Source organism: Sus scrofa, chromosome 13, assembly GCF_000003025.6.
Source record: "Sus scrofa isolate TJ Tabasco breed Duroc chromosome 13, Sscrofa11.1, whole genome shotgun sequence".
NCBI lineage: Eukaryota > Metazoa > Chordata > Mammalia > Artiodactyla > Suidae > Sus > Sus scrofa.
In genome coordinates, this window is record NC_010455.5 from 79,847,764 (window position 1) to 80,418,543 (window position 570,780).

Consider the following 570,780-nt stretch of genomic DNA (forward strand, 5'->3'; position numbering starts at 1 on the left):
CCTGTTTGCCGGTCAGTGGTATGCCTCGTAGGTGGTGAACCTCCTCTTCCCTTCCCTTCCCCGTATTGGCCCCTGCTCCCTCGGGAGCCACTCTCCCCGTTGGGAGCCACTGGGTGGTTTCCCCTCGCTTGGAGTCTGCCGCAGTGGTGCACGTGCATTCTCTTGTAGCATGATCTCCCCCAGCCCTGCAGTGTGCCCGTTAGGGATATATAGGGAGCGTCGAGGATTTGTCTCTCTCTGTCGGACTTAGGTCACCGAGCGTCATGTCCTCTAGATCCCTCCCCGTTGCCGCAAGTGTCAGAAAGTCAGTCTTCTCTGTGGTGGAGCATTAGTGTGTCGTGTGTTGGTGTGCATGTGCCAGTGCGTGTTGGGGTAGAGCCGGGGTGCAGCCAGTGCCTTTGCCCCAGCCGGCGCCCAGATCTGAGTCGCCACCGGCTCTGTGTGTGCGTGTGCGCGTGCGCGAACGTGTGCGTGCGTGCGTGCGTGCGTGTGTGTGTGTGTGTGTGTGTGTATCCCACGTCCTCTTTATCTGTTCGTCTGTAGATGGGCACTAGGGTTGCTTCTGTGTTTTGGCTCCGTCACCTCGTGGTGCCACGCACATCGGCTGAAGGTCTCTTTTCTGATGGGTAGCTTTGAGCCCCTCGTCCGCCGCGCCCCAGGGGAGTGCTACCCAGGAGTGGGATGGCTGGATCCTAAGGTGTCGCTGTGTCTGGTGCCTTGAGGAAGCCGCATGCTGTTGGGCCTCGTGGCTGCTCCGGTGGACCTTTCCAGCAAGCGTGTGAGAGGGTGGTCTGGAATCCCAGCCCCCTTTTAGGAGGGTGCTTCCTGGTGGACCTTTGGAGGCCGGCTAGCCCTCGTGCCAGGTGTGAGGGGATAGGTGACCGTCGCTTGGACTTGCGTTTCCCTAAGGACGAGCGCTGTTGAGCAGCCTTTCCGGTGCCCGGTGCCCGTTGCCCGGTAGGCGTCTGCACGTCTTCGTTGTGGGCCAAAGAAGTGTCTTCAGAACGTCTGCCTGGGTCTTGATTGGGTCGTTTGTTTGTCGTCCTCTGGGGCGGGGGGAGCCGTTGGTGCGTTTGGACCTCACCCGCTGGTCGCTGGTGGGGTCATAGGTAGGCGGGCGTCTCGTTGGGGCGACGGTCTCCTGTGTGTGTGTACGGTCTCCTGTGCTGCGTGGCAGCCTTTAGGTTGACCTCGGGGCCCTGTGTCTGTGTTGGCTTCATTTGCCTTTGCCTCGGGAGCCAGAGCCCTTCCCCCAAAGAGGGCTGCGCAGTGCCTCCAAGAGTGTCCTGCCAGTGTGTGGCCTGGGAGTCTTGGGGATTCGCTCTCACCTTTCGGGCTTCCCCGCACGTGGAGTTGACTTGGGCCGTGTGCGAGTAGGACCGGGTGCGAAAGCAGGGGGTTCGTGGGGTGTTCCCCCCACCCCCCCACCCCCACCCCGTTTCACCCTGGGGAAGCCGCAGAGCCAGCCCTTGGCCGGCTGGCCGGCCGGCCGGCCGGCCAGGGGATCCATCGGCCGGGATCCATCGCCCGCCGAGCAGCGCCTCCGAGCTGGTGCTGGGATCCGAGGTGCTGCCGCTCCATCCTCCCAAGGGGGAGCCTGGCGCTTCAGACCCAGCTCGGCTACTTTGGGGCTCCTGGGCGAAAGGGGTGCTCCTTCTGCCAGCCGTTGTCCTCACCTGTCAAAAGGGGGGCTGGGAGAGGGAGACCTGCCTGTCGGGTGCAGTTGGAGAAGGTGACGTCTTGGTTCAGTTGCTGCGAGTCTGACAACAGGGACCTTGGAGCTGGCCTGAGAGGTCTCTAAGTGGAGCGTGCAGCGGCTGCCCTGGAGACCCTGAATTCTCCCCGGGGCGTTCCCCTTGCACACGCCGCCGCCGCCGCTGGGAGGGTCTGAGCGTCATGGTCAGCCCGGGCAGAGAGGGGCTTCAGGATGCCATCCCAGACTCGTGCCCTCTTTGGGACCCAAAGGGCAGAGCCCGGGACCCTTTGGGGGCAGGGCCTCGCAGCCTAGGGCCAGAGAGGCGGCCGGCCCCCGGGATGGCGGCGCCGGGGGGGGGGGGGTGCGCGCTGGTGGGGCGGGGTGCGGGGCGCAGAGGGGCCGGCCATCTCCCTGGGACCCGCCCTTGATTGGGTTCTTGGCAGAAGGCTCTCCGCCCTTGAGGTCAACTCCCAGAAAGCCCGAAAGAGAGCGGCGACCTCGACCCTGGGAGCCTAGCCCTAGAGGGGCAGGAGCGTTGCGGGGCGGGGTGGGGGTGGCGGTGGGGAGTGGGGCTGGCGGTGGGGGCGTCGGGAGGGAGGGTGGTGTCCGGTGGGTGCTCAGGAGGCCCCACAAAGTCGTCGTCCCCTGCAGTTCCAGGAAGCTGGCACCCGGTCCAGGTTCCTCCAACCGCCCCATCAGCCCCCCACCCCGCCCCACCCCACCCACCGCCCCGGGACGAGCCAGCGCCAGGGCTCTGGGGCACCTCAGGTACCGCGAGGTCTACTGGGCGGAGCCTCGGAGGAGGCGGGACCTGGCGCGAGGAGGTATTTATTGCAGCCCTGGGGCGGCGCCGGCCTCACTTGCAAGGTGTCTGGCCCTCGCCTGCGGGTGCGGCCGAGCGGCGGGCTTCAGGGCCCCTAGAAGCCTGGACGGCAGGAGTGCCGAGGGGGCGGCCCCGGAGCTCCGAGGACTCGCGGTTCGCCGCTTGCTTCGCCTGTCGCCGCCGAGACCCGTCCGGGCGTGCAGGACCGAGCCTGTCGCCGCCCTGTGCCAGGCCCCGGAGGCGCCTTCGGTTGGTCGAAGGGATGGGCAGGCGGCCCCGCAGCCCCAGCGCCGCCGACCCTGCGGGCCGGTGGGGACCAGAGCCCGGAGGACCCGGCCCTGCCAAGCGGCGCCGACCCGGCGAGCCCTCGGGACCCGAGTCCGAGTCCGAGTCCGAGTCCGAGTCCGAGTCCGAGTCCGAGTCCGAGTCCGAGGCGTCGCCCCGCCTGCACCAAGAAGCGGAGCCCGCGGCCTGCGCCGCCGCGGCCGCGCTCCCCTCCGTGGTGGGCCTGGCGGCCGGCTGTGCCCTGTACCTGGCCCTGGGCGACGTCGACCTGCTGCTGGAGCCCGAGCCCACGGCCGCGCGGCAAGTGTCTGTCGGCGATCGCCTCCTGGTGCTGGTCCCCGAGGCCCTCCTGGGCTCGGGCGCTGAAGGCGCCTGGGGCCCAGGCCTGCCACCGGGCGCTTTCCTGAGCGCCCCGGGGGAGGCCCTGGCCCTGGGGGAGGGGTTCTTCTGCGTGGCTGTCCCAGAGGTCGTCATCCAAGCAGAGGCCCAGGAGGTGGAGGACGCGGCCGCCCAGTTCCAGGCGCCTGCCCTGCATGAAGCGTCTGGCTGGGTCCCTGGGCCTCGGAGCCCCGCGGCTGCCGCCCCCCATCCCCCGCTGCGGGCCTCGGCCTCGCCGCCTGGGTGTCCGGCCCCAGCGATGTCTGCGATGTCTCCGACGACGACGACGACGACGACGACGACCTCGTGGACGACGACGAGGATGAGGACCCACAGGGCTTCAACCCAGAGCCCTGGCCCCACGCTGTCCACCCTAGTCCCCAGAGGCGCTCCCCTCACCACCACTCCAAGCTGGACTTGCACCTTCTGGCCCCCTTGCGTGACGTCTCTGAGGACGACCACGAGGCACCGCTCCAGTGTCTCCCCGCATCTCCTTGTCCAGGTCCCCAGGGGCGCCCCCCACGCCCTCAGGGTCCTCTGCGCAAGGCCAGGAGACGCCTGATCCTGGACTGAACTGCCTCCTGCCTCGCCGCCTCCGCCTCCCACCCCCCCTCCCCCCGCCACTCCTGGCCTGCCACCAGCCTGGGGACCTGCTCCGAGTCTCCCCGATACCCTCTGTGTGTGTACATGGCTCACGGGACAGGCATCACACAGGACCCATGGGTTCGGGATGCACGGCTGCCACACGCAAGTGTGCCTCGGTGGCTGACTCAAACGGGGAAGGACGATCACCTGGGCAAAGAAGAGCCTCTCCAATTCCAGTGGCCTTTCAGATATCCAGACTGCTGCTTCGGTTTTCTCTTGGGAGGGGCCCAAAGGCGCCTCTACGCCCACCCAACGCCGCAATGGATTTTCCTTCCAACCTTCGTGCCAGCACTTCCATTTCCCTGAAAAGCCATCCTTTCCAGGCCGCCTTCCTCCCCACCCCCACCCCCGTCCCGCAACCCCCCCCCCGTGTACCCCCCGCCGCCCCCCGCCCCCGCACAGCACAGGCCCACATAGAGAGGGCATCTGTTTCCAACTCCCACCCCCCGCCCCCAATTCCAACCAACCTCCCCCTGCCTTCATAGAGTAGTTGCTGAATTTCTTTTGTGTGCAAGGTTTTGGCCCCAGTGTCCCTGCTAGTCTGTGACAACTCTCTCTCCCCGTCTCGACCTTTGCCACATGGCCACTCTAGCCCCTCTGTGGGGATCTAAGCCCCAGCTGAATGGGGGCGAATGGGTGCTGGATGCACATCGGAGAGTGAGGGACCAGGATCATGAGCCTGGCACGTGGTTGGACGCTGTTGCTGGGTTTGTGGCCTGTGTTTTTGGCTTTTAATTTAAGGAGCCTCCCTTGTCCCCATCCCCAGAACCAACGGTATCCCCTCCATTTCCTCTTATGTGCCCGTGAATAAAGTTCTCCTGTGGCGCAAAAGGCTGTGGTTGTCCAGGTGCTGTGTTGGTCTCATCCTCAGCGTCGCACATGTGTGTCGTCCATCGGGACTGGCATGTAGACACAGGGAGTTCTTAGGTGGATGGGGTATCCCATTGCACAGTGTGGCTTCATGCCTTCAATGGCCTTGGGGCAGATTCCCTCCCTCCCTCCCTCGCCCGCCCTCCCCGGTAAAGGCAAACCTATCTGTCCCACGGGACAGTCCCGAGTCTTTTGTTTCCTTGGTCTGCCGCCTCTCTCTCTCTCCTCTCTCTCTCCTCTCTCTCTCTCTCTCTCTCTTTCTCTCTCTCTCTCTCTCTCTCCCTCTCTCCCTCTCTCTCTCTCCCTCTCTCTCTCTCTCTCTCTCCCTCCTCCCTCTCTCCCTCTTTCCCTCTCTCCCCCGCCCCCCCCCCCGCTCTCTCTCATCCCTCTTTTGATGGGACAGCCCTTGCTTTGCAGTCTCAGGGGAACGAATGGTCCGTTTGGAGTGGGACGTTCCCGACCTAAGCCCCGGTGGCGGTGGCGGTGGAAAGGCTCCTCAGGATTGCCATTTCGCAAGGGCCTCTCTGTCGCAGGGAGCGCTTCGAAGCTCGAAGCCGTGTGTCTGGGCGTGTGTGCCGTCTTCCTGATCATGGAAGCTTTGGAGTGTGGGTGGGTTGGTGAGGGGTTGGGTACAAAGGCTTTCCCAAATTCTCCTCGACGTTGGCATGGAGAGTGGTTCGTGGGTATGCATAAGCCAGGGAGTGGGAAGAGGGTCGGGGGGTGGGGTGGGTGTGTGTCACTGGGGTCCATACGGAAACGTGGCCACAGAGCCAAAGGCAGGAAACTTGGGGCCTTCGGGGAGTAGCCCACTGGACTGCCCCTCAGAGGAGCTGGGGAGAAGGTGGAAGAGGAAAAGGAATGAGGGCAGAGTCACTTTAAGGGCTTTCTCGGGTCAGGGATTGCCTGAGGTCTCTGTTGATGTCAGGGCTGTCTTACCATTGGGTACACGTTTCAGGTGGACAGCCCAGCGCTTCGGGCTTTGGACCGAGTAGAGTCCACTGACAACGTATGGCAAGGTCGCGGCTCTCCTTCCTCGTGCCGTACAACAGGTCCTGTTTGCCGGTCAGTGGTATGCCTCGTAGGTGGTGAACCTCCTCTTCCCTTCCCTTCCCCGTATTGGCCCCTGCTCCCTCGGGAGCCACTCTCCCCGTTGGGAGCCACTGGGTGGTTTCCCCTCGCTTGGAGTCTGCCGCAGTGGTGCACGTGCATTCTCTTGTAGCATGATCTCCCCCAGCCCTGCAGTGTGCCCGTTAGGGATATATAGGGAGCGTCGAGGATTTGTCTCTCTCTGTCGGACTTAGGTCACCGAGCGTCATGTCCTCTAGATCCCTCCCCGTTGCCGCAAGTGTCAGAAAGTCAGTCTTCTCTGTGGTGGAGCATTAGTGTGTCGTGTGTTGGTGTGCATGTGCCAGTGCGTGTTGGGGTAGAGCCGGGGTGCAGCCAGTGCCTTTGCCCCAGCCGGCGCCCAGATCTGAGTCGCCACCGGCTCTGTGTGTGCGTGTGCGCGTGCGCGAACGTGTGCGTGCGTGCGTGCGTGCGTGTGTGTGTGTGTGTGTGTGTGTATCCCACGTCCTCTTTATCTGTTCGTCTGTAGATGGGCACTAGGGTTGCTTCTGTGTTTTGGCTCCGTCACCTCGTGGTGCCACGCACATCGGCTGAAGGTCTCTTTTCTGATGGGTAGCTTTGAGCCCCTCGTCCGCCGCGCCCCAGGGGAGTGCTACCCAGGAGTGGGATGGCTGGATCCTAAGGTGTCGCTGTGTCTGGTGCCTTGAGGAAGCCGCATGCTGTTGGGCCTCGTGGCTGCTCCGGTGGACCTTTCCAGCAAGCGTGTGAGAGGGTGGTCTGGAATCCCAGCCCCCTTTTAGGAGGGTGCTTCCTGGTGGACCTTTGGAGGCCGGCTAGCCCTCGTGCCAGGTGTGAGGGGATAGGTGACCGTCGCTTGGACTTGCGTTTCCCTAAGGACGAGCGCTGTTGAGCAGCCTTTCCGGTGCCCGGTGCCCGTTGCCCGGTAGGCGTCTGCACGTCTTCGTTGTGGGCCAAAGAAGTGTCTTCAGAACGTCTGCCTGGGTCTTGATTGGGTCGTTTGTTTGTCGTCCTCTGGGGCGGGGGGAGCCGTTGGTGCGTTTGGACCTCACCCGCTGGTCGCTGGTGGGGTCATAGGTAGGCGGGCGTCTCGTTGGGGCGACGGTCTCCTGTGTGTGTGTACGGTCTCCTGTGCTGCGTGGCAGCCTTTAGGTTGACCTCGGGGCCCTGTGTCTGTGTTGGCTTCATTTGCCTTTGCCTCGGGAGCCAGAGCCCTTCCCCCAAAGAGGGCTGCGCAGTGCCTCCAAGAGTGTCCTGCCAGTGTGTGGCCTGGGAGTCTTGGGGATTCGCTCTCACCTTTCGGGCTTCCCCGCACGTGGAGTTGACTTGGGCCGTGTGCGAGTAGGACCGGGTGCGAAAGCAGGGGGTTCGTGGGGTGTTCCCCCCACCCCCCCACCCCCACCCCGTTTCACCCTGGGGAAGCCGCAGAGCCAGCCCTTGGCCGGCTGGCCGGCCGGCCGGCCGGCCAGGGGATCCATCGGCCGGGATCCATCGCCCGCCGAGCAGCGCCTCCGAGCTGGTGCTGGGATCCGAGGTGCTGCCGCTCCATCCTCCCAAGGGGGAGCCTGGCGCTTCAGACCCAGCTCGGCTACTTTGGGGCTCCTGGGCGAAAGGGGTGCTCCTTCTGCCAGCCGTTGTCCTCACCTGTCAAAAGGGGGGCTGGGAGAGGGAGACCTGCCTGTCGGGTGCAGTTGGAGAAGGTGACGTCTTGGTTCAGTTGCTGCGAGTCTGACAACAGGGACCTTGGAGCTGGCCTGAGAGGTCTCTAAGTGGAGCGTGCAGCGGCTGCCCTGGAGACCCTGAATTCTCCCCGGGGCGTTCCCCTTGCACACGCCGCCGCCGCCGCTGGGAGGGTCTGAGCGTCATGGTCAGCCCGGGCAGAGAGGGGCTTCAGGATGCCATCCCAGACTCGTGCCCTCTTTGGGACCCAAAGGGCAGAGCCCGGGACCCTTTGGGGGCAGGGCCTCGCAGCCTAGGGCCAGAGAGGCGGCCGGCCCCCGGGATGGCGGCGCCGGGGGGGGGGGGGTGCGCGCTGGTGGGGCGGGGTGCGGGGCGCAGAGGGGCCGGCCATCTCCCTGGGACCCGCCCTTGATTGGGTTCTTGGCAGAAGGCTCTCCGCCCTTGAGGTCAACTCCCAGAAAGCCCGAAAGAGAGCGGCGACCTCGACCCTGGGAGCCTAGCCCTAGAGGGGCAGGAGCGTTGCGGGGCGGGGTGGGGGTGGCGGTGGGGAGTGGGGCTGGCGGTGGGGGCGTCGGGAGGGAGGGTGGTGTCCGGTGGGTGCTCAGGAGGCCCCACAAAGTCGTCGTCCCCTGCAGTTCCAGGAAGCTGGCACCCGGTCCAGGTTCCTCCAACCGCCCCATCAGCCCCCCACCCCGCCCCACCCCACCCACCGCCCCGGGACGAGCCAGCGCCAGGGCTCTGGGGCACCTCAGGTACCGCGAGGTCTACTGGGCGGAGCCTCGGAGGAGGCGGGACCTGGCGCGAGGAGGTATTTATTGCAGCCCTGGGGCGGCGCCGGCCTCACTTGCAAGGTGTCTGGCCCTCGCCTGCGGGTGCGGCCGAGCGGCGGGCTTCAGGGCCCCTAGAAGCCTGGACGGCAGGAGTGCCGAGGGGGCGGCCCCGGAGCTCCGAGGACTCGCGGTTCGCCGCTTGCTTCGCCTGTCGCCGCCGAGACCCGTCCGGGCGTGCAGGACCGAGCCTGTCGCCGCCCTGTGCCAGGCCCCGGAGGCGCCTTCGGTTGGTCGAAGGGATGGGCAGGCGGCCCCGCAGCCCCAGCGCCGCCGACCCTGCGGGCCGGTGGGGACCAGAGCCCGGAGGACCCGGCCCTGCCAAGCGGCGCCGACCCGGCGAGCCCTCGGGACCCGAGTCCGAGTCCGAGTCCGAGTCCGAGTCCGAGTCCGAGTCCGAGTCCGAGGCGTCGCCCCGCCTGCACCAAGAAGCGGAGCCCGCGGCCTGCGCCGCCGCGGCCGCGCTCCCCTCCGTGGTGGGCCTGGCGGCCGGCTGTGCCCTGTACCTGGCCCTGGGCGACGTCGACCTGCTGCTGGAGCCCGAGCCCACGGCCGCGCGGCAAGTGTCTGTCGGCGATCGCCTCCTGGTGCTGGTCCCCGAGGCCCTCCTGGGCTCGGGCGCTGAAGGCGCCTGGGGCCCAGGCCTGCCACCGGGCGCTTTCCTGAGCGCCCCGGGGGAGGCCCTGGCCCTGGGGGAGGGGTTCTTCTGCGTGGCTGTCCCAGAGGTCGTCATCCAAGCAGAGGCCCAGGAGGTGGAGGACGCGGCCGCCCAGTTCCAGGCGCCTGCCCTGCATGAAGCGTCTGGCTGGGTCCCTGGGCCTCGGAGCCCCGCGGCTGCCGCCCCCCCATCCCCCGCTGCGGGCCTCGGCCTCGCCGCCTGGGTGTCCGGCCCCAGCGATGTCTGCGATGTCTCCGACGACGACGACGACGACGACGACGACCTCGTGGACGACGACGAGGATGAGGACCCACAGGGCTTCAACCCAGAGCCCTGGCCCCACGCTGTCCACCCTAGTCCCCAGAGGCGCTCCCCTCACCACCACTCCAAGCTGGACTTGCACCTTCTGGCCCCCTTGCGTGACGTCTCTGAGGACGACCACGAGGCACCGCTCCAGTGTCTCCCCGCATCTCCTTGTCCAGGTCCCCAGGGGCGCCCCCCACGCCCTCAGGGTCCTCTGCGCAAGGCCAGGAGACGCCTGATCCTGGACTGAACTGCCTCCTGCCTCGCCGCCTCCGCCTCCCACCCCCCCTCCCCCCGCCACTCCTGGCCTGCCACCAGCCTGGGGACCTGCTCCGAGTCTCCCCGATACCCTCTGTGTGTGTACATGGCTCACGGGACAGGCATCACACAGGACCCATGGGTTCGGGATGCACGGCTGCCACACGCAAGTGTGCCTCGGTGGCTGACTCAAACGGGGAAGGACGATCACCTGGGCAAAGAAGAGCCTCTCCAATTCCAGTGGCCTTTCAGATATCCAGACTGCTGCTTCGGTTTTCTCTTGGGAGGGGCCCAAAGGCGCCTCTACGCCCACCCAACGCCGCAATGGATTTTCCTTCCAACCTTCGTGCCAGCACTTCCATTTCCCTGAAAAGCCATCCTTTCCAGGCCGCCTTCCTCCCCACCCCCACCCCCGTCCCGCAACCCCCCCCCCGTGTACCCCCCGCCGCCCCCCGCCCCCGCACAGCACAGGCCCACATAGAGAGGGCATCTGTTTCCAACTCCCACCCCCCGCCCCCAATTCCAACCAACCTCCCCCTGCCTTCATAGAGTAGTTGCTGAATTTCTTTTGTGTGCAAGGTTTTGGCCCCAGTGTCCCTGCTAGTCTGTGACAACTCTCTCTCCCCGTCTCGACCTTTGCCACATGGCCACTCTAGCCCCTCTGTGGGGATCTAAGCCCCAGCTGAATGGGGGCGAATGGGTGCTGGATGCACATCGGAGAGTGAGGGACCAGGATCATGAGCCTGGCACGTGGTTGGACGCTGTTGCTGGGTTTGTGGCCTGTGTTTTTGGCTTTTAATTTAAGGAGCCTCCCTTGTCCCCATCCCCAGAACCAACGGTATCCCCTCCATTTCCTCTTATGTGCCCGTGAATAAAGTTCTCCTGTGGCGCAAAAGGCTGTGGTTGTCCAGGTGCTGTGTTGGTCTCATCCTCAGCGTCGCACATGTGTGTCGTCCATCGGGACTGGCATGTAGACACAGGGAGTTCTTAGGTGGATGGGGTATCCCATTGCACAGTGTGGCTTCATGCCTTCAATGGCCTTGGGGCAGATTCCCTCCCTCCCTCCCTCGCCCGCCCTCCCCGGTAAAGGCAAACCTATCTGTCCCACGGGACAGTCCCGAGTCTTTTGTTTCCTTGGTCTGCCGCCTCTCTCTCTCTCCCTCTCTCTCTCTCTCTCTCTCTCTCTCTCTCTCTCTCTTCTCTCTCTCTCTCTCTCTCTCCCTCTCTCCCTCTCTCTCTCTCCCTCTCTCTCTCTCTCTCTCTCTCTCCCTCTCTCCCTCTCTCCCTCTTTCCCTCTCTCCCCCCGCCCCCCCCCCCGCTCTCTCTCATCCCTCTTTTGATGGGACAGCCCTTGCTTTGCAGTCTCAGGGGAACGAATGGTCCGTTTGGAGTGGGACGTTCCCGACCTAAGCCCCGGTGGCGGTGGCGGTGGAAAGGCTCCTCAGGATTGCCATTTCGCAAGGGCCTCTCTGTCGCAGGGAGCGCTTCGAAGCTCGAAGCCGTGTGTCTGGGCGTGTGTGCCGTCTTCCTGATCATGGAAGCTTTGGAGTGTGGGTGGGTTGGTGAGGGGTTGGGTACAAAGGCTTTCCCAAATTCTCCTCGACGTTGGCATGGAGAGTGGTTCGTGGGTATGCATAAGCCAGGGAGTGGGAAGAGGGTCGGGGGGTGGGGTGGGTGTGTGTCACTGGGGTCCATACGGAAACGTGGCCACAGAGCCAAAGGCAGGAAACTTGGGGCCTTCGGGGAGTAGCCCACTGGACTGCCCCTCAGAGGAGCTGGGGAGAAGGTGGAAGAGGAAAAGGAATGAGGGCAGAGTCACTTTAAGGGCTTTCTCGGGTCAGGGATTGCCTGAGGTCTCTGTTGATGTCAGGGCTGTCTTACCATTGGGTACACGTTTCAGGTGGACAGCCCAGCGCTTCGGGCTTTGGACCGAGTAGAGTCCACTGACAACGTATGGCAAGGTCGCGGCTCTCCTTCCTCGTGCCGTACAACAGGTCCTGTTTGCCGGTCAGTGGTATGCCTCGTAGGTGGTGAACCTCCTCTTCCCTTCCCTTCCCCGTATTGGCCCCTGCTCCCTCGGGAGCCACTCTCCCCGTTGGGAGCCACTGGGTGGTTTCCCCTCGCTTGGAGTCTGCCGCAGTGGTGCACGTGCATTCTCTTGTAGCATGATCTCCCCCAGCCCTGCAGTGTGCCCGTTAGGGATATATAGGGAGCGTCGAGGATTTGTCTCTCTCTGTCGGACTTAGGTCACCGAGCGTCATGTCCTCTAGATCCCTCCCCGTTGCCGCAAGTGTCAGAAAGTCAGTCTTCTCTGTGGTGGAGCATTAGTGTGTCGTGTGTTGGTGTGCATGTGCCAGTGCGTGTTGGGGTAGAGCCGGGGTGCAGCCAGTGCCTTTGCCCCAGCCGGCGCCCAGATCTGAGTCGCCACCGGCTCTGTGTGTGCGTGTGCGTGCGTGCGTACGTGTGCGTGCGTGCGTGCGTGGTGTGTGTGTGTGTGTGTGTGTGTGTATCCCACGTCCTCTTTATCTGTTCGTCTGTAGATGGGCACTAGGGTTGCTTCTGTGTTTTGGCTCCGTCACCTCGTGGTGCCACGCACATCGGCTGAAGGTCTCTTTTCTGATGGGTAGCTTTGAGCCCCTCGTCCGCCGCGCCCCAGGGGAGTGCTACCCAGGAGTGGGATGGCTGGATCCTAAGGTGTCGCTGTGTCTGGTGCCTTGAGGAAGCCGCATGCTGTTGGGCCTCGTGGCTGCTCCGGTGGACCTTTCCAGCAAGCGTGTGAGAGGGTGGTCTGGAATCCCAGCCCCCTTTTAGGAGGGTGCTTCCTGGTGGACCTTTGGAGGCCGGCTAGCCCTCGTGCCAGGTGTGAGGGGATAGGTGACCGTCGCTTGGACTTGCGTTTCCCTAAGGACGAGCGCTGTTGAGCAGCCTTTCCGGTGCCCGGTGCCCGTTGCCCGGTAGGCGTCTGCACGTCTTCGTTGTGGGCCAAAGAAGTGTCTTCAGAACGTCTGCCTGGGTCTTGATTGGGTCGTTTGTTTGTCGTCCTCTGGGGCGGGGGGAGCCGTTGGTGCGTTTGGACCTCACCCGCTGGTCGCTGGTGGGGTCATAGGTAGGCGGGCGTCTCGTTGGGGCGACGGTCTCCTGTGTGTGTGTACGGTCTCCTGTGCTGCGTGGCAGCCTTTAGGTTGACCTCGGGGCCCTGTGTCTGTGTTGGCTTCATTTGCCTTTGCCTCGGGAGCCAGAGCCCTTCCCCCAAAGAGGGCTGCGCAGTGCCTCCAAGAGTGTCCTGCCAGTGTGTGGCCTGGGAGTCTTGGGGATTCGCTCTCACCTTTCGGGCTTCCCCGCACGTGGAGTTGACTTGGGCCGTGTGCGAGTAGGACCGGGTGCGAAAGCAGGGGGTTCGTGGGGTGTTCCCCCCACCCCCCCCACCCCCACCCCGTTTCACCCTGGGGAAGCCGCAGAGCCAGCCCTTGGCCGGCTGGCCGGCCGGCCGGCCAGGGGGTCCATCGGCCGGGATCCATCGCCCGCCGAGCAGCGCCTCCGAGCTGGTGCTGGGATCCGAGGTGCTGCCGCTCCATCCTCCCAAGGGGGAGCCTGGCGCTTCAGACCCAGCTCGGCTACTTTGGGGCTCCTGGGCGAAAGGGGTGCTCCTTCTGCCAGCCGTTGTCCTCACCTGTCAAAAGGGGGGCTGGGAGAGGGAGACCTGCCTGTCGGGTGCAGTTGGAGAAGGTGACGTCTTGGTTCAGTTGCTGCGAGTCTGACAACAGGGACCTTGGAGCTGGCCTGAGAGGTCTCTAAGTGGAGCGTGCAGCGGCTGCCCTGGAGACCCTGAATTCTCCCCGGGGCGTTCCCCTTGCACACGCCGCCGCCGCCGCTGGGAGGGTCTGAGCGTCATGGTCAGCCCGGGCAGAGAGGGGCTTCAGGATGCCATCCCAGACTCGTGCCCTCTTTGGGACCCAAAGGGCAGAGCCCGGGACCCTTTGGGGGCAGGGCCTCGCAGCCTAGGGCCAGAGAGGCGGCCGGCCCCCGGGATGGCGGCGCCGGGGGGGGGGGGTGCGCGCTGGTGGGGCGGGGTGCGGGGCGCAGAGGGGCCGGCCATCTCCCTGGGACCCGCCCTTGATTGGGTTCTTGGCAGAAGGCTCTCCGCCCTTGAGGTCAACTCCCAGAAAGCCCGAAAGAGAGCGGCGACCTCGACCCTGGGAGCCTAGCCCTAGAGGGGCAGGAGCGTTGCGGGGCGGGGTGGGGGTGGCGGTGGGGAGTGGGGCTGGCGGTGGGGGCGTCGGGAGGGAGGGTGGTGTCCGGTGGGTGCTCAGGAGGCCCCACAAAGTCGTCGTCCCCTGCAGTTCCAGGAAGCTGGCACCCGGTCCAGGTTCCTCCAACCGCCCCATCAGCCCCCCACCCCGCCCCACCCCACCCACCGCCCCGGGACGAGCCAGCGCCAGGGCTCTGGGGCACCTCAGGTACCGCGAGGTCTACTGGGCGGAGCCTCGGAGGAGGCGGGACCTGGCGCGAGGAGGTATTTATTGCAGCCCTGGGGCGGCGCCGGCCTCACTTGCAAGGTGTCTGGCCCTCGCCTGCGGGTGCGGCCGAGCGGCGGGCTTCAGGGCCCCTAGAAGCCTGGACGGCAGGAGTGCCGAGGGGGCGGCCCCGGAGCTCCGAGGACTCGCGGTTCGCCGCTTGCTTCGCCTGTCGCCGCCGAGACCCGTCCGGGCGTGCAGGACCGAGCCTGTCGCCGCCCTGTGCCAGGCCCCGGAGGCGCCTTCGGTTGGTCGAAGGGATGGGCAGGCGGCCCCGCAGCCCCAGCGCCGCCGACCCTGCGGGCCGGTGGGGACCAGAGCCCGGAGGACCCGGCCCTGCCAAGCGGCGCCGACCCGGCGAGCCCTCGGGACCCGAGTCCGAGTCCGAGTCCGAGTCCGAGTCCGAGTCCGAGTCCGAGTCCGAGGCGTCGCCCCGCCTGCACCAAGAAGCGGAGCCCGCGGCCTGCGCCGCCGCGGCCGCGCTCCCCTCCGTGGTGGGCCTGGCGGCCGGCTGTGCCCTGTACCTGGCCCTGGGCGACGTCGACCTGCTGCTGGAGCCCGAGCCCACGGCCGCGCGGCAAGTGTCTGTCGGCGATCGCCTCCTGGTGCTGGTCCCCGAGGCCCTCCTGGGCTCGGGCGCTGAAGGCGCCTGGGGCCCAGGCCTGCCACCGGGCGCTTTCCTGAGCGCCCCGGGGGAGGCCCTGGCCCTGGGGGAGGGGTTCTTCTGCGTGGCTGTCCCAGAGGTCGTCATCCAAGCAGAGGCCCAGGAGGTGGAGGACGCGGCCGCCCAGTTCCAGGCGCCTGCCCTGCATGAAGCGTCTGGCTGGGTCCCTGGGCCTCGGAGCCCCGCGGCTGCCGCCCCCCCATCCCCCGCTGCGGGCCTCGGCCTCGCCGCCTGGGTGTCCGGCCCCAGCGATGTCTGCGATGTCTCCGACGACGACGACGACGACGACGACGACCTCGTGGACGACGACGAGGATGAGGACCCACAGGGCTTCAACCCAGAGCCCTGGCCCCACGCTGTCCACCCTAGTCCCCAGAGGCGCTCCCCTCACCACCACTCCAAGCTGGACTTGCACCTTCTGGCCCCCTTGCGTGACGTCTCTGAGGACGACCACGAGGCACCGCTCCAGTGTCTCCCCGCATCTCCTTGTCCAGGTCCCCAGGGGCGCCCCCCACGCCCTCAGGGTCCTCTGCGCAAGGCCAGGAGACGCCTGATCCTGGACTGAACTGCCTCCTGCCTCGCCGCCTCCGCCTCCCACCCCCCCCTCCCCCCGCCACTCCTGGCCTGCCACCAGCCTGGGGACCTGCTCCGAGTCTCCCCGATACCCTCTGTGTGTGTACATGGCTCACGGGACAGGCATCACACAGGACCCATGGGTTCGGGATGCACGGCTGCCACACGCAAGTGTGCCTCGGTGGCTGACTCAAACGGGGAAGGACGATCACCTGGGCAAAGAAGAGCCTCTCCAATTCCAGTGGCCTTTCAGATATCCAGACTGCTGCTTCGGTTTTCTCTTGGGAGGGGCCCAAAGGCGCCTCTACGCCCACCCAACGCCGCAATGGATTTTCCTTCCAACCTTCGTGCCAGCACTTCCATTTCCCTGAAAAGCCATCCTTTCCAGGCCGCCTTCCTCCCCACCCCCACCCCCGTCCCGCAACCCCCCCCCCGTGTACCCCCCGCCGCCCCCCCCCCCCGCACAGCACAGGCCCACATAGAGAGGGCATCTGTTTCCAACTCCCACCCCCCGCCCCCAATTCCAACCAACCTCCCCCTGCCTTCATAGAGTAGTTGCTGAATTTCTTTTGTGTGCAAGGTTTTGGCCCCAGTGTCCCTGCTAGTCTGTGACAACTCTCTCTCCCCGTCTCGACCTTTGCCACATGGCCACTCTAGCCCCTCTGTGGGGATCTAAGCCCCAGCTGAATGGGGGCGAATGGGTGCTGGATGCACATCGGAGAGTGAGGGACCAGGATCATGAGCCTGGCACGTGGTTGGACGCTGTTGCTGGGTTTGTGGCTGTGTTTTTGGCTTTTAATTTAAGGAGCCTCCCTTGTCCCCATCCCCAGAACCAACGGTATCCCCTCCATTTCCTCTTATGTGCCCGTGAATAAAGTTCTCCTGTGGCGCAAAAGGCTGTGGTTGTCCAGGTGCTGTGTTGGTCTCATCCTCAGCGTCGCACATGTGTGTCGTCCATCGGGACTGGCATGTAGACACAGGGAGTTCTTAGGTGGATGGGGTATCCCATTGCACAGTGTGGCTTCATGCCTTCAATGGCCTTGGGGCAGATTCCCTCCCTCCCTCCCTCGCCCGCCCTCCCCGGTAAAGGCAAACCTATCTGTCCCACGGGACAGTCCCGAGTCTTTTGTTTCCTTGGTCTGCCGCCTCTCTCTCTCTCTCTCTCTCTCTCTCTCTCTCTCTCTCTCTCTCTCTCTCTCTCTCCCTCTCCCTCTCTCTCTCTCTCTCTCCCTCTCTCTCTCCCTCTCTCTCCCTCTCTCCCTCTTTCCCTCTCCCCCCCCCCCCCCCTCTCTCTCATCCCTCTTTTGATGGGACAGCCCTTGCTTTGCAGTCTCAGGGGAACGAATGGTCCGTTTGGAGTGGGACGTTCCCGACCTAAGCCCCGGTGGCGGTGGCGGTGGAAAGGCTCCTCAGGATTGCCATTTCGCAAGGGCCTCTCTGTCGCAGGGAGCGCTTCGAAGCTCGAAGCCGTGTGTCTGGGCGTGTGTGCCGTCTTCCTGATCATGGAAGCTTTGGAGTGTGGGTGGGTTGGTGAGGGGTTGGGTACAAAGGCTTTCCCAAATTCTCCTCGACGTTGGCATGGAGAGTGGTTCGTGGGTATGCATAAGCCAGGGAGTGGGAAGAGGGTCGGGGGGTGGGGTGGGTGTGTGTCACTGGGGTCCATACGGAAACGTGGCCACAGAGCCAAAGGCAGGAAACTTGGGGCCTTCGGGGAGTAGCCCACTGGACTGCCCCTCAGAGGAGCTGGGGAGAAGGTGGAAGAGGAAAAGGAATGAGGGCAGAGTCACTTTAAGGGCTTTCTCGGGTCAGGGATTGCCTGAGGTCTCTGTTGATGTCAGGGCTGTCTTACCATTGGGTACACGTTTCAGGTGGACAGCCCAGCGCTTCGGGCTTTGGACCGAGTAGAGTCCACTGACAACGTATGGCAAGGTCGCGGCTCTCCTTCCTCGTGCCGTACAACAGGTCCTGTTTGCCGGTCAGTGGTATGCCTCGTAGGTGGTGAACCTCCTCTTCCCTTCCCTTCCCCGTATTGGCCCCTGCCCCTCGGGAGCCACTCTCCCCGTTGGGAGCCACTGGGTGGTTTCCCCTCGCTTGGAGTCTGCCGCAGTGGTGCACGTGCATTCTCTTGTAGCATGATCTCCCCCAGCCCTGCAGTGTGCCCGTTAGGGATATATAGGGAGCGTCGAGGATTTGTCTCTCTCTGTCGGACTTAGGTCACCGAGCGTCATGTCCTCTAGATCCCTCCCCGTTGCCGCAAGTGTCAGAAAGTCAGTCTTCTCTGTGGTGGAGCATTAGTGTGTCGTGTGTTGGTGTGCATGTGCCAGTGCGTGTTGGGGTAGAGCCGGGGTGCAGCCAGTGCCTTTGCCCCAGCCGGCGCCCAGATCTGAGTCGCCACCGGCTCTGTGTGTGCGTGTGCGCGTGTGCGTACGTGTGCGTGCGTGCGTGCGTGTGTGTGTGTGTGTGTGTGTGTGTGTGTATCCCACGTCCTCTTTATCTGTTCGTCTGTAGATGGGCACTAGGGTTGCTTCTGTGTTTTGGCTCCGTCACCTCGTGGTGCCACCCACATCGGCTGAAGGTCTCTTTTCTGATGGGTAGCTTTGAGCCCCTCGTCCACCGCGCCCCAGGGGAGTGCTACCCAGGAGTGGGATGGCTGGATCCTAAGGTGTCGCTGTGTCTGGTGCCTTGAGGAAGCCGCATGCTGTTGGGCCTCGTGGCTGCTCCGGTGGACCTTCCCAGCAAGCGTGTGAGAGGGTGGTCTGGAATCCCAGCCCCCTTTTAGGAGGGTGCTTCCTGGTGGACCTTTGGAGGCCGGCTAGCCCTCGTGCCAGGTGTGAGGGGATAGGTGACCGTCGCTTGGACTTGCATTTCCCTAAGGACGAGCGCTGTTGAGCAGCCTTTCCGGTGCCCGGTGCCCGTTGCCCGGTAGGCGTCTGCACGTCTTCGTTGTGGGCCAAAGAAGTGTCTTCAGAACGTCTGCCTGGGTCTTGATTGGGTCGTTTGTTTGTCGTCCTCTGGGGCGGGGGGAGCCGTTGGTGCGTTTGGACCTCACCCGCTGGTCGCTGGTGGGGTCATAGGTAGGCGGGCGTCTCGTTGGGGCGACGGTCTCCCGTGTGTGTGTGTGTACGGTCTCCTGTGCTGCGCGGCAGCCTTTAGGTTGACCTCGGGGCCCTGTGTCTGTGTTGGCTTCATTTGCCTTTGCCTCGGGAGCCAGAGCCCTTCCCCCAAAGAGGGCTGCGCAGTGCCTCCAAGAGTGTCCTGCCAGTGTGTGGCCTGGGAGTCTTGGGGATTCGCTCTCACCTTTCGGGCTTCCCCGCACGTGGAGTTGACTTGGGCCGTGTGCGAGTAGGACCGGGTGCGAAAGCAGGGGGTTCGTGGGGTGTTCCCCCCACCCCCCCCACCCACACCCCGTTTCACCCTGGGGAAGCCGCAGAGCCAGCCCTTGGCCGGCCGGCCGGCCAGGGGATCCATCGGCCGGGATCCATCGCCCGCCGAGCAGCGCCTCCGAGCTGGTGCTGGGATCCGAGGTGCTGCCGCTCCAGCCTCCCAAGGGGGAGCCTGGCGCTTCAGACCCAGCTCGGCTACTTTGGGGCTCCTGGGCGAAAGGGGTGCTCCTTCTGCCAGCCGTTGTCCTCACCTGTCAAAAGGGGGGCTGGGAGAGGGAGACCTGCCTGTCGGGTGCAGTTCGAGAAGGTGACGTCTTGGTTCAGTTGCTGCGAGTCTGACAACAGGGACCTTGGAGCTGGCCTGAGAGGTCTCTAAGTGGAGCGTGCAGCGGCTGCCCTGGAGACCCTGAATTCTCCCCGGGGCGTTCCCCTTGCACACGCCGCCGCCGCTGGGAGGGTCTGAGCGTCATGGTCAGCCCGGGCAGAGAGGGGCTTCAGGATGCCATCCCAGACTCGTGCCCTCTTTGGGACCCAAAGGGCAGAGCCCGGGACCCTTTGGGGGCAGGGCCTCGCAGCCTAGGGCCAGAGAGGCGGCCGGCCCCCGGGATGGCGGCGGCGGGGGCGGGGGGAGGTGCGCGCTGGGGGGGCGGGGTGCGGGGCGCAGAGGGGCCGGCCATCTCCCTGGGACCCGCCCTTGATTGGGTTCTTGGCAGAAGGCTCTCCGCCCTTGAGGTCAACTCCCAGAAAGCCCGAAAGAGAGCGGCGACCTCGACCCTGGGAGCCTAGCCCTAGAGGGGCAGGAGCGTTGCGGGGCGGGGTGGGGGTGGCGGTGGGGAGTGGGGCTGGCGGTGGGGGCGTCGGGAGGGAGGGTGGTGTCCGGTGGGTGCTCAGGAGGCCCCACAAAGTCGTCGTCCCCTGCAGTTCCAGGAAGCTGGCACCCGGTCCAGGTTCCTCCAACCGCCCCATCAGCCCCCCACCCCGCCCCACCCCACCCCACCCACCGCCCCGGGACGAGCCAGCGCCAGGGCTCTGGGGCACCTCAGGTACCGCGAGGTCTACTGGGCGGAGCCTCGGAGGAGGCGGGACCTGGCGCGAGGAGGTATTTATTGCAGCCCTGGGGCGGCGCCGGCCTCACTTGCAAGGTGTCTGGCCCTCGCCTGCGGGTGCGGCCGAGCGGCGGGCTTCAGGGCCCCTAGAAGCCTGGACGGCAGGAGTGCCGAGGGGGCGGCCCCGGAGCTCCGAGGACTCGCGGTTCGCCGCTTGCTTCGCCTGTCGCCGCCGAGACCCGTCCGGGCGTGCAGGACCGAGCCTGTCGCCGCCCTGTGCCAGGCCCCGGAGGCGCCTTCGGTTGGTCGAAGGGATGGGCAGGCGGCCCCGCAGCCCCAGCGCCGCCGACCCTGCGGGCCGGTGGGGACCAGAGCCCGGAGGACCCGGCCCTGCCAAGCGGCGCCGACCCGGCGAGCCCTCGGGACCCGAGTCCGAGTCCGAGTCCGAGTCCGAGTCCGAGTCCGAGGCGTCGCCCCGCCTGCACCAAGAAGCGGAGCCCGCGGCCTGCGCCGCCGCGGCCGCGCTCCCCTCCGTGGTGAGCCTGGCGGCCGGCTGTGCCCTGTACCTGGCCCTGGGCGACGTCGACCTGCTGCTGGAGCCCGAGCCCACGGCCGCGCGGCAAGTGTCTGTCGGCGATCGCCTCCTGGTGCTGGTCCCCGAGGCCCTCCTGGGCTCGGGCGCTGAAGGCGCCTGGGGCCCAGGCCTGCCACCGGGCGCTTTCCTGAGCGCCCCGGGGGAGGCCCTGGCCCTGGGGGAGGGGTTCTTCTGCGTGGCTGTCCCAGAGGTCGTCATCCAAGCAGAGGCCCAGGAGGTGGAGGACGCGGCCGCCCAGTTCCAGGCGCCTGCCCTGCATGAAGCGTCTGGCTGGGTCCCTGGGCCTCGGAGCCCCGCGGCTGCCGCCCCCCCATCCCCCGCTGCGGGCCTCGGCCTCGCCGCCTGGGTGTCCGGCCCCAGCGATGTCTGCGATGTCTCCGACGACGACGACGACGACGACGACGACCTCGTGGACGACGACGAGGATGAGGACCCACAGGGCTTCAACCCAGAGCCCTGGCCCCACGCTGTCCACCCTAGTCCCCAGAGGCGCTCCCCTCACCACCACTCCAAGCTGGACTTGCACCTTCTGGCCCCCTTGCGTGACGTCTCTGAGGACGACCACGAGGCACCGCTCCAGTGTCTCCCCGCATCTCCTTGTCCAGGTCCCCAGGGGCGCCCCCCACGCCCTCAGGGTCCTCTGCGCAAGGCCAGGAGACGCCTGATCCTGGACTGAACTGCCTCCTGCCTCGCCGCCTCCGCCTCCCACCCCCCCTCCCCCCGCCACTCCTGGCCTGCCACCAGCCTGGGGACCTGCTCCGAGTCTCCCCGATACCCTCTGTGTGTGTACATGGCTCACGGGACAGGCATCACACAGGACCCATGGGTTCGGGATGCACGGCTGCCACACGCAAGTGTGCCTCGGTGGCTGACTCAAACGGGGAAGGACGATCACCTGGGCAAAGAAGAGCCTCTCCAATTCCAGTGGCCTTTCAGATATCCAGACTGCTGCTTCGGTTTTCTCTTGGGAGGGGCCCAAAGGCGCCTCTACGCCCACCCAACGCCGCAATGGATTTTCCTTCCAACCTTCGTGCCAGCACTTCCATTTCCCTGAAAAGCCATCCTTTCCAGGCCGCCTTCCTCCCCACCCCCACCCCCGTCCCGCAACCCCCCCCCCGTGTACCCCCCGCCGCCCCCCCCCCCCGCACAGCACAGGCCCACATAGAGAGGGCATCTGTTTCCAACTCCCACCCCCCGCCCCCAATTCCAACCAACCTCCCCCTGCCTTCATAGAGTAGTTGCTGAATTTCTTTTGTGTGCAAGGTTTTGGCCCCAGTGTCCCTGCTAGTCTGTGACAACTCTCTCTCCCCGTCTCGACCTTTGCCACATGGCCACTCTAGCCCCTCTGTGGGGATCTAAGCCCCAGCTGAATGGGGGCGAATGGGTGCTGGATGCACATCAGAGAGCGAGGGACCAGGATCATGAGCCTGGCACGTGGTTGGACGCTGTTGCTGGGTTTGTGGCTTGTGTTTTTGGCTTTTAATTTAAGGAGCCTCCCTTGTCCCCATCCCCAGAACCAACGGTATCCCCTCCATTTCCTCTTATGTGCCCGTGAATAAAGTTCTCCTGTGGCGCAAAAGGCTGTGGTTGTCCAGGTGCTGTGTTGGTCTCATCCTCAGCGTCGCACATGTGTGTCGTCCATCGGGACTGGCATGTAGACACAGGGAGTTCTTAGGTGGATGGGGTATCCCATTGCACAGTGTGGCTTCATGCCTTCAATGGCCTTGGGGCAGATTCCCTCCCTCCCTCCCTCGCCCGCCCTCCCCGGTAAAGGCAAACCTATCTGTCCCACGGGACAGTCCCGAGTCTTTTGTTTCCTTGGTCTGCCGCCTCTCTCTCTCTCTCTCTCTCTCTCTCTCTCTCTCTCTCTCTCTCTCTCCCTCTCCCTCTCTCTCTCTCTCTCTCCCTCTCTCTCTCCCTCTCTCTCCCTCTCTCCCTCTTTCCCTCTCCCCCCCCCTCTCTCTCATCCCTCTTTTGATGGGACAGCCCTTGCTTTGCAGTCTCAGGGGAACGAATGGTCCGTTTGGAGTGGGACGTTCCCGACCTAAGCCCCGGTGGCGGTGGCGGTGGAAAGGCTCCTCAGGATTGCCATTTCGCAAGGGCCTCTCTGTCGCAGGGAGCGCTTCGAAGCTCGAAGCCGTGTGTCTGGGCGTGTGTGCCGTCTTCCTGATCATGGAAGCTTTGGAGTGTGGGTGGGTTGGTGAGGGGTTGGGTACAAAGGCTTTCCCAAATTCTCCTTGACGTTGGCATGGAGAGTAGTTCGTGGGTATGCATAAGCCAGGGAGTGGGAAGAGGGTCGGGGGGTGGGGTGGGTGTGTGTCACTGGGGTCCATACGGAAACGTGGCCACAGAGCCAAAGGCAGGAAACTTGGGGCCTTCGGGGAGTAGCCCACTGGACTGCCCCTCAGAGGAGCTGGGGAGAAGGTGGAAGAGGAAAAGGAATGAGGGCAGAGTCACTTTAAGGGCTTTCTCGGGTCAGGGATTGCCTGAGGTCTCTGTTGATGTCAGGGCTGTCTTACCATTGGGTACACGTTTCAGGTGGACAGCCCAGCGCTTCGGGCTTTGGACCGAGTAGAGTCCACTGACAACGTATGGCAAGGTCGCGGCTCTCCTTCCTCGTGCCGTACAACAGGTCCTGTTTGCCGGTCAGTGGTATGCCTCGTAGGTGGTGAACCTCCTCTTCCCTTCCCTTCCCCGTATTGGCCCCTGCCCCCTCGGGAGCCACTCTCCCCGTTGGGAGCCACTGGGTGGTTTCCCCTCGCTTGGAGTCTGCCGCAGTGGTGCACGTGCATTCTCTTGTAGCATGATCTCCCCCAGCCCCGCAGTGTGCCCGTTAGGGATATATAGGGAGCGTCGAGGATTTGTCTCTCTCTGTCGGACTTAGGTCACCGAGCGTCATGTCCTCTAGATCCCTCCCCGTTGCCGCAAGTGTCAGAAAGTCAGTCTTCTCTGTGGTGGAGCATTAGTGTGTCGTGTGTTGGTGTGCATGTGCCAGTGCGTGTTGGGGTAGAGCCGGGGTGCAGCCAGTGCCTTTGCCCCAGCCGGCGCCCAGATCTGAGTCGCCACCGGCTCTGTGTGTGCGTGTGCGCGTGTGCGTACGTGTGCGTGCGTGCGTGCGTGTGTGTGTGTGTGTGTGTGTGTGTGTGTATCCCACGTCCTCTTTATCTGTTCGTCTGTAGATGGGCACTAGGGTTGCTTCTGTGTTTTGGCTCCGTCACCTCGTGGTGCCACCCACATCGGCTGAAGGTCTCTTTTCTGATGGGTAGCTTTGAGCCCCTCGTCCACCGCGCCCCAGGGGAGTGCTACCCAGGAGTGGGATGGCTGGATCCTAAGGTGTCGCTGTGTCTGGTGCCTTGAGGAAGCCGCATGCTGTTGGGCCTCGTGGCTGCTCCGGTGGACCTTCCCAGCAAGCGTGTGAGAGGGTGGTCTGGAATCCCAGCCCCCTTTTAGGAGGGTGCTTCCTGGTGGACCTTTGGAGGCCGGCTAGCCCTCGTGCCAGGTGTGAGGGGATAGGTGACCGTCGCTTGGACTTGCATTTCCCTAAGGACGAGCGCTGTTGAGCAGCCTTTCCGGTGCCCGGTGCCCGTTGCCCGGTAGGCGTCTGCACGTCTTCGTTGTGGGCCAAAGAAGTGTCTTCAGAACGTCTGCCTGGGTCTTGATTGGGTCGTTTGTTTGTCGTCCTCTGGGGCGGGGGGAGCCGTTGGTGCGTTTGGACCTCACCCGCTGGTCGCTGGTGGGGTCATAGGTAGGCGGGCGTCTCGTTGGGGCGACGGTCTCCCGTGTGTGTGTGTGTACGGTCTCCTGTGCTGCGCGGCAGCCTTTAGGTTGACCTCGGGGCCCTGTGTCTGTGTTGGCTTCATTTGCCTTTGCCTCGGGAGCCAGAGCCCTTCCCCCAAAGAGGGCTGCGCAGTGCCTCCAAGAGTGTCCTGCCAGTGTGTGGCCTGGGAGTCTTGGGGATTCGCTCTCACCTTTCGGGCTTCCCCGCACGTGGAGTTGACTTGGGCCGTGTGCGAGTAGGACCGGGTGCGAAAGCAGGGGGTTCGTGGGGTGTTCCCCCCACCCCCCCCACCCACACCCCGTTTCACCCTGGGGAAGCCGCAGAGCCAGCCCTTGGCCGGCCGGCCGGCCAGGGGATCCATCGGCCGGGATCCATCGCCCGCCGAGCAGCGCCTCCGAGCTGGTGCTGGGATCCGAGGTGCTGCCGCTCCAGCCTCCCAAGGGGGAGCCTGGCGCTTCAGACCCAGCTCGGCTACTTTGGGGCTCCTGGGCGAAAGGGGTGCTCCTTCTGCCAGCCGTTGTCCTCACCTGTCAAAAGGGGGGCTGGGAGAGGGAGACCTGCCTGTCGGGTGCAGTTCGAGAAGGTGACGTCTTGGTTCAGTTGCTGCGAGTCTGACAACAGGGACCTTGGAGCTGGCCTGAGAGGTCTCTAAGTGGAGCGTGCAGCGGCTGCCCTGGAGACCCTGAATTCTCCCCGGGGCGTTCCCCTTGCACACGCCGCCGCCGCTGGGAGGGTCTGAGCGTCATGGTCAGCCCGGGCAGAGAGGGGCTTCAGGATGCCATCCCAGACTCGTGCCCTCTTTGGGACCCAAAGGGCAGAGCCCGGGACCCTTTGGGGGCAGGGCCTCGCAGCCTAGGGCCAGAGAGGCGGCCGGCCCCCGGGATGGCGGCGGCGGGGGGCGGGGGGAGGTGCGCGCTGGGGGGCGGGGTGCGGGGCGCAGAGGGGCCGGCCATCTCCCTGGGACCCGCCCTTGATTGGGTTCTTGGCAGAAGGCTCTCCGCCCTTGAGGTCAACTCCCAGAAAGCCCGAAAGAGAGCGGCGACCTCGACCCTGGGAGCCTAGCCCTAGAGGGGCAGGAGCGTTGCGGGGCGGGGTGGGGGTGGCGGTGGGGAGTGGGGCTGGCGGTGGGGGCGTCGGGAGGGAGGGTGGTGTCCGGTGGGTGCTCAGGAGGCCCCACAAAGTCGTCGTCCCCTGCAGTTCCAGGAAGCTGGCACCCGGTCCAGGTTCCTCCAACCGCCCCATCAGCCCCCCACCCCGCCCCACCCCACCCCACCCACCGCCCCGGGACGAGCCAGCGCCAGGGCTCTGGGGCACCTCAGGTACCGCGAGGTCTACTGGGCGGAGCCTCGGAGGAGGCGGGACCTGGCGCGAGGAGGTATTTATTGCAGCCCTGGGGCGGCGCCGGCCTCACTTGCAAGGTGTCTGGCCCTCGCCTGCGGGTGCGGCCGAGCGGCGGGCTTCAGGGCCCCTAGAAGCCTGGACGGCAGGAGTGCCGAGGGGGCGGCCCCGGAGCTCCGAGGACTCGCGGTTCGCCGCTTGCTTCGCCTGTCGCCGCCGAGACCCGTCCGGGCGTGCAGGACCGAGCCTGTCGCCGCCCTGTGCCAGGCCCCGGAGGCGCCTTCGGTTGGTCGAAGGGATGGGCAGGCGGCCCCGCAGCCCCAGCGCCGCCGACCCTGCGGGCCGGTGGGGACCAGAGCCCGGAGGACCCGGCCCTGCCAAGCGGCGCCGACCCGGCGAGCCCTCGGGACCCGGGTCGGAGTCCGAGTCCGAGTCCGAGTCCGAGTCCGAGTCCGAGGCGTCGCCCCGCCTGCACCAAGAAGCGGAGCCCGCGGCCTGCGCCGCCGCGGCCGCGCTCCCCTCCGTGGTGGGCCTGGCGGCCGGCTGTGCCCTGTACCTGGCCCTGGGCGACGTCGACCTGCTGCTGGAGCCCGAGCCCACGGCCGCGCGGCAAGTGTCTGTCGGCGATCGCCTCCTGGTGCTGGTCCCCGAGGCCCTCCTGGGCTCGGGCGCTGAAGGCGCCTGGGGCCCAGGCCTGCCACCGGGCGCTTTCCTGAGCGCCCCGGGGGAGGCCCTGGCCCTGGGGGAGGGGTTCTTCTGCGTGGCTGTCCCAGAGGTCGTCATCCAAGCAGAGGCCCAGGAGGTGGAGGACGCGGCCGCCCAGTTCCAGGCGCCTGCCCTGCATGAAGCGTCTGGCTGGGTCCCTGGGCCTCGGAGCCCCGCGGCTGCCGCCCCCCCATCCCCCGCTGCGGGCCTCGGCCTCGCCGCCTGGGTGTCCGGCCCCAGCGATGTCTGCGATGTCTCCGACGACGACGACGACGACGACGACGACCTCGTGGACGACGACGAGGATGAGGACCCACAGGGCTTCAACCCAGAGCCCTGGCCCCACGCTGTCCACCCTAGTCCCCAGAGGCGCTCCCCTCACCACCACTCCAAGCTGGACTTGCACCTTCTGGCCCCCTTGCGTGACGTCTCTGAGGACGACCACGAGGCACCGCTCCAGTGTCTCCCCGCATCTCCTTGTCCAGGTCCCCAGGGGCGCCCCCCACGCCCTCAGGGTCCTCTGCGCAAGGCCAGGAGACGCCTGATCCTGGACTGAACTGCCTCCTGCCTCGCCGCCTCCGCCTCCCACCCCCCCCTCCCCCCGCCACTCCTGGCCTGCCACCAGCCTGGGGACCTGCTCCGAGTCTCCCCGATACCCTCTGTGTGTGTACATGGCTCACGGGACAGGCATCACACAGGACCCATGGGTTCGGGATGCACGGCTGCCACACGCAAGTGTGCCTCGGTGGCTGACTCAAACGGGGAAGGACGATCACCTGGGCAAAGAAGAGCCTCTCCAATTCCAGTGGCCTTTCAGATATCCAGACTGCTGCTTCGGTTTTCTCTTGGGAGGGGCCCAAAGGCGCCTCTACGCCCACCCAACGCCGCAATGGATTTTCCTTCCAACCTTCGTGCCAGCACTTCCATTTCCCTGAAAAGCCATCCTTTCCAGGCCGCCTTCCTCCCCACCCCCACCCCCGTCCCGCAACCCCCCCCCCGTGTACCCCCCCGCCGCCCCCCCCCCCCCGCACAGCACAGGCCCACATAGAGAGGGCATCTGTTTCCAACTCCCACCCCCCGCCCCCAATTCCAACCAACCTCCCCCTGCCTTCATAGAGTAGTTGCTGAATTTCTTTTGTGTGCAAGGTTTTGGCCCCAGTGTCCCTGCTAGTCTGTGACAACTCTCTCTCCCCGTCTCGACCTTTGCCACATGGCCACTCTAGCCCCTCTGTGGGGATCTAAGCCCCAGCTGAATGGGGGCGAATGGGTGCTGGATGCACATCAGAGAGCGAGGGACCAGGATCATGAGCCTGGCACGTGGTTGGACGCTGTTGCTGGGTTTGTGGCTTGTGTTTTTGGCTTTTAATTTAAGGAGCCTCCCTTGTCCCCATCCCCAGAACCAACGGTATCCCCTCCATTTCCTCTTATGTGCCCGTGAATAAAGTTCTCCTGTGGCGCAAAAGGCTGTGGTTGTCCAGGTGCTGTGTTGGTCTCATCCTCAGCGTCGCACATGTGTGTCGTCCATCGGGACTGGCATGTAGACACAGGGAGTTCTTAGGTGGATGGGGTATCCCATTGCACAGTGTGGCTTCATGCCTTCAATGGCCTTGGGGCAGATTCCCTCCCTCCCTCCCTCGCCCGCCCTCCCCGGTAAAGGCAAACCTATCTGTCCCACGGGACAGTCCCGAGTCTTTTGTTTCCTTGGTCTGCCGCCTCTCTCTCTCTCTCTCTCTCTCTCTCTCTCTCTCTCTCTCTCTCTCTCCCTCTCCCTCTCTCTCTCTCTCTCTCCCTCTCTCTCTCCCTCTCTCTCCCTCTCTCCCTCTTTCCCTCTCCCCCCCCCTCTCTCTCATCCCTCTTTTGATGGGACAGCCCTTGCTTTGCAGTCTCAGGGGAACGAATGGTCCGTTTGGAGTGGGACGTTCCCGACCTAAGCCCCGGTGGCGGTGGCGGTGGAAAGGCTCCTCAGGATTGCCATTTCGCAAGGGCCTCTCTGTCGCAGGGAGCGCTTCGAAGCTCGAAGCCGTGTGTCTGGGCGTGTGTGCCGTCTTCCTGATCATGGAAGCTTTGGAGTGTGGGTGGGTTGGTGAGGGGTTGGGTACAAAGGCTTTCCCAAATTCTCCTTGACGTTGGCATGGAGAGTAGTTCGTGGGTATGCATAAGCCAGGGAGTGGGAAGAGGGTCGGGGGGTGGGGTGGGTGTGTGTCACTGGGGTCCATACGGAAACGTGGCCACAGAGCCAAAGGCAGGAAACTTGGGGCCTTCGGGGAGTAGCCCACTGGACTGCCCCTCAGAGGAGCTGGGGAGAAGGTGGAAGAGGAAAAGGAATGAGGGCAGAGTCACTTTAAGGGCTTTCTCGGGTCAGGGATTGCCTGAGGTCTCTGTTGATGTCAGGGCTGTCTTACCATTGGGTACACGTTTCAGGTGGACAGCCCAGCGCTTCGGGCTTTGGACCGAGTAGAGTCCACTGACAACGTATGGCAAGGTCGCGGCTCTCCTTCCTCGTGCCGTACAACAGGTCCTGTTTGCCGGTCAGTGGTATGCCTCGTAGGTGGTGAACCTCCTCTTCCCTTCCCTTCCCCGTATTGGCCCCTGCCCCCTCGGGAGCCACTCTCCCCGTTGGGAGCCACTGGGTGGTTTCCCCTCGCTTGGAGTCTGCCGCAGTGGTGCACGTGCATTCTCTTGTAGCATGATCTCCCCCAGCCCCGCAGTGTGCCCGTTAGGGATATATAGGGAGCGTCGAGGATTTGTCTCTCTCTGTCGGACTTAGGTCACCGAGCGTCATGTCCTCTAGATCCCTCCCCGTTGCCGCAAGTGTCAGAAAGTCAGTCTTCTCTGTGGTGGAGCATTAGTGTGTCGTGTGTTGGTGTGCATGTGCCAGTGCGTGTTGGGGTAGAGCCGGGGTGCAGCCAGTGCCTTTGCCCCAGCCGGCGCCCAGATCTGAGTCGCCACCGGCTCTGTGTGTGCGTGTGCGCGTGTGCGTACGTGTGCGTGCGTGCGTGCGTGTGTGTGTGTGTGTGTGTGTGTGTGTGTGTATCCCACGTCCTCTTTATCTGTTCGTCTGTAGATGGGCACTAGGGTTGCTTCTGTGTTTTGGCTCCGTCACCTCGTGGTGCCACCCACATCGGCTGAAGGTCTCTTTTCTGATGGGTAGCTTTGAGCCCCTCGTCCACCGCGCCCCAGGGGAGTGCTACCCAGGAGTGGGATGGCTGGATCCTAAGGTGTCGCTGTGTCTGGTGCCTTGAGGAAGCCGCATGCTGTTGGGCCTCGTGGCTGCTCCGGTGGACCTTCCCAGCAAGCGTGTGAGAGGGTGGTCTGGAATCCCAGCCCCCTTTTAGGAGGGTGCTTCCTGGTGGACCTTTGGAGGCCGGCTAGCCCTCGTGCCAGGTGTGAGGGGATAGGTGACCGTCGCTTGGACTTGCATTTCCCTAAGGACGAGCGCTGTTGAGCAGCCTTTCCGGTGCCCGGTGCCCGTTGCCCGGTAGGCGTCTGCACGTCTTCGTTGTGGGCCAAAGAAGTGTCTTCAGAACGTCTGCCTGGGTCTTGATTGGGTCGTTTGTTTGTCGTCCTCTGGGGCGGGGGGAGCCGTTGGTGCGTTTGGACCTCACCCGCTGGTCGCTGGTGGGGTCATAGGTAGGCGGGCGTCTCGTTGGGGCGACGGTCTCCCGTGTGTGTGTGTGTACGGTCTCCTGTGCTGCGCGGCAGCCTTTAGGTTGACCTCGGGGCCCTGTGTCTGTGTTGGCTTCATTTGCCTTTGCCTCGGGAGCCAGAGCCCTTCCCCCAAAGAGGGCTGCGCAGTGCCTCCAAGAGTGTCCTGCCAGTGTGTGGCCTGGGAGTCTTGGGGATTCGCTCTCACCTTTCGGGCTTCCCCGCACGTGGAGTTGACTTGGGCCGTGTGCGAGTAGGACCGGGTGCGAAAGCAGGGGGTTCGTGGGGTGTTCCCCCCACCCCCCCCACCCACACCCCGTTTCACCCTGGGGAAGCCGCAGAGCCAGCCCTTGGCCGGCCGGCCGGCCAGGGGATCCATCGGCCGGGATCCATCGCCCGCCGAGCAGCGCCTCCGAGCTGGTGCTGGGATCCGAGGTGCTGCCGCTCCAGCCTCCCAAGGGGGAGCCTGGCGCTTCAGACCCAGCTCGGCTACTTTGGGGCTCCTGGGCGAAAGGGGTGCTCCTTCTGCCAGCCGTTGTCCTCACCTGTCAAAAGGGGGGCTGGGAGAGGGAGACCTGCCTGTCGGGTGCAGTTCGAGAAGGTGACGTCTTGGTTCAGTTGCTGCGAGTCTGACAACAGGGACCTTGGAGCTGGCCTGAGAGGTCTCTAAGTGGAGCGTGCAGCGGCTGCCCTGGAGACCCTGAATTCTCCCCGGGGCGTTCCCCTTGCACACGCCGCCGCCGCTGGGAGGGTCTGAGCGTCATGGTCAGCCCGGGCAGAGAGGGGCTTCAGGATGCCATCCCAGACTCGTGCCCTCTTTGGGACCCAAAGGGCAGAGCCCGGGACCCTTTGGGGGCAGGGCCTCGCAGCCTAGGGCCAGAGAGGCGGCCGGCCCCCGGGATGGCGGCGGCCGGGGGGGGGGGGGGAGGTGCGCGCTGGGGGGCGGGGTGCGGGGCGCAGAGGGGCCGGCCATCTCCCTGGGACCCGCCCTTGATTGGGTTCTTGGCAGAAGGCTCTCCGCCCTTGAGGTCAACTCCCAGAAAGCCCGAAAGAGAGCGGCGACCTCGACCCTGGGAGCCTAGCCCTAGAGGGGCAGGAGCGTTGCGGGGCGGGGTGGGGGTGGCGGTGGGGAGTGGGGCTGGCGGTGGGGGCGTCGGGAGGGAGGGTGGTGTCCGGTGGGTGCTCAGGAGGCCCCACAAAGTCGTCGTCCCCTGCAGTTCCAGGAAGCTGGCACCCGGTCCAGGTTCCTCCAACCGCCCCATCAGCCCCCCACCCCGCCCACCCACCCCACCCACCGCCCCGGGACGAGCCAGCGCCAGGGCTCTGGGGCACCTCAGGTACCGCGAGGTCTACTGGGCGGAGCCTCGGAGGAGGCGGGACCTGGCGCGAGGAGGTATTTATTGCAGCCCTGGGGCGGCGCCGGCCTCACTTGCAAGGTGTCTGGCCCTCGCCTGCGGGTGCGGCCGAGCGGCGGGCTTCAGGGCCCCTAGAAGCCTGGACGGCAGGAGTGCCGAGGGGGCGGCCCCGGAGCTCCGAGGACTCGCGGTTCGCCGCTTGCTTCGCCTGTCGCCGCCGAGACCCGTCCGGGCGTGCAGGACCGAGCCTGTCGCCGCCCTGTGCCAGGCCCCGGAGGCGCCTTCGGTTGGTCGAAGGGATGGGCAGGCGGCCCCGCAGCCCCAGCGCCGCCGACCCTGCGGGCCGGTGGGGACCAGAGCCCGGAGGACCCGGCCCTGCCAAGCGGCGCCGACCCGGCGAGCCCTCGGGACCCGAGTCCGAGTCCGAGTCCGAGTCCGAGTCCGAGTCCGAGGCGTCGCCCCGCCTGCACCAAGAAGCGGAGCCCGCGGCCTGCGCCGCCGCGGCCGCGCTCCCCTCCGTGGTGGGCCTGGCGGCCGGCTGTGCCCTGTACCTGGCCCTGGGCGACGTCGACCTGCTGCTGGAGCCCGAGCCCACGGCCGCGCGGCAAGTGTCTGTCGGCGATCGCCTCCTGGTGCTGGTCCCCGAGGCCCTCCTGGGCTCGGGCGCTGAAGGCGCCTGGGGCCCAGGCCTGCCACCGGGCGCTTTCCTGAGCGCCCCGGGGGAGGCCCTGGCCCTGGGGGAGGGGTTCTTCTGCGTGGCTGTCCCAGAGGTCGTCATCCAAGCAGAGGCCCAGGAGGTGGAGGACGCGGCCGCCCAGTTCCAGGCGCCTGCCCTGCATGAAGCGTCTGGCTGGGTCCCTGGGCCTCGGAGCCCCGCGGCTGCCGCCCCCCCATCCCCCGCTGCGGGCCTCGGCCTCGCCGCCTGGGTGTCCGGCCCCAGCGATGTCTGCGATGTCTCCGACGACGACGACGACGACGACGACGACCTCGTGGACGACGACGAGGATGAGGACCCACAGGGCTTCAACCCAGAGCCCTGGCCCCACGCTGTCCACCCTAGTCCCCAGAGGCGCTCCCCTCACCACCACTCCAAGCTGGACTTGCACCTTCTGGCCCCCTTGCGTGACGTCTCTGAGGACGACCACGAGGCACCGCTCCAGTGTCTCCCCGCATCTCCTTGTCCAGGTCCCCAGGGGCGCCCCCCACGCCCTCAGGGTCCTCTGCGCAAGGCCAGGAGACGCCTGATCCTGGACTGAACTGCCTCCTGCCTCGCCGCCTCCGCCTCCCACCCCCCCCTCCCCCCGCCACTCCTGGCCTGCCACCAGCCTGGGGACCTGCTCCGAGTCTCCCCGATACCCTCTGTGTGTGTACATGGCTCACGGGACAGGCATCACACAGGACCCATGGGTTCGGGATGCACGGCTGCCACACGCAAGTGTGCCTCGGTGGCTGACTCAAACGGGGAAGGACGATCACCTGGGCAAAGAAGAGCCTCTCCAATTCCAGTGGCCTTTCAGATATCCAGACTGCTGCTTCGGTTTTCTCTTGGGAGGGGCCCAAAGGCGCCTCTACGCCCACCCAACGCCGCAATGGATTTTCCTTCCAACCTTCGTGCCAGCACTTCCATTTCCCTGAAAAGCCATCCTTTCCAGGCCGCCTTCCTCCCCACCCCCACCCCCGTCCCGCAACCCCCCCCCGTGTACCCCCCCGCCGCCCCCCCCCCCCCGCACAGCACAGGCCCACATAGAGAGGGCATCTGTTTCCAACTCCCACCCCCCGCCCCCAATTCCAACCAACCTCCCCCTGCCTTCATAGAGTAGTTGCTGAATTTCTTTTGTGTGCAAGGTTTTGGCCCCAGTGTCCCTGCTAGTCTGTGACAACTCTCTCTCCCCGTCTCGACCTTTGCCACATGGCCACTCTAGCCCCTCTGTGGGGATCTAAGCCCCAGCTGAATGGGGGCGAATGGGTGCTGGATGCACATCGGAGAGTGAGGGACCAGGATCATGAGCCTGGCACGTGGTTGGACGCTGTTGCTGGGTTTGTGGCTTGTGTTTTTGGCTTTTAATTTAAGGAGCCTCCCTTGTCCCCATCCCCAGAACCAACGGTATCCCCTCCATTTCCTCTTATGTGCCCGTGAATAAAGTTCTCCTGTGGCGCAAAAGGCTGTGGTTGTCCAGGTGCTGTGTTGGTCTCATCCTCAGCGTCGCACATGTGTGTCGTCCATCGGGACTGGCATGTAGACACAGGGAGTTCTTAGGTGGATGGGGTATCCCATTGCACAGTGTGGCTTCATGCCTTCAATGGCCTTGGGGCAGATTCCCTCCCTCCCTCCCTCGCCCGCCCTCCCCGGTAAAGGCAAACCTATCTGTCCCACGGGACAGTCCCGAGTCTTTTGTTTCCTTGGTCTGCCGCCTCTCTCTCTCTCTCTCTCTCTCTCTCTCTCTCTCTCTCTCCTCTCTCTCTCTCCTCTCCTCTCTCCTCTCTCTCCTCTCTCTCTCTCCCTCTCTCTCCCTCTCTCCCTCTCTCCCTCTTCCCTCTCCCCCCCCCCCCCCCCCCTCTCTCTCATCCCTCTTTTGATGGGACAGCCCTTGCTTTGCAGTCTCAGGGGAACGAATGGTCCGTTTGGAGTGGGACGTTCCCGACCTAAGCCCCGGTGGCGGTGGCGGTGGAAAGGCTCCTCAGGATTGCCATTTCGCAAGGGCCTCTCTGTCGCAGGGAGCGCTTCGAAGCTCGAAGCCGTGTGTCTGGGCGTGTGTGCCGTCTTCCTGATCATGGAAGCTTTGGAGTGTGGGTGGGTTGGTGAGGGGTTGGGTACAAAGGCTTTCCCAAATTCTCCTTGACGTTGGCATGGAGAGTGTTCGTGGGTATGCATAAGCCAGGGAGTGGGAAGAGGGTCGGGGGGTGGGGTGGGTGTGTGTCACTGGGGTCCATACGGAAACGTGGCCACAGAGCCAAAGGCAGGAAACTTGGGGCCTTCGGGGAGTAGCCCACTGGACTGCCCCTCAGAGGAGCTGGGGAGAAGGTGGAAGAGGAAAAGGAATGAGGGCAGAGTCACTTTAAGGGCTTTCTCGGGTCAGGGATTGCCTGAGGTCTCTGTTGATGTCAGGGCTGTCTTACCATTGGGTACACGTTTCAGGTGGACAGCCCAGCGCTTCGGGCTTTGGACCGAGTAGAGTCCACTGACAACGTATGGCAAGGTCGCGGCTCTCCTTCCTCGTGCCGTACAACAGGTCCTGTTTGCCGGTCAGTGGTATGCCTCGTAGGTGGTGAACCTCCTCTTCCCTTCCCTTCCCCGTATTGGCCCCTGCCCCTCGGGAGCCACTCTCCCCGTTGGGAGCCACTGGGTGGTTTCCCCTCGCTTGGAGTCTGCCGCAGTGGTGCACGTGCATTCTCTTGTAGCATGATCTCCCCCAGCCCGCAGTGTGCCCGTTAGGGATATATAGGGAGCGTCGAGGATTTGTCTCTCTCTGTCGGACTTAGGTCACCGAGCGTCATGTCCTCTAGATCCCTCCCCGTTGCCGCAAGTGTCAGAAAGTCAGTCTTCTCTGTGGTGGAGCATTAGTGTGTCGTGTGTTGGTGTGCATGTGCCAGTGCGTGTTGGGGTAGAGCCGGGGTGCAGCCAGTGCCTTTGCCCCAGCCGGCGCCCAGATCTGAGTCGCCACCGGCTCTGTGTGTGCGTGTGCGCGTGTGCGTACGTGTGCGTGCGTGCGTGCGTGTGTGTGTGTGTGTGTGTGTGTGTGTGTATCCCACGTCCTCTTTATCTGTTCGTCTGTAGATGGGCACTAGGGTTGCTTCTGTGTTTTGGCTCCGTCACCTCGTGGTGCCACCCACATCGGCTGAAGGTCTCTTTTCTGATGGGTAGCTTTGAGCCCCTCGTCCCCGCGCCCCAGGGGAGTGCTACCCAGGAGTGGGATGGCTGGATCCTAAGGTGTCGCTGTGTCTGGTGCCTTGAGGAAGCCGCATGCTGTTGGGCCTCGTGGCTGCTCCGGTGGACCTTCCAGCAAGCGTGTGAGAGGGTGGTCTGGAATCCCAGCCCCCTTTTAGGAGGGTGCTTCCTGGTGGACCTTTGGAGGCCGGCTAGCCCTCGTGCCAGGTGTGAGGGGATAGGTGACCGTCGCTTGGACTTGCGTTTCCCTAAGGACGAGCGCTGTTGAGCAGCCTTTCCGGTGCCCGGTGCCCGTTGCCCGGTAGGCGTCTGCACGTCTTCGTTGTGGGCCAAAGAAGTGTCTTCAGAACGTCTGCCTGGGTCTTGATTGGGTCGTTTGTTTGTCGTCCTCTGGGGCGGGGGAGCCGTTGGTGCGTTTGGACCTCACCCGCTGGTCGCTGGTGGGGTCATAGGTAGGCGGGCGTCTCGTTGGGGCGACGGTCTCCTGTGTGTGTGTACGGTCTCCTGTGCTGCGCGGCAGCCTTTAGGTTGACCTCGGGGCCCTGTGTCTGTGTTGGCTTCATTTGCCTTTGCCTCGGGAGCCAGAGCCCTTCCCCCAAAGAGGGCTGCGCAGTGCCTCCAAGAGTGTCCTGCCAGTGTGTGGCCTGGGAGTCTTGGGGATTCGCTCTCACCTTTCGGGCTTCCCCGCACGTGGAGTTGACTTGGGCCGTGTGCGAGTAGGACCGGGTGCGAAAGCAGGGGGTTCGTGGGGTGTTCCCCCCACCCCCCCCACCCCACCCCGTTTCACCCTGGGGAAGCCGCAGAGCCAGCCCTTGGCCGGCCGGCCCGGCCAGGGGATCCATCGGCCGGGATCCATCGCCCGCCGAGCAGCGCCTCCGAGCTGGTGCTGGGATCCGAGGTGCTGCCGCTCCAGCCTCCCAAGGGGAGCCTGGCGCTTCAGACCCAGCTCGGCTACTTTGGGGCTCCTGGGCGAAAGGGGTGCTCCTTCTGCCAGCCGTTGTCCTCACCTGTCAAAAGGGGGGCTGGGAGAGGGAGACCTGCCTGTCGGGTGCAGTTCGAGAAGGTGACGTCTTGGTTCAGTTGCTGCGAGTCTGACAACAGGGACCTTGGAGCTGGCCTGAGAGGTCTCTAAGTGGAGCGTGCAGCGGCTGCCCTGGAGACCCTGAATTCTCCCCGGGGCGTTCCCCTTGCACATGCCGCCGCCGCCGCTGGGAGGGTCTGAGCGTCATGGTCAGCCCGGGCAGAGAGGGGCTTCAGGATGCCATCCCAGACTCGTGCCCTCTTTGGGACCCAAAGGGCAGAGCCCGGGACCCTTTGGGGGCAGGGCCTCGCAGCCTAGGGCCAGAGAGGCGGCCGGCCCCCGGGATGGCGGCGCCGGGGGGGGCGGGGGGGGGGGTGCGCGCTGGGGGGCGGGGTGCGGGGCGCAGAGGGGCCGGCCATCTCCCTGGGACCCGCCCTTGATTGGGTTCTTGGCAGAAGGCTCTCCGCCCTTGAGGTCAACTCCCAGAAAGCCCGAAAGAGAGCGGCGACCTCGACCCTGGGAGCCTAGCCCTAGAGGGGCAGGAGCGTTGCGGGGCGGGGTGGGGGTGGCGGTGGGAGTGGGCTGGCGGTGGGGGCGTCGGGAGGGAGGGTGGTGTCCGGTGGGTGCTCAGGAGGCCCCACAAAGTCGTCGTCCCCTGCAGTTCCAGGAAGCTGGCACCCGGTCCAGGTTCCTCCAACCGCCCCATCAGCCCCCACCCCGCCCCCACCCCACCCACCGCCCCGGGACGAGCCAGCGCCAGGGCTCTGGGGCACCTCAGGTACCGCGAGGTCTACTGGGCGGAGCCTCGGAGGAGGCGGGACCTGGCGCGAGGAGGTATTTATTGCAGCCCTGGGGCGGCGCCGGCCTCACTTGCAAGGTGTCTGGCCCTCGCCTGCGGGTGCGGCCGAGCGGCGGGCTTCAGGGCCCCTAGAAGCCTGGACGGCAGGAGTGCCGAGGGGGCGGCCCCGGAGCTCCGAGGACTCGCGGTTCGCCGCTTGCTTCGCCTGTCGCCGCCGAGACCCGTCCGGGCGTGCAGGACCGAGCCTGTCGCCGCCCTGTGCCAGGCCCCGGAGGCGCCTTCGGTTGGTCGAAGGGATGGGCAGGCGGCCCCGCAGCCCCAGCGCCGCCGACCCTGCGGGCCGGTGGGGACCAGAGCCCGGAGGACCGGCCCTGCCAAGCGGCGCCGACCCGGCGAGCCCTCGGGACCCGAGTCCGAGTCCGAGTCCGAGTCCGAGTCCGAGTCCGAGTCCGAGTCCGAGTCCGAGGCGTCGCCCCGCCTGCACCAAGAAGCGGAGCCCGCGGCCTGCGCCGCCGCGGCCGCGCTCCCCTCCGTGGTGGGCCTGGCGGCCGGCTGTGCCCTGTACCTGGCCCTGGGCGACGTCGACCTGCTGCTGGAGCCCGAGCCCACGGCCGCGCGGCAAGTGTCTGTCGGCGATCGCCTCCTGGTGCTGGTCCCCGAGGCCCTCCTGGGCTCGGGCGCTGAAGGCGCCTGGGGCCCAGGCCTGCCACCGGGCGCTTTCCTGAGCGCCCCGGGGAGGCCCTGGCCCTGGGGGAGGGGTTCTTCTGCGTGGCTGTCCCAGAGGTCGTCATCCAAGCAGAGGCCCAGGAGGTGGAGGACGCGGCCGCCCAGTTCCAGGCGCCTGCCCTGCATGAAGTGTCTGGCTGGGTCCCTGGGCCTCGGAGCCCCGCGGCTGCCGCCCCCCCATCCCCCGCTGGGGGCCTCGGCCTCGCCGCCTGGGTGTCCGGCCCCAGCGATGTCTGCGATGTCTCCGACGACGACGACCGACGACGACCTCGTGGACGACGACGAGGATGAGGACCCACAGGGCTTCAACCCAGAGCCCTGGCCCCACGCTGTCCACCCTAGTCCCCAGAGGCGCTCCCCTCACCACCACTCCAAGCTGGACTTGCACCTTCTGGCCCCCTTGCGTGACGTCTCTGAGGACGACCACGAGGCACCACTCCAGTGTCTCCCCGCATCTCCTTGTCCAGGTCCCCAGGGGCGCCCCCCACGCCCTCAGGGTCCTCTGCGCAAGGCCAGGAGACGCCTGATCCTGGACTGAACTGCCTCCTGCCTCGCCGCCTCCGCCTCCCACCCCCCCTCCCCCCGCCACTCCTGGCCTGCCACCAGCCTGGGGACCTGCTCCGAGTCTCCCCGATACCCTCTGTGTGTGTACATGGCTCACGGGACAGGCATCACACAGGACCCATGGGTTCGGGATGCACGGCTGCCACACGCAAGTGTGCCTCGGTGGCTGACTCAAACGGGGAAGGACGATCACCTGGGCAAAGAAGAGCCTCTCCAATTCCAGTGGCCTTTCAGATATCCAGACTGCTGCTTCGGTTTTCTCTTGGGAGGGGCCCAAAGGCGCCTCTACGCCCACCCAACGCCGCAATGGATTTTCCTTCCAACCTTCGTGCCAGCACTTCCATTTCCCTGAAAAGCCATCCTTTCCAGGCCGCCTTCCTCCCCACCCCCACCCCCGTCCCGCAACCCCCCCCCCCGTGTACCCCCCGCCGCCCCCCCCCCCGCACAGCACAGGCCCACATAGAGAGGGCATCTGTTTCCAACTCCCACCCCCCGCCCCCAATTCCAACCAACCTCCCCCTGCCTTCATAGAGTAGTTGCTGAATTTCTTTTGTGTGCAAGGTTTTGGCCCCAGTGTCCCTGCTAGTCTGTGACAACTCTCTCTCCCCGTCTCGACCTTTGCCACATGGCCACTCTAGCCCCTCTGTGGGGATCTAAGCCCCAGCTGAATGGGGGCGAATGGGTGCTGGATGCACATCGGAGAGTGAGGGACCAGGATCATGAGCCTGGCACGTGGTTGGACGCTGTTGCTGGGTTTGTGGCTTGTGTTTTTGGCTTTTAATTTAAGGAGCCTCCCTTGTCCCCATCCCCAGAACCAACGGTATCCCCTCCATTTCCTCTTATGTGCCCGTGAATAAAGTTCTCCTGTGGCGCAAAAGGCTGTGGTTGTCCAGGTGCTGTGTTGGTCTCATCCTCAGCGTCGCACATGTGTGTCGTCCATCGGGACTGGCATGTAGACACAGGGAGTTCTTAGGTGGATGGGGTATCCCATTGCACAGTGTGGCTTCATGCCTTCAGTGGCCTTCGTCAGATTCCCTTCTTTGACTGGTAAGGGGAAGTTTTCGTGCCTTATTTGAGGGTACTTTTTTTTTTTCTATCTCTTTCTTTGGTTTGTTTCTTCTTTCTTTCCTTTTTTGTGTGGATATCCTCTGCCTTGCATTGCAATTCGCAGAATTGCTGTTTTTGATGTTAGTCATTGTAGAGAGAAGTCTTGTTGTTCGAATAGCTTTAATTTCATTTGCCTAAAGAGTTTGAGCCCTTCCCCTTATAAGTTGTTATTTCCCTGCAAACATTTTTTGCTGTTGTCTGTCCTGTGTGGTTTCTTTTTCCACCTCACCTTTTATTCTTTCGTGCACGTGGAGTTGACTTTGCCTGTGCTCACTTTTGAACTGGTGCAATAGCGGTGTTGTGTGTTTTACCCTATTCACCCTAAAGAAGACCTTGAGTCAGTACTTCCCCTAGTGCTCTGGGGATCCCCCCAGGATCCATCATTCTCCAAGCATCTGATGCTCAGATGCAATGCGCTACTGCTTCTTCCTTACAAGATCCTGATGTGTCAGACCCTGCTCTGCTTCTCTGGGACTTTAAGTCAAATTGGTTCCTCCCTCTTCATGAGCATTGGATCATCTGTTAAGCTTTCTCAAAATATACTCCTAATGTGTGGAGTTTTGCTGTCATTGGAGATATTATGTTCTTTGAAGCCTCTGAATATATTTCTGTAGTTACCTTCCCACCCCAGCGTCCTACAACGCCCACTGCCCCCGTGTAGTATTCCTTTCTGTTGTTCTTTGTCCCCTAAGTTTCTTTAAGTTCTATGGGGCCGAGCCTGGGATGATTTGGAGCCTTCCATTTGTGGTCTTCTTTCCTTCCTCCCTCCCCCCATCTGTGTCTTTCTTTTTTCGTCTGCCTGCCTGCTTGTTTTCTTTCTCTCCTTCCTTTTCTTTCTCTCATTCTTTTTCTTTCTTTCTCTCCTTTCTTCCTTCCTTCCTTCCTTCCTTTCTTTCTTTCTTTCTTTCTTTCTTTCTTTCTTTCTTTCTTTCTTTCTTTTCTTTCTTTCTTTCCTTCCTTCTTTCTCTTTCTCTCTTTCTCTCTTTCCTTCCTTCTCCCATGGTTCCCAGTTACATTTTTCTGACTTTGCACTTTAGGTGTGCCAAGAGATGGGCTTCTGTTATGATGGGGTAAATTGCAGTACTCTGCAACTTTAGAATGTCGGAATGCAAGACTCCAGAGAGGCAGCCCTAGAGCTCTGAGGACTTGCTTCATTTTTCCCACTCCTTTTCTGATTCCCTGCTGCTTGCCTCATCTGTTGCAAACACCCCAGTCTGTGGGTGCAGGATCCAACCCTAGTCCCCATCTGCCATGCTGTTCAGGTGCCTTTTTTGGTTGAGGGAATAGGCAGCTGGCCCCACAGCTGTACTGGAGCCTATCCTTCAGACTTGTGGTAACCAGATTTATAGTGTGTGAATCCAACTTTATAGCATTCTGCAAAAGATAAATTGCAAAGACTGTACTAAGATCCGTGTTTTCCAGTGGTTAGGTCTGAGTCGACAAGTTTGAGCACAAGTTACTTCTAGGCAGTGTAGACTACCGTATGATATATAGGTGTGCATGATATCATGCATTTGTCAAAATCCATTGAATTATCCACTACAAAGTGTTAACCTTAGTATAATTATGAATGTTATTTATCATGTAACATTATTAGTTTATCAGTTGTAAGCAGTGTACAATAGTTACACATGATGTTAACAGGAATTCCTGTGTTAGAGGCAAGATATATGGTACTGTGTTTCAGCAGTTTTTCTGAAACATGAAATTGTCCTAAAGATAAATATGTATGTGTTTGAAAATGTAACTTCCAAGGTAAGTTTTTTGATGAGTATATATTTTGAAAGTTTGATATCCTCATAATTTAAAGGTAACTACTTGATATATAAAATTATGGATTTTGTTAGAAGAAATCTTTCATAGGCAAGTTGCATACATCACTGAAATGTCCAGTTCAATGTTCATCTACTACCTCAACCTCTAAAAACAACCAGGCAATAAAAAAACATCTCTTACCATATCCTCAACCTTGGCCCTTTTAGAAAGTGTTGTTTTCTTTCTTTTTTTTTTTTTTATTATTTTCCCACTGTACAGCAAGGGGGTCAGGTCATCCTTAGATGTATACATTACAATTACATTTTTCCCCCACCCTTTCTTCTGTTGCGACATGAGTATCTAGACATAGTTCTCAATGCTATTCAGCAGGATCTCCTTATAAATCTATTCTAGGTTGTGTCTGATAAGCCCAAGCTCCCGATCCCTCCCACTCCCTCCCCCTCCCATCAGGCAACCACAAGTCTCTTCTCCAAGTCCATGATTTTCTTTTCTGAGGAGATGTTCATTTGTGCTGGATATTAGATTCCAGTTATAAGTGATATCATATGGTATTTGTCTTTGTCTTTCTGGCTCATTTCACTCAGTATGAGATTCTCTAGTTCCATCCATGTTGCTGCAAATGGCATTATGTCATCCTTTTTTATGGCTGAGTAGTATTCCATTGTGTATATATGCCACATCTTCCGAATCCAATCATCTGTCGATGGACATTTGGATTGTTTCCATGTCCTGGCTATTGTGAATAGTGCTGCAATGAACATGCGGGTGCATGTGTCTCTTTTAAGTAGAGTTTTGTCCGGATAGATGCCCAAGAGTGGGATTGCGGGGTCATATGGAAGTTCTATGTATAGATTTCTAAGGTATCTCCAAACTGTTCTCCATAGTGGCTGTACCAGTTTACATTCCCACCAGCAGTGCAGGAGGGTTCCCTTTTCTCCACAGCCCCTCCAGCACTTGTTATTTGTGGATTTATTAATGATGGCCATTCTGACTGGTGTGAGGTGGTATCTCATGGTGAAAGTGTTGTTTTCTTTGACTTAATGGCAATAGCCATCACTGCAAAATTTGTCCGTGCTTCTACTGAGCCAGTTCTAGCCTCCTCACTTGATTTAATGGTTCCTCATCCAGTTCAGACATTACTAATGACAGAACACACACTTTTCAACCAGCCCATTTTATCTTATGAGATTCTATCACCCTCTCCCTGTCACTTACTATTTTTCGCTACAACACCTTGGATGCTGCCTTTTTAGTCTCTAACAAAAGAAGGGGAGCCTCATGATTTCTTACTGTAGTTAGAAAACTCTTTGTACCTCACTCAGATTTACTAGAGACTCCCGCTGAGGCCCTGACGTGTTATTATTTGTTGATGTGTCATACCTCAAAACTGAAACTGGAAATGATCAAGCTGAATATTTTACTAGTAATCTAACCTCTCCTTTAGTATGTGGTCTTCTACCTCAGGTGAAATCAGCCCAAATAACAGAATTGATTGCACTTGCTACAGCTTGTCAACCAGCCAGACTAAGGATTAAGCATATAGCAGGTGTGATTTTGGTCCATTGCATGACTTTGGGTGACTTTGGAAAGAAAGAAATTTTCTTGTCTTGGCTAGAATCCCCTCAAAAGTAGACAAGGTATGGAAATTTTATATGCACTTCTACTTCTTTGAGGTGGCTACAGTAAAGGTTGAATCCCATTTGTAAAAATACAATACGGAAGCTAAAGGAGATACTTTAGCAGATAATTATGCCAAACAAATAACCTTACCAAACGTTTATTTTCCATAAATCTCTGAAGGGATTCAAACTGCCATGATATCACATTTAGGATTAGCCACGAAAAGGAAATTTTTAAAAAATATGATTGTTCTTTTCACTCCGATTATCTGTGTTGCTCTAAAGAGAAATGTTAGCTGTGACCAAGTGATTTCAAATTTATATAGCTAAATTTCTCAAGAAGCTATTTGTAGTGATATAGACAAGTGGGTTACTTTCTTATATCAATATTAGTGAGGAAATCTTTTTTAAAAACATGATTCATTATGACAAACCCACAACTAACATCATTCTCAATGGTGAAGAGCTGAAAGAATTCCCACTGAGATCAGGAACAAGACAAGGATGTCCACTCTCGCCACTACTCTTCAAACAACATAGTTTTGGAAGTCTAGCCAGAGAAATCAGAGAAGTAAAAAAGATGAAAGGAATCCAAATTGGAAAGGAAGAAGTAAAACTATCACTATTTGCAGATGACATGATACTATACCTAGAAAATCCTAAAGACGCTACCAGAAAACTGTTAGAGCTCACCCATGAATGAGGCAAAGCCACAGGATACAAAATTAATACACAGAATTTGACGGCATTTCTATACACTAACAATGAAAGATCAGAAAGAGAAATTAGGGAAGCAATTCCATTTACCATCACATCTAAAAGAATAAAATACCTAGGAGTAAACCTACCTAAAGAGACAAAAGACCTGTACTCTGAAAACTCTAAGACACTGATGAAGGAAATCAAAGATGACACAAATAGATGGAAAGACATCCCATGCTCTTGGATTGGAAGAGTCAATTTTGTCAAAATGACTATACTACCCAAGGCAATCTACAGATTCAATGCAATCCCTATCAAATTACCAAGGACATTCTTCACAGAACTCAAACAAAATATTTTAAAGTTTGTTTGGAAGCACAAAAGACCCAGACTAGCCAAAGACATCCTGAAAAAGAAAAATGGAGCTGGAGGATCAGGCTCCCTGGCTTCAGACTATACTATAAAGCAACAGTCATCAAAACCTTATGGCACTGGCACAAAGATAGACATATCGATCAGTGGAACAGGATAGAAAGCCCAGAATTCAACCCACGCACCTACAATCAACTAATCTATGACAAAGGAGGCAAGAATATATAATGGAGAAAAGACAGCCTGTTCAATAAGTGGTGCTGGGAAAACTGGACAGCCACATGGAAAAGAATGAAAGTAGAACACTCCCTAACACCATACACAAAAATAAACTCCAAATGGATTAAAGACCTAGATATAAGACCAGATACTATAAAATTCTTAGAGGAAAACATAGGCCAAACACTATCTGATGTAAACGACAGCAACATCTTCTCAGATCCACCTCCTGGAGTAATGACAGTAAAAACAAAAAGAAACAAATGGGATCTTATCAAACTGAAAAGTTTCTGCACAGCAAAGGAAACCCTAAACAAAACGAAAAGACAACCCAGAGAATGGGAGAAAATCTTTGCAAATGAATCAACTGACAAGGGATTCATCTCCAAAATTTGTAAACACCTCTTACAGCTCAATACCAGAAAAAAAAAACAACCCCATCAAAAAATGGGCAGAAGATCTAAACAGACAATTCTCCAAAGAAAACATACAGATGGCCAAAAAACACATGAAAAGATGTTCAACATCACTCATCAAATGAGAGAAAAGCAAATCAAAACCACTGTGAGGTACCACCTTACAAGAGCCAGAATGGCCATCATCCAAAAGTCTACAAACAATAAGTGCTGGAGAGGATGTGGAGAAAAAGGAACCCTATTACATTGTTGGTGCGAATGTACATTGGTGCAACCACTGTGGAAAACAGTATAGAGATTCCTCAGAAAACTGAAAATAGAACTACCATTTGATCCAGCAATCCCACTCCTGGGCATCTATCCAGAGAAAACCATGGCTCGAAAAAATACATATACTCCAATGTTCCTTGCAGCACTATTTTCAATAGCCAAGACAATGGAAACAACCTAAATGTCCATTGACAGAGGAGTGGATCGAGAAGATGTGGTACATATACACAAGGGAATATTACTCAGCCATTAAAAGGAATGAAACTCTGGCATTTTTAGCAACATGGATGGACTTAGAAATTATCATGCTGAGTGAAGTCAGTCAGACTGTGAGACACCAACATCAAATGCTTTCACTGACATGTGGAATCTAAAAAATGGACACAATGAATGTTGCAGAGCAGACACTGACTCACAGACTTTGAAAAACTTATGGTTTCCAAAGGCAAAAGTTTGGGGGGGTGGGAGGATGTGCTGGGTATGTGGGATGGAAATCCTGTAAAATTGGATTGTGATGATCATTGTACAACTATAAATGTAATAAACTCATTGAGTAATAAAAACACGATTCATTACAATAGCATCAAAAAAAAATAAAAGTACTTATAAGCTTTATCAAGGAGACAAAAGACATATATTCTTGGGATCTTTTGTGAAGATCAGTTGACTCTAAATATGTGAATGTGTTGCTATCTGTTCTCTTTCATCTATGTGCCTGTTTTTATGCAAGTACCATACTGCTTTGATAACTGTAGATTTTTAAATATATTTTGGAATCAGAAAATTACAACACCTCCAACTTTTTGTTTGCCCAAGATTGCTTTGGCTATTTGAGGTCTTTTGTGACCTCATAGGAATTTTAGGATTGGTTTTCTCTTTTCATAAAGAATGTTATTGAGATTTTGTTAGGGATGCCATTGAATCTGTAGATTATTTTGGGTGATATGAATGGTTTAGCAGTGTTAATTCTTCCCATACATGAGGATGGAATGTCTTTCCATTTATCTCTGTTCTTTAATTTCATCATCAATGTTTTATAATTTTCAGTGTACAAGTCTTTCATCTCTTTGGTTACATTTATTCATAGGTATTTTATTTTTTGTTTCCATTATAAATGGGATTGTTTTCTTAATTTCCTATCAGATACTTTTTAATTGGTGTATAGAAATGTCACTTTTTTTCGTACCTTGATTTTGTATCTTACAACTTTAATGAGTTTTTAAATTATTGCTAACAGTTTTTTCGTTGTTATTGTTGAGTCTCTAGTGTTTTCTACCCATATGATCATATACAGATAGTGATAATTTTACTTCTCCTTTCTGATTTGAATGTCTTTGACTTCTTTTTTCTTGTTTAATTGCTCTGGCCAGTGCTTCCAGCACTATGTTGAAGAGAATTGGTTGAATGTAGGCATCCTTGTCTTGTGTGGGATCTTCCAAGAAAAGCCTTCGGTTTTCCTCCATTGCCTGTGATGTTAGCTGTGGGTTTTTTATATGTAGTCTTTACTGTGGTAGTGTAGGTTGCTTCTATATCTATACTGTTGAGATTTTTTTTTTGGCTGCACTCACAGCACACAGAAGTTTTGGGGCCAGGGATCAAACCTGCACCAAAGCTGTCACCTGAGCCACAGCATTGACAATGTTGGATCTGTAACCCACTGAACCATCATGGAAATCTTGAGATTTTTTTACCATGAATGGATGTTGAAATTTTTCAAATGCTTTTCTGCATTTATTGAGATGATTATCTGGTTTTTATCTTTCATCTGTTAATGAGGTGGATCACATTCATTGATTTAAATATATTGAGCTATCTTTGCATCCCAGGTGTAAATCCCATTAGTCATGGTATATAATCCTTTAAACGTGTTGTTGAATTTGCTTTGCTAGTGTTTTATTGAGTATCTTTGCATCTGTGTCCATCAGGGATATTGAAATGCAGTTTTCTTTTCTTGTGGTATCTTTGGCTTTGGTATCAGGGTGATACTAAATTCATACAATTAGTTTGAAAGTGTTCTTTTATCTTTTATCTTCATTTAAGAAGAATTGGTGATGATTATTTTTTGAATGTTTCATAAAATCCACCAATGAAGCCATCTAGTTCTGGGCATTTCTTTGTTGGGGGTGTTTGATTACTTATCCAATATCCTTATTTGTAATTGGTCTGTTCATGGCTTCTGTTTCTTCTTGATTCAGTTCTGTTAAGTTGTGCATTTGTAGGAATTTTTCCATATCTTCTAGGTTATGCAATTTGTTCGTGTATAATTTTTCACAATAGTCTAAGATTCTTTTTAATTTCTAAAGTATCTATTGTAATGTCTTTCATTTATGATTTTATTTATATGAATCTTCTCTCTTTTTTCTTAGTTGAGCTTGGGGTTTGTTGATTTTGTTTATTTTTAAAATAAATTTATTTATTGTCTTTTTGCCTTTTCTAGGGCCACTCCTGCGGCATATGGAGGTTCCCAGGCTAGGGGTCTAATCAGAGCTGTAGCCACCAGCCTACGCCAGAGCCATAGCATTTGTTTATTTTTGAAAAAACTCAGTATTGCTAATTTTTATATTTTTCTGTTCTCTATTTGATTTATTTTTGCTCTAATCTTTATTATTTACTTCACTTAATATGGGGCTTTGTTTTTCTATATCTTTAAGTGTAAAATTAGGATAATTTCTTAGAAATGTTTATTTTTTTGATACAGGTGTTTATTACTATAAACTTGACTCAGTGCTTTTGCTGCATTCCATAATTTTTGGTATATTGATATGTTTTTGTTTTTAAAACAATATGTTTTTGTTTTCATTTGTCTTCATATATTTTAAAAATTAAATTTTGATTTCCTTTTTGACAAAATATTTGTTTAAGAGTGTTTAGTTTTGTTTCCACATATTTGTAAATTTTCCCACTTCCTATTCTTACTGATTTCAATTCATCATGGTTGGAAAGAAACTTGGAATGATTTTAGTTTTCTTAAATTTCTTAAGATTTGTTTTGTGACCTAAGATGTGGTCTATTGGAGAGACTGTTGCATGTGTCTTTAGGAAGGATATATATTTCTCAGCTGTTGGATGGAAAGTTCTGTTTATATCTGTTCGGTTTATTTGGTCTATAGTGTTGTTTATTTATGCTGCATTCTTATTATTTTCAGACTGAATGATTTATCTGTTATAGACAATAAGATATTGAAGTCTCCTACTATTATTGTTTTATTAATTATTTCTCCCTTCAGTTTTATCAATGTTTACATTATATATTTAGGTGTTTTGATGCTGGGTGCATATACATTTATAAGAGTTATATCTTTCTGTTCAGTTGAATTTTTTATCATTATATGGTGTCCTTCTTTGTCTCTTATGACAGTTTTTGCTTCAAAAATTATTTTTCTGACTTAGGTATAGCTACCCTGCTGTTTTTGGCTTACCACTAGCAAGTGATATGTTTCCTACCCCTTGATTTTCAGCCTGTGTGTTTCCTTAAATCTAAAGTGAGGAGTTCCCATTGTGCCATAGTGGTTAATGAATCTAACTAGAAACCATGAGGTTGTGGGTTCGGTCCCTGCCCTTGCTCAGTGGGTTAACGATCCGGCATTGCTGTGAGCTGTGGTGTAGGTTGCAGACACAGCTTGGATCCCACGTTGTAGTGGCTCTGGTGTAGGCCAGTGGCTACAGCTCTGATTGGACTCCTAGCCCGGTAACCTCCATATGCCCCAGGAACGGCCCAAGAAATAGCACACACAAAAAAGTGAGTCTTTTGTAGACAGCTTACAGTTGGACTTGTTCTTCTTCTTTCTTTCTTTCTTTCTTTTTTTTTTTTTGTCTGTTTTATTTTTAGAACTGCACCGGTTGCATATGTAGGTTCCCAGGCTAGGTGTTAAATCAGAGCTGTAGTTGCCAACCTATGCCATGGCCATAGCAATGCCAGATCTGAGCTGTGTCTGTGAGCTACACCACACATGGTGGCAATGCCATATACTTAACCCACTAAACGAAGCGAGGAATTGAACCTGCATCATCATGGATCCTAGTCAGTTTCCCTTCCTGCTGAGCCATGATGGGAATGCCTGGACTTGTTCTTTTATTCATTCAGCCAATCTCTCTTTTCTAATTTGAGAGTTTACTCCCTTTACATTTATTTATTTATAATTATTATTTTTTTCCCTCTGTACAGCATGGGGATCGAGTTATTCTTATATGTATACATTTTTCCCCCACCCTTTGTTCTGTTGCAATATGAGTATCTAGACATAGTTCTCAATGCTATTCAGCAGGATCTCCTTGTAAATCTATTCTAAGTTGTATCTGATGACCCCAAGCTCCCGATCCCTCCCACTCCCTCCCTCTCCCATCAGGCAGCCACAAGTCTCTTCTCCAAGTCCATGATTTTCTTTTCTGAGGAGATGTTCATTTGTGCTGGATATTAGATTCCAGTTATAGGTGATATCATATGGTATTTGTCTTTGTCTTTCTGGCTCATTTCACTCAGTATGAGAGTCTCTAGTTCCATCCATGTTGCTGCAAATGGCATTATGTCATTCTTTTTTATGGCTGAGTAGTATTCCATTGCAGTTATTTTTTTCCCCTTCCATAGGTAGTCTTTTCATTTTTTAAAAGATTACCTTGCTGTGCAAAAGGGTGTAAGTTTTTTTTGGGGGGACACACCCATGGCATATGGAAGTTCCCAGGCTAGGGGTCTAATCAGAGCCGCAACTGCCAGCCTACACCACAGCCACAGAAACATGGGATCCAAACCACCTCTGTGACCTACACCACAGCTCACAGCAACTCTGGATCATTAACCAACTGATCGAGGCCAGGGATCGAACACACAACCTCATGGTTCTTAGTTGGATTGGTTTCCACTGTGTCACAATGGGATGAGGTCCTGTTTGTTTATTTTTGTTTTTATTTCTATTGCCTTCAGAGATTGACCTAAGAAAACATTTCTATGGTTTATGTCAGAGAATGTTTTGCCTTTATTTTCTTCTAGGAGTTTTAGGGTTTCATGTCTTATGTTTAAGTCTTTGAGCCATTTTGAGTTTATTTTTGTGCACTATGTGAAAATGTGTTCTAATTTCACTGATTTACAAGCCAGCTGTCCAATTTTCCCAACATCACTTGCTGAAGAGACTGCCTTTTTCCCATTTTGTATTCTTGCCTCCTTTGTCAAATTGACCATAGGTGTCTGAGTTTATTTCTGGGCTTTCTGTTCTGTTTCATTGGTCCATATTTTTGTACCAGTACCACAGTGTCTTGATTACTGTAGGTTTGTAATATTGTCTGAAGTCTGGGAGAGTTATGCTTCCTGCTTTGTTTTCCTCCCTTCAGGATTGCTTTGGCAATTTTGGCTCTTTTACGGTTCCATATAAATTTTTGGAGTATTTGTTCTAGTTCTGTGAAAAATGTCATGGGTAATTTGATAGGGATTGTATTAAATCGGTAGATTGCTTTGGATAGCATGGCCATTTTAATAATATTAGTTCTTCCACTCCAGGAGCATAGGATATCATCTTTCCATATCTTTGAATTCTCTTTGTTTTCTTTGATTAATGTTTTATAGTTCTCATCATTTAAGTCATCCACCTCCTTGTCAGGTTTATTCCTAAGTATTTTATTTTATTGTGCCATTTAAAAGGTATTATTTTATATTTCTTTTCTAACATTTCATTTCTAACATATAGAAATGCAACTGATTTATGAATGTTAATCTTGTATCCTGCTACTTTGCTGAATTCATTTAGTAGATCAAGCAGTTTTGTGTGGAATCCTTAGGGTTTTCTATATATAATATCATGGCATTGGCATATAGTGACAGTTTTACCTCTTCTCTTCTAGTTTGGATACATTTATTTCTTTTGTTAGTCTATTGTTTATACAACAATACTATGTTGTATAAAAGTGGTGAGAGTGGGCATCCTTGTCTTGTTCCATATTTTAGTTGGAAGGCCTTCAGCTTTTCTTCAGTTAATATTATTTTGGCTGTGAGTGTGTCATAAATGGCTTCTATTATGTTGAGATATGTTCCCTTTATACCCACTTTAGTAAGATTTTTTTTTTTCATGAATGGATGTTGGACTTTGTCAAATGCTTTTCTGCCTCTATATAGATGACTATGTAGTTTTTGACTTTTGTTAATGTGATGTATTACATTGATTTGTGTATATTGAACAATCCCTGTGAACTAGGAATGATTCCTACTTGGTCCTGGTGTATGATTTTTTATGTGTTGTTGGATTCAGTTTTCTAAAATTTTTCTAAATTTTAAGAATTTTTTTCAACTATATTGATCAAAGATATTGGCCTATGATTGTCTTCTTTGTTGGTATTTTTGTCTGGTTTTGGTACTAGGGTTATGGTGGATTCATAGAATGTCTTTGGGAGTGTTCCTTCTTCTTCAATACTTTGGAGGAGTTTAAGAAGAATCAGCATAAATTCTTTTTATGTTTGATAGAATTTGCCTGAGAAGCCATCTGGCCCTGGACTTTTGTTTGTAGGGAGTGGTTTTTGTTTTTCAATTTTCATTCCTAGTGATTGTTCTCTTTAAATTATCTATTTCTTCTTGATTCACTTTTGGTGGCAGTATATTTCTAGAAATTTGTCCATTTCTTCTAGGTTGTCAAATTTTTTGGCATGTAGCTGTTCACAGTCATCTCTCTCTTTTTGTATTCCCGTAGTATCTGTTGAGATTTCTCCTTTTTCATTTCTTATTTTGTTTATTTGGGTTCTCTCTCTTTCCTTCTTGGTGAGCCTGGCTGGAGGTTTGTTAATTTTGTTTACCCTTTCAAAGAACCAGCTCTTGGTTTTATTGATTTTTTTTCTTTCTTTTGTCACACCCAAGGCATATAGAAGTACCCAGGCCAGGGATCAAATCCACACCTCTACAGTGACTTGAGCAGCTTCAGTCAGACACTTAACCCATTGTGCCACAGTCAGAACTCCCTCAATTATTTATTTTTATTTTTTTAGTTTGTATAATGATTTTTACTTTTTTCCATTATAACTGGTTTACAGTGTTCTTTCAATTTTCCATTGTACAGCATGGTGACCCAGTTACACATACATTCATACATTCTTTTTTCTCACATCATCCTCCATCATAAGTGACTATACATAGTTCCCAGTGCTACACAGCAGGATCTCATTGCTAATCCATTCTAAAGCCAATCATCTGCATCTATTAACCCCAAGCTCCCAATCCATCCCACACCATCCTCCTCCCCCTTGGCAACCACAGTCTATTCTGCAAGTCTATGATTTTCTTTTCTGTGGAAAGATTCATTTGTGCCCTATATTAGATTCCAGATATAAGTGATATCATGTGGTATTTGTCTTTGTCTTTCTGACTTACTTCACTCAGTATGAGAGTCTCTAGTTCCATCCATGTTGCTGCAAATGGCATTATGTCATTCTTTTTTTATGGATGAATAGTATTCCATCATGTATATATACCACATCTTCTTAATCCAATCATCTGTTGATGGACATTTGGGTTGTTTCCATGTCTTGGCTATTGTGCATAGTGCTGCAATGAACATGCTGATGCATGTGTCTCTTTTAAGTAGAGTTTTGTCCAGATATATGCCCAAGAGTGGGATTGCTGGGTCATATGGTAGTTCTATGTAGAGTTTTCTAAGGTACCTCTGTACTGTTACTCAATTATTTTTTAGTCTCTATTTTATTTATATCCTCTCTTATCTTGATAATTTCCTTCCTTCTACTGAATTTAGATTTTGTTTTTTCTTCTAATTCTTTCAGGTGGCTTTTTCACTCTTTTAAATTCTCTGTCTCTCTTTTTTTGGCTGCAACCACATTACGGGGAAGTTCCTGGGCCAGGGATTGTAACCACACTGCTGTTGCAACCTGTGCCACTGCTGCAGCAATGCTGGATCCTTAACTTGCTGTGCCACAAAGGATCTTCCTCAAATGACCTCTTTTTGAGCTTTTTGATTATTTTTTTCTACATGAGTAAATCTTCTGTTAAGCTCTACCTTGAAGTTTTCAATTTAGTCTTGTATTCTTTAACTCTAGGATTTATGTTTTGTTCTTTTAAATGCTATTTCTTGATTAATATTTCTCATTTTGTTTACATATTATTTTTCTTATTTTATTTAGTTGTCTACTTATGTTCTCTAGTGGCTTATTGAATTTCTTTAAGATGATTATTTTGAATACTTAATCAAATAGTTCATTGATTTCCCCTTCATTAGGGTTGCTTATGGAGCTTTACCATTTTCATTTCAGTGGCATCATGTTTGTCTAATTCTTTACAATTCTCATAGCTTTGATTGATGTCTGTGCATCTGAAGAAGCAGATACCTCTTACAATCTTTACAGACTGGTTTTGCCAAGTAAGTACCTTCTCCTAATAGAGCTTCAAAGTATTGAGGCTTTGGTCAAGCAGGGATGAATCTGGATTAAAGGGCTTCTTCTAGGTCTTCAGTTGAGTCCATGGCCAGTGGCCTATAACTGAGGGCACTGATGGAGTGTCTCCTCCTGTGTCCCTTGGTGAATGGAGCTTGTGTGAGGATCTCAGACAAGTGGAGATGGAGCAAAGACCATAGAGTGATATGGCAGCTTTTGAATCTACTGTTGGTACCATACCACAGTCAGTGGCCCTTCCACTGGGCCTATTTTGTCAAAGAACCCTCCTTGGTCTTGGGTTCTACTGGGGTTTCACAACCTCCTAACTGACCCCAAAATTTCTACAAAGCAACTTTTGCCCGTGGATGTCAGTCAAATCATTGTTTCTGTCGGGAAGAAGAGGGCTGGGGATTTCCCATTCTGCTTTCTTTGTTGATGTAATTCTTTAGCTTTATGACTCTAAAGATTGGCTTGTTCTAGACAACTCCAATAAGCTTCAATTTGATATCCCCTGGCGGAACTGAATTTAAATTTGATGGAATTCTGAATTGTTTCTTTAGTCGTGAATGTGAACATAAGTATTAACATCCTGGAGTTTAATGGCTGTGTTTATTGTTAACAGTAATGGATAAGTTTTCTTCCAGTGAGGTTCAAGGGCAGAATTTGGGGGGATATACTTTCTAATAAATGAAATTCCTGGCTAAAGATTATAAAGAGGTTCTTTTGGGAAGACTTGGTTGAGAGGTGGACTTAACTTTCTGGAGATAGGTCTGGGTATGTATATGATTCTTCTGCAGTACTTTGCCATGTCTTTGTACAATAGGGTATGGTCTAAACTTGGGGGGTGAAATCCCTAAATTCAAAGGTTTTTTTCCAGTTATCAGTTTATGGGGCTAAGAAATGTGTCCCTAAGGAAGTGAAAAGTATGGCCTCATAAGATCCAGTGAGTACATTTGTTTTGTTTTGGTTTGGTTTGGTTTTGTCTTTTTAGGGCCACACCCATGGCATATGGAGGTTCCCAGGCTAGGGGTCAAATTGGAGCTGTAGTCTTCAGCCTATACCACAGCCACAGCAATGCCAGATCCGAGCCATATTGATGACCTACACCACAGCTCACAGCAATGCTGGATCTTTAACCCACTGAGAAAAGCCAGGGATCAAACCCAAGTCCTCATGGATACTAGTCAGGTTCATTAACCACTGAGCCACAACAGGAACTCCTGGGAGGAGTACATTTGGCTAAAGGAGTACAAGGGTTTCTTAAATTTTGCTAATTTTAATTTAAGGATGCCATTCGTACTGTTAAATTTTTAAGTAAGGGGCAGTGCCTTAGAGAGCTCTTTCTCAATGATTTCCATAAAGTATGTGCCTTAATCATTGGTATGCTCCAGGTATGATACACAATATCAAGCAGCTTTTTAGAACCTGTATGAACTGTAAATGTTCAACCTGGAAGTGATTTAACCTATCCTTAAAATGAACATACAAAACTAAAACATGTTCAAATCTCACAGTGTAGAAGCTAGAAAAATCCTATTTGAAGGTACTCAAAGAGCCATTGAAACTTTTTCTTGGCCATGTGTTATTTTTACAGTTTTTCTAGGGTTATATTTCTGACAGATGATATATAGCCTGGAAATTAATGCAGATGTCTTTTAAAAATAAACTCAAAGAGGAGTTCTCATTGTGGTGCAGTGGTTAGCAAATCCGACTAGGAACCATGAGGTTGCAGGTTCGATCCCTGGCCTCACTCAGTGGGTTAAGGATCTGGCATTGCCATGAGCCGTGGTGTAGGTCACAGATGCAGCTCGGATCCAGCCTTGCTGTGGCTCTGGGGTAGGCTGGTGGCTACAGCTCTGATTAGACTCCTAGCCTGGGAACCTCCATATGCCGCAGGAAGAGGCCCTAGAAAAGGCAAAAAGATCAAAAATAAATAAATAAATAAAATAAAAAAGAAATAAAAATAAACTCAAAGACACATAACATAAAATTTACCACCCTAACCATTTTAAGTGTACTGTTTAGTAATATTAAGTATATTTGCACAGTTGTGTAACCAGTCTCTATAACTTTTTCATCTTGCAAAGCTAACAGTCTACATATACTTTTTTTTTTTGTCTCTTTAGGTATACACCCGTGGCATATGGAGGTTCCCAGGACAGGGGTCCAGTTGGAGCTATAGCCACCAGCCTACACCAGAGCTTAGCAATGCAGGATCTGAGCCACATCTACAACATACACCACAGCTCACTGGCAATGCTGAATCCTTAATCCACTGAGTGAGGCCAGGGATCAAACCCGCATCCATATCAGGTTCATTAACCTCTAAGCCATGACAGGAACTCCTATATACACTTTTAAAACAGCAACTCCCCATTGCCTCCTCTTTCCAGCCCTTGGAAACCACCATTCTACTTTCTGTTTCTATGAGTTTGCCTACTCTAGATACCCCATATAAGTATCTTATAGTATTTAGCTTTTGTAACTGACTTATTTCACTTAATGTAATTTGTCCTCATTCATCCATGTTGTGGGCTGTGTCGGAATTTCCTTCCCTTTTAAGGCTGAATAATATTCCATTGTATACATCTACTAATTTTTTTTTGGTCCATTTATCCTTCGATGGACATTTGGGCTGCTTCCATGTTTGGTTATTGTGAATAATGCTGCCCTCAACAGGAGTGTAAAAATAACTCTTTGAGATCCCATTTTCAATTACTTTGGATATATAATCAGAAGTGGAATTCCTGGATTATATCATAGTTTTATTTTTAATTCTTTGAAAAACCGCCCTTTTATTTTCCATAATGGCTGCACCATTTTCATTCTGACCAACAGTGCACAGTGATTTCAAATTTTCCACATCCTTCCCAACACTTGCTTTTTTTTTCTTTTCTTTTTAACAGCAAATGCCCTAATAGTTGTAAGGTGTTACCTCATGGTAGTTTGTATTTCCCTAATGGTAAGAGGCTTACTGTGTTGTACATGTATTTGTGTATTTTCTTTCTATCAAGTTCTTTGCCCATTTAAATGTAAAGTTTAAATTTTTTTTTCATGTTGAGTTGTAGTTCTTAAGCATTCTGGGTATTAACTTCATAGCAGATATGCAAATATTTTCTCTATTCCACAGGTTGCCTTTTTGCTCTATTGGTGAGTCCTTTGATGCACAGAAGTTTTAAATTTTGTACTTCTGTTGTCTGTCTTTTGGTGTCATATTCAAGAAATCATTGCCAAGTTCAATGTTATGAAGCTTTTCCGTTATGTTTTCATGTAAGAGTTTTATAGTTTTAGGTCTTATGTTTAGGTCTTTCACTCATTTTAAGTTAATTTTTTTTTTTTTGTATTTTTGCCTTTTCTAGGGCTGCTTCCTGTGGCATATGGAGGTTCCCTGGCTAGGGGTCTAATCAGAGCTGTAGCCGCCGGCCTACGCCACGGCCACAGCAATGCAGGATTCAAGCCACGTCTGTGACCTACGCCATAGCTCATGGCAACACCAGAGCCTTAACCCACTGAGCAAGGCCAGGGATTGAACCCACAACCTCATGGTTTCTAGTCAGATTCGTTAACCACTGTGCCATGATGGGAACTCCGTAAATTAATGTTTATATATGTGTAAAATAAGGGTTCAACTTCATTTATAGTTTTGAATGTGGAGGTCCAATTTTCCCAACAAAAAATGTTACTGAAATATATTTGAAGGACAATATTATGTTAGTTTCAGGTGAACTAAATAATGGTTTGACACTGGCATGCATTATGAAGTAATCACCATAAAGTCTACTAAGCATCTGTTCCCACATAACATTATTACAATGTTACTGACCATATTCTTCATGCTGTATATTATATCCATGTGGCTTTTTTGTAACTGGCAATTTGTATTTCTTAATTCCCTTTACCTGTTTCAAAGCTACCTCCCAACAACAAAATTATTTGAAGAGGTTGTCCTTCCCCCATTGCATGGATTTGGCACATTTGCTGAACATTATCATACTATATATGCAAGAATTTGTCTCTTTTTGGTCTATGTATTTTAATACATTTGTCTGTCTTTATGCTAGTATCACACTCTTTTGAGAGCTATGCAATATGTTTTGAAATCAGGAAATGTGAGGGCTCCACCTTTATTCATTTTTGAGATTGTTTTGGCTATTCAGGGCTCTTTGAGGTTCCATATGAATGGATTTTTCTATTACACAAACAAAGTTGGCATTTTTTACCCATCATTTTAATTAATTAATTTTTCCTATTGTGTACTGAACTCTGGTGAGCTTACATATTGGTTTTAACTGTACAATATAGACATGGATTCAATATTTTTATAGATTATACTTTATGTAAAGTTATTATGTAATATTGGCTATATTACCTTGCTATACATTACATCCATGTCACTTATTTATCTTACACCTAGTTATTTGTACTTTCTAATCTCCTTCGCTTATCTTGTCTCTCCCACTCAGCACTCCCTCCTCTGGTAACCAACCAATAGTTTATTCTCTGCATTTGTGAGTGTATTTCTGATTTGTAATATTTATTTGTTTTAACATTTACATTCCACATATAAGTGGGCAGAGGACTTGAATAGACATGCAGTATTTGTCTTTCTTTGTCTAACTTACTTTATTTGGTATGATAATTTCTAAGTCTATCCATGTTGCTGCTAATGGTACTATTTCATTCTTTTTTATGACTCAGTAATATCCCCCTGCCTGTGTGTGTGTGTGTGTGTGTGTGTGTGTGTGTGTTTAAAGCTTTCAGTTTATTTTTTAGGGCTGCAGGTGTGGCATATGGAAGTTCCGGGGCTAGGGTTCAAACTGGAGCTGCAGCTGCTGGCCTATGCCATAGCCACAGCAATGTGTGATCTGAGCTGCATCTGTGTCTTCCTTCACAGCTCACAGCAACACTGGACCCTTGACCCACTGAGTGGGGCCAGGGATCAAATCCACGTCCTCATGTATACTAGTTGGGCTCATTACCACTGAGCCACAATGGGAACTCCCAATGTGTGGCCTTTATTATATATCTCTATACATCATCTTGTTTATTCGTCTGTTGTTAGATGGTTATCGTACCTACATATCTTGGCTACTTTAAGTAATGCTGCTATGAACTTTGGGGTACATATATATTTTCAAATTAGTGTTTTTGTTTTCTTTGGATATATACCCAGGAATGTAATTTCCAGATTCAATGGTAGTTCTGTTTTTAATTTTTTTTTTAGAGTCGCACCTGTGTCATATGGAGGTTCCCAGGCTAGGGGTCCAATTGGAGCTGTAGCTGCTGGCCTACACCACAGCCACAGCAATGCCTGATCTGAGCCAAGTCTGTGACCTATACCACAGATCATGGCAATGCTGGATCCTTAACCCACTGATCAAGGCCAGAGATTGAAACCGCGACCTCATGGTTCCTAGTTAGATTTGTTTCTATTGCACCACAACAGAAACTCTGGTTTTTAATTTTTTTGAGGAAACTTTACACTGTTTTCCACAGTGGCTGTACCAATTTACATTCCCACCAACAGTGTACTAGTGTACTTTTTCTCCACATCTTTGTTAATGCTTTATGTTTTTTTTTTCTTTTTGCTGATAGCCATTTTGACAAGTGTGAGGTGATATTTCATAGTGGTTTTTATTTGCATATTCCTCATGGTTAGTGGTGTTGAGTATCTTTTCATATGCCTGTTGGCCATCTGTATGTCTTCTCTGGAAAAATGTCTATTCAAGTCCTCTGCCCATTTTGTAATTGGATAGTTTTTTTTTCAATTGAGTTATATGAATTCTTTATATATTTTTGATATTAATGCTGTGTTGGATATATTGTTTGTGAATATCTTCTTTATTCAGTAGATGGTCTTTTCTTTTGTAGATGGTTTCTTTCACTATTCAGAAGCTTTTTAATTAGATGTATTCCCATTTTTCCCCCTTTTTTCCCCATTAGTTTCCCTTGCCTGAGGAGACAGATTTTTTAAAATATGGGTAAAAACTATGCTAAAAAGCACACTGCCTATGTTTTTATATACAATTTTTATATTCTTACCTCATTTTTGTAGATTAATTGACCATATGTGCATGGATTTATTTCTGGGCTTTCTATTCTGTTCCATTGATCTATTTATCTATTTTTGTGCTGGTACCATACTGTTTTTATTACTTTAGCTTGGCAATATACTCTGAAGTCAGATGGAATGAACCTCTAGCTTTGTTATTTTTCTCAAGATTACTTTGGCTGTTTAGGGCCTTTTGTGGTTTTATGTAACCTTGTAGGTTGTTTTGAGTAGATGGGACGTTTTAACAATATTAATTGTCTCAATCCATGAACATGGGCTATCTTTCCACTTATTCATACAGATTTCAATTGTCTTTTTTAATTTGTTACAGTTTTTAGAGTATAGGTCTTTAACCTCCTTGGTTAAATTTACTCCCAGGTATTTTTTTTTTTGATGCAGTTGTAAATGGGATTGTTTTCTTGATTTATATTTCCAATAATTTATTATTAGTGTACAGAAAGGCAACAGATTTTATATGTTAACTTTGTATCCTGTGACTTTACTGAATTCATTTATTAGTTCTAACAGTTTGTCGAATCTCTGGGTTTTTTATATCTAGTATCATGTCATCTGTAAATAGCGATGGCTTTACTTCTTTCCTTCCAATCTGTATGCCTTTTCTTTTCTTGTCTGATTGTTTTCTCTAGAACTTTCAATAATATATTAAATAGGAATGGCAACAGTGGGCATCCATTTTTTGTTTCTGATCTTAGAGGAAAAGCTTTATTATGCTGAGGTGTGATCCCTCTATACTCATTTTGTTGAGAGTTTTTTTTCATGAATGGATGTTGAATTTTGTGTATATATAAGATGATCATGCAATTTTTGGCCTTTGTTTTGTTAATGTGTTGTATTACATCAATTGATTTGTGAATATAAATTCATCCATGAGTCCCTGAAATAAATCTCACTAGACTGTGGTTAAAACATCTTTTTTGTATTGTTGAATTTAGTTAGGTAATATTGTGTGGAGGGTTTTACATTTAAGTTAATTGGTGACATGGGCCTATAATTTTCTTTTTTAAATAAAGAAAAGAGGGAGAGAGAGAGACTTTACTTTATTTACTTGCTTCAAGTTTTATAGGAGCAATGACTTTTTGCTAGTTCTCATGAAGTTGAGTTAAAATCTCAAGGGCTTATAAAATTACTTATGCACAAATAGATACATGAGCTTTTAGTAATTAGACATGACCATAGACAGAGGCTTTTGGACAGACTTCTTCAGATTACAGAAGCCCTCACCACATTTGAGTTCCCTAGGAGAAAATCTCTTACTGAGGACTTCCTCAATTCATAAAGAGGTGTTTAAATCTCAGTAAAATTTGGCACCCAGGGACTGTAATATTCTGTTAAAACCAGAAATACTCACAATTGTAGTATGTGAGGGGTCTAGGGTGTGTTTGGATAGTCTTTAATCTATCAGGAGAGAATGCTTTTCCCTACTGATATAGGTCTTACTCTAAATAATGGACTGTTACTTTGGCAAAATTATTACTTAAATTTGAAACTTTATGTCTTTTGCTAATGTTGGTGAAAGTCAGTGGAATTGTTTTACAGTCTTCCTTATTCTTTGAATAAAAGTAGAGATTATCTTACACATTGTGTTAAGAACTGAATCACAAGGGAAATTTAGATCTTTTATGTCTTGATTGAGGACTAGGGAAAAATAGAAGGGGGCTCCGGTGTACTTCAGGGCATGACTGTCCAGGTATATTGTCGTCCTCTCCAGGTGAAGGCAAAAAAGCATTAGCCATCTTGGTCTAGAGGCACACAGCATAAAGATTGATTAGAGTGAAGCAAGTGGATTCAGATGGAATTGATGATAGGATGATATTTGGGTTAGTTTTTATCAGGAAATGAAGCATATCTACTTTGTTGATGGCCTTAAGGTCTTGAATGAATCATATTCTTGTCTGTTTGGTTTCTTTTCTTGCAGGATGAGAGTATTACAAGGGCAGTGTATGGGAAGATCTTTGTAAATATTGCATTCAACTGTAGGAGTGAGCTCTTCTTTTGGCTTCAGGGGATATTGGGGGAAGTTAAGGTAATGTTTTGGTAGAATGTGTCTGAACTTTAATGGGTTCTGTTCCTAGTATTTTTTCTATGTCAGTGGAATTTCTAACCCATAGAGGGTCAGATATGGTGTCAGGATCTTTATCTGGGTATGTGTTAAATAAAATTGGGAATGCAAAGTTTTGCTCAGAACAGACATAATTGGTTATGAATAAAGAAGTCCTCTGAAAATTTAATAAATACTCTCCTGTGGTATGCTTTTAATATAACAATTCAATGTGTAATGTAAGTTCTAACACATTAGATTGGAATGTGTGTTGTCACAGAGCAGGAAGGTATGTTTCCAGTCATAGGGCTCAAGAGTTACATTTAAAGGAAGGGAGATAGAGAAAATATGTGAGTTATTGGAAATAGTGATCACCTGTGCGGAACAATTAAACCATGGGAGAGGCTGAGCAAAGGTGGCATAATTTATCATAGAAAAAGCAACAGTTGTATTATTTTTATTGAAAACATTTCAGGTATGGTTTTTAGGCGACTTTGTCCAATTTTTCAGGCTTGTTATTGGACCTTGGTTTCAATTGTGTTGATCAGAGAGATCATGTAGGTCTTTTCCTGGGTCAGTCCAACCTGCTTTGCCATCCAGAAATTAGCATCTGCAGTTCTGACCAATATGTGTCTGAGTGATATGTATCAGATAATTTTACAGCTTATACACCTAAATTCTTCTATGAATATTGTTGGCTTTATCTGAATTTGGAGAAAATTTTACAAAAACCTCCTAATTCAGCTCAGGTCCAAAGTTTAAACTCTACAGTTTGTCGTCTGAATACCTGGTGCATGGGGTGGATCTTCAGAGGCAGCTTGCATTCTGTGTTCTTGGGAGCTTAGCTGCAAAAAGGGAGGGACTCAGACAAGTAGAATTAGAAAGAAGAGTCAATGGAATTTCAGAAGGAGAGAGGATGACAGGAGAAGAGATAGAGGGAGATCTGGAATAGAGAGGCAACTGGAGGATTGGATAGAGAAATAAGTCTAATTGTTGTTTTTTTCAACTTGGTCATTAGCTTTGGCCAGAGCTAAAGCAAGCTTGTTTAATGAAGCAAGTTTTGATACAGAATTCAGTTTGGAGTCTTACTTATACCAATCAAAATGTGCTGCCCATTGAAACTGAGAAATCTTATTCCCTTCTTTTGGATGGGGCCACTTAAAGGAACAATTGTGTTCAAGTCAAATCATCCATAGTGAAGTTATGTCATTTAGAGTGTTAGGCACAAGAATGAGGAGCTTAATGAGATGATATGTCAGAAGCAGAAATATTTCCTAGAAGAGTGGAAGGCTTAGACTTAAATTATCCCATAAGAGGTAATAATGGTGGGTGAAAAGTGGAGCTTGTGCACTTGCATCTTAGGCCCCCAACATGACTTCTCTGAAGGCAGACTCCCCAGTCTATACCACCTAACACCAGAGAGAACACCCTTTCTGGATCAAAGCCAAACTATCAGGCAATGGAAATCATGAGAAGAGAGCCTCATCTGGCTTATTGAAAACCCACTGCCAAGTGTGTCCACATGGATGCCAGTGTGATGGGCACTGCAAACTCACAAGACTCTGAACTTGGCTCCAACAATAGGCTTATAGGACATAATGTTGTGTTCTACCCAATGGTCCTCATTCTTGGGATGAACAAGGCTTTTGATCAGCACAGCAGAAAATGGAATCACAAAAGAGGACAAAAGGGCATAAAAAGGAATGTCTGGATGCCCCTAGCAATGACAAATAAATGGAACCAGTAAAAACAAACAAACAAACAAACAAAACCTGGTCCCAAACTTAGAATAAATAGCTAAGGAAACTCAGTGCCATGAGAGAGTTCAGACACAGTGTTGATTTTACACATTGGTGTGGACACCATAAGCTGAGAATAGTTTATGGTACAAGGTGCTCCTGGGGGTACCACACCTGGTCCAAGGCTGAGGTCCCTGGTGATGTATAGTGGAGACTATACCTCATTGGGACCTCTAGGAAAACTGAAAATAAACAAAGATAACTCAGAGGAGAACAGGAAGAGGCTATTTTTTCAGATCTTACTATATATATATCAAGAGAGTCAGCCCCACCACTTGTATTTGAGAGACTGGTAGGCATCTAAGGGAGCAGAAAAGGTTTATAGTGGGAAAAAGGACTACTTCAGGTGTGTTTGAAGGAAGGTTGTTGGCAGGGGGCAACTAGAGGTAGTCTACCTAGAAGCAGGGAATCCTATGTAATTGATTGATTTGGGGACTTTGTGTCTTAGACATAGCATATTTGCCTTTAGTTGTTCCTGAGTTGGAAGTAGGGATGAAAATTAAGGGGGCTGGCAGGTGTTGACAAGACCTGCTCATCTGGGGACAGTTACCAAGGTTATGGTTTTGTTTCTGAACTGGTTTCTGCAATTTCTGGATCAGAATTCTGTTCTGGTCATAAGTGGTTACATTTTTCATTTGTATTATAAGTCTCTCAGATCCTATTATCCCCACAGTTACCAAGGAGTCTAGCTCCTTAAAGGCATTTTCTGCCATCACTGGCCAAGCCTAGCCCATTGAACTCAATGATGCTGGTGCCTGTCCAGTGCATTCCTTACTCCTTAGTTATACAGTGTCCCTCTAGGCCCTTCCACACTCTTACTAGCTGATATATTTTTCAGCCTTAGGTACTACATCCAGAGTATCATACCCACTGCTTTGAACCTTTTAATTCTTTCCTGTATTATAGAATGCTTAACTTTAGTTACTGGCCTGGTGACAAAGAGGAGATGAGGGTAAATCTTGAGGTTGGTGCATGTTTTCTTGCCAGGCAGTTGCTCCTGCACCATCTTAGAGCAAGGTCAATATGAAAGCTTTATAGAGAGTGGTGGTCCACTTCTGGGGGCCAAGAGGATTAAAAGAGCCTGTATTCGAGTTATTCATGTATATCTACCCAGTTGTCTCCATCCAGTGTCACCGGGTTCATTCACTCTGTAATCTTACCATTAAAGATGAATGGATAAAAATTATGTGAGGAATATTGCTCATCCATAAAAAGGAATGAAGTTCTGCTATTTGCAACTAACTGGGTGGAACTAGAGAGTATTCTGCTGAGATAAGTCAGACAGAGAAAGACAAATATTCAATGTTATTACTTATATGGAACCTAAAAAGATAAAACAAATAAAGGCATATAATAAACAGAACAGACTCACAGATAATGAGAAAAAAGTAGTGGTTGCCAGTGGGGAGAGGGAACGAGGGAGGGACAAGATAGGGCAAGGGATTAAGATGCATAAACTACTATGTATAAAGTAGATAAGCCACAAGGATATATTGTATAGCAGAAGAAAATATAACCATTATTTTGTGATAATGTTAAATGTAATATAATCCATAAAAATATTGTGTTATTTTGTTGTACACCTAAAACTAATAAGTCAATTATACCTCCAAAAATAGAGGGATGACCCTATTACCTATGCCATTCAACCTGGATTTGAAGTAATAATTAATAAAAAAGATTAAGGAACAATAAGACTAAGAAGCCTGTCAAAAAGAGAAAATACTCTCATTGTTTGAAGATGTTATTACCTTTATTGGTCTAGCAAGAAAATCTACAGAGAAGTGATTACAGAAATTGAATACTTTTGCTGGATACCATACCAGTATAAGAACAAGTTATTTCTATATGGAAGTAACAATGTACAAGATATATTTGGGATCTTAGAAGAATAAAAACACAGAACGATTAGAATTAGCAAGTTTCGGAGTTCCCGTCGTGACGCAGTGGTTAACGAATCCGACTAGGAACCATGAGGTTGCGGGTTCGGTCCCTGCCCTTGCTCAGTGGGTTAACCATCTGGCGTTGCCATGAGCTGTGGTGTAGGTTGCAGACGCGGCTCGGATCCCGCGTTGCTGTGGCTCTGGCGTAGGCCGGTGGCTACAGCTCCGATTCAACCCCTAGCCTGGGAACCTCCATATGCCGCGGGAGCGGCCCAAGAAATAGCAACAACAACAACAACAACAAAAGACAAAAGACAAAAAAAAAAAAAAAGAATTAGGAAGTTTCCCTGGAGTTCCCACGTGGTGCAGCAGGTTAAGGATCTGGTGTTGTCACTGTTGTGTTAGATCCCTGGCCTGGGAACTTCCATTAAATTTTTTTTTCTTTTTACTGCGGCCTGTCATGTCATTATAATAAAATGATTAACAGTATTGAAAAAAGAAACTTTTCTAGGACAAGAGAATTATATCAAAAACATATAAGAATGGAAAACAGTTGGTTCTTAGAAAATACCCCTAAAAACCCAGCAATAGGGTTAAACCATTTGTTGACCTAGTCACTCAAAAAGAGGAGGGCATGTGATCATTGCCCCCAAATCTGTGTTTGTATCTAACAAATGCTTGTCCATATAAAACCACTGGCTAGATAGTAGAGGGTTGTCATAGACTATTACAGACCTTTGGGCCAAAAATTCATTGAACAAAAGAAATTTAGTAATTGTTATTATTATTATTATTATTATTCCTTTTAGAGTCACACCTGTGGCATATGGAAGTTCCCTGGCTAGGGGTGGAATCTGAGCTGCAGGTGCTGGCCTATGTCAAAACCACAGCAAGGCCAGATCTGAGCTGTGTCTGGGACCTACACCACAGCTCAGGCAACTGCCTTGCCTTAAACCATTGAGTGGGCCAGGGATAAAAAAGCATCCCCATGGATACTAGTCACTGCTGAGCCACAACGGGAACTCCAAAAGAAATTTAATAATTATTTAGCAGAAATAAATGTTTATTAGAGAAAAGTGCTGGTGCTTACTTAGTTTTAAAGCCAAATAATTACCGGGGGTGGGAGCAGAGCTCCTTAAGGGTGACCTCCCAAGAGAAAACCGAAGCAGCAGTCTGGATATCTGAAAGGCCACTGGAATTGGAGAGGCTCTTCTTTGCCCAGGTGATCGTCCTTCCCCGTTTGAGTCAGCCACCGAGGCACACTTGCGTGTGGCAGCCGTGCATCCCGAACCCATGGGTCCTGTGTGATGCCTGTCCCGTGAGCCATGTACACACACAGAGGGTATCGGGGAGACTCGGAGCAGGTCCCCAGGCTGGTGGCAGGCCAGGAGTGGCGGGGGGAGGGGGGGTGGGAGGCGGAGGCGGCGAGGCAGGAGGCAGTTCAGTCCAGGATCAGGCGTCTCCTGGCCTTGCGCAGAGGACCCTGAGGGCGTGGGGGGCGCCCCTGGGGACCTGGACAAGGAGATGCGGGGAGACACTGGAGCGGTGCCTCGTGGTCGTCCTCAGAGACGTCACGCAAGGGGGCCAGAAGGTGCAAGTCCAGCTTGGAGTGGTGGTGAGGGGAGCGCCTCTGGGGACTAGGGTGGACAGCGTGGGGCCAGGGCTCTGGGTTGAAGCCCTGTGGGTCCTCATCCTCGTCGTCGTCCACGAGGTCGTCGTCGGAGACATCGCAGACATCGCTGGGGCCGGACACCCAGGCGGCGAGGCCGAGGCCCGCAGCGGGGGATGGGGGGGCGGCAGCCGCGGGGCTCCGAGGCCCAGGGACCCAGCCAGACGCTTCATGCAGGGCAGGCGCCTGGAACTGGGCGGCCGCGTCCTCCACCTCCTGGGCCTCTGCTTGGATGACGACCTCTGGGACAGCCACGCAGAAGAACCCCTCCCCCAGGGCCAGGGCCTCCCCCGGGGCGCTCAGGAAAGCGCCCGGTGGCAGGCCTGGGCCCCAGGCGCCTTCAGCGCCCGAGCCCAGGAGGGCCTCGGGGACCAGCACCAGGAGGCGATCGCCGACAGACACTTGCCGCGCGGCCGTGGGCTCGGGCTCCAGCAGCAGGTCGACGTCGCCCAGGGCCAGGTACAGGGCACAGCCGGCCGCCAGGCCCACCACGGAGGGGAGCGCGGCCGCGGCGGCGCAGGCCGCGGGCTCCGCTTCTTGGTGCAGGCGGGGCGACGCCTCGGACTCGGACTCGGACTCGGACTCGGACTCGGGTCCCGAGGGCTCGCCGGGTCGGCGCCGCTTGGCAGGGCCGGGTCCTCGGGGCTCTGGTCACCACCACCAGTCCGAAGGGTAGTGGCTGGGACTGTGTGGCCGTATGCCCATCACCTGGTGGCGCCCCTCCGGGCCTGGCCGAGGGTGGTGGGGGGGTCGGATGTGCAGGCAGTGACATGTAGGCTTGATAGGTGAGGCGGGCCGAGTTGGTTTTTTCTTTTTAGGACCGTGCTTGGGCATATGGAGGTTCCCAGGCTAGAGGTGCAATGGGATCTACAGCTGCTGGCCTACAGCTGTTGGCCTACACCTCAGCCACAGCAACACCAGATCCGAGCCTATTCTGCGACCTACACCACAGCTCATGGCAATGCCAGATCCTTAACCCAGTGAGCAAGGCCAGGGATCGAACCCACAACCTCACAGTTCCTAGTCAGATTTGTTTCCACTGCACCACAACGGGATCTCCTGTTTCTTCTGTTTTGTAAATTTTTTTTTATACTGTTTTGGCTGCAGCTGGAGGCATATGGAGTTCCCCGGCCAGGGATTGAATCTGAGCAGGAGCTGCAACCACAGCTGTGGCAACACTGGATCCTTAACCCACTCTGCTGCGCCAGGGATTGAACCCACATCAGTGCCGTTACAGAGACACCACCCATACTGTTGGGCCACAGTAGGAACTCCTGTTTGTACATTCCGTTGTATCATTTCTATTTGATTCCACATATTAGTGCTCTCATATGATATATAGCTTTCTCTGTTTGACTTACTTCTCTTAGTATGATAATTTCTAGGTCCATTCATGTTGTTGCAAATGCATCATCTCATGCTTCTTTGTGGCTGAGTAATATTCCATTGTATATATGTACCACATATTTTTTATCCAATCCTCTGCTGGTGGATATTTAGGTTGCTTCCAGGTCTTGGCTATTGTAAATAGTGCTACAGTGAACACTGGGGTGGATGTATCTTTTCAAAGTATCATTTTCTCCCTACATATGCCCAAGAGTGGGCTTGCTGGGTCATACTGTAGTTCTATATTTAGTTCGTTAAAGAACCTCCATACTGTTCTCCGTAGTGGTCAGCATCCATTCTTATGACTGGATTTCTGGTGTTCCTGGATAAGGGACAAGTAGTTACCCTGAGTTGGTGACTTAGGTATGGGTGCTTGCTGGATAAATATGCTCAGGCTCTACACTGCCTTGGGGGACCCTTCCCGCAACTTGAATGTGGACATGCACTTGCACCTACCTCTATGTTCCCAGGTAGTGGAATCAGCCCTGGGAACTCCAGCTCTCCTACTTCTGGGCTTCTGAATAAATTGGTTCCTTCTTCGGCATGACATTTTTATCATCTGCAAATTGGGCTACAACAGATACACATCTCATGTCCTGTTGTTTGGACAGAGGGTGGGGTGGGAGATGGGAGAAGGGATGAATGGGAGCTTGTAGGAAACAACTGCTCCTCAAGAACTCTTTTGGAGACCCTTGAATATTCCATGCTTGTGAAATAATGGAGGCTCCATTCAGGAGGGTGAGTGTGGACTTGCTAGGTTGGTAAGTACAGATAAATAAGCCAAAAACTGGCCAGCACACAGGGGCTTGGGGTTCTTGGCATAACCAGTATTGGGGGTCTGAATTTGGAGGCTCCTGTCCTTGGCTGTTGCCACCTCATGTCTGTTGCTCTCCTGAACTCAGCAGTTTCACCTCTGGGCTCATCATTGTTCTGGGCTGTGGGAATCCTCACCATGTGCTCCCCTTCAAGGGAATATGGTCCTGCCCTGAGACAAAGTCAGTTACTGGGGCCTAGTCAGCCCTTTTCTAGTTGGGTGATTATAGACAAGTCATTCCACCTTCTCTAACCTCAGTTTCTTTACATATAAAGTGGGAGTATGCCATTTATGTGCAGGGAGGATTGTGAGATAATGCATGTAAAATTTTCTTGGACTATAGTAAGTGCTTAGTAGATAGTAGCTATTCTTTGTTTATGAGGGCTTTTGGGGGGTTTTGTTTGGTTTGTTTTGTTTTTAGAGCCACACCTGCAGCATATGGAAGTTCCCAGGCTAAGGGTTGAATCGGAGCTGCAGCCACCAACCTATGCTACAGCCTCAGGAATGCCAGATTTCAGCCACATCTGCAGCCTATACCACAGCTCATGGCAACACCAGATCCTTAACCCACTGAGCTGGTCCAGGGATGGAACTCACATCCTCATGGATACTAGTAGGGTTCGTTACCACTGAGCCATGACGGGAACTCCCATTGTTTATTATGTTTATATCTGTTTTTCCCACTTGACAGTGTCAGCCCACTTCTCAGCGTCTTGAGTAGTTCCTGGTGTGTGGCTGGCATTCAGTAAATGGTGAACAATTTCAACATCACCATTGTCATCATCATTCCTAAAAAGAGGTCTAACCTGTTAGAGAGCACTCTTTCTGGTGTTTTCATGGCATAGCACCTATATAATTCAGGATTGGCTTTCTGAGCAATAGATCAGCTATCTTTCATTCTGCCTTATTTTTCTTTACTCCAAGACACCCAAAGACTCAGGGTGTATCATCAGGCCCAATCACTGGGCTTTCTTGGTGTCATCAATACTGCCTAACCAATCTGCATGAACTGCTTGACCGGCTGTGGGGCCCAGATTAGCAAATAAATCTCTGATTCTGGGCTGGGTACAAGATGGCTGCTGAAGCCTACTGTTCAGAGAAGAAAGCTGAGGGGACTTGGGTAAGGAAGCTAGGCCCACGATGGACATCGCTAAGTGGGACTCAGGAGTTTTCTCAGCATTGGGCATCTGGGCACAGTGAGTCCTTTAAAATTGCTTCATTTGAGACTCTGAGGCCCAGGTCAGAGGCTCTGGGCCCCAACAGTGCTCCTAGCACTGGCTCCAATGAGGGCCATTCTGGTACCTCCTAGAATGTATAACCCCCTGTAATGGGCTTTAGAAATTCCCATTTGTTGTTATTCCCATTAGTAATGGTAGCTGAATACATTTTTAAGAAAACCTGAACAGCATAGTTAAAGCTGTAGTCTCATTTCAACTTTTCACCGCTTCCCAATCCAGGGTTGATGTGTGAAAGGTCCTTTTCTATACATTTACACATATAACACATGGAATTTGTTTTCTTCCTGAAATGGCAAAGTACTGTGGGTCTTTGTCTGCAGTATGTTAGAGCTTATTGTTATTTGGTGTTGTCATGCACAAAGTACATTATCTCTTCTATCTTTTATTGGAGAGACTTTTTCCAACATGCAATACTGGCTTCTATATAAAGATGGTGTATAAGAAAAGGCAACTTAAAAAAAATCTCTTATACAGCAATGCCTCTATCTTTGTCTGAAGTAGAATGACAGTAGGGGCCCACTCTCTTTCTTCTTATCTCAAAGTACTTCTGGTAATTCTAGTATATCATGCTGTGCTTTCTCCACTTCCTGAATACATTACCTGGGGGTGAATGGCATTGTATTACTGATGATATTCTGATTATTAGGTATGATGATGGCCTATGTGACCATAACATCATTAATCCCTCACTATTTTAAGAATGACAAAACTGTCATTAAGTAGTTATTTGACCTTTTAAAGCCTGAAGCTGAAGCTAAATAGCAGTTTTTTTTTTAAACCAAATACTTTGGCTTCTCCTTTTTTAATTGTTTGTTTTGTTTTTATTTGGCTGTACCTGCAGCACATTTAAGTTCCCCAGGCCAGGGATGGAACCCAAGCCACAGCTGTGATCTATGCCACAGCTGCAGCAATGACAGATCCTTAATCCACCGTACTGGGCAGGGGATCCAACCCACGCCTCAGCAGCCAGCTGAATCACTGCAGAATCAGTGCTGGATCCTTAACCTACAGTGCCACTGTGGGAACTCCTCAACTCCTCTGTTATGAGTGAAAGCCAATGATTTTTGTATATTAATTTTGTATTCAGATTCTTATGGAATTTTAAATTTTTTCAGTTATTTTTAAGGTTAACAATCATATGATCAGAAAATGGTCTTTTTTTCCCTCCTTTGAAAATTTTAAACATCTAATTTCTTTCTCTTGTTTAATTTTGTTGGCTGGTATATCCAATACAATGCCAAATCCTAGTGGGAAAGTGATGTCCTTTTCTATTCTAGACTTTGTTGGGATTTCTGCTAGTGTTTGCCTATTTACATGATACTGGCCGTTGCTCAGAAATAAATGTCGGAGAGAGGACAAGATGGCGGAGGAGTAGGGGGACACACTCGCCCTCTCCCACAAACACAACAAAAAAAGCACATCTACAGAATAAATGACTCCCACAGAACAGCAACCAATCGCTGGCAGAGGAACCTAAACTCCAATAACGGCAAGAAGTTCGTGACATTACTTGGCAGAATGGGAGAAAAGAGGAGAGTGAGAGAAGGTGAATCCGAGCGGGACGGGCGCTCCCGAAAGGGAACTGCAGAGGAGAAAGGGATCCCGCACCCTGGAAAGTCACCTACCGGGCGAAAGATCAAACGAACCGGAGGAATCTCCAGATGCAGAGAAGAGTGTAGCAGTAAGTTGGAGTAGGGAAAAGCCGATCAAGAACCGAACGGACCATGTGAACTACGGGCACAGTCACCAAAAATTGAGACGCCTGGGTGGGGGCTGGGCACCGAGACCTCGCCTCCGAAGGTTAGTCCCCGAGAAAGGGACAGGGGACGCCTGGATGGGGGCTGGGCACCGAGACCTCGGCTCCAGAGGTTAGACCCCGAGAACGGGCTGGGGGGGCGGGGCAGAGCGGAAACTGCTTGGGAGGTCTAGAAACCATTTGACGGGGCAGAGACTGCCTGGGAGACTAGAAAACAAAGCTGTTGCAGAGGAAGGGAGCAATACTCTAGGGGCGGGGAAGTGGAAAGCCGCATCAGAGGGAACCTGGGAGAAGAGCCTGGTCTGCGCCCGTGCTGGGGAGGGGAGAGAAGAAGGGGTGGGTCCCCATAGAATACCCCCCACGCCACAGCAAGCTTACAGGCCCGCTAGCTAGCTGAAAACTGTGCTTCCAAGTGCATCCCCTCCCCCCACCCCCGCCACGCCCTACGCTCTCGCTCTCGCCGAACCTGGGGCTGCCTGCCATCCAGGAGGGCTGGCCTCAACAATTGCCTGAAGCCTACCACCGCAGGGGCTGTCCCTGCACAGGCCTGCTTGCCCTTTGGAGGGGCTACACTTCCGCAGAGCAGCACCAAACACCACCAGCCCCCGAGAAAAGGCCTGTAGCCCAGAAAAGCTAGAACAAACCTAGCCAGGCCGTGAATAGATCTGCCTAATTCTCGGACGGTTTTTCTGAGTCGGGCTGCCCCAGGGAGGAGCCTCTTGGATTTCCAGTGGCCCTGCTACCCACCCAAGCCCCCAGGGGGTGCCAAGTTCTAGAGGACCAGCTGCATAGGACTGCCAGCTCCAGGCAGGAGCCCCTACAGCCCAGAAAAGCTGCAACAAGCCTGGCCGAGTTGGGAAAAGATCTAAGACGCTTTTTCTGAGTCAGGCTGCCCCAGGGAGGAGCCTCAAGGGTCTCCAAAGGCCCTGCTACCCACCCAAGCCCCCAGGGGGTGCTGAGACCTAGTGGACCAGCTGTATAGGACTGCCAGCTCCAGGCAGGACCCCCTGCAGCCCAGAAAAGCTGCAACAAACTTGGCCGAGCCGGGAAAAGATCTCAGACGGTCTTTCTGAGTTGGACTGCCCTGGGGAGGAGCCTGGGTTTCTAGAGGCCCTGCTACCCGCCCAAGCCCCCAGGGGGTGCCCCACTCCCACGGAATAGCTGCTCAGCACCACCAGCCCCCTGGAAGAGCCCCTGCAGCCCAGAAAAGCTGCAACAAGCTTGGCCAGACTGAAAAGATCCACCTACATTCCCAGGCCGTCCTTCTGAGTTGGGCTGCCCTAGAGAAGAGCCTCTTAGGTTCTCAGTGACCCAGATAGCTGCTCCAGCCCCCAGGGGGTGATGCACTCCTGAGGAACAGCTGCCCAACACCGCCAACCCCCTGCAAGGACCTCACAGCCTAAAAACACCAGAGCAAGCTCTGCATGACCAAGTGAAATCTGCTACCATCGTGGTGTGGACCTCCCAGTCCTGTCTGCCCTCAGGAAGTCCTCCTTTGCTTCAAAGAAACACTGTTAGCCCCATCAACACTCCAGAAAAGCCACACTGCCTCAAAAAAGATTGACCAACAACGCCAGCCCTCAGGAAATATTCCATGGCAGTGACAAGGCAAACACTGCCCGATAACGGAGAGTACAACTCCCTCAGGAGAAAGAAAACAGCAAGCAAGATGAAGAAGCTGAGAAACCACCCCCAGTCAAACCAACAGGAGAACTCACCTAAAACAGTCAACAATGAAACAGATCTCTGCAGTCTGACAGACCTGGAGTTCAAAAGAGAAATAGTGAAAATACTGAAGGAATTAAGAGAAGATATGAACAGTAATGCAGATACCCTCAGAAAGGAACTAGAAAATATAAGGAGGAGCCAAGAAAAACTAGAACATTCATTTGCAGAGATGCAAACTGAACTAGGGGCAGTAAAAACCAGAATGAATAATGCAGAAGAACGAATCAGTGATATGGAAGATAGAATAATGGAAATCACTCAATCCGGTCAACAGACAGAAAACCGAATCAAAAAACTGGAAAGCAATATAAGAGACCTATGGGATAATATAAAGCGGGCCAATCTACGCATAATAGGAATTCCAGAAGGAGTAGAAAAAGATAAGGGGATGGAAAATATATTTGAAGAAATTATCGCTGGAAACTTCCCAAATCTAAAGGATACTGGGTTCAAGTTACAAGAAGCACAGAGGGACCCAAACAAACTGAACCCAAACAGACCCACACCAAGACACATCATAATAAAAATGGCAAAAGTTAGTGATAAAGAGAGGATCCTAAAGGCAGCAAGAGAAAACCAGAATGTTACCTGCAAGGGAACCCCCATAAGAATATCAGCTGATTTCTCTACAGAAACACTACAGGCCAGGAGGGAATGGCAAGAGATATTTAAAGTGCTAAAAGGAAAAAATATGCAACCTAGAATACTCTATCCAGCAAGAATATCATTTACAATAGAAGGAAATAAAAATTTTTCCCAACAAACAAAAACTTAAAGAATACAGCAACACAAAACCCAGGTTAAAGGAAATATTGAAAGGGCTTCTCTAAACCAAAAAGAAAGGAAGGAAAGGGAAGAAAAAAGAAAAGAAAAAAAAAAGAAGAAGAGGAAGAATTAGGATTGAGGAAACTACAATCAGAGATCAGTCACTCAAATAAGACAGCACACAGATTTAATCATGAACATGTTTCAAACAAAATAAAATTAAAAAGAAAAAAATAAAAGAGTCATCAAAACCATAAAATGTGGGCAAGGGATGTTAGGAGGTAAATAACCCTTTTTGTTTGTTTGTTTGTACATTTCTCTTAATTTTAATATAGTAATGAAGTGTTTGAACTTACAGGACCATCAGGCTAAAACACACAATTATGGGAAGGGGTTAGCATACTTAAAAACAGGGCAACCACAAGCCAAAACCAAATATTGCATTTGCAAAAAATGAAAAAAAAAATACACTCAAGCAGATAACAACAGGAGACCATCCAACCAAAAAAAAAAAAAAAAAAAAAGAAAGGAAGAATGGAGAACCATAGAATCAACTGGAACACGAGGTTCAAATGGCAATAAATAATCATCTATCAATTATCACCTTAAATGTCAATGGACTGAATGCCCCAATCAAAAGACACAGAGTGGCTGAGTGGATAAAAAGGCAAAAATCTTCAATATGCTGCCTACAAGAAACTCACATTAGGACAAAAGATACATATAGATTAAAAGTGAAAGGGTGGGGAAAAATATTTCACGCCAATAGACATGACAGAAAAGCAGGAGTCGCATGCTCGTATCAGATAAAATAGACTTTAAAACAAAAGACATAAAGAAAGACAAAGAAGGACACTACTTAATGATTAAGGGATCCATCCAAGGAGAGGATGTTACTATCATCAACATATATGCCCCAAATATAGGAGCACCCAGATACATACAACAAATATTAACAGACATAAAGGGAGATATTGATGAGAATACAATCATAGTAGGAGACCTTAATACCCCCCTCACATCAATGGACAGATCCTCTAGACAGAAAACCAATAAAGCAACAGAGATCCTAAAGGAAACAATAGAAAAGTTAGACTTAATTGATATCTTCAGGACACTACATCCAAAAAAATCAGAATACACATTCTTCTCAAATGCTCATGGAACATTCTCAAGAATCGACCACATATTGGGACACAAAGCGAATCTCAGTAAATTTAGGAGCATAGAAATTATCTCAAGTATCTTCTCTGACCACAATGCCATGAAATTAGAAACCAACCATGGGAAAAGGAAAGAGAAAAAACCTACTACATGGACTAAACAACATGCTACTAAAAAACCAATGGGTCAATGAGGAAATCAAGAAGGAAATTAAAAAATACCTTGAAACAAATGATAATGAAGACACAACCTCTCCAAATCTATGGGATGCTGCGAAAGCAGTACTCAGAGGGAAATTTATAGCAATCCAGGCCTTTCTCAAAAAAGAAGAAAGATCCCAAATGGGTTAAGTTTAACCCTCCACCTAAACGAATTAGAAAAAGAAGAACAAAGAAGTCCTAAAGTCAGCAGAAGGAAGGAAATTATAAAGATCAAAGAAGAAATCAATAAAATAGAGACTCAAAAAACAATAGAGAAAATTAGTAAAACCAAGAGCTGGTTCTTTGAAAAGGTGAACAAAATTGACAAACCCCTGGCCAGACTCACTAAAAAGAGGAGAGGAAGAACCCAAATAACCAAAATTATAAATAAAAAAGGAGAAATCACAACGGATACAGCAGAAATACAAAAAACCATAAGAGAATACTATGAACAACTGTATGGCAACAAGTTTGACAATCTGGAAGAAATGGACAATTTTCTAGAATCTTACAGCCTGCCAAAACTGAATCAAGCAGAAACAGACCAACTGAACAGACCGATCAATAGAAATTAAATTGAAGAGGTCATAAAATCACTCCCTACAAATAAAAGTCCAGGACCACATGGCCTCACAGGTGAATTCTATCAACCATATAAAGACGAATTGGTGCCCATCCTCCTTAAACTCTTTCAAAAGGTTGAAGAAGAAGGAATGCTCCCAAAGACATTCTATGATGCCACCATCACCCTCATTCCAAAACCAGACAGAGATACCACCAAAAAAGAAAACTATCGCCCAATATCATTGATGAATATAGATGCAAAAATTCTCAACAAAATCTTAGCCAACCGAATCCAACAACATACCAAAAAAATTATACACCATGACCAGGTTGGGTTCATCCCAGGTTCACAAGGATGGTTCAACATACGCAAATCAATCAGCATCATACACCACATTAACAAAAAAAAAGTCAAAAATCATATGATCATCTCAATAGACGCAGAAAAAGCATTTGACAAAGTCCAACATCCATTCATGATCAAGACCCTCGCCAAAGTGGGTATAGAAGGAACATTCCTGAACATAATCAAAGCCATTTATGAGAAACCCACAGCAAATATAATACTCAATGGGGAAAAACGGAAAGCCTTCCCACTCAGATCTGGAACAAGACAGGGATGCCCACTCTCACCACTGCTCTTCAACATAGTTTTGGAAGTCCTAGCCACAGCAATTAGACAAACAAAAGAAATAAAAGGCATCCATATAGGAAGAGAAGAGATCAAACTGTCACTGTATGCAGATGACATGATACTATACCTAGAAAACCCTAAGGACTCCGCCCCAAAACTCCTTGAACTGATTAATAAATTCAGCAACGTAGCAGGATATAAGATTAACATTCAGAAGTCAGTTGCATTTCTGTATACCAGCAATGAACTATTAGAAACGGAATACAAAAATACGATACCTTTTAAAATTGCACCTCACAAAATCAAATACCTCGGAATACACCTGACCAAGGAGGTAAAGGACCTATATGCCGAGAACTATAAAACTTTAATCAAAGAAATCAAAGAAGATGTAAAGAAATGGAAAGATATTCCATGCTCCTGGATTGGGAAAATCAATATTGCGAAAATGGCCATACTACCCAAAGCAATCTACAGATTCAATGCAATCCCTATCAGATTACCCATGACATTTTTCACAGAACTAGAACAAACAATCCAAACATTTATGTGGAACCACAAAAGACCCAGAATCGCCAAAGCAATCCTGAGAAACAAAAACCAAGCAGGAGGCATAACTCTCCCAGGCTTCAAGAAATACTACAAAGCCACAGTCATCAAAACAGTGTGGTACTGGTACCAAAACAGACAGACAGACCAATGGAACAGAATAGAGAATCCGGAAATAAACCCTGACACCTATGGTCAATTAATCTTTGACAAGGGAGGCAAGAACATCAAATGGGAACAAGAAAGTCTATTCAGCAAGCATTGCTGGGAAACCTGGACAGCTGCATGCAAAGCAATGAAACTAGAACACACCCTCACACCAGGCACCAGAATAAACTCCAAATGGCTGAAAGACTTAAATATACGACAGGACACCATCAAACTCCTAGAAGAAAACATAGGCAAAACACTCTCTGACATCAACATCATGAATATTTTCTCAGGTCAGTCTCCCAAAGCAATAGAAATTAGAGCAAAAATAAACCCATGGGACCTCATCAAACTGAAAAGCTTTTGCACAGCAAAGGAAACCCAAAAGAAAACAAAAAGACAACTTACAGAATGGGAGAAAATAGTTTCAAATGATGCAACGGACAAGGGCTTAATCTCTAGAATATATAAACAACTTATACAACCCAACAGCAAAAAAGCCAATCAACCAATGGAAAAATGGGCAAAAGACCTGAACAGACATTTCTCCAAAGAAGATATACAGATGGCCAGCAAACACATGAAAAAATGCTCAACATCGCTGATTATAAGAGAAATGCAAATCAAAACTACCATGAGATACCACCTCACACCAGTCAGAAGGGCCATCATTAATAAGTCCACAAATAACAAGTGCTGGAGGGGCTGTGGAGAAAAGGGAACCCTCCTGCACTGCTGGTGGGAATGTCAACTGGTACAGCCACTATGGAGAACAGTTTGGAGATACCTTAGAAATCTATACAGAGAACTTCCATATGACCCCGCAATCCCACTCTTGGGCATCTATCCGGACAAAACTCTACTTAAAAGAGACACATGCACCCGCATGTTCACTGCAGCACTATTCACAATAGCCAGGACATGGAAACAACCCAAATGTCCATCGACAGATGATTGGACTCGGAAGAAGTGGTATATATACACAATGGAATACTACTCAGCCATCAAAAAGAATGACATAATGCCATTTGCAGCAACATGGATGGAACTAGAGAATCTCTTACTGAGTGAAATGAGCCAGAAAGACAAAGACAAATACCATATGATATCACTTATAACTGGAATCTAATATCCAGCACAAATGAACATCTCCTCAGAAAAGAAAATCATGGACTTGGAGAAGAGACTTGTGGCTGCCTGATGGGAGGGGGAGGGAGTGGGAGGGATTGGGATCTTGGGATTATCAGACACAGCTTAGAATAGATTTACAAGGAGATCCTGCTGAATAGCATTGAGAACTTTGTCTAGATACTCATGTTGCAACAGAAGAAAGGGTGGGGGAAAAAATGTAATTGTAATGTATACATGTAAGGATAACCTGACCCCCTTGCTGTACAGTGGGAAAATAAAAAAAAGTATAAAAAAAGAAATAAATGTCATGTCACAGAAGTATCATGTCTGTACTGAATAAGGAACCATGAAATCAAGTGACGGAAGCTAGGACTCGTTCAGCAGAAGCATGGACAAGTTTTGCAGTGACAGCTATTGCCCTAAATCAAGGAAAACAAACCTTTCCAAGAGGGTCATGGGTGAGAGTATAATACGTGATGGTTTTTGTTGGCTGTTTGCTTTTAGATGTTGGGATAGTAGATAAACACTGAACTGGCCATTTCAGTGATGTATGCAACTTGCCTCTGACAAATTTCCTCTAATAAAATGTACTTTTTTTTTTTTTTTTTTTTTTTTTTGCTGTGTCCACAGTTTTGGAAGTTCCTGGGCCATGGATTGAACCTGAGCCAGAACAGTGACAATGCCAAATCCTTAATGGCTAGGCCTCCTGGGAACTCCCTCAATCTGTTTTTCAATATTTGCTTATTTCAATAATGCTAATCCCTGAAGTTGACTTCTCAAATGGATTATTTTTATTATTTATCTTTAAAAAGTAATATATTTATTTCTAGGACAGTCTATAGAAAATTGAGTAGATACCACACTCCTTTCCCACACAGTGCCTCTTATTGTTAACATCTTGCATTAAAATGATGTTTGTTACAGTTGATTAATAGATATTGATACATTTAATTAACTGAAGTCCATAGTTTACATGAAGTTTCACTGTGTTGTATAGTTCTGTGGGTTTTAACAAGTGCATAATGTCACCCAATCATATAAAAGCATAGAGAATAATTTCCCCACCCTAAAATCCCCTATGCTCCACCTACTCCTCACCCTCTCTCTGAACCTTTGGCACAGCTGATCTTTCTACTGTCTCTATAGTTTTGCCTCTTTCACAATGTTAAGTAGTTGGGTTCACACAGTATGTGGTCTTTCCATACTAGCTTCATTCACTAGGCAGTATGTACTTAAGGTTCCTTCATGTCTTTTCATGTCTTGGTAGCTCTCCCCTCCCTCCCTCCCTCTCTTTGTTTCTTTCTTATGCATGCAACTGAATAACACTCAGTTGCATGCATATATCCCCAATCTTACTATCCGTCTGCCTTTTGAAGGGCATCTTAAGTGCGTCTAGGAACAATGCATTTTTGATGGTTCTCATCAAGTTGAGTTAAAATCTTGAGGGCATGTCCACATGGCTTATGCAGAATTAGACACAAGAGTTTTTAGTACTTGGTATGCTTAGAGAAAGAGATGGTTCTACAGCCTTCTTCAGGTTACAGAAGCCCTCTTCACATTGGGATCCTCAGGAGAGGGTCTCTAATTTAGTGCTTAGTAAGCTCCTAAAGAGAGACTTCATTCACAGACATATTTGTAACCAACTGCAACTGCCTGCATTAGCCATTTTAAACCAGAAGTACTTTCAATTGTCTTTCGTTAGAGGTTAAGTATAGGCTTGGGTTGTCTTTAGTCTATCAAGAGATAATGTTTCTTCCTCCTAAAATGGATCATGCTCTAAATGAGTGGGTTGCATTTTGGCAAATATAGAAATTATTTTCTGAATTTTATGTCTCTTATTTGCTAAGGCTGGGGCAAGTTAATGCAATCCTTTTACAGGCTTCTTTATCCTTTGAAAAAAGTAGAGATTATCTTACACATTGTGTTAAGAACTGAGTCAGAGGGAAATTTAGATCTTTTATGTCTTGATCACGGATGAGGAAAAAAATAGAAGGGGGGCCCAGTGTACTCCAGGGCATGACTGTCCAGGTATATTGTTGTCCTCTTCAGGTGAAGGCAAAAAGGCATTGACTGTCTTGGTCTAGAGGTACACTGTAGAAAGGCAGAGGAAAGATTGGTTAGAGTGAAGCAAGTGGCTTCAGATGGAATTGATGATAGGATGGTGTTTGGGTTAATTTCTATCAGGAAATGAGGTATATCTATTTTGTTGGTGGCTTTAGGGCTTTGAGCAAATATATATCCTTGTCTCTTTGGTTTCTTTTCTTGCAGGGTGAGAGTGTTACAATGGCAGTAGTAAAGATGGGAAGATCTTTGTATATAATGCTTTCAACTGTAGGTTTGAGCTCTTTCTTTGGCTTCGGGGGATACTGGGAGAAGTTAAGTTAATGTTTCAGTATAATGTATCTGAACTGAAGGTTCTTCTCCCATTATTTTTCTATATCAGTGGAATTTCTAATGCTTAGTGGGTTATGGTATTAATATGGTGTTAATATCTTCACCTGGAGTATGTATCAAATATAGTGGGGATTACAAAGGTATATTCAGAACAGACATAATTGGTTATGAATAGAGAAGCCCTCTGAAACCTCAAGAAACAGTACTTCTGGTGTGCTTCTAATATAACAATTTGATGTGTAAAGTTCTAACCTGTTACATTTGAAGGTGTGTTGTCACAGAGGAGGCAGGTATGTTTCCAGTCATAGGACTGAAGGGTTACATAGGAGATAAGGAAAATCTGTGAGTTATTGGAAATAGTGATCACCCGTGTGGTATGACTAAGCCGAAGAAAAAGCCAAGCAAAGGTGGTAGGCTTTAATATAGAAAGAGTAGTAGTTGCATTGATTTTTATTGGAAATCATTCAAGTATGGTTTTTAGGAGACTGTCCAACTTTTCAGACTTGTTATTGGACCCTTGGTTTATTATGCTTAAAGAGATCCTGTAGATCCTTTTCTGGGTCAGTCCAACCTGCTTTGCCATCCAGAAATTAGCATTTGCAGTTTCTGACCAACACATGCCTGAGTGGTATGTATCAGATAATTCTGACACTTATGTATCCAAAAGAATGCTAAAATCTTCTATGAATATTTGATGGTCTTATCTGAATTTAGAGAAATTTTTTTTTTACAAAGAGCTCCTAATTCAGCTCAGGTCCAAGATTTAAACTCTACAGTTTGTTGTCTGAATACCTGGTGCATGGGGGTGGATCTTCAGAGGCAGCTGGCATTCTGCAAAAAGGGAGGGACCTAGATAAGTAGAATTAGAAAGAAGAGTCAATGGAATTTCAGAAGGAGAGAGGATGGCAGGAGAAGAGATAGAGGGAGATCTGGAATAGAGAGGCAACTGGAGGATTGGATAGAGAAATAAGCCTAATTGTTGTTTTTTTCAACTTGGTCATTAGTTTTGGCCAGATAATTTTTTTTCATCTTTTCCAGGGTCACACTTGTGGCATATGGAGGTTCCCAGGCTAGGGGTCTAATCGGAGCTGTTGCTGCTGGCCTACACCAGAGCGACAGCAACGCCAGATCCGAGCCCCTCTGCGACCTACACCACAGCTCACGGCAATGCCAGATCCTTAATCCACTGAGCAAGGCCAGGGATCGAACCCGCAACCTCATGGTTCCTAGTTGGATTCGTTAACAATTGAGCCATGAAGGGACCTCCCAGAGAATGTTTTAATGAAGCAGGTTTTGATTCAGAATTCAGTTTGGAGGCTTACTTATACCAAATCAAAATGTGCTGCCCATTGAAACTGAGAAATCTTATTCAATTCTTTTGGAAAGTGTCTCTCAAATAAAAAATTTTATTCAAATCAAATCATTCATTGTTAAGTTATGTCCTTTAGAGAGATAGGCACAATAATGAGGAGCTCATTGAGAAAATGCATGTAAGAAGATGGCATGTTAGAAGCAGGTGTCTTTACTGAAAGGGTGGAAAGCTTAGACTTAAATTACTGCATAAGAGCTGGCAGTGGTTGGTGAAAAGTGGAGCTGGGGCACTTGCATCTTAGGCCCCCAACATGACTTCTCTGAAGGCAGACTCCCCAGTCTACACTACCTAACACCAGAGAGAACACCCTTTCTGGATCAAAGCCAAACTATCAGGCAATGGAAATCATGAGAAGAGAGCCTCATCTGGCTTATTGAAAACCCACTGCCAAGTGTGTCCACATGGATGCCAGTTTGATGAGCACTGCAAACTCACAAGACTCTGAACTTGGCTCCAACAATAGGCTTATAGGACATAATGTTGTGTTCTACCCAATGGTCCTCATTCTTGGGGTGAACAAGGCTTTTGATCAGCACAGCAGAAAATGGAATCACAAAAGAGGACAAAAGGGCATAAAAAGGAACGTCTGGATGCCCCTAGTGATGACAAAAAAAATGGAACCGGTTAAAAAAAAAAAAACAGGAGTTCCTGTCGTGGCTCAGTGGTTAGCGAATCCGACTAGGAACCATGAAGTTGCGGGTTTGATCCCTGGCCTTGCTCAGTGGGTTAAGGATCCAGCGTTGCCGTGAGCTGTGGTGTAGGTTGCAGACCGGCTGGGATCCCGTGTTGCTGTGGCTCTGGCGTAGGCCAGCGGCTACGGCTCCAATTCGACCCCTATCCTGGGAACCTCCATATGCCATGGGAGCGGCCCAAGAAAATGGTAAAAAAACAAAACAAAACAAAACAAAACAAAAAAACAAAACAAAAAAAAACCTGGTCCCAAACTTAGAATAAATAGCTAAGGGAACTCAGTGCCATGAGAGAGTTCATACATGGTGTTGACTTTACACATTGGTGTGGACACCATAAGCTGAGAGTAGTTTGTGGCACAAGGTGTTCCTGGGGTACCATACCTGGTCCAAGGCTGAGGTCCCTGGTCATGTGCAGTGGAGACTATACCTCACTGGGACCTCCAGGAATATTGGAAATACACTAAGTTGACTAAATGGAGAACAAGTAAAGGCTATTTTTTTCAGAGCTTGCTCTATAGCAAGAGAAGCAGCATTTGAGAGACTGATAGGCAGGTAAGGGGGTGGGGGAGGTTTATAGTGGGAAAAGGGAGGTTTTCAGGTGTGTTTGAAGCAAAGTTGTTGGCAGAGGGCATCTAGAGACAGTCTAACTAGAAGCAGGGTATCCTAGGTAATTGATTTGGTTTGTGAACTTTTTATCCTAAATGTGGCATATTTGGCTTTCTTTAATTCATTCTTATTTGGAAGTAGGGATGACCAAGTCCTGATAACCTGGGGTCAGAGGTTATGATTTTATTTCTGGGCTGGCTGTTGCAAAGGGTCTGTATCAGAATTCTGTTCTGGTCATAAGTGGTCTGACCATTGTTCATTTGTATTATAAGTCTCTCAGATCCTATTATCCCCAAGGCTACCAAGGAGTCTAGCTCCTTGATGGCATCTCCAGCCAAGCCAGGCCCATTGAACTCAATGATGCTGGTGCCTGTCCAGTGCATCCCATATTCCTTAGTTATACAGTGTCCCTTTAGGCCCTTCCACACTCCTACTAGCTGATATATTTTTCAGCCTTAAGTACTATATCTAGTGTATCATACCCACCGCTCTGAACTTTTTAATTCTTTACTGTGTATAGTATATAATACATAACTTTAGTTACTGGCCTGATGGCAAAGAGAGGAGATGAGGGTAAATCTTGAGGTTGGTTGCCAGGCAGATGCTTCTGCACCATCTTAGAGCAAAGAAGATGTGCGATCTTTTATAGAGAGTGGTGGTCCACTTCTTGAGGGTAAGAGAATTAAGAGATATGTGGGGATTCAAGTTATTCATGTTGTCTACATCCAGTGTCACTGGGTTCATTCACTCTGTAATCTCACCATTACAGATGAATGGATGAAGGAGATTTGAGAATATTACTCAGGCATAAAGCGGATGAAGTTTTTTTTTTTGTTTTTTGTTTTTTTTGTCTTTTGTCTTGTTGTTGTTGTTGTTGTTGTTGTTGCTATTTCTTGGGCCGCTCCCGTGGCATATGGAGGTTCCCAGGCTAGGGGTCGAATCAGAGCTGTAGCCACCGGCCTACGCCAGAGCCACAGCAACGCGGGATCCGAGCCGCGTCTGCAACCTACACCACAGCTCATGGCAACGCCGGATCGTTAACCCACTGAGCAAGGGCAGGGACCAGGGACCGAACCCGCAACATCATGGTTCCTAGTCGGAGCCGTTAACCACTGCGCAACGACGGGAACTCCCGGATGAAGTTCTTCCATTTGCAACAACCTGGAAGGATCTTGAGAGTACTCTGCTTAATGAAATAAGTTGTACAGAGAAAGACATACTCTCTATGTTGTCATTTAAATGTGGAACCCAGAAAAATAAAACAAAATGCATTTAATACAACAGAACAGACTCATAGATAATGAGAAGAAAGTAGTGGTTGCCAGTGGGGAGAGAGAAGGAGGGAGGGACAAGACAGCATAAAGGGTTAAGAGGTATAAACTGCTATGTATAAGATAGGCAGCAAGGATATATTGTACAGCAGAAGAAAGTATACCATTATTTTTAATAACTTAAATGGAATGTAATCATAAAACTATTGAATTATGTTGTTGTAGACCTGAAACAAATATACTATTGTAAATCAACTATGCTTAAAAAAAAAAAAAAGACAGGCTTGACCCTATTAACCGTACCATTCACTCTGGGTTTGAAGTCATACCCAATAGAAAAGATTTAGGAAAAATAAGATGTAAGAGGTTTGTTAAAAAAAAAGAGAGAGACAATACTCTTATTATTTCAAGATTTTATTATCTTTAAAGTCAAGCAAGAGAATTTACAGAGAAGTGATTACAGAAATTAAATAATTTTTCTGAATGCCAGGCCAACATAAGAACAAATTATCTCTATATGCCAGTAACAATGTACAAAATATATTTGGGATCTTAGAAGATTAAAACACAGAATCTTTGGCATTACCAACTTTTTCAAGACAAGATAATTATATTAAAAACATATAAGGAGAAAAGAATGGGAAACTATTGTTTCTTTAGGGAAAATAACCCCATAAACCTAGTAATATCATTAATCCATTTGCTAACCTAGTCACTCAAAAAGACGAGGGCACATGAATACTGTTCCCCATTCTGTGTTTTGTATCCAACAAACAGTTGTCCCCATACAGCTCTTTGCTAGATCCCCCCATAGGGGCTAAAGTTGCCATCCAGAAAAGTTTCACATAGGTAGAGGGTTGTCATAAAGTAGCAGGGACACTAAGACCAAAACCTTACAAGGTTTTTGTTTTTGGGAAACAAAAGAAATTTAGCAACTACTCTATTGGGGGGGGGGAGGGAGTAGTGTTATGGTGCCCAAGAAAGCATGGCTTTTTAAAATTCATTCATTCATTCATTCATCAATTAATTTTGGCTACCAGGAGGCATATGGAGTTCCCAAGGCAGGGATCAGACTCCAGCCACAGTTGCAACCATGCTGTGGCAGCGCCAGATCCTTTAATCCACTGGGTGGGGCAAGGGATCCAACCTATGTTCTGGCACTGCAGAAAAACAGCCAATCCTGATCCCATTGTCCCATAGCAGGTACTCCAAGCATGGCTTTTTAGTGAAAAGTTTGGAGCTTAGTTCTGAAGCCAAGGTGGGTTGAGGGGTGGTATGGAGGGTGACCTCCCAAGAGAAAACCTAAGCAGCAGTGTGTGTGGTTATATGAAAGGACACCGTAATTCAAGTGGCTCTTTCTTTGCCCGGGTGACCTTTCTTCCTGGTTTTAGTCAGACATTGATGCAAAATTCTGCAGTGCAGCCTTGCATCCACAACATATCTGTCCATTGTGATTCTTATCAGGTGGGCAGTGTACCCAAAGCCCTTATCAGAAAAGAGAACTCCGTCCGGGTCCCCAGCTGGTAGCTAGGAATTGTGGGAAGAAGTTCATTCCTGGAACAGGCATTTCTGGGCCTTTCGCCGAGGGCCATAAGGGCGTTGGGGGCGCTCATGAAGACCTCGACAAGGAGAAGGGGGGAGAGGTTGGAGTGCTGAGTCGGGGAAAGGCTCTGCAAAGTAGAGGCCCAGCTCTGCGTCGTGGTGAGGAGAGCGTCTCTCAGGACTAGGGTTGGGACCCCAGGGCGAGGGTTGTGGGACTAGGCCCACCACGTCGCCATCAGAAGCCCTTCCAGGGGAGACGTAGAGCCCCGCAACTGAGCTGGCTGCAGCATCCATCTCAGCTGGCAGGAACTGGGCGTCTGAGTCCTCCTCAGAGACCTCTTCCTGGGCAGCGATCTCTAGGACAGATCCATAAAAGAATCCCTCCTCAAGGTCGATGTCCTCCTCCCCTGGAGAGCTCAGGACAGCACTTTGTTCTAATGCAAGAGCCGAATGGGCTGGCCCTCCCAGGAGTTCAAGGAGGGCTCCGGGGACAAGCACGAGGTGGCGATCCCCAAGAGATACTTGCATCACAGACGTGGGCTCGGGCTCTAGCAGCACGTCGACGTCGTCCAGGGTCAGGTTCAGGGCACAGCCAGCGTCAAGGAACACCACGGAGATGCGTGTGCCAGAAGCCAGGGGCCCTGTCTGGTTGTCCAGGCCGGGCACCGCCTCGAACCCGGGGTCCGCAGGCTCCTGGGTTCGTCGGCGCTTGGCAGGGCCAGGTCCTTCGGGCTGTGGGCCGCACCAGTCCTCAGGATAGGCGGCGCTGGGGTTGCGGGGCCGGCTGCCAACCATCTCAGTGGTGCTGCAGGCCCGGGGCCTGGCAGAGGGCTCGGAAGGGCTCGGTCCTGCAGGCAGTGACAGGTCGGCTTGACAGCTGAGGTGGGCCCAGGACCGTGGGGCGCTGGATCGCAGGACGAGGGACGAGTCTTCAGAGCTCTGGGGAGCCTTTCGGAAGTCCCTCAGTCCTGGCTTCTAGGGGAGCTGCGGAGATCGGCTTTATGTGTGTGGACTGGATCAGCTCCTCACGTGGACTGGTTTGCGCCAGAGTGGGCCAAGGATGTAAATAACGCCAGGCGGAACCTGAGTCGCACGCAAAGCATCCTCACGCCAAGCTCCGCCCCCTTCGAGGCTCCGCCCCTGGAAATGGCGTTTAACTGAGTTGCCCCGTAGCTCTGGCTGTGGTGGGTCGCACTGTAGAGAAATACTATTACAGGCCTCAAGGGGGCAGAGCAAACGTGCCTCTCTAGGCCTAGGCTTCCAGGGTCAAGCTTTCCTGGTGTCGACCTCAGATGCAGAAAACCTTAACCGGAAAACCGCTTAAACATCAAGTCCCACGGACGGAATGCCGCCACCAGGACATTGTGATGTAGTTCCCTCGTCCCCTGAGACCTCGCCCTGGAAATGACCTTTTATCTTCTTTTAGTCTAATAGTGGGGTGAGTGTTTGGATGCCATCCATAAGCCTCTGTTTGCCTGAGTTGTTAATGATTATCAGATCCTTCAGCGGTGTTGAATGGGAGAGCAATGTTAGAACTGAGTGTTTTAGTAGCAGCCTCTGCACGATCAACTTATTTATATATATATCTGTTTAGCACGAGGACGGTCATTGTTATACTTCTATCAACTGAACTAAGAGTTTTCTTTTTCTTTCTTTCTTTCTTTCTTTTTTTTTTTTTTTTTTTTTGGCCTTTAGGGCCAAACCCGCAGCATATGGAGGTTCCCAGGCTAGGAGTCGAATCGGAGCTGTTGCCGCTGGCCTATGCCACAGGCACAGCAACACAGGATCCAAGCCGCGTCTGCACCACAACTCACGGCAACGCCAGGTCCTTAACCCACTGACTGAGGCCAGGGATCAATCCTGCAACCTCATGGTTCCTAGTTGGATTCGTTTCCGCTGCGCCAGGACGGGAACTCCAAGAGTTTACTTTTTCTAATTTGACCTACACTACACCAGAGAGGTGTATCTGTTGTAGCACAATTTACTGATGATGAAACGTCATGCCCAAGGATAAACCAATTTGCCTAGGAGCCCGGAAGTAGCCGAGCTTGGTCGGATCCCTCAGGCTCAGGTAAGATGATGCAGCACTTCTGATCTGTGTCATTTTAAAGCTGAGTCTACATGGTGGACCCTGGTGGCCAAGGGAAGGTGTGGCTCAGACCCTTCTCCAGTATTAAGGGAGAGAACATCCAATAATGATTTTGTGATAAGTCATACTTTCATTTTATTTCAGAAGTGAAACATTTCCTTCTATCCTTGTCCTCATTTTGTCCCTTTTTACAAAATAGCATCCTATGTGCTCTCATTTCGAGGCCCATATAACATTTGTTTATACATAATTATGTTTTTGTTTTTTAATAGACACACCTGGAGCATATGGAAGTTCCCAGGCTAGGAGTCTAATCAGACTTGCAGGCTGCAGGCCTATACCACAGCCACAACCTTGCCAAATCTGAGCCACGTCTGCAACCTATGCTGTGGCTCATGGCAACACTGGATCCTTAACCCACTGAGTGGGCCCAGGAATAGAACCCACATCTTCATGGATATTCTCAGGTTCATTTCTGCTGAGCCACAGTGGAAACTCCCAGAATTATGTTTAAGCTACTGGTGTGTGACTTGGCAGTCAGTGGCACTCTCTGGCCAATTACTGTAAAATTCAGATTCTTTGCCACATCCCAGAACCACTGATAAGAATTCCTGGAACCATGGGTGTAGAAATTCTCCTTGAGCACTTCCACAAAGATTCTGTTTAATGGCAAAGTTTAAGATCGCTGAGCTTGTTTTCATTCAGCAGTTGAGGTGTATCAGGTGGTTTGAGCTTGAGGTCATGTCCCTGCTTATTGACAACAAAGTCATGAAGGCCAGCGTTCAGGGGTTTTCTCTGCACTCCTGGTCCACATGTGCTCTTATGGCTGGATATCTGGTATTCCTGGATTCAGGCCAGGAAATTCCACTGTGATAGTGACTTAGGTCTGGGCACTGACTTGTGCAACCTATGGCATTGTGGGGGCCTCCTGAGCTTCTATGGAGTGAATGTGGATGCCGAATATGGATGTCACAGGCACCTACCTCTATGGTTCCAAGTGATGAGAGCATCTGCTGTGCTCCTGGTGTTTGGACAGAGGGTGGGGTGGGACAGTTGGTGAGGAGATGGGGGGAACTTGCGGGAAACAATTGCTTTGGCCCTAGAGAATTCTTTTGGTAACTCTTGAATACCTACCTCTATGGTTCTAAGTGATGAGAGCATCTGCTGTGCTCCTGGTGTTTGGACAGAGGGTGGGGTGGGACAGTTGGTGAGGGGATGGGGGGAACTTGCAGGAAACAACTGCTTTGGCCCTAGAGAATTCTTTTGGTAACTCTTGAATACCCCATGGTCAGGGAATGGTGGGGGCTCCTTTCAGAATAGTGAGTGTGGACATTCCATGTTTTAAGGGACAGATGGATGAGCTGAAAGCTGGCCAGGACACAGGGTGGGGCTCAGGACTCATGGCATAACCAGTATTGGGGCTCTGAATGCAGGGGCACCAGTCCTTAGCTGGTATCACCCTGTGTCTGCTGCTTTTCTGACCTCAGCAGTTTCCCATCTGGACTCATAATTATCCTCGGCCTTGGGAATCCTCACCATGTGCTCCCCTTCCAAGAGAATGTAGTCTTGTCCTCAGACAAAGGTAGTCACTGGGGCCTGGTGTAGACATACTTGATATCCTCTTCTGGCCAGGCCATTTCTAACTGGATAATCATGAGCAATCATTTCATCTTCTCTAACCTCAGTTACCTTATACATAAAATGAGGAGAATGCCAACTACTCTGCAAGGGGCTTGTGAGATCATGTAGGTAAAATATACTTGGAACTTAGTAAATGCTTTGTAAATACTACCTATTCACTGCTTATTTTGTTTATAATCTGTCTTTTGCACTGGACAGTGTCAGCCCTGTTCTCAGGCATGTAGCCAGCTTTCAATGAATGTTAAACATCATCATCATCCTATAAAGGGGTCTCATCTGTTAGAAAGTGGTGTTCCGGGTGTTTTCATGGCATAATATCTGTATGGCTTGCTGAACACCTGATCCTCTGGCTTTCATTCTGCCTTATTTTCTCTTAAGATGTCCAAAGACTCAGGGTGTGTCATCAGGCCCAGTCACTGGGCTTTCTTGGTGTCATCAGTACTGCCTAACCAATCAGCATGAACTGCTTAACCGGCTGTGGGGCCCAGATTAGCAAATAAATCTCTGATTCTGGGCTGGGTACAAGATGGCTGCCTCTGCCAGAGAGGAAAACTGGGGGGACTTGGGTAAGGAAGCTAGGCCCATGATGGACATCGCTGAGTGGGACTCAGGAGTTTTCTCAGCATTGGGCATCTGGGCACGGTGAGTCCTTTGTTGCTTCATTTGAGACTCTGAGGCCCAGGTCAGGGACTCTGGGCCCCAACAGTGCTCCTAGCACTGGCTCCAATGAGGGTCATTCTGGTACCCCCTAGAATTCATAGCTGGATTTTAGAAATTCCATTTGTGGAGAGTTCCCCTTGTGGCTCAGTGGTTTGGAACCTGACTAGTATCCATGAGAATGTGGGTTCCATCCCCGCTCACTGGATCCCGTAGGGCTGTGGCTGTGGCTTAGGCCCAGCAGCTGTAGCTCTGGTTTGACGCCTAGCCCGGGAACTTCCATATGCTGCAGGTGTGGCCCTAAAAAGAATAAAAAAGGAAAAAAAGAGAAATTCCTATTTGTGGAGTTCCCACTGTGGCACAATGGGATAGGCTGTGTCTCTGCAGTGCCAGTACTCAGGTTCGATCTCCAGCCCAGCATAGAGAGATCTGGCATTGCCACAGGTTGCAATTGTGGCTTGGATCTAATCCCTGGTCAGGGAACTCCATATGCTGAGGGGCGGCCAAAAAAAGAAAAAAAGAAAAGACATTCCTATTCGTTTTTATTTCTATTAGTAATATTAGTTGAATACATTTTATTTATTTATTTTTTTGTCTTTTTTAGGGCCATGCCACGGCATATGGAGGCTCCCGGGTTAGGGGTCTAATTGGAGCTGTAGCCCCCAGCCTACACCACAGCTCACAGCAACACTGGATCCTTAACCCACTGAACAAGGCCAGGGATCAAACCCGAAACCTCATGGTTCCTGGTCAGATTTGTTAACCACTGAGCCACGACAGGAACTCCAGCCGAATACATTTTAAAGAAAATCTAAACAGCATAGTCAAAGTTATAGTCTTATTTCAACTCCTCACCAAGTCCCATTCCAGGGTTTGTGTGACAAGATCCTTTTCTATGTTTTTATACACATAATAGAGGGAATGTGTCTTCTTCCTGGAATGGCAAAGTACTATGGGTCTTTTGCTGCAATATATTAGAGCTTATTGTTATTTGGTGTTGTCATACAAAAAGTACATTCTCTCTTCTATCTTTTATTGGAGAGAACTTTTCCAACATGCAATACTGGCTTCTATATGAAAATGTTGTATAAGAAAAGACAACTTCAAATATCTCTTGTACAGCAACACCTTTGTCTTCATCTGAAGCAGAATGTTGATAGTGACCTACTTTGCTAATCTCACAGTAATTCTGGTATATTATGCTGTGGTTTCTACATTTCCTGAACACATTACTTAATGGTGAATGGGATTGTATTACTAATGCTATTCCAATGATTAGGTATGATGATTGCCTATCTACTCATAAGATCATCAATCCCTTACTATTTTATTTTATTTTATTTTAATTTAATTTAATTTTATTTTTTTTGTCTTTTGTCTTTTTAGGGCTGCACCAAAGGCACATGGAGGTTCCCAGGCTAGGGGTCCAGTCGGAACTAAAGCTGCTAGCCTATTCCCACAGCCACAGCAATGCCAGATCTGAGCCACATCTGTGACCTACACCATAGCTCATGGCAACACCGGATCCTTAACCCACTGGGAGAGGCCAGGGATTGAACCTGAGGAGGGTCTTAATCGGGTTCGTTGACCACTGAGCCACAATGGGAACTCCTCCCTTACTATTTTAGGAATGACAAAACTGTCACTGAAGTACATATCTGGCCTTTTTTTTTTTTTTTTTTTTTTTTGTCTTTTTGCCATTTCTTGGGCCGCACCCGTGGCCTATGGGGGTTCCCAGGCTAGGGGTGGAATCGGAGCTGTAGCCGCTGGCCTATGCCACAGCCACAGCCACACGGGATCCCAGCCATGTCTGCAACCTACACCGCAGCTCACGGAAACGCTGTATCTTTAACCCACTGAGCAAGGGCAGGGATCGAACCCGCAACCTCATGGTTCCTAGTCAGATTTGTTAACCACTGCACCACGACGGGAACTCCTTATCTGGCCTTTTAAAATCTGTAGCTGAAGCTGAAGCTAAATAGCGGTTTATTTTTAACCAAATGCTTGGGATACATTTTCTTTGGAACAGTTCCTTAGTCTTTTTTTTTTCAACCTATTAATATTTTTGAAAATTATAATTTTTTCTAGTGTTCTTCAATTTGGGATTCACTAATGTTTCCTCAAGATAAGATTCAAGGTGTATACTTTTGCCTTGAACACTAATAAGGGATTCTGTGTCTTTCTCTGGAGACATTATAGCCATTTGTTCCATACAGGTGATGCTATTTTTTTTTTTTCAGTTTAATGATCATTAGTACACTTATTGAGTTTGGCAGCCATCACTACTACTAGTTTTAGAACATCTTTATCACCTCAAAAATTTCCTTCATGCCTGTTTTTATTAAATCTTTTCTCAAAACCCCAAACCAAGATAATCACTGGTTGCCTCTATCTCTATAAATTTGCATTTTACTAGATACTTCATAAAAATTAATCATACCATATGTAGTATTTTGCATCTGTCTTATTTCAGTTAGTGTACTGTTTTTTTTTTTGTTTTGTTTTGTTTTTGTTTTTGTTTTTTTGTATTTTCTAGAGCTGCACCCACAGCATATGGAGGAATCGGAGCTGTAGCCATGGCCTATGCCAGAGCCACAGCAACACCAGATCCGAGCCACATCTGTGACCTACACCACAGCTCACAGCAATGCCGGATCCTTAACCCGCTAAGTGAGGCCAGGGATCGAACCCTCAACCTCATGGTTCCTAGTCGGATTCGTTAACCACTGAGCCATGATGGGAACTCCTTAGTGTACTGTTTTGAGAGTTTATTCCTGTTGTAGCAATTATCATCTGTGGGGTTTTTTTTTTTTTTTTTTTTGTTTTTTCTGTCTTTTTTTTTTTTAGGGCCGAACCTGAGGCATGTGGAGGTTCTCAGGCTAGAGGTTAAATAGGAGCTGTAGTTGTTGGCCTACACCACAGCCACAGCAGCGTTGGATCCTTAACCCACTGAGCAAGGCCAGGGATTGAACCTGTGTCCTTATGGATGCTAGTCAGATTTGTTTCCACTGAGTTCCATTGGGAATGCCTGTAGTTCTATTTTTAGTTATTTTAGAACCTCCATGTTTTTCATAATGTCTTCACTAATTTACATTCCCACCACCAGTGCACTAGGATTCCATTGCTTTTCATCCTTGCCAATATTTGTTACTTGTAGACTTTTTTTAAATAATTTTTTTTATTTTCCCACTGTACAGCAAGGGGGTCAGGTTATCCTTACATGTATACATTACAATTACATTTTTCCCCCACTCTTTCTTCTGTTGCAACTTGAGTATCTAGACAAAGTTCTCAATGCTATTCAGCAGGATTTCCTTGTAAATCTATTCTAAAGTTGTGTCTGATAAGCCCAAGGTCCCGATCCCTCCCACTCCCTCCCCCTCCCATCAGGCAACCACAAGTCTCTTCTCCAAGTCCATGATTTTCTTTTCTAAGGAGATGTTCATTTGTGCTGGATATTAGATTCCAGTTATAAGTGATATCATATGGTATTTGTCTTTGTCTTTCTGGCTCATTTCACTCAGTAAGAGATTCTCTAGTTCCATCCATGTTGCTGCAAATGGCATTATGTCATTCTTTTTGATGGCTGAGTAGTATTCCATTGTGTATATATACCACTTCTTCCGAGTCCAATCATCTGTCGATGGACATTTGGGTTGTTTCCATGTCCTGGCTATTGTGAATAGTGCTGCAGTGAACATGCGGGTGCATGTGTCTCTTTTAAGTAGAGTTTTGTCCGGATAGATGCCCAAGAGTGGGATTGCGGGGTCATATGGAAGTTCTCTGTATAGATTTCTAAGGTATCTCCAAACTGTTCTCCATAGTGGCTGTACCAGTTGACATTCCCACCAGCAGTGCAGGAGGGTTCCCTTTTCTCCACAGCCCCTCCAGCACTTGTTATTTGTGGACTTATTAATGATGGCCCTTCTGACTGGTGTGAGGTGGTATCTCATGGTAGTTTTGATTTGCATTTCTCTTATAATCAGCGATGTTGAGCATTTTTTCATGTGTTTGCTGGCCATCTGTATATCTTCTTTGGAGAAATGTCTGTTCAGGTCTTTTGCCCATTTTTCCATTGGTTGATTGGCTTTTTTGCTGTTGGGTTGTATAAGTTGTTTATATATTCTAGAGATTAAGCCCTTGTCCATTGCATCATTTGAAACTATTTTCTCCCATTCTGTAAGTTGTCTTTTTGTTTTCTTTTGGGTTTCCTTTGCTGTGCAAAAGCTTTTCAGTTTGATGAGGTCCCATGGGTTTATTTTTGCTCTAATTTCTATTGCTTTGGGAGACTGACCTGAGAAAATATTCATGATGTTGATGTCAGAGAGTGTTTTGCCTATGTTTTCTTCTAGGAGTTTGATGGTGTCCTGTCGTATATTTAAGTCTTTCAGCCATTTGGAGTTTATTCTGGTGCCTGGTGTGAGGGTGTGTTCTAGTTTCATTGCTTTGCATGCAGCTGTCCAGGTTTCCCAGCAATGCTTGCTGAATAGACTTTCTTGTTCCCATTTGATGTTCTTGCCTCCCTTGTCAAAGATTAATTGACCATAGGTGTCAGGGTTTATTTCCGGATTCTCTATTCTGTTCCATTGGTCTGTCTGTCTGTTTTGGTACCAGTACCACACTGTTTTGATGACTGTGGCTTTGTAGTATTTCTTGAAGCCTGGGAGAGTTATGCCTCCTGCTTGGTTTTTGTTTCTCAGGATTGCTTTGGCGATTCTGGGTCTTTTGTGGTTCCACATAAATGTTTGGATTGTTTGTTCTAGTTCTGTGAAAAATGTCATGGGTAATCTGATAGGGATTGCATTGAATCTGTAGATTGCTTTGGGTAGTATGGCCATTTTCGCAATATTGATTTTCCCAATCCAGGAGCATGGAATATCTTTCCATTTCTTTACATCTTCTTTGATTTCTTTGATTAAAGTTTTATAGTTCTCGGCATATAGGTCCTTTACCTCCTTGGTCAGGTGTATTCCGAGGTATTTGATTTTGTGAGGTGCAATTTTAAAAGGTATCGTATTTTTGTATTCCGTTTCTAATAGTTCATTGCTGGTATACAGAAATGCAACTGACTTCTGAATGTTAATCTTATATCCTGCTACGTTGCTGAATTTATTAATCAGTTCAAGGAGTTTTGGGGCGGAGTCCTTAGGGTTTTCTAGGTATAGTATCATGTCATCTGCATACAGTGACAGTTTGATCTCTTCTCTTCCTATATGGATGCCTTTTATTTCTTTTGTTTGTCTAATTGCTGTGGCTAGGACTTCCAAAACTATGTTGAAGAGCAGTGGTGAGAGTGGGCATCCCTGTCTTGTTCCAGATCTGAGTGGGAAGGCTTTCCGTTTTTCCCCATTGAGTATTATATTTGCTGTGGGTTTCTCATAAATGGCTTTGATTATATTCAGGAATGTTCCTTCTATACCCACGTTGGCGAGGGTCTTGATCATGAATGGATGTTGGACTTTGTCAAATGTTTTTTCTGTGTCTATTGAGATGATCATATGATGTTTGACTTTTGTTAATGTGGTGTATGATGCTGATTGATTTGCGTATGTTGAACCATCCTTGTGAACCTGGGATGAACCCAACCTGGTCATGGTGTATAATTTTTTTGGTATGTTGTTGGATTCGGTTGGCTAAGATTTTGTTGAGAAGTTTTGCATCTATATTCATCAGTGATATTGGGCGATAGTTTTCTTTTTTGGTGGTATCTCTGTCTGGTTTTGGAATGAGGGTGATGGTGGCCTCATAGAATGTCTTTGGGAGTATTCCTTCTTCTTCAACCTTTTGAAAGAGTTTAAGGAGGATGGGCACCAATTCGTCTTTATATGTTTGATAGAATTCACCTGTGAGGCCACCTGGTCCTGGATTTTTATTTGTAGGGAGTGATTTTATGACCTCTAATTTCATTTGTAGACTTTTTGATAGCCATTCTGACAGATGTGAGGTGATATTTTGTTTTGATTTGCATTTCTGTAACGTTTAGCAATGTTGATCATGTTTTCATATGCCTGTTAGCCATCTGGATGTCTTCTTTGGGAAAGAAGTCTATTCAGATCTTCCACTTAGAGTTTTTTTTTAATTTATTAAAACATTTTTTTCTTATAGTTATTTTACAATGTTCTGTTAATTCTGTCAATTTATGCTGTACAGCAAAGTAACCCAGTTATACACATAGATTCATTTTTTTTCATATTATCCTCCATCATGTTCCATCACAAATGATCAGATACAGTTCCTTGGGCTTCTGCTTATTTTTTGATTGAGTTGTTTCTTTTTTTCATATTGAGCTGTATGAAAATATGTTTATATATTTGGATATTAACCCCTTTTGGTCATATTATTTGCAATCTTTTCTCTGATTCAGTAGGTTGGCTTTTTGTGTTGTTGATTTTTCATTGTCCATGAAGTTGTTTCTTAATTCTTAACTTTGTATCTTTTCCTTCCATGCTGTATATTACATCCATAGCCTTGTTTCATATCTTAATGCAGAAGGCATCAGTTCCCCTTTCAGCATTAAGTATGTGTTAGGCATAGTTTTTTTTTCTTTTCTTTTTCTTTTTGCTTTTTAGGGCCTCACCCAAGGCTATGGAGGTTGCCAGGCCAGGGATCTAATTGGAGCCACAGCTGCTGGCCTACGCCAGAGCCACAGCAACACGGGATCCAAGCTGCATCTGTGAGCTACACCACAGCTCATGGCAATGCTGGATCCTTAACCTACTGAGCGAGGCCAGGAACCGAACACAAAACCTCATGGTTCTTAGTTGGATTCATTTCATTGGGCTTTGAGATTAGGATAATACTGACTTCATCTAATGAGTTCAGTTGTGTTTTATCCTCTATTTTATCAAAGTTTGAGAAGAATTGGTATTATTTCTTCTTTAAGTATTTGATAGAATTCACTAATGAGTCTCTTTGAAACTGGGGTTTTCTTTGTGGAAAGATTTTAAATTATTAACTCAATTTTTAAAACTTGTAGGTCCATTCAGACATTCTGTTTGTTCTTATGTCAGTTTTGGTAACTTTTATCTTTCTAGGACCATGTCCATTTCATCTAAGTCATCGTTTATTACCATAAAGACATTTATAATATTTTCTATAATCCTTTAAATTTTGTTTTTGCTCAGTCAAAATATTTCCCAATTTCATTTGGTTTCTTTTTTGATCCATGGGTATTTAGCCTTGAGTTGCTTAATTTTAAATATTTGCAAAATTTCCAGAGTTCTTTTCTGTTGTTTTTTATAGTATAATTCTTTTTCACTCAGAAAACATACTTTGTATGATTTCAGTCTCAATATATTGAGACTTATTTTATGGCCCATCAAATGGTCTATCCTGGAGACTGTTCCATGTGTGTGTTAAAAGACTGTATAGTCTGCTGTCATTGGAGAGTATTCCATATATATTAAGTTTGAGCTGGTTTGTAGTGTTGTTTATGTGTTTTCTATTTTTGATGATTTTATGTCTATTTGTTCTATCGATTACTGAGAATGGAGTATGAAGACCTCTAGTTATAACTATTGAATTATCTATTTCTCTTTTCAATTCTGTCAGTTTTTTTTTTTCATGTATTTTAGGGCTCTGTTGTCATGCGACTGTATATAGTTCATGTTTCTTTTTATCATTATGAAATATTTCTCTTTTCTTATAATAATAATTCTTATCTTAAAGTCTACCTTTCTCCCATATTAATATAGCCACTCTGGCTCTCTTATGGTTACTACTTGCATGATAGATCTCTTAACATTTCAGCTCATTTAATCTTAAGTGTGTCTTTTATAGACAAAACATCATTGGATCTTGCTTTTTTAATCCAGTCTAACAATTTATACCTTTATTTTGGGATGTTTAGACCATTCATATTTATGGTAATTACTAATGTGGTTGAATTTACACTTAGCATTTTTCTATTTGTTTTCTAATTGCCCTCTCTCCCTTTTTTCCTGTTGCTTCTTGACTTCTTTTGTGTTAAATAAATTTTGTATCATTTAAAGTTTCTCTGTTGATTTTTATACCTTATTGTTTTGAGTTATTTTCTTTGTGTTTGGCATCTAAGGATCACAATATGCATCTTAACTTATCACAACCTATTTAAAGATTAATACTAATTTCATTTTAATAATATATAGTAACTTTGCTTCACTGTAATTCCATTCCCTCTTCTTTGTTCTATACAGTCATCTATATTATATTTATATAGTCAATCCTTGAGCAACATGGGCTTGAATTTCAAGTGTCCATTTATGGATGGAATTTTTTTCAATAAATATGTACTATACTACTACATGGTCTGGTGTCGATTGGATCCTTGGATGTGGAACCATGGATATGGAGGGCCAACTGTAAAGTCATATGCAGATTTTCAATTCTGTGGAGTTTGGAACCCCTAAATCCCATGTGATTCAAAGGTCAACTACATATATTATGAATCCAACAATACAATTTTATAATTTTTTTGTTTTGTTTTTGCTTTTTAGGGCCACACTCACAGCATATGGAGGTTCCCAGACTAGGGGTCTAATCAGAGCTACAGCTGCTGGCCACAGCCACAGCCATAGCAATGCCAAATCCAGAGCCATGTCTGTGACCTACATCACAGCTTATGGCAATGCCAGATCCTTAACCCACTGAGCGAGGCCAGGGATGGAACCCAAAACCTCATGGTTCCTAGTTGGATTTGTTTCCACTGAACCATGACGGGAACTCCAATACAATGTTATAATTATTGCATTATATAGTCTTTTGTATTTTAGGAAAGTTAAGAAATGAGAGGTGTTTAGTGCTTTAAATAATAGATTTTATTTTTTAGAACACTTTTAGGTTCATTGCAAAACTGAGGGGAAATTTGGGAGAGTTCTCATATATTGCTCCCCCCCGCCCCCGCCATTTATAGCCTTGCCAAATACCAGCATCCTTCACTGGAGTATTAGATTTGTTTCAACTGATGAACTTACACTGAAACATCATAATCACTTGAAGTCCACAGTGTACATTAGGTATCACTTTTTTTTTTTGTCTTTTTAGGGCCACACCCACAGTATATGGAGGTTCCCAGGCTAGGGGTCTAATCAGAGCTGTAGCTGCCAGCCTACACCGCAGCCATAGCAATGCAGGATTGGAGCCGTGTCTTCAACCTATACCACAGCTCATGGCAACGCCAGATCCTTAACCCACTGAGCAAGGCCAGGGATTGAACCTGCAACCTCATGGTTACTAGTCAGATTCGTTAACCACTGAGCTATGACGGGAACTCCTATCTTCTTTTTTTTTTTTCATTCTTTTATTTTTACAGTTCCATGTGGATGTGTGTTTTTTACAGATGCATGTATCCATCATTGTAGTATCACACAGAATGGTTTCATTGTCCTAACAATTTTCTGTTCTGTCTATTCATCCTTCCTCCCCTCTTCCCCTCCTCCACAACCACTGGAAATCATTGATCTTTTTACTGTTTCCATAATTTTGCTTTTCCAGAATACCATGTAGTTGAAATCATACAATTTGCAGCCTTTTCAGATTGGCTTCTTTCATTTAGTAATGCTCATTTAAGGTGTTTTCATGGCTTGAGGTTTCATTTATTTTTATTATTGAATAATAGTCCAGTATCTGGATATACTACAGTTTATTTATCCAGGTGGGAGGACATCTTGCTTTTTTTCCCCGTTTTATCAATTGTGAATAAAGCTGATACAAAGATCTAAGTGCCGGTTTTGTGTGGACATACATTTTCAACTCCTTTGGGTAAAAAGCAAGTAGTGTAATTGCTGGATCATATGGTAAAAGTATGTTTAGTCTTGTAAGAAACTGCCAAACTGTCTTCCAAAGTTGCTGTACCATTTTGCATTCTCATCATCAATGAATGAGTGTTCAACATCTTTGTTGGCATTTGGTGGTGTTGCTCTTTTAGAGTTTCACCATTCTAATAGATATGTCATGGTATCTCATTTTTTCCCCGTCTTTTGTCTTTTTAGGGCCTCACCCAAGGCATATGGAAGTTCCCAGGCTAGAGGTCAAATTGAAGCTGTAGCTGCTGGCTACACCAAAGTCAAAGCAACTTGGGATCCAAGCTGCGTCTGCAGCCTACACCACAGCTCACAGCAACACCGGATCCTTAACCCACTGAGCAAGGCCAGGAATCGAACCGGCATCCTCATGGATACTAGTTGGGTTTGTTAACCATTGAGCCATGTTGGGAACTGCCGGTATCTCATTTTTGTCTTAATTTTAATTTTTCTGATGACACATGATATGGATGCACCTTTTCATATTCTTATTTTGCCCATTTTAAAGTCAGGTTGAGAATTCCTGTTGTGGCCCAGTAGGTTAAGAACCCAACATTGCCTCTGTGAGGACAAGGGTTTAGTTGTCTCCACAAGGACATGGGTTGATCCCTGAATTTGCTCAGTGGATTAAGGATCTGGCATTGCCACAAAGCTGTGGTGTAGGTTGCAGATGTGGCTCGGATCCAGTGTTGCTGTGGCTTGGCACAGGCCGGCAGCTGCAGCTCTGATTTGACCCTAGTCCAGGAAATTCCATATGCTGCAGGTATGGTTGTAAAAATAAAAAATAAAATAAAATCAGGTTGCAGCAGAAATTGGCACAACATTGTAAATCAACTATACTTAAAAAAAAGAAAATTAATTAAAAAGACAGCCACTATGGAGAACAGTTTGGAGATACCTTAGAAATCTATATGTAGAACTTCCATATGACCCTGCAATCCCACTCTTGGGCGTATATCTGGACAAAACTCTACTTAAAAGAGACACATGCACTCGCATGTTCATTGCAGCACTATTCACAATAGCCAAGACATGGAAACAACCTAAATGTCCCATCGACAGATGATTGGATTAGGAAGATGTGGTATATATACACAATGGAATATTACTCAGCCGTAAAAAAGAATGACATAATGCCATTTATAGCAGCATGGATGGAACTAGAGAATCTCATACTGAGTGAAATGTCAGGAAGACAAAGACAAACACCATATGATATCACATAACTGGAATCTAATATCCAGCACAAATGAACATCTCCACAGAAAAGAAAATCATGGACTTGGAGAATAGACTTGTGGCTGCCCGGAGGGAGAGGGACGGAGTGGGAGGGATCATGAGTTTGGGGTTATCGGATACAACTTGGAATGGATTTACAATGAGATCCTGCTGAGTAACATTGAGAACTATGTCTGGGTACTTATATTTCAACAGAATAAAGGGTGAGAAAAAAATGTATACATGTAAGTATATCTTGGCCCCCATGCTGTACAGTGGAAAAATAAATAAATAAATTAAAAAAAAGACAAAAAATCAGGTTGTTCGTTTTCTTACTGTTGAATTTTAAGTGTTCTGGCAAACTGTCTTAGAGTGGATGTGTCTTTTGCAAATATCTTCTCCTAGTCTGTGACTTGTCTTATTCTCTTGGCATTGTTTTTTTTAACAGAGCAAACATGTTTAATCTTAAAAGTCCAGCTTAATTATTTCTTTCATAGATTATGCCTTTATGTTGTATCTAAAAAGTCATTGCCAAATTCAAGGTCATCTAGATTTTATTCTATGTTATCTTCTTAGGAGTTTTATAGATTTTGCATTTTATGTTCAGGTCAGTGAACCATTTTGGCTTAGTTGTCCCAGCACCATTTGTTGAAAGACTATGTTTTTTCCATTGCATGCCTTTGCTCCTTTGGCAAAGATAAGTTGGCTTGGGGTTACTGTTGTGCCTCAGCAGATTAAGAATCTGACTAGTGTCCATGAGGACTCAGGTTCAATCCCTGTTCTCACTCGGGGTGTTAAAGATCTGGCACTGCCGTAAGCTGTGGCACAGGTCACAGATGCGGCTTGGATCCCACGTTGCTATGGCTCTTGTGTAGATGGACCGCTGCAGCTCTGATTCAGCCCCTAGCCTGGGAACTTCCATATGCCAGGGGTGTGGCCCTAAAAAGCAGTAAGTAAATAAATAAATATCACTCGGCTTTATTTATGTGGGTCTGTTTTGTTGTTTGAATTTTTTTTTTTCTTTTTGGCCATACCCATGGTATGTGGAAGTTCCCAGGCCAGGGATCAATCCCATGCCACAGTAGTAACTGGAGCCACTGAAGTGAAAACACTGCATCCTTAACTTGCTGTGCCACCAGGGGAGTTCCTATGTGGGTCTCTTTTGGGGCTCTTTATTTTATTCCATCGGTGTGTTTATTTATTCTTTTTGCCAATATCATACTGTCTTGATTGCTGTATCTTTATAGTAGGTCTTGAAGTCAGGTAGTGCCAGTCCTCTGACCTTGATTTCCTTCAATTTCATATAGGCTATTCTGGGTCTTTTGCCTCTCCATGCAAACCTTAGAGTCCATTTGTCTGTGTCAGTGGAATAACTTTCAGGGATTTTGACTGGAATTGTGTTGAATCTATAGATCAAATTGGGAAGAGTTGACATCTTGACAATATTAAATTTTCCTTCCTATGAACATGGAATATAGCTCCATTTATTTGGTTCTTTGCTTTCATTAATTGGAGTTTTGTATATTTCATTATATAGCAGAGTTTTTTTTAGATTTATACTTGAGTCTTTCTTTTTGTGGGGCAGGTGCTGATGTGAATGGCATTCTGTTTTAAATTACCAGTTCCAATTGCTGCTGGTATGTAGGAAAATCATTGACTCTTCTATATTAACCTTGCTGTAATCACTTATTAGTTCCAGTAGTGTTTTTTGTTGATTTTGGGGGATTAGGGATTTAGGTGATCTTGTCATCTGAGAACAGAAACAGTTTTGTTTTGTTTCTTCGTCTGTCTACCTTTTATTTCCTTTTTTTTTTCTTGGTCTTATTGCATTAGATGGGACTTCCAGTATGATGTTGAATTGGAGTTGTAAGAGGGACAATCTTGCCTTTTTCTCAACCTCACTTAGCAGGAAAGCTTTCGAGTTTCTCACCCACAAGTATGATGTTAGCTATAGGTTTTATAGATGTACTTTTACTTATTTATTTATTTCTTACTTTTTAAAAAAATAAAGTATTTGATTTACAATGTTGTGCCAATTTTTGCTGTACATAAAAGTGACCCAGTCATGCATATATGTACATTTCCTCTCTAGATGTTCTTTATTAAGTTGAGAAAGTTCTCCTGTATCCCTAATTTGATGTTACTTTAAAAAATTATGAATGGTTTGGGTTTTTATCAAATTTTTTCCTCCATCTATTATATGGTCATGTGATTTTTCTTTTTCACCCTGTTTATGTGATGAATTACATTAATTAATTTTCAAATGTTGAACCATTCTTGTATACCTGGGATAAATCCTACTTTTTTATACATTGTTGGATTCTATTTGCTAATTTTGGGGAGATTTTGCATTTACATTCATAAGAGAGAGTAATCTGTAGTTTTTTTCCTTGTAATGCCCTTGTCTGGTTTTGGTATTATGGTACTGCTGGCCTCAAATAATGAGTTAGGATATGCTCCTTTGGCTCCTATCTTCTGGAAGAAATTATAGAGAGTTGGTATAATTTCCTCCATAAATGTTTGGTATAATTTACTGGTGGGCTGATCTGGGCTTGGTGCTTTCTTTTGAGGAAGATTATTAATAATACATAAGTATCCTTAATAGATAATAGGTCTATTTGGATATTTGTTCTTGTGTGAGTTTTGGCAGATTGTGGCTTTTAAGGAATTGATCAGCTTCATCTAGGCTATCAAGTTTGTGGGCATAGAGTTATTTATAATGTTCCTTTATTATCCTTTTAATGTCTAAGTGTGCTGTAGTGATGTCCCCTCTTTCATTTCTGATATTAATCATTTTTATCTTCTCTTCTTTTTTCTTAGCCTGTTTAGAGGCTTATAAATTTTATTGATCCTTTAAAAAACAGTTTTGGGTTTGTTGATTTTCTCTACTAACTTCCTGTTTTCAATTTCATTGATCTCTGCTCCAATTTTTATTATTTCTCTTCTTCTGCTTACTTTGGACTTAATTTGATATTCTTTTTCTAGTTTCCTGATGTATAAAATATTAGATTATTGATTTTAGATCTTTCTTCTTTTTGAACATATGCATTCAATGCTATAAATTTCCCTTTAAGCACTGATTTCATTGTATCCCACAAATTTTGATAAGCTGTATTTTCTTTTTCATTTATTTCAAAATACTTTTTAAAAATTTAGTGATTTTGTCTTTGACCTATATGTTATTTAGAAGTCTGTTGTTTAATCTCCAAACATTTTAGAATTTTCCAGCTATCTTTCTGCAGACATGGCATGTTTTCTATTCTTTAAAATTTGTTTGTGTGTTTAATGGTCCAAAAAGTAGTCTATCTTGGTGAATGTTCCATGTAAACTTGAGAGGGATTTATATTCTTCTGGTTTTGCCTGAAGTAGTCAATAGCTGTCAACTGTAGCCACTTGATTGGTGGTGCTGTTGATTTCAACTGTTTCCTTACTGATTCTCTGCCTGCTGGATTGGTCCATTTCAGATAGATGGATGTTCATGTCTCCAACTACACCAGAGGACTCAACTATTTCTCCTTGCAGTTCTATCAGTTTTTTCCTCATATATCTGATACCTTCTTGTTAGGCACATACACATTGGGAATTGTTAGGATTTCTTAGAGAAATGATTCCATTATTATGTAATACCCTTCTTTTAGGAGGCAGGGGGTAAAATAAGGTCATGTCTGACCTTCCTTAGTTTTTAAATGAACTTTTATTTTTTAAATGTTTTTATTTTTTCCATTTAGCGTGTTTATAGTCTTTTGTCAACTTTCTAATATACAGCAAAGTGACCCAGTCTCTCTCTCTCACACACACACACACATACACATTCTTTTTCTCACATTATCCGCCATCATGCTCCATCATAAGTGACTAGATATAGTTCCCAGTGCTATACAGCAAGATCTCATTGCTTATCCATTCCAAAGACAATAGTTCTGCATATGTTAACTTCAAATTCCCAGTCCATCCCACTCCCTCCCCTACCCCTTGGCAACCACTAGTCTGTTCTCCAAGTCCATGAGTTTTTTTTTTTTTTCCTGCGGAAAGTTTCGTTTGTTCTGTATTTTAGATTCCGATATAAGTGATATCATATGGTATTTGTCTTTCTTTTTCTGACTTCACTCAGTATGAGAGTCTCTAGCTCCATCCATGTTGCTGCAAATGGCATGATGTTATTCTTTTTTATGGCTGAGTAGTATTCCATTGTGTATATAATCCATTCATCTGTCAGTGGACATTTAGGTTGTTTCCATGTCTTGGCTATTGTGAATAGTGCTGCAATGAACATACAGGGCCTGTGTCTTTTTCAAGGAAAGTTTTGTCTGGATATATGCCCAAGAGTGGGATTGTTGGGTCATATGGTAGTTCTATATTTAGTTTTCTGAGGTACCTCCATACTGTTTTCCATAGTGGATTTACCAATTTACATTCCCACCAACAGTGCATGAGGGTTCCCTTTCTCCACACCCCCTCCGGCATTTGTTATTTGTGGACTTATTAATGATGGCCATTATGACTGGTATGAGGTGGTATCTCATAGTAGTTTTGATTTGCATTTCTCTAATAATCAGTGATGTTGAGCATTTTTTCACGTACTTGTTTGCCATCTGTATATCTTCTTTGGAGAAATGTGTATTCAGGATCTTTTGCCCATTTTTTTGATTGGGTTGTTGGCTTTTTTGCTGTTAAGTTGTATAAGTTGCTTGTATATTTTAGAGATTAAGCCCTTGTAAGTTGCATTGTTTGAAACTATTTTCTCAAATTCTGTAGGTTGTCTTTGTTTGTTTGTTTCCTTTGCTGTGCAAAAGCTAGTCAGTTTGATTAGGTCCCATTGGCTTAGTGACTGACCTGAGAAAACATTTGTAAGGTTGATGTCAGAGAATGTTTTGCCCATGTTCTCTTCTAAGAGTTTGATGGTATCTTGATGGGTATCTTAAGTTTAAGTCTTTAAGCCATTTGGAGTTTATTTTTGTGCATGGTGTGAAGGTGTGTTCCAGTTTCACTTATTTACATGCAGCTGTCCAGTTTTCCCAGCACCACTTACTGAAAAGACTTTTTCCAATTTTATATTTTTGCCTACTCTGTTGAAGATATATTGACCATAGGTGTCTGGGTTTATTTCTGGGCTCTCTATTCTGTTCTATTAATCCATATGTCTGTTTTGTTACCAGTACCACACTGTCTTAATTACTGTGGCTTTGTAATATTTCCTGAAGTCTGGGAGAGTTATGCCTCCTGCTTAGTTTTTGTTCCTCAGGATTGCTGTGGCAATTCTGGGTGTTTTATAGTTCCATATAAATTTTTGGATTGCTTGTTCTAGTTCTGTGAAAAATGCCATGGGTATATTTGATAGGGATCACATTGAATCTGTAAATTGCTTCGGGTAATATGACCATTTTTATGATATTAATTTTTCCAACCCAGGAGCATGGAATATCTTTCCATTTCTTTGAATCCTCTTTAATTTCCTTGATTAATGTTTTATAGTTCTCAGCATATAGGTCTTTCACCTCCTTGGTCAGGTTTATTCCTAGGTATTTAATTTTTGGGGGTGTGTGATTTTAAAAGGTATTATATTTCTGTATTCCTTTTCTAATATTTTGTTGTTAGTATACAGGAATGTGATCAATTTGTGAATGTTAATCTTGTATCCTGCTACTCTGCTGAATTTGTTGATCAGTTTTTGTGTGGAGTCCTTAGGGTTTTCTATATATAGTATCATGTCATCTGCATACAGTGACAATTTTGCCTATTCTCTTCCAATTTAGATACCTTTTATTTCTTTTGTTTGACTGATTGCTATGGCTAGGACTTCTGATGTTATGTTGAATAAAAGTGGTGAGAGTGGGCATCCTTGTCTTATTCCAGATTTTAGTTGGAAGGCTTTCAGCTTTTCTCCACTGAGTATTGTATTTGCTGTGGGTTTGTCATAAATGGCTTTTATTATATTGATATGTTCCCTCTAAACCCATTTTGGTAAGAGTTTTTATCATGAATGGATGTTGGACTTTGTCAAATGCTCTTTCTGCATCTATTGAGATAATCATGTGTTTTTTTTTGACTTTTCTTTTGTTAATGTGGTGTATAATGTTGATTGATTTGTGTATGTTGTACCATCCTTGTGAACCTGGGATGCATCCCACTTGGTTGTGGTGTATGATCTTTCTTATGTGTTGTTGGATTCAGTTGGCTAAAATTTTGTTGAGAATTTTTATGTCTATATTCATAAAAAATATTGGCCTATAATTTTCTTTTCTTTTTTCTTTTTTTTTTAGGACCACACCCATGGCATACGGAAGTTCCTAGGCTAGAGGTTGAGGCTGAGCTACAGCTGCTAGCCTACACCACAGCTACAGCAATGCCAGATCTGAGCTGCATCTACAACCTATATCACAGCTCATGGCAATGCTGGATCCTTACCCCACTGAGTGAGGCCAGGGATCGAACCCACATCCTCATAGATACTAGTTGGGTTTATTTATGCTGTGCCACAATGGGAACTCCTATAATTTTCTTTTTTGGTAGTATCTTTGTCTGGTTTTGGTATTAGGGTGGTGGTGGCTTCATAGAATGTCTTTGGGAGTGTTCCTTCTTCTTCAACCTTTTAGAAAATTTTAAGGAGGATGGATATAAGTTCCTCTTTGTATGTTTTGTAGATTTTGCCTGTGCAGCCATCTGGTCCTGGACTTTTATTTGTAGATAGTGTTTTTATTACATACTCAATTTCATTTCTAATGATCAGACTGTTCAATTGATCTATTTCTTCCTGATTTAGTTTTGGCGGGCTGTAAGTCTCTAGAAAGTTGTCTGTTTCTTCTAGGTTGTCAAATTTGTTGGGATATAATTGTTAATAGTATTCTCTTATGTTTTTTTTTTTTTTGTATTTCTGCAGTATCTGTTGTGATTTTTCCTTTTTCATTGCTTATTTTATTTTTGTTTTTTCTCTCCTCTTCTTGGTGAGTCTGGCCAGAGGTTTGTCTTTTTTTTTTTTTTACCTTTTCAAAGAACCAGCTCTTGGTTTTATCAATTTTTTGAATCTCTATTTTATTGATTTTCTCTCTGATCTTTATGATTTCCTTCCTTCTTCTGACTTTAGGCTTGGTTTGTTCTTCTTTTTCTAATTTAGGTTAATGAGCTTTTAAATGTTGAAATAATTTTAGATTTATAGAAAAGTTATAAAGCTAGTAGAAAGAGTTCCCACATTGTGAAAACATTGAAAACCTTATGCAAGAGAAAGAAGTCAGTGTATGGGAGATGAAAGTTTTCCTCGACCCCTTAGGGTCCCTGGCTGAGTCTGAAAATGAAACTGGTCTAACTTTTTTTTAATTGAGATATAATTGATATACAGCATTGTATTTATTTTAGATGTACAAGATAATGATTTGATTTGTGCATATATTGCAAAATGATTGCAAGTGTCTTTATATTTAATCAGTAACTCAATAAGGTATTTTAAAAAGGCGCTTGACTTGAAGTTTTAACATACATTGCAAAACAGTCACCACAATCAAGCATTTAACGTATCCATAATCTCACATAGTTATCACGTGTGTGTGCGCATGTGTGTGTGTTAAGAACACTTAAATGTGTCCTCTCTCCTGAACTCATTTAGCCTTCATGATTGAAATGTTGTACTCCTGACCAATGTCTCTCCCCTTTGCTCCCTCCCCACAGCCCTTGTGTAATACCCTTCTTTACCACTTATAATTTTCCTTTCTATGAAGTCTACTCTGCCTGAAATTCATGTAGCTACTATAATTTTCTTTTGATTAATTTTATCATGGTTTTATGATGCTAACTTCATCCCTTTACTTAAATCTATTTTTTTTATATTTAAGGTGGGTTTCTTATAGACAACATATAGTTGGATCTTGTGTTTTGATTAACCTGACAATCACTATCTTTTAATTGTTGTATTTTAAAAAATATTTTAAAAATTGAATTATAGTTGATTTACAATGTGTTTATTTCTGCTGTAAAGCAAAGTGATTCAGTTATACATATATATATATATATACACATTCTTTTTGAAGAATATTCTTTTCCATTATTGTTTATCATAGGATATTGGATATAGTTCTCTGTGCTATACAGTAGGACCTTGTTGTTTATCACCTCCATGTGTAATAGCTTAAATCTGCTAACCCCACCCTCCCGGTCCATCCTTCTTCTAACCCTACTCCCTTGACAATCACAGGTTTGTTCTCTTTTTCTATGAGTCTGTTTCTGTTTCATAGATAGGTTCACTTGTGTCATATTTTAGATTCCACATATAAGTGATATCATATGGTATTTGTCTTTCTCTAATTTCACTTAGTATGAGAATCTCTAGTTCCACCATGTTGCTGCAAATGGCATTATTTCATTCTTTTTTATGGCTAAGTAGTATTCCATTGTATGTATATACCATATCTTCTTAATCCATTCACCTGTCAATGGACGTTTAGGTTATTTCCATGTCCTGGCTATTGTAAATAATGCTGCTATGAACATAGGGTTGCATGTATTTTTTATGGAGTTATATTTTTATCTGGACATATGTCCAGCAGTATAATTGCTGGATCATATGGTAACTCTATCCTTAGTTTTCTGAGGTACATCCATACTATTTTCCATAGTGGTCTACCAGCTTCATTCCCACCAACAGTGGGAAGGTTAATTGTTGTATTTAGGCAGTTATCTTTTAAAGTGATTGTTGGTATGGTTGGGTTATTATCTATCACATTTGTTGCTGTTTTCTACTTATTGCCCTTGCTCTTTGTTCATATTTTATCATCCATTCTTTTTTTTGCCTTTTTGTTTTAATTTAGCATTTTATACCATTCCATTTTCTCTCCTATCTTAGCATATCAATTATACCTTTTTTTTTTGCTTTTAGAATGGTTGCTCTGGGGTTTGCAATGTACTTTTAAAAGCTATTCCAAGCCCTCTTTCAAATAACACTTTAACACTTCACAGGTTTCACAAATACCTTGTAATAGCCAGATATTTGTTATTTTTCCCTCCTGATCCCTATATCATTTCTGTCATTCATTCTACTTATATATAAGCTATAATCATCGAATGCATTATTGTGGTTATTCTAAAAAAAAAAAAAAAACCTCTCATCAGACGAATTAAGAATAAGGAAAATAGGAGTTCCCGTCATGGCTCAGCAGTTGATGAACCCGACTAGCACCCATGAGGATGCGGGTTCAATCCCTGGCCTCACTCAGTGGGTTGAAGATCTGGCATTGCCAAGAGCTGTGGTGTAGGCTGCAGATGCAGCTCAGATCTGGCTTTGCTGTGTCTGTGGTGTAGGCCGGCAGCTACAGCTCCAGTTCGACCCCTAGCCTGAGAACTCCACGTGCTGCAGGTGTGGCCCTAAAATAGACTTGTGGTTGCCTGGGGGGAGGGGGAGGGAGTGGGAGGGATTGGGAGCTTGGGGTTAATGGATGCAAACTCTTGCTTTTGGAATGGATTAACAATGAGATCCTGCTCTGTAGCACTGAGAACTATGTCTAGATACTTACAACGCAGCACGACAATGGGAGAAAATTTTATGTGTACATATATGTGTGACTGGGTTCCCATGCTGTACAGTGGGGAAAAAAGGTGTGTTGGGGGAGTTAACAATAAAAAACAAATTAAAAAAATATATATATTGATGGGAGGGGTGGACTGGGAGTATGGGATCAGCAAAGGCACACTGAGGTATATGGAATGATTGGCCAACAGAGAGCTGCTGTATAGCACAAGGAACTCTACCTGATATTCTGTGATAATCTATGTGGGAAAAGAATCTGAGAATGGATGTGTGTGCATGTATAACTTAATCACTTTGTTGTACAGCAGAAATTCTCACAACATTGTAAATCAACCATACTTCAATAAAACTTTAAAAAACTGAAAATAAGGAAAATAAAGTTTAATTTTACCTTCACTTATTACTTTTCTAATGTGTATCTGTGTATATGTTGCTGATCCAAGTTTCTGACCTGTATCATTCTCTTTCTCTCTGAAAAATTTACAGCATTTCTTATAAGGCAGGTATACTGGTAACAAATACTCAATTTTTGTTTGTCTGAGAAAGTCATTGCTTCTCCTTCATTTTTGGTTTTATTATTTGTTTGTCCTTTTTGTCTTTTCTAGGGCCGCACCTGTGGCATATGGAGGTTCTCAGGCTAGGGATCTAATCAGAGCTGTTGCCTCCGGCCTATGCCACAGCCACAGTAACGCCAGATCTGAGCCGTGTCTGCGATCTACACCACAGTCACGGCAATGCCAGATCCTTAACCCACTGAGCAAGGCCAGGGATCGAACACACAACCTCATGGTTCCTAGTTGGATTCGTTAGTCACTGAGCCACGACAGGAACTCCCATCCTTCATTTTTGAAGGACAGTTTCAGAAGCTACAGAATTCTAGGATGATGATTTTTTTCTCTCTACACTTTAAATATTTCACCCTATGCCCTTCTTTCTTGCATGGCTTCTAGGGGCAAGTCAAATATAATTCTTATCTTTACTTCTGTATAGGTAAGCTGTGTTTTTTTCTTGTTTTAATCTCTGGGTGCTTTTAAGATTTTTTTCTTTCTCTTTGATGTTCTGCAGTTAGAATATCATGTGCCTGTGTGTATTGTTATTATTGTTGTTATTGTTATTATTGCATTTATCCTGCTTGGCACTTTCTGAGCTTCCTAGTTTCATGTCTTAAATCAATTTAGGGGAAGTTATCAGTTGTTTTTTACTTCAGATATTTTTATTCTGTTCCTTTCTTGCTTTCTTCTCCATATGGTATTCCTGTTATGTGTACTTTATAACTTTTGTAGTTATCCCACAGTTTTGGCAATTCTGTTTTGGTTTTTTTCCTAATCTTTTTTTTTTTCTGTTTGATTTTCAGTTTTGAAAGTTTCTGTTGATATATCCTCAAGCTCAGAGATTCCTTCCAGCCATATAATGTACTAATATGCCCATCAAAGGCATTCTCAATTTATTTTACAATTTTTATGATCTATATTTTTTTTCTTCAATTGAAATATAGTGAGCATACAATACTATGTTAAATTTCAGGTATACTACGTAGTGATCTGACCTTTGCATACATTATGAAATGTTCACCATGATAAGTTTAGCAACCCCATACAAAGTTACTACATTATTATTGATCATATTCCTTATGCTATATATTGTATCCCTGTGGCTTATTTTATAACTAGAGGTTTGTACCTTTTTATCCTCTTCACCTATTTCATGCCCCCAATTCCCTCCCCTCAGGCAACCACATGCTCATTCTCATTATCTTTGAATCAGCTTTATTTTGTTCTGGCTATTTGTTTTATTTTTTATATTCTACAATTAGTGAGATTGTAATGATATTTGTCTTTCTTTCTGACTTATTTCACTTGGCACAGTAAATTCTAGATACATCCATGTTGTTGCAAATGGCAAGATTTCATTTTATATTTTTAATTTTTTATGGTTGAGCATTTAATAATTTATTATTATTGATAGTGGAATAATGGAATAATAATGATATATATATATATATATTCCCATACCTTCTTTTCTTCTTTATCCACATATTGATGTACACATGTTGCTTCCATATCTTAGCTATTGTAAATAATGTTGCAGTCAATATTGCTGTGCATATATATTTTGAATTAGTGTTTTTGTTTTCTTTGGATAAATACCAAGAAATGAAATTGTTGGATCATACATCAGAACTGTTTTTAATTTTTTTGAGGATCCTACATACCATTTTCCACAGTGGCTGCATGAATTTACAATCCTACTAATAGTTTATGGGGATTCCCCTTTCTCCAAATTCTTTTTTTGTGTGTGTGTTTGTCTTTTTAGGGCCGCACCTGCAGCATATAGAAGTTCCCAGGCTAGGGGTCTAATCAGAGCTGTAGCTGCTGGCCTACACCACAGCCACAGCAATGCAGGATCCGAGCCACATCTGCGAGCTACACCACAGCTCAGGGCAATGCTGGATCCATAATCTGCTGAGCGAGGCCAGTGATTGAACCTGCAACCTCATGGTTCCTAGTCAGATTTGTTTCTGCTTCACCACGATGGGAACTCCTTTCTCCAAATTCTTGCCAATATTTGTTATTTGTTTGTTTGTTTTTGATAATGTCCCTTCTGACAGGTGTGAGGTGGTATCTCATTATGGTTTTAATATGTATTTTCCTGATGATTAGTGATGTTGAGCATCTTTTCGTGTGTCTATTAGCCACCTGTATATCTTAAGAAAAATGTCTACTCTGGTCCTCTGGCCATTTTTTAATAATGTTGCGTTATATGAGTTCTTGATATATGTTGGGTATTAACTTCTTATCAGATGTATCATTTACAAATATCTTTTCTCATTCAGGATGCTGCCTTTTCATTTTGTTGATATTTTCCTTTCTGATCAAAAGTGTTTTAGTTTGATGTAGTATGATTTGTTTATTTTAGCTTTTGTTTCCTTTGCCTGCGGAGACATCCAAAAATATTGCAAAGAATGATGTCAGAGAGTATACTGCATTCCAGAAGATTTATGGTTTTAGGTATTACATTTAAGTTTTTAATCCACTTTGAGTTTATTTTTGTATATAGTGTGAGAAAGTAGCCCAGTTAGATCCTTTTGCATGGAGCAGTCCAGTTTTCCCAACACAGTTTATTGAAGAGGCTGGCTTTTCCTCGTTGTGTATTCTTGCCTCCTTTGTCATAGATTAATTGCCCATGTAAGTGTGGGTTTATTTCTGGGCTCGCTACTCTGTTCCACTTGTCTGTGTGTCTGTTTTATGCCAGTACCATACAGTTTTTATAATGGCTGTACTTCTTTCAGCTTTGGAACAATAATTTTTTATTAAACTGTAGTTGATTTACAGCATTGAATTATTACATTTAGAATGGATAAGCAATGAAGTCCTACTGTACAGCACAGAAACTATATCCAATCTCTTGGGATAGAGTATGATGGAGAATAGTATGAAAAAAAAAGAATGTATGTATTTGTATGACTGGGTCACTATGCTGTATAGCAGAATTTGACACAACACAGTGCCATACTGTTTTGATCACTGTTGCTTTGTAATATAGTTTGAAATCAGGGAGTGTGACAAATCAGCTTTGTTTGTCTTTCTCAAGATTGCTTTTGCTATTTGGGGGTCTTCTGTGATTCTGTGGAAACTTTAAAATTATTTATTCCATTTCTGTGATAAATGACACTGGTTTTCTTTTTTCCTTTTTTTTTTTTTTTTCTTTTTAAGGCTGCACCTGTAGCATATGGAAGTTCCCAGGCTAGGGGTCAAACTGGAAGTGCAACTACTGGCCTATGCCACAGCCACAGCAGTGCCAGATCCAAGCCACATCTGTGCCCTACACTGCAGCTTGCTGCAATGCCAGATCCTTTAACCCACTGAGCGAGGCCAGGGATTGAACCCACATCCTTATGGATTCTAGTTGGATTCTTAACCCACTGAGCCACAATGGGAACTCCTGCCACTGGTTTTCTGATAAAGATTGTATTGAATCTGTAGATTGCCTTGGGTGTATGGTCATTTTAACAATATTAATTCTCCAATTCATGAGTATCTTTCCATCTGTTTTATCATCTTCAGTTTCTTTTATCAGCATAGAGTTTTCAGAGTATGAGTCATTTCCTCTTTGGTTTGTTTATTATTAGGTATTTTATTCTTTTTGATGCAATTGTAAATCAGATTGTTTCTTCTTTTCTTTTCTTTTTGGTATTTTTGTCTTTTCTAGGGCTGCACCCGTGGCATAGGGAAGTTCCCAGGCTAAGGGTCTAATTGGAGCTGTTACTGCCAGCCTGCACCATAGCCATAGCAATGCCAGATCCGAGCCACATCTGTGACCTACACCACAGCTCATGACAACACTGGATCCTTAACCCACTGAGCAAGGCCAGGGATTGAACCCAAGACCTCATGGTTCCTAGTTGAATTCATTTCCACTGTGCCATGACAGGAACTCCTGAGATTGTTTTCTTAATTTCTCTTTCCCAAAGTTTGTTATTACTGTATAGAAATGCAATAGATTTCTGTAGGTTGATTTTACTGACTTCTGAAATTTTACTGAATTTATGTACTAGTTCTAATAATTTTTTGTGGAGTCATTAGGGATTTGTATACACAGTATCATGCCATCTACAGCAGTGATAGTTTTATTTCCTCCTTTCCAACTTGGATTATTTTTATTTCTTTTTCTTGTCTGATTGCTATGGTTACTTCCAACACTACATTGAATAAAAGTAGTGAGATTAGCTATCCTTAGCTTTTTCTTGGTCTTAGAAGGAGTGCTTTTATTGATATTGAATATAGTGTTGGCTGTGGATTTGTCATATATGGCCTTTGTATTGTTGAAGTATACCAACTTTGTTGTGAGTTTTTATCATGAATGGATGTTGAATTTTGTTAAAAGCTGTTTCTGCATCTACTGAGATAATCATGTGCTTTTTCTTCCTCAGTTTGTTAATGTGCTGTATTAGGTTTATTTATGTGCAAATTTTGAACCATCCTTGTGTCCCTGTGATAAATCCCACTTGATCATGTTTATGATACTCTTAATATATTATTGAATTTGATTTGCTAATATTTTGCTGAGGATTTTTGCATGTATGTTCAGCAGGGATATTAGAATTTTCTTTTTTGTGTTATGTCTTCATCTGGCTTTGGTATTAGGGTCATGCTGGCCTCATAGAATGAATTCAAAAACATTTATTTATTTTTAGTTTTTGCTTTTTAGGGCCATATGTATGACATATGGAAGTTCTTGGACTAGGGGTCAAATTGGAGCTGTAGCTGCCAACCTATGCCACAGCCACAGCAAAGCTAGATCAGAGCTGCCTCTGTGACCTACCTACAGCTCACAGCAGTGCTGGATCCTTAACCCACCATGTGAGGCCAGGGATCCAACCTGCCTCCTCATGGATGCTGGTTGTGTTTGTTACCACTGGCCATGACGGAAACTCCTCAGAAACATTTCTTTTCTTTCCATTTTTTTTGGGATTTGAGAAGGGTACATGTTAGCTCTTCTGAAATGTCTTATAGAATTCACCTTTGAAGATGTCTGGTCCTGGATGTTTTTGTTTGGAGTTGTTGTTGTTATTATTATTATTACTGATTCAACTTCATTACAGATATTCAGTATATTCATTTTCTATTTCTTCTTGATTCAGTCTTGGGAGATTGTACATTTATAGGAATTTATTCTAGTTTGTTCATTTTATTGGCATGTAAGTATTCATAGTAATCTGTTATGATTCTTTGTATTTAGTGTTGGATGCTACTTCTTTATAATTTATTTTATTTATTTCAACCTCTTTTTCTTGCTGAATCTCGCTAAAGTTTTATCAATTTTGTTTATCTTTTCGAAGAACCAAATCTTAATTTCATTGATCTTTTTTTTTTTTTTTTGGTCTTTTTGCCTTTTCTAGGGCCGCTCCCGTGGCATATGGAGGTTCCCAGGCCAGGGATCCAATCAGAGCTGTAGCCACCGGCCTATGCCTGAGCCACAGCAATGCAGGATCCAAGCTGTGTCTGCAACCTTCACCACAGCTCATGGCAACGCCAGATCCTTAACCAACTGAGCAAGGGCAGGGATCGAACCCGCAACCTCAGGGATCGAACCTGCAACCTCATGGTACCTAGTTGGATTTGTTAACCACTGCGCCACGACAGGAACTCCCATGATCTTTTCAACTGTGTGTGTATATTTTTGTTTGTTTTGGTCTCCATTTCATTTATTTCCACTCAGATTTTTATGATTTCTTTCTTTCTCCTAACTTTGGCCTTTGTTTGTTCTTTTTTCTAGTTCCTTTAGGTGTTAGGTTAGTTTGTATATTTGAGATTTTTCTTGTTTCCTAAAGTAAGTTTGTTTTGCTATAAATTTCTTTCTTAGAACTGCTTTTTCTGTGTCCCATCAATTTTGTTCTTTTTTAAGATTTAATTTTATTGGCGTAAAATTGATTTACAATGTTGTGTTAGTTTAAGTGTTACAGCAAAGTGAATCAGTCAAACATATAAATATATTTATTCTTTTTTTCCATGTAGGTTATTATAAGCTGTTGAGTAGGTTTTCCTGTGGTAAATGTAGGTTTTTGTTAATCATCTATTTTATGCAGTTGTGTGTATGTGTTGTTACCACCCTCCCATTCCCTTCCCCCAATGGTTTCACCTGTGGTAACCATAAAGTTAGTTTTGAAATCTCCATCAATTTTGGATAATTTTGTTTCTGTTTTCACTTGTCTCCAGGTATTTTTAATTTTCTTTTTGATGCTTCAGTGACCATTGGTTATTTAGTAGCATGTTTCTTAGACTCCATGTCTTTGTGTTTTTAATGCAGTATTTTCTTGTAGTTGATTTCTAGTCTCATACCATGTAGTCAGAAAAGATACTTGATATGATTTCATTCTTTTTAAATTTATTGAGACTTATTTTGTGGCCTAGCATGAGATCTATGCTAGAGAATGTTTCCTGTACATTTGAAAAATATGTGTATTCTGCAGGGTTTGGATGAAATATTCTGTATAGACAATTCTATCTGGTGTAATGCATCATTTAAGGCCAGTGTTTCCTTATTGATTTTAGCTCTATATGATCTGCCTATTGATGTAAATGGGGTGTTAAAATATCCTTCTATTATTGTATTACTATCAGCTTTTCCTGTTATGTTTGACATTTGCTTTATGTACATAGGTGTTTCTAGTTTGAGTGCATATATGTCTACAGTTGCATATATGCCTACAGTCTCTCTTTCTTTTTCTTTTTTTTGGCCACACTGGTGGCATGCACAAGTTCTCAGGCCAGGGATCAAACCAAACCCACAGCAGTAACAACACTGAGTCCTTAACCACTAGGGCACCAGGAAACTCCAATTGTTATCTTCTATTAATGGATTGATTCTTTTTTCATTATGTAATGTCCTTTGTCTCTTGTACAGTCTTTGTTTTAAAGTCTATTTTGTCTGATATTAGTATTGCTACCTAGATTTTTTTTTAATTTGCATCCATATGGAAAATTTTTTTCCACCCCTTCACTTTCATATACATGTGTCTTTATTTTATTATTATTATTATTTTGCTTTTTTTAAAGGGCTGCACCAGTGGTATATGAAGGGTCCCAGGTTAGGGGTCAAATCAGAACTGCAGCTGCTGATCTACACCACAGCCACAGCAATGTGGGATCTGAGCCGTGTCTGTGCCCTACATCACAGCTCATGGCAATGCCAGATCCTTAATTCACTGAATGAGGCCAGGGATTGAACCCACATCTTCATGGATACTAGTTGTGTTCATTACCTCTGGGCCACAGCGAAAATTCCAGTATGCATGTGTCTTTCAACCTGAAGTGAGTTTCTTGTAGGCATACATATAGATCTTGTTTTTTTGGGTCCAGCCAGCCAGTCTATGTCTTTTGATTGAAGCATTTAGTCCATCTACATTAAAGTAATTATTGGTAGGTATTTACTTATTTCCGCTTTAATTTTTTTTATATTTATTTATTTATTTATTTTTGTCTTTTTGCTAATTCTTGGGCCGCTCCTGCGGCACATGGAAATTCCCAGGCTAGGGGTCCAATCGGAGCTGTAGCCACCGGCCTACGCCAGAGCCACAGCAACGCAGGATCCGAGCTGCGTCTGCAACCTACACCACAGCTCACGGCAACGCCGGATCCTTAACCCACTGAGCAAGGGCAGGGACCGAACCCGCAACCTCATGGTTCCTAGTCGGATTCGTTAACCACTGCGCCACGATGGGAACTCCTATTTCCGTTTTTAAAATTACTTTCTGGAGTTCCCATCATGGCTCCACGGAAACGAATCTGACTAGTATTCATGAGGATGCAGGTTTAATCCCTTGCCTCGCTCAGTGGGTTAAGGATCCAGTGTTGCCATGAGCTGTGGTATAGATAGCTAGGATCTGGTGTTGCTGTGGCTGTGGTATAGGCTAGCCACTACAGCTCTGATTCACCCCCTAACCTGGGAATCTCCATATGTTGCAAGTGCAGCCCTAAAATGACAATAAAATAAAATAAAATAACTTTCTGGTTAGCCAGTGCTGTTATCACAGTAGAATGGGCTTCTGAAAATGGTACTTCTAGTCTCTGTTCCCGAGGGAGTCTCAGTTGCCTCCTGCCACCCCAGGAGGATTTTTAAGATCAGGAAATGGGTCTGACTCAGGCTGTTTTCAAACTACTGCTTCTGCCCTGGGACTTGGGATATTTGAGATTTTGTGTATGCCCTTCAAGTGTGCAGTCTTTCTTTCCTGTAACCCTCTAGCTTTTTTGAGCATAAGCCTCACTACTTTTCAAAGTCAGTTGTTTTGGGGGCTTGTTTTCCTGGTGCAAGACCCTCAGGCTGATGAACTCTATTGATTAATATGAGAAATTAGCTGTTAATTGTATTTGTACTCAGTTATACAAGTCATTTTTCTCTTCTGCTTTCAAAATGTTCTCTTTGGGTTTGGCTTTCAGGAATGTGACTATGGCATGTTTTAAGTGTGGACTTTTTGTATTTATCCTACTTGGATTTCATTAAATTTATTGCATTTGTAGGTTGTTTTTCATCAAATTTGAGGAGTTTTTTTATCCCCACTTTTTTCTTTCTTCTCTCTTCTGGAACCTCCTTTACATGTATTTTGGTTTGCTATTTTCTTAAAGGTCTCTGAAACTCTGTTCATGTTTTTTGAAATTATCAATCTATGTGTTTTTCTTTTCTTTTTTTTTTTTTTTTTTGTCTTTTTGTTGTTGTTGCTGTTGTTGCTATTTCTTGGGCCGCTCCCGCGGCATATGGAGGTTCCCAGGCTAGGGGTCTTCGGGCTGTAGCCACCAGCCTACGCCAGAGCCACAGCAACGCGGGATCCGAGTCGAGTCTGCAACCTACACCACAGCTCACGGCAATGCCGGATCGTTAACCCACTGAGCAAGGGCAGGGACCGAACCCACAACCTCATGGTTCCTAGTCGGATTCGTTAACCACTGCGCCATGACAGGAACTCCCAATCTATGTGTTTTTCAGATAGTAATTTCTATGGATTTAGTTTCACAGTCAGTGATTCTTCTGCTTCAAATTGTTAGTCTATATGGTTTTCAGATAGTAATTTCTATGGATTTAGTTTTGCAATCAGTGATTCTTCTGCTGTCTTGACTCTACTGTTGATGCTTTCTAATGAATTTTTTTTTTTTGTCTTTTGTCTTTTTTTGTCTTTGTTGTTGTTGTTGCTATTTCTTGGGCCGCTCCCGCGGCATATGGAGGTTCCCAGGCTAGGGGTTGAATCGGAGCTGTAGCCACCGGCCTACACCAGAGCCACAGCAACGCGGGATCCGAGCCGCGTCTGCAACCTACACCACAGCTCACGGCAACGCCGGATCGTTAACCCACTGAGCAAGAGCAGGGACCGAACCCGCAACCTCATGGTTCCTAGTCGGATTCGTTAACCACTGCGCCATGACAGGAACTCCCAATCTATGTGTTTTTCAGATAGTAATTTCTATGGATTTAGTTTCACAGTCAGTGATTCTTCTGCTTCAAATTGTTAGTCTATATGGTTTTCAGATAGTAATTTCTATGGATTTAGTTTTGCAATCAGTGATTCTTCTGCTGTCTTGACTCTACTGTTGATGCTTTCTAATGAATTTTTTTTTTTTGTCTTTTGTCTTTTTTTGTCTTTGTTGTTGTTGTTGCTATTTCTTGGGCCGCTCCCGCGGCATATGGAGGTTCCCAGGCTAGGGGTTGAATCGGAGCTGTAGCCACCGGCCTACACCAGAGCCACAGCAACGCGGGATCCGAGCCGCGTCTGCAACCTACACCACAGCTCACGGCAACGCCGGATCCTTAACCCACTGAGCAAGGGCAGGGACCGAACCCGCAACCTCATGGTTCCTAGTCGGATTCGTTAACCACTGCGCCACGACGGGAACTCCATGTTGTTTATTTTGGATAGAGTAGTGTGCACCTGTTAATCCCATACTCCTAATATATCCTTCCCTTGCTTCCCCTTTGGTAACCATAAGTGTGTTTTCTATGTCTATGAGTATATTTCTATTTTGTAAATAAGATCATTTGTCACTCTTTTTTAGATTCCACATATAAGTGATATCATCTAGTATTTGTTTTTCCCTGAGTTATCACTTAGTGTTATAATCTCTAGGTCCATCCATGTTTCTGCAAATGGCATTACTTCATTCTTTTTTATGGCTGAATAACATCCCATTGTGTGTGTGTGTGTGTGTGTGTGTATATCTCACATCTTCTTTATCCATTCATCTATTAATGGACACTTAGGTTGCTTCCATGTCTTGGCTTTTGTAAACAGTGCTTCAATGAACATTGTGTACATGTATCTTTTCAAATTAGTTTTTATCTTTTCCAGATATATGCCCAGGAGTGGGATTGCTAGATCATCTGGTAACTATATTTTTAGGTTTTTTTTTAAGGAACCTCGATACTGTTTTCCATAATGGCTACACCAGTTTACATCCCCACTAACAGTTTAGGAGGGTTCCCTTTTCTCCACACCCTCTCCAGCATTTGTTATTTGTCAGCTTGACATGGTCATTCTGACTGGTGTGAGGTGATACCCTATTACAGTTTTGATTTGCATTTCTCTAATAATTAGTGATACTGAGCATCTTTTCATTTGCCTGTTGGCCATCTGTATGTCTTCTTCGGAGATATGTATATTTAGGTCTTTTGCCTATTTTTGTATATTTAGGAAGTTAATCCCTTCTCAGTCACATTCTTTGCAAATATTTTCTTCCAGTCTGTAGGCTGTCTTTTCATTTTGTTTATGGTTTCTTTTGCTATGCAAAATATTATTATTTGATTAGGTTCCATTTGTTTATTTGTGATTTTATTCCTTTTGACTAGGGAGACTGAGCTAAGAAAATATTGCTATGATTTATGTTGGAATGTCTTGCCTATGTTTTCTTCTAGGAGTTTTATGGTTTCTTATATTTATGTCTTTAAGTCATTTTGAGTTTATTTTGGGGTATAGTGTAAGGGAGTATTCTAATGTCATTGATTTACATGTGACCATCCAGCTTTCCCAATACTGCTTGCTGCAGAGACTGTTTTTTCTCTGTTGTATTTACTTGCCTTCTTTGTTGAAGATTAATTGATCTTAGGTATGTGGGTTTATTTCCTAGCTCTCTATTCTGTTCCATTGATCCATATGTCTGTTTTTGTGCCAATACCATGCCATTTTGATTATTATAGCTTTGTACTATCATCCAAGGTCTAGAAGGGTTTTACCTCCAGCTTTGTTCTTTTTCTAAAGATTGCTTTGGAAATTCTGGGTATTTTGTGGTTCCATATAAATTTTTAGATTATTTTCTCTAGTTATGTGAAAAATGTCATAATTTGATAGGGACTGCAAGAAATCTATAGATTGCTATGGCTGGTATCACCATTTTTAGTATATTAATTCTTCTAATCAAAGAGTATGGGATATTCCTCATTTCCTTGAATCATATTTGATTTCCCCTACCAATGTTTTATAGTTCTCAGCATACAATTTTTTTACTTCTTAGTTAGGTTTATTCCCGATTTTGCTTTGTTTTGATGTGATATTAAACGAGATTTTTTTATTTACTTTGTTTTTCTGATATTTCATTGTTAGTGTAAGGAAATGTTAAAGATTTCTGTATATTAATCTCTATCCTGCTACCTTGCTGAATTCATTTATCAGTTATAATAGTTTTTATGATGTCACTTCATTTGATAGGATTTTTCCCATACCAATTTTATAAACACCTATTTAATTATATTCTTCTAATGACTTTGTAAATCCCCCTTACCTTTAGGCCTTTGATTTGGTAGAATTTTTTTTTTAAATTAATATTGTTCATGAAGATTTTTGCCTTTATTTTGCCAAAATGGTTAGCCAATTGTTTCTGCACCACTGTAGAATAGTGAAATACTTCTCTATTCTTTTGAATTGCCATCTTTATTTGATACAAAAATTTCCCTACATTTGTTGGTTTATTTTTAGACTTTGTATTATGTTTATTGATCTGTGATATTTTCCCTAATTACCAAGCTATTTTTGTTACTAACTTTTTGATTTCTAGTAGACAGGTTTGCTCACTAGTCTTCTCTTTCAAAATTGTCCTGGCTACTTTCTGCGCATGTTTTCTTCCAGATGAATTTGTACTCAGCGTATTAATTTCCTTTTAAAGCCTGTTATGATTTTGGATGGATTATAATGAGTTATAGATCTTAACTTGAGGGCACTGACATCTTTATAATCTTATGTCTTCCTAAGAACATTATATCTAACAATTTATTCAGAATTTTTAACCAAAAAATTATTAAAGCTTTCCGCATATAGGTCTTGTGAACTTTCTAGATTCATTCTTATGGTATTTATTTTATTGTTTTGTTGCTCTTGTGAATAGGATGTTTTCTTTTTGTTACATTATTTAAATCACTTGTTGCAGGTGTAAAGGACAGCTACCCTTCGTATTTCCTTCCCTTCTTTTTCTCTTTTCATTTTCTGAGCATGAGTTAGCCTGTGGATGCTGAGTTTTGTGGCCACACTCTATGGTTGTGCAGGGACAGGGTGCTGTTTAGGAGATGTGATCACTCATTAGCCTTTGTCTGTCAGAGCTCTCTGTTCTTTCTAGGGGGTCTCTGTACTGTCTGTGCTGCTTTACCTCTGTGGTCTCCCTCACTGACTCCACCCGAACCAGGTATCACTGCCTGTACTAGCAGGTAAGGATGAAGGAGGGGATGATACATCTGGCTACTCTTCCTGTGGTCTCCCTGACTATTAACCGTTTGATTGATTCAAGGCCTCTTTGTCAAGGACTGGGATGTTCTGAGGTTTTACTCAACTTTCAGGCTTACAAGTGAGCCTGTAACGGTCTCATGGAAGGTGGCAGAAGACATGGGTCTCCTGGATCAGAGACAAATGACTTTATTACCCAAGACTTGGTAAGCAGTGCAAGCTTCATTGTCACATCAGTTCCCTCTTGCCTCTCCCCTCCAAGTGCTGTGGGCATGACACAGCTGGCTCAGGTGGATGATAGCCTTGTAATGAATTGGTGTCAAAGCAGAAGGACTTTTGCTTAGGAAAACTCCAATCTTTTATAATGGGCTGCAAACAAATATTTTTTAGCCTTTGCCTCTGAGGGAGACATTATTTTTGTTGTACTGTGCAGCAACTGGGCTTGCTTTTTGCTCCTGGAAGGAGATACTGCCTCTTTCTTCTAAGGCTAGTCTCCATCTGAACATTCTTAAAAAGCTGTCAGTATCTCTTTTTACAGAACATGCAGAAACATGCAAGACCCATGGAAAAGTCTCTTTAAACATTTTGGTACTCTTGGAATCTACTACTTCTGAGGTTTGAGTAGTCTCAGGGTCCTGCCTGCTTTTATACACCAAGTGTTTTTGAGCCTGACTTTTGATTTTCTCTTTTCAAACTAAATCACTTTTTGAGTGATTGTCTCTTTCAAACTAAATCTTTGGGATTTAGTCTTTCATCTTTCAGATATTTCAGAAATATCTATTTTATAAAGAGCATTTTGTCCAACTTACCAGTGCTTTTACAGTGGGAAACAGGGACCCTGAAAGTCAGAGGAGGTGACAATAAGAATTATTTTGGGTCCCCTAGAGAAGATGTTTTGATATCCCTCCTGTTCCATTTGGCCGGCTAAACATATTGGTGGTTGCTTCAGAGCCTCTCTTAAATTCATCCATTCCTTTCTCCAGTACCATTAATTTATTAAGATTCCCTTGGTATCTCACCAGGATTATTCCATTGGAATGTCAACTCTATGAAAGCAGGAATTGGTGTCACTTTTGTTCACTGTATCCTTGCTGCCAAGAATGGTGCTTGGAGACTTATTTATTGAAAGAATGTATTTTAGTTTTAGTTTTTAGTATATTCACAAGGTTGTTAATCAGTTACTGCTACCAAATTCCAGAACATTTTTATCCCCTGACAAAAAAAACACCCATCCTCATTAGTAGTCACTCCATATTCCCTCCTCTCCCAACCCCCCAGCAACCACTAATCTACTTTCTGTCCTTATGGGTTTGCCTATTCTGGACATTCATAGAAATGGGATCATACATTATGTGTTCTTTTGTGATTGGCTTCTTTCACTTAGCATTATGTTTTCAATATTCATATATGTGGTAGCATGTCAGTAATTCATTATTTTTATAGCTGAATAATATTCCATTATATGAATATGCCACACATTGTTTACCATTCACAAGTTGATGCACATTTGAATTGTTTCCACTTTGAGCTACTATAATGTTGCTATGAACATTTGTAAACAGGTTTTTGTGTGAAAATATGCTTTCAGTTTTCTTGAGTGGAGTGGAGTGGATTTACTAGATTACATGGTAAGTTTGTGTTTAACTTTTTGAGGACCTGCCAAACTGTTTTTCAAAGTAGCTACACCATTTAACATTCCTACCTGCAATGTATGAGGGTACCAGGTACTCCATTTCCTCAGCAACACTTGTTATCATCTATCTTTTTTTTTTTAATATAGTCATCTCAGTGGTGTGAAGTGAAATCTTATTGTGGTTTTGATTTGCATTTCCCTAATGACTAATGATGTTCAACATCTTGTCATGTGCTTATTGGTCATTTGTGTATCTTCTTTAGAGAATTGCCTATCCAGATCCTTTGCCTAGTTTTTAGTTGTTTGCCTTTTCATTGTTGAGTTGTAAGAGTTCTTTTTATATTCTTGAGGAAATTATCAGATATATGATTTGCAAATATTTTATTCCATTCTATGGGTTTTTTTCTTTTCTTCATGTTGTCCTTTGAAGCACAAAAGTTTTAAATTTTTGTGAAGTTTATTTCCTTATTTTTTCATTTACCACTTGCAATTTTTTGGTGTCACATATAAACTGAATGAACATTTGAATAGTTTCTTTTTTATGTTTAGACATTTATTATAAAATATTACAAAATATTTTGAAACCATGATCTGAAACCCTTCACTTATGTGCAAGCTCCTTTTTTCTTTCTTTTTTTTTTTTTGTCTTTTTAGGGCCACACCCACCACTTATGGAAGTTCCCAGGCTAGAGGTCTTATCAGAGCGGTAGCTGCTGGCCTACAGCACAGCCACAGCAACCTGGGATCCGAACTGCCTCTGCAACCTACACCACAGCTCATGGCAACGCTGGATCCTTAACCCACTGGGTGAGGCCAGGGATCGAACCTACGTCCTCATGGTTACTAGTCAGATTCATTTCCACTATGCCACGAAGGGAACTCCCATACTTATATGCGCTCTTTAAGTTTAAATTAATTTTTTTTTTCTTTCCAAATTTTTGGGTTAAATCTGATGTGTAACATTGTATAAATTTAAGGTGTAGAGCGTGTTACTCTGATACATTTATATATTATAATATGGTTGCCATTGTAATAATTTGTCATATTTCATACTTATAGTACAATATTATTATCTGTTGAATAGTTTCTTAACTACTCTTCCCTACCCCCCTCCACATCTGTCTTTTTCAATATAACCAAAGTGAGCATTCTAAAAGGAAAATTTATCAGTCGCTTTCTATTTTAAATCCTGAGCTGGCTTTCAGTGGCTTCCTGTCACTTTCAGGAAAAGTCCAAAAACTGTTTTCAGGCTAGAAGGCTCTCAATCATGTGGACTTGCCTGTGCTATGCAGTGCTGTCTTGCTTCTAGCCCTAGCTGGCTCATGACTCTTGTTCATTTTCTCTTGTTTCCTCTCTCATCTGAGCCTGTGGCTCTATATGTGAAAGAGAGTAACATTGTGGAGAGATGAAATTACATAGGACCCCGACAGCATGAAAAAATGCCTTCAAAATGGGCTTTGTGTAATAGAAATAATATTCAGTCCTGGAAATCCCAAGTGTGTGCTAATAAGGAATGAGCTTATTTCAAAGGCTAAAGCTGCCTTAGATGGTGATCCGAATGACTTCTTATCAACTTGAATGCCTTTTCCTGTGCAGTGTGCAGTTACTCTTAGGGTGAACACTTCTGAACTCCCTGGGAGAGCTAAAGGCTTCTCTGGTTTCTGCGTAATTCAATTTAAGCAACGCTGTCATAGCATCTGCGGCCTGAAGCTGTTTCCCACCCAGATATCACAGTTCAGGGTGGACATGGAGGCAGGGAGAGGGAACACATAGCATATGTCTCCAGTCTTTTTCCTTGGGGGGGGGTGGGAGGAGGGAATTAAGAGCATCTACTGTACGCCTGGTGAGGTGCTAGCTGCTTTCTGTATATTACAGCATTTAATTCTCAGAAAAGTCTACTGAGGTAGGTATTATGCCCATTTTTATAGAAGCCCGTCTCTTGGCTATGCAGATTCTGCTCTCTTTGGCTCCTGAGAGTAGGAGAACATTAACACTCTCCATCTTGGCCCCACACTCCTCTGGCCCAAGGTGCTGTCATGATTGTGGACTTCTAGATGGTGGGGGGGACGTTTGGTCAGGTCAGAGTCCTCTCTTGGAGCTGACTTCTGAGGCCATTTCTCTACCCTCCTGGAAAGTCTCTTTGTCCAGCCCTTGATTCTCATGCCGGTGGTGTGATGCTGGCCTGCCCTGTGGCCCATAGTGCCAGTATCCCTTTCTGGCCTACCTGGAGTTCCAGGGGCCTATGGTGGGCCCAGCCCCAGGGAGATTTCTGATGTGGCAGTAGGAGAGTCTCTGACACCATTCTCTCAACACCAAATCCTTGGCCTTGGTGTGTCTGCTGTGTGGGAGGAGCTGGGTCATACATGGTGAAGGATACAGTTCCTGCTGTCCTGGAGCTTACCTTGTCATGTGGGAGAACATTAACCAATAACTAAACAAATAAATAACTTCATTACACATTTTGATAGGAGCTAAGATGAAACAGCTAATTTATGCTTTAGATTAAGTGGCATAATCTTCAGATCTTTCAGCTGAGGTGAGAAAGATGAGCAGAATCTTTGGGCAGAAGTGGTAGAAAGTTCCCAAAGACAGAAAGAACTTAGTATGTTTCAGGAACTGAGAGAAGACTTGCATGGGGCTTAGAAAAGAGAATATTAGACCTGATCACGTACAGCTTGACAGCAAAGAAAGCGAGTTTGGGTTTTCTTCAGGTTATGTGGAGAGCCCGCAGAAAGTTTTCAAAGAGGGGAGTGTGTGATCTAAGTTGTCCTTAATGATCTATCTGGCCCTGTTTGGAGCCTGCATTGGAAGCAGTGGCCCTGTTGTTCACAGGAGAGAAATCAGTTACTGGGACTAGTAATGGGGAGAAGTGGTGGATCCAAGAGATATTCAGGAAGTAGGATGTTGAGAACATGCTGTCAGGTGGATGAAGGTTTGAAGGACAGGCAGGAATGAAGGAGGAAGAGCAGGTTGAATCAGGTGGGAGGGACTCCCCCACCCTCTTTCTTTATCCTCTCTCTGCCCCAACTCTCATTTGCCCCAGCTGTATGAATTCCTTTTTTCCTTCCCCCTTCGCATGGGCAGCCACCCCCACAGTCCCAGCTTTGGGAGTTTTAGGACCTCCAACTAGTGATCCTGGCGCTGCCAAAGCATGGCAACCTCCTTTTACCTGAGGCAAGGTTTGGGCTTTTCTGTTAAGAGAAGTTTGTTCTATGAAACTAAGGAGAATGGAAGATAAATTAGCACACCGACGTCAACACAAAAATTACAAAACTTTTGCAAAAGGGTTGTTTTCAGAATGCAAATTCTTTGATGTAATTATAATTTAGTAAACATCTACTGAACCCCTACAGCTGAGCTGGTTGCTGGGAATTAGGGGTGAACTCCAGAAGGTTTTCGCCTTTGGGAGCTCCCAGGGTAGTAGGAGAGACTGAGGAGAAGGGTCAGCTTTTGGTGAGGCTCTTCTGGGGGCAGAATGGGGGAGCCCAGATGAGGTGGATGATGAAGGAGACCACCTTCTTGTTCCATTTGATGTGGAGCCAGGCCCCAGCACATCCGCCTGCAGTGGATTTACTGATCAGACTGGTGTAAAAACACTGAAGCCTCAAGGAATGAAAGCTTAACTTGAGCTTTGCCCAACAAGCCTGTGCCAGCTCTAAACTTGCCTTCCTGGCACTTCTGAGCTTACAGGATGCCCTCATGTGGCAGCAAAGAGGGAACCAAAGACTTGTCCGCTGTGTGGCCTCCCTAGGCAGTCTGAGTCCTCAGACTGGACTCCGCCTGTTGGAATCAGGGCAGGGGTGCACTCAGAGCAGAGGCAGGGGCAGTAGTGCCCTGGCCTGGCACTCAGCTGGAGGGACATGACCTGGGTCCACAGAGCCCTGGGGTGAGTGTAGGCCTAGGGGATTACCCTGAACCCCCAAGTGAGTGGCAGGTAGGAGGCTTGTTCACCTGAGGCCCTGGGGCAAGGGGAGACAGGAACCTCTGCTGGAACATTGGAACAACCATCCTCTATCATGGCAGTCACAGTGGCCATTTGTCCTAATTCCCAGGAAAGTCCCCACTTAACATAATTCACTGCACTTGTAGAGAAAAAAGTATTACATTTCAATCCTAGATCTACCACATGGCTGTGCATTCTCCTTTAAGTCCCTTCCTCTTTCTGGGCCCCAGTTTTTACACCCATGAAATGAGAGCATGGATCAGAATCTATCATTGAGCAGCATTTTATTCTATAGAATAAAGACCTTGGAGCCCACCTTCCCTCTCTGGTCTTTCCTTTCTTTTCCTTTCCCTCTGCCCTCACACCCCTTCCAAGGGTCCCCGAGGCTCAGACTCTTGCCTTGTTCTACTCGAGGAGGCAGCAGCTGGGGGACAAGCACACTTTTCCTGTGGGTCCCAATCACTTCTCTTGGCATAACGTCGAGTCTGTATAGAGAGAACTCCCTTCCTTAGAGTAGAGGTGCTCGTGCACCCTTTGGGTGAGGGGCAGGGTGGCCTAGAGGGCCTGATCTCCACTGTGCTTCTCTCTACCCTCTTTGCTGGTTTCCTCTTGCTTGACAGTGTCTAGACTTTAGGATCTGGACAGGCTCAAATTCTGATCCCTGTTCTGTCTCTTTCTTGCTTTATGATCTTTCCAGCACCATAGTTGAAAAGATTTTCTTTCTCTATCCAATTACCTTTAACGTCTTTGTTAAAAATCACCTGGCCATGTATATGTACATCTATCCTTGGACTTTCTATGCTGTTCCTTTGATTTATATGTCTAGATTACTGATGCTGTTCTGCCTTGATTACTGTAGTTTTCTAGAAAGTCTTGATATCAGGGAGTGTAAGTCCTACAACTTTGTGCTTCATTTTCAGAGTTGTTTGACTTTTCGAGGTCATTCTGCATTTCCATCTACATTAGAATCAGCTTGGAAAATTATTTTTTAAAGTCCTGCTGGGTTTTGATTGGGATTCTGTTGAATCTGTAAACCATTTTGGGGACACTTGCTATCTTAACAATATTGAGACTTCCAATTCATGAACATGGAATATCTGTTCATTTATTTAGGTCTTATCTATTTTCGTTGTAAATGTTATACATAGGGTTTTGGTATAGGAAGAAGGGGAGATGAAAAAATGATGTTTACACCACTGTTGCCATCCTCCCCAAGTTTCTTTTACTAACTTCTTGGGAACAAGGCTTATAGTTCATTAATTTTCATTCATTTTTCATTACAAATATAGGCATTTGTAGCTTTAAGTTTTCCTCTAAGCACTGCTTTAGCTATATTTGACAGATTTTGATGCATAGTATTTTTGTTATCATTCAGTTCAAAATATTGTCTATTTTCTCTTGAGATGTCTTTAATCCACCAGTTATTTCAAAATACATTCCTTAATTTCCAAACATTTTAAGTAGCTTTTAGGGTTGGTTGTTGTTCTTACCATTATAGCTTAATTGCATATAGTTAGAGAACATACTATTATGATTTCAATACTTTTCAATTTGTTGAGACTTTATTTCATGGTCCAGTATGTGAATTTTGTCATTGTTTTGGGTATACTTGAAAATAAGTTTCATTATGCAGATGTTGGGTGCAATGTTCTATAATTGTCCCTTAGTTAATTGTTAACATATTCTTTATTCTTAGTAATTTTTTAATCTGCTTCTTTTAACATCTGCCAATTATTAAATCTCTCATTTTGATAATTTGTCTTTTTTCGTTTTAGATTTGTCCATATTTTCTTTGTATGTTTTGAGGGCATTTTATTAACTATGTATACATTTAGAACTGTTTTATCTTCCTGATGAACTGAACCTTTTGCAACCATGAATTGGCTCTCTTATTTTCTAGTATTGCTTTTTGCCTTAAAGTTTTCCCTGATGAATAATCGTATAGACACACCGTTTCTTTAGATTACTGATTGGATGGCATATCTTTTTCTACCCTTTTACTTATAACCTGTCTGTCTTAGTTAATTTGGGCTGCTATAACAAAATATCATAGAGTGTCTGGTTTATAAACAACAGAGATTTATTTCTCACCGTTCTGGAGGCTGGGAGATCCAAAATCATGGCACTGATAGATTAGGTGTTTAGTGAGGGCCTGCTTCCACATAAAAGGCTATCTTCTCACTGTAACTTCACATGGTAGAAGAGGTGAGGGCTCTCTGTGGGGCTTCATTTTAAAAGGCATCAATTTTTATAAAGGCAGAGCCCTCACGACCTAATCATCTCCCAAAGGCCCCACATCCTAATACCATCAACTTTCAACATATGAAATTTGGGGGTATACCAGCTTCAGATTATAAGTTCTTTCTAGATTCTTGTGTTTTATATGTTTCTTTTTTTATTTACTTACTTATTTTTTGGCCATGCCCATAGCATGCTGAAGTTTCAGGGCCTGGGCCATAGCAGCAACCCAAGCTGCTGCAGTGACAATGAAGGATCCTTAACCCACTGCTCCACAAAAGAAATCCTATTTCTCTTTTTAAACAGATATATTTAAATTAAAAAATGCTTCTGATATGGAGTTCCCATAGTGGCTCAGCAGTAATTAACCCGACCAATATCCATGAGGACATGGCTTCGATCCCTGGCCTTGCTCAGTGGGTTATGGATCTGGTGTTGCTGTGGTATAGGTTGAAAACATGGCTTGGATCTTGCATTGCTATGGCTGTGGTATAGGCTGGCAGCTGTAGCTCCGATTGGCCCCTTAGCCTGGAAACTTCCATATGCCAGCAGGTGTGGCCCTAAAAAAGGAAAGAGAAAAAAAAATGCTTCTGATAATCTCTCTGCTTGGAGTCTTTTAATTGGAACATTTAGCTCATTAATAGTCCATGTATTTAAACCTGCCATTTTACTTTCCAAATATGCTTTCCATTTGTCCCACATGAGGTTTCTCTTTTCTTTTTTTCCTTGTCTTCTTCTTTGGATTTGCTTTATTTTGCCATTTTTTTCTTGTCTATATGGTTATCCTTAGATTACAATGTGTAGTGTGCATTTCTCTGGTCCCCTAGTACTTGCCGCAGCTGAGTTCTTAACTCTCTGTGTTTTGCTTACAGTGTGCGTTTGTGCCTTTTCTTCCTCATGTCAGTCTGATGGACATGCTCTAATCATTTCACCCTGTACAGCACTACCCACCCAAGGCTGACTATGTGGCAGATTTTCTTGAAGGATTTAGACAGTAGAGGAAAATTACATTTTGAGAAAGCAGAACAAACAGCTTAAAGGGGAATTTTAAACACCTTTAGTCTTGAAAATTCCTTAATCATTTTAACCTGGAGAATTTTCTCTGGTTGCCTCAACTATTGCTTGTCTCATCTCAAACACAGAAACTGTGTCCAGAGAGTCTCACATTCATTATTAAACATGCCCCTTTGGGAGTATTCCTGAACAAGTGGTAAAAATAAAATTGATTACTAAGTGCTTATTATGTACAGATCAGTCAACCAGTCAACAAATATTTACTGGGTTTGTACTTTATGTTTGGTACTTTCTAGGCACTAGAAGGGTAGCTTCCCCCAAGCATTGTGCTTCCTGGGTCCCATGCATCATCTGCTTTACTCCTTACAGCAGCCTTAGGAGGTAGGTATGATTACGACCCCTTTGTGCTGAGGAAACTGAAGAAATGAGACTTAGGGAGGTTAGGTCACTTGGACAACATGGTTCTCTTCATAAAGATATTCTGCCATGTGTTTTGAAGTAACATGTCTTCTTTCCACTGTATCCTGGAATCAAATAAAACAGTATCTGTAAATCATCTAGGTGGGCAATCAGACTTGCTCAATTAATGTTAATTCCATGTCAGTTGAAACAACAACAATAAAGGAGACCAAACATGAAGACTGGTAACCACCTGCTCCTGAGGTATTGGTTTTAACCCATTTTTTGTTTGTTTTGTTTTGTTTTTTTTAGAACAGGAAGGAAATAAACAAATGGATACCTAGTGGGGAGTAACAGTGCTTCACTGATGCATGAGCTCCACAAACCTTCTTTGGGATGGGGATGCAAAGGAGAAGAGGACTCTGCTACTGTGTGGAGGACTGCATTGCCTGCCCAGCCTTCTGATGCACCAGGGCACTTACTGGAGGTTTGGCCCTGGACCAAGTCCTACCTGCATGCTCTCATTTAATTCTTAGAACAGCCTCACACGACAGGTTGTTTTTGCTTTCAGATTAAGAATCCAGGACCCAAGAATGTTAATCACTTGTTCACTTTCCTCTCCCATAGACCCTATCCTATAGGAGATGGTTTGATTGGTTTTTCCAAATGCTCACTGACCCCTGTGCCTGCTGTCAGGTGGGGGTTGGAACTGGAGTGGCTGGAGGAGCTTCCCTGGCTACTGCCACACAAAGGGGTATAGAGTGTCTTTTTGTTCTGAACCCACCACCCCGGGAATGAGCATGATGTGGACAATCAGCCTTTTGTGGTTGTTTGGAGCTGGAATAAAACAGTTTGAGTGTTTGGGGCTTTCCTGTGCAGGCAGAGCCACTTATTACCTGGTGGACCTGGTCCATATCTAGAAGTACTCCATTGTCCTGGAAGTTTTGGATTTGGAGATGAATTTTCTTGTGGAAAGCAGGCTGAGTCACATGTCTGCCATTAGCTCCCACAGCCTCCTGTGCTTCTGTCTCATAGTAGGGATTCTCCATGCTGCTGTCTTCAGGCTAATTGTCATGTCTTCCTTCATGCTGTGGACTCCATGGGGACACAAACCAAGTCATAGCCATTTGGGCTCGGGACCTGCAAGCGCTCAGGTAAATGGAGGGACTGAATGAGATTTGAGCGCTGACCCTGTGCCCTGTGCCCTGAAAATCCTTTAAATTCCCAGTCTGGTCTCACACTTGTTGAGGTTTAAACAGCCTTCTGGGCAGCATTCCTTGACCTTTTTAGACTCTCTGATCCTAGAGTCAGCACTGCCTGGCTCTCAGTCTCTAAGCCCAGGCTTTGCCTAGTTTCTGCTGCCTTGGCTTGTGTGTGTGGCTATCAAGGCCTCTCTGGCCCCAACCCTGCCCTGTGGCCCTTCTCATTGAACTCCCTTGCTTTTGAAACTCCAGTTCTCCAAAGCCAGACTCTTCATGGCTCTCTTTATCTTTTTGTAAGCCAGCTTGTTGAATGGCCACTCTTGGGCCACTGTCCACCCTGGTCTCATCACCTGGGACTGGTCTGGTAGAGTCACATGGCCCATGCCATGGTGGCCCAGGCAGCAGAGTCCTGCAGAAGGGAGCTGGGAGAGGGCAGGCCCCAGTGATCTGCATCTCTACCCACTACCCCCACCCCCAACAGCTCAGCATGCGGACCCGGACCCAGGGCTGTTCACCGATCGGCCTTCCTCACCAGCCTGAGCTCTGCAGAACATCTCATTTACATCTGCTTCTTCAGGTGCTTGGTACCTGGCCTGGCCCACAGTGACAACCAGTGGTCTCAGAACCACAGCAGCGATGTTGGTCCTTGTTGGGGTAGGCGGAAGGTCCTCCAGCTGGCTTCCCAGAGATCCAGAGTGCTACCCGGCAGAAGAGTCTGCTTTAGACTGTGTCCACCTGACAGTAAGCAGTCAGAGGCCCAGCCCTATCCACAGAGCCTGGGCCTGGGCAGTTTTTCGAAGTGTCAACTGTGGCTCAGGAAAAGCTCACTGCTTTTTCATTGCACCGTTTCTCCACCCAGTGGGTCCTCCCTTGTCCAGGCTGCTGGGGAGCACAGTGAAGATAAACAGTGGAGCCCCCCCCCAAGCTGGGGCTCCCAATAACACAGTAGGTCTGGTGGAAGTGGCCGTCTTTTTCAAAGATACTCCACCTTTCAGCCTGAGAATGTTGCCTGCCACCTGCAGGGAGAAGAGGGGAGTGGTCTGTCCTGCAACTGGCTGGGCTGCTTCCACTCCTACCCTCATCATCACCCCACCACAGGCCATCACGTGGGAAGATTCTGGGATAGACTTTCCCAAGAACTTGCACCTGCTCCTGGGAAGTTCTGTCATGAGAAGATCCCTCTGAGGTGGACCTGGCCATTTCCTCAGACCCACAGGAAGAGGCTCTGAAGCTGATGGTCCCCTTGGGGATGAGGATTTACTGTAATTCCCTCCCAGGAGATTTGGATGGAGAGGGAAGGCATAAGGTAGTGGAAAGGGGCAGAATAACAGAGCTTGAGCCTGGGCTCTGAGGGACTGGAGCACATCTCTTTTGGAGCCTCAGTTTCTTCACTTGGAATTCTCCCTCCGATTCTGAGGACACAGGTGTTTTAAGTCCTGTAACGCTCTGCCCCAAGGTGGAATTGGAGTGGACCGTCCCATGCCTTCTGACCTCCCAGGCCAGTGCATTGGCTGGGGAAAAGAGTGGTGGAGCCTCTTCTAGTGTGAATGGATGGCCCTTTTCTTTCTTTTTTTTCTTTTGGCTTTTTAGGGCTGCATCCGCAGCATATGGAGGTTCCCGGGCTAGGGGTCCAATTGGAGCTACAGCTGCTGCCCTACACCACAGCCACAGCAATGCTGGATCCGAGCCGAGTCTGTGACCTACACTACAGCTCCTGGCAACGCCAGATCCTTAACCCACTGAGTGAGGCCAGGGATCGAACCCATAACCTCATCGTTCCTAGGCGGGTTCGTTAACCACTGAGCCACTATGGGAACTCCCTGGATGGCCCTTTTCTGAGCCCCTTCAGCCACATCGTGCCCTCTCCTCACGTGGGGCCTGGTCCACTGTGAGAGTCCTGCTTGGAAGGTGCAGGATGGCCAGGGCAGATCAGCAGATCATCTAGGAGCACCCGCTTTGGGCCCCTGCTGGGATCACAGACTCCAGGAGCTCTGGGTGAAATCTGGAAGCAAAAAGGAATCCTAGTGGTGTAAATCAGACCACCGTGCAGAAGTACATAGCATCAGCATGCATCCATTGAGCACCTCCTGTGTACAGCCAGAGAGAATGCAGCTGTAAACTGAAATCCTTTGAATTCTTTCTACCCCAGCCATCTACCTGATACAGTTCACATATGAAAAGCTGTGAACCGTGTCAGGTAGACGGCTGGGGTAGAGGATTCAAAGTCGGGGCAGGGGCATGTGGGCGGAAGGGCAGGTGCTAAGCATATTGGCAGTCCTCGGAAGCTGATTTCCATGGGGGCATTTGGGAGGGGTGAAAAGCTAGACTGTGCAAGGTCAGGAGGGTGCTCACTGTGACCAAGTAGGACTAGGCTGGCATTGGTGGAGAAGGGACAGTGACAGAGGTCAACAGGGAATGTGAGAATAAGGCACCAGTCATGGTTGCTTGAGCAGAGAGGAGCCAGGGTGAGGACAGCCTGAAAGAAAATGCCCACATGTTGTGTCTGGGTGTGGGGGAGGGCAGAGCTGCCAGGACCCCGGGGTCTGGCCCTTGGTTGGGAGGGTGGGGTGAGAGGGACTGAGAATGCTTGCTTTGGCCAGAGGGTGTCTGGGTCACATCAGTGCTGTCACAGGACTGGAGTGAATGAACGCAGAGCTCCCCCTCACCCTCCCAGGTTGGGGAGGCAGTGTGGCAGAGTGGGACCGTGCCGGCTTTGGTCCAGCCTCACCACACCCCTCTTAGTTGTGAGTTTAGGAGCAATCACTAACCTTTCTGAGCCTGACTATAACATATCGGCTCCTTCCCCCTGACCTTGAGATGGAATTAGAGCTGCTGCAGTCTAGATTCCAAAAGACAGCAGAAAGAGAGGAGCCGTGGATGAATGGATAAGGAAATGATGGCATATATACAGTGGAATATTATTCAGCCTTAGAAAAAAAGGAGATCCTGCCATTTGCAACAACATGGATGAACCTGGAGGACGTTATACTAAGTGAAGCAAACCAGTCACAGAAAGACAAATAGGGCATAATCTCACACGTAGAATTTTTAAAAGTCAAAGTCATAGGAGCAGAGAGTGAAATAGTGTTTACGGGGTGGGGATAGAAAGGAAGTGGGAAGATGTTGGTCAAAGGGCAGAAAACTGTAAGTAATACTGTATTGAATCCTGGAATTTTGCTACGAGAGTGGATTATTTCACACACAGACACACCCACATACAGACACACACACGCATGCAGAGTAACTGTGTGAAGAGATGTATGTTAATTAGCTGAATCTAGTAATCATTTTACTGTATACATGTATATCAAATCATCATGTTGTATATCATATCATCATGTATATTTCACACACACACACACACACACACACACACACACACACACACACAGGTTCTATTTTAAAAAGAAAAGAAAGGAGCTATGTGGGGCAGTCCCATTTCACAGGCTGGAGAACTGAGGCCCTGGAAAAGCCGCCTTTACCCAGCTGTACAACTGGGGCCTGCTCTGTGTCTCCTTGTGGATCCTTACGTGGTGTTGTTGGCAGGGCCTGGCAGCCTTGTGGTGGCTGTTCCCACCGCCTATCAGCTGTTGACATACAAGTGCCCTGGTAAGGAAAATATTTTCAATTTTTTATTACAGCATTCTCAGGCTTAATCATATTTTTCTTTGTCTTTAAAAACAAGCTCCTGTGTGGTTTTCTATCTTCTTGCTGCTCCTCTAAGGACATTCTAGAACTGAGCCTCACTGGTATTTAATGCCATTTATTATGTTACTGCCCCATGACTACACTGGGGGGACTTAGAATGGGCAGGTGCCAAGCACCCCCCCCATTGCCCCACACTGCACTCAGAACTTTACAGCCAGAGATCTCTGACTGACCTTGATTCTACTCTGAGAGAAAGGTGTCAGTGCATTTAGCAAAAGAAACTGATGTTCAGAGAGGTTAAGTATCCTGCCCAAGGTCACACAGCCTTAAGTGGTAAAGCCAGAGCTTAAAATGAGATTCAAGTCAATTTGATTTGCAGGTCAAGGATTATTCTGTGAGTACATTTTCTCTGTTGGTACCCTGGCCTGATCTCTGGCACCAGCCAGCTGTAGAGACCTAAAACAAGTCCGTGAAAGTCTTTGTTCTCATCACATCCTCTGGGTGTCACGGCCCATGGTGAAAATGAGGGAATGAGGATGACAGTGATTGTATGAGCTTTTTGTCAGTTCTTTGGGCAGCTCTTTATTGAGGGCCTACCATGTGCTTCTTGAGGCCGTAGTCTCCATAGCCAGATTATGGGTGCTACACCCCCACCCACGGTGTCCCTGCTGACTTGGCACACAGAGGGGCTCAACAAAGATGTGTCTGCAAGATGTTGGGTCTCAATTCCATATGCTGGAGTCAAGGTTTGAAGGAAGGAAGAATCCATAAGGGTATCTGCTGGAAGCCCAGAATTGCCTGGAGGCAGGAAGGAAGAGGAGGCCCTCATCCTGAATGATGCCTTGCTCTGTGCTGGTTGCATATGAGTCTGTTTGATCCTCCCCCCACTCCTTTGAGGCCCTGTTACCGCTCCCATTTTAGAAGGGAAAACGGAGCTGAAGTGACTGAAGTCCAGAGAGCGGGCAAGTATGGAGCATGCGTTTAAATAATTGCAGGTCTGCACACTGCCAGAGCCTGGGCCTTCTCCACCTGTCTTGTGGCCCTCTGTTTGTTCTCTGTCCACAACAGAGAATTGGGGAATGGCCCCTCCCGAGGGACTCAGGGAACTTGGCTTCTGCTCCATGACCACATCCATGAGGGGTGGAAGGTCAAATCACAGGCTCACAAGGATGAGGGAGAACCACACCTTGGGGGATGATGCTCAAGACCTCCGGATCCCTGAATACCTGCCTCAGCCCATTACTGCTCATTTCATTCTATCCAGTCCCCAGGGGGCTTCAGATATCATCGGCCAGAGAGACACACACAATTTTCAGAGCTATATGGAGGAATCCCAGCCCAGAAGCCCAGCTCCAGGGCAGCAGCCCTCCCTCACTCTGTGACCTGGACCAAAGCCCTTCCCTCTCTGGCCTCAATTTCCCGGCAGGAAAAGGTGAGGTCACATGATTTGGGTTGATTTCCCTGAGCTCCAGCTTCTTCTCTGAGCCTCCTAACTGCTGCCCCTGCTTATTGACAGCCCCCACCCAGGAGCCCAGACCTGGCCTTTCTCCCATCTCCCTGTCAAACGCTCCTGTCTAGAGATGGGGTGGACCAGTAGAGAGTTACCCTGTGCTGCTGTTGTCCTGCCTGCTAGAGCCCCCTTTGTGTGGCTGGTGGGGTCGGGGGGCAACTGTTCTGCAGGGGAGGGAATGGAGGGGAAGGGGCTGTTATTTGCTGCACAGTCTTCCTCTAGGCTACCTTCCCTTTCTGACCAGCCAAGGCCCAGGCTCTACCCTCTGTGTTGGGGTCTCCCTGCCCAGGTCCTATGGTTTCAACATGGCTGATGACCAGCGCTGGCTGCTGTCCCAAGCTGGGAAGAACAGTTGGTGGAAAGTGTGTGAACTATGCTATCTTCAGCCCTGCCTCTTTATTTTCAAGGTCCTTTCCTTGTGAAGCAAGGCCTAGGGCCTTGGCAGACAAGATTAGTGTGAGAGGCGGTGGCTCCCTCCCATTCTCTGTGGTGAAAGCCAAGTGTCCTTTCCTTCAGCCGGTGTCAGAGCCATAGTGTGGCCTGTAATTACCGACATGAAAATCCCCACATGGACAGTCTGGATGGGCCCTGCCATGGAAGCAGCCCTGGGCCAACGAAGGGTTGGGAATCAGCAGGCCTGCATTTGAATCCAGGTTCTCCCTCTCAGTTAGCTGTGTGTCTTTTGGCAGGTTACATGGCCCCTCTGGCCCCAGCTGCCTCATCTTTAAAATAGGATAACATTGCTTCCCTTTTGGTGTTGCTCTGAGGGTTAATCGGGCTGATGTGTATAAAATACATAATACAGGGCCTGTTATGTAAAGATGAAGTGAATCTTCTGTGTGTGATCTCCTTTTGTATGCTCCCACCTGGCCTCTGGGCACACTCCCATTCATTCCCAGGCCTCCAGGTTCTGATCTTGTCCTAGAGCCTCACTGGGGCTTTGCTTCTGTTTCCTTAGATCCACATCCCCCTTTTTTCCTGCTTCCAGGATCCTCCTCCATGCTCTTCTCTGAACTAGCTCTCACCCAGGAAACCAATGGGCCTGTCAAATTCCCACCGTACGTGAATAACAGATAATATCCTAGAATGCAGCTCTCCTGTGGGTATTTGTATTTTTTTGAATTCAATGAATTTTATTAAATTTATAGTTGTACAACCATCATCACAACCTAATTTTTATAGCATTTCCATTCTAGACCTCCAGCCCATCCCTCCACCCCCCAGTCTATCTCCTTTGGTGACCATAAGTTTTTCCAAAGTCTGTAAGTCAGTTTCTGTTCTGCAAAGAAGTTCATTGTATCCTTTACTTAGATTCCACATATAAGTGATAGCATATGATGTTTGTCTCTCAGTCTGACTAACTTCACTTAGCATAATTTCTAGGTCCATCCCTGTTGCAGCAAATGCCATTATTTCATTCCTTTTTTATGGCTGAGGAATATTCCATTGTGTGATATGTACCACATGTTCTTTATCCACTCCTCTGTTGATGGACATTTAGGTTGCTTCCATGTCTTGGTGGTTGTATGTAGTGCTACAGGGTATTTGTATTTTTAGATTTTTTAAAACTCCACTTGTTTTTGGAGTTCCTGTCATGGTGCAGCAGAAATGTATCTGACTAGGAACCGTGAGGTTGTGGGTTCAATCCCTGTCCTCACTCAGTGGGTGAAGGATCTGGCATTGCTGTGAGCAGTGGTGTAGGTTGCAGATGCAGCTCAGATCTGGTGTTGCCGTGGCTGTGGCTATGGTATAGGCCAGCAGCTGTAGCTCCGATTAGACCCCTAGCCTGGGAACCTCCATATGCTGTGGATGTGACCCTGAAAAGACAAAAGACAAAGAACAAAACAAAACAAAAAAACTGCTTTTCCCAACTTTGGGTCTGGCACATAGTAGATGCTCAGGAAAGTTGATCGAATAAGTGAGAGGACCTGAATGATGGACTCATGGTAGAATTTCAGTCATGTGCTTATGCATCCAGCCTCTCTACAAGCATTTATTTGGTGTGCTAGACACTGGGGATGTACTGGTGGATAAAACAGTCACAGTCCTACTCTCATGGAGCTTTCGGTATAATGGGGATAATCAGATAATAAGCAAACAAATATATTTCTATTTATGAATTGTGATAAATTCCTCGACAGAAGTAATATTGCAGATTCTATGATATGGTGTAACATGAGATCCTAATTAAACTGAGGGGATCCTACTCCCACTTAGGGGTGGGGATTTGGGAAGACCTTTTAGAGGAGCTAAACTCTAAGATGAGACGGAATCAGGGCCAGACAGGGAAGATGTCCCGGCTTGTGGGCCCTCCTGAGCTCTGTGACTGTCCCTGATAGGCCAAGGCCTGCAGCCTGGGCCCGGGGCCTGCCTGCATGGTGCCCCTCTCTGCAGGGAGCCTCCCTGGTTTCACCTTGGTCCAAGTCAGCAGGACCCCAAGGGTTAATGCCCAAACTCCTGGTGCTGCTGATTACTGTCACTCAGGGACAGTGCAGCAGATCTCCCCACGTCTCCAGGCTGCACATTCTGCCCTGGCCTGCCCGTGACCTGGCCCAGCAGATGTCCTTGATGCTTCAGAGGAAGAACAAGTTGTCCTCCACCCACCCAGGGTTTTTTTTTTTTTTTTTTTTTTTTAAGCACTCGTCTCTCTGACATTGGATGCCTGGCTTTGATTGCTGTCCCAGATAGCCAGATTCCATTTGGAGATCAAACCTCTTCCGTTAGGCCAACGGGAGATATTTTAGACAACAGACCATCACTTGGAAATCCGGGCTTTCTTCACAGCTATCTTAGTGTTTAACAGGGATCGTGGGCAGAGCCATCTCTCCCCGCACTCAGGGCCAAGCTGGCTGCCACCTTTGCACACACTCTTCTCTTTTTCTGTGCATGGGTCAGAGCCTGTGGCTACCATACCTCTTCTAGATCTCCTGGGCTCTTCTATATTCTGATCTGTGCTGCCTGCGGGCTGCTCTTGTAAAAGCACCCCCCACACTGTTCCCCAGCTGCCCTCCTCCAGCCTTCCTTGGTCCTAATGCCTGAGCAGATAAGAGCTTGGTAGCCAGAGCCAGGACTGAGTTCCAGTCCGGTCTTGACCACTCACTAGCCTTGGGGATGGTAAAACAGGGTGGCCACATAATTCATCATCTTAACTGCAAGACTTTTGAGAGTGAGTTGAGCAGGGACAACAGGTGTAAACTAGACTGTCAGGGCAAGTGGGAAATCTGTCACCCTTGATTACACAGAGAGGGACAGCAGCTCTCTGAGATAGGTCATGTTGGGGGCGGGAGCTGGTCTGGTCTGTCCAGCTCACGGGCCTGTCTCAGTTCCCTGTTCAAGCTGAGTGAGCCTGGGCCTCAGCCCTCTTCTCCTTCACCCGTGCAGTGGGATCTGGGGTTGAGAGGAAGCAGGTGGAGTTGCCGGCCTGAGCAGGCTCTACTTGGGAAGCCAGCATGTGAGGTGGCATCCAGAGGCACTCCCAGAGTGCCTCTTTCTGCTGAGATGAGAAGAGTTAGGGGAGAGTGAGTTCACAGAGGAGCCAGCTGAGACTGGTTAAGGGAGTCTAACACTGCAGAGAAGTGGGTGGCTGCTGGCCCCTCAGTGGGCCACTTCCCATAAGAAGAGGCTGTGATAGTTTCAGTTCCAGAGGTCAGCTGAATGCCAGGCTGGGGGTCCAAAGCTGCCCTACTCCCCCGCCCCTCACCCCCTACCGAAGCAGGGCAGCTCTCTGAGTTTCCTGCCCCCAGAGTGATACTCTCAAGGCCAAAGGCAGGCAGGGCACTGGGCCCAAGTCTGGATTTCAACCTGCCCAGCATGTGGGGGCTGTGCCCAAGGCTCAGAGCTCACTCTGGCCCCCACATCCCAAGGCAGGACAGACTGAGCCTGATCTTAGGGAGTTATCAATGGTAGAAGCTGCCACTAGAGATTGTGGGGGAGGGGGCAACAGAACCAAGGGACTTTTTCCCAGTGTTTGGCCACTGTGAAAACCTTCAGCTCTGGAAGCTGGGCACTTCTCCAGGCAGTGCTGCCTGCTTTCTCCTTGTCAGGTAGCATTTCGTACCTGGAGAGCCACCTTAGAAGACGCTTAGAGATGAGAAGACACCAGGGAATAAACTTGGGAGAATGAAACTTTACTTAATCCCGCTCTTCTGCTAGACAAGCCCTTTGTCCTGCCTTGGCCATTTGTGAACACAGCATGTTTGCTCCCACCTCCGTATCTTAGTGTACCCCCTGCCTTAAATGTAAGTCCCTTTTCTACCTTCAAGGCCCAATTCCAGGCCTGTCTCTCTAGAAATCCTTTGTGCCTCTTCCAGTCCAGCAACACCTTCTTGCTCAGAGTTCCTCCTGTAATGTGTGCCCAAGGGATCCATCCTTCAGGCCATGGCCTGTGCAGTCCCTCACCATCCACATGAAGGTCCAACTTCTTCCACCAGCTTCCAACAGCAGCACCAAAGTCACTTCTGCCCCAGCCCACAGTAGTGAGTAGGGAGACCCAGTACTAGATGCAGGCATGCAGGGAGCCCCAGCATCAGAGGGACCACAGACAGAGCTATGAGTTGGAGTGGTCCTCAAATGGGGATGAGGTGCCCTATACAACCTTAGGCCTCAAAGCATGGAGGAACCATCCTCCTTGGCTTCTGTCACTCAACCAGTGGACTCATGAGGGTAGAGAGCAAGCATAGTTCCAGCCCTACCCAGTGCACTGAGGAATGGACGCACCCTCCCCCAGTTCTCCAAAGGGGTGCTTTGTCCTCCTGGCCCTGTGCTTGCATTGCCTCCCTTGTGATGACAGTGGCATCAAACTGACCAGCTGCTCTGGCCTCAAGATGGCAGTCGGATCACAGGGATGTAGAGCAGCCTTGGAAAGTGATGCTCTGATTTTTAGATTTTAGGGTTTCTTGGCACAATTCAAGGAAATGAGATTACCCCATAGAGGACAAATATATGCATATTTTCATGATTGTCCTATTTTTTTTTTCCTGGCATTTATCATCTCTTATTCATTGCCTTGATTTCTTTCCAAAAGACAACATGATGTATTCCAAAATTCTAAGTAAGGCCCCGAATGTCAAAGGATTGGGCTCGGTAATGTGCCAAGCAATACACCTGAGTCTTTGGTCATTCAACACGCCATCCTTATGATGTCCCTCCAGGGTGCAGCCAGAGTGCACAGGAGCTCCTGGTGTGAACTGAATGTGAAATATGGTCACCAGAGGGGTTCCCAGTGGAGGAGCTGTTCTTAGTGGAGGCTGCCAGAAGCATTTTCTAGCGAAAGTACTTTGAGGCCACCTGGAGCTCAGACCATCAGTGCCTTGGTCCCAAACATCCCCTCCTCTTCTGAGAATGGTCTCCTTTACTTATTTATTTATTTTTTGACTGTCCCCTGGCATATGGGGGCTCCTTGATCAGATCTGAGCCGCAGTTGCAACCTGTGCCGCAGTTGTGGTAACGCTGGATCCTTTAACCCACTGTGCTGGACCTGGGATTGAACCTGTGTCCCAGTGTTCCAGAGACACTGCCAATTCCATTGCCCCACAGAGGGAATTCTGGATGGTCCCCTTTACAACTTGCCTCAAATGCCTAAATATGCTAGGCGAGCTAGGAATCCTGACTGGCTTGTCCCCAGGACTTACTGTATAGCAGGAGATGGTGGTGATGGACATACCCATTTGAAAGGCCAGCCGGAGTGGTGGTTTTGTTCTGTCCATCTCTGTTGCTGGTCCTTCTGGGGATGGCCCCAGAAGTATCCTTGCTTTCAACACTCACATACCCTAGACTAATTACAGGACCATTGTGACTGCTTTTGGAAAAGGAGGAGAAAAAAAAGCACATTCCAGAGGACACATGCCACTCTTGCTATCAGAATTTCTTTGGTGGAAGGTTACCTTGGTTAGATTTCAGTTGCAGTGCTGAAGACATTTCACTCTGCAATACTGTTAAAAACCTTCAAAAAAAATCCTCCTGTGGTATGTTTCTAATTTAAGATTGAAAAAATATTTCTATTGTGCCATACATAGAGTAACCTAAAACCCAATAAAAGCTCTGAATTAGGGACGGACAGAATGGTTTGAATTAAGCTCAGGTAGAGGCAAAGACGTCGGCTGGGGCTGCTGACTCTTGGGCCAAAAGGCAGGTTCAAACCAGGAGACTGGACCTGCCAAGTCTGGAGAGGAACCATCTCTCCTGCCAGATTCTGATACTCTTGGCCACTGGCCCTTAGGGATCTGATTCTTTTGTCACCTGCCTCCAGCCCAGGAAAGGCCTCACCGTTGTTCTTCATGTCATCGTGATTGCTTTGCAGGTTTCTCACTGGAGCTTAATTTATTTGATTTTTTGCTTATGTACTGTTTTTCCTTTCCTGGAGGTACCCTGAAGGCTTTACCTAGCACCTCCCTTTGAGGAGCTGCTTGTGGCTTGGTCCTCTACCCATACAGCGATTGTGCATTTTTCTGAGCTGAGGCTAGACTTTCTTGCCCCGTGTTCCATTCAGAGTCTGAAAAGTAGCACATACTTAGTGAATGCACAGTACATTAAGAAATTTGAGTAAACCAGTGAGTGAGAAGCATGATTTTTCGTTATTATAAACAATGCTGCATGAAGCATCTTTACATCTATATGCTACATATGTTTGATATGTATAAATATTTAAATATATGTAAATATAGTCCTCCTGCCCCTACTCCCTTCTCACATCACACACTCCAGTTGCTCTGTTGTGCCATATGACCTAACCCTAAACACCCTCCCCATTCCAACTCCCTGGGGCCGGCTCATAGCTGATTGGATAAGGAACTTCTGCCTTCAGAGGTCCCAAGTCACAGACTAGATTAAATTAATCAGATCCTCTCTTGCGATTTGAACTAAAAAATAGAGAAAGGTGTGTGTGTTGGGGGGGTGCTTAAACTGGTACAACACTAGACTCAAGAGCCAAGGCTAAATGCTGGGTGGCCATGATGGGGCCACGTGCAAGCTGGTGAGTGAGCAGGAAAAGCCACTAGACAGAGACACAGAGTCTCATGGCTCCATCAGTGTGGCAGATGTGATTTTATTTCTCATGAGGGCTGCTTACACTCTTTACCTTCAGATGCCACGAGATACCCCTGTATGCTTCTGCAGAACAAAACAACCATCCTTCCTCTTTGCGCTGTTTCCTATGATATGGCCTTCCTCCTCCCCCTGGGCAGCCTTACAACGTACTGAGTGATGCTGGGAGTTCTGACCTCCTCATGTGGCCAGAGGTGGTCTGGTGTGAGCCACGGGGAGAGGGTGGTTGAGGGTGATTCTGCTTTCTTCCCTGTCCTTCTCCAGCTCTCCCAGCCTAAGAGACAAAGGGAAGTGTCATTGTCCATTTCTGCTTATCTCTGGAGCTGGATAATCAATCTCTAGTCCATGTGCCCAGCCCCATGCCAGAAACTGTCGCTGATGGTTCTTATTTGCCTCCAGGCACCTCACTGCTGTGACCACGGTCTCTAGCCCAGACCACTCCCCATGACCACACCTGCAGAATTAGCATAAAGTTTGAAGTGGCATAGGGCCTCACAGACCAGGGTCCCTGGCCAGGTTACTGTCTTGGTGGCCTCAGGCGAGGTGAGTCCTCTAATCTTGAGGGCCCTCCCTTTGAGGTAGGCATCTCAGAACCTGACTCACAGCCCATCGTGCCATTTGTTTATTTACTGGTTGATTGATTGATTGTCTTTTTAGGGCCCCACCTGCAGCCTATATATGGAGGTTCCTAGGCTAGGGGTGGAATCAGAGCTGTAGCTGCCAGCCTAGACCACAGCCACAGCAACGCCAGATCTGAGCTACATCTGTGACCTACACCACAGCTCATGGCAACGCCAAATCCTTAACCCACTGAGTGAGGCCAGGGATTGAACCTGAGTTCTCATGGATGCTAGTCACATTCATTTCCACTGAACAGGAACTTCCACTGTGCCTTTTTTTTTTTTTTTTTTTTTTTTTTTTTGCTTTTTAGGGCTGCACTAACAGCATGTAGAGGTTCCCAGGCTAGGGGTCGAATTGGAGCTACAGCTGCCGGCCTACACCACAGCCACATCAATGCAGGATCTGAGCCACATCTGCAACCTACACCACAGCAATGCCAGATCCTTAACCCACTGAATGAGGCCAGAGATTGAACCTGCAACCTCGTGGTTCCTAGTCAGATTCATTTCCACTGTGCCATGACGGGAACTCCCATTGTGCCATTTAAGAGACAGTATATAGGTAAAGTGGCCAGTACCTCACGGGACCCGCTGTCCACTCTGCCTCCTCCTCTCTACTCTGGTGGATGCTTGTGTGACATTGACCAGTCTCTTCCCTCTGTGGGTCCATGTGTCCACTCCCTCTTCCCCATCCTGGGCCATGCTTTTCTCGTGACCTCTCACCTGGACCCTTAGTTTGGTTTTGGCTTTCCCATGGCTGGAGTCTGGGCCCAGGGAAGGTGTGAGACAAGTGGGCAGGAAGTAGAGACAGGAGGCTGGGTGGATCAGGGAGAGGCCTCACGGGAACCGAGCATATCTCTCAGGGCTGCGCATCACTGAGATGATGAGGGACACTCAGGAGTGGACATTGCGTTTTAGCAAAGTTCAAGGAACAGGAGAATGGAGGATTTGAATGAAGCCTGGTAGTTTGGGGAGAGGCTCAGCTAACAGAGCAGCTGCAGGTCTGGAGGCCAGGGGAGAGAGAGGCGGGGGTCAGGAGCCATTTGAGAGCCAGATGGTGGGTCCACAACGCTATCAGCTGCGGCCTCCAAGCCCTTCTCAGCACATATGCATTAGGGGCACAGAGACCCAGAGAAAGGAGAGGCTGAGCCCTCGGTCATGCAGCTCTTCCAGACACCATCTGGGGCTTCCTTCCTCCCACGGGCATGAAGGATGGCCGGGCTTTCATTCCTTCTGCAACAGACTGAGTGGCTGGGAGCTCCCTGTGGGACCCAGGTACCATCCTTCCCTGGCTGAGGCCTCAGGGGGACCCTTCCCTCTCCTCCTGTTCAGCCTCAGTGGCATCCTAGGTTCCAGGGTCTCCTTACACAAGCCCTCCATTTATGGGAACTACCAGCCTGTGGAAAAACTCCCCGCCCCCTTGCTGAGAGGGGATTAGTAATGCTCCTGCTCATCTCAGAGTCCCCTGATGTGATCAGTGACAGTATTTTTATTGGGTTACACTGGTTGGGACATCTGAACCAGAGATTGTTATGCTGCATCTGCTTTTCCTACACATTCTAAAATGACAAGCAGTGGTCCTCTTGGCCAGGATCCTGTGTCAGGTTCAATGACTTAAAACGTGGTGTCTTGACCCCCATGGAAGAGAGATGGCACAGAGTCCCCAGCAGTGGGGAGAGGGACCATCCAGGTGTCCCCAGCCCCTATAGGAATGAGTGCTACCCTGGCCTCTAGCAGATGGCCTTCCTGGCCATCCTGGGCCATGACCTTCCTGGGTGCTGCCAGGCACCATGGCCACAGTGGCCCAGTCAGGATTCTTCCGTTCTCCTCTTCCACAGAGGAGGCAGCTGAGATTCAAAGGCAGGAAACTGCAAAACTGGAGAATAACTGAGCCAAAATCTGGCTAGAGCCTTGCCCACATTTGTCGGAGGTGTGTTTCTGGGGCAGAGACTGTGTGCTGGGGCAGAAGGGCCTGTGGCAGGGCCTTGGGGGCAGGTCTTGACTGGGCTGTGGGCATTTGGGTGTGTACGTCATAGGCAGTGGGGGCAGGGGGCACTTAGCACCGTGTGGAGGTGGTGAGTGGGGTGGTGAGAAATCTCAAGGTGGACAGTCTCATGTTATCGCTTCTTCCATATCCTCCCCACAAGACACAGCCTTGACCTTCAGGGCTCTGATCACTCCCACTGAGTGGGGAAACCTCTGAGGGCAGGACCGCCCTGGCCCCCACTAGATGGCACTGTTGCAGGTCGTTTCCACCCAGGAGCCCTTCTCAGGGCGCCTGTGTGAGAGTGAATACCTGACTGAGCTGGTTGGGGAGTGTGTGTGTGTGTGTGTGTGTGTGTGTGTGTGTGTGTGTGTGTGTGTGTGTGTGTGTCTGCATGTGTCTGCGTGTGTGTCTGCGTTGGGCATCCCTAGTATGGGTCTTCCAATAACCCAAGCATCTGCTCTGTGCCTCTGCTTCTCTAGAATTACTCCTTAGGATAGAAGTTACTGCTGAGACATTTTTTGGGATTCCTGTGGGCCCTGGGGAATAACTGAGCCCAGGGAGTTACAAGGTAACGAGGACAGGTCCAGCTCTCCTCGTGGCCCACCCACCTGTGGGAGGCCAGCAAGTTCTCCTGAAATCCAAGCCCAGAGATAGTACAGAGCCCCAGCAAGCCCCACACTCTGGGTGGGCAGTGTTGAGGGTTTAGATTAGGGCAAGCTCTCAGCGGCTTGAATGTTTCTAATGCAAATATATATATATGTATATATATATACATACATATATATATATTGTCTTTTTAGGGCCGCAACCGCAGCATATAGAAGTTCCCAGGCTAGAGGTCGAATTGGAGCTGTAGCCGCTGGCCTATGCCACAGCCACAGCAATGCCAGTTCTGAGCCGCATCTGCAAACTACCCTGGATCCTTAACCCACTGAGTGAGGCCAGGATTGAACCTGCATCCTCATGGATGCTAGTTGGACCTGTTACTGCTGAGCCACAATGGGAACTTCTAATGCAAAAAAAATTTATTTTGTGTGTTAACTCAGAATGGTTGGTAGTAGCTGTTGGAGTGCTGTGTTAAGAAGCCTTCTGGGAGTTCCCGTCGTAGCACAGTGGTTAACGAATCCGACTAGGAACCATGAGGTTGCGGGTTCGGTCCCTGCCCTTGCTCAGTGGGTTAACGATCCGGTGTTGCCGTAGCTGTGGTGTAGGTTGCAGATGTGGCTCGGATCCCGCGTTGCTGTGGCTCTGGCGTAGGCCGGTGGCTGCAGCTCCAATTAGACCCCTAGCCTGGGAACCTCCATATGCCGCGGGAGCGGCCCAAGAAATAGCTAAAAAGACAAAAAAAAAAAAAAAAAAAAAAGAAGAAGGCTTCTGAGGCCAGGTCTGGCTCAAGTGGAAAGAATTTTGTCGTCAGTCAATGATGTCTGCCAGAGGCTTGGGGCAAGAGTAGCACTCAATGATGTATTTTTTTTTCTGGATGTAAGCAGTCGCTTATCTATGAGTATGCACCTGTATGTCAGTGAGTCCTAGATATTTAGGACTTTAGATATTATCCAGCTCACTCATTTATTTCAAACGTGGAAAAACTGAGGCATTTGTATTCAAAATGATTCGCCCACAGGCACATGGCTAGTGGCAGAGAGAAGACCGGAAGGTGGTCTCTGACCAGCAGGGCCAGTGTCTTGCTGGACATACTCTGCCTTTCCAGTTGATCCAGTCCCATGTTCAAATAAGGTCCCCAACACCACCGTAACCTCTTTTGTCTGGTGTTTCAGGGTCTTTAGACATGGCTGCCAAGAGAAGGCTCCAAGTTAAAGCTCCTCTTCATGTCTTTGTTGTATTCCAGGTAGATTCTGGCCCATTGTAAGCCTGAATCTTGGAAAATAGGGAGAATTAAAGAAAGAAACTGGGGTTCTGTATATTTAAACCAGAACACCCAGGGCATCAAATCACACATGACTTTGTCTTTTTTTTTTTTTTTTTTTTTTTTTTTTTTTTGCTATTTCTTGGGCCGCTCCCGCAGCATATGGAGGTTCCCAGGCTAGGGGTCGAATTGGAGCCGTAGCCGCTGGCCTACGCCAGAGCCACAGCAACGTGGGATCCGAGCCGTGTCTGCAACCTACACCACAGCTCACGGCAATGCCGGATCATTAACCCACTGAGCAAGGGCAGGGACCGAACCCGCAACTCATGGTTCCTAGTCGGATTCGTTAACCACTGTGCCACGACGGGAACTCCCAAATCACACATGACTTTGGACATGGGAGGAGACTCCTGTTAAAGCCAAAGAAGCAGGATGGACGAGAGGGTCTCAAGTGAGATATGAGGGAGGATTTCCTGATGGAGGAAGGGGCTGCCAGTCACTGCCTCAGGGCTGGGTCTGCGGGCTCCCTCACATGCCCCTTTGTTCAAAGGGAAGGGAAGCAGCAGAGCCCTGCTGAGTAGGGCAGGCACTCAGGAGTTGGAGCCATAAGCTGCAGGTTCTAGGCCAGCTCCACCACCAAATTAAGGGTACTGTGTGCTGTCCCCTTGCTTCTCTTTTTTCACCTGGCGTGTGGGGTTGGCTGCCCAGTGGTCCGTGCTGCAGTGAGAACCAAAGGAAATAAATGCACACAGTCTGGGTGGGTGTAAGGAGTGGACTTAAATGCAAAGGAATCTTTCTCTGGGGCCTCATGAAGAGAACCACCGTCACTACTTCACAGTCTGTGTGTATAAATGGGCATGTAGGAACATGTGTGCATACTCTGCGAGTGACATTACATTACAGTTGACTCTTGAATAATGTGGACTTGAACTGCATGGGTCCACTTATATGCAGATTTTTTCTGATACTAAATACTACAGTTGGTTGCATCTGTGGATGCAGAACTGCAGATACAGAGGAATCACAGACAGGGAGAGGCTGACTATAAATTATACCCACATTTTTGACTGTTTGGAGGGTCGGTGCCCCTGACCTCTGTGTTGTTCAAGGGACAGCTGTATTGGGAATGCCCTACTGGGAGTAATGAGGCACTGTGCTAGGCACTCTGTCTTGTTGACCTCTCCCAAAAATCCTGTGACACAAGTATCTTAATTATTCCCATTTTCCAGAAAAAGAAGCTGAGGCCAAAGGGGTCAAATCTCATGTCTAGAAATATACACTTAGTGAGTGGCAGCGAGCTTAATCAAACACCTCCCTGCCCTCAAGGAGGTTGCCATCTGTAAATAAGTCTGAGGGAGGGCTGCCTTGGGGCACCTATTTCCAGCTGTATATTGTCTGGATTTATTACAGGTGTCTTAGAGTGTATTAGGGCTTAAAGTTTACCCTGGTGGGGTGAGGGTGCATGTGCACATGCATTTTAGAAAATGATGCCTAAGGTAGAATACAGAAAGTGGCAGCTCTTCCATGAAAGTAGGACCATCCCTGCTGGAGACCAGGCCTCCATCACCCTTAATGGATTGTATTAGTCAGGGTTCTCCAGAGAAGCTGACAGGGGATGGGTGTGTGTGTGTGTGTGTACATGATGTATGAATATATATATATATATATATATATATATATAACATTTGTACATGGATATATACACATGTGTGTGTGTGTGTGTGTGTGTGTGTTTAAGGAATTGGCACATATAATTGTGGAGGCTGGCAAGAGCTAAATTTGCAGGATAGGGTACCAGACTAGAAACCCATGGAAAAGGTGATGTTTCAATTTGCATCTGAAGTCAGTCTGCTTGCAGAATTGCCTTTTTCTCTGGGGAGGTTAGTCTTTTTCTTAAGGCCTTCAACTGATTGGATGAAGCCCACCCACATTCTGGAAGGTAATTTGCTTCACTCAGAGTCACCTGATACAAACATTAACCTCACCTAAAAATATCTTCACAGCCACATTCAAACATGTTTGACCAACTGTCTGAGTACTGTAGCCCAGCTAAGTTGACACATAAAACTAACCGTCACAGGGACTAAGCCACCTCTTTCTGTCCTAGTCATTGCAAGGCTTAGGAAACTTCCTCTTTGTGAGAGGATTCTTCCCAGAAGACAGAAACCCAGCAGGTGAACAATATGGATGACACCCTATTGCCAAGGGGAGAGCTAGGCTGTAACTAAGGGCTAGGAGGAAGAGCCTTTCCCAGGACATCCATGCTATAGAATTGCCTGGAACTAGGGTTGTTGGTGAGTTGGGTAGGGGTTGGTGGAATGGTCCCTCTGAATCAGCTGAGGAGCAGATGTGTTACTAGAGAGCCCCACTGTATTAATGGTAAGCCTGTTGGCAATACCTGCAGCTCTTTCTTCTTCCCACAAAAGATTAACAGCACTTAGGGTTTCTAAACCTGGAATGTCTTCTTTCCAGAATATTCTCCAGACTTTCCTACTAGTGACTGCAAGTCTGCTAGACTTCCTAGTGGGCACCATCCTGCAAGCGCTGGTATACTCTTGGTATACTTTTGGGGGGACTGCCTGGAACCTCTGCGGGAACTGGCCAGAGAGCCCTCTTGGCAGGAGGCGACGGCCTAAGTGGTGGGGAAAAGCTTTGGCTATGTTGCCTGACTCCAGAGAATGGGTGGGGAGGGGTCCTTACAAACTTGCCTGCACACCCCAGCCCAGTGTCTTTTATTCCCCGAGCCCGGTGAAGACAGGGCTTGCCACACAGATGCTATGCTTTTGTCTTAAGGCTCAACTGTGTCCTCATCTGGTGAAGACCAGCACAGTGCACTAGTCATCTGTTCCAGGAAGGGGTCTACCCTTATGAGCTCAACTCTTGAGGGCAGGGCTTGGTGGTGTGGGGGAGGGAGAGCATAGGAGGGAGGCACCTAGAGCAACCTGGGGTTCGGGGAAGGACATTTGAGCCTTAAGACAAAAGCATAGCATCTGTGTGGCAAGCCCTGTCTTCACCGGGCTCGGGGAATAAAAGCATAGGAGCATAGGAGGGAGGCACCTAGAGCAACCTGGGGTTCAGGGAAGGACATTTGAGAGGAAGACACAGAGACAGTTGTAATCAGATGAAGTTGTGCATGTCCGAGTGTCTGCATCTGTTGCAAATGTCCTGATACAAGATAGAGCATGGCCCAGTCAAAGCCCTGAGAGTGGCTAAATGTGGTGGATGCCTGGAGTTGTAGAGGAAAGAGGCAGAGGGAGGCAGGACAGAGAGCAGGCTCTTAGGCACGCAGGATGCAAGCCAAAGGAGTTTAGACCCCACTTACGGGCAGCTGTACTCATGGCTTTAAGTTTTTGAGAGATTGTAGTGTGGAGCAAATGGGGTGATGCCCGGGGCCAGCAGCCAGGAGGTAGCTGTGGTGGTCATCCAGGTGATTAAGAAGAGGACTGTGGCCACAGAGGTCTGGTTGAGGCGGCAGAGTCGGAGGTCATAGATGGGAAATACTGGTTGACTGAGCATGTGCAGCATGATAAGGCATGAGGAATCAAGGGTGATGGGGCCCTGGCCTCTAGCTTGGGTACCAATAGGTGGATGGTGCTGTTTTCTTGGCAGAGCCACTCTCTTCTTCAAGGGTGTTGGGCCCCCTTCTTGAGGGCACCCATCTTGCTCCCAGGAGCCCCCTTATTTAAACGGCTCATCTCATGAACTTGACTGGGATGGCTGGATGGTGTTGCCACCTCCTTGACACGTAGCCCCAGCATCTCTCTGGGTTTGGGGGCCTGACTCAGGGGTGAGTGGTTTGGAATGTGGTGCTAGGAAAGTTTAGCTGTGGCTCCACAGCTCTGCCAGAGCACTGGGGCCACACATGGGCTGTCCTTCCAAGGTACTCAGAGCCCTTTCTTGACCCTTGGCTCTGGTGCCCCAAGGGCTATTGCTGGGGTCCCACTGTCTAGGCTGTTCTCAGAGCTTTTCTAAAATGTTGCTTGGTGGCTGGAGAGCCTTGGGGTTGGTGGTTGCATGTCAGGTAATTTACCTGGAGCCCCTCCTATGTGCCTATCCCTATGCTGGGTTCTGAGGGGGAGGGGCAGCTGCAACGAGTTCAGAGTGAACAGGGAGACCAGCTTTCATGCAAGACACATTAGGAGACCAATAGCTGGCACTCAATTATTAGAAACTGGTTGGTTGGCAGCTTATGGAAGGGACAGGACAGTGTGGACTTCAGGATTAAGGATGCCTCAGGTGGGAGAGACAGCCTGAGGTAAGTCTTGTCCTTCACATAAAGGAAAGGAAGGGGGGGGGTTGTCCACAATGTGGTGTGGGGGGGTGCAAGGGCTAAGAGGTAGGCCAGGCGTGAGGGGTAAGGAGAGAAGGGCTTGGGGAATGAGTGAGTGTGTATATGTGTGAGTGTGTAAATTGTCCAAATTGGGTGTTGTTTCTTTATAAATTCCTGAAAGTCCACAATGTACAAATTACACATCTCTGGTCTAAAGGGGTAGGGGGGCAGTTAGTCACATCTTTATTTTGACTCACAAGCTGAGGCAGATATCTTTGGTTCCACAGGGGCCTCGATGTAGCTCTTCTGGGCATACCACACCTAGAGCAGGGGTGACAGGTGTGGAGGACTCCTGGGCCCAGTGACAGAGCTGCCTCCACCAGCTGCATCTCCATCCGGGCTCTGTAACCCAATACTCTCCCCAAGGCCTCTCAGCCCAGGCCAGGCCTGCCAAATGCCCCTGTCACCATGGCAACCTTCTGGAATCTAGGTATGGTTAGGGGCACCCACGGGGACCTCACAGAGGGGCTGAAATCATCACATGGCCACCTCTGAAGACCAACACTGGGGCACTGGTTTCCAGTCCCAAGTCCACAGGCGGCGGGTGTACAGCCCGGATGGCTGTGGCAGCAGTTCAGTCATCAGACAGGAGCAGGGCTGACACCTGAGAGAGAGGCTGGTGGCTCACTTAGCCCATGGTGGTGGCAGGTGGGCGGAAAGCCTGGAGGGTCCTGGGTCACTTCGGAGATGGGAGAAGCTCTGGTCTGGTCTTGACAGGGTGGACGGCCCAGCCGCTGAGAGGCTGTGTTGCATCAGATGCTGCCTCTGCTGTTTCCTGAGGCCCGTCTCCAGGGCCCGCCCATTGTGAGGGCCTGCAGCCAGGGCCTGCGTGGCTCAGTCAGCCGAGGGCTGGGGTCCCAGGCCCTCTGAGGGAAGCTGCCTCAGCACAGAGTCCAGGAGAAGGGCTGTGGCATATCCAACTTGCCTCTCAGGTAACTTGATTCCTGGACATGAGACTTTTTCCATTTATCAGATTGGTTTTCAGCCTCTGGTTCCAGACTAAAGATAAGCCTGGGCCAGCTGTCAGCAGGCCACTAGGCTGCCCTCCTCCCTTGAATGGCTGCCTCTGCCTCCCACTCAGTTGCCAGAGTCATGAGTCTCACCTGTGTGGTCCCTCTTCCTCAGGGGTGGGGTCGTCTTTCTAAACTAAAAACACACTTGAACCTCAAACTCTCAAACTGCTGGAGACTTGGTCCTGCACACAGCTCCCATCTCGTCACCTCTGAGCCTTTGCTCATCCCATCTGCCTAGAAAGTTCCCTGTCACCCCTGTATCCTCCTCCAGGAAACTGCCCTGGTCTCTCCTCTATGCTCCCCAAAGCATCAGGACACATGTCTCTAATTGCCCTGATCAGGAGATGCTGCCGTTCCCTGTCTATTGTCTCCCTTTGGCATGAGCATCTTAAGAGTTGGGGGATTTGGAGGGGTTTTCTGAACCAAACCTGTCACGAATGGGACCAAGGAGGGGTGGGCTCTGCAGCTGATGATTGCCCAGTGGTCTGAGGAGAGGAATGTTCTGCATCTCAACCTTCACCTCTCCTGGGACCCCTGGGCAGGCCACGCCACTGAAGGGTCAATACACCCAAAAGTCACCAGAGTGGAAAGCAGCTGGTGATACCACTAGGCTTCCCCATGGACCACCTACTGTGTGCTGGTGCCATTTTCCAGTGTTTATGCGTCTTACCTCATCAGAGCCCTGTGAGATAAGTAGTATAAAAACTTTCTGCTCTGAAGAAGCTGAGGTTCAGAGAAGTTAATGGATTTGCCAGAGTCCTGGTAACTGTTGGAGCAGGGATTTGAATTCACCTTGGTATGGCTCTCGTCTCAGAGTCCCTTTCTTTCCACCCAGGGCTTTGTAAGTCTGGCCTGTGGGAACAAGCCCACTCCAGAAAGGTCCATTCCAGCCCGAAGAGCATATGCTGTTTGTTTCTTACCCAGCTTTCTGTCAGGGTCCCTGGCATGATCATCTGACAAGTCATGTAAACTCTTACGGGCGTGAGCTCTGACGTCAGGGCCAGCTCCTCCTCTGTTAGCGTTTCCTAATTGGTATTATCTCAGCAGTTGTTTTAGAAATTGACTTTGATGAAAAAAATTTAATTGCATAATGAATTACCCACTGAGGAGCAGGCCGCTGTGTCATGGTTCAGCCACGTGTGGGGCAGGGAGGAGGTTGAAGGGGAGTGTTTGGGATGAGCTGACATGCGTCCCCCCACAGTGTGCCTCTGCATTTTTCCATGGTGACTACAAGATGGACTTGGGGACTCGAATGGCCCACGGGGATAACACACAAGTGCATGGGCCACAGGGAAACATCTGCACCATTTTCCTCCTAACGGTCCAGAGAAAGTTGAGTGCGTAAGAAGCCTTGTTTTGAAATGTGTTTTCAAAACAAAGGGTTTCATAACAACCACGACTGCAGAAACAACTGCTGATGGGAATAACTTCCTGGAAAGCAGAGGCCTCCGTGAGAGTCAGGATTTAAAAGGCCAGGCCAAGTTGCAAAACAGGTTTACCTAATTGAAGATTATAATTGCTCTTTGTGTGTGATACACAAACTCACAAATACTCACATGTGTGGGTGCCCCCCTCAGGCCTCAGACTTTGTTGTTAATCTCTGATGCTCAGCCCAGGGCCACTAAACCTTAGCTGGACTCGGGGTGGACTCACATTCTCCTCCACCCTAAGACCCTGGTCTAAACAGAAAGGCTGGAGGTACCTATTTCTCCATTGGTTAACTAGAGCTGAACTATGTGTCCCTGCTGTCTGGCCACATGATTGGACCAGGGATTAAGGCTCAGCCAAAGGCAGCCTCTTATAGGCTAACAGGTGGCCTATGGGATGGTCTGCTGCAAAATGCTGACCAATAGAGATTAGGGATTTGGTGTCCTGCCCACTGTGCCCAATCAGATCCTCTCCTCTGTGGATACTGAGGGGAGGGATACCCATCAGCGGCAGAGAAAGAGGGGGCGGGGTCTAGGGATTCCTTAGGACAGCAGCGTAGCAGGGGCTGTGGAGAGGGCAGTTGGTGGCAACAGGAGGAGAGAAGATGACTGAGTCACGAGAATGCCAGAACCCTGGAGCCACAGTGGTCTTCTAAAGGTAACTCCTGCGCCTCATGACTGAGCATTTGTGTGTCTCCACGCAGCCTTACAACAAACATGCATTCCCAGAGGTACTTTTTTTTTTTCGTTTGTCTCTTTAGGGCTGCACCTGTGGCATATGGAAGTTCCTAGGCTAGAGTTCGAATTGGAGCTGCAGCTGCGGGCCTACACCACAGCCACAGCAACACAGGATCCCAGCTCCATCTGTGACCTACACCATAGCTTGGCCAGATCCTTAACCCACTGAGCAAGGCCAGGGGTCAAACCCGCATCCTCACAGGGACAAATGTGGGTCCTTAACACACTGAACCACAACGGGAACTCCTTCATTCCTGGAGGTTCTTTGAACCTGTTTAGAGTTTTGCTCCCTAATCGAGCACACCTGGCCAACGTCCCACCCATGTTCTTGCTGGCAGAAATGGTTCTGTTGGTTCTGGTTTTTGGCAGAAAGAAGATTCTGCAAAGGAGAATTGCCAGCCTTGACGTGGTCTCCATCCCATGCTTCATTGGGCTTCTGGGTTGGGGAGGATGGCTGTGAGACCCTCTGCTTCCTGGACAGAAGGAAGTGTGTGTGGGGTGCTTGTTGAGGCTGGGGAGTCTTGGCAGCCCTGGGAGACCTGGTTTCCAGACCAGAAGAGTTTCCCACAGAGGTGGAAAGACATGGTTCTGCTTTGGATTTGGAAAGGGTCTTGCTGAATTTTTCCAACACTGGTTCAACAAACCTCAAAACCGTGTTTCCTGATACTTTCCTCCCTTCATTTTTAAGTCACTCTGTGTGCATAGAGAAAGGCAAGACATGTGCTTTTGATTATTTTACTGTGAAATCATCACCCTCTCTCCCCTGAGAGATCCCATGTCTCAGAAACCTTCAGAGACGTTTAAACCTTTCTCCCCTCCTTAAAATGAGAATGCTATGTGCTAAAGCAAATGGATGGAGGGTTTCAGCCAAGACAGAAGATGTTCCTCCTTGCCCCGTCCCAGTGAGGTCAAGGCCAACACAGCAGCAGACATATGCCCAGGAAACCAGGCCTAGGAGAAACCAGTGCCTGGTGGAAAGACGCCAAGGGCTGAAAAGTAGACCAGTGGGATATCAAGTTGTAAATGATTGTCAAGGGCTGACCTGTGTCTGGTGTCCTTAGCTGCAAAATGCTGTCTTTTATCTCCCTAGCCCCAGAGACTAGAGGGTCACACCTGAAAGCTGGACCTACACCTGCCCTCAGCAGAGGCTCCAGGGGGACCTCAGGGCCCACCCTTGCCTTGTGGACAGTGGCTCCTCTTAGGTAACCTGGTGACAGTGGTGCTTTAAAATAATATGGACAGGAGTTCCCGTCGTGGCGCAGTGGTTAACGAATCCAACTAGGAACCATGAGGTTGCGGGTTCGGTCCCTGCCCTTGCTCAGTGGGTTAACGATCCGGCGTTGCCGTGAGCTGTGGTGTAGGTTGCAGACACGGCTCGGATCCCGCGTTGCTGTGGCTCTGGCGTAGGCCGGTGGCTACAGCTCCAATTCAACCCCTAGCCTGGGAACCTCCATATGCCGCGGGAGCGGCCCAAGAAATAGCAACAACAACAACAAAAGACAAAAAAGACAAAAAAATAAAATAAAATAAAATAATATGGACATTAGGAAGTGGATTGGAGTACAGATGAAACAGGGCTAGTCATGAGCTGACAGTTGTTAAAACTGGGTGATGGGTACAGAGGGGTTTGTTACAGTATTCTATTTTTGTTTTGAAAATTTTCATAGTAAGGAAAAATTTTATAACGACAGTTATATGCACATGTTTATATATATATGAGAATAGTGTTTATAGCAGAGCTTCACTAGATGTGGTATATGGAATGCAATGTACAAGCTAATTTTAAGTGATACATCAATGGACTTTCATATTTAAATAAGTATGCATTTAAAATTTAATAATAGCAAGTGATATGGGCTATTATTAATGCAAAGTGTTTCCTCTTAAAATAGAGTTCTGTGACTCAAGAGTGTTAAGGGTCTGCCATTGTCACTGCAGTGGCTCAGGTTACTGCTGTAGTGTTGGTTCAGTTCTGGATCCAGGAACTTACACATGCCACAGGCACAGCCAAAAATATAAAATAAAATAAAGGAGGAGTTCCCGTCGTGGTGTAATGGAAACGAATCCAGCTAGGAACCTTGAGGTTGCGGGTTCGATCCCTGGTCTCGCTCAGTGGGTTAGGATCTGGCGTTACCATGAGCTCTGGCGTAGGTCGAAGATGTGGCTCAGATCCCGCATTGCTGTGGCTGTGGTGTAGGCCGGCAGCTGTAGCTCCCATGCGACCCCTAGCGTGGGAACTTCCATATGCCACAGGTGTGGCCCTAAAAAGCCAAAAAAAAAAAAAAAAAAAAGGTTGAGAAAAAAATGAATTGATTTGATGAAAGGGATTAAGAAGATAATGTGGGTGGAAGAGATATGTGGATATGGCAAACATGATGGAGGTGGAAATTGCTGAAGTTTTGGAAATATCATTAAAGTTCTGATGGGAAAGGGCTCATCTTCCTTACTCTGTGTCAGCTTTACGGGACCAATTATCTAGAAGGTTCAGCATGAGGAGTACGATAGAAAGAGACAGGAGTGGGTTTTTTGAGACACACAGGCTGTGTTTCAACTCCTGACTCTGCCACATAATGTCAGTGTGACACTTGGCAAATCACTTACCTGCCCTGGGCCTTGGCTCCTCATCTGCAAAACTGCGATGTTATTGTACATCTTAAAGTGTCCTGGTGAGAATTAAATGAGATGAGGCCTCTGGTACACCGGGCAGAGTACCTGGCATACAGGTGCTTCATAAATGGCAGGCACTTAAGGAAGAAGTAGAAAAGGCAGGTGGAGCTCAGAGTCCATGTCCAAAGTCTGGGCACCATTGTCACAGGTTCAGACCTTCATTTAGAACAACTTGACTCCTACTTTAGACACCACTCAATGAGTGTGTCCCTTGTTCCTTTTGCTGTCTTACTCATCTGTGGCTTCTGAGAAATGTGTGGGAGATAGGTGGGAACATGCTGAGCAGACAGAAGGGGAACCGGTAGACTGACACAATCAGCACATCATTAGCCACAGGATGCATTGTGGCTCCTTGGCTTGTTCTGATAACTCTGTTGTTGGTTTAGCAACTTTGTTGCTTGAAACTTCCTGCCCCTAGTCAAGCTAACATTTACTACCTATAGTTCACTATTTTTTTTTTTTTTAAGGCCATACCTGCAGCATATGGAAGTTCCTGGCCCAGGGGTTAAATCCGAGCTGCAGCTGCCAGTATACACCACAGCCACAGTAACGCCAGATCTGAGCCACATTGGCAAACAATGCCACAGCTCACAGACAACGCCAAATCCTTAACCCAGTGAGCAAGACCAGGGATCGAACCCACATCCTCAAAGAGGCAATGGTGGGTAATTAACCCACTGAGCCATAATGGGAACTCCACTAATAACAGTTTTTATAGTGTTTTCTCTCTGTCAGGCAGGGACCATCTTCCACATTCATGTTTGCATTAACTGTCCTGACAACCCTCCGGGGGGGTGTTGCTGGTCCCCCCATCACAGATGAGGAGGCTGAGGCTGAAAGGATGTGGTGCCTTCCTGAGGTCAGTATGGCAAGCAGGTGACTGGGCCAGAGTAGAACCAGGTGTGATGCCAAAGCCTGTGTGCTTGGTCACATCAGTCCTCTCTCTGAGGGATCCTGTGTACTTTTAAAGAGTCCCATGGCTCCTCAGACCTGCGCACCGCCCCCCCCCACCCAAGTATATGGGGCCCTCATCAGGTCAGCTTGTGGGGATGGCTGCCTGGCGGTGAGGGTACCAGCCTAAGTGCGCCTGCTGCCTGGCAGGGATGTGGCTCTCCCCAGTCTGGAGACCTGTTAGACATTTGCACTGAGAAGTACAAACTCTGCACATCTTCAGAGGAGAATTAATGACAAGCAGGCTTTGAACATTTGCAAACTGTATTTTAGGTCACAAGGACCTTCCCTTTTTGTGTGTGATTGGGGTAGGGCTGGAAAACATATGCCTTGGTTTCTGCCACTTGTGCTAGGACTCGCAAAGATAATGGTTGTTTGAGCTTTGTGGTAGTCTAACCAATTTTCAAACAATCTTCCCCGAATCCAATAGTTCTCTGGAGATACTCATAGGCACCTAGAAACAGTGGCCCATGGTTTAGAGATGGTAATATCCACTCATTGAATTCATGTAACTTCTAAATCTTCTGTACAGGAAAAAAAAAATGTCATGTTCAGCAGTCACACTAGGAGATACTCAGCAAATACGAAGTATGACCACCGGTAAAGGGGTAAATATGCCAGCATTTACATATCCATGTTGCTTTTTTTAATGGCCCCACCTGCAGCATATGGAAGTTCCCGGGCCAGGGATTGAATCTGGGCTCCAGCAGGATCCTTCAACCTGGGGATTGAACCAATGCCTCCAAAGAGACCCAAGTCACTTCAGTCTGCTTCTTAACCCACTGTTCCACAGTGGGAACTCTGCATGTTGCGTTTTTTAGTAGCAGTTCTCCAAAGGGCTCTTCACTTATTCAGAAGATACTATCATTGCTCTGTTCTTTTGGATGATATTTCCCGAATGACTACCTTTAGAACCAATTACATGTTCATGCCAGTGCCTCTAAGGCAATTCTTTGTTCTAAGGGGCAAATTTGGCCTTTAGAAAATCCCCAAGTCAATCCAAGCTCAGATCAATAAAGTGTGTAAGGAATTGTATCAGTTATCAATTGCCACAGTATTTCTGCAAAAGAACCAAACACAAAAACCTCAGGGACCTGCAATGACAAAGATAATTTAGCTTAGGACTGCAGATCTCAGCTGATGGAGGCTGGGTTTGGCTGATCTTGGCTTGCTCCTGTGTCTGGCCAGCTAATCTTGCTCAAATTATCTAGAGAGCAGCTGGGTGATGACTGGTTAGAATAGCTTCATCTGGAATACCAGGGGGACTCAGCTCTAACTTGTCTTTCATCCACTAGCAGGCTGGCTAGGGCATAGTCTCATGGTGATGGCAGAGCCATAAAGAGAAACCTGCATGTGCAAGTCCATTTCAAGCCTGTACCTTATTTCTGCCAACAACCCATTGGCCAAAGCAAATTACACATCAAATGGTAGGGATATAAGGAGGAAATGAAGAACAATGACTTTTTTGCCATCTATTACAGTGATTAAATTGGAATATCTTTTTCTGCCAGAGAAAGTTATGGCCTTAAAATGCTGACAATGGTCTTGTGGGTAGACAGCAAACTGCCCCAGACAAGCATTCCACATGGTTGCCTGAGGGAAAAACTCCAAATGATCTGTGACTACAATGGCATTTTTAGATGGAAGGGTCTGGCCTCTGAGGTGACTTTTGGGGAGGACAGTGCCGTTTTAGATGAGGGCTTCACCTTGGGCTTGTTGGATTGAAGTGAATCTGCACTGAAAATTTTACCTTGAGGTCCCCAAATGATAAACTGGCCTCTGGTATATGTACTGCTTTTTACTTCTATGCAACAGCCATACCTTCAACACCGAAGACTTGATCTTTCAATGACACTTATTTACTTGGCAATTTGAGGTCTCTAGACTACAGCAGCTAAACCATATCTTTTTCTACTTTGGCTAACCAATGGTACCTGCAAAGAGTGAAATTAAATAGGATTCATGATGAATCTGTCACCCATCTCCCACACCCAGCTACATTTGCTGAGCATCCTTTGTGTTCTGTGTTTGTACTAGGCCCTGGGGATGTAGAGAGACACCGGAGGAGGAGGGGAGAGAGGGAGGGGATGGAGAGAAGAGGGAAAGAGGCCCTTGTGGACCAGTGATGATGAAGTTCCATGAAGCTGAGAAGCACATGAGCCCTCTCCACCTGAGGATAAATACACAGACACACACTCATGCTAAAGACAGATAAGAAACAGTTCCCACTTCCAAGAAGGTCAGCAAGTCGTCAGGGAGACACATGCACATACTAACTTATTGCCCTAGTGAGTGACAAAGGACATGAGAGAGGGCTGTGGGGTTCCATGAGAGGTCAGAGGAAGGGCACCTATTCCTTGCCTGGGAGGATCTGAGAGGCTTCTAGGCAGGGGTGACTTTTAAACCGAGTCCCTAAGAATGACTAGGAACTCACAGGCAGAGAATGGGAGCAGCACCACTGGCATGTGCAGAGTTGTGAGAAGGCAAGGCTCACTCAGGAAGAGGTAGGATTGTGATGTAAAAGCTGGTTGGGATGGAAAAGCTGGGGGTGGGGATAAAGAGGAGATAATACTGGAAGGGTGGGGGAGGGTAGTTTGGGATGGGAATCCAGTGAAAGACATGGATGACTCTCCTGGGCAGGGCAGGGGCATTGGGAATGGAGAGAAGGGGATTTATAGGTGAGGAACTGGAGAGGTGGTGGGAAAGGATTCAGGGGCTGACTGAGGTGCGAGAGAGGTCAAGGTCAAGGTTGCCACCTGGCTTTGGATAACTGAGGGGAAGTAAAGACATGTGAACAGGAAAGGACTCATGGACAAGATGGTGATGGTCATTTATGTGTGACTTTTAAGTGGAAGTAGGGCAGTGGACTGGAAAGTGGGCATTGGAGCCATGGGATCTGGTTTGAATCCTGGTTTCACCAGTGTGTGCCTTTGAGCAAGTTACTTAACCTTTGTGAGGCTCAGTTTCCTTATTTGTAAAATGAAGCTAAAAACAGAGGACTCTTTTGAGCACCAGATGATCTGGTACTCACATTGTTTATTATTTAAAGCACCTGGCCCATTTCAGGTGCTCACATCAACTGAAATAGGCAGGCAGACAGACAAGGGGGAAGCAATTTGGAGAGATAGGGCTTCCTGTTGGCAACCGTGATCAGAGCCATGGGATCACTCATGAGCACCCTGAGCTGCATCCAGCTTGGACGCATGTGAGGTGCACCAAAGGCTGACTAAGTGAAGACGGGTTGGAGGAGTTTGGGGATGTGGTGAATGATTTGTGCTGGAGTAGACAGCAGCACAGATGCTTTGCGGGCACAGACAACACAGCCTCCAAGGGTGGTGACACTTGAGTTGAACCTTAAAGGCAGAGCAAGATTTGGGGTAGGCTGCAGAGAGAGAGGGCATTGGAGGGAGGGCAGTGATGGGTGGAGGGCTCAGTGATCTCACTTGCCGAGGCCAATCCCATCCATGGTCACAGATGGACCCACCACCCTCTTTCTCCTGAGAAGAGAGGCAGGAATGGGAAGAGTGGAGTGAGAGTTCCAGCAAAAGCCCTCAGTCCTGGACAGACTGAAGGTGGTCACCACCACAGGGGCCCCTGGGCTGCTCCTAAAACATGCTCCAAGGCTTTGCTGAGACCTGCAAGTGGTCAGGCCAGATACAATAGAGATGGCAGGGACAGGACTTCAGCCCCTGGGACCTCATGGTATGATTGGGTGGTTTTCAGAGTGGGGAGAGGGGAAGTTCTCTTGCTCACTACCTCAGAAGTGAAGGGAAGTCACCTCACTTCTCAGAACCTCAGTTTCTTTTTATCTAAAATGGAAACAGGAGTTCCCTTTGTGGATCAGTGGTTAATGAACCCAATTAGCATCAGGAGGACACAGGTTTGATCCCTGACCTTGCTCAGTGGGTTAAGGATCCGGCGTTGCCGTGAGCTGTGGTGTATGTTGCAGATGAGGCTTGGATCTGGCGTGGCTGTGGCCCTGGCGTAAGCTGGCAGCTACAGCTCCGAATGGACCCCTAAGCTGGGAACCTCCGTATGCCATGGGTGCATCCCTAAAAAAAGACCAAAAAAGGAAAAAAAAAATGGAAACAGTAATAACTGCCTTCAAGTTTCTCTGAAAAGATTGCTGAGTATTGAATGCGGTCACGTATGTAGGGCACAGAGCCCAGGGTCTGTAGTGATGCAGATGCTCACTGCCTGGTGGGTAGCAGAACTCAGGTGCTGTACGAGAGGCAGGATCTGTCCTGCAGTAGGAGACCGTGAGGGGACAGCCCAGACGGTGTTAGATTTGTGGGCAGGAGAGGAGTCCTCAGCCTGGATCTTCTCAGCCCCTAATTCAGGCTCTGCAGGGAAGGATTAATGGAGGCAGCTCTGCCTGCCCTCAGATGTGGGACAGAGGGGAGGGAGAGACTCGAAGTCCTGGCCCTCTTCCTGCTCTGCATGCTGATTCTATTCAGCACTGGGCTTTGGCATCTCTGTCTGAGTAGTGGCTGCCTAGGGACCAGTTCCTGAAGCCCCATCCAGCCCCAAAGCCAAGTTTGCAGTTAACCCTGTGGTAGGAGGGCCAAGCCCTCGGGTACCAGGTATCCACAGAGGGTGGAGCTTTTAGGGAATGGAGTGAGGGAAACCTGGGGTGTCATGGTGCTCCGCTCATATCTCCTCTTCAGGGCAGACATGCCCATTTCCCTGCTGCTGGGAATGTTAGCTGATGGCTCACAGCCCTGGTCCTCACTGGGCCCTGCCCTCTACAGCAGAAAATGGCCCCACCTCAGGTTATATCCCCATTTAGGGACAGCCACCGGCCAATGACTGGCTGGTGTGGGGATACCAAGGACCAGCCCACAGGATTAGCTGAGGTCTTAGTTGCAAATTGCACTGTGTGTCAGCTTCTCTCTCTGCTCAATTCTGCCTTCCTTACTTCCTACTGGTGTCTCTCTCGGGAGCACCCCCCGTAGAATTTCTGTACATGGGTCTCTGTCTCAGAATCTGTTTTTAGGGAGTCTAGTCTAAGGAAGGTAGTATCCAGAGTGGTGGTAAAAATCAGGCCTCAAAATATAATCCCTTGGAGTTCCTGCTATGGAATTCATTCTTAAGAATATGACTGCAGGAGTTCCCTTTGTGGCTCAGCAGGTTAAGAATCTTACTAGTATCCATGAGGATGCAAGTTCAATCCCTGGCCTCCCTCAGTGGGTTAAGGATCTGGCATTGCTGTGAGCTGTGGTGTTGGTCACAGATGCGGCTCAGATCTGGTGTTGTGACTCAGATCTGGTGTTGCTGTGGCTATGGTGTAAGCTGGCAGGTGCAGCTCCAATTGGACCCCTAGCTTGGAAACTCTCATATGCCACAGTTGTGGCCCTAAAAAGTAAAAAATAAATAAATAAATAAGACTGCAACAGCTTGGGTTGCTGCAGAGGTGTAGGTTCAATCCCCAGCTATGTACAGTGGGTTAAAGGATCCAGCATTGCTGCAGCTGCAGCATAGGTCTCGGTCATGCCTAAGATTCAGTCTGTAGCCTGGGAACTTCTATATGCCATGGGTGTGGCCATAAATTTAAAAAAATATATGATCCATTGCCAGCTGGCTGGCCATTGCTGGCAGAAGGTGAGCACAGGTGGCCCTGGTGTGCTGGGGAGGTGCTACTGCTAAAACTTTTACCTCAGTGAGCTGGGTGGGGATACTGATGGGAGGCAATGCAGGCTGATGTATTCTCTCTGGCATTTATGGGAAGAGGGAAAGGGTAACTATAGGAGTGGGTGGCTGTCACTGAGCATCACTGATTTCAAGAGAAATCATGGCAGGCTGTGGGTAATTAGTTACCAATTTAAGGCAGAATGGGAAGGCAGGAGAGCTTCATTGGCATCACTTAAGGAAACACTGATCTTATGCAGCCAGAGGGAAGACAGAACAGAAAACTGGACTTAACTGGAAGAGTGAACCTCAGAGGCTGAATTCTCAGCTCCAGCCTTGCACAAGTCTAGGGCACTTGAAAGAGAGTAGATACAATTGAGAACCTCAAACTCCCAGATTCCGCTGAACCTGCTGGGCAGAGGTGGTCCCCTCCCCATTATTAGAAGACAGTTGTTCTCTCCTCACCCCCACCACCTGTTTGAAAATCCTGTGATGGGCTCAAAAAAAATAAGGGAGGTGCTTTATAAAACAATGCTTTGCACTGTTGGGATTTATCCCCATTGCTCTTCCTGGCAACCAGATCAATAACAAGGGTCAAATCCCAGAGGATGTGACTAGGGACATGCTGGCCTGCTGAGGGGGCAGGACCTGGATAATTTGTTGCATGAGTGGACGGGGTTGGGAGGGTGCACATGGGACTGGATCAAGGTTATCAAGGGAGATGGAGGGCAAGCTAGGTAGACAGGAATTCATTGATGTGGTAGCACAGATGGGATTTCACAGCCCGCCAAGAACCTCAGGAGATTGTGCTAATACGCTGCTGGGATGCCTTTTGGAAACTTATCAAAAGTGATGTCCCACACCAAGGGAAGCAGACATGACAGAGTGGAAGGGACCAAAAGGCTTAGAGAATAGAGTAAACATGCTACATGAGGTTGGAAAAAAGTCAGTGATGTTCCACAGCTGGCTAAGAGAACATTCTGTTTATTGAAGTGATAGGGAAGGTGCTGAGAGGGGCGCTGGCACCATTGAGAAGTTCAGTGGACCAGGGATGATGTGAATAAGAGATTTTTTCCAGTACTGGGCTTCCTGGAGCCTTGGAGAAGGATAGAGTCCCAAATGCTGGAGGCCAGATGGTGGTGCTTGAATCGCAGGAGCAAGGTGGGCATAACTGTGGCGATAAGTGGCAAAGTCTGAGTAGGGTAGCAGGGCCCCACCTATGTAATGCTCCCAAGGTAGTTAAAGGACCACAATCTTCCTTACCAGACAGATGGGCCCCACAAAGGGGGGCTGGGTCCCTATGAGGAAGAACCCTGGAACTCTGAAGCAACTGTTATCAGTAATAATTATCTCAGACCTTTTTCAAAGTTGCTTAGGGTCATTTCCTTAGGTAGATTTACTCACTGGAGAGAATACTCATGTTTCCAAAATCGGAGAACATTTTTACACTTTTCACAGAGTCTGAGCTTACCTTGATGCCCAGAGCCAAAGTGCCATCATAGCTCCCCTAGAAGGGGGCATGTGAGGTCCATGTAATAGATGGTTTCTGGCCCAGATGTTGCTCACAGGGGATCCCACAGACCCATGGATCCACTGGATGATCTCTTCCACAGGCCCTACATGTGCAGTTAGGGTGAACCATGCTTGGTAGTTTGTAGAGGCCTCACATCAGCTCCTTGGCCTGTGGAGTAAGAACGATTGTCATGCGAAAAGTCAAGTGGAGGCTTTGAAACTGCCCTCCTCCTGGCCAAGATAATACCTAAAACAGTAATACCTTATCCTGGGAGGGCTAGCAGAGACTCATACTACCCTCCAAGATCTAAAGGATGTTGGCTTCCTGTTTCCTTCAGCAGCTGGATATCTGTAACACCTTGTTGGATTCTGATGGATAACAGTGAACTATCCTGGACTTAATCAGTGAGGAGCTCTGACCTGGCCAGTTATCCTGTCCACCTAGCCTGTTGGTGCTGCTCAGACCTGAAGTTGTGACATAACCCTAACTCAGACACATCGCAGAGCAGCTGGACCCCATAATCCTAAGGCAGGGATTGCAGACATCCAGTTACACCTGGATGATGTAATTCCAAAACAGGCACCACCTGTATACAGTGGACCACTTCCAGTGCTAAAACAACAGAAAAATCCAGTTACTATCAGTGACTCAGTTTCATCCAGACTTTCCTTCCCTTCTTCTTTTTTTTTTTTTTTTTTTTTTTTGGTTTGCTTTTTTAGGACCATACCTGTGGCATATGGAAGTTCCTAGGGTAGGGGTCAAATCAGAGCTACAGCTGCCAGCCACAGCCACAGCCACAGCCACGCCAGATATGAGCCACATCTATGACCTATATCACAGCTCACGGCAATGCCAGATCCTTAACCCACTGAGCGAGGCCAGGGACTGAACCTGTGTCCTCGTCCTAGTCAGATTCATTTCTGCTGAACCATGACGGGAACTCCCAGACTTTGTTTTCTTAATATTGAACAGAAATGACTCTTGGTCTGTTGGCTTTGACAGCGCTTCCCCATTTCTTTTTCTTTGCACCTCATTCCCAGAAGCTTACCTAGAATCTGTGCAGGATCAGGTTCCCTGTTTGGCAGTAAAACATTTTCACTTAACCATCAAATTTTGGTATTGAATAGTCTTTAGCACCAAGATATAGCCCCATTGTAGCTGCTAAGCCTGATGTGCTCTCCTTGTTGGAGATGTTGGAGATGTCAGCACCATCTCCAGCACGTGATATATGAGCATCAGTCTCAGCCTGGCAGTTGTGTTCTTGTCCATACCCATTGGGAAGCAGGAGCAGAATCAGTTTGGATTCACATGGGATAGGCAACAGTTCTGCTCCAGGATAATGCTATTTCTCTTACTTTATGTTATAATATAGTGCAAAAGGGACCTGAACATTCTAAAGAATGTCGTATTGGTTTGCCAGATTGATGTCAATCTGTTAATTGAACTAGATGATCAAGAAATGGCAAGTACATTGGAGAGGTGGGAGTGACATGTATTCTACATGTGATTGGAAATAAATCTAATGATGACGAAGGTACTTCTACATCTCTGAAGTTTTTAGGGATTCAGTGCTCAGAGGCATGCTGGGGTATCCTTTCAAAAGGACAGTCACTGTATCTTGCACCTCCCAGCAAAAGCAGCACAGTGCTTGGTAGGCTTCTGTGTGTTCTGGAGGTAACATACACTGCATTTGGGAAAACTGGTGTAATTCATTTATAAGGGATAAGGAGAGTTGAAAAGTTTTTGTTGTTGTTGTTGTTTTGCGGGGGTGGGGGTGGGGTACAGAGCATGAAAGGGCTTTGCAGCAGGTTCAGGCTGTGGTGCATGTAGCCTGCCAGTTGGAACATTTGACCTGGTAGATCTTCTGGAGCTAGCAATTGGGCAGCCAGTGACAGAGGCTGGCTGATGCAAAATGACCAAGTAATTCTGCCACTTGATTGTTTAGTGCCCCTTCGTTGATACCTGAGCCTGACACAGCCATGAGCCAGTCAGCAGAGCTCAGGCCTGATCCCAGATTCCACTGACACTCTTGTTCAGATACCCTTGAGAAGTACCGCCAAGGATGCTACTGTATCCTTTGAATAAAGGTGTTCACAGTATCTCTGTAAGGGAGGTACAGCACAGATCTACCTTTCCACTTGACAGAGAAGAGAACTAAGACTGATTTGTAACACAGAGATGTTAAGGGTTTTGTTAAGGATTATCTAGTGACTTATTCTTTTATCCACTCACCAGTTATTTATTGAGCAACTACTGGAACCAATGCGTCCAACACCAAGTTATCCTGGCAAATCAGACCCAGCCCCCATTGTCAGAGAACTCAGTGTGGAGTGGGGGTAGGAGGAAGAGAAAGTGGGAGTCAACTGGTAATTCTAACACTTGGAGTAAATGGGAGCAGAGGTAAAGGTACAAGGTGCTGGCGGAACTTGAGAGGGTGGTGAGGGAGAGAGAGGAGAATAGGGAACTTGATGCAGTTCTGAGTGGCTGGAGCCAGGTGGGGGATACAGAAGGGCTTATGAGGAAGGTCCTTTAGGTCCCAGACTCCTTTCCTGTCAGGTGCTCCTGCTCCCTGGGCAGCTGTCCCCAGAGCTACAACCGTGGGCGAAGCCTCAGGCCATTTCATTAGGGAGGTTTGTTTCCAGATTCATCCCCTAAGCCCTAGTAAGTCTCTTACTTAGTGGGGAAGCAGCAAATCAAGATGACATTTCAAAAGCAGTGGCCCAGCCTGTTCCTGGAAGAACAGCTAAATCCTCACCCATATTAAATACCTTCTCCTCAACAGAAGCGGCTGGGCCATTTAGCAAAATTAAAAGGAGAGAGATGAACGAAAGGTGGGGAGATTAAAAACAAGTGTAATAGTGTTTCCAGTCCTGTGGCAATTCAGAGACCTCACATATGGCCTTTTCACTTTATCCTACTCTTGGCTTATTCAGAGGGTTGGTCATTAGGAAAGTGGTTTTGCAAAGAGGTGCTCGGGTTTCCAGCTCTCTGTCACTAGGCCAGCCAGGTACCTGGCTGATGCCCGTCCCAAGATCGCATGTCCCACAGCACATGTGCTGGAGACTTTGTGTTGAAGAAATTCACCCTGTAGAGATTTTTAGAAGGCAGTAAAGCCAATGTACAGCAAAGGAACCGGCTGACAAATGTGGGACAGAAGGTTTGCAGTCGCTGTTCATCAAATGGTGCTAAGTTGAAAGAACAGTGACACGCCAATTTAAACACATTGTAGTAACAGGAGTTAAGAGAAAACTTAAATGCTACTGAAGACAGATAAAATGGTCTGCTTGTGCATTGCTGGTGGAAGTATATAAATGGGGCCAACTTTTTGGAGAGCACTTAGGTCAAAGGCATCAAGATCTTTAATAGGTGTAAAGAATTTTAAAATGTGGCAATTGTTGGTATAATTTTATTTCTAAAGATAGGTCCTAAGGAGATAGCAGAAATGTGGACAAGGAATGTGAAGTGATTTCTAGCATTTAAAAAGAGAAACGGAGTTCCCATCGTGGCGCAGTGGTTAACGAATCTGACTAGGAACCATGAGGTTGCAGGTTCGGTCCCTGCCCTTGCTCAGTGGGTTAACAATCCGGCGTTGCCGTGAGCTGTGGTGTGGGTTGCAGACGGGGCTTGGATCCCGAGTTGCTGTGGCTCTGGTGTAGGCCAGTGGCTATAGCTCCGATTGGACCCCTAGCCTGGGAACCTCCATATGCCGCGGGAGCGGCCCAAGAAACAGCTAAAAAGACAAAAAAATTTAAAAAAAATTAAAAAATAAAAAGAGAAACTTGGGAGTTCCCTTTGTGGCTCGGTGGCTAATGAGCCTGACTAGGATCCATGAGGATGCAGGTTCTATCCCTGGCCTTTCTCAGTGGGTTAAGCATCTACATTGCCATGAGCTGTGGTGTAGGTCACAGATGTGGCTCGGATCCCGCATTGCTGTGGCTTTAGTGTAGGCCAGCAGCTGTAGCTTCGATTTGCCCCCTAGCCTGGGAACTTCCACATGCCACAGGTGCGGCCCTAAAAAGCAAATAAAAATTTTTAAAAATAGAAAAACTTAAATGCCTAACAATGAGGGGTCACTTATGTAAAAAACGGCATATCCATAAGAAATGGTTGTTAGTTGTTTCAAATGATCTTTATGAAAGATAGACTTATGTGAAAATATCAAGTTCAAAACGTACAAAACACCTTGTATGCTATGAGTTCTTTCAACTCTGTCTCAAGTATACCCACATCTCCCCCCATCATACACCCATATAATAGATCTGTCTTTGTAGACCTTAACTTAACTGAAAACTCAGTTGGACTGGCTAGTTGGATTAATTGATACTCTCTATTTTTTTCTACAAACAAAGCAGCTAATGCCCAGGAGACGAGGAAAGATGGTGGTAAATCAGCTTCTCATTTCTGCCTCCCCCAGCTCTGCTGCATGCTTACCAAGAGTCCATTGTTTGTTATTCTCTTAATATTCTGCTAAATGCGATTTGAGAATACATTATTAAGGATTTCTTCTTCTATATTCAAAAGTGTGCTTGATCCATTTTTTTTAAAAAAATGTGTGAGGCAGATAAGGGTTAAATCTAGCTTTGTAAAAAGTTGCTGAGAAACTTTCTCTACTGTTTTCTGACTAGATTACTGAAATGTCTTGCTTAAATGTTTTGCAGAAGTTGTCTGTGGTGTTTTCTTCATGAAAATTTTTTTTGGATTCAATTCCTTAATAATCATAGAATCATTAGAATTTCTGACAGATGTTTGGAAAGTTGAGTTTTTATCAGAATGTATCTATTCTAGTTAAACTTTCAAATATTTTGTCATGAAGTTGTTCCTAATATCCTCTCTCTTCTTTCCCGCAGTTGTCTGTGGCTCTGAAGTTCATGTCTTCATTTTCACTCCTAACATTGTTCGTTTACATCTCCTTAAAAACCAGGGCACTATTAATTTTATTAGTCCTTTCAATAAACCAAATTTGGCTTTGTTGATCTTTTTTATTTTTTGTTTGGTTTCTCTTTCATTCATTTCTACTCTTTACGAATTTTTCTTTCTGAGTCCTTAGGTTTATTTTACTGTTGCTGTTGATGATGTTTTCATGATTTCTTGAGACAAATGTTAAGTGCATTAATTTCAGTCTTTATATGCTTCTAAGGAAGTAATTTCCCCTATAATTAGTTATGTGTTTGCTTTCCACAAGTTTCAAATGAAATATTTTCTGTTCAAGATATTTTGTTTTATTTACATTGTGGATTTTACTTTGTTTAGAAGAATATAACTTAATTTCCAAATATATTTAATCCTTTAAAAAATAATTCTTAGCTTAATCGCTTTGCAGTCAAAAAACATTCAGTCCTAAAAATTTTTTCAGACTTGCTTTAATCCTCAGTGTATGCAGTTTTTTACAAATGGGGACTTACATATACTTGAAAATATGTGTATTCCGCAAATGGTGGTCCCAGGATTTTACTAAAAACACTGATTTCATAATTTCATTTTACTCCTGAGAAACCTCCAGAAGTTGTCACCACCTTTTGCTTGCAACCATGTTAAAAGGCTACTCTGAATATGGCAAAATGAACCTATCTACAAAACAGAAACAGACTCGAAGACATAGAGAAAAGACTTGTGGTTGCCATGGGGGTGGGGGGAGTGGGGTGGACTGGGAGTTTGGTGTTAGTAGATGCAAACTATTACATTTAGAATGGATAAAAACACTAAGGTCCTACTGTACGGCACAGGGAACTATATCCAGTCTCCTGGGACAGACCATGATGGAGAAGAATATAAAAAAGAATGTATATATGTGTAACTGAATCACTTTGCTATACAGCAGAAATTGGCACAATATTGTAAATCAACTATAATTAAAAAAATTTTTTTAAAGGCTACTCTGATAGATCCTTAAGTAGCTTGCCTGGGTCACATAACTGCTAAATGTGAGTCAGACACAAGTCTTTTAGTTCTAAATCATATCCTGGTTCTTTTCCCCTATTCTACCCTTAATAGCTATTCTCTATAGCTTTTTAGAGATGAAGTCAGAGTTCTGCAACCAAAGTGTCTGTAGTCAAGTAAGTTTTGGAAATGCTGCCCGAGCAGTATGGTAAGAAAATAAATAGAATGAATGAAGAGAATAAACAAAAATCACAGGAATTCCCATTGAGGCTCAGCAGGTTGTGAACCCTAATATTATCCATGAGTATTTGGGTCTGATCCCTGGCCTCACTCAGTGGGTTAAGGATCCAGTGTTGCTGTGGCTGTGGTGTAGGCTGGCAGCTGTAGTTCAACCCTAGCCTGGGAACTTTAATGTGCCACAGGTGGGACCCTAAAAAGCAAAAAAGCACAAAACAAAATAAAAAACAAACAAAAAACAACTCAGGATTTAAAGAGGACAGGATTGTATATGTAGAATATCCAAAAGAATCTTAAGATAAAAATATCAGGCTTAATAAGAGAGCTTTGTTGGCCATAAATACAATGTGCAAAAGTCAATCCTGTTTCTATATACCAGCAAAAAACAGAAAATAAAAACTGTAAAAAGATACCACTTTAAATATATAACAAATATCAAATAACTAGTTGTGGCTCAGTGGTTAGCAAATCCGACTAGGAACCATAAGGATTTGGGTTCGATTCTGGCTTTGCTCAGTGGGTTAAGGATCTGGCATTGCTATGAGCTGTGGTGTAGGTCACAGACGTGGCTCAGATCCTGGTTGCTGTGGCTCTGGTGTAAGCTGACACCTGCAGCTCCAATTAGACCCCTAGCCTGGGAACCTCCATATACCAGGGGCATGACCCCAGAAAAGACAAAAAAAAATTTATATATATAACAAATATCAAATAACTAGAAGTAAACCTAACAAAACATGTGTAAAGCCTCTATGGAGAAAACCATAAAATATTATTGTAAGAAACTAAAGAAGTAAAGAATAAAGAACAGAGACATACAAAGTTCGTAGATTTAAAGATTCAATATTGTAATGATATCCTTTCTCAAAGTGACCTGTAGATGCAGTGCAATCCCAATGAACATCCCAGATCTTTTGCTTTTGTGGAATTTACAAGGTGATTCTAAAATTTGGAAATACAAAGGAACAAGAGCAGCACAATCTTATAGAAAGAAACAAGTATGTACTGCTTCCTTGACACTTATTATAGAGCCACAGATATCAAGACAACATTACTGTCACAAGGATAAACAAATATATGATAAAAGAGATTTGGGAATCCAGAAACAGATCATGCATGTATAGATGGTGATTTATGACAAAAGTGGTACTGCCGAGTGGAGAAAGAATGGTGTTGGGGAAATTGGGTATCTACCTGAAAAAAAAAAGAAACTTGACCTTTACCTCATCACAAAAATCAAATCCAGATGTTCTGTGTATCTAAATGATAAAAGGAAAATAAGGAAGCTTTGGGAAGATAAGCTGGGACAATATCTTCATGATTTGGGGGTAGGAAGAGTTTTTTATTTAGCCAATAAAAATCACTAAACATAAGGAAAAAGACTATATTAAAATCAAGGACTTCAGTTCATCAAGATACTATAAAAACAGAGGGAAAATTGAAGTGACAAAATAGAAGATACTTGACATATTGCAGACACAGTCCATTTCCAAAATTGATAAAAGACTCCTACAAAAGACAAGCAACCCAATAGAAAAGTGAGCAAAGGACTTTAACAGGCACCTCACAAATGATGACGTCTAAATGTCTAATATACATATTAAAAGCTGGTCAATCTCATTAGTAATAAGGGAAATGGAAATTTAAGCCACATAAGATACCTATCAGAATGGCTAAAGTTAAAACCTCTTTTGGGGAGTTCTCGTTGTGGCTCAGTAGTAACGAATCTGACTAGCCATAAAATCTTACTATCCATGAGGATGTGGGTACGATCCCTGGCCTCGTTCAGTGGGTTAAGGATCCGGTGTTGCTGTGAGCTGCGGTGTAGGTCACAGACTCTGCTCAGATCTGGCATTGCTGTGGCTGTGGTGTAGATCAGCAGCTGTAGCTCCCATTTGACTCCTAGCCTGGGAACTTCCATATGCCGCAGGTACGGCCCTGAAAAGACAAAAAGACAAACAAAACAAAACCAAAACAAACCAAAACAAAACACCTCTGGTGGCATCAGTCTAGATAAGGATGTGGGACAATGGGAACTCTTCCATATCACTCAAGGGAGTGCTGAATTGGTACAACCACCATGGAAAAGAGTGAGGAATTATCCAGCAGAATTGAAGATACTCAGGCTATGACTCAGCAATTTCCTCCCCACATATACACCCCAAATAAAGGTGTGCCTGTGTGTGCCTAGCCAGAGCTCCTAAAAGCTTTGTAATTTCCTAAGCAATAAAAGTGCTAGGGCCATCTTTTGTTCTAATATTTGGTCTTTGACCCTAGTTCCTGACACAAAGCTCCTGTATCCTTGGAATATCCTGGGTAATAGCAGCATCTTTTGTTCTAATGAGGTGACTCTTGTTGGGCCCCTGGTGGGGGCTGGTCACCAGAGAGACCAAACTGTGATAAGAAGCTTGGAACTTTCACTGCCCCCCACCAATCCTTGGGGGAGGGGGGTGGGGCTAGGGAGTAAGTTAATAATCAACCATACTTACGTGATGAAATCTCTATAAGACAAATACCATATGATATCACTTATAACTGGAATCTAATATCCAGCACAAATGAACATCTCCTCAGAAAAGAAAATCATGGACTTGGAGAAGAGACTTGTGGTTGCCTAATGGGAGGGGGAGGGAGTGGAAGGGATCGGGAGCTTGGACTTATCAGACACAACTTAGAATAGATTTACAAGGAGATCCTGCTGAATAGCATTGAGAACTTTGTCTAGATACTCATGTTGCAACAGAAGAAATGGTGGGGGAAAAACTGTAATTGTAATGTATACATGTAAGGATAACCTGACCCCCTTGCTGTACAGTGGGAAAAAAAAATGTTACTACTTACAGAGTTATGTTTCCTAAAGAACAATTTCTATTGCATTGCCCCCTCTCCAAGAGTCCACATTATCTTTGGAATTGGCTTGCAAAGTTTGGATCTCATGGACCAGTGAAATAAAAATGTATGAGGGAGCTTAAAAAAAAAAAAAAAAAAAAAAGCCCTGAACAAATCCCTGAATGGGTTTGGAGAGCTTCAGGGTTGCTGAATACATCCATATGCCAGAAGAGTGGAGCACCGAAACACCATGGGGACAGAAGCTCCCATGTGGGCCCCTTCTGGACCTTGCCTTATGCACCTCTTCATCTGCCTATTCATCTGTACCCTTTATCATGTCCTTTATCACACGCTGGTAAATATAAATATTTCCCTGAGTTCTGGGAGCCATTATAGCAAATTATTGAACCTGAGGAGGGGTTCTTGGGAACCTTTGACTTGTAGCCAAGTTGGGCATGATTGGGGGTAACCTGGAAATCCACTATTTGCTCCTGATATCTGAAATGGGGTCAGTATTGTGGGACTGAGCCCTTAACCTGTGGGATCTGACACTAACTCGAGGTACAGAGTGTCAGAATTGAATTGCAGGACATCCAGCTGGTGTTAAACAATTGGTTTGTGGGGAAAATGCTGCACATTGGGTGTCTAGAAATGTTCTGTGTGTGTGTGTAGAGGAAAAAGTTTTTCCTTTCATTGTGCTCTATGATAGATATAAGAATGCTTATTAATGGCTATATAAAGAATTATGGTTAATCCATGTACTGGAATATTATACAACAGTGAAAAAGAATTAATTTACACATAACAGCTAATCAATTTAGAACATATAAGGTGATATTTAGAAGCTATACATGCTGTATGATTCCATATATTTATACTGTTAGGATGAAAGGGAAAGCTATGATTGGAAAGTGATCTGTGTTAGCTTCTGGAATCCAGGCAGGGTTTAGTTTTTTTTATTTGGGTAAGGAACACATAGATATTTGTTTTATAATCATTTGTGAAGTCATACATTGATACTTTGAGCATATTCTGAATGTGAGTTATATCTAACAATAAAAATGTTTTAAAAGTCTCAGTATTTTGGAAACACCGATTTGGTTGCATGAGCCAAGTGGACTGAAGTGAGAGGTTGGAGGTCGGGCCAGGGATTTTGCACAAAATTGATTCTCACAGACGGCATCCCTACAAGCTAGTCATTGGCATGCCTGTATTCTAGGTGAATTAACTGAGACTCAGAGAGTTTAAGTCATTTGTCTGAGTTCACAGAGTGAGTTGCAGCCAACCACAATTAGAATCCAGACCCAGGTCTGTGCTTGTTCACAATAATACACCACCACAAATAATACAACGCCTTCAAACTCCCTTGAAGCCTCCATTCACAAATACTGGCCTATTTGTCAGTATCACACTGACCATGGCCAGAATGTTATGGCTGCAGTTGACTCAGCCTCTGCTAACGGCAAGTGCTCTTACAGTGCTACTGTTGTCTGCAGCTTCTGGGCTGTGGGGGCTCTGGCAGCTCGCTCCTGCCCTGCCTGTGCCTAACCCCAGCTTCAGGTCTGTGGCGGGGAGGAAAAGGGCTTCTCACCTCCTTCCTTCTGGTCCTCAGGCTCAGTGAGAGGAAGGTGCCAATTTCTGATATTGAGGCCTCTTCCATACCCCCCATGGAACCCCCTGACTTCCAGAGTGTCTTTTTTCTGGAGATCTGACTTGGCCATGTAAACAAGCTCAGGGCAGGTGGAGTCCTGCTGGTCTGTAGGGCCTGCCTGTTGCGGATTATACCTGTACTTGCAACAATGGCTTCCCATCCAGCAAAGCCCTCCGCACAAACCCCTGCCCCTTGGCCCCTCTGTTTGTTTTGCTTTGCACTGACCTGAAATGGATACCTTCATGGGTCCCTGCAGCAGGACAGACAGCAGTTGGGACCTGTGGGGACAATGGCTGGTGCCCACCTGTAGGTCATGGGTCAGGCTCAGCAGGGCAGCCCTGTCAATGCTTCAAAAGCTGAAGCCTCAGTCCTGTTGGGCTCCACCCATGGATCAGTGGCTGCCTGGCCCACAGGTGCGGCTGGCTATTCAAGTCCCTGGAACCAGGATGGGGGGTGGTGCTGGGCTGTGTGCGGGCGGCTTACCTGGGATTATATCCCAGCCGCAGATGTCCACTCAATGCCAAGGAAGGGAGGCTGGGCTGGGGCCCCACATGCATACAGCAGGATGGGGGAGCAGGTGGCACCTGGGTCTCCCCAGAAAGAAGCATCTGCTCACAGGCTGTCCCTGCTTGACATTTCATGGGACAACTTGACAATTCTCGATCTGTGTTTTTGAGAATTAGAAACTACAAATTTGAATGTATCTTTTTTGGTCTGATGAGTTAATATTTACCAAGGGGTTCTTTTAGAAAAAGTGGAAGGAGAGGGAAGGAAGAACTGTGTGTGTGTGTGTGTGTGTGTGTGTTTATATGTTTGTGTGTTTGGAGAGGCTGATGCTGAAAAAAATGAAACACAGAACGGCAGTGGAGAGGTATCTTATTCAGGGGTTCACACAAGATCACCCACTGTGGCCCGACTATATACCAGATCACTGGGGCACAGAGATCCTGCCATTCATTCATTCATTCATTTTGCCAACTAACCAACCAACCAACCAACAATTTCCTGAGTGATTACTATATTGTGTCTCAGATTCTGGGCTGGGCACTGGGGATACTAAAAGAAACAGTTCTAGCCCTCAAGGCTTCTCAGTCCTGGGACAGAGACAGAGATATAAATAGACAATTGAAAGAGGCTATAAAACAGGTTTCTCAATTGTTAGCACGGTGTCTGGGAGGCGTGCCATAGCGTCGGCCATAACTGAAGCGGGTCTTACAGGATGAAGAGCTTTATAGGGGCCACTGGGGAGGAGGAAGCTGGAGGCAGAGGTGTATAGACGACCATGGAGGGGAGCTGCAGGTTCAGGTTGAGGTGGGGGGGGCCTGGGGGTGATAGTATGGTTGGAAGGAGGCTGGGAATGTGGGTCTAGGCCTGACCCTGTTGAGTTTGCTTAGTCGCTGTATTGAAGAGTTTGATCATCTTTTTTTTTTTTTGCTTTTTTAGGGCCACACCCAAGGCATATGAAGGTTCCCAGGATAGGGGTCTAATAGGAGCTACAGCTGCCGGCCTACACCACAGCCACGGCAAAGCCACATCCGAGCTGCTTCTGCGAGCTACACCACAGCTCATGGCAATGCCGGATCGTTAACCCACTGAGCGAGGCCAGGGATCAAACCTGCAACCTCATGGTTCCTAATCAGATTCGTTTCCGATGTGGCATGACGAGAATTCCTGAACTTTATCTTGAGGACAGGTAAAGGCAGAGTTGGGTTTTAAGTATAGAAGTGGCCTGTCTATAGATTTGAATGTGGAAGGCTCACTGGGGCAGAGGTGGGGAGGTGGCTGCAAAGGGATTAAGAATTGTTGGAAAGCAGGAGTTCCCTTTGTGGCTCAGTGGGTTAGGAACCTGACTCGTATTCATGAGGATGTGGGTTTGATCCCCAGCCTTGCTCAGTGTATTAAGGATCTGGTGCCACAAGCCGCAGTGTAGGTCACAGATGTGGCTCGGATCTGGTGTTGCTGTGGCTGTGGTGTAAGCTGGCAGCTGCAGCTCTGATTCGACCCCTCCTTGGCCCAGGAACTTCCATACGCCTCAGGTATGACACCAAAAGGCAAAAAAAAAAAAAAAAATAAAAGGGTGAAGAAGAAAGAGTTGTTGGAAAGCAGAAGTTCCCCAGGAATGACGTGTTTTTAGACCTCTGGGTGAGGAGGTAGAGTGGCAGCAGGATGATGTGAGGCCTCTGAGGAGTAGACTTCTGAGGCCCAGATGAAGGCTGTGTCCTGGGGTGGGCAGGCCCTGATGGGGATGTATCTGCAGCCGAAAAAGTCTTTGGGGATGAGCGGGTTGCCTTGAACCTAACAGTAGCCTCACCTGGACCAACTGCCTTGAGAAGGCCCATTGCACACGAGAACCAGCCCATCTAGTCTACCAGTTGTCATTTAATACAGTAGACATTAATTCAACACCTACTATGTGCCAGGCCCTTTCCTAGACATTGGGGCCATGAAGAGCAAGAAGAGCAGTTTCCTGCCCTCATGGGCTATCTGGAAATTTAGTAGGAGATATAGAGAATTAAATGAAAGATAATGCTAATACTCAAAGTTATTAAGTGCTTACTATGGGCCAGGCATAGTTTATAAGAACTAGCTCGTTTAATCCAGATCATAACCCTTTGAGGTAAGTTCTAATTATTATGTCCATTTTTCAGATGAGATGACTAAGGAACAGAATAACACTCCCATGTTTGCACAGCTTGTAGGTGGCAAGAGCTAAGGCCTGAACCCCATCTGTTCTACCAGCGACTGTGGTCTTAACCGTTGTGTACTACTGCCATTTCTTTGAGAACCACTCCTGCTTAAACCTCCCCAGGTCTCCCCAACAGCTTCAGACTGATGTATGAATTCCTTAGCTTCCCCACCCCCAAGACCCTCCATGATCCAACTGTGTCTGGAAATTTGGCCATTCTCTACTCCTCGCCCTCAGCTCTCCACCTCCCTGCTCATGGGTCCCTGTGCCTGCACGCTTCTCCAGGTTGCCATGCCTTCCCTGGAGCTCTTCCCTCAGGAAGGAATGAAGGGCAAGTGGGTTCATCTTTCCAGACCCAGCTCAAGTGTCCTGTCCCCCAAGGAGGAAGACCTCTACAGACAGCTAAGTGACCCTTTCTCTGAGTACCAGTGAGGTTGGTTCACCCATTGATTGTAGCCCATTCTTACAGGCATAATATCGACTTGATGTGCCTTGATCTTCCCCACTTAACTGTCAGCTTCTTGAAGATAAGAGTTTAACTCATCTCTGTACTCTCCATGGGTTTCAGGCAGCACACAAGACTGAATAATCACAGGACTAAACTAAATAACCGATATGCTTTTCCTGAGGACTTACTGTGTACTTAAAAGGAATGGCCACCCTATCCCTGTAGACTGATGTGCATATTAAATAATTGATAAATTCTGGCAACCTGTTCCATGAAGGGCTGTGGTGGCCTGTGATCTCCTTGGAGGAAATTTACAGATAAGACAGCCAGAGCTCAAAAAGCTTAAGTGAGTTTCACATGTTCACACACAGCTCATCCTCTTTACTTTGGAAGCATCTCCTGCTCCAAGGTGGCTAGCAGTTATCTGGCATATGGTGGGTGCTCCAAAGAAATGGAAGTTGAGAGGATAAAATGAATCTCTCCTCTTGGGGAAGATAATGTTGAAAAGCTCTTTTGGACAGAGGTCTGGAGGATGGGATGGACAGGGCCTAAGTGCAGAGGGGCTGGGAATTGCCATTTTGCTTGAATAGCAGATAACAGAAAGTCAAAGGTTTCCCTGGGCACATATAGGACCATGGCTCTGAGGACAAAAGGGCTCAGGGAGGGCCTCCTCAGGTGAGCCCTGATATTAGAGAGGATAAAGAGAGGCAAAGAAGATGCTCAGAGCCCTTCTGGCTCTGAGTGGGCCACCCACCTGTAGACTCCTTCCCCTATTACTGGGGTGGCAGACATGATTGTCACACCTGAATCCTCTGACCTTTCCAGTGTCAGTGGGCAAACAGAGGCCAGACACAATAGGGCCTATTAGTGCACAGGTATGGCTTTACACTGAGATGGAAACATTGGAGGGATTTAGGGCAGAGAGGAGTGATTTGGTGGGATTTACATGTTGCTGTGTGCATTCCCACTGCAGGGGTCAAGGGTGGAAGGAGGGAGCCCTCTGGGGGAAAGCGTGATGATTCAGGGGAGCACGCTTTGTAAGTTGGGCCAGTGTGCTGGTGATGGAAGTTGTAGAAAAGTGGCTAGAGTCTAGATATGTTTAGAAGGTGGAGCCCATGGACTTATATTCTAATGTTTGGGGCCTGAGCAAGTGAGAGAATGAGAGGTCATTAAGATGAAAAGGGTTTGATGGTGTCTTGTCTTATATTTAAGTCTTTCAGCCATTTTGAGTTTATTTTTGTGCATGGTGTGAGGGTGTGTTCTATTTTCATTGCTTTGCATGCAGCTGTCCAGTTTTCCCAGCAATTCTTGCTGAATAGACTTTCTTTTTCCCATTTTATGCTCTTGTCTCCCCATGCTATACAGCGGGGAAAAAAAATAATGGAGTTCCCACTGTGGTGCAGTGGTTAACGAATCTGACTAGGAACCATGTGGTTGCGGGTTCGATCCCTGGCCTTGCTCAGTGGGTTAAGGATCTGGTGTTGCCATGGGCTGTGGTGTAGGTCGCAGACGCGGCTCGGATCTGGCGTTACTGTGGCTCTGGCGCAGGCCGGTGGCTACAGCTCCGATTGGACCCCTAGCCTGGGAACCTCCATATGCCATGGGAATGGCCCAAGAAAAGGCAAAAAGCCAAAAAAAAAAAAAAAAAAAAAAAGAAGAAGAAAGAAATGAAAAGACTATGGAAATAGCAGGTTTGATGACTGCTTGAGACATGTTAGGTTTGAGATGCCAGTCATCTAATCAGATCCTCATAACTTCATGCCAGCCACGATTATCCCCATTTTACCAACAAGGAACTCAGAATTCCAGAAGGAGGGGCTGCTTCCTTGAAATCACAGAGTCAGGGAGTGGTGGGGATGAGATGTTTTAGGGTGCTTCAGGTCAAAACTTTTGTTTGTTCAGAACTCCTGTTTCTTTGAGAGGCTGGCTTTCCTGTAGTTTGTCCTAAATTTCCCTCTCTCAAGCGTCTTCTTCCACTCCAGAGCCCCCATATCATGGACAGCCCCCCTTTCACTCTACTGCTGTTGACCCGGCCCCCTTATCAATGGCTTCACACTCGTGTCGACCAGTAAAGGAGTTTGAGACTCCACAGTTGGGGTGTGGCTTCCACTACTTTGGTGCCTATGGTTGTTTTGTTCTGCTTTTTCCAATTCATTATCTTGTCTTTAGTTCCTGGTTGGAGCTCATGAACCCGACCTAATACTAACATTGTTCCTGACAGGAATGCCATTTCCATTGCAACAGTCTGCTTTGCACCCAATTTCCTGGGATGCACTATGGATAAATGGAGGGCATAGGAGAATGGAATCTTCTAAAGAATCTCCTGAAAAGGAGCCATGTCCTCTTGGAGTCACGACTGATTTCAGGTCTGGGACAGGAAATGCACCAGATGATCCAGGATCATCTTACCAACGTTAGAAAGAAGGAAGGCATCAAAGATGCATGGGATTGTGTCAAAAGTACAAAGAAATATTTTAAGTAATTGCCATAAGCAGTTGTCTCATGGGTAGGATGCTCTTGCAATAAATCTAACAATTTTGAAAACATCAGCCGAATCTCAGAGAAACTGATACATGCAAATAAACCAAGAGGTTCAATTACACTTAGTTCCCCTGATCAACTCTCTTCATCCAACTCTGCAACTGCATTTTTACTGCAGTGATCATGGCAGTAAAATCATTTCTCAGCTTGGCCTTGCAGTTGTTGATTAAGAGAATCGAGCTTTGAAGAAATATTCTAAATAAAACATTTCTCAGAGCCACTCGTCATTTCAGTGAACAAAGACTTTTATTCACCTTAATGGTTTTTTTGCCCTTAGTCATGGCACGGTTGGTATTTTCCTCTGTGGAAAAAATCAACTTCAACTTTGGAAACCTAGACTAGCATCTTCTTCCTATTAAGCTGGCAAACGTATATATGGCAAGCAAATTTCAAAAAAAAAAATAACTTTTCATTTTGTTTTAAAGTGGACTTAAGAGACAAGTATGCAAACTGCTAAGCTTTTTAAACTAAGTTTGGATGAAAATTTTACCGCTTAGATTTCAAGAGCAGTCCGGAGTAAAAATACAGTCTGGGAGTTCCCACTGTGGCTCAGCAACGCCAGATCCGAGCTGAGTCGTCGACCTACACAACAGCTCATGGCAATGCCAGATCCCTAACCCACTGAGCAGAGTGAGGGATTGAACCTTATCCTCATGGAAAATAGGTTCGTTACTGCTGAGCCACCATGGGAAGTCCTCGGGCATTTCTGAAGCAGACTAAAGAAATCTTTAAGAGACCCTTTAATTTGCTTTTTTGAATTTGTTTTTCATGATAATGCTCTTAGTTTCTTTTAGGTTTTAAAAAATTATTATTTTTTCTTTGAAATTGCATACTTGACTTTTTCAGTGTCATTGCATGGAGATGGCTTTCATATCGCTATTTCATGCGCTCTTCGTAACTCCACTAAAATAAAACCTGCCTCAACTTAACACTGTTCAGTATTCTAGGGAGTTGCTCACCACCAGTTCACTAGATGTGGCTGGGGTGGAACTCTGGCCCTGGTAGTTGTCATGGTCATGTGGTAGACCTCAAGGTCAGAAGCACATCTGTCATGATCGTGTGACTCATTTTGTTCTGAATTTGCCTCAAGAGCTTCATAGTTTCTTTGGTTACAAGTTTATGCTTCAGATGTCCTATTTTTAACCACTGATCCATGTTCTAAGTTGAAAACATAATTTTAAAATTACTATACTTTAAAAAGAGAAATGAAGACTAACCCAAATCCCAGAACTGCTGGTCTCTTTTCTGTTTGGAGAAAATTTGCTGTGGTGAGAAGTGGAAAGAAGCCCAGTGATGTTTGTAAACAGAACATGTGATTGAGAGGAACAATAGCAGGCAGCTGAACAGATTTAAGGAGGTTCATGGGTTTATGTTGTCAAAGTGAAAATAAAACTGGTGTCTGAGTTGGCAAACTCCTTTTTCAGAAAATTTCAGAGGACTGCTGAGAAAAGACATGCCTTGCCCAGCCCTAGCCTGTGGCTGAGACATTGGCCAAATCAGTTTTTGCTGTAGCAGTAAACCTGGTTCACTTTAACCATCAGGCATTGGCTTTCCAAGAGGAAGCGGGGCTAACAGAGAGAACTCAATTGTTCCATCTCTCACTGCTTATACACTTTTCTGTTACCTAGCCTTTGGAAAAAATGACTCTGATCAGGAGAGATCAATAAGATTTTGCTGATGTTACTTGCTCATATACGACACAAAGTTCTTTGAATTTGCTCAAAACACACTGAATTTTTTTTTAAAAATAATGTATTCTCACTGTTAAAACTCAAACACTACAGAACTCTGTAAGGCAAACAATGGAAATTCTTCTCTCTCCTTAGGCTTACTACTTTCATCCCCTCCACCCACTCCTTAGGATTAACCACTATTAGTGATTTTCTATTTATTTGTCCAGATCTTTCTATCACTCTTTTTTTCCCCCATGGTACACACAAACACGTGTAGGTATGTCATTTTAACTTAAAAACCAAATATAGGATCATATTATTTTGCAGCTTTCTTTTTTTCCCCTCAGCTATATGTCTTCATAAAAGCTCTTTTTATGATCTGACTTATATCAATGTACCAGAATCTAACCATTTCTTTACTCGTTTACACACGTTTCCAAGTTTTCACTATTACAAAAAATCCCTCAGTGAACATCCTTTGTGTGAATGTCCTATGCACTTTTGTGCACTTTTTTTTCCCTGTGGGGGTAGGACTCCAGAAGTGGAATTGCTGGGTCAATGAATTTGCAGATATAAGAAACTGATAGATGCTGCCAGATTGTCTTCCTGAAATTGTTGTATCTGTTTATATTCTAACAAAGAAGGAGAGCCCCATTCTTCCCAAATCCTTGCCATCTGTAGTTACTACCAATCTTTAAAATCTTCCCCATCTGATAAGAGGAAAATGACATTTTATTGCTATTTTCATTTGCAACATTCAGAAGGCTGAGGCTATTTTGTGTTTATTAACAGTGGTGTTCAACTGGGGGTGAGTTTGCCCCACAGGACACTTGGCAATATCTGGAAACAGTTTAATTGCTGTGACCAGCAGGGGTGGGGCCGGGGGGACTTTTGATACCTAGTATGTAGAAAGAAATACTGGCCTCAATCCTTAGTAGTGCAGAGGTTTAGAAATCCTGGTTTGATTAGCCATTTGTGTTTCTTCTGTGATTTGCTTATTGATTTAGCTTTTTGTTGGAGACTCTTTATACTTGGAAATCTTAATCCTTCGTTTATTGGGTATATGACAAACATTTATCCCATCTAATATTTATTTATTTATTAAAAACTATTCATATATTTATTTATTTATTTTTGCTTTTTAGGGCTGCCCCTGAAGCATATGGAAGTTCCGAGACTAGAGGTTGAATTGGAGCTACAGCTGCTGGCCTACAGCAATGCAGCATCCAAGCCATGTCTGTTACCTACACCACAGCTCACCTACACCACAGCTCAGAGCAATGCTGGATCCTTAACCCACTGAGCAAGGCTAGGGATCAAACCCGCATCCTCGTGGATACTAGTCTGGTTTATTACCTGCTGAGCCACGATGGGAACTCCTAATATTTATATTTAATTCTGTTTTTGATGCCTTTTGCCCTAGAAAATTTAAAATTTTTATGTAGGTAAATCTACTCGTTTTATTTTTTAGGGCATTTTAATTTTGTACTATGCTTGCAAAGTTTTCTTATCCCAAGTGTGTATAAATATACTCCTGTATTTTATTCTAGTATTTTCATATTTTTATTCATTTCAATGTTTAGTTCTTTAATCCATATGGAATTTATTTTGTCTCAGTTTGACCAAACTTTTAAGAACTTCCTAATTAAAAACCTTTCATTTTCAAATCTGTAAGATTGCTGCTATAGGGAGTTCTTGTGGCTCAGTGGATTAAGAACCTGATGCTGTCTCTGAGGATATGGGTTTGACCCCAGGCCATGCTCAATGGGTTAAGCATTTCACGTGGCCCCAAGCTGCAGCAAAGGTCAAAGATGCAGCTCAGATCCAATGTTGCTGTGGCTGTGGTGTAGGCCAGCAGCTGCAGCTCCAATTAGACACCTAGCCTAGAAACTTCCATATGCCACAGGTGTGGCTGTTTAAAAAAATAAATAAATAAAGGATTGTTGCTATAGGAAGATAAACTGGGTTTATCCAATGATACTTCTGAGTGTGACTTCAGAGGGGACAAGTAAAGACCCCAGGGACAAATTTAACCTCCTAAGCAGTGTCTTGGAAGCCCTCAAAGATCTATCTTCAAACCTTCTTTCCAATTCCTTCCTAACCTGCCACCTCCTTCAGGAAGACTTCCAGGAATCTCCAACTTGCAAGGACGTTTTTTGCATTCAGTGTCTCGGAGCATGTTATTAAGTGCTTCTCTTCTACCTCATTGTTTTGCTTTGTTATTACTGTTTTCTAAGGTAGTTTTTTCCATCCAACCAACCAGCCAGTTTCTGGGGGGCAGTTTCCGAGTGCCCCAGCTCAGTGCTCCTGTAGATGATCTGTGTTCAAAAACATTTCTCCAAGTGAATGAAAATGTGCTGCCATCCTCAGAGTCTGGGGGTCAGTACATGAGAAGTTGGCAGAGCATCTTGCCTGGGGAGGGAGTGGGGAGCTAGGATCCCTTTGCTGCTTATTTGAGGGAGGGACTGGCTGGGGAAGGGGCAGTGAAGGGACTCTACTTGGTTTTTCCATTGACCCTCAATATGGCCTTGGGCAGCCCCTTCCCTATTTCATTTTCCTCCACAAAAAGGATAGGACTTTAGAGATGGCAAATATAAATTTCTTGAGAGCAGGAACTGTATCTCTTTTTCTCCACACAGTACTCCAACACCTTGTGCAGAACTTGATACTCACTAAGCATTTGCAGAACGTATGTATGGATGGATGATAAATGGATGGATGCAGGGATAGGCACGCTCTTTGTGCTTTCATGCCCTGTCCCATGCCCCTGCCAGGCATTGCTAATCAATTAGAACTTTTTTCCGGTCATTTAGGATGTGGCTTTTTTCCTTCTTTTTTTGGTATGACTACAACAGACACTGCTAATCAGTTGGTGCTGGCGCCACAGAGGACACCCTCAGGACCCTGCCTGAGAGGGAGTGGTTGTTTTTTGTGTTCTGGTCATTGCCCTCCCAAAGTGCAGAGGTGTGGGTTGGGCAGACACTCTTCCCAGGCCTTGTGCTGGTGGACACTGCTCATCCCACCAGGGACCTTCTTTTCTTTATGGGCTTGGATTTCTCATAAAATCAACTCACTGTAAGGGGCCCCCAGGCCTGGGCTTTTTGTAAGGAAATGGGAACAATTAATGGGCTTATCTGATGAAAAGTAATGCTGCTAATGATTTATTAATTATCGTGAGGCTTATCTTTCCGCTTCTTATTAATCAAAGATGTCCTGGAGATCTGGGGCTCCACATGAGGGGAGCAGACCCAGATGCAGCCTGGAGGAGGGGGTGTGAGCTGGAGCCAGGTGCCCCAGCTTCCCTGGATCCTGCTCTGGACCACTCCTTCCTGGGGGGCAAGCCGCCTTGGATTGTGGGCAAAGAGAGCGGAGAGAGACAATAGAGAGAAGCGCCTTGTCGAGTTGGGGACCTACTGTGTGCCAGCTGTTCTGAAGGGTACTTTATATCCAGGCTTCATTCCAGACTTAGAACGGAAGAATTGCTATTCTCACTTCTTTAAATGAGGAAACCGAGGCCAAGATATGTTAAAAAGGTTGCCCACGTTATACTGTTAGAGATGGTGGAGCTGGGATTTGAACCAGGTACATCTGCCCCCAGAGAGGATCCCGTTCAGCCGGAAAGACCTAAATGAGAATAGAATGAATCTGGGTGAGGGCCCAACTCTACCCTATGTGTTCTGGGGCTACAAGAGAACAGGGTTGGGGAGGAAGGGCACAGTTCTTTCCTTGTGCCTCAAGCCTTTTTCTATCTCATGAGTGAGATAAGATTGCCAGCCAGGAAACAGGTGGGAACTCCTGGGCCCAGGGCATACCTGCTTGGGTGACCACTCTTCCCAGGGTGCAAGCTTAGTCCCAGGAGGTTAGTGCTAGCAGCAGTGCTTCATGGGGACAAGGATGTGTTCGGGTCTTGCAGTTTGAGTAGGGTTGGATAGACCAGACACACTGGCAAGGGTTTTCAGGCCAGGGAAATGGCTTGACAAAGGTGAGAAGGGCCAGAAATGACCTTCTTATTGAGGGGATAGCAAAGAAGAGCCCAGAATAACTGCCACTGGAGGAGGGAGGGAGTCCTGGGAGAAGCAGCCATGGGACGACGGGAGGAGGGACTGTTAGCACGTTGCGGCCTAGGAACTGGTGGCTCCTGCCCTCCATGAGCCCTTTCTGACCCCAGTGAAGACAGCAGCAGGTATCTCAAGGGGTCAAATGCCCACGTGAAGGAGTTCCCCCTGTGGCACAGTGGGTTAAGGATCCTGTGTTTTCTCTGCTGTGGCTTGGATTTGCCCCCGGCCCAAGAATATCCATATACTGTGAGTTCAGCTGAAGAAGAAGAAAAAAGCTATAATATGAGATGTAAGTGTGGGTGCACACACGAGTGAATATGCATGTCTATGTGTGTGAGTGTGTGTCCCTATGTAAGATTCCATGTAAGCATCTGAATAAATGGGTGGGTGGTAATGTTTTGTGTGTCTCCATGAGACGGTACAAACATTTGTGTGTTTGCTTGAGTGTGCGTTGGTGTGAATGTGTTGAAGTGTTGCAGTGAGTTGGAGCTCTGTGAATGTGTGTCAGCATATATGCGGCTAAGTTAGTGTGTCTGTCAGTCTCTGTTTTTGTGCGAAGGTGTATTTGTGGGTGCTGTGGGGCTTTGGGCAATATGAGTTCTTGTCTGGTGTGGCAGAAGGGGCATGCAGAGCTGGGGGTGAGAGGGCTCTGCAGGACCCTGGGGAGAGGAGCTGAGCTCCCCACCCTTTCTGGTACTTAGCTGGGTGCTGCTGTGGACCAGGAACCAGGGCAGTGCGCCTCTGTTGGGGGTAGTGCTTCAGGTGAGCCCCACATTCTGCCTGTGAACTGGGAACCTCTGTCACCTTGGCTTTTTAGATGACTGGTGGACACCCTGGGGGACCCAGGAAAGGGAAAGAAGCCAGCCTAGGGGCTCAGAGCCACCGTCTTTGGGCTGTGACTTAAAGTAGCCCCATTGCCCTCCCGTCAGCCCTTGATGGCTCCGAGGCTGCCCCCTCACTGCCTCTGCTGTGGTGTGAGTAACCACATGGCCTCTGAGGCAGAAGGAGCTGCGTGGTGGTGGGACACAAGATCCCTGGGGTTCTGGTGCCAGGGCCCCAGAACTGCATGTGGGATGATGTCTCCACAGCCTGCCTCAGACCCCCGGGAAGGACAAAAGTCCTTGGCCCATGGTCACCTCTGTCAGCAGATCTGTATCCCTCAAGGGACTTGGACGGGTCAGACACCCATACAGCTGAGCCCTACTTTCTCAAGATCACCTCTTCCCCTAATAGCCAGCCATCCGAGCATTTCCTACAACAATAACCCTCTTTTATTCAGCAGAGTACTTAAACTCTTCATGAGAGCTCAACTTGTGGAGAAGTTGAGGGTGAGGCATAACTCGGGGGCCCCTCCTCGTGATTCTGGGCAGGCCTGCCTTCAGCTGCATTGACTGTCCTCTGGGTATCTTGTCCTTTCTTATCCCATCTGTCCTCCGGCTGTCTGTGGGCCTGTCCCTCCATAAACCACCCCCACCCCCCATCCTGCATCCTGCTCTCAGCTGGCCTTGCTCAGGATCTGCGACTGCTCCAGTTGGTGTGGGCTGTCCCCTGTGGAGTGGTCCTGTGTCCACTGCAGCCCCCAGCTCAGGTCAGGTCCCCTGCTCTCAGAGATGCTGCCCTATATGCTTCTGGCCTAGAGGCGGGAGTGGGAAGGGCTGCCCCCTGCCTGCTTCCGGGTGGGCCTGGCTCTCTTCAAGCAGTTGGGCTCCAGCTGCAAACTCCCAAACACATACTTTGGGAGGTCAGCTTGGCCCGCGGCTGGGGCATTCCATTATTTCGGTGACATATCTTTGAACATGCTGCAATTCCTGCAGCCCCAGCTCAGGCCCCAGTCCCAGCGCAGAGCTGTCTAGTGACTAGGGGAGTGTTGGAGGCGTGCTCGGCTCTACACTGGTTCCTGGGCAGAAAGAGGAGGCACAGACGCAGGGGGGCTGTGTCCTGAACCCCCAGCACCCTCTTTTGGCCTAAGCATTGCCCTCAGCTCTTCTTTTCAAACACAAATTCCTTGAGGGAGTAACAGATGAGAGTAACATGTGAGGTTCTTGCTACCTGAACATGGGAGACATTTTCTATTGGTTCTTCCAACAGTGGAAAAGTGAGGGAGCCCTAGAAAGGGAGAAACTAGTATTAGCCTGCTATGTTTTTTATTTTTCCTTAATCCATCCTTATCTTTACTTCTGATTCCCATAGACCTATCTATAAAAAGTCCTTTCCAGATAGTCTATTTTTGAAATATTGAAAATGGCACCGTAGGCAGGGTGGCCAGGGAATGGATAGAGTTTGTTTTTAAGCCCTGCTTGGGTATTATTTGCTGGGTGATAATCAACAAACTCCTTAACCTCTCTGAGCCCCAGTTCCCCAAGTTACTACATCACCATTGCCAGCTCCCCTTCTGTCTGTACCTTGGTGCTCCTGTATGCCACCTGTACTCATGGGCCCAGGGCACCCTTGCTTATGATGGGGGACCCTTAAGCCTGCTGGCCTGGAGGAGATGTGTGCTGCCTGATGAGTGTGCAAACGTGCTAATGTGAGAATGGTGGTGATCACCAGCCCTGGCCATGAGCTCCTGGCCAGACTGGCTGCTTCCACATCCACAGAATGTACAGAGTTGGTGGCTGGTTGGGAAGCAGCTCCTTCCCCTCAAACTCATCATCTGCTGTATAAAAAAAGCTCTAGAATTCCAGAGATGACTTACTGTAGTGGAGATGGTTGCTTCCTTCTTTTGAGCAAAGGGAACACATTTATTAAACACCTGCTATCCACTGGGTGCTTCACGTGTGTGTTGTATCCTCATCACCAAACAGACATTTGTGCTCTCAATTCACAGGTGAGAAAACTGAGGCCCAGAGAGGTTAAATACTTTGCCTGGCATTATCTAAGAAGGCATTGGCTGGAATAGAATCTGAACCTGGGTCTGCCTCACTTTGTCCCTTATGGCTTTGCTTTGGGACTGTCTGATACCCTATCAAGCTGTCACTTGTGAGGAAAGAGAGAAATCTGTCTTCTCCCATGGTGTTTGTACCTTCTTCACCATGTTTTGTTTTGTTTTGCTTTGTTTTGTTTTTTGCTTTTTTGGGGCTGCTCCTGCAGCATATGGAAATTCCCAGGCTGGGGGTTGAATCAGAGCTGCAGGTGCCGGCCTATACCACAGCCACAGCAATGTGGGATCCGAGCTGCATCTGCGACCTACCCCACAGCACCACAATGCCAGATCCTTAACCCACTGAACAAGGCCAGGGATTGAACCCGAGTCATCATGGATACTAGTTGGGCTCGTTACTGCTGAGCCGCAATGGGAACTCCTCCACCAGGGTTTTATGAGCACCCACTATGGCGCCTCTCCTTCCCTAGCACAGTAAGTCTCAGGCAGGCTTCTCTGGGAGTCCTCTAGTCTGTGAGAAAGGTACTGGGCAATTTCTTCCCATGATGGAATCAGAGGTAAAGGATGTGACTCCTGCCCAGCCAGGGTAGCAGTTTAAAAGAAAAGTCTAAAGAAGGCAATGATTAATCTAGGAGCTTTCTAGGATACTTTATGAGTGGAATTTCAGCCAGCAGAAAAGGTAGAAGCGATGGATTCAGACAATGTGACTTTCCCAGGCTCTTGGACCACACCGAAACACTCCGCCTGCATGGAAAGCTAGGCTGTTCCCAAATGTGGGCTGGCCTCCTTTGGCTGAGTTTTGGGAAACTTCTTTCCACTGTTTCTCCCCTGCATAGAATATCATTCACAGCAAAAATCACAGTTAGTCTTAGAAAATAAAAAAAGGACACAGAAAAGTTAAATATGCACAGGTCATTATGTGGAGAGCTGGGTCCTAGTCCTAGCTCCTGATTGGAATCAAGCTGGCCTTGAGTAGTGCTCCTTACCCTCTCAGGCTTTAGTACCTTCATGTGTAAAGTGCATGGGTATGATTGGTCATGACTGCCTTGTTGACGAGTGACAAAGTCCAACCAAGTCAGTCTGGAGAAAGGAATTTCATTGGCTGATGTAAGTGACAAATGCCAGATAGCTCAGCTTCAAGCATGGTTGGATTCCCAGGGACTCCAGTGTGTGTTGTGATAGGGTTTCAACCTCTCTCTGCCTGCCTTCCTTTAACTGCCTATCCTCTTAGAAGACCTAACAGGAAAGAGACCACCTCTCCCTGTCCTATCCCTCCAGCAGAAGCCTTGGGAGTGTCTCTAATTGGCCCTACCTCAGTCTATCTCCCAACCAATCACTATGGCCGCAGGTAGGACGTGCTGATTGGTCAGGCCTGATTGGCTGGGGAGCGGAGGTTCCAGAGGTCTGCTCCGTTGGAACCAGATGGAGGGAACCCGCTAGGGCTGGGAGCTGGCAAGGGGAGAATGGACGTTGGGGACGTGCCACTCACCACTGCTAGGTTAGAGGCTTTCCATTTCTGCACTGGAGGACCCAACGTCTGAGGAGAAACTTTGAGGATATCTGTAAGTAGTGAAAGATTTTCCTAAAGTCAGTAAGGATATAAATGATTAGAGGAACCTGTTTATCACCTTGGCTGCTTAAATTTTGAGATTTCACTGAAATTTTCATTTTGGTAAAATTTTTTTTTAAATTTTGCTACTTAAAAAAAAGCCTGGAGGAGTTCCTGCCTTGGTGCCGTGTGTTAAGAATCCAACTGCCTTTACTAGGCTAGGGTTGCTGTGTAGGTGCCAGTGGCTCGGGGATGTGTTCTAGAAGGGGTCCCATGAGGGTTGTTATGTCATGTTGGACCTCACTCCCAGATCAGAGGTGCAGCCAGAGAAGGCCAGAACAGTGCCATCTAAAGTAGGGGAGAGGGATCCAGAGCAGGAGCCCCCTTGCCTGGATCTAAGAACAGTCTGCTCACATGGGTGGGTGAATTTTGGATGACAAAGCCTAGGCCCTCAGAAAGCAGAGCATATGAGATGGAGATCCGGGACCTGTGATGACTGTCAGTTTTGGTGGTTGACTCCCAAATTGGCCATTACCATTACCATTCAGTTTTGGCAGTGTTGTCCAGGGCTTGGATCGTGTATCTACAATTGTCTGTGGTGACTGGGTCTCGGTGACTGCTAACAGTAGCAGAGAACCAGGATGGAGATAAAATACTAAAATGAGAGGTGAGGCAGCCTGGAGTATATATATGTTATTCAAAAGGAATCTGGAGAACCAGTTTCATAACTCTAAAAACACTTCATCCTGAGTGAAGGAGGGAGTTGGAGAAGAAAGGGAGATTTTGGTGAGGAGGATTCTGGAGGAGGCTGATGGAATGGGTGAGCCCTGAGAAGCACAGTAGGACATGTCTGTCCTCACCTGGAGCTGGCGGGTGGGCTTTGAGACTCACTCAGAGAACCCAGAAAGGCCGTGTGGCCTGTGGCAGTGAGTGAGGGCTGTGTCTGGGAAGTGTCAGGTCAGGATTCAGGAGTGATTCCCATGGATCAGTTTGGGCCAAATGCACAGGAACCTGCCTGGAGCCATTTGGACTGCTTCCCAAGGGGCCTGCCTGAAAGGGGTCTCTGAAACCAATTCCACCTGTGGAATCCAGACCTCATCTCCTGGGCACAATCCCCTCCACAAGCCTGGGGGAAGAGGCTGCTAGTTGCCCACAGTACCCACTCTACCCTTATTCAGCGGCAATAAGATTTGTAGCTGGGCATATGGATCTACAACTGGAGACTGTATTTCTTAGCTTCCCTTGAAGGTAAGGGGTGAACTTGTCACTAAGTTCTCACCAGTTCATCGTGAACAGAAAAGATGCGTGAGGGCTATGCTGGTACTTGTTTAACAAGCAACTCTTCAGGAAAAATAAAGCCCTGATTGTAGTGTTTGCCCATTTCTATGGTGTAAATACCCTCACCATGGCTGATTTCAAGCTACATATATGAGCTGGGAAGAGATACACACAACCATCTCTTGGTACCAGTGGGATCCAACTTGGCACATCTTTGGAGCAATGTCTGTTTCATGCCCTTAAGGGCACAGGTATGCCCTTCTTCCTACTTCTTCTGAGCTGGCTGGAATGTAGACATAGTAGACATTTATCTCATGCCAAGCAGTTGAGGTGGTTCTGGTTCAGCAAAATAATCATCTACCTTGTTTAAGTCTTTAGATTTTAGGGTCTCACACATAACTAAAATCGTGAAATGTAATTCACCATGTAACCCATAAGACAGAAAGGGAAGTTGTCTTTAAGTGGCACCTGCCTCCTATCTAGCAACACACACCTCTTCCCCATGTGGGGAAGGAAAAATCCAGTGAGAGGAAAACATGGACTTTCAGTCTCAAAAACCATGTTGCCCTAATTACTTGTAGTTGATCTCTCCACTAGACTTCAGGTTCCTAGAGAGACCTTGTTCTCAGAAAGTGCACCTAGTCACACCCTAGGCATCAGGGATCAGTGACAGATCTGGGTTTGGCCTTCTTTTATGTCATGGAGAGAACAGACTTGACCTCTTCTTTGTGCTAACAGGGTTTAGTCGCTGTGTCTCCTCCCATTTTCTGCCTTGTCCTTGTCTCATTCTCTCTTTTCCTCAGGGTGTGACATGCCTGGCTTGGGTCTCAAGGCACCTCCACAAACTGCTCACAATCATCCAGCCATCCTGTGAGATGGATGACCATGGACTGTTCTTGCCACTTGACAGATGAGCAAACCAAAGCCCAGATCATCCATCTCGCTCTTGCAATCTCTTGTTTAATAGCCTGAATTCCTCAATCAACTGTGGACTCTGGGAAAGCAGGGATCAGATAAGGTGTATTCAGTGCTACAGCCCCAGTGCCCAGCTCAGAGCCTGCTTTTGGGCTGGCCCTTAATGAATGTTTGTTGATTCTTGGACTGAAATAACCGCTCATTACAAAGATGGGGAGTGGTGAGCTCAAGCTGGAATTGGGGTTTTCAAACTGATACACTTTCTAATGCAAGAATTTTTGCTAGTGTCTTGGAGGTGTGGAGGGTTAAAAGATCCCAAACAGTGCTAAACAAACCAGTGGTAACCACACCTGTCACTACAGTGGTGTCCTTGAATATTTGTGAGGGCCCCAGAGCAGACTGCTCTGGACTCCTGTGCCATGTTGCTTTATGAGTATACTTTTGGGGGGCCTCTTAGTCACAGGCCCACTTATTGTGGTGTCAATGGATCCTTCATCTTTCTTTGAGGCCAGACTGCCAGACAACCTTCTCAGTCCTTACAGCCCCCCCTTTATCCACAGAGGATAATTTCCAAGACCTGCAGTGGTTGCCAGGAACTGAGGATAGAACTAAACCCTACATATGCTTTTTTTATATATTACATATATACCTATGATAGTTTAATTGATGAATTGGGCACAGTAAGAGGTTAACAACAATAACTGGTTATAAAATATAACATAACAATATACCATAGTAAAAATGAATGTAATATCCTCTGTCTCTGTCAATATCCTACTGTAGAAATTTAATGCCTTGTCCATGTGATCTGAGTACTTATCATGCACTATGGCCATAACTTTTGCAGTTTGAGGTATGACAGCAAAATCAGCACAAATTTATTTTTCCTTCTTCACAATTTCATAGAGAGAAGGCTTGTTCTTACCATAGATTTTATCAATCTCAGCATAGGATTTTTAACCTTTCCTTATTAAGTCTAGAACTTTTACTTTTTCTCTTAAAGGAAGCATTTCATAGAGTCTCTTTGGCATATCTGAATTGCCAGCATTACTACTCTTGCACTGTGAGTCCATTATTAAGTAAAATAAGGGTCACTTGAACACAAGCATTGTGATACTATTGATCTGACTATCAAGATGGCTAATAAGTGACTAATGAGAGGAAACTCCTGGACAAAGAGGTGATTCACACCCCAGGTAGGATGGAGCTGGAGGGTGCGAGGTTTCATTGTGCTACTCAGAATGGCGTGAAATTTAAAACTTAGGAATTGTTTATTTATGGAATTTTTCATTTCATATTTTTGGACCACAGTTGAACACAGGTAATGAAGCCATGGGAATCTAATTGCAGATAAGGTGTGCGTGGCGGGGTGGGCAGGTACTGTACCTGCCCTTTGGACCAGTAATTCCTTTTCTAGGAATAAAGTTGGAGTGAATTGGAGAATACCTAAAGATGTATTGAGGGATATTCATTACAATGTTAGTCATAGTAGCAGTAAATCAGCTGGGAATTTTAATATCCATTGTGATACATTCCTGTGATAGAATGCTATGCACTTGGGTTGCATTCAGCTGCAAGGAATTGAAAACAGAGGGATTTCTTCACCGCCCGCCCCATAACAAGTAGGAAAGTCTAGAAGTAGGCAGTTCCAGGCTAATGCAGCAGCCAATGGATTTGGTTAAGAAATCAGAGTTTCCTGCTTTCATCCTAATAGTAACAGGATAATTGCTGCCCCTCCTGGTGTGACTTTAGCATTCCACAAAGGAAGAAAGAAGAAAGGGCAAAAAGCTATGAATGAGTCTATCCCTTTTTATAAGCTTTTTTAGAAGACCCACCCAGTGAGTTCTGCTTTCTTCTACTGGCCAGAACTGTGTCACATGGCCATTCCTAGCTGCAGAGGAGTCTGGGAAGGGAAGAAAGTGTGGCTTTTAACATTCTTTAATGAGGAAGTTAAGAGAGTAAGGGGGTCATCAAACCAAATGGTTATTGAATAGCTAATCTGCCATGTCTGCCACAACAAAGCAGACTTTAGAAGTTATTAAGTAATATGAAAAATTTTAGGCATCGTGAAGTTTATTGGAAAAAAAAACAACCCAGGTACCAAATTGTAGCTACAATAGTATTCTAATTTTTAAAACAAATTATATCTTTATTCCCCTCCCCAGTTTTATTAAGATGTAATGAACATATAACATTGTATTACTTTCAAGTGTACAACATAGAATGGTTTGATACATGTATAATTGCAGTATGATCACCATATCAAGTTAATGCCCATCACCATATACAGTTACAAAGTATTTTTTCTTGTGATGATAACTTTTAAGATCTACTCTCTTAGCAACTTTAAATAAACAACATGGTAGTGTTAATAGTCATCATGCTGTACATTACACCCCTAGGACACATTTATATTATAACTGAAATTTTGTACCTTTCACCACCTTCATTCATTTGATCCACCTCCCAACTCTCACCTCTGCTAACCACTAATTTTTTCTCTTTTTCTATGTGTTCAGTTTTTTTTTAGGTTCCACATATAGGTGAGATCATACAATATTTGTCTTCTCTGACTGATTTTCCTTAGCATCATATCTTCAGGTTTCATCCAGGTTGTTGCAAATGGCAGGATGTCCTTTTTATGGCTGAATACTATTCCCCTGTATATGTATCACATATTTTCTTTATCATTCATCAGTCTGTGACTATTTAGGTTGTTGCATATCTTGGCTGTTGTAATAATTCTGCAATGAACATGGGAGTGCTGATATCTTTTTGAGATAGTGATTTTGAGTCCTTCTGATAAATACAGAAGTGGATTTGCTGAATCATATGGCAGTTATATTTTTAACATGTTGAGGTTTACTTTTTATCATAGAGCAAATCTGGAAGAGTATACATGAAAATATTAAAGGATGATCATGGAGATTTTTTTGAAATTTTTATATGATTTTTATTTTTTCTATTATAGTTGATTTATAGTGGTCTGTCAACTTCTACTATATATCAAAGTGACCCAGTCACACAAACATATACAGATTCTTTTTCTCACATTATCCTCCATCATGTTCCATCACAAGTGACTGGATATACTCTAGAATATATAAACAACTTATACAACCCAACAGCAAAAAAGCCAATCAACCAATGGAAAAATGGGCAAAAGACCTGAATAGACATTTCTCCAAAGAAGATATACAGATGGCCAGCAAACACATGAAAAAATGCTCAACATTGCTGATTATAAGAGAAATGCAAATCAAAACTACCATGAGATACCACCTCACACCAGTCAGAAGGGCCATCATTAATAAATCCACAAATAACAAGTGCTGGAGGGGCTGTGGAGAAAAGGGAACCCTCCTGCACTGCTGGTGGGAATGTAAGCTGGTACAGCCACTATGGAGAACAGTTTGGAGATACCTTAGAAATCTATACGTAGAACTTCCATATGACCCCGCAATCCCACTCTTGGGCATCTATCTGGACAAAACTCTACTTAAAAGAGACACATGCACCCGCATGTTCATGGCAGCACTATTCACAATAGCCAGGACATGGAAACAACCCAAATGTCCATCGACAGATGATTGGATTCGGAAGATGTGGTATATATACACGGTGGAATACTACTCAGCCATAAAAAAGAATGACATAATGCCATTTGCAGCAACATGGATGGAACTAGAGAATCTCATACTGAGTGAAATGAGCCAGAAAGACAAAGACAAATACCATATGATATCACTTATAACTGGAATCTAATATCCAGCACAAATGAACATCTCCTCAGAAAAGAAAATCATGGACTTGGAGAAGAGACTTGTGGTTGCCTGATGGGAGGGAGAGGGAGTGGAAGGGATGGGGAGCTTGGGCTTATCAGACACAACTTAGAATAGATTTACAAGGAGATCCTGCTGAATAGCATTGAGAACTTTGTCTAGATACTCATGTTGCAACAGAAGAAAGGGTGGGGAAAAAATGTAATTGTAACGTACACATGTAAGGATAACTTGATCCCCTTGCTGTACAGTGGGAAAATAAAAAACAAAAAAACAAAAAAACAAAACACAAAAAAAAACAAGTGACTGGATATAGTTCCCAGTGCTATATGGCAGGATCTCATTGCTTATCTGCTCCAAATGCAATAGTTTGCATCTGTTAACCCCCAAACTCCCAGTCTATCCTATTCCCTCCCCCTCCCCCTTCCCCTTGGCAACCACAAGTCTGTTCTCCAAGTCTGTGAGTTGCTTTTCTGTGGAAAGTTTCGTTTGTGCCATATATTAGATTCCAGATGTAAGTGATATCATATGGTATTTGTCTTTCTCTTTCTGACTAACTTCACTTAGTATGAAAGTCTCTAGTTCCATCCCATGGGGATTTTTAAAATCTCTATATATCTTTTATTTTTTTCCAAATCTCAAACAGATATCTTCATCTACCCAAATCCTGTGACTAGATGCCCTCCCAGATGCAAAGTCTGTTGAGCTTGAAGTGGAGCCTTGGGTATCAGTGTTTCCAGGAGCTAGGGCTGGTGTAAGGGGATTCCAGAAGACCTCCCTACCGCCTCTGCCCCTGGGCAGCTCCTGGGACTTCACCCCATATGGTCCACAGGATTGATGTGCTACTAAAGAAAGATCTTGCTAAGCTGTGGTCAATTACTCTTTCAGAGGGAGTGGAAATCATGTGTCTCTGTGAGAAGTGGGGAGACTCTGGGGAGAGGGAGTGAGCCCAGGAGGAGTCTCCAAGGCAGAAGGGGAGAAAACAAGGAAAGCAGGCAGGTAATGGGTTGCCTTGCTGGCTTTGGCTGGAGCTACCTCCAGCTGAATGAACGGAGGGAGCAGCAGGCAAGAGAAGTGGGGAAGGGCACTGCTGTCCGGGTTGGAGACCTGGGTCTGCTACCTCACCTCCCTGAGCCTCAGTAGAAAGGGGAAAATGATAATAACAGTGAGACAGAGGTCACCCCCTGAGCACATCTGTATGTTGCATGACATTCTCTGCACACACCTCATACTCACAACAACTCCCTGAGGAGGGCTCTCTTCTCACTTCCATGTCATATGTAAACAGCAACTCTGGAGTTGTGCCACCTGAATTCAAGTTCCCCACCTGTTAGCAGTGAGACTTGGAAAGTCACTGAAACACTCTGTGCCCCAGTGTCCTCTCTATAAAAGAAGATAATAGGATTTCATCAGAGGATTGTTGTGAGGATGATGTGAATCAATACATGTAAAGAGCCCGGCACAGGGTCTGGCTAGTAGTAAACTCTCAATAAAATATCAAGCTCTATTAATAGAAAGTTTTTATACAGATCAAAAGAAATAACGTACAGGAGTTCCTGTTATGGCTCAGAGGAAACAAACCTGACTAGTATCCATAAGGATGTGGGTTTGATCCCTGGCCTTCCTCAGTGGGTCGGGGATCCGGCATTGCTGTGAGTTGCAGTGTAGGTGGCAGATGCAGCTTGGCTACTGTTGCTGTGACTGTGGTGTAGGTCTGCAGCTACAGCTCTGATTGGACCCCTAGCCTGGGAACTTCCATATGCTGCAGGAGCGGCCCTACAATAAAAAAGAAAAGAAAAAAAAGAAATAATGTATGTGAAACAATTGGTACAAGAGTTCTCTTGTGGCACAGCTGGCACAGCAGGTTGAGGAGCTAGCATTGTCACTGCAGTGGCTTGGGTTGCTGCTGTGGCGCAGGTTTGATCCTGGGCCCAGGAACTTCCACATGCCACAGGTGTAGCCAAGAAAGAAACAAACAAAAATAGGTACATAGAATGTATTTAATAAATGTGTCCACTTTGATACATATAATACCTGCGTCCTTCACTGCTGTATTTGATATATGAGGAAACTGAGGCCTGGAGAGTGAAAAGAAAGTTTCCAAAGGTCACTTAGTGAGAGTGAGGGCAAATCTAGGACCTGATCACAGGTTTCTTGGCTTCTAGCAGAGTCCCAGGTACACATGGCAAACATCCCTAGAAAACTCAAAGAAGGAACTAAAAGTACTTGGCCATGCGTCTGGGGACAGGGTGGGAAAAAAGCCTCAGGAAAGGCTGAAAAAGCATTTGTGCCACGTGGGCCCTTCCTTTCTTGGGACCTCCCCCTAGTGCCCCTTAGTGCCCCCTTAGCTTCAGGTGGCCCTTCCCTTGGGAGACCAAGTATCTCTGAGCCATCCCAGACCTGGTCTCTCCTGAAACTGAAAGGAATATTCCTTGTTGCTCTCAGTCTCTGAGCAGTTGCAGACTTGTGTTCTCCATATCCTATTCTCTCAAGCTCAGCACTGGCTGCTGGGCTTTGGCTCAGATGACAGTCCCAAAGCCCCACCACCTGGCCTTTCTCAGTGGCCTGGCCAGGAAGCCAGATGGAAAGTGAAATTCTGCAGCTATGGGCATCGAAAGGACCACACTAATGTCAAGCACAGACTTTACCTGCTCCAGGGTTGCAGGGAGGTCCCTGAGGTTGGTTAGGCCAGGCCCAAAATGCTTTGGGGTTGATGAATGGAAGCATGCAGCAGGCTGTAGCATTAAATTGTTTTTAACATTTTGACAAGCCTATAAGGAATCCAGTATTTGACCCAAATGAGGAATACCGGGTTATTTGAGGCACTTTGGCATTTGGCTGAAATTGTACCACCTCTGCATGGTCCCAGGATTTAAGCCATCCTAGTCACCAGTGCTGATTCACTTTGATGTCATCATCAGATTTCCCAGGATCCTAGGGGAATAAAAAGAAGGGTCTTTTATGATGACAAGATGATAACTGTTGTGTTGAATGGCCCCTGAGATTCTATTTCTGAGATTCTAGTCCTAAAATTGGTTGTGAGCTCTGCCCAATCAAGCAGAGGTGCACACATGGAGATGAAGGGTTCTGGAAGCCAAGAGGTTAACATGAGTCATCTGCCTGGGGTATCGTATATACCTGGAGATATCTGGTTGAAAGTTAATTAACTGGTAGATCATGAAAAACATGATTTTTCTATTAAAACTTAACCCAAGTTCTACCTCGGAATGTTTGAAGAGCCTGTCATCCTTTTTAAATTCACTGGCTCTTCGCCTTTTCCCTAGCCTCTCAAAATTACCCTAAAGAAAAGGTCTAGCTAATTCACGTTGAACTTATCCCAAAGGAAAGAATTCCACATAGTGGAATTTCATGCTCCCATCCCCTCCTGTCTGCAGACCAGGGAGTATGTGGTTACCTGTAGGTGGGGAGGACCCTGAATGGCCCTGTCTTCCTGTGGTGGTCCCTGGGTCCAAGGCAGGCCTAACGGGGGAGTTCTGCTTGTCTGATGAACCCTACCCTGGGCTCTGAGGCTCAGCCCCTCCTCTTTTCTCCCTTTGGGTGGTGAGAGGGAGATCCATGTCCCTGAAGGGGATTTAGGGCCTGGTTAGTGCTTCCTGTAAGAAACGCTCAGCTCATGCTGTGCCCAATCAGCAGCTAAAGGCCAAGAGAGCTGGCAGGGTTCTGTCCGGTGTTGCATCAGCCCTGCAGGCACCTCTCTGAGGTAGCCACCAGCCATCCCCGTGCCTCTCACTGGTCAGGTAGGGCCTCTCTCAGAAAGGCAGGGTCGGGGAGACAGGATGCTGGCCCCACTACGGAAATCTGGGGTAGGACTGGTCGGGGGGGCCCTTCACCCCTGTCTAAGCCTCAGGCTCTTCTCTTAGAAACAGAATGGCAGGGCGGGCAGGCAAGGAAGATGGCGTTGAGGGAGGGGAGATACCAAAGCCCTCGCTGGCTCTGCTGTGTTGCATGTCTACAATCTGAGGTATCTTCTGAGGGTTTGGATCCTGAAGGTAGTTCTTGTAGATGGAAAGTGAGGGGTCTTCTCGGGGCAGAGGGGTGCAGTGGTTTCACACGCAGGCTCTGAGGCCAGTTGCCTGTGTTCACATCCCACACTTGCACAGGCTATAGGTGTGATGCTAAGTAAGTTGTGTAATGCTCTGTGCTTCAGTTTCCCCGTGTGGGGATAAAGTAGTGCCCTGCCTCACTGAAGGATTGGAAGGATTGATTGAGATAATTCAGCTGGAATATAACATGGTGAGAGTCCCAAAAATGTTGGTACCCCTAGCTTGACCACTAACAGCAGCATAAAGCCAGGACCTCAGCAGCATGGCTCCTGTTGTCCTCCACATGGATACAGCCTCTGGGTGCCCTGCAATGTGGTGTAGGTGCTAACAGTAACCCATTGAGGGTGGGTATCATGGCTCCCTGTTTTCTAGATGAGGTCCTTGTTGTGAGCCAAACAGCATGCCAGACTGTGGGCAGATGTGTGAGACACAGCTTCTGCTCTCTGCAGGGTATCTGGGGAGCCCAGACCACACTGTAAACACAGAAGTTGTTAGATAAGTCATGGCAGCTGTGGGCCAAATTCTCACTGTTGGCACAAGAGCACCCTGGGCAGAGAGAGGTCAAGACAGGCCCCTTCCCCCTGCCAGTGCCTCCTCCTTCAGACTGGCTTCCTTTCCCGGTGCTGGCAGGAGCTCTAGGCTCTTGTGAGGCAGCTCCTGGACACATAGAAGAGAAATCTCTTCTGCTTCTGGGCTTGGATATGATGCCTGGGATGATGGCTGTCACTCTTTGAGGCAGTCTGGGGACATGGCGATCCTGAGCGTGGGTGTGTGGAGAATGGGCAAGTACCCAGTCCTTGGTGTTGCTCTTTCACACTTCCCCACGGCTGCTCAGGCCTTTCCTGCCACCTGGACTGCCATCTGCCTGTCTTAGTTTGTTTAATGCCTAGCTGTGGTTCAGCTCTCAGTTCCAGTACTCCCTCTTCTGTGATGCCTTTCCTCATTTCCCAGCGGAAGGACCTCTGGGCTCCCCAGCATCCAAACCCTCCACAGTGACATTTTCAAAATGTCTGCCTCCAGATCTGATGCCTTCCTGTGTGTCCTGAGGCCTCCTCGGGGGCAGGGGCTGTCTAGCCCATCTTCCACCCTTGCCGCAGGACTGTCTTTTATCAGGCAACCTCGCAGGGCAGGAAGGGTGAGAGTGACTGTCTCAGAGGAAGAAGGGTTTGGACTTTGATTCTGCTGGCCAACCTGAGAGTATATTCCAGAGGTGCTGGGTGCCATGTGACTATGGGTCCATGGCTACACCATGGATACTTGAGAATATGTTGACCAGGAATGTCTTCTCCACTCCCAAGGCACTCTCCTGCCCCAGGCTCTACCCATGGGGCCTGGGCAGGGGCACTGAGGTGTGTCCCAGCCTCCCCTGCAGCCCTAGCCGTGGCTGATGGGAGCTGACAGGCGGCCTAAAAACACGCAGCAGCCTGACGCCCCACTAATCTCCGCATCATCTGTGGGTGCATGTTTCCAACAGAGGTGGAGGAGGCGATAAAAGGAGCAGTGTTCCTGCACGCAGCACTTTTAGTGAAGCGTGCTTGCATGGTGATTCACATCAGCACATTTTTAATATCCATAAACCCATGCCGGCAGGGATGGGAGCAGCCTTGTGCCAAAGCTCCTGGCTTTGCAAATGATCTGGACTTAGAAGAGCGCGGCCAGTGAGCGGGCAGGCAGGCTATCCTGCTGGCTGGATTCCTCTGGCATGCTGTGTGCCAAATGCGATGTCCATGCCACACGCCCCTGTGGGGTTTCCTGAAACCTCTGGCCCAGTGCCTCAGAGTTGCCACACCTAGACAAAGGCTTTTCCAAATAGCCACTCTCAGAGTTTGTTCTCAGAGTAAAGTTGTTCCTTCTCCAGAGTCAGAGTATCGACTTCCCACTGCTTGAATGATGGGTCTCACAGTGACCCTGCTACTTGGTGATGGTGGGTATCCAGGGTGCTGACCCACAGGACATCCCGGGCATGGCAAGGGGGCCAGGAATGACCCAGAAGGCAATACTTAGTCTGTCAGTCTTCCCGTAACACTCCGAGGAATGTTCAAGAGCAGAGGTTGTTTAGCAAGAATAGGGAAACCTGGCTGCTGGTCTCAGGGATTACATATAGAGAGGACAAAACAGAGAGGAGCGTTAGAGGACAGTGTGTGCTATGGGAGGAGAATGGCTTGGTCCCTGAACTCAGGGAGTGGGCTGCTGCCCCCACTAAGGTTATTAGGGAAGCTTTGTAGGGAGAGGGACATTTGAAGGACAGGCCACTTTCCGTTGCTGAGGTGAAGGGGTGGGGCTCAGTTGTTGAGGATGGGAAGCAACCAATTGGACCCTTGGCCTAATGTGGGTATGGGGTTGGGATCTGGGAGAAGGGATGGGGTAAGAGGAGAGAATTCCCAGTCCCAGGCCCTGAGGAGGGTGGAAATATGGAATATGCCACAAGACTGTCACCTCCAAGAGAGGCTTGTCTGGTTTGGTTCAGCTTGCACACCAGTCTCTTTCCTGTAACACCCAGGTAGGACCCACCTGGTCCAGGCGTTGTATGTTACAATGTCTGGAGGGAGAGGCTTTTTGGGTTAAGACTTTATGAGGATGACAAATGGCATTGTTGGGAGTTAGTGAACATAGCATGCCATGAGGTTAACTCCTAGTGGCTCTGAGTGAGTTTATGTCAGCACCCACACCTTCCTCACTGAGGAACTGGTGAGGAACTGACAAGGCCTTGAATTGGAAAGGCCTACAGATGAGCTCTGATGAGGTCTTGGCAGTAGGCCTTGTCCTCCAAATTCTGGTGACCCTCTTTGATCTCTCCTGTGACAATTTATACCCAGATGGCAGCATCTGTAGGTGTTAGGGTGTTTATTAGTTTATAATTCTGAGCCCTGCTAATAATGTTATTTGAAGGTCCCTCAGTATGGCATGATTTCAGGGAAGAAATTGTCCAGGTTCCTGAGTCTGGGCTGGGAGGGGCATCCTGTGTGATGGGCTTTCCTAGACCTCTAAACCATGCAGCAGTGCACTCCATTGCACCCCACGTAAATGATCCCATTTTCTATATCTTATCATGGGTTGAGGGAAGTGAGGGAGTGGATGGATGGGGCTTGCAGAGTCCATTCTGAATGCTTAGGTGGCACTTGGGTACATTCTGGGAGGAAAGGGAGGCCCTTTCCTGATTCTTCACCAGGCACAGTTCAACCACCTTGCTCTGCTGGGGGCACTGGAGGTGGGGGAGATCTAGGCCCCTAGAGATCCCAGCAGCTTTTTCCCACAAAGACTCAAGAAGTACAGCTTTGGATTCAATGCCTGGGTAAGACCAACATTAGCACAAAATAGCTAATTAAAAACTGGTACCAAGGAGTTCCCATTGTGGCTCAGCGGTAACAGACCTGACTAGTATCCATGAGGACACGGGTTCAATCCCTGGCCTCCCTCAGTGGGTTAAGGATCCGGCTTTGCCATGAGCTGTGGTGGCTGAGGCTTGGATCATGCATTGCTGTGGCTGTGGTGTAGGCTGGCAGCTATGGCTTCGATTCAGCCCCTAGCCTGGGAACCTCCATATGCCATGAGTATGGCCCTAAGAAGCAAAACAAAACAAAACACCATCACCAAAATAATACTATTTGAAAATTTTGGACTAGAAGAAGGACACTTCTCAATCTCTAATAGGCAGAGTTCTCTCAGTTATAGACATTAACTGACCCTCTACCAACTCCATCATTTAGTTTTTCCACTTCCATATAGAAATTCCAAAGGCATGATAATAACAGTTCCCAGCATTTTTCATTTAGGGCCCTCCAAAGAGTTTATCGTGATGTAAATTCTGATACTGCTTGTGCGCAGTGGATATAGACAAATGTATTTGGAAAAATCAGCATCCATTCATAATAAAAATTCTCAGCAAACTAGAAATAGAAAGGAAATCGCCTCGATCTGATAATGTATATCTACAGAAATAAAGCCTATGGTTAACATAAAGAAAAATCATTTAGTTGTAAAATATTGTATATTTTCCTCCAGAGGTTGGAAGCAAGGCAAGGATGTTTACTATCACTATTTCTTTCACCATTGTACTGAGGGGCCTAGAAAGTGCAAAAAAGGTAGTATTAGAAAGGGAAAAGGGACCGGCTTTTATTTGCAGATGAAGTGATTGTATATTGGAAAATCCAAAAGAAATCTACAAACTATTAATCATTAATTAATAAGTATATTATTGTAATAAAACCACTGTGTATAAAGACATTATAGAAAATCCTTTGTAATTCTACAACCAGTAACCAACAATTGGAAAATGAAATTTTTAAAATGATACTATTTATAATTACATCGAAAATTAAATATCTAGGGAGTACTCTTGTGGTGCAGCAGGTTGAGGATCTGGAGTTGTCACTGCAGCATCTTAGGTTGCTTGCTGTGGTTCGGGTTTGATCCCTGGCCCGGGAATTTCCATATGTCACCGGCATAGTCAAAAAATTTAAATATCTAGGAGTTTCTGTCTTGGCACAGTGGAAACGAATCTGACTAGGAACCATGAGGTTTGGGGTTCAATCCCTGGCCTCACCCAGTGGGTTAAGTATCTGGTATTGCCGTGAGCTGTGGTGTAGGTCGAAGGCATGGCTCAGATCTGGCGTTGCTGTGGCTGTGGTGTAGGCCAGCAGCAGCAGCTCTGATTAGACCCCTAGCCTGGGAACCTCCATATGCCGTGGGTGTGGACCTTAAAAGACAAAAGATGAAAATAAATAAATAAACAAACAAACTAGAATAAGTCTAATTAAAAGTGTATAAAACCTTTACACTGAAAATTGTAAAACAGTGCTGAGAAAACTTAAAAACATAAATGAATGAATAGATGTTTCATGTTCATGGATTGGAAAATTCAGTATTTAATAATTTGTCATTTCTTTCCAAATTGATCTACAAATGCAATTCAACCTTAATCAACTTTCTAACAGAATTTTTTTTTTTTTCTTTTTAGGGCTGCACCCATGGCATATGGAAGTTCCCAGGCTAGGGGTTGAATTGGAGCTGCAGCTGCTGGCCTACATGACCACTCACGGCAACGCCAGATCCTTAACTCATTGAGCAAAGCCAGGGATCAAACTTGTATCTTCATGGATGCTAGTCAGGCTTGTTACTGCTGAGCCACAACAGGAACTTCCTCCGAAAGAATTTTTGATGTGAATATTGATAAATTGGTTCTAAACTTTACATGGCAAAGCAAAAGACCTAGAGTAGCCAAGCAGTCTTGAAGGATAAGAACAAAGATGGAGGATTTTCACTACCACATTTCAAAACTTACTGTAATGCCACAGTAAATAGGATAGTGTACTATTGGCAGACAGACAGAAAAATAAACTAATGGAACTGAATAGAAAGACCCAGTTTGTGGTTCTTTGATTTGCAACAAAGATGCCACTGCAATTTGGTGGGAGAAGGGATTGTGTTTGCCAAAACTGATGCTAAAGCAATTGGATGTCTCTATAGAAAACAGAAACAAAAACAACTTTGTTCCTACATCACACCGTATAAACTTAATTTAAGATAGAACATAGACCTAAATGTGAAAGATTAATAAATAAAGCCTCTAGAAATCAACAAAACAAAAAGGCAGTCTACTGAATGGGAGAAGTATTTGCAAATGATATATCCAATAAGGCGTTGATATACAAAGTATTTAAGAATGCATACAATTCAATAGCAAAAAACCAAACAACACAATTTACAAATGGGCAGAGGACATGAGAATACATTTTTCCAAAAAAGACATGCATTAGTCCAACAAACACATGAAAAGATATTCAACATCACTAATTATCAGAAAAATGCAAATCAAAACCACAATTAATTATCGCCTCATATCTGTCAGAATTGCTGTTCTCAAAAAAACAAGAAATAGCAAGTGTTGCTAAGGATGTGGAGGAAAGGGAACACTTGCGCACTGTTGTTGGAAATGTAAATAAATTGGTAGAACCACCATGGAAAACAGTACAGAGGTTCCTCAAAAATTAAAAATAGCAGTACTATACAATTCCATTCCCAGTAATTTATCCAAGGGAAAAAACCCACTAATTCAAAAACATGTATGTACCCCTATTTTCATTGCAGCATCATTTACAATAGCCAAGATATGAAAACAACCTCATGTCTATCAATGGATAAAGAAGTTACAGTATGTATACATACAATGGACTATTACTCATCCATAAAAAAGAACAAAATCTTGCCATTTGCAACAACATAGGTGGACCTAGAGGATATTATGCTAAGTGAAATAAGTCAGATGGAGAAAGACAGTGTCTTTTATATGTAGAATAATGAAACAAATGAACAAATAAGACAAAACAGAAATAGATATGTAGATACAGAGAACAAATAGGTGGTTTCCAGAGGGGAGAGGGATAGGAAGATAGGTGAAATAGGTGAAGGGAATCAAGAGGTACAAGTTTTCAGTTAGAAAGTATCTAAGTCATAGGGATGTAATGTACAGCATAGGGAATCTAGTCAATGACATTGTAATAACTTTGTATGGTGACGGATTGTAACTATACTTACTGTGGTGATCATTTCAGAATGTATAAAAATACTGAGTCACCTATATAATGCACCTGAAACTAATACTATACTGTGTGTCAATTATAATTCAATAAAAAATAAAACTTCTAGAGGAAAATCGAGATTTTCATGACCCTAGCATAGGAGAAGCTCCTTAAAAAGGAAACAACATATTTGTGGGAAAAAAATTTTTAAAGCAAATAATCACGCCTTAGACTGGGAGAAAATATACGCAATACGTATATAACAAAGGGCTTGTATCTAGAATATAGAAAGAACTCTTTTAAATCAAAGATTGTAACAAAAAGACAATCCTATGAAAAAAATGAGCAAGACTTTGGGACAGATATTTCTCAAAAGAAGGTTTCCAAATGGCCATAAACATGAAAAATTTAAACATCATTTCTCATGATGGAAATGCAAACTAAAACCAAATGACAAAGTTCTGTACACCCCCACCATGGCTAGCAAACAGACAGACAAACAATAATAACAACTTGATAATCCCAAGTGCTGGCAAAGTTGTGGACACCTCCACTGCTTGGGGGGAGTAGTAGTTGGTTTACCTCCTTGGGAAAACTATTTGGCATCATCTGCAACAGCTAAACATGCATACATAGGGCCAAGAATTTCACTCTGAGTTATATATCCAAGATAAAGACAATGTTCATAACAACTTTATTCATAATAGTATAAAAGTAGAAAAATGTCCATAGATACCCACTTATGAGGAGGATGGAAAATAAATCAGAATATATTCAGGCAATGGAATACCACAGATCAATGAAATGAGAATGAACTATTGATACACAAAACAACATGGATGAATCTCACAGACATTATCTTGAGTCAAAAAACTTAGATATAAGAGAGTAGGTGCAGTATGATTTATTTGAAAGTAGAAGAACAGGAGAAACTGCTCTACGATGACAGATATAAAAATAGTAGGTAGCTCTAGAGGATGGGGAATACTAACTGGAATGGACCATGAGAGAACTTCCTGGGATGCTGGAAATTTGTTATATCTTGATCTGGATGCTGATCCAAATGTGTAGACAAAAGTAAAAATTCAAGAATAATGGGCTTGGAGTTCCCATCATGGCTTAGCAGTTAATGTACCCAACTAACATCCATGAGGATGCAGGTTCCATCTCTGGCCTCCCTCAGTGGGGTAAGGATCTGGAGTAGCCATGAGCTGTGGCGTAGGTCACAGACACCACTTGGATCCCACGTTGTTGTGGCTGTGATGTAGGCCGGTGGCTGCAGCTCCAATTCCACCCCTAGCCAGGAAACCTCCACATGCCATGAGCACAGCCCTAAAAAGACCAAAAAAAAAAGCTAATCCCAAGACTTGAATTTCCAATGACAAAACACCAGCATGATATTTTCCAGTAGTGTGTGGGCATGGTCCTCATGCCTGTTCATTATGCCAAGTAGGTGATCCCATCCTCCACTGAGAAGTTAGATTGTTTCTAATCCTTACAGAGGTTAATTTTCTTGATTCATAGAAGTGCACTTCTCGAATATTAACAGGTAGTGTCCAATTACCACCCCCACTGCAAAACAGATATGCAAAAATGTGCCTCTACTTCCTATGTGAGAATGTGTGGCTCTGGTTAGAACTCTTAATGCCTGGCTTAAGTGGTTGGGGTGAAACAGCCCCAGGGCGCTTCACAACATTCCTGATGCTGTCATCTCTGTGCATGACCTGCCCCTGAGTAGGAATGGAGAAGGCAGGACAAGAATCAGACGCTATGGTTTGAAAATGCATTCCTTACATAAGTTTCAGATACCTAAAAGTTTCAGAATGGCTCTAAAGAAAGCGAGGGCTGGGCCTCTGAGAAAAATGCCTCTTTGGGGGAAAAAAGCACTTTCTAAAAGGAAAAAAATAAATAATGAGGAGACCATGCTTGGGACTGGTGTAGACTTAAGCAATGAAGAGTTTTGTTTCATGTGTTTAAACATCCACTTGCTGTTTTCTCAAAGAGACCATCAGCAGTTTGACAAGATCTGTTAAATTGAAACTGCTTTATCCCTCACAACTTCCATTTCTAAAACTACTCACTCAAGAGTGGCCAGATATATGCACAAGTATATATATGTATATATATGCACAGTGTTTGTTGGAAAAGTGTACATTTTGATAAGAGGTTAATCTCCAAAATATATAGGCCTCCTACAACTCAATAGCAGCAAACTAACAACCTGATTGAAAAATGGAGTAAGCATTTGGTAGACATTTCTCTGAAGAAGACATACAAACAGGTAACATCACTAATCAGAGAAATGTAAATCAGTACAACTATGAAATAACATTGCATACCTATCAGAATGATTATTTAAAAAAAACCAAAAGACAGAAAATATTGGCAAGGATGTGGAGAAACTGGAACCCTTGTACACTGTTCCTGGAAGTGAAAAATGGTGCTGCCATTATGGAAAATAATATAGAGGTTTCTCAGCATTTTCAAAATGGAACTAATAGTCCCACTTCTGGGTATTTATCCAAAGGAATTAAAATCAAGATCTTGACAAGGTATTATTAGTACTTCCACATCTGCCACAGCACTATTCACAGTAGCCAAGAAGTAAAAACAATCTAAATGGTCATTGATGGGTACATCAGTAAAGAAAATGTGGCATATACATACAATGGAATATTATTCAGCCTCAAAAAAGAAGGAAATTCTGCAGTCTGTGACAACAGGGGTGAACCCTGAGGACATCATGTTAAGTGAGATGAGCCAGTCACAGAATGATTGACAACTATTGCATGATACCACTTATATGACACCTATATGAGGTATCTATAGTAGTCCAATTCCTAGAATCAAAGAATGGAATGGTGATTGCCAGGGGCTCTGGGGAGGGGAAATGAGGTGTTACTATTCAACAGGCATAAAGTTGCAGTTAAGCAAGATTTATAAATTCTAGAGATCTGCTATATAACATTGTACCTACAGTCAGCAGTACTGTATTGTGCGCTTAAATTTTTAAGAGGGTGGTTTCATGGTAAGTGTTTTTACCACAGGTTTTAAAAAAAAAAAAGCACAGAGCTTTTGTTTTTAAGCATTAGTTGGCCCTTCCTCTCCTGTGAGGTTTCTGGGAGTTGGAAATGTGGAGACCTTGGCTTGATGACAGCTGACAGGGAATGTCCAGTTGGGTGGGGGGGAAAGGATGATGGCTCCCACCCTCCACCTACAAAGGGAAAAATAAGAACCAGAGGCCCCAGGCACTCCCGGGAGGTCTGGTCCTGACAGCTTCCTCCCGGAACAATGAGCTGACACTGGATAGTCTGCAATCACCCACCAGATACTCTTCCTGTCGCTGTTCAATCAGCTTGTCAGGGCCTGGGAAATGAGGTGGGGTCTTTGGATGTGCAGGTTCCGGTTGGACAACCTCAGAGCCCCTAAATGCATTCCAGCTCCCCAAGGTTTTGAGCCAATTGCTTTGCCTGCCTTTTTTAGAGGGATGTTTAAAAAAAAACCCACAGCGGCCAATTGAGTGAGTTGGTTTCAATTTCCTTTGCCTAAAGATGTCATGTGTTGTGTTCATGTTGGTGGTCCCTAATGCTGGGGTGGCTGCAGTCACATGCTTATTGGGAGAGAAGGAGTAACTCCTGGAGAATGTCCACCTTGCACTGCAATTTAGTCTTCTCTTCTTAAGACTGATTTAAGCTTTTACATTATCTTTCCTATGTCTCAGTCTGCTCCATGCTGGCTGCTGCAGACAAAAGTGAAGGGACACAGTATTTACCCTCCAAGAGCTCATAGCTGAGTGGAAATGAGCACACCTATACCACAAGCAGTAATGGGGGTGTGGGATAATAGGATGGGATGGGGAGAAGATGCTGCCTCTCTGGTTAGTGAGAAGGAACTCTGTCTGGGGCGCAGAACTCCTAAGTTGTAGACCTACATCTGCTACTTTTTATACATCACTGTGCAAACTGACACTGTTCTCTTAATTTTTGAGGGCCTTAGTTTTTACTTATGTAAACTGGGAGGGAAGACTCTCTGTCCTGGCAACCCCCTAGAACCATTAGGAGGGGCAAAAATCAGCAGCTGTTAAGTTGCCTGGGAGAAGGGGGTACACATGTAGCTTAGGTCCTGATGTTTATGCTTGTTCTGTTTGCTGCTGCCAATGAACAGAGGGCTATGACTTTGGTGTTGCACTTGTGGAAACCATGCCTTGAAGCTCTTGGTTTCTCTGAGTATGCCTCAAGTCCTCCCAGAACCCCCAAACCACTGTGAACACTAACACAGCCCTGTTGCACCTCATGATGAAGGCATGGTTGGACAGTGCTGGCCGGTAGCCCAGCTGTCCAGGTAGAGCCTTCGTGGGAGTAAGTGGTGCAGGTTCACATGATGGCACCAGGCTTGATAGTGCCCCCTACATGGATGGAAGCTGGGAGCAAGCATGAGAAGGGGCTTTGCTATTGTACAGAATAAGTCCTAGCCTTTATTTATTTATTTATTTTTGTCTTTTTGTCTTTTTAGGACCACACCCGCAGCATATGGAGGTTCCCAGGCTAGGGGGCCAATCAGAGCTGTAGCCACTGGCCTACACCACAGCCACAGCAACACAGTATCCGAACAGCGTCTGCAACCTACACCACAGCTCACAGCAAGGCCGGATCCTTAACCCAATGAGCAAGGCCAGGATTGAACCCGTGTCCTCATGGATGCTAGTTGGGTTCATTAACTGCTGAGCCATGATGGGAACGCCAGTCCTAGCCTTTAACTCTCATAGTTCATAGTAGAACCTGTGTTTGTTTTCATCTTCTTCTCCCTGCACCTTGGATGAGTATGAAAATGTCCCTGCCTGAATGCAGCAGCATTAGAGGAAGCTGGAGTTGGAGGGTCACAGGGTGAGCAGTGCTTCCAAGGGTGGTACAAGGTGACGGAATGAGAACAGAGGCATCCTGATGAGGGGTGACTCTCAGGTCACAGGGATCAGGAGGCAGGGGCTGGTTGTACTTCCCTGTTCTCTAGCCATAGGAACCATGTACTTACTATTCTGTGCTTTCCTCTCCACTTTTCTCTCTTCTCCTCAAACCCTGCCTTTTCCTTTTCCTTCCTTTCCCCTCACTCCTTTCCTCTCTATCTCCTCTCTTCATGTAATTCCATCTCACTCAAGTATCCCATCTTTCTCCAGGTACACCTAGCCCAGAGGCAGCAGTGCAATTTTTTCTTTCCATCTCCATGCATTACTAGAATATATTCCTTATATCCTTGATCATAATTATAAAAACTCCTTTAAAATCTTTGTCTGCTAATTCCAACATCTTAACCTCCATTGACTGTCTTTTCTCTTGTGAATCGATCACATTTTCCTGTTCTTCCTATGTTGAGTAATATTTCTTTAATTGTATCTTATACATTGTGAGTGTAATATTGTGGAAGCACTGGGTTCTGTTATATTCTAATGGAGAGTGTTGATTTTTAAACAAATTTTAGCTGGTAAGCAACTTGGTTGGAGTCAAACTACAGACTTTTTCTGAGGCAGCAACAAAAATCTCACTGGGTTCTTTTATCTCCAGCTGGACAGCTTTGAGCTTGCTCCACAAGTACATGGGTCAACAGTCACCAGAGCTTTGAACAGAATTGGTGTAGAATTCAAGGTTCTTTGTCTTCAGATCTCTCCTTAGAAAGGAGATTTCTGCTTTCCTGTTCCAGAAGCTAAGGTTTCCCTAAGCTTTATATGTTGGTTCTTTAAGCCAGAAAAACTCTGTGTTTTCTTTACAGCTTTGGTCATTCCTCATAGTGCTCACTGCTCAGTGTCTGTTCAAGCTGATTTTGAACTCTCTTGAGAGAGAGAGAGCCAGAAAACCGGCAAATAGCCTGTGCCTCATCCCTTCTTCCAAATATGAACTCCCTTCCAGAATCTGCTTGCTTTTGTTTGCTCTCTAGTGCCTTACAATAGTTGTATGTTTAATTTTGTCCAAAGTTGTTAGTTATTATCAGTCCAATAAGAGTTCCTTTGGCTGTATCAAAGGTACAATTCCTTCTATTTTTCTCTTTCACCATTTTTAAAGTGTGGCTTTCTTCTTAAAGATTGTCTCATAGCTGCAAGATGACTATCGCAGCTCAAGCCATCAAGTCACCATTCCAGTCTGGAAGAAGGATGAAAGATAAAGGGCAACATGTACCTCCAGCTGCATCAGCCACCCTTTAAAGATATCCCCATAATTCTCCCCTTACTTCCACCTACATCCCATTGGTCAGAATTTAATTACAAAGTTCTGAATGAAATGTAATTATTAAGCTGGGCACATTGGTATTCCCAACAGAATTAGAGTTAAATTAGTAAGGAAGGAAAGAGAATGACTCAGGAAGGAGCTAGAAGCTATCCTATTTCATAGGGATTTTTTGAGGATTAAAAATGTTAATACATGTTAACATCTTAGTATCACTTCTGGAACATAGGAAGTGCTCCATAAAGTTGGTTTCAGTATTATAAGTTTCGCAATTGACATACCCCAGGACATGATGGAGATCCTAAAGAGAGACATCTAGCCCAACTAGGAATGGAGGGGTGATGAAAAAGACCTCCTGGATGCAGTGACACCCGAGCCCAATCTGAAAGGCAGGTAAATGTTAACCAGGTAAAAGAAAGGAGTTCCCAGCAGGAGGGACAGCTATGAGTAAAACCTTGGCAGTGGACACAGCCCATTGTGTGTAGGGTTATACTGATATTCCATAGAAAGTATAGAATTGTGAGTGAAAAAGCATGAGAGGCAGTCAGGACTAGGACATGGAAAGGAGCTGGTATTATCTCTGGTGTCCAGGAAAGTGCCCAGCACATAGTGGGAGACAGTTTTATATATAGTCAGACAGCAGCTGAGTTGGAACACACACACATCTGATTTACCTGACCCTGTAGGCCTCATGTGGGGAAGAAGCCTGGTAGGAAATAGGCCCTATGGCCCAAGTGCTGCAGACCTTCTAGCCTCTGGGATTTCAGGACAGAGGTTCAGAGCTGTGTCAGTAAAATTATGTCTTTGTTTGCTCCCTCCACTCAGAGTCCCCTTGAGGAGACTCTGAGCTTTTCAAAGTCAGGGACTTTTCATGTCTCACTTAAGAATTTTTAAAAATTCAGTTTTTGGGAGTGCCTGTTGTGGTTTAGCAGGTTAAGAATCTGACTAGTATCCATGAGGATGTGGGTTCTATCCCTGGCCTCGCTCAGTGGGTTAAAGGATCCAGCATTGCCACAAGCGGCAGTGTAGGTTGCAGATGCAGCTAGGACCTGGTGTGGCTGTGGGTGTGGTGTAGGCCAGCTGATATGACCTCAGCTCCAATATGACCTCTACCCTGGGAACTTCCATATGCTGCAGGTGCAGGCCTAAAAAGACTAAATAAATAAATACAAATAAAGTTCTGTTTTCAGGGTTCCCTGGTGGCCTAGCCAATTAAGGATCTAGACTTGTCACTGCTGTGACTCGGCACACTGTTGTGGTATAAGTTTGATTCCCGGCCCAGGAACTTCTGCATGCTGTAGGCATGGAAAAAATTCTGTTTTCTTTCTTTGTCTTTTTTTTTTTTTTTTTTTTTTTTTTTTTGCCTTTTCTAGGGCCATACCCAAGGCATATAGAGGTTCCCAGGCTAGGGATCTAATCGGAGATGTAGCCTCCAGCCTACGCCAGAGCCACAGCAACTTGGGATCCGAGCCGAGTCTGTGACCTACACCACAGCTCACGGCAATGCTGGATCCTTAACCTACTGAGCAAGGCCAGGGATCGAACCTGCAACCTCATGGTTCCCAGTCAGATTCGTTAACCACTGAGCCATGATGGGAACTCCCCATTTTCTTTCTTAATTGATGTAGGAAGTTTAATTCTCATTTTAAAGTTTTAACAGGTACCTTAATGCTTAAAGGTAGTCACCCTCCTCCCATTTTCTGTGTTCTACTTATTATTGTCCACTAAGTCAGTTCCAAATTGGTTATTCCCCCCCAATATGGCCATTATTATCATTTAATAGAACCGATGCTATTTAGCTTTGCCTAATATTTACTATTTTCTTTGTTCTCAGTTCCTTCTTTTACACGAGATCTTTCTCATTCATTTTCATTTGTCTTGTGCTCTTTTAGAGAAGACATAGTAGTAAACTTAGTTCTTTGTCTGAAAGGCTATTGTCCTCTAATTCTTATTTTTTCCAAGCTTTATTGAGGTATAATTGACAATTTAAAATTGTACATAGTTAAGAGATACAACTTGATGATTTGAGGTTTGTCTACAATATGAAATATTCACCACAGTCAATCCGATTAACATATCCATCACATAGCTACTACGTTTTGTGGGTGTATGTGCATGATAATAATACTTAAGATCTGCCTTGTTAGCAAGTTTCAAATATGCAATACAATATTGTTAACTCTGAGCACATTGTTGTACATAAGACTGCCCGCATCTAACTTGTGTAACTGAAACTTTGTTCATCTTGACCAACATCTCCCCGTGTATCCCTCCTTTCCAGCCCCTGCTAACCACCATTCTACTCTCTGGTTCTACGAATTTGATTATTTTAGATTCCTCATGTAAGTGAGATGATGCAGTATTTGTCTTCATGCAAATGGCTTATTTCACTTCACATAGTATCCTCTAGGTTTATCCATGTTGCAAATGGCAGGGTTTCCTTCTTTTTTGAGGCTGAATAATATTCCAGTGTGTGAGTGTGTGGATATGTGTGTGTGTATCTCACATCTTTTTTGTCCATTCCTCCATCGATAGTTCTATCCTTTTATTCTTGAGTGAGGATTAAGCTGAGTTTAGAATTCTATACAGATAGTTATTTTCCCTCAGCCTGCTGAAGATGTTATTCCACTGCTTTCTGGCTTCTATTGTGGTTGTTGGTCTGCTTGGTTCTTTTATAAGTAAGCTGTCTTCCCCGTGGCACCTTAAAAAAATCTTTTCCATGTCTTCTTCAGTTTCACTATGATGTGTCTACATGTGAATTAATTTTTACTTATCCTGCTTGGATTTCTAGTGATTCCTGAATCTGATGACTCATGTCCTTTATCAACTTTGAAAAAGTCTTAGCCATTATTTCTTCAAAGAGTGCCTCTCCCTAAATTGCATCTTCAGGAACTCCAGTTAGCCATAATTTAGACCTTCTCATTTTATCCTCCAGGTTTTTTAGTGTCTCTTATATTTTTCATTTTTTAATTGCTATGCAGCACTATCACATTTCTTTAGACCTGTCTTTCAGCTCATGAATTCTCCATTCAGAAGTTTAACCACTTCTCTTGGGCATTAAATTTAAATGATTTGAGTTTCCATTTTAAGAAGCTTTATCTATCTGTCTGTCTGTCTGTCTGTCTATCTATCTATCTATCTATCTATCTATCTATCTATCTATCCATCCATCCATCCATCCATCCATCCATCCATCCATCCATCCATCTATCCATCCATCCATCCATCCATCTCTCCATCCATCCACCCATCCATCCATCCATCCATCAAATAGACCTGGTCATTTTTTTTTTTTTCTTTTTTGGCTATACCCATGGCATTGGAAGTTCCCAGGTCAGGAATTGAATCCAAGCTGCAGCCATAACCTCTTCCATAGCTGCAGCAATGCTGGATCCTTTACCCACTGCACTGGACTGGGGATGGAACCCACACTGCCACAGAGACAATGCCAGATCCTTAACTCACTGTGCCACAGTGGGAACTCCTAGACCTGGTCATTTTTATTAGTCTGTGCTCCTTGCTTGAGTTTTCAGTTCCTTGTTTTCCTTTGTTAAACATTTTAAACTTAGTTATTTCATATTTTGTACCTAATCATTCCATTGTCTCAAGTCCTTTTGAGTGAAATCCTACTTCTGGTTGTTTCTGATGATCTCCACTTGCTTTCTTTTGTGTGTCTTACACCTTTCTGATTGCAAGCTCTATTGACCATTTTAAACCTGGAGGGAGCCTAAGGGGCCTGGATTGATGGTGCTCCTACAGAGGGAATTTTGCTTTTGCCTCTGCCAGGTGTAAGAAAGCACTGCTGGTCTTGGACCACTTTAATTTCTTGACTTGGGGGTTTCCTGGACCAAGCAGGCAGTGTAATTTTGAACTCACACCTGTGGTGTAGACGAGTGAGGCCAGGGATGAAAACTGCATCCTCATGAATACTAGTTGGGTTGTTACTGCTGAGCCACAATCTTCTATATCATTTCATATACAAACTCTGGTCATTGTTCCTAGGAAACCAAGGAGTTTCTGTTCTGGTGCAGTGGGTTAAGAATCTGAGTGTAGAAGCTTGGGTGCAGCAGAGGCGTAGGTAGCTTCAATCCCCAGCTATGCACAGTAGGTTAAAGGATCTAGCATTGCTGCAGCTTTGGCATCAACAGCAGCTGCAGCTCAGACTCAATGCCTGGCACAGGAACTTCCGTATGCTCGTAGTGAGCCATAAAAACAACAGAGTTCAGGACTATGGTTATGAATTGCCAGTGGAGTCTTTATTTTTTTATTTTCCTTTTTCCCACTTAGTGCTAAGCCTAAGATCAAGTCTTGGAGCTAAAGTAGTTGAATTTGATGGGGGGCACATTTTTCTAGTTCATCCTTTTACTGAGCCCCAACTTTTGTGTATGGGAAAGGAACATGGCAGGGGATCCAATCACACATATGCCTAAGGCCTTGTCTCCGCTGTTGCCAATAAACCTTAAGATTTCAGTGTACTGGTAGCAGCAAATGCCAGGGAGCTGCTCTGATATAGCACTGGCTCTCTAAGCTGGAGGCCTGTCTCCTCTTCACCTCTAACATTTGGAGAGTCTTTGCTTGCTCCCAGTTCAGCTCTACATTTAAAAAGTTTGTTTGCTGTATTTTATCCAAGCAGTAATATTTTAAAATCAGAAGTCTGTTTATTTGTTTTTAGAATATTGAATCCATAGTGCTTCCAGGAGCAGGAATCCTTATTAGGGTTTTGAAGTAGGAGTAGGAGTTCAGTACTGACGATGCCACCATCTAGCACTTGGCTGTTATATCTGTAATTGTTTCATATTGTGGACATGTTGCTCAGCCTGTTTTAGTTCTTTACAGATTCCTCAGATTTGGTGCCTGGCTCTAGGCCAAGCATGGCTTCCTGCTACAGAGTGTTTGCATGACTCAGCCCATGCTGACCCCATCTTAGACTTCTCTACCTGTGTTTCCACTATTGGCTGTATTACCATCACTATTGCAGGGAATGGTAAGTATGTGGCCCCTCAGCAGGGCTGTGTTCTCTTAGCTTGGCTGGCTGGCAAGCTCCTGCCCTTACTCTGCTGCCTCTGATTCTCTGAGACATGGACCTTAGCCTCAGGACCCTGTGTTCCTGTTGGAATGCCTGCCCTACATCCTTCCCACACCCAGGAGCTAGGCTAGAATCTGCTATAGCACGTGAGATGCATGCTTAGAGATTTGTTTTCTGGGATTCCCCTTCTTAGAACCCTTCTAGAAAAAGACCTGTTTGTTATCTATTAACTACTAAGTCTTTGGAGTGATTAGCTTATCTGACACTTTAATAATGGTAATAGCCGCAGTTTATCAAGTTTCCACAGTGCAGTAAGTGATTTTTATCAAGACCCCATGCTGAGAGAAGAGATGGGAAAAGATCACTCCATAGATCAAGATGTGACCTAGAGTCCATGGCTGGCCAAGGAGATACTGAGATGGGCTCCAAGGTATGATAGGGTTCATGAGGGTTCTGAGAGCTTGGAAAGGGAAGTCTCCTCTGGCAGGGAAAGGAGACAGATAGACATGCATCATTCATTCAGTCAACAAACACTCCTTGAGCACCTACTGAGTGCCAAACATTGTGCTCTGTGCTAGGGATGCAGATAAGAATGAGCATTGGCTTCATGGAGCTTAGAAGAGCCTGGCTCGAGGCTGATCCCTGCACATCACCCAAGAACATCTATCCTAGTCCCTCAATGTATAGATAAAGTAACTAAGGCCCAGAGAGGGGAGGGGACTGCCCTAGGGTTGCACAGCAAGTACTTTCATCACAGAGATAGTGAGAATGGCCATGAGGAAAGAGAATCTAAAATGCAAGAGGCCCTGTATCTCTCCACTTTCCTGGAAGTCATCTTCCTACCAGGTAACCTCGGCTACAGTGTGCCCAGCCACAGACTGTGCTCTTTTGGGATCCTGTGGGGGTCCTGTGGTGGCCTGGGGCTCTCGAAGTCTGCCGGGGTTGGGGAGGGGAGCGCTGCACTTCCCTTCAGTCCCCGAGCAGGGAGGGCTGCTGACTGCAACGTGGGGGAAAAGGGGTCCTCTCACTCCCACCTCCTCAGAAATCCATGGGACAGGGCCAACTTTATCAGACCCCAGCTGTGGCTACCTTGGGCTTGCTGGGAGGTGCTGTGGCTGGGAGCAAGGCTCAGGACAGGCTGACACAGTCAAGAGGAGATAATTTCAATCTGCAGCCTCCAGATTGAAGGAGAAATGTAAACATGGGTTGCTGGGCCAACAGCTATGAGAATGGGGTTGAGAGGGCGGAGGGCACCGTGCTCGCAAGCCCTTCTCACAGAGCCCACTTTGGGGGGGCGCTCCCATCAATTTTTCCATGACCTGGTCCTTCACAGGGATGTGAGGGAGAGGTTGCTTTGGCTGCCAAGGTCCCGTAGGCCAATCTTGCCATCACTGAGCCTAAATGGGGAGAATCCCAGCCCGATGCTAGACAACTCTAGCTCTGTTTTACAGCTGGCTGTGGGACATCCTTCAGCAAGGCTCTTGATTTCTCTATGCCTCAGTTTCCTCATCTATAACATGGGGATCTTATGAGAACCAACCTTAGAGGGGTGCTTGATCTTTATTCATTCTACAGATATTTATTGGGCATCATTTAAGTTCCAGGCACCATTCTAGGCGTTGAAGTTATAGTCAGGGACAAAAGAAGAGACTGCCCCTTTAGTCAGAGCTGAGAGTGAGGCTTCAATGAGATAATGTGGCTCAAATGATCGACACAGAGAAGACATCCAGAGCCAGCAGTTAGTTCTTAGTTGTGGTAGTTGTTACTGTTAATTAATTAATTTGACTCAGTGTAGCCTGGGGCCATCTCCCTTCCTCTTACTCCTTCACATGGCTAATTCATGTTGAGCCTTCAGTGTTTAAGTGTTCTCCTAGAAGAAGCCTTCCCTGATTTCTCAAGGCTGGACTGTCTCCCTCCCAAGTCCCACCACTGACTACTCCCCAGCTTCCCATGCTTTGTATGGCATTTATCACAGACCATTGTCACTGTCAGTTCCTTGCTCTGTGCCTCAACCTGGCCATGTGTTCCTCAAGGCAGCTCTGGGCCTTGTCCCATCTATGGTTCCCTGTAAGGTGACTGCTATATGTTTGTTGAATGAATAAATGATTCTTAAGTCCTAATCATGCCCTTGACTCTCAGGCACTTTGGACTGCCCCTCAGAGTCTGGGAAGGGAAGCTCTTAGCCTATGACTGAAAATCAGTGATGAAAACATCACAGATCAGCCATGCAGATTTCTGTACATGTGGGTATGTGATAGTGATCACTGACAGCTTTAGCCACTAACCCAGCTGGACAATGTTAAGAGTTCTTTGGGTAGATTTAATATTCAGCCCACACCTGTGAGATAAATATTATTTTTCCCATTTTGCAGATGAGCACATGGAGGCCCAGAGGGGTTAAATATCTCACCCAAGATCACCCAGCTCATACATGTGGGCGAAGTCAGGATTTGAACCCCAGTGGAGCGCTACGGCCCCTCACACAAGATGTCCAAGGCTGGTACATGGCGTGTGGCCATGCAGAGGGGAGGGCATGCCCACATGTAGCTTGTGACAAGTCTATCCTGGGAAGTTCCTGTTATCCCAGGCATGTTCTCACTCCCAGCAGGCCTGGTTGCTGGGAGCAGCAGAAAGGAAGGAGCTGTAGCTTCAGGTCCAAGGGACAGAACAAGATAGGCTAGAAGGCTGTGCTATTGTGAAACTGTGAATAATAACCAGCGTGGTCTGAGAAGCCATCCACCTGCCTCTGGGGACACCTAGTGAGGTGGGTAGGCTGGGAGCCCACCAGCCTGGAGAGGTGGGGACTGCTGCGGATCTGAGAGGTCACAGCTTGACACGACATATTTCTTTACTGGCTAATTTTCACATTTTACAGGTAGCATATTTCCAGGGACCCCAATAACATGTCTTTCACTAATTCTTCAAGCTTTGGTTCTGTTTCTTTTTTCCCAACCATAGTCAGAATGATTTTTAGGAAAGCAGTGAAGGCCTTTTGGTCAGAGGAGAGGAGCCTGTATGTTTTTGGTGTGCATAACCATGTCACACTCGGCTGTTGTGGGTACCTGGCTCTGTATCTCCCCAGCAGAGGCTCAGACTTTATTACTCAGAAAGAAGAAAGCTTCCTTGATATTGACGGTCATTTGTTCAGCCAGCCTTCCCCCAAGAACTTGCTCTGTGCCACGCCTTGTGCTGGACATTAGGGATGAAGTAGAGAATGAGACCCAGGTTCCTGCCCTCAGGAGCTGACAGCTTAGTGGGAGAATCAGGCCAGGAAACAGGATGATTGCTCAGGATGGGGGACGGGGGCGTGCTAGAGAGGCGCACAGAGGGCTACCGCCGGACAACTCCTAGTGCAGCCTGGACAGAGAGAGCCTGCAGAAAGTTTCTTGGAGAGAATGTTGACTGGGCTGGGTTTTGAAGGATGCATTTAAGAAAATTAGGGAAGCAGGGTGGGGGAATGCTTTAATGGATTGTAGAGAGCATAAATGTCAGTAGGGAGAGAGGGTCCAGGGTGTTCAGGAAATACTAAGTAGTTTGGTCTGGATAGGGAATCCATGTATGTTTGCATGTATGTGCGTATGTGGTTTGTGTGTGCACGTCTGTGTGTGTGTGCACGTGCGTGTATACATTCGTATGACAGAGAAGGCAGTGACTGAAAAGTTACATTGAAAATTTCTCAGAGTTCCCATCGTGGCTCAGTGGTTAACGAATCCAACTAGGAACCATGAGGTTGCAGGTTCGATCCCTGGCCTTGCTCTCTGGGTTAAGGATCCAGTGTTGCGATGAGCTGTGGTGTAGGTGCAGATGTAGCTCGGATCTGGTATTGCTGTGGCTGTGGGATAGGCCGGCGGCTACAGCTCCAATTAGACCCCTAGCCTGGAAATCTCCATATGCTGCAGGAGAGGCCCTCGAAAAGACAAAAAAAGAAAAAGAAAAAAAGAAAATTTCTCTTGGAGTTTCCTGGTGGCCTAATGGTTAAAGATACAGTGTTGTCAGTGCTGTGGCACAGGTTTGAACCCTGGCCCAGGGAACTTCCGCCTGCTGTGTATGTGGCCAAAAAAAATTTCTAAGTATATGTTTTCTGTGAAAACTTTCAGTAAAGTATACAATGAGTGAAGACTATTTAATCACTCATATTTTAGTGTGAACAATTTGTATGTTCTTTCTCAAAGGAGCTTGGACCCTTGAATGAGAACTGGTGTTGAAAGGCAGAGTAGGACACACCCTGTTCACAATTTGTCATACCCCCTGCTCTGTTACATTTCATGCAACCCTCAAAATCCTCCCGGAACCTGTTGATATTTTCAGCCTGTACCCCCTCTGAGAGGTAATAATCTTGTCATCTGCCCCGCAGAGCAGGAAGCTGAGAAATCTGATATTTGTCCCCCACTCACCCCTGGCCAGTCCTGTGGGGAGGAAGGGACCCTCCTCATACAGAGGCATGGCCTGGGAGGCCCGAGGGTCCTGGCCCTGAGGGAGTGAGGGGTGGGCTGGGCAGGCTGCTGACCAGACCACCTGGGTCCAGCCCTTGCTTGCTGTCCTTGTGCCTGGACCTTGCCGTGATCCCAGCTGTGGTTCCCTCCTTTTGACAGATTAAAACCAGAGATCAGTCCATTCAGAGAGGGCTCCAATAACCCAAATCATGTAGGCTCCAAAGAGGGTGTGCGTATGAATTGTGGGTTGAAAAGTGCACTTTGGGGGCAAGAGAGGAAGGCACGGGGAAGGGCCATTGTGTCAGTAGTGTTTGTGTCCTGCCTGCAGGCCTCAGGGTAGATGTCCAATGGGCTTGCCAGCTGAGCAGAGTGGAGCCCAAGGCCACTCCACTCACTGGCCACTTGATCAGCTAACTCCCAACTCGCTGGTAGGCCTGGCTCTGGATGCTGTCGGACCTGCTACAGGCACATCTCTGAGTGCTGACCTGAGGGTGTGCAGCCCCTTGGAAGGAACAGAAATAAAACCTCTCTAAAATGGAATCGGCTTGGTCAGGACCTGCTGGTTTGAGCTCCTGGGATCGTAAGCTCCTCTCTCAGACTACTTTTGAGGGGGCTAGGTCTCAGGACCCTGGCCTGGGTCATGAAGGGCAGGGCCCCAAGGGTGAGGACCATGGACTGCATGTTCCCAGCCAGGCAGGATGGCTGCTTGCTGGGGACACCGGGGAGGATGGACTGTCAGGTGGGACTGTTGCAACAGATCCATAAAGAAACTGCTTTGGCTTTTGGACCTGATAGGATACCTGTGCACATGCTGTCCTTTTTCATCCTAGAGCAAGCCTCAGTCAGTTGTAACACCTGTAGGATCCCAGTGCAGCTCCAAAAGGTAACACACGAGAGCCTGAGTGAGGACCAAGTGACCGTAACTGCTCACCCGTGGTGGCTGCCAAGGCAGTCGGTAGTCTGCTGAGGTCAACCTGGGTGGCGGAAGAGCACACTGGGGGCACATGTGGCCTAGGCACCAAGGCCTTGGCGGGGGATGCAATGAGCCAGGGCCTCCCAACGCACACCTCTAAGTCCCAAGAGGTGACCTAGATGCTGGGCCCCATCAGCCCCTTCTCCAGAGTTGCTCACCCATCAGAAACAGTGAAGGGAAACTGAACACTGAGTAAACCATGCCTGACTGGGAGCTGGGGCCGGCTGTCCAGAGGCTTGCCAGACCACATGGCCTTGAGAGGTCAAGAGGTCATTCTGAAAGGTAGACTTAGTATAGGTTATATTAAAGAAAGTTTCTTTTTTTTTTTTTTAGTTTTTTTGGTCTTTTTGCCTTTTCTAGGGGTGCTCCTGTGGCATATGGAGGTTCCCAGGCTAGGGGTCGAATCGGAGCTGTAGCCCCCGGCCTACGCCAGAGCCACAGCAACACCAGATCCGAGCCACGTCTGCAACCTACACCACAGCTCACGGCAACACCAGATCCTTAACCCACTGAGCAAGGCCAGGGATCGAACCTGCAACCTCATGGTTCCTAGTCGGATTTGTTAACCACTGCACCACAACGAGAACTCCAAAGGAAGGTTGTTTTACAGTTCTGTGGTAGGGGAGTCGGTCTCAGGCCCAGAGTGGTCTGAGAATGGGTAGCCATACATCCCAGGGGCCAACATAGCGCTGAGTATATGTGTGGTCCCAGAAAAATTCTTTTTTGGTGCCCCCATTTCACTGTTTGGAGTGTCCTGATTTGGATAGTGAATTATCCAGTCACCCTATTCTGAGCCACAGACCAGACTTATTCCACCTGAGCCCGCTCATAATGCTGAAGGCCTGCCAAGGAGGCCCCCTTCCTTCCTGACGAGGCCTGCTCCTAAGGGGTGACCAAGACCAAGGCTGGTGGGGCTGGTCTGGGAGACTTCCAGGCATGGTCACAGCCCTTGGGAGCCTGGGCAGCACCCCTGAACCTGGAGGATGGGGACATGGGGGGAGAGATAGAGAACAGCCTTAAGTTCAGTCCAGCTGGTTGCATGGAGGCCTGGGCTGGCAGCAGAGACCCACACTGCTTGGTCACCTGGGTGGGAGTGGGGAGATTTTAGCTGAAAGAGATATGAGACATTGGTGTGGCTTAACTTCTCCATTTTCTTGATAATAATGACAGTATTAATCATGACTACCTTTAAATAAGTCCCAACTAAGTGCTAGGTGTGTTTGTGTGTGTGTGTGTGCACGTGTGTGCCTGCACAAAATGTCTATGCATTCTGAAGTTCCCGCTGTGGCACAATGGGATCAGCAGCATCTTGGGAACACTAAGATGCAGGTTTGATCCCCAGCCCAGCACAGTGGGTTAAGGATCTGGCATTGCTGCAGCTGCAACTTAGTTTGCAACTACAGCTTGGATCTGATCCCTGGAATGGGAACTCCATGTGCCATGGGGCAGCCAAAAAAGAAAAAAAAATTATGCATTCTATAATAATATATATTATACATAAACACACTTTTTAAAATCATCCAGGGACGTGGAGTGAAACAAAGAAGTGAAGGGTCACTCCTCTCGTTATAAGACTACAGAGTGGCAAAAGCAGAATCAGACTCTAGTCCACTTGACCTCAGAGCTAGTGTCTTTTGCCATTCGCGCCCCCTGCCCCCACCCCCATCCTCTGTGCATCTGGACTGGCCCACTGCTTGCACAGCCTGCAGCCCTGGTTGGGCTTGGAAGATTAGAAGGAAGGGAAAGATGGGCTTTCCAGGGACCTGTCTGTCCCTGTCTGTCCCTTGCCCTTCCCGGGGCCAACTCCGCCAGGGCAAGGCCAAGTCTGAGGCCACGTGAGGAGTTCCCAAGCTGTCTTTCATCCGGTCCCGCAGTTATTTGTTCAGCATGCAGTGCAAATTTCCCTGTCTCAAAACATGGAATCTGGTACAGCTTTGCCTGGATCAATGTCCAAGCCCTTTCAAGTTCTGGAGAAAGTTACTCCTCTCCAAAGTTCAGACCTGCCAGACTCAATAACTCCACAAAAATGCTTGGATGAAAATTGCTCCAAGCAATCCCAGCGGAAAGCCAGCACCTCACCCCTCGTTTAAAGTTATGATCCTTATCATAATTAATTCAATAAAGAAGTAATGTGCTTCAACCTAGGCAGAGAGAATAATTTTCTGTCCTGACTGGTATAAACTTTCAACTAGGGACATTTAAACTCTGGGTCTGAGCTCTCTGTGCAAGTAATAAATTGCAGACCCAGGCAGGGCTTCAGAACCCGTTTAAACTGTGGTAAATAGGCCGCTATTGAAGAGAGGAAGATTTGGATTCGGGTGGGCAGCTCCAATAAATAGCAGAGTGTTGTTTATAAACCCTGCAGTCCCAACCGGCCTCCGTCTTGAGACAGGCAGTAGCATTTGCTTGTTGAAAGCAACAGAGCATTTGATCCCTGTGCTCAGAGGACCCACCTTGAGTCTCAGAATCTAAAATCCGCTTCCTTCCGTAACTTAAAGGTAGGATTAGCCTGGCTTCTAAACAGCTAACACATCCTCAAGTGGAGATACTGACTTGGAGACCAAGTCGGCCCATCCCAGAATTGCATTTCCTACCCTTTCCTTGGAGGTGGCAACTGTTAAAAGTTGCTTTAGGATTTGCTTTGAACACATTCAGTGTAAATGTGGCTCCTGTATTGTCCCAGAAGCCCATTAGGTTTACAGAAATTACAAGTTTAGCAACCAAAGTCTTTGGAAACAAGTAAAAATAGAAGAAAAGTCAGTTTTAATCCAGTTTTCACATTGCATATGATGGGAAGAGATGAATTTAACATCCATTGTTTTCTGAAAATAATACAATGATGGAAAGGCAGGGTCTTTAAAGTGATTAAATTTGGGAACATCAAGGCGGTCGTCTGACTCGTATTCCTTCGTCTGACTCGTATTCCTTCGTGGATACCTCCTTTGTGAACTGACAGCAAGCATGCATTCCAAAACTCAAGAGGGCCTTTCTCGTCAATTTCGTGTGTTGAAAACAATTGTGTTATCGGCCCACATTCCGCTCTAAGGGCCCCAAGCTTGCACAGAGGTGCATTGTGACAAGGCTCACTGCCGTGGTAACCATTCCAAACCACGCAGGCTTGCCCTGCGCTATATCCAAGACAAATAGCCGGTTCTGGAGAAGTGACTGAGCATACTCATGGATGTTAGCCATCAAAACACACAAAGCACACACACTCGACAGCCTACACTCTTTTTATATCATAAAAAAAAAATGTGAAGAGCTGCCCCTGGGGAGGTGGGAGCAGCAGCCCTTTGAAGCCTAGATGGGGAGGAAAACCCAGGCAAGAGGATGGAGCTGCTAATTAAAGATGTCAGCTCTGGGGACCACCTCCTTACATCCTTTCCGGGGCATGGAAAAATAGAAATAATATATGAATAAGTAAAATAATAGTAATAATTGCATGCCATAGACATCAACCATCCTCTCTGGGTTTGTAAAGAAAAAATATAATTTTCTGTGTGTCTTACCTGTATTTGCATCACCCATTCAAAACTCGAGTGAAAAAGTTGAAGTTGCTGTTGCTTCAGCTCTTGACATGACCAGATATGTCTGGTGCTGGTGACTCTGAGTCTTTTCTTTCCAGTTAATGTTTTTTAAGTAAAGAAAACAGTTTATGATTTGTAGTGCTGGATACTCAATTTAAAAAAAAAAAAAAAAAGGAATACCTCAACAATAGGTAAGTACATAAGGCTGCTTGGTGGCTGGGTTCTGTTTCTAAGCATCCCACTCTGCCTGCTCAAGGCCCTTTTTCGGTCCAGCCTGTCTGGACACCCAACACACATTGGGCTGTTTTCCCTGGGTCCCCTCAGTGGCTTAGTTATCCGTCGTGTCTGGTAGGTTCTGCATTCCTGACATTGCCTCCCTAAGGAGAAGTGGCCTTGGAGACTTTCGGGGGCTTCTTCTCTCAAACCTGGGCCAGCACCGTGTAATGATTTCAAACAAACTTCATAATGAGGCTGAACCTGGGCACACAAGCGGGTACCCGGGGATGACAGTGCAGGTTAAAGCAGTAACTGAAATCCACAAAGCTGGGGCTCAGTTGCTTTCACGACACACACATTTGAGCCAGCACATTTGACCAACGCACACAACCCCTGCCCGCGCCCCCTTCTACCCCCAATCCCTCTTGGATTGATTAAATTGGCTCAAGATGACACCAATAATTGGCTCAAGATGGGGCTTCGACAGGCCCAATGATCCATATCTTCACATTCCCTAAAATCAGTCCTTTCAGCTCTGTGTTGGATTTAGGATGGTTTACATTGGCTCCGTCACAAACATTTTAATAAAGTCCCAGAGAAACCGCAAACGGGTGACATCATTGGATGGTGTTAAAAAAAAAAAAAAAGTCCCATTTTGTAAGAGAGAGGCTGGGCCTCCGGAGTGTGATCACGGTCTGTCCGCCCTGTTTGGTCATTCAGCAATCATCTGCCGTAATTAGGACCATAATATTTAAAATGGGGTATGTGGCGGAGTGGGGGGTGGTGGCCGGCAAAGGACATTAGCTAATAAGTCAAAAACAAGTATGAATATTTTGACATTAAGTAGCTAAGAAGATGAACAGCCATAGAGTGGGTGTGCGGTCCCAGGGCTGTGGGCTGGCAGCCTGGACTTGGTGGTGGGGACGTTTGGAGAATTGATATAAGGACAGCCCCCCTCATCCCCTGTCCCAGGACACAGAGATGGGATGGCCAGGTTCTGGAGTTAAAGATCCAGGGGCTGGAGAGCAGTTGAGAGCCCAGGGCTTCCCATTAAGAGGGCTTCCTGCCCAGGAGTAGGCTCAAAGTAACTTTGATTTTCTTCTCCATAGTATTCTATTTACTTACCCTGAATTTCCTGTAAGGGCATGTATTGATTGTATAATCAGAAAAAATATCAACGATGCTTTTTCAAAAATTAATGTAACAATTTTAATTATGCCCAATGATTATAATCATTTATTAGGCTGAAAATGTCTAGAACAAAATACACTGTTAATGGTGGTTCTCTCTGGGTGACTGGACTAGGAGAGCCTTTTGCCATCCACCCTCTCTGAATTATTTTTATTGTAGATAAAAAATTTCAAAGGAAAAAGAGACACTGAAACTGGAAGAAAACAAATTTGATTCACTTGGATATGGATTAAACTATATGTGTCCCCCTTCCCTCTGCAAAAAAAAACCAAGTTGCTGTTTTTGTATTGCATTTTAAAAAATATAGTTCACGCGCATGATTATGAACTTACAAGGAGCAAGACATTTTAAAACGGCAGAATCCAGCTTCCCAGCCAAGGAAGGGACGTATGGCATCTCCCTGAGTGCCGGGACTGCACTGTCCGAGGTGAGTTGCTGTGCCTGTGGGTCCCCCAGCCCCTGTTGTTTCTCCCTTAGAAAGAGCTGGCGCATTTGATGTGCGTCTCCCTGTCAGCCTGCTGAGCTGAAGTCATGTCGGAGATTTCTCAATATAATCGATCCATGATGGCCATCACAATTAATTGACTTTTCTGTGACTCAGGGTCAATCTGATGCCAGAACTTAACCTTGATCGCTTTTTTTTTTTTTTTTTTTTAGTGAGAGATTTCAGGATTGTTTTGTTTCATTTCCTTTGTAAATGTATCCATAATTTTATAGTTCACAGTGGAAGGGGGATCTGGGGACCTTGGAGTCCATATAAAAAAAGAAGAGTGAAACATAGACTGTGTGGTGTGTGTGTGCCTGTGTACGTGTGACTGGTTTTTTTGTTTTTTTAAAAAAATTTTTTCCGCATCTTTTTTTAATGCATCTTTTAAAGGCTAAGTCTGGCCACGACTGCTTGTTAATGCCGTGCCTCACCTGGATGTAGGGGATCAGACCCATGGAAAATATCTGTTGGTTTAACTAAATACAGTACACCTAATATGAAATCCTATTCCTCATGCTAAACAAATGCATTAAATTTGCGCAATGCAAACTCATTGCTTTAACTCCTGTTTGACCCCCACATGTTGCTGGGATTATTTTTTTCCTTCTTTCTTCCCAGCCTTATTTTTTTCTCAGAAAGTGGAAAAGAGAAAGAAAGGACTCAGGAATGAGACAGAGGTGAGATCAAATCCCATGTCTGTTTCTTGCTCTGGGACCACAAGCAGATCCCCTCACCTCTCGGAGACACAGCTTGTTTCATCCGTAAAATGGAAATGGCATCCATTTCTGAGGGGCATTTACAAAACTGCATGACGTGGCGGATATAAAGCACCTAGCACAGACTCTGGTTTGTCCAGGTTGTTGGAGGATGGTGAAGTTTAAAGGCTGAGACTTTGTGTCGTAAGAGAACACTGGATGAGGATTTTAAAAGGTTGTAGTTTTAATCACAGCTGATTCACTTTGGGAGGGTCACGTCTTCTCTCGGGAACTCCGTTTTCCCACTTATAGCATCAGGAGGCAGAAGTGGGGAGTGTGTAGAGTGGTCGAGAGCCCAGGTTGGGAGCCTAGCTGCCCAGGTTCAAATCCAAGCCACATGACCTTGGGTCACTTCACCAGACCATGTGAATTTCCTCCTCTGTCAGACAGAGGCATAGTGAGAATAAATGTACAGACATCCTTGCAGCAACATGCGGTGTGTGATACGTGCTGTGTGAGTGTTGTCAGCATTGCCCTTATTTTCACAAGGGTGTTCTCTTAGGTCCCTTCTGACTCTGTCGATTTTTCATTTCTGCTTCCTCTGACCTCAACATTTCAGGGAAAGGCCGATTTTTATTTTATTCTTCAACATGAAGGTAACTGCAAACACATTGTTGAAAGAAAATAAAAGGTACTTTTTAGGCTTTCGTCTGCAATAACTTAAAGAAAAGGACCCAGAAAAAAAAAAAAAATCAAGGATCCAGCACTGTCTTGATTCTGTACAAATGTTCGCCTCCTTCAAAGAGGCAAGAAGGCAAGTGCTGCCAGATCTGATTGTGCAGACCCGGAGGATCTGATCGCCCGTCACTAAGGCTACTAATCAAATTTCCATCCAATATGCTCACGCAGGATTTCCTGATCAAACACTTAAGCCTGCCCCTCTGCACCCCCATTAGCTAACATGTTTTATATGCAGAGGGGTCATCAAAAGTGTAATTGCCTTAAAGAAACTTAATACTGCATTCTTGTCAACTCAAAGATAGCTAATAATGCTCGCTAGTTGATATTTTTCCAACATCAGGAGCGCACCAGAAATGAGGATTTTGTTCTTCATCTTCCTCACAGCTGATGTTGAAACCTAGGTAGACTGATGTCTCTCATGGGCCAAGTTAAAAAAAAAAAGGTGAGTTTTCTCTAAAATTAATTGGCTTTTTTAGGAAAACACATTGCTGTCCCACAATGTTAGAAAATGAGGCTGAGGGGACAGTCCAAAACCAGCGGTTTTTCAGCGTCAGTGCAGATGTACTCTGGCCTCCGAGTTCAGACCTTACATATGAATGTTTATGAGAATATGGCATCCATTTTCCATCATACTAATTTGATCAGCTAACATTATGGAGTGCCTGCAAAAGAAGCTTGCTAGGTACCCGATGAGAAAGTACCTCACAAAGTGAAAGTACAGAACCAGAAAGGGATGATGTGAGTCTTGATTTTAATGTTAGCTCTTGTATTTATTGAAGGCAATTAAAAGCATCATCTGATTGATATTGGTAAATTAAGAAGCTATATTCTAAACTTCTGTGCCTAATATTTCAGTCTATTGCCATATTTTATGGCCTCTAATATTCTTGTTTGATCAGTTTATCAGGGAATTATTTTCTTGAAAGTTGAGGGTTTTTTTGAAAGCTCTTGTTTCACAAAGGTGTTTCTTATATTTGAAGCAGATTTTCTGATTCCATTTCAAATAATCACTAAGGGCAAATATATTTTGGGTTATCTTTGCCACGTTCCCCCCCCACCACCAATTTTTGTTAACAGATAGAAACTAGCTTTGGCCTGAGAAGTTGGCATGTTTGTTGTATCCATGTGCAGACGTGTGCATCTGCACATGGGTGCTCACACACACACACACACACACACACACACACACACACACACACGGGCGACCCTCTCTGGGATTTGTGGTTTGAATGAGAAAAGGCCCCCGTCAGGCTGGGACTAGCAGGTCAGGAAATTTAACCTGACTCTCCCAACCCCAGTCATCATCGGCAGGGTCTGAAAAGGCCAGGTTTGTCAGGACTCAAGGATCCTTGGTGTCTGAGTGGCAAAACCGATTTGAGGTCCTGTCTGTTCTGTCCTAACATTTGCCCTGGACTCCTCCGCTCGAACCAACTCTCCCCTCCTGTGTGCACAGTGCCTGGGCGTCTCTTGATGGGGGTGCAGGGTGAGCGTGATTACCCCTGACTCCACTCCATGTGAGGTCAGAGGTCATTTGCATGGACTTGCTCGACTGCTTTGGAAGGACAAAGAAAATGTGTTCCTTGTGTTTGTGGGGGAGAACAGAGCCTGGTGTGAGGGCCTGGAGAGTTCAGTGTAAAACGGGCCCGGATCGCAAAGACAGGAAAGAATGGGACATGTCTCAGTGGTTTGTGAAGATCTAGGTACGAGCCTGTGCAGGAGGATGGCGTCTCCCTTCTTTACAGATGAGAGATTAAGCAGCTTGTCAATATCTTAAGGGTCTTTAGCAAAATCTACCCCCAATCCCTAGGATCCCAGCCCCACCCACCTCCGAAGCCCTTGTTCTATTCTGTCCTCTGTTCCATCCTGTCCCCTGAAGAAGCACTGTGCTAGGCCCCTGAGGGGGACACGCATGTGCACACAGTCACCTCAGGATATGACGCTCCCATGACTTCAATGACTGTGTGCTCTGGAGCTGTGCAGACAGAAGAGAAAGGATATTTCACGTCTGTCCTATATACCCTTGGATGGGACACACTGCGAGGAAGTCCTCAGACATCTTGGCATCAACTGTCCTGGGTGGTATCAGAGGAAGCCTTAGGAAGAGGGTTCTCTGGATTCCCATCAGCACCTTCCTCCCACCCACCAGCAGTAAAGTCTGAGTAGACAAATACATCCATTAAATAATAAAAAAAATTATAATCTAAGCCATGTCCATGACCTCTCTGAGCTTTAGCTCTAAAACAGCTTTCCCAGCCACCTCCCTGTCTTCTTAACAAATTTCTTCCCTGATCTTCTATATAAACAATGAAGCGGCCTCTGCTCACAAGGACCTGGGCTGGCCATTTCAGCATATCTCATTTATTCCTTACAGTTTCTCTGCGTTTTGTCAGGCCCTGATTTAGGAGCTAGGCACACACAAGACCCCACAGGCTTTCAAGGGAGGTTAAATGCTCAGGGAGCCCTCAGGTTAAAAGGGTGGTAAAGACCATTCCTGCATTTGTATTTGCCAAAAAGACATGCCACATGCTGAGCTGCCAGGACAAAACAATGCTTAGTCCATTTTCTTTACAGAAGGGCATTTTTCTCTATGCTTCACCATAATCAAGTTGTTGAATTGTGCTCCTCCCAGGCTGGGCAGGACAGAGGTATTGAAACAACTCATCTCAGGGCAGTTTGGGCTGCCAGTGGAAGACTGGTTGTTACTTGATTGCAGTGGATGACCATGTCTGATTTGAGAAATTAATAAACAATTGGATATTTTGCTAGTTTTAAAACAAGGTCTGTAACAGTTGAATGCGAAACTCATTTGATACGTTAATATGCCATACACTTGGAGAATGTCCATGCTTATGGAGCCCCTAAAGGTTCTGGACCAGGAGTTCCTGTCATGGCTCAGTGGTTAATGAACCTGACTAGTATCCATTAGGACGCTGCTTCTATCCCTGGCCTCACTCAGTAGGTTAAGGATCCGGTGTTGCCATGAGCTGTGGTGTAAGTCGAAGACTTGGCTCAGGTCCCGCATTGCTGTGACTGTGGTATTTGCCGGCAGCTACAGCTCCTATTCGAACACTAGCCTGGGAACCTCCATATGCTGTGGGTGTGGCCCTAAAAAGACACATACACTAAAAGGTTCTGGACCAGCCTCCCCATTTGACAGATGGGGACACTGAGGCCTGGAGGGTAGAGGACTTGCCTGGAGTGGCAGTGGGAAGCAGGCAGTAAATGACAAGTGTTTCTGTTACTAGGGCATTTTCCACTGAGTTGATGCAATTAGAATAGAATGGCCACAAATAGAATGGTCTCAGTTACCCCGGGCAGCCACATAACTTGACACAGCTCAGGAAGTAATTCCAATGTCAAGAGTTTCACATATTTTTCAACTTTGTTTTACCAAAACGCATCTGCTGTTCAGAAACATCCTCACGTCTTTTAGGAGAAACATCTCAAAAGGACAATGGGAATATTTTCTATTTTTACAATGATGTCTGATCTTTTTACCTTTGGGAGATTTGTATTTAAACTAACTCAGCTTGCCAACTTCCCTTAAAGAAAAAGTCATTAAATTTCCAATTGGAAATTTGAGTATAAATGAGAGATTTCAAATGAAAACAGCAAGGAATTCTATGAAGGCATCTGATCCTGCATCATACTCCCAAATCTTCTTTAAATTAGCTCTATGTCAAAAGGCTATGGGGAAAGACCTTTTCTTTTGTCTGATAAAGGAAAAATTGGAACAATATCGCTTCACTTAAGGATCCAGGAGATCATTTGGTTTCATTCCAAGGGGAGTTTTTTTTTTTTCTTTTTTAAACTTTGGTCTGTAACTGCACGTGTGTATGACTTTAATCAGTTTCTCCCATGGCCTTATTGCCATTTAAGCTATTCTCTACTTACTGACCTTTCCTCAAATCAGACGAGTGGATCTTGTCTGTGATAGGGCATTTAGCTCCATCAACAGAGAAATATTTTAGTTCAACATATATAACATTGCTTTGGTAGAAGAAAATAAAGGTTCTTCTGAAAAGGCAGCTGGAGAGCAAGATGAGTTCATTGCCCCAGTGCCTCCTGGGGCTGTTCCTTATCAAAGCATGTGATTCCATATCAAAAAAACGTGACCATGGAGAAACACTTAAAGACCCATGACTCCATTAGAATCTCCTCCAGTTTCCCCCATTATTTTCTTCTGGGATCTCAATGACCAAGATAATTCTTTACCAAGACTTAGAACCTGAGTCTGTCTTCAAGGGAGGTCCTCCCAGAAGTGCTGTGATGCTACCAGCCTGATGCCATCTCCCATCCTAAAATCAACCTGGCCCCTCAGTCCTCCTGGGATTGTGAGTGTCTCTGATACAGGGCTCAAGTCAGAAGGGGCAGAGGTCTTAGTGTCACAGACAGGAACCAAAGATAGGCTAGGTTGCAGCCAAGTCATTAGGCCACACCAGAGACTCGTTTCTGGAATCTCTACTTCATTCCTTCCTCTTGTTCTATCAACAAATATGGATAGGTACCTACTCTGTGTTGATCCACACCAGGAACCGGGTCAAGCCTGGCCCCTCAGGATGACTTAGCAAACTCCAATATGGAAAGGATGTCATAGAATCGAGAAATGGGCTATCTTCAAGTCCAGAAATGGCCCCATGTCCTTTGAACTGATGCTCTTCCCATCATCTGTGAATCTTAGACTACAGTGACATGTCTGGGATTCTTGAACCAGTCAAGAAGTAATGAGAGAATATTTCAGACATTTGGAGCAGAACCAAAACTGTTAGCTTAATTATAGGTACTTTTTCTCCAAAAATTTACCCTAACAGGAAGAGATGTAGTAGGAGGTGGGTGGGATGGAGCCCAGTCCAAACGGTCATGTCTCTTTCTTGTTGGAGTATCAATAAATCTGTTTCTCCCCTTTTCTCCTCTCCCTGCCCTCCCCTCCTCTTTTCTCTTCTCTCCTTCCCTCTCCTCTTCCTCCTTCATTCTGCCTTCTCTCTTTCTTTATTTTTTTGTCTTTTTGCCATTTCTTGGGCCACTGCTGCGGCATATGGAGGTTCCCAGGCTAGGGGTTTAATCAGAGCTGCAGCTGCTGGCCTGCGCCAGAGCCACAGCAACACCAGATCCGAGACGCATCTGCAACCTACACCACAGCTCATGGCAATGCCGGATCATTGACCCACTGAGCAAGGCCAGGAATCGAACCCGCAACCTCATGGTTCCTCGTCGGATTCATTAACCACTGAGCCACGATGGGAACTCCTGCCTTCTCTCTTTCTTTTTCTATTGTGCTCCAGGAAAAAAAAAAATACCACCTCTGTAAGAGATACACAGACATTGTTTCTCCAGAATGATCTTAAGCTTGCCCTCCAAACAAGATCAGCCCCAGACAACTGTTGAATCTTGATTCTGGCTCTGAGCATCCTCACCAGTCATTTCTGGCCTTTTCCTTCTGCCCAAATTTCCCCCTTCCTCCTCTTCCTCTAGCTCCCCTCTGCCTCCAGACCCCTTCCCTTAGAAAACCTAACTTTCATTAAAAGTTTAGAAACTTTGCTTTTCTCTAAGAACACTTGGATTGTGTTTATTTACTTATTTATGGATCTTTATTTTTTATTTTCTATTAAAGTATAGTTAATTTTGGAGTTCCCTTCGTGGCTAAGCAGTTAACGAACCTTACTAGGATTCATAAGGATATGGGTTTGATCCCTGGCCTTGCTCAATGGGTTAAGGATCTGGTATTGCCGTGAGCTGTGGTGTAGGTTGCAAACACAGCTTGGATCCCGCATTGGTCCGGCTGTGGTGTAGGCTGGCAGCTGAAGCTCTGATTTGACCCCTAGCCTGGAAACTTCCATATGCCATGGGTGCAGCTCTAAAAAGCAAAATAAATAAATAAACAATCCATCAAACATATAGTTGATTTACAATGTTGTGCCAATTTCTGCTGTACAGCAAAGTGACTCAGTCATACATATACGTACATCCTTTTTTTAAATAATATTTTCCACATGGTCTATCCCAGGAGATTGGATATAGTTCCCTATCCTATACAGTAGGACCTTACTGTCTATCTGTTCTAAATATGATGGTTTGCATCTACTAACTCCAAGCTCCCAGGCCATCCCACTACCTCTCCCATCCCCCTTGGCATCCACAAGTCTATTCTCTATGTTTGTGAGTGTTTCTGTTCTGTAGATAGGTTCATTTGTGCCATGTTTTAGATTCCACATATAAGTGATATCTTATGGTATTTGTCTTTCTATTTCTGGCTGACTTCACTTGGTATGGTTAAGTGAAGGCCAAATTGCCTCCATGTTGCTGAAAATGACCTTATTTAATTCTTTTTTATGGCCGAGAAGTATTCCATTGCGTATGTGTGTCACATACTCTTTATCCATTCATCTGTCAATGGACATTTAGATTGTTTCCATGTTGCTGATATGAACATAGTGGTGCATGTATCTTTTTGAATTATAATTTTGTCCAGATTTATGCCCAGGAGTGGGATTGTTGGATCATGTGGTAGTTCTATATTTAGTTTCTGAGGAACTGCCATACTGTTTTCCACAGTGGCTACACCAACTTACATTCCTACCAAAAGTGTAGGAGGGTTCCCTTTTCTCCACACCCTCTCTAGCATTTGTTATTTGTAGACTTTTTGATGAGGCCCTTCTGCATTCTCATTGCAGTTTTCATTTGTGTTTCTCTGATAATTAGTGATGTTGGTCATCGTTTTATATGCCTACTGGCCATCCGTAGGTCTTCTTTGGATAAATGACTAGGCATTTGGATTTTAAATAAGAACCAAGGAGGCAGTGCTCAGACAAGCTCCTGGTGTTTATTTTGGAGCTCTTGTATGGGCATGAAAACAGAATCTCTGGCTTGCTTTTCTGCTGTCAGCTCCAGGGAATAGAGGATGACTTTCTTGGTACCCTACACCACATGGGGCATTGCCTTCTCCTCTTTGAGACTGTGGGCTCCCTGAGGGCAGGCACTGTGTCATGTTCATACTTGTGTTCCTAGAACTCAGCACTAAATTGGGATTCAGAGAGGGGTCCTTGAGAGGAAGAATGAATTTGTGCACAAGAGCAGCTCTCCTCTCTGAAAATCCTAGAAGCCATGTTAGGTTATGGCACAGCTTTCTCTTTCCTACTTTTTTTCCTCTCCTCTTCCACCTTCTCCTTTTCTTCACTTTGCTTTTCCAGTTACTAGAAAACCAGTGGATGAGACCCATAGGATTTTCGGTTTGGGGAATTTTGAAAAGATTTTCTGTAACATAATTAATTTCTCCTAATTGTTCATATATGTCTGGGAAAAATGAATATTGTTATTTGTTGATTATTAAGTTCTATTTGTAACTATTTAGAGCAAGGGCGTTATTCATTTATGCCCCTACTTATTTTTCTCTACTTGTTTTGTGATTTCTGAGTGAGAAGTGTTAAAGTCTCCCATTTTGCTGATAGATTCGTGTGTTTCTCCTTTTGGCTTCTGGTTTTGCTTTATGTGTTTTTTAATCTTTGAGTTAAGTGTATAAAGATTTATGATATACATTTTCTAGGTGTTTATATATCAGTACAAAGCATTCATCTTTGTCCCTTTAAATTTTTTTTTCCTTTTTGGTCAAGCATTCTATGCTTTCTGACTTTAATACTATTATATCTGTTTTCTTTATCATTTGCTTTATATGTATTTTTCTCTTTTTTTTCCCCTCTTTTGGCTGCACTCTTGGCATTTGGAAGTTCCCAGGCCAGAGATCGAATTTGAGCCAGAGCTGTGACCTATACCATATCTGCGGCAATGCTGGATCCTTAACCCACTGCATCCGGCCAGGGATCGAATTGGTGCCTCCACATCGACAAGCCAGATCATTAACTCACTGTGCACAGTGGGAACTCAGGGGCAGGGGGACTTTTTTTTTTTAATAGAAGACTACAAAGATATAAAGAACACACATGTTCACACAATCAAGAATTAATAATCATTGATATTTTCTTCCTCTTTCTCTTTTGCTAAGAAATAAAACATCACAGTTAGAGCTAAAGGTCTCTTAAGGTACACTTCTCTTCCCGAGACTTCCCTGAAGCACCTACTACCACACATTTGCTGGATGCTTCTCCACATATTCCTTGAGCTTTCACATACATGCAGGTCATTCCTAAACAGTATCCAGTAAGATTTTTGTAGTTTTAAATCTACATAAGTGTTGTTATATATTTGCCACAATATTCTGCACATTTCATGTTAAAGTTACACTGTGCTTCTTAAAAAAAAAAATCTGCCTTGTTGATGTATGAAGATCTTGTTCTTTTAACTGATATGTAAAATCCTATCATATAATAAAACACCACCTTTTATTCATATATTTACTTGCTGATGGACTTTATGTAGTTTCCAGGGTTTTTTTTTTATTATAGTTGATTTACAATGTTGTGTTAATTTTTGCTGTATAGCAAAGTGGTTTAGTATATGTATATTCTTTTTAATATTCTGTATATATAAATATATTCTATATACATTTGTATATCATATATATATACATTCTTTTTAATATTCTTTTCTATTATGATTTATCTCAAGATAGTGAATACAGTTCCCTGTGCTATACAGTAGGGCCTTGTTGTTTATCCCTTCCATATGTAATAGTCTGCATCTACTAACCCCAAACTCCCAGTCCATCCCTCTGCCCTCCCTCTTGGCAACCACAAGTCTGTTTCTTTGTCTGTGTGCCTGTTTCTGTTACTTAGAGAGGTTCCTTTGTGTCATATTTTAGATTCCACATATAAATGATATCATATGATGTTTGTCTTTCTCTTTCTGACTTACTTCACTTAGTATGATAACTTCTAGTTGCATCCATGTTACTGCAAATGGCATTATTTTGTCCTTTTTTATAGATGAGTAGTATTCCATTGTATGTATGTGCCACATATTCTTTATCCATTCATCTGTCCATGGACATTTAGGTTGTTTCCATATCTTTGTTGTTGTGAGTAGTGCTGCTATGAACATAGTGGCACATGTATCTTTTTGAATTAAAGTTTTGTCTGGGTATATGCTCAGGAGTGGGATTGCTGGGTCATATGGTAATTCTATTTTTATTTTTTATTTTTATTTAAAACATTTTTGTTACAGTTGATTTACAATGTTCTGCCAATTTATGCTGTAAAATGAAGTGATCCAGTTATACATATATACACATTCTTTTTCTTACATTATCCTCCATCATGTTTCATCACAAGTGATTAGGTACAGTTTTCCGTGCTATATAGCAGGATTTCATTGCTTATCTACTCCAAATGTGACAGTGTGCATCTACTAACCCCAAACTCCCAGTCCATCCCACTCCCTCCCCTTCCTCCTTGGCAACAAGTCTGTTCTCCATATCCATGAGTTTGTTTCTTTTCTGTAGATAGGTTCATTTGTACCATATATTTGATTCTGGATATAAGCGATATCTGTATTTGTCTTTCTAACTCACTTCGCTTAGTATGAGTCTCTAGTTCCATCCATGTTGCTGCATATGGCATAATTTTGTTCTTTTTTATGGCTGAGTAGTATTTCATTGTGTATGTGTACCATATCTTCTTAATCCAACCATCTGTCGATGGACATTTAGATTGTTTCCATGTCTTAGCTATTGTGAATAAGATCTTAGCTATTGTGAACATAGGGGGTCATGTATCTTTTTCAGTGAAAGTTTTATTCAGATATATGCCCAGGAGTGGGCTAGATCATATGGTAGTTCTATATTGAGTTTTCTGAGGTAACTCCATACTGTTCTCCATAGTGGCTGTACCAATTTTCATTCCTACCAACTGTGTAGGAGGGTCCCCTTTCTCCACACCCTCTCCAGCATTTGTTATTTGTAGACTTTTTTTTTTTTTTGTCTTTTGTCTCTTTTGTTGTTGTTGTTGTTGTTGTTGCTATTTCTTGGGCCGCTCCCACGGCATATGGAGGTTCCCAGGCTAGGGGTTGAATCGGAGCTGTAGCCACCGGCCTATGCCAGAGCCACAGCAACGCGGGATCCGAGCCGCGTCTGCAACCTACACCACAGCTCACGGCAACGCCGGATCGTTAACCCACTGAGCAAGGGCAGGGACCGAACCCGCAACCTCATGGTTCCTAGTCGGATTCGTTAACCACTGCGCCACGACGGGAACTCCATTTGTAGACTTTTGATGATGGCCATTCTGACAGCTGTGAAGTGGTACTTCATTGTAGTTTTGATTTGAATTAGTGATATTGCGTATTTTTTCATGTGCCTGTTGGCCATCTGTAGGTCTTCTTTGGAGAAATGTCTGTTTACGTCTTCTGCCCATTTTTCAATTGGGTTGTTTGGTTTTTTGCTGTTGAGTTGTATGAATTGTTTGTATATTTTGGAGATTAAGCCCTTGTCAGTTGCATTGTTTTCTCCCATTCTGCAGCTTGTCTTTGTTTGTTTGTTTATTTCCTTTGCTGTGCAAAAGCTTATAAGTTTGATTAGGTCTGATTGGTTTATTTTTGTTTTTATTTCTATTGCTTTGGGAGACTGACCTAAGAAAACATTCGTACGGTTGATGTCAGAGAATGTTTTGCCTATATTTTCTTCTAGGAGTTTGATGATGTCTTGTCTCATGTTTAAGTCTTTAAGCCATTTTGAGTTTATTTTCGTGCATGGCGTGAGGGTGTTCTAGTTTCATTGATTCACATGCAGCTGTTCAGTTTTCCCAGCACCACTTGCTCTTGCCATTTTATATTCTTGCCCTCCTTTGTCGAAGATCAATTGACCATAAGTTGGTAATTCTATTTGTTGTTTTTTGAGGAACTGCCATATTGTTTTCTGTAGGGCTGCACCAACTTACATTTCCATCAGCAGTGTAGGGGGGGGTTCCTTTTTATCCACAACCTCTTTAGCATTTGTTATTTGTAGACTTTTTAATGATGGCCATTCTGACTGGTATGAGGTGGTACCTCATGGTAGTTTTGATCTGCATTTCTCTAATAATTAGTGATGTTGAGTGTCTTTTAATGTGCCTATTGGTAGTTTCTACTCTTAGAAACAATGCTGCCAAGTACTTCCTTTTACATAACTAAATATTGCTGGAGTTTTCTTTAGAAGCTGCACCATTCCACATTTCTGCTTACATGTGGGAGGGCTTTTCTCAGGTGTTTACCAGGAAGTGGAATCTCTGAATTGTGAAATATTATTTGCATTTTATTGGATTCTGTCAATAATGGCTGTACCATTGACACTCCATTCCCCCAAGCAACATACAAGGTCACCCTTTTTTCCTCTTCCTTATGAATACTTAATATTGTCAATATGCTAAAATATTTGCTCACCTGTCAGGTGAAAAATAAAATATTGTTTTTTGTTTTCATTTTCATTTCCATGGGGTTGAACATGTTTACTGACGGTTAAACTTTACTGTTTTGGGCCAGGGTATATGGAAAGGAATGTTATTTTTCCATTCCTTTATACTTCTCTATTTTTTAACCTAATCTATGTCCTTGAAGAGAAGATTTTAATTTATTAAATTATTTAAACTTAGAATGCATTCCTGACATCTTATGTTTTTGTTTATAGTGTTTTCTTATTGTCTTTCCTTTGTTTTTCTTTCCTATTCTTTGTTGTATTGATAATTTTTACTTAGATCCATTTTTATTATGTGTTTGCCTGTACATTTTTATTGTCAATATATAAAGATATTCCATTCATGTCTACAATTAGTAGAATCTTTCTTTTGATCTGGAGGCCATCCTCCATCATTTAGAGAGAGGTTTATAAATGAAACATGTTCTTAATCCTTAAATATATGAAAGCACATTTAGTCTCCTCTCACATTGGAATGATTGTTTGGCTGTATATAGAGCTTTAGGTTCAGCATTTTTTTTTTTTTTTTTGCCTTTTTGTCTTTTGTCTCTTTTGTTGTTGTTGTTGCTATTTCTTGGGCCGCTCCCACGGCATATGGAGGTTCCCAGGCTAGGGGTTGAATCGGAGCTGTAGCCACCGGCCTACGCCAGAGCCACAGCAACGCGGGATCTGAGCCGCGTCTGCGACCTACACCACAGCTCACGGCAACGCCGGATCGTTAACCCACTGAGCAAGGGCAGAGATCGAACCCTCAACCTCATGGTTCCTAGTTGGATTCGTTAACCACTGCGCCACGACGGGAACTCCGGTTCAGCATTTTTTAATTTAACTTAATCATCAAAACATTAATTATTTCTCCATTATTTCCTTGCATTTAACATTTCTTTTAAGAAGTCTCTTCTTAATATGATTTTTATTCCTCTATATATTATTTATTTTTCTTCCCTCTGGCTGGGAGTATCTAGGCATAAAAGAATGTTTTATGAAACTATGAGATATGAATTATTTTCCATTTATTTATAATTTATCATTGAGTTTACTGAAATTCATTTTCAGCTAACTTAGTACTTTATCTTTTTAATTTTGGTGTCTTGAACTTTGAGAAATTGTCTTTTACTATTTCTTAATTTCTTCCTTTTCTTTGAACTTCTGGTGCAGAGTTGAGTTTATCATTCTCTTCCATTCACAGTCATTCACCCATTGATCTGTGCATAACATCTCACATCTTTAATTTACACTTCCACTCCCTCTCCTTCCAATGACATCTTTTCTAATGCTTTTGGTATATATCTCTGCCCTTCATAGTGTTTTTGTTTATGGGTACCTTTTTTCCTCTTTTTCCAGACATCAGGTGTAGAGATGAGTTTATCAAACACCTCAGTTCATGAATATTGCCATTATTTATCTATTAACACTGCTATTATTATCTATTATCTAGGGCCCCTGTCTTGTTTATTCCATTTTGTTCCTTCAACTTCTCCAACTCCCTTTCTGCTCATCCTTGGACATTTCTGTGTGCTCTTATAAAATGTATGAGGTTTTCGTCTGTGAAGATGTTTTTAACTTGTACACATGGCACTTCAGAGCTTACATGTCTTACACTTTTCACTGAGCACTGGCTTAAAAAACATTTAATTGAGGTACAGTTGATTTATAACATATCGGTTTCAGATGTACAACACAGTGATTCAAAAATTTTATAGACTGTAATCCATTTACAGTTATTAGAAAATATTGGCAGTATTCTCTGTGCTGTACAAAATATCCTTGTAGCTCTTTTATTTTATACATAGTAGTTAGTATCTCTTAATCCCCTACCCCTTGTTGCCCCTCCCCTTTCCTTCTCCCTACTGGTAACTACTAGTTTGTTCTCTATATCTATGCATCTGTTTCTTTTATTTTATATTCACTAGCTTGTTTTATTTTTTTAGATTCCACATATAAGTGATAACATGAAGTATTTGTCTTCCTCTGTCTGACTTATTTCACTAGGCATAGTAGCATCCAGGTCCATCCATGTTACTGTAAATGACAAAAAAAATTTCTTTTTTGTGGCTTAGTAGTATTCCACTGTGTGTGTGTGTGTGTGTGTGTGTGTGTGTGTGTGTGTGTGTGTGTGTGTGTGTGTGTGTATGGGCATTTAGGTTGCTCCCGTATCTTGGCTATTGTAAATAAAGGTGCTATGAACATTGGAGTTCATCTTTGCAAATTAGTATTTTAATTTTCTCTGGATACATACCCAGGAGTGGAGTTGCTGGATCATATGGTAATTATATTTTTAGTTTTTTGAGGAAACTCCACACTGTTTTCTACAGTGGGTATTCCAGTATACATTCTCACCAGCAGTGCACAAGTCTTCCCTTTTTTCACATCCTCACCAACATTTATTATTTGTGATCTTTTTAATGATCCATTCTGACTAGTGAGGCAATATCTCATTGTTGTTTTGGTTTGCATTTCTCTTGATAATTAGCCATGTTAAGAATCTCTTCCTGTGCTTATTAGCCGTCCGTATATCTTCTTTAGAGAAATGTCTATTCAAATCTCCTGCCCATTTTTTTTTCTGCCCATTTTTTTTCTGCCCATTTTTTAATGAGGTTGTTTTTTTTTTCATTTTGAGTTGTATAAGCTGTTTATATTTTGGGTGTTAACTCCTTGTTGGTCATATCATTTGCAAATATTTTCTCCCACTCAGTAGGTCATCTTTTGGTTTTGTCATTGGTTTCCTTTGCTGTGAAAAAGCTTTTTAAGTTTAATTAGGTCCCATTTGTTTATTTTTGCTTTTGTTTCCTTTGCCTTAGGAGACAAATCTAAGAAAAAATATTGCTACGATTTGTGTCAAAGAGTTTTCTGTGTTTCTTTTAGAAGTTTTATTGTTTTATGTCTTATACTTAGGTCTTTAATACATTTTATTTTTGTACATGATGTGAGAAAATGTTCTAATTTCACTCTTTTACAAATAGCTGTCCAGTTATCTCAGCACCATTTATTGAAGAGACTGTCTTTATTCTATATTCTTGCCTCCTTTGTTATAGATTAATTGACCATAAGTACATGGGTTTATTTCTGGGCTGTCTATTCTGTTCCATTGATCTATGTGTCTGTTTTTGTGCCAGTACCATGCTGTTTGGTAACTGTAACTTTGTAGTATAGTCTGAAGTCAGGAAGTGTGATTCCTCCAACTTTATTCTTTCTCAAGATTGTTTTGGCTATTTAGGGTCTTTTGTGTTCCCATACATATTTAAAAATTATTTGTTCTAGTTCTTTGAGAAATGTCATTGGTATTTTGATAGAGATTAAATTGAATCTGTAGATTGCTTAGTAATATGGCCATTTAATAATTTAAATTCTTCCACAAAGGAGGCAAGAACATAAAATGGGAAAAAGACAGTCTTTTCAACAAGTATTGCTGGGAAACCTGGACAGCTGCATGCAAAGCAATGAAACTAGAACACACCCTCACACCATACAAGAAAATAAACTCAAAATGGCTGAAAGACTTAAATATAAGACAAGACACCATCAAACTCCTGGAAAAGAACGTAGGCAAAACATTCTCTGACATCAACGTTATGAATCTTGTCTCAGGTCAGTCTCCCAAAGCCAAATAAAAGCAAAAATAAACCATTGGGACCTAATCAAACTGAAAAGCTTTTGCACAGCAAAGGAAACCAAAAAGAAAACAAAAAGACAACTTACAGAATGGGAGAAAATAGTTTCAAATGATGCAACTGACAAGGGCTTAATCTCTAGAATATACAAGCAACTAATACAACTCAACAGCAAAAAAGCCAACAACCAATCAAAAAATGGGCGGAAGACCGGAATAGACATTTCCCCAAGGAAGATATACAGATGGCCAACAAGCACATTAAAAAATTCTCAACATCCCTGCTTATTATAGAAATGCAAATCAAAACTACCATGAGATACCACCTCACACCAGTCAGAATGGCCATCATTAATAACAAATTGTCCCAAATAACAAATGCTGGAGGGGTTGTGGAGAAAAGGGAACCCTCCTGCACTGTTGGTGGGAATGTAAGCTGGTAACAACCACTATGGAGAACAGTACGGAGGTACCTTAGAAATCTATACAGAGAACTACCATATGACCCAGCAATCCCACTCTTGGGCATATATCCAGACAAATCTTTCCTTAAAGACATATGCACCCACATGTTCATTGCAGCGCTGTTCACAATAGCCAAGACATGGAAACAACCTAAATGTCCATCAACAGATGATTGGATTAGGAAGGGGTGGTATATATGCACAATGGAATACTACTCAGCCATAAAAAAGAACGAAATAATGCCATTTGCAGCAATATGGATGGAACTCATACTCTCATACTGAGTGAAGTAAAAGAGAAAGAGAAAGACAAATACCATATGATATCACTTATATCTGGAATCTAATACAGGGCACAAATGAACCTTTCCAGAGAAAAGAAAATCATGGACTTAGAGAATAGACTTGTGGTTGCCAAGGGGGAGGAAAAGGGAGTGGGGTGGATTGGGAGCTTGGGGTTAATAGATGCAGACTACCGGCTTTGGAATGGATTAGCAATGAGATCCTGCTGTGTAGCACTGGGAACTCTTTCTAGTCACTTATGATGGGGCATGATAATGTGAGAAAAGAGAATGTGTACATGTATGTGTAACTGGGTCACCATGCTGTACAGTAGGAAAAAATTGTATTGGGGAAATAACAATTTAAATAATAACAATAATAATTTTAATTCTTCCAATCCATGAACATGATATGTTCTTCCATCAGTTTGTTTCAGTTTCAATTTCTTTCATCAGTGACTTACAGTTTTCCAAGTACAGGTGTGGGTTTTCTATTTTTTGAAATCTTTCATTGTTCTTTAGTAGTGTATTGTATATTTCCTATTAAGATAAATCTCAGAGGATTTCCTGTTGTGGCTTAGCAGAAATGAATCTGACTAGTATCCATGAGGATGCAGGTTCAATTCCTGGCCTCATTCAGTGGGTTAAGGATCTGGTGCTGCTGCGAGCTGTGGCGTAGTGTGCAGACACGACTTAGATCCCATGTTGCTGTGGCTGTGGCATAGGCCAGTAGGGGCTGCACTGATTGGACCCCTAGCCTGGGAACCTTCATATGCTATGGGTGTAGCCCTAAAAATAAATAAATAAATAAATAAATAAATAAATAAATAAAGTTTTTGTTGCAATCCTGACTGACGTTTTATTTTTTGTGTCATTTTCTAGTTATTTCTGATTTAGAGAATGCTATTGAGTTTTGTAACTTGATATTATATCTAACAACTTGCTAAATTCTCTTTTAGTTTTGTTGTTGCTCTTGTTATCTTTTGGCTGCCGTGTACAGTGGCTTGACATGGGATTGTGAGATTTCAGTTCCCACACCAGGGAACCATTGAACCTGGGCCACAGCTATGAAAGCACCAAATCCTAACCACTAGACCACCAGAGAACTCCCTCTTTTAGTTTCAGTATTGTTTCTTCTGTTTCTCCTTGCCTGGGGCTTTGGATGTATAGCCTTTGAAATATTTAGCAGTTACCTGTTTTCAAAAAATATCCATATTACAATACGTATCTCCACATAACTCCTTTTGCTATCTGTATAGTATATCGCTATGTTCTATTTATCCTTTTTTTTTTTTTTTTTTAGTGGTTAAATCTCAGGTCATCTCTGCACTGTGCTGAGAAACAATGGTATGATAGCTACCCTGGTATATGTTTCCTTATGGAGCTGTGCACTGATTTCTTAGGGCACTATCAGGAATGGAGCTGATAGGTGATAGAGAATATGCATACTGAATTTCATTAATTGCTTCTGGATTGTTCTCCAGCATTACTGTTCTACTCTGCATATGCATAGGTGCTGAAACCTGATTTATCCCCTTGTATACACCATCACCGTCATTTATTATTGTTCAGTTTTATAGTTTTTACTACTCTGATGGCTCTCTTTTGTTTCATCTATGAAATGAGGTCATTTCGTCTGCTAATGAGGTCAAGTATCAGTTCATAAAATTGTTAGTCATTCAGATCTGAATTGCTGTCTTTGAAATTCTGATATTAATTCTTGCAAATATCTTCTCCTAACCTGCCACCAGCCTATTCACTTTGTCCAGGGTATCTTTTGCTGTATGGTGTTTGCCAGGATAATTCCTGGATACTTTGTTCTTTCTGCTGGTGCTACCATAAATGACATTTTGTTTTCCATTATAGCATAGTTGGTTGTTGCTGCTGTAGAGAATAGTATTAATTTTGAAAATTGATTTTGTTATCTGGCAACATTGCTAAACTCTCTTATTATTCCTATTGTTTATCCAATTTTGTTGCATTTTCTATGTAGATAATCAAATTATAAACAAATAATGAGAGTTTTATTTCTTCCTCTCCTGTCTTTTACCTCATTTCTTTTCCTTGTTTTAATCTGCAGGCTGGGGCTCCCTGCTGGTACTAGGTTGTACTTAGTTAAAGCAATGACAGTGGATATCTTTCATTGGTTGCTGGTGTTAGGATGTGTTTAAAGGCTTTCCATGGATTATAATGTTTACTCTCTGTTTTAATCTATAGTCATTGTCAAGATAAGACATTCCAGCTTCTCCTAGTTTTCTAAGAATGTTTATCTTAAATAGTTAGACTTTTATCATAAATAATTAGGCTGTAGGTGTTTGCACTTAATGACACACTGGCATAATTTTCTTCTTTAGTCCATTATGAAGGGACTTAATTATTACATTAATTTTCAAAATTTCATTTCAATGTAATATATTTTTAACATACTTTTGGGTTCAGATAGCTAGCTGTTATTAAGTGTCATATTTTCTTATAAGGCCCTTATCTGGCTTTGGAATCATGGATAAATGATTCCATTCTCATAAAATGAGTTGGATAGCTCTTCCCTCTTTCTATTTTCTAGAGCAATTTATATAATACAGTTTAACAATTTCTTAATTGTATTGGCCTCTTCTTAAAGCCATCTAAACCTCATAGTTTTGGGGTAGTTAAAGAGGGCAGTAGTGACAAGAGGAGTCTTTAATTATCTAATTTCTATTTCCTTAATGTTTATTTTATTTGCAGTTTGTCTTTTTACCACATTTGGCAGTGTAAATTCTTTCCAAAGCTTTATCTATTACTGTCACATTATAATTTTCATTATGAAAAAGTTATTTTAATCTCCGTTGTAACTGTTAACTGTTTAATCTCCATGCTTTTTCATCCTGCATTTTGCTTGTAATTTTCTCTTTCTTCCTTAGTTAGTCTTACTGGGTTTGTCAGTTTTAGTAATGTCTTTAAAAACCAGCTTAAATGTTTTCTGTTGTTTTAAATGTCCCTTGTTGTTGATTTCTACCCTTATTTTTTCTTATATTTTTATCTTTCTTATTTTTCCTTTGGAGATATATATATTTGCTTCAAGCTTCTTAATTTTAATGCCTACTTCATTTGTAGTCTAATAAATGTATTTAAAGCCATAATTTTTTCTTAGTACCATTTTAGCTGTGTTTAATAGGTTTTATGTGTGGTAGAATTCAGATATAAGTATTTCATAATTTTTAACTGTAAATTTTTAACTTTTAGATATACTGATATTTTTCTTCTTAATATACCCATTTTTGAGAAAAATGTAGCAAAATCTCCAACTAAGTATAAGTTACATATATTTTTCCCTGTAGTTTATTGGTCATTGTTTTATATATTTTGAGACTATATCTTTAGGTGCATATATGTGTATATATGTATATGTTGTGTTATTTTATATTTATATAAAAATATATTTATATATACTATATTTATGTATATAAATGTAGTATATATATATATATATAACACATTATGTATAATGTATTATAGAGGTAATAGTCTTTTTATTATGGTATAGTGTTCTCTCTTTATGAATTTTTCCCTTAAAATCTATTTAATCTCATATGAAATTTGCCATTCTGGTTTACTTTGGGTTTATATTTGCCAGTAATATCTTCTTCAACCTCTTTATTTTCAAACATCATATATGGTACATATCCTTTTGTTTGAGGTGTTTACTTCTGGGAAATATATTATTTGATTTTTTTTAAAAGATCCATTCTGATAATGTCTTTCGATTGGTGAATTTAACCTAAGCATCAAATTTACTATAATTACTGTTATGTTTGGACTTATTTCAACTTTTTTATTTCCAGTTTTTTACCTACTTTCCTTTGTTTCTATTTTCTTCTTCTTGCATTCCATTGGATAAGTCAGACTTTCCTCTGCTGTTGTGAAAGTTGTGCATCCTATATTTATTCCTATGTTATTGCCTTTAACATATAAATTTATGCATATTATCACCTTCTCCCTCTTCCTCCTGACTGACAGTTTCCTTAGCCCTCTCTCACTACTTTATGGTTTTCTCCCTCCACCTCTCATCATGTATTTTAGTCTTGGAGTTTCACAGATATCCCTTTGATTTATTAGGGTTTTCCTTATTTAGACTATAATTAACTTTATTAATTTATTTACCCATCTTTATGTCCCATACTTAGGGTTGCAAGATAAAATAAAGGATACCCAGTTAAAATTGAATACTGCACAAGAGATACCTATACTAAAAACTATTCATTGTTTATCTGAAATTCATATTTAACCAGATGTGTTTTTGTTGCTTCTGTTTTTTTCCTGTATCTAACAACCCTATCCATATTTCATAGAATCCTCTAGTATATATTTTTCTGTTTATGAGAATGTCCATCAGGAGTTATTTCAGTGCGGGTTTGTGGTAAAGCAGACAGCTTTCATATGACCTAAAGTATCCTTATTTCACCACATTTAAATTATTGTTTTGTGGGGTATATTATTCTGGGTTCAAGTTCTTTCATGTCAGCACCTTGAAAATAAAGACCTCCATCTTCTTGCATCCTGTGTTGGTTTTCGAGATGATGGATGGCAGTTTGATTCTTGTTTCTTGGAACGTGATTTGTATTTTCTCTATGGCTGCTTTAATTTTTTTTCTGTTTGTCTTTGATGTTCTTTATTCTCACTATAATGTGAAGACATTTTTTTTCTTACTCACACAGTTTTCCATTTATAGGTCCTTCCTCTAATTCTGTGAAATTCTCTGCCATTGTTTCTTCATGTATTTCTTCCTCTATTTTTGTCTCTATTTATGGGAGTTCACTTATTCTGCAAGTTGACATTTGTTCTTACTTTTTAATCTCTGAACGTTTCTTTCATATGTGCCAGTTCTTTCATGATGCTTTCTGGGAGAGCCCCTCAACCTGATCATTGAATGTGCAGATCCTGTCTTCTGCTGTAACCATTCTGCTATCCTACCTGTCCATCGAGTTCTTTGGTCCAAATATTACATATTTCCCACCCAGGAATTTCAGGTGGTTCTCCTTTGTGACATCTGATACCTGTGTTTTTTTCCAGTATCCTCTACATGTCTTTGAGGAAATTTAATATATCTATTTTAAGTTGTTTTATGTGTCTATTGTTTTGTTTCATCTGGTAGAGATATTATCCAGTCTGTCTCTTCTTTGTAGCATTCCCACTCCAAAGATGTTTCTGCATTTGTCCTTGTGAATCCCTGAGGGTATTATTTACCTACACTGATGAGGTGGGGATATAGTACCTGAGGAGAGAGCTTCTGTCTCTCCTCCTAATGTGTTTGGACAAAGGGGAGATGAGATGTATGTGTCTCAGAATGAGGAATGTCTGGAGTTACAATCTTCATCTGTACCCAGGCACTGCTGGTTTGTCAAGACCTGATCCTATAAGCTGCGGCCATCTGACCACCGAACTGTGGAGGGTAGTGGCAGGAGGACAGGATGATGAGTCAGCCAGTATTCCTTCACTTATTACTACTACTCCACATCCCAGTGGGATTTGAAAGCCATCTCCATAGTACCTGTTTCCTAAATTCCCACCTCACAGAAGTCAAGGAAAAGCCATGGTATTCTCAGAGAAATGTGGGTGGCAAGGAGAAAAGGGAAGTCCACAACCTGCCCTCCAGCCTGTCTCCCATTCATGGTGCTTCATCCTTTTATCCTCTGACCTGGCATTCTTCATCCTCCTTTTCCCAACACACACGTGATGATATAACTGCCTTATGCTGCCCTGGAGTGTTGCAGTCATCTCAGAGTTTATGTACCAGTTTGGAAGTCTCATCACCTACCATAGATATCTGGGGTGGGAGTTCCCGTCGTGGCGCAGTGGTTAACGAATCCGACTAGGAACCATGAGGTTGCGGGTTCGGTCCCTGCCCTTGCTCAGTGGGTTAACGATCCGGCGTTGCCGTGAGCTGTGGTGTAGGTTGCAGACGCAGCTCAGATCCCGCGTTGCTGTGGCTCTGGCGTAGGCCGGTGGCTACAGCTCCGATTCGACCCCTAGCCTGGGAACCTCCATGTGCCGCGGGAGCGGCCAAGAAATAGCAACAACAACAACAAAAGAGACAAAAGACAAAAAAAAAAAAAAAAAAAAAAAAGATATCTGGGGTGTTTCCAGAGCTGAGTTCCAGAGAATGAGCCTGCATCTGTGTTGCTTTCCCTCCTTAGAAGGATGCTGTGTCTTCCACTTCATTAATTCTCTCTCCCCCCATTTTTCCCCCTCTGTTCACTTCCCCTAGAACTCTTATTAAATACTGGAATTTATACTGTCTTAATTGTTCTTTTTCAAATCAGGTATAATTCACATATAGCATTATATTAGTTTTAGGTGTACAATATAATGATTTGATATTTACATCGTGAAATGATCACCATATATAGTCTAGTTAACATCCATCACTACATAGTTACAAAAAAAATTCTTTTTCTTGTCATAAGAACTTTTAAGATCTATTCTCTTAGCAACTTTCAAATATGCAGTACAGTTTATTAACTATAATAATTGTTATTTTTGTACCTTCTGGTCATTTACACTTTAATTCTAAGATGTGAAATTAGAATAACATTTTAGCATACTAATTTACTCCACAGCTTTGCCCCTTTGGGATTTAGTGTATTTAACTGTTTTAAAATCTTGACAATTATGTTTTTCAGTTCCAGAACCTTTGATTGTTTTTTTTTAATGACAGCTTTTTTATTTGTTTCAATACTTCGGTTTTAATTATTTCGTATCCTTTCTAATCCCTCTGAAAACATTTACATACTTTTACAGCTGATTTCAGATTGTTAACAGTCTTTCCTCAAATGTTGTATTATTTGTTGAGTTTGGTGCCTTTGTTTCATATAATTTGATAATGATAATTGGTGATTGTTCATTGTGTGCTTTTCTTTGTTTTTGAGACTCCCTGTCAACAGATCTGTAAATGTTGTTTGTGCTTACCATATGCCTATCAGCCTGCTTCTGGTAATTTCTTTTCAGAGGGAGGGATCAGGGTGAGTATGGAGGAGAGAGTTGTTTAAAAAACAATGTGTGCCATAGACAAGGGTATTAAGACTCACCTTGAGCTTGGAGCTTCCTTGGAGTTGTGCCATACTTCACAGTGATTTCCCCATTGAATGTCTTTGGCTGGTGTTCCAGTCCTATCTGTGTTCTACATTTCAAGAATTCTTCACTGGTCCAGTCCTATCTGTGTTCTACATTTCAAGAATTCTTCTTCATTTCTGGTCATCACTGGTACCACTTTTTGTTCTCCACTGCCTGTGTGTGTGTGTGTGTGCGTATGTGTGTGTGCCCACGTGCACACGTGCACTCGTGCATGTGCTTGTGCATGCATGTATGTGTTGTGTTGACCATTTTTAAGAATTTATGGAGGGACAGGCAGACAAATGTGCTCAATGTGTCATCTTGATAGACTATTATTAATGATTAATTTATTACTTTAAAATATTTTATATATATAAAGCAGATACAAACTGCACAGAACAGTAACCCAGTAACTATAAAGATTCAATAGCTGTGAATTGATGTACATAACTTGAGGACCAAGAAAGATCACTGTTCATGGGTAGAAGCTTTTTCTCCCTTCCCTGAGAGGTGCAGGACCCCAGCTCTGGCATCCCCAAAAGCTCATTGCAACAAGGCCTCTTGTCTGCAAACCCTGTGGCAGCTGCCCAGATCCCTCTGGGAAGATCTGGCACATCTGTTCAAAGGCAGCAGCTCTGCTGACTTGTATCAGCTGCTTCCGTCATTGCCCTACAGCAAGCTTGGCTGCAGGTACCTTCTCTGTGTTTGACAAGGACATAGAACTTAGAACTCAAAGTCAGAACAGCCCTGTGACCACCCCATGGCCTGTCACTTTCAGGGCTTTGTGCACCTCTTGACCCAAGTCCTTCCACAAAACACTGACCCTGCCTGCCAGGCCACAGAATCACTCCTCCCCCTCTTCCTTCTCCTCCTGCTCTTCTCCCAACTCCCTCCCTCCTTCTCCTCCCCACCTTCCCTCTGATTACACCTCTTCCCTCTCCTCTTCATTATCCCGTGACTGTCTCCATAAACATAGACCTTTCAAAACAAAGCTCATTTGATGTTGGCTCCAGGCGACTTCTCTTTATTTTTCCTACCATACCTAAACTCCCTCACAAGAGAGGAAGCCCAGTGCCCAAAAGCTTCAGGCCTGTTCCCTGTGCATAGGAAGATAGATAGAATTAATGGCTTCACCACAGCCAACGTGGAGACACATGCCCTTGGTTCTCCATTACTCCCTGGCCATGCTACTGTTACTGTTGTTGTCTTGAGGGTATGCATCTCCACCCTCCCCATGGGCACAGAACTGTTTCTGGAGGCAGCAGGGTAGTTCCTTGGTCTGCTGTTGTCTGTCCCCTGTCTAATCACTCAGGGATGGAAGCTGGCCCTTCATCTCTCTCCTGGGATTCTGAGGGATCCTACCTGACTCAAGAGAAAAAGTAGATAGTAGTCTGGTGTGGGAACCCCCCTGGGCCTTGGGACCTTTTAGCCTTTCCTTCCAGGACAGCCCTTAGAGAGGAGCCTACCCTCTCTCAGGCATAGCATCCTGAGAGAGGAACCGAGGAAGTCTTTAACCCTTTTGATGGAGGAACGAATGACAGTGCTGACATCTCTCCTGAGTCAGGGCATTGAGAGGATCTGGATTGGTGAGAGGAGCCAGGGTCAAAACTCCCCACTTCTGCCCTCTTCCTGCTACCCCAGACAGGGCACAGCACTGAGAAATGGCCAGAAAGGACAGTTGCTGGGACTGCACTGGCAGGGGCTTCAGAAACTGGAGGTGGCCAGACCTCTGTGTCAGCAGTGGACCCTTGACTGTCCATCCTGAAGAATAGTCATCTGATTATCTGGGCCATAGGAGTTTGCTCTGGGGCCGCCTCAGCGCTCCTTCTCACCCCAGGGTCCTTAACCCATCTCAGCCCAGGCCCACCCAGCTTCACTCGCACATAGGAACTCCTCAGGGAACTCAAAGTCCATGGCTTTCAGTTACTGTTTTTGTGTCCCCTGAGCCTGACACTGGCCCTGCCCTGGACCCTGGCAGGCCTTGACAGGTGCTGGGTAGCTGAAGGAGTCGGGTGATCAGCAAATGTCAGCTGAGCCTAGCTGAGCATGGAGCCCTGGGCCATGGGAAACAGAGCAAAAGCCCTAAGCCCTGGGGCCAGAACAAGTGCCAGAGGTACCCTCTCCATGTGTGGCCCCTCCAGCACTCCCTGCCTCCCCCACCCCTGCCGCTGCCCCAGCCTCTCTCCTGGGGACAGCCTGGGCAGGGTCCATGAGAATGCGAGGCTCTCCTGGCTCTTGTTTGCCTCAGCTAATCTCAAGAATGCACTTGTTTTCCCTTTTGGTTTGGGAAGTCCTCAGCACTCCCCTTCATGTCCGTAGGGCCGGGGACGGAGGCCGTGGGAGCCAGAGGGCAATGATCTCTGGCTTGTTCTCTTGCAGGCTTAATTTTTTCTCAATCCAATTGTTTCTGTTACTTCCTGCCTCCATTTCAGCTTCTCCTTGAAGCTCCCAGAAACTGTGGAAATAGAGGTCCTGAATGTAAGATACTTCGATCACTTCTCCTTCCTGTGAATCTCTACACAGTGGACAATACCCAGAGGTGTGATTATCTCCATTTTAAGGATAAACCTAGAGCTCAGAGAGGCTAACTTATTGCTCATGATCACATAGCAAGTGAGAGCAGAACTGGAGTAGAGCCCATGGCTCTCCTCCTTCCAGCCTAAGCTTCAGCTCCAGGGCAGTAACCTCACTGGACAGCCATTGTCTGTATTTGCTGTTTCCTTCACTGGACCATTAGTTCCCTAGGAGAAGGAATCCTGGTCTTTATCTTTGCATTCCCAGGCTTGGCTCAGTGTCCAGAAACATGGGAGATACTCAGTGGATGCTTTTTCAAAGGATGAAGAGTGGATATGAAGCCAGAAGCTCTACCGAGTGTTTTTTTTATTTGTTTTGTTTTGTTGTTGTTTTTTTTTTACATACATAATCCTTGATTTTCTAAACACCCCGAGAGGCAGCTGTTGTCCTCATTTCCTAGCTGGGACCATTAAGGCTCAGAGAAGTTAAGTGACTTGCCTAGATTCACAGAGCTCGCAGGTGGCTGAGATGAAACTCAGACCCATGTAGTCTGCCTGTAGAACCCACACTGCCTCTCGGCACAGATGGGATGAACAGTCTGGATAGGCAGGACAGTGGGCAGAGGGACTGTGGGGCCTCCCTTCCTGCTGAGTTTGGAGTGGTCTCTGTCCAAGGGAAGCTGCAGTGGGTGACTGAGCTTCCTAAGCAGGAAGCAGTTCTCAGCCCCTCTGCCCTCCTTTCAGTCACAAACTTACAAGCACACATTTGTTGAATGACTGAATGACCAGCCCTGCTGATGACTCTGCAGTTTATTTACCCCTAGAACTGGACTTTCGCCTGCTCATTCTTCATCAACTTTGGGGACTGTTCTTTTCTGCCTAACCTCAGATTGTGGGATTCCTTGAAATGCTCCCTGAACTCTCTTCTCATTGCTACACCTTTTCTGGAGGGCCACATTTCTAGGGATGGCTTCAATTACCCTTTATGTGCAGGTAGCTCTCCCACATGTCCAGCTCAGACCTCCCTGCTGAATTCCTACCTTCATAGTTTTCTACCTGAATATCCAGGAGTTAGCTCATCTCTATACTTCAAAAGCATTTACATCATTTCCTTCCCATCTCAGACAGAAGGACTGGAGCCATCAGTCGCCTGGCTGCCCAAGCCACAGACTCAGGCTCGTCCTTGACAGTACCCACCCCCAACACTTTCCCACATCTAATTTCTCCTTGAATAATCTCCAAGATCTGGTGCCAGCCTTGTTTATCCTCTGGATTCCTCAGTAACTTCCCAGATGATTCCATGAGCTCCAGTCTCCTCCTGTACATCCACTCCATCCAGTCTCCATAGAGGAATAGGAAAAATCTTCTAAGTCACATATCATTGTGACATCCTAGAACCCTAGGATTGAGTCTCCACTGCCACCTTCTTTCATCTCAGCATTCTGCCTCCTGCCAGCCACCAAGCATTCACCACTACCGAAGGGATCATGAGGCCTCTGGACATGCCATTCCCTGGGCTGGGATTCTCTTCCTTTACTTCTGCACCTGCCAAGCCGTCATTAAGCCTTCAAGACCCAGCCTTGACTCTCTCCCTTCCTAAAAGTCATTCCTGATCTTAAAGGCTGAGCAAGGGCTTCCTCTTTGGGCATCCCCCCACCACCCCTGCCTCCCTCTTTGATAATAGCCTCCATGTCTGGGCTGTGGGGTCTGCCCAGGATGGGGACAACGTGTGATGTATTGATGGCCCCGGTGCTTAACACAGGGAGGATCCATGAATGTCCATCAATCAAATCTGAACCCTGGACCATTGGAAGAAAAACATAGCCTCTTCCCTTTGCCTCTTGGCTTTAACCAGCTGTGTTATGATCCTGTCACCTCCCACCCCTGTACCCAGTTGTCTCATTTGCCTTGTTCTGACATAGGAACCCCTGCCTTGGCACATCCCTCCTGCCCCAGTTCATGGTGATCACCTCTTCCCTGAGGCCCTCCAGGACTATACCAGCACCCAAGGTCCCCCAGGGTCCCATTTCAAGGCCCTGGGATAATTCTCCATGAACAGTTCTTCCCTCAGCCACACTGGGGGCCTCAAATTCATTTCTTAGGACATAAGAAATTTCACTGAAAGGTTAAAAATAAATATTAGATATGAAATTCCTTGGAGAGAAAGAACATTTAGGCTAAGTTCACACTAAGGTGTAAATGGCCAGCATAGCATATTGACCTGGGCATAGTTGTGGACAGGTGGGAGAGAGTCAGGGGCTCCGGCTGTGTACAAAGGGACAAGAACCATGGGATAGGGAAGGGACACTGTCAGGCTGCCTGGCCTCCACCATACACGTCTTACCTGCATCACTTACCAGTGTGTGTGTGGGTCCATCCTCTAGAACAACAAGAGAAGCTGAACAGTTGGCTTCTTGGTCCCATAATGTCAGCAAGGAGCTAGACACACAGTGGGTGCCCAATAAATGCCCATGGCTGTCTTGTCAGCCCAGAGCTTAGCTGACTGCCTGCCCCTGCTAGGGGCATTGCCATGAGCCACCTCCTGTGGGAGATGGAGAGTGTTTGCAGCAGGACAGGGTGGGGGTGGGGGGAATCCTTCCTGGTTTCTCTTGAGGCTCTGACGAGCTTCTTTCCCATGACCTCCCTGCCCTTCCGGCAGGCACACTAATAGTCTATAGGAGGAAGTCCCTAGGCAGCAAGGGAACAGAAGTTTGAAAGTCAGAGCCTCACTGGGAACTGTGATTTGCTAGATGGTCTGAGGCATCTTCTCCTCGGCCTCCAGCATCCCTGGTGCCTTATACTCATGAAACAAATGTTTATGTATATGCCGAGCACCTACCTAGGTGCTGGGATTCAGCAGTAAACAGACCAAAATCTCTACCTATACTGAGCTTATAGTCTAGTCATTTTGGATGGGGTGGGGGAGGCAGAAATAAAGAACAAAAAGGTCAAATATAATAATGTATTAGATAGTCATAAGCATTAAGAAAAAAAAAATAAAGCCAGGAAAGGAGGTAGGAAATATCTCGTGGGATGGAAGGCAAATAGGAATTTTAGACAGGGGCTGGGGGTCGAGGGGCCTCAGAGAGAAGGTAATTTTAAAAATTTTTTTGGTTTTGTTGAGGTAAAGTATACCCACTATGAAATTTTAGCCATTTTAACTGTACAGCTCAGTGGCGTTCAGTACATTCATATTATTGTACAACCACCACCACCATCTCTAGAACCTTTTCCTCACCCCATATTGAAACTCTGGACCCATTAAACATTAACTCTCCCTATTTCATCATGTGAATGTACCATATTTTCTTTGTCTGTTCATCTGATGATAGACATTTGTATCATTTCCACCTCTGGCTATTAAGAATAATATTGCTATGGACATGGGTGTACAAATATCTCTTAGACTCCCTGCTTTTAAATCTTTTCTGTGTATACCTTGAAGCGGAATTCCTGGATTGTATGGTAATTCTATATTTAAATTCTTTAGAAACCTCCATGCTGTTTTCCACAGAGGCTGCACATTTTATGTTTCCACCAGCAACACACAACTTCTCCATATTCTCATCAACACTTGTTTTCAGAAAACAAATTATAGATATATATGTATAATGTACATATTATATATCCAAATATGTGTATATATAAAATATATACAACTGTTGATATATATAAACTGTTCATATATTTATAAACAGTTGTATATGTATATATACATATACATATGACATTTTTATATATTATATAAATATATAAAATATCAAAAATATTATATATATAATAGCCATCCTAATGTGTGTAAGTAGGTTTTGTGACTTTGATTTGCATTTTCTTTTTCTTTTTTTTTCTTTTTTTTTTTTTCCTTTTTCAGGGCTGCACCCATGACATATGGAAGTTCCCAGGCTAGGGGTCTAATCGGAGCTGTAGCTGCCAGCTACAGCCACAGCCACAGCAACACCAGATCTACACCACAGCTCACAGCAACACTGGATCCTTCTTAACCCACTGAGTGAGGCCAGGGATCAAACCCACAACCTCATGGTTCCTAGTCAGATTTGTTTCCGCTGCACCACGATGGGAACTCCAGATTTGCATTTTCTTAATGATTAATGATATTGAGCATCTTTTCATGTGCTTGTTGTCTATATTTTCTTTGGAGAAATGTCTCTTCAAGCCCGTTGCTCATTTTCGAGTTGAATTGTTTGCTTTTTTTTTTGTTGCTGAGTTTTAGGAATTCTTTGTATATTCTGGATATTAGTCTCTTAATAGATATATGACTTGCAAATATTTTCTCTCATTCTGTGGGTTGTCTTTTCACTCTACTGATAGTGTCCTTTGATGCACTAAAGTTTTTAATTTTGATGAGGTCCAGTTAATCTATTTTTTCTTTTGGTGTCATATCCAAGAGATCATTGTCAAGTCCAACAACATGAAGCTTTTCCCTTCATTTTCTTCTAAGTTTTTATAGGTTTGACTCTAATGCTTAGGTCTTTGAGTCATTTTGAGTTACTTTATATATGGTGTAAGGTCAGGGTCCAACTTCTTCTTTTGCATGTGGGTGCATCATTTGTTGAAAAGACTGTCCTTTCCCCATTTAAGGGTCTTGGTATGCTTGTTAAAAATCATATGTATGAGAGGGATGGTAAATTTTGAGTAAAGACCTAGAGGAAGTGAGGAAGCTAGCCAAGTTGATGTTAGAGGAAAAGCATCTGTCAGGGACAACTGCCAGTGCAAAGGGTGGCCATCAAGAAGAGCAGGTGTGGAGTTCCCGTCGTGGCTCAGTGGTTAACGAATCCAACTAGGAATCATGAGGTTGTGGGTTTGATCCCTGGCCTTGCTTAGTGGGTTAAGGATCCAACATTGCTGTGAGCTATGGTGTAGGTTGCAGATGCGGCTTGGATCCCGTGTTGCTGTGGCTCTGGCGTAGGCTGGCGGCTGCAGGTCCGATTGGACCCCTAGCCTGGGAAACTCCATATGCTGCAGGAGCAGCCCAAGAAATGGCAAAAAGACAAAAAAAAAAAAAAAAGAAGAAGATCAGGTGTGACTGGAGTGGAGTGGATGAGGGGGAGGAATGTACGAGATGAAGTCAGAGAGGTGGTGGAAGTGGAGAGCACATCACAGAGGACCTGATGAGGACCTTGCTTTTCCCCTGAGCAAAACTGGAAGCCATTGCAGGGCTACTTATTTTTCCACTTTGTCTGCCACATTGAGAATAGACTCAGGGACTAGGGCCAAAAGCGGGAGGACCAATGAGACCACTCAGGCAAGAGGGGGTGGTGGCCTGAGCCAGAGGGTGACATGTGGTGAACATCTGGATGATGGATTTAATCAGACCAAATGTGGTGATGGGGGAGGGGAGGAGGATGAAGGAGAAGAAGAAGAAGAAGAAAAGAGAGGAAGAAAGGAGTAGAGAAAGAGTGTTAAGGATGATGGCAAATTTTTCAGTGTTTGTTATTGGAAAAGTGGAGTAGACATTAACTAGAGGAAGGGAGAAAGATTGAATCAGACTTTTCTTTGGGGGAAGATCAAGATTTCAGCTTCATATGTGCTAAATTTGAGGCACCCAACTGGAGGTGTTGGGTGGGAAGTTGGAGATGAGTCTGAAGTTGAAGAGAGGGGTCTTGGCTGGGGTCATGGAACAGGCATGGAGACCCTTACATGGCTGTGTGACCATAGTCCAACCCCTTTTCCTCTCTAGGCTACATTTCTTATGCCCAAAATAAGGCAGTTGGATTAGATGCTCTCTAGGCAATACCTTCCAGTTCTGATGGTTTTCTGATTCTTATTGGAGAGAAACGGAGCTGGGAGCTCTGGGATGCCTGCATCTCCCCCACAGACCTGTCTCCCCTCCCTAGATGATTTTCTCTTAAGATCACCTCCTCTAAAGGATTGCCCAGCAATTAAAACTCAGGGTTCAAATCTTGAGAACATCATAGGGAAGGAGCACTGTCATTCCCCATCTCTGTCCAGCCCTTCTCTGGGCTCTTGCCTCCTTCAGAAGGTTCATGTGGGAGCCACACAGTGAAGCATATGGGTGAGGAGAGGCCAGCTGTGCAGTGGAGTGATTTTCAGTGTGGGCTAAATCTCACCTTAAATTCTAACCACTCTTAGCTCCTGATTTTTGTGACCAAAGAGAACATACAAGGAGAATGCTTCCCAAACCAGCAACTATATCTTCATCTAATTTTGTTTGTTTGTCCCTATAATGTAAATATTAACAGCTAATGATTATGAATCATATCTATGCTGTGTTTGGCCTGTATTCTTTTTTAAAAAAATAAGTTTTATTGAAGTATAGTTGATTTACAGTATTGTGTTAATTTCAGGTGTACAGCACTGTGACTCAGTTATACGTATAAATATATCTATTCCTTTTCATATTCTTTCCCCATATAGTTCACTACAGAGTATTGATTAGATTTCCATGTGCTATGCAGTAGGTCCTTGCTACTCATTCATTCCATATATAGCAGCATGTATATGTCAATCCCAACTTCCCATTTTATCCCTCCTCCCCAATGTTTTCATTTGGTAACTTTAAGCATGCTTTTGAAATCTATGAGTTTGATTCTGTTTTGTTAACAAGTTCCCCTGTATCATTCTTTGTTATATTCCACATATTAGTGATCTCACATGGTATTTGTCTTTCTCTGCCTGACTTGACTTAGTATGATAATTTCTAGGCCCATCCATGTTGCTACAGATAGCATTATTTAATTCTTTTTTATGGTTGAATAATATTTCATTTTGTATACATCACATCTTTTTTATCCATTCCTCTATCAATGGATATTTAGGTTGATTCCATGTCTTGGCTGTTGTAAATAGTGCTGTGATGAACATTGGGTGCATGTATCTTTTTGAATTATGGTTTTCTCCAGATATTTGCCCAGGAATGGGATTGCTGGGTCATATGGTAGTTCTTATATTTAGTTCTTTAAGGAACCTTCATACTGTTTTCCACAATGGTTGCACCAATTTACATTCCCACCAACAGTGTACAAGGGGGTCCCTTTCCTCCACACCCTCTCCAGCATTTACTCTGTATAGACTTTTCGATGATGACCATTCTGACATGTGTGAAGTGATACCTCTTTGTAGTTTTGATTTGCATTTCTCTAATAATTACCAATGTTGAACATCTTTTCATGTGCTTTTTGGCCATCTGTCTGACTTCTTTGGAGAAATGCCCAATAGTTAGATCTTCTGACCATTTTTGATTGGGTTGTTTGTTTGTTTGTTTTGATATTTAGATGTATGAGCTGTCTCTGTATTTTGAAGATTAATCCCTTGTCGGAGTTCCTGTTGTGTCGCAGTGGTTAACGAATCTGACTAGGAACCATGAGGTTGCTGGTTCCATCCCTAGCCTTGCTCAGTGGGTTAAGGATCCGGCATTGCCATGAGCTGTGGCGTAGGTTGCAGATGAGGCTCGGATCCTGCGTTGCTGTGGTTCTGGTGTAGGCCGGTGGCTACAGCTCCAATTCGACCCCTAGCCTGGGAACCTCCATATGCCATGGAAGCGGCCCAAGAAATGGCAAAAAAAGACAACAACAACAAAAAATCCCTTGTCAGTTGCTTTGTTTGCAAATATTTTCTCCCATTCTGTGGGTTGTCTTTTGGTGTGTGTGTGTGTGTGTGTGTGTTTTTAATGGTTTCCTTTACTGTGCAGAAGATTTTAAGTTTAATTAGGTCCCATTTGGGTTTTTTTGTTTGTTTGTTTGTTTGTTTGTTTTTATTTTTGTCATTCTGAGAGGTGGATCCAAAAAGATATTTCTGTGATTTATGTCAAAGTGTTCTGCCTGGAGTTCCCATTGTGGCTCAGCTAGTTAAGAACCTGACTAGCATTCATGACAATGCAGGTTCGATCCCTGGCCTTGCTCAGTGGGTTGAAGGATTCAGCATTGCAATGAGCCATGGTGTAGGTCACAGACACAGCTCGGATCTGGCTGCCTTGGCTGTGGCATAAACAGGCAGCTGCAGCTCCAATTTGACCCCTAGCCTGGAAACTTCCATATGCCACAAATGCGGTCAAGAAAGAAAGAGTGTTCTGACCGTGTTTTCCTCTAGGAATTTTATTGTATTTTTTCCAGTGTTTAAATTTATATATATATATTTTATTGCTCAATGAATTTATTACATTTGTAGTTGTACAATGATCATCACAATCCAGTTTTATAGGATTTCCATCCCACAACCCCAGTGCCTCCTCCTACCCCCAACCTCTCTCCTTTGGAAATCATAAGTTTTTCAATGTCTGTGAGTCAGCATCTGTTCTGCAAAGAAGTTCATTGTGTCCTTTTTTCAGATTCCACATGTCAGTGAAAGCATTTGATGTTGGTGTCTCATTGTCTGACTGACTTCACTTAGCATGATAATTTCTAGGTCCATCATATTGCTTAAAATGCCAGTATTTCATTCCTTTTAATGGCTGAGTAATATCCACTGTGTATATGTACCACATCTTCTTTATCCCCTCCTCTGTCAATGGACATTTAAGTTGTTTCCATGTCTTGGCTATTGCAAATAGTGCTGCAATGAACATTGGAGTACATGTGTATTTGCGAGTCCTTGTTTTCTCTGGATAGATGCCCAGGAGTGGGATTGCTGGATCAAATGGTAGTTCTATTTTTAGAGACAAAAGACCTGTACTCTGAAAACTATAAGACACTAATGAAAGAAATCAAAGATGACACAAATAGATGGAAAGACATCCCATGCTCTTGGATTGGAAGAGTCAATTTTGTCAAAATGACTATACTACCCAAGGCAATCTACAGATTCAATGCAATCCCTATCAAATTACCAAAGACATTCTTCACAGAACTTGAACAAAATATTTTAAAGTTTGTTAGGAAGCACAAAAGACCCAGAATAGCCAAAGACATCCTGAAAAAGAAAAATGGAGCTGGAGGAATCAGGCTCCCGGACCTCAGACTATACTACAAAGCAACAGTCATCAAAACCATATGGTACTGGCACAAAGACGGAAATATAGCTCAGTGGAACAGGATAGAAAGCCCAGAATTAAACCTACGCACCTACAATCAACTAATCTATGACAATGGAGGCAAGAATATACAATGGAGAAAAGACATCCACTTCAATAAGTGGTGCTGGGAAAACTGGACAGCCACATGGAAAAGAATGAAATTAGAACATTCCCTCACACCATACACAAAAATAACCTCGAAATGGATTAAAGACCTAACTATAAGGCCAGACACTATAAAACTCAGAAGAAAACATAGGCCAAACACTCTCCGACATAAACAACAGCAACACCTTCTCAGATCCACCTCTTAGAGTAATGACAGTAAAAACAAAAAGAAACAAATGGGACTTAATTAAAAGTTTCTGCACAGCAAATAAAACCCTAAAGAAAACAAAAAGACAACCCACAGAATGGGAGAAAAATCTTTGCAAATGAATTGACTGACAAGGGATTCTTCTCCAAAATTTATAAACACCTCCTATAGCTCAATACCAAAAAAAAAAAAACAAAAACAAAAACAAAAACAAAAACAAAAAGACGAAAAAACAAATAGCCCCATCCAAAAATGGGCAGAAGATCTAAACAGACAATTCTCCACAGAAGACTTACAGATTGCCAAAAAACACATGAAAAGATGTTCAAAAAAAAAAAAAAAAAAGGAGTTCCCGTCGTGGCGCAGTGGTTAACGAATCCTACTAGGAACCATGAGGTTGCGGGTTTGGTCCCTGCCCTTGCTCAGTGGGTTAACGATCCGGCGTTGCCGTCAGCTGTGGTGTAGGTTGCAGACGCGGCTCGGATCCTGCATTGCTGTGGCTCTGGCGTAGGCCGGTGGCTACAGCTCCAATTGGACCCCTAGCCTGGGAACCTCCATATGCCGCGGGAGCGGCCCAAGAAATAGCAACAACAACAACAACAACAAAAGACAAAAAAGACTAAAAAAAAAAAAAAAAAAGAAAAGATGTTCAACATCACTCATTATTAGAGAAATGCAAATCAAAACCACTCTGAGATACCACCTTACACCAGCTAGAATTGCCATCATCAAAATGTCTACAAACAATAAGTACTGGAGAGGGTGTGGATAAAAAGGAACCCTATTACACTGCTGGGGGGGATTGGTGCAACCACTGTGGAAAACAGTATCGAGATTCCTCGGTACTTTTGTATTTAAACTTTATACTAGTGCTATGGAGCTGTGTATCCCTCTCCTCACTTTAGCATCTAGGAAGCAGAGGCTTAGAGAGGTTGCTTAACTTTCTGCAGGTCACACAGCAGGAAAATGTTAGATTTGAGGTTTGTACAGAACTATATTAAATCCAAAGAATTTAATAAGAATAGATGATGAAATTGGGGTTAAGGGGGAAATCATGAAGGAACAGAAAATAATGTCCCACAAAATCACTGAGAGAGAGAGATGAACATTGACTGAGTTTCCTAGCAACCAAAGCAAAAAGGGAAATATGATCAGGTTTAGGACTGTTGAAAGTCAGCATCATGAGGATGAGATGCAATGAGATCTGTGTTGCCTTCAGCAACAACATCCTCCATCAGCGACACAAGCAAGTTTCATGATGAGGCTTCTGACAGCACCCTTTGGTGGAGTCAAAGCTCAACTTAGGGAAAGCAACAGTAGGAAGGGATAAACATGATGGTCAGAGTCAGACCCTTGGGAGGAGGCTTCCTGTGCTCCAAGTAGGTCTTCTCATGACCTCAGGTGCACAAAGGGGCCCTGCCAGGGATGCAGGAGACCCAAGCACTGCTGGAATAGGTGGGCAGGGAGGCCCTTTATTGATTTCACAATTCATGAAGCCCCCAAAAGTCCAGTCTACTTTCCCTCTCAGGACTAGGCTGACATCACTCCCTGGGGACAGATATTATTGTAGACACCATGGTCCCTGTCCCTCTGTTCAGTGCAAGGGCTGGGGAGCCCTAGATCAGGACTCCAGTCCCAGGCCTGCTCACTAGTGTGCAACTTCCAGGATGTTGGTGCCCCTTTCCTCCATCGTCCCTGCAGCTCAGAGCAGGCTTACTATCTCATCAACCCAGGGAAGGTGGGTCGATGTCTTGGGAGGAGGAGCTGTTCTGGGGACAGGGCATCTATACCTCTAGGCCTGTGGGTGGTTGGAGGGAAGGGTAGGAGGAGGTCTATGGAATCAGCAGTGACTTTGAACCTCACTCCACGTGTCAGCTAGGAAGCTGTGGGTGGGAGATGCCACTTCTCTGGGCCTTTGCTTTCTCCTCTATAAATTGAGGGTGGCACTACCTATTTCATGGGGGGGGGCTTTTGTGAAAATTAAATGAGGTGCAGCCCCTGCCTGACGCAGCAGAGGGTCAATACAAAATTATTCTTCTTAAGAGGAAAATTCTGGCTTGGCCATTACAAATCTTGATCTTGAGATGTCATTTCACCTCTCTGAGCCTCAGTTTCCGCATCTGTAAAATAGGAATAAAAACACATACAGTGCAGGACTCTTGAGGGGACTGAAAAGGAATAGCATATAGAGCCATAGTGCCTGGCACACAATAGGTGCTCAGTAAAAGGTGCTCATAACTCTTATTATCATAAGGGACTAAACTGTGTTGTATATGGTGGAAGTCCAGAAAAGAGGTGATTGAGGGGCAAGGCTGTCATGCAACACTTCTGGAGGAGGTGACCCTGGGGCTCAGCCAGATTAGGCTGGGGTTATAGGGATCTCAAGGAAAGAACTCCTACCCCAGGTCAGGGCCTAAGGTGAGCGGAGGTGAAGGGCATGTAAAAGGGCTAGGTGCTGACCTGAAAGGGAAGGGAGGATGCGGAGAGAAGCAGGAACACATCTTTCTAATCAGCTGTGAAAGCTCAGGAGGGTCCAGAAAGGTCAGCAAAGGAGAATAGGTGTCACTTGGGTTAGACAGTTATGAACCCACTTCTGCAGAGGTCACCCTGAGACCCAGGGAAGGCAGGTGGAACAACTTGCTCAAAATGAGTGAAGCTCTTGGCGCTGGAATGCAGGTCTCCTGAGGGCTGGTGCTCAGGTGTGCACCTTACCCGGGTTTTTCATTAACACAAAGACAGAGGCGGTGGGTGGGTGAGTGGAGCTGACTGGTGAAGGGTCACACAAACCCTAGGGAGGAAGAAGGAGGGCTGTGGAGCTCAGCAAAGCCGTTTGGAATGAACACAGATGAGTCTCTCTTGGGCCGTTATGGAGATTAATGGCCACAGACAAGAGCCCTCACGCATCACTAGGGAGAGGATTTCAAAGACCCTTAAAATCATTGGGAAACATTTCAAAAGGAAAATGCTCGCAAAGCAGCCAGAGGCCCGCCAAATACGCTGGCGTATAGCTCACCAGGCGATGCTTGTAATCTAATTGCCTATGAGCAAGAGTTTAAAACAATATTTACGATGTGGAAAAATAGCCCATGATTTGATTTGTACAGAAGAAACACGCCTAATGAGTAAATTAGATTTTGATCTTGCTGGCTCGGGTCCTGTGGGTGGAGCCTAGCCCTTTGGAGGGGCGAGGCTCTCCTGCCCTCCACCCCCACCCCCACCCCCAGCACAGTCCTGTGGGGCAGCTCTGTGCCCTGGTATGACTTCACAGGCTACACTTTCCCCTTTTTATCTTGGGCCTGCCAGTTCATTAAACCCTACCTCCCCCTCCAGGAAGCCTTCCTCAACTGCGCCAGCCTTTCAGACTGCTCTAAACTCTCTTCAGCTTTGACAGTTTGAAGGGCCTGTGACACAATTGGGTTTCCATTAAGTAGAGCTGACTCTTATTGAGATTTTTGCTATTGGATTGTTTTTACTTGGTGTGCTGTCTCCTGAAGGTTGTTGGAAGTTCCTTTGCAATCCAGATTTGTTACTTTTCTTGCCTTATTTAATGGAGGCACTCTGGGTGAGTATTAATTGCTTTTGCCTGACCAACATCCGCTCTCCTGGAAAGAGCATCCTGATTCCCCTTGGGGAAATTACCCCTCTAGTTTCAGTCCAGGCTCCACCCAGCCCTAGGCATCAGAGGTGGGCATGTGACCCAAATCTGGCCAATCAGAGTACCACTCCCATCAGCTGCAGTGATTTGTTCGGGGTTGGGCACGTGACCCACACCAGGCCAATGAGAGATCTCTTTGGATGGCTACTTGGGCTTCCAGGAGAGCAGCGAGTTCCCTGGAATTGTTAAACTGGGAGAATCAGAAGCTGGAATTCTTGGTAGCTGTTCATTTACTTCGTAGGGGAAGCTTCTCTGAAAATGAAGCCAGTACATAGGAAATGGAGATGAGGAACTCAGAGAAATTCCTAGGTCTGCAAACAAACATTTGAATCTAGCCATGGGTGACTTACGCACACTTTAAACCAGTATCCTTCCCCCTTTCATTTGTCTCAGCCAGTTTGAGTTGGGTCTCAAGTCTTTTACAGTGACCTATAGTTCTGACTTACACAGTAGGCATAGGACTGTGTCCAGGATGACAAGTAGGCGCTCCTAGAATTGAATGAAATTTAGAGGCTGTCAGTCCCTCCAAAAAATATTTTTAGATGTAATTCTGTGACTGAAGTCAGTGTTTTAGACTTTTCCTGATTGCGTGCTCTGTGTTGGCTCTTCCTCTAGGTACTGGGAACACAGAGAAAAATCAGAGCAGACCCAGCCCAGAGGAGTCCACAACCTTGGAGGAAAGGTAAGAGAAGCAACGGCAAACTGCAGCCAGGGGCTCAGAGGAAGAAGTGGTACTGTGCGGAATCACTCCAACCACAGGGCTCTGGCAGCCCTTGATGCAGGAGCAGGCAGGAGACATGAGGGTAGTCAGGGCTTCATGGGGGAGATAAGAAAGGCCCCTGGGGAGGGTGACAAGTTGAATGGTGAACTTGACAACAGTGCCAGGACAGTCAAGGGGAGGAGCATTGAGGCTCCTTGCCCCAGACTTCTGGGAAGGAAGCCCCAAAGCTGCTGTTCAGCACCTGAGGGAGATCGCCTGGCTGTCTCTCTTCCTGCTATAGCGGCCTCCTCAGCCGGGAGGTGAGGTGGAATAATTAATGGTTGTCTGGGGACACATGTGGGTACTTGGGACCAGCTGAAGATGATGGGGCTTTCCAACCACATGATGAGATGGGGCACAGGTGCCAATGCTTGTCTTCATAAGCCAGTCATGTTTATCACAGCTTCATCATCTAAGGCCTTTGTGGCATCAACACCAATTTTGTGACATTTGCTTGGTATTCCCATGCTGAGGACTTTGCACTCAACCTTTGGGTTGTCTCTCAACAATAAGTCAGCTGCCATGGCTCCCACTTTTCTCATGGCACTTAGAAAGGCTTAAAGCCTTGAACCAAGTTCAAGTATGTCTCACCCAGGTGAGAGGAGCTGCTTGGCTACTATGGTGATGGCTTACCGTCTAGTAAATTAGGCTGAACTCACCTGGTTTAGTCACCAAAGTGCCCACTATTTACTGAGCCCTCTCCCTCTTCACTCAGTTGCCAGAGATAGAATAAAAAGCAGGCCATAGCTAGGAAAACAAACATGTCCACCATCATTTCATAGTGTGGGATGAATGTGGTTATGTATACATGCATCCATTCATGACAAGGTACAGAAACATTCGCAGAGAAGAGTAGGATTAATTCTGTCTTGGTGGTCAGGAGAAGCAGACAGGTGCTGATGGCCACACATGGCACGGAGGCTGGGAACAAGGGTTGTCCTTCAGACGGCAAGCTTGTTGCACAGCAAGATCCTAACAGTATCAGAGTTAACATTGAAGATTGCTCCCATATGCCATCTCCCAAGAGAAAGAGTCCGTTACCCCATTTTATAGAGGAGGCAGTTGAGGCTTAGTAAGCTTCAGTAACTTGTCAAGGTACATCAGGGCCAGGATTCCATCTCAGGCTGGATGATGCAAAGTTCGGGCTCCTTTCTCTATGCCTCGCTTCCTTTTGGTTATCTACGGCTGTTGTCACCCTGTAATTCTGCAAAATGGAACCTCCTGTCTGCTGGGGGTGACCCCTTCAATCTTTGGTAGATGCCAAGTGTCACAGCACTGGGAGTGGAGGCGAAGACACTCCCCTGTACCCCACCCCCACTCTGCAGATATAAGGGAGGCAGGCTGCAGAGAGAGCCCGACTCCTGCCTTTTGGGCCCCACTCCTCTGATTGTGGGGATAGATGTCAGACTTCAAAGGCAGCAGTGCACTGTCTCTCCAGCCTCCAGCCCATGAGAAAGTGCCGAAGTCCCAGAACAAAGCCCTCTCCAGACTCATATCACCTGCTAGGCACTTAGTGCAGGGCTTAATTAAAGGAAACAGTTTCTTGGAGTGAGAGCGAGGAGTGAGTGAGAAAGTTGATAACACTAAAGACACCGCCATTAATAAAGCCAGACTCATGGTTAATATCCCACTTGAATTCAAAACAGGGCAAATAATTGGAAATCTGAGCAGGGTGAGTGGTAGGGCCAGTGGTGTGGATGACAGAGGTCCAGCAGCTGTGGGAGACCTTCTGCATGGGGAACTGGGACTGGGACAAAGCTCTTGGAATAATTCAGTCCTGGAGCCCAGTATCCTCTCGGCCAACAGCCTGAGGCTGACACCTGGATAGTGGCAATAGCTCATACTGAATAGCACTTGAAATGTGCCAGGCACTGGTCTCATTTCTTTACAAATATTAATTTACCTAATCCTTAAAAAAATCAGTCTTCTCTATTCCTGTCTATACTTACCTATCTTTCTGTCTTATTAATTAGGTACTGTTATTGTCCTCATTCTACGGATGAGGAAACTGAAGCACAGAGGGGTTAAGTAATTTGCCCAGCCTGAGCTGGGCTTTTGAACTTACATGCTATGACCTCAAATTCAAAACGACTTGATGACACTATCTGCCTTGAGTGAGCTGGCCTCTCTTCCCTGCTCACTAGATAACTGCCCTTCTTTCAGCCAGCAAGCATTTTTCTGGGCAATAATAGTAATAACCACTGTATATGATTCCTATATGACAGGTACTAAACACTTGACATGCATTATCTGCCCTTTATACCCCTGATAACCCATGAGGTGGGCACTTTCACTGTCTCCATTTACAGGGAGGGAAACTGAACCTCAGAGAGGCTAGCTGACTTCACCTTAGTCCTATGGATAGTTGGTAGCAGAGCCAGGATTCAAACCTAAATTTTCAGGCTCAAATCACAGTCCCTAAACCACTGCTAGTATGGAGTGCTTATTCTCAAAGCATCCTCATGTGGAGCCTGGGCAGGTGTGCTCACAGACAGTCATGAAGCTGGCTGATGAATGCTGCACACGCCTAGATGTCAGCATCCCCGGAGATGGGCAGGAACCATGTATGGCTCACTGAGTACCGTTTGCTTATGTCTTCAGGCTATAATCCCTGGATGCTGCCCTGTCCATACCCAGTTCTTTCTCTTCCTTGTTTTTATCCTGTCTGCCCTCCCACTTGTTCCCTAAAGCTGTTGGTGGCTACCCCCAGGAAATCTGTGCATTCTGGACCCTGTGAGAAGGTTGGGATGCATGCAGCATAGGGATCTGGCTGTCTGCTGGCAGGAAATAGAATCCACACCTATTGAAGAAGCAACATAGTAGAGTGGAAAGGGCATGGATATTGGAGTCAGACAGGACTTGGTATGACTCCTGATTTCTGAGCCTCAGTTTCCCTATCTGTGAAATAGGTGTGCATGTCCAGAGAAAGGGTGGAGAAGGCTAGCTGTATGGAGGCCCACTAAAACTTGAGGCCCCTCTCTTTGGAGAGGGAGGGAGATTATGGAGAGATTCAAATCCTGTGAACTCTGGGGAACAAAGGGAAGGGAGTATGGACCCCGTCCTCTCATCCATAACATTGGAATGAGGGGCTCCTTAGGGTCATTATCTTGAAGGACTCCAAGGCCAGTAGTGTAGAGAGTCTTCCTCCTCTGTGATCCTATCTTCTTGTTTCTACTGGCCCTAGAAAAAGGTCACATTTCTGGTCTGAAATGTTCTCATCTCACATGTAGACAGGGATGCCTTGGGGTTTGTGGTGGGTGAGGGACAGAGAAGTGAAGGAGCTACAGTGGAGAGGATGGTTGGTGCACAGATGGAACGCTCTGAGATCATTGCCCTAGAGAGATCTCTCCTGATTTGATACTGAGGCTAACGACTTTGACCTCTAAATAGTCCAGCTGTGATAGCCAATGTTAGGGACTTTGTGCCAAGGACTAGAACTGGATTTATACATTAGCTATAAAAAGAATTGGATTTAGTGGTGTGCTGGCAAATGTTTAACAGCCACTTTCTGGGGAAGGGGAGAAGCTCTCATTTGTAGCATTTGCCAATTTCTCTGGTGTAAATACTCCCACCAAGGCTGATCACAAACTCCCAACATGACGTCACTGAACATCAGTTGGCAAGAGGTGTTAATAACTGGTTCTCATGAGCCCATACACATTGGCTCCAGCACACTCATGGGCAAATTCACCACAAGACAGAGGCAGTTCAAGCTTCAGGGCGCTTCATTTGTGGGGATCCTTCCGAAGCCTGTACAATGTGTTTGTATGGTCCTATGGGTTTGTACAGTTTGCATAAGTCATATATAATAACTGCATTGATTAAGATTCCTACTTCTTTCCACTCTGACTTGTATTGAATGGTTTGGAGTACCCATGGACATATTGCAATTTCTTTTGCCATTTTAAATATATATTCATTTTTATACCTATGTTGATTTATAATTTTATTTTCTTTTTCCAAAGAGGGCTTCAAAACCTATACATACTTATAGGATATAAGATCCTCCTCGAGGGTAAATTTGTCCTTCAGAAAATTTTGGTGATTGTTACTCTCTACCTTGGAGTCACACTGGTGTATGTAAATTATCACTGAATAATTTTTTGTAGATTAGCTTCCTAGAATGCCAGTTGCATTATGTCAAAACTCTGCTCCAGACCCTCATGGCTACCCTTGACCTCTTAACCTTGCTTTCAAGATTATCCATAGATTGATAACCACTGCCTCCCCAATTTCCTTTCTGAAAATATCTCCTTTACTTTTTATATACCCACCAAATTAAACTTTTTCCCTTGTGACATCATTTATGTTGTTTCCTCTGCCTGGGACACCTTTTCTGTTTTTCCCCTTTTGGATTTTACCAAATGCTTTTTCTGTCTTTTCAGATAATGTGGATCATGTGGATTTTTCTGTCCTTTAATATATTAATATGGTGTATTACATTAATTGATTTTGAGGCGTTGAACTAACTTTGCATTCCTGTGATAAATCCCACTTGATTGTCGAACACAATCCTCTTATATGTTGCTGGATTCAGTTTGCTAGTGTTGAGGGTTTTGCATCTACATTCTTAAGAGATAATAATCTGTAACTTTCTTGTGATGCCTTTGTCTGCTTTTGATATCAAGCTAATTCTGGTCTTACTTAATGAGTTGGGACATGTTCTCTTCTGTTTTTTGGAAGAGTTTGTGAAGGTTGGTATTAATTATCTTAAATGTTTGATAGAATTCATAGTGAAGACATCTGAGTCTGGGCTTTTCTTTATGGGAAGTTTTAAAATTACAAATTCTCCTATTATAGGTATATTCAGATTTTCTATTTCTTCTTGAGTCAGTTTGTCTTTCTAGGAATTTGTCTATTTCAACAAAATTATCTAATTTGTTGGCATATAATTATTTGTAATATTCCCTTATGGTCTTTTTTATTTCTGTATGGTTAGTAATGACATCTCATCTGTCATTTCTTTTTTTTTTTTTAAATCCTATTTATTTATTTGTTTTGTCTCCTTGTAGGGCCGCACCTGCGGTGTATGGAAGTTCCCAGGCTAGGGGGCGAATCAGAGCTACAGCTGCTGGCCTATGCCACAGCCATAGAAATGCGGGATCCATGCCGTGTCTGTGACCTACACCACAGCTCACGGCAACACCAGATCCTTTGACCCACCGATCAAGGCCAAGGATCGAACCTGTGTCCTCAGGGATACTAGTCAAGTTCGTTAGCACTGACTGAGCCATGACAGGAACTCCCTCCTCTCTCATTTCTGATTTTAGTTATTTGAGCCTTCTCTTTTTCCTTGGCCGTTTTTGTTGATCTTGTCAAAAAATAACTTTTAGATTGCTGATTTTCTCTATTTTTCTATTCTCTACTTCATTTATTTCCACTGTAGTCTTTATTGCCTTCTGCTTGTTTTGGGTTTAGTTTGCTCTTCTTTTTCTAGGAGAAAGTATTGGAAAATATCTTCAAAGCATACAGTATTGATGTCTTAGGAGATTTATTGAAGCTCCAGAGAGAAAAAAACAAGAAGTACATTATAAGCTAAGACAAGCTACACCTGTGCAAGATTATTAAAAAGGAGCAGAAATGGTCCATAGAATACTCACCTTCATCATCTACATCAGCCTATGTAAAAGACAGTGGGGATTTGGAAGGACTATAGGAGTCTTTGTGTCTTTCCAGTTCACTACTCCATGGGGAGGAGGGAGGTGCCATCCCCAAAGAGGTTAATAAACTTCAGAAGTACTTGTAGAAGTTGGGAGTGGGCTGTCAGAGGGAAAGCCTAGCACCAACCTCCAGCAGAATATTTGCTGAGTTTCAGAAACCCATGGGCTATTTTGCCACATGAAGTAAAGAGAAAGGCACTGAGAGTGATTATGATGTGTGTCCCCTGGAGTTTGGGGTGATTGTGAACAAAGACACTACTGCCTGCTTTTTTCCAGGGACTTGAAGGGCTGACTGGAGTGGCCCATGGAGATGGGGGAGGGGCAAGGGCAGTGACAGTAGAGCAGCCTCACATGAGAGGTTCCTATAGGTCATGTGAACACCAAGGGAGGTACCAGGGCTCAAACTGTCTTGACAGGACCTGCCTCCTGGGACTAGGGAACCTGAGCAGTAAGAGGCTTTGAGGAGGACCACTTAGGGGGCTGCTGAGAAAGAGGTCAAAGAGGTCAACCAGGGGGTACACAGCCATCCTTAGGAAGCTATACTGTGCAGACAGTGGGTGTCTGTAAGAGCCTGCAGATGCATTCTCATTGCCAGTGGGTCAGCTGGGTGGTCAGCATTTTTGATGTCTGAGGTTGCAGAGGGTGAAACAGCCAGCTAGTAATGTCTTAGAACTATAAGCAGGAGTTTCTTGTTTCTTTCTCTAGTCACCTGTGCACCCCCATCACATTCAGTCCCTTTGTTATCCAGGTAGGTTATATGACATAATTAGCAAGTCCTCTTATGAGCTCTGCATGACAAAGAACATCACACACTTGGAGGTTGATTTTTGCTGTACCTTTTGTCGTGCTCCTCCTTCCCTGACTGGGGGTAATAAGAGATCCTGGGGCAAGCCTCCCCATTTTAAAGACAGGGAAGCTCAAGCCTAAAGAGGGGAAAGGCTTTGCCCAAGATTACATAGGCTCCTGACCCCTCTGACTCCTGGAAATTAGGAAGCTGTGGCACTTGCCTAGTCATTCAACACAGACAGCTCTAATTATGAAAGGACTTAACTTGGGAGGAAAAACAGGGAGAGGATGAAATGTAGACGCTCTGAATTTCATTTTCATCATCGGATGTTTCTCAGGGAAAATGATAGTTCCAGCCTAGACAGGGAAGTGGAAATGGCCTGTGCTAATGTCTGGAAGTTTTGGAAAATGCTTTATGTTAACTCTCTTCCCCCAGCAGTCACACTCGTCTATTCAAAACTGCCAATCAACCTTCCAGCAAAGGAAAACACCCACACACCTCTGCACAAATGGCTTTGATTAGGCTTAGCTGTAGGTTTAAGAAAATTTAATCATCTTAACCTGTTTAGTCTTTTTCCCTGATGAAAATCATCAGTCAGATTCCAGCATGAGCCAGTTAGAGCTGAGCTGCTGTCAGCACCGTTGTTTATGTTAATACATTATAGGCATGAAATGGAGGAAAGGAGAGTTATGAGAAAAGGTCCTGAGTGAATTAGGAGAGTGGGAGTCTGCAGCAGGCCCCCGAGGCTGACAGGCGGGGCTTTGGGAGGACTGTTTATTTATGAGTCTCAGGATAGAACCTTTTCTACCTGTTAGAAAGTATGTTGAGAAACTCTAAAGTGTATTTCTCTCTGTGATCAGAACCTACCTTCAACAGAACTGAGGGTCTGGAACCCAATAGATGCCATTTATTAGCTGTGTAACCTCTGGCAGGTTATTTAACCTCTCTCCATGTGGTTTCCTCATCCGAGAAATGGGGCTAGCAAGAAGGACTCGCCTACTGGATGGCTTTATGATTAGCCAGGCCTGGTGCTTAGCGAATGCCTAGCCATGCTCCCTGGCCTCAGAGTTATCCCTCCTTCCTGACACCAACAGCTCCTTCATGGTGCTCTCTCCCAGAACCCCAGACACTATGGGCATTGGCCAGTGGAGCATTCCCACTGGATGTGAAGTGGTCTGCTGGAGACAGGTTTAAAAGCCTCTAAATCTGGACCCACCTCTGTCATGAGGACCTGGGTGACTTAAGGGAGATAACTGCTTCTTTGGATCTTGGTTTCTCCTTCTGTCAAATGAGCCCACCAGTAATCCCCAACATCCACCTTCTTCTCCCTCCTAGAAAAAAATTCCCAGCTGCCCACCCCCCCAACTAAAGAGCTGCAGTTCTAGGTGTGGCCATGTGACTATGTTGGGCCATTGAACTCAAAGAGGAAATGTTACATGGAACTTCTACAAGGTCTCCTAAAATGGATGGAGAAGAAATAAGTGAATCAGCACTGGAATAGATAAACAATGGCCCATGCAAATGATGGAATATTACTCAGCAATAAAAAAGGAACAAACCAAAGATACAAACAACATGGATAGATCTCAAAAGTGTTATACTGAGTGAAAGAACCCAGACAAAGAATTATTGCATTTATATGAGCTTCTAGACCAGGAGAACTCATCTCTAATAATGTCAAAGGTGGGCATTGACTACAAAGAAGCATGGGAGAACTTCTAGAGAGACAAAAATGGGATAGAAATATCTCAGCTGAGGTGGTGGTTACATGGGTGTTTACATTTGTCAGAACTCATAAGACTCTATACTTAAAATGTGTACTTTTTATTTTAGGTAAATTATATCTCAGTCAACTTTTTTAACTAAAAAATAAAATGGCAAAGAGCTTCCTTGCCCACAGATGTGATGGTTGGAACTCTAGCAGCCATCCTAGACATGAAGAGCAGTGAACCAGAGGGAGCTTGGGTCCCTATAGATCTTATGGAGTCACTATACCAGGCCTACACTGGTGAATGCTGAATTTCTTTTATGTGAGAGAGAAACTTGTCTTGTGAAAGTCACTGTTAGCTTTTGCTGTTGCTGCCAAGTGTGCAGTTGAACTAAGTCCTGACGGAGGAAGATGCCTATAGGGCAACAGGAGGACCAGAAGAGAATGATTAGGTCAATCCTGAGACCATCATTACTACTCTGATTAGTATGTGTCCCCTCTTCTTCCTGTCCCTGGCATGCTGCTGAGGAGTAGGTGAAGTGGAGATATGGGGCTGGAACAGCTCCCCTGGGGGCCATGCCAGACTGAGCCCAGGAAGGCCCAGTCTCATTCATCACCTCCTTGCCTCCTCTGCCTACTCCTTCTAGGTCCTGACCCCACTATCAGGGAGAAGTAGACCTGAAACTAAGAGAGTGGGTCTTGGAGAGCTTTTATGCATGTGTCTTGGGGTAGAGGTGCCTGCTCACGTGGGAGAGAGTCTCCCTTCTCAGTAGGGAAGTCTGAAGCCCAGAGATGGTCAAGGACTGGGTCAGGCTGCAGTTGACGATCTAGTCTGATCAGTGGCAGGGCCCCTTTCAGTGCATTTCCCCCATGTCACCCTGAGCCTGGGTCAGGAGCTCTCTGACAGTGGAGGTGGGAGGTCCCAAGTGTGCCTCAGCAGGTTGGAGGAGGAGGTGAACTGGCTGCCTTGAGGCTGGGCCCAGTGCTTGCCTCCTCTCAGTGCTATATGCCAATCACAGTCATGTTTACACATGCCTGCATGGGTAGCTAGTGGCATGTGTCTTCTCCAGGCCAGAGTGCAGAAAGGGATGGACCACGAGTACCCTTGAGATGTTTGACAGCAGAGGTGGGGTGCTTTTCCTTAGACCTCCAGGTTGCAGAGTGGGGACACTTCATCCCCTTAGACCAGGTGCAAGGAGGAAGTCCTGCTGTTGCTACAAACACAGACACACACATGCACATTCTGAACTGGTCCTAATCACCCAGAGTCATATGTAGTAAACTAAAGATGGGCACCTCTTCTTTCTTACTGTTCTGATTGAGAGTGGTATCTAATTGCCCTTTCCTTGAGTCTGGGTTGGCCATTAGTGACTTAGGATACAGCAGAAATGATGTCCTTGAATTTGAGGCTAGATCGTAGGAAGCCTTGTGGTCTCTGCCGGACATCTGGGAACATTTACTCTTAGAACCCAACCACCATGCTATGAAGAAGCCCCAGCCAACAGATGACACCTAATTTCCAGAAGTGTAGGTTATCTTAGAAGTGGATCCTCCAGCCCTGGTTGTGTTGCCCGAGCTGATGAGCAAAAATGAGCTTTCCCCACCAAGTTCCACTCAAATTGAATATTCATAGACAATATCAATGATAAGCCGTTAGGAGCCATTGTGATAAGCCATTATGTTTTGGGGTGGTTCATTATGCAGCAGTATATAACTAGAACACCATCAGTTATACATGTATGTGTAAGAGGAAGTGCTACCTTCTTTCAAAGGAATGCTGGAAGTCTGCCCAGATTTTATCCCTGCATCCCTTCTGCAGGGGACAGGGCAGATAGAGGAGCTGTTCAGGACCCCAAGTTTGCCTCATCTAGGAAGCCAGGATAAGGGAGAGGGCAGCACCCAACAAGGTTGGCCAGAGGGGTATATCTGGGCCAGAGGCTGTGTGAGACCCCTGTGTACCCTTGCCCAGGACTCACATTCACACATGTACTTTAAGCATTACTCAGAAGCTAGAGTTAAAAGCTGCCTGGCTGAGAAAACTTGAATCCATTTTTCTTCTGCATCCGTCAGTGACTCAACCTCTCCATTGTCCCCCTCTTCACCAGGGGTAAGTGGATGATAAGTGCTGGTGAGAAGGAAGGGAGGAGCAAACTGTGTGGGCTTGTAAAGAGCCATCTGCTATGAGATCAGCATCCCCAGTGCTGGCAGGTTTGGCGGGATCTAGTGTGTTTAAATGCACACTATCCGTGTGCATATTAATATCCGTGGCAGCTCTGCTGGGTGAGGGGTCTGGATGCCCCTAGGAATCTGTCTGGCTCACCGCTGAACTTACGAATTCCTTGGCCCACCTTATACAGCCTGGTCTCTAGAATACAGAGGGGGCTATCACAAGGGAGGGGTCTTTTTGCAGTCCGGCCTGTGGGCAGTGGAAGGGGAGTCCCTGATTATCATAGTATCCTGGAATTTAAATCAGAGAGTCACTCTTTCAGTCAAACTCTGTCCTTCCAGGATCCTTTCAAAATGTAAATCTTTAAGAGAAAATTTAAGAAGCTTCCTAAGAATGTAGCATAGTAAGTATGACATGTGATATACCAAGAGATGGGGGTAAGGTGAAAAAAAATATTTACCAGCAGCCAAAATTTGCTTCAGTCTAGCTTTGAGATAGGAATTGCTTTATATATTACCCAAAATGTCTGTAGGAAGACCCATTCTTAAGTAGTGATGCCTTATATATGCTGAACAACTTTCCAAGGTCACTATGCCTGATGTGTTTTAAGAAATAAAAGAGAGGTTTGAAAATATTAGTGTAACACAAGATACTTTTTAAATGCAGATTAAAGACGAGAAGTAACTTCTAGGAAAATATATGTAGTAATTAAATTATAAATTCAATGGATGAATTAATAATAGACACAGAATTAGACACACAATAGAATTAGACACTGCTAAAGAGAAAATTAATGAACTGATAAAATAATGCCTAAGAAACTATCTAATATGCAGTCCAGACAAAGGCAAGGACAACAAGATTAAGAGACATGAAGGACAGGGTGTAAAGATCATACATGTATTTACTTGGAGTTCAAAAAGGAGAGAAAAAAATTACAGGAATAATGGGGGCAGCGGCAGTCTTCAAAGAAATAATGGCTGACATATTCTAAGAATTGTTAAAAGACACTAAAACTCAGATCTAAGAAGCACAACACGTAAGACAAGTAGAAATTCACAACCACATAAATTTTGTTGAAACTGCAAAACAAAAGACATTACTTTAAGTATACATACATTTCATCATTATTCCTTTTATGTGCTTATGCTAATGCACTCTTTTGTATGTATATTTCATTAGAAAACATTTTCAATGCCTGTGAGCTTCTAAAAGAAGAGGTGTGGCTAAGTAGAGCTGGCTAGAAGGTATCTTTGAATTCAGTTTTGGAGCTCCCAGGAGAGGGAGTGTGGTATATGTGGAAGCACTTAAATTTGAAGTCAGAAGACCTAAGGTTAAAGTGAGTTCTGTTGTTTCTCAACGTGTGATACTTAGCAAGTTAATTTACCTCTCAATATATACCCTCATTTATAAGAGGAGGATAATATTATCCACTTTTTGGTGTGTTTGGCAGAGATTCAAATAATTCTTGGGCGGGGACACCTTAGCGATGTGTAGCCAAAGTCCCTTCTCACAGAGGGGACCATGAGCCCTGCCTCCAATGCCCTTGTTTTCTCTTCTTGGCCAAGCCAAATTGCACCTGCCCTGAAGCTCTAATAACAATTACTACTGTTTACTGAGCACCTGCTAGGAACCTAGCCCAAGGCTAAACATCTGCATGCATCCTCACTTTTCCTCACAAGAGCCTTGCAAAGGAGAGCTTTAAATGGAGAAGCTGGAGGCCAGAGGGACTAAGCCGCGTCCCCCGAGTCGTGCAGCTACAGAGTTAGAATTCCAGCCCAGGTCCATTATAACCCAGAATTTGGACCCCATCCTGCCACTTCTCGGCAGCCCTTTTCCAGAAGCATAGTCCTGAGGTGTGTGCCGGGGCCCTTGCCCCAAGTCCTGTGGCCTGGCTTGTTCACATCATCAGTGTGCTGTGAGACTGTGGTCAGTGAGAATTCAAAGCCCACTCTCCATGTTTGGGTGTTCAGGGAGCCCCACCCAGGAGGCCAGAGCTGGTACACCTGGAAGCCTGAGGTCCCAAGTCCCTTTCTCATCCCCAGTGACCCCAGCCACAGCCCCTTGGCTGGCAAGAGCTTTGGAATCAGCCACATGAGGGTTAGAATTTGGCTCTGACTCTTCCCAGGCTGTGTGACCCCAGGCAGGCTGCTTCCTTCCTCTGTGCCCTGGTTCCTCCTTGTAAACTGGGGAGCGTGATCTCCGAGGCCAGAGCCCATAGTGAGGTGGTTAGTGGGAGATTTGAATGTTAGGAAGCCCCCTAGAGGAGAGTAGAGACACTTCATGGAAACTTCAGGGGCCTGGATGATCCACTGCCTCCCCATGGGACAGAACATCACAGCTGCCACAAGGACAGGGTCCAAGCAGGGAGGACCCTCAGAGTTCAGGCTTCCTGAGGCTGCCCCATACACTGCGCTGTATGAGCTAAGTGGTAGGGTAATTGGTCTCCACCAACAGAGGAGAAAGAACCTCAGGCTCAGAGGGGTTATGTGGCTTGTCAAAGGCACTCAGCAACTCTTTATTGCTAAGGATAGTGAGGATAATGGTAAAATAGCCAAACTCAACGGCTGCCTTTGACTTTTTCTTCATGGTCACTCTTGCCTTCTTCTCTTTCACATTACCACTTTCACCCCTCCCTTAGCAACTTCTGTTCCCTCAGTGATCTGTTCTCTGAGCTGTTCCTCCTGACCAGATTGATGAACTAATTTACACTAGTGTGTGAATGACCCTTCTTGCCTTCCTCTTTACTCCTTGGAGGGGCTTGTCCTTTGTAAAAAAGATGGATGCCCAAGCAGTATACTGCTAATGGTGGAATATCAGGTACCAGGGCAGGGAGAGATTTTGGGGGGGATCTCCCCAGAGTTTGTATATCACCTTAAATGTTGGATGAAACATCAGAAACTGCTGGGTGTTTTACAGCTTTCACCTGGCAGAAGTGGTGATCTCATCTGTTCTACTTAGTAAGTATCCACCTTCTTGCTGTTGTATTGCTGACTGGCTTTTCATTGGGAAAATTCCAGACCTGAAGGCCAGTGTGCCCATGGGCTCCAGTCCCACACCCCTCTTGTGATGTGACAGATGCATCACTGTCTTTGAGCTTCTGACTTTTCATCTCATTACAGGGGTTACCAGCCCCTCCTTACCCCCCAGTGTGGATGATAACTAGATCAGGTGTGTTTGGCAAATGTGAGCTCGCGTGGAAATTCTTTCTGCTTTGTGCTGCCTGCTTTGGGGTTGTCCTTCCCCATGTTGATAGTTCCAGTTGGTCTGAATGAGAATTAGTCCTTTGTTTCCTCCTGCTCTGGGCCAGGCCCTGGCTTGGGTGATGCCAAGCTCACAAAGAAGGCTCAGCTGTGTGCCCATCATGGTTAGCACCCTAGTAGGGCACACATCCCATTGCTGCCTATCGGGCACCCCCTCTTGCCACCCTGGAAGCACATGGTCTCTAGTCCTGAGGCCTTCGAAGGCTGCTTCTGACAACCCCATAATGTCCCTCCAGGGCAGCTCGCACTTCGGTGACCTGGGAAGCAGGTACTGCTGGACTCACCCCCAGCAGATGGGCTAGCCCTAGAGGTCAGGAACCCTGGTCACTGTGTCTGGGTCCTATCCTCATGTGTAGAGAACCTAACCCAAAACACCCCTTGGCAGGCAGTGGTTTCTCTTGCAGCTGTATTCTAGGGTGGACCAGAAAGGTGTATTTCTGGGTGGACATGAAATGGGTGACTGTAGGCCAGGGGTTTGTTCTTACAAGAGATAGAAGGGAGTTTGGGGGGGGGTGGAAGAGAGTTGGAGGTAAATGGAAATTGGGTAGGTAGAGAATTGGGGGTGTAGAAGGAGATTTGTGAGTGGAAGGGAGTTTGGGAGATGGAAAAAAGTTGTAGAAGAGAGTATGCGGGTGGCAAGGAGCTGCCAGAGCAAGTTCCCCTCCGAAGCAGCTTGGCAGTGACGAGCCTCTAGTGACGTAGAGGGATATGACTTCTCCCAGGAGCCCTGAAGTCCTCCATTTACCAAATTCTTGGGTCCATGTGGTGGTCCTGTACATGGCGAATGCCCAGGAGCTCAGCTAAGGGGAGTATGAGAGGCCATATTCCCCTGGGAATGAGTCTGTCCGTTGTGGCTCTGTCAATTGAACAGTGACAACAGTAGTAGTGACAGTGAGTCTTATTCTCTGCTGAGCCCATAATTCTCTGCAAGGTGATGTGCTGAGGGCAGTTCACCCTCCCAAGAGTCCTGGGAGCGGGGTGTGGTTATTATTCCATTTTGGTGTTGACACACTGAAGCTTGTAGAAGGGTAAGAACCCACCCAGGTCAATATAAGGAACTGAGTGGGGTTTTGAATTCAAAGCCCACATTTTTCAGGTGGTGGTGGTGGGGGTGTTATTTTACAATGAAAGATAATGTGACACAATGTAGCATTTTATCAATTTGAGGATACCTATGTCATTTTAACATCTCTTTATCCTGCATTCTGTGGCTCATTATGGTTTAATCAGGAGCCAGATTCTTTTTTTTTTTTTTTTTTTTTTTGTCTTTTTGCCATTTCTTGGGCCGCTGCCACAGCATATGGAGGTTCCCAGGCTAGGGGTCAAATCAGAGCTATAGCCGCCGGCCTACACCACAGCCACAGCTTACGGCAATGCCGGATCCTTAACCCACTGAGCAAGGCCAGGGATCAAACCCGCAACCTCATGGTTCCTAGTCAGATTCATTAACCACTGAGCCACGACGGGAACTCCCAGGAGCCAGATTCTTTAACCCACTATGCTGGGCTGGGGATTGAACCTGTATCTCGGCAGTGACCAGGGCTGCTGCAGTGGGATTCTTAACCCACTGCACCAGTCCTGCAAACCAGGGAGGAACTCCTAGTTTATTTCTTCATGGTGAATAGAAATGTTGTACTTAATCATCAATGATATCTTAGATTCAATGTAATATAGACATTTTTTTTCCTTTCATAAAGGTGAGTTTATTGAGTAACCTGTTTGTTTCCCCCTGTTTTGAGATATAATTGCCATGTAATATTATATTAGTTTAAGGTGTATAAGATAATGACTTGATATATATACAGATCAAAGTGATTACCACAATAAATTTAGTTAATAATATTCATCACCTCACACAGTTATGCACTTTTTCTTATAATAAGAATTTTTAATATTTACTCTCTTAACAGCCTTCACCTATGTAATACAGTAGTGTTAACCCTAGTCACCATGCTATATTACATCCTTAGAATTTATTCTTATGAGAACAAGAAGTTTGTACCTTTTGATCACTTTTTACCCATTTCTGCCAATTCCTACCTCTGATTACTTCCTGTTTTATTTTTCTGTGAGCTCAGTATTTTACTTTATTTTTTAAACGTTATTTTATTTTCAGATTCTACATATAAATGAGATCATATAATCCTTGCTTTCTGTCTGACTTATTTCATTTAGCATAGTGCCCTCAAGGTCCATCTCTGTTGTCACAAATGGCAGGAATTCTTCCTTTTATGGCTGAGCAATATTCTGTGTACGCTACATTTCCTTTTTCTGTTCATTCACTGATGGACACTTCAGTGTCTCGGCTATTGTAAATAATGCTTTAGAGAACACAGGTACAACTATTTTTGAGATTTTGTTTTCTTTGGATATATACCTAGAAATAGAATTGCTGGACCATATGGTAGTTTGTTTGTTTGTTTCTTTCTTTCTTTCTTTCTTTCAGCTGCTCTCACAGCATACAGAAGTTCCTGGGCCAGGGATCCCACCTGTGCCACAGCAAGTGACCCAAGCCACAGTAGTGACAATTCCAGGTCCTTAACCCATGGAGCCACCAGGGAGCTCCCTGTTTTTAATTTGAGGAAACCTTATATTGTTTTCCATTGTGGATACACCAATTTACCTTCCCACCAAGAGTACACAAGGGTTCCCTTTTCTCTACATCCTTGTCAACACTTGTTATCTCCTGAGTTGTTGATAGTAGCCATTCTAGCAGGTGTGAGGTGATGTCTCATTGTGGTTTTGATGTGAATTGCCCTGATGACTAGTATGTTGAGCACCTTTTCATGTACCTCTTGGCCATTTGTATGTCTTCTTTGGAAAAATGTCTATTCAGTTCCTTTGCCTATTTTTTTTCTTTTTTTTTGTATAATGATTTTTATTTTTTTCATTATAGGAACTTACAGAATGGGAGAAAATAATTTCAAATGATGCAACTGACAAGGGCTTAATCTCTAAAATATACAAACAACTTATACAACTCAACAGCAAAAAAGCCAACAACCCAATTAAAAAATGGGCAAAAGACCGAATAGACATTTCTCCAAGGAAGATATTACAGATGGCCAACAAGCACATGAAAAAATGCTCAACATCACTGATTATTAGTGAAATGCAAGTCAAAACTACCATGAGATACTTCCTTTGCCTATTTTTAAATTGATTGTTTTGTTTTTTGATTTGTGGGGTTTTTTTAATTTACAAAATTATTTTGCTTTTTAGTTGTATAAATTCTTTATATTTTGGATATTAATCCCTTATCAGATACATGATTTACAGATCTCTTCTCCCATTCAGTAGGTTATCCTTTCATTTTGTTGATGGTTTCCTTTGCTCTGAAGATTTTTAGTTTGATATAGTTCCACTTGTTTAATTTTGTTTTTGTTGCCTTTTCTTTGGTGTCAAATCCAAAACGTTATCACCAAGATCAATTTCAAGGACCTTACCCCTGTTTTCTTTTATTAGTTTTGTGGTTTCTGGACTTACATTTAAGTCTTTAAATCTTTTGTCATTGACTTTTGTGTTCAGTGTAAGATAGGGGTCCAATTTTATTCTTTTGCATGTACCTGTCCAGTTTTCCCAATACCATTTGTTGAAGGGACTGTCCTTGCCCGAGTGTACATTCCTGACTCCTTTGTTGTCAATTAACTGGCCATGGATTTATTTATCAGTTCTTTGTTCTGTTCCATTGGTCTGTCTGTTTTTATGTTTTTATGTCAATACCATACTGTTTTGATTCCCATAGCTTTGTAATATAGCTTGAGATCAGGAAGGGTAATACCTCCAGCATCATTGATCTTTCTCAGGATTGCCTTGGCTCTTTGGGGTCTTCTGTGGTTCCATACAAATTTTCAGATTGACTGTTCTATTTCTGTGAAAAATGCCATTGGAATTTTGATAGAGATTGCATTGAATCTGTAGGATTTTAATTTGTATCTCTAGTTTCTTTCATCACTGTGTTATAATTTTCACTGTATAGATCTTTTGTCTCTTTGGTTAAATTTATTCCTAGGTATTTAATTCTTTTTGTATGCAATTCGAAATGACATTGTTTTCTTAATTGCTCTTTCGGATAGTTTGTTGTTATTGTGTAGAAGTATAACTTATTTTTGTGTATTGATTTTTAGCCTTAAGTATTACTGAATTCATTGATCAGTTCTAACAGTTTCTATATATATAATATCATGCCATCTTCAAATACAGTTTTACTTCTTCCTCTCCAGGTTGGATGCCTTTTATTTATTTTTTTCTTGCTTACTTACTCTTGCTAGGACTTCCAGACTATGGCAAATAAGTGGCGAGAGTGGGCACCTTTGTCCGGTTACTGATCTTAAAGGAAAAGATCTTAGATTTTCACTGTTGAGTATGATGTTAGCTGTGGGCCTGTCATAACATGGCTCCTATTGAGTTGTGGAACATTCCTCCTGTATCCAGTTTGTTGAGAGTTTTTATGATGAATAGATAGTGAATTTTTTCTGATGCTTCTTCTGCACCTGTTGAAATGATCATATGATTTTTATTTTTCATTCATTTTGTGTGGTTTATCACATTGATTTGCAGATGTGGACCATGCTTGCATCCCTGGAATGCATCCAATTTGGTCATAGTGTATGATCCTTTTAATATATTGTTGGATTTAGTTGGCTAATATTTTGTTGAGGATTTTTGCATCTGTCTTCATCAAGGACATTGGCCTGTTAATTTTCTTTTCTTGTAGTGTCCTTGTCTGGTTTTGGTATTGGGGTAATGTTGGCCTCGTAAAATGAGTTTGGAAATATTCCCTCCTCTTCTGTTTTTTTGGAAGAGTTTGAGAAGAGTTGGCATTAACTGTTCTTCAAATGTTTGGTAGAATTCATCAGTGAAGCCATCTGGTGCTGGACTTGTTTGTTGGAAGGTTTTTGATTACTGATTTAATCTCCTTACTGGTAATTGGTCTGTTCAGATTTTCTCTTTCTTCATGATTCTGCCTTGGTATGTTGTATGTTTCTAGGAACTTACTGATTTCTCCTATGTTGTCCAATTTGTTGGCACATGATTGTTTATAGTAGTTCTCTTATAAGCCTCTGTTTTCTGTGTGTCAGTTGCAATATCTCTCAAATTTTTTATTTTATTTCTTTGTCTCCTCTCATTTTTTCCATGGTGAGTCAAGTTAAAGGTCTATTGTTTGTCTTTTCACAAAAACTAGCTCTTAACTTCATTGATCATCTGTATTGTCTTTTACATCTCTGTTTCATTTATTTCTGCTCAGATATTTGTTATTTCTTTCCTTCTCCTAACTTTGGTAAAATCTCCCACTTTTATCCACTGCTCAATCTTGCCTTTCTGGCCAAGGGATGGGGGGACAGCTATTCATCACAGACTAATTTATTTATCTTTAAGATAAATCAGAAAGGCTTTTGCTAAAATTGAGTTATCTAGGTTGACTGTATAAACCTTAGGGAATACCAGAGGGTTTGAAGAGGGTCATAGAAATATCTCCTGCCCCACTTCAGGGGAGAGCAGCCTGGCTTAGGGGAGGCCCAGCTGGGGGCCTAGTCCTGACAGGTTGGAGAGAGGACTGTAGTCACTCTCAGGGACTTCCAGCAGGGACTGCTATCCACTAGTGTGAGATATGACAGGACACTCACAGATGCTCAGAGTCCTGAGCTTGATGGGACTGCTGCAGAGAAGGGATGTTGTTTGGAGTAAACTGGCACTCAGGGAAGGCCTCCGGGAGAGAGGCTCCGGGAGTGAGGGTTGGCAGGGTGATGAGAGGAAAGGGAAGAGATATGGACACTAAAAGACTCCAGGGGTGGTGCGAGGGAGCTTCTGTGAATTGGCTGGGCCCACAGGGGTGAGGCTGATCTGGAGATATCCTGCATCTGAATAGGAAGGGGACCAAGTGACCACGTGTACATGGTGAGCTGAGATTGGTGGCAGCAGCAGTCACAGCATGACCAGAGGCCAGTGGTCAAAGACCAGCAAGGAACATCCAGGACCAGTCCCAGCATCAGGCAGAGGCACCTGGGGGGAGAGGCAGGAGTCCCTCTTTCCATCTCCCAGCTTTCATCTCCCCAGGAAAAAAGAAGGGAGAAGGAAGGAGTGCTCTGTTGACTGGGAATTGATTGAGAAGATCCCATGGAGACTGGGTCTCCTGTGAAATGGCTGGATGGTTGCCTGCCAGCAGTGGACATGGGTCAAGAGCCAACCTAACCTAGATTGTGAAATAAAGAAAGACACAACTTTGTCCCCTGGGGTCTGGGTGTGTAAATTCACACTTTCCTCTGCATGTGTTTAGCATAGCTCTACTCCAAGATGGGTCTCCTCCCCTGTTAGAGATGGGAATTGAGGTGCAGAGGCTGAAGTTGCTTGTGCAAGGCCACGGCAAGTGGCTAGGCTGGAACTTGAGCATATCTGTCTGACTCTAAAGTCCCTGTCTGTTCCCTTGGTCTCACTGTCTGTGGTCTGCTCCCTGGGGATCCTGGGACAGCATATCAGCTGCATCCCCAGCATACAGACCCACGAACCCAGAGAAGCACCCCCCAGCCATGCCTGAGGCCTGGTTTCCCAGCTGCTTAGCACCACCCGCTGTGGACAGAGCTGGAGATCATGGCTATAGGAAGCAAGACAGCCTGGGCCCTTTCCTTCCTTCCCAGTACTGAGCACTGATTGGAGCATATTTCTGGAGTCTGCTTGAGGACCAGGCTCCATGCACAGAGCACCAGAATGATTTGTCTTCTGAAGGCCTGAAAACATGGTGGAGAAATCTTGATGAGTTGATCACGGAAGATGATGCAAATCCCCCGGCCTTTGGTGCAGACATCTCCAGCCGAAAGATACCACCTCCAGATGTGGTACCCTCCAAAAATAGCAGGTGGAGTCATCTCCCCTGGCTAATTGTTCTAAGTGGGCCCTTGGCGCCATCTGGAAGTGGGTCTCGTCAGTGTACCAGGACGTCACCCCAATTATCTTGCGCGCTGGCTCTTCAACGCCAGCCCCACAACAGAGGGGAGGCAGCTGTCTCCACTTCCTCCTTGCCCATGGCAGCTGCTCTGCCTCCGATGTGCACTGCACACCCTCGCCCCACTGGCCCTGCCAGGGGAAGCCATTCCCCTGGAGGAAGATCCCAGGAGCCTCCCGGAGGCAAGATTCTGGCAGAACGAGGCAGCTGGCAGTTCCTCTCCCGGACTGCAGGAAGGCAACTAGAGCAGGTGAGGATAAGGGCTATTTCTCTTTTCTTCACTCCGGGGAAATGCAGGCCAGGTCACGCTGCTGGCAGATGCTACCACTCTGGAAGTGCGGCATCCGCTCTAGATGGCTTGCCTGCCAACAACTCTGGCAGCCAGGATGGGAGATGGGCCTGTGGGTCCATCTCCCCCTGGGTTGTGGGCATCTTGAGGGCAGTGCCCGACACAGGCAGGTCTGGGACAGGCTCTCAGCTGCTCCGGGACTGTGGACAGGGCCTCTGCCCACCTCAGCCTATGAGCTGATCACCTGGTCTCCCTGCCTTGTCCACTGGTCAGTTCTGAGGAGTGAGAGATAGTGGTATGCTCAGAGAGAGCCTGACTCGTGATGGAGTGTTGGGAGTGCACAGGTGTGCTTGGGAGGGGCACGGCCGGAAGGGGCGAGATCCAAGTCAGCGACTTGAGCAGCTGTGGAAGAGGAGAGAGGAAAAGGATCCTGACTGGGGCCCCTTTAGCTTGGTGCCGGCGTGCCTGGCCCTGGGAGGATGATGGAGGGAGGGGCAGAATGTCTTCCAGGGGAGCAGGAGGTATAGGCTGCTAAGTATGGTCCATGGAACTAGAATCACAGAATGTTGGGACCAGACAGGTCCTCAGATAGTTATCCCAATTATATCTGCAAATCTTCCATCAGAAAGGATTTCATTGCAATTTGGGGAAGTTAAGCTTCAGAGAGGAAAAGTGACACACACACTGCCAACCAGAAAAGTAGAGGAATTACTGAACATAGACCAAGAGGCTGGAGACATGCAGTGCTCCCACCAGTCCCCCTGACTGCTGCCCCTCTTCTCTGAAGGCCTGCCCCTCCAGGTGGAGCCAAATGGAGGGGCCCCTGGCTTGGAACCCTGCTAGAAAGAGCCTGCAGCACTAAGCAGCCAGGCCTCTACCATTCAGCTTGGTGCAGCAGACATTCCTCAGTGATGTGGCTGGGCCAGTACTGGGCACATTGCAGGCAGTCCCTGTCTTCAGGGGGCTGTGGTCTGGCAGGAGAGGCCATCATGGCAGGGTGAGCAGTGCTGTGGCAGAGCCAGGCTCCCCTTGTAGGTCTGCTTTGGGTGACTTTGTGCATGCCATTCCCATGGCTCCATCCCTTCTCTTCTTGGAGAACTTCTGCTCAGCCTGCAGAACTCAGCTCCAGCTTCGCCTCCTCCAGGAAGCCTTCCTTACCTCTCTTCTGTGCCCTCAGAGCCCTTTCTCTGCATGTGTGTGTGTGCTCACACACATGTGTACACTGGTTTCCCTCTGTCAAGTCAGGCCATCCATCTCCCAACTAGACTGCGAGATGAACTTGAACTGTAGCAGGAGGGGCTTCCTGCTGGTGAAGGAGTAGGGGTGAACCCTGCAGCTGAGGTCACTTGACCAAGAAATCACAAGAAAACCTCCTCTGTATTAGATGTCCTGGGCTTTGGGAGTGGGAAGCAAATATGGTCTAGTCCCTGGCTTTAGGGAATGTGCAGTCTGGTGGCAGGGAGATGAGTTTGGCTGAAGGATCCACCAGGCAGTAGGTGGAGACCATCACAGATGGCTCCAAACATCAGAGCCGCCTGAGTAGGGAGAGCTGGTGGCGGCTGTTGGGCCTGCGTTCTGGGCAGGAAGCACTTGTTGAGCTTCAACAGGCTCAATAAAAGGGAAGGGTGTTCCAAGTGGAGGGAACAACAGGAACAAAGACAGGGAAGCAGGAGCCTTCAGAGCGCTTCAAGGTCAGGCAAGCTGTATGGGAGCCCAGCTCACAATCCCAGAGCAAAGAGCGGGAGAAGCTGAAGAGGTGAGTTGGTGTCTGTAGCTGCCAGGACCGGCGGGCCCCTTGCATCCAAGGCATCCTCTACAGAGGACACAAGCCAGAGAGGCCAGGACACCTGCCAGGAGCCTGGCCCATGGGAGGGTGGGGTGAGGTTGTGCGTCCATCCCACATGCTGAAGCTTACCCAGTGGACAGTAAGGATCTTCACACAGGACCGAGGTCTGGATGGACAAGCAGAAAGGCAGGAGGTCTGCGTCTCCTCTGCAGGGCCATGTGAAGTTTGGAGGGCCCCTGTGCCCCACATGAATCTACCACTCACCTGTCATGGTGCCTTGGGCTCCCACTCAGGCATTGTTCCATTGGGTTAAGGGGCTGCCTCCTCTCAAATGCCAGCACTCTGAGAAAAGATGGCATATCAGGCCTCATATACCTCCTCAGAGGTCAGTAGGATTGGGCTACAGAGACTCACTGGCTCAAGGGTCCTAGGAGGCTGAGGAGGAGGGGTGAGGTGGGGCCAGACAGGAGGACACAAGGGCCAGCGTAGTCCCAAGGCAAGCCTAGGCCTCAGGTCTTGCCTGAGGTGTGGGACAGTTGACAGGTGGCCAGGCCAGCTGTCACTCCATCAGCCCACAGCTCAATGGGACCTGGCCATGACCCAGGGCTGACCTCTGTGAGTAAACTGACCACAGGACTTCCATGAATGGATAGCCCCTTGCAGGCTCAAAAAAGAATGCAGTAGGAGCTTTGTGTAGTTAACAAGGAACCCTTTCCAGGAAATATTAAATGAAAAAGCCATAGACAACAACATACAAATAATATATACGTATATGTGTATATATATATTACTGTATGAATATATATGACTATATGCATGTGAAATGTTTCTGTTAAAAAAACAAAACTGGAAACCTAGGGTAGAGATGCCTGTAGATGTCTGTTAGTGCATAGAAAGCTCTGGAAAGAGCCATGGTGTCTGATGACAGTGGTTACCTCTGAGGAGGAGAGGGGACCTGGCAGGGCTTGTGTGTCTTATGCTGTATGCTGTACTGTGTGGTTTACAGTTTATTCAGAGTAATGTTGGTTAACACCCTCAGGACATAAAGTGTGCTCCCTGCCTGCACCTCACGACCCCCGGCCCTACTCACATCTCAGCACATCTGAACCCAGGACGTCCATCCATCTGAGCCCCTATTGCGGCCTCTCCACCTGCCAGGGGGGCATCTCCCTGAACCTGCTTTCCCATCTGAAAATGGGAATGACAGTGGTAACAACCTCTCCTCGCTGGCTCGCCTTGGACCTGGTGGGCACATGTGGGCTTTGTGGGTGACCAGAGATTTGGTGCTTCTATGTGGCTGCCAAAGACAGCACCAGCTCCACCCACACTGAGGACTGGGGCCAGAGGGGCAGCCCCGAGGGAGCAGCCCTCAGAGGCTGCTTCGTTGCCACTGGCCCACAGCAGAGGTGGGGGCGCTGGGGGCACACTGAGGCTTCCATTCCTGGCTGCTTTCTTACCATGCCACCACGGAGGGCCCCTTGCAGCCTCACCTTCCTCTTTGTGAAGGAGGGACAGCACCACCTAGCTTGACAAAGATCCCGAGGGGTAAGCGAGATAGCCTCCATGGATGTGCTTAGTACACAGTGGTGTCAATATGTGGTTGCACCCCACCTCCTCCCCACTGATACTTGGGGGGCAGCCCTGTTTCTCCTGGCGGCCCCACTGGGTGCAGAGTCCAGGTCAGCCCCCAGCGTTGTCACATACACTGGATTTAGGTGTTAACCCTAGCGTGTTGTTTCCCCACGCTACTCATCATGTCCTGCCCTGGTATAGAATGCAGCTCACCTAGCTCACATGCTCCTGAGGGGCTCCCTGTAACATGGGTGGGGGGGCAGGGTACAGGTGTGGCCATTGGCAGCACAGGGCATTGTGAGGTGTGGGGAAGGCATGTGCAGACCTTGCCTGAAGCCCAGGCAGGTAGGTGGTAGGGCTGGCAGCTCCATGGAGCACCTGTACTGGACATCTGGGTCCCACCTGACTCTGTTCTACTCCTGCCTGACTGCATTTCCTCCACCAAGTTCCTCATAGCCCAGTCAAGTGTTGGTTCAAGTTCTAAGCACACATTACTATTGAGTGGAGATGCCAGAAATCAAGACAGAACAAATGCAGCTCAAACTCAGGCAGGGCTTGAGTGGGAGTGGGATGGGTTGGGGCCAGGTTCCCCCTCAGGTTGTCTCACAGAAAGGTGCCCAGCATGGCCCGGGGCTGCTGGAAGGGCTCCTGCTGAAAGGGCTGCAGAACAAACCCAGCTCCCTTCCCCCCTCACTCCCCTGGAGCTCTGGGCAGCCTCCTCCCAGTGTGCATTTTCTGGCCGAATTGTTCTTTAGTTTATCTTTGACCTCCGCTGCAAACCAGGCTCCCTCTGACAAGGCTTTGAAGTCAAATGCCTGATCTCCCCTTTGGGCCTGGGCCCAGCCCAGCTGGACACGGGCTGAGTGCAGGGCAGAAGTTGGGGTGCACGTGGATGGAGACAGGAGCAGGGAAAGGCCCCAGCATGTGGGCTTTGGAGGTCGGTGGGGGAGGGCAGAGTTGGGGCAGGTGTTGTGAGCAGGGAGGGTGTCAGACAGCCATTGAGTGGTGTGGTGACCATGGTGCTGGTACTCAGGCCCCAACCCCAGAGCCAGTGGTAGGTGTCTCTGGGCATCAGCCATAAAAGGCTAACATAGGCAGGTATTGGACCTACTGTGGCGTGTACCGACCTTCACCAGGGGTTCTGGAACTTGCATCAGGGTCACCTGGAGGGCTTGTTAAAATGCACAACACGGTCCCCATCCCAGCATATCAGAGTCTGTAAGTCTGGAGTCGGGCCCAGAAATTGCATTTCTAACCAGTTCTCAGGTGATGCTGCTGTTGCTGGTCTGGGGATCACCCTTTAAAAGTACTGCCTGAAGTCCTTTGCTTCCCCCACCTATAGGGAACAGGAAGAGCTGGGCTGTGTGCAATAAAGGACTTGAAGGTGGCTTCCAATTGTATCAACCATAGCAGTAGTAATAACATTTGAACTGCTATCAGGTCCAGTCACTTGATCTACATTATTTTACTGACTTCTTGCCAAATGGGATTATCATTCCCATTTTAGAGAAGGATAAACTGAGACAGAAGCCACCTGCTGGCCAGTCCTAGAACTAGGATTTGAAGGCAGGCAGACTGGCCCTAGAGGCCATGTTCTGGGCTACCATACTCCCGGGCCCCTCAGGACACACAGGTGAACAGAGGTAAACGGCCACTGACCGTGGAATCAGTGCAGAACCCATTCTTGGAAGGGTCAGCAAAGGCCTATCCACGGGTGCTGCTGACCCAGCCCATAGCCTCCCAGACAACTAGCAGGAGGAAAGAATGAGGGGTGAGGAGGCCCTGGTCACCATCCTAATGCTGCTGCCCTGCTGGGCTACACTGACAGTCCCTGCCTCTCTCTGGGCCAGCCTCTGCATTTGTGAAGTGAGGGCCTTGTCCTGCCCTAATACCAAAAGGGGCTGCGCTGGCCACCTTGGGCTGGGCAGGCTCATGATACCCCTGGGCTCTTCCTTAGGGCCACATCCACTCCACCCACACTCAGGGACACAGGCCTTAGGAGGAAGCGGGGACTGGAGCCAGGCCCTGACTTACATAAAACGCCCCTGTGTCCTGCACTGCTGGGCCCCGTAGGGTAGAAGGCTGGTGTGCCCCCAAGGGAACCTCTCTCTGAGGAGCAGGGCTGATCCCCTGTGTTGGCTCAGTTCTATCCGATAGCATCAGGAGCACTAAGATGCTGGCTTAGCTCCTTCCATTTTTTTTTTTTTTTCTTTTAAAGCTGTTTTTGAACCTCCTTCGCCTATATTTTAATTTTCAGTTGAAAGCGCTCCTCCCACCTCCTGCAATCTATTTGGCCGTATAATTCCTGGACTGAACATGTTCTCAAGGCTGTGAGCACATACGGGTGTATCTAGCTCTGCACAGAGACCCGTGGACCTGTATGGGTGACTGTGTGGTGTCACGTGTATGCCTGGGTGCATGCAGGCCCAGGTACACAGGCATGGGGGTCTGTATGCGTGCTGCCTCGCATTGCTTCGCGATGGGCAACTGTCCCCTGACTGTGAGCAGATGTGCCTTGTGGGGCCAGGCCGAGATCACAGCTGTTTGGCTGCCAGAGGCGGCCCATTCTGGGGGTCCAGAAGGGAGCCTGGAGCACCTTGACCCAGCAGAGGAACACCTTACCCTTGGTGCTGCCTCTGGCCAGGAGGCCGCCTCTCCCAGCCGGGCTCCTGAGCATCGTGTGGGGGAGACAAGGCCGCCAAGCTGTTTATCAAGCCCTTTGAAATGGTCCAGGGCTGGCGGCCAGGCCAGAGGGGGAAGCATGCTTTCTGGGCCTGACTTGGCGGTGACCTGGCCTCTCAGTCCTCACATTTCTCTCTGGCTGTTCAGCATCCTAGCCCAGCAAAGCAGTTGCCTGAGAAAGGAGGTCCCCCTCCTCCCCATTCACTCCCCAAACTTACAGGGTAGAACTAGCCCCTGGAGGATGGAGAAAGGAGGAAGATTAGAGCAGAGGCCTCTGCAGCCCAGGGCAGGTGTGGGAGAGAGGAAAGGATATTCTTCCAAGGGCCTGGCTTTGTCTGCTCCCCTCTGTGATTTCAGGGCAGTCCTGACCTCCTTCTTAGCCCAAGAAAGATCCCTAAGGGAAGACAGAAAATGACAGAGGACAGGAGGAAACCCACTAGGACATCCCCTGTGTCAGCCCACCCTTCCATGCCCAGTGCCTGGCAGAGCCCTTGAAACACAGCAGCACTTTAAAAAGATGTATGTTGACTACTTAAGTATTGTTGAATGAAGAGGAAAAGAGCTAGAAGTTGGGGAGCGGGTAAGGGGTGGAGAAGAAAACGATCAAGAAGCAGCAGGCAGAGAAATGCCCAAGGGAGAAGAGGAGACCCAGTTGGATATGGGGGTTCTACCCAGGGAGCTCAGCGATGGGGAGAGGGAGAGGGAGAAGAGAGCAAGGAAGGTGGAGAAGGGGAGGTTTTCCCCCAAGTTCCGCGGCTACAGTCAGTCGGGCTCCTTGGAAACCCAGGCCACCCTTATTGCCACCCAAGTTCTAACACCATCAAGGTCATTCCCAGGCCAGCAGGCTTTATCTCCACCTTCCTCTGCAGTATTTGGGAACTGGGAGGCTGGTCTGGAGGTCTGGATTCTTTGAGGGCTTGTGGGCAGGGAGGGCTTCCTCCTCTGTAGCTTCAGAGAAATCCAGAAGATCTGGCAGCGAGGGTGGGGATGGGGCGTGCAGTGTTGTGGCCGTCTAGCTATGAAGGCCATGCTTGCTCTTAAGAAGGGCTGTCCTGAGCAAGAGGCTCCATCATTGTGTCACCCCATGACTGCCCTAGGAATCCTCTCCTGCTAAAGAAACTGCGTCTAAGAGAAGTTAAAGAGGTTTGTGGTGGGGGGAGAGGCAGAGACAAAGAAAGAAGAGACCCAGATGTGCCTGATGCCAGAGCCCAGGGGGCAGGGCACACGGAGGGCTTCTTGGAGGAGGTGGAACTTGATCAGACGTTAGGGAGAGTAAATTGCATTATCTGTAAGGCCCCTTTGGAGAGAAGAAACCCTGTGTGTTTTCAGTGAAGAGAAGTGTCCTATCTTGGGCTGCCACGGCTGCCACCCTGCATTAGGCTGCCTCAGGCCCCCTGCGTGGAGCAGGGGAAATTAGAGCCAATCAGTGCAATTTCAAGGCAGCAGCTCCTTCCCAGCAGTCAGTGGCCATGCCTGTTAACCAGCCCGCAGCTCCACTGGCCTGATACCACAAGCAAATGGCCCCTAATGGGGACCAGACCTCCTCCCACCTGCCGCCTGTGTGTCTGCATGCTTGTGTGCAGAGCTGAGAGTGTTGTCCCTGGGACCCCTATCCTGCCTGCCTGCAGGCCTCAGGCTTCCTCGCCCCTGCTGGGTAGGCTGGGGGGCAGGGTGTGTGGGGGGAGGGGAAGTGGGAGCCCAGCGGGTGGGTGGTCCCTGCTTTGCAGGAAGCAGGCAGCCCCACCTATGGGGTGCGCCTGGCAGGGCTCAGCACTGCCCTAGGCAGCTGCAGCCAGGTCATCTGGCTGCTCCGACCCCTGCCTCTTTTCTGCCCACCTGAGGGTCCGGAATTCTCTCTGCTCTTTGCCAGAGGGAACCCAGGGAGGCTGGGTGTTGGGACTGCCCTAACGCATCTGCAGTGCGTATTGCTCCCTTCTAGGTCCTCCTCATGAATCCCATTCCCCCAGCCTTGACCTGGGCCCTTATCAGCTCTCACCTAGGATTCTAGGATTCACTCTTCACAGATGGACTTGCTTCCAGTCCCTCTCCCTTCTGGCCCTCCTCCACCCTGCTGCTGCTGGGAGATTTTCTAAATCACTTCCGATGGCATTCCTTCTCTGCTGTACCATCCTCAGTGGCTCCCCAAATCTTTCAGGGTGAAGGGCAAAGTTCTGAGCTGAGAGGGCTGCCCCAGATCCCCCTGTCCTGTCCACTCCCCAGCCCCCTGTCTTGAATGAGCCAGGACTAGGGTGAGGAGAGTGAGATGCTCACTTCTGGAACAAAATTTTAAGGGGGTGCCCCAAAGCTCCATCCTCAATGTATATAACATTTTAGTGCCATCTTTTTTAGAATCAAAATGAATGCCCAAAATTCCATGATAGATAAAATTGGGAATGATGACATGGAAAGGGATTAGAGTGAAGGAAGTGAAGTGAATGATGCAAGGGTAGGATCAGATCCTGTCTTGACTTGGCCTTCAGTTGCCTCCTTCCATCCACCCACCTCATCCTTCATTGTCCAGCTGAGCCCAAGGAACTGCTCAGTCCTCGAAGCGCCCCAGGCCTTTGCAGTGCTGTTTCCTCTTCTTGGATTTCTCTCCTGCCTTTTGTCTTTGTTCTCACCTGGATCCTTTAAAATTGTTCTAGATACATGGAAGGAAATGTTGAGCCTTAAATGCATATATTCAAATAGAAAGGAAGTTGAAAATTGATTTGGAAAACATCCATCTCAGGAAGTTAATATAATGACTAATACAACCAAAGAAAACAGATGAAAGAAAATAAAAGCAGATTAATGAAAAACAAAACAAAATAAAGTAGATCCCCCCGACACACACATACACACTCAACCAAAAAATAAACAGGAGTTCACTGGTGATGCAGTAGGTAAAGGATCCAGTGTTGTCACTGCTTGGGTCCGGCTTGGATCACTGCTGTGGTGCAGGTTCAGTCCCTGGCCTGGGAACCTTCCCATGCTGCTAGTGTAGCCAAAATAAAAAAGGAAAAGAAACAAAACAAAACAAAACAAAACCCACGCACACATGCATACCCCAAAATAAATAAAATTGTTCTAAAACTCTAAGCTCTGGTAGCCCCTTCCTTAACCCCCAGGCCAGGTTAGGAGCTCTTCTTGGTCCCCACCCCTTACCCTCTCCACCCACTCCTGCTGGTCATTGTTTCCTCTGCTCCTTCAGAGCAGAATGGTAACTGTTCATCTCTGCATCTTTAAAGCCGTCATGGGACCCAACACAGATTGGCTTCCACCATCTTTGACTGACTGACTGGACAAATGAAAGACTAGCAGGGGTATGGATCACATCCTATTTCAACTAAAATTTTAATGACAAAACCAGAGGTTCCTCAGAGCCAGATGGGTCCACACGCTACCAGCATTGTAGAGTAAGTGCTGCAACATTGTGGTCCAACAAAGAGATTCTAGCCGTCTCTGAAACTCTTTGGCAATGGAATTTGATCTATACTTTTTAAAAACCCTGACTCTCTCTGTGTGAATAAATAAAGCTCTTCAACTTTCTCTAAAAGATAACATAGGAAGAAGGAGACAGTGCAGGCCAGTCCTCTCCAAATAAGGCAAAACCCAGCTTTCTTTTATTTTTAGCAGTAATTTTTCCAACTGTGAAAAGGCACAATTCTGTGAACCAGTCTTGAAACCCACCAACTTCCAGAAAAGTTTCAGCAACTCATAAAGATTCCCATGTGCGTGAAAACCCAATGACCCCTTTTAGGGAAGGGCCCCCAGACAAAGGCCTGAAACCCTAGCCCAGGCCTAGTTGCTCCGTCCCCAAGACAACTCCCCAGCCAGGCTGAACAGTGAGGCCCCGGAGCAACCTGGCTTTGCTGCTCTGGGGCAGCCAACCTGTCCTCAACCTCCTAGAGAAATTCAGTTCTGTCTTTTCTTGATGTTTGGGGTAGTGGACATCAGAGCATCTTCAAACAGTCACATCTGGAGTTCTTGTTGTGGCTCAGCGGAAACTAACCCAACTGGTACCTGTGATGATGCAGGTTCGATCCCTGGCCCCACTCAGCCGGTTAAGGATCTAATGTTGCCATGAGCAGTGGTGTAGGTCGTAAATATGGCTCAGATCTGGCATTGCTGTGGCTATGGTGTAGGCTGGCAGCTGCAGCTCTGATTTAACCCCTAGCCTGGGAACTTCTACATGCTGCAGGTGTGCCCCCCTCTTCCAAAAAAAAAAAAAATAGTCATATCCCCTGGAAAATCTGAACACAAAGAAAAAAAGCACCTGTCAGCTAACTTCATGGAGACCCACTGAGAACCAAGCCTGTAGCAGAGGAGCTGGAGGAAGAGACATGTCAAGTCCCTCATTGTCCCTGCCGTTGTTGTCTGCGTCTCTCCAGGCTGGCCCAGTTCCCTTTAACCTGTGCAGGAGCCACCTGTAAACAGCTTGGGAGGAGGTAGATGTCTGGGCCTTCCTCTGGTCGAATCAGGAGCTCTCACCATCCATGGACTCATCTGGAAAATGGGGATAACATTAAGATGAGCTAATCAAGGCGAAAGCCAGAAAGCCTGCTGCCTGGCCATTTCTGTTTCCAATATGATTTTTATGGCCTCCAAGATGGTGTCTCCTTGTAATCTTTCTCAGCAACAGGCTCGTTTTTCTCCTCAAATTCCTTCGCGTTTGCCTCAGGACAATCTGTTTTTCCTACATTTGTCAAGTCGCTCGAAATTCCTAATGCTCATTCATGTACTTTCCAAGGATTAGCAGAACATCCCTTGCTCGTCTTTCATCGCACTCCCTCCGCATGCAGGGTAGAAATTCTATTTGAGCAGAACCCCGGCTATCAATGCTCATAAAATGGAGAGTTTGGCGAGGCTCGCTTGCATGGGTCAGAGTGGGAATGAGGCCGCAAAGCAGGCCTGAGCATCTTTAATGATGTGTAGAAAGAGAGGGGCCTCTACCCGTGCGGGCAGATGTGCACAGCTGTTGGCAGAGAAGCCCCTAATACCACGACCAGCACAGAGTAACGGATACCCTCGAATGCTTCCTAGTGGAGTTAAGAATTTTTTGTTGATCGTGCCTTTGAACTAAGGTCATTTAAGTATACAACAGATGTTCCTCTGAGGGAAACAGACTTATAAAGTCAGGAACACAGAAGGGACCTAATGGTTTACGGGGAGTGGCGCATTAAGCTCATAGCAGGTTAACTCCTTTCAATGTTAAACAAAACAATGATGCAATTTTATGCACAATAAAAAACTGTCAAAACAATCATCCTGGGCCGTGGAGGTCCTATCAGTCATGCTTCTTCTAAAGATAAACCGAGGGCACAAGTGGCAGATATTTCTGACTTTCCTGGGTGGTTGAAGCAGTTGGTGTGGCAGCCTTAGCAGTTCAAAGCTGTATCCCCCCAGGATGGTCGAAGTCTGAATCTTGAGGGTAGTGGGAGGGGGTGGAATAAAGTGACCGGGCAGGGAACACATGGTCTGTGTGGCTTACTGGCCGTGCTAGGCTTCGACAGGTGGAATCAGGGGTCACCTGGGAGGTAAGATGGATGGAGAGATGGGCAGATCCCACCACCTGATAAGCGCCTCCACCATCTGCCTTCAGGTGTCACACTCAACCCTTAGCATTTTATTAGTCAGATCATAAGTATATTTTGTGTGTCAGGCACATCCGCCAGAGGCCAGCAGTGCCCTCTTCAGGGTCTGCTGTGGAAATGTGGTTCTCCAGGACAGGAATCCTGCAGCAGGACAAAAGAGGCCTGGATTTGAAATCAGGCAAGTCAGGGTCTGCATCCACGCCCCTGGCATTTCTTAGCCATATGATCTGGACAAGTCACTTCACCTCTCTATGCCTTTATTTCCCCATTTCTAAAATGAAGGTGGTCATATGTCCCAAGATTGCTGTCAGGCTTGAGTGAAAGAATGGGTGAAAATCCCCAGTATGGTTCCTGGCACAGAATAAGTGTTTTGTCTCCTTTCTTAAGGGAAAACCAGGCAGCATCCCTGTCTTCAGAGAGCTTTTTGTTTAAATGGGCAAACTCCATGTGCAGAAAAGACAAGTGGTTCTTTTGGGCCTTAAAAAAAGGGCTGGCTCACCAAAGCCACAAACAGGAGCTGCAGAGGCTGATCAGAAGGTGGGTTGCTTAGACCCGCTGATCACGGATGGGTTCCTGGCCTTGAGTTGGGGCTAGTGGACTTTGGAAAGGGAGAAACAATGCATTCCCATCAGATGGACCCAAGTGAGCAGAGATCCATTGGGTATATTGAAGGCATGTTAGAGGCCCGCCATGAGGCCACCAGGTCAGTGAGTAACTGGTGGGAATTATGGTTGCTAGGGAGGTAGGGTACAGATTATGGAGGGCCTTCAATGCCATGCTTATCTTTTCCTGGAAGCAGCAGAGATCACTGTAGCTGTTTAAACAAATGAACATGAATAACATTTGTATTCCAATATTTGTCCAGTCCATGACTGGGTAAAACTTGGCACACTCCCCCTTCTCCTATGCCCATAGCAGACATTGCTAATCAATTTTAGCCAGGAGACTACTTGGAAGCTATTATAATATTCTGTGTATCTGGGGGATGAAGGTATGTCCTGGGTCAGTTTGTTCACGGTCACTTAAGAGCATGTCTCTCTCTCCTTGTTATTATGAGACAGATAGAGAGAAAGGACTCCCTGCAAAGGTACAGTGATCTTCATCTTTGCTGCTTCTGGGATCAGATTCTGGGTCTGGAATCTTCTCACCAGTTTCCTGGCAGGTCTGTGTTCACTGTCCCTAGCAGTCTCTGGTGCCCCCTGTTGGATCCCAGATCAGAGCCGGCCGGCTGGCTGTCTGCTACAGCAGCTGGAGTCCAGCCTCCAGCCCTGACCCACAGGGAGAGGGGCTGGGCTGGCAGGCTCGGTCCAGGGACCCCTGGGTCCGAGGTTCAGCAGTAAGTGGTGAGTTGTGGTTTCCCATCTGCACCCTCTTTGGCAGCAATGCACATCTGAAATGTCTGTTCAGGCAGGAGCTTGGCAGGCTTAGTCTCACTCACTCTGGAAGGGGGCTGGAATTCTCCTTAAATGACAAACCATGTAAATCTTTCAGGACTTTCTAAAGTTACTGAGGTGCCAGAAATAGAAGGCAAGTCTGCTTCTCTTTGCTCTAATTCCCTTCTTGATTTGCATTTGAAGACCATGTTGGATCCATTTGCGTTTAAAGACCATTTCGATCCATTGATCTAGGAGACGGAAGCTCTCAGAGCCAAGTCCTGCCTCTGTAGGAAAGGGAGACGTATGGGAGGCCAGTGGAGAGCAGAGCCCATCCTTCAGCTGGTCAGGGCTCCTGGCCTCATGAGGCCCACCTCCATCCCCCGGGGCCATCAGAAGGGCAAGGCAGCTAGGATCACTACCTGGAGAAGCCGGAGCAATCCGGGAATGCCTGACTTCACACCTCCCTGATAGGCACCTCCAGCCTCTCTCCAACCGCTCCTCCACCCCACGGTCAGCACCATGTCTCCTGGAGGGCTGGCACGGCCTCCTCCATGGTCTCCCTGCCTCCTTGCTGGGTCCCCTCCCTCTCGCCTCCACTCTTCCCTACAGCGACCAGGGTGATCTGTTTAAAGAAGAGTGCCAGTGAGAGCCGACACTGGCTTGGATGCTCTTCTAGGTGCTTTGCACACATCAACCCGGTGGGGTGGTGTTGGCATCACTTTTGTCACACCCACTTTATAGATAAGGCAACTGAGGCACAGCATGCTTAATAGCTCCCTTGAGTCTGTGCAGCCACCAGTGGCAGAGCTGGGGCCAGAACCAGAGTCCATGTGGTTACCACCCTGATGATGCCACAACTCTGCTTAAAGTGACCTCTGGCTTCCACTGTGCTTAGAATAACATCCAGCCCTCTCCAGGCCATGCAGGATCTGCCAGGAGCCACACCTCTGATCTCTCTCAGGTCATTTCTCTTTTGCTTCCTCTGCTGTGGTCAGCCTGGACTAGGGTCACAGGATAAAATATAAGATGCTCAGGAGTTCCTGTCGTGGTGCAGTGGAAACAAATCCAACTAGGAACCATGAGGTTGTGGGTTCGATCCCTGTCCCTCACTCAGTGGGTTCAGGATCTGGCGTTGCTGTGAGCTGTGGTATAGGTCGCAGACGCAACTTGGATCTGGCATTGCTGTGGCTCTGGCGTAGGCCGGCGGCTACAGCTCCGATTTGAGCCCTAGCCTGGGAACCTCCATATGCCGCGGGTGTGGCCCTAAAAAGACAAAAGACAGAAAAAAAATATATATATATATAGAATGTTCAGTTAAACTTGGTCTTTGAACAAACCATGAATACTTTCTGGACATAAGTATATCCCATGCAATATTAGGGACATAAACTGAAGAAGTATTTGTTGTTTATCTGAAATTCAAATTTAACTTGTGTGTGTATGTGTACATATGTGTCTCTGTGTGTGTTTGTGCACGTGCACCACTGAAACTGGCACCTCTGGCTTGGACTCTTCTGTCCCTCCACCTGCTGGAGTGTCGGCCACCTTGGAGCCTTTACTGCCCTTTCCCTTCTGCCCACAGTGTTCTTCGCCGCTCTGCCTGGCTGCCTCCTCCTCGTCCTTCACACTTAAGCTTGGGTGTCACCTCCCCTGGAGGTCTCCCCTGACCACCAGTCTAAAGCAAGCTCCCTGTTATTCTGCCTCAGAGCATCCTCTTTTGCCCCTTAATTTAGAATTATATGTACACTCCAGGAAGAGCCAGTCATCCTGGCCCCAGACCAGGAGAGCTTTGCACAGACTTGGCCATGGGGAGTCCTGGTGACTCCCCTGCCCCGTGACTCCTCAAGGACAGGGACCCTGTTTGCTCCTCTCCATGCCTCCAGCTCCTCCTAACACAGCCTGAATTGTGGTGGGTTTGTTTATACCCAAGAATGCTTTGGGCTGCAAGTAGCACAGTCTGACTTATGCTACTTTAGTCAGTAGGAGTGTCTTGCTTCACAGCACAGGAAGCCCGGAGGCAGGGGGCACAGATCCAGCAGCTCAGTGATGGTGTCAGGAACCCAGGTCTCCTGTCCTGCTCTACTGTGAGTGTGGGTGCCAGGCTGTCCCCATTTCCCTGCCACCCTCCATCACCTACATCTAAGGATCTGGCTTCTGGCTCACCAAAGCCCCAAGGAAATGTCTGCAGGCTGTCAGCCAGGTCCTCCCTGAGCCCCAGGTACAGTTCCTCTTGTCTGCCGCACAGGCTTATCAGAGTCCAGTGTCCTTGTTCCCTTGCAAGTGAGTTCAACCTCTTTCCGGAGATTATGTTCCCAAGCCTCCTGGTGGCCTGGACTTTGATAACCACCTGGCGTATGTGGCCTTCAACTCTCCTCCTGGAGAAGCGTCATGTTTCAGAGCAGCCTGCCTGAGGGGCACAGCACAAACACTGCCAGGCCTTGTCAGACTGAGGTTGGCAAGGCAGCTTCCGGGTTGCCATGCCGCGGTGGGCTAGGAAAACTGCCTCTCTCCTAACAGGCTGTATCAAACTCAGACGACCCCCTTCAGTTGATGTTCATGTCTGCTAATGTGAGCACATCAAACCCTTTATGTAGTAATTACTTTGTGCCAGGCGCTGGGTTTTTTTGTTTGTTTGTTTTCCCAATGTACAATTTCTCAATATATAATTACATTCAGGAGTTCCCATTGTGGCTCAGAGGTAACAAACCCGACTAGTATCCATGAGGATGCAGGTTCGATCCCTGGCCTCCCTCAGTGGATTAAGAATCCGGTGTTGCCGTGAGCTGTGGTGTAGATTGCAGATGTGGCTCAGATCTTGCATTGCTGTGGCTCTGATGTAGGCCAGCAGCTGCAGCTCCAATTTGATCCCTAGCCTGGGAACCTCCATATGCCACAGGCGTAGCCCTAAAAAGCAATATATATATATATATATATGTATAAAATTACATGCAGTTATCTTAATATGTAATCTAAGTTCCTTCCTTCCCATTTTACAGATTATAGGATTGAGGCTTAAACTAGTTACCTTATCCAAGATCATGCTGCTGTCAAGTGGTTAAACTGAGCCAAGGCAATTTAACACCCCAGTCCAGACGCCTGACTCTTGTACTGCCAGCCTGTGCCACTGGCTGGGGGCCTTGGGGACCGCCTAGTTCAGGTGCCCTGCTTAACTAATGAAGACCCTAAGGCCTGAGTTCCCCTGGTTCACTGGTGATAGAGGGCTCCCAAAACCTGCTGTTCTTATCTCCTGGGCCCAGAACACTTTCCAAAGATGTTTAAAGTTTTTTATTTTGTGGGGAAGGTGGCCTTTAGGGGGTTAGGAGGAGGGAGTCTGTTTGGTGCTTAGAAATCCCAGGATTGATAGTGGTGGCAGGATGACGGGTTCAGAGCAGCAAGGTCTGTGGTTGAGGTCCCCTGTCGCTAGCACCGAGCACATTGTGTTGCAGGCTGTTTGCCAAGTGTAAACTGGCTCAGTCCTCCCAGAGGTGATTGGGCAACAGAGACCAAGAACCCTAAAAATGTTCTTACACTTTACCCAATGGTGCCACTTCTAAGAATCTATCCCAAGGAAATATTTTGGAATGCAGGCAAAGCTTTTCATGGCATTACTTTTGCAATACCACAAGACAAACAAACAAAGCTTACACTAGGGGAATGTTCATTTAAACCCTGGCTCAGTCCAGGGAGGGAAGACTACTCAACCTCTAAAAATGGTGCTTACAGAGAGAGTTGGTGAAATGAGAACAGTCTTGCCAATTTAAGGTTAAGCCCAGGAGCAGGTGGGGAGAGCTGGGTATAGAATAGTGAAACAATGAGTACCTTAGGAGTTCAACTGTATTTTTAAAAATGAACAGGGGGGGAGTTCCCGTCGTGGCGCAGTGGTTAACGAATCTGACTAGGAACCATGAGGTTGCGGGTTCGGTCCCTGCCCTTGCTCAGTGGGTTGACAATCCGGCGTTGCCGTGAGCTGTGGTGTAGGTTGCAGACACGGCTCGGATCCCGAGTTGCTGTGGCTCTGGCATAGGCCGGTGGCTGCAGCTCCGATTGGACCCCTAGCCTGGGAACCTCCATATGCCGTGGGAGCGGCCCAAGAAATAGCAACAACAACAACAACAAAAAGACAAAAGACAAAAAAAAAAAAAAAAAAAAATGAACAGGGGGAAAATACTGGAAGGAAAAAAATTCCATAATGTTGGTTTCCTCTCTCTGCACTCTCTATTTGCATAATTTCTACAGATTGAGCTCTACTTGTGTAGTTGGGGAAAGCCACAACAATAAATAGCAGTGAGCCTTCCTGGGGTTGGTGCCTTTCCAGACTAGCGGACAGGGGCAGCCCCAGCCCTCTCCCACAGGGACTGGGGAGGTGAGCGCTCGGAGACCTTCATGAGTACCCAGGCACCACAGTGCCCTGGAAGACTTGCTGCCCAGGTGTGGGGGTGTGGGGCAGCACTCTAGGCTCCATCCCGCCCTTGCTGGAGGGAGGGCTATATGTATGCTGCGGGGTTGGCAGGGGGAGGGGGGGTGTGCTACTGTTCCACACAGCCATCTGAGCCGACTTTGCCTGTTGCTCAGGGAGGGTCCAGCCCCTCCAGGCCTCCTGATTGACTGGAGCCCCTACCTCCACCCCAAGAAAGAAGTAGTCCCACCAAGAGTGTGACCCTGCTGGCCAAGAGTAGATGTTTTCCTTTGTCACCTCTGCAAAGCCAAAGTCTGTGTTGCCCAGAAAATGCTGGGCCAAGTAGGTAGGAAAAAGCAGAGCCCTGCAGGCTAGAAGTGGTCGGAGTTCAGGTGTGGGGTTGATATGTACTGGGATGGCCGGAGGGTCGGGAAAAGCTTGCTTCATGGTCCAGGATGCTCGGCTGGGGCCAGCACACCAGGTTTTGGTGGGTCCAGCAAATCTAGGTCATAACTTCCACTTGACACCCACCTCCTGTGGGGCTGCAGGTCTCAATGCTTGCACCAGGGGAGGCTGCTGGCTCGGAGAGCGAGTGGACCGAGCTTGCACACAGGAGCACAGGATGTTGTGGCCCCCAGCCGAGTGGGCTCCGAAAAGGCCCAGCTGCATCAGCATTAATGGTAGTTCCCATCTACTGAGCGCTTGTCTGCAGTGGTGGCCCTGAACTGAGAGCTGCTCAAATGTCTGCACAGGTGTAGATAGGATGGATAATTGGAGCCCACCCAGGACCTGCCCCAGCTCTTCACCTGCCACCAGGGAGAAGTGATCATGAACAGTGGGGCAGGGTAGGGGAGGAGGGACTGGCCTCCAGGAGAGCCACGGGTGCTGAGGAAGGTCCCCAAGGAGCCAGCAGAGCAATGCCCTCCTTGTAGGGGGTTGATGAGAAGCTCCACTGGGTGGAAACCTGAGCTCACTCCAGTCTTCCTCTGATCCAGTGTTTCTGTGTTCAGCTCACTCCCAAGCCTCCTGCCTACCCACCCACAGACAAGTGGGGCAGTGCTGTGTTCCTGGCACCAGAGCTGGGCAGATGTGTACACGGGCCTCACTGGCACCCCCACTCACCCTGGCTACCTCAGTCTCCACCCTGGAGTCTGACTCACTCCCAGGAGCAGTCTTGGGTTTCCTTTGCTGGATCTCAGCACGACTTCTCCCTCTCTGTGGTGGCTAGACCAGCGAAGCTATGCTTGGCATGTGTGTGGTCACAGGGGACAGTTGTGGAGTTACTTGCTGATGGTTGTTTTGGTTTTGTGTTGTGTTTGTTTGTTACTGTTTCTTCATAACGCTTAGATCAGACAGAGATGTGGTTATGCAAGAAAAGTAAGGAATGTTGGCTGTGAATGGAATGAAAACTCACGAGGAAATGAAAACTCAGTGCAATGTTTTGGTCTTTCCACTTCTTTTATAATAGTAGCTACTATTTATTGAGTGCTTACTGTGTGCTCTACCCCTTCAGTGGCCCTATGAAGTAGGTAGTTTCATTCATTCTGTGACTCTTGAATGAATTATTACTGTATGCTAGGCATTCTTATCACCCCCAAGTTGCAGCAGTGAGACTCGGAGAGGTTAAGCAACTTACCTAAGGGCTCAAGCCAGGGAGTGATGAGAGACAAGGGAGGAGAGGTGGAAGTGGGTCCAGATCCAGGGCAGACTGGGTGTATCAGGCCAACAAGGCTGGGAATTGCTACTGAGAATGAAGCCCTCAGAAGCACACCTTAGAACAAGTATGGGCTGGGGGTAATTTGTAAAGAGGGACCTGGGTCTGGAAGGGGCAGGAATCCTGGGGCTGTCAGATGAGCCCAGTTCATTTTACAGGTTCCCAGACTTTCATTCAACAGAGCAAACACAAAAGAAGAGCTGAGACCGTAGGAACAACTGAGACTGGTTTTAGATTCATGAAATTTGTCTTACTGGATTTGATTTTCTAAAAAGCTCCCTCTAAGACTCGGATTAATCCCAGCCCCCAGCCCAGCTCCCAGTTCAGTCCAGAGTTCTAGTGGACACTTACCATGCACTTGGGCCTGGGCTAGCTGCTCTCGAAGGGGAGAGAGGAAAGCAGGCGTGTCCCTGTATGCATCGAGTTACAGTCCAGGCGGAGGTGGCAAGACTTACACCCATTTCCTGGGTGCTCAAAGGTATCTTCATGGAGGAGGTGGCTCCCAAGTAGGGTAGAAGCTAGAGTGCCTCCCCCCACCCCCTGGGAAATGTACCTGGCATTGCTTTCTGGTGAAATGCCTGTGCTCCTCTCATCACTATCTGTGAAGATTAAGAGGTGCTTCACCTAGTAGTCACATTCCTAAGAGATCAACCTCTGGATTAGAGAAACTTGTTGTAGTCTTGGCTCAGCTGCTCCTCAGTGATGTGACCTGAGGCACGTTGTTTAGACTTGCTGCATCTGTTTTTTTCTCTGCTGGTGAAAGGAGAGGATGAGAGTTTCTATTTCATTCCCTATTGTGAGGACCAAGGGAGATGCAACCCTTTAAGTTCCATTGTCCCTGTGGCTCAGGCTCTGTGCCCTGACATTCAAGGAAGCTCAGTCCAAGAACCAGAAGTAACTTCAAAAGCATTCCCATCTCCATTGCAGCCCTTAAGGACTCTCACAGGGGATCCATTCCGTTGCTTGCCAGAATGATTCTCCAGGTCACTTTCCTCTTCCCCTTAGTTCTCCTGTAATTTGCACTGGCTCCAGAAATCCTTCTTCACCAAAGGGCTTTTTCTGCTCTCTCCCACTGATTACCATTGTAATATGGCAAGTGGAGGGAGCCTTTGAATCTCATACATGAATCGTGTTTGTCTTGTTACAGAAATAGTGCTTAAAAAGCACTTAGAGCCTGGCCCTTTAAGACCTCAAGGCATTCTCTTATTAATAAGAAAAACTGTGGAAGCACACCATTACTTAGAATCCACTAGTACAAATAGCTTTTTTCTCCTAAAATAGTAAGTAACTGAAGACATTTAAACTTTTTATTCAAATCTTGAAAACCTTTTAAAGGAGACTTTCCCCTAATATCTTAGTCCCATAGATCTGCTTCCTGAAACCTTGTCTATGGATCAGCAAGGAAATTGCCTCCCCTGGCAGCCTCCCTAGTTCCCTTCCCCATACCCCTGTTCCCTGAAACCACAGTGAGCACCACTGAAATTCTAGGGAGTTCAGAGAACTCAGGACCTGGAGGGGATTTCATGGCTTCTTAGCTTCTAGAATGGAAGGAGGGGCTGTGACTTGCCGCTGGGGCTTGTCAGAGTTGATTGGAGTATTAACTGAGAATTCTGTGAAGACAGAGGAGAGATAAGCAGCACAGAACAAGAGTCCTTCATTCATTCATTTCACTTCTTTGTTCACTCACCAGCTCTTCATTTAGCGCCTGCTGGCAACTGCTTGAAGCAGATTGCATTTTGCAGACACAGTCACACCTCAGTATTTATCCTACCCCATGTGCTTGTCCTACTGTGACTATTAACTCCTTCCACCAAGAAGTGGCTACCTATGTTTCTTCCCCTTGAATCTACATGGGTGTGTGTGGCCACCTTGATCAAGAGTATGGCAGAATCGATGCTATCTGACTTACACTTTTAGGCCATAAAAATGACACAGTTTCTGCCTGTCTGTATCTATGTCTCTGTCTCCTGGGATGCTTGCACTTTGCACCCAGCCACCATGTGGAGAGGAAACCCAGGCCACATGGAGATGCCCAGCTGTCCTCAGTCAATAGGCAGCATCCATCACCAGCCATGGTGAATGATCCTTCTGACAATTCCAGGCCCTAGTTGAGGCCCCAGATGCTGTAGACAAGATATCCCTGTTGTGCTACATTTCTGACTTCCAGAAACCTCCAGAAATAAATAACTGATGTTGTTTTGAGTCACTGTATTTTGGAGTAATTTGTTATACAGCACTAGATAGCTAATACATAGGACCTAAAAGCTGACCTACCAAAGAGGGGGAGCTCTCAGGATCTTTGGGGAGATCACCAGCTAACCAGACAATGAGTCTGCCATTTGATAAGGCTGGACAGAGGGAAGCACTGAGGAACTCCCCTGGGACAGTGAGGGTGGGGGTTCAGAAAGGCTTTTTAGAAGAGATGACACGAGTTCCCGTCATGGCGCAGTGGTTAACGAATCCAACTAGGAACCATGAAGTTGTGGGTTTGATCCCTGGCCTTGCTCAGTGGGTTAAGGATCCGGCGTTGCCGTGAGCTGTGCTATAGGACGCAGACATGGCTTGGATCCCGCATTGCTGTGGCTGTTGTGTAGGCCAGCAGCTACAGCTCCGATTAGACCCCTAGCCTGGAAACCTTCATGTGCCATGGGAGCAGCCCAAGAAATGGCAAAAAGACAAAAAAAAAAAGAGAGAGAGAGAGAGATGACACTTCAGCTTGGTCTGGAAGGGTAAGAAAGGATTGTCCTGGGAAAGGATGAAAAATAAGGAAGAGTATGGGGAGGAGGCACTCCAGGAAGACCCTGGACTGAGACCAAATCCTTGGGACATTGCTGTCAGGAATTGCCTGGATTTGCTGACTTTGCATGTAAGCAACAGGTCTTGCTAAGAACTGGCCGTCATACTGGGCCTCACAGCTGGCAGAGCCCTTTGTATCTGCCCAAGACAAAATCAAGGCTGCAGGCTCTGAAACACTGCAGCCAGGCTCTGGGCCCAGGCAGGGTGTGATGCAGGGGCCCCACAGACTGCAGTGGGTTCTCCTGGAGAGCACCCTTCCCTTCCCCCTTGGGCTCGGCCAGCCTCTGCAGGGAATGCTAACCAGTGGTGGTGGGGAGGGTTGGCAGCCATGGCCAGTCTGATTGGCCAGCCTTGGGAGGTCCTCATATGGCCTCCACTCAGAGGGAAAAGGTGTTTTAGGTGTTTGTTTTTGACTGCTCCAGTGGCACGTGCAAGTTCCTGGGCCTGGGATCAAACCCGCACCACAGCGGCCACCCAAGGCACTGCAGTGACAAGGCCAGATCCTTAACCCACTTCGCCACAAGGGACTTCTGGGAAAATGTATCTTTAATGTGAATCACAGCAGCATCAGAGCCTATAGGTCGAGGTTGACTTGCTAGGCAGCAGGGTTTGGGTCTGACTCCCTTCAGATGCTCCCGGCTCCTCCTTGTGCTGGGCCACACTGTTTAACTCCCCTTCTCTGAACATAGCTTCTCCTTCTGTCCTTAGGGCTTGGCCTGGGCTCCTTCTTATGCAGGAATGTCCTTTCTACCATTTTCACCTAATTCCTGGCCTTAAGCATCCCCTCCTCTGGGAAGAACTCAGAGACACCCCAGGCTCCTCAGAACTCCACAGCCCCCTCCATCACAGCCCTGACATGTGGTGATGCTCTGGCCTATTCACTTGTGCCTCAACCACCAGGCTTAGGACAGTGGGATATTAGGGTAGGTGGGCTTGGTGTGTGTCTCTATGTGTGTCTCCATCTTGTGGTTTGGGTCTGTGTTGCGTGGGTCTCTGTAGGCTTGTGTGTGTCTGTGACTGAGTGTCCATGTATGTCTCATCCTGGCTGTGTCCATATGTGTCTTGTGACTGCGTGCCTGTGTGTGGTGCGTATCTGTGTGGGATGCTCCCTCTGGGCCAAGAGCAGGGGGTAGAGACAGTCACCACCCAGTCAGGAGCCAGCCAGCTTCGTCTCATGCCTGCTGGCCTCCAGGACAGCCAGCCCAGCCCAGCAAGGCACTGAGGGCCCTCTTTTCCAAGTTGCATGTCGTGGTACAGACACAGCCGGTGCTGCTGCTCTCCCTCTGGCCCCCTGCCGGGGTGGTGTGCGTGTGGATGTGGCCAGCATTTCTGGTCTCCTTGCTGCTCAGTAAGGAATGGATTATAATTCATGGGCAGGCTGCATCTGCAACCAACTTGAGGGAAGTAATTGTTGAGCAAGTTGAAAGAAAAAAATTGTAGCGAGGAACTTCAATCCAGCCAGTCATCCGTGTCATTAAATTAGGCTAATCTAAATCCTCAGAGCCTAATTTAGCAGCCTCCAAGGCCAGCCAAAGCCTTACCCTACATGGCTTTCTGCAGTTTTCATTGCTTCGGGGGAACGGTGGGCAGTGACCTCACAGCTGAGGCCACACGGAGCCCAGGACGCACACAAGCCACTCCTTGGGGACAGAGCTGTGCAGGAGGAAGCTGAGCTGAGAGGCAGGCCCAGGTCTTGTGCTGCCCCTGCCTGGACATCAGTCACCCAGCTTCCCGGCCTCATCTGCCCCAACCCAGGTCCCAGGGGCTGTGAAAAACATTGCCTTCATGCCGCTCCTCCAAACTGTCTTGTTGACACCCACCAAGGGGTGAATGGAAGAAGGAATGAGAGATGGATCTGTGTTATAAAACCCAGCTTTTGTAAGGGCTGTAAATTCCTATGCCAGTTCAGATGCTTAGTGACTCATTAATTCAGCCCTTCCTCCCCTCCTGTATTCTTTCTTTCCTTAGATCACTCACTCTTGCATTCTCTCTCTGTTTTACTCATTCAACCACTGGCCCCTCCCTCCCTGCCTCCCTTTTAGCCCAAGCTTTGGGGAGAGGAGCCTAGTAGTCTTTGCATCCCAGTGGCTGCCCAGACACACAGAAGAATTTGGGACCCACTGCTCCAGTTGGGCTCCCAAACTTGCTTCTTTTCCTCTCCCCTTGCCTCTGGCTCCCACTGCCCCCTCCCTGGAGCACCATTTCCTCTCTGCTCCAGAGTGGGTGTGGGAGCTGCTGGTGGCCTGGTGGGCAGGCCTTTGCCAGGGGCACTTGGGAGGAAAGGTGCCGAACTGACCTGATCAGTGAACCACCAGGGATGTGTGGCCTGGCCCCCCTCCCCCTTTGATCAAAAGCCTCTGAACCCCTGATGACATCCCGTGGCGTATTCCTCTATTAATCAGAAAAGCCTTGACAGATGTAAGCAATTTGTCTTTGGAGAAGACTAGAGGGGGGCGAGGGGAGGGAGCCCGCTCCAGCCCCATCCTGCATGGAGAAGATGCTGAGGGTACGTCTTGGAATGGGGGCTGAATTCATGCATACTAAGAAGGCAGGAGAAAGGAGAGGGCCAGGCAGATCAGAAAGAGAGCGTTTTCATTTCAAAGCATATTTCTTCCTTGATTGAATAGCCCCCCCTCCCCACTACCAACACCAAACCACGGATGCTGGAATGAGGCTGGGATCCAGGGGTTAATCCCACCCAGACCCCTTCAGGGCGCAGATGCTTGAAGCAACAGGGGCTCAGCCGGTGGGGTTCAGGTGTAGATTCTCTGACAGAACAGCAGTGCTGCCATGATGCCCTGTGGCCATGTCCCTTCTTGCCTGCTGATAACAGTGAAGCTCAGCTCAAAAACACCCCCATAGGTTAATAACCCTGCCATGCAGCAGGTCAGGAGCTGGCATCCGAGATGCAGAGAAGAAATGATGTCTACACTCCATGTTAACACACCAGTCTCAACCACTAGGCAGACAACCCAGGAAAGGGTGAGCAAGGGAGGGAGTGTGCCAGATATGGTGTGGACACAGAGAGGAAGTCGCCAGCTCACTGAGCGGAGGAGACAGAACCCGGGTCTTCCAGATGAGTAGATGTGCTCACATGAGAAGGGTCTTCCCTTCTTTGTTGGTTTGGAGAACTTCTACTCATCTGTCAAGACGCAGCTTGGGCCTCCTCCTCCGTTAGCCTCCTTTTCCTCATGAATTCTTAAGGTCAGAAACTGTCTGGTTCATCTCTGTGTCATCTCAGAGTAACAGCAGATGTCCCCTGATGTGAGTGGAACAGAGTTACAGATAGTGGGAACAGCATGTGCAAAGGCATGGAGGCAGGCATGAATTAACATTACAGAGAACTATACACCCTGCGTTTGAATCAGCAGGGCTGTATCTAAGTAAGAAAACTGAAAACAGAATTGCTTTTCTTGGTTTTCACTTGGATATCTGGCAGTACACAAAAAGCACCCTAAAAATCTGATTGCAACTATCTGAGGAGTATATACTGTCTTGTCTTCATTGTGGTTTAAAAAAAAAAAGAAAAAGAAATAAAGAGTGCTCCATGAATCTGTTTAGATGCTTCAAACACAGATTTTTAAAACTTGCTCTTGCAAATTTCAGAGACAAGAGCCACAGCCAATGTTTTGATCATTCGCCTCCTTTCCCTTCCATTAAACACCTAACATACTTTGCCAAGCTTTCTGTGGTCAGGATTTACAGATCTGTGACTCACCCAAGTGAGCCAGGGAACATGAAAAGATGTCGCTGGGGAGAAATATGCAGGGAAGGATGGGAGAGGTCAGCGCCTCCACCAAGCAGGACAGACTCCCACAGCTTTTCCTAATAAACAAGTTTCCAGGGCCCTTTGAATTCTTCCGGAGAGGAGAGGCGCGTTAGTGTTCACATGGAGGGGAGGCAAACCACGGACAGTGACCACGTGGGCCCGGAGCCTCAGAAAGGGGTTAAATCTCGGGCAGGAAGCAGAACTGGGAGGTGGGCTGGTACCTGAGGGGTGGTTGCTGACAGCCATCACTAAGCAACTGCTGTTTGCCTATCCCCTAAAGGAGGCGAATTGCCTTGTCTAAGGTCATGTGGCCAGTAGGTGGGGAGCTGGGATCCAGGCTGGCTTTGTTGGTTCCAGAGTCTGTTGTTTTGGATCCCCCTGTGATTTGGGCAGTGTTGGACCTTTCAGTAGAGCCGCGACCTGTGACCTGGGCCTGAGCTGCCTCCCGGGGCAGATGGCTGCCCCTTGTCACATGCCCAGGGATGCTCACTGGTACTGAGGCCTTGCACTAGTTCTAAAGGAATTTGGAGTAAGAGGAGTTTAAGTAGGAGTCAGCCCAGGCTTAGAGCGCCCTCTGAATGCCTTTTGACTGGCAGGACCAACCCTCTGCCAGCCAGGACTGCGCATGTGTAAATTCCATTTCCTCTACCCACATTGTTTCCACCAGCTCCCTGACCCCTCTACGAGGCCAGCTCAGCATCCACACCATCCACGCTGCCCTCTTTGGCTCCTCTGGCCTTCATTTATTTCCTTTTCTCCCAGGGCCTGATACTGATGATAAAAAGCTGTTCTGCATATTGATTGTTTGCCATATGCCTGCTCTGGGCTCTGTGTTTTATGCATATTAGCTGGATTAAATCTCCCAGCCCTGCTCAGAGGTGGGTCCTCTGGTCTTCATGTCTCAGATGAGGCAGTGAAAACTCAGGGTTAAGGTACTTGCTGGAGGCCACACAACTAGGAAATGAGGGAGCCTCGGTTTGAACCCCTCATCTGCATGACAGAGAGCACTCCTCACCTCTGTGCTCTCATGTGTAGGCTGCCCCACCACCATCTCTGTTCCACCTAATAGGGATTGGCCTCTTCATCTCCCAGTGCCTCTTAAACCCGTTTTTCCCAGGATGTTTGAGGCATCTTCGTGTGATCAGTCCTCAGCATGTGGTTTCTGGAAAGTCATTCTGTGCACAAAGGAGCGAGTGATTGGTTATGTGCATCTGTGTGCGTGTACAGGAGCGCATGCGATGCAGTTGTGTGCCCGTGTTGGTGAGGAGAAGCGGGAGATGAGAATGGGGAGGGGAGTCAGAAAGTGCTCAGCATGCTGGGCAGGACAGATCTCTGGGTGACAGGCCGGGCCGAGTGTTTCCAGAGCACTCTGCTGCTCCCCACAGGGGACAGAAGCCAGCAAGCAGGGTGTGGGGGACTGGGGGCCCGGGCTGGCAAGGCTTCTGCGAGGGAGACACACTCCTCTGTGATACACTTGTTGTTGCTGCTGGGCAGCCTGGCACAGACTTGTGTGGACCTATGGGGAAAAAAGGACAAGGACACTGCTCAGTGATGAGGTATGAAAGGTATAGTGATAACTGCTGTTAGCTGAGCATGCTCTATGTGCTGTGCTTGTGACACGCGTGATTGTTTGTAATCCTCAAGTCCTTGCAAGGAATCCATCATGAGTGAGGAAACTGGCCCAGAGAGGTGAAGAGGCTGGTCAAGGCCACACAGCAGGGAGATGTATATGGAAACAGGAATGGAAACGAGGATGGATCTGCCTTCCAGTGACAGGAGCTGACAAGCCTCCTGAGTGGCGCACAGACAATCAGTCTGAAGTCCAAGGGATAGGTTTTACAGGGCCATAGAGAGGTCTTCCTTTCTTAGGACTTGGGGACCGGCCTCCACTCCAGGGCATTAGGGCTGCTGTAGAGTGGACCTGGGGGGCTGCCAGGTCTACGCTGGTAGGGGCGCCCAATGCTGCTGATCTAAGAGGACTCATGTTTTCCTACAGTTGACACAGAGTTCATGTCAGCAGTGTTGACACGATGTCAGAGACCTTGAATGTGAGTCTTGGAGGTCAGCTAGAACCTCATCAGGGAGACTCCAGGGCAAGTGCATGTTGTCACCAAGTTCATCCTGCTTCTGAGTCATTGAGCAAGCCATCCCCATTCCCTCCCCAGTCTGACTCTCACCCACTCTTCAGGGCTGAGCTCCAGGCCCGCCTCCTCCGGGAAGCCTTTCTTATCTAGTCTGACCACGCTGATGATACCTTTGGGTGGCCCTGCCCCGGCCTGTGCGCAGGATAATTGTGACCCAACCAGGGCTCTCCATTTGGTGGAAACAGCACTGCCAGGAGGCCCTGCAGAAAACAGGAGAGGTAAGAGAGGGAAAGATCCATTGTCATCTGCTGAATAAGCCCAGTGGGAGGGAGCTTTCTGGCAGTTCTCTTTTGGAAATAAATTATAGTCAGAGCTACAATGAAGCAAGTCCTTGACGAGTGTACAGAGGTGACTATACCCAGGATACTCTTTATTTATTTATTTATTATTACTATTATTATTATTATTATTACTATGTCTCTTTAGGGCTCTACCTGCGGCATACAGAAGTTCCCAGACTAGGGGTCCAATCAAATCAAAGCTGCTGGCCTATGGCACAGACACAGAAATGTGGGATCAGAGCTGCATCTGTGACCTACACCACAGCTCACAGCAACGCCAGATCTTTAACCCATGGAGTGAGGCCAGGGATCGAACCTACATCCTAGTTGGGCTCTTAACCCACTGAGCCACCCCTGAAATGCCAGGATACTGTTTTTAAATGCCTCTCAACATACATTCTGAAATAGGCAAGCTGGGATTTTTTTTCCCCTCTGAAATCCCACCTATCTATTGAGGCAAAGCCGTGAAGTAGGTGCCCCAGGGGAGGAGAGAGCAGGTGTAGCCTAGATGATGGAGATCCCCTGGGGCAGGGAAGGAGGACATGACTAGGAGAATCCCATAAGACTGCAGAGGGAGGAAACCTCTCTCAGGATGGGGAGGCAGGAGGAGGAAGGCTGCGAAGTAGCCAGACTATGTCATCCAGCTAACCCACAAGCCCTCCTCCACCCCATGAAACCCAAGAGAGATGTGGTATAAGAAGATACAGATAAATTTGAGAGTATTTCTGATTTCAGGGCCTGTTTATGGTTCCCCTTAGGAACATTGATCCCTCTTAGAGAAGCACAGCATTCAACGTGGCACCACTGCTCAGAGGACAGAGCCAGCAATGGCTGGACAGAGGACTCTACAACTCATTGACAGTCTACTTTGGCTCCTCTAGAGGAATCTAGAGTTGTCCACCAGCTCCCACTGAGATGTGGAAAGTTGGGAGTGGGACAGCCAGGAGGCCACCATAGTAAGGGTCAGTGGGGCCCCAGAGGAGAGACCAGGATAGGGAGGCTGAGTCTGGGCTACGTGGAGCATGTGGCTGAGACACAGAGCTTGTAGCATCGCTGAGAATGGGACCAGGTGCAGAGGTGGGGGAGCCCAGTGGGCACTGGTCAAGCTAAAGGAAAGACTGTGAGTTCTCAGCTCCAAGCTGCATCGGAGGAGGGCAGAAGTGGGTGGAGAGAGTAACTCCAGGGCTTAGCTCTCACTTTCCCGGGGACCCGCCCTCCACCAAAGGAGGACACAGAAGCTTCCTTCTGCTTTTAGAAGCTGCTTTGGGAGGAAAGGAAAGGGAGAAAGACTATTTACCTGAAAGAGGTGTTCATTGTTAAATTCAATTGCCCTTGTTTCCCTCCACTATCCTGATGGAGGGGTATATTACATAAAATATAAAAGAAAGCCTCACCTCGGGGCATAGTCCAGCATGTAGCATGTTAAATCTTGACCATGAAATGAGATTAATCTCAGGTTTGGGATTTATGCTTAGGGCACAGTATCTCACATGTGAAGCCTTCTCAGAGAGTTTACCAGTTATTATTTTAAATCATTTTGTCAATTTAAATACCCAGAAACAGAGGTCTTCAAAGACTTCAAAAACCTCAAGGACAGTTATACCCCACCCCTCCTCCCTTCAAGTGCGAAAGTTCTTACTGTGCTTCCTTTTCTCCCATTCCACTTCCTGTATACGCTCCTGTGTGTTTCCCTTCTTTGGTGGAAGAGAGAGGAGGAAGTGCAGGGATGGGTTCTCCTAGCTTGGTTGGCTAGGGAGGGTACATGGCCACTGGAGACTGCTGCAAGGACAGCCAGATCAGAACTTTGTTTTCCTGTAACTGTATCAGGGTCTTAGCTTTTGATGCAAGTCACAGCTTAACTAAGGGTGACTTAGAAAATGTAGATACTTCACAGGAAGCCTGAAGAATGATGTATCCAAAGTCAGATCAGTAGTTTGAGGATATCATCAAGGAGCAAGGCTCTTTCTAAATCTCTGTTTTCCTATCCTCAGCATGTTAGCATTTTTGTCCCTGTGTGTTGCCTCACAGACACAATATAGCTGCCACAACTCCAGATATCACATTTTCATTCAACTTTATTAAAGTCTAGCTCATGTGCCTCTCTTTTCTGGTCAGAAAACTTCTCCCAGAAGTTGACCAGGGATGACTCGCATGTCCACTCCTCAGACCGGGTTCTGCAGCCAGCTTCCCTAAGATCAAGACATCTCTTATCAGATAACCAGTTTTACTAGTGGGGAGAAAGGTTGGGATGGCTTTGGGCCAGGAAACTAACAATATTTGCCAATAGTTCAAGTGAGACCAGGCAAGGAGAGGGAGCCAGGGCAGGAAGCTTCATGTAGCAAAAGCTAAGAGGAGACAACAAAGAGGATTTGAAGTGGATTGATGCTGATCTGCAGTGTAGATGATGGTGATGATGATGGTGGTGGTTGTGGGGATGAAACTTCAAGTTATGGAGCACTTTGTGTCATATTTGATCCTTGTCAAGCAGGTCACGCTTAATCCTGAAACAATCCCACTTATTTACAACAAAGGAATTGAAGCTCGTTCCCATGCAGTGACAGGTGGTGGAACTTAGGTTATTATTGTACCTCCCTGGCTGCTGATGTGTGTTGTTGGGAGCATTCCAGAACAGCTGCTTTGTGTAGATTCCTTCTTCCCTCTTCCATCCCATATTTGGCATATATTTAAGGAGTCTCTTCTCTTAGACTCATCAGACACCCTTACATTCTAGGATACAGCAGAGAACAAGATCGACAAGAGCCCTGCTCTCCGGGAGCTACATTCTAGTGGGAAGTATGGGGGATCCTTCAGAAAGCAATCAGTAGGAAAGCTCTCATGGTGAGGGCTAAGTAGGGCATTGTGACCTATTGGTGGTTCCAAGAATGCCTGAGGAGAGAGTCTTGTTTGTTTGTTTGTTTAGTTTTGCTTTTTAGGGCCACAGCCAAAGCATATGGAAGTTCCCAGGCTAGGGGTCCAATTGGAGCTTCAGCTGCCAGCCTACACCGTAGCCACGGCAACTGGGGATTCAAGCCGGGTCCATCACCTACACCACAGCTCATGTCAATGCCTGATCTTTGACCCATTGGGCAAGGCTAGGGATCAAACCCGCGTCCTCATGGATACTAGTCGGATTTGTTTCCATTGCACCACAATGGGAACTCCCGAGAGAGCCTTGTTTAAACAGATGGTCTAGGAAGGGCTCTCTGAGGAGATGGTGTTTGGGCTGAAACTTCAATGATGAGATGGCACAGCCATGTCATGATCTTGGGGAAGAGAATTCCAGGCAATAGAACAGCAAAGGTGCAGGCTCTGGGGTAGCTGTAGTTTGCCTTTGAAAAAATAAAACCACCCTGCCTAGAACCCAGCTGGACAGGGATTAGAGTGACTTAAAGAAGAGTGGAGATTTCTTCCCCAAGTGATGAAATGCAGGAGAGCAACTTTAGCAGGGAGATGGGTGATCTGATTTATGCTTTTAGATGATGCCCCTGGGCACAGAACTCCCCCTTTCCATGGTGACACTGACCCTCCTTGGGCATCCATCTTGTCTTCTCCAGAGGGACTCAAGTGGTCCTGCAAGTGGTGGTGTGAACTGAACTCACCTCCTCTTGCACCTGCCTAAAGTCATCCAGAGTGAGCCAGCCCCAGAGACACCAGTGTCAGGAGTAAGTGTTGCAAGTTCTGTCTTTACCTGAAGGGACCTGAAAGGCAGAAGTCCCAGGTAGAAAGTGGAGCATAAAAGCATCTGTTTGGTGCTGGGTCCACTATTTCTCAAAAAAAAAAACAAAACAAAACAGGGTCAGAAGAGAATATCCTTCCTCCCTTGGAGGTGTTTCTTCAGGTTGGTGGGGGTTCCTCTCCATCCAGCCTCCCACACAAGATTGGGAGCAGCCCTGGGTCTCATTAGGAGGCAGCCGTCAAATGATCTCAGCGTCCAGAGGATCATTCCTCCTGTGAGATCTGATAGGTAGCAGACATGTGGGCTGGGGGTGACCTGGTGAGTGGCTACCCCTCTGCCCCTGCCCCTCAGCCTGGGGGTGCTGCTCCCGCCCCCGCAAGGTGCTCTCAGAACTTGGCTCTGAATACACGAAACATGAGGCCATCCCCCTTAATCAGAGCTGACTTGTGGGAAAATTAAACACAGAAGGACACTCCAGCTCCAGGGATGGTTCCTCCCCTGCCTTCTCAGAGGCCCAGCCTGGCTCTGAGCACCATCAGGGAGAAAGGCTGATTCTGCTGGGACCCCAGGGTGACTGTTGCATCTGGATGACCTGTTCATATTGGCTGGAACAGGAGGACTAAAAACAAAAGAAGACGACATGGGCGAAATCTTTTTGTTTGCAATGTGCTGTCTGCTCTCCAAGTCTTTGTGACCACATAGCATTGGTTTTTCCGAAGCACTGAGTTGAAATTTCATTAAGCTTTTCCAGGTGCTCCAGTGACAAATGATCTAACTCCTTCTGAAGCCATTAGGAGGAATGCAGGTTCTGCTTAAGGTGGTTAAGGATGGAAAACCTAGGGGACCCGCTTAGAAGCACTGTTGGGAGGCTGGGCATAGAGGACATGGGGAAGGTTTTAGGTTGAATCCTGAGCGAGGCTATGACTCAGCCCCACTGGCACTGTTTCAATTGGAGGATAGGCTGGGAGTCATCTCTTGAGCCACATTGAACTTGCATACGGGCAGCAGGGTGATACAGAGCCAGGGTCCTCATGCACCTTGATTTGTCCACAGAGCCCTTTGAAGGTTGCATGCAGTGGGCTTCCCCTCCACTTAAAACAATCCTTTCTCATGAGGATTTAAAGCATATGCTTGGCCAAGGCTGTCAAAATGCATCATAGAGATGGTCCCAACCCAACCGCTGATCACCCCCCTGTCCTGATCAAAGCGGAGGCAGCAGACATCCGCTGCCCATGGGTGCTGGAATGGAACAGGGGGGCGGGGAGCCAGCTGGGACTACAGGCCAGCAGCCCAGCTAGTTCTAACTACCACAGCGCCCTTGCATGAGCACCAGCCATGTGCCTGGTGCTGTGCCAGGGCTGTCACACCTGGCCTCAGGCCACAAAGGTAGGCATTGCCCATTTGACAGATACCATGATAAAATGCCAAGACTTGAGTGCTGTGCCCACCTTCACACAGCTGGCTTGTGGCAGAATTAAGATTTGAATCTATGGCTGTTGAGCCCAAAGGTGGGCCCCCTAATCCCTGGGTAACCAGAGAGCAGACCAGATATGGCTTCATCACAGAGAGAAGAATGGTGTCAGAGGGCTTGAGAGCTTGGGGTGCAGGGCTCCACAGTGGGAGGCTGGCTCAGAGGAATACCACGTGTGCAGCTCAGTAACTGCATGGCCAGGGCAGATTGGAAGGGAAGGAACAGATCAAATGGGTGGGGTGTCCTGCTGTGACCACGAAGGCTGGTCCACCCAGGGGGGCCACTCTCCCCATCTCACAGCTCTTCCCAACATCCTTGAGTCGGGGGTGTGGCCCCATCCTCTGGAAACCCCTGAGAAAAAAGAACTCAGAGATGGAGGGAGTGGTGGCTGGCTCATGGTCGTTACAACAAAGAAGCTAGTCTTAGAAGAAAACTAAATGTGGGATATGTTCCCTCTGGGGTCACAGTAGCCTTGCCTTGGGAAGGCTTCAGCTAAAGAAGAGGGTACCATGTCTCTGGGAGAGGCATGTTTGTCTAGCACTCTGCTTTTCTGTCTCCCTAATGGGAGGCCGTGGTTCAGGCCTCCAGGACCCTCAGGCCTGGCTGTCCAGGGCCCATGGGTGCAGAGCCCAGAGCTAGGACATCATGTCACCCTGGCTACCTTGCTGCTTCATCCAGGCTGGAATGGGGGCTTAGCTCAAGAGCAAGTACCATGTCCCCACATACCCCAGCCCCATAACTGAGTTCAAGCTTGGCCTCCCTGGCAGCCCTGGCTCTCTGCTTCAGTATCAGGACAGGTCCCTGATACCCACTGGGAGTTCTGTGGTGCTGTCTGCCCAGCCCTGACCCCCATGCTTAATGCATCAGACTTTTCAGGGTCTCTTCTTCTGGCCTCCAGGAGCAACACCTGCCAAGTGTCTCCTTTCAAACCCCAGCTGGGCACTGGCCTCAGAGCCAGATACTCCTGGATCAAAACTCCATCACTTACTAGGTGTATTCCCTGGGAAGGGGACTTTATCTGTGGTGCAGGTTATTAAGTTCTTGTCTCACAGCTCTAAACCCTCTGTGTTGTGATGCTCTGGGATGCTGCAAGTCAGGTTGAAGCCTTCCAGAGGCTCTCTGTTAGGCTCTCCTAAGAGGGGCCACCAGAGGGAGCCCGCAGTTTTGGAGGAGGGAGGAGGACTGGCTTCCAGTTCCTCTCAGCAATGGCCTTGCACTCTAGCAGCAGCTGCCACTTCCAGTTTCTGTGTCCTCCACAGGTCCAGAGGCAGGCTGGTGTCCCCTCAGAGGTCTGGGTCCCAGACTCGCAGGCCCCTCCTCCAAGTGTCTAGACCCTTTTATTTTTGTCTTTTTTTAGGGCCACACCCGTGGCATATGGAGGTTCCCAGGCTAGGGGTCTAATCAGAGCTGTAGCCACTGGCCTATGCCACAGCCACAGCAACGCGGGATCCGAGCCACGTCTGTGACCTACACCACAGCTCACGCAACGCTGGATCCTTGACCCACTGAGCAAGGCCAGGGACCGAAGCCGCAACCTCATGGTTCCCAGTCAGATTCATTAACCACTGAGCCACGAGGGGAACTCCCTCCAAGTGTCTAGACCTTTATAGCCCTAAAGCCTACACCTGTTTCCCCAGCCCTGGGGATTATTGCCAGTGTTGAGCATCTTTTCATGCACTTATTTGCAATCCCTATATGTTCTTTGATGTATCTGTTCACCTCTATCAATTTTTAAAAATTAGGTTGTCCTCTACTTATTGAGTTGCAGGAGTTCTTTACACATTTCTGTGGTTACTACTTCTGTGATATCTCAGTGTTCCCTTTTGCCTTTTCAGTTCTGCAGTTCCTGGTTAGCAGAGCTTATGTGACATTGGCTCTGTCAAAAAGACATTTTCCATCTCTTGATAGACACACCTATTCTTACCTCAGAATCTGCATCCATCCAGTGGGGACAGTGACTTGACACACAGGTGGTCATGAGGACTCAGTGAGGAGATAACCATGAAAGGCACTGCAGACCAAGGCCTGGTGCCCAGAGAGGACTTGGTCCAGGTACCTGAAGCTTCAGCGGCTGAGAGCCCTCAGGGCAGCACCCTGTGTCTGTTTTAAGCTGACAGAAAAGCAGTGTTCTCTTGGCTTCCTCTCATTTGACAAGGAGGAAGTTTTTCCAGCCAGACTCTCCTAAGAAGACTGATGGGATGAAAGACAAACCCAGGCCTGTGTGTCTCTCCACCTTGGAGTGGGGCAGGGGTCAGGGAAACCCATCTTCTTACCGAGACTAAAGTCACATTTAAGAAGGACCTCAATGAGAAATCAAAAACTTCTGACCCTCAAGATGCACTGATAGGAAGCAAAAAAAACAAGCCTTAGATGAGGAGCAGTGAATTCACTAATAAGTATACAAACATAAGCAAAAGATTTGGATACTACACAAAACAAGATATCTGAGTAGTCAGCAGGCACATGAAAAGATGCTTGAGTATCTTTAGCCTTAGAGAAATTCAAATTAAACCACAGTGAGATATCATTGCACCCCCACTAGGATGGCTAAAGTTAAAAAGACAATACCAAGTGTTGATGAGGATGTGGAGCAGTTAGAGCTCTCCTACTTTGCTGGTGGGCTACAAGAAGATACGGCCACTTTAGAAAACAGCTTGACGATTTCTTATAAACAGTGCTTCCCCAATGATCCACCACTGCACTTACAGGTACTTACCTGAGAGAAGTGAAAATATCTACCTCTCCAAAGCCTTGAATGCAAATGTTCATAGAAGCTTTATTTGCAATAGCAAAGACCTAAACACAACCTCAGTGTCCATCAACAGATGAAAGAATAAATTATGACATATTAGTACAATAGAATACCAACTCAGCATAATATCAGTGGTATGCACAGTAACATGATGAGTCTCAAAATCATACAGAGGGAAAGAAATCATTTATAGATTACACACTGTATTCTTCCATTAATATGAATCTCTAGAAAAAAGTAATGGGATCTCTAATGATAGAAAGCACACCAGTAGAGCCAGAGTGTAAGGGAGCAGTGACTGACTGGGAAGGAGCCCAGAATACTTTAGGGTGATGTGAATGTTTTATTCATTGATTATGGCAATAGTTACTTGGGTGGATGAAGACTCATCAAAAGGTTCACTTAAAGTGGATGCATTTTACAGTGTCTCAGTTACACCTTTATAAAGTTGATTTTAAAGATATCACTCAGACATGAAGCAGTATCTTCACAAGGGAGGGACCCATCACCAGAGAGAGCCCCCAAGTAGAGCCCCTCCACACCCTCTTCACGCCCCTATGCGGAGTATCTCTGGGTACCTTCTCCCTCCTCCATCCTGCTGTGTCCAGGAGGCTGACCAGAATGGCCTGCATGGACAGCCCCTTGCTGACTGCCTTCCTGTTAGATTCAGCCGTGTCTGGGCAGCAGCAGGAGATGTGAAGGAGGAGGAAGTTTAGTGGGAGTATCTCTTCCCTAGCAGATCCTGCAGGGTTGCTGCGGGCCGCCGGTGCCCTGCAGGTCACAGGCCTCTCAAGGCAGCCCTTTCTGGAACACTCTTCCTTCCAGGTTCTGGTGGCCCTTTCATACTCCCACTCTTTCTGTCTGCACCATCCCCGAGGTGGCCCTGCACCGGCTCACAATGTTCACATAGTCCGTTAGGTAAACTCCCTTCAAATCATCCTCACTCCAGTGTGCCATCTCCTGCGTGCTGGGATCCTGAGCGATAGAGTGCACGATTTTTCCAGTGAAACAAAACAGAGGCTCTGATCCTGGCAGGAGAGACTGGGGAGCAGGTGGAAGCAGAGCCAAAGGGCCCTAAACATCCCATTCATATGGGCCTCTCACACCATTGCCCATTGGAGTTGGCCCCCTGTATTCTTCCAAAGCTTTGACCCAGCCTTGGAACCAAAATCCTTCCTTGGTCCCCTAAAGGGGCTAATAATTCAGAAACCAGGAACATTAGCAGGGAAGCAGGACACCAGAGGCCTGAACCACAGCAGGTGACACAGAGTGGGTTGGGGGGCCCATGGCAGCCACCATCTGTGTGTTTCTCAGTTTGGCTGCAGTGGTTCCCAGCTGCCACAGTGAAGGCTACCACTTAACAGCTGCTGCTCTGCCCTTGAGGCTAGTTTGGCTATCTCACCTATATCAGTACATCTTTTCCTCTGCCAGCACTGTGACTGGGACACCTCTATTTCCCTTTTTACACATGATGAAGCTGAGGTTCTGCAAAGTCAAGTAGCTTGTCCAAGGTCATAATACTGGCAAGTCAAGATTCGAACCAAGGTCCAAGTCAGAATTCTAGCACACTTTACTGCCACCCTTCCTTAATAATCTTGGGTTGTAAACACTTGGACTTAGTCTGGGTGGTGCCCCCACCTGTGGAACCCAAGGACCAAAAATGATCTACTTCCCAACACCCCCACCCCCAACAAAATGCCTTGATGAAGCCTGGGAGCCCAAGGCCCTCCTGGGCAGAGAGGAGGGGAGGCACCTGGCCAGACCAAACCTCACCTGGCCTTCCAGGGCCCCTGCTCTGGCCACAGTGGAATGGAGCCCAGAAAACTTGCCCCACTGGGCAGCGCAACTCATCCTTGGGATGGGGAGTCCCTCTGTGTTCTGGTTTCTTGGTGGGGTGTTGAGGACAGGTACTGGGCTGCCCAGGCCTCTGAAATTCCTTCTGAGGGGTGTCCCAGCAACTGTACTGGTCCCCAGGGTCCCCTTGCAGCTGGAGGCCAAGGCTGACTTCATCTCATGGGCCTCCCTGCTCATCCCCCTAGGTGCCCAATTGCATGCTCTGGAATGATTTTTGGCATGTAGAATTTCCAGAATATATATAAAATGACCACCCATGTACATTGCCAGGATTTTAGAAGCTCTGTGTGAGCCACACACCTTGTCCCCTAGATCAGGATGTCTCAAGAGCAGCAGTATGAGATGCGGGCAGTATAATTCTATGGAGTGTGTGGGAGGCTGTCCTGTGCATCGTAGGATGTTGAGCAGTGTCTCTGGCCAGTAGCACACTCCCCCATCCCCCACAGTCATGGCAATCAAATATTTCAAGCAGGTGGGGGCAAAATCACCTCTGCTATGGAGGAAGCTGGCAATAGTCACAGCTTTGATGTGTAGCGTTGTAACACCCATGTGTGCATTCTTAAAGCAACATAGTTTTGTTCTGCTTGTTCTAAAACTTGGTCAGAATATAGAATCATGTATGTACTACTTTCTGTGTTTGTGAGATTCATCTCTGCTACTGCGTGTAGTTGTTGCCTCCTGTGCATTTTCACAGCCGTGCAGCCTTCCTGCCACATGTTACCCACGTGCTGACCCTCGGGGCTGTTTTAGTCCTGGACTATGGTGAGCAGTGCCTCTAGGAGCACCTGGCAACACCCTCCTCGTGTCCTATTGCACAGACCTGAGTGTGAAATTTCTCCTGCGGTCACAGGGAATGGGCCTTGCTAGTAGTTTTTGAGTAGTTCTGCTAAATTAGCCTCTGACTGGCTGGGTGTAAGCATTCCTATTGTTCCGTGTCTTTGCCAACATTTTTGATGGCCAACCTTAACATTTTTGTCAGCCGAGCGATGCATGTGTGCACTCTGTATTATTCCGCACACCCAGTGGTCTGTACACTGTTGGGAGCCTGGCCCCCATGCCGTCCTGAGTGACCCAAGCCTCTCTCTGTCTTAGCTCTTCCTACCTGTGTTGCATCTTCCTCACTTTCGTGTCTCTCTCTCTCTAGGGCTTGGGGACACCACAAAAGTGGGGATATGTCCTTGCTGTCCCCCAATCCCACCAGGAGTCTGTGTGTTGGATGAATGAATGAATAATTCTGTGGGGTAGCCCACACATGTGGAGAAGCTGCAGCCTAGTGGGGGTGAAGGACGGGCCCAGGGCTCAGCGGGGAGGCAGGCAGAGGCTCCTGACCCTTAACTGTGTTCTTTCAGTAGGACCCTTGACCCCAACTGCACTTTGGGCTGAGTGAACAAAAGCAAAGACTCCTGAGCTCTCCTCATGGTTCTCTACCCACTTTCACCCCCAAATACACTTTGTCCCGAAAGCCGCTTGGGGTCCCAACAAGGATGCAGCAGAGAGACCCACCTTGGGCACCTTCCCTCCTTCCCTGAGGTGACTGAATTTCTGGAAGGTCTTGGTTTTGGTGGGAAGGGAATAAATGGGCTGGTGGTATGACTGAGGCAGTGTTATCTGAGTTTGTCAGTTTCTCTACTGCACTTGGAGGACAGTGACAGTGACCAGATTCCCATCATAAGAGAGCAAATCCAGTGAGGTTTGAGGAGGGCCAGCCAGATGAGCATTAGGAGACAGAAGCTGGCCAGGCCAGCAGGCTGGAATCCTGAGAGTGTGGAAACACACAAGGGGAGGCAGCAGTGATGGTGAGCCTTCCTTCAGACAGAACATTTGGGTGGCTGCCCAAGGGCCAGCTGGCGTGGCCGAAGGCAAGGTGAACAGGTAGAATTGGTAACTAGCCCACTGTGTGCCCACTGTGTGCCTGGCTCTGTATTAGGTGTTTGGCCGGCATCATCTTATTTTCCTGTCTTAGAGGTGAGCTAGGATTAGCATCTCCCCATTGTACAGATGGGGACTCTGAGGCTTAGAACCAGAAACAGCTTGTCCAGGGTCTCTGCTTCCCCAGCAGAGCACACACTCCAGCCAGGGCTGTGAAAAGGAGAGCTTCCCACTGCATCACACACTCCATCAAGGCCAAAATCACAGCAAACCCCAGGCAGGTGAAGTCCAGTGGGCAGGACCCAGAGCAGAGAATGATTTCAGCTTCCAAGAACCCAAAGAGCCCCTCCAGAACCATGGGGTGCAGGGTTGGGGCAGAGGAGGCATGAGAGTCAGAGGGGCAAGGGTTGGAGGAACAGGGGAGTCCTTTGGAGATGAAGAGATTCCACTGCAGTAGGAGAGGGTATGGATGCAGGGGAGAGGGTATTAGGACTTTCAAGATGAAAGGCCATTCTGGGTTGCTAAAGTTACTGTCCGCCATCTTTCCAGAATACCTCCTACCCTGTACTTTGAAAGCATTTGCAGTTTGAAGTCCTTTCACCCAAATGACCCCTGTAGAGTCTCCCAGGGGAATAGAGTTGCTAAGTAAGATATAAGACATAAAGGAAATTTTGAATTTCAGATAAACATCACATTTTTTAGTATAAGTATGTCTCAAGTATTGCATGGGATATACTTGTACTAAAATTTTTTTTATTATCTGAAATTCAAATTGATCTGGGCATCCTGGATTTTCCTTTGCTAAATATGGCAATCCTAAGAAGATAGGCTGGGCTGATATCACCCCCATTTTATTCACAAAGGAAGGGGGCACAGATAAGTCATGTGGGGCTTGGCTGGTGTTGGCACCACGCACCCCAATTCCAGGCCCAGGCCCTTTCCACTCCGCACAGCTGCCACCTCTGAGAGCTAATTGCCAAGTGGAGTTGCAACCTGACATCTGGGGCATGTGTCAGACCACAACAGAGCCTGTCTTCCCTTTCATCAAGCCTGGAGGGGGGAGCTGCCAGAGCCCTCGGAGGGAGGGAGAGCCCTCACTTCAAAGGCCTCCTCGCTGAGAATTCCAGCCTCAGCCTTCCAGGTTTGCTTTTGGCTTCATTTCTCGGACTCACTTGGCTCTGCGGACTGAGGTTTCACTTCTATGTAGTGAGAAGATACCGCTTCTTTTTTCCACTGGGGGAAAAATACCATCTTCTCTTCAATGGCGTATGGCCCTTTTCCAGATTATTTATGTCTGTCTGTTAATCCTCAGGGTGACCCATGAGGTCTCTTTGGGTACTGCTGTCCCCATATTACAGATGAAAAAAATAGAGCACAGCTCCAAGGGGTTGTCCAAGGCCCACAGAAGGCTCTTCTGCCTCTTTTCTGGATCACGGGCCTTGCCTGGCTCTCGTGGGGAAGGAAAGTCACATGACATGGGGAGTCGCCCCTGGAGCTCAGAACAAAGGCAGAACCCAGCAAACTAAGTCTCCCAGCATTCCAGATTCTGCCGCCTTCCTCTGCCTTCTCTTCCAAGGAGGCAGGCCCGGGAGGAACAGAAAGAAGCTGAGATTCGAGCTTTCCTCCAAGGATGTCTTCCTCGCATTCATCCTCAGGCCAGCACCACCCTGTCTCCTCCTGTGGTCATGCCATGGCTAGGCTTCAGAGTTAACATTCAAGGGACATTTCATCCAAACCCCCAACAATGATGGGAATGCTGGTATTTCAGAAAGATTATCAGCCACAGGCTGGGAAAGGCAAGTGATTTCAGGTGCCTCCTATCCTCCCCAACAGAAGAGCCCACTGCTCCAGTCCTCTAGCCAGCCAAGGTCTCCTGGCGGACAGTTCCAAGGCTTGGTGATAAGCTTGCTGTGGAGGAGATACCAAAAAAGCGGGTCCCTCCACACTGTGCGGGAGGGGTGGTGGCTGTAGTGCCTTCTCCTTCTGCTGTGTGGGAGAGAGGGTGAAGCCCAAGAGTGTCAGCACATCAGGTGGCCCTGTAGCTTGTACGGCTTTCCCTCTTTCCTCGGAGCAGAGATGGCCAGTCCTCCATACATTTTAGCGCATGCCTGTCTGTGTGTGTGTGTTGGGATGGCACTGCCAGGTCCCATAACCAGCCTCTCTCCTTAATCCATCCCAGACAGGCCTCAGCTGGGCTCCCTGCTGAAAACTGAGGGCGAAGCCTTAGGGACACTTTACATGGTGTCGGTGCAGATGGGAACACGTGTGTGAGCAGCCCTGGGTCACCTGTTAAGTGCTGCCTGCTGCGACCCAGCCAGTCCTATCCTCCAGAGACAGGAAAGACCAGCAAGCCTCAACTCTGAAGCCCATTTCCATGGTTAAGAAAAGTTAGGAGAGAAACAGCCTTTATTTCCAAAATCACAAGAACGAGGGTGAAAAGCACACTGATTTCAGTAGCATCCAGGCTGCCCTCCCATCCTCTCATCCCACTGCCGCCAGAGGGATCCTTCCAAGGGCTGCCCCTCCTGGAGATTTCTCTGATGGCTGGAGTGCTGGTTCACATTCAGCTGCTGCCCATCTCAGGTGCTGCCCCCTCCTTCCAGCCTATGGATCAGGCCCCACTCACCCCGTACTTTGCAAGCCCTGTGCTCCTGGAAACGCACTTCTCCTCCACCCTGCATCCTGACTGCCTGGCTCAAGGCCCATCTCTCCCTTCCACCTTCCTCCGCCCCCCTGGCTCCCTCGCTGCCCACACCAGCCATTTTGTCCGTGTCCCAAGGCTGTCCAAGTTTGCTATCATTTTGTGATAACCATGTGGAACAGGTGCTCAGAGCTTTCCAGTGGAAAAGCATTTTCCCAAGACACACTCTCTTACCCCAGTGCAGCTCTCCAGGGCAGGGATTCCTCTCCCCGCTCTACGCTACCATGCTGACTGATTCTAAATCACCTCCGTGTGTGGAGGCAGAACTTGCTTCCAGGCTGACGTTTCCTGACCCACAGGTTCTCCTCTATCCCACATTGAAAGGTCTACAGCCAAGCCCTGTGGACACAAGTGGGCTCCTCATTGCCAGATGGGTGGAAAGTTGTCTCTGGCTCCCAGAAATAGACCCTTAGGAAAACAAGTCTCTCCAAAGACAGGGTTGCAAAGATTCATCAGCAAGCTTCCAGAATGACAAAAAGGGATTTATGTGCCTGGATGTGGGCTTTGCACAGTTAGGAGGTAGGCAGTTCTCTGCAGCAAGGTCTCCTTCTCTTCCAGAACTGCGCTTCCTGTCTGCTGCTACTGCCTCCTTCACCGTAGGAGACCCAGAGTCACTCTCCACAGGGAAGAGGGGCCTCTCTCTAACCGTAGGGCTGGTGGAAAAGGAACAGAGAGCATCCGTAAAAAGGGAGTACGTGTGCAGTGTCATTCTGAGAGAAGCAGAACATGGAGGGGGGCTGCCTAAGCTTCAGGAAGGGCCAAGTAGGAAAGGGCTCCTCCAGAGCGGAAGATGGACCACACCGGGCCGGGGTCCCAATGGCGGTCCCACAGCGCCACCTAGTGTCATCTTGGCATAATATGCGTCCCATGGCGCTGCAGAGCTGTGTGCTGGACCAGAACCCAGAGTACCTCCTACTGGCCAGGTGAAAATCTGGACCCACACAAATGAGTAAGAGCTCTGGAAATGGCATACGTGGGTGTGTGTGTATGTGTATATTTATTTTACTTAAATCTCTTTAAGATATAACTGTTAGGAATTCAGAATTGTACAGCCACTTTAAGAGAGTTTGGCAGTTTCTTACACAACATACTCTCACCATACTATTTAGTGATCATGCTCATAGTTATTTACCTAATTGAGTTAAAACTTAGGTCCACATAAAAACCTGGATGTGAATGTTTATATTGCAGTGCTCCATTAGAAACAATCAAGATGTCTCTCAGTAGGTGAATAGATAATATATGGTACATCCATACAATGGACTTATTTTTTCAGTGACAAAAAGAAATGAGCTGTCAGGCCACAAAAACACATGGAGTGATATTAAATGCATATTACTAAGTGAAAGAATTCCATCCAAAAAGGCTGTATATGTTATGATTCCAAATATAGGACATCCTGGAAGAAACAGTGGTTGCCAAGGATTCAGGGGAGGAGGAAGGGTTGACTAAGTGAAGCACGGGGCATTTTTAGGGCAGTGGAACTATTCTGAATGATACTGTGATGGTGGATGCATGACATTTGTCAAAACCCGTAGAATGTAATGCACAGAGAGTAAGCCCTAAAGTAAACTATGAACATTAGCTTTTGAAAAAATGTGTCAAGATCGGTTCATCAATGGTGACACTGGCAAAATGTTAATAAGGGGGAAACTGGGGTGGGCAAAGTGGGTATATGGGAACCCTGCTTACTGCTCAATTTTTCTGTAAACCTAAAACTGCTCTAAAAACTGAAGCCTATTAAAAATTAAAAAGGTAATTGTTTAAACAAAAATAGTAACGATCCATTGTGGGGGTCTAATATATATATGTAAAAGAAAAGTTTATATAGATATATATGTAAGGTGTATGATAAAGTAGCATAAATACTGAAGAGGAAAAACAAAATATACTATGGTGTAACATCACACCAAGTGTATTATGTTTAAGATATATACTATCCTGGAATTCCCGTCATGGCTCAGCGGAAATGAATCTGAGTAGTATCCATGAGGACGAAGGTTCAATCCCTGGCCTTACTCAGTGGGTTAAAGGATCCAGCGTTGCCATGAGCTGTGGTGTAGGTCGCATGCAGCTGGATCCTGCATTGCTGTGGCTGTGGTGTAGGCCAGTGGCTACAGCTCCAATTCGACCCCTATCCTGGGAACTTCCATATGCCACAGGTGCGGCCCTTAAAAGACAAAAAGAAAAAGAAAAAAGAAAGAAGAAGATATATACTATTCTGGACTTCCTGTTTCAGCTCAGCAGAAATGAATCTGACTAGTATCCATGAGGACTCAGGTTGGATCCCTGGCCTCACTCACTGAGGGTTAAGGATCCAGTGTTGTCTCAAGCTGTGGTGTAGGTTACAGTTGGGGCTTGGATCCCTTGTGGCTGTGGTGTAAGCTGGCAGCTGCAGCTCTGATCCAACCCCTAGCCTGGGAACTTCTATATACTACAGATGTGGCCCCCCCCCCAAAAAAACCCAGGGGACTCAGTCACTCCAGATTTTCACAGGTTTTATCTCCAGGAGGTTCTTATAATGAGTCCAAGCTCACATTGCTCTCCACAAGACAGGTCAGTAAATCAAGAGATGAGGTGTTGGGGCAAGGAATACTGACTTTATTAGGAAAGCCAGAAGATTAAAATAGGACCATCCTACCCAAGTTAGAGTCCTACCCAAGTTAGAGTTCAGGCTTCTTCAATACTAAAAGGGGAGGGCATGTGGCTGGTTGTGGCAAACTTCTTGGTGCTTGTCAGACCCTGGAGGGAATGTGATAATCCTGTGTTTTATAGCTGTCCACATAGGTCTGGTCATGATGATCCTATAAACCTCCAAGAAGAAAAATGTTTTTCTCAATTTTGCATGTTTTTTAAAAAGTATAGTTGATTTACAATGCTGTGTTCATTTTAGATGTGCAGCAAAGTGGTTCAGATACTTTTTTTCATATTCTTTTCCCTTGTAGGTTATTATAAAATATTGAGTATTATTCTCTGTGCTATATCTTTGTTAGTCTCTTGGTTATCTATTTTGACTATGGCAGTGTGTATACATTAATCCCAAACTCCTAATTTTTCCCTCCCTCCTACTTTCCCCTTTGGTAACCATAAATTTGTTTTCTAGGTCTGAGTCTATTTCTGTTTTGTAAGTTCATCTTGTATCATTTTTTTTTCTATTTAGGGCCATGCCTGTGGCATATGGAAGTTCCCAGGCTAGGGGTCGAATCAGAGCTGTAGCTGCCAGCCTACACCACAGCCACAGCAATGCAGGTTCCGAGCCTACACCACAGCTTATAGCAACACCGGATCCTTAACCCACTGAACAAGGCTAGGGATCAAACCTGTGTGCTCATGGATACTAGTGAGATTCGTTTCTGCTGAGCCACGATGGGCACTCCTTTTTTGTGGACTTTCTGATGATAGCCATTGTGACCAGTGTAAGGTGACACTACTCACCTTTGATTTGTGCTTCTCTAACAGTTAGTGTTGAGCATCTTTTCACATGCTTTTTGGTCATCTATATGTCTTCTTTAAGAAATATCTATTTAGATACTCTGTCCATTTTTTGATTGGATTGTTAGTGTTTTTGACATTGAGCTGTATGAGCTGTTTGTATATTTTGGAGATTAATCCCTTGTCAGTCGATTCATTTGCAAATATTTTCTCCCAGTCTGTAGGAGTCGTCTTTTCATTTTATTTTTGGTTTCCTTTGCTGTGCAAAAGCTTTTAAATTAAACTAGGCCCTGTTTGTTTATTTTTGTTTTTATTTCCATTACTCTAGGAGATGGATCCAAAAAGATATTGCTGCAATTTATGTCAAAGAGTATTCTGCCTATGTTTTCCTCTAGGAGTTTTATAGTGTTTGGTTCATGCATTTAGGCCTTAATCCATTTTGATTTATTTTTGTATATGGTGTTAGGGAATGCTCTAATTTCTTTATTCTACATGCAGCCATCCAGTTTTCTCAGCACTGCTTTTTTTTGGTGGGGGGGGTGCTCCCACGGCATATGAAAGTCCCCAGGCTAGGGGTCAAATCAGAGCTATAGCCAATGGCCTATGCTACAGCCATAGCAATGTGGAATCCAGGCCATGTCTGAAACCTACACCACAGTTCATGGCAACACCAGATCCTTAAACCACTGATCAAGGCCAGGGATCAAACCTGTGTCCTCATGGATGCTAGTCAGATTTGTTTCTGCTGAGCCACTACAGGAACTTCTCAGTACCGCTTATTGAAGAGACTCTTTTCTCCATTGTATATTCTTGCCTCCTTTGTCTCAAGATTAATTGACCATAGGTGTGTGGATATGTTTCTGGGCTTTCTGTCCTGTTCCACTGATCAATATATGTGTTTTTGTATCAGTACCATGCTGTTTTGATTACTATAGATCTGTAGTAGTCTGAAGTCAGCCTGATTCCTCCAACTCCATTTTTCTTTCTCAAGATCAGTTTGGCTATGCAGAGTCTTTTGTGTTTCCATACAGATTTAAAAATGTTTTGTTCTATCATGATCAAGTGGGATTTATCCCAGGGATGCAAGGGTTCTTCAATATCCACAAATCAATCAGTGTGATACAACACATTAACAAACTGAAAAATAAAAACCATATGATTCTCTCAATAGAGGCAGAAAAAGCCTTTGACAAAATCCAACAGCCATTTCTGATAAAAATCTTCCAGAAAGTGGGCATAGAGGGAACCTGCCTCAACATAATAAAGGCCATGTATGACAAACCCACAGCGAACATCATTCTCAATGGTGAAAAGCTGAAAGAATTCCCACTGAGATCAGGAACAAGACAAAGATATCCCCTCTCGCCACTACTATTCAAAGAGTTTTGGAAGTCCTAGCCACAGCAGTCAGAGAAGTAAAATAGATAAAAGGAATCCAAATTGGAAGGAAGAAGTAAAACTATCACTATTTGAAGATGACATGATACTCTACCTAGAGAATCAATCCTAAAGACTCTACCAGAAAACAGAGCTCATCCATGAATTTGGCAAAGTCACAGGGTACAAAATCAATACACAGAAATTGATGGCATTTCCATATACTAACAATGAAAGAGAAGAAAGAGAAATTAGGGAAGCAATCCTGTTTACCATTGCATCTAAAAGAATAAAATACCTAGGAGTAAACCTACCTAAAGAAACAAAAGACCTGTGCTCTGAAAACTATAAGACACTAATGAAAGAAATCAAAGGTGACACAAATAGATGGAAAGACATCCCATGCTCTTGGATTGGAAGAGTTAATATTATCAAAATGACTATACTACCCAAGGTAATCTACAGATTCAATGCAATCCCTATCAAATTACCAAGGACATTCTTCACAGAACTTGAACAAAATATTTTACAGTTTGTTTGGAAGCACCACAGACCCAGAATAGCCAAAGACATCCTGAAAAAGAAAAATGGAGCTGGAGGAATCACGCTCCCAGGCTTCAGACTATACTACAAAGCAACAGTCATCAAAACCATATGGTACTGGCACAAAGATAGACATATAGCTCAGTGGAACAGGATAGAAAGCCCAGAATTAAACCTACGCACCTACAGTCAACTAATCTATGACAAAGGAGGCAAGAATATACAATGGAGAAAAGACAGCCTGTTCAATAAGTGGTGCTGGGAAAACTGGACAGCCATATGGAAAAGAATGAAATTAGAACACTCCCTAACACCATACACAAAAATAACCTTGAATTGGATTAAAGACCTAACTATAAGGCCAGACACTATAAAACTCTTAGAAGAAAACATCGGCCAAACGCTCTCCGACATAAACCACAGCAACATCTTCTCAGATCCACCTCTTAGAGTAATGACAATAAAAACAAAAAGAAACAAATGGGACCTAATCAAACTTAAAAGTTTCTGCACAGCAAATAAAACCCTAAAGAAAACAAAAAGACAACCCACAGAATGGGAGAAAATCTTTGCAAATGAATTGACTGACAAGGGATTCTTCTCCAAAATTTATAAACACCTATAGCTCAATACCAGAAAAACAAACAACCCCATCCAAAAATGGGCAGAAGATCTAAACAGACAATTCTCCAAAGAAGACTTACAGATTGCCAAAAAACACATGAAAAGATGTTCAACATCACTCATTATTAGAGAAATACAAATCAAAACCACTCTGAGGTACCACCTTACACCATCTAGAATTGCCATCATCAAAAAGTCTACAAACAATAAGTGCTGGAGAGGGTGTGGAGAAAAAGGAACCCTATTACACTGTTGGGGGGATTGTAAATTGGTGCAGCCACTGTGGAAAACAGTATGGAGATTCCTCGGAAAACTAAAAGTAGAACTACCATTTGATCCAGCAATCCCACTCCTGGGCATCTATTCAGAGAAAACCACGACTCACAAAGACACATGTACTCCAATGTTCATTGCAGCACTATTTGCAATAGCCAAGACATGGAAACAACCTAAATGTCCATCAACAGAGGAGGGGATCCAGAAGATGTGGTACATATACACAATGGAATATTACTCAGCCATTAAAAGGAACAAAATACCTGCATTTTTAGCAACATGGATGGACCTAGAAATTATCATGCTAAGTGAAGTCAGTCAGACAATGAGACACCAACATCAAATGCTTTCACTGACATGTGGAATCTGAAAAAAAGGACAGAATGAACTTCTTTGCAGAACAGATACTGACTCACAGACTTTGAAAAACTTATGGTTTCCAAAGGAGAGAGGTTGGTGGGTAGGGGGAGGCACTGGTGTTGTGGGATGGAAATCCTATAAAATTGGGTTGTGATGATCATTGTACAAGCATAAATGTAATAAATTCATTGAGTAATAAAAAAAATTTTTAAATGAAAAATTTTTGTTCTAGTCCTGTGAAAAATGCCATTTTGACAGTATTGATTCTTCTGATCCAAGAATATGGTATATCTTCCCATCTGTTTGTGTCCTCTTCAGTTTCTTTTGTCAGTATATTATAGTTTTCAGAATACAAGTCTTTTGTCTCTTAAAGTAGGTTTATTCCTAGGTATCTTATTCTTTTTGATGCAGTGGTAAATGAGATTGTTTCCTTAATTTCTCTTTGTGAGCTTTCATTTTTAGTGTATAGAAATGCAAGATATTTCTGTGTATTAATTTTGTATCCTGAAACTTTACTGAACTCATTGATGAGCTCTAGTAGTTGTCTTTAGGATAGCGTCTTTAGTATTTTCTTTTTTCTTTTTTTCCTTTTTTTGCCACCCTGCAGCATATGGAGCTTCTGGGCCAGGGATCAGATCTGAGTTACAGTTGTGACCAACACCACAGCTGCAACAACACAGGATCCTTAACCCACTGTGTCAGGCCAGGGACTGATCCTGCTCCCAGTGCTCCAGAGATACTGCTGATCCTGTTGTGTTAGGATTTTCTATGTATGGTATCATGTCATCTGCATACAGTGAAAGTTTTACTTCTTTTCCACTTGGATTCATTTCTTTTTCTTCTCTGATTGTTGTGGCTAGGACTTCCAAAATTGTGTAAAATAAAATGTTCTGCCACTTTTTATCTCTATATGAATGAAAAGCATTATACCTTTAAAGGTAAAGCCTGGAAGACAGAGCCTTGAGAAAGGACATTATGTGTATTTCAGGCCAGTGGCAACATTCCTTTATGAAGATGCAGTACCAGCATGACTAAGCACAGACAGTAGAGCACAAAAGTTAGAGCTAAAGAAATAGATCCAATATGGAGTCAGGTTTGTTCTTCTCTGTTACATTCTCACAATGAATATCAGAGGGAAAAAAACCCTTCCAGCTTCCTGAACAGGGATGGGAAAATCTGCCAGAACAAAAGACTCTGTTCTTAGTAAGACCTCACCTCAAGAGAAACTAATTTATTAGAGCCTAACCTGCTGGGGTTTTATGAGAACCTTAATTGACCTTGAGCAGGTGGGACATGGAACTCCAGTTTCCATTAGCCATTCTGCCCTACCTGAGACGGGGAGGAGAACCTGAGAAGCACATGTAAAGTTCACTGAGGCATAGGCTTACTAAGACACCCAGCCCTAATCATAGGACTGTAGAACTTCCTCCCTCTCCACATCTCACCAAATTACTTGAGGCCTGTTTATAGCAACTCCTTTTACTCAGTACATGATGTCTTTCTATCAAGAAAAAAATCACAAAGCACACTAAAAGGGGGAAAATGTTTGAAGACACAGTGCAAGCTTCCAAACCAGACTCAGTCATAGCAGAAATGTTGGAATTATTAGAAGACAAATTTAAATTAACTGTGATTAACATGCTAAGGGCTCTGATGGACAAGTAGACAGCATGAAGGCATAGGTGGGCAATGTATGAAGAGAGATGGAAATTCTAAGAAGAAAAAGAAATGCCTGAGATCAAAAATCTGTAACAAATATGAAGAATGCATTGATGAACTCAGTAGAGTGGGTTCACCATGGTTGAGGAAAGAATCTCTGAGCTTGAAGATATGTCAGCAGGAATATCCAAAAGGAAAAGCCAAGAGCAAAAAAAACTCGAAAAAGCAGAACAGACTATCCAAGAACTGTGGGGCCACCACAGAAGACGTATCATATATATAACAGGAATACCAGAAGGAGAAGAAAAAGGAACACAAATATTTGAAGAAATAGTGAATAAGAGTTTTTCCCAAGTTAATATCAGATACCAAACATAGACACAGGAAACTCATAGAACACCAACCATAATAAATGTCCAATAATCTACACCTAGACATTTAATATATACACTGTAGAAAATCAAAGTATTGAATGAACCCAGAGGAAAAACACCTTACCAATGGAGTAGCAAAGACAGAAGTTATATCATACTTCTCCTCAGAAACCATGCAAGCAATAAGAGTAGAGTGACACATATAAAGTGTTGAGAGATTTTTCTTTAAAAAAAAAAAAAACAAAACCCTATAAATCTATAATTTTGTACCCTGCAAAATTATCCTTCAATAGTGAAAGCAAAATAAAGCCTTTCTCAGAGGAACAAAAATTGAGAGAATTTATTGCCAGTAGACCTGCCTTGTAAGAATTTTTAAAAATATATTTATTTATTTGTCTTTTTAAGGTTGCACCCACAGCATATGAAGGTTCCCGGGCTAGGGGTTGAATCAGAGCTGCAGCTGCCAGCCTACACCACAGCCACAGCAACACAGGATCTGAGCCACATCTGCAATCTATACCATAGCTCATGGCAATGCTGGATCCTTAACTCACTGAGCAAGGCCAGGGATCGAACCTGCATGCTAATGGATACTGGTCAGATTCGTTTCCCCTGAGCCATGACAGGAACTCCTGTTTTTGTTTTTGTTTTTATTTTTAAATTTATTTTTAGAGTATAGTTGATTTACAGTATTATGTCAGTTTCTGCCATACAGAATAGTGAAAATAAGTTCTTTAGAAAGAAGGGAAATGAAATAGTTCAGAAACTTAGAGCTACACAAAGAAAGGAAGAGCATTGGAAAAGGAATAAGAGAAGATAAAAACTTATTTGTTCTAATTCTTAGTTGAGCTAGCAGATAAAAGTTTGTTCAATATAATAAAAGCAACAATAGATTACACATGCTTATGTATAAGTGAAATAAATGACAGCTATGATACAAGGGATGGGAGGAAGAAATTAGGATTATTTTGTTACTGTAAGGTGCTTACAACTACCCATGAAGTTGTATGGTGTTATTTGAAAGTGGACCTAGAATGGTTGTAAATATATATTGCAGACTCTAAGGCAGCCACTAAAAAAAGAAATATGACCAGTGTGCTAAAAAGGAGAGAAAATGGAATCATATAAAATGCTCAACTAAAACAACAACAGTCAGAAAAAGACTAGAAGACAGAAATAGGAACGAAGAATAAAGACAACAAATAGAAAATAATATCAAATACGGTAAATATTTTCCAAATATAACAACAAAAGTTTTAAATGGTGATGGTCTAAATATACTATATAAAAGACAGAGATTGTCAGAGTAGATAAAAAAGAAAGACCTAAAACTTGCGATCTATAAAAAAAATCTACTTTATAATAATATTATAAAGACATGCATAGATTAAAAGTAAATGAATAGGGAGAGACATACCTTGCTAATGCTAATCAAAAGAAAGTGAGAGTAGTTATATTTCAGACAGTAAACTTTAGAGCAAGGAAGGTTATCAGGGGTAAAGAAGAGCACGGTATAATGAGAAGTGGGTTAGTTCTCCAAGAAGTCATAGCAATCCTAAGTGCATATGTACCTAACAACAAGGCATCAAAATATGTAAGTTAGAAACTCATAGAACTGCAAGGAGAAAGATGAATCCACTGTTACAGTTGAAGACTTCAGTTCCACTCTATTGAAAAAGGACAGATCGAGCAGGCAGAAAATCGGTAAAGACATAATTGAATTCAATAGCACCACCAATCAATTGGATATAACTAATATCTATTTTTTTGTTGTCTTTTTGCCTTTTTCTGGGGCCGCTCACACGGCATATGGAGGTTCCCAGGCTAGGGGTCAAATTGGAGCTGTAGCCACCGCCCTACACCAGAGCCACAGCAACACAGGATCCAAGCCACGTCTGCAACCTACACCACAGCTCACAGCAACACCGGATCCTTAACCCACAACCTCATGGTTACTAGTTGGATTCGTTAACCACTGCACCATGACGGGAACTCCTATAACTGACATCTATTAACTACTTCACCCAACAATAGCAGGCTATGCATTCTTCTCAAGCTTGCATGGAGCATTCACCAAGATAGACCACATTCTGAGCCATAGAACAGACTTTCACAAGTTTAAAATAATAGAGATCATATGGTGCCTGCTCTCAGATTACAATGGAATTAAATTAGAAATTAATAACAAAGATATCCAAATGTGTACTGAGTATTTACCAAGGTGAACTGTATTCTGGGCCATAATACAAATCTCAATAAATTTAAAAAGTTTCAAGTCATACAAAACATGTTCTCTGACCACAATGGAAGTAAATTAAAAAATGAATAACAGAAAGATATCTGAAAAACTACCAAATATAGAGAATCTAATAACATACTAGTAAGTAATCCATGGATTTAATCTTTATTCTTTAAGAAGAAATTTTAAAAGGAAAATTTTTAGGTTATTTTGATTTGAACTAAAATGAAAACAACATAAAAATTTATGAGATGCTGCTAAAGCAATTCTTAAGGAGAAACACTATATATAATTATAGGTATATAATGTATAATATAATAAGAGAAAAAGATCTCAGAACAACCTTGGTTTCCACCTTAAGTAACTAGAAAAAGAAGAAGAAAGGGGTTAAAGAGCAATATAGAAATTAATATAAAACAGAAGAACAATAGAAAATGAAACCAAAATTTAGTTCTTTGGGAAATCAATAAAATTAATAAATCTCTAGCTAGACTTATTAGGAAGAAAAGAATATACAAATTACTAATATCAGGAATAAGAGAAGGTGTATCTTTCCAGAATCTACATGTAATAAAAAGCTGGTTAATATTATGGAAAATGTTTTCCTGGTAAATTTGACAACTTAGCTATACAAATTTCTTGAAAAAAATTCTCGAAATATACAAACTACCAAATCTTAAAAAAAAAAAACCCAAATAGCCATATATCTACTAAAGAAATTAAAATTTAATTAAAAACCTTCCCACAGTAAAACCTCCAGGCCCAGATGGCTTTACTGGTAAATTCTACCAAACATTTAAGGAAGAAACAATATAAATTCTACACAAACTCTTCCATAAAATTGAAGAGGATGAAAGACTTCCCAGTTTATTATGTGCAGCTAGTATTACCCTGATTCTAACACCAGAAAACACTACAAGAAAAGGTAACTATAGACTGATTTCTTTCATGAACATAGAGTAAAAATTCTAAACAAAATTTTATTAGATCAATCCAGCAATATGTAAAAAGATGATACATTCTTATCAACTGGGGTTTATTCCTGGAATGCAGAGTTGGTTTAACATACAAAAATCAATCAGTATAAATCACTTTCTTAAAAAAAAACTATATAGGGGAGTTCCCATTGTGGCTCAGTGGAAACGAATATGACTAGTATCCATAGGATGCAGGTTTCATCTCTGGCCTCGTTCATTGGGTTAAAGGTCTGGCGTTGCTGTGGCCTGTGGTGTAGGTAGCGGACACAGCTCGGATCTGGCATTGCTATGGCTGTGTCACAGGCCAGCGGCTACAGCTCTGTTGGACCCCAGTGGGAACCTCTATATGCCACGGGTGCAGCCCTAAAAAGGAAAAAAAAAAACCCAAAACAAACAAAAAAAGCAATGTAAGTAAAACCTTGTGACCATCTGAACAGATTCTAAAAAATTTTGGATTAAAAATCCAATATTGGAGTTCCATTGTGGCGCAGCAGAGGCAAATCCAACTAGGAACCATGAGGTTGTGGGTTTGATCCCTGGCCTCACTCAGTAGGTTAAGGATCCAGCATTGCCATGAGCTGTGGTGTAGGTTGCAGATGCAGCTTGGATCTGGCATTGCTGTGGCTGTGGCGTAGGCCAGCAGCTGTAGCTCCAGTTCGACCTTAGCCTGGGAACCTCCATATGCTGTGGTGTGGCCCTAAAAAGCAAAACAAACAAACAAACAAAAAAACCCAATATTCATTCCTAAAATTCTCAACAAACTAGTAATAAAGAGGCTTCTGCAATCTGACAAAGGACATCTATGAAAAACCTAGATCACATTTAATATGAAAGCTTGTTTTCTCTCTAAGATCAGGAACAAGATAAGGATGTCTGCTCTCACCATGGCTACCCAACATTATACTGGAGCTTCCGGAAAGTGCAGTCAGGCAAGAAAAAGAAAAAAAGTAGCCCAGGTTGAAAAAGAAGAATTATTAGGTATCTTTATTTATAGCCAATATGATTGTTTATGTAAAACATCTGATGGAATTTATAAACAGCTTAATAGAACTAAAATGAGTTTAGCAAGTTTGCCAGATAACAGATCTATGAGCAAAAATCAATTATATCTCTATAGACTAGCAACATCATAAGTTGAAATGAAAATCATAAGTTACAATAGCATCAAAATATGAAACACTTAGAAATAAGTGTGATTAAGATATGATCTGTACATTGAAAGTTCCAAAACCTTGCTGAGAGAAATTAAATAAAACCTACATAAATGGAGCGATAAACTTTGTTCATAGATCAGAAGACTCAATATTGTTAAGACATAAATTTCCTCCAAATTGATTTGGAGAGAATAGATTTGATTTGATCTGAGATCTTAGATTTTATCTGGGAGTTGGTAAAATTTCAATCAGAATTTCAGGAAGGATTTTTGTAGAAATTGAAAACCTGATTTTAAAAATTTATATGGAAATGCAAAGGACATAAAATTTCCAAAACAACTTGGAAAAAAAAGACAAAATCGGAGAACACTACCTAATTTCAAGGTTTACCGTAAAACAGCAATAACAAATAAGTATGGTATTGACATAAAGATGTAAAAGTAAATCAACACAGTTCTCTTGTGATGCAGTGGGCTAAAAGATCTGGTGGTGTCACTGAAGCAGGTTGGGTTGCTGCTGTGGTGCATGTTTGATCCCTAGCCCAGGAACTTCTTCATGCTATGATAGTGGCCAAAAACAAACAAAGTAGATCAACACAACAGAACAGAAGTTCCAAAAATAGACCCACACGCATATGGACAACTGATTATTGAAAAAGTTGCAAAGGCAATTTAGTGCAGGAAGGATAGTTTTTTCAACAAATGATTCTGGAAGAGTTGGCATATACATGCAAAATATACTTTAATCCATACCTCATACTATTTTAACAAATTAACTCAAAATGGACCATAGACTTGATTTGAAATATAAAACTATGAAACTTCTAGAAGAAAACAGAAGAAAAAAACCTTTGTGACCTGGGGTTAGGCAAAGCAAACCCTGTAAAAGAATACAGTGATAAATTTAAAATTTCTCTTTCAAAGATATTAAGATAATACAAAGGCAATTAACAAACTAGGAGAAAATATTTGCAACCATTTTTAATATGGACTTGTAGCCAGAATATTTAAGAATTCATGAAATTCAATAATAAGAAAACAACCCAACTTGAAAAATAGGCAAAAGATTTGCATAGACAACTCAGCAAAGATACATCAATGGCAAATAAGCACATGAAAATATGCTCAACATCATTAGTCATTAGGTTATGCAAATTAAAAACCATAACAAAATACCACAACACACCTATTAAAATGGCTAACCTTGAAAAGACTGACCATATCAATTGTCAGAATGTTGAGGAAGTAAAACATTCATACATTGCTGGTGGAGATGTAAAGTGGAAGGCAGCTATGCTCACCACTACATCTCCAATACTGGGAGTGTAAAATGGTATAATTACTCTAGAAAACAGTTTAAGTTTCTTGAAAAGTTAAACATACACATATTCTATGATTGAACCACCCCACTCCTGGATATTTCCCCAAGAGAAATGAAAACATGTCTAAAGACTTGTACACGAGTGTTCCTAAGAGTTTTATTTGTAATAGTCAAAGGCTAGAAACAACTGCAAAGTCCCTCAAGAGGTGAATGGATGACAAATTGTGGTACATCCAAAGAATGGAGTATTATTTAGCAATAAAGAGGGATAAACTGACATGACAACATGAATGAAGCTTAAAATAATTATGCTGAGTAAAGCCCCAAAATTCATGCTTGTGATTATTATCTGGAGGTGATAGAACTCTAGAAAATTCAAACCAATCTGTACAAAAAGAAAGCATGGTTGCCTGGGGAAGGTGGGTGTGCAGGAAGAGTGGGAGGGAGGGGATTATCAAGGGGCTTGTGGAAACTTTTGAGGTGATGGACATGCATTGTCTTGATCATTATATAGTGTGTACATAGGTTAAAACTTATCAAATCATAGACTTTATATGTGTGTAGTTTATTGTATGCCAATTATACCTGAATAAGCCTTTGGTTTACTTGTTTATTTATTAAAAACAACAAGGCAGCTCCACTGGGAAATCGTTGAGATCAGGGATATGCGTATTCTCTTCTCATATTTTTCACGGAGCCTCTGTCAGGCCTGCATGTGCAGAAGGTGGCCAATAACCATTTGATTACTTTCATCTCTATGAAACATACCAGCATAGAAAGAAAGCTTGTTGACCGGGGGTGGTTACTTGCGCCATTTAGCTGATGGGAAATTGTGATTTACTAATGGGGCCAAGTCATGCTGGGTGAGGGGAATTGGTATGGCCCCTCACTTTTCTGAATTGCTAGCTCAAGTGAGTTCATTTCCATGTGAAACATTTGCAGCCCTGGATGGGTTTTAAAGCGGTAGAATAAATGCTACACAGCCAGGGAACAAGATGATACAAGAACGATGATGGTGGTGGTGGTGATAGTCATAGTAATGACTATATACAACTTGCTGGGCACTGACTGTGTGCCAGGGAAGAATCTGCTTCATGGCTATTAACCCTCACCCAAGTCCTATGAGGAAGCCATTATCCCCTTTTGGAGAGGACGAAACCATGTTGGTGAGAAGCAGGGCTCATACAGCTAATAAATTGTAGTAGAGTTCAAAGTTGAACCCCTGTCTGATTCCAAAGCTCCCACCATTAAACTGCCCCATTCCCAGGCCGATGTAGATGTGTGAACATATGCATGTCCATCTGTACATACACAGCACCACACACATGTTCAACACATATGTACGTGTACACACACACACTTGAACACACATGTACACTCACATACATACTGAATGGCCACCCATACACAACACACATGCATACACATGTCCCCTGGAGACGAACAAACATACACATAATATACATTTATGTATATACACCAAGCACATGCACACTGCATGTGCAGCCACACGAGCACACACTTAGGACATCCTAAGAATATACTTTCTACCCTTTCTGGCCTCCTGTCTGTAGCAGCTAGTGCATCCCTCGGTCACCTTTTCTCAGCCCAGGCCCCAGGAATCTTCAGAACATTTGTGGTCCTGAGTCTAAATTGAAATTATGCTCAGGCCCCTGATCTTGGAACTGCATGCAACTTGGGGCGATCAAATGCATCATATTTTCTCATGAAAGAAATTTCCGATGGGCTTATTAACCTTTGAAAATACCAGCCCTCGGTCTGAAGGACTTCCTGAGTCCAGATCAAACTGAAAAATAACCTTGTGACAGACCACCCGGTTCTGAGCCGATGGGAATTACTTTCAACCCAGGCCAGCATGTCCCTCAGACAAAGTGTTCCACATACCAAAGCTGACAGCAGCCAGCTCTTGGGAGTAGGGGAGCCAAATGTCGGCTATTATAGATCATATCCACAATGGCTGTGACATGGGGTGATCACTCTGGGTCTGTGTCATGGGGGTGGGAGGGATCTGGGATGGCAGGAAAGAGCCCGTTTAAGTGCCTTTGGCATTTATGTCCCTGTGCTATAGGACATAGAGTGTCTGCCTATCATCACAGACAGATGTAGCCTTGGCTTTTGGTAGTTATTTCTGTTTTGAGGGTTCAGTTTGGGATAGAATTGTAGTTCATTAGGTGCTGTCAGAAGAAAAGAGAAATTGGGGGAAATTGGGGATAAACTGATGATTCCAGGCTTGGGGAAACTGACTCATCCATCCCAATGTCTCATGGAGGAGGACAGTTTTCCTGCCTGCTCTCTTTTGGGCCACATTCTGAGATAGAGATAATAATATAGACCATCTCTATTATTTCTGCAAGTCTGTGTTTTTCCTCACCCCATGAAACACATATGAAACAGAGCTTTTCCACTGTAACAGTTGCAGGGGACTGAAGAGTTTAGCCTCATCTCTGTATTGAATGAATTTGGTGGCCTTTGGGAAGACCTGTAACTGTGGAGCCTCAGCTTATACATAGGAAATGGATATATCAACACTGGCCTTGTCTATCTCACCAATCTGCCATGAGGACACACTGCACTAAGGAGAAGACTGTGCCCCAAGTGAGTGGGAAGGTGGCTCTGCTTTGTCACCTCTTCCAGCATCCTCACTGTTGCTCAGGGGTTTCTGCTCAGACACAGACTTGCACAGGCATTCAGGCATATCTTCACATGTTTTTCATCTTCCTTGAGAACTACCAGGAGTAGTATCCTGGCCTCCAGGTCATGGTTCCTCTACTGCACAGCTGCAGACTGTCACACTACTCTGTGTGCTGCACTGCTTCAAGTTTTAGTGTCATTGGCATGTGCCCAGCCCCCATCAGCTACTTCAGATCTCCCGCTCCTACTCCTCACAACACAACACTACCTTTTCTCAGCTGGTGATGCTGCTTTCCATTGCTTAGGGAGAGGCCAGAGGCAGGAAGGCCCTCTGATTCTCTCCTCAAAACCTGTTCACACTCTACCTATCTTTAACTCCCTGCTCCTGGTACAAAGGGCTCTTCCCATCAGTGACCAACATCCCCACCTATGATCTTATTTCCTGTGGCTTCCTCGGGAACCTCTCATCATCACTTGTCCCTTCTTACTTTACACTTGCTCTTGCTACTGGTCCCTTCTCGGTGTACAAAGGGGCTTTGGCCATGGAATTTGTGTCTGTAGAAACCTGTTAGAGGTTTGGACCCTGAATGGGGAGAGGGTCAAACACTCTGAGTGAGGACAGAAATGGGGCAGGTACAGCCCTTGAGGAAGTCTTCAAAGATAGGGTCTTGAAGACTATACGGAAGTTGCAAAGGTGTTGCTAAAAATTACAAGGGTTTGTGGATTGTTCAAACTCACCTTTCTCCTTCTGTCCCTGTCCTTTCTGTCTCTATCCCTCTCCCTGACATCTATCCTCACACTCTCATCTTGAAGAATTCTAAAAGACCAGGGAAAAATCTTAGTCCTTTACAGAAATAAAGTTCAGAGCTCATAAAATCACTGATAGTTGGCTGACTAAAATGTCACTATATTTTTGTTTTACAAATATTAGGACTTGTTCTTGCTCTATAGAGCTGATGAGCCCTCTCCCAGATTTGACCTGATTGATTCCTGCCACTAGATTCAGCCAAGCTATCTTGGGACTGTCAGTGAGAGGGCCAGCTCTCCCCATTTCCAAGGGGTAAATAGGGTCCCACTCAAGTCAATCAGCTTCTCTCACCAGGAACTTGAATTTGATGGAAAGCGTCCCTCAAGATCTGCAGAGCATTTGGTTCTAGGACCCCCTTGGATACAAAAGGCAAGGACTCGCAAGTCCTTTACATGAAATGGTGTAGTATTTGCACATAAGCTACACATCTCTTCTTCTTCTTTTTTTTTTTTTTTTTTTGGTCGTCTTTTTAGGGCTGCATCCACAGCATATGGAGGTTCCCAGGCTAGGGATCTAATTGGAGCTATGGCTGCTGGCCTACACCACAGCCACAGCAACATGGGATCCGAGCTGCCTCTGTGACCTACACCACAGCTCACAGCAACGCCAGATCCTGAACCCACTGAGCGAGGAGGCCAGGGATCAAACCTGCAACCTCATGGTTCCTAGTCGGATTCGTTTCCACTGTGCCAAGATGGGAACTCCAACCTACACATATTCTTCCTTATACTTTAAATCATCTTCAGATTACTTAGAATACCCAATACAATGTAAATGCTCCGTAAGTAATTGTAAGTAAAATGCAAATGGTATGTAAATTGGTGGTAGCACATGGCAAATTCAAGTTTTGTCTTGGGGAACTTTTTGGAATTTTGTTTTTTAAAATTTTTTGATCCATAGTTGGTTGAATTTGTGGATGCAGAACCTGCAGATGTGGAATCCCTGAATTTGGAAGGCCAGCTCTAGTTATACTTAGGTCATTCTGACAGCAGCCTCCTGGAGAGATTCTCTTCAGTTCTTGCCTCTGGGGACCCTGGACCTTCCATCCTTCAAGTCTTTCCTGAGACTTGGCTGTTCAGCTTTCCCTTTAACTCTATGAGAGAGTCGACATCCTTCCCATCATTTCCATCTCTGTTTTATTCAGGGAAGATTTCTGTCATTTACAACTAGAGAATCTTAACTGATAAGCATATAACCCTAAAGCTCTCCCTCTGAAGATCTTCAGAAAGCCACCAACTTGCTGCCACATGACCTTCCTGCACCCCTTTTGGAAACACCAGGCATAATATCCAGAAGATACTTTTAAAAATCATTTTTAAATTATAGTTTATTTACAATGTACCAATTTCCACTGTATAGCAAAGTGACCTAGTCATACATATATGTACATTCTTTTTCTCATATCATCCCCCGTCATGTTCTATCCTAAGAGATTGGACATAATTCCTTGTGCTGTACAGCAGGACCACATCACCCATTGCACATCCATTCTAAATGTTTGTATTTAGTAGTTTGCATCTACAAACCCCAAACTCCCAGTCCATCCCCTTGGCATACACAAGTCTGTTCTCTATGTCTGTGAGTCTGTTTCTGTTCTGTAGATAGGCCCATTTGTGCCATATCTTAGATTCCACATATAAGTGATATCATATGGTATTTGTCTTTCTCTTTCTGACTTACTTCCCTTAGTATGAGACTCTCTAATTGCATCCATGTTGCTGCTGATGGCACTATTTTTTATGGCTGAGTAGTATTCCATTGTGTATATGTGTACCACATCTTAATCTGCTCATCAGTCATAGACATTTAGGTTGTTTCCATGTCTTGGCTATTGTGAATAGTGCTAATATGAACATATGGTTGCATGTATCTTTTTGAATTGTAGTTTTGTTCAGATATATGCCCAGGAGTGGGATTGCTGGATCATGTGGTAGTTCTATATTCAGTTTTCTGAGGAACTGTTATACTGTTTTCCATAGTAGTTGTACAATAATATGTAACACTTCACAAATTTGCATGTCATCTTTGTTTAGGGGCCATACTAATCTCTGTATCATTATAATTTTGTATATACACCTGAAGGTGTATCCTCAGAGTCTGCAAGATAGGTACTATCATCATACCCATTTTGCAGGTGAGGGACTAAGGGTCGAAAAGATGTGGGCATTATTCCCAGGATTAAGCTGGAACCAGGAATCTTAGTCTCCCGATCAGTAAGACTTAGTGTAGTCCACATAGAGGAGACTAATGGAAGGAAAGTGGAAGTGTCTTTGGACAAGATAGCACCTTTCTCCATCTCTGTTTCTCAGTCCTCCTTGTCCGCCATCTCTGCTTTTGCTCCATTTTCCTGCCTTTCTCTGTAGATTGGCTTTCTCTACTCACTCATAAGTGAGCATAAAAATGCTGGAAAAGGCTGCTCCCAACCTAACTCTAAATTTTCACTTCAGGCTTCTACTATCAACTATGGTTTCTCTGTTTCTTAGTGGGAAATATTGAGATAAAATCTGCTTGGTACCTGGGCAGCTGGGGTAGGCTGAAAAATGTTCTCCCTCCTGAAAAGATATTTATTTCCTAATCCCTAGAACCTGTGACTGTTGTATGGAAACAAGGTCTCTGCATGAGTAATTAAGGATTTTATTTTTATTTTATTATTTTACTTTATTGGCTTTCTAGAGCCTCACCTGCAGCATATGGAGATTCCCAGGCTAGGGGTCCAATTGGAGCCACAGTTGCTGGCCTACACAGCAACGCCAGATCCAAGCCGCATCTGCAACCTACACCACAGCTCACAGCAATGCTTGATCCTTAACCCACTGAGTTAGACCAAGGACTGAACCCGCAACTTCATGGTTCCTAGTTGGATTCGTTTCCACTGTGCCAGGACGGGAACTTCAAGTTAAGAATTTTAAAATGGAGAGATTATCCTGGATTATTTGGATGGGTCCTAAATGAAATTACATATATAACCTTACAGAGGGAATAAAGGAAGTTGGGTGCAGACAGAAGAGAACCAGAGATTGGAGTGATAAATCCATAAGCCAAGGAATATTTGCAGTCACAAGAATCTGGAAGAGATTCTCCCTTAGGCCTTCTGAAGGGAGCATGGCTGTGCTAATACTTTGACTTCAGCCCTGTGATACTGATTTTAGATTATGTGAATCAAGAACTGTGAGAGAATAAATTTCTCAGCAACCAGCGGATTCATTTCTCCTGCATTAGGTGTCCACCCATTGTCCAATCAGTTATATCCAGGGGTGTTAATAGGAAAAACACAGCCACCAGAGGCCTATCCTCTGGGAAAGTAAGTGGTCTAGTCTCAGAGAAAGGACATGGCTGGGATACACTTGCATGCATCCCACTACCACTCCCTGACACCTTTTATCATATAGGTGTGAGAGGAAGTGTTGGGAAGCACTGGGCAGCAATCATGCCTAAATGCAGCACCAAGCCTACAGCTCTCTGCTTCCTTGCCCAAGAAGGGAATGAGTTCATATACAGAGCTCTTACTGGGCAGTGGGTGATGAGGTTAAACGATGAGTCTGTCCAGCTAATTCCAACATTTACTTAACTTTCTGTAGCTGGGCCTTGGGATAAGTTAGCACAGGCACTTATAAGGAAAGATAAGACCTCCTGGACAGCTGGGAAGAAAGTGACAGGCTCCTTTTTTAATCATTCAGTCATTTACTCAACACGTTTGCTGTGTATGTATGTACCAGGCTCAGTGATATTATAATACAACATAAAAAGTCATTGTTTTCATGGCATGAGAAAAATAAGCAAGCTGATAAATGAGCAAAATAATTGAGGACAAATTGATAAAAGAGCTACAAAAGAGACGAGTAAGATCCAGAAACAGAAAAGAGTAAGTTGCTGGTGAATGATGGTGCTGGTTGGAATCAGGTGTTATTTGGAGGGGGTAGTGGGTGGGGCCCTGTGAGAAGTTTCCGTGGAGAGGGCAAATAGGCAGCTGGATTTAAATCTGGGGCTGGGAGAAAAGGTGTAGGCAGGAAATGGAAATTTGTTATTTAGAGCCATGGAAACGAAGGAAACGTCCAGGAAAAAGCGTACATCAGTACCTTTTACGTGTGAACAAGCGATTTACAAGAAACAATCTAGAAAATTGTTTTACAGGTAAAATAAAACAATGTTACTGTTTTATAAAGAGAAGTTGCGTCGCTTCCTACTCCATCCTCCTTCCGCCAGACCACATTTCCCAGAATGCCGCACGAACCGCGCGAGACCCGGAATCTCTCTCTGCCGCTTCCTGCGTTAGTGGCCCGGATAATTATGGCTACCCTCAAAGCGTCTGCGTTGCTGCGGAGCCTCCAGACAAATTCTTGCGGCACGGGGCGGGTTTGTTTCCCGGTTCGCGCTCGGCCCCGGCCCCGCGCCCTGCTCCAGCCTCTGCCCGGGGCCAGTGGGACGGGAACACTATGCCGTGGGCTCGGCTCCGAGTCCGGTAAGTGACCCACCAGACGTCCGCTGGGGCGTTCTCGCCGGAGACCCAGAGCCTGCTTCAGGCTGGGGAGACCCACGCGGGCGCCCCGGCCCTTCCCGCAGCGCGTCCTTAGACCCAGGCGGCTCTCTCCTGTACCCGCAGAGTCTGTCGTCGCTCGCGTTTGTTCGTTCGCTCTCTCACTTAAGCATCAGTGCCTGAGCTCCGCTCTGCAAAGCCTCGAGCTGGGTTTAGGGAATAAAGTGGACTAAGACTGACACGGGTTTTGCCCTGAGGGAACGCCAGCCCCACTGGGGAGTGGCAGTGAAGCGTGACTCGGACTGTGATACGGAACGCAGAGCAGAGTGGCGCTCAAATGGTGATGGAAGGGCGAGGAAGGGTTTCTAGAAAATATGACCGAAGCTGAGACCTGGTTTACCGTGCTAGGGAGAAAACAAGAAACATTCCAAACGGTGAATACAGCATAAGCGAAAGTCCGGAAATGAGACTGAACAGGTGGTTTAGGAACCCACTTTGGAAGTAGGGTTGATAAGGATGGTTATGACTTTGAATCTAGGTTTAAAAAGGAGAAATCGGTGTATCTTCTCAAGTGTCTGGCTTGAGCAGTTGAGTGGAGAGTAGTCATACACACCAAGCCAGAGAAGACTAATTATAGGACAGTTTCTTAGCTGGGAGAGAGAGGAGGAGAGGTCGAGGAGGAAAGGCAGGAGTAGATGACGTAAGGAGTTGTGAAAGGAAGCCGAATTAAACGTCTGTTTTGGACCCATTAAATTTTAGGTGCCTTAGAGATTCTAGTGGAGGTGTCTGGTATGCAGTTACATATTAAGTGAGAAACATTGGGGTAAAAATGGTAAGTGAGGAGTTCCCGTCATGGCGCAGTGGTTAACGAATCCAACTAGGAACCATGAGGTTGCGGGTTCGGTCCCTGCCCTTGCTCAGTGGGTTAACGATCCGGCGTTGCCGTGAGCTGTGGTGTAGGTTGCAGACACGGCTCGGATCCCGCGTTGCTGTGGCTCTGGCGTAGGCCTGTGGCTACAGCTCCGATTCGACCCCTAGCCTGGGAACCTCCATATGCCGCGGGAGCGGCCCAAGAAATAGCAACAACGACAAAAGACAAAAAAGACAAAAGACAAAAAAAAAAAAAAAAAAAAAATGGTAAGTGAAGCTGAGGGAATGGGTGAGATTGTCTGAGGAGAGGTAAGTGCTGAGTACTGTTGTGTGCCAAGCACTATAAGGGACCCTGGATCCCAGACCGGTATAAGACAGGATGTTGGCCTTGGGAAAGCACATAGTCTAGTGGGGATGCAGTCAAGTAAGCAGATCACCTTAGCTTTTTTCCCCCTAAATGATGTAGGAAGCCATTGATGAGTATGGGAGTGATTTTAATTACATTGTTAAAAAATTACAATTTTTTCCAGTTTTATTAACATATCATTGACATACAGCATTGTATAAGTTTAAGTTGTACAGCATACTTGGATTTACATATATCATGAAATCATTACCACAGGAAGTTCAGTTAACATTTGTCTTCATACAGAGATTAAAAAAAAAAAAAAGAAAAGATTTTCCTTGTGAAGAGAACTCTTAGGATCTAGTCTCTTAACTTTCATGTATGCCATGTGGTATTCCTAGCACTTATTTATCTTATAGCTGAAAGTTTATATCTTTTGACCACATTCATCCAATTTTAACAAAATCCCCTTTCCCCCTATTCCCAGCCTAATCTGGTCTCTTTTTCTGAGTTGTTGCTGTTTAGATTCCACATATAAATGAGATCATATGGTTTTTGTCTTTCTCTGCCTTACTTATCTTAGCAGAATGCCCTCAGGGTCCATCCACGTTGTTGCAAATGGCAGGATTTTCTCCTCTGGCAGAAAAATATTCTGTGTGTATTTTACTTGATATGTTAAATATTTTTTCCTTTTTTTTATTAGAGTTGAATTACAGTGTTGTGCCAATTTTTGCTGTACAGCGAAGCGACCCAGTAATATATATATGTGTATATATATACACATACATGCACATACAATACATACATACAACACACACATACTCCCTTTCTTATATTATCTTCCATCATGGTCTATTACAGGAGATTGGATATAGTTCCCTGTGCCCTCCTCATTGCTTATCCATTCTAAATGTAATAGTTTACATCTACTAACCCCAAACTCCCTGTCCATCCCACCGCTTGGCAACCACACATCTGTTCTCTGTGTCTGTGAGTCTGTTTCTATTCTGTAGATGGGCCCATTTGTGCCATATTTCAGATTCCACATATAAGTGATATCATATGGTATTTGTGCTCTTTCTGACTTAGTTCACTTAGTATGAAACTCTCTAATTGCATCCATGTTGCTGCAGATGGAATTATTTCATTCTTTTTACGGCTGAGTAGTATTCCATTGTGTGTATATATATATATGTACCACATCTTAATCTGCTCATCAGTCATAGACATTTAGGTTGTTTCCATGTCTTGGCTATTGTGAATAGTGCTAATATGAACATATGGTTGCATGTATCTTTTCGAATTATAGTTTTGTTCAGATATATGCCCAGGAGTGGGATTGCTAGATCATATGGTAGTTCTATAACTAGTTTTCTGAGCATTCTCCATACTATTTTCCATAGTGGTTGTACCAGTTTGCATTCCCACCAACAGTGTAGGAAGGTTCCCTTCTCTCCTCATTCTCTCTAGCATTCGTTATTTGTAGACTTATTAGTGATGGCCATTCCAACCAGTGTAAGGTGGTACCTCATTGTAGTTTTGATTTGCATTTCTCTGTTAATTAGTGATGTTGAGCATTTTTTCATGTGCCTGCTGGTCATCTCTTTATCTTCTTTGTAGAAATGTCTTCTGCCCATTTTTTGATTGGATCGTTTGTGTTTGTTTTACTGTTGCATTGTATGAATTGTTTGTATATTGGAGATTAAGCCCTTGTCAGTTGCATTGTATGCAACTATTTTCTCCCATTCCATAGGCTGTCTTTTAATTTTTTTTTTTTTTTTTTTTTTTTTTATGGTTTCCTTTGCTGAGCAAAAGCTTGTAAGTTTGGCTAGGTCTCATTTGTTTATTTTTGCTTTTCTTTCTATTGCCTTGGGAGACTGACCTAAGAAAACATTTGTATGATTTATGTCAGAATGTTTTGCCTATGTTCTCTTCTAAGAGTTTTACTCTATGATGCCTCATTTTTAGGTCTTCAAGCCATTTGAGTTTATTTTTGTGCATGGTGTGAGGGTGTGTTCTAGTTTCATTGATTTACATGCAGCTGTCCAGTTTTCCCAGCACTACTTGCTGAAAAGACTGTCTTTTCCCCATTTTATAGTCTTGCCTCCTTTGTCACAGATTAATTGGCCATAGGTGTCTGGATTTATTTCTGGGCCCTCTGTTCTGTTCTATTGATCTGTATGTTTGTTTTGTTTTTTTTTTTTACTGGTACCACACTGTCTTGATTACTGTAGCTTGGTAATATTGTCTGAAGTCTGAGTTATGCCTCTTGCTTTATTTTTTATCCTCAGGATTGCTTTGGCAATTCTGGGTCTTTTATGATTCCATGTAAATTTTTGGATTATTCTAGTTCTATGAAAAATGTCATGGATAATTTGATAGGGATCATGTTAAATCTGTAGATTACCCAGGGTGGTGGGTAGTATGGTTATTTTAACACTGTTAATTCTTCCAATCCAGGAGTATGGGATATCTTTCCATTTCTTTGAATCTTCTTTAATTTCCTTGATAAATGTTTTATAGTTTTCAGTATGTAGGTCTTTCACCCTCTTGGTTAGGTTTATTCCTTGGCATTTAGGTTTTGGGGGGATATAATTTTAAAAGGTCTTTTTTTATATTCCTTTTCTAATATTTCATTGTTAGTATACAGAAATGCAACTGATTTTTGAATGTTAATCTTGTATCCTGCTATTTTGCTGAATTCGTTTATCATTTGAGTAGCTCTTTTGTGGAATCCTTAGGTTTTTTTATGTGTAGTGTCATGTCATCTGCATGTAGTGACAGTTTTACCTCTTCTGTTTCAATTTGGATACCTTTTCAGCCCCCCCCTTTTTTTTCTTTGTGTCTGATTGCTGTGGGTAGAACTTCCAGTACTATGTTGAATAAAATTGTGAGACTGGCCACCCTTGTCTTGTTCCAGATTTTAGCAGCAAGGATTTCAGCTTTTCTCCATTGAGTATTATATTGGCTGTGGGTTTGTCATAAATGGCTTTTGTTATGTTGATAAACGCTCCCTCTCTACCTACTTTGGTAAGAGTTTTTTCATGAACGGATGTTAGGTTTTGGCGAATGCTTTTTTTGCACCTATTGAAATGATCATGTGGTTTTTGATTCTTCTTTTGTTAATGTGGTGTATGACATTGATTGATTTGCATATGTTGAACCATCCTTGTGAACTTGGGATGAATACAACTTGGTGATGAAGTATAATCTTTTTTATATGTTTGTGGATTCAGTTGGCTAAAATTTTGTTGAGAATATTTGCTTCTGTATTCATCAGAGGTATTGAACCATTATTTTCTTTTTTGGTAGTATCTTTGTCTGGATTTGGTATTAAGGTGATCATGGCTTCATAGAATGTTTTTGGGAGTGTTCCTTCTTCATTCTTTTGGAAGAGTTTAAGAAGGATGGGTATAAGTTCTTTGTATGTTTGGTAGAATTTGCCTGTGGAGCAGTCTGGTCCTGGACTTTTGTTTGTAGGGAGTGTTTTTATACAGTTTCATTTCTAGTGATCAGGCTGTTCAAATTATCTATTCTTGATTCAGTTTGGGCAGGCTGTAAGTTTCTAGAAATTTGTCCATTTCTTCTAGGTTGTCAGACTTGTTGACATGGAATTGTTCACAGTATTCTCTTACAGTTTGTTTGTATTTCTGCAGTATTAGTTGAGATTTCTCCTTTTTCATTTCTTTCTCTCTTCTTCCCTCCATCCCTCCCTTCTTTCCCACCTGTAGCATGTGAAAGTTCCCAGGCAGTAGAGGCATATGCCCAGCCATGGCAACACCAGATGCAAGTTGCATCTGCGACCTATGCCGAAGCTTTTAACAACACTGGATCCTTAACCCACTGAGCGAGGCCAGGGAGGAAACCTGCATCCTCAAGGCCATTCTGTTGGGTTCTTAACCTGCTGAGCTGCAGTGGGAATTCCTCCTTTTTCATTTCTTATTTTGTTTATTTGGGTTCTCTCTCTCTTCTTGGGAGCCTGGTCAGAGGTTTGTTAATCTCTTTCAAAGAACCAGCTCTTGGTTTTATTGATATTTTTTTTCTATTTTTTAAAAATGTCTTTTATTGATTTCCTCTCTGATCTTCATGATTTCCTTTCTATTGCTGACTTTAGGTTTTGTTTGTTCTTCCTTTTCTAATTCTTTTAGGTGGTAGGTTAGGTTGTTGATTTGAGGGTTTTGTCTTGTTTTCTTTGAGGAAGGCCTGTATTGATCTGAACTTCCCTCTAAGAACTGTTTTTGCTCCTGCTGTATAACACTGGGAGCTATATCTGGTCACTTATGAAGGAGCATGTTAATGGGAGAAAAAGAATGTATGTATGTATGTATGACTGGGTCACCTTGCTATACCAGAAAATTGACAGAACACTGTAAACCAGCTATAATGGAACAAAAATAAAAATCATTAAAATAAAAAAAATTTTAAAAATAACTGATTTTGTGATGCCCCATAGATTTTTAATGTGGTTGTGTTTTCATTGTTATTTGTCTCAAGATATTTTTTAATTTCCTTTTTGATTTCTTCATTGACCTGTTGGTTTTTTAGTGGCATGTAGTCAGTTTTTTCTTGTTTTTTTTTTTTTTTCCTTTGGCTGATTTGTTTCATGCTGTTGTGGTCAGAGAAGATGCTTGAAGTAATTTCTGTACTCTTAAATTTGTTGAACCTTGTTTTGTGTCCCAGTATGTGGACAATCCTAGAAAATGTTCCATGTGCACTTGAAAAGAATGTATATTCCGGGTGTTTTTTTTTGGGGGGGGGGAATGTAATGTCCTAAAAATAGCAATTACGTCTAAGTGTTCTGTTGTGTCATTTAGGATCTCTGTTTGCCTTATTGATTTTCTGTTTAGAGGATCTGTCCATTGATGTGAGTGGGGTGTTAAAGTCCCCTACTATTATTGTATTCCGATCAGTTTCTCCTTTTATGTCTGTTTGTTTGTTTTGTTTTGTTTGTGTTTCTGGGTCACATCTGTGACATATGGAGGTGCCCAGGCTAGGGGTCACATCAGAGCTGCAGCACCCAGCCTACACCACCGTTCATGGCAACACCAGATCCTTAACCCACTGAGAAGGCCAGTGATCAGACTCGAATGCTCATGGACACTAGTTGGGTTTACTACTGCTGATCCACTATGGGAACTCCTATGTCTGCTGTCAGCATTCGTTTTATGTATTTGGGTGCTCTCTATTGGGGCATGTATGTTGATGAGTGTAATATCCTCTTCTTGAATTGATCCTTTTATCATTAAATAGTGTCCTTTTTCTTTATAGCCTTTGTTTTAAACTCTGTTTTGTCTGATAAGAGTATTGCAACTCTCACTTTACTGTCATTTCTATTCTCATGAAATACCTTTCTCCATCCTCTCACTTTCAATTTATATGTGTCCTTTTGCCTTGAGGTGGGTATCTTGTAGGCAGCATACTGTAGGCTCTTGTTTTTTTATCCAGTCTGCCACTCTCCTTTTTGATTAGTGCATTCAGTCCATTGACATTTAAGGTAGTTATTAATAAATATGTATTTTTTTGCCATTTTAAACCTTGTTTTCTAGTCAATTCACTGTTTCTCCTTTGTACCTTTTTTTCTTTTTTTGGTTGGATGATTTCCTTTTATTTTATGGTTGTGTTCTCTTCTTTTTGGCTTTTGTGAATGTATTGTTTGGTTTTAATAATGTGGTTGCCCAATTTTTCACGTTAACCTCTTTCTGTATCTGCTTGTTTTAACCTAATAGTCATATAGGCTCAAACACATTCTTAAAAAGAGAGTCTAGATTTTCTTACTCTTCTCCACATTTCATGATTTTGATGTCCTGTTTTACATCTTCATGTTTATCCTTTTGCTGTTCCTTATGTTTATCATCACTTTCACAAATAGTTTTGTTTTGTTTTATCTGTGTGCTGGCTTAAGTGGTTACTTTCCAATTGTGATTTCCTTCAATTTATATCTTCTTACTTATTTCCTATTTAGGGGAAACGTTTCAATATTTCTTTTAGAATGGGTTTGGTATTGCTGTATTCTTTTATTTTTTGTTTGAGAAATTCTTTATTTCTCCTATTTTAAATGATACTCATGCTGAGTGGAGTATTCTGGGTTGCAAGTTTTTCCCTTTTAGAACTTTGAATATATATGGCCAATCTCTTCTGGCCTATAGCATTTCTGTAGAGAAATCAGCTGATAGTCTCATGGGGGTCCCGTTATAACTAGCTATTTGTTTTTCTCTAAGCTATACCTTTATTTTATTTTTATTTATTTATTTTTGTCTTTTGGCTTTTTGGGGCCGCACCCACGGCATATGGAGGTTCCCAGGCTAGGGGTCTAATTGGAGCTGTTGCTACCAGCCTGCACCAGAGCCACAGCAACGCCAGATCTGAGCTGTGTCTGTGACCTACACCACAGCTCACAGCAACGTCAGATCTTTAACCCATTGAGTAAGGCCAGGGATTGAACCCACAACCTCATGGTTCCTAGTCGGATTTGTTTTCTGCTGTGCCAATGACAGGAACTCCTAAGCTACCTTTAGAATCTTCTCCTTATCTTTAATGTTTGCCATTTTAATTATAGTGTGTTTTGGTGTAGATCTGTTTGGGTTCAACTTGTTTGGGCCTTTTGTGCTTCCTGTATCTGGATTTTTGTTTCCTTTGGATTTGGAAGGTTTTCAGCCATGATTTCTTCAAATATATTTTCTTTCTTTTCTTTTCTTTTTTTTTTTTTTAAGGGTCACACCCACGGCACATGGAGGTTCCGAGGCTAGGGGTCGAACCAGAGCTGTAGCTGCCATCCTACACCACCGCCACAGCCACACCAGATCCAAGCCAAAGTCTGTGACATACACCACAGCTCACAGAAACACCGGATCCCTAACCCACTGAGCGAGATCAAGGATCAGACCTGTGTACTCATGGATGCTAGTCAGATTAGTTTCTGCTGAACAACAGGAGCTCTTCTTCAAATATATTTTCAATCTCTTTTTCTTCTCTTTCTAGAATCTCTATTATGTGTAGATTGGCACACTTTATATATTATCCTATAGATTTCTTATGTTGCTTTCTTTTTTTTTTTTTTCATTTGGGCTTCTGTCTGCTGTCTTGATTGAGTGATTTCCATTATTCTGTCTCCCAAGACACTTCTTTCTGCTCTTCACTGCCTTTAAATCAACTTTTGTCTCTGCAAATGAATTTTCTAATTTTTTCTGCCTCCTCCTCATAGTTTCTAGTTGCTTTTTAAAGTAATCTGTGTTACTATTGATATCCATTCTTAATTCCTTCAGTATTTTCATTACCTCCTTGTTGAACTTGGCGTCTGTTAGATTGCAGAAGTCTGTTTCATAATTTGCACCTTCAGGGGAATTTCCTCGTATTCTTTTAACTGGGAATGGTTCCTGCTTATATTTTTCTTACTCTATGAGATCAGTGAAAACAGTTATTTACTGTAGTCTTAGAGGACTATTTATTTATATGCAGGAACATTCCTGGGTAGCTTACAGGGCTTACTATTTTTTTGGCATCAGGGCTGCTTTTGGTTTGGATGCTTGCTGTCTCTTTTCTCACTGTGTGGAGGCTGTTATCCCCTTGATGGGGGCATGAAGGTGTACAGTCTGAGTGTGCTTCCAGGGAGGTGGGGACAATGGGAAACTCTTTCAGGCGGCATCTGGTTGCTGGGCCCTTGGCAGTGGAGGGGACCCTCAGGGTGGTCGGGGTGGCACCCAGAGCCCTTGGCATTGGCAGTGGTGGGGTATGTGCATCCCCAGAGTTGAGGGCAATGGGTGGCACTCAGTTGCAGAGCCCTCTGCAGTGGCAACCTCTGAGACGACTGGGGCTGCAGGTGGTTCCTGGTCACGGGACCCTTAGTGGTGGCAGGCCGCACCCACCTCTGGAGTCTGAGATGGCTGCGGTGGTTTGCACCTGCACCCGTAGCCCACACCCCACTTCTCTTGCATTCCCCAGCAGTGGTGCGTTATTTCTCCTGTAGGCCCAGGCCTCTTCCCGTGCTCCCTCGGCTGTGGCACACAGCTCCCTAGCCTCCCAAGGCTGTTTCCCTAATCCTCTCCCCTGAGCTGATCTCCATAGCTCAAGTCTCAGCACCACCCACATGTCTCAGGCTGTGGTGCCCCAAACAGTGGTATTGATTGTCTGTGAGGCTCTCTCTCTGCTTTGCCTTCCTCAGTCCAGCTACTGTGCTTTGCTCCTAGGCTTTGAGGCTCCCCCTCTGTTGCACCTGATCTCCCCGTCAGTTAGGTGGTGCAGATTGCTCTTGGGAGTGCTGCCCCCATCCTGATTCCTTTTCTCCTCTCTCTTTTTTCCTTTTGTTCTGCCTAAGTATGTAGAGGGTTTTTTGCTCTTTGGGGAAGTCTGAGGTCTGCTAGTGTTCAGTAGATGTTCTGTGTGAATCATTCTACATGTAGATTTTTTTTTTTTTTTTTTTTTTAATGGCCACATCTGCAGCATATGGAAGTTTCTGGGCTATGGGCTGAATCAGAGCTGCAGCTGCAGGCCTATAGCACAGAGATGGCAACATCAGACCCAAGCTTCATCTGGGACATAGGCCACAGCTTATGGCAACACCAGATCCTTAAACTGCTGAGCAAGGCCAGGGATCAAACCCATATCTTCATACACACTATGTGGGGTTCTTAACTCTCTGAGCCACACTGAAAACTCCTACATGGTTGTTTTGGTTTTTTTTTTTAAGTGTTTGTGGGACAAAGTGAACACCATGTCCTACTCTTTTGCCCTCTTGATCTTGCCTCTTTCTGTCCATTCTAAATGTAATAGTTTGTACACCACTCCTTGTACTTGCCTTGTATGTAGCACTTACTCTGAGGAGCATGGTGGTAGATTGGAATTGATCTAGGCTCTAGAGTAAGATAAACCTCGGTTTAAATCCTGGCTCTATCATTTAATAGTTAGTTGTCTTTAGGTAGATTCCAGTATCCTCATTTACAAAATCGAGATATCATTACCTATTTTGTGGGTTGTTGTAAGCTTTTCTGAAAATGTGTGTAATGCCTGGCATATAGGAGACAGCTCTGTAAATGGTAACATCCATTATTGTTATTAATATTGCATTAACTACTTTTTTCCTGTTGCTTCCTCCACTAGACTTTGCCTTTTTGGCTGAAACTATATCTTTATCATAGTGAATGCTCAGTAAAATTTAAATGAATGAATCTTGTAGGTATTGGCATTATGCATCCTGAGGTAGACATTATGTTAGTCATTTTTATTGTTGACTTATTTTTCATTTAGAGGTCTTGTTGGCTTGTCATTTTGCTTTCTTATAATCCATTTTGACAGAATCTGGCAACTCAGAGATCAGGAAGCCTACATTTATGGATGAGGAGGTCCAAAACATACTCATCAAGATGACGGGCTTGGATTTGCAGAAGATTTTTAAGCCAGCTTTACAAGAACTGAAGCCACCAACTTATAAGCTAATGACCCAAGCACAGCTGGAAGAGGTATGTGAATGCAGGAATATTGGCAGAATAGCTTTCTTTAAAGAATTAAACAGGATTTCCAGGGCCCCTCCATCTGCTGACAGCTGCTCTTCCACAGGCACCAATGAGGGGGAGTTCCAGGCACAGAACTGAGAAAAGAAATGTGAGCGGTCAGGCAGAGAAGAGCAGGGATTGTGGTCAGAATTAGGCAGACTGGGCATGTCATCAGGTCTAAAACCAGCCCAGGCATCCTCCCTGCTCCAGCTTCCTTTCTGGAGAAACATTTATGGTGAGCTGCTTTGAGGCTGAGGCTTTGGTGAGATTATGAGATTCTTTGGAACAGCATCCTGCTCCGGGCAAATGTCTTCCTGGAGTCATGAGTTTTGAGTGCTTTGTAGAGAAGACTTTGATGCATGAATATATGAAGTATTACTGTGCTTCTTCCTAATTCAAAAGTAAGAGTCATGGCAAAATATTCAAATACCCAATAGTATATTACATGAAGAACAGAAGGCCCCCTTTCACCTCTCCGAGGTAACCACTGTTAACACAATGGCATATAGCAGTGTGCTCAGTGGTTACGGGTATGGGCTCTGGAATTAAGTTGTGTGGGTTCAAATCCCAGTGCTGCGGTTTCTTAGCAATTTGCTTAACATTTGTGTGCCTCTGTTTTATTTCTTGTAAGGTGATGTAACACTAGCACTTAGCTCATAAAGTAGTTGTGGGCATTAAATGAGCCAAATACATTGAGTATTTGAATCATATCTGGCACATGGTAAGTACCCGATAAATGAAATCCTCTATTCTTTGTCAGGCAGCTTTTTGGCCTAGCTCTGTCTCAGAGCATTCCCTTGCTGTTTGGAGAATGGTTTAGCCTGTAGCTGGTGCTCCCAGCCACCCCACAGAGGCAAAGGCCAGGGCCTAGGAGCCCAAGTCTGGCTTTTCATTCACTGATTTGTGGCTACATCGTCTTCTGTTTGCAGCCTTTAGCACTTTTGATTAGTATCTACTGTTGTCAGATGATCCTTTAGGTCTGTAACCTTGTGGCTTCCTCTAAGATTTATTGTATTTCATTAGGCTACAAAACAGGCAGTAGAGGCAGCTAAAGTCCGATTAAAAATGCCACCAGTTCTGGAAGAGCGGGCTCCAATAAATGATGTGTTAGCTGAAGATAAGATTTTGGAAGGAACAGAAACAGCCAAATATGTGTTTACTGATATATCATACAGCATACCACACCGGGTGAGTATTATGTCTAAATTGCAAATGATCTTTATTTGATGTGCAGATGAGGGATGAGGGTCAACATCGTGTGACCCAGTTGTCTCTGAATCTTCCAAACCAGAATTTCTGACTGGGTGAGACCTGGCAGATACAGCAGAAAGAAGAAGGAAAATGCATCACATCATCATGTCACCATTTCCCTTCAGATTGTGGACACAGTCTGTTCCAGATTGACTGCAGAGAAAAGGTGTGCCGAGATAGTACAAGACAGACACTCACCCCCAAACCTCAGCTAGGCGAAAAATTCAAGGCAGTGGGAGCAGGGAGAGTCTTACTACCCAACCTAGACTGACTTCCTTATTAGATGACGCTTTGTGAGAAGATGGAGGGTTTCTTTCCTGTAAATTCTTGGTGATGCCCAAAAAACTCAGACTTTCCAAAGAATTTTGACTTTCCAGAATTTGCGTTAGAATGGCAGATTTCCCCAGTAATTTTTGGACAACACCACTTTATTCATTGTAGTTTTTATTCTCTAGCCCCTCTCCCCGTGATTGCCAGTTCCAAAAGAACACTCTGGCATTTCTAAAATATTTTAGTTTTTATATTTGAGCCTTTTCAAGCAAAGAGCAAGAGGAGTAACTTACAGTTCAGCTTGCAAAATGCAGCAGAATATTGCATAGCGATAGGATTGGGAAAGGAGCCACCCTATGCTAATCTTTTATCACATATGGTAAGGTTAAGCAGACATGATTTGAGCAGTGTCCATGTCTGTACATCCCCCTGTATATCTGATGCAGTTAAGAGGGATCAGAGTTTTCATTGTAGTTGGAATTTCTGCTTTGGAGTACTTTAATATGTGTGCAGTGTACTGAAAGCTGGTGTGGGAGCATTTTGTAACTCTCCAAGGGAGAAAGGAACTTGGAATTCAAGTTACCAAAATTCATTTGAGGACTAATTGTGTTACTTTGCCATCTGTTTTTTTCCTTTCCTTTTCGATTTGCAATGCTTGATGCAAGTTTTAATTATATTATCCTCAAAACACGTTCAGAGACTCTTAACACCTCTGAAGAGTTGAGCGTCAGTACCATCTGGTTAATTTAAACAGTAATCAGATGTGTATCATTTTTCTTCTAAGTGCAAAGCTCTATGTAAGTCACTTTGGATGTTGCAAAGAATTCTAATCCATAGTTCCTGACCTTTTCCAGTTCTGTAACAATAGTAGCAGTAGCTGAGGTGTCAGGCATCTTGCACATGATAAATTGCCAGTTGAAAGTACAGAGTGAGTGGAATTCAGTGGAAGAAGTGTGGCCTGGAATTTGGAAGCTGGAAGAGACCAGAGGCAGGTAGACCAATCTCTCTCACACAGTCGTCTCCTGCCAGCATGAGGAAGCATAGATGTGTGGGAGTGAGACTCCTCATTCTTGGAGTTCCCATCATGGCTCAGTGGAAATGAACCCAGCTGGTATCCATGAGGATTCGGGTTCAGTGCCTGGCCTCACTCAGTGGGTTAAGGATCCCGTGTTGCTGTGAGCTGCAGTGTAGGTCGCAGATGCTGCTTAGATCCTGTGTTGCTGTGTGTGGCTGTGGTGTAGACCAGCACCTGCAGCCCTAATTCAACCCCTAGCCTGGGAACCTCCATATGCCACAGGTGCAGAGCTGGGAAAAAAAAAAAAAAAAAAAAAAAAGAGTCCTCCTCCTTGGCTTTGTTCCTATTCTCTCTGCGCATTTTTTTTCTTTTTTCCATTTTTCTGGCCATGCCTACAGCATGTGGAAGTTCCTGGGCCAGGGATCAAACCTGTACCACAGCAGCAGCACAAGCCACTGCAGTGACAACACCAGATCTTTAACCTACTGTGCCGCATGAGAACTCTATCCCTGGAACTTTAAACACAAATCATAAAGGAGTAAAGTCTGTCTAGATGAGACTTTAGGATGGGGAAAGGAAAAATTCAAAAAGGTTGTCAGAGGCACAACAGTGATTTGTGAAGGAAATAATCAAATCTTACCAAGTCTTTAGGTTTAAAATTATCATCGAAATCATAAACATGATTGCATTTTTATGTTTCCCAGTTGTATTTTATATTGTTGATTGCAAATTAGTCTTATAATGGTGCTTAGTGGGACACTGGATCTAAAAATAAGTCCTCACAAACTCATCCTTGATTGTTTGCTATTTCAGGAGCGTTTTATTGTCGTCAGAGAACCAAGTGGCACACTGCGCAAAGCCTCTTGGGAAGAACGAGACCGAATGATTCAAGTTTATTTCCCAAGAGAAGGTCGTAGAATTTTAACACCAGTAATTTTCAAGGAAGAAAATCTTCAGGTAAGGTGACTTTGATTTCATAGAGACAGTGGTCATGGTTTCTTTGTTGAACCAGTTGGCTCTGGTGTTGGCATTTTGCTTTGATAAACACAGGTTTTCCTGAGGATAAATAGAGTTATCTATCTTGTAATGGGCTGAGTTGGGATTTGAATCCAGGTGGGACAGTTACAAAGACTGTGCTGTTTCTGCATCCACCTTTCTGGGCACAGATGGGGCCTGTGTGTGGATGGGCAGGCTTGTTGTGTCAGGATAGGTGCTGTGCTTTCCTGTTCTCATCTAATTCCACCTCCACCGTGTGGGTTTAGACCATGTACAGCCAGGACCAGCATGTTGATGTCCTCAATCTCTGCGTTGCCCAATTTGAGCCAGATTCTGCTGAATATATCAAAGTGAGTATACTTCACAGTTTCTGAAGTCTGGGCTTAAATATGATTATGAGTAGGATTTTATTCTAGCACAAATGAGTGAGGTTATAAGCTTTGATACTTCTATCAAAGTGGGGGGGGGGGGAAATGTGCCTGAACATCTGCTGAGTATTGGTGTATTCCAGCTAGATATTTTCATCCTCACAAAAACCCTTAAGGATGAGAGAACTTTAGAGAGTTAAGTAACTTAAGTTGCACAGGTAGTCAGTGATAGTTAGGCCCCAACTTTGATGGCAGAGATTATTCTTTTTGTAACTTATCATACAGGAAATAATTATTTACTAAACTTCACCAAAATGCAATGTATGTTTCTTACAGTTTAATTTAATAATCATACAGTACCATCCACATATAAGGTATTATTGTGGAGGTACAAGCCATGACATGAACTCGGAATGGGAGCCCTGTCAAAGCTTACAGTCCAGAAATGATTGTGGGGAAGGGTGTGATAAGGTGGAAGGGGTGGTTGATGGTATAGGGAAAAGGGGAGGAGTGGTGGCCCGTCATTTCCAGTGGTCCACATAAACATGTGATACGTGCTTCACAAATAGTGCATGGCTGCTGAAGAGTAGTTGATCTGGTTATAATAATGTTGGCAGACTTTAGTTCTAGGCTCTACACACTTCCACAGTGGAGGGCTAGTCTGACTGGTTAAGGATAGTGGGGGCATGTGTAAGTAGGCATGGTTTTACTGATACTTTCTTGGGCAGCTCTCATACTAGTAGATGTATACCTGGTAACACTGCTCACTTCTCTTTTCATATTTCTGAAATTTTTTTCTGTGGCTAGATTCATCATCACACCTATGAAGATATAGATAAATGTGGAAAGTATGACCTTTTACGTTCAACAAGACACTTTGGTGGAATGGCTTGGTATTTTGTAAATAAGAAAAAGATTGATGGCTTACTGATTGACCAGATTCAGAGAGATTTGTAAGTATGATCCTAGTAAGCAAAAGAAATTCTTGTGACCATTACAGTAAACCTGAATTTAAGCTGTTATTTTTCCAATAACAGAGTACTGTCTAGTGATAAATAACTCACATCAGTTTATTTATGGTTTTGTTCTTCCAGCATAACCCAGTTTTCTCAGTATTTGCTTTTGTGTTGTGTAAACAGGGCTAGATTCTTTGTAAGAGTGAGTGGTTTGGGATCTGTACCACATACCCTGGCCTTTCTGGTACTCCTGGGTATCAGTGAACTGAACTACTCAAGAGGGGGTTAAACAGTAGACCCCCTGATGGGTGCTTATTTTTCTCATAGGACTATTTAAGGCTTTTCAGTAGAAGTCACTTAATTTATGAAAATACTCTTGCTTTTGCACCTCCTTGTTTTTGCTAGATTTTTAAGGCATTGGAAAGGTTACTTTTTTTTTTTTTCCCCCAAAGTTGCATGAAACAAAGAATGTGTTATTGTGTTTTGGCATGCAACTGGTGTGTACAGTAGCTGAAATAATAGTGTCTTTATAACTTGTGATGAAACTGAAGAAAAAATTGTTTTTGAGCATCTCCCTATTGGGTGAGTTAGAGACAGGCCAAAATGACAAGAGAAATCGGCATGGCTGTAGTCAAGTCAGTAAGGTTCATGATTATTGCCACCTTGACTGTAAGGAGTTTTGACTCAGAGTATCCTCTGTGTACTCTGAATCATGTACACAAAGGCATTTGGAACTAGAAGGTTTCATATTGTCTAAGAAATACAGCCCATATGGAAATAGCATCACTTCTTATAGAAACGTCATTCCTAGTGGTAAATGATTTCCAGGCCAGCCCTCTTCACCAGCACGTGAAGGGCAGAAATAATACCTTCATCCCATATAAGCCGGGGGCTGGCTGGTGGTCATGAAGATGCTTGAAAATGACCTGCCTGACTTGGGGAGCATTAACAGTGACATCTCTTGTAAATGAATTTTCTTATAAAGCTTCTCAAATGTCAATATTCTGAAATTATTTTATTATAAAAACAACGTAACATTTTTGGAAAAAATTAGAGCAATACAAAATGTGCTTCTTTGAAAATTAAAGTTCTTTATAAGTGGTATTGTAATACTACTCATCACATGTAAGCTTCACATGTGAAGCAGCTCACCTGCATACTGGGAGGGAATTTCGAGTACTTAACCTTTCCTGCTCTGCATAAGTAAAACTTGCTGTGGATGTTCTGGACAGGACAGTTTGCCACAAATCCCAGCCTAACCAGTAGAGGGTGCAAGTCCTCAATGAATGGAGCCCAGACCAGAATTGGGACTCTGCAGACGTTTATTTTACACTTAGCTCCTACTATTGGTTCTGAATTAAGATTCTTTTAAAATCTTTCTGGACATGTAAATTTATTTTAATTTCAAATACAGGCCTGATGTGAAGATAAATTATTCTGTGAGTCCCAGGCGTTATAACATACCATGAAAAGCCCTAAACATGATTGTTACAGAAACCCAGTTAAACTCTGTATTGGTTCACATGCTTTAGTAATTCCTAAAGGGAATTACTGTTCATCTTTTGTAGCCATGTTTATTGGACTGTTAGATTATTAGGAACACAACAGATTTCTAATGAACGTTAATATTTTTTTTTTACTTTGGAAAGTTTTGGTCTCAGCTCTGGTTTTCTTAGTTCTACCAAGAGGTGGCCTTTAGGGTGAATGGGCCTTGGGATAAGCCCAGAGCATTTCTCTAAGGTCACCATGGCTTGGAAAATTCTTTTCCCCACTGTCACCCCACTCTGGAAGGGTTATTTTTATATACCCGCTCAGCTTTGAGGTGGCAAAGAGTAGGAATATATTGACAAAGATAGTGATTATTTAGTTTGTGGAAGGCTAGGTAAGGTTTTTGTTTGTTTTTTGTCTTTTTGGGCTGCACCCATAAAAAGACATGGAGGTTCCCAGGCTAGGGGTCAAATTGGAGCTGTAGCTGCTGGCCTACATCGGGACCACAGCAATGTGGGATCCGAGCCGTGTCTGCAAGCTATACCACAGCTCACGGCAATGCCGGATCCTTTAACCCACTGAGTGAGGCCAGGGATCGAACCCGCATCCTCCTGGATGCTAGTCAGGTTCACTAACCGCTAAGCCACGACAGGAACTCCAGGCTAGGTTAGGTTTTAATGTCGATAAAAATTGTTTATAGTTTTCTAAAATAAGTACAAACCATAAGAAATAAACTTCTGGCTTCCTCAGTTGTGTGACACTGTGGTTGACAGATGCTGAGGTAGAACCTGATTTTCCTGCTGTCTGGTGTGCATAATTTCAAATTTGTTTCCCTAGGATGCTAATTCAACCAGTGGGTTCCTGTAAATAGACAGGTGGCCTTGGACTCCTAGGATGCCTCTTAAAGAGGCACTTATCCACTAATTCAAAGTCTCGATGAAAATTCATTAGCAGGAGACATCACTGCTAATGCACGTAAAGGCAGTGCAGTAAGCATTCCCATGACCACCAGCCTCCAATGCATGAGATGAAGGCACAGTCCCACCCTCTGAGTTGGATTACTTGTTACCTGTGGGTGATGAGGGCTGGCCTGGAAGTCATCTACCATTAGGAATGCTGGGTCTATGAGAAGTGATACTCTGCTTCCAAAAAGGATACAGCCAGGATATATATTAGAATATTTCACTTTCATAAATTAGACACTTGCCTATATTGACTCCTGCTCTGCCTATCTCAAAGTTGATCCTAAGCCTAAATTAGCCAATATTCCTGAAAGTGCTTTTGAAAATATGAAACTGAAGGCTTTAAAAAAATTTTTTTTTTGGCCCAAGGAAAGTTTGAAATGTAAAGTTTAACATACACTGTTACTGGACTATGAAGCCAAAGAACAAAATAGTGAATTCTTTTAACAGTAAACCCTTTCCTTCTAGAGTCAGTGATGCCACCAGCTTGGTCCACCTCTATCACATCCTCCATCCAGACGGTCAGTCAGCTCAAGAGGCCAAAAAGCAGGGTGCTGAGGGATTACATTTAATTAAGGTAACAGGACTTTTTCCACATTGACTATTGTGTGGCGATTGAGTCGGGGAGAATTTTGAAGTGAGTCATATTTAACAGTAACTAAAGAAATCTGTCATCTTGAACCAGAGTGACTAGAGCCCCCATATTTCTTCAGTTAGGACAACAGAAACAGCTCTAGCTGGAGTCCTAGAAGTATAGACAGTGTGGCAGCAGCCCCCTTGTTCTTCGAGTACTGGCATCTGTGTGCTCAGGTCACCAACAGGGGGTGGTTGAGGGCTAGTTAGCACATGACCCCACTGTAGCTTCCTATTCCTCAATTTGATCACATTCCTATTCTGCTCAGGTGTCCAGAAGCAGGGAGGGAAGTGTGTATATAAATAAGCCTTAGCTGCATTACCATTTTGGAACTGCATACCTCTCAAAACTATAGGCTTATGTAAATGTCTCTGTAAATGTTGAGAGATGAGATGATGACTTTTCAGGACGGGAAGGGTGAAACCACTGTATGATTTTCATCTCTTCTAGTGCTCAGAAAAGACATATTTGTGGATCTGGCTTCTATCTCAATATTTTATGCATAATACAAAGCAGTTATAAAGCTTACTAAGAGTAAAAAAAACCAATGATGACATCGTAGTGGGGTAGAAAGAAACCATCCCTTAAAGTGAAAGATTAGTTTGCTAACTCTCATCCTCCAGATTTCTCTTGAAAAACCTATGGTTTTCTTTTTGATCCAGCAATGTCAGGTTTTAAATTTTTTTTCTGAAAGATGGCAGCCATGTTTTGATACTGCTGGTGTTTATTTAGAATTAATATTGCTTTAATTGTTGATACTGTTTTTTCTGTCCGTATAGTAAGCTTATTAAACAGAAAAATACTATGAAATGTGGAAGGCTTTTTAAACTGGGACTTTGCTGTTACAGAAATGTTAGTGATGTTTCAAGACTAAAACTTTATCAATAGTATGTCTTATTTTTTTTTTTTGAATTTTAACAGGTCTTTGCAAAAACAGAAGCACAGAAGGGAGCATATATAGAATTAACACTGCAAGCTTATCAAGAAGCATTCATTACCCATTCTGCAGCTTCCTAAAAATATTTTTCTTTTTTCAGCTGTGCCTACAGCATATGGAAGTTCTTGGGCTAGGGATCGAATCTGAGCTGCAGCTACAACCCATGCCACAGCTGGAGCAACACGGGATCCCTAACCCACTGCACCAGGCTGGGGGTTGAACCTGCACTGTCTCAGAGACAATGCCAGATTCCCTAAACTCACTGCACCACAGCGGGAACTCCCTACATTTTAAAAATAAATTTCATCTTACTAAATACTAACTTCTCTGTTACTATTATTAAGCTATTTAAAAGTTTCAAAATCGGTAGTTCCCAATAAAATTTTGTTTTTTAAATTCAAAAATACAAAGAAAAATTTGCTATTCCACTTACTTTCCTAGGCTATGAGGGGACAATTGAAAAGTATATTTGAGTGCTTGATTATGAATTTCTCTAATCATGTCAGATGAATACAGTATAAAATTAAAGAAAAACAACAACAAAAAAATACTATGCCTTTCTGTGTTACCAAATGGGCCAATTGGTAATTTAAATAGAGCCCACCTTAATGAGGTCAGAGGAGCCAGGGTTTCAGACCCTGATTCCAGAAACAGGTACCTACCACACAAAATCAGGGTAAGGCATAAGAAGGCTGCACAGACTAAGGGGAATAATGCAGTGACATCAAGGAAAGGGGGTTAGAAAACTATAGCATGGATATTCAGTTCTAGGAAAAATGTGACTGGTGATATTTGAAAATAGTTATTCAAAGAAAAGAGAATGTGGACTGGTCCCTAGGTGAGGTGTAGTTTTGGCTCAGCTTTCTAAAACTAGAGTTGTATTTTCTTTATGCAGAAAGGAAACTATGAAGTATCTTCATTAGTTCAAAAGATTTTATGAGATGTGGTCTAATGATAGTACGAAAAAAATCAAAGCCCACAGTTGTTTTAGTTAACAAGGAAACAGTGATTTAGGTGCTGGGCATAAACTTCTCTGAAGATAAGGAGGGCACTGTGCTCCTGTGTGGGCCACAGCATTTACATATAAAAATCTATGGAGTTTCTGAGTCCAAAGCACTGTGGTCAGAGCAATGATCAATACCTGTCCATTATAATAATAATCTGTTTAGTTGGGTAAATGGGAAACATTACGTTCAATCATCCAAAATATCTTCATCCAGGTTGATATCTGTTGTGTCAATGTCTTCTAATTCCAAATTATCCAAATCTACTTCCAGTTCAAGTAAACTCTGCTAAGAAAAGGAAAAGGGCGAGTTACACAATACCGTGTTAAAGAAATTATGTGATTCATGATGCAAAGAGAACTAGAACAGTAGTCGACAGAGGCATCTTCCCATTTCAAAGCCCCTGCCCTGGGACTGATTACATCACTTAAAATGCAGGGGCCTGTCCCACCCCCACATTCTCAGGGAGGGAGAATGAGGCTGGGGCTGGCCAGGAAGTTCAGGTATGATGTCTGTACCTTTTCTTCTTTGTTGCCTGTGTGGGTGGCCATAATAACAGGAGTAGGAGAAGCAGGTTTCCCAGCAAGTTCCTGAAAACCCAAGTGGAGATAGTATAAAGACAAAGGAATTTGTTAGAGAATTTGAAGTTTTTCCCCAAAGGAAAGGCTGATTACGGTTAGGAAGTGGGAGATGGCACTTAAAAACTACAAATCTCAGGCAGACTGTCTTGTAGTATTCTACTGACCTGCTGAGCTGCAGATCTTGACGGCTGGAAGCCTTTTGCCTCTTCCATAACATTTCTTTCTTCATTTGGCTGTAGAGAGTAAAGCAATGATGAAATGAAATATTCAGAAGGCATAGTTCATCTATGAACATAGCCCAAATCCTAGATATTAGCTCTTAATCAAACAATACTTATGGGGTACAGTTCACAACCTTAAGTCCTGAATGTACTCCTACCCAAAGTCCCCAGAATGAGGCACACAGGCACTCACCGTGACCAGTGGGTATTGTTTGGCCGGCCACAGGTCAGCATGTGTTTCCTTCACCCATTCTTCCACAACAAAGGCTTCTTTTAATCCAGGAAAGAGGTTTTCATATTCTGTTGGATCAGCAAGGGATTCGGCTGCTTTCTGATTGACTTTTGAGAGATTTTCTCTCCAGAGTTTCACCACCCTATTATAGATATCATGGAGCCAAAGGGAGACTGGATGAGTGCTCTGTTTTTCTCTGAATCATTTCTTCCTAAAATGAAAAGTTTGTACCTTGAAACCTGACTGGGTAAGTAAGTCCGTGCCAAGAAGGCAGCTTCTGGCAGTCGTCCAGTTCTAATCAAGAGCTCCAGGCAAGCATCAAGCCTAAACATTCAAAAGGAGAGGCACTGTTAGCAAGAATAAATGCTATAATGATGGCACTTAACACACTGAAGAAATGTGGATTTAGTGCTGCAAAGTCAGCACTCCCTCTCCAACTTCCACACATAGGCCTCTTTTCTGTCACTGAGCCATTAACTTGTCCTCACCAGTTTGTTTCATAATCATGGACTCTGGGACTGTGAGAGGTAGGACAGCTTTTGAGACAATGTTCCATCTCCTTAACTTTGCTAAGACTGTAAAGGGGATTTTTTAAGACAAGGCAGTTTTGATGAGCACATTTAGAGCTGGGGCAACAGAGGAGCAGAAACTCAGTTTCACAAGTACAGTACTGAGGGCGGCTTCTTAATTAACATGGACTGTGCTGGACGACAATGGTGCCCAGTAAGAAAATATCCGAGTGTCCATTTTCTAATTTTGATTTTTTCCTGTGTAAGTTTCATAAAGTAGATAATGTGCTTTAGAAGTCAGAACTTTTTGGACTTTAAAAAAGGTAATACCGTATATAACATCCTCAGCATCAAAGTCGCAAACATTAATAAATGTTTGTGTGTTCTGAAATAACACAAATACTAAATGCAATGAACACTTACCAAGTGGCGTAAAAGCAACTAATAATAATATTCAGAGTTCAGGTCAAGTTTTGCTACCAAATAAAATTTTCCAAGTGTTTTTGGATTTTTTAATTACTGATAAGAAACCGTGAAACTTAATTCTTACAGGTATATAAATTTATGTATACATGTTATAAAATACATATACAAAGTTCTTATGATTAAATGGTTTAAATAGTATGTATGGCAAGTTAATACTTTCCTGTTTCATCTCATAATATGGTCATCTAATGAAATCAGATATGCACTAACTGCTAGACTTCTGAGAATATCATTTTTATGTTTACAGCTGGACTCAAATCTGAAAGAAACTGGCATCCTCATCCCCTTTATTTTTGTTAAATATAAACAGATCAGAATTATTCAATTTGGGTAATAAAGTCTCCTGCCATTCAGTTACCAAATGAAGCAAGCAGCCCCAACAGCCTCCTGCTGTCATTAAATAAAATACCTTAGCCAGTAAGTGGCAGGGCTGCTGAAAACGGGGTTTAACATTTCTCCCAGCTGAGCCCTGAAGAGCTCACTCTGCTCAAACGCTGAGACCAGATGTATAAAGGGCATCCTTTGCTGAAGGTGAGTGCTACCGAGGAGTCCAGACTGCTCCCACAAACACCACCACCTGGCCAGCCCTTAGAGTTCTCCAGAGTGCCTTCTTTGTGTTCCTCTCCAAAGACCACTCTCACCTTGGACTAATACTTACTTGCCCTGTAAAAAGTAGCTCATGAATGCCACATTATTCTTGCCGTCTCGCTCTGCACCCTCTGCTAGCTTGTTCACCATGCTAGCATTTCCAGAGGCAGTGGCCAAAAGCAACAGACCCCCATAGTCCTGTGCATGGTGCAGGCACTCCTGGGCCAGGCCAAACTGGCATTTACTGATGGCAAGTTCAGCAAGTTGTTTCCACTTCTGTTCTGACTGTAAGAAAAATTTCTGAGTTAAAATACCTTTTAAATAAACATTAACATTTCCTGTATTGTTGCTATCCTGTTAATCTGAGCTGACTGTTTTATATAATTATACAAATTATCTATAAAATACATACCTTGGAGTTCCTGTCGTGGCTCAGTGGTTAATGAATGCAACTAGTATCCATAAGGATGTGGGTTTGATCCCTGGCCTCACTTAGTGGGTTAAGGATCTGGCACTGTCATGAGCTGTGATGTAGGTCTCAGATGCGGCTCAGATCCCATATTGCTATGGCTGTGGTGTAGACTGAGAGCTGCAGCTCTGATTCGACCCCTAGCCTGGGAACCACCATATGCCCTGAGTGTGGCCCTAAAAAGACAAAAAAATAAATACATACTTTATGTATACTGAGCTATGCTTAAGTTGGTTCTATCAATCAAAATGAGATTGGAATGACAAAATGTATAATGAGGCAATGGAAATTATTCACATATACAAAATTCAAAAATCAATTTTAATGATGCATGAATAATCACTATCAGCCTATTTTTATTTTGTAATTACAGAGTGAAAATAAAAAGCTAATGAGTTTAAAGATAAATTGCAATTACTTTAACGAATAATATTTTTAAGAAAAAAATTTCATGTCCTTAAGTATTAAATAATAAATATATTTATCTGTCATTTATAGCTTCTCAGAACTCAAATAAAATACTGCTCATTCAGATGATCTTAACATAGCTAAAATTCATTTAGTACATCTGAAATGAATTTACCAGTAAGTGCTAGACTTAAACCATAACAGGGAGCCCTCAATATACAAAGATCCATAAAAATGTCATTAAATGATCCCAGAATGTCAGAACCCTTCTTTAAAACCAACGTCTTTCTCACTAGTTTAGGATATTGGCAATTACTGCCATGTCTGCATTCTTTTATTGTTCCAGACTACTTTACCTACTATCTGCTAGCTTTCTTTCTCCTCCAAACCCGATCTCATGTAAGATAAGAAAGCACTTAAATTAAAATCCTAGGAGTATATTAAATATGTAGAATGTATGTATCTCCACATATATATTAAATATAATCCATTTAACTTATGCAAAGATAATTCATTTTTTAAAGAGATCAAAGCACTAATGTGCATTTCAGAAAATTTCAATAACATAACTTACACTAAACACAGAAGCACCTATTAACCTTTCCATCAGTTATGCAAACTCATGAATCAGCACATACCTCTGCTTCCACGGCCAGCTGGTATGCAATTTTTAGTTCTCCAAGCTGAAGAGCAAGTTCAAAGCGATGCTCAGGATCTGTGGATACTGTAAGAGCTTGCTGCTTGAAGCCCTGAAGAGAGAAAATATGTATGTATTTATGTACAGAAAAACCATATATGGGGCAGACGGCAAACTATCCATTTCCCTCTCAAACTAAAAATACACTCCTGATGTTGAAGGCCCCATTACTTAAAAGTAACAGATAAAAAAATTCAATGAGAAAAATTAAGGACCCATTAAATTAACTGGTAAGAACAAACCCCGCAAAGATCAGTCACACGCCTACTGTTTCCTAAGCAGTGGGAGCTCACCAATGCTAGATAAACTCAAGTAAAACAACTAGTAAAATTTAGAAATGTAAATGTCAAAAAGAGAAGGATTTTTGAAAGTTCACAGAACAAGAGCCACTTCCAAACAACGGGCACGGAGTAAGCCCCAGCTGTTTATATTCTCGCCGAGCTGGGCCGCAGAGATCGAGTCCAGTGCCTCAGAGGAAAAGAAGTCAGTGTAAAACCTTCCAATTTTCTACCATCTGCAGGTCACAGCAAACGCTACTTTCAGATAGGTCCTGACATCAATCGATTATCAGTACCTATGCCTTTTCTGTTGGTCTCATGTCCAGTTTATTCATCGGCAGATATGTGAGAGGGCAGAAGTCTAAAGCTGACTGCTCATGCTCCACTCAGTCATCAGAAACAGGCCTTAACCAACCACTGTAATTACTATGTTAACGTCTCCCTCCAGACAGACGTGCTGATTGGGTCTGCCATGGGCAGGTTCTTCAGCTCCAGGGATGTGGGATGTGAGACAAGAGGTTCAGGCTGCAGAAGACTTCCTCAGACTGAGGGTGATGCTCAGTCAGGGGTGGCCAGGACAGAGAAGCCTGGACAGTTTTCTGAGTTCCTGCCTGCTAGATGTTCGGGATGCTATACCACTGTGTCTACAACCACTTCCCAGACTATACAAACTGCCCCTCACTCCATTCACCCACAAGTACAACATAACAAGGTGTCCTGAATAATCTGCATTACTGCTCTTCCCAAGCACTGATGTAGACAATATAAAATCCAAGACTGGAGGATGGGAGAGCAATAGAACTAGTCAGATATAGGTGTGGGCAAAGCAGATAAAAGAGGTGAATTATATACTTACTCTTATTTTCCTCCAAATCACTGAAATGACACTAACAGGATTAGGTGTTTTTTTTTGTTTTTTTGTTTTTTTTTAATGATTTGAAAGCTGATAACTTTTCATAATCTGCATTTGTTAAAATTTTACTGTAGCTGATTTACAATATTGTGATAATTTCTTCTATACAACAAAGTGATGCACACATCTTCTTTTCCAGATTCTTTTCCCACATAGATTATCACCTAACACTGGGGTAGAGTTCCCTGTATTGTACAGCATGTAAGAGATTTTTTTTTTTTAGGGCTACACCCGTGGCACATGGGAAGTTCCCAGGCGAGGTCACAACACAGGATCCTTAACCCACTAAGCAAGGCCAGGGATCGAACCCACATCCTCATGGATCCTAGTCAAATTAATAACCCACTGAGCCACAATGGGAACTCCCAAGGAATTCTTTTTTTTAAGGCATAAACTCCTAAGAACACATGGAAAGGAAGAGACATTAGTAATATTTTGGGATAAACATTCAGAAGCAACACTGGAAGAGACTAAACCCTAAATCAGGAGTGAAGATGGCATAGAAACAACCTGATTCACACCTCAGAATCTCCAGCATGTCTTATGAAGGGTGGTGCTAAAACCAGCAAACGAAACCACCATAAAGTCTATATAAGCATCAGTGAGATAGCCCAGGTCCCCACTGCTCTCTCCATGCCTCTCAACATACAGAGAATAAGGCTTGGAGTTCTCCTTGGGCACAGCAGGTTAAGGATCTGGCACTGTCACTGCAGTGTCTCAGGTGACTGCTGTGGCACGGGTTTGACCCCTGGCCTGAGAACTTCCATGTGCCATAGGGCAGGCCAAAGGGGGGAAAAGGGAAGAAAAGAGGCTTGTTCTTTGGAGAGGGTAAATTAGAGGGGGGGGGGTCTCCAGTCCAAGGGATCCTTGCACACCCAAGCAGCAAAAGGAAAACAGGCAATTATGAGGATGAATGTTGAGACTAAACGTTAGAAATACTAAATACTGCAATGTATACATCTAAGGATGACCTGACCCCCTTGCTGTACAGTGGGAAAATAAAAAAAAATAAAAAAAAAAAGAAATACTAAATACTGAGAACCAAGCAGTCACCACCCCTGAATGATGGTGACTGGGGAGCTTCTCTATAAACTACCTAGCCAAAGGGTAAGACATAAAAATACTAAAATGTCAATGAGTGTTATATGCTAGCCTGAACAGTGGCTGGTTCATAAGTAAATGCTCATTAAATTCACTAAGTGAATAAATGAGTCATTCAATTCATTAGATGGAGATACTGACATTGATTGAAGCTCCCCAAGCACATAGCCCAGCCACATCATACTGTAAGTCTATACCCAACAAGGTAACCCACAAACTCAATCAGAGCTGCCCTTAGGCCTCTACTCTTAAATGAGTCCCAAAGATCACCTGCTACCTGAGGAAAATCTTTACAAGAAAAGAGATCAGAGATGGGATTAAGATGGCGGAATAGAAGGACTGGAGCTCAACTTCTCTCCTAAAAACAACAAAATTCACAACTAAAGACTGAGCAATCTCCGCCCAATACCGGAAACCCATACCCTACTCCAGAAGAAAAAGAGGAGGCCACATCCACAGGTAGGAGGGGTGATTTTGTGATATAAACAACCCCATACCTCCCGGGTGGGAAGCTCCACAGACTGAAAACTAACTGGCTCACAGAGACTCATCTACAGGAGTGAGAGTTCTGAGCCCCACATCAAATCCTCACATGCTGGGATCTGTCACTGGGAGAAAGAGCCCCAGGAGCATCTGGCATTGAAGGCCAGCAGGGCTTGTGCGCAGGAGCTCCACAGGACTGGGGGAAATGGCAACCCCATTCTTAAAAGGCACACACAGACTTTCATGTGCACTAGGTCCCAGGGCGGAGCAAGGTCTCCACAGGAACCTAGGTCAAACCTGACTGCAGTTCTTGGAGGACATCATAGGAGAACAGGGGTGAATGTGGCTTGTTGTGAGGGAAGGACACTGAAGGCAAAGCTCTCGGGAATATTCAGCAGTTACCTTTCTCTGGAGGTGGCCATTTTGGGAAAATCTGGCCCCACCCATCAGTCAGTGCTGAGAAGCCCCAGGGCAAACAACAACCCAGGTGGGATCACAGCCCCGCCCCTCAGTAAACAGGCTACCTAAAGACCCGTCAGGCACACAGCTGCCTCTAATCCCATCCAGAGACTCAGCCCCACCCACCAGAGGGATTAGAATCCGCTCCACCTACCAGGGGGCAGGCATCAGCCCCTCCCATCAGGAAGCCTACAGCAAGCCCCCATACCGACTTCAGCCACAAAGGGGGCAGACACCAGAAGTAAGAGAGGCTACAGCTCTATTATCTATAAAAAGATCACCACACCAAAAACCTATAAAAATGAAAAGAGAGAGAACTATAACTCAGATGAGGGAGAAAGGAAAAACCCCAGAAAATCAGCTAAGTGATGAGGAGATTCTCAGCCTCCAGGAAAAAGACTTTAGACTGTTGCTGAAGATGATGCAAGACATTGGAAATAAACTGGAGACAAAGATGGATAACTTACAGGAAACACTGACCAAAGAGATACAAGATATAAAACTTAAACAAGAAGAGATGCAAAATACAATAACTGAAATAAAAACTTCACTAGAAGCAGCTAACAGCAGAATACAGGAGGCAGAAGAATGAATAAGCAAGGTGGAGGACAGATTAGAAGAAATTACAGATGCAGAACAGAAAAAAAAGATTGAAAAAAAATGAAGCGAGTCTCAGAGAACTCTGGGACAATGTTAAACACACCAACATCCGTATTATAGGGGTGCCAGAAGGAGAAGACAGAGAGAAGGGGACAGAAAAAATATTCCAAGAGATAATAGCCGAAAATTTCCCTAACATGGGGAAGGAACCACTCACTCAAATCCAGGAGGCACAAGGAGTACTATATAAAATAAACTCAAGGAGGAACACACCGAGACACATACTAATCAAACTGACCAAAATTAAAGACAAAGAGAAAATCTTGAAAGCAGCTAGGGAAAAGAAACAAGTAACATACAAGGGAACCCCCAATAAGGTTATCAGCAGATTTTTCAGCAGAAACTCTGCAGGCCAGAAGGGAGTGGCACCATATACTTAATGTGATGAAAGGAAAAAACCTCCAACCAAGAATACTCTACCCAGCAAGGCTCTCATTCAGATTTGAAGGAGAAATCACAGCCTTCACAGATAAGCAAAAGCTGAGAGAATTCAGCAACACTAAACCAGCCTTACAACAAATACTAAAGGAACTTCTCTAGGCAGGAAAGAAAAGATCAGCAACAGGAAACAAAAATGCCACAAATGACAAGGCTCACCAGTAAAGGTATATATACAGTAAAGATACAAAATCATCCATGCACAATTATACCATCCCAAAATCAGAAATCATGAGAAGAGGTGGGTACAAATGCAGGACACCAGAGATGAACTTGCAATTAAGAGAACAACAACTTAAAACAATCTCATATACATATAGACTCTTACATCAAAACTTCAGAATAACTGCAAACCAAAAATCTACAATTGATACACAAACAAGGAATCTCTGGAGAAGAAATGTATCTCATAGTAAATAAGTGCATAATCCACCATGAAGGGGGTCATTTGACATCATTCTTGGAATGCTGAAGTCTTCTTAGATCTGATTCTGATTTCCTCTCCATCAAAGAACTTATGATAATTATAATTAAATAATGCCACTGTACAATTAAATAATACAGTTCTACAATTGTATTATTAATAACCATTTCTCTCCATGGTACAATGTAAAGTCTATAATGTCTTGTTTATCACATCACCTAGAATGGTGTAATGCCTTTATTGGAGAATCAATGAGATGGAACAAATTGTGAGGACATATTTATATAGTTACACTGTTTTTTAACCAACTTATGCATTTTATATTTTACTTATTTTCAGAGGGTATATTCTTTTTGTTATGCTTATCAGTTGTTATTCTTTTTACTATGCTATATAAACTATTTAATGGTATATAAGGCTTTCTTCTTTATAAATTTTAGTTGCATAATATAACAATTTAATATAATGCTAATTTTTAAAGAAAAATTGAAATGTAATAGATAAAACTAAGTCGTAAAGATGAAAGCCATAAAGTTGTGATAAAGTATAGAATAAATTTCCTATTTGTCTCAGCATATTTTCCATTCCACTTCTCCAGAGGGAGTCACTTAATCTCTTTCTTCAGATCCATGATATAATAATCTGTGTGAATGTAATTGTGTGTAAATGTATGTATTTTATTCTGTAATAAAAAGAAAAAAAAAGAAAAAGAAATCAAAATGAATCAATAGCAGAAATCTGAAGGAAGCATACCTCCCAGGGAGAGAAGATGATCTTAAGAATAAAAACTATCATTCATACCCTTACAGAGGGCAAAAAGAGAAACTTGTCATCCATAAACAAGACATTAAAAGTCCAAGAATAGGAGTTCCCGTCGTGGTGTAGTGGTTAAATCCAACTAGGAACCATGAGGTTTCGGGTTCGATCCCTGCCCTTGCTCAGTGGGTTAAGGATCCAGCATTGCCGTGAGCTGTGGTGTAGGTTGCAGACGCGGCTCGGATCCCATGTTGCTGTGGCTCTGGCATAGGCCAGTGGCTACAGCTCCGATCAGACCCCTAGCCTGGGAACCTCCATATGCTGTGGGAGCAGCCCAAGAAATGGCAAAAAAAGACAAAAAAAAAAAAAAAAAAAAAAGTCCAAGAATAACAAGAAAACCAGTGCAGGAGGCCCACCATCTGAATAACAGCTCCACAGAAAGAATATAGAAAAAGAAGGAAATCATCCAAGAAATGATTCAAGAAAATCTCTCAGAAATGAAGGACATTTCCAATTAAGAGAGCTCATCAATACCCAACAGAATTAAATCATAATTGACCCCTACACCAAGGCCCATCATCACAAATAACATCACAGAAAAAAAGCTTTCAAAAAGAAAAAAAAAAAATCACATATTGAGAATCAGGAATATAAATGGCTTTAGACTTCAAAACTAAGTAAAAAAGCTAGAAGGCAGTAGACAAAATAGAATTCTGTCTTTAAAATTCTTAGAGAAAATTATCTCCAACCAGAATTCTATACCCAGTTAAGTGTCCAAAGATGTTTTAGGGTGGAACAATGGCACTTTCAGATAATCAAGGGAACAAAAAAATTTTACTTCCTCTCTCAGAAAACTACTGAAGAACACACTCCAGCAAAATGAGGGAGTAAACCAGGAGAGAAGATAGGGGATATAGGAAACGTCAGATCCATCTCAAGAGATACAAAGAAAACTCTAACATCATGATGACATCATCATCCATGATGAGGGCAAAAAACAGTTCATCCTGAAGCAGACTGAACATACTGAAAGGAGATTTCAAGGAAATCTGGAGAAGCACCAGAGTAGGGAGGCTAACCCTAAGTACACAGAAAAATAAGCAAAGGTTAAAAAAAGAATTATTAACTCCAGGGAAAACAAACAACTGCAGGAAGAGAAAGCTATAATATACAACATGGTTAAGCTGTGAACAGTATTTATGTAACCATAATGATATAAACAATGAATACCAACCTAATCAAAATTATAATGTAACTTTATTGGGAAGATAAAATAGGAAAGTGGCATGTATGTGGTAGAAGTTTGGGGGCAGGGGTGAAAGAAAGATAAATCCTCATCTTCTACAGAGTAGGAAGTCATAAGAAATGCCTAAAGCTGAGAAATGGCAATATAAGCATGTTACTTAGAAATGTAGAAATAAATACCAACAGAATCAGCTAACAGAATTAAAAGTGATTACCTCTAAGAAGTAGAAATGAGAGAGGAGGGAGAGCTATTTTTTTCTTAAGCTTTTCAAAGCTTTATACTTTGGGCACATATGACTTTGATTTTAAAAATGCTTCATTAAGCAAAGTTAGTGATTATTGTTATAACTAACAATAAATTCTGTGTTATGTGTATTTTATATATAGAAAAAAAAAAACAGGTAAGGAAAGGAGAGATGGAGTGAGAGAAAAGGAAAGGAAGGAAATGAAAGGAAAGGAAGAGGGTGGCAGGGGGTGGGGAGAGGGAGAAAGAGAAAGAAGCCAGCTAGAACAGAGAAAAATGCAGCAAAGAAATGAAAATATTGAAAGAATGGAAAAGAAGTCTACAGAAAGGGAAGACTGATACTCACCTCTAACATTTAAAGGGGATACAAAAGGCAATGAGAAAGGAGAAGGAAGAGTATAACAGTGACTGGAGTTTATAAGAGAAATTCCACTGCCATAAGGAAATAGTGGCAATTAAGAAATAAAGTTCTTCAGATTCACACTAACATTCCTTCAAATTGCTGGTTTTAAAAAACATGCATAAGTAAAAGAAACAAAACCCCCTTACCTGCTTTTCCAAAAAGTGTGCAACTCTGGTCCTCTGCTCTTTTGGGATGGTCGGGAGGACCTTGTCAGCCATGCTGAAGTCCCTCCGCATGACAGCCGTCTGGTATTCCAGCACTGAAACCAGCAGGGAGTAGCTAACGATATTTAGTTCCTTATCCCCCAAATAAAGCCTGTTGTCTTTAGGAATATAGCCCAGGAGATACATTGTCCTGTAAGAGAAACAAGAACTAATTTAATTTAGAACTAAGCTGAAATCAGTAGACACACACACACACACACACCTCCGCCTCTTGCTCAATATCTTTCCATCTGGTTGATGCACTTTTGGTTAGCAACTGCTAACCTGCTAAAACCATAACACTGAAAAATCACAAGCCAGCGATTGGTTTTGTTTAAAAAGTACACTTTAGGAGTTCCCGTTGTGGCTCAGAGGATTAAGAACCTGACTGGTACCCATGAGGATGCAGGTTTGATCCCTGGCCTCACTCAGTGGGTTAAGGATCTGATGTTGCTGCACACTGCAGTGCAGGTCGAAGATGAGGCTCAGATCTGCCATTGCTGTGGCTGTGGCATAGGCCAACAGCTGCATCTCCAATTCAACCCCTAGCCTGGGAACTTCCATATGGCTCAGGTACAGCCCTAAAAAGAAAAAAAAAAATTGCACTTTAAAATTTAGGATGCAAAAGATAAAAGCCAATGATACTCAGCTACCTGTCCAAGTGGGCAATGGTGACTATTTCTCCTCCAACATAATAATTTAATCTGTTCACAGAACTTGTGTATATGAAGCAGTCGCCTACCCACAGCCCTGTTTTCACAATTTCCTGAATCTCACCAAGAACCTGCAGAAAGAAAATAAGTTCTATTATTTTATTCAGCATTAGAAATCCTGTCAAAAAAAAACTGAATATAATTAGGGATGATAGGTAGAATGAGAAATGCAAAGAAAAAAATCCTATTCAAGAAAGAAAATCTTTCCTTGCAACTTCCATCTTCTTTCTTCAAGAATACATTCCTGGGGTTCCCATCATGGCTCAGCGGAACGAATCTGACTAGGAACCACAAGGTTGCAGATTCAATCCCTGACTCTTGCTCAGTGGGTAAGGATACGGTGTTGCCGTGAGCTATGGTGTAGGTTGCAGATGCGGCTCCCATCTGGCATTGCTGTGGCTGTGGTGTAGGTTGGCAGCTACAGTTCCAAATAGACCCCTAGCCTGGGAACCTCCATACGCTACGGGTGCGGCCCAAAAAAGTCAAAAAAAAAAAAAAAAAAAGAATACATTCCTGGATGAGTATCTGTGAGTATCAGTAGTGTAAACTTTCATTGTTACATCAAGATCTAAGAAAGTGTGATCTAAGAAAGTGTTGATCTAAACTCCTTATATAAAATCATCCAAGACACCTTCACAAGGGATGATTTATGTTTACTATCTGAGAGCTTGTTTTAAATCACCGGCTAAATCACCTTAGGACCAAAACACCTTCTAACTTCCTTCCTGAAAGATAATCAAAGTTATTATAAATCTTTCCTAAAATCAAAGCACAGATTTCTTTTAAACATAAATATTTCAGACCCTGATCTTGGAGCCAAGATGTTAACTTCCACATTTTACCATAACTCCTTAAATGCTTATTAGTTTCCCTAAGCCTAATGTATAATAAAATGCTTCAAGAAGTAAAGTTCTAGTATAAGAATACAAATCATGTAAAAACAAAGCTAAGGTTGTGTTGATGTAATTACCTCAAAGCCATCTTCAATGCCATCTTCAGTAACCCCCTCGTGTGTTTCCTGTGCAGCCAAGACTTTCTCCGACAGATACTTAAGGATAAAAAATGATTCCTCAGTAGCAATACAGACTAGCTCTCCAGAGTCAGACCAGAAAATCTGCAACATGACAAACAGAAACAGAAACAAACGATTTTGGATTCCTGAGTGGATATGACCAACTGAATACACTGTTTCCTACGAGATTTATGTTCTACATTAAATAATAAGTACGCACCTAACAACTTGATGCCATGTATATACATATATTTGGGAGAATGGAGGGGGCACTGCTGTTTTCTTTATAGAAATGGAAAGCCCCAAGGGAGGCAGGAAGGAGCACGGCATTGAGCACCAGGCATGCTGCGACTTGGGGGTGGGCGGGGGGCAGCAGCCTATTCCCTACTGGTCTTGGAAGAGTGTTTCTCATCCATTATGACCCCCACCCCAAACCTTTTTTTAGACTTTTCACCCATCACCTTCCCCTATGAAGTTTTAATGTCACAGATACTATCTGGCTATACATATATAATGCATAAACATATGATACACAAACACATCATATATACATACATATGAATACCTGTGCTTTATAAATAAAAAGAGCACTTTTTTCACCAGTTGGTTTCAGGAACCAATTTCTGCCTCCTGAGGATGACATCCCCCTGCTGAGAACACATGCTCTACAAGACAGAACCAGAACCCTGGGGAGGTAGATTTGTCTCCACAGATAGCTTCCTGACAATGAAAGCTGTCAGAGAAGCAGCAGTTCTTTTTTTTTAGAATTCAGATTTATTGATTTCCACTGTTGACTTTAAAGAATGCAGTCAGCTGGCTGCAAGAACAAGCAGGCAGTTCTAAAGGTAGAAAATACTGTCACTGGAGAGAGCTTCCTAAAGTTTAAACAGCCATTATCAGGTAAAATATGAAGAGGCTTTCTGAACTGAGCAGATTTGCAGGCCTTATTTGCAGGCCTTCCCACCTCAAGAACACCTTGACTTCTTATCTTCAAAGCATAGTTTTTTTAAACTGTGAAAAGCCATTTAAAATATGAATAGCACTTGGCATTTGTATACCGTCTTCTTTGAAGCCCAACAGCTACTGCCTGATTCAAATTCCACGATTCTCATTTTCTAAGCATTTCTGAGGTAAATGGCACTGCGTCCAGCACAATGGAGCAGGGACAGTAGGGTACAAGGACGTTTCTGGGCCTCAGGGACCCAGAGCTTGTCACAAAGATGTACATGCCAAAAACAGCAATGAAGAGGGAGCTCACGTGTTTGGGCTGAATTTCAATCCTGCGTATGAGCTCTGTATTGTCCCAATCGTAGAAAGCTAAGCCATTGACAGATCTCACTCCCAGTAAGAAGCCTCCATAGATACCTGAAAAGAATTTAAAAGATTTAGATCTTTAGATATTTTTGAGCCATTACAAAGCTTCTAAAATTGTATTATATACAAACAGCACTCACTTTCAGCTCCAAAATCTGGTTTAAATGATTTTTTTTCCTTAAAGTTCTTAAATATCTTTACAACACTGTTGCTCTCTCTGATCGCATATCTGGGGGGAGAAAGGAAGGCAAACAATATTACCTAGGTACTAAACAACACCAGATATTACAAATACCTTCAAATATATTTTAATGCATTATGAAAAAATATAAATATTTGAAGATTCACTAGTGTATCTTTTTCCTAACACATCAGTGAACTCCTTTCAGTTGGACAAATGATGTATGGGTTTCACACTGCTTATTACACAAATTACTAGGGCTTACAAACTATTTTAGAAACTGAAAAGACCCAAATGTCCCTCAATAGGGGAATAATTAAGCTAATTGTTGTCTATTCATACACTGGAATACTACTCTGCAAAAAAGGGATTACTGATGCATGCAACACTGATGAATCTCAAAAACGCTGAGCAACAGCCAGACATAGAGTGTGCACCGCACACCTCCACTGATATGAAACCGGAAGGAAGACCAATCCACTGGGGAACAGGGGTAGGGTGCTGTTCCCTGTGAGGGAAACAAGGGGACTGGTTTTGAGGTGACAGGAATGTTCTACATATCTGGATCATGCTGGTGGTTATGGATTACATTCATTTGTCCAAATTCATTAAAACAGACACTGAAAACAGTGCATTTTATTTTGTATAAATTATACCTCAATAAAAATTACCTCTCAATTAATGTATACTAGGTAGTTGCTTACTGGTTCCTTCTTGATTCCTGCTTGGTGCATGTAATAAACAGTGGGGCTTTGGTTTTTTCAGACCATGTACTGAATTACGTCTTCACAGTTTTCTTAGTTTTGTTTGCCCCATATTTTGTGTTGCCCTTTCTGCCAACAGTGAGTAGCTTAAGCCTCAAGTTGCTGGGCCAGAGACTGAATCCCAGCCACAGCTGTGACCTACACCCTAACTGGAGCAACCTCAGATCCTTTAACCCGCTGGGCTGCGGATCAACCTACGCCTCAGTAGTGACCTGAGCTGCTACAGTCATATTCTTAACCCACTGCACCACAGCGGGAACTCCAATAATTGAGAGGTAAATTTTTAATGAGACTATTTTATGAACATTTTGAATTTAGACAGAATTTGTTAAGAATGGGAGATGGAGGGGGTTCCCATCGTGGCTCAGTGGTTAACGAATCCGACTAGCAACCACAAGGTTGTGGGTTTGATCCCTGGCCTCACTCAGTGGGTTAAGGATCTGGCACTGCCGTGAGCTGTGGTGTAGGTCGAAGACACAGCTTGGATCTGGCATTGCTGTGGCTGTGGTGTAGGTTGGCAGCTACAGCTCTGATTTGACCCCTAGCCTGGCAACCTCCACATGCCACAGGTGCGGCCCTAGAAAAGGCAAAAAGACAAAAAAAAAAGAAGAATGGGAGATGGGTAACATCACAGAAGATGAGTTTTAAAACAGATTCAATCAAGTTTTCATCAAGCTTACATCAGACTCTTGCATCTTCCCTAAGAAATTCAGAAAAGGGCAGCAGCAGCTCAGGATGCCAGGTCCTGGGAAAGTCTTGATCTCAGAACCTACCTTGCCTTAGCCCTTGGGTTCCATCAAAGAAATGGGTGCAGGGTCCCCAGTTTAATGAGATCAGACTGAGTGAGCCAGCTCAATTTTGAAGAGAGAAAAGGCAAATGCAGCTCACACTGCACAGCTGCCCTGACTAATCTTCCAACACAGCTCTATGAGAACTGGTCTTTAATGTGGAGAAGAACAGCCTACACTGGGCCTTGCAAACCTCTTTAATAAAGCTGCACACAGAACACTCGTTGCCAAGCAGGGCAAGCTGGATCTGACACAGCCAACACTTACTCTGAAGAATCGTGGGCCCACGCAAACTCCTGGGCAGACCCAAAGCTCTTGTTTCTTAAGGCCATTGCCGTATAGATGATATACTCGCCATCACCACACACCACAACAAACCTAGAAATTACAGAAGTCAGGGAGAGACATGCAGAGGGCCAACGACATGTAGAAGTTAAGAAACAATCATTCCTCTTTATGGTACAGTATTTCTAAAAACAAACTTTATTTCAGTTGACTGTTATAAACGAACCTAGTATCTTTTAAATTCAACCAGTACTTGTCGAGCACCAAGATGCCTGGCACTTTGCTCATCACATTTACACCATAAGGCACTATCTTACCCCGCAAGGCTATGTTCATTTTAAAGCCGATCACTCAAATAAGTAAAAATGTTACTCCAGTTTTTAATGACTATTAAACCTATCAAAATAAACAGAACATTTTAACATTTAAATAATAAGAAAAAAAGAATACTACATGGCCAAAATTTTCTCAACAGACATAAAACAGCTCTTTAAAGCTCTAATTTAGAACACTACTGGCTGTTACTAGATTGCCAAAGGTGAAATGCACAACTTACAGCAAAAAAATATTTTATGATATTAAGGGAGGAATAAGTAGTGCATTCCTAATTTTCATAAATTTTTTTTACTACAAGTAATAATGGATACCACTTCCTGAACTAGGCAGCCTACTTGGTTTATATATTCTGTCTTTTTCAGTACTCAAGACAGCATTATAAAATGCCCAGTTCTATTGTAAAATAATTTTTAAAGCTCACAGGTTTAAACTCATTGTACTAGAAACTCTTTTCTCACAAGATGTTTGGTATTTTATAAATCTTAAGGGAGAAAGAGAGCTGATGATTCACATTACAGAGAAGAAGCAAAATTATTACTAGTCCCAAAACTTTTTCAAAAGACAAGACCTCACAGTCAGCTTTTCTTCTTAAAAGCAATGAATCAGCAAAGACTTAGCATGTGCTAAGCCTCAGGATAAGACAAGATTCTTGCCCTTAAGGGAACCTAAGGACACATACCAACATATTTGAAATGAGAATGAGCACAAAACCACTGAACTGTTCAAAACTGTGTGCCCAGGACAAAGCCAGGAAGGCAAATAGGCTTCACCTTGCATGTCAACCTGATTACCTGGCATGGCTGAGGGCCGCCGTGCTGAGGCCTGTGAGGCCAGGGCCAAAGCTCAATGAGGAATGCCCACCTCAGAGCAGGGATGCGATACGCTGTGAATATGCAACCCCTGCTCTAACACACACAGAAGTGTTAGGAGAGATTCTGATGGTGGCTTACCGCCCATTAGGATTGTGCTGAATAGTCTGAGGGTATATTTCACAACTGCCCATATCCTTTACTGCCAGTGGCAATCTTTCTCCATCTTTAATTTCAGCATCTCCCATTGCTTTTAGGTTGGCCTGCTGGACCTCTGAATGTTTGGCCCAAATTATCTTTCCATTGGCATCCATGGACATGGCAGGTTCCTCCCGACCAAGCTAGAGGAATAACAAATGACTCTAAGATTAAAAAGAAAAACAAATAAAACCATGACAAAATAAACATCTTTTATTTTCATTTAGCAGAAGGCACCTTTCTTCCACTTTAAGTCTCCGGTGCTTACTCTCTTGTGCTCAGTGACCCAGGTGCAAGTTTAACAAAGCTGGTGACTTGGAAAATAACTGCTTCCCCTCTGTTCATCTACTCAGAGACGGTGTAATGAGAGATTACCTTAACAATGATGCTCCCTTCATCATAGCCCAAAGCAACGTTGTTGGACCCTCTCAGACTGGCCACACACCACACCCTCTCCATTCCATAATTCAAGGTACTCTCGAGGCGATAGGTGCTTGAATGCCAAATTCGCACAGTTCCTAAAATGGACAATGTGAATGCTCCCTTTTCATTTGAACATCCAACCATGAACTGCCAGGTAAACTAGCCACATGGGAGTCTTTCTATTCAAATAGAACACACTTCTTGGCAGCTGAATTTTTTAATCTATGGTCTGTAAGTGATTTTATAAAGCAACATAAATAACAGAAAATTTATAAGAAACTAAAACTAAGAAATGCGACTTTAAGTATGAAATAATGACTGGGACAGTCAGTGCCCCTGATTTGCCAGATGCTTTCTACATGTGACTTCCCTCCTTTCTCTACAGTCCTATGAAACAGATCTATCTATTCCCACTTCATAATCTACCCACACCACACATCCATGAAGTAACAGAGCCTGAATCTGATCCCAGGCTTTTAGACTCCAAAGCACGGGCATCTCTCCAGCACTTCTGGCTGTCTTCTTCTTTAAGTAACAGAGAGAAAACACAGCAGAATGATGATGATGATGATAATGCCCCTTTACTCTTTTATAGCTTAAGAAATCTATTCTAATGAAAATATCAAAATGCTTTGACACTTCCAAAGAAAATGCAGGGTACTAGCTAGCTTCAATATCCACTTAGTAAAGATAAGCACAGGAATAAAGCGATGTTTCTAACTTACCATCCTCTGAACCTGTGATGATGATTGGCAGCTCAGGATGAAAACTGGCACAAGACACGTTTTGGGCGTGCCCCTCCAGCGTTTGCACACATGTTTTATTCTGTAATCGAGCCATTGAGAACACTTTCATTAGTGAAAAGCAACTCGTCCTTGATTTTCCCAGTGTACTGATACATGATAAATGATGCTGGCTATGACTATCTAAACAGAGATTCAATACAGAGATTCCTGCAACAGAATTATCTTGTTGTGTACATGTTTTCTCTAATTATTTGACAGTGCAGGCAAATGTAAATGTAACAGTCACATTTAAAACAGCGCACACACATGCACGCATACACACACACACACACACACACACACACACACACACACACACACCTCTCGAAAGATCTGGTTTTCATCCGAGTGTTAGTCCCCCAAATTAAAGATATCTTTAATATTTTTATTCTGTGTTTAAACACAGATGTGTAAATATCTCAGGACAACTGGTTTTCTAGGCCTCATTTTATTAACCGCTTGTGGAAATTTTGGTGTGGGAAACAAAAAATTGAACAGTATCTTTATAGCGTTAAAAAGCACAGTAACAAGAGTTCATAACTAGGTTTTACAAGAGTCTATGTGGCACTGTGGCTGTTGGGTGGGGCTAGGTCCAGGTGCTGGGGTGCTGGCTTCCAGGAGAGCTCACGCCAGTGGGTGATCTTCAAAATGCCTTCACCACCTTATCCGCAGGGTGGGCCATGGCCGCCCCCCACCTTGCTGAGACCCTCCAAGACCAGCAGTTCTCCAAGCTAAGGCACAGAATATGGATGGACAGAGGCCCTCAACCCAGCAGAGCCCCTCACGTGTCTGGGTCTGCCTCCTAACTGCAGTACAAAGGATGGGATGGCTGCTGGAGCAGGCATCCGAGTGGTGCCCACCTACAACACACATAACAGGACTCCAGGAGGCAGGCAGCTGCTCTCGGGGAGAAGCAGAGGTGACCCTGGGAACCCCAGCAGTGATACTGACCCTTTCCTTGGTTGAATGATACCATTCCACCCACTCCTCTCAGGCCCGAAAGGGAGGATATGCCAACAAGAATGACAAACTGTGATGACACCTCATCTTGTGACAGTGTCTAATTTTTTTTCATTTATTCTCTCATTTATTCATCCATGGACATTTTATTGAATTTCTGTCTTTTGAACAATAAACTGATAATTTAAAATAACGGAAGAGTTCATGTGGCAAAATGACTGTACCATGGTGACATCATGACATTATTCAAGATCTACCAGTTTTCAAAATATGAAAGTCTACCAGTGACAATACCAGAGGATGTAAGAATTCATTTTAATTAAAATTTCTCATTTCTACTATTAAATGAAAAGTAAACACGATGGCATTTTAATTTTAAAATCTTGAGAGGCATTTGTTGTCATTTTCATGGGGGATTCTGAGACCACAATTTAGGTGCAAAAACTGAGAACTTAAGTTATTAGGTTATGAACAGAGTTCAAAAACCCAAGTTTTGGAGGTCCCCGGCAGCCTAGTGGTTAAGGATTCCTTGTTCATCCCTGGCCTAGGAATTTACATGTGCTATAGGCACAGCCAAAAAAAAAAAAAAAAAAGTTAAAAAAAATAACCCAAGTTTGGGAGTGCTCGCTGTGGCTCAGTGGGCTACAAATCTGACTAGTATCCATGAGGATGTGGGTTCAATCCTTAGCCTCACTCAGTGGGTTAAAGATCTGGCATTGCCATGAGCTGTGGTACAGGTCTCAGATGCAGCTCTGATTCGACCCCTAGCTTGGGAACTTCCATAAGCTATGAGGCCCAAAAAAGAAAGAAAGAAAAGAAACAGTTTTAATTGTCTTGTAAACAACAGTAAGAAGCACATCTAACACATGGCAAGAAAAGTTATGAAAAAATTGTACCTGATAGTCCCATATTTTCACAAGACGGTCATCTGCACCTGAAATGAGGTATGGCTTGTCGCCACCACTGTAGTAATCGATGCAATTCACGCCTTTCTCATGTCCCTCCAGAGTGAAGTTTGGTGATGAGGAGCCCAGCTGCCACACCTTCAGAGAAGAACATCTGCCAGTCAGTGTGCGGCCTTGCTTTTCAGAAGGCAGCTCCACCACATTTTTAACATATAAATGCCAAAGCCCACAAGAGAAGCTAAGGAATGTTCTTTTTTTTCATCCATTTTTTTTTCCGTTCTTCCTCACTTTACCTGAATTTCCAGGGGACAGAATCACTATGGCATTCTCTTAAAAATGCCAATTTCCAGGCTTTATCCCTAGAGATTATGATTCAGTGAATCTACAATGAAGCCCAGGAATCTAGGTTTTTCAAAGACACCTTCCCTTTGAGAAACACCACTTTAAAGGTAAGAAATGAGTTTATGAGAGATTTACTATAAAACTAATGAAAGTAGACCTAGATATATTAAAAAGAGAGAACTGCTGCTTAATTAAAATATGAAAAGTATAGAAAAGTAGTCAAATGTTACTACAGCACTGGTACTCAGCTTTATCTTTACAAATATTTATTTTGTATGCCTACTATACGCCCTCTGGGGATTATAAAAATGTTTAAGCAAATTTTACTACAGCCAAGGACAAGTCTAATTTAGTGAAGATAGTTTAAAACTAATTTCATAGTTTTCAACCTATGTTAAAAAAAAAAAGGACAACTCAATGAAAAGAAAAAAAGGCAAAGCCCTGGCATTCCCGTCGTGGCTCAGTGGTTAACGAATCCAACTAGGAACCATGTAGTTTTGGGTTGGATCCCTGGCCTTGCTCAGTGGGTTAAGGATCCGGCGTTGCCACGAGCTGTGGTGTAGGCTGCAGTCTCAGCTTGGACCCCACATTGTTGTGGCTCTGGCGTAGGCCAGTGGCTATAGCTCTGATTAGACCCCTAGCCTAGGAACCACCATATGCCACAGGAGCAGCCCTAGAAAAGGCAAAAAGACCAAAAAAAAAAAAGGCAAAGCCCTAAGATATTCAATATATAACATAAATAATAAATTGTCAGATAAATAGCATATAACGTTTTATATAAAGGAAAACTAATAAAAATGTTATTTTAGGTGTAAGCCTATACATGTAAGCAAAAGTTAATGCAATGTATACTTTTAAATCTATGTATATGAAAATACTTTAAATATTACAATGGAAAAAGGAATATATTTGCACGCGCTGCAACATGTGTCAGGCACCTAGTACGGGCAAGGCACTGTGCTGTTTGCTTATGTGTCTGTTTGGGAAAGGGGATGTCATGGGGCTCCCTGCCCCAAACATCGACATTTCAGGGATAAAGATTTCTAGAGACACATTCATTATTATTCAATGTGAAGGCCGTAACAGAGGCAAAAAGCAATAGAAGGAATGGGATGAGCATGACTGGCTCTGTCTAGAGATGAAATGGATGTCCGAAAAGAGGTTCTCAGAGTAAATAACTGCTCAGCCTTGAAAGATGAGTAATTCTCCAGAGGAAAAGAAATTTTAAAATGGAGAAAAAAGAATATTGTAAGGAGTATTCCTGTGGTACAGTGGGTCAAGGATCTGGCATCATCACTGCAGCAACTTGGGTCATTGCTGTGATGCGGGTTTGATCCCAGACCTGGGAATTTTCATGTGCCATGGGTGCAACCCCCACACCCCCAAAATATTGAAGGCAGAGGGACAGGCTGAATTAGGTAAGGTTCTGTGACCATTCATGGTCTCTAGAAAATGATGAACAGTCCAAGATTATAAGAGATATCTCATAATATCAGCTAAAGCTAGTCTTGGAAAACCTTGTATTCCACACAAAGGCATTTGGCCTTTATCCTCAGAATGGGAACTGACAAGATGGAATCCACATTTTAGAAAGATAACTGGCAGCAGTACAGAGAAATGGAATAAGAGAATGGAGGCAGATGAAATTTAAATATAAAACAGATTATAATCAGCAGAGGTCAACAACAAATACACCAAAGAAGAGAAAATAGTAACCTAGATAGAGGCATTTTCTTATTCTGGGTTTGCAGAGATTTAAAAGTCTTATGAGATATTGCTTCCACACAGAAAAACACTCCTCCACTAAGAGCACCAAGTTGCCACATTATCTTTCTAAACAGAATACACCCTTCTGGATCAAAAGGAGAAGTCCTAATGAGCTTCTGAGAGAAACTTCTAGGGCAAGAATAACTTCTGGGCATTCAGCAATAAAACACATAAAATAAACAAATTTCACCCCACACACTGTGAACACCCTACCTTGATAGTCCTGTCCAAAGAAGCGCTGGCAAACTGGTTGTTATCTTTGGGGTTGATCACAATCTGCATAACATAATGGGTGTGTCCTTCAAACACTTGTGAGCAAGACCATTTTTTATCCCAGTCCCAGAGTTTAATAAGCATGTCATCTAGACCAAAAGAAAGTCTCCAGTTAGTTGCAAATTTCTATTTCATTCATTCAGAACTAAGATGCAGAGTCTTTGTGCTTTTTAAGGCAGCAAATTTAACACAAATCATACATTCCATGACTTACAGAAACAGAATCAGAATTGCATAGATTTTTCAAAATCCTTATTTATTCTAAGAATAAATTTAAATTTCTAAAGAGTGAAGATAAAAGAGATTACTAATAGCAAATACACAAATTTCATTGAAAAAATTTAAGACATGGAGTTCCCGTCATGGTGCAGTGGTTAACGAATCCGACTAGGAACCATGAGGTTGCGGGTTCGGTCCCTGCCCTTGCTCAGTGGGTTAAGGATCTGGCATTGCTGTGAGCTGTGGTGTATTTGCAGATGCGGCTCGGATTCTGCATTGCTGTGGCTCTGGCGTAGGCCAGTGGCTACAGCTCCAATTCGACCCCTAGCCTGGGAACCTCCATATGCCATGGGAGTGGCCCAAAGAAATAGCAAAAAGACAAAAAAAAAAAAAAAAAAGAAAAAATTTAAGACAGACTCAATGCTTTACAGAATGATGGAAGAGTAACACAAAGTACGACTGAATAATGACAGCAATGACTATTTCAAGAATAAGCATTTCTCTCTTAATACAAGATTAATTTTTAAAAAGTTTGCATTACTTCTCAATTTCTAATTTAAAAATGTTTGAAAGAGCTATTACTAATTTAGTGCAACGTGTTTTAATTGCCTTCCAAAAGAGGCACAGTTTTATACAAAATACCAAGGAGCAAACTAGTCTGAATATAAAGATAAAACTGACTAGGATGTATGGCACTTGGCCCCAAACCCCCTCAATCAGCATGTAAATTAGTTTTCTGTTCAGCAGATGTTTCAGCATCTACACCTTCAAGTCTTCCCTGGCAGGAATAGGAGCAACTGCCATACAAACCTTAAGTAGAGTTGAGAGTCATTAAAATACAAAAAGAAGCAGCACAGACAGCATGTTAAAAGATTTAAATAGTTTAAATTTTAAAAGCTGCCTGGAATTAGACCTCTACCTGTAACAGGAGAAGAAGAATTGCATGTCTCCCTGAATGAAAATGAATTAAAGAGATGCAAGTGACCGAAAGGCGTCATCTCTTACCACTGCTAGTTAGAATGAAAGGCTGGGTTGGATGAACGGCAATACATCGAATGTAGTCTGAATGCGCTTCAAACATATGAACTCTCTCCAGAGTGTTGTAGTTGAACACTCTAATTTGCATGTCATCCTAGAAATGGAAATTTAAAAACCATTTAAAAGCATTACGGTTCTGAAGTAAATTGCACACACAAAAAATATAAAAGTCCAGGCTCAAAATATGCACCAATTAACAAAACAAATCAAGAGTCAAAATTCTGCAACTCATTTTAGCAATTATTGATCAATTCTGAAATGGAATTAGAAGCTCATGGTTACTTACCGCTCCTGTCACAACCCAATTCTTCCTTGCAACAAACTTTGCGGCTCGAACAGGAAGATCACATACTTCGAATGTTTTCACCAGTGTCTTTAAAATTTAAAAGGAATATACATTTGAGTTATAAAACAATAACTGAAGAATCTATTAGTTATATTCAAAACATTCAATTATTTAGATCACTTCCAATTTTAAAATATCCGTGGACTAAAATATATAAGCTCAACAAACGAAACAAACAGACCAATCATCTTTTCTTTAACAGATTCAAAATTAAAACTCTTGGAGTTCCCGTAGTGGCACAGCGGAAACGAATCCAACTAGGAACCATGAGGTTGCGGGTTTGATCCCTGCTCAGTAGGCTAAGGATCCAGCATTGCCATGAGCTATGATGTAGGTCGAAGATTCAGCTCGGATCTGGCATTGCTGTGGCTCTGGCTTAGGCCGGTGGCTACAGCTCTGATTAGACCCCCAGCCTGGGAACCCCCATATGCTGTAAGTGCAGCCCTAAAAAGACAAAAGAAAAAAAATTTGAAACACTTATAAGAGCAAATGTCCACAAGATGGAGTTCCAGATCCTCTGTGCTCCAGCCCTTCCCTACCTCTCCAACCTCATCTTTGGCTAGTCCCAGGCTCACCCTCTGCTCCTGGTTCCCTCTGCCTGAAACCCACCCAGAGGACCTTATCTGGTTCCCTCTGCCTGAAACCCACCCAGAGGACCTTATATTCCACTTTTATAACATGGCACCTTCATAATTACGTGTTTAATGCCAATCTTTCCTGCTAAGCTCCCTGACGGCAGGAATCTCGCTTACCACTGTATATCTAGAGCTTAGAACAGTGGCTGGAAAACAACCAATGTGTAAGAAGTATCTGTTGAATGAATTAGCTATTTTCTTCTTTTTAAAATCAAACCCATAAACTCATAAATTTATAAACAAGATACATCCTTTTGTACACTTTAGCAACATGCTCCCATACAATGCTGTTTCTTCTTAGTAAAGTGTGAGAACACAGTGATTTAGATGTCCCTTCAAGCCGCTCAGAAGGGAATTACATACAGAGGATAAAGGTAGAAAACTAGGAAACCCTACTAGAAAGAACAGGGATGAATGCATCGCTTTGTCCTCCCAAACTGATGCCTTGTTTAAAAGCCGGAAAAAAAAATCAAACTATCACTTTTCAAACTCTCTTTCTGTATAAGAGAATAATGAAAAGCATATTCTGATTGATTAACCATGTGCACTAAATTAAAAAATAAGGATTGGTTCATAAGAACTATTTGGCCTACTGTGGCTCCCTGAACAAGACTTCAAATATTCTCCAAAGACTAAATTATTAGGGACATCAGCTCCAACCTATATAACCACGACCAGCTAACTGCCACAAACACTGAGAGCAGACAGAACATGCCACCTATGAGATGACAGACAAAGCTATGGAAGTTCGTGGGGAGTCAACAAATTCAGGGATTTGCTGAGCAGTAAACAATAAATAAATAAAACTAATAACCATCATGGTTCATATCCATGTTAAGTGTTATGGCTGATACAAATGAACTAAGGGGTGGTCTTCACACTTCAGAAGCTAAAGAAGCTAGAGAGGAGGAAATGCTACGCACGCAACATAAAAACCACCCAATGTAAGGCAGGAAAATAATGAAACATTTGTCTGGTACCTTACAGGTCTCACACACCATTTTACCTAATTTGATTTAATCCTTCTGACAATCCTGAGATACAGGGAAGGCAACGTATCATACAGGGAAGGCAACGTATAGTCATGAAAGTAAGTAAATCTAGCCACAACAAGGTTAAAAGGCTTGCCCACATCACTTAATTAGCGGGATGCCTTCAAATTCTTACACACTGATTTTTTAACCACTGTACCCATCACTTCAAAGAGGATATAATATATCCTTATTTGAAATTCAAATACATGTGAATTTACTTCCAAAAAACCTTTTTGGCTCTTTTAAGAATTTTGCTTTCATATACATAACTGACAAGTAACTTCTGTTGGTAATTAATGGAGGGACAAAAAGCAGGGAGAACCAAAATTGATCAATCACTCAACAAAGACTTCCTGAGTATCTACTATGAGCCTGACTGACAGGCCTGCACTTGAAATAACAATGGGAATTAAGACTTGATAATCCTTATCCTAACAGAACCTCAGTTCCTGAAGGAAAGAACAAAATTAAACAAAAATTACCAATGTAATGAATTAAGAAAGGGGAACCAGATGGCCCTGCAGGAGAACAAAGAAGAGTTAAAAAAGAAAAATGAAGCAAGTAGATGACCCAGATAAAGCAGTTATGTTACAGTAAAGCCTAGAGAAAGATAAGGGAAGTACACCTGGGCTTTAGAAAACGACAGAGCTGGAGTTCCTGCCATGGCTCAGCAGGCTGCAAATCCAACTAGTATCCATGAGAATGTGGGTTGGCTCCCTGGCCTCGATTAGGGGGTTAAGGATCAGGTGTTGCCGTGAGCTGTGATGCAGGTCGCAGATGTGGCTTGGATCCGGTGTTGCTGTGGCTGTGGTGTGGGCTGGGAGCTACAGCTCAGATTCAACTCCTAGCCTGGGAACTTCCATATGCCGTGGGTGCAGCCCTAAAAAGACCAAAAAAAAAAAAAAAAGAAAAGAAAAAGAAAGGAAAGGAAAGGAATGAAAGGAAGAAAGAGAGAAAATGACAGAGCTGAGATATGGCTAAATGAAGCTAACGGAGGGGACCCCTAGGAAACATTAGGAAGCATGGTACAGGAGGGGTGGGAGGCACCAACATATTTGTTAAGCATAAAATCAGAAAGGTTCTAAACATTTGGATAGAGCAGCTGCCCAGCACATCTTCTGCCTTCCCTCACAAAAGCAGTTAGCAAGTATATTCTCCACCTCCAGGCAAAAGGAATTTGCAAGGTAAAGACTTGAAATTGCATAAAACAGAAATTCTAAAGGTGATATACTGATAAATGGAATGTTTATTATTCACTAGTTCTGGAAATAATTATTGAGCACTTACTGTGTATCAGGTAATGTCATAGGCACTGGGATACAGAGAACGAAGTGTTAATATGAATAAAATGTCACTAGTGGGGTCTTAAGTGTACGGTCGTTACTGTTTCATTAGAGTGATATATAAGCTGCAAGGGTGTTTTTAGGTTTACTCATGACATTGATTCCCTAAGGTCTATTTTTGCCATCTTAAATCTCTTAAATGTGAATTTTATCTGGATTTTAAGAACTTAACCTTGGATAATGGAGATAGTTATTATACACAGACACAAAACTGTATGGCATAGTGCTATCTGATACTTTGAAAGAAAAAAATTAAGGCTGGCCAAGAAAGAGTGGAAAACATGACATAAACTAAACTGAAACATTTATTATTTACTCAGATGAAAGCATTAAAGGCAGATAATTTCATGTGTAATGAGAAGCTGACTATAAATATTTCTCTGATATAATCTATAATTTGTAGGACTGACTGGAAGTTACCTGCATCATTCATTATATTGAACACTTGGGGAAAAAATAATTTAAAAAAATCCCTTAAGGTTTTTAGAATACTCATCAAATGGAAAATTCAGGACTATTAAATACTTTTATCTAGATCAAGTGATCTTATATTGTCAGTTCCTTTAATTTTAAAGAGGAGCTAATACTACCTATATCAGAACTTCACATTTAAATATTGGATATAATGAGCTCAGAAGTTTCTCCCACAAGCTCTAATCTCATAAATGGTAATTTATCTCTTTTTTTTTTTCTTTTTTGGCTGCCCCATAGCATATGGAGTTCCCAGGCCAGGGATGAGATCCGAGCCACAGTTGCAATCTATGCCTCGGCTGCAGCTACCCTGGATCCTTAAGCCACTGGCTGGGCTGGGTATCGAACCTGTGCTCCAGCGCTCCAGTTGCGCCACAGCAGGAACTCCTAACGTTAGTTTATCTTTATCAAAAATAAAGATACCAGAGTTCTTGTTGTGTCACATCGGAAATGAATCTGACTAGTATCCACGCAGATGCGGGTCAATCCCTAGCCTCGCTCAGGAGGTTAAGGATCCAACACTGCCGTGAGCTGTAATGTAGATCAGAGACGCGGCTTGGATCCCATGTTGCTATGGCTATGGCTTAGGCTGGCAGCTGCAGCTCTGATTTGACCCTTAGTCTGGGAACTATCATATGCCTCGGGTGTGGCCACTGCCCAAAAAAAGCAAAAAAAAAAAAAAAAAAAAAAAAATCACACCAATTTGTTTGAGAAAGCAGTGTACATATACTACTGGACTCTCATATTTCTTCTCTTTCATTATAAACAGTCTAACACAGTATTTCTAATAAAGCCTTTAAAAATTCCTACCTGTGTTTCATGATTCCAAACACACACACTGCCATTGTAAAGACTCGCCAACATCCATGGCTCTGTAGGATGCAAATCCACACTCTTAACTCTATCGGATCGAGCAGTTAGCTTTCTCTTGATATCGAGTCGCAGAGGCTAAGCACAAACAACATAAAAAACAAGTATTAAATTTTTATGCCAAATAAAACATGTTTGAGAACTTTAACAAAAAAGTGTATTAACATGCCTACAAAATAATTTGGCTTTTACTTCAGACACAGTCTCAAGTCTAAAGCACCTACTAATACACACACACACACACACACACACACACACAAAGAGTATTTAATATTTTTTAACTTAGGAGTTCCCGTCGTGGCGCAGTGGTTAACGAATCCGACTAGGAACCATGAGGTTGTGGGTTCGGTCCCTGCCCTTGCTCAGAGGGTTAACGATCCGGCGTTGCCGTGAGCTGTGGTGTAGGTTGCAGACGCGGCTTGGATCCCGAGTTGCTGTGGCTCTAGTGTAGGCCGGCAGCTACAGCTCCGATTTGACCCCTAGACTGGGAACCTCCATATGCCGTGAGAGCAGCCCGAGAAAATGGCAAAAAGACAAAAAAAAAGAAAAAAAAAGATAAAATTTTTTAATTTATAGCAGCAATTGTCAAACTTTTTGGTCTTAGGACATCTTTACAGTCTCAAAAACTTTTGAGAATGCTAAAAAGCTTCTGTTTATGCAAGTTTTATCTATTAATATTCACATTAAAAATTAAAATTGAGTCAACTTTAAAATATTAATATATTAATTCGTTCTTCAAATAACAAACTAAACCCATTATATGTTCACATAAATGCAATATTTTTATGAAAACTGCAGTTTCAAAAGAAATTTAGAGAGCAGAAATGTTTCACATTTTTGCAAAACTCTTTAAATTCTGACTTAAAAGAAGACAGCTGGTTTCTCATATATGCTTCAGCCCACTATATACTGTGATATTGTTTTGGTTGATGTATGTTTAATAAAAAAAAAAATCTGGCTCACAGATACAGAGAACAGATTGGTGGTTGCCAGAGGTGGGTGGAGAAGAGGGCAAAGTGTGTGAAGGGGGTCAAAGGGTACAAACTTCCAGCTATAAAGTAAGTCATGGAGATGTAATGTAGCGCATAGTGACCATAATTAATAATACAGTGTTGCATATTTGAAAGTTGCTAAGAAGAGTAGACCTTAAAAGTTCTCGTTATAAGAAAAAACACATTTCTGTAACCAAGTATGGTGACTGATGTTAACTAGACTTATTGTGGTAAGGTTTCACAATATATACAAATATGGAATCATTATATTTGTTATTTTGGCCTTGCCCATGGCATGCAGGGATTGAACCCACACCAGGAGTGTCCCAAGCCACAGCAGTGACTATGCCAGATCCTTAACCTGCTGAGCCACCACAGAACTCCTCAAATCATTATACTGTATACCTAAAACTAATATGTCAGAGCTCCTATATGGCTCAGCAGGTTAAGAACCCAAAACAGTGTCCATGAGGATGCAGGTTTGATCCCTGGCTTTGCTCAGTGGGTTAAGGATCTGGCATTGCCACAAGCTTCGGTCTAAGTTGCAGATGTGGCGTGGATCTACCGTTGCTGTGGCTGTGGTTAGGCTGGCAGCTGCAGTTCCAAATTGACCCCAGTCCAGGGACGCTGCAGGAGAGGCCGTAAAATGGGAAAAAAAAAAAGTCAATGATACCTCAGTTGTTTAAAAAAATTGAGTTCTTCAGAGAAAAATAGTAGATTTATTTTGGCAATATTAGTAAATGCTAGTCAATGTAACATGGGATTAATACAGGTTATATCCATGTCTGTTAAGGGCTTTGGAGCCAAACAGGAATGCTTATAACATTTTAATGGATTTAGGTTACGGGAACGAAACGGAAATTAGAACAACTTTAAACCAAAGCTAAAATACACTTTCCAGTCAGAAAATATTAGTTTAAAACTTTTTCAACCTGGATTCCTCATCTAAATCACCGAAAGAAAATGATCTATTGGAGTTCCCATCGTGGTGCAGTGGTTAACGAATCCGACTAGGAACCATGAGGTTGAGGGTTCGATCCCTGCCCTTGCTCAGAGGGTTAACGATCCGGCATTGCCGTGAGCTGTGGTGTAACGTTGCAGACACGGCTCAGATCCCGCATTGCTGTGGCTCTGGTGTAGACCGGTGGCTACAGCTCTGATTGGACCCCTAGCCTGGGAACCTCCATATGCCAGGGAAGCGGCCCCAGAAAAGGCAAAAAGGCCAAAAAAAAAAAAAAAAGAAAAAGATCTATTTTCTCAATTCTCCGAACAATACCTCTTTAGGAGAAAAGCTAATTCAGTATATACATTGATGGCTGAGGGTAGTAGTCTTAATTCTCTCTTGGAAGTAGGTCTAAGTAAGACTTGTTTTAAAATGTTTCTCCTGGAGTTCCCGTCCTGGCTCAGTGGTTAATGAACTCAAGTTAAGGATCCAGCGTTGCCATGATCTGTGGTGGAGGTCACAGACGCAGCTCAGACCTGGCATTGCTGTGGCTGTGGCGTAGGCCGGTGGCTACAGCTCCAATTCATCCTCTAGCCTGGGAACCTCCATATGCCATAGATGTGTTCCTAAAAAGACAAAATAAAATAAAATAAAATAAAATAAAATGTTTCTCCTTCAACAGGTTTTAAACACAAACTAAAAGTTTATTTGGCGAGTGGAGTTACTATTTTTTTTTTTTTTTTTTTTTTTTTTTTAGGGCCACACCTGTGGCATATGGAGGTTCCCAGGCTAGGAGTCTAATAGGAGCTGTAGCTGCTGGCCTACGCCACAGCCACAGCAACCCCAGATCCCAGCCACGTCTGTGACCTACACCACAGCTAACGGCAATGCCAGATCCTTAACCCACTGAGCAAGGCCAAGGGATCGAACCTACAACCTCATGGTTCCTAGTTGGATTTGTTTCCACTGCACCATGACAATGGGAACTCCTACTCTCAAATTTTTATTTTTGCAATCTTCTATGATGATCATGAATGGGACAGAAATTCAATGTTACTTTTCTATACAAATGAAGATTGCTATATAATTTCAGCAGAGATAATTTCCTGTGACAAACCAAGATCTCACAAGGCTTTTATTCACTGTTTTGGATCTCTATCAAATTTGGGTCTCTGACTTCTTCAAACCTTGTTCTTAGTTCTACACAGGCTCATTTATGGGCAAAAAGCTATACCTCTTACTTTCCTTTAAAAGATCCGAGTTCTCTGGCTCCTCCACAATCACCGCAAAAATGTTTCCACTGTCATACCTTTTTCTCCATCTCAAACTTTCCACTTTCAAGCCATCATCTTTACATTCCTTGCTGAAGCAGGACCTTTTACTTCATCTATTTCTGAATTTTGCCCCATCAATTATCATCACAAATGTTAACTCCTTTTTTCTGGTATTTTCAGTGTCAACAAAGATGACATGTCTATTACAAGCCAGGAACACGGTGGGGGCTTTAATATAAGCCAAGCACAACTCATACTTTTCCTCTAGTAAGTGAGGAAATTGGACACTTACAAACTGTGTATATTTTACCATTAAAAAGTGTTTTAAATGACTGATTACTGATTAAAAATAATGCTTTAGGAAGGTGACCCAGAGGACTGAGCAACCCCAGTATAACTCCACACACCCCCCAATGCAATCTCAGTTTAAAAAGCACAGCCAAGAGCTCTTGCTGCATTTCTCCCAAGATTTTAGTGACTACTCTAAATGAGACATTGTACTGGGCACAGTGGAATACCAAGATGAATAAGGTACTCATAGTGTACCCTTAATTCTAAATGTCTCCTTGTATCTCCCAAAAGTTGGAAGCATTTAGGACTCGGCTTAAATGCCACTGCCACCAATAAGATTTTTCAGATTACCTTATCAGAAGTATCGTTTCTTATGGGATCCTACAGAATTTAGCTTTACTTTTTTTTTCCTTTTTAAAATATTTTTTCTTTCTTTTCTTCTTTTTTTTTTTTCCTTTTCAAGGCCACACCTGTGGCAAATGGAAGTTCCTGGGCTGGGAGTCAAATTGGAGCTGCAGCTGCAGGCCTACACCACAACCACAGCAATGCTGGATCAGAGCCACACCTGCAACCTACACAGCAGCTTGTGGCAACACCAGATCCTTAACCCACTGATCGAGGCCAGGAGCAACTGAACCAAACCCTATGGATTACCATGTCGGGTTCTTAATTCACTGAGCCACAATGGAACTCCAAGAATTTAGTTTTAACTTTTAACATCTGTGCACAGGTCTCTTTTTAGTTTCTAGAGTAGATTCTCCTTAAGGGCAGGGTCACTGTTTACTCATGTGTTTATGTCCACAGCACCTTATATTTGGGTATGGGGGTTTAAGGACAGAGAGTATAGTCCAGGGTCTAAAGAATTATGCTAGACTCAAACTTTACTTCCACCACTCACTTCAAACGTACAATAAAGGGCAACTTAACTTCTTTGAGGTTTGACATATGTAAACTATTGATTATTACCTACCTCTGTGTGTGATGAGAATTAAATTCCGTGTTAAGCACTTAGAACAGTGCCTGGCTTAGTGTTACCACTCTGTAAACATTTATAACTCACTCTCCCAACTGCTGAGAGAATTAGGAGGCAAAGGTTTAAGCAAAATCCATGGCACATAGTAAACATTCTACACTACATAAGTGAATAAATAAATTCACATTTTGTGTCTTATATAAAAGATTTTAAAAGTGTTAGATAATTAACTATTTCATTATAAAAACACTTGGAAAAGTGTTTAAAAAGATTGGAAAAGAAAACTAAGATAGGCAGATGTGAGGGCTGTTTCCAAAAACCGTCTGTTGCTAAAAGCACAGCACACCCCAGAGCAGATCACTGGTAATATGAGGTGGTGAAATTGAGTATTGTTCAGGGGCTCTGGGGACCCAGAAAGTTCAGGGATGAGGATGGAGGGTGCCTGTGAGTGAACCTCCTGAAATTTTATGCAACACTGTGTTTCTCTATGTTTCTTCTATAAGTATCCATAAAGTTTACCACTATCTCTAGGGAATCAACCTCTGTTGTAGTTAAAACTCTGCATCAATTAGCCTTAAACAAACTTTAATTTTTTTTTCTTTCTTTAACTGCAAGGTGAGGAACTTAGACTTCTTAATCCCTAAGGTCTTCAACCTCCAAAAATCTTTGCACCTGTGCTTCCTAACAAATGCAAAAAAGCAGGAAAACGTTTAAATACAAAATACTGACTCTCTTACATATTTTTGGAAAGGAATTCTCACGCTATTGTATTATTTTTCTTCTTAATATAACACTTTTGTGCAAAAGCATTTTAGAGCATATTTGGAGGTGATAAAAAATGCTGTCATTACAGCCATTCTTACCAGCTACTCCATTTGCAAATGTAGAAAAGCATGCCAACCAGTTTTATATACAATTCCCCAAGTCTTTTCTCCTTAAAACGTAAGCTGGGAATTTTAAATTCCACCTCTGATTCTCTATATACTTACTGGGGTGGGATGGAAGCGTGCCTGTTTAAGTTCGTAGTTTGTAGTCAGCACACACTATACCAGAACAAGCCCAACATGAGTGCAAAATCAGCTATCACCGTTTTAAAGGCAGAATGAGTAGTTTTGTCAAGGCCTTCTAAGGAAATCGACATTTTCGGTCTCCTGCTATTTCCCTACACCACGGACCCCGCTGCAGAGTTCAGAAGCTCTGGCGACGCCGTAACCACCGGAATCAGGGACCCCTCAATTCCAGCCATTACCTCTCCAAACCACCCATCACCTTCTCCCTCCCAGAATTCAAACTGGACCAGGGCCCCGCAAGGCCTGAGGCGGCGGCCGCAGCGGGAGCCCAGGCTACTGCTGCTGCTGACTGTGGTCCCCAGGCCAGGAGCTCCAGGTAATGACCTGGGCCGCAGGAGTCCCGCTCCCTCCTGCAGGGCCTGGACCTACCATGGCTCCGTCGGTCCAAGTCCGGGCGTCCTCGCTTGCTACCGGCAAGCAGTCCCAAGACAGACCCACCTTACCACTGACCCGCCGACGGACTGACGTGGAACTTCCGGGAGGAGTTCTCGCGATAGTAGAGGCCAGGGCCAGAGCGCCTGCGCAAAGCCGGCGCAGGGCTGACGTTTGCCAAGCCCCGCCCCAATTTCCTAGGCAACGTGGCCTCCAAACTGCCCCGGCAGACCTGGAGCCGCTGGAGCAAATTGGGGTGTGGCCTCTACTACTCTGCGCGGTGGTTTGGGTCTGCTGAGGGTGAATGAGAATCGGAAAACCGAGAGACAGAAAAGATGGGGGGATTCCCCTCCAGGCTTAGAGGAAACAACCCGACTGCTATCCATGAGGATGCAGGTTCGATCCCTGGTCTCGCTCAGTGGTTAAGGATCCCGCGTTTGCTGTGAGCTGTCTTGTAGGTACCAGACGGGGCTGGAATTGTGTGTGGAACCGCGCGTGGCTGTGGCGTAGGCCGGCAGCTATAGCTCCTATTGGACCCCTGACCTGGGATTTAAATATACCCGGAGGTGCGGCCCTAAAAAAAAAGTGACAAAAAAAGAAGAAAAAAAAAATGGCAAAAAGCAGAATGTTTAATCCAAACACTAATGGCTGGAGAAACTGCCCCTTGGTGTAATTTTGTCACAGGGGCTGAGCAGCGCTGTCAGGGCTCCTCTGAAGGAGTTAGAGGGAAGAAAGAAAGGCAGGCGAGGCTTCCAGCCCGCTGTGCCCTGGTGAGCCTGAGTACAAAGCCCAGAGAATTCTCTACTGGTGCACTGATTGAGGCTGGAAAGATGTGGCCTGAACTGCGGGCTGAGCTTCCCCTCGGAGGGTAGAAAAGAGCCTTCAGGCTCTGGATCTCCCCAGGAGATGGGAGTATCCGACGCTGCTTGACCTGCTTTTATTGAGCATCGACCACGTTGTCCATGCTTTTGTTTCATTTTTTGGTAAAAATTTAACTTTTATTTTGCAGTGTTGTTCTTTCTTTTAGAAACTGGTTATTGATATTCAGCTGTATGCCAAACAGCCTTTTCTCTTAAATTTTCGCATCAGATCTGAATTATGTCCATTTTACTGATGAGAAAACTAAGGCTTAAAGAATTTAAGTGTCCAGGCCAAGGCCACATAGTAAATGGTAGAGGCAGAATTTGATACTGGACTAGTATGGAAGTCTTGTACTCTTTCTACTATACCAAAGTATATCTTCATTAAGGTAGTTGAACACTATAATAAGGACCTGCACCATAGGGGTTACAAAATTAAGTGCTAGAGCATTTGCCTACCACCACCTTCCTACATTCCACCTTTTAAAAATAAATTATTTCAACTTAATTTTTTAAACACCACAGGCCTAATAACACTTGCCCTCTTGGTGCATATAAATGTATAAATGGGAGTTCCCACTGTGGTGCAGCAGAAACGAACCCAGCTAGTATCCAAGAGGATGATGGTTGGATCCCTGGCTTCCTCCAGTGGGTTAAGGATCCTGTGTTGCCCTGAGCTGTGGTGTAGGTCACAGACTCAGCTGATCTGGGGTGGCTGTGGCTGTGGTATAGGCTGGCGGCTGCAGCTCCGATTTGACCCCAAGCCTGGGAACTTCCACATGTCCCAGGTACAGCCCTAAAAAGCAAAAATTAAAAAAAGAATAAACGTATACCTCAGGCCTGAGAGTAGCCTTGGGGATTTTTTTAGACCTCTGCATTAAAAAGAAACACACATACATGTGTGACATTCAAAGAGAGACAGAGACTCTGCATCAGGTAATTTGGCTTTTAGCAGGAGTCTTGTCACCATTGTAATCTCTTTGTGGGTTTTAGTTTTCCTTACCTTAAAAAAAATTAGGTTGGGAGTTCCCGTCGTGGCGCAGTGGTTAACGAATCCGACTAGGAACCATGAGGTTGCGGGTTCGGTCCCTGCCCTTGCTCAGTGGGTTAACGATCCGGCGTTGCTGTGAGCTGTGGTGTAGATTGCAGACGCGGCTCGGATCCCGAGTTGCTGTGGCTCTGGTGTAGGCCAGTGGCTACAGCTCTGATTCGATCCCTAGCCTGGGAACCTCCATATGCCGCAGGAGCGGCCCAAAGAAATAGCAAAAAGACAAAAAAAAAAAAAAAAAAATTAGGTTGAATAATTTTTAAAGATTCTTCCATTTCTACTATTCTGTGCTTCTATCATGTTCAACAGTAGAAAGAAGAGTGGGTCTGGAACTGGATTTTAGTGCCAGCAGTGTGATCTTACATAAGTTGAGACAAATAATTGAATACTTTGTTTATGCTATGGAGTGATTGAGGATCACAAGAGTTAGTTGAAAATTTTGCAAATGTGAACTATACCTAATCTGCTTGTATACTGTAACTTCCAAGATTTCTGATTTCTGGATACCTTTGCCCTTGAGAGAGTATCTTCAGACTTGGCACTGTAACAAGTAATACAAAATAAAATGATATCTCTGTTCTCAAAAAAACTTGGTGGGGGATAACTTAAACCCTTGTACATTACTAGGCACCCAAGGATTTACCTAATTGGTACTGATGAGGGGCTGAGCCTCCAAGTATCACACTCACTCTGACCGTATGTTTTCTTATTTTTCCACAGCAATTAACCAACATTAAATTCTGCAGTTGTGCCTTGTAAGTTCATTCTTCTTTCAACCACTGAATAGTGAATTTGTACTGTATCCAAGCACTATATTAGGTGCTGCCTGAAGATTATACCTATAAAAATTTAGTCTTAGATTTAGGTTGAAAGAAATTTCACTTTAAAGAAATAACATTCTCAAATACAAACTAATGCATAAAATAACATCAAATGTATGTGTGTATATTCCTGTGTGTTCAACTGTGGGCTTAAAATGAAAACTTTTGTTTTCTCTTTGGTTTAAGAGAAGACTAAAAGGTTAGAAAAATAACTCTGGGGAAGAAAAGAAATACTGATAATCTTAGCAAATTGATAAAGGGTTTCCCAAGAGGTTGGTTGATTGCAATTGACCAACAGATCTCAAAGTCTTACCTGGTCAATTTCTAGGATGACTGTTTCAACTCTGACTTTCTGCTGCTGCTGGGAGAATTCTAAGTGGAAGTTCAGCCAGCAGTGCCTCTATCAGTACCCTACATACATACTTCCCTCTCTATTCTATTCCCACCACTTCATGAGAAGTTGAGGAAGTGAAAATAATTCCTTGAGGAAAAGTGTAGTTGGTATTTTTAAAAAATAGGATATACCTTGTGGTGCAGTGAGTTATATATCCAACATTGTCACTGCAGCAGCCTGGGTCACTTCTGCATGCTACAGATGCAGCCAAAAAAACAACAACAAAAAAATGCCCCATCACTTAGCAAAGTATTGAGTAGGAGAATGAATGAGAAACTAGTTTCTTCCCTCAAAGGGATTGCAACTCATGAGACGTACCTATAAACAACTCAGGATAAAATACCCAGCTGGGGAAATAAGTATCATAAAGGAGGCAGAATCTGAGCTGGACCTTTGGACCGCAAAATGTCCAGGTTTGCTTGGAGAATGGTAATCATTCTGGAGGGCAGTGAGGGAGAAGGGCAGAAAGGAAGGATAGGGCTAAAAATCTGAAAATCTGCTTAAATAGGAATTGGTCTCTGATTCAGTAAGTAGTTGGGAACAATTAAGCCAGAAAATGTATTCATATATGCACTCTATAAGATTTATCTTTTGGTGACGTATGAAAAATGGATTGGAACAGTGAGATACTCTACAAATTTGGGGTATGTGAGTGTGGAAATAACTACTAAATGCGTAGGTTTCTTTGAATGTCCCCTTCTGTACCCAGCATTGAAATATGCACTTTGCATTCTGCAATTTGAATAGTGATACTAAAAGAAAGTCATTATTTTCAACTTACAGATGAGAAACTGATGCCCAAATGGGTTAAGTGCTATATTCCATGCCACAGTGCTCAAGAGTTGATGACATACTTGAGATCTGAACCCAAGCTTATCTCTAGAATGAATGCTCTTTTTATTGGACCCTGGGTTCTTCCTTTTTCACTAAGAAGCTAGAATCAATAGGACATACAAATAATTTGAGTTTGTTTTATGAGTTAAGTGATTTGGAGGCTCCCTAATGCTAATGTTTTGAATCTAGTGAACTTAGAGAAATATCTTTAATTAAAGGAAGAATTGAAGCCAGTAAATGACACAGAAAAGGAACAATTAGAATGAGACAACTAGGGAAACTGTATGCCACAAAAGGAAAGAGATGGTGAACATAGAGTGACTAGCAGTCTAGATGGCTTTAGAGAACTTAAGAAAACATAGTATTTGGGGGGAGAAAAAAAAACCATTGCCAACGAATGAAATGATTATGAGGACAATAGTAACCTTGAATTTTTTCTTTTTTTCAGTTGAGTAATGCTAGGGGAAGCAGGTTTGCAGGGATTAAGAAATGATTGGATGACAAAGACACTTACCAAAAGTTTAGTGGTGAAAAGGCAAATGTTGATGTCCCACTGAAAGTGGATTGATTGTCCCTGTATCTGGGGTGTAGTTGACATGAATTAGCTCATGATAACATTCTGAATGGATGTGTGCCACTGCATGGGCCCTGGCAGTATGAGTGGGAGCTAGTCAGGAGGGTACATGCAGGGCATTTTAAGTGGAGGGAATTGAGAGTTCGATTTTCCCAGAGAACTGAAAGTAGTTTAACATGTTTGGGCCAGAGACTAAAAAGGGGGAGGACTGAGAAATGGGGCTGGAAAGATAGATGAAGCTCAGCCCGTGAAAGCCCATGATTGCCAGTTTAAGAAGTCTGGACTTTATCCTGAAGGCTCTAGGGAACCATTGAAGAATGTTAAGTAGGGTAATCTTCATGCTCTATTACTGATTCATCATTGCATGTCAGCTACTTTCCCTATTAAAGGAAATGTTAAGGTTCTCAGCTGGATTTCTGCATGAAGTGAATGAAAGTGAGAGTTTTGACCACATAATCACATACTGACCATGGCGAGACTAAACTGAGTTGGAGAACCACTGACTTGTCTACCAAGAAGAATGAAGCTTATGGTTGCCTGACGCTTAGAGGCAAACCTTTGACTGACTGCAACAGCTTTGATCGACTACAATGTGCTATGCACTTCATATGATTAACTTCTAGGAATTTAAAATTTGTTAACTTTGCTCCACAGGAGTTTGCTGTGGGATTCAACCTAGAAGGAGTATTCACTTTTGTTTACCTGAAAGTGTAGATATCCAGATTGTCACTCATGTTTTTGACATGAGTACAATTTTACCTTCTTAAAATTTGCACTGAGGATTTCCCACTGCAGCACAATGGGATCGTGGCATCTCTAGCACCAGGACACAGGTTTGATCCCTGGCCCAGCATGGTGGATTGAAGGATCTGGCATTGCCACAGCACTGTGGTGTAGATCTGATCCCGGGCCCTGGAACTCCATATACAGCAGAATGGCCAAAAAAGAAGAAAAAAATTGCATTAACTGCATATCTCTTTAATAAACATATTTAGAGGAGGCAGAGTTTAAAATGAGCTTTGAATGAAATGGAGGGGGAATCGCTGGACAATTGTAAATATGGCAGTAGAGTTTTGGGAGCTTGTCATTTAGTGACCTCCATAGCGGTCCATACATTGGACATTCTATATCCAGCTCTTCACATATATGGTGCTAAGACCACCAGTGATAAGTCATGACCAACAGGTTCTGGAGGCTTCTTTGACTCAGGGTTGTCTTGTAGAGTGATTCTCTGGGTCTCAACTTCATTACCTACAAAATAATGTTGAAAAAAAAAGAACTTTAAAAGTCCCCTCAAGGAGTTCCCGTTGTGGCTCAGCAGAAATGATCTGACTAGCATCCATGAGGATGAGGGTTCAATCCCTGGCCTTGCTCAGTGGGTTAAGGATCTGACATTGCCGTGAGCTCTGGGGTAGATCGGATCCAGCATTGCTGTGGCTGTGGCGTAGGACGGCAGCTATAGCTCCAATTCGACCCCTAGCCTGGGAACCTCCATATGTCGCAGATGCGGCCCTAAAAAGACAAAAAACAAAAAATAATAAAATTTCCCTTCTGCTCCAAGCTTCTTTAGAATTTTGAGTCTGTGATTGTATATTCTTGTCAAATGAAGTGATCAAGGGGAGTGGCTGCAGGATATATTAATAGACTTTTGTTTGTTTGTTTGTTTTGCTTCATTCATGCACCAATGAGGTAGTTCTCCCCGCATATTTCACAGCATGCATTGCTCTTTTTCTCCAGAAGCCACCTTAAATCAGCAAGTTTTTGTTGAGGCTTTCTTACACTTGGAACAATTCTGGGTAAACTGGAGGGTCCTGGGGCTTGGGGCAAGGAGCCTGGTGGCTGTGAGGTGACCAGGAGCATAGGCCCAAGTGTGGATGGTATGCAGAGTTCTAGGGGAACATTCTCTGACAACCAATGTTTAACTTTCCAGAGAAAAGATTTTACACAGTTTTATATAAGCAAATTGATAGGTTTAGAGCAATTATGTTTCATTAAGAATTATGTCCTTATAAGTGATAGTGCTGCATGTAAACAAATGAATAATAATGACAAATAGCCTGGATATCTGGCATGTAGCTGTTACCTTTAAATCAATGGAAAAAAATTTTTAATGTGGAAGTGAAATATTTGGAGTGACAAGGCACTGCACAGTATAATCTCCATCAAATTGCCTTATTCTACTTTCTTCTAAAGAAGTTGTCAGCTCAAGTTGATCTAAGGGCATTACTGAATTTGAATTCGAATGTAGTTTAAGCCCCAAGTTTTAAAAATGAAGTCCTTGGGCTCAGAACTGATATGCTTCTGTACTGGAGATGATACTCCAAATCTTATTGCGCTGCACTGCCACAGGACTTTTCATGTGATGTTACAGCAACTTCACATTGATGGTACTTGATCCAGTCACTAAAATCCAAATACTGGAAGAAGAAATTGTTTCTTTTGCTAAATATGGCCATACCTTGGTGACTCAGACATTGACAATGAATACAGAAATAATTTTATCCAAAGAAGCTTTATATATACAGCAAATGTTAGTTAATTGGGTTTTTATATATATCCCAATTTTATGTGTATATATATACATACATATATATATATCTCCATTAAACATACATACACATATAGGTAAAGTCAATATCTGAGGAAGATGGAAGAAGATTACAGGTGCTTTTGTTTATTTATATTTTCTACCTTTTCTATTATAACCATATATTGTGTAATAAAGAATATAAATTATTATTTATATGTATGCAAATATAAAATGTAGCAAAGGAGCTTGTTATTTTAAGATTAGTTTTAATCTGACTATAAAACAAAGACATACCTTTTATTTTCTGCATAAATCTGGATTTTCATTTTATAAAGCCCATTTGAGGTGCAGCAAAATGATATAGTCACATCCAAGAGTGAGCAGTGTGCCAAAGAAGAGTATACAACACCTGAGTGAGGGTTACAGGGGAACTAAGAGCCAGGTTTTGAGAAAGGAAGTTATTCTATGGATTTTTGGTTAAGATGTATTCCTGGTAGAACTACACAAGGAAGCAGCTTTGTTGAAAGGTTTAAAGTTGCAAGGGGGAGAGGTGAGACCATGATCAGGGAGCAGGAAGGATGAGACCCACTAAGGAGCCTGGTGGAAGGGCTGAAGGGGCTTGTGTTCAGCTGGTATGAACTAGTAGCCAAAACATGTATTAAAATAGCAGTTGTTGGATAGTTGCTTCCTTGACTGTCTCCACTATCCTGGCAGATCAGGTCTCTCCCCTGAGTTTCTCCATATTCTAGCCACTAAGGGGTAACAACTGACACTTCCAGGGGCCCCCAGGACCCTAACCTTGTGCAACGGTTAGCATCTAGTCTGACATTAGCTATCTCTTCTGATTGATGAGTGCTGGTGCCTTAGCATTGTTAAATATTTTGAGTATCAACCCTGATCATAAGGTAAGGATATTGAACAGGTCCTTGATGCATCTGTAGATGAGGAATAAGTGAAAGGAGAAAGCAGGCATTTTACACCAACAAGCTGTCTTCACAGTAGGGCGAATTATAAGGTAAGCCTGGTTGGTCTGAGGCAGCCACTTCCAACCTCTCAGGTAGCCCCTTCTCCCTTTCCCACCAACTCTGTGACATTACAGAGCCTTGTTCTATGATGTCCTCAAACACTGGACTGATAAACCCATCACCTGGCCCGTCACTTTAAAGTGCAATCAATCAATATGAGTTTTATCAAAGCCTCTTTCAGAGTATCCAGAATTTTATAGGGGATCGCACTCAAGGAAATGGGAACAAGTTTTTTTTTTTTTTTTTTTTTTGTCTTTTATCTTTTTAGGGCCACACCTGCAGCACATGGAGGTTCCCAGGCCTGGGGTCTAGTCGGAGCTGTACCTTCAGGCCTACGCCATAGCCACAGCAACACGGCATCCGAGCCACGTCTGCAACCTACACCAATGCCAGATCCTTAACCCACTGAGCAAGGCCAGGGATTGAACCCGCGTCCTCATGGATACTAGTCAGATTCATTAACTACTGAGCCGCAATGGGAACTCCCCCAGTTCATTTTTGAATGGTATTTTTTTATGCTTGCGTAGAATTCTAGGTTAGCACTAATTTTCTTTGAGCACATTAAAGCCATATCAGGCTACATTTTCTGAATTGCTGTTAAAACTCTGTTGTCAATTCCTTCTTTGAAGGTAATCTTTTTTTCTCTGCTTGCTTTAAGATTTTCTCTATGCCTTGGTTTTCTGCAGTTTCCTTATGAGTTGTTTAGGCATGGGTTTTATTTTATTCTGCTTGGAATCCATTGAGTCCCCTATCTGTGAATAGGTGTCTTTCATCTGTAAATTTCTCAATCTCTGTCCTATTCCCTCTTTCATCTCTTCCTGGCATGCCAGTGTTAGAATTTTGTACCCCGTTCTCCACATCTCCTACACACTTTTGGGTATTTCCCCCATTCTCGTCTCTCATTCCTGCATTCTGCGTGAGATCTTCTGCACAGCTCACCATTTCTCCCTTACCTTGTCAGTCTGTTGCAAATGTTCTCATTGAGCTTTACACTGCAGTTACTGTATTTTTAGTTTGGTTCTTTTTTCATATATGGTATGTACCTTTTCATAGTCTCCTTATAGTTATTTTCAAGGTTGTCATATATTTCTGTAAACATGGAAACCTTGGTTTTTAAGACTGGCTTTAATAGTTAAAGGCTCTGTGGGTCCATTTCTTCTGTTGTTTTGTTAGTTCTCATTCCCTGGATGCTTAGTTATCTTTGATTGGATAACTGGTCACTGTCCTTCAATTATTTATGTGGGTGTTCTGAAACCTAGCTTGGAGGTACCCCCCTCCTGAGAGGCTTTATTTTGGTTTCACCAGGTACCTGGTAACAATAACAGTCAAGATCTGGTCACACCAAGTTCTTACCTTAAACACCTTTGGCCCACCCAGGCTAAGTGTACACACAGTACAGATCCATAGCAGGGTGTTCTGTGGTTATAGTATATTGAAGACTTCTTGTTTCTTCTTGTTTCCTTTTCATTATTTTGCCTTGCTTATTGCCGTGGAAGGCTTTCCTGCAGTTCCCTGAGGTTGAGGGGTAGGGGAGGCAGATTTACATCTGGTTTCTCCTCAATCTGTGTGTGTATTCATTTGGGAAAATGTCCTCTGAGGCTCTTCAGCTTCTGTGGGTCTCAGGCCTTGACCTGTGCCCATCCAGACCCAGGCCACAGCAGTAATGACAAATGATCTTTGGGGTTTTGATCACCCAACGGTCTTTTTACCATTTTCAGAAGAGGCTCTCATCCAGATATTGACCTGGGAGTTCTTTATTGTATTTTTCAAATCTTTGATTATTTTGAGGTAGTGGTGTTTATTTAAGTCTATTTTAGTGGGATTTGTTGTCGTTTTCAGCAAGAGTGTTGATCTGAATAACCTAGCTTGCTATTAACAGAAACCAGAAGCCTCTAGGGAGTTTATAATTGGTTCTTAATGAAGGCATTTTGAGCGAGAAAACAATAATGATGATAAGTTATCCTGACTTAGGATGGAGCAAACAGATCTAGGTGAAATCAGCATGGAGCTGCATTACAGAATAATAGGACACACCAATGCTACACTTTTAAAGGAGGTGAGACAAAGAGAGCCCTTGGCAGTGTCCCTGAAAATTGACCCCACGTGGAAGGATAACATTTTGACATATCGGGTGAGGATTTTCCCCATGTTCCTTCATGTGCCTCTTTTCTCCCAGCATCTCTTAGCCTTGACTCTCCAACAGCCTCTGTTCAATCATTTGTCTCAAGTTCTCCCTCCATTCTCCCCACCACTGCTGCTTCCCTGACCTGGATCAGAATATGAGGGAAAGGTACACAGCATTACTCGTCTTCCCAGGTCAGAGCAAAGTATTCTCCCAGGGGGAAAAAAAGATATACACATATAGTTTTTCATACAATTTCAAAACTTCACAGAATCCATGTAAAAAATCCAAGCACCAAGTCAATGACGCTGACAACGCAAATTCAATAAGCATTTCCTGACGCCCTTATATGCTAGGCATCATATAGAATTCTAGACCTAGAGAAAAGAAACACCCTCCCTATCCTAAAAGTGCTTGAGTTTATTGTGATAGTATAGTAAAAACATTGTCTTCACAAACATACCCAGGGCAATTAGTTTTTGAAGAGATTTTATACAATTATTTTTCCTGCTCAAAAACAAAAAACAAAAACACCCAGGAACTCCTGTCGTGGCTCAGCGGTAACAAATCCAACTAGTATCCCTAAGGACACAAGTTCGATCTCTGGCCTCACTCAGTGGGTTCAGGATCTGGCATTATGAGCTTAGGTTGCAGGTGTGGCTCAGATCCACAGTGTTGTTGTGAGCTGTGGTGAATGCCAGCAGCTGCAACTTGGTTTCAGCCCCTAGCCTGGGCACTTCCATATGCTGCAAGTGCAGCCCTAAAAACAAACAAACAAACAAACAAAACAAAAGAACAAAAAAAACAAACAAACAAACAAACAAAAAACCCAGGAAGATTAGATGCATATATATTCCAATCATAGCAAAAAGAACAGGGGGCTAGCTACAGATGTTAGTGGCTTGTAGCCACATGGCTAAATAAGAATGAAGGACACAGTGCAGTTGTCACCCTGCAGGTATCAGTGGTGCTTACACAAAAGCCATGTTCCCATAGGGAACTGGGACCAATGGCAGTGGTAAGAGGGCATCCGTGGGACACTAATGAGAAGGGCAAGGTATACACAGACCCTAAGAGCCCTGGATAAGGATGGACATCAATCTCATATTTGATTAAGGTGAGCAGACAGAAAGACGAGAAATTTAGTCACACCTTCCAACAGTCAAGATTATAGTGAAGAAGGGTTCCCTTGTGGTGCAGAGGGTTAAGGATGCAGCATCGTCACAGCAGCAGCTCAGGTTCAATCTGCTATAGCAAGACCCCCTGCCCAGGGAACTTCCACATGCCGTAGGAGTGAACGGCCAAAAAAAAAAAAAAAAAAAAAAAAAAAAAAAAAGATAACAGTGAAGAGGGCTCTTAACGCAAACTTAGAACATTTTCAGATCAGATATGCCCCCCATCTTATCCCTTAGCACCCTCACTGCAACTTACTGAAAGGTTAGCATGTTCACCAAAACTCTGAGTAGAACTCACCAGTGAATTAAGACAGGGTGAGTTCCTTAGTCTGTGACTACATGGTGAAATTGCATCACACATTTAAATTTACACAAATTCAGCTCTTTGAACTTAGAAATAAAGAAATAAATAATATTTGCAGTACCTCTCTCCTCTTGGAATGAACACAACATAGAAGTAAATCTGCTGTTCCTTTCAAACACCTCAGCTCCTTTTTACCTCCTGTGATGAGATCCTATTCTCTCACTGGATGAGATGCTGGGGTTTGAAAACAGATGATTTTCCTATCACCTGTCCTTAAATGCAATCCATCTGTGGATACTTAACCCAGCAATCAGGAATCAAAGTGGAAAATGGCTGTGTTAGATTTATGGCAAGTCCTCATGTCTGTTTCCAGCATGGTTCTTTCCTAAGGAGGTGTTTAAGAGTTATTTCATCATGATTTTGTATAATACGCTAAATGCAGAATCCAAACTTTGCTTGTGTGAATCTGTCTTAAGTGCAAAACCTCTCCTTTTTTGTTGAGAAAGTGCAATTTAGACAACTAAGCAGCACATTTAGTTTGCTTCACAATCATTGGCCATGGAGAATTTAGTTTGACATTTCAATTCGATGGCACTTTATAGAAGACCTACTGTGTGCAAGGCATTGTTAGGTCTGCTGGGGATACGGTGAAGATTCCTGCTCTCTAATAGCCTTCACTGCCTGTGCTGAGCTCCACGAAGGAGGTGAAAGACAAAGTTAAAAGGAGGAAGGTGGGATTCCGTCTGCCTTGGGAGACTGAAGAAGGCTTCTTGGAGGAGGTAACACTTAAAAATGGGCCAGATTGCAGCTAATGAGTAGTAACAACCATTGGCCACATGTCACAGAGTGAGGCACTTCATCCAACAGTCCTGAAAGTACTTCCATTTACAAATGAGAAATCTGGTGGTGACAGAGGTTAAATAACTTGCTCAAGATCACAATATGTGAAAGAGCTGGGTCTCAAAGCCACATGGGTGTTGTAAGGAACAGCTCCACCTGTTACAAGGGTAAAGTTGACCTAACGAGGACCCAGAATACTTGATGATAAAAAAAGCACTCAGCAAATGTTAGTTCCCTTCTCCTCTTTCTATGTTGTATCTCTATATTGTAGCTCAGAAGCAAATGTTTAATAAAAGGGCCAAGAAGAAGTAAGCTGGAGGATGGGACTGAGGTGTGTAGGGCAGGAAACTGGTGCAAATCACTGGGGCCTGGCAGTCTCAAAGAGGAACCAGGGCAAATCCCATGTAAAGGCTGCTTTAGGTCTTCGCAAGGATACCCAAACCTACTGTCTATAGATATTATTGATTGATCTCCAGGAAAAAATACACACTAATATGTGGTGTGAATATATATACATAATATATGTACACATACATAATATATATATACGCATATATGTATATAGTTGGATATTGCATGAGAGTAGCTTTTTTTATTTTTTACTAATTTACCTTCAGTGAGCATGATTGCTTGGCTGCACTGGATCCCCTTTCTGTGTGGAGAACTTCCCCATCCCCTGGCAGCTTGAGCTTGAACATGGCCATGTGGCCTCAGTACAAACTGTAAGGTGCTGCTGTCCAAGCTGAATCTTGAGAGACTAGTCAGCTGGTGATAACTCAGTAGAGTCAGGAGCATAGAGGGCATGCCCAGGGGGATGAAGTGCAGCATTGCCAACAGACAGGATGCGGGACCGTGATGCCTATAGTGCTCATGGCGCTGTGCCACACACACGGATACTTGGTGGGATCCTAAAATGCATCTGGTACAGACCTAGAGTTGGTGTCTACATTTTCAGTCAAGAATGCTGCCTAGTACAATAGCCAGTATCCTGGCCACAAACAAAAGATGATATGATGCTCTCAACCATAGCTTTCTGCAACCTGTAAGAAATCCCTAAATGTCACTGTAATTTTAATGACAGCCAAAGCCAATTTGGGATAGCAAGTAGCTATTCCAAATCAGCCCTGGGTTTGGTTATCATTTATGGAAATAATGCTCTTTTCTTAGATATATGGGTGGCAAGGCCTGAATCATCATCGAGCCAGGCCTGAGCCTTGGCTCTGTGTGGCTCAGCTGGTTCTTGGCTTCTTTCTTATTATATCTAAAGCTGGGTCAGACCGTCCAGGTGGAATGTTCATAAAAACCAAAGCCTTAGTGTGAACATTTTCTTTAAGGTCAGGGTAATTTACGGTCTGTCCAGAGGAGCCTTTAGAGATGTAGAAGAGAAGGCAGAATGTGCCTGCAATTGACAATGCACTCTCATTAGCCTTCACTCCTATTAGAAATTGATTCTGGCACGGTTCCTTCAGGTGGAAAGAGACTCTTGTCAGCAAATGTCTGTTTCTTTTTTCACACATCGGGATTCCCCCTACCAAAGCATTAAAGCCTTTTTAATGTTCCTTTAGGAAAGGTTAAATACAGTCATCACCAACATTTGGAGTCATATCTGCCTGCTATTTCCGTTGTGCTTTGCTTCTTGGGCAATTAGCAGTCATGTGGAATGGAGGAGCTTTTCCTCAAATCACCTGAACTTGACTGCACTCTAGGCCAAGTGACCCTGAAGGAAAACATAGCCAGACAAGGCACGTCACCCTGGCCTTGGTTTACAGCATGTGTCTCCCTTTCTCCCTACCCCTGTGGATCTTGCTTGCACTTTAGAAAGAGATGACACTGTCACCAAACTGCTTGTGACACCTTGCAACTTGACTTGAGGTAGGATCCCTGAGAACACACTGGCCCCTTTTGCTAGATGAGTTGAAGCTGACAAAGAGGGCAGTTGACTCCTCTTTGTATGTGGTTGTTAGCATTCCTGTAACTTTCAGGGTATTGGATAATGTGATGCTTAAGTTTATGTGTCAACTTGATGGGATCACACGTGCCCAGCTATTTGACTAAAAATCACCTTGGGAGGAGTCTGTGAGGGTGTTTCCAGAAGAAGTTAGCATTTGAGTTAGACTGAGTAAAGCAGATGGCCCTCCTTGGGGTGGGTGGGAATTGTCCAATCTGCTGAGGGCCCAAACAAAAGAAAAAAGTGGAGGAAGGGAGAATTTGCTCTCTGCCTGTCTGAGCTGGGGCACCAATCTTCTCCCACCCTTGGACTGAGACTTAGATCATTGGCTTCCCTGGTTCTCAGGTCTTTGGACTCTGAATTATACCACTGACTTACCCGTGTCTCCAGCTTGCATACAACAGATCTTAGGATTTCTAAGCCTCCATAATTACATTCCTCCTGATAAATCAAACCTCTCTCTCCATCTCTCTCTCTGTCTCCATACATGTGTGTGTGTTGGTTCTATTTCATGAAAAGCCCTTGGTAATACAGATAATGTCTCCTAGTAGTGTCCATAGTGCTCACTTCCTGATCCCATGCATTTTAACCTGCTTAAATTCATGCCCCCTTTGGTTAAATAGAAAAATTCTCAAATCTAATATATGACAAAATATGACGCAAATGAACTTATCTATGAAACAGACACAGACCCACAGACATAGAGAACAGACTTCTGGTTGCCATGGGGGAGGGAGGTAGGGAAGGGACAGATTGGGAGTTTAGGATTAGCAGGTGCAAACTATTACATGTAGGATTGATAAACAACAAGGTCCTACTGTACAGCAAGGGGAACTATATTCAATATCCTGTGATAAACCATATTGAAAAGAATATGAAAAATGGAGTTCTGTCTGGGCACAACGGGATTGGCAGCATCTTGGGAGCACTGGGATGCAGGTTTGATGCCCAGCCCAGCATGGTGGGTTGAGGATCCAGCATTGCTACAGCTGCAGCTCAGGTTGCAACTGTGACTTAGATCTGATTCCTCACCTGGAAACTCCATATGCCATATGGCAGACAAAAAAAAAAAAAAAAAAGAATATGAAAAAGTATATGTATGTACAACTAATTCATTTTGCTGTGCAGAAGAAATGAAAACAACTCTGTAAATCAACTATACTTGGATAAAATAAATTTTTAAAATGTCTCCCATACCATATATTGATCATTACATCTCTCACAGATTCTCAGATGGAAGAAGATATTAAGTTTAATTTCCTTTAAACTTACTGCTCATTTTAAATGTTTCCATGTATGGAAGCATATTGAATATGCTTTTAAAAAATTAAGTTGATTCCCTGGAGATTTGGGTCAGCTAGTATAGGGAGAGGCCCCTGGTTAACAGTTATGGATTATGGCAAACCTGCAGGGTGCTGGACCCAACCTCTTCCTTATAGCCGTTCACTTGAAACACCGACTAGATTTTCCAGATTTCCTTGAAGTGAGGATTGACGTGTTATTTAGTTATCACACCAGTGATATGCAAGCAGCAGTCTGCCAGCGAGGGTTCTGGGAAAACCTTTTCTTTCCTAGTAAAGGGGACAGACATAGCTGGCTCAATCTCTTCACCTCTTTTTAACTTGGGGAAGTTCACCACCATTAGCAAGCTCAGTCTTTTCAATGTAAACTAATAATAGTAACCAATTCATGGATTGCTGCAAGAGTTATAAAGATAATACATTTGAAATGAGGATAACTTTAAAAAAATATTTTCCCTGTTTTTTTGCACCTCACATTTCTTGTGTGTGTGTGTGTGTGTGTGTGTGTGTGCTACGACTCCCCATCCCATCCCCTTATTCACGGTCAACTATACTACCCCAGGGATTAGATGTACCATATAAAAAAAAGATAAACAAGAAGTCCCTCCACTCAGTGGGTGGAGATGAGGAAAGAAAAGACACAGGGCACAGACTAGAGAAATCAATAGCCTAGATGTTTAGATGTTTTTAAATTTGTAGATATCAGTACTTGACTTCCAATTCCCAGAAAAATGAAATAGATGGACTTTTCCCTACTTGTCTCTCTAGTTTAACAGACCAGCTAGGGACCTCAAGACCCAAATAATGACACAATAGTGAGTCTTCTGGGTTGTGTTTTTGTACTATGTATTCCAGACTTGGAGCTGAAGAAGGCAGCAACCTGGAAACACTGATGGGCACACACAAAACAAACAAACAAACAAACAAACAAACAAAGCCTAAATAAGAGCCTGCTCTCATTAACTAATGGACCAGGAAAGGGGAAGTCTAGAAAGCAGAAAACTTTTAGACAACGCTAACCATTCTACTTGATCCAAACATCACAGAAGAAATTGCTGCCCATCCCACTCAGGCCATCACAGACCAAGTAGTGAGCCTACACTTCCACCCTCACCAGACGGTGATGAGGTGTCCCAACCCACTTGGTGGTTTCAGAGAAGACTGGTACAGAGCTATATTTTCATCCTCCCTGGATGAAAAGGAGCTCCCCACCCTATAGTATCAGCAGAAAGCATGTGGGGAACCTGGACTTCCCTCTCCACCTGTCAGTAAGGAGGTGCCCCTCCATCCTGCCTCTGTGATATCAGAGGAGGCCTAATGGAGAGTTTAAGAATAAGGAGGTCACCTTCCCCTCCACACCCAGGGTGTTAGTGTAGGCTATGTGGGGAAAAACAATGAGACACTCCCACCCTTCACAGATAGAGAGGTATCATTGGAGGCCCAGGGGGAGCTGTAACTCCTACCTCCACCTAACAGTAACAAGGAGCTCTTCCCATCTTGTTCTTAAGTGTCAAAGCAAGCTAAGGAGTGAACCCGAACTTCTACCTGTATCGAGCAATGAGATGCCTCTCTTCTCCCCCATTGCTAGAGCAGTATCAGAGGAAGTCAGTTAAAATAGAAGGTTTAAATAAGGTCAAGAGTCAAACATAATAGCCAAAAAGTCCAGATTTTAATTGAAAATCACTCATCATACCAAGAATCAGGAAGATTTCAAACTGAATGGAAAAATACAATCAATAGATGTTAACACCAAGATGCCAGAATTGTTTGGATTTTCTGACAATTTTTTTTTTATTAGGGTTACATCTTTGGCATATGGAAGTTCCAAGACTAGGCGTTGAACTGGAGCTGTCCTATACCACAGCCACAGCAATGCCAGATCCAAGTCACATTTGTGACCTATACTGCAGCTTGTGGCAATGTTGGATCGTAAATCCACTGATCCAGGTAAGGGATTGAACCCATATCCTCATGGACACTATGGAAGGTTCTTAAACCACTGAGCCACAAGAACTCCTAACAAATACTTTAAAGCAGCCATCTTAAAAATTCTTCATGAAAAATTATGATAATGCTTGAAACAAATGAAAAGTAAAAAGTAATCAGCAAAGAAACAAAATATATAAAGAAGAATATTTTTGTCACCAGAGTTCTGGAAGGAGAGGAAAAAGAAGACAAGGCTAAAAAATGTTCCAAAAAATGACTGGAAACTCACCAAATTTGGCAAAAGACATAAGCCAAAAAATTCAAGAAGATGAGAGAAACTCAAACATGATAATCCCAAAGAAATCCATATTAAGACTACATCATAGTAAAACTTTTGAAAACTGAAGACAAAGAAAAAAATCTTGAAATCAGCAAAGGAGAAATGACACTTTATTTATAGGAGAAAAACAATCTGAATGACAGCAGATTTCTCATCGGAAACTATGGAGGCAAAGGAAGTAGCATAACATTTTTCATGAGGTAAGGGATTGAACCCATATCCTCATGGACACTATGGAAGGTTCTTAAACCACTGTCAATCCAGAAAAGAAAGTACTGTCAATCCAGATTCCTCTATCAAATAAAAATAACCTTCAAGATTGAAGGGAAAAGTAAGACATTTTCGATGAAAGAAAGCTTCTCACCAGCACACCTACTCAAAAAAAAAAATGGCTAAAGGAAATTCTCTAAACAGAAAGGAAATAATAAAAGAAGGAAATGTGAAACATCAGGGAGGAAAAAGAACAGGGAAGCAAAGATATGGGCAAATACAATAGATTTTACTTTTCCTGTTATGTTTTCTAACTATGTTTAATAACTGAGATAAAAATTATATCACTGTCTATCATGGTTCTAATGTATGCAGAGGAAATATTTAAGACAATTATTTCATAGGTGAGAGAGGATAAAAATATGTAAAGAGCGATAAAGTTTTTACATTTCACTTGAACTGGTAAAATAATGATATCAGTAAACTATGATAATGTATATACATAAATATACATTGATACACATAGTGTAATACATATGCCAACCACCAAAAAGCTATACAAAGAGATATAAAAAGCAATAAACCAAAATGAAATTCTTTAAAATGTTTAGGTAGCCCACAGGAAGGCAGGAAAAAGGAAACAGAGAAGTAAAAAACAGAATAGAAAACAAAAATAAAATATCAAACTTAGGTCTTGACAGATCAAGAATTACATTAAATTGGAGTTCCTGTCATAGCTCAGTGGTTAATGAATCTGACTGGGAACCATGAGGTTGCAGGTTTGATCCCCGGCCTCGCTCAGTAGGTTGGGGATCTGGCGTTGCCATGAGCTGTGGTGTAGGTTGCGGACGTGGCTCGGATCCCAAGTTGCTGGGGCTCTGGCACAGGCTGGCAGCTCCAGCTCCAGTTGGACCCCTAGTCTGGGAACCTCCACATACCATGGGTGCAGCCTTAGAGACTGCAAAAAGACAAAAAAAAAAAAAAAAAAAAAAAAAAAAAGAAAAAGAAAAAGAAAAAGAAAAAAAGGAATTGCATTAAATGTAAATGGTATAAACACATTGATTAAAAGTTGAGGATTGGCAGAGCAGATTAAAAACTCATCCAATTATATGCTATCTATAAGAAATCCACTTTTAATATAATGATGTAAGCAGATTGAAAAAAAAGCATGGAATAAGATATATCACACAAAAATTAGTCAAACGTGGCTGTATTATATCACATTAAATAGACTTCAGAGCAAAGAAAATTTCCAGAAACAGAGAGGGAAATTATATAATGATAATGAGATAAATTCACCAAAAATATACAGCAAGCCTAAGTGTGTGTACCAAAATTAGTGCCACAAACTATGTAAGGCAAAAACTGAAAGAACTAAAAGGAGAAATAAAAAAATTCACAATTAAAATTGGAGACTTCAACACTCCTCTTTCAACAATTAATAAAAACAACTAGACAGAAATTCAGCAAGGACATAAAAGAACTCTATGAACTCAACATCATCAGCAAATAAGATATAACCAACATGTATAGAATATTCCCACCATACAATACCAGAATACACATTCTTTATAAATGCCCACAGAATATATACTAAGATAGATCATATCTTGGGCAACAGAACAAAAATTTTCAAGAAAAAATTATGAAGTATTGGAAATAATACAGAGTATGTTCTCTGCTGACAACTGAATCAAACTAGAAATCAATAAACTAGAAAGATGACAGAAAAATCTCCAAACACCTGAAAACTAAATAATACACATCTGAATCATCAATGGATCACAGAGAAAGTCTCAAGAGAAATTTTAAGAACACATTGAAAGGAACAAAAATGAAAATACAACAAATCAAAATTTGTGGATCACAGATAAAACAATACTGACAGGGAAGTTTATAGCACTAAATCTCAAATCATTTACCTAAGCTCCCATCTCAAGAACCTAGAAAAAGAGCAAAATAAACCCAAAATCATTAAGCAGAAAGAAAAAAAAAATTGACCTTTGAACAACATAGGTTTGAACTGCGTGGGTCCACTTACATACAAATTTTTTTCAAAAATATGTACTATGGTGCTATAAAATCTGTGGTTGGTTGAATCTGTGGATGCAGAACCCTGATGTGAGGGGCCAACTGTAAAGTTATACGTGAATTTTTGACTGGGTGAAGGATAAGCACCTGTAGCCTCCACATTGTTCAAGGGTCAAGTGTAATAAAGATAGAAGCAGAAATCAATGAAATGAGAACACAAAAATAATAGAGAAAATCAGTGAAGCAAAGTGCTAGTTCTTTGAAAAGAACAATGAGGTAGAAAACCTCTAACAAGACTGACAAAGCAAAAAAAAAAGAGAGGAGACACAAACTATCAGTATCAGAACTGAATACACACTCTGCAGACATTAAAAGGACAATAAAGGAATACAAAATTTGCTCTGTAAAAATATGACCACTTAGATGAAGTGGACTATTTTCTAAAAGAAACACAACTTGCCATAACACCTAATATGAAACAGTTTGAAAAGCATTATGACTATTGAGAAAATTGAATTTTTAGTTTGAAAAGTCCCCTAAGAGAAATCTCTGGGCCCAAATGATTTTGCTGGAGAATTTTAGCAAATGGTTAAAGAAGAATTAACACTAATTCTACACAGTCTCTTCTAGAAAAAAGAAAAGCGGGAACTTTCCACTTCATTTTATAAAGCTAATGTTATCCTAATACCCAAACTAGACAAAGATAATTCTAAAAATAAAAATAAAAACCTGTAGACCAGGGACACCTCATGAAGTTAGGCACAAAAATCTTCAGCAAAACCTTAGTACATATACTTCAGTAATACATGAAAATAATTCTATACCATTGCCAAGTGGGGTTTATTTATCAGGGATGAAAGACTGGTTCAATATTTGAAAATCAACCAGTGTAATCTTTCATGTCAATGGGCCCAAAATTACCTGATCATATATCAACTGATGCAGAAAAACGATGTGAAAAATTTCAACACGTATTCATGATAAAATCTCTCAGAAAATTAGGAATACAGGGAAATTTCCTTAACTTGATAAAAAAGAAGCATATATAAAAACTTTTAGCTAACATTATACTTAATGGTCAACGATTGAATACTTTCCCTTTAAGATTGGGAACAAAGCAAAGGCAAAGATGTCCACTCTCATCACTTTCATTCAGCATAGTGATGGAAGTTCTTTCTAATTCAATAAGGCAAGAAAATAAAAAATAAAAAGCTTACAAACATTTCGGAAAGGAAGAACTAAAACTGGCCCTATTTACAGATGACATGATTGTCTATGCAGAAAATCTCAATATCCATACACTATAACTAATAAGTAGGCTCAGAAAATTTGGAGGATAAAAGATAAATATACAAAAATAATTTATTGTGGCATTCCCATTGTGGCTCAGTGGTTAACAAATCCGACTAGGAACCACGAGGTTGTGGGTTCGATCCCTGGCCTTGCTCAGTGGGTTAAGGATCCGGCGTTACCATGAGCTGTGGTGTAGCTCACAGACGCGGCTCAGATCCCACGTGGCTGTGGCTCTGGTGTAGGCTGGCAGCTACAGCTTCGATTGGACCCCTAGCCTGGGAACCTCCATATGCCACGGGAGCGGCCTAAGAAATGGCAAAAAGACAAATAATAATAATAATAATAATAATAATAATAATAATAATTTATTGCTATACACTAGCAATGATCATGTGGACAATGAAATTAAAATATAATACGGAGTTCCTGTGGTGGCTCAGTGGAAATGAATCCAACTAGTAACCATGAGGTTGCAGGTTCAATCCTTGGCCTTGCTCAGTGGGTTAAGGATCCAGCATTGCCATGAGCTGTGGTGTAGGTCACACACTTGGCTTGGATCCTGCATTGCTGTGGCTGTGGAGTAGGCCGTTGTAGCTCCGATTGGACCCCTAGCCTGGGAACTTCCATCTGCCACAGGTGCAGCCCTAAAAAGCAAACAAACAAACAAACAAAACAAAAAAAACCCCAAAGACCCCAAAACCTAAAAATAAAACACCATTTATAATTGCTTAAACAATTAAACACTTAAGTGTAAATATAGCATAACATGTATAGAATTTGTATGCTGAAAACTACACAACACTGATAAAATAGAGAAGATCTAAAATAAACAGAGAAATAAAGTAAATGGAGAGACATCTCTTGCTCATGGATTAGAAGACTCAACATAGTAAAGATGTGAACTCTCCCCAAACGATGCACAAATTTGTGTGTATTTGTAATTATTATCAAAATTTTGGCAAAGTATTTTGTACATCTAGATAAGATTATTCTAAAATTTATATGGAAAGGCAAAGAAACTAAAATGGCTAAAGCAATTAAAAAAATACAGTGAGAGGAATAATCTGTTTAAGCCTTATTATGTAGCTATAGTAACAGGACCACTGGAAGAGAGATATTCACATAGATCAAAGGAAGAGACTAGAGAACCCAGAAATAGAGGCACACAAATATGCTCGATTGTTTCTAAAAAAATGCAAAAACAATTCAGTTGAAGAAATACAGGCTTTTCAACAAATGCTGGAGAAACTGGATATCCAGGGAGGGAAAAAAGAGAACCTCACTTTAAGTTTCATACTTTGCATAAAAATAAAGTCAAAATGGATCATGGACTTTAGGTACAACATAAAATTATAGAGCTTTTTGAGGAAAAAAATAGGAGAAAATCTTCAGACCTAGAGTTAGGCAAAGAGTTCTTAGATGTGACACAATCCACACAACGAAAACGGATAAATTGAAAATTTTTGCTCTGTGAAAGACTCTTAAGAGTATAAGAAGACAAGCTACAGACTGAAAAATATTTGTAAACAACATATCTGACAAAGGACTAATACCTAGAATGCATAAGGAGTGCTTAAAACTAAACAATAATACAAGTAATTCAATCATACATGGGTGAAAAGCATAAAGAGAATTCCACCAAGGAGAATATTCGGAAGGCAAATAAAGACATAAAGGGATGCTTATCATCAGCCATTAGGAAAATACAAATTAAAACCGCAATTAGATATCACTACACCCAGATCAGGGTGGCTAAAATGCTGATGAAGATGTGAATCAGATTGATCACTCATATATGGCTAGCGGAAGTGTAAAACAGCAAGGCTGCTCAGGAAAACTCTGTGGCAGCATCTTAAAAAAAACTAACCATGCATTTACCATACACTTTAGCCATTGCACTTCTAGGCTTCTATCCCAGAGACAAGAAACTTATGTTCACACACAAATCTGTACACAAATGTTTATAGCAAGTTTATTTGTAACAACTCCCAAACTGGAAACAAGCCAGGGGTCCTTCAACACATGAATGGTTAAACAATCTGTGGCATGTCCACACCAATGAATACTGCTCAGCTGTTTGTACTGATGATACAAAGGACAACCTGGATAAATTGCCAGGGAATGATGCTGAGTGCAAAAGCTGACACCAAAGGATTACCTACGGTATGACTTACAGTATGTATGGATAAAATGACAAACCTAGGGAAATGGAGAACAGAATAGCAGTTGCCAGGGGGAAGGGGACCATGGGTAAGATAAAAGTAGATGGGGCTAAAAGGGGGGCATTAGGAATCATTATAGTGATAATAAAGTTCTGTATCTCAATTGTATCAATGCCAATATCCTAGTTGTGATTTTGTACTATTGTTGTACAAGATATTATCATTGAGGAAAACTAGCAAAAGTACATGAGATCTCTATTCTTTCTTACCACTGCATGTGAATTTATGACCTCAAAATAAAGAGCTTAACTAAAAGTATCAGTACTTTGTTCAAGGAATGTTGCTTATTACTAAGAAAGCAACTTACATTAATTGTGAACTACTGTCCTAGAAGTTTAAGCAAGTAGTGTTTTGTTTTGTTTTTGTCTTTTTGGGGCTGTACCCGTGGCATATGGAGGTTTCCAGGCTAGGAGTCGAATTGGAGGTGTAACTGCCGGCGTACACCACAATCACAGCAACTCCAGATCCGAGCCACATCTGTGATCTACACCACAGCTCACAGCAACACCAGATCCTTAACCCACTGAGCAAGGCCAGGGATCAAACCTGGGTCCTCATGGATGCTAGTCAGATTTGTTTTCACTGGACCATGATGGGAACTCCTTTATTTAGCTTTTTATTTTGAACTACCTTCAAACTTATAGAGAAATTGCAAAATAGTAGTTTCCGTATATCCTTCACTTATGTGCTACAATAATTAACATTTTGTATAAAAATCCATTGTTATCAGAACCAGGAAATTAACACTGCTACAACACGTTAAGCAAATTCAAGACTCCATTCAACTTGACAAGTTTTTTCATTAATGTTCAGAATTCCCACATAGTATTTGGTTACTTCCTCCCGTTCTCTGACTGGCTCCACTGTTCTTCAGATTTTCCCTGTCATTCATGAACTTGACATCATCAAAGACCAGTTTTTTTGTTGAATATTTCTCGTTCCAGCCCTATCTGGTGTCCTTCTGCTACGGGACTGAGCTCCTATGCTATAAAGCCATCTGAAAGCTTCTAGCTTCCGAAATCAGGAAAGGATTCCTAGGGCGAGGGAGGGGTAGGGGGAGAAAATTCATAGCTACTGCTGGGTCCTTCCCCTTCTGAGCTTTTAGATGTGAACCTGGGGAAGGACCACAGAAGCCCCGAAGAGACTTATGCATCAAGAGCTAGAGATCGGGGGACTCTCAGCCAGCACAGGCAGGAAATGACAAAGATATTACACAAATCCCTCTCATTTTGCCCCCGTATCTGGATGCAATCAGGAGATTGGAGAGACCCTCCAAATTGGCTATCCACCTAGCAGAATAGGAGCTCAGACTACAATCTATTTTGAGTTGTAGGAAAATAAAAATTACGTTTATTATGCAACTGAGCTGTGACCTGAAATTCATCCCCATTGGTAATTGAATAAATGACAGTGAATATTGTGAATAAGGGTATATATATGTATATATATACACACACACCCTGTAGTGTGCAAATGAGTATGCCATAGTATGTGGTTTTTTCTGACTGGAAAAGAGCAGCATGTTCAAAACCTGGAGACAGAAGTAAGCGTGTGCATTTTGGAAACCATAGACTCTTCATGGGAGAGTACACCCTATACCAATACCAACCGGCTGTATTTGTTAGGTGGAGTGCCATCTACATTGCATTGTGTTCTCTCTATTACACAGTGACATGGGTGCAGTGCACCAAGTTGTGATGCCAGGAAAAACGTCTTTTTTTCTTTCTTTCTTTTTTGTCATTTTTAGGACCGCACCTGCAGCATACGGAGGTTCCCAGGCCAGGGGTCGAATCAGAGCTGTACCTGCCAGCCTAAGCCACAGCCACAGCAATGCCAGATCTGAGCCACGTCTGCAACCTACACCACAGCTCACGGCAATGCTGGATTCTTAACCCACTGAGCGAGGCCAGGGATCGAACCCATGACCTCATGGTTCCTAGTCAGATTGGTTTCTGCTGCGCCATGATGGGAACTCCAAGAAAAACATCTTTTTATGAAATGCTATTCCCCCCCCCCACAATCTGGGCATGGTTCTGTGTGTCTTTGATTCTCTAGATCACCCCAGAGGGTGCACTGCCATTGACTGTGAAGGGGCACCCTTGGCATGTTTCTGAGTGTGGGTGGAGAGCCTTGGCTCGCAGTCCTCCAGGTGATGAGAAGCTGCGGGGACAGCTCAGCCACTCCACCACCAATAAAATTCCCTCTCACCCAATGGCTCTTTATGGACTGGTACTCAGACTTCTAGACTTGTATCATGATAGAATTTCAGATCAATGAGCTTCCTAGAGGGGCCAGCACCCTAAATTTACAAATGGGGAGACTGAGGCACATATTGGGAGGGATTCCTTGTCTAAGGGTGCTCTGCAAGCCAGTGACTGAATCTCTGGGGCTCTGAGTCCCCATCCCAGTGTGTTGTGGCTACTTCACCACATTTCATGACCCTCCAAGGTAGCCACCTCCCAGAAAAGCACTACCTGCCTCCCCACCCCGCCGAGCCCACTTAAATCCTACTCAGCTTTCAAAGTCCCCTTCATATGTCTCCTGAATTGAATTTTTCCACTGAAAAAAAATTTTTTTTTTTTTGCTATTTTTTAGGGCTGCGTCCATAGTGTATGGATGTTTCCAGGCTAGGGGTCGAATTAGAACTGCAGCTGCTGGCCTACACCACAGCCACAGCAATGCCGGATCCTCAACCAACTTAGCAGGGGCCAAGGATTGAACCCACATCCTCATGGATACTAGTCAGGTTCATTACTGCTGAGCTGTGATGGGAAGTCCCCATGGCAATTCTTGTCAATACTATTTGGCAATTAAACAAACATTGTCTTAATGACTTATCTTCTGAGGCTGTTATGTCAGCTTGTATATATATACTTTGTAAGCCTTTATGCATAACCTTATCCAATAAAACTATTTAATTTTCAAGAACGATCATCATTGTGTGTGTGTGTACCATGCATCAAGTGGATACACAATAAATAAATATCAGTTGATTGGGTGTTGGTAGCACAAGCCCCCTGCAGTGTAATATATGCCACAAAAGCAATGTAATACAGAGGCTAATAACATGGGTTCAGGAGTTATTAGACCTGCTTTTGACAAGGTGTGTGACCTTGGGCAAGTTGCTTAGTCTGAGCCTCAATTTGCTTATCTGTAATATGGGATCACGATGCTAATTCTCACAGGACTGGCAAAAGGATTAAATCTCTCTCATATGTATATACGGCACACAATATGCTTATTTATACACACGGTCACAGCCACAAACCTTCAGTGGATGGCAGCTATTATGACCACTCATGTCATGGGTTGGAAATGGTTGAAGGTCTATGAACTCCATGGTCACAAACTCAAACTTCAACAGTCATTTCAACACCTCACAGAAGGATTACATGATCAGGCAGGGGCATGTGGATGTGTGACCATAATCTCATCCATTTTTTTCCCCTATCCACTCTCACCTACATAAAAAATGGTGGTGAGTATTTGATAATATATAAATAATATATAGTTATAATATATACATGTAATATTTTCAACACATATTTGCAGGGCACCCCCTCTAAAAAACCCCAAAGAAGTAGGTATCTCGGCCTACAGTTATTAGCCATGTTCTCTCCCTGCATAAATACTTTCAGCCACTAGGCGGTGCCTTAGTTCTTCCCGTGGCAGCATTTTTGCTCCTTAACACCAGGGAGTCAGCTCTGAAAGTCTTTAAGTGAATCTTTCTCAACCTACTGCAGAGTGAGCAAATCATTTCCTCAGCTGACTCAGATGTATTATGATGTACTGGGAAACCTGAGCATTCTCTCACCCTGTGGAGATTAATTACCTTGAAATATTCATTGGATTAAATGTATTTAAACATGCACTGTTTAAAGCTCAGTGCTGCAAAATGCCACACTCAAGATCTATACTGTGGACATTAAATAATTAACTTTATTGTGTGAAAGACAGAGAGGGTTTTTTTAGAGAAAGCCATGGGTGAGACTGAAGATCTCCACAAATCAGCTAAATCCTGGATCACCTAATGCTAGAATTATGTGACCTTGGACAAAATACCTAACCTCTCTGAGCCCCAGCTTCCTCATCGGTAGAATTGGAAGGATAGGACCTCAGAAGTATGAAAGCAACATGTCTAATACATGGAAAGCCCTGGGCATTATCTAACATGTAGCAGGCCCTCATATAGAACAAGATCTGGGATTTTTTTCTTTTTGCTCCTTTAGATGCAGAGAAGGCTTGGTCCTGGCTTTGTGGCACTCTCCTTCCTTCCCTGTGCCAAGGTGTTTCTCCTTAGCTCTGGAAGAAGCATCAGAGCATGATTGTTAAGTGCCAGACTTAGGAGCCAAGTTGCCCTGGCCCATGCCCCAGCTCCACTACATACTAGCTGTGTGACCTTGGGCAAATTTCTTAAATTCCTCATGCCTCAACTTCTTTATCCATAAAGGGGGATAAAAACAGCACCTTACCTCATAGGGTTGTTAGACAGATGGAATGAGTCATCACTGATAAAGTCAAGAGAACAGAATCTGCCATGTGGATAGTGCTCTACGGGTGTTGGCTATTACTATTATTTCGGGTTCAGTTCAGGCCTCAGGTGCATCCACATCTTAGCAGGCCTTCACACTCAGAGTAGGGAAGTATTGCCTCCCAGTGCTCCCTCCTCTCTGTCTCAGTGCCTTGCTCAGATCTTGGAATTTCTAAAACCCCCTATACAGGCCTACCTTCTCCATATGGCATCTGCTCCATGCTCTAAGCCTAGCCTTCCCCCTTTTGCTCATTGAAATGTCCCCCTCCTTAGCACTATGATTTGTGGCTGCTGTAGAAAATGGGAAAAACCCATCTAATTCATACTAAGATGCTAATGGCTACTTAGAAGATCCAGGGAAGAAAATCTCATCTGTCTGTCTTATTCACTGCTTATCCCTAGTACCTAGCAGCTGCCTGAATGTAGGAAGTGCTCAATAAATACCTGTCATATGGCTATTTGAACCTATGCAAACACAAAGCCTTAGTTGAAAGTCATGTGTCTTGAATGATGAGATTTCAGACCTCTTGACAAGGCTGGAGAGGAAAGTGGGAAAGGCAGGGGACTCCTATCTGTGTCTCTCAGACCACAATGTCTAGGGGAATTTTTACTTAAGTATACAGTAATGTTATTTAAAAACTTTCTTTAAAAAAATTCAAGTACAGTTGATTTACAATATTGTGTTAATTTCTTCTGTACAACGAACTGCTTCAGTCACAAACATACATATATATATTAATTTTTGTATTCTTTTGCATATGGTTTATCTCAGGATATTGAGTAGAATTCCCTGTGCTTTATAATAGAATCTTGTTGTTTAGCCATTCTATGTATAATAGTTTGCACTTCTAATCCCAAACTCCCAATCCTTCCATCCCCCACCCCACCTCCCCCTTGACAACCAGAAGTCTGTTCTCCATGTCTGTGAGTCTGTTTCTGTTTCATAGATAAGTTAATTTGTGCCATATTTTAGCTTCCATACATAAGTGATACCATATGGTATTTGTCTTTCTCTTTCTGGCTTCACTTATTACGAGAATCTCTAGTTGCATCCATGTTGCTGCAAATAGCATTATTTTGTTCTTTTAATGGCTGAGTAGTAATCCATTGTATATATGTACCACATCTTCTTAATTCATTCACCTGTCTATGGACATTTAGGTTGTTTCCATGTCTTGGCTAGTAAATAGTGTTGCAATGAACATTGGGATGCATGTATCTTTTGAATTATAGTTTTGTGCAGATATATGCCCAGGAGTGGGATTGCTGGATCATATGGCAAATCTATTTTTACTTTAAAAAAACTTTTATTTTGAATTTCAACTTTCAGAAAAGTTGCAAAAAGGGGTACCCATCTCTCAGATTCCCTGAAAATTAATGTTAACATCTTATCTGGTCATAGTCCAGTGATCAAATCCATGAAATTAACATTGATACTACAAATGTCTTTCTAAGCACTATTAATTCCTATTAATTAAATGACAGGCCTAATTTGAATTTCACAGTACTCCCACTGATGTGGATCTCATATTGCATTTAGTTGCCACATCTCTTTAGTCTCCTCCAACCTGTCACAGTTTCTCAGTCTTTCCTTGTCTTCGGTGACTTTGTCACTTTTAAAGAATACTGGTCAGTTATATTGCAGAATATCTGTCCATTGGGGTTTGTTGGATGTTTCTCACTATTAGATTGAGGTTATGGATTTTTGGCAGGAATACTGCAGGGTGTTGTGACCTACTCAGCATATGTATCGGGGGTAGATGATGTCAATATGTCTTATGACTGGTGATAATTAACCTTGAGCACTTGGTGAAGGTGGTGTCTGCTGGGTTCCTCCACTGTAAAATTGCTATTTTTCCCTTTATAATTAATAACTATCTCAGGGGAGATACTTTAAGGCTATGCAAATATTCTGTTTCTCCTCAAACTTTCTCACACTAATTTCAGCATCCATCGAGAGATTTTGCCTGTAATAACTATTACTGTGGTGTTTGCCCAATCGTGAATTTTTACATTTCTCATTTCTTTTACATTTATTTATTGGAATTGTTCTGTAAGAAAGAACTGTCTCTTCTTCCACATTTATTTATTTATGCAATTAAACATTTTATATCAGTATAGAGTCACAGATATTTGTTTTCTTTTCTGTACTATAATCCAATAATTTATTTCTCATTTTGTACCAGTTTTGGCCAATGGGGTTGCCTTCAAGTTGGTGGTGTGTCTTGTCACATGCCCTGTTTTTTTTGAACCCTCCCATCAAGTTATATTTGGTAACCATAGAGATCACCTGATTATATCTCCCATCATACAATGGGGGTGAGGTCCAAGAAGGCAGGCTGCTGTTAGAAGTGGTTGGGTTAGAAGTCAGGTCTCCTGGACCCATGAGTAGGTGCCAATTGCTGCCCCCACCCTTGTGGGCCCTGGGAGTATGCACAGGCTACCACATCTGCACACACCCCATCAAGGGGATAACAGCCAGCACACACTGAGGAAGGAGGTAGAAGGCATCCATACTAAAAGCAGCCCTTGCACCAAAAACATTAAACCCAAGCTATGCAGGGACTTTCCAGCATATGAATAGACTTCCAAGGCTACAATAGATAACTGTTTCTCCTAAACTCACAGAGTAAGAGAAATACAAGTAACATGAAGGAGGAGAAGAACCACTTCCAGTCAAAAGACCAAGAGAATTTCCCTGAAGGAACAAACAATGAAACAGCCCTCTTCAGTCTAATAGATACTGAGTTCAAAAAGGAGATTAAAAAATAATACTGAAGAAACTAAGAAAGGCTATCAACAGAAATGCAGATTACTGTAAAAAGGAACTAGAAACTATAAGGAAGAGCCAAGAAAAAATTAGAAAATTAATTTGCAGTGACAAAAGCTGAACTAAAATCAATGACTATCAGAATGAATAAAGTGGAAGAATGAATAAGTGGAAGAGAGAATAATGGAAATCACCCAATCAGAAGAGCAGACAGAAACCCAAACTGAAAAAAAAGAAAAAAATGAAAGCAATAGAAGAGACCTATGGGATAGTATAAATCAGTCCAATCTATGTATAATAGGGATTCCAGAAGGAGCAGAAAGAGAAAATGGGGTTGAAAATATATTTAAAGAAATTATGGGAGTTCCCGTCGTGGCGCAGCGGTTAACGAATCTGACTAGGAACCATGAGGTTGCGGGTTCAGTCCCTGCCCTTGCTCAGTGGCGTTGCTGTGAGCTGTGGTGTAGGTTGCAGACGAGGCTCGGATCCTGCGTTGCTGTGGCTCTGGCGTAGGCCGGTGGCTACAGCTCCGATTCAACCCCTAGCCTGGGAACCTCCATATGCCGCGGGAGCGGCCCAAGAAATAGCAACAACAACAACAACAACAAAAGACAAAAAAAAGACAAAAGGCAAAAAAAAAAAAAAAAAAAAAAGAAAAAGAAATTATGGCTGAGACTTTCCCAGACCTAAAGAAGGAAATAGATATCCAGGTACAGGAAGTACAGGGGGTCCCGAACAAGATAACCCCAAATAGATCCACACCAAGACATATCATAAAAATGGGAAAATTTAAAGAGAGGATTCTTAAGGCAGCAAGAGAAAAACGAAGATTTAATTACAAGGTGCTATGTTCCCTGGAGGACGGAGACAGACACCCTCCAACCCTGCAAATGTGTCTGTTCACCTTGGAGACCTGCTGTGGACACCCTTTCCTGGAATGTGGATGCTCAAGTTGGGCAGCAAGAAACAATGGCCTGCAGAAAACAACTGCCTGCATAGATTAACCACCCACAAGAATTAACTGCCCTCTGTCATGGGACCACCTACCCCTCCCTTGACCTTCTCCTCCTCCTTCTTCATCACTCTGCCACAGGTTTCCACCATGAACTCCAGCCACAGTTTCCTGCCACAGATCCTTTATGAGATTAGCACCTCCTCACAGTCAGAGTTGGTGCCATCTTGAGCTCAGCCCATGCCCCTATGATGCCTTAATAAATCTCTTTTGCTTTACTAATTTGGCTTAGCACATTCCTCCCTAGGCAAACCTAACACAAGGGAACCCCCCAGCGGGTTATCAGCTGATTTCTCTATAGAAATGTTGCAGATCAGAAGGGAGTGACAAGATATATTCAAATTCCTAAAACGGAAAAATCTGCAACCTAGGATACTCTACCCAGCAATACTGTCATTTAGAATAGAAGGAGAGCAAAAGAATTTCTCAGACAAGTAAAAACTAAAAGAACATAATACTAAAGCTATCCTAAAGGAAATATTGAAAGACTTCTCTAAATCGTAAAGAAGCAAGAATCTCTAGAAAGAGAAAATCACAATTAGAAAGGAAATAAATAAGCCTAGGCACATATTTTTTTAAAAGTCAAAAAATTTCTGTGAAAGCAGTGATAACCACAATGAACAGCAAAAAGATAAACATGAAGTTGTAAAAGAGAACATCAACGTCATAAAATGTGGGGGAAGAGAACAAGAAAACATAGATTTTTTTTCTAGAAAGTCTTTGAGCCTATATGACTAAAGGTCTGAAGCAAGCAGATATAGGAAGGGGTTAACATACTTGAGAAACAAGGCAACCACAAATCAAAAAAAAATATAATAGATTCACAAAAACCAAAAAGAAGAGAACATAAGCATAATACAAAAGAAAATCATCAAACCACAAAAGGAAAGAAAAAGAAAAGGACAAAGAAGAAATAAGTAATTCAATGGGAAAACAAAATTGAAAATGGCAATAAATACATATCAATTAATAATCACCTTAAATATCAATGGACTAAAAGCTCCAGTCAAAAGACACAGAGAGGCAGATGGGATTAAAAAAAAAAAAAAAAAACAAGAGCCTACAGTATGCTGCACACAAGAGACCCACTTTAGGGCAAAGGACACACATAGATTGAAAGCGAGGGAATGGAAAAAGACAGTTCATGCAAATGGAAATGCTAAGAAAGTGGCGGGGGTGGGAGGAGGGGAGAGTTCCTGTCCTGGCTCAGTGGTTAACCACCCTCAGTAGTATTCATGAGGATGAGGGTTCAATCCCTGGCCTTGCTTAGTGGGTTAAGGATCTGGTGTTGCTGTGATGTGGTGCAGGTGGCAGACTTGGCTCTGACTCCATGTTGCTGTGGCTGTGGTATAGGCTGGCAGCTGTAGCTCAGATTTGTCCCCTAGCCTGGGAACCTCCATATGTGAAGAGGTATGGCCCTAAAAAGAAAAAAAAAAAAGAAAGAAAAGAAAAGAAATTGGGGGGGGTTGCGATACTTCTATCAGACAAAGTAGATTTTGAAACAAAGACTATAAAGACAGATACATTAATGGTGATGAACATTAATTATTTTGGAAAAAAAGCAAGAAGCCAGGTTTCCTGGAGGTCTGTCCTGCTCTCTGCTAAGGCTGCCTTTCCACACTTTACAGTCTTTGTTTACCAAGAAATTCCTGTAATCCCATGCATCCCTCCCACTTCTGATGCCCAGGGCTCAGCCCATCACTGGAAGGCTGGGAGGCATGGCTGTCTCTCCACTTCTGCCTAACTTAGATCCAAGTGCCTTGGAGGGCTGGCCTTCTGTGGTGGCTCCTGCAGCTTCCTCCAACTTCCAGTAAGCAGTCAATAGTTCAGGAAGGTAAAACTTATGTTATTGTTATTATTGTTTTTATATGACTGTGAAAATAAAACTTCTCACTTTTCAGCTAGTGTGGACAGCCCAGAGGTTTTTTTGGTTTAGTTTTTTGTTTTTTGGTTTTTTTTTTTTGTCTTTTTGCCATTTCTTGGGCCACTCCCATGGCATATGGAGGTTCCCAGGCTAGGGGTCGAGTTGGAGCTATAGCCACCGGCCTACACCACAGCCACAGCAACTCAGGATCCAAGCCACGTCTGTGACCTACATCACAGCTCACGGCAATGCCAGATCCTTAATCCACTGAGCAAGGCCAGGGACCGAACCTGCAACCTCATGGTTCCTAGTCGGATTCATTAACCACTGAGCCATGACGGGAACTCCAGCCAGAGCTTTTTTAACAAAGTGTAGGTAGAGCTTATTTCTTATTCACGCAGTAATGGTTTAAATGCAAATGAGACTGGTTAAAGGAGCTGGGACATCTTAGCTGAAAATAATTTTCTCTACAGAGAGAGGAATACCACTAGGAAACATCAAGACATATCCACAGTGTAGACTGTTCTATAAGAAAATTGGCCTGGACTCTACAAAGCCAGTGTCATAAGAACTGAAAACAAAATACAATGTGTCAATCCTTGGTGGAACACCAATTTTTAAGAAGTTATAAATGTCATTTTGGACACATTTGAGGAGATTTGGACTCAGACTGGATATTGGACACTGCAGATTTATTCATTTTCTTAAGTGTAATCATTTATCATCTTTGTTCTTAGAAGATACATGCCATACTATATAAGGGTGAAAAGCTCCTAGGTGGAACCAACCGTGGAGATACCTTGATCTTGTACTTCTAGCCTCCAGAACTATAAGACAATAAATTTCTTTTGTTTAAGCCACCCACTTTTTGGTAGCTTGCTATGGTGGCCCTAGAAAACTAATACAGAGGTCAACTAGATATTGGGGAGTCAGTTGCCATGATCTCTACATCTGCCATCAGGTAATAAATATTATACTAATATCTCTACTATGATGTACACTTAAAATGTGAAGCAAGCAGGATCGTGAGATAGAAAGTGCCCAGGCTTTGGAATCCAAAGATGTGGGTTCAAGTTGTATCCCTGACTAGATTTGTGACCTTGGGCAAATCACTTAAGCTCTCTGAACCACTAAACCGTAAAGGCCACTACTGAACTTGAAATGAGATGTCACTTATTAGCATGGAAGTATTCAAAGATATTTCCACTAAAGAGGACTCCACCCCCTTAATTTTCTACCTGTCTCCATTCTATCCCTACCCCATCCCACCTCCACACCAGGACAGTTTGAGTTTGTTTCTGCAGAACTAATTGGGTGGAGAAAGACAAGGCAGTAGAAGAGAGAAGAGGAAGAGGAAGAATTTGGCCCCTGGGTAAGGAAGTCAGTCTGTAGAATAAAGAGCTGAGAGAAAAAAGGGAGGAAATGGAGAAAAAAAGTTGCAAGGGCTAGAGGTGATGGCCTTTTGGCTAATGAGGGGCTTTGGGGAGAGAGAGGAATATAAGAATTAGGAAAGAGAGAAAAGGAGATTTGCTGAGGACTATGGATTGGATCCACCTATGTATTTTTGAAAAGGTTCTGGTAAAGTATGTAATTTCTGAGGTCTAGAGAGAGAAGAAAGTTGGATCACAAACTCATCTTTCTAGGATTCTCAGTGAAAGAATCATAGCATTAAAAACAACCTAGCCCAACCCCCTGTACCCACTGCAAATAAAAACCAGCAGCAGCCAATCAAGGGAGGGAGTATAACATCATGCTAAAAAAGTCCAAAGAATGGTGGTCAGGGAACAAAGCAAAGACATCTGGTTCGACGTGCCTTGACTTGTAAACTTTCCAGAAGAATTCATGTGAACAAAATTCTGAGAATTCACACAACTATGCCCCAATCAGGAGCAAGAGTAACCAAGCCACGGCTGCCAGCTTACATACAGGATACCTAGTTAAGTTTGAATTTCAGTTAAACAATGAATAATTCTTTATTCATTGCAAAATAATTTTTAATTATACTTATAAAAATTATAATATATTTTTATGTCATGCAGTATTGGGAACATACCTATCCTAAAAAATTATTTTTGTTTGTCTGAAGTTCAAATTTATTTAAAATTTTTTTTAAAATTTTTTTCTTTTTAGGGCTGCACCCGTGGCCTATGGAGGTTCCCAGGCTAGGAGTCAAATCAGGGCCATAGCCGCTGGCTACGCCACAGTCACAGCAATGGCATATCCAAGCTGCATCTGCGATGTATACAACAGCTCATGGCAACGTTGGATCCGTAACCCACTGAGCAAGGCCAGGGATTGAACCTGTGTCCTCATGGATACTAGTCAGATTCGTTTCCACTGAGGCACAATGGGAACTCCAGAATTTCAAATTTAAATGGGAGTCCTAGTATTATCATTATCATTATATTAAATCTGGCAACATTAGATTGAGGTAGTGAGCAGATATTCTTAGAAAATTAAAAAACAAAACATAGGAGCTTCAAGTGGAAGCTCCAAACCACTTAAGAAAGGTCTCGTTGGCAGTAGGATTCACCATTCCTTAGGCTTCTTTCTGAAGGGGGCATAGGAAGGACCAGTCTAAAGCCTTAGAGGAACTTCCCATAGCTTAAATAAAATCCCAATAGAGCAAACCAGAATCCTCCAGGCTTCATGTGACTTGTACACAAGTTCTCCTCCCTACTGCACCCTCAGGATGAAAAAATTGGAGAGACTTGCATTACCCCAGCTTCTCAAGCTTGGAGAAGACAAACAGCCTTTGAGTACAGTGGGACAGAGTCCATAAAGGAAGTTTGTTGGAGGTACCTACATTCTAATGACCAAAATAAAGAGAAATACGTAAATATGAAAGCAAGTAATTTGTAGAAGGCAAAGGATAGGTGAAGAAACCTGCCTAGAAGAAAAACCCAAGGAATAAAAGAAAATTCCTTCTGGTCATTTTGAGGCAGCTGTTTTTGACCAGTTGGCTGTTCACTAGATTTTTATAGGAAAAAGAAAAGAAAGAAATGGCCTTAGATCTTTGATTAGCCCTCTCTCTACGTCTGGGAATTCATACTTAAGGCAAAAATTAAAGAACTGTCCTGAATAAAAACAATATATATTTGGTATATTTGTTCTACTGTTGTTTATAACAGTTAAAATGATTTATATAGTCAAACATTTGTTGAGTAAATGATGGAAATTCATAGAGTGGAATACTATGCAGTCTTGAGATCAAAGATTGGGATACATATATTTTTTATTTCTAAGTAAAAATAATTAGGATATGAAGCATTTTTAAAGGAAGATCCCTTTGATGCTGATCTGCATACTGTAATTGTGTGTATCGTGTATTTGTTTGGAAAAGTGCCCGAGACTGTTTTCTAAGATGTTATCAATGGCTGTCTCTGGATAATGGGATTTCTCATTTTTCACCCTTCTCTGCACTTCTCGGAATTGACTTTTTTCTTTTACATCATATATGTATTGATTTTTATTTTAAAAATAGCTTGTACCCTCTTCTGTCTTCCTTGAGCTCAGGGACCTTGCAAGCTCCCTGAAATCCTCTGGGATGAGATGGACTAGACGGAATAAGACCAGTTTGTGTTTGCTTTGTAAAGAGTGGCCAAACACCTTGACTGGCCTTAGGACAGTTCTATAGCCCAGAGCCCTTGGGAAGTTTTAGCAGCAGCTGCTTGACCTGAAGCTACTGATGACCAGCTGGACAGGCAGCTGTTGGGACATTGGACTTGTGGCAGATGAATTGTTTTGGGAGGCAAAATGGGCAAAGAGTAAGAACTCAGCAACTTATTGGGCAGGCAAGCCAGGGCAACTGTTGCTCTTCTCTAGCCTCGGTGTCTCTGTCCATAAAATTCAGTTTAATGGAATCTACATTCTAGGGTCGTGGAAGGAATCAGATAAAATCATACACAAGAAAGATACACCATAAATGTCAGTTCCCCTCTTTAAACTCTTTCTACTTTGCTGTTCAAATTAGATATTTTATTTTATTGCTGATTGGACCTTGAGGGCAAATTCACAGGGAAATATTCATGGAGGAAAAATGCCCTCCCTGTCCCCTGGCCTATAGTCACACACCTAGCCATCAACGCATTTTAGGATTTCACTCCTGGCAGGAGACTTACGACTCCATTATTTGTTTCCAGAACTTGATTTCCCTGTGCATTATCTTGTTTGATATATGGGAAACAAGAGGCTTCTACTGTAATTTCTATGAATAGAGCATGATTAAACAGTTGTCAGGAAAGCAGAACAAAAGGGAATATTTAGCACTCAAAAGGCCGGCAATCAGGGAGGAGCAGTCAGAATGGCGACCATCAAGGGCGAGGGAGTAGGTTTTCCATTTCCCCTGCGGGGTGATGGACTCTCTGTCCCCAGCTCTTGTCTCTGGGTTTCAGCTCCATTGAACATCAGAGGCAGCCTGCTGCCCTGGGCAGAAACACAAGTCGAGCACCCTTATTTACCTCTAGCTTATTCAGAACAGCAGTTTGGATTAAAAAAAAAAAATGATTAAGATGAGTTAACAGCCCTTTCGCACTGTTTTTTGGAGGGACAGTCTGAGCCAGGATACGATGAGAACATATTCTCCGTAGAGCCAGCTAACCCAGCAAGACAGATTGTTTACGGGAGTTTTGGAAGCAATGTTTAAAACAAAAACTATTTCATGGCCACTTAGCATACATCAAAGCAGTAAACGCAAAGAGCTGAGTTCCAGTTCAGGCACCAAGCCTGTCGCCATGGAATCTAGGATTCACCAGGGCAGATATCACGTCTACACACAGTTCAGGCAATTTCCATCTCAGATGACAACATCTGCATTTTTCATTGAGGCGAGTGTTTAGAAAAGATGGAGAGGAATACTTGTTGTGGCACAGTGGGTTAAGGATCCCATGTTGTCTCTGTGGCAGCGCGGGTTCCATCTCCTGCCTGGCACAGCTGGTTAAACATCTGGTGTTGCCGTTGCTGTGGCACAGTTTGCAGCTGTCACTCAGATTCGATCCCTGGCCCAGGAACTTTCATATGCCCCGAGGGCGGCTGAAAAAGAAAAGAAAAGATGGATATACCAGTGAACTGAGACTTGTGCCTAGGCCAGGGGCTTCAGAATTAAAAAATGCGTGAAAACCCAGGTGACAACTTTCCCAAGTCAGAGTCCCTACCCCAGGGAAATTCCACCTCTGTCAGGTGGGTATGCATCTGCCTGGGGCTTGATATCTTGACTCTCATCAATATCACTATAAAAGGAGGGAAACGAGGGATTCCTTGGGTTGAACACGATTGAGAAGTGATGACGCTGATGAATCAACCACCACCAAATAGTCAAGCATTGAGACCAAGCGCTTCAGAATTTTCTTCACTGGTAACCATGGGGTTAGTAACTTGGTTCCTATTGTGAGTGATTGTGTGTGTGTGTGTTTTGTGTGTGTGTGTGTGTGTGTGTGTGTGTGTGTGTGTGTACGTGTGCACATGCACATTAAGGGGACTAAGAGAACAGAAATAAAAAATTCCAAACAATTAATTGCCCAATTAGCTGTCCTGGCAATTATGGGAATGTGACATTTAGTTAAAAATGCAATGATTGTTTAAATTAAATTGCCCATTTTGAAAGCATCCTCCTGGCTCAGTCGCCATGCCAACTGGTTCTCACAGTGGTGCCCTTGCTTTTGAGAGACAGACACAATAGTCTCCCTCACAGCAAGCCCCAGTCTGCTTTCTTAATTAATAAAGTTGAAACCAAGGAGGGAAAGGGCTGGGGTTGGGAGCTGGGGGCTCAGCTGGACCCCCTTTTCAGTGATTTCCCGGATAAGGGTGGCCTGTCTGGCTTCTGCCCCCGAGGGAATACTGTGGGGGAGGCAGGGCTGGGCATGACCCTGGCTGATCTGGAGCATTGTGGTACCATCAGGTAAAGGTCTCTTTTCAAAGCAGGGTGGTATATGGGCAAAAAGGAAAGACAAGTGAATATGAGCAGAATCTCAGGTTCCAGAGATTCAACAACATTACTGATTGGATTCTTACCAGCATTTCTGACTGGCATCCAGAAATTCAGAAGGGGACAGAACATCGGAACTTTTCTCCTCCTCTTTTTTTGCAAGTATCTGGTACCATGGACTGACCTGCTGGCCCACCCAGGGTCCATCTACAGGACACACAAGAACCTCAGGGGGTGTTGGCATCCCTCCCCCTGGCATCATGCCCACCCTCTTCCTACACGTAAAGAGCACAGCCTGAGTATAACGGGGACTGCTGTTCCCACATGTATCATTTTCACAACCCTGAGCCCAGGGCCAAGGGGAATCAGGATCCTGAAGGGCCCTGAGCCTCCTCCTGGACAGACCTCTTCTGTCCTGGGTGGCAGCTCAGGTCCCAGAGCCCAGGGAGGGCCCTGAACCCAGTGAACATTTAACAAATGCAAGGCTTTCAAGGCTCCCAAGAAAGCCTTATTGGCCAGCACTCTGCTCTCCTGCATTTGAAACGTGTTGTTTATGAGGCATGTTATAGGACAGGAACCAGCACTTAAGGGCTGGTGGGGGTGGTGGGGGGAAGTAGCTTTTGGAGCCAAGATACTGCAGGCCCTGCTGCTTTGCAGCTGGGGACACTTGGACAGGTTACTAAACATCCTAAACTGCAGGGAGCCTTATTGGTAAAATGGGGATAAAAAATGGCTATTGGATTATTGTGAGGACTAAATACGCGAATAGATGGGAAGGGCCTAGCCCTATGCTTGGTATATGGTAATTACTCAAAAATGGTAGCCTTTATTACTATATATCTATTATTCCTTTCAAAAGGATGGTGCAGTGTTAAAACTGAGACCCCAGAGAAGATCTACCAATTCATCAGCCTTGCACAGACCCTGGGGTCTTAAGGCCAAAAAAAGGCCAACTGGGCGAACTATATGACCTACTCTCCACATGGCCTCCTGAAGGGTATTTCTAAATGTGGCGCTATAAAACATGTCTTTCTTACTATTTGAAGCCCTTCTGTGGCTGCCACTGACCCCAGGGTAGGGGTAGGGCTCCTTGTAAGACAGAGGGTCTCTGGGTGGGGGACCCAGCAGAGGCAAGGTGTGCAGACCCAACTGGGAGGAGCCTGCCCACTAGGGAGAGGGTCTGGGGGCCTGCATGGGCCAGGGTCCAGGGTTCAATCCAGGTCTAGAGAAGACTCAGGAACAGAATAGAAACAGAGATTTGGACAAGCAATCCAGGACCTAAGGTAGGCTGCGAGGAGGGGAGGAACCTGCATGACAGTGAGGCCTGAGAGTGACATTTGATCCTGGGTTGGAGGGAAGAGGGTGACCTCACTCTGTCCCACTACCGTGTGGCTACTTTTCCTCCTAGTGTGTGAGGAGAAGTGTGGCTGTTTCATCAGTACCTGCATCAGCTTTAGTGGACTGTATGAGAAAGATGCTCTCAATTACGATGCTTGGGTAGCAGAAACTCCAGTGCAAACACACTTGAAAAACAGGGCTATTTGTTTTCTCACAATTCTAGAAGTCCAGGGGTATGGCAGGCAGGCCCCAGGGGAGGGACTACACATGACTCAATGATGTCATCAAGAATGCAGTCTTAGGGCAGTCTCCCAAGGCAACAGAAATAAAAATAAACAAATGCGATCTAATTACACTTCCATTAAGAAAACAAAAAGACAACCTACAGAATGGGAGAATATAGTTGCAAATGATGCAACTGACAAGGGCTTAGTATCCAAAATATGCAAACAGCTCATACAACTCAACAATAACAACAACAAAAAACAATTCAATCGAAAAAGAAGCAGAAGACCTAAAGAAACAATTCTCCAGAGAAGATATACAGATGGCCAGTAAGCACATGAAAATATGCTCAACATCGCTAATTATTAGAGAAACGCAAATCAAAACGGCAATGAGGTTCCACCTCACACTGGTCAGAATGGCCATAATTAAAGTCTACAAATACCAAAAGGAAGAAAAGGGAACCCTCCTACACTGTCGGTGGGAATGTAAGTTAGAGCAACTACTATGAAAAACAGTATGGCGGTTCCTCAGAAAATTAAAAATAGAATTATCATATGATGTAGCAATCCCACTCCTGAGTATATACCTGGACAAAACAATCATTCAAAGGGATACATGAACCTCAATGTTCGTTGTAGCACTATTCACAATGGCCAAGACATGGAAACAATCTAATGTTCATGGACAGATGAATGGATTAAGAAGATGTGGTACATGTACACAATGGAATACTATTCAGCCTTAGAAAGAACAAAATAATACCATTTGCAGCAACATGGATGCAACTAGATATTCTCATACTAGGTGGAATAAGTCAGAGAAAGACAAATGCCATATAATATCACTTATATGTGGAATCTAAAATATGGCACAAATGAACTTATCTATAGAACAGAAACAGACTCACAGACATGGAGAACAGATTTGTGGTTGCCAAGTGTGAGGGGGAAGGGAGTGGGGTGGATTGGGGGTTAATAGATGCAAACTATTACATTTAGAATGGATAAGCAATGAGGTTCTACTGTATAGAACAGGGGAGTATATCCACTCTCCTGGGATAGACCATAATGGAAAGTGATATATAAAAGAATGTGTATATGTGAAGCCATTTTGCTGTACATTAGAAATTAGCACATTATAAATCAACTATATTTCAATTTAAAAAAAGAATGCAGGCTGTCCTTCTCTCTCAGCTCTGCCATCCTTGCCGTGGACACCCTCCTAAGATGGTTTTCTTCAGAGTCTCAAGATGACCATAGGAAAACAGCAATACCTGTCTTCTTGTGAGGGTGGGGGATGTGGCAAGAGCACCCTGTCCCAACCAGGAAATGTGAGTCTTTCCTTTTAGCCAGACCGGGCAGCTTAGGGCTCCCCAGAACCAATAATATGGTTTCCCTCTGGAGTTGGGTGTGTCCCAGGACACATTTGAGACTGGACCAGAAGTGGGACAGGGGAGAACTGTGGCTTGGGTAGAGGAGTGTCCCCTCCACATGTCCTAATGCCTCCCTGGCATGCAGGAATCTCGCCCAGGATTTTAGGACTGTGACAACCTCTAGCTTCTTAAAAACCCTGGGAAACCTTAGAAGATGGACATGGATGAGTCTACCTACTTGCTAGAAAAGGGCTCAGAGAGGTTAAAGAAATGGACTCAAGGTCAAATAGGTGGAGAACCAGCACAGCCTGTTTGCCCACGTAGAGCTCGTTTATGGTCTGGAACCCTATAGAGGCCCAGAGGCGACTGAGTTTTTGTTCTGTGTAGGACTGGTACATAACAATCCCACCACATGTTCCAGGACAATCCTAGAACTTGGGTGCTAGACTCGTCTCCAGCCCCCTGCCCTTAGCAGTCAACCAGTGGCCCCCAGGGCACCCAGATCTTCCCCTTCCCAGAATTTTCACCTTTTCCCTCCCCACCTCTATCACAGCTCCTCACTATCAGTTAATGACAAAGTCCCCTAATGTGGGTGTGACAGGGAGGAAAGAGAGGGAAAGGACATTCCCACACAGGGAGGCTGGGGCAGCCTCCCACCCCACCCAGGCAACATGCAGTGAAACCCCTTCAAGCAGAGCCAGGTGGTCAGCACAGGTGCTGCCAGCTGAAACATCAACCGACAGGTCCTTTGGAAGATGTGGTTCCTTGTAAGAAGTTTCCCTGTTGATGTTTGGTGCAAAATAAGGGATTGGAAACAGGGCATTGGACAAGCTGGTTTTCAAAGTAGCCCAGGGGCAGAGTCCACTTGCAGGCTGTGGGGCTTAACCTTTGCTCCTGGAGGAAGGGAGGCCAGGAGAGGGTGTGTGTGGCCTTTTTGTCTTTCTTCTTCTTTTTTTTTTTTTTTTTGCTTTTTAGGGCCACACCATGGCATATGGAGGTTCCCAGGCCAGGGATCAAACTGGAGCTACAGCTGCTGGTTACACCACAGTCGCAGCAATGCCAGATCTGAGTCATATCTGCAACCTACACCACAGCTCACAGCAATGCTGGATCCTTACCCACTGAGCGAGGCAAAGGATCGTAACTGCAACCTCATGGTTCCTAGTTGGATTCTTTTCCTTTGCACCATGATGGGAATTCCCTCTCTTTCTTCTTTTTATTCTGATGGGAGAACCAGAGTCAAGGACTATCCATTCCACCCTCGCCATGGACAAAGAACCTTCCCTTCCCAGGGGCCACCAAGAGGCTCTAGGCTCCTCTTGAGACACCCAAGGTCCAGCACTGTGAGGGCCTTGTTCTTTCAGGGTTTGTTCTCTGCATTTTCAAAGGGAGGTTCCCAAACAGGGATTTCTGGGCACCCGGGGCGGGGGTGGGGGGGGTTCTCCTGCCTTTTGGTTTTCCTAGGGCCCAAATAAACATGGGAAGGTCACTTAACTCCTCTGTGCCTATTTCCTCATCTGACAAGGGGATTTTAATATGACCTGCCTTGTCTTCCTGGTTCTTACGAAGATTAAACACAATGACAAGTATGAAAATGCCATATAAACTGGAATTTGCTTCATGAATGTCAGGTGGCCCTTTCAGTGAACCCTAACCCAAGGCTGTGCTTTGTGATTGCTCTATTTCTCCCTATTGGGAAATAAGTGCATGGGAAGGGGCAGCATGGACTTCATTCAATGAGGAAGTTATTCTCCTTAGGTCCCACTGTAATTGGGAAGTGTTCTGGAGCAGAAGTCAGGAAATCTGAATTCGAGTCCCAGCTTCCTCATCACCAAACCATCTTAGCAAGTCCTTTCTCTGGCTTGTATCAGTGGGAGGGGTGTCAGATGACAACATAGGCTCCTCCTGGCTCCAGTTTTGAGAATGTTATTGAAATCCTTACCTTTATAGCCAGAGTTATAACCAGGTTCCCACTGTAGAGTCTTGACTTAAAAAAGAAAGAAAAGAAAGGATAAAGCTCTGTTGCCAACATCACCCTGATACTTAAATCATATAAAAATACTATAAACAAAGAAAGTTACAGGCTAAATCACTGATGAACATAGATGCAAAAATCCTCAACAAAATACTAGCAAACTGAATCCAGCAATACATTAAAGGGATCATACACCATGATCAAGAGGGATTTATCCCAGTGATGCAAGGATTTTTCAGTATGTCAGTGTGATATACCACATTAACAAATTGGAGGCTAAAAAGTATATGATCATCTCAATAGGTGCAGAAAAAGCTTTTGACAAAATTTAACCTCATTTATGATAAAAAAAAAACCTTCCAGAAAGTGAGCAGAGGGAACCTACGTCAACATAATAAAGGCCATATATGACAAACCCATAGCTAACATCATTGTCAATGGTGAAAACCTGAAAGAATTTCCTCTAAGATTGGAAACAAGATGAGGATATTCACTCTTACCATTTTTATTCAAAAGAGTTTTGGAAGTCCTAGCCATGAAAATCAGAGAAGAAAAAGAAATAAAAGGAGTTCAAACTGGAAAAGAAGTAAAACAGTCATTGTTTGCAGATATGATACTATACCTAGCAAATCCTAAAGATGCTACCAGAAAACTACTAAAGCTCATCAATGAATTCAGTAGGGTTGTATAATACAAAATTAATACACAGAAATCTCTTGCATTCCTATACACCAACAATGAAAGATCAGAAAGAGAAATTAAGGAAACAATCCCAGGAGTTCCCGTCATGGCTCAGTGGAAACTAATCAGACTAGCATCCATGAGGATGCAGGTTCGAGCCCTGGCTCTGCTCAGTAGGTTAAGGATCCAGCATTGCCATGAACTGTAGGTCACAGACATGGCTTGGATCTGATGTTGCTGTGGCTATGGTGTAGGCTAGCAGCTACAGCTCTGATTCGACCCCTAGCCTAGGAAACTCCATATGCCATGGGTGTGGCCCTAGAAAGAAAAAAGAAAAAAAAGAAACAACCCCATTTATCATTGCATCAAAAAGAATAAAATACCTGGGAATAAACATACCTAAGGAAGTAAATGATCTATACTCTGAAAACTATAAGATACTGAAGAAAGAAATAGAAAATGACACAGATAGAAAGACACTATGTTTTGGATTGGAAGAATCAATATTATCAAAATGACTATACTATCCCAGGCAATCTACAGATTGAGTGCAATCCCTATCAAATTACCAATGGTACTCTTCACAGAACTACAGTAAAATATTTTCAAAATTGTATGGAAACACAAAAGACCCCAAATAGCCAAAGTAATTCTGAGAAAGGAAAATGGAGGTGGGTATGTGTGGGTGGTGAATCAGGCTCCCTGTCCTCAGACTAAACTACAAAGCTATAGTAATCAAAACAATATGGTACTGGCACAAAAGCAAATATAGATCAATGGAGCAGGATGGAAAGCCCAGAAATAAACCCATGCACATGTGGTCAATTAATCTATGGCAGAGGAGGCAAGAATGTACAGTGGATAAAAGACAGTTCCTTCAATAAGCGGTGCTGGGAAAACTGGACAGCTTCATGAAGGAATGAAATTATAACATTCTCTAATACCATACACAAAAATAAACTCAAAATGGATTAAAGACCTAAATGTAAGACAAGATACTATAAAACTCTCAGAAGAAAACATAGGCAGAACACTCTCTGACATAAATTGCTCCAATACCTTTTTGGATACACCTGTTAGAGTAATGAAAATAAAAACAAAAATAAACAAATGGGGCCTAATTAAAAGCTTGTTTTAAGGAAAGGAAAAGGAAACCATAAACAAAATGAAACAACAATTCACAGAATGGGAGAAAATATTTGCAAGTGAACTTACTGACAAGGGATTAACCTCTAAAATGTACAAACGACTCAAGAAGCTCAATATCAAAAATCTCCGAACATTCCAATAAAAAAATGAGCAGATATAAATAGACATTTTTTCAAAGACATATAGGTAGCCAAAAAGCACATGAAAAGATGCTCAACATTGGTAATTATTAGAGAAATGCAAATCAAAACTACAAAGAGGTATCACCCCATACTGGTCAGAATGGCCATCATCAAAGTCTACAAACAATAAATGCTGGAGAGGGTGTGGAGAAAGTGGACCCTACATTGTCAGTGGGAATGTAAATTTTGCACAGTCACTATGGAAAACAGTATGGATGTTCCTCAGAAAACTAGAAATAGAACTACCATATAATTCAGCAGTCCCACTCCTGGGCATCTATCCAGGGAAAACCATAATTTGAAAAGATACATGTACCCCAATGTTCACTGAAGCACTATTTACAAAAGGCAAAATGTGGAAGCAAACTAAATGTCCATTGACAGAGGAATGGATTGAGAAGATGTGGTATACACACACACACACACACACACACACTGGAATATTACTCAGCCATAAAAAGAATGAAATAATGCCATTTGCAGCAACCATGGATTGACCTAGAGATTATCACACTGAGTGAAATAAGCCAGACAAGGATACATATAATATCACTTATATGTGGAATCTAAGAAAAATGATACAAATGAACTTATTTACAAAACAGAAACAGACTCACAGACTTTGAAAACAAATTTATGGTTACCAAATGGGACAGGTGGGGCAGAGGGATGGATTGGGAGTTTGGGACTGGCATATGCTCACTATCATATATGGAATGGAAGGTCAATGGGGACCTGCTGTATAGCAGAGGGAATTCAACTCACTATTCTGTGATGACCTATAAAGAAAAAGAATCTGAAAAACAGTGGATATGTGTATGTGTATAACTGAATTGCTTTGCTGTACAGCAGAAATTAATGCAATATTGTTAATCAACTATACTTCAGTAAAATTTTGAAAAAACACACAAAAAAGCACTATTGAGGTGCAGTTGGCATACAACAAACTAGGAACCTTGACCTCTGGTCAAGGCGGAGTAAAGGGAGTAGAGTCGGGACTCTGGAAGGTCTTCTACAGCCTCACCTGTTAGAGAAGATGCAGTGGTTTCCCAACTGATGCCTCTCCAGGCCCAGAACGTCACCCTGATTAGAGAAAGTGGCACCATGTTTTCTAATTATCCCTACAATTCTGACAAGGCCATTGTTCCTTAAGTCTAAAGGGATTTGAATTCCTTCTAATCAGGCTGGGCTCATGTCACACAGCGCTGGCTTTCAGATTTCCCATTATTGGAAGTGCATTAACATTTCCCAAAGGTCTTAATGGGGCTAAGAGGGGCCTGCAATAGGGAGAGAAGAAACACGGAGAGGGCGATAGGAACATAAAAATAAGAACTAAGTCTTGGGCATCCTGGCTCTTTTTGTAAAGGAGCAGGTTTTGTCCAATTCTTGCACGGTTCCCAAGAGATCCAAAAAGACAGAGGCGCATGAGATGAACCAAACAGTGGCAACACCCAAAGCCCATCTGTGAAGGTGGGATAAAGCAGATTAATCCTATACTTAGTTTACAAGTAAAGTCTTCCAGCTAATTCTAGATTATCAACCATGTAATCAATCACTCTGTGCCCCCTGAAAATCACGTTATAAAAAAATAACTAATGATGCAACAAAAGTCCCCACAAGACCAGCTTCTCATCCTCTGCACTACTGGCATTTGGGGCCACAGTGTTCTTTGCGGGGGGTGGGGGGGTGGGGGGTGAGGGGGGCTGTCCTGTGTGTGTAGGATGTTTACTAGCATCTCTGGTCTCTATTCATTTGAGGTCAGTAGCACCCCACCTCTAGTTATGATCACAAAAAATGTCTCCAGACAATGTGGAATGTCCCCTGGGGGTCAAAATTATTCATTTTTAATTGTAAAACATTGTCCCATTTTTTTTAAGTAATTAAAGACTATTGTCCTAGATTGTTATGTGTCTGTTACCTGCCAAGCCCTGGGTTAAGGACCTTACAGACAAGATATTGTTCATCTGCTGCTATGGATTATAAGGGCTTTTTAGTTTCTTCTCATATTATGGGAAACACATAAAGCTACAGCATAGTCTGATTTCTCTAGTTAATTGGCCGTTGTCCCTCTACCTCCCACTCCACCCAATAGTAAAAAGGGGGCAGAATCTGGCAGGGAGAGGAGCTGAGATTCCTGACCCTGTCACTTCCAAATCAGGAGTGTGCCTTCGGAATCCTTCTCACCCTGTTGGAGCCTCATTTCTAAAATGAAGATAATGATGCCTGCCTTACAAGGCTGTGAAGCTCAGAAACTACCAATTTGGGAGGAGAGAACATGGCTGCTTTGCTTTCCACTGTCCTGTCAGGGCCTGGCTGCTGGGCCTGGTTCAGAGTAGATGATCACAAATGCTCCTGGAATGAATAGACTGATGACAAGAAATGGCAGCCTCTGCCACAGGCCCTGGCACCCGTGTGTCTGATAAACACTGCCTGGCTGTGCCTGCAATGCCTACAGGCAAAGGGCAGAGGCAGCAGCAGGCATCCAGAGGCTGTAGAGAGCAGGACTTAAACCAGAACTGCCTCTGCTCTTGCAGAGTTTGTGATCCAGGAGGATGGCAATGACAATGAACAAGAATTGCAAATACTAATAAATTACAAGTGTGAAAATTACTGCAAAGCGGAGGTTCAGAGTCACTCACAGCTCACATTCACCCAGATACACTAATGGGATCGTGGTTAACTAAGGAGCTGGGCTCTGGGAAGATTTTAGGGAGGTTTCCATTGCTTTTTAAGCTTAAAAAGTGAAATTTAGTAGAAGAAAACAATTCCATTGAGCTTTTAAATCCTTAATAGGAGTTAAAAGTAAGGCAAAGAAAATAATCTGTTTTGTTTCATCAATAAGTGCTCTCTTTTATTAATGTCATTGTCCTTTAAGATTGGGATTAAGGTTTGTCTGCCTTTGGAAAAGGTCACCTTTGCCCAAAGACTAATGGATGTCGGGAGTAAGGCAGACGCAGGCATTAGGAATGCCATTAGGAGCCTGGGCTCTGTGAAGCTGTGTCCAAATCCCACTTCTGCCATGTCCCTGCTGTCACCCTCTCTACCCTGCCAAGCCTCAGTTTCCTTGTGTGTAAAGTGGAGATGGTACTGCCGCACAAAGTTTTGTTGAGGATTAAGAGAGCTATGGTCTGTATGGAGAGCACCTGGCTCCCGTGTAACACGAGGAGGGGTCAGTTGATGATAACCCCCTCCCCTCTTCCCTTTTCTTCAAGGTGGCCTGAGTCAGACTGGGAGCTCTTGGAGGGGACAGCGTGGGAGCTCCTTCCCTGAGTGCCCCTTGGTTGTTTGTTGCCTATTTGCTGGCAGACCTTCTCCTTTCCAGTGGCTGCTCTGCTCCACTGGAAACTACATTACCCAGGATTCCTGGCAGCAGGCTTCAGGCTAATTTCTATCTGTAGGAGCACTGATGGGAGATTGGAAGGTGGGAAGAAAGGAGAAGCCAGGGTGTTTCTCCATCTCTTCTTCCCTCTTCTGTTTTGAGGGTGGGTTTGTTTGTTTGTTTTGTCTCCTGTGATGGTCCAGCCCTGCCTGGCAGCTGGCTTCTTATAAGCACCTTCCTCCTGATCCCTCTATCCCTCTGGGTGGTACCAGCAGCATCCTGCTGTTGCCCAGCTCCCAGCTGCTTCACGTCTCCTCCTAGGCTTCTCAGCTCTCCCATCTTCTGGGTAAGCAATTCCCTGTACCGAATCCCCTCCATGAGAGATGCCTAGCATGGCTGTTTCCCTGATAGGAGCAGACACACCCAGATGTGTCTGCAGCCTCTGACCATGGCAGGAGCTTGCTAATCTCTTCCTGGCTGAATGCATTTTCTGTTAAAATAGCCCCAAAAAGGTGGAATTTGATCACCTTTTTCAGGCCTTCTCCTTGGTCCCCCTTCACTTTCCACAACTTTAGCAAACTTTAGCATGAGGAGCAACTGAAGTGAGAGCCAGCCCCTAAAAAAATCTGTGACCAAATCTTGAAAGTTCTGTCTAGTTCATTTCTATTTCATTTTCTTAAGCCCTGGCTTCTAATCGGATCTATCTGCATAACCAGTGTAATCAGTGAGCCAACATTAAAGATCCCCAACCTCTGCCCTTCTAATCAGTCACAAATCACAAGTGAAAGGAGCCAGTTCAAGTGGAAACAGTTCCAGGAAGCCTGCTCTGTCAGTTCTGTCAGGCTCTGCACAGAGGTAGGACCCAACCCACTGGCCGGGAGAATGCAAAGGAGTTGTGTCCAAGGACAGACATCCTGTCTGCAGCGGAATTCATCTTGGAGGAGACTTAAAGTGAATGCTGACTTAAAAATAAGACCCGATTTCAAATGATTGAGAAGAAATGACACTTGTGGTCTCTGATCATGCCAGGGGTCCAGAGCCTGCTGGGGTGGGTCTGGATGTGCAGGAAACGGGGAGAGCCACCCTGCCCTGCCAGGGGCCACCTCCTCCAAGGAGGAGACAGACCCACCTGAGTTCAAATTCTGTCCCCATGACTTACAAGCTGTGGGGGCTTGGGTGAGTGTGGGATGCAGTCAGAGCCTCAGCGCCTTCCTCTTTGAAACAGCGTCTTCCTCTTTATCCCAGTTCTGGAAAGTGCTTTAGCATCAACAAGATGCCTAAAAAAGGCCCAGGAGTGTTTGAACACTGATTAAAGACCCAGGCCAAGCCTATTGAGCGCCTGTAAGTACACCTGCTCTGTGTTGACTTGCTGGTTGTATTTAAAGAAATTTGCCTGTGCTTCAGGGTGTGTGTGTGTGTGTGCTGGGTGGGGGGGAGGGGAGGAACAAAACCAGAGAAAGCCCCTGGGGCGTGTCTCAGTCACTGCCGCTCTGACTGTGATCTGTGTACCTGGTTATTCAAGGCATCCCTCCTCTCCCCTCCTCTCCCCTTCCCTTCCCTCCCCACCTCTCCTTTTCCCTCCCCTGTCCCATACTTTCCTCCTATTCTTTCCTTTCTCCTTATCTTTCCCTCCTCTGGTGTCATCATCATTTTCTAGCCTCAGAAGTGTCTGTGCAGTCAGGCTTCTTCAGCCCCACCCAGCCTCCTGCCTCTGCAGGGAAGTAAGATGAAGGGGGTGACACTTGGTCATCAGAGGGTGGCAGGGGGCGATGGGAGAGGCATGGAGGCCTTTGCAATCACTGCTCTGTCACCTCACATACAGAAGGCCCAACCCAAACCCACAACATTTTCTCCAGCCCCCTCTCCTCCTTCTCCATCTTCCCAGACTCACAGCATCCTATTGCCTCACCTCCTCTGAGAGCTTCCTGCAACCATCACCTAGCAGAGGGACCCCTCCCAGCACTTCTCACGTTCCTCCCTTCCTTCCTGCAACCGCTCCCTGGCACCGACATGGGTCCCTCACTGCTTCCCCCGTAAACAACTTTAATGCAACAGCCTCTGAGCAGGTGAACCTGAGTCCCTCTCCCCACCTCCACCTGTCCTGCTAACAGTGGCCAAGCACTGCTTTTGGCCCATGAGTCGGATCACATCCCTTGGTGCTCAGAAGCCAGCACTGGCTCCCATGATCCTTCCACTAAGGCCCAGCGAGAGGTTCACAACCTACCTTGGCTGAGTAATGACCTTCCTGCCCAGCCTCCTCACTTACTGTCAGGCGCAGGCACTACACTCCTGCTGTTCCCTAGCCCTCGCTGCCTTTTTCTGCCTCCTGCCTTTGCTCATGCCACTTCCTTCTCCACTGTGCCCTGTCCCCATATGATACTGCCACCCTCCAGGGCCCAAGGGCCTCTCCTATCACAAAGCTGCTCCAGAGAGTGTGATGTCACTTCCCTTACAGGCTCAGCCACATAGGCAGGAAGGACCCTGATACCCTGTAAAGCAGAGGCTGATGGGTGGTTCATGTTACCTTTGGCCACCTGCAAAGATGGACCAGGCTTTTGCTGGAGAGTGACACGTGGGTGACACGTGGGTGAGTACATGTTTAAAGTGAATCATATCACAGGAAAATCTATGCAATAATTTGTAAAAACTTATATGGAAACAAAGAATGGGTGACGGACTCACTGCTGTACACCTGAAACTAATACAACATTGTTCGTCAACTATATTCCAATAAGATTAAATTTTAAAAAAGTGAATCATGCTTTACCTGAATGAGGTAGAGTTTGTAGGTGCACTTCCTCAAGCACCTGAGGGTGCTCACCTGGGGAGCTTGTAACAACATACGTGCCTGGTTCCTGTCCCTGACCTTAGAGCCAGCTTGAGGCGGGAGGGTGCAGGGATCTGTGCTCTTAGTAAGTCCTCCTGGTGATCTTCACGTTTGAGGATTGTAGTAAGGATCTCAATGTTAAAGCTTTAGAAAGCCAAGTGTTTTCATGAAGGGAATCACTAACTCATCATCTGTGTATGTATAATTATGCGAGGTTGGGGTGGAGAATGTGTATATTCGTGTGTGCATATGTGCACATACATACATGCATATATGCATATGCATGTGGTCATCCTTTGGTATCCGGGGATTTTGGTATCTGCAGATGGTTCAATCCCTTACATACAATGGCAAAGTACAGTTGACCCTTCATATCCACAGGTTCCAAACTCGTGGATTCAACCAACTGTGGATCTAAATTCAGAAACATCAGATACAGAGTGCTGACAGCAATAATGGTCTTGACTGTTGTTTCAGTCACTAGAATCGTCAATCCTAACTACTCCTTCTGATTCAGGGTCCATATTCCTCATTTTGCAGATGGAGAAACAAAGGCTCAAAGAGGGGAAGTAGCAGCCAGACTGTCACACAGCTGGAGAGCAGCAGGACCAGAATGTGATCCAAGAGCCGACACGGAAGTCCACACTTGGGCTGCCCATTTGTGAGCTGGGATTTTCATGCAACAGGTTCTCTTTAACTTTCAAAATCAGACTGCTTGGTTCTAGTGAACCACAGTCTCTTTCACGGCACCCTGTGGAGGCTGGGATTCTAAAGGTTTGAGAATCTTTCTCACCAACATGACATCTGCCACTCTCTCCAGACAGCCTCATCAGTACTGGGGTAAGGCATTCCTGTCACGATTTGGGTTTCTTTATTATTTTTGGCTATGCCCATGATCCTAGGCCAGGGATTGAACCCATGCCACAGCAGTAATCAGAGACACAGCAGTGACAAGGCTAGGTCCTCAACGTGCTGAGCCACCAGGGAACTCCCATGAATAGGTTTTGAAATAGGCTGAGGAAACAGAAATAGGAGGCAGGCGACTTGCCCACCTTATCCACTGTGAGTGCAGGACTGGGACGCGGGCCCTGGACCCAAATATCTTCCCTGGCTCTAAAACGGGCACCTCCAGTTTGAATGCTTCCAAGTTCAGTTCCTAATGCATCTTAGTTGGAAAAGAATGATCAGTAGAATGAATACAGCCACAATCGGTCTTTCATACTCTATAAAAAGTAATTCAGTTACTCATCATTTGTGGAAAAAAGAGACTGAGAAAATCCTACTTGGAAAATAGGAGTTTTAAATGTTACTGTTTATTGTCTCTCATTGAATGCACATGAGAGCATGACTACAGTGTTTTATGGACAGGAAACACTGCAAGAGAAAGGGGATCCTGGGGTTTAAGGCCAGGCGTCTTTGCTATAGGACTTTTCAGGGCTTTAAAGATACTAATTCTCATGGCACGTTTCTAAGAAGGGAGTATAGTTCTTGGCATTTCCGAAGTTCATTTGACCATGAACCTTTTTACAGAAGCTTGGGTGGCTAACATTCCCTAGAATACACTCTGCAAAAGCTAGGATCAAAAATTACTAATAAATATAACCTCTTACTTCGGCAGAACATTTTATAGCTAGTCCCAAGGACCTTGTTGGATAGGGTTTTCTTGAGGGACAAAGGAGAGGGTCATTTGGGGCTGTGGTGGGCAAAGGCAAGACTTGGTGGGGGGGGTCATTCAGGGATATGGGGCTCCTGGAGAGACTTCTGGGAAGCAGGAAACAAGGGGTCTGTTTCACCAGTCCCTCCCTCTGGTCCCTGGCCTGCCCCAGGGGATGGGCCTGCACCACCCCCAGAGGTTCCCCTTCCCTACGGTCCATGGGAGGATCCCCACCTCCTCCAGGTCCCCAGCCAGCAGAAGGTTCCAGGCACTTGCCCGGTCATGGCATGATTGTTTGGGGGTACAGTTTGCCAGGGCTTGAGCCAAGCCTGGCCCTGGGTCATGTGGGCAGAGTACAGCCTTTCTCTCCACCACCAATCCCATTTGGGATGTTTGGGATCAATGACCATTCAAATCATAGCAGAGTGTGCTAATCCCACCGGCCACCCTTTCTGCAATCAATCTACTTTTCAAAGGCAATGCCTCCCTAATGGTGGGATTCCAGGCCCTGCCACAGAGGGGTAAGGAGATGGTTTTGTCCTGCAGTATCTTCCCAGGACTCCATGAATGATCCACCATAAACCTGTCCCTGCTCCCTACTCTGCTATTCCAGGTGCACTATCCCCTTGGTCTATCCAGCAGGAAAATACAACGCTGCTCAGAACAGTGAACCTAATATTCTGGAAGAACCAGGAGGCCTTGGCGGTATTGACCTAATGCCACTTAGCATCCACGTGTCTGGACCCCTGGGGTTGTGAAGGGAGTGACTCCACATCATGACCAGAGTAGCAGGCACTGAGCCCTTACTTACCATGCACCAGGTCCTGTTCCAAGCACTCTGTATGTATTAACTTGCTTAATCCTCACAGTGACCCAATAGAAGAGATGCCTTTTGTTGTTGTTGTTGCTGCTTTTTAGGGCTGTACCTGCATGCAGTATATGGAAGTTCCCAGGCTAGGGGTCCAATCAGAGCTATGGCTGCCAGCCTACACCACAGCCACAGCAACATGGGATCCGAGCCACATCTGCGACATACACCAAGGTTCACAGCAACACCGGATCCTTAACCCACTGAGTGAGGCCGGGATTGAACCTGCATCCTCATGGATCCTAGTCAGGTTCGTTAACCACTGAGCCATGAAGGGAACTCCCAAGAGGTGATATTTTTGTCTCCTCCATTTTACAGAAAAGAAAACAAGGATAAAGAGGCCAAATGATGTGCCCAGCTAAGAAGTAGAGCAGCAGGACTTGAACTCAGGCTTCCTGGCAGAGCTTGGGAACCTCTCTGCAGGGCTGCCAGTCTGCTCAGGGATGAAGGGCAAAGGGCTGGCCTGGACCAAGGGCATCTGGTACTGCAGACCTGCAGAGGCCTTTAGAGGTAGCTCTGCTTGGTCTGCTCAAGGGAAAGTACAAACTAGAAATCATCTGCTTCTTAAAATAGAATCTTAGAGAAATCAATGAGCTATCCAAAGGAATGAATCTCAAACAGGCAATGTCCAAGAATTAGTAGGGGATGCTGTGTTGGCCGGAGAATGTTTCCAGGTAAAACAACCCCCTAGACGAAATAACTAACAACAAACAAATTAAGCTAAACTAAAAAATAAACAACAAAAGCCATACAGGAAATCACCATGCAAGCAATCAGCTCTTCTGCTTGTGGATAAAGCTGACAGTTCTAGAAATAAAAGGAGATAGATGAAAGGGTTTCAAAGCAGGGGAGTGGTTTTGGTTTTTCATTTAATGCCAGCTTTCAAGGATGGAAGATTATGCCTGTCACTGTTACACACTCATTCTGTTTAAAACCCATCTAGATGTCCCATTGGGCTGTCAGGAGTGGGAGAGTCCCTGTGGCTGTTCTCCCAAAGCCAGCAGAAAACTCTTCCTGGAGACTGTAGAGCACATGCTCCTTAGGCCCCCCCTCTGGCCATCACTTCTTCTTGAACACTTGACGGCACACCTGGTCACCGCATGTCAGCTCCTACAACATCAAAAAGCAGGTGAGTGACTAATCAGCCAGGCCCTCCTTCTGCCCATCCCCAGCCCTCTTGGCATCTGTGAGTTGGGAGGGAGGGGAGCTGGAATAAAGAAGACGCTTAGTCATTCTGGACAAAGAGCATCTCAGAGACCCAATCAGCTGGCATGCCCTGCAGGTAGCAGTAATTCGATTTGGACACTTGAGTTGAGCTTGAACAACTATAAAAATGAAAAATGCAAAGAAATTACCCTCTTGGGCGGGATTTCTCCTACTCTCGTGATTAAAGCAACATCACTTAATTTATAAAAGGCAGCGAAGCCACGAAGAAAGGAAGGGTCTGGTGGGGAGCATGAGGAAGGCAAGGGCCTGGTAAGCTGTCTCTCCACCCTGTGGATTTTCAAGCTTCTGGTGACTAGAACATGGTTGGTGGCAGCAAAGGCAACGACAGGGTGTGGGCTGCAGAAGGGCTCCCCCTGGGCTTTGCCTCAGCAGACAAGATGCTGCCTTCCATCCAGACAGAGGGAGCCTGCAGACCTTATCAGCACCTCGTGACACTTTAGGGAGGAGACAAAAACATGAATATGGGGACAACCCCAGAAATCCCTGCAGTTGACAATCCATTGTCTTAGCCATAGGAACAGTTGGGGTTTATACTGCAATTTAAAAAAAATCCATCATCCAAACCAGAGCTGGTAGGGAAAACCGTCGATGGAAAACATGGTGAATGCCTCCCATTTATCACCAGTTGACATTGACTCTGAAAATGAAGATCTCAGGTGAGGCAAGGCTGGCTCTGAAGGGCACCCTGTGACCTGAACACTAACACTGGAGCCACTGACTCCACAGGTGAATGATTGAATGAATGAATGAACAAAGAGCCATTCGTGGAATGAGCCATTCATTTAGCCAATGAGTGACTACATTCAGGAGTAAGAGATTTTTCACTATGTGAATGCTGGACACATCAATTATCGTAAAGATTGAAGAGTGAAAAATGAATCTAACTAAACAGAAATAATTTATTTAAGGATATCAGCAATGGTTCCAACTGCTCTGTTCCAGCACCAAATTAACCTAAATTATTTTGAGATCAGGTGGACATACCTTACGATGATGAGAGGCCAGCACCTGTGGTCTAAGGCAGTCCCCGGCCCAGCTGCCCCCACCTCAACCCCTCTCCTCTCAGGCTCATGTTACTCAGAGGACCTAGTCTTACCCTCCTCTAGGGCATCTTAACTCTGCCTCACACTTCTCCCCAGCTGGTCTTTAACAGGTTCCCTGCATTTCTCCTTGGATCTGGGCTTCCTAACTCAGCATTTTGGACTTTCGTTTTAATTGCCGCCGTTCACAGAAATGGCCATATAGATTTCCTCCTGGAGTCCCCTGAGCCAGATGGGAATGGCTTTCTAACTATATGACCACATGCATTTGGCTGGTGCTTAGGCGAGGAGGGCAGGGCTATTTTTCTTGTCAAAGCGCCCGGCTGGGTGAACTCGCAGTTGGTATATGCACAGCGGACAGGAGGTGGGTGGACCCTTGGACTTACCAGGTACAGCTTGTCCCCCTCGACCCACTGCTTCCAGCCTCGGTTCTCCTTTTCCCCCTTCTGCACGCACACGAGGGCATCACCTTCCCAGATGATCAGTGTCTGCAATGACAGGTTTCCAAGCAAATTGAATGTATGGTCTTGATGGGGACCGAACACATATAAACCAAGAGCTGCAGTTCCTGCAGCCACTCCCGGCTCCTGCTTGCCCCCAAAGCTGAACCCTCAGCCATAGCCATGCCAAGATCCCCGCAGACTCATTTCCACATACACCCTTCATTCCAGCCAGACCAGCTTATAGCAGCTGCTTCTGTTCTCTTTGTAAAACTTCTAGTCTCCCATTTTACCATATGGTAAAGACAGTATTCCAAATGAGTGGGGGAAAATATGATGAATTTAACTATGTCACAATGTAAAATTTTTGGAAGGGAAAAACACCTCACAGTCAATAGAGGAGTAACAATTTAGGAAAAATAATTGTAACATGTATCAGACAAAGGCCTGACTTGCTTATACACAAGGGACTCCTGTAAATCAATAAGAAAGAAAAACTAACCTATTAGGAGATTCTACATAGGACACCAAACCAACAGCTTACCAGAAAAAAAAAAAAAATACAACCCTAGCAGATGGCTTTTAAACATAAGATATTCAACCTCACTCATAAGAGAAATGCAAATTAGGCTGTTTGTTTTTCAGATACAATTCATCTGATAATCAAAGATCAAAGAGTCTGATAACACACTGAATGGGGCGGGGGGAGTGCACAGAAGCATGGGGTCTCATACGCAGCTGCCGCGTGTATGAATCAGTATAAATATTTTTGCAGGGCAATTTTATATTACCTTTCAAAATATAACATTGTGTATACTCTGACCTAGAAAGTTTACTTCTGGGAATTCTCCCTACAGGAAACACATAGTGAGCGCTGCCCACTGTAGGGCAATAATAAAGGCAGGGAAGCTACCTAGTTAGCAGGGCGCTGTGCCAATGGCTCCAAAGCCAGCCTTGTTCAGAACCAGGAGGCGGACCTTCTCCTGGTCATGGTTTCCTCCAGGCAGCAGTGCTGACCGGTTAGTAGCACACGGGGAGGCAGCAGAGATGCAGAGATTGTGCTGGACAATCAGGCTGAGTGGACCAGCAGGTTGGAGAAGCCACAAGAGACTCCAACCCATCTTAAATTGATATATTTATAAACTTTATACCCCACTCCAACTCCTCCTGTCCCCTCATTTACCTCTCTTAGTACCTGCCTAGGGACAATGTGTACTATCCCTAAATGGTCCTCCAAGGCCACCCCCCTCTGTGACCAAAGTAGGCTTGCACATGAGGTAATGGTATCATTCCCATCCAGGCAGTGCTGGGGTGTTGGTGCTGTCCTTCCTTGGGGATGACCCTGATACGAGCTGGTTTTCTTTCAAGTACATGCAAACCATATTACACCTCCATGAGCAATATTATGCTAAGGACCGGATGTTTATTTTCCTATCTTGCAAACCCAGTTGGTGATAAACAGACCTATGGGTTTGTTTTTTTTAATTCACTGCCCTTGCACCTTCGGATATGTTTTTTGGTAGAAATCTGTTTTCTACAGATTGTTAAGTCTACCTATTTCTAAAATAATATTTGACCTTGACCATATTATACATTTTATACACAATTTTATTCCTCCTTATTTCACTCCTCAGCCCATTGCAGTGTTGTTACAGCAAAGGCTTGGAAGCCTCATAAATTCCGTCAGTGGGCGGCTGGTTAAATACAGTGTGGTTCATCCCTGTGCTGAGGCCCTTGAAAGGAGGAGGCAGTTCTATGCTCACAGTGAACAGCAGTCTCCATAATGTGTAGTTTCAGTGAAAAAAGCAAGGAGCAGGGTCGTGTGCATGAAAGAAGTGGGGAGTAGGGATGCGGGCATGTGTATATACACAATCTCTTTAAGGAGGCAAAAGAACTGTAATAGTGATGGTCCTGGGCCAGGGGGAGAGTGGGACTGAGGGGCTGAGGGCCAGGATAGGAAGGAAATTTCACTTTGTGTGTGTGTGTGTGTGTGTGTGTGTGTGTGTGTCTTTTTTGTCTTTTTAGGGCCATACTTGCAGCATATGGAGGTTCCCAGGCTAGGGGTCTAATCAGAGCTAGTGGCCAGCCTACGCCACAGCCACAACAGCAGCAACGCGGGATCTGATTGGTGTCTGCAACCTACACCACAGCTCAGGGCAACACCAGATCCTTAACCCACTGAGAGGCCAGGGATCGAACCCGTGTCCTCATGGATGCTAGTCGGGTTCGTTAACCGCTGAGCCACAACACGAACTCCGAAATTTCACTTTTTAGTGTTAAGAACTTTTTTAACCATACATATATACTAATATTCCCCAAATTAATTTAACAATAAAATTCCACCTAGCTGCTAAAGAAAGTATGTCTTCTCCTTCTTTAGGGCCATCCTAAGCCTCACATTTTTTAATGCCTTAGAGAAACTTAATAGGTTGTTCTCTTGCTCCTCTGGAAGGGAGATGTTGTCTGGAACAGTCCAGAGATTTCCTCCTAAATAGACAAGAAAGGACTCACTTCTATTTGGGCAAGAACTGTGTCTTCCAATATGCCAGCCCATATTGTCCTATGTATCAAGGACACCTAATGCATGTTGACTGAGTGAATGTCCATCTCCCCCAGTAGAAAACAAGCTCAGTGAAAGAAGAGGCCACAACAGGGAGTTCCCTTATGGCACATCAAGTTAAAGATCTGGCATTGTCACTACAGTGGCTTGGGTCACTGCTGTGGGACAGGTTCGATCCCTGGCCTGGGAATTTTCACAAACCATGGGGCAGCCAAAAGAAAAAAGAAGAGGCCATGGCAGCTGTTCATTTCTGCAACCCCAGATTCTGCACAGTCACTAGCATGCAGAGGGTCCCTGACAGGCTGTGATTGAATGATTTTGTGGAAGCAGAATCTTGAGGTAAGTCCACATGGGGGAAATGAATAAGCAGGTGTACACCTTTTTTTCTGATGACAGTTCTTGACAACGTCTCAGTCAGCCTGTCTCTGGTATCGCAGGGGTACACACTGGTCGGTCAATGTGGAAACTAGATGGTAATTGCCATCTACTTGTCTGTTTCCTCAAGAGGCTGTGAGATGTTTGAGAGCAGAAAGGGGGTCTGATTCACTGTTTATCAATAGTTCCAGACCCAGGCCTTGCATGTAGTAGGGAATTAACAAATTTGTGGAAGGATGAAGGAGAGAAAGATTGGTGCCTGGGGGCCAGTCCTAATATTTTTCTTCCAATAAGCCATGTTTGGCAGCAAGATTAAAAGTTATTCTAGGAGTTCCCATCATGGCTCATCAGTTAACGAATCTGACTAGGAATGATATGGTTGCTGGTTCGACCCCTGGCCTCGCTCAGTGGATTAAGGATCCAGCATTGCCGTGAGCTGTGGTGTAGGTTGCAGACGTGGCTTGTATCCTATGTAGCTGTGGCTGGAGTATAGGATGGCAGCTACAGCTCCGATTTGACCCCTAGCCTGGGAACCTCCATATGCTGCAGGTGTGGCCCTAGAAAAAGAAAAAATAAAAATAAAATAAAATAAAATAAAAAGTTCTTCTGACCCTAAAGAAGGTTGATTACTAATGAATCATGGTAATACCTATAACACTCTATAGCCTTACTCCTACGTGAAACAGACATTCAAAAGAGAGTAGACAATGGTTACATGAACTAAAACGCCACCATTCGATTTGCTTTTAGTTGGTATCCACTATCTGTGTTATCAGAGGAGACTTTAGAAAGAGGTTCGATTGCCTTAAAAGATTTTGAGGTTGAGGAGATGGGTATAAGAGAGGAAGATCACTGATTCTAGCCAGGTTGAAGAGGGAGAGCATTCTGTGAAGATGAAAAGGATGCACTTTCAGGGAATTAAAGAAGGAAGTTAGCCTCCCACTGCTATTTCCCCATCACAGTGTCCAAAGTCAACACCGTTAAAAAGAGCCCTTTATAGCCAGCCAATGAATCTGCTTACCAGGACATGTTTCTGCTGGAATTTAGAAAAAGCTGCCAATAGGAAAGCCATGTTATGAGCCTTAAAAGACATTGAAGTCATTAAGGTCTCTGAAAATTGCTGCAAGAAAAAAGAAAACAAACAAGCAAAAAAACCCTACCACAATAGCCCTTTACTGTGTCAATGTTAAATTTATAGAGATTGATGGAGTTCCCATCATGGTGCAGCAGAAATGAATCTGACTAGGAACCATGAGGTTGAAGGTTCAATCCCTGGCCTCGCTCAGTGGGTTAGGGATCAGGCGTTGCTGTGAGCTGTGGTGTAGGTCACAGACGTGGCTCAGATCTAGCATTGCTGTGGCTGTGGTACAGGTCAGCAGCCACAGCTCCGATTGAACCCCTAGCTTGGGAACCTCCATATACCATGGGTACGGCCTTAAAAAGACCAAAAAAAAAAAAAAATTATAGAGGTTGATAACTACACTATGGCTATATAAGAAAATGTCCTAATTCATAGGAGATACACACTGAATTATTTAGGGGTAACCGATCAGATTGTTCAGAAAAAAAGTATGTATATACCAAAGAGAATAGGGACAAATGAAAAAGCAAATGAGGCAAAATGTTAACAATAGGTCACTCTTGGTGAAGATAGCACAGATGTTCTTTGTTATAGCATTGAAACTTTTCTGTACATTTGGATCACTCTCAAATGAGATCTTTTTTAAAGGAAAGTAATAAATTCAGTTAAGAGCAGTGAAGGACACTAATAACATGTCTAAACCTCTGCAGCACACTGTCCTCCCTGTAAGAGTTCGTCCCGCCTCCTGCCACGCTCACCTTCCCCTCTGACAACCCCTCCCGGGAGGCGAAGCCATTTCCCCTGGGCTTGGTCACTTCTCCCCACATCATGGCTCTAACTGCCATCTTGAGATCTGCTTTTCCCTACCATTATTTTTTTTACACAGAAATTTAATTCTCATATGATAAAATTCAGCCTTTTATAGCACATGATTCAATCATTGTTAGTATATGCATGAGGTTATAAGACCTTCATCATGAATTAAACCCAGAACGTTTTCATCACCCCCCAAAGAAACTTCATACCTATCAGCAGTCACTACCCATGACAACCACTTTCTGCCTCTATGGATTCGCCCATTCAGGACATTTTGTGTAAAGGATGCAGTATGTGGCCTTTTGTGTCTAGCTTCTTTCACTCAGCATATTGTTTTCCAAGTTCATCCAGGTTGAAGTACGTATCAGTACTGATTCCTTTTTATGGCTGTATGCTATTCTCTGGCATGAGCATCAATTACTTCTTTTTAATTTCACTTTGGGTAGCTTGGGTATTTTTGATAGGGCTTTAAATCCTCTGAGAAATCAATCAGGGTAGGAAGTTAGGAATATATATGCCCTGCAGAAAGGAAGAAGGCGGTCCCTGAGCCCTTCAGAGAAGAGTCAACCCCATGATCAATGTCATTTCATCAATCCTGCTCTGAGATGGCACAGAACTGGGCCCCACAAGGCCTCTGCTGCAACCTCAGCCCCACCCCTCTCCTGAATGGGGAGATTTTCAGGGGGGTGCATGGGGGTGACCAAAGAGTTGAGAAGTGGAGTCCTGGAGAATGCGAGGACAGTGAGCAGAGGAGCACTGCACACACATGCCAAATGCCCACAATTTGTGTGTGCACTCGGGTGTACCACCAAGTGTGGACCCCAGACATTAATCAGAGATAGACCCTTGTCCCGAGATATGTTTCTACAATATTTTCTTAGCCTCTTTGCTGAAAACTTCATCGTGTCCTGCTTTACTTTACCTCATCTTCCTGCTTGAAAAACAGTCGCAGTGCTGGTAAATGACTTAAGCATAAGCACGAAGACCTAAAAGCATAAGTTATTCATAGAGTCCACTGAATGAGGACATAATGTGTTGGTCTAGGCACGCTGGACCTGTGCAGATAGGCACACCATTTGCACAAGCATGATATGTTCTCTAAAGAATAAGAGGAAGATGAGCCTCATGGCCCCAAAGGGTTTATGAGGGGTCGTTAGCAGGATATGCATTAGCAAGGAGGACCAAGGTGCAAACCTAGGCTGCCGGTTGCTGCAGATAGGCATGCCTGCAGAAGCACAATGGTGATTCTCTAGAATGCTATGCATAGATAGCTGATGCCAAGCTTCCTCAAATGCTAATGATTGTTAACTGCCTAAAGGTCAGAATAAAAGCTTAATCAGCAACCAGCTATATGACTTTTTAAATAACTTAAAAAACCCTATATCCTGCACCTACAACCCCCTCCTCACTTGACGTCATCCTCAAGAGCACAATAAAAGCAATGTGGTTTCTTGAGGTGGTACTCTTGGTCCCTGAGACCTTGAGTCCCCCAGTTCCCACCTTTACTTAAGATAAATGTCTCTGTGTCTTGTTTTATGTTAACTCTTTTCCTTAAGTTTCACAGTACCCGTTCTTCAGCCCCAACCTGCTGAGCTGACTCTCCTACTCCCTGCCGTCCCTCTCTAGCTAAAGGGTTCCAGTCAAGCTATAGGAAGCAGGTGGTACCAGGGCACATGCTCTGAGTTCTGATTCTCTTGGGAAGAGCTCTTTATTGGAGGCTGACCAAACTCTGGCTGGTACTGCTCGGCCCCCGCCAGTCTCGTGTATGTGCGTGCACGAAGCTTTTGGCTGCAAGCCAAGCAGAGACCACAAGTGAGAAAAGGAAGATTACCTCTCTCTGCAGGGCTAAGAGCTGATCCTAGAAAAAGGATGGGACTCAGAGGGAAGGGGGAGAGGCAGAGGTGTTAAAAGATGGAATTCTTTCAGGGTCAGAAAGGGCTGAAAGGACATGATTTATTTCAGCAAAAGTAAGTGCTCTACCATCAAAGGTGATAAAAGAATGAGTCAGAGAGGACAGGCCTGCTTTTCAATAGCCCACACCCCAAACTGAGAAACCAGGGGGAAATGAATCATTTTGAACTGATTTGGTTTGAACAGCAGAGGGATGCAAACCTTCAGACACCAATTTTCCTAAAGGTTCTGGTATCCTATGAATTGGCCTGGCAGCCACTTGGTTCAGAAAAGTCAAGGGGATCCCTCAACCCTGGGGGCAGGATTCCCCAAGGGGCTGTTCCAGGGCTCAGAGCTTAGGGTCACCTGCCAAGACTGCTCTGACGGAAGCAGTGCCAAAACACTTGCCATTTCCCACTTTTTTTTTCCTTTTCTTTCTTTTTTTCTTTTATGGCCACACCCATGGCATATGGAAATTCCCAGGCTAGGGGTCAAATCAGAGCTGCAGCCGCTCGCCTGCACCACAGTGACAACAGTGCCAGATCCAAGCCACGTCTGTGACCTACACCACAACTCTTGGCAATGCTGGATTCTTAACCCACCGAGTGGGGCCAGGGATCAAACCCGCATCCCTCATGAATACTAATTGGGTTCATAATCTGCTGAGCCACAACAGGAACTCTGAGACCTCAGACTTCGAAAGAGCTCCTGGAAGCATCAGAGAAGAGTGGGACACTGGGAGATAGGGAGAGGGGAGGGCAGGGTGGGGGTCCTGCTTACTCGTGGCACTCCAAGGGGGATGAGAGCACGGATACCTGGGCACAGGAGCCCAGCCCTCCTCAGCTTGGGAGTGAGGGCAGAGGCCCTGGTGGCTGTGTTGGCACAGAGGGAGTAGGGTCAAGCTGCCCACTCTAATATAGACTGCATGGGCTTGTGCTGAACTGTGCAATCCCAGGGTTCTTGTATGATGCTAAGAATGGGATGCAGGAATCCCTAAATACAGCTGAGATAGGATTTCTCCCCATTCCTCCTAGTAGGGATTGACCACGTGTAATTCGATTCAGTAGACCAAAGGCATTTGCACCGAGGATAAGTGTGGATAATGGGACAAATAGTCACCAGGCTGTGATACCAACCACATGGAGGGGGACCTGCTGTTACCTTGCCTTCCCCACCACCCACCACAGCCTCACAGCTCCCAGCAGCTGCCATTCTCTGCCTTATTCACAAAGGGCTCCTCTGGGTGAGGGTCTGACTCTTCTGCAGACTCCAGTTCCTGGGCTTGGAGATTACTCTCCACTCTGCACTCAGTGTTATCTGCTTGCTCTAGGGGCTTCCCTAGATCCAAACAGTTTAAGCAGCTCAAAATCTGGCCTGTGATACTGGAAGGATTTTCTCTTTTATGTCCTGTGCCTTAACATGAGGCTGAGACTGAAGCCACAAGCTTGCCAGGGATTTTTCTGACATACTAGGGTTGGAGAAAGCCTGACTTCATTTAGTCTACTGATTTTTTTTTTTTTTAATGTGTCATGTACATTGCATTTTTCTAAAAAAACGAAATCAGGAGTTCCCGTCGTGGCTCAGTGGTTAACAAATCCGACTAGGAACCATGAGGTTGCGGGTTTGACCCCTGGACTCACTCATTGGGTTAAGGATCCGGCATTGCCGTGAGCTGTGGTGTAGGTCCCAGACATGACTCAGATCCCGGGTTGCTGCGGGATAAATAAAATAAATAAATAAATAAATGAAATCAATTGGGATCTTTTTTTTTTTTTTCCTGTCTTTTTAGGGCCACACCTGCATACGGACATTCCCAGGCTAGGGGTCCAATTGGAGCTACAGCCACCTGCCACAGCCATAGGCACAGCAACACAGGATCCAAGATGCATCCATGACCTACACCACGGCTCACGGCAATGCTGGATCCTTAACCTACTGAGCGAGGCCAGGGATTGAACCTATGTCCTCATGGATATTAGTCAGGTTCGTTAACTGCTGAGCCACAACGGGAACTCCAGTTGGGATCATCTTAAAGTAAGATATTTCATGTATAAGAACATATGAATTTTTAGCAGCTCCTGAAAAGAGAAAGAATTCTAGCAACATGAGGCTTTAGTCCTCTGAGGCAATGCTTGGCTGCTGCTCAGGAGGGTTGCCCCCACAATGGAGCTGGGCGATCCAGCTGGCACCATCATCATCCTACCCTACAATTCCACCAGGCCCTCTTCACTCTGCCTGCCAGGCCCAGATCAATAAGTCAGCCTCCTACCCCAGATCCTGGGGATGTCAGCATCCTTTAATCCTTTCTTGGCTTACAAGCTTCGTGCAGAAGCCAGCCTGCCTTTTCCCACTACACTTTTGATCCTTGCTTATTGCCAACATCATTAAGTCCATTCTGGTCACCCTCTCCTGACAGTTCCCAGGTCGTTTCTGTCATATTTTGTTGAGAATAGGAGTCAAACCCCCAGCTCAGTTGGTACCTTAACATTCCGGTTGTCCAGGCCCTTTGTGTACTCATCAAACTCCACCCCGACTGTGAAATCCAAGTCATAGTTTCGGAACGTGCTGTTGGTTTTTGTCTTGAACTTATCGCCATCTTGCTCAATGATCTTCGTCTGAGTCAGACGCACAGCGATCTTGCGGGTGGCAAAATCAATATCTGTTGGCAAAGGGAGTCATGGAGGTTATGATGTGCTCAGCCGGACTCATTCATTTCTTTAACGAGGCCAAGCATTCAGGACCAGAGGCACAGCTCTCAGCAGGCCACGCTTCTTCACTTAAGTGGGACATGAGGGCTGTCTTGCACACAGCCAGTTTGGGCGTCTCAGTCAACTGTTGGGAAACCCAGGGTCTCTGGGCACCTTGGATGGGATGGGAAGGTAGCAGGCCAGGTTCACCCCTGAGATGCAACTCCCCGTGTGTGTGTGCACTTGTGCACACATGCACATGTATACACATGCACACACATACATGCTCACACCCCTCCCCCACCGCAGCTCCCTTATTTTATTTATTTATTTATTTTTGGCTGCACCCATGGCATGTGGAAGTTCCCAGGCCAGAGATCAAACTTGTGCTGGTCTGTACCACAGCTGCAGTGGCAACACCAGATCCTTAACCCACTGCGCCACAAGGGAACTTCCTCTCTTCTATCTATTTGGCATATTGGTTTCCTCCTAAGATGCTGAACAGAAGACTTCATGGCTTAAAATGAAAAAGATTGTTTAAAAATAATCAGATCATGGTTAAAGATGGAACTTTTGTTCATGTCCACAGCAGGGAAGGATGCATAGAAACTTCCATTTTCACAGTAGATGGGGGTGGGGGTGGGGGGGAGGGAGGCTCTTCTGCCTCAGTCATGGCCACCAGCATAGCTTAGGCATATTTCAGACAATTAATAAACTCTTGCTCAGACATTTCCTTTGTCATTTTGAAGGAAAAGATGAACAACTGTTTGCATTTTTATTATGAAAAACTCCAAACTAACCAAAGTAGAGGAACAAGTTCAAGGAAGCTGGCACACCCATCGCCCAGATTCAACAGTTGTCAAGTTTTTGCTGCATTTACTCCATTTGCATTTCTTCTTTGCCTTGATAGTTTATTTATTTATTTTTCTTTTTTATGACCATACCTGCAGCATATGAAATTCAGGCTAGGGGTTGAATCAGAGCTTTAGCTGCCAGCTTACACCACAGCCATAGCAACGCCAGATCCTTAATCCACTGAGCAAGGCCAGGGATTGAACCTGCTTCCTCATGGCTACTGGTTGGGTTCTTAACCCACTGAGCCACAACAGGAACTCCCTGCCTTGATATTTTAAAGGAAACCATATTCATTTCTTAGAGACTCTCAGCAAAGGGAGGATGTTCTTCACCAGAGGGTTTCATTTTCTTAGATTTACGTTTTACGGTAAGAATCTAGGTTCTCGGTCCACCTCCTGCTAACCTCTGGTTGTACATAAAATGTCACCCAATTGAACATGTCACTGTCCTGTGGAACAGATATTGAAGCAGAGGATAATTCTGAAACCACTAAATTTCTACCCTTGCTACAAATATATTCAGGTTTTTGGTTTCTAGCCAAATAATATTTGACATTTGATTTCCTTTGTGCCTATGAATTCTCTAGATATCTTTGGATGTTCCTCTAAATTTTTAATTTTTTTTTTAAAGTCCACCTGGAAGGTTTAAAAAACACTGGGATTGATCCTATCATAACCCAAGGTAAGAATGATCTCAAGAGTAAGACAAGGAGTTCCCACTGTGGTTCAGCAGATTACGAACCCAACTAGTATGCATGAGGATGTGGGTTCCATCCCTGGCCTCACTCATTGGGGTAAGGGTCTGGCATTGCCATGAGCTATGGTGTAGGTCACAGATGCGGCTCAGATCCCAAGGGCCCTTTTTACCCCTAGCCTGGGAACCTCCATATGCCACAGGTGCAACCCTAAAAAAAAAGCAAAAAAAAAATTAAAATAAGAATTAAAAAAAAATTTTTTTTAAAGAGTAAGAAGGAGTTCCTGTCATGGCTCAGTGGTTAATGAATCCGACTAGGAACCATGAGGTTGCAGGTTCCATCCCTGGCCTTGCTCAGGGGGTTAAGGATCCGGCGTTGCCATGAGCTGTGGTATAGGTCGCAGATGCAGCTTGGATCCTGCATTGCTGTGGCTCTGGTGTAGGCTGGCGGCTACAGCTCTGATTAGACCCCTAGCCTGGGAACCTCCATATGCCACAGGAGCTGCCCTGGAAAAGGCAAAAAGACTAGGTAAATAAATAAATTAAAAAAAGAGTAAGAAGAGTTCAGATTCACTGAGTGCTATTTCTCTGGGATTCCAGGCCCATCCCTGATGCATAGGTGATTAAACTTCACACTGAGAGCTGTGCAGTGGGTGAATGCTATGGTGCCCATGAGTGAGACCAGGAGTTACCAACAGTGCATGGAGCCCCTGTCCATTTAGAGAAGGAACATCTTTGATGGTTGTATCCCCACCCCTCTACTGGTAGTTAAGCATCAACTTTCCTCAGTTTCTTTCTCCATTTCCTTTCTGACCCTCTTCCTTCTGAATCCCTCCTTGGTCACTATCACTTTCTTCCTCACAAAAGACCAAGAAGAGGCCCAAGCTGGATGCTTGGACCACAGCAGAATCCAGGAAGGACCTTGGCTGGCCTTTTGAATCCTAAATTATATAAAGTCAGTTTATAAGGAAATAATTTCAAGTCATATCAGGCAGCCCAAAGGTAAAGGGATCACATACCTGTATCTGAGTTGAAAAGAGAAATAAATTCAAGTTGGCCTGAGTCAATGCATGAATGTCAGTGCCTTGTTCAACTATTGTTCAGGACTATTGGTTGAGAACCTGTCACCTCTAAGAATTCACTAATGGGTCCCGAAGCTGGCTGCCCATCAGGATCACCTGGGTAGATGTAAAATGTACAGATTTCTGGGCCTTATCTCAGACCCAGAATCTCTGGGTGTTTTTATTTTTATTTATTTAGTCTTTTGGGGGCCATACCCATGGCATATGGAAATTCTCAGATTGCCAGCCACAGCCACAGCAACATGGGATCTGAGCCACCTCTGCAACCTATGCCACAGCTCATGGCAATGATGGATCCTTAACTCACTGAGTGAGGCCAGGAATCAAACCTGCATCCTCATGAATACTAGACAGGTTCATTATCACTGAGCTACAATGGGAACGCCCTCTGGGTGGTTTTAAATCTTAGATTTCCATATAGGAGGCTACTTGGAGAAAGACTTCAATAGTTTAAGAAATTTGAAAGCCACTGTTTAAGCATCTACTCCTCATGTCATAGGCGATGACAGGGAGGCCCAGAGAGGTTAGTGACCTGCCTAAAGTTATATGTCTGAAAAAGCAATCTCAAGGATTCAATAATGGTGTGGAAGATCAAGTTGGCAGGCAAAAAAAAAGTGGTTTTTGAGCTTGGGTAACCAAGGTAGTGCCAGGGAAGTCAAAGAGAGAATTTTATGGGGGAAACAGAGGAGCTAATTTTTAGATAAAGTGACTCTGGGGGTGCCATGTTGTGTGGACTCTTGATAATATCTGGGCTGATAGTTAAAACATGCCTTGGAACCTTCCCGTGGTAGAACCTTCATTGGGAAACTTCACTCGTTTCCTTCTCCCAGTGAACACAAGAGATGAGTACTATACTATCTCGATTTTACCAGTATGGAGCCTAGCTCATAGAAGCTGTGGCACTTGCCCTGGTTTATATGGTGAGGAAGCAATGGAGGTGGTAATTGAACCAGGATGGCCGGTCTCCAGGGCCAGTGCTGTGCTCCACAAGCTCCTAGCTGGCTCATCTCATCATGTCAGACCACCCCAGTTTGTGTAATTCCAATGACTGCCCAAGACTCTACATTTCCCCTGGAGCTTTGGGGACTTCTGGATTCAGTTGGATGAGCCTTCCCTGTTTGGGGAAGCTTATGTTCCCCAGGGCTTGTGGGTACTGCCTCTGGCAGACAGCAATTATTTACTAGGTCTAGGGCTCTACAAGAATCCAGAGCTGGATCACACCCTCCAACCCTAGACATTCTCTGATGGCTTCAGCTTCAAGGCTTATGGATGGGTACCAAGGCACATTCAAGCCACACAGCCTGCAGGCCCTCTGCTGCCCTCTGTGCTGTCAACACTCCTAGGCGTCTCGGCCAGGATTCACAGAACCCAGGCTGCTCCACTGTGTTTGCCCTGAGCTCATCCCATAAAAGACTGGTGGTCAGAAAATTTTTAAGCAGGGAGACTCATGATCAACTAAGTTTGAGAAATCAGGAATTCAAACCAAGACAAGCTGGCTGGTTTCTGGATGGAAGAACTTCACAGAGCTTTTAATCTGGGAAAGATGCTTTGTCACTCCAATAGCAGGATACAGGATGCAGCCCCTCCCAGTCCTATGTGGCCATAGAACCCTTCATGATGGGACCTCCAACCAGCCAGACACTCCGCAGAACATAATGCAGGAAGGGCCAAAAAAATCCCTTCTGGAGCATTTCTCTCCATCACCTGGGCCCTGAAATTATGGAAATATCCCCTGTTTAATTTTTCTCCCTTTAAGACAACTGCTGGCCTATTTGGAAAGGAGAAGACTAGACAGGACCAAGTGATCAAGTATTTCTGACCCAAAAATTGCTTAAAATTCCTTAAAATTGCTAAAAATCACAGAAGAATGTCTTCCACATTTCAGTCAGTAGAAACGCATGCTTGTGCCAGGCAGAAGCTAACATGTCACATTCCAATTAATGTTTCTCTCCTCCTGCCCCAGAAACACAGCCTAACAAGCCAGGTGTGTAACCTCAGTCGTATCACTGGCCACTAAGGTCCAGGTGGGAAGGCAGCAGAGAGCAGTGGCTGTAAGTGCAGCTATTATTAACAGCATCCGGCTATTTTGAGGATTAAATCTGAGGGTATTTATGAAAAGCTCTGCCCAGTGGCTGGTGGCTTGTGATAATGGCCCCATAAGTGGTAGCTGCTGGCATTATCACAATCAAGCCCCTGATGTTACAAGCTGGTTTCCTTGGAGTCCTTTGCATTTTCGTAGGTACTTCCTGTGCTTCTGCTCCCCAAATTCCCATCCCTCTCCTCTCAGCCCCAGCCTTGCCTTCTCCAGCACGATCTGCCCTTTCTTGCCTCCTCCCTACCCTGCTTTCCAGGCCATGTGGTTTTATCCTCTAGGAGGCATTACCTGGCATTTTCCTTTGACTTCTTCATGGGGTTCATTGTTCTTTTTTCTAAAGTCTCACCTCTACCAGGACAAGGATAATGTTGTCTCTTGGATCTGTGTCCCCATAGAACCAGACCCAGGGCTGGGCACATAGTAGGAGCTCAAGAGCCACTTATGACTTGGTTAATGTGAGCACCGTGGTCTAGGACAGTGGTTCTCAAAGTGAGGCCCCTGGGCCACAGCATCACAGCATGCGGGAACCTCCTAGAAGCATAAATTCTGGGATCCACCCTGGACCCACAGGAGGTTGGGCCCTTCTGGGTTTTTTTACAAGATTTCCAAGTGATTATGCCATGCCAAAGTCTAGAGCCCCTGGTATATATGAGCGAGGGTCAGTTCTGGGCAGAAATCTTATTTCCCGATTTCCCAGCTATATGACTCAAAAAAGTCGCTTTTCCTTTCTGAGCCTCAGTTTCTCACTGTAAAACGGGGGAAAGAAAGCTATTTCATAGGGTTTTTTATGTCAGAGTTCAGTTAAAATGGTGGTTACAGGAGTTCCAGTTGTGGCACAGAGGAAACGAATCTGACTAGTACCCATGGGGATGTGGGTTTGATCCCTGGCCTTGATCAGTGGGTCGGGGATCTGGGTTGCTATGGCTGTGGTGTTGGCCAGCAGCTGTAGCTCTGATTTGATCCCTAGTCTGGGAACTTCCATATGCCATGGGTGCAGCCCTAAAAAAAAAAAAAAAAAAAAAAAAAAAAATTGGTGGTTACATGCTTTTCACAGTGCCAAAGAGCTGGTGGGTACTTGACACACATCAGCAGCCACTACTCCTTGGCCTTTTCTGTTCTGATTAAACAGAGGCCAGGTCTGCATTCAGTCTCGGGTAAGATGTTCGGGTCATATTTAGGCATCTCCATAGCCATTTGCCACTCCATGCAGCCCAAGCATCCTGAACTCTGGGGGAATAGTCAGAACAGTGGCCAATCACCTCCTCACCTATGTAGCCCTGACCTTTCACACAGGCGTTCAATCCAACCTGGCCACCTCTCTCCACACGGACCCATTTCCCCACTCTACTGTTTGCCCAAAGGGTAGAAACAACTTTAATTCCTGCTCTATCCCTCTGTGCTGAGTGAGGTCCAGGCTGTGCTGAACCACACTGGAGCCACAAAGAGGAGATGAAGAAAGGAAACCACACGTCATGTGTTTAGCAGATGAGAGGGGAGGGCGCCAGGTGAAACCACAGTTGACTCTTGAGTGACACAGGTTTAACCTGTGCTGCACCTATTTGTAGATTTTTTTTCTAAAGTAATTACACTACTAGGCCATCTGCAGTTAGTTAAATCCGAAGATGCAGAACCATGGATACGGAGAAATCACATATATACAGAGGGCCAACTATAAATCACATGTAGAGTTTTGACTGCATGGAAGATGGGCGCCCCTAACACCCTCTCTGCCCCAGTCCCCCTCCCCTCTGTAGCTGAAGGGTCAACTGCTCTAAGGAAGAATTACAGAGAAATCAACAACTCTAAATTCAAGTGGCCTTCAGAGAGAAACACTCCACAGATGTGGAAATCAAAGCCCAGAGAAGTTAAGGGGCCAGTTCAGAGCAAACCAGCTAGGACGGTGCTCCTGATAGTTGCCTACAAATGCATTCTGTTTATCATTCACAACTAAGGCTCCCCTAACGGAAATTATTGCTTGTCCCTGGTTGCTTAGAGAGGTAGATCGCCGCTAAAAATGTCTTATTGCCGAGAGAACTGGTTTGTCCTGGAAACACCACCCCTAGTCAATCTTCCGACCAGAGCTGGGGAATTTTATTACAGGCTCTATGCAAATCGAATCAAGCATCGCTTCTTCTTTGGATTGAAAAATGGCTTGGCCTCTTGGCTACCCTTTACTATGTGAACAGGCTAGTTAATCATGTCACCTCTGCTCCACCCCAGGGAAGGGCGCCAAACATTCTGTTGCTGGATTTGTGATATTTCTAATCAAAAGGAAAGGTTTAACTGCGGCTGTAGAATACACCGGCCAACACACACAGATTACAGAAACACTTCCTCTTTGTACTTTGCAGGGAAAATTATTTTCCTGATATAGTATTTTAACACCAAGGTTATCAAATATGTTTGATCTGCTTTTCTGGATTAAAGGTATCTCTGAGCCTGATTTATAGCCAGGTGAAATGAATTTCTATCTCAGAGGAAAAGGTCCAAAGGCAAGCTATTTCTGAATAATATATATGCTTGTAGCTGCTGCAGAAGAAAAAAAAAAAACCAACACTGAAGTGACTTTATTAAAGCATACTTTTCATAACTGCATTTTGAACAATGCAAGCCATAAAGTTGAAATATGATTATGCTACTCAACATTAAAATGCTCTGTAATGTGCTTGTGGAAAAAGCTAAAGTTGTAGGCTAAAAGGGCAGGCACGCTTTGTAAATTAAAGAGCAGAGATGCACACGTATTCATCAGACGAAATCTGAGACCCGTTCCAAGTGCAGCTTCCATGGGCTTCCAACCTGGACTCCTTCATTCACAAATCATCAGCACTCAGGCAATTGTGAGAAGCAGAGGGGGAGAGCAATCTTCTTCATCTTTCCATGCCATTTCCTCCTCCAGACAGTCCATTGTGAGAGAAATTGGACTTGCCCCCCCGCCTGCTTCCTCCTCCCTCGCCCACATGGACACCTCCAAATATATTCACGACTCTCTCTAGTTAGCAGAGGCAGGCTGGAGACCCTGCGGTGCCTCCCTGCTCACCTTGCTCTTTTCACCTCCCCACCCATAGTCTAGTCCTTACCATTGGGAAGGAGGGCAGGAAGGCAGTGCTGGCAGCACAAGAAGGGAGATCTATAGGAAGGGACCAATTCATCTTCACCTGGGCTTTTCCCACCCACGGCATGGTTCCTCTTTGAAAGTCCAACCAGATGCCACCCAGTTCAAGTGAAGACTTTGGTAAGTCTACAACTCCAATGATTTGTGACCACCAGCGAGAATCCAAATGTGAAATTAACTCCTTCTTGGGTCATCAGACATTCATGTATTCATTCATTCCTCCCCAGGGCCTCCCAGTTACTCTCTTGCAATGTTTCTGAGGGGCCTGCCTGCCTACTCTGGAGGTCCCCATCCTGATGAACCTTGCTCAGAATAAAGCTTCTTCTCCTAGCTCCACACTTAGCACTCGCACCTGGAATTGTGCTGTGGCAAATGCTTGGCGTTTAGAAGCAGGCAGACTGGATTTCTGTCTTAGTAACACCATTTTCCAGATACAAGTGACTCCAGGAAAATTCGTCTACTCCTCTGGCCTTCAGATTCCTCACTCCTTAAAATGGCAAGCATTCCTTTCCCTTTTCCCCTGACTCTACCTGAGCTATGGATCTTATATCAAAATGCCAGTTTTAATATTCCACTTGGCAGTGTAATGGGCATCTGATATCAAAACATGCAAATGAGACTTTTTTCTTTTTGGCCATGACTACAACATGCAGAAGTTCCTAGACCAGGGATTGAACCTGTGCCACAGCAGCAGCCTGAGCTGCAGCAGTGACAAGGCCAGATCCTTAACCTGCTGAGCCAAAGGGGAACTCTGAAAATCAGAATTCTTAATGCATTCCCCCCAGCCCAGCCCCACCCCCTGTCCAAACTCACCCCTCTCCATATCTTCCACATGTCATCCCATGGGGTCACCATGTTCCCAGCTATTCAGGTCTAAGCCCAGGGAATCATCTTCCTTTCTTCCATTTCCTGTGGCTTCACAGTCATCTGCAAGCCCTGTCGGCTTTACCTCCAAATAGACACTGAATCTTGGACATTGCCCTACCTGAAGCCACCATCATTTCTTGCCTGAAAAACTCAGCAGCCTCTTTAATCGGCCTCCCTCTTTCTTTCTTTTTTGTCTTTTTGTCTTTTTGGCTCTTTCGTCTGGCATGTGGAGGTTCCCAGGCTAGGGGTCTAATCAGAGCTGTAGATGCCGGACACCAGACCAGCACAGCAACAGCAGACACCACAGCAACACCAGATCAGAGCTGTAGATGCGACCTACACCACAGCTCATGGCAATGCCAGATCCTTAACCCACTGAGCAAGGCCAAGGATTGAACCCGCAACCCCATGGATTCCTAGTTGGAATATACATATGTATAAAACTGATAAGTGAATCACTTTGCTTTATAGCAAAAACTAGTACAACATTGTAAATCAACTATACTGGAATAATTTTTTAAAAACCCACCTAGAAGGACTCAGGAAGCCTCCCGTGACCCATTTATTGTAGCTCCCTCCACCACCACCACACACACTTCTTAAAAAATTATGTCAACTTCAGGTGTACAGCATCATAATTTGACATCTGTATAGACAGCAGAGGGATCACCACCCAGTGCACACACTTCCAGTTACTATTGTTCTATTGTCACTATAGCCCTTCAGGCCCATCACCCTCTGTCCCATCTGCAACATACTATACTTTCTTAAATGGATGCAACACTATGTCTCATTCTACATGCTGTTCTTGCACTATGATTTTGACAATTTGAGAGGTGGGGTCTATACACCTTCCCCTTGAATGTGGGTGGGTGCATGGCTACTTCAAATGAAAGAATAGAGCAGAAGTTATACCGTGTGATTTTTGAGTCTGGGTCATAAAAGGTCTCTCAGCTGTTGCCTCCTCTCTCTTTGGACACAGCCAGCGTGCTGGGAGGAAACCCGGGCCACGTGGGACACCACACATAGGTATCCACATCCCTGGCTGAGGTCTCAATGGCTGGCTGGTACCAGGAAGGAGGCAGACTTTGACATGGCTCTGGCCCCAGCCACTGTCTTACTGCAGTGGAATGAGAACCTAGCAAGAGACCCCTGGAGAACCCAGTCAGCTTCCATAACTGTGAGGCAAAAATAATCTCACTGTATAATAAAATCAAGCCACAATGTTTTGGTGATGATTTGTCACATTGTAATAGAAAACAGGAATGTAATTTATACACGTTATATATATATAATTTGCCACAGAGTACAACAACTTGGGAATTGAATTCCCAGACCAGGAATTGAACCCAGGCAGCAGCGGTGAAAGTGCCAACTCCTAACCGCTAGACCACCAAGGAACTCCCTTGTGCATAGGTATATCTTGATGGTCTGTACCACCAGCTATATCTTGAGAACAGAGACAGGCCTGGGCTGCCTCAGATGGCACTATCCCTGGCTTCCACAGGCTTTGATAGAGAAGTTGAATGATTTCCCACACGTGCAGTGCTGGCCTCCCTCTGGAGCAGAGTGAATGGGATTCTTCCTGGCGTTCTGTCAGAGTGCAGGAAACTCGCTTTGACATCTGCTCTCCTTGGGCTGCCTGTTAAACTGAAGACTGCTCCTCCACTCCCTGACCCCCTGATCCCACCTGAAGGAGGACCTAAAGACATGACAGTTTCCTCCCAGTAGAGGAGCTCACCAGCCACCTTCTTCACTGTCAAGAAAGAGCCTGGGGCTTTAAGTAACATCAGGTCTTGGAAGGCAGGAGAGGAGGTATCATTGACCCTTGGCACACGCTCTATGCAGAGCTAATGATTTTGATAATTTGGGGCAAACCCAAAGGTTGCCATGACGTGTCATGGCTGAGGCTGGGGGCAGAGTCATGTGGGGACGCTGGGTGTGGAGCGAGTAGTCAGCTGGGAATAAAGCCAGTTTGCTGCCCAGATCCACATTTCAACAGGAGTATCTCCTTCCTATGGAACAAGCCACCAGGCCCACAGAGAAAGCCAACTCCCTGGTGCCAGGGATCAACGTCTAAGAAAGTGATGTCTCTTGGCAGGGAATGGAGTTGTACTTAATGTATTTCCGTATGTGGGGATTTGTGAAGATCTCCAAATATATGCTTCCCAAATGCCAAAGAGCTTCAAAAGGGTAAGGAAGGCATGCTCCCCCTGTCTTACAGGGGAAAAGCAAACCCTGTCTTACAGGATAGATGTACAGGAAATAGTAGCAGATTTGGGGGGACAGCCCCACCCAGCTGCTTCCTGCTGAGCCCTTGAAACCTGTGCCACACTTGTGTCCCCTGAGCAGAGGAGAGGGACCAGGTGTCCCATCTCCATGGGGGGAAGGTGATTCTGGTTGAGGCATTTCTGCACAAAGCATCATGGATTCAAGCTGGGGCAAGTTGCTGGGGGCCTGGGACACTCTAGGCTAGCTGCAGCCGGGGAAAGTGAGGCGCCAAACACATCCACACCCCAGGTTCAGCTAGCACCACCACCTAGTCGTACTCTTCATCAGAAAAGTGGAAGCCTACTCCTCTACACTGCCAAGACTGGGACAGAGAAGTCAACCTGCTTGAAGTCAACCTTAGCATGAAGTCAATGTCAAATGGCATTGCACTGGAAGTTGTGCTGAAGCTCTGAGACAAGAGGTATCTAACACATTCCCTCCAAAACCTCCTAGATAGAGACATCCAACATCACATCCATGACCCACACGCCCCTCCCACATAAGGAGGCTATAAGTTGGTGTGAAAGAGTCCAAAGGAGGGCTGTTTTTAGAAGGAGGATTTTTGGAGAGAGCTGACAGTGTGCCCTGCATCCCAGCATCCCCAGAGTGGAGAGAGGGTGGTAATGGGAATGCTTGCCTCTCGCCCTAAGCCCAAAAGAGGGGCTCCCATGGCCCACCCTATCCAGCTGAAAACTAAACTGAGACTTGATTTTGTAATGAAAGTCACCATAGGACTTTTTATTATTTAAGAATAAGCAGCGAAAGACAAAAAATTACTTTCTGATTGATTATATTCCCTGATTTGGGGTTTGTTCAGTTTACAGCTGAAAACTTAAAATCACCAAATAGCTCTTATTAAAGTACTTTCAATCATTCCAAACAACAACCACATCCAACATCATCTGGAGAAACAGGCAAGGCTGGTGTGATTATCTCTATTTGGCAGATGAGGATACTGGTTCAGAAAGGTTAAAAAGATTGGTCAGGGTAAGAGAGAAAGCCTCAGCTGGCCCTCTGGTTTGGCTTCCTCCTCTGTACGATCTTGTTCAGAATTCTAGTTCTGAGCTCAGCCCAGAACGTTTACTCACATAGAGAAGCAGGATTCCACTTCTATCCTCACCCAAGGTATTAAAAGCAGGGGCAACCCAAGCCCAGGATTAGGGCTCTGGTAGGAGGGTTTTTGCCTCTTCCCTCCTCTCTCAAGTGTGTTGGTAAAATTCTGCAGCCAGGAAGAAACAAAGCTATTCAGTGCTAGAAACATGTCTAAAGTATGTGAAGAAAGTTCCAATCTCTCTAAACATGTCACATGAGCTCTCATGTTCATTGACGTGGTGCAAGTGTCATCAGGCTAGAAGGAAAATAAACAAACCCCATGATTCCCATTCTTTTTCACTGATTTTTTTTTTTTTTTTTTTTTTGACCATGCCTGCAGCATGAGGAAATTCCTGGGCCAGGGATCAAACTTGAACCACAGTAGTTACATCACCAGACCCTTAACCTGCTGAGCCACCAGGGAATTCCCATGATTCCTATTCTTTTTTTAATTTTGCTTTTTAGGGCCACATCTGCAGCATAGGGAGGTTTCCAGGCTAGGGGTCGAATCAGAGCTACAGCTGCCAGCCTGCACCACAGCCACAGCGACGCGAGATAGGAGCCACATCTGTGACTTACACCACAGTTCATGGCAAAGCTGGATCCTTGACCTACTGAGCGAGGCCAGGAATCGAACCTATGCCCTCATAGATCTTAGTCGGTTTCGTTAACAACTGAGCCACGACAGGAGCTCCCGTGATTCCTATTCCTTTTAAGACTTCCCGTCACCACATCCAAATTATCAGGCCTCTGATCCCAACTGCAGCTTTTCTCATGCTTTGGGCTGGGAGGTCCCAGCCGGAACTCCTGATGTGGAGAGATCTAAAGCTAGACAAGGTGATCGGGCACTGTCATAGAATGAAATAAGGACAAGCAGCCCAAGCTCTTTGTCCAGGGCCTGACCCATCATAGCTGCCCTGCAAAGTGAGCTTCTCTCTGTGGGCTCAGTTCCTCTGGTTTGCTGTGTTTTCTGCCAGCACCACACATGCCAGCCCTAGGACACATGCAGTTGGAGCCCCTGGCTTGGAGCCTAGTTCAGAAGTCAAGTAAGCAGTGAGTTGTTTGATTTATCTGATGACAGCCTTTCCTAGCTTTCTGTGGACCTGATTTTCTCTAGGCTGACAGCCACTCCTTTTCTGCTTCCCCACTACAAGACTAACAAAAGGGTGATTTGTGCATAATATCAGGTCCAACCGGTCATCTTAGAGATGGCCATCAGAAGGCAGGAGAGCTACTGCATTTTCCTCTTGAGTGTGGCTTTCCTTGCATATGTATGTGTGTGTGCATGGGCACGTGTGTGTATGTGTGTATCCTCCATTCAGCAAATCTTTGTGTTCCAGATATTCTTCCAAATACAGCCTAGATATAACCTCACTTATTATTGCTCCAACATGCCAAAGAGGAATCTGAGCCTCAGAAAATTGGTGCGACTTGCCTGATATTACACAGCTGATAAGCGAGTTGTGAGGTTGCACACAGGACTGGGGAACCCCCCAGTGGCTCCGTCAGGAGGGCCAGACCACAGTCCTTCTGAAGTTACCCTCCCTTCCCTTCCCCCACCTCCGGCATCACACCCTCCCCACCCTTACCCAGGGCCTTCATGTAGCCTTCAAAGTTGTCGTTACTCTCCATCTCCCAGGTTCCATTCTGGTCCCTCGTCATGGTGGTGGCCTCTGGTTACGGTGGGTGTGTGCTGGATGGCAAGGAGCAGGCTGCAGGGAGAGCATGTCAGAATGAGCTACTTTTATAGTCCAGTGGACCAGGTTTATGGCTTCAGTGATAATGAGCTCAAAGGTCACAAGCACAACCCAAAGGAGCTTTTCTTTCCTTTGCAAAGCTCAGCAGGATCATGATCAATTCACACTCAAAACGTGGCGTGGCCAGGTACAGGTGTCCAGGTGACCTCCACCCTACACGGGGCCTCAGAACAACTCATTTTTGGTTGCCTGGCCTTTCACAGAGCCCCGGCCTCACAAGAATGCCCTGTCCTCCACTTGAGGAAAATAAACACCCAGTGTTCACCCCTCAAGAACTCCAGTCTCCCTGCTCCAGGCTTCAAACCTGGAGTCTGTCAGCTATGTGGCCATCACTTCTGGCCTGACTGGTGAAGCCAAGAAGATGGGAACTAATGCTTGTGGGGCTCTACCCTACTCTGTGCAGAGCAGCAGACACCTTTCATCTTGTTTTCTTATAAGAGCTCTGTGTTATGTTTAATCATCTCCATTTCATACATTAAAAAGGAGATGAAACCACATGCCTAATAATAACTGGTTGGTGGCCAAGTTGGGATTCACATTCAGGCTTGTCTAGCTCCAAAGTTCTTTCCTTAACAGTATGCTAAGGTCAGCTTGGAAAGGTCATCTTGGGTTGGGGTTTGACTTGAGAACCTGATTCTAACTTGCTTTCCAGCATCTAAGCAGTGGGATTACTTAAGACAAGCATGTTCTAGGAGCATGAATCTACCGAAAACAAGCAGGACCCAGAAGGAGGCCAGACAGAAGGCAAAAGGGTAGTGGAACTCAGCTTTAGACTCCAGGAAAAAGCTGAAGATCACCTGGACCAAGGTGGGTGTGTGGCTGCATTTGGATAAGGACTCTTGGCTCAGGAATGTTCTTAAAACTGGCTAGTCCAGTGAGTCAGAAGATGGGTTGGCTTACTGCTTTGACACATGGTTCTGAGAGTTGGAGCCTGAGCAGGAGTCCCCATACTCTGAAGAATGGAAGTGTGGGCTGAGATGGATAAACCATGAGTCCCCAAAAGTGAGACAAATTTTAATTACGACACTTTGAAGCTCTAATGTATATATTCTTGGTTCTGCCATGTGGTTTGCGGGTATAAAATAACACATTTATTTTTCAGTAAATATACTGGAGTCAAAAAGATACACAGTTGACATGTTCCCTTGTCATGGGTTAAGGATCCAGCATTATCACTGCAGCAGCTTGGGTCACTGCTGTGGTATGGGTTTGATTCCTGGTCCAGGGAATTCCACAAACCATGGGCATGGCCAAAAAAAAAAAAAAGATACACAGTAAAAAATGGCTCAGCTGTTGTCAAAAGGCCAATATAGAATAAAGAGGAGAGTGAACGACATCTTCACTACAAAAGGAAAATGAGTGAAGGCAGCAGAAATGGACAGATAGGGCGGCTTGGACTTCGTCCTTTAAGGTCTAGCCAGCAATTGCTGTAGGCTGAAAACTCAGCCTCCTGGGTGGGAGAGGTAGCTTATTCCTCTCAAGGTTCAGATTTCAATCCCCAAATGAGTTCCCCACTGTTCTCCTTTGCAAGAAAGGAACAAAAAGCTGGCCTTGTAGGGAAGGAGGTTAGGAGACAAGAATGGGTTTGCTAATTGCAAAAAGCTAGGGACTTGGGTTTTAATAGCCATGGTATTGGGGGGGAGGCATTTGCCCTGTGTTGAAACTGAGATGCTTGCATAAAGCCAAAATACTACTCCCTCAATGAAAGTGTGAAAAAATCAAAATCTATCTAGAGAAAATAGGAAAGTTTATCCGGCCTGGGTTCTTGCGAGTTAGAAAAAAATTCTGTCCTGCTTTACTCTGGTTTGGGGTTTGAATTTATGCTTCCTGGTGGCCAATATAGTAAATTAAATGGAGTCCTGAGATTGCAATATTGTAGGCTGCCAGAAAGAAGTAAATGTAAAAAATATCTGGAGGAACACACCTTCAAACCAGGCTAAACAGAATTCCCTGTGATAAAGCTAGGCCAAATGTGAGCTCATAATTCAAAAATATAAAATACACATGAAAATAATCTACCAAAAATCATGTCAGCAGAAACATACAGTCAAATTAGACTTACAAGAAGAGATTTAGATAATAAAAATGATCAGATATAAACTATAAAATAAGAATGTTAAAATTAAATAAATTTAAAGGCATTAAAAAGGATAAAATGATTTTTAAAAGATAGATTAAAAATAACAGATTAGTAGAAATTTATAGTCTTTCAAATTAAAAAGGTAAGAGGCATTAAGCAGCTGGTTAAACACAGCTGAGAAGAGGATTAGTAAACTTGAGGATAGAGTCAAGGAAATCACCCAGGATATATGTAACACAGAATACACTAGTGGAAATTTAGAACATCAAAATAAAAACAAAATTCTAAAATCTTATAGAGAAAACAAAAACAACCACATAGTTTACCTATAAAGAAACATTATGGAGTTCCCATTGTGGCATAGTGGAAATGAATCCAACTAGTATCCATGAGGATGTGGGTTCAATCCCTGCCCTCACTCAGAGGGTCAGGGATCCGGTGTTGCCATGAGCTGCAGTATAGTTCACAGATGCAGTTTGGATCCCATGTTGCTGTGGCTGTGGCATAGGCTGGCAGCTGCAGCTCCAATTTGACCCCTAGCCTGGGAACTTCCATATGCTGCAGGTGTGGTTCAAAAAGAAAAAAAAAAAAAAGAGAGAGACATTACAATAACCAGATTAATATCAGACTTCTCAACAACTCTGATGCAGGACAAAAATGGAGCAATATCTTTCAATGATAAGGGTAAATACTTTTGAATAAGAAATCTAAACCCAGCCAACTTCATTAAAATATGAGGATTTAAAAAACTAAAATAGTTTCACATTGATAGCCCCAAACTTGAAACAATCCAAACATCTATTGACAAATTAATATATAAATTGTGGCATATTCATATAATGGGATGCTACTCAACAGCAAAAAGAAACAATCTCCTGAATATAAATAAATATATATGTGTGTTTGTGTGTGTATGTATATATAAAATATCACAGATGAATCTCAGACATTAGGCTGAGGGAAAGAAACATACCACAAAAGATCACATACTTCATGGTTGCATTTCTATGAAACTCTAGGAAAAAACCCAAATCTAATCTAGTGATAATAAAATAGGTCAGTGGTTATGTGGATGTGGGGAAAGAGGTGAGGATGGGAAAGGATACAAGGAAAATTTCTTAGGGAGGGAATCTGAAAATGTTCTATAGTTGAGATGGTGGTTGTAAGACAATTGCCAAAACTCTACAATTGACATTTATTTCGTTCTATTGTATATAAATTATACTTTAATAAGAAATGACTGCAATTTTTTTATTCATGTATTCATGATTTTGAAAAAATACTTAGTTTCAACCCAAACTAAAATCCCATATTATGTCCATGTGAGAAGTTAACTGATTGATATGAATTAAATCTGGGCTAAGGAGGCTGGATATTTATAAGAAATCTGGGCTGATTGACTGGATATTTATAAGAAATACAGGTTTAAATATTATCTTAAAAACTTAAGAGGAACCTCTATAGTGGTGATTCTCAACTCCAGCAAATATCAGATTCATATGGGGGGGGCTTCTAAAAACACATACCGTTGGACACTACCCCTAAAATTTGACTTAATGGGTCTGGGGTAGGAGCCCAAGAATTTCTTTTTTTTTTTTTTTTTTTTTTTTTTTTTTTTTTGCTTTTTAAAGTAGCACTTACGGCATACTGAGTTCCCAGGCTAGAGATTGAATTGGAGCTATAGCTGCCGACCTACACCACAGCCACAGCAATGCAGGATCCAAGCTGTGCCTTTGACATACACCATAGCTCACGACAACGCCAGATCCTTAACCCACTCAGTGAGGCCAGGGAGTAAACCTGCAACCTCATGGTTCCTAGTCAGATTTGTTTCCCCTGCACCACAACAGGAATGTCAAGAATTTACATTTCTAATAAGTTTCCAGGTGGTGCTGATGCTGCTGGCACCAGGATCACAATTTGAGAACCATTGTTAGAGAATAATAGAAATAATAAAGGAAGGTAATGAAGAAAAATAAAATCTTTTAAAAAAAGTTTTGGAGTTGACCAAAACTTAGTTTTGAATTCAGTTTCACCAATTCCTAGCAATGGGATGCTTGGACACTTGCCTTGTTTGAGTTTCAGATTCATTTTTTTGAGTTTCAGGCTCATGGTAAGAATTAAAGGATACCACAAACACAAAGCTCTTAGCAGAGTCTCTGGCACATAGCACAGGTTTATTCCAAGGTAGTGACAATGGTAGGGGTCATAGCTCAAGCTCCTAGCAAAAGGTTGGCACAGGTCCTCAATAGAACATGGCTTCAACATGCTCTTCCATCCCAGATCTATGTAGAGGATGGGGAAGGGTACTAAGGGGAAAAAGTGAGGGACAGTGGACGAAAGAAAGCAATTGCCATTCAACAATTCAGCCAATATTGTGCCCTATACCTTCTATTCAAGGAGGACCACTCATCACAGAATTGGCAGGAGAGATCCAATTTCAAAAGTTTTGTCCTAGGGCCCCTTAACTCTCCACTCATACTAACAAATCACTTACTTGGATACTCCATTTTGTCAGCTGCCTGTGTGTCCCCACTTCAGAATTTATTTACCTGACTCTCTGTAGAATCCTTTAGATGACTCAACCCACCAGTCATAAATGAATCTTCCTAGGTTGCAAGAAGCTTTCTGGAGACCACACTAAAAAGTTAAGATGTCGGCCCCCCAAGAAGTTTGGCTCCGAGATCAATCCATCAGCAAAAAGCAAGCACAGCAAAGATGCCCAGACAATCCTCAGGAGCATCTGACTGTGGGCAGCTGAGCTTCTGGTTGGCTCCCAGAAGTCATGCAGCACCTCCAGCCCAGGCCTGCCCAGCTCTGCCCTCTCTCCTTTTCTTGAGGTCAGAAGGCGTTTCCTTAGAAGATAAGTGGCATCAGCTGAGTGCCCACTCATCTTCTCTGCAGGAACCATTCCTTCCCTTTCCATTGAGTGATGCCCTTTTGACTTGCATGTCTGGTCCAACTGAATGTGCTTATTATGGCAACTAGACATTGAATCAGATTTGTCTTCTCCCAGAGACACAGGAGGAAGGGACCTGGACTTTCTCTAGCTACCAGGCAGCATTGAGCCTTGCTTTAATTTTATATGACCTGTGCTTCTTCTCCACTTTTGCTCTCAGAAGGCAGGCCAGGAGAACCAGAGGTCACCAATCCTCATCCTACTTGGGGCCACAGGTATCAAACTGTTCTGGCTCAGAAAGAGGCCTGTTTGTCCCCCCACCCCCCCACCCCTTAGCAACAGTCGGTCACCTCAGCCCATCTCTTCCTAAGGAGGCTATTCATGCCTTTCCTCCAGGAATTCTTGGGCTGCCTGTGACAGTCACATCTGATTGAAATTTCTTCCCACTGACCTTTCCCTCCACCAGACCTAAGGAATGTCTGACATTTCCTAGATTAGGCAAAATCTGTTTATTTACTCTCTCTCAACCAGAGACTAGGGGTCATTTTTCTGTTTACCATCACATCCCCAGTGTCTAGCACATGGCAAATGAGAAATAAACAAATGCTTGTGGAGTGAAGACTGCTTATCTTGAGTGTGAGTGGGGAGGGCTTTCCACAGCAAAAAAGCCCAGTTCTCTGCATATTCTGTGGAAGGAAGGGCAGAAGCACTTTGACTACCACTGATGCTATGAGCTATCAGCAGTCTTTCTTTTCAAGACTTCAAATTAAATGAAAGCATTGGCAAATTAACCAATAAGATATTGGTCCATATATGCTCCCCCCATTTATCAAATGTGTTAAAATTAATGAAGATGTGCCCATTCAAAAACTCTTACTACATAGTGTTTTGTTTCCAATAAGTGGTTTGACCCATGATTAGAAAAACAATTGTGACCTTTTTGCGGCACTTGTCCTGGCTTGTTTCTTTTAACTCTCTTAGCAACCCTTCAGGAGAACGGGATGGTTACTATAAGGATGATGAAGATGAGGTTCAGAGACGTTAGGTGCCTTCCTGAAGGTCACACAGTTGGTAAAAGATGGCGAATTTGAACCCAGACACTTTTCTACCTGGCCTATTAGGCCTTATTTTTTTCTTTCTTTTTTTTTTTTTTTTTTTTGCTTTTTATGGCTGCACCTGTGGCATGTGGAGGTTCTCAGACTAGGGGTCAAATCAGAGCTACAGCTGCTGGCCTACGCCACAGCCACAGCAAAGCCAGATCCAAGCTGTGTCTGCAACCTACACCACAGCTCACAGCAACACCAGATCCTTAATCAACTGAGCGAGGCCAGGGATCAAACCCGCAACCTCATGGTTCCTAGTTGGATTGTTTCCGCTGTGCCACAATGGGAACTCCAGGCCTTGTTTTCTAATGCAGTACCTTAGTTACCTCTTAAAGCAATGTTGGGGATTAAATTGGATGTTTGAAAAATTCAGTGCAGGAATTCTCCAACTTTGTCCTATCAGAATCACTTGGTGAACGTGATAAAAACACAGAAGCCAGGCTCTCTGTGTCCCTTTATTCTTCCCCAGATGATTCTGATAACTGCCAAAGTAGCACCATTGGCAAAGGAGAACCATTGACGCCGCACATTGTATAAACCAAAACATGGGGGACCAGAGCACAAACAAGCTGTTGGGCACCACTCCGCAGGCCTACAAGGCACTGTGCTTCCCTAGCTTCAAGACCAAAGAGCCTGGGGTCAGCAACAGAGATATGAATGGTTTAATGGAAGGGGAGCTTACATGTCTGAAGCAAGGTCCTGGAGTTACACCCCACTGTGTGCAGCAGAAAGCAAGCAGGATGTGGCGGCAGTCTTCACTCCCGGAGTTGTGGGGGAGCGGTGGAGATTGCCTGTTATGGGGGAATTATGTCAGGTTGGCTCATTAGTTACCAGGGAAACCTGCAAGGAGCATGCCTCTTACTGCCCCTTTGATAAGCTCTCACTTGCTGGGGCCTGGGACAAGTACATAGGAACATTATCATGTGCCTAGTGTGCAGGTGAAGCATTGGGTAGGGGGATATAGAGAGAGCAAGAGAACAGCCATTTTGAGTGGCTTGACCATACACAAGCAATTACAAAATTCCCATGAGATCGGGGTAAAGACAGAGCAGAGGGTAGCCAAAGATGTTGATCCAGAAAAAGCACCAGCTTTTTACGGTTCTCCTAGTGCCTTGAATTTTGCAGGTGCTGCCTGCCAGACTTGGGAGAGCCAGGCTTCAGGAAGTGGTATTAGTAATGGCCAGGGCCACCCTCGTACCTGGAGTGGCCTCAAGGCAGCCACTGATAGCACGTAACTGTGACTGGACCAGTGCCTGGCTGATGAGGAACATGTGGTCATGCTGCCCTGGACTGAGCAGATTGCCTACCTCAGCCATGGACATGAGTCAGATTGAATGTTTCCCAGCCAGACACTCCCATGAGCCTACCAGGGCCGGGCAAGTCTGCTCCCCCTGCTGACAGGGGTGGGACCCCAGACCCAGATCCCCAGAGGTCCTGAGTAAATGTTTCATGCTGCTCAGGCAGGGGCAGATACCATTGGATTTGTCTTCACCTGGAGATGCTTGAGAAAGGGCACCTGGAACTTCCTTCAGCCACCCTGCTGCACTGGGCCTTGCTTTAGTTTTATGTAAATTGTGCTGCTTCTTCATTTCTGCTCCCAGAAGGCAGGCCAGGAGAGCAGGGGTCACCAACTTTCATTTTGGGATCAGATGGCTCTGGCTCAGGAAGAGGCCTATTTGAGATCCCTTTGTCCTCCATCCTCCCACCCAGGTACCAACAGGAGGTAGGGAGCTGGCAGGGATGACTCAACCACCTCTTCCCAAGGGACGGGGCTGTTCCTGCCTCCCCTCTAAGAATCCCTGAACTGTCCTTGGCAGTCACACTGATAGAAACATCTTCCCACTCACCTTTCCTTCTACCAGACTTAAGGAGGGCATGACATTTCCATTTAATACATCCTGGAAATCTTCTCAAATCAGCACACATAGTCTACTTCATTCTTATTTATTTATTCATATTTTATTTCATTTTTGAACAGGTAACATTCACATGGTCAGAAATTCAAGTAGTATGAAAAAATATACAATGAAAATTCTGGGTCACTTATGTTCAGGTCCCATTGCTGCTACTGACAAATACAAAACCATTTGTATGAATTGCTTGTGGATCTTTCCAGAGTTGTTTATGCACATAAAGCCAAATGAACATATTTTTCTCCCTTGTGCCTATTTATCCAAAAAGGAAAATACAACAGACGTAGACGTAGATCTATGTTTTTCTTGTTACTTTCTTATCTTGACAAACTTCCATATCAATACAGGGAGAGTTTTCTCATTCTTTCTAACTGCTATATATATATATATATATATATATATATATATATCCTCTTTTTTTTTTTTTTTTTTGTCTTTTTGCCATTTCTTGGGCTACTCCCATGGCATATGGAGGTTCCCAGGCTGGGGGTCAAATTGGAGCCATAGCTGCCGGCCTATGCCAGAGCCACAGCAATGCCAGATCCAAGCTGTGTCTGCGACCTACACCACAGCTCACGGCAATGCCGGATCCTTAACCCACTGAAAAAGGCCAGGGATCGAACCTGCAACCTTATGGTTCCTAGTCTGATTCGTTAACCACTGCGCCACGACAGGAACTCCTATATATCCTCTTGATTATAACTACTATAATTATTTAGCCTGTCCTGAGTTGAAGGTCATCTGGGTTGTTGCTATTACTTGTAATGACAAACCACGCTGTTCTGATCTATCTTGTGCATACATATGTTTTTTGTGCCCATTACAGAATATTTTGAAGTAGTTTTCAAGTAGGTTGTCCGAGTGTTCCCATTTCATCACATTTTTGGCAATCCTGTGTATGAGCATATCATTTAAAAAATATTGGAGTTCCCGTTGTGGCGCAGTGGTTGGCGAATCCGACTAGGAACCATGAGGTTGCGGGTTCGGTCCCTGCCCTTGCTCAGTGGGTTGACGATCCGGCGTTGCCGTGAGCTGTGGTGTAGGTTGCAGACGCGGCTGGGATCCCGCGTTGCTGTGGCTCTGGCGTAGGCCGGTGGCTACAGCTCCGATTCAACCCCTAGCCTGGGAACCTCCATATGCTGCGGGAGCGGCCCAAGAAATAGCAACAACAACAACAACAAAAAAAGACAAAAAGACAAAAAAAAAAAAAAAATTTGTCATTCAGGTAGTTTTGTAAAAATGTATTTTGTTGTTTTCAAGTGGATTCTTTAAGTACAGTTGAGCATATTTTCAAATATTTGTGATTCTTTTTCTATGAGCTGTCTTTTCATGTTTTTCACTGTCCTTTGTTCATTTTAAATTGGGCTGCTAGTCTTCTTTTATCGATTGAAAAATTGTGAAATCACTGTGTTGTATACCTGACCTTATATAATATTGCACATCAACTATACCTCAATAAAAAACGTTTAAATGTAGGAGTCTTTTATCCCACTCCTACTCACTAAGTTCGTACTTCCCAAAAGCAATTTTTTGGGATGACTTTCAGCTGTTCTGTAGGCACTTGCCTTCACATTTCTAAATAAAATTACATCACTTTTAAAATTATATCAATTTTAGACATTTTCTGTTGACATCTGTCGATGGATGTTTAAGATGTAAACTTTTTTTTTTTTTTTTTTTGTCTTTTTGCTATTTCTTGGGCCGCTCCTGCGGCATATGGAGGTTCCCAGACTAGGAGTCTAATTGGAGCTGTAGCCGCCGGCCTATGCCAGAGCCACAGCAACGCAGGATCCCAGCCGTGTCTGCAACCTGCACCACAGCTCACGGCAACGCCGGATGTTAACCCACGAGCAAGGGCAGGGACGAACCCAACACCTCATGGTTCCTAGTCCGGATTTGTTAACCACTGCACCACGACGGGAACTCCTAAGATGTAAACATTCTTACACCTTCACTTCCCACATATACATTTATGTCCTCTATTCTCTCTCTCTCTATATATATACAGAATCCAATATACTTTATATATAATCTGATTTTATATATTATATAAATATATAAAATCCAATTTTTGGTTATGTCAATATTGAGTATTTACATTATTTGACTATTTAAATACTGTTTATAATTGAGCTGAATAATATTCTGTGATTAACTTTCCATTGCTCTTTGTTTTCCCTAGAATTAACAATTGCCTCAGCTTTTTTTTTTTTTGCTTGAAATTGTTAGTTTTTGTGGTTTTAAAACAGTTTAATATCAATTTCATATGTTACTAAATACATATCTTCTACTAATTCTTTTCAAACTCTCAAACACAATGTAAAATCACTTCAGTAGAATCAGGCACATCAAATTAGACGTTTTTCTTAAAGACATTGTTCAGATCCTTCTTCCCCCTATTTAGCCCTCCCATTTAGGTCACATCTCAACCCAAGGGGGCTGTGCAGTTCTAGCGTCCTCGAATGTAGAAGATCACTGGGACAATTTCCTAAAGAGTAAACCGTAGTTTTTGATGGGGTTAAGTGGGCGTAGTCAATTTTCTGAATGGGATAGAGGTAAAAACCCAGCACCCTAGTACCCTTTATAGAGATATAATTGATTGTTCTGCTTTCAGTCTTTACCCCTGCCTTCTGGGGCACACTGTGTTTCTAACTTCTGTGGCCCACATAGAATTCTGTGAATTGCTTCTCACTTGCATGCTCCTTTGTGACAATGAACTTCCTATTTTCTACTCTACTAAGTGAATTACCACTCATTCACCATGTTTCCATTTTCCTATCACCAAACTGCTCTTCCATTTTCTTCATTTTTGTGAACACACACCATTTTTATTCTTCTCTGAAAAAAGTGAAAAATGTTGAAACAGGCAAAAAACCACAGTAGATGTTCTGATCTATCTTATCTATTTACATTAACTCTTCTTTGTTTGTCTTTAGGGTTTTGTTTGCTTGTTTTTGCTTTTAAGGGCCACTCCCACGGCATATGGAGGTTCCCAGGCTAGGGGCTGAATCAGAGCTGCAGCTGCTGGCCTATGCCACAGCCACAGCCACAGCAACACAGAATCTGAGCCGTGTCTGCAACCTACACCACAGTTCATAGCAATGCTGGATCCTTAACCTGCTGAGCAAGGCCAGGGGTTAAACCTGCAACCTCATGGTGACTATTAAGATTTGTTTCTGCTGCACCACAATGGGAACTCCTGTCTTTGGGTTATTTTCTAACTTTTCAGAGATAGAAGTTAATTTGTAGAACTGATTGTTGTTTCAGGTCTATAGCTACACGATTGATTCCTATCATGGCAATGCAAACAGGTTTGGTCCAGTAGAGCATATAAATCACTCTAAGTCAAATCCTCATCTGAAACAGTTGCAACATCTTACTGGTAGCCTCATTAGTTAATGAGTTAATTTAAAATCTTTGCTAAGGGTTCATTTTATGTTTGTATGAGAGTTATGATTTCACCCTTTAAAAAATTATCCTTTAACATTTTAGGGTTCCCACTGAAATGCACAATAGATTCTTAACGGAGTTTGTGTGCCCAGAGAAGAATCTTTCATGAACAACTTAAACCAAAGCATATTTTTTTTTTGGCTCCTAAAGGTGAATTTGAAGTGTCAATAAAACTTTAACATTGCCAACTCTATATTCGCTGGGTTTTTTCCCTCTCAATTAATTTTGTGTTTTGGTTTTGGTTCACTTAGAGCCCATAGGTTATACCTCATTGGTGACAGCAATGACTGGGAATTTGGTTTGATGGCCTGATCATTTGGTGATTTCTGTAGATGAATGATAGATATCTATACTCTGCTGGATGAGAGACAGCAGAGAATCTGGCTATTTATGTAATAATATATGTTTGCTTATGTATTTGAATAGAAATTACTTTTAAAAATTCATGCCCTCTAGGAAAGAGAACAGTTCTCTTTGATAAAGGGTAAAATATTTAAAAAAAAATTTTCTGTGTCTGCATCACTTGACCTATGTGACTAAAATTGTAAAATTGAAGCTGTAAGGTCTCTGTCTATAATTTGGAAAGCCCTTTACCTCTCAATGTGTGTGTGTGTGTGTGTATATATTTTCCTATTTCTGGAGGGTATAAATAAATTAGGTTACAAAGTCTTTTAAATTAGAGGAGCTTTGTCTTAATTGGTTTATAAAACAAATAAGTGCAAATATAAAAGCCTGAAAAAGAAGATAATAAAACTTCTAATACTTTAAATGTGCTAAAGGTGTTCTTTGTGAAGCTCACTCAGAAACTTTTTAAGAATCCAAATTCACATAATTAAGTAAATATTTGGTAGACAGAACCAGTTTACTAATGTGGGTTTAATAAAAACAATTTTGTCTTTGATTTACCACATTTGACCCTTGAACAGCACAGGTTTGATCTGCGGGGGTCCATTTATACACGGATTTTTTTCATTAAGTAAGTACTACAATACTGATAGGGATAGAAAAAGATAGTTACACGGGTAGTTGATTTGTAAAAAATCCCAGTAAGGAACCATAGATAGAGAGGGCAACTGAGGGAAATTTGGGAGACCACTCACTGCTAAGTTAATAATCGCTCAAGAAAGCCATTAGAAAGTCATGGAATGAAGCAGCCTCGCTTAACTATAAAACCATAAGTAAAAGCACGAGATATGCCTCAGGTCATTAAGTGAAAGATAAAATGAGGCCTGCCTTCAAGTTCAGCAAGATCAGGATCCTTAAGGCCAGGAATTTAAGGGAAAGATGACATTCCAAAGTAGGAGACCCTCATTACCCGGAAACCTGAGATGATTCAGCACATTCTGACATAGGTTACCACCCTTCTGCTGCTCTGAGTAAGCACCGGGACAGTCCTAGTTTGACCTCATAGGGTCAAATACTGTCTTACCTGATGCCAAAGAGGAACGAATGAAGTAAGCCTGCTGTCTACTTGAAGAATGAGGAAGAAACCAAATTTTTCCTCCACCCCACTTTCCTTGGATTATAAAAATGTAGCCCACCTAATCCTCAGGGCAGAGCCTCCTCTCCTGCCTGCTTGTATCCCGCACAAGAGTCCTAGCTTAATAACTCTATTTCTTGCCTATCACTTTGTCTCTCGCTGAGTTCCTTCTGCACTGAGACACAAAGAACCAGCGCCTCAGTAAGTCCAGTCACCAGGTGGGTGATTTTTTTTTTTTTTTTTTGGTCTTTTCTAGGGCATATGAGGTTCCCAGGCTAGGGGTCTAATTGGAGCTGTGGCCGCCAGCCTACACCACAGCCACAGCATTGCAGGATCCGAACCACATCTGCGACCTACACCACAGCTCAAGGCAATGCCAGATCCTTAATCCACTGAGTGAGGCCAGGGATTGAACCCGCAACCCCATGGTTCTAGTTGGATTCGTTAACCACTGACCCATGACAGGAACTCCTGGGTGATTCTAATTTAAAACAGAAACCAAAAACATGGATTCGAGTCTCAGTCTGGCTTTTGGCTGGGTTTGGGTCACAGGTGTTTCAGTTTTGGTTCTACACAGTTGGTTGAACCCAGGGATTATAAACTGTGTAGTTATATGAAGATTTGCAATTGCCCGGAAGTTGGGTATCACTAACCCTTGCATTGTTCAAGGGTCCACTGTAACACAAGCAGTTTTTTTTCTACTTGGGTAGGTTTTTCCCAAACATTTATAGGCTTGCTGATCAAATTCAAATTAGCTAACATTATTCCTCCATAATGTTTAAGATCATGAAAAATGTAAATTTATATCTGACTCAATCAAATCATGATTCTGACAAACTTAATTTCAACAGTAATTATGTTTCATAGTATGTCAGCTTGAAAATCATTTCTAGGATCTCTCGGTAACTTAAAGTTTTAAACTGATATTAAATTAAATTAATTATGTAATCATTGGATAGCTGGGTACTTTCTAAGTAGCCTAGAACATAGATACATCAATTACTAAGCATGATTTTGCTTATGTGTATATGCTCTAAGAGAAGCTATAGCCACGAGTCATGTGAATGAAGGTGCTCATTTTTCCTGCACAGGATTGCCTGTGAGTATAAAAAATTAAATTATAAACTTTGCTAATCTGCTAAAACGCTTCAGTGAACAGAAAGTTCTCAATTATTTGCTATCCAGTTTTCTCTGTAAAACAGAGAAAAGTCATAATTCATAGGCATGGCTGCAACTGTAGTAATGACAGAAAAATACAACTGAGAATATGGTTTTGTTCTCCCTAAGCAGTGGTTCTTGGAATTTTTGTTCCTCAGACCACTTCACACCTGTAGAGGATCACAAAGAGCTTCTATTTATGTGGTTACAACAATTTATGTTTACTTTTAAACATCAAAGCTGAGAAATACTTAAAATATTAATATATTTATCCATTTGAAGATAGCAAAGATGAAGGCATAGCATGCTAATAGAAAAAGCATTAAATACTACTATGAAATTACATTTGCTCTTAATGTGGACCCCTTGAGATCTTTGTTAGAATAAAAATGTCACCAGAGTATGAGAGAGCATAATAAAGGATAGAACTTGGGTTTGTCCTGAATCAAACAAGTAAATTTTACTTGTCTTGGTTCATAATACCAAATCTCATAAGCTACAAAATGTGTTAAAATTTTTGCCAAGTTCTCAGTTTTGATGGACTTGCTTCCTTGATTTTCTGATTAATGTCTTCACATTACTGGTTATTCTTTCTAGGGTGACCCACCTTTTTGATTGGCCTGGGACTGAGAGGCTTCAGGGGATGTGGAACCTTCAAAGTTAAAACCAGGACAGTTCTGGGGAAACCAAAGTGGATAGTTAAACCCTACTTACTTTCTATATAATCTGCCTAGAAACAAAGATTCTGTGGCTTAACCGAATAAATTAACAACTTAAATGATGTATATTGACTTTATACTCTTAATCATAAAAAGAAGAATAGATGGGTTTCCCTGGTGGCCTAGCAATTAAGGATCCGGTGTTATTGCTGCTGTGGTTTGGGTCACTGCTGTAGTGCAGGTTTGATATCCGGCATACTGCAGCCAAAATACATATATTAATATATATTAATTAAATATATATTTAATACATATTTATATAAATATTATATAGATATACATATATGAAGAAGGGGAGGAGGAGGAAAAAGGGAAGGAAAAAGATTTCTCACTTATGAAAGTGTTAAGATTCTTTACTGTCTTTTCACCTCCTGTATTTATTTTTAAATGTTTTATTGTCATTTTGATTCAATAAGCAACAAAGTATTATTTTGCAGGTACTCATGATTTTGTCTTAATCAAGGGTCCAAATCTCTGATAACTCTTGATTTTTGGCTTCCACAAATCAGGTTGGGGAGTTCCCGTCGTGGCTCAGTGGAAATGAATCTGACTAGCAACTATGAGGATGCAGGTTCAATCCCTGGCCTTGCTCAGTGGGTTAAGGAACCGTTGTTGCCCTGAGATGTGGTGTAGGTCACAGATGTGGCTCAGATCCCACGTTGCTGTGGCTGTGGTATAGGCCAGTGGTATAGCTCCGATTGGACCCCTAGCCTGGGAACCTCCATATGCAGCGGGTGCGGCCCTAAAAAGAGAAAAAAAAAAAATCAGGTTGGAAAAATAGAAGAAAATAAAAGAAAGCCTGCCAGACATTTTATACACCTAAAATAATCTTTGAGATTTCACATAGGGTTCCTAGAAAATCACAAAAATTTGTTCTTTTACCTTATAAAAAGAGATGCTAGAAAGAATCAGGTTTGGTGAGTTGCATGGGAAGAGCTGTCAAATCAGAAGTGATACTCACCCTTTCCTAGGTTAAATTTGTATGTAAGATGTTATTAATAAAAGTATTTCAGAAATGTTAAGCTTTGCAGGAAGCTCCTGGTGATTTTTCAATGTCTTGCTTTCTGTATGTTTTAATTTTAGAAAAAAACACTGATTTAAAATCTTATAAGGAGTTCCCATTATGGCTCAGTGGATTAAGAACCTGAGGTAGTTTCCCTGAGGATTTGGGCTTGGTCCCTGACTTCGCTCACTGGGTTAAGGATTCAGCATTGCAGCAAGCTGCAGTGTAGCTTGCAGATGCAGCTCAGATCTGGCATTGCTATTGCTGTTGCTGTGGCATAGACTCCAGCTGCAGCTCTGATTCGACCCCTAGCCTGGGAACTTCCATATGCTGTAGGTGTGGCCCTAAAAAGAAAGAAAATATTATAAAATAGTTTTTACCATATGATTCAGCAATCCCACTCCTAGGCAAATATCCAGAGAAAACTATAAATCGAAAAGATATATGCACACCTATGTTCATTGCAGCAGTATTCACAATAGCCAAGACATGGAAACAACCTAAATGCCCACTGACAGATGAATGGATTAAAAAGATGTGGTACATATATACAATGGAATACTACTCAGCCATAAAAAGAATGAAATGATTCAATTTTTAGTAACATGGATGCAACTAGAGATTCTCATTCTAAGTGAAGTAAATCAGAAAGAGAAAGACAAACACCATATGATATCACTTATATGTAGAATCTAAAATACGGCACAAATGAACCTTCCTACAAAAGAGAAACAGACTCACAGACATAGAGAAGAGACTTGTCGCCAAGTAGTGGGATGGACTGGGAGTTTGATGTTAGTAGATGCAAACTATTACATTTAGAATGGCTAAGTAAGGAGGTCCTACTGTACAGCACAGGGAAATATATCAAATCTCTTGTGGTAGACCACGACGGAAGATAAGAATAGGCATATGTGTTTGTGTGTGTGTGTGTGTGTGTGTGTGTGTGTGTATTTGTGTATGACTGAGTCACTTTGCTGTACAGTAGAAATTGGCACAACATTGTAAATCAACTATATTTTAATAAAAAATAGTTCTGTTGACTGTTTCCCTGTTTATCTTGAGTATTGGTAGGGTTTTACCTGATGATATTGGGCAATAATTTATTTCAATTGTTATTTAAAATGTTGATTGCAAATGCAGCATTCACTGGTTTCTTAGAAAGTAGACTTCATCATCATTTTAATAGACATTTATTTAAAATTTTTTTTGGAGAATAGGTTTATTATCTTTGTTTTGCATGCTTCCAACCAAACAACCAAATATCTTTATCAGTTGTTTTATTCTTGCAATATATTTATTATAAACTCTCATTAATCCTTTCACATTTGAAATTTTGTCAGGGTTAAAATAACTGTAGCTTTTCAATCATAGTTTGTGTTTTACTCTAAAGCTTGCAGGTATCTCCCATAAGCCACAGGCCAGAGTCTGGGTCTTCCACAAAGCAGGAAAATCTCAGAATCATGTGGAAAGAGGTACTTCAAAATGTTGACTTTCAAAGAATCAGGTCTTGGGTAGAGGCATCTGATCTAGAATCACTTAGGCAACTTTCAGACCATATCAATGGACTAATTTAGGATTTCCAGAGCTCTTTTTAGTTAAGAAACAGATGGCTTCATGAAACTACTAATCCAAGATCCAGTGAACAAGAATTAATTATGTAGAACTGAATGAATTGATGTGCAACATTTTATCGTGGTTTTGTTTGGACTATTTCTGATATTGTTTCAATGTACTATTTTCCAGCTGTATAAGGAAGCCTTTTCTGTTTCTTCTCATGCTCCCTGGAACCCATAGCAATTTGGTAGATTCTGCTTTTGGACACTAAAAGGAAACATTTAAAAAGGATTATCTAATATTACCAACTCCCTAGAATTCAGAAACTCTTTTCCAGTCTCCTTTTCATGGCGATGTAATTATTTGTGTAGGTTTAATAAGAATCTGTCTTCCTTTCTACCAGAACATAATTAAACTACTAAGGGCTTCCTGCAGTATCACATGTGAATACCACAATGCTCTTTTAATCTAGCACAAGTCACACTTAGGGAACAAAGTCTGGTTCTACTTAAAGAGACGTTGCCCATTATGACCTCCCAGGAAAACTGACCTGAGTGCCTGGTTTACAGGGTTCAGTCTCTCAAGGTTTAAGGAAGGTCACTTCCAGGCAGGCCAAGTAACCTAATTTATTTGGGGAATCTTTCGAAAAGAAGAATTCATCTAAATTTGCAATTAAATCTGGAGTTTCTTGGGCTTATTTCTTAGCCTTGGGGTAGCAAATAACAGAAATTTTTAAAAGCCCAATCTGAGAAGTTCCCGTCATGGCTCAGTGGTTAACGAACCCGACTGGTATCCATAAGGACACAGGTTCCATTCCTGGCCTTGCTCAGTAGGTTGGGGATCCGGTGTTGCCAAGAGCTGTGGTGTAGGTCGAAGATGCAGCTGAGATCCCCAGTTGCTGTGGCTGTGGCTGTGGCTGTGGCTGTGGCTGGCAGCTATAGCTCCAATTCAACCCCTGGCCTGGGAACTTCCATGTCACAGGTGCAGCCCTAAAGAGACAAAAAAAAAAAAAAAAAAAAAAAAGCCCAATCTGAGATACCCTATGAAATCTTTCAGGTGGAAGGTAATTTTGTAATTGTTGAAATTTGTAATTTAAAGAGAGGAGTGTATGAATACTCCTCCTACACCTATATAAATAGTGAGGCCAAACCTTATGAGAATTGCATTATTTTATTTTATTATTTTGAAAAATAATTATTTATTTATTTATTTTGCTTTTTAGGGCTGCACTCTCCCATATGGAGGTTCCCAGGCTAGGAGTCTAATCCGAGCCACAGCTGCTGGCCTACACCACAGCCACAGCAATGCAGGATCTGAGCAGCATCTGCCACCACAGCTCAGGGCAATGCCAGATCCTCAACCCACTGAGCAAGGCCAGGGATCGAACCCACAACCTCATGGTTCCTAGTTGGATTCATTTCCACTGCACCACGAACTCCTGAATTGTGTTATTTTATAATTAAGAATAATCTTTATATTTTTATATAATTTTATATAATTAAGAAAAATCTTTAACTTCATAATTAAGAATAATCTTTCCTGTCGTTCCCACTGTGGCTTGGTGGGTTAAGAACCTGACTAGTGGGAGTTCCTGTCGTGGCGCAGTGGTTAATGAATCCGACTAGGAACCATGAGGTTGCAGGTTCGGTCCCTGCCCTTGTTCAGTGGGTTAACGATCCGGCGTTGCCGCGGGCTGTGGTGTAGGTTGCAGACGCGGCTCGGATCCAGCGTTGCTGTGGCTCTGGCGTAGGCCAGTGGCTACAGCTCCGATTCGACCCCTAGCCTGGGAACCTCCATATGCCGCGGGAGCGGCCCAAAGAAATAGCAAAAAGACAAAAAAAAAAAAAAAAAAGAACCTGACTAGTATCCATGAAAACACCAGTTGGATCCCTGGTCTCGCTCAGTGGGTTAAGGATCCGGCATTGCTGTGGCAGTGGTGCAGACTGGCAGCTGTAGCTCCAATTTGACCCGTAGCCTGGGAACCTCCATATGCCGCAGGCACGGCCCTAAAAAGACAAATAATAATAATCATCATCATCTTTCCTAAGATTATTATGATTAGAAGTGGGGGAGACTATCAAGAATATTGTAGGAGTTCCGTCGTGGGAGTGGTTAACGATCGATAGAACATGAGGTGCGGGTTGGTCCTGTTGCTCAGGGGTACGATCGGCGTTGCGTGGCTGTGGTGTAGTCGCAGACGGGCTGGATCTGCGTGCTGTGGCTCTGGCGTAGGTGGTGGTACAGCTGCAATTCAACCCTACATGGAACTCCATATGCGGGAGCGCCAAAATAGAACAACAACAACAACAATAATGCGAGAGGCCAAGAAAACAACAAAAAAAAAAAAAAAAAAAAAAAAAAAGAATATTGTAAAAGACTTTGAAATGAGTAAAAAAAATATTGAGTGTCCTGTCAAGCCTGCCCATTTAAGTTTTCTTTGGTTGTGTTTGACTAGGCTATTTTCCTACACTGCAGGGATAGAATTTAACCTGTAGGAGTAATAATAATGCAAATGTTTCCAGTCTATAGCTGAACAAATGACTTCTGAGCAGGGCAATGTGAACACATTTTTTAGGCAGGGAGTATAAATCTGCAAGTCAAAGCCTACTTTGTAGGTATTGTAACATCTTACTGGTTCCCTCATTAGTTAATGTTAAACAAAAATCTTTGCCAAAAATATGTTTGTATGAGGGACTTGATTTTATCTCTTTAAAAAATTTATCCATCAGCACTTTTACTGTCATTTTAGTGAAATGTTGGCAAAGAGTCATGATAAATTCATGTATTCAATCCACATTTTTAAATTGAAAGTTCTATGCAGACTTTTCATTTAGAAGTACTTTAAAGATACCAAATGTTTCCTTCATTGGTTTCAAAGTTTGTGTCTTAGAATGACCTTCCCTACCCCAAGATTAATTTCAAAAATCTAAACTAAAACCTCTCAGGCTTACTTCCAAAACCTTTACACTTTCGTTTTTAGCCTATAAACTTTGATTCAGCTTATTCTCCCAAAAGTGTGATTGATTACCTAACACCACTTCAAATCATTTCTTCTCTAATTTAAAATTCCTTTTTTTATGAAAATGAGATATTTTTCATTTTCAATTTACATATTAATTTAGGAAGAAAGGATATTTTTATGTGCGTTCTATGCAAGAACAGGGTAGGTTCTTTCCATTCATTGAAAATCTGATTTTATATTGAAGACTGAGTTTCAAGTTTTTTGTGAATATATCTTTCATATTTTTTGTTGGTTATTCCTAAACATTTCGTCAGTTGTTGCTAATATAAATGGGGTGTTTTCTCCCACTGTATTTTCTAACTGCTTTTTGTTAATACGTAGAAAAGATTTTTTTTTTAATTTTATTTATTTTTTTGTCTTTTTGCCATTTCTTGGGCCGCTCCCGCGGCATATGGAGGTTCCAGGCTAGGGGTCGAATCGGAGCTGTAGCTGCCAGCCTACACCAGAGCCACAGCAATGCTGGATCCGAGCCGTGTCTGCGACCTACACCACAGCTCATGGCAAAGCTGGATCGTCAACCCACCGAGCAAGGGCAGGGATCGAACCCGCAACCTCATGGTTCCTAGTCGGATTCGTTAACCACTGCGCCACAAGGGGAACTCCAATACGTAGAAAAGTTATTGACCTGAGCATATTTTGTAGCCAATTACCTTTTGAATTTGCTTGTTATCTGTAATAGTTTTTTAGTTGATTTGCTTGTATTATTGTATTTTCATGAATATAATATCACCTATAAATAATTATAGTTTTGCCTCCTTATTTCTGATTTTTGCACCTTTATCCCTTTTGATTGTCCAAAAGCAATGGTGAATCTTTCCAGAAAAATACCAGTGGTGCCTACCTCTTAATCCTGACTTTAGTAGAAATGCTTTTAATGTCTTGCCAGTAAGACTCATTAATTAGTTTTTAGTCAGAATCGTCTCGTTAAGAAGTCGGTCATTCATGTCTATTTTACTAAGATTTTGTTTTCAAGTTAATCAGAAATAGATGTTCAGAATCTAAGTACGTGGTCATATAGTTTTCTTCTTTGACATATTAATGAGATGAATCACACTGAACATTCCTTACATTCTAGGAATTAACACCATTGTTCCTGGTGAATTATTCTTTTAATGTAGTTTGTTTGTTTGTTTGTTTTGCTTTTTAGGGCCTCACCCACAGCATGTGGAAGTTCCCAGGCTAGGGGTCTAATTGGAGCTACAGTTGCCGGCCTACACCATAGCCATGGCAATGCCTGATCCTTAACCCACTGAGCAAGGCCAGGGATTGAAGCCGCATCCTCATGAATTCTAGTTGGGCTTGTTAACTGCCGAGCCATGAAGGGAACTCCTAATGTAGTTTTTGATTTTATTTATCTGGGATGTTTATATAGATATTTATAAATTAAGTTAATATGTAGCTTTCTTTATTTAGACTATCTTATCTGTTTGGGGTATAAATACTGCACTAGTTTGTAAAATGAATTTGGAAGCTTTTCTTCTTTTTCTCTCTGCTCTGAATGGCTTTATGTAAGCAGTATAAGGATTGTAACTGAAGACTTAAAACTGTCATTATTTGAGGTGATAAAACCATTTACCTAGGAAAAAAATCCAAATCAACACACAATCTGTTAGAACTGATAAGCGACTTCAGAAAGTTTGCCAGATATAAGAGCAAACTACAAAAATCAATAGCAGTGTCTTGTGCCAGCCATAACTTACTAGAAAATATAATGAAAAAGAAGAAATTTTTCATAAGGGCAAGAAATCTCTAAGGAGTATAGGAATTACCAAAAACAAAAACATATACATACAATCTCTCTGGAGAAATCTTAAAATGTCTATTAAAGGACACATAAGATAATTGAATAAAAGACGAGACATATTATACTCTTGGATTATGTAACTCGACATTCTGAAGGCTTCTATTCCCCAATTCATCTATAAATTCAATGTATTCTGAAACAAAATTCCATGTGGAATTATTTTGGTGGGAGAACATGATAAAATTGCTCTGAAATTTATACAGAGAAATAAAGGTCCATGAATAGCTTAGTTTAAGAGGACTGAGGGTGGGGATTTGTCTTAATGATATTAAGATATATTACAATGCCAAAGTAATAAATACACTATGGTATTAACATAAGTATATTCAGAGAGACCAAAGGAGCAGAATAGAGAGCTCAGAGACAGACCCCTGAGTATATGGGAAGTTAATGGGAAGTTAATGTATAATAGAAGTGACACCACAAATCAATGGGAAAGGGACAGAAGGTGAGCAAACCAATTCATTATACAGAGAAAAATGAAACCACATGTCTCCCCGATACCCTATGCAAATGTGCATTCTAAGTGAATTAAATACCTCAACGTGAATGGTAAAAGTATAGCATTTTTGGGAAGAAAATGTAGGGGGTCTGTTTTTGGACCTAAGGGCAAAGAAAGACTCCTTATAATTTCAGAAGCACAAACCATATGGCAAAAAAAATTATTATAATTATTTCAAATAAATTGAGCATTTCTTTTCCACGAAGGATACCATTGACAAGTTTATAACAAGAAAGGCGAAGACAGCTGCAATTTCTAAAAACAACAAGTAAATAATATCTAGACTATCCAAGGAATTCTTGCAAATCAATGAAAAAAGATAGCAACCCTAATTTTTCTTTTTTTTTTCCTTTCTTTCTTTCTTTTTTTTTTTTTTTTTTTTTTGTCTTTTTGCTATTTCTTGGACTGCTCCCACGGCATATGGAGGTTCCCAGGCTAGGGGTCTAATCAGAGCTGTAGCTGCCGGCCTACACCACAGCCACAGCAACGTGGGATCCGAGCTGCGTCTGTGACCTACACCACAGCTCATGGCAACGCCGGATCATCAACCCACGGAGCAAGGACAGGGATCGAACCTGAAACCTCATGGTTCTAGTCGGATTCGTTAACCACTGCACCACGACGGGAACTCCTCCAGCAATCCTGATTTTTAAAAAAGGGTCAAAGGACACATATTAGTGCTAGCACTAGTACAGAAGAGAAAATGCAAAATACTAACAAAGATAAATTGGAATTCCCTGGGACCTTGCAGTTAAGGACTTTGCATTGTTACTGTTATGGCTTGGGTCACTGATGTGGTGTGGGTTTTGTCCCTGGCCTGGGGACTTCCACATGCCACAAGCATGGCCAAAAAAAAAAAAAAAAAAAAAATTCTACCAAACATATAAAATAATGTGCATGGAGTTCCTGCTGTGGTGCAGTGGGTTAAGGATCCAATGTTGTTGCAGCTGTGGCATAGGTCATAGCTGCAACTCAGATTTGATCCCTGGCCTGGGAACTTCCACATGCCACAAGTGCACTAATAAAATAAAATAAAATAAAATAATGCATAAATTCATTAGGAATTACAGAAATGTGGTTTGAACAACGAGATATCTCTTGACATCTGTTAAACCAGCCAAAGATAGAAAGCTGGATAATGTCAAATTATAGGGGTTGCAGGTGTTATAGGGACGTGGTAACTTAAGGGAGTGTAGACACAGCCATCCTTGAGCACAATCTGGCCCTATTCAAACACATGAGTCTACACACTCCCTACTTCCTGGCATTTCTGTTCCTAAGTACATATTCTGCAGCAATTTTCACATAAATTCAAGAAAGGATTGTCCAGGGATGTTGTAGGAAACCTGGATATTTATTACTGGGAAGGTGGAAAGGTAAAATGTGGTAGATGTATACCATAGAGTATCATGTGGCAAGTAGAAGCAATTAATTCAATGTATACAGAATTATACAACATGAATGGACTCCAAAAAATGGATGGAGCAAAAGCAAAAAACAAAACAACACAAATAAGGACACACAGTGAGATTTCCAAAAATACTTACAGAAATTAAAATACAGTACTGCAAAAGAATGCATACCTTGCAAAAACATGTTAACACTAACCATATTAAAATGGTTTGCTTCTGGTGGAAAGGGAATGAAGGTAAAAAGGAATAAATATAGTCATACCAAAAAAACCCTATGAAACCTGGAAAGAAAAATGCAATGGCATTATTCGTTCCTTTAGGATTTAATAAAATTTGCCTTTGAAACCATATGGTCTGGAGCATTTGTGAGGAAGAGTAGTTCTTTGACAACTTGCTCAATTTCAACTAAGTAATTGAAAGAGCTATTTAGATCTCCTGTCTATTCTGGGATCAGTTTTGATTTTTTCTATTTTACTTGAAAATTCTTCCATCTCTCTCTCTCTCTCTCTCTCTTTTTTTTTTTTTTTTTTTGTCTTTTTAGGACCACACCCATGACATATGGAAGTTCCCAGGCTAGGGGTCGAATTGGAGCTGTAGCTGCTGGCCTACACTACAGCTCATGGCAACACCAGGTCCTTAACCCACTGAGTGAGGCCAGGGACAGAATCTGCATTCTCATGGATCCTAGTCAGGTCTGTTAACTGCTGAGCCACAAAGGGAACTCCAAAAATTCTTTCATCTCTTGAAGAAATAACTGTACTTTTAATTCCTTTGTATTAGTGGCTACTTCCTCATTCCAATTTTAATTTTATGTACTTAAGATTTCTCACTTTATAAAAAAATTTGGTGAGCTAGTGTTTTCTCTATTTTCTTTTTAAAGATCCAACATTTAGATTTATTCTATTTTTCTATCTTCAATGTCATTAATTTCTGCTTTTTCCTTTATCAATTCCTTCCTATTATCCTTATGCTTATTTTGCTGCTCTTTTTCTAACTATTCATAATTCAATTATTTTCATAGTTATCTTTGTTGCACCTTAATTATTTAAGGATATGAATATTTCCTCTGAGCCCTGTTTTAACTGTATCCCTTAAGGTGTTATAAGTAATGTTGTTTTTAAAGCTTTTTATTGTGTTATAATTATAGACTCACAAGTTGCAAAAGCAGTATGGAGAGGTCCCATATGCCCATCATCTAGCTTCCTCCAGCGGTGACATATTCTATAACTATAGAGTATTAGCAAAACCAAGAAATTGGAGCACCATTAGCACCATAGGTCTTACTTGGATTTCACCAATTTTGGTATGTCCTCAGTTTTTGCATGTCCTTGTGTACAATTGCCTAGTATTTAATCACATGTATAGATTCATCGAACCATGACTGCAATCAAGACATAGGATTTCTTTCCCACAAAAGAACTCCCTCATGTGGCCCCTTTATGGTCACATTTTCCTATTCTTTCCCTAACCTCTGACAACCACTTATGTGTCCTCCACGTCTATAATTTTGTCATTTATATAATGTCATACAAATGAAACATTTAGTATGCAACTTTTGAGACTGGCTTTTTTTCTCACTATGTTTAATGCCCCAAGATCCATCCAAATTATTGTTAAGTATCAATAGTTTGTTTATTTAATTGCTGAGTGGCACTAATAAAATAAAATAAAATAATGCATAAATTCATTAGGAATTACAGAAATGTGGTTTGAACAACGAGATATCTCTTGACATCTGTTAAACCAGCCAAAGATAGAAAGCTGGATAATGTCAAATTATAGGGGATGTACCACAGTTTATTTAATCTTTCATCTGTTTGAGGACATTTGGATTTTTTTTTTTTTTTTAGTCTTTGAATGTTAATAAAATATCTGTGAACATTCATGCACAGGAATGAAGGTAAAAGTTTTGTGTAACTATAAGTTTTCATATCTCTGGGGACAATATCCAGGAGTGTGATTGCTGGGTTGTATGATAAGAGTATGCTTAATTTTTAAAGAAATTTCCAGACTCATTTCCAGAGTGGCCCTACCATTTTTTATTCCCATCAAAAACATATGAGCTATGTCCTATCTTTGCCAAACTTTGGTATTATCGTATTTAAAATTTTAGCCATTCTAACAATTATGTCATGATTTAATGCTGTGATTTAATTTGCATTTTTCCAATGACTAATGTGGTTGAACATCTTTTAATGCTTTTATTTTCTAATTTTATATTTTCATTGGTGACCTATCTATTCTAGTCTTTTGCCTATTTTCTAACTGGAAAGTTTGTTCTCTTACTGTTGAGCTCTACATATTTTGTATGAGTCCTTTGCTGATATGTGATTATGTGATTCGCAAATATTTTCTCACATGCAGCCTTTTTACTATTAACTTCTTTTTTCGTTGTTTTGTTTTTTTTGCTTTTTAGGGTCATACCCACAGCATATGGAGGTTCCCAGGCTAGGAGTCGAATCAGAGCTACAGCTGCCAGCCTGTGTCACAGCCACAGCAATGCCAGATGCAAGCTGCGTCTGCGAACTACACCACAGCTCATGGCAATGCCAGATCCTTAACCCAGTGAGGGAGGCCAGGGATCAGACCCGCAACTTCATGGTTCCTAGTCGGATTCGTTTCTGCTGTGCCACGATGGGAACTCATTAACTTCTGTTTTGCAATTTCAGTTTTTAAAATTGATGTAGATTTACAATGTTATATTAGTTTCAGGTTTACAACACAGTGATTCACAATTTTTAAAGGTTATACTCCATTTATAGTTATTATAACATATTGGCTATACTCCCTATGCTGTATAATATATCCTTGTAACTTATTCATTTTATACCTAGAGGTTTGTAGCTCTTAATCCCCTTCCTCTATCTTGCTCCTCCCCCACCCCTCTCCTCACTAGTAACCATTCGTTCACTCTTTGTACCTATAAATCTGTTTCTGTTTTGCTTATATTCATTTGTTTGTGTTATTTTTTAGATTCCACACACAGCGATTTAAGTTTTGATTTAAAAGTTTTAAAAGTGAATTAATGGGCCACAGAAAGAATAGAATTTAATGACACAATGTCAGTCAGGAAAGAGTTCATCCCAGGGCTGATGGGAAAGGTGTCTTGCTTAGGCAGGGCCTTTAGCTGAGTCTTGAAGAATAAGCAGGACTTGGGGAAAAAGTCTATAGTGATTACAGCAACCTTGAGGGTTATCAATTAGAGACTGTAAAATGGTAAGAGTCCCAAAGTACAAAATAGCAGGGATTTTCTTAAGACATCCCCAGGCATTATCTTGATACCCCAGTTAGGTGATGCAATGCCCACTTCCTCTGAAGAGCTGCACCCTCTCAAGACGTGGCCTTTTTTGTGGGCCAAAGGTCCCTACCTACTGCTGCGTGGCAGGACGATTTTTTAACACGGTCTGGAGGTTTCCTTAGAAAGGCCATAAAGGAAAGCATGGTCAAGATTGGGCTGATAACCATAGTGTGTGAAGTTCAGTCTATTCATTAACTTCCTTGCACAGTCCAGTCACTGAGAACACAGGGAGAGGGGAGGAGGAAAAGAACAGCCTCAGACCAGGTTCCACCTGGCTGGAGAAAGTCTGATGGAGGCCACGTGGGGATCAACAGGAGAGAGCTCCTAGATGGACAACCGATGGCCCTTCTCTGCTGAGGGCACAGCAGCCCCAAACCAATCAAAACTGAGCTGAGGAGTTCCCTTCGTGTCTCAGCGGTTAACAAACACAAATAGGATTCATGAGAATGTGGGTTCGATCCCTGGCCTCACTTAGTGGGTTAAGGTTCTGGCATTGCCATGGGCTGTGGTGTAGGTCACAGATGCAGCTCAGATCTGGCATTGCTGTGGCTGTGGCATAGGCTGGCAGCTGTAGCTCTGATTTGACTCATAGCCTGGGAACCTCCATATGCCACTTTTTAGGTGTGGCCCTGAAAAGCAAAAAACAAACAAAAACAAAACTGAGCTGAATTCTTAGAAAACAGTCAGTCAAAGAAATCTTGGAGGAGGGATTTTTTTTTTTTTTTACATTGAAGTATAGTTGATTTACAGTTTCTGATGTGCAGCAAAATGATTCACATATATGTTTGTCTATATGTATATACATACATATTTTATATAATATATATATTCTTTTTCTCTATTTTTAAAAACATTTTTATCATGGAACATTTCAAACATCTACAAGCAGTCAGGCTAGTTGAATGAATTCCATTTTTCCATCACCCAGCTCCAACATTTATCAACTCATGGCCAGTCTTATTTCATCTCTATCCCTTCTGCTCCTCCCCTCCTCAATTGTCTTAAAACAAACCCCATATTGTATGCCTTTTATCCATAAATATTTCAGTATGTGTCTCTGAAAGGTAAGATCTCTTAAAATGTCATTATCACATCTAAACATTTAGCAATAGTTCTGGTAATATCATCAAATCTTGTACAAGCTTCCCTTATTATCTCACATCCTTTTTTGCTTGTTTTAGTTTATTTTGTTTCTGCAGTTCATGTGTTTGAATTAGGATTCAAACAAAGGCCATAGTGTATGATCAGTTGATGTCTCTTAAGTCTCTTTTAGACTCTAGGTTCCCTCCTATATCTTTCTGTGTTCCTTGCAATTCATTTGTTGAAGAAACCAGGTTGTTTGTCTCAGAGTCTGAGTTTGCTGATTGCATCCCTGAAATGGCCTTAAACGTGTCCTTCTGCCCCACATTGCCTGTAAATATGTAGTTAAATCAGAGACTTGACCAGATTCAAAATTGTTGGAGAGACCACTTCAGAGATGATGTGTGTAGGAAGCCCACAGGTCTGACACCCTCTTTTTTTTGTGTCCACTACCAGTGTAGATAGTGCCCATGACACTGGACATGAATAACTAGAAGCTCTCCCACTGGTGGCACCCCAAAACCAATCCCTCGGCTGCTACCACCCCCAAAGAATCCACTCTGCATTATCCATCTTCCTCATGTCCTCTTTCCAAATCTCTTCACTTGGGGGCATCCAACTGAGAAAACCTCACTGTCACACCTGGAGCCTGGGTGCAAGTAGGCTGGGAAAGCTAGTTCTCCCTTCTGTTAATACCTTGGAGATATGGAATTCCTGATGAAGAAAATTCCTTAAACACAGGAGACTTGTTCACAGGATGTCAGACAGCCACAAATACGGCAAATGCCCATGAGGGGTGTCTAAGGCCGTGGTAGGACTCAGTTAAATGCTAGGAGTTCAAACAGGGTCTCCAAGGGGGGATTTGGTGTTGGAAGAAGGGACCCAGACATCACATTCATGAAGGTCTTTTCAGCTTTTGACATTATTACCAAAGGAATGTACACGTGAAGGTCACAGAGAGGCCGTAATGAAGATATTCTCCACCTTTAACTTGTGTGCCATGGCTGGACCAGACTACCGCAGGTCTGCTGTCAATTCACTAGTTTTACAAATTATGTAATGATCCTGCAATTAGCACAACATAATTATATTACATTGTATTTTTGTCTGCTCAACTATTGGTTACATGCAACCATTTAAAAGAAACCACAACTGTTGTCATTCTGATCTGGTATGTCTCTATTTTGTTGGGTTTTTTGTTTGTTTGTTTTTTAGGGCCACACCTGCAGCATATGGAGGTTCCCAGGCTAGGGGTCCAATTGGAGCTACAGCTGCCAGCCTGCATCATAGCCACAGCAACATGGGATCCAAGCCGCATCTGGGACCTACACCACAGCTCACGGCAATGCCGGATACTTAACCCCCTGAGCCGGATCCCCCCAGGGATCGAACCTGCAACCTCATGGTTCCTAATCGGATTCATTTCTGCTGTGCCATGATGGGAATGCCTATTTCTCTGTTGAGGGCATCTTAAAAAGGGAAAATGGCCAGGACCACCCTCAGGATCAGAACTGAAAGGGGAGGGGGGGGTTGCAGGCTATGGAAGGAGAAAAAAAGGGCCCCAAACTTGTCTCTGAAGGATTGGTAAGGTTTTGGTTATTGGAGGGGAAGTGGGGGCTGTCATGATTGGTAAGAGTCCTTCCCAGAACAAATCAAGTCCTCTTTTTCAAAGGGACAGTCATTGCTTTCCTTGTCCCAACTCTCCTGGAGAGGAAAGCCTTTCCTGGGACATGGTTGATTAGCAGGTCCCCACCAGCTCTGTTAACTCAGCCCTGCAGGTGCCTAGCTCGGGGTGGGAGGTGGGGCTGGGGGCAGGTGGGGTGGGTGGCATAGGGGTGGTTTGCTCTCTTCCACGTTGGCATGGATAAGGGCCAGTGCAGAGAATTAAGCAGAGTTTAATTGCAGTGCATCATGGTGCTGTTTAATTTGCACCTGAAAGGAACAGAAGTGGTGTCCTAATTAACTGAGACAGAGGTTATAAATTAGGGCTTCCAGAAAGGTCCTTGGGGCTCATGTGTCAGGATTTTCTTGTGGGAAGGTTTGGGAAGCTGCCCAGAGAATGACATTTCAGGGGCCTTGGGGGTTTCAGGTCAGAAGTCCATTCGCCTGCCAGCCTTGTGATGGAAGGTCACTGTGTCTGCATCAGAAACTCCGGGGTCCCTATTAGTATCCTGTGGTGGGGTTGGCAGAGAACCTGAACTTGGTTTGCACCCCCAGGAGGTCAGAAAGGCCCTGCAAGAGCCCCTCCCTTGCTGCTAAGGCAGCCTGGGATTTCCTGCCCTAGAGCCTGCCCCTCTCTTGATTTCTGTTAAGGCTTCCACACCTCCCAGAGCTTAGCTCTTCTGCTCTTCTGCTCTTGTGCCACGCACACCGTGTTGTCATGGTCTGTAGTGCAGTCATGTTGTTTCCACCTCTGAAGTGCCTCTCAGTCTCTGATTTTTTTTAACCCCTATGTAAATTGGCTGGGACTATACCAGATACTGTTCCAATCTTTGTGTGTGTGTGTGTGTGTGTGTGTGTGTGTGTGTGTGTGTGTGTGTGGTGTGTGTGTGTGTGTGTTTAGGGCCACACGAGCGGCATATGGAGGTTCCCAGGCTAGGGGTCAAATTGAAGCTGCAGCTGCCGGTCTACACCACAGTCACAGCAACACGGGATCCGCGTCATGTCCTCAACCCACACCACAGCTCACGGCAATGCTGGATCCGTAACCCACTGAGCGAGACCAGGGATTGAACTCGCATTCTCATGGATACTAGTCAGGTTTGTAACCCACTGAGCCACAAAGAGAACTGCTGTTCCAATCTTTTTGCAGGTAAAATATATGTCTGTTTTAAGTTGCTTACATGGGTTAGATCAATTTTTTTTTTTTTGTCTTTTTTTTGCTATTTCTTGGGCCGCTCCCGCGGCATATGGAGGTTCCCAGGCTAGGGGTCGAATCGGAGCTGTAGCCACAGGTCTACGCCAGAGCCACAGCAACGGGGGATCCGAGCCGCGTCTGCAACCTACACCACAGCTCACGGCAACGCCGGATCATTAACCCACTGAGCAAGGGCAGGGACCGAACCCTCAACCTCATGGTTCCTAGTCGGATTCGTTAACCACTGCGCCACGACAGGAACTCCGGGTTAGATCAATTTAATCCTCACAAAAAGTCTATGAGGAACTGTTAGCCCCCATTTATAGAAGAGCAAATGGAGACATAGAGATTGCAAGACTTGCCTTCTCCTCATAGAGCTAGGAAGTAGCAGAGATGGGACTCAAAGTGGGGCCCTGTGACCTGAGCCACTTCACTCTGCAGCTTTCCTAGTGAGGGCCTGCCATTGTCCAAGGCCTGGTCACAGCACCTCCTGCCCGAGGGCTGCACAGGACAGTCCTAGGTTTTGGGGGTTTTTTCTCCTCCTTTTGGTCACACTAGAGGCATATGGATGTTCCTGGGCAAGGCTCAAACCCACGATGCAGTTGTGACCTGTGCCACAGCTGTGGCAACACTAGATCCTTAACCCACTGTGCCACACAGGAACTTCCTTTTTTTTTTAGTCCTGGTTTTTGAATATTTGAAGTTATGTGACATAAACATTAATAAGGCCTCACTTTGAGCATATTTTGAAATACTGTCATCTTCCAGTTTTGGAACATTTAAAAAAAAAACCAAACCCTACACTTTTCCAAGTTGGCAGGCCCAGGGCATTGTGAGATGGAGTGACACTCTTTCCACAGCCTCGTGGCACCAGGTGAGCTGGTGAGTAGGCAGCCTCCATCCTGTGTAGTCCTGTGGACCTCACAGTATTGTCGCCATGCTTTGGAAATTCAGTGAGTGAATCCATTCCTAGTGCCTGGTTATGTTATTGGTCACTGTTGTTAGAACTGAAAATCTCTTTTTTATATTCTGTAACAATGGCCTCCAAGTGTCAGTTAAGTGGTAGAGCTGGCAGTCATTGAGCCGACATCAATAGCCTTGCACTGGAGGTGAGAGGTGCTAAAACATCTCAGAGGGCTGAGCAAGCACCATGAACACACTGCTGCCAATTTAGAGCAAACCCTCTGCAAACGCTTGGAGACGGTGCTGAGAAAATGGAAAGCTGCGTTAAAAGCCCAAAGCCTGCTTCTGCGATCACAGATTTATATATGATAAGAAACATCCCCCTCATTTTCCATGTACTTCTCTAGGAAGATTAATCTCATATGAAGTGAATTTCCATTCAACGTGACTGCCCAGTGGGTATTCCTTGCCTTTTTCCTTCCTATGGAGAGAACAGCTGCCAAATTAGTCCTGCTAAAAGGCAGATCAAGACACTGCCCTGCTCAAAAACCTCCTGTGGCTCCCACTGCTCACCAAAATAGGTCCTGGTAGTCCAGCTACTTGACCAGAGTGGGGCTGAGTCTCCCCAGGGGACCAGAGGCTTCCAAAGGTGAGGCCATGGCCTCTACCTCATGTCTACTCATGCCAGCAGGGCCACCACTGAGACCCTCATCACGGCCTAACTGTTGAGTGGAGCATTTAGATACTGGAGTGGAAGTCTGGTGGGGTCTCAATATATGGGTGGCCTGGGAATGTCCTGATGCCCAGCAGGTGTGGCATGGCACACAATAGGGCTTCATTAAACATTTGCGTGATGAATAAATGGATGGTCTTTACAAGAATCTTTGCCTTTTAGTTCTCTGCCCTCAGGGACAAAGACCAAGGCCAGAAACATGAAAGGGTCTCCAGGATCTTAGGCCATTCTGGGTTTTCACTTCCTTGGTCTAGGGCAATGAACTCAGTAATCAAAAAACTTCAAACATCTCTTACATTTGTTTAGGGCAGGGTTTCTTTGGATAATTCTTTGTTGTGGGAACTGTCCTGGGCACTGAAGGATATTTAGTAGCATCTTCTACCCAACTAGAAGCCAGGAGCAATTTCCCCCAAGTTCTAAAATCAAGGATGTCTCCAGACATTGCCAAATGCCCCTGGGTGGGGACTGGATCACCCCCAGGTTAGAAACAGTGGTCTAAGGCAGTGATTCTCAACTTCAGTGGCATACTAGAATCACCTGGGGAGCTTGGAAAAAACTGATGCCCTGAATTTCCTGTCATGGCTCAGTGGTAACGAACCCAACTAGTATCCATGAGGATGCGGGTTTGACCCTGGCCCCTCTCAGTGGGTTAAGGACCCTGAGTTGCCATGAGCTGTGGTGTAGGTCGCAGACATGGCTTGGATCTAGGCATTGCTGTGGCTGTGGCATAGGCCAGTGGCTATAGCTCTGATCCAGCTCCTAGCCTGGGAACCTCCATATGCCACTTCTCAAGTGTGGCCATTAAAAAAAAAAAAAAAAAAAATGATGCCTGGGTCCCACCTCAAGACATTTTGATGTAAGGGGTCCTGGGGAGTGACCTGGGTCCAGGACATTTTAAAAGCCTCCCACATGGTTCTAAGATTTAGCCAAGGCTGAGAGCCACTGGTCTAGCACTGGACAGCCTACAAGTTTATATGCATGATAAGCTTCATGAGCAACCTGTGCAGGAAGGGAGGGAGATTATTACTGTGGGTTGCTGACTAGAGAAGTGAGGTCCAAAGAGGTGTGTTGGCCCTGTGAGTGGTGGTGTTAGGATTCCAACCCAGCTCATCTGACTCCTAACCCAGTGCTCCTTCCAAGAGGCAGGGCACAGACTGGGAAGGCTTGGTGTAGAGAGGGTCTTCAATGCACATCTTCACTTTCCCATTGGTTCTCCCATCACAGCCTCCCACTCCTCACTCACCTTTCAGTTCCCCTGTTTCTTTATGCACAGATGGCAGTCATTCACACTTTAGTGTGAACGTGAGCCTACTTTCCCTCTTCCAGTGGGATTTGCAAGTTATGCCTCCTCCGTAACAGTGAAGAGGAAGGTTTTACATCAGCTCATACATGGGGATGGTTTTGGGACAGTGAGGTGAGTGTTCATGACACCTCTGAAACCAAATGCAATTGGTTATTGCCTTTCATTCAGGTTCATACTAATTTTGAGGTTAAAATTCTATCCAGTTCCATTTCATTCACAATTTTTGGAGCATCTCCTGTACACTTGCAAGTATGGTCATGAAATCACTGTTGGCCGGATCTTCTTAACAAGACCCTAAGTTCACAGGGTACTGGCCTGCTTCTGTGGCACTTACTACACTTGGCCCTGACTGGACACTTGACATGGTAGATATTTAATACATAGATGATTGGATGTCACGCCACACACCCCGGACCCAAGCCTGTGCCTGGAGAGAGGCTGCACGGGTGCAACATCAGGACTACATTTGCAGGCATGCGGCTGAATTTCTCCCTTCTGCTCAGGGGTGGTGTCAAGAGAAGCCGACTTCAGAAGAAACTGTGAGCACAGTGGGGTTTTGAAGCTTCTCCAAAACAGACATCTTGAGCAGAGACCACTTTTATTAGGATGGCTTTGTTTGAAGAAAAGGGCAAGTGACAGATTCTGCTAACAGAGAGGGGTGGCTGGACATCTCTGCCCCATGCTGTGCAGAGAGGGGGGACCCTGGCCCCTTCATCCATGTCACTCATTCCTTGAGACTGAGGTCTGCTCAGGCTTCAGTTCACCTTTTTGAACACTTGCTTGCAGACCACGCCCTGCACTCTCATCTCCTGAAACAAAACCAGATTCTTGTCATTGGCTGAAGCGAGGTCACATGTGGCGCTCAGTGCATCCAGGGGCAGGAGCTCTGAAATACTCTGTGGCTGCTACTTTCCCCCAGGAGTTGGTCTGAACTCATCAATTCCTTGGAGAGTCGGTCTGAACTCACCAATTCCTTGGAGAGTTGGTTGAACCGGAGCAGTGCACACCAGGCCCTGCAATGCACTGTGGACAGAGCTGGCTGGGAGACAGATGTGGCTCTGAGCTGAACAACAGCACCTGCTGCATCCTCTCTCCCATCACCCTTAAGAAGCCAAGAGGCTTCAAGAATGTCAGGCCTGAGCCCAGGTCAGAGTCAAGGCCAGACACAAGCTCAACTACCAAAGCGTTCAGTGGGTCACCACAGACAAGGGGTGCAAACCAGCATGGTGGATCCAAGCTTCCACTGCATGTTGGAGTTACCTGGGGAGTTTGTAAAATGCCTGGCTCGCCAGCTAGACCACTTACATCAGTATCTCAGCAGGTGGAGTCCCAGAATTGTTATTATTAAAAGCACCCAGGTAGTACTAAAATGCAACAGGGCAGCCCCTGCTGAGTGTTGCCAATGAGAATGACAGCACACAGCTGCCACATCGTCCAAGATTTTGTTTTTTTTTTTTTTCCATGAAGGAGGCTGGATATTTATATAACATCTCCTAATTTTTAAACTGTTGGCTAAAGAAGTTTGAAGACCATGGATGGCCAAATAAAAGAGGCCTGTGGCTCTCACTTTGCAACCTCTGGCAAAAAGCCACAGAACTGCTGAGCCTAGGGCCGCTGGAGAGCACAGGATCTACTCTCATTGCTGTGCAGCTGAGGAAACAGAGGCCCATGAAGGAGACTGGCTCAAGGTTAGGCAATGCAGCCCGGGCTCCATGTCAGCCTAAGTTGCCTCCGAATAGGATGCCCTTGTGCCTCTTCTCAATGCTCACACGTCCTGAAGCTCTTGCAGACCCTGAACTTGGCAGAAGCCCTATGTGGTAGGATGGTATTTTGCAGCTGAGGTTGAGGGAAGGAAGGCAGCTCCGACCCAAAGGACCCAGCGAGTCAGAATAGAACCCAGGTTGCCTGGACCAGGTTCCCTTCTCAGAAGGAAGGTAGCTGGGAGTTCCAAGGGGGCAGAAGGCGTGATGAAAGGTCTCAGCGCTGGGAGCATGTGCTATTTTAGCGCTCCCGGGACTAAGTCCCCTTCTCTGAATTTGGGAGTGCTTTTCCCAGCAATGGATGGAGTAGAAATGGGTGAGGTCCTGAGCTGGAGGACAGGGTGAGTGGGTTGGACACCTGTGTCGAGAGAGGCTTCTCCTCCCTCAACCTAGATCGCTGAGATTGAGAGCAGAGAAGGGAGGAGGGCCCCAGCCATACCAGAAGCCATTTTTGGCCTAAGCCATTTTGTGATCTAAGCCTGGCCACCCTACTTGCTCTTGAACGAGTCTCAGTAACTAATAATCTTAAGGGAAGTGAAGGAATGCAGGAACCGAAGAAAAGAACTCAAGAAACAACAGTACAGGGATAAAATAGAGCCCTGGTTCTTCCTTAAGGGACATACATAATATATCTTTGAGTTCTGCTGGACCCAAGGTCCCTAAACAGGTGGAAGATGGAATTATGATGTTGACATTTTCTGACCCTTGTGACTTCAACCAAAGGCTTGGGCTTTGTCACAATACTATGTTGAATTCTCTGATCAAGCCCCTTCAAGTTAGCTTAAAACTTCCCCAGTTTGGCTGTTCTGGGAGACAGTGCTTTGGGAAAGTCCCCCAATGCTTGCCTTGTTGCAAGTAATAAATACTTCTTCTTTTGCTCTTTGGCTTGGCTGTATCTTTTGGTTCAACAGCAACCAAGAGGCAAACCTGTTTGGGGGTAGCAAGATAGTGTCTTGAAGCTTAGAGAACTCACCCTGGTTCTGGCTTGCTACAAATTGGCATGGTAAATAGAGACAGCATTTGGAAACACATTTTAGTTCTGCCATTCTCTCTCTCTTTTTTTTTTTTTTTTTTTTGTCTTTCATCTTTTTTTAGGACCGTACCCACAGTGAATGGAGGTTCCCAGGCTAGGGATCTAATTGGAGCTGTAGCTGCTAGTCTACGCCACAGCCAACGCCAGATCCCAGCAGTGTCTGCAACTTACACCACAGCTCACAGCAATGCTGGATCCTTAACCGACTTAGCGAGGCCAGGGATCGAACCCGCAACCTCATGGTTCCTAGTCGGATTCGTTTCCACTGTGCCACGATGGGAACTCCCAGTTGTGCCATTTTCTAGCTGTGTTACTTGGATATGAGCCTCTGTGTCATCTCCAAAATAAGAACCATAGTGGTACCTGGCCCATAGGGCTGCTGAGACAATGGAAAGAGATATGGAATGTCAAGGGCTTAGCTCCACATCTGATGCTTAATGGATGCACCTCCTCCCTCTGATTGGACTAATGGATCAGCCTAGACATTGCAAACACAATGCTCATTTTTTAAAATCGCTCAAGCATCTTCTCCAGGGCCTTGGAAGAGAACCTTCAGAGCAGAACCAAGGCCCAGCTTGGCTTACCCCACCCACCCCCACCCCCACCCCAGGAACCTACCAGGTGCAGCTCGTCACCTTCAATCCACTGGGTCCAGCCACGTCCCTCCTTCTCACCCTTCTGCACACACTCGAGCTTGTCCCCATCCCAGCTCACTGTGGTCTGCCAAGCACAAAAAACACAGTCGTCAGTCTGGGGCCAGCAGCCCCAATCTTGAGAATCTAGGGTGTACTCCAGTCAATTTCATTATAGAAAATTTGCAGCCTCATGCTCCTTGTCCATCACGTGCTCTTATTAAAGCATGTAAATCAGTTTTCAAATTTATAAAAACCTTCATAAATTTCATTTAAATGTGTAATCAGGAGAGAAAAGTCACTGGGGTAGGGCTGTCAGTGCAAGTGCAGAGAATGGGGCTGGGAAGGGAGGAGCACACACTGGGTGTTGGGGGGTGTTCGGGCGGCTGGCTTGCATCTCAGTGGTCATCCCCAGGCACTCATTCATTCATTCACTTTCCTACCTCCCTTCCTCCCTCCTTCCCTCCCTCCCTCCCTTCCTTTCTAGTTTCAATCTTTGCAAGGTCTTGGGACACCAAAAAGACCCCTCTCTTTGCCTCAAAGAGCTTTTCACTGCCTGAGAATGACCTTAGATATAAATCACCAGCTTTAGGTACAAAGAATGACTCTCCCAGGCACTCTGTGCTGACTCGGAACCCTCATGACTGTCCCTTTGGAGTGTGGGTTGGCATCTCTGTTCTACAGATCAGACTAAGGGACTTGCCAAGTTCACCCAGGTGTCAATGGCAGAGCCAGGTCAGAACATGGGTCTGTGGGTCTCTGAGGTCCCCCTCCCCACTGGACTACCCTGTCTCTCTAGGCACCCGACATCACCAGGGTCACAGAGTAAAGGCTGCAGGAGCCCAAGTGAGAGTCAGGAAAAGGTAGGCTCTGGGAGGAGGAGGCACCAGACCTGGGCCTTGAAGGGCAAGCGATCAGAACAGAAGCAAAGAAAAGCAGATGCTGAGGGAGAGGGGTTCCAGGTGGACCACCATGAGACAAAGGCACTGAGGCGGGACAGCATAAGGCATGCTGAGCGAGCTCCTCAGGTGGGTTCCAGACTCCAGGGTACCACAGGGGAAACAGAATGCTCTCAGTCTGCACTTGCGGTCTGGCCACCATCCCTTCCCCACCTTACAGCCCTCACATCTTCCCTGAGTCCCGTAAGCCCTGCCAAGTATAGACAGAGAGCAGGGAGAGGCCCAGCCAGTGCACATGGGCCCACTCAGAAACGCAGGGCTCCAGGTGCTGGAATTTAGATGGGAGATGGCCCAGGGGCTCATGGTCTAGACTGGGACACATGTGCAACGGACATCTCCCCACATCTGCTGCTACCCACCTCCCCTCCACATGGAGCAGTTCTGTAACCAAGCAGGGCCCTGCAGGGCTTCTCAGCACACAAGCCTTTCTGTGTACTCCATTTCTTGTTTATTTTATTTTATTTTATTTTGTCTTTTTAGGGACACACCCACAGCATATGAAGGTTCCCAGGCTAGGGATCCAGTCGAAGCTACAGCTGCCCGCCTACACCACAGCCATAGCAAAGCAGGATCTGAGTGGTGTCTGCAACCTACACCACAGCTCATGGCAACATGATCCTTAACCCACTGAGATATGCCAGGGATCAAAAAAAAATACATGTATGTGTAACTTGGTCCCCGTGCTGTACAGTGGAAAAACAAAAAAACAAAAACAAAAAACAAAAAACCTGCATCGTCATGTATACTAGTGGGTTCCTTAACCACTGAGCCACGACGGGAACTCCCATTTCTTTTTTTTTAGGGCATAAACTTCAGACTCCATGACCCTCCCTGAGTTGCAGAGGGCAGCTGCTAATAACGGAAGGGAGGGGATGCAGAGATCTGGGAGGAGCAGTCAAGAGACAATAGTGCAGCCTTGGGGCAGGGTCCTGGTTCCTCCTCAAGGAATACACATAACAATATCTTTGAGCCTTTCTGCAGAACTAAAACCTCCAGCAAAGGCAAGAGGTTTGCTGGAGGTTCTGCTGATGAAGCATTCTTCATTCTGGGAAGGACCACCAGAACCAGTCCTGGAGCCACTAAACACCAGCTTTGAAATACAACAGACAAAGAAAGCTTGCTTTACCCTGATCCTTATCTGGGGCCCTATTTTCCATTCCCCAAACTATAAAACCACCTCCTAATCTCTCCCAAAGGGGGCACAGTCTTTAAGGCGTTAGCTTGCTATCGCCCCCTTTGCCTGGCAAAGCAATGAAGCCATCTTTTTCTCCTTCACCCAAAACTCTGTCTCTGTGTTTCTATTCAGCAATGGCAGAGAGAGGCCAGGTTTCAGCAACAGTTCCACATGAGCCCTGCCTCCCTCTGTAGAGATTAGAACCCCATCTGCCCATCACTGTGTGGCTCTGAGCAAGTTTACTCCTCTGGACTCCTGGCATTCCCATCTGTCATATGAGGGGTCAGAGGCCATGAATTCAGGAGGCCTCAGCTTTACAGAGGTAAGGTTCTAGGATTCTTGTGTTCTTGCCAAGCTCAGCTGAGAGGACAGTCAGCAACAGCCTGATAGGACTCAGGAGAGAAGGAGGGGGCTGGGAAATGTGTGTGCGGAGGACCACTCCCTACAGGAGGGCCACCTCCCCCCTGCCTCCCCAACTCCCAGTCACCAGCCAACGCTTGATAATCTCCATCGCCCTCTATTGCTGGGATGAAGCCTGCCATGAGAGATGTGCTCAAGGCGGAGACAGGTGGAGCCAGTGTTCTGCTAGCTTTGCACAGGAATCAATCTGCCCTCTACTCCCAGAACCGGAACCAGAAGGACACAGGAGACTGAGGAGTGGGGGTGGCTCCTCTCACTAGTCTGGAGGTCACTCGGGGTACACGCCCAGCCCCAAGCCAGAAGGAAGTTCCCATCTCCAAGTTGGAGCAGAATGAAATTAAAGGTGGATGAGGTGGGTCACAGGTAAAGACCGCTGATGACCTTAAGCCACAGACCAGATGCCCATTCACTGGGCGCCTTGTTCACATCCAGTCTATGAAGTGAAGTGGTACTGAAAAATCAGACTGTCCTCCAATTTCTTTTCTTTTCTTTTTTTTGCTTTTTAGGGCCGCACCCGTGGCATATGGGCATGCAGAGGTTCCCAGGCTAGGGATCTAATGGGAGCTGTAGCTGCTGGCCTACACCACAGCCACAGCAAGGCTAGATCTTAGCTGCATCTGTGACCTACATCACAGCTCATGGCAATGCTAGATCCTAACCCACTGAGTGAGGCCAGGAATCGAACCTGCGTCCTCATGGCTACTAGATAGATTCATTTCCACTGAGCCATGAGGGGAACTCCCGGTCCTTCAATTTCTAGGAGCTCATAAGAGTACTTGGCTTCCTCATCAGCTAAGTTTGTCTTCATGTGTTTATTCGGAAGGCTACCCAGCACACATAGCCCGGGCATCAGACTCAGAGGCCAAGAGAGAATCACTGGTTCTCAGTTACCATATATACATCTCGGTCTCTCTGGAAATATGAGTTGATGAGCATATTCATACCCTCAGTCCTGGAAAATGTGAGAAATGCTCAAAATAGATCATAGTAGTAAAAAGAATACCTGTAATCTTGCTTCTTCAGAGATAATTATTCTAACATTTTAGTGTATTTCTGTCCAGCCTTTCCATCTATCGATATACATATAAATGTATGTGTATGGTGTATTTTTTTTAATTAGAATTGTATCATTTATAATGGTATAGTTACATCATTTATATGGTTTTGTACTGTAGTTTTCTCATTTAATAAAAGCAATTTTCCACTTAAATATTCTCCATAAGCATTATTTCAGTTGTTATATGGTTGGTATTCAGGAAATAACTACATAATTCATGGGGCCCGACATAAAATGAAAATGAGGTGCTCCTTTTTAAAAAATGATGTAAGAATTTAAAGACAGTGACAGCAGAGCATTAAACCAAGCGAGGGGCCTTTCTGGGTGCAAGAGCCTGTGGGACTGCACTGGTCACAAGCCCATGAAGCCAGTCCTGTAGTATTTTATTGTACATACATACAATTAGTTAGCCCATTACGTATTCTTGAACATTTCGTTTTTTTCTGTGCTGTTATAAATGAGACTTCCTTGCTTTGAACACAATGTTTCTTTAGACTCAGTTTCCAGAGGAAGACTGTTGCGTGAAAGAATGGACATATTTTTAAGGCTTTTGATATCGCCACCTTGATCTCCAGAAGGCTCACACCTGCTTACCTTCCAACATCAATGTCAGAGAAGGAGCACGCAAGAGATGCTCATTAATGGTAAAACAGGCTTTGCTCCTGTGCTAACATGTTACCTTTTCCACATCATGTGACATCTTTGCACGGGGACCATTTGGATAGAGATAATACAAATACCCTGCCAAAAGAATGCTGGATGGCACAATTTCAGGCATCAGGATAGATCAAGGGATTCTGGGAGTGGAAGGCTTTTTCAGTGTGGAGAACTCTTTCTTAGATCCCTACAAATGAGACCCTTTAGGAGAAGAACTCTTAACACGCAAATGCTATGTCAGTTTCCAGAGGAGGCACTTTCTCAGCCCTGAGTTCCTATTGACCCTTGAACCAGGATGAATTGGACAGAAAAGAGACTATTCTTGTCTATACTGGATACGAGGCTGAGGGTGGGAGTGGGAGTGAGCTCAGAGAGGTTAACTGACTTTCTCAGTATCACCCAGCTAATGAGGAAAAGAATTTGGACTGGAATCTGGGCCTTGCATGACTCAGTGGCCCCATGTCTCCCAGCCCAGGGCAAGGCACCCAGCATATGTCTGGTAAGTTTAGGGGAGTGCTGCAGAGAAAATCTAGGCATTATATTAAGACTTTGAGGGGCCTCCAGGAGGAACAGCCTTTAGTTCAGCCCAACCATTGCTGGGTGTGGGTGCTGGGAGCCAGCGATGGGTCCTGAAGCTTCTGCCCTAAGAGATCACCACAGAGAAGGGCAAACAGAGAAGGCCAGGCAGTTACCACCACAGTGGCAGGTGCTGGGGTTGGGAGGACACAGGAGCTGTAGTGCTCAGGAGGGTCCTCATTCTCATAGGAAACAGCTAGTTTTCTTAAGGGGGATGGCATTGCAAACAGAGTGAATAAGGAGAAGCAGACCAGTGCTGATGGAGGCAGAGGAATGAGGCTGGGGGCAGACAGGGCACAGATCCAGACTATTACAGGAACCATGGCCTTGAGCAAGTTTTCAATGCCTCCCAGTGCTGCCTGTGCCTTCACGCAGCTCTGTGGCTCCAATCTGCTGGGCAGAACACTCACCAGTGGGCCAGGGAATTCTGTCCTCTGGGTTAAAGAGGTGAGAAGCTCAGCTGTTATTTACACTGCGCTCCTGATGCCTGACCCCTCCCACCCCCATCATGTTGACCCAGTATTGTCAGCACAGAACAAGTTCCTTGGAGACAGCACACTTGGGCCCTCTGTCCCTAGCTGTGCAGAATGACCTTGGGCAATGACTTACCCCTCAGAGCCTCCGTGCCCTCGACTGCAGAAGAAGGATCCATGGTACCTATTGTGGCAGACCGTTCCATGGGGCTCCCAGTGGATCACACGACATTCATGCCCTTGTGAAGCCCCCTCCCATACTGTGTGACTTGCTTTGGCGAATGGGACAGACCCAAGTACAACACAAGCAGGACTTTCAAAAGCACTTGTGTGCTGAGGGCTCATCCTCTCAAGACCCTCCCCTCTTGGAACTGAGCTGCTGTGCTTTAAGGAAGTCCAGGCTATTCTGCTGGAGCGAAAGGCCACAAGAGAAGCCCCAGAGGATAAGAAACAGAAGTCACTGCCAGAGAAGTGAGGTACCCCAACTGAGCCTTCAGCTGAGCGCAGTCATGTGGCGCCCTGAACACCCAATCAATCCACAGAATCATGAGAGTAAATGGTGGTTGTTTTAATGTGTTACATTTTGGGGTGGCTGGTTAACTGGTTTTGGATAACTGCAAGAGCTACTTTACCAGCTTATGCTGAGGATGAGAGAAAATACACATAAAAGGCATGGGGCTGGCATATGAGGCCCTAGGTAACAGCAATCAGGATGTCCAGAGCATAGATAATGATGGGGTTTGTTTGTTGAAGTTGAGTGATAACTAAAGCCTTAAAAAAAAAAAATGTTGGGAGTTCCTGTTGTGGCACAGTGGTTAACGAATCCAACTAGGAACCATGAAGTTGCGGGTTTGATCCCTGCCCTTGCTCAGTGGGTTAACGATCCGGCGTTGCCGTGAGCTGTGGTGTAGGTCGCAGATGCGGCTCGGATCCCGCGTTGCTGTGGCTCTGGTGTGGGCCGGTGGCTACAGCTCCGATTCGACCCCTAGCCTGGGAACGTCCACATGTCGCGGAAGTGGCCCAAGAAATGGCAAAAAGACAAAAAAAAAAAAAAAAAAAAATGTTGGAGGCCTGTGAAGAAGTGATGGATGTGCCAGTCACTATGGCTAAATGTTTCAGAAGCTCCTTCCCTTCCAGGAGACCTGCATCCAAGAGGAGCCCCTGCAGAGGCTGCCTGCTGAGCCAGGTGCCCAGGAGCCCTTCAAGGTCTGCTTCCCCTAAAATTTAATTAGTCTTTGTTTAGGCAGAAAATCTGGTTGAGACTCCCCACCGACAGCTCTGACGGCTCTGAAAACGCAATTTAGTTCTCCCACTTTGCTCTTCCATGTTAACATTTGGTGGGCATGGATTTTTCTTTTATTCCTTCTTTTTTATTTTTTTAAATATAATTTTTTTTTTTTTTTGCTTTTTTAGGGCCACATCCACGGTATATGGAAGTTCCCAGGCTAGGCTCCGAATCAGGGCTACAGCTGCCGGCCTACACCACAGCTACAGCAACATGGGATCTGAGCTGCGTCTGTGACCTACACCACAGCTCACGGCAACACCAGATCCTTAACCCACTGAATGAGGCCAGAGATCAAACCTGCATCCTCATGGATACTAGTCAGATTCGTTAACCACTGAGCCACAATGGGAATCCCTTAAATATAAATTTAAATAAACCTCCTGGGGCACATGGAGGTTCCCGGGCTAGGGGTCTGAATCGAGCTACTACATATGCCACAGCCACGGCAACGCCAGATCCTCAGCCCACATCCTCAGGGACACTGTCAGGTTCTTAACCCGCTGAGCCACAATGGGAACTCGGGATTTCTTTTTAAGCTTTGTTTCCTGTGGGAATAAACCAGCTGTTTCCTAGAGGATCAGATTTGATCTCAGAACAGAAAAGGGGGAGTCATGGAAGAGGATGGTCACCTACAAACAAATGGGAGGAAAGAAGAAGGAAGGTTGGAAGGGGATGAGGTAGCAAACAGTGGTCACTTGTTTTCTCACGACATAAAACACAGCTTTTTTTTTTTTTTTTAAAGATTTTTTTTTTTTTTCTTTTTTTTTTTTTTTTTTTTTTTTTTTTTTTTTGTCTTTTGCCTTTTCTAGGGCTGCTCCTGCGGCATATGGAGGTTCCCAGGCTAGGGGTTGAATCGGAGCTGTAGCCACCAGCCTACGCCAGAGCCACAGCAATGCGGGATCCAAGCCGCCTCTGCAGTCTAGGAGCAAGGTCAGGGATCGAACCTCGTGGTTCCTAATCGGATTCGTTAGCCACTGCGCCACGACAGGAACTCCTAAAACACAGCTTCTGATAATAACCTTCCCAGGAACCAAAGCCTCATTCTGGGACCTCCCCCTGTGGTGAGCAGCCAGCCACCCTCACCAGACCAGGTGCAGTGAAGCCTGGGACAAAGCTCCGCTTGCCCTGTGAATGCAGATCTGAAAGGGCCTTCGAGAGGTCATTTAATTTAGTTTCCCAGCTTGGACACTCGGCACTGCTTAATCCATTTAATCAGGGCCAAGTGAGGGAATTTCAGGCAAGAGGATGCTTCTGATGCTTCTCAAGTGACACGGTAAGGCAGCTGCCAGAAAGGGCTGAGGCAGGCGTGGAACAGGCCACAAGGATAGGCAGTGCTGTCCCCACCCCCACCCCACCCCGCCCAGGGGCTCTGGGAATCCACCTCAGAAATGAAGCCCAGACAAACCCAAGCACAAGGGGAAGGTATGGCCACTTTCAACGCCCCTCTGACAGTAATTCTCATACCACATAGACCATCTGAAGTCTGCAAACTGGGGCCCAGGGCAGCTGGATGCGAAGCCAAGCCAGGCTAACTTCTCTGCTGAAAACGAACAACTCCAACACTTTGGCTTTGTCAGCAGCTTTCCCAGAAACACATGCACCAAAAGATGAAGACTGTCACTTCAGACTGTCACTTCAAAAGCCATTATCCAGCTCTCCTGACCACTCAGAAACCTCAGCTGGCATTGGGGTGACACAGAAAACTCAGCTCCCACAGGCAGCCCAGGGGAGCTGGTTCCCAGGAAGCCTCAAGGCCCCTCACCTTGGAGGAGTGACCTATACTAGGAGTGACAGACCATTCCCACTAAATGGACCCATCTCTTGGCCATGACCTGGCACGAACCACAAACAGGGATTCAACTTGGCTGTCAGGAATCTGTGATGTTTCCTAAAGCTCCCACATGCCCGAAACATCCAAGTCCACGAGCAGAGCCAGGGAAGATGGATCAGTGATTCCCCCCCTCTCCCTTGCCCCGCATTCACCCACCCAGCTCTGGGAGGCCCTCTGCTTGCAGAGCCACCCCTGCAGGGCTGGAACTGCACCTTATTGTTGCGGTGGGTCCAGAGCCAGGTCATAAGAGAGGAGGTCTTGTCCATGGTGGTCCTGCCTGCAGAAGGCAGGGCCAGGACTGATCCAGCTCTGACTCCAAAGACTGTGCTCTTTAAATTTAAGGGGGAAATGGAAAAACCAGACAGGGACTAGACACTTTCTACACGTGATGTGAATTGCTAAAAGATACAAACCAGCCATTCCTCCTCGAGCTTGATGTTAAAGTGTGCTTCGCCCTTTGAGGGTTTCTGGGAGGAGAAGGTTCTTGGCCTCTGGTGTCTCTTTCATAAATGAGTGGATAGGAAGGACGAGCAGGGAAGGTAACTGAGAACCTGCCAAGTGCCAGGTGAGATGCTGGGAGCTTTCCATCGCATTTCACTTCACTTTCAAGCATTAGAGTTGATCAAAATTAGGTTCTAAATTATACAACCTGCTCAGGCCACCTCAGGGTTCAGGGCTGAGCCATCACCTGAACTCAGTTCTTTCCGGCTGTGTTCACAAGCTGCCCTGTCTGGGAGGCCAGGCTGAGGGAGCAAGGGTTTGTTTTTTTTCTCATTCATTTCCAGGGGAGCTGGCAATGACCTAAAAGCAGCACATTCAGGGAAAAAGCTGATTCACTCGAAAAGCAGATTAAAACTAGATTAAGAAGGCCTTAAAACATGAGCGAGTAATTAGACACACAAAAGCTGTTAACAGCAACACTACAGACCAGTGAGGCCACAACCAGGCCTTTGTAGGCACAGGCGAATGGGATTCCAATACCGTGAAGAAGAGAACAGCAAATGATAAGACGATTCTTAACACAAACAAAATGATAAAATGTTCAGACTGAGCCTGACCGAGTCATTTTTTCAATTCTTTAAACATTCCAGGAAATGCCCAGGAGTAATTTTGAAACAACAAACCACCAGAATGCACAAGGCCCCATAGGGCCAAATATCCAGATGGGGAAAGGGCGAGGCTGGAGAAGGTTGAAGGGCTCCTGGGACCTGGGCTCAGTTGGTCTAGGGGCCCAGCACCATGTGGCCCTAAGGTTGGGCTGGACCAAGGCTCTGCCATGGGGCAGCTCCACCTGGAGAGAAGGCAGTCCTGAAAACCGGCATCCACGCTGCCTGCGTATTGTGTGCTAGAAACTTCCTAGAGGAAGTAATAGCATCACTGTCATTATCACCGTCCCCAACATCACCTTAATGTCATGTATTGAACACCTACTATGTGCTGGGCAGGGTGTTAAAGCACGGGTCATATCAAAATGATTCCTTAAACCTCCTGGAGCAGTTACACTTCTCCCAATTTACAGATGTGGAGACTGAGGCTTTAAAGTCACCCAGCCATAAAGTGGGGAGATGAGAGCTGACCCCAGGGTCCAGGCTCTGTCTACTGGACTCTGCAGTTCCCTGATCTAAGCGGACTCTTGTATGAGCAGTAAGATTTTGCAGCACGGTTCCACATAAGGAAACATTTGGTAAATGCAAGTTCCACACCTGCACACCAGCCTCAAGCACTGGAAATAGAGGCAGGTAAGGTGAGGACTCTGCTCTCAAGAGCTCACAGACTATCAGAGAAAAAGACAGGCAGACAGAGAATTCCAGCAGAATGATGAGTGCTGGGTAGAGGCAGGTGACGGTAATTATGGAAGTGGGAAGGCATCTCATCAGCCTCTGACGTGGGGACAGTGGTCCATCAGGAAAAGCTTCCTGGAGGAGGCAATGCTGAAATTGACACCAAGAAATACCATGAGAGTTAGGTTAAGAAGTAGAAATAGGAAAAGAGGAATGAGGGAATCCCAGGCAGAGGAAACAGCCTCCACAGATACAGGGAGGTCAGGGGCTACATGCGTGAGGCTTCTAAATGTGCCTTGCCTAGCTGGACTCTCAGGGTGTGATACTCCCTGTGGAACGTGAAAGAATTTGCCAGCATCTCTTCTTCCTCACTTTGTATCTATGTGGTTCCAACCAGCCAAACATGGTATGATGGAAAATCCAGGCCTTTTTTTTTTTTTGGCCACCCCACAGCATATGGAATTCCCAGGCCAGGTGTCAGATGGGAGCTGGCTGCGGTTGCCATCCATGCCCTTGACCCACTGTGCTGGGGTGGGGATCAACTGGGCAGTCTGGTGCTATAGAGAGGCTGCCAATCCCACTGTAGCACAGCGGGAACTCCTTCTTTTTTTAAAAAATCTAGTTTCTTCTTCTTTTTCTGGCCATGCTCATGGAAGGCATAAAGTTCCCAGGCCAGGGATCGAACCTATAACTGCAGCAAGTGATAATGCCAGATCCTTAACTCGTTGAGCCACCAGGGAACTTCCCATGAGCTATTCTTTAACAGCAAGTGGATCTTGAAGCCATATGATCAATGACTGGCACTCACACAGTTTGAGGTTCTGCTGTTTTTACTGAACACTCATTGGACAAGCATGCTTGGCCCACTGTGCTGGGCGCTAGAGATTCAAAGGTGTGCATCCCACCATCTAGAATCTCAAATGCACTGACGAGCATCACAGGGTCCCTAGAAGCAGCACCAAGAGAGAGGGACAGTGAGGCAAAGGAGAGGTTGAGGGGGGACCGGGAGTCAGGACAAGGTCAATGGAGCAGTCAAGCCTGGGCTGGTTTTGGCCAGTAAGTAATTATCCTCCCAGGGAGAGGAGGCAGGGGACTTATCCCAGGGAAGTGGGCAGAGGGCGTGGCAAGTGAAGACATCTCCAAAAGAAGGGATGGGGCCAGGCATAGGGTGTGAGGGAGGGGTGGGGCTGGGGAGGCAGGTGCCACTACGTCTTGAGGTCCTCAATGCCATCTGGCCTTTGCTGGTCAGCTCTGAGGAGCCTCTGTGGGTTTTGAGCTGGGGAGTAGGATGCTCAGTTTCCCTTGTTAGAATGTGAAGGATGGTAGAAGGGAGATCGATACAAAGATATTGGAGTAATGAAATTCTCCATGGAGAGCGCTGAGCCTGGCACATAGTAAGCACAAGAGACATTAACTGTTACTATCATTACAGGCGAGAGATACTCAAAAGGTGGAGAGAGGGGAGAGAGATACAAAAAGCAGAATCTATATAACTTGTGGGCTGATTGCCCGTAAATACTTTCCATTTATCTTCACAGTGATCACTTTCATGGCTATGTAGTGGTCTGTGGAATTAAAAATCCACAGTCACTCTAATGGCTTGTGGTTTTGGGGCATTTAGGGACTCAGCTGGAGGCAGCCTGTTTTATAAACAAATCACACAAAGCTGGGAGTCAGAGAGATCTGAAGTTGGATCCATGGGTAACCAGGAGTGGGAACCTGGCTGGACCTCGGGTCCCTGTCTGTAAAGTTGGATGGTCGCCCCTCTGCCCTACAGGATGCTTGGAGGGTGGAATACTTAGTGCAAAGCACCAGGGCGGGGCCTGCCACATCAGAGCCTTCAGAGGGGGGCTCCGCCTATGCAGTCACTGGTCACTGAGGATTATTACCACACAGCTCCAGCAGATAGCTCTGTACAAATACATACAGCTTTTTATCTTTTGAATGATTCTCCCAGAATATAATCCCATAAGTGGGATCTCTGAGTCAAAGAGTAAGATGATTTTTCTGACTCATTGCACACTGTCAGTTGGGATTTCCACCATCCCACCCCGCCCTCAGTTTCTGAGTGCAGGGCCACTGCTGCTTTTGCAAAGATGGGCTTTGCAGACTGGGTTCTGCACCAGCCCTAACTGCCTGCTCTTCAGGCTCATCTTGTTTACATAATTCTTCCCCAGAATATTCCTAGGCTGTAGGGGCCCTCCAGTCAGGAGAGAAGGAAGGGAGGAAGGGGGAGGGGGAGGAAGGAAAGATGGAAGAAATGAAGGGAAGGATGAGAGAGAGGGAAGAAAAAAAGGGAGACTATTACTGTCTTTGTCTAAAGACAGCCAGCATTCTAAGGTATTTGCATATTAAAGGAAACATGGAGAAAAGTCATTGGATATTTAACAAAAATAAATGTGCTCTAATGGTGGAACTTCAGGCAGCAGGGGCAGGTGACCAGGGCTCCTCTTTGAGGACAAGGGTATTGGGTGTGTGGGGTGGGGTGTGTATGCGCCCATGCATGCTCTAGCACAACTCAGTTTATACAACAGAGGCAGCTACAAAATGCTTCCCAGGAAAGAAGTCATTGTGAATCAGGCACAGTCTTGTCCAAAGAGTTTACAGTCAACTCCAAGTCAAACAGGAATAAATCCCTGAGTCCATGTGAAACCTGAACAGTAGGACCCAGGCTGCAGGTGCTGGTTTCTAGGGGGGACTTACATGGAGAAAGGGGACCCTAATGGGAGTCACCTTTACAGCCTCTGGGTGCCTAGAGGAGAGGGGGTCTCCTGGTTGCAGGTCCTGTGCAGCCCAGCCAGGGGTCTGGGTTCACAATGAGAGCCTGGCAATCCTTAGACTGGGAAGATAAACCAGTGAAAAGGAGGCTCCTGTGCTGAGCTCACAAGCACAGTGTGATTTAGCTGCTGTTCAGACCCGTCTATCTGGGACTTCTGGAAGTGAGTGTCGGTTGAAAGCGAAGTGCTGGTCCACTCCCAACACTCTCAGGCCAACCTTTTCACCTTCAACCCACATGCCAGCCTCCCATGCAGGGCCTGCCTTGGGTGGCAAGAGGCCTAGGGTGGTGGAGTTCCAGCCCTGCCTGCAGAGGCCCAGCTCCAGGCACTACACAACCTCTCCCACCCCCAAGAGAATCCCTGTGGGCTCTCTGCTACTCAAGATTAGTCAGAAACAGGAGCCCAGCCCTGACAGACCTTCAAGCTTCAGCCAGAAAATAATGTTCCAACTCCTACTGCACACTCACTATATGCCAGGCACTGTGGTCATGGCATGCCCAGAGCACATGGAACTTTTTTTTTTCTTCTTCCATTTTTAGGGTTGCAACTGCAGCATGTGGAGGTTCCCAGGCTAGGAGTCAAATCGGAGCCATAGCTGCAGCTATGCCACAGCCACAGCAATGCCAGATCTGAGCAGCATCTGTGACTTATGCCACGACTTGAGGCAAAGCCGGATCCTTAATCCACTGAGCAAGGCCAGGGATTGAACCCCCATCCTCACAAAGACAACATCAGGTCCTTAACCTGCTGAGCCACGTGGAACTTTTTTTTTTTGTCTTTTTGCTATTTCTTGGGCTGCCCCCGCGGCATATGGAGGTTCCTCCCAGGCTAGGGGTCGAATTGGAGCTGTAGTCACCGGCCTACTCCAGAGCCACAGCAACACAGGATCCGAGTCGTGTCTGCAACCCACACCACAGCTCACGGCAACGCCGGATCCTTAACCCGCTGAGCAAGGGCAGGGATCGAACCCGCAACCTCATGGTTCCTAGTCGGATTCGTTAACCACTGCGCCACGACGGGAACTCCCACACGGAACTTTTTATCTTCCACCCTACATGTTCTTCTAGAAACTTGCCATGTCCCCAGTGAAATGTGGAATCCATGTCCTCTCCCCTGGGGAAGATGGGTGGGCCTTTACAACTGTTTCAACCAACACAGTATGGAAAAACTCTTCTTCAGAGGCTAAGTAGATTGTAAGAATGTCACACAGGGCTGCCTTATTCTCTTGGCCCTCTGATTCTTGGAACACAGCTGCCATGTTGTGAGGAAGCTCAAGCAGCCAGCAGAGAGCAAGTATGAATGAGCCACCTGGAAAGTGGACCCTCTACTGCCTCCTGGACGTGGCAAGCAGCAGGGGCAAACCATCCTCTTTGAGCCCTGCCCAAACTGCAGATTTGTGAAGAAAATAAATAGCTGTTATCGTTTTGGAGCACTAACTTTTGGAGTGGTTTGTTGCAAAGCAATAGAAATATGAAGTAATTCATTACTGGTCCACTTTTAATTTTCACAACAATTCCAGCAGTGGTGCTACCTCTGGCTCCTTTTTACAAATGACGATACTGAGGCCCAGAAGGATAGAGTCACTTCCCCAAGAAAACACAGCTGGAAGGTGGACCCAGGAGTCAAATCCAGGTCCATCCTCAAAGCCAAGCCTCTGAATTGCTCTGGGGTATCTCATACTTGTCCACCTGCACGTACTACTGGTATCACTTACTTGGACCCTCAGGTGCAAATCATCATGGGCTTCTGCAAGTTTGGTGACCCCAGGCAAACTCCATCCACAGGGACTGGCTGCATCTCTCCACTCTAATTTATCCACCATAACTGGGCACCTTAACCCAGCACAGCCTTATTACAGTAAGTCATGATAAGAATATCACAAAAACCTGGGCATCGACCAGCCCACTTCCTCATTTCTCTTAATAGTTACCACAAGAGTGGTCTTTGATCCCACAGCATCGGTATCATCCAGGAACTTGTTAGAAAAACAAGGTCATGATCCCCACTCCAGACCTTCTGAACCAGAAACTCTGGATGGGACAAGTTCAAGTTTGAGCACTACTGCTCTAAATACTCAGATGGTTCTGAACCTATGAGCTATGGCCTTTGAATGTCTTAGGATGTTTTTCAATATGAATGACAGGAAACCCATTCAACTAGCTTAAGGGAAAAAGAAGGGACAGTACTGGCAGGTTCGAGTACACAAGAAAAGTCTTGGAATGGCCTTAAGTGTCAGAAGTTCCAGCAATCCTCCAAAGCTATAGTTTTCTCTTCCTGTCTCTCTCTCTCCCTCATTTCTGTTTCTCTGCTGGCCTCATCTTATTTTTTCCTTCTGTTGGATTCCTGCATGCAACCATGGAAGGTGACAGGAAATGCAGGACTGGCCCAGTGCAGGTCACATGCACAATCATAGGACAGGCAGTCGGACACTATCGTGGACCTGGTTTAAGGTGCTCATTCCAGGAGAGACAACTGGGATTTGCAGCTTCACCAGAACCCACAAGACAAGTAGGGGTCATTTCTTCCAAAAAAGGAGGTACTTCTTTGGTTGGAGGATAAGTAATATCAGGAAAACAAACAGCTATAACTCCTGCAGTAAACATCTGGCCAAGTGACTAGGCTTCAACCCCAGCCTAGGGTATCAGAAGGGCCTCGCCCCCTTGTTGTACACAGTATTGTGGCTTCACAGGGCCCCATCTCCTGTGCTATTGCCATGGTCCTCAGAATTTGCTGTGAGCCAGGCGGAATAGCCATCATGATGCCCATTTTGCAGCTGTGAAAACAGAGGCAGCATGTCTAGTCATTAAGGTCATTTTGTCAACTAAGTAACAGCGGAGGACTCAAAACCGGATGTCTGACTCCGACACCAGCACTCCTTCTCCACAGCCCCAGCCCAGTCCACACTGTCTGTGCTTACCTCCTGGTTGCAAGGAGGCTGGAAATAAGGAATTGTGGGGCTGGCCCTCAGCAGAGCTCCAGGGGAGTCCTTGTTACAGAGCTCTATAAATAGACTAGTTAGAATCTACCATCCACTGGCTGAGTGACCTTGGGCTAAAAAGCTTCCTCACCTCGGAGCCTCAGATTCCCATCTGTAAAATGGGCATAAAGATATTTACCAAACAGCCTTTGTTGTGGGAACCAAAAAAGTGCTAAAATCATCTGGGTCAGCACGGCTCTCAGTAAGGATTTAGTACATGTTATTCCACTTTGTTCCTGCCTGACAAAAAAACAAAACCTAACAAGCAAGGGTGATTCTTGAAAGCTACTTTGTGAATTTTATTTGGGTTGCTTTAATTCTTTTTGTAATCCTCAAAAGCATGTTGCTGACACTGATTTCAAAGGGCAAAGAACTTGAGCTAAGACATGAAAGAGACTCCGTGTTTCCTTCCTGGAAAGGACCCAGCCAAATGCTGGGGGCCTGATCTGGGCAGGGGCAGCTCTCAGAAGGCTCCTAAATCCAATGGCATTCTCAGCGCTGCAGCCCAGGGAGTTCATTCTGCCATTGGTGCTGTGCTTTTTAAAATAAGAACCAAAAAAAAAAAAAAAAATCTCTTTAATGAATCAAGATAGGATTAGAATGCAGGCAAGAGTTTAAACCAAAGCATTAACAGAAGATTAGTAGATTTCATGTATCACCATATATGCTTAGGTAGATGAATGGATGGAAGTTAAGTCAGGGATGGAAGGGAAGGAAATGTTTAAATGTGAATATGGAAAGATGCCTAAGAAACATCATCCAGTGAAAAAGCAATGGGCAAAGAAGAACATTTCTTTTCTTTCTTTTTCTTTCTCTCCCCTCCCTCCCTTCCTTCTCTTGCTCTCTCTCCCACTCTCCCTGCTCCCTCTCTTCCTCTCTTCTTGTCTCTTTTGCCTTTAGATATTGACCAATTACCCGATCCACAGCTACACGGCCAGATGGATGGCTTCTGTATTTGAGGAAGATTTCTGGGCACACCCACCAGAAACAGTACCAGTGCCAATGTCTGGGGAGTGGGAACGAAGCTGAGTGGGGGAAGGGGTCCTTTCCTTTTCAGTCCACTTTCTCCTGTGCCATTTGAATTCTTTTTTTCCTCTTTTACAATAAAAACAAAGGAAGAAACAGAGGGCTGAGGGCTGGAAGCAGAAGGCAGGCTCTGCAGCAGGGGTCATCCTGAGTTCAAGGATATGAAAGGAGGGCCTCCGCCTGGGAGGAGGTGCCAGCTTGCTGAGTGAACAAAGCCGCCTCTCTCAGGGAAAACCTGACCTGGTGTCCATAGTGGGATGACAAACAGCCCTCCTGCCACCACCAGGCGGGGCCAGGCTCCCAGCTGGGGCTTGTCTTTCTCCCACGAAGGCTGCTGGTGCTGGAGGAGCTGAGAACCAGGAAGCAGCGCATTCCTCACGCAGAGGGGCTCCCTGGCCCAGGCGGGGGGAGCACTATTTGAAGTTAGGGAGCGTCTCCGTTTTGAAGGTCCCCCACCCTGCCAAAGCCTACTGCGAGATTCAATAAATAATACAGGCTTCAAACTGGGCCTGAGATTTCATCTGAGTGGATACAGGCGTGCAGGAGGCAGGGGAGAAAAGCTGACCTCTGTCTTTACACATTTCCACCTGAATGACAGCCCTAACGGCTTGCGTTCATGTAAAGATCTGAATAGAATCTGAATAGAAGAGACTGGAAATTTGAGTGATCCCAGGCTACACAGACCTGAGTCCCTCTACACTGCAGCTTGGGCAGAGGCCGCAGAGCCGTTTGCAATGGTTTTGGGTATCGACTGCAATGTCCACAGGGGTCCAACAATGGATGAAAACAGTCAGCGGTCCGTGGCCTTCTACACTGACTGTACTGTTTTCCACTTTTTACAGCGACACAGGCACAGAGAGGTTTCTGTTCTCCAAAGCGGCGGTTCTCAAGGCTTAGCTGCACCGGAACCACCCAGCGCACTTATTGAAACCCAATTGCGGGCCCTGGCCCCAGAGTTTCTGATCCAGGGGTCTGGCTGGAGAATTTGTGTTTCTGCTAAGTTTTCTCACATTGCAGCTGTTGGTCTCAGCTTGGGGACCACTGCTCTAATGGACCCACAGTGCGAACAATGATATACGGCTGTCTGAGTCTTGATTTTAGGTAACAGGTGGGGTGAGGACCAGGGTAAAATGGAGAGCATCACATCTAAAGGGAGTAGCTGGGGACAGTGTGCTGGGGATCCACATGGCGCAGGAATAAACGGGCACCCAGAGTTTCCAGGAGCCTTGGGGTGAGAATGGCCAGAAACACGAATTTTTCTATGAAATCTTACAGTCTTTGGCAGTCATTGGCAAGGGGCTCTGAAACTTTTCAAACATTGTGCAAGCCAAACAAAACACATCTGCAGGCCGGATTTCATCCTCTGGCTGCTGTTCTAGAAGACAGATAAGGTTCCCATGGAAAGAGGCAGGAGCAGAGCTCTCTGAGCCTCTGTGACCTTTGCGGAGGGTGGCAGCCTGATCATGCCTCTCCTAGAAGGGGTCCTCAGGGCCACATCTAGGCTCCCCACTGGGTCCTCAGCAATGCCCTTCCCCCAGCCACACTGTCCTCCAGCCACAATAAGTCTTTGCAGGCGGTTCTCCTCTGAAACCTCTCCCAGCCCGGCCTCTTCTGACCTCTGGGCCTTTGGGCATGTGGTTCCCTCTCCACATCTGCCCTAATTCTTACTTGTCCTTCAGGTCCGCCCTCAGCTGTCACCTTTTCCTGGGAATCTTCCCTGACCACTGCCTGACCCCGTCCCCCAGGCCTGTGCTCCTGCTGTGTTTCCATCCCTACCCTGAGCTGTAAGGGCCTGAAGATATATCTGTCTCCTCCCCTGGCCTGGGGGCTCCAGCAGGCCTTGCTGCCTCTGTATTGCCAGACTGACCCCAGGGCCTGGTTGAGATAGGTCTGAAATAGCACCTACCAAGTGTTCCCAGTCCTGGCCTTCCTCTTGTCCCTTTTCTGTTTGCCTAGCAACTTCCTGCCTATCCTTCCAGCCATTACTCCGACTCCATTTCCCGTGGGAACTGGCTCTGACTTCCCAGACCCGGGGGTCCTTCTCTGTCTGTCCTTCCCTGGTCAGCCCACCATCACAGTATGATGGGCTGCTCTGGTCTCCTCCCTACAACTATGAACTCCACAAGGGCAGGAATCTCATATGATTCATCTCAGGAACACAAGGGCTGCAAAGACAGTGGGCACAAAATGCTTGGAGGACCAAGAAAGGAGTGAACAGAACAGGTGAGAAGTGAGGTCCTTGGAATGCACTGGGAAGAACGTGTTAGGATGGGACCAACCTGATGCTGAGGACAACTGACTTCCTCTGGCCACTGCTCCCAGCTGATGGGTGCAGGGTGCATGGAGCAGAAGGGGCAGTGGCGCATTCTCTTTGGCAACCACCTTGATCCCTGGTGGGGCCTACAGCCCTCGGCCAGTGTGGCCTCTTGCAGGCAGCTCCCTTCCGTTGACAAGCACCAGGCTGGCTGGTTGCTATCATTCTACTGTCCTACACCTTCCCCTAGCTGTGCTTGACCCTGTGGCGCCGCCTCCAGCTAGGCAGCCTGGAGACGGGCTTATCTGCAGTGCAGGGGCTAGGCAAGGCCAGAGCAGAGGGGCCATCCACACCCTCCAACAAGCAACAGTAAGGTAAGTGCATGCTGTCCACTTGTGATGGGGCCACGCTGAGTCCTGGGACAGCAAAGGTGACTGAGTCCTTGTCCAATGTCATCGAGTTTGCCCAGCTGCTGGGCTCCCTGATCTGTTCACAAACCACTGTCCTAATGCCTAAGGGCTGAGAACAGAGGGTGGCCACGAGTGCCTTCTTTGGCCTTCAAACCCCTCCCTTCCACCCCTTTTCTGTTACAAATAAATGCCCAACTCACTGCTTCCAGAACACTTCTCGGATCCCCTCCCCCACATGCCTTCACCACAACAGATCACACTGTGTTCTGTGTCTGTCTGTCTGTCTGTCTCTCTCCACCACAAAGACTGTGAATTCCAATTGTGACATGTTCTGCTGGGTCCCTGTGCCTGGTATGGTGACCAGCCTGTGGGGAACATGGCCGGTATGGCCCAGGAGTTAACAGCAAGGACTCTGGTGCTGACAGACTGCATTCAAGTCCTCCCTCTGCCATTTAACCTCCAGGGTCACATAATAAGAAATCTTGCCTTGGTTTTCTTATCTGTAAAATGGGCCAACACCAGTGTGGTGAAGATTAAGTGAATTAAAATAAAACGTGAACAGTACTTGGTGCCTAATAAGCACATAACAATACAAGCAGACCTTGGTTTATTGTGCTTTGCAGAGAATGTGTTTTTCATAAATTGAAGTTTTGTGGCAACTCTGCGTCCAGCAAGTCTGTTGGTGCCATTTGCTCACTTTGAGTCTCTGTGTCACATGCAGGTAATTCTCACAACATTTCAAATGTTTTCTTTCCCTTTCCTTTTTTTTTTTTTGCTTTTTTGAGCCACACCTGTGGCATATGGAGGTTCCCAGGCTAGAGGTCAAATTGGACCTACAGCTGCCAGCCTACATCACCGCCATAGCAACACAGGATCCTTAACCCACTGAGCGAGGCCAGGGATCAAACCTGAATCCTCATGGGTACTAGTCTGGTTCATAACCTACTGAGCCACAATGGGAACTCCCAAACTTTTTCATTATCACTGTGTTGTTATGGTGATCTGCAATCAGTGATCTTTGCCATTACTATTGCAAAAAGATTATAACTTGCCAAAGGCTCAGGCAATGGTTAGCACTTTTCAGCTACAAAGCAGTTTGTAATGACGGTATATACACTGTTTCTTACGCAGCATACTATTACACATTTAATAGACCACAGTAAAGTGTAAACATAAGTTTGATACGCACTGGGAAACAGAAACCTTCATGGGCCTTGCTTTATTGCGATGTTTGTTTCATTGCGGTGGTCTGGGCGAACCTGCAAGATCTCCGAGGTCTGCCTGTATTAAGAACTACTATGAGGTGATCAATAAATGTTTCACACACCAATGGATGAAGGTGGGAATGAAAGAGCAGCGATAATTAGCCATGTAAGTAGAAGGCAGTGCATTCTAGAGGTTGCAGGGACCCAAAATAAACAGAGATGTTTGCTGTGCCCTGGAGGTACCTCAAGAGTGGGCTGAGGACCAGGATTGTTCTAACATGCAGTTCTAGGCAGCAAGCCAGGGACCAGACCTTGGGCAGTGGTCCGGCAGGCAGGGCTCCCACCTCACGAACCAAGGCAGACCCTGGCTGAAGGTCTCCTTTCCCAGTGTGAGTCGCTCTGAGGATTGAGGCCTTGGGCCTTTTAAAGGCATAACCTGACCTGTCCCTACAACAACAATGGTTTCTCCCACCAGTGGCCTCTTCAAGGATCCTCCCTGCTGGCCAGGCCACCCCCTCTTCCACCACGGTTCCAAGCACAGGCTCAGACACTGATCTTCTTCAGATGAATCAACAAGGGCTTGGGGTTAGTCATCCCAGCCTAGGGCTCCTTTTTCCCAGACACTGGCACTCCTTCAACCACAGCCCTAAGGAACTCCAGTCACCCAGTTTCTGCAGAGGCTACCTGCAGAAGAGCCTGGCCCAGACAGCAAATGTAGGCCTCAAAGTCCAGCCTCTGGAATCTCTTCCCCTCTGGGAGCCTCAGTCATTGCAAAATATGGGGTTACTAATCCCCTCCCTCACTGGGCTGCCGTATAAAACAGCTGGCACAGTGCAGGACATGGAGCAGACCCTCAGTAAGTGGGCGGTGGGGGGGAGAATCGCATCAGTGAGCAGGGAGGCTTCCTGGGGGTGGATGTGAGCTGGCTCTGGACCCAAGACTGAAAGGCAGACGGGGAGCACCCTGACCTCCCAGCGACCCAAGGATGTTGACGGAAGCCTAGGGCTGACCTTCCGGAGGCTGCTGTGGCCACGCTAATTGGGGTCTTTGGGTCACCAGCTTCCCACCCTTGGGAATTGGAGGCCCACTCCCTTCCCTGGCCCTCCCTGGCTTCCTCTGGCCTGGGCTGCAGCGGCATTGACCTACTGAGAAGGTGTTGGCTGTGAAGTTCAAAGGAAGCTCAGGAGGCAGGGGAGGATAGGATGGGGAAGGCGATGGCCAGGAGCCAAACCCCAGATTGGGGGATGAGCGAGGGTAGGCAGGTCAGAGGGCAGAGACTGTGCACAGTGCCCCCTGCTTCCTAGCGTGCTAGTCACGGAGGATGTTTACACTTCAAAAGGGTTGTCTGTGTTCCTTCTTGCTATCCTCCCTTCTCTCCTTCCTCCCCCAGCCCACAAAACAGCCAGAGAAGAAGAGAGTCAATAGATTTGCCTGCCATTCCAGCCAGCCCCTCCCTAGCTATGCTACTCTGGGCATGTAGCTTCATCTCTTTGAGACTGTTTCTTCATCTGTAAAATGGGTGTAGTCAGACGTCTGTCAAAGGGTGTTGTGAAGATTAGATGAAGTCAGGAGTACAAAGCACCCGGCTCAATGCCAGGACAGAGCAGAGCGGCAACAAACCATAGCTTTCATAACTGTTGCAATCTGGTTAGGACCCAGGGAAGGTCTGACCAGTCAGGTGTTGCCTACCTTGGGGGCTGGGAGTGTTAAGATCTCCTGTCCAGTCCCCAAGGGTCCTTGCTCCCCTCTCTGATGAACTAGTCCTGCCTGCGGACAGGACCCCTGGGCAGCAGATGCCCGGATATATGCAAAGCCTCACCATGCACTTGCGGTCGTCTATGCCGGTCAGATCCTCCTCAAACTCCTTTCCAACCTCGAAGTCCATGATGTAGTTCCTAAAAGTGCTCAGCGTGCGGATGATCATGTGGTTGCCGTCCTGCACGATCTCTTTGTCTGGCTTCAGCAAGTTGGCAATTTTGCGCAAGGCCACATTGACATCTGCAGAGGGTGCCGGAGCAGAAAGAGGCAGTAAGTTGGCCAGAAAATTCAGAGAACTGTTGCCAAGGGAGCTGGACCCCAGGAACGCCCCCCCATCCCCCCCAAAATACCCATTGGGGTTCCCTGCTTCCTTAGCGCTGTCTCTCCGCTGGTCTGTGCCTTTTCCTTTTCTTTCATTTTTTTTTTCCCCAAGAAAGTTTTCTGCTTTTATGCTAACACTTTGAAAACAAAAATGAGCAAACCAAGCCCATTAGCTTTCCTAATGAAATCATCCATGTCTGATAGAGCCAACTATCAGACACTGACCACAATGAACCCTAACAACCCAATTCTCAGCCCGCGGACCCCCTGCCCCAGAAGCCCTCTCTGCACCGCTGTGCTCAGACAGCGGCTGGACAGCAGGCTCCGGAAGGCGCTGGGCGGCCCGGGCCGAGTGCCGCGGGCGGCGCTTACCCAGCGCACGCAGATACTCCTCGAAATTCTCGTTGGCCAGCATCTTCCAGTACCCGGTAAAGTCGACCGGCATTTCTGGGGGCAACCGGGGCCGGATGGGGACTGAGCAAGCAGGAGCAGCTCTCGGCTGGCGGTGCGATCCGGGTGGTGGGCGGCCCGGAAATGTGCGCCCTCCGGGCAGGGGGCTCGTGGGGCGGCGACAGCTGGATTCCGAGGGCTCACAAAGCCGGCGGGAGGATCCACCGTAGTCGTCGCTCCACCCCCCTCAGTGGGGCGGGGGCTGGATGTTGCCGGGCCAGGTTGTCCTCAGCCGGGTTCAGACCTTCAGTTCGCTTCCTTACTGAGGAAGAGGAGACGGGTGCCGGGGGCAGGGGCGGGGGTGGGCGGGAAGTGCTTTACTTGCCCCAACTCTTCGGTTTCCACGGGATTCCTTCAAACGCCTTGAATGCACATTCGGCGGCCACTTGAAGGTTGGGAAACAGTCTCCTGGGTTTGCTGGAGTCATTAGGGAAAGAGGCCTTTTAGAGGCTTTTATCTTAAACTCCACGTGGGCAGCCAGATCTGTGAGGTGTGGAAAGCTGGGCCATGCAACTCCGGGAGAGAAAAGTGGGGGCCTCCCCACATCCCTCCCCTAAATAAAATCACGGTTGATGTTGCCTGAAGTAAGTATGGCTATAAAAGTCCTCTGGGTGGTTCTGATGAAGAGCGAAATTTGAGATCCACTGCTTTATGCAAATGCAAGCAATTACTGTTGATTTTTCCTCCCCTCTTACCTACTAGCAGCACAGTACTGTGCAGTGTTCTGTGATTTTCTTTTTCCACTTACTCTCTTCTGGAGCCCTTTCCATACCCATACATAGAAAGCACCCTCATTCTTTTGCAGGATATTCCATTGTCTATCCAGCTGGCCCCTGATGGACATTGATGTCGTTTCCGATCTTTGACTGTTAGAAACAGTACCGCAGTGAAGACCTTGGAGCACATCTCATTTCCCACCTGGCGGGTATGTCATCGTGCTTTAAAATTTCTGTCTTTGCCAGCAAGGAGATGACATAATCATGTGGGTTGACTTTTTGACCCTCTGTTAAAGACTAAATATCTCGTTTAAATTGCTTCTTGCACAACTCAGCCTAAGTGACAGCAGGAACATGTTCTTCCCCTCTCACACTGCCAGGGCTCCACTTCCCACCCCCAGCCATCTCCCCAGGCTCATGGGAGTCCTCACGCTGCATCTGGCTGGGTTAGGAAAAGATGCCTCTTCCTCAGGGTAGGGGCAGCTCCATGCCAGGGAGTGGCTTGGATTTCAGCCTCTCTTCCTGCCTTGCTTTACACCAAGTTTCCTGAGTCAGGGCACTGTTGCCACTTTGTACCACATAATTCTTTGTTGGGGGAGGGGAGAGAGAGGGGGCTGGCCTATGTATTGTAGGATATTTAGCAGCATCCCTGGCTTCGACATGTGAAATCCCAGTTAGCATCTCCCACAAAGAGGTCTCCAGACACTGCCACATGCCCTGGTGGGGGCAAAATCAGCCCTGGCTGAGGGCCACTGCTCTTGATGGCTGTACCACTCCTTCATCAGGCCCGCTTCCCATCTCTTCTCACCTGGCCCTGGGGTGCTCAGGCCACCAGTTGTTCACAGGGGCCCTGGCTCTGCGTCTCTGGGTTCATTTCAGTGGGACAGCGGGGAGCCTACCCCGACCCTTACCAGCCTGAAGGTGCAAAAAGAAGAAGAAACTCCCGTGGCTCAGTCAGGTGGATTGGGTCTTGGCCTGGCTTGGCTTCTCTAAGGGATGTAATCAGGGCCAGCCATGACCCTGGGCTTCCTTGTCAGCCTAATTCACTGAAACAGAGGATCAGCCTAACTCACCGAAACAGATTTATCCAGTGAATTAGCCATCTCTTGGTCACCCCGACTAGTCTAAACTCCTCTCCTCACTCCCCCACGTCATCCAGATCAGCCAGTTGGACTTCTCCCTTGGTGCTGAGTCCCTGATTTGGTTAATGCCACACAATCAGCACAGTGATCGGCATGCAACAAGGGCCAGTCAGTGCTTGCTTTCTGCCATGCCCAGAGTGGTCCCCTCATGCTCTAGGCAGAGGCCAACTCTTTTCCTTCCTCCTCTGCTGTTCATCCCAAAGACCCAAGATCTGGCCTCTTCTCCCTCCCTGGGCCACTTTGGGTATCTCCTACCCACTCAGCTACTCTCCTCTGAGCTGGCTGGCTGGGTGCATGGCACTTAATTCAGCCTGCCTTTGCCTGGTTCCTGTGTCTAGTTTTCCAGTGGCTAAGTATGCTCCAGCCCTGCTGGGGCTTTTCCCAGGAGGGCTCTCCCAAGGGCAGACCCTGTTGGCTGTGCTATTCTGGGTAGCTGGGGGTTGGTTGTGAGGACAGGCTCGAGAGGCAGAGGGTAAGGTTTGAAGCTGGTCATGTCACTGTGTAGCTGAGTGGTCTCGGTTAAGTGGCTCCTCCCTTCTGTGCCTCAGTTGCCACATCTGTAAAGCGGGGACACTCCAAGCAGTGAGAAGCAAAGGAGATAAGGCATACAGTGCTGTCTGAGCCAGAGGACCCCTGAGAGGGAGAGAAAAGCTAAGGGAGAGAAGGGTGCTGGCCAGTGCCCCTCACTTCTGGGGCCTTAAGATCAATCCAGTGAGTTGAGCAAGAGTGCTCTGTGGAAGGGTTGCCAGAGCACTAAATATCATCCTCCTGCTCCTTCTTCAGCCCACTCATGCTTGACTTACTCCACGAATCAGTATCTGTTGGCCCTCCTTTCTGCGATGTGTAAAGCCAGGAGAGCAGGTGAAGACAGTGTGGGAAGAGGAGAGAGGGGATCTGTGTGGGCTGGCAGTCTGAGAGGGCTCCCTGGAGGGGGTGAGGCTCTGGCTGGGATCAGAGAAATGAGGAGGAGGGGAGGACAGGCCCAGGAGGAGGGAGAGAGGGGAACAAGGGGGTGCCAAGGAAGGGGCAGACTTGCGAATGGTGGAAAGAGAGAGAGAGGTAAACACCCTAGGACATCCTAACCAGGCTTGCTTCATGTACCAGCCTTAGAAAAGGCAGTGGAGATCTGGAGATCCATGGCCAATCCCAAAGAGCAGGCAGGACCATGAAGGAGGGGAGCCAGGCCAGTAGGGCGCCAGCCTGAGGCTGTGTGTAGGAACCCCATGAGCAGTCCTGGGCTGTGGGGAGGGAGGACAGGAGAGAGTCATGGGCTCCTGGGGGGGTGGAGAGCTCACAGGAACCTGGGAGGAAGTGTGCCCTTGCATTGTTTAGCTGATTTGCCTGCTCCATTACCATCTCCATGAAATGAATCCTTGCTTTCCTATGATCCTTATAAGCTCCCTGTGAGGTGGGTATCACCTGTCTGGGTATCGCTGAGTGCTCAAGCAGGGTGCCTGGTGTCACCAGCTGGTGGGTCAGCAGAACTTGCCGAAGGCAGTGGGATTGGAGCAGGGGGCCCTGGGACAGACACTGAGGCTCCATCCTTCCCCAAAAGATGCTCATCACAAGAAGTGCCTTCCAGCCTCATGCCTGCTGTCTTTGTTAGGTCCTGCTCCCAGAGACTCAAGTGTCCTAGCCAGGGACAAATGGCCTTATACTCCTGCCTTCTGCTGATAAGGAAAACTTTCATCCCTGCTTTTCTTCTCAAGGGCTCATTTGATTTTGGAGACTTGTCAGATCCTCTCTTTTCCTGTGTTCAAAGACGTCTCTGGAGTTATGTTACGGAGAACAACCCCAGTCCAATCCCTGAGCTGTCGCTGTGCCATCTGTGAGGTTAATGTCTGAAAGGATGAGGGTGGCCCAACAAGGCCGCCTTCTTATGTCCACTGTGTTCAGGAGTGAGAGGGCTTGTCAAGAGGCCACAGGGGCTGAGGGGCACCAAGGTCTACCCGAGTTGCTCCTCTTTGATGCCTCCATGAATATTCAAATCTGCAAAATTTCATTGCACCAGTTCTACAAGCTCCAGAATCTTAAACCTGCTTTTGGCAGGGGGTGGCCTGGGGATTTATTTCTATCTAGAAAGTGGTTCTGGGAGTTCCCGTAGTGGCACAGCAGAAACAAATCCCACTAGGAACCATGAGGTTGCCAGTTCCATTCCTGGCCTCGCTCAGTGGGTTAAGGATCCGGTGTTGCCTGTGCTGTGGTGTAGGTCACAGACTCGGCTCGGATCCTGCATTGCTGTGGCTGTGGCGTAGGCTGGCAGCAACAGCTCCAATTAGACCCCTAGCTTGGGAACTTCCATGTGCCACAGGTGTGGCCCTAAAAAGGCAAAAGACAGAAAAAAAAAAAAAAGTGGTTCTGCAGAGTGGGTCGGCTACCTTTCATCGACACGCAACAGTGTTTTCTAGGGATTGTGATATACGTGCTTGGGAAGAGCTTCTCTCCCTCCCTCTCTTCCTCTCTTTCCTCTCACTCTTTTTTGCTTTCTTAACTATTATGGAAAAATTTAAACCTCCATACACATGGAATTGTACATTGACCTCCCATGGGTTCATCACCAGCTTCAACAATTATTAACCTATGGCCAATCTGCTTTCATCTATATCTGCTCCCCCCCCCATTTTCCAAAATTATTTTGAGTCAAATATAAGACATCATATCATTTTATCTGGAAACATTTTAAGAAGTATCTCTAAAAGATAAACTCATTTAAAAAACCATAATATAACACCATTATCACAACTAAGAACCAATAATATTAATTTCTTATATCATCAAATATCCAGAAAGTGCTTACTTATAATTTTTTTTGTTTCAAGTTGTTTGTTTGAACTGGATCCAAACAAGTTTCATCCATTGCCATTGGGTGATATATCTCTTATATGGTTTATCTGTTCGTTAAAAATAGTCATACCTTCCCTTTCTTAGATAAATGGTAGCATACTATATACTTTTTAAAAAATGTAATCAAACATCCTAGAGATCACGGACAGCAATACCCTTGTAGGGTGGCAGAATGCTCCACTGTGTAGATGTGTTTATTGAACCGATCCCCTACTGATGGACACATGGGTTGCTTCCAGTCTTTTGCTATAATAAATGGTGCGGCAACAAGCCAATTAAGTCTTTTTATACTTTCGCGAGTGTATCTTTGGGATAGACTCCTAGGGGTGGGATTCATGTATCAAAAGTCACAAATACTTACATATACTTTTACCAGATACTACCAAATTTGCCTCCATTTCACCTTCCCAGCAGCAGTGTATGACAGTGTCTGATTCCTAAGAGATTTATTTTGTCAAACTCAGATTTTTTGCTTGGTGAAAAACAGTATCTCAGGGTAGCTTGCATTTGCATTGGGGAGGGTCTGGGTATGAAGAAGTGAGCAGTCATTTCCCTATTTAGCCAGACGGCAAAAGCCCCAGTCAAGTCCCTGTGTCACTAAAAGGTGGGAAAAGGATCAACATGATTTACCTGCCTACTGGTGGCCAGTCAGTGTACCTCCCCTGGGACATGCCCACAAAAGGACTAAAGTGGGAGGTGAGGCATCTTATGTGGGAAACTGGGCAACTAGCAGCAGCCCTTGCCATGTGTTATATAGAAGGTTGGTGTAGGCAGAGTCTGACCCATGTTGTGTTTGCCATGTTTTCAGTAGAGCCATTGGGCCAGTGGCTGGGTAGAAGTTGCCATTTTTTTTTTTTTTCTTTTTATGGTCACACCTGTGGCATATGGAAGTTCCCAGACTAGGGGTCAAATGGGAGTTGCAATTGCAGACCTATGCCACAGCCACAGCAACACCAGATCTGGGCCTCTTCTGTGACCTACGCTGCAGCTTGCGGCAGTGCTGGATCCTTAAACCACTGAGTGAGGCCAGGGATCGAACCTGCATCCTCACAGAGACATCAGGTTCTTAATCCACTGAGCCACACGGAACTGCCTCCCCCCTTTTTAATCACTTCTCTTGACCAGTTCTTCTTAAGTACTTGGTATTTTTAGTCTTGAGGATTTGACATTTAACAGAAGTTATGAATTTTATATTTTCGCTTTGATGATACTCTCAAAATATATTTTTGGCCAGTAACAAATTTGAAAAAAAGATGCATTATATATATTCACAACTTTCCCCACCTCCATGCCTTTTATGGAGAACTGTGGTTTTGTGTACTTTACCCCAGGCCTTCTTATGGGGCTCATTGGAGGGGCTGGGTGGAAGAGAGGGTTGAAGGTGGCCCCAAAGGCTGACTTAGTAGACAGAGAAAGAGCAGGCAGCTACTGTTGGAAGAAAAGGGGAGATTGGAAATAGGCGGGGGATGGGGGTGAGGCAGCGAGAGTCCTTGCAGAGTTGAGGACTTTTCAAAAGCAACTGCTCTGGCTTTGGTTAATTATCCAACCCTGGGCAAGAGAGGACTCCCTTGGGTCTTCATTTTCAGAGGACAATGAGGCTTAGAGAGGCTTATGACTTGCTTGAGGTCCCAGGGGTAGAGTGTCAGGGCTGGGGACTGGATTTGTGTGTGGCTCCGTGTGACCCAAAGCCCAAAGTCTTAACCTCCTATTGTCTCTTGAATGAGGCAGAGATCTATGGGGACCTTGGCATGCTGGCTCTGATAAATAAGCCTGTGGAAGAAAACCCAGAGAGCACGTAAGTCTCCCGAGTCATCATCAATCTGGAAGCAGATCTTGAATCCCTACATGAAACTGCAAGCACACGGCATATATTCGAAGTAGGGGGAAAAAATCTATAAACAGTTAAAGATTCATGGACCTTAGTGAGGCTCCGGCCAGATTTAAAAAGAACAAATCTTGCCAGACCCATGTTTTTGCGTTCTTGGGGCAGAATTATACAATGAGGAGGTGAAAGGGAAGTAGCTGTTCAAACACGCATTGATTCCTGGGAAGCACGTGACCCAATCCTCGGAGGACCTCTCTGGGCGGGAAGGCAGACCTGCTGTGCTGACTGGGGAGAGGTCTTGGAGGGGAGGCTTGCAGGAGGGAGTGTAGGGTGGACCAAGAGCCCCTGTTCAGTTCCAGGTTAGCCTCAAGGCCTGACTCTGTCCTGCTCCTTAGAAGCTGTGGGGGTAACACACCTTGCAGGTGGCTCCCAGAGGGTCTGTGCTTACCACAAGGCAAGAAACAGGCCAAGGGCTCATTGATTCAGGGACAGAGAGCACATTCCACCAATAGCATCATTATAATCTTCGTAAAGACCCCTCTCCTTGACCTACCTTCCTGCTCCATCCTGCCCTCTGTTGCTGCTAGTGGAATGAAGAGCTGGTTTTAGAGTCAGGCTGGTTTGGAATCCCAGGCCTACTGTATTCAAGTTGTGTGATCTTGGGTAAGTCACTAATGTCTCTGAGCTATTACCTTATAGGGCAGTTTTGAAAAGCCCGCACAACCTCAATAAATTCTAGTTCCCTCCCTCCCTTCCTAACTTCCTTCCTTCCCCTGTAGCATATGGAATTTCCCAGGCTAGGGCTCAAATTGGAGCTGCAGCTGCTGGCCTATGCCATGGCCACACCACAGCAACACCAAAGCCAAGCCACATCTTCAACCTACCTGCAGCTTGTGGCAACACCAGATTAAGGAACCCACTGAGCGAGGCCAGGGATCAAACCCTTATCCTCACAGAGACAATGTCAGGTTCTTAACCCACTGAGCCACAACACCTATCATTTGAGGCCCTAAATCGTCTGACCTCGATGTCTTTTCCTAGCCCCATACTCGTTACCCCTTGAGTCCCCCTCTGTGCTGGTGGCTTTGCCTTCTGCATCCTCATAGCCAAGCCTCACCCATGTAGATCCCTGGCCCAAAACCCTTCTTCCCCTCTTCACCCATCAAAGTCCTCATGTCCCAGTTTCACTGTGATCCCTGCACTGAATTCTGAGCCCTGAGCCCTCCCAGTCCTGTTGTGCTGCTCACGCTGCTTCAGGCGGGCAGAGCTTTGATTTTGAGGAAATGACATGTGCACACATGTGCACACCTGTCTCCGTGCCCTCAGTGAGGCTATCAACACTTTGTGGCCAGTGACTGTCTCATAGCACTTGGTCAGGAACTGGACATACAGTGGGCACTCACTGAGAGGACAAGGGGACGTGCCAAAGCTGCAAGTGATGGGTGCTTTCAGTAAACACTCACCAGTTGTCTTCTAGGCTCCTGGAGCTGGGCTGGATGCTGAGATATGGTGATGAGTAAGATGCAACCCAAGGAAGTTAAGCCTAGTGGGATAAAGAAATATGATAAGTGGAGGCTTGTACAAGGTGCTTCAGGTGGTTGAGGACATGGACAAAGTCTTGGAGGATGAGCAGGCATTTGCCTGACTGAGGGTGGAGAGGGTACTCCTCAGAGGGACCAGCACTTGCAAAATCGGGGCAGTGTAGGAAAGGCTGGCTTTCCCTGTCATCAGGGAAAGGTGGGCGGTGTCACGTGTGGCTATGGCAAGGCTAAGGGGGAGCAGAGCGGGTGGGAGGGATGGCCTGGTCTGACACAGCAGAAGAAAATGTTGGAGACACAAGTAGGGCCAGGCCTTAGGGAGTGGAGCCTCAGATGCTGCAGAGAGGTACTTGGCTTCTATTCTGTAGGAAATGGGTGTGAGCCTCTGTGCAGGCCAGCCAGCCAGGAGGAAAAGAGCATTTGGTGGTTTGCATTGGGCTGAGAGGTAACCGGCCTGCCTGCAGAAGCTGGCAAGGGCTGCCCAATGGCAAATGCAGTTGTCTTGGTTCTGTGTTGCCCATCCCCTGGGCTCTAGGGATGAGGAAGTTATCTGCCCACCATACATAAATTCACCATCCATCTAAACAACTTCCTTTTATCCACCCTCTCCCACACCACAGACTATACACAACACCTACCCATTCACCTATCTGCCCACTCACCCACTTGTACACAGCAGTGTCCATCCACCCAGCCATCCTTCTGTCATCCTTCCAAGTGTCCATCCACCTGTGTTTATTTTATTTTTTTATATTCTTTATTATTTTTTTTCTTTTTAGGGCCGCACCTGCGGCATATGGAAGTTCCTGGACGAGGGGTCGAATCAGAGCTGCAGCCAGCAGCCGATACCATAACACCACCAGATCCATGCTGCATCTATGACCCATGCTGCAGCTCACAGCAATTACAGACCCTTAATCCACTGAGTGAGGCCAGGATCCAACCTACATACTCATAGATCCTGGTCAGGTTCTTTAACCCACCGAGCCACAGTGGGAACTCCCATCAACCTGTATTTTAAAACCTCAAGGAATCCTGAGGGATGGAGAGAAATATTTGGGGCCCGTGATAGCCTGCAGAAGTAGCTATGATACACAGCACTCCAACAGGCCTCTCTTGGAGAGACGGGGGCTATTTCTTTCCCTGTCCCTTGAATCTGGGCTGGCCTCATGACTTGCTCTGACCAATAGACTTTGTGGTAGAAGTTATGTCCTACTGGCTCTGAGTGAGGCCTCCAGAAGCCTTTTGGAAGCAAACGATATTAAGTGAGGCCAGCCAGGATTGATTGATCTTGCCCTGGAAGCACCCAGCTGCTTCTTGTTTTAAGCCACTGAGATTTGGAGTGATTTGTTTCATAGTGAAGGCTCATTGATACTCAAGGGAGTGAATGGTCAAAATCCTGATCTCTCCACTAGGAGGAATTCTCTCTGCTCTTAAGCTTCTGGGGCCCTGGCCAAGGCACTGCCTTTATTTTTCTTGGCAGACCAGTGAGTTGATATGGAGTAGCCCCAGACAAGATGTGGTAGTGTAAAAATAACAAATGCTGGAGAGGGTGTGGAGAAAAGGGAACCCTCCTACACTGTTGGTGGGAATGTAAATTGGTACAACCACTATGGAAAATAGTATGGAGGATTCTCAGAAAACTAAATATAAAACTACCATATGATCCTACAATCCCACTCCTGGGCATATGTCCAGACAAAACCACAATTCTGAAAGATACATGCACCTGCTATGTTCATAACATCACTATGCACAATAGACAAAACATGGAGACAACCTAAATGTCCATTGACAGATGAATGGATTAAGAAGATGTGGACCACGTATACAATGGAATACTACTCAGCCATAAAAAAGAATGAAATAATGCCATTTGCAGCAACATGGAAGCAACTAGATATTCTCATACTAAGTGAACTAAGAAAGAGAAAGACAAATACCATATGACATCATTTATATGTGGAAGCTAAAATATGGCACAAATGAACCTACCTATAAAACAGAAGCAGACTCAGAGATGTAGAGAACAGACTTGTGTTTGCCAAGGGGAAGGGGAAGTAGGAAGGACTGGGAGTTTGAGGTTTGTAGATGCAAACTATCACATTTAGAATGGATACACAATGAGGTCCTGCTGTATAGCACAGGGAACTCTATCCAACCACTTGGGATAGAACATGATGAAAGATAACATGAGCAAAAGAATGTATATATATGTATGACTGGGTCACTATGCTGTACAGCAGAAATTGACAGAACATTGCAAATCAACTATACTTTAATAAAAAAATTTTTTTAAATAAGATGTGGTAGGACAATAGATTGTGAAAAGTGTCAACACTAGCACCAGAAATTCTTTTCCATGAAGCCTGCTGAAGTGATGGCGACAATGATCCCAGCCACCGTTTGAGGCTCATGTGACAAGCTTGTTACAAACATTATTTAACTGAATCCTTGAACCTCATGACGGGGCAGGTATTTTCTTACCACTCTTTCACAAATATAAACAACAAAGTTGGAGAGGTTAAGGCTCAAGGACACTAGTTTTAAGTCAAAAAAAGCATGATTCTGACCCAGTTATGTATGATCCCAAAGCCAATGTCATTTTCTGTTACTGCTGCTCTATATGGAGTGATTTCTCTGTGCTGCTTCTTTGGGGATGTGGGGTCGGTTCTGACCTTTGAGTTCACGTCTTAGAATTAATTTTTTTTCTGTTGGTCTGGATCCCCCTCAGGAACTAAGGAAATTGTTCTGTTCGGGCCTTTGGAGGACTGGGCAACCATATTGGATCTGAGGGCAGGTGGGCACAGCGCGGCTTGTAGCGGTGAGAAGACAGGGCAAGGAGGAGGTTGGGGATGTAGGGCGGGGTAGTGAAATAGGAGTCCATTTGGTCAACTCCAGGCTTAGGGTGGGGCTGAAAGGCCCAGGGTGCCACTCAGAATCCATGCAATGGGCTGGAGACCCTCACAGTCCAACTCAGAGTTGCTCTGGAAATCTGCCCACCCCAGACATCCCCAGTCCATCCCAGTCTTTCCAAGTCAGGCAGTTTGAATGGAGTTCTCCTCATTGACTGTCTGACCTTCCTCTGATTCAGAGGGATAGGAAACCCCTTGTCAGCCTCAGTCACCTGATACAAAGTGATTCTAACATGAGCTTGGAGGAGAGGAGGTCCCTGGGGACCAGAGTTGGGAGGGAGGGCTTCTGGAAGGTGGAACTTGAGAGGGTCCCAAGGGATGAGTGGCATTCACAGAGGCTTAGAGAAGCAGGAAGGGCATCCCAGG

General features: G+C 45.1%; 5 protein-coding genes and 1 long non-coding RNA gene across 12 annotated transcripts; 1 reads left to right on the forward strand and 5 right to left on the reverse strand.

The window, feature by feature from the left end:
* On the reverse strand, positions 66,168-67,167 carry LOC106505701 (proline-rich protein 23B-like). Its single transcript, XM_021069812.1, has 2 exons — positions 67,104-67,167; positions 66,168-67,042 (listed from the first exon to the last, which is right to left on the reverse strand). Exons 1-2 carry the CDS (start codon positions 67,165-67,167, stop codon positions 66,168-66,170), a joined length of 939 nt encoding a protein of 312 aa, XP_020925471.1.
* Positions 158,893-384,344, forward strand: MRPS22 (mitochondrial ribosomal protein S22). Of its 5 annotated transcripts, XM_021069533.1 has the most exons (10): positions 158,905-158,968; positions 234,677-234,796; positions 275,160-275,226; positions 371,307-371,470; positions 372,527-372,691; positions 374,853-374,996; positions 375,302-375,385; positions 376,211-376,356; positions 379,278-379,386; positions 380,365-380,784. In XM_021069533.1, the coding sequence occupies exons 1-10, from the start codon at positions 158,933-158,935 to the stop codon at positions 380,458-380,460; spliced, it is 1,131 nt and encodes a 376-aa protein (XP_020925192.1). In that variant the 5' UTR covers positions 158,905-158,932; the 3' UTR covers positions 380,461-380,784. The 5 variants fall into 5 exon arrangements, 4 of the variants coding, with proteins under 4 accessions (XP_020925194.1, XP_020925192.1, XP_020925193.1 ...); XM_021069535.1 differs by lacking the exon at positions 234,677-234,796 and having other exon boundaries at positions 158,893-158,968; positions 380,365-383,603; XM_021069534.1 differs by lacking the exons at positions 158,905-158,968; positions 234,677-234,796 and adding an exon at positions 274,670-274,762.
* COPB2 (coatomer protein complex subunit beta 2) lies at positions 372,697-417,045 on the reverse strand. 2 transcript variants are annotated; one of them, XM_021069531.1, is made up of 23 exons: positions 416,906-417,029; positions 410,934-411,071; positions 406,581-406,667; positions 406,262-406,388; positions 404,978-405,126; positions 402,647-402,793; positions 400,731-400,830; positions 399,958-400,100; positions 399,526-399,725; positions 398,222-398,332; positions 396,362-396,450; positions 396,166-396,272; positions 394,866-395,009; positions 393,836-393,966; positions 393,126-393,333; positions 385,517-385,627; positions 384,072-384,286; positions 382,650-382,742; positions 382,380-382,560; positions 382,130-382,198; positions 381,903-381,974; positions 381,572-381,669; positions 372,697-372,814 (listed from the first exon to the last, which is right to left on the reverse strand). In XM_021069531.1, the coding sequence occupies exons 1-22, from the start codon at positions 416,906-416,908 to the stop codon at positions 381,574-381,576; spliced, it is 2,721 nt and encodes a 906-aa protein (XP_020925190.1). In that variant the 5' UTR covers positions 416,909-417,029; the 3' UTR covers positions 372,697-372,814; positions 381,572-381,573. The 2 variants fall into 2 exon arrangements, with proteins under 2 accessions (XP_020925190.1, XP_005669941.1); XM_005669884.3 differs by lacking the exon at positions 372,697-372,814 and having other exon boundaries at positions 380,150-381,669; positions 416,906-417,045.
* On the reverse strand, positions 420,803-432,079 carry LOC110256305. Its single transcript, XR_002337701.1, has 2 exons — positions 428,717-432,079; positions 420,803-422,690 (listed from the first exon to the last, which is right to left on the reverse strand). It is a non-coding gene; the product is annotated as an uncharacterized LOC110256305 (long non-coding RNA).
* Positions 473,261-498,269, reverse strand: RBP2 (retinol binding protein 2). The gene is given in 4 exon segments (NM_214451.1): positions 473,261-473,509; positions 475,053-475,154; positions 484,309-484,487; positions 498,172-498,269. Coding segments are annotated over 4 exon segments (405 nt in total). The 5' UTR covers positions 498,245-498,269; the 3' UTR covers positions 473,261-473,458.
* RBP1 (retinol binding protein 1) lies at positions 533,195-559,565 on the reverse strand. Of its 2 annotated transcripts, none has more exons than XM_005669882.3 (4): positions 559,014-559,292; positions 558,725-558,903; positions 536,027-536,128; positions 533,195-533,424 (listed from the first exon to the last, which is right to left on the reverse strand). In XM_005669882.3, the coding sequence occupies exons 1-4, from the start codon at positions 559,078-559,080 to the stop codon at positions 533,371-533,373; spliced, it is 402 nt and encodes a 133-aa protein (XP_005669939.1). In that variant the 5' UTR covers positions 559,081-559,292; the 3' UTR covers positions 533,195-533,370.

Coding starts and splice junctions, on each gene's coding strand:
- COPB2 (XM_021069531.1), bottom strand. Junction 402,794..404,977: donor CTTTGGACAGGACTATCAAG/GTAGGGTGTTCA, acceptor TCTTCTCTGAAG/GTGTGGCAGCTGGGCTCCTC. Junction 385,628..393,125: donor CACACTTTTTGGAAAAGCAG/GTAAGGGGGTTT, acceptor TTCTCTCTTCAG/GGCTTCAAGCAGCAAGCTCT.
- MRPS22 (XM_021069532.1), top strand. CDS start 360,547: ATGCCGCACGAACCGCGCGAGACCCGGAATCTCTCTCTGCCGCTTCCT. Junction 372,692..374,852: donor CATACAGCATACCACACCGG/GTGAGTATTATG, acceptor TTGCTATTTCAG/GAGCGTTTTATTGTCGTCAG. Junction 379,387..380,364: donor AGGGATTACATTTAATTAAG/GTAACAGGACTT, acceptor GAATTTTAACAG/GTCTTTGCAAAAACAGAAGC.
- RBP1 (XM_005669882.3), bottom strand. CDS start 559,080: ATGAAAGAAAAGGAAAAGGCACAGACCAGCGGAGAGACAGCGCTAAGG. Junction 558,904..559,013: donor GAAGCAGGGAACCCCAATGG/GTATTTTGGGGG, acceptor CACCCTCTGCAG/ATGTCAATGTGGCCTTGCGC. Junction 536,129..558,724: donor TAGACGACCGCAAGTGCATG/GTGAGGCTTTGC, acceptor TGTGCTTGGCAG/ACCACAGTGAGCTGGGATGG.
- LOC106505701 (XM_021069812.1), bottom strand. CDS start 67,167: ATGTCACTGCCTGCACATCCGACCCCCCCACCACCCTCGGCCAGGCCC. Junction 67,043..67,103: donor GCCCGGAGGGGCGCCACCAG/GTGATGGGCATA, acceptor GGTGGTGACCAG/AGCCCCGAGGACCCGGCCCT.